Here is a 576716-nt window from a genome sequence, read left to right on the forward strand (position 1 = left end):
GACACCACGTCACTAAGCTCTCTATCTCCTTATTAGAGAGATAAGGAGATGCAGCCCACTACGGTGGTATCATCTGCAAACTTGTAGATGGAGTTAGAGCAGAATCTGGCCACGCAGTCGTGAGTGTAGAGTAGGGGGCTGAGGACGCAGCCTTGTGGGGCACCAGTGTTGAGAATAGTCGTGCCGGAGGTGTTGCTGCCTATCCTCACTGATTGTGGCCTGTTGGTCAGGAAGTCAAGGATCCAGTTGCAGAGGGAGGTGTTTTGTCCCAGACCAAGGAGTTTGGAGATGAGTTTGCTTGGAATTATAACATCGAAGGTGGATGTTGCAGAAAGCAGAGGCGGAAGGCAGAGCTGAGGTCTGTCTTCTGACTCTTCGTAGAGTTATACAGCACGGAAGCAGGCCCTTCAGCCCAACCCGTCTATGCCGACCAAATTGCCTATTTGAGCTAGTGCCACTTGCCTGCGTTTGGCCCACGTCCTTCTAAACCTTTCCTATCCATGTACCTGCATACGTGTCTTTTAAATGTTGTAAGAGTACCTGCCTCTACCACTTCTTCTGGCAGCTCGTTCCATATACCCACCACCCTCAGTGCGAAAAAGTTGCCCCTCAGATCCCTTTGAAATCTTTCCCCTCTCACCTTAAACTTTTGTCCTCTAGTTCTAGGCTCCCCTACCCTGGGGACTGTGACCATTCACCTTATCTACAGCCCTCATGATTTTATATGAGATCACCCCTCAGTCTCCTATGCTCCAGGGAAAGAAGTCCCAACCTGTTCAGTCTGTCCTTATAACTCAAGGCCTCCAGTCCCTGTAATATCCTTATGAATCTTTACTGCACCCTTTCCAGCTTAACGACATCCTTCCTATAGCTGGGCGACCAGAACTGTACACTGTATTCCAAGTGTGTTCTCATCAATGTCTTCTGCAGTTGTAACATGACATCCCAACTCTTGCACTCAATAACCTGACCACTGAATGCAAGCGTGCCAGACACCACCTTCAACACCCTATCTACCTGTGTCCCCACTTTCAGGGAACTATGTACCTGTCCCCCTTGGTCCCTCTGTTCAACACTTCCCGGGGTCCTATCACTTACTGTGCAAGTCCTGCCCTGGTTTAACTTAACACCTTGTACTTGTCCGAGTTACACTTCATTTCCCATTCCCTGGCCCACTTCCCAAGTTGGCCTAGATCCCCTCGGGAACTTAGATAATCAGTCCTTGCCTTTCTGTTAGATCCTGTCTCTCAGGACACCTCCTCTTTCGTACTGTGGATATGTTCCAAGGCATCACTATTCACACTGATGGGCTCAGGGAATATTGACGTGGAGCTGGAGTTAGTTCTGTACAGGGGTGGCCAGCTCAAGACAGAGCTGGATCTGCCCATGTCCACACTGCTGCCAGAGCGTTCTGTTACCAGAGAATCAGCAACAACTCATGACAGAAACGACTGTTCAGCCCCAGTGTTGGTGCTGATAAAGATTTCCCCAGCCCAGCTCACCACCAACCCGCCCCCCCCCCAACCACACATCCAGGCACTTCTTAAACACAGAGGTTTGCTCCCCCTGTCACCCTTTCAGAGTTCCAGACCTCCACCACCCACCGGGTGCAAAAGTATTTCCTCATCGCCCCTCTAATCCTTCTATGCCACTGCTTTATCGCTCCTCTGTGAAGGCACCAAGGTTCTTCCTATTTACTCTAGCTGGGTCCCCTATAATTTTATACAGCTCAGCTGAGTTTCCCCTTCAAACAAGACAACCCCGGCCTGCCCAGTCCTTCCCCAGAGTTAAATCATCCAATGCTGACAGCATCCTGTCAGCCTTTGACAGACGCTGCCTCAATCGAAATGGCCACCCTAGGCCTCTGGAGCTGAACCAGTTTGTGGCTTCACCAGTGAGTTGGGCTACCTTCACCCTTTGCACTCACTGTTGACCTTTACAACCCAGTGAGTCACCACGTGCACCCAGTCAGTCACCACACAAGATCCCTCATCAAATTAACCTCCAGGGTGCATGAAGTGACTGTATCCAAGCGGATGCCAGGAAGGGGTTTCTCCTTACTTCCTCATTCCACTCTCTCTCCTCACTACCCTTCCTCCCTCTCACCACTCTCCTTCACATCGCTCTCCCTCGACTCAATTCGTACGCCCACTCCCAGACACAGAGGAACTCCCTTTAACTCCTGCTCCCTCTTCAGCTGACCTGGTGTGACAATGTCCTATCACAGTAAACCAGGTGTCCCATCACTAGTGAAGCTCACCACTGCGTGCTGGGTCTCCAGGGAAGACCGATGATCCGCAGACCCTCCGTCACCTTCCCCTTGTGGCCACTTCACCAGCTTCAGCATCGGAGGGGGCTCCCAGCTGACCACTCCTGAATATGAGGCTGGTACTTGGGCCACCTCTGGTCAGCAGCAGCTCCAGGGGCAGGTGTGATCACAGCTGGGGACAGAGGTGACTGGTTTACCTGGATGCAGATAATGAGACTTACTGCCAGTCCAGACTGTTTCTGCTCAACTGCACACAACAGCTGTCCTATTGTAATACAATTATGGCCCATCGCAGTCTAGAATACGCTGCCTTAGGAACTCTCACCTCATTTGCGTTTCCAAGGTGTAGCAGGCTGTGAACCAAGTGCTGGGAAATGGGATTAGTACAGATAGGTACATAGAACATAGAACACTACAGCACAGCACAGGACCTTCGGCCCACAATTTTATCCTGCTCTAAGAGCTGTTCAGCATGGACACGCTGGGCAGAATGGCCTGTTTCTGTGCTGTGTGGCTCCAGCAGTACAGTATCTCTGCCGACGACAGTTGTAGATCACACCTTTTGTGGATGTAAATAAAGGACGAGGATGTGGTTTTGTTGCTGCTGGGCGTTGGCCAGGGAACCTGCCCTCTATCCAGCAGAACATGTGCGTTCTCCTTTTTCAGATTCACAGGTCATGCAGCAAACGGAAAACCACCGGCTTCAGCATTAATTTACTTTGTATTTGAAATGTGGTCTTAAAAGTAAACATCCCTCCCCATCCAAGCCCAAACCTGAACTTCATTAGAGGAGCTGGATCCAAGACTCCACCCTCGGCCTGTCAGAACCTTAAACCAGCCCATGGCCTGCAGGAAGCAACACCTGTCAACTACTCCCCACAGCAATTCACCTCAAGGTTTTAGTCAACCAAATGTTTGCCTTAAGTCCAAAATGCACCAATGACTCAACTACAGACAATTAAACACCTCACTTGTTGACATTTAAACGCTCACACCCTCACTGTGCCTTTCAGTATTAATTCCATCCACACTCATCCACGTGATTTGTCCTCAGCATTGTGACTCCCATCACATGTGACTTCAAGACACAAGCACAGACTTTTCAATACCTACACATTGCGGAGAAATCTAATATCGTGCTTCTCGTGAATTCCCTGGACGTTGCCATCAGTAGAATGGCAGCATCAATAGTTGCTATCAATAGAAGGCACGGTAGTGTAGTGGTTAGTGTGACACTATTACAGCGCCAGCGACCTGCGTTCAATTCCGGCCGCTGTCTGCAAGGAGTTTGTACGTTCTCCCTGTGTCTGCGTGGGTTTCCCTCCGGGTGCTCCGGTTTCCTCCCACATTCCAAAGACATACAGGTTAGGAAGTTGTGGGCATGCTGTGTTGGCACCGGAAGCGTGGCGACACTTGCAGGCTGCCCCCAGAACACTCTATGCAAAAGATGTATTTCACTGTGTGTTTCGATGTACATGTGACTAATAAAGATATCTTGGAAGGCAGATGACATAAGCACCTTACAGATAAGATACTGAAAATAGCTGTCCCTCAGATGGGCCCTCTTTGAAACACCTCGTAACTGTATAAGAGAGGTGAGAAAGTACCTTCTTGTGCAAGGGACAGTGATAACTCCAACCCACCCTGCCCCAGAAATGCTGCAGACAATCAAAGGTTTCAACTGATCGATGACGTGTCGTGAGCAAAATAAATTCCAGTGCGTATATGGGCCAGTAATGCTGGGAGGAGGAGGTCAGGTAGTTGCGGGTTTGAGTAGAACATGTGACTATTTACTGGTGCAGCCAGATTCAGGGCATCTGTAGATATTTGTAAGTTAACCTGTGAAGCTTGTGAATGATTAGAGCAGGTAGAAGTGAAAGGTGGAATCTTGGGGGAGTCTGGAGCCGATTTCAAGGGTGTGGGGGAAGCTCCTGGATGAGATGCAATGACTAAACTGGGCCAGGTAGGGTGGACTGAGGCAGGTGTGGAGGGTATCAAATATAAAAATGAATGGTACAACTACATTTACATTCAGGTATCACACAATCCGACTCAAGTGGGTGCACTATCACCTCTCACTCAGGTTGTTGTGGGTTCAAGTCTCACTTGAGAGACTTGCACAGAATACATGTAGGCTCCAATGCTGTATCAAATGAAGGCTGCACTGTTGGAGATGTTAAACACTATTTTCAGATCGGTATACATAAAAAAATTCCATGGCAGTGTTTCAATTAAGAGCAAGATGTCCTGGCTTGGTATTTGCGTCTCACCCAACATTAGTGAAATAGATTTTCTGGTCAGGAGCAGATGACTATTTGTGAGAGCTCACTGTGCACAAATTGGCTGCAGCATTTACCGCAGTGCAGCAGCCGCTGTTTCTCAGAAGTGTTTCATTGACTGAAGAGTGTTTAGGGACATTCATAAAGGGATGTGAAAGGCATCATATAGATGCAAGCTTTCCCTTCTTGAAACCAATGGATGATGCACCGTCTTTGACTATGCTGCCCTCTAATGGTGGATTCAGTAGAGGGCAGCAAAAGCAAACGAGCAAAAGCAACAAAATGAGATGTTACATGTTGGAAAACATCCACAGAAATCCCACAGTAATGATGGAAAATACAACTCCCACAACAATTACTTAATCTAGCTGTTAGAATGCAAATTACACTAAAGCTTTATAAAGATATGGGAAGTTTGGGAATATTACTGAATAGTTTTGCTTAAGTATCAATCAATATTTTTTTACACTACTTGTGATGAATAAAGAAGATGTATTATTCCTGGTGAATATTCCGAAGGGCCTGTTTCTGCGCTGGCTCTATGGTGTACGAAAAGCCGATTGGCAGCTAGAATTACTGATTCATTTTGTTCAAATTACTTTTAAATGGCCTCAACTTGATAAATGAGTTCCAATAAATTTATTTAGAACAAGTCTTCGGGGTAAAATTTGCAAAATTTCTTCTGAATACAAGTGTAAGGAAGCATTTCAGCTTTGGAATGTGTTCACAAATAAAGATGTACTGGAGGGAATGCATATCTGTCCCTATAGTAAATTATCAAAAAGTTAATATCTGCTAACAATAAAATTACATTGGCGAATGCTAGTGAGCCATTGTATAAAGACCAAGTCTGGCTTCAGTGTGATACAGTAGAAACACAAAACACAGTATTCAAGAATTAGAACATTTTTGATTTCTTTTGTGCAAGACCAAAAACTCTTTGAAACAATTGACATCCCTTGCACAGTTAAGATGCTGATACTTGACCAAGATCTGTTAAAACAGATGACTCTTAGAAGGTATACTGGTGAAGCTCTCTCAGCAAACGTAGTGTTCAGCAAACATCATTCAAGGAACGTGTTTTATACTAATGAGCAGAAAAGAAATGTACCATGAAAACTATGATTAAGAATGTTTTTAAAACTTTATTTGTAGTAAGTGGTGTCTTACAGCTTTATCTGCATGGAGGTAGCTTCAGAGTTTAAAAACAACAGCCAATTCTAATGCCCAAAGGACAAACGATTAAATGTAGTGATTTAAAATAAGACTTTTAGCAGTGCTGGAGTTTAAGACATCCAAATACAACTCTCCATATATTCCTAACACAATAAATCATGTTAAATGCTTGCAGATATATTGCACTTTATTGATTGTCACTCTCAATGTGCATTTAATCTAGTTTCTATTATACATTACATGAGTAATAAAAATCAGCTTAGCAAAACCTTTTTTATACAATATTTATAAAATTTCATTGTTATCCAAACCAAAATGGGAAGTATTAAAATAGTATTGTGTAACTTTCATATTTAATAAAATGTTGAAAGGCAGAACTATTTTGAATAACTGGTTTATCATTAAGAGAAACACAAGTGATGTCAGCTCTAGTCCACACTTTATAAAATACTTAAACAATGGCATTTTTGATATTTTGTCAATACATTATAGTGATAAAAAGAAATATTCAGTAGAAGGCACCCTGCTGTGAAAAAGTACAGGCACAATTTAAGGGACCTGCAACAGCAAAACTATTGTTGAAAATAAATGTAAATTTCTTCTGATTTTTGAATGAGGTTAATTTTAATTACACGTGGAAGGAAGTGAACATGCTGTCAAACTATTTACCAAAGATATCGAATTCCTTTTTTTCTCTGACTCTCTTCTCCTCCACAAGACGACGACATTCCGGGGCACCTATTCACAGCAAAGGGGCCTTCATCCTTATCCCTATCACAGGTAGTCTGACCCTGATGGTGAAGGAGATCGAGGGGAGGCAGTGGGATGATTGGGAAGCCAGAGGTTCACATTCCCTGCTGGTCCTGTGGATCCATCAACAGAGCTGTTTCCCAGGCTGATTGAAAGGTCCTTAGAAGGTTGGTCTGCAATGCCAGGCACGGCTGTGGTCAGTCACACAATGTGGGTACGGCCCAATGCACTCAAGGAAAGCAGTAGCTGTGGCTTGAGGGAAAGAACTGGGGGAGGGGATTGTGCGAGGATGAATGGGAAACACTCCAAGCATCACCAGCAGTGTTGGAACGGTGTTAATGTGCTGCAAAATCGTTCTCACCTCTCTCCAGCCAACTCAATGTCACAAACCAGAGGAAACCTGACCAGAGTTAAATCTGGAACAGAAACAAAAGAGCCACCTTGTTGGGGGTGGTGGGAGACATGGGGTACAGAGATGAGAGAGGTGAAGGAGACACTGTCAGCACACTCAGACAGGCAGGTTTCTCCAGATGCCACACAATTTTAACTCATGACCTTCAGGTTCCCCACTTGGAAGCCAGCTTTATTGACAGGGGCGGCTACCTGGTGAACGGTAAAATCATCTGCAGAGAGAAGGTCACAGTCGAGGGTCCGTAGGAGCTGGGGTTATAGAGCCGGTGGCTGTGGGGCAAGGGGTGGAATCTGCTGGGATTTAATGGATGTCAGCGGGGCACAGCTGTATGACGAGCTGTGGAACGGGGAGACTGCGGGGGACGGAGAGGGTGGGGCCTGCTTTCTGTAGGGCTGTTTATTGGGCCTGCTCTAGCTCAGAAGCCCAGCTGAAAAGACACTAGTTGGGGACAGCCGTATTCCCGCTGGGTCTCCCGAGACTCAGGCAACCCAAAAACACAAACTACGTCAAAAGAACGGAAACCCTGTCAAAAGCATGCAGCCTCCACCGGGACCTTCAACAACCGGCTCACCTCCTGAAATGGAACTGGTTTGCTACCCTTCACCCTGCACCTCCATTAAAGCAGGAGGTGAGCGAGATGGATGGAGGTCTCCGACTTTGAACATTTCAATCTTCCATTTGACCCCTGTTTTTCTGTGGGGAGGGGGTGTGGAGGTGTTATTTGAAATGACCAATAGAATTTGAGGCATGCACCCTCATTAAGATACCAGCCAATGACCAGTGAGCAATTCAGGCACCACAGTCCCCAACATGGTTCCATTGGAGGGGGAGGGTCTCTCATTTTTAATCTTGTCCTTGGGGGCAAATTCTCCGCTAATTCCAAGCTCTTCACCACAGTGGTAGATAGTGAAACACACCCATACACACACATATGCACACTCAGGCATATTGACACAGACATGACCAAACACACACACACACAGGCATGAGCACACAAACACACATTTACACAGACATGACCCCAGACCCCACACACACACACACACACACACACACAGAAGTAGAAGTGTAGAAATTGATGGTACCTAGTGTGCAACCAGCAACCAATACACTTAATTTTATTGCAGAAGTAATCAAAGGTGATTATTTTATCGAAGTGTCTCAGAACACAAAACCTAGCTGAGAAACCACAGGTATTATTGGCACTGTAGCAGTTTAAATTATAAAGATAGGAAATCTCTGTAGTTTAATGTTATTTACAACCTGCAGACACATTAAAATCTAACCTCTTGCTTATTTTAAAAAAGTTAAGATTTTAACTTGTCTTCAAAATGGATGAGCAGGAAAATATGGCCTTCTGTTAATTCCTCAAATGGCTCCAAATATTCAAACCCAGCACGTTACACAGCGAGGCAGCAGAGAAGGTATACATCAAAGATACTTTCACATCATACAGTATCATTAAGGGTTTCATTACTAAAACTTAGAAACATGTAGCATCAGGTACAGTTAATTATGTCATTTTTTGAAAGATATATTAATTAACCCATTACATTCCTTCTTCCCTTCATCTCATGATTCAGCTCCAGTTTAGGTGTGGGCCTACAGATTACCTTCCCTCGATGGTTTAAAGTCTGTGTCATAGATACTGTCTTCATCTGTACTGTAATCATTTTCATAATCATTTAGGATCGAGGATGAAACCTTTGCCACTGAATTTTTACGTCTGTCAATAAAATAGTTAAAATAAAAACTTTTAGTGACCACTAATGAAATAAGCAGAGTTTATTTTGAACAATAGTGAACATTTACATGAAAAGACAGATGCATTTTACCCATGAGATTTCATAAAAATTAGTGAAATACAAAGTTGTGAAAATCTTGTCATATTGACTAACTGCTGATTAGAACTTGACTTAAGCCACCTTGACTAGACAGCAAAGGCATTTTCAGATGCAAAATTCCACAAGTAGGTTAAGACTGTGGTCATCTTCAAAGGAAAAGGTGAACACCTTTTCTTCTACCCACACCCCCACCAACCTTGGGTCATATATCATAAAACAAGCTGAAAAAATAAAACAAGCAGAGGAACAGAGACCTGAGACAGAAACCTGAGACAGAGACAGCTACAGCAGGAAGGCTACACAAAACATCAGAACGTTACATCAAAGCAGGTCTACGGCTCCTCGAGCTTGCTCCACTATTCAACAAGACTCTGCCTGATTCTGTGCCTTAAATCCACCTTGCACCTCAGTCCCCATCTCTTCTCATTCCCTTAGTGCTCAAAACTCCTTTACTCTCAACCATAAATGTACTGAATTACTGAGAGACCAAGATAAAGTAGGGTGCAGTTAGAGAAGATTAAACTGACAGGGTAAAGTGACACTCCACACTGAATCCTTGACATGAGCCAAGTTGGAAAGTTCAGCAAGCTGTGCATGCTGTGAACTACCGATCTGCTCCTTGGTGTTTGCTATGACTCCAGCCAGTGACTCACTGATACCCACAGCCTTTTATTAAGGCTCTCTGATGCCATACACAGTCTAATCCTGGAGACATAAGAGACTGCAGATGCTGGAATCTGGAGCAAAAAACAAACTGCTGGAGGAACTCTGTGGAGGGAAATGGACTGTCAACGTTTCAGGTCGAGACTCTTCATCTGCACCAGATGCATTGACTGCCCACTTCCCTCCTCCGATGCTGCCTGACCCACTGAGTCCCTCCAGCACTTTGTTTTTTGATGTCACCTTGTATCAGCTTTGAAATATATTGAAGGTTGAAGCTGGAACCCACGGTGACTAGGGCAGAATAAGCAGGATATCGGTAAGTACTCTCCACAGCAGCTTCCACCAATTTGTTGATGATTGTGAGCAGGATAGCACCCTGCATTGTGTGGGCAGAACACACCAGGGCAATTTCCCTTATTGTCGAGTAAATGTCCGTGCTGTAGCTACACTGGAACATGACAGCCGTTCTTGTAGTTTAAGCATGCACCACCAGGCTCAAGGACATCTTCTATCCCGCTGTTATAAGACTATTGAACGGTCCCCTAGTACAATAAGATGGACTCTTGACCTCACAATCTGCCTGGTCGTGGCCCTTGCACCTTATTGTCTACCTGCACTGCACTTTCTCTGTAACACTATACTCTGCATTCTGTTATTGCTTTTCCCTGTGTATGACTTTGATGTACTGATGTGCTGAAATGATCTGTATGGATGGCATGCAAAACAAAGTTTTTCACTGTACCTTGGTACATGTGACAACAACAAACCAATTACTTGGACTTGTACCCAAAAGGAAGCATTGGGTTTACCAGAATCTATTTCCTCTGATCCCTAAGGCTAAAACTTTTAGAGCACCCTGTACCTAACGCTAAGTCCCATTGATAAAGTGGTGAGGTTCTCCCCAATACGTAACTTTGTTCCTTAATCTTTATCATAGGCAACACCAGTCCTTTCCCACAAATAACATCCTGGCTTCAGGTATACACTAGAACTGAAATTGGCTTGTAAAAGTAAAACAGCCATTCCTATTTTTTTTTAAAAAGGAAGAATAAAGCATCATTCACAATGTTTCAATAGCAGTTGTAATTAATGTTATTTAACTGATAACATCTGTGTCAGCAGAGTGTAAAATCCACAATGTGCACTACTTTAGAAACAGCCATGACTGAATTCCCCAAAGGAAACTGTTAAAAGTCAGACATAAACTCCCACCTCTTTACAATCAGCTCAAAGATATGGAAGTCCATTGGAATATTCACACACAATGGAACAAGAGTTAGAAATTAGATTACACAATTCTGAGAAAAATAGCCTTTTACTGTTGAAAATCAGCTTCACAAGTAGAGCGATTTTGTGCACTTCTCTGGGCGTCAGAGCCCCCAGTGGGAAATTCGTTTCCACTATTCGACTGGACTTCCATTCCCCCAGCACTTTTCATCCAGTGTAAAATCACCAAATGACAACAATGGTGCAACATGAAACATTTCAACCCCACTAGTACAAAAAAAACTCCAGTTCCTCTTTACACTTAACAACCAAGTTGCAGTAAGCGTTTCTCCCAAACCATGCTGTCTGAGGGGCTGCATTTTGTCCTCACTGAGATCTGTGACTTCCTACAAATCCTAATGCAGCCTTGTGTGTCTTGAATGCTTTGCCCATGGCGGTCAGGGCTACCATCACACTCAGGTTCCCACCCAAGGATCACTCCAGGCTGCTGATCTTTGCCCAATCCCATAATACGCCTCACTGTTATAAGGGGGGAGGTCACTGGAACTCCGTTCTCAAGGAGATCAGTGTCTCTGCCTGCATCCTCCAAAGTGCAGACATTCAGAAACCGTCAAGTCCTTACAGAGACCTCCAGGGCAGCCTGCTGCCCGTCTCCTGACTGCAGCTCTAGAGTACCCAAAGAATGAACAGGCACCATTCCTGTTGAGCATGTTCATAGCTCTGTAGTTAGCAAAACATAACAGTGATAAAGAAACATAATCTGCTTCTAACTGCTGCGTCATCTGGCTTGGTCTCACCTTATTGGAGGCATTCCCTTCGTTATAGAATCATAGAGTAATACAGCATGGAAACAGGCCCTTCAGCCCAACTCATCCATGCTGACCATGGTGTCCGCCAAGCAAGTCCAATTTGCCCTCATTTGGTCCATATTCTTCTAAACCCCACCTATCCACGTACTTGTCCAAATGTCCTTTGGATGTTGTTAATTGTACCTGCCTCAACCAGTTCCTCTGGCAGCTCGTTCCACACACTACCCTCTGTGTGAAGTTGCCCTTCACGTTCCTTTTAAATCTTTCACCTCACACCTTAAACCTATGCCTTCTAGTTTTTAGTTCCCACCCCCTGGGAAAACGACTATGTGTGTTCACCCTATCTATGCTCCTCATGATTTTTACACCTCTGTACCCCTCAATCTCCAACACTTCAAGGACTAAAGTCCAAGCATGTCCAACCTCTCCCTATAACTCAGGCCGTCGAGTCCTGGCAACATCCTTGTAAATCTTCTCTGCACTCTCTCCAGCTTAATGACATTTTTCCTATAACAGGGTGACCAAAACTGTACACAATCCTCCAAATGCGGCCTCACCAACATCTTGTACAACATAACGCCCCACTCCTATACTCAGCACCCTGACTGATGAAGGCCAGCAGGCCAAATGCCTTCTTCACCACCCTGTCTACCTGTGACACCACTTTCAAAGAACTATGCACTTGTACTAACCTTCCCTCCCCCATCTTTAAAACCAGCTTGTTTTCTCTCTTTCCCAGTTCTGACAAAGGGTCTAGGACCCAGAACGTTATGTCTGGTTACGTCCGTTTCTCTCTCCACAGAAGCTGCCTGATCTGCTGAAAGTTTTCCAGCATTTTCTGTTTCTATTTCAGATTTCCAGCATCTGTAGTGTTTTTCATTTTCATTTACTGCTCTTCACCCACCTGTCCAGGCCTCACTGACTCCCTCTACCCTGCCCCTCATCATTATAGCATCCATCCATTCATTCCAGAGCAATACTACTTTGTAACAGGAAGTGTGATTTCCCTTTAAGAAATGCAAACATTGCACCTGCTGAGTGATGCGCTGACAACTACAAGAATTTGCAAAATACAGCAGGAAACGCTATCCTGGAACTGGTGTCAGTCTCGGTGAATTACACAAGGAATCCTGATAACGCTGTTCTGCGAACCTCGCACTTGAAGTTCTTGTTCTTTATGTGACTTTTGCGAGCAGCATTAGGGTGACCCACAACGTTGTTTTATCGCCAAAAATATCATGGAGCAAGTTCTAGACCCCTATCGTCAAACTGCATCTCAGCTGCATTTTGGAAGCAGACACAAACCTACCTGAGATCTTTCTTTAATGAATTCATTTGTCTTTGGAGTTCTTCATTGGCTTCTACTTGTTCCTCCAGCTCTCTCTGTACTTTTCGTTTTGCATTTTCCAGGCGATCTATTTCTTCCTCTGCTTCATCCACTTGTCTTTTCAATGCTTTCAATCGTAGATTCAACTAGAAAATTGCAAGGTTAATCACAAAAAGCATGTTCCTTACAAACCAGTTGAAAACATTCTAAAGTGATTGAATAGTGTTTCATAAATAAGTGATTGAGATTAGTTTAAACGACACTTAGTGCCTTCAAACCATTTTATTTAAACGTGCAAAAGGTCCATTTTATTGGTTGCATTTTAAACTACACTAACTTGTGAATCTTTAGTATTTAATTTCACATTTAATCCAAGTGGAAATAAAAAAAACAAAATATTGTAAATATTTGGCTTGTCAGGGAACTTTTCAGGTCAATGACCTTTTCAGAACCTAAATTCCAGCACTTTCTGTTTTAATTTCAACATCTGCAGTTTTTTACTTTTTAATGTAGGGGCACACTGCTTAAACATTCCCTGTCCAGAATCGGATACTGCTAATTATAAATACCAAATTTCTCAGTGATTCCAGCCTAATTGTTTCAAACTAGGCCTGGCATAGATCCTTAGTGTTACGACAGCTAATGAAAGAGTCACTGGCCTCCCTGCTTGTAGCATCTCCTACTCAATGCCAGAGAACGTCACCCCTCCATTACGTGCCACATACCTGGTCCTTCTGGTCCGTCAGATGAAGATGTTCATCATCTATTTGCAGCATTAACTCCTTGGTCTTTCTTTCAAGTTTACGATTGTTCAGTTGCAGAGCAGATCTTTCCCTGAAAAGGGTTTTAAAAATACATTTGAATTGCACCCATGACAGGAAGATTCCAGGGTCAGTGGTACATTGGCCTGTGTCAACCTTTCTACAGTGTTCTGCTGCAATTTATACATCGATTTGCAATATGTATCTACAATGACTGCTTGCATTGAAAAAACACATGTTCTAAGTTACTTCTTAGGAGCATTATTAGTGAAAATTTGACAGAATTGTGTAGAGAGCTTTTAAATCAGGTGACCTAAAGCCAAGTCAGAGAGGGAAGCTTTAATAATACTGGGGAGCATCTTGACCCTCTTGCTTATCCAATGGAATGACTGCAGTCTACCCAGCCCAGGGATTGATAACTAGTTAGCCAAAACAATGTACTAATGGTAAAATACTGTAAATCATTGCAAAAGCAAGCTGAAGCTGGAGCTGTACCACATGACAGAACTCTAATCTCAGCTCACTATACAAGTTTGCTCCTGTGGACTTAACTACAGCAGAACACTTTGCTGACACAGATATATTGTTATTCCTGGATTTATTGCAATTTTTTCTGAATTATCCAATTTGTTGCAGATATGAATGCCATCCATTAAACTGAATGTCATTTAATCAGTACAAACCTATCAATAAAAATTGGTTTCTTTATGCGTGCAATTGGCGATTAAATTTTACTCCTGATCCAGTTTCTAAGATGTGCCACTTTTAGCTATATGTTACTTCATTTCCTTGTCAGTGTTGCCATTACATTCACGGTCAAATATTTTCATCAGCTTGGCATCGGTTTATGCATTGGGAGCAAGCACTTCCTATTTTGCCAAATCTCCTTCCTTAATGCAGACCTATTTGCATCTACACCATGCTTGTGTTGATTCAGCTTTTCACTGATTGGAAAAACTACTTTTACAGCAGATTTTCAAGGAAGAAACCCTACTTAAATGCATACGAAATAGGGTAGGGACATGTTCGGCACAGCTTTGTGGGCCAAAAGGCCTGCATAGTGCTGTAATTGTTCTATGTTCTATGTTCTATAAATTGATCAGGACAGGATAAGTAGAAAATAACAAGAATCACAGAGCAGGACTTCTCACCCTCAAGCCCGTTGTGTCAGGTATGGTAGTGTAGAGGCAGGCTCGGTAGTATAGTGGTTAGCATAACGCTATTACAACACCAGCGACCCGGGTTCAATTCTGGCCACTGTCTGTAAGGAGTTTGTACGTACTCCCCATGGCTGTGTGGGTCTCCTCCGGGTGCTCCAGTTTCCTCCCACATTCCAAAGATGTATAGGTTAGGAAGGTGTGAGCATGCTATGTTAGCGCTGGAAGCGTGGCGACACTTGCGGGCTGCCCTCAGAACACTCTACTCAAAAGATGTATTTCACTGAGTGTTTCAATGTACATGTGACTAATAAAGATATCTATCTATCTATCGTGATGATCTTGGCTGTCCTGTAACAACATGGCACAGATAGAACAAAGATGGCAGAGTTAGAGAAAGTGTAAGCTAAACAGGTGGGCACGGTGGGATATTGTAGGAACCAGGAGTCCGGGCAGTGCCATGGAATAGACACTGTGCACTCACTTGGCTCCTTGTTGAAATCTGACTGGGTGAAAGTCAGTTTGATTCTTGGGAGCTTTAGACTGAGTACAAAGTTAACCCCTACTTCATAATCTGAAATAGGCCACAAGAATTTATTGCTGCAGCAAAATGTTAAGTTTGGTTCCACCTGGGGCCTTTCATTTTAAGAGAGCTGTACTCTGCACAGGGACTGGACTAATGGACTGGAACTTGCTGGTGGTGAGCTGCTGGGATGGTTGGAACCACCGGTTAGCTACAGTGCACGCGGCAACGCGATCCTGACTCGTGCACCTGACCCCACCTCAGCCCACGGACTCACCACGCGAGTCACGGAGCCAAGGGCCTGGATGCACTTCATATCTGGAGCCTCAGCTATCCACGAGCCATAGTGGGGCATCTCCTGTGTCCCATTCGTTCTCAGGGCATCACTGAACGGCAGTTAAAGGTCAGCTGAGACAAGGCTTTTTCTATGTTTTAAATCAACTAAAGGTAGAACCATAGAGTTATACAGCACAGAAACAGGCCTTTCAGCCCAACTCATCCATGTTGACCAAGATGTCTACTTGTTAGTCCTACCTACTCATATCCCTCCAAACCTTCCCTATCCATGTACCTGTCTGAATGTCTATTAAACATTGTAATTATATCCACCCCTACCACTTCCAATGGCAGTTCATTCCATTTACCTACCACCCTCTGTGTGAAAAACTTGTCCCTCAGGTCCCCTTTAAATCTTTCCCCTCTCACCTTAAACCTATGCCCTCTAGTTTTAGACTCTCCTACACTGGGAAAAAGTCTGTGACCACCCACCTCATGCCCCTCATGATTTCATAAACCTCATAAGGTCACCCCTTAGTCTCCTTCACTCCAGGGAAAACAGATCCGGTCTATCAACTCCTCCTTGTAACTCAAGCCCTCCTGTCTCAGTAACATCCTCGTGAATCTTCTCTGCGTCCTTTCAGCTTAATGGCATCCATCCTGCGGCTTGGCGACCAGAACTGCACACAATACTCCAAGTGTGGCCTCACAACGTCTTATACGGGTGTTACATGACATCCCAACTCTTGTACCCGATGCCCTGAGTGATGAAAACAAGCACACCATACGCCTTCTTCACCATGCTGTGAAACCACCTTCAGAGAACTATACAACTGTATCCCTGTTCTACAACACTCTCCAGAGCCCTGCCACTCACTGTGCATGTCCTGCCCCGGGTTACCTTCCCAAATGCATCACTCTGCACTTGGCCATCTGCCATTCCTTGGCCCACCCTTTTCAGTTGAGCTAGATCCTGTCATAATCATGGATAACCACTGCACCATCAATTCAGTGTATTCCACAAACTTACTTCTCATCCAGATTGTTAATATAGATCTGTGGTTTTAAATTCTTAATTTTATTTCAATAACTTCATAAAATTATTCGACCCTTCCCAACTGTTTCCCAATGCCTGCTGTGGCTGATGGAAGGGCTGCAGTGACAACCCCAGTAGGGCATTGGGAGCAACAGTGCTGCGACAACTGAGTGCGGGCACGGGGCTGCTATGGGCGGTGACTGTGATCCAGGAGCAGCACAATCTGACACAAACTTCCTGTCGCTGATGTTTCTCTACAAGATTAACACAAAATCCACAGAGAAATTCACATTATTTCAAACATTTCTATAAAATCACCTCCCAATTGTTAGTTTATCTCACTGCAACAATACTCTTTGTTTCCGAAGTTCACCATGCAGGAGAGACAGGTGAGATTTCAGAATTAAATAGTGTATTTCACCCTGTTGTATTGCTATTGGAAGTCACCAAAAGCACATGCCGGAAACCTGAAAGAAAAACAGCAGGAGCTGAGGTTTGCGGGTGGGTCGGGTTAATCTGTGCCGAGAGATTAATGTTTCAGCTCGATGGCGCTTCATCAGAACTGGGAAGGTGAGGAAAAATTGTGTTTAGGGTGCAGCGAGGGGGAAGAGAGGGGACAGCAGGGGTGAAGACCAGCTTGCCAAGGTGACACAATTGCATTCGGTGCCAGCTAAGAGTGGGAAATGAATGCTTATTGATCCTGGCTGAATGGAGGCAGGATGGAGGGGAAGAAGAAATGCTGGAACTGTGAGAAAGAGAACACAGCGGCTGCTGGAAATCCAAATAAAAGAGAATGTAGGAATTACTCGGCAGATTGGAGAGCCTCTGTAGAGAGAGACAATCGGTCAAACGTCCATATGGTTGATATTGTTAAATGTTCATACTGTTAATATTCAGTCAGTTAATGTCATTATATATTCCCCATTTTTTATTGCTCATAAAATTTATGCTGCAAATGTGTTGGTATAATATATACTGGTTTACCAATTTCTTAACCTAATTATGTTAAATAATCCTAAGGTCAACTCTATAAACACATATCCTTTTACTTTGGTAACACGTTTCTTTGCAAGGTTCACTGTGAGGTTGGACCAATCCTGTTTTTAAGGAAAATCACCTCTTACCTCTCCTCATCTTCAAGACGTTCTTCCAGTTCCTGGATTCTTGCTTCTAGCTGAGTAACAATTCCTTCCTTATTCTGTTTCTGAGAACCTTCCAGGTACGCGATTCTGCTCTTTAGATCCTTGTGCTGCGATTAAATATTTTAAACACTTATTTCTGAAACTGAATACATTGTTCTCACACACCTCATAATTATTAACCTGCAACTTGCTTTTCAAAGATCTATACTTTAATGTTAAGCACTTCAATTTCATTTACTGAATGAAAATTAAATATACCAGGTCATGTTTTGTTGAATTTCACTTGTCTTTTTGAGTTTCCTCTCTCTTTTTAAATCAGACAGTAACACTAATTAGGAACAGCTGAATTGCTGTAAAGTTAAACCCCCACATTTGAACAAACTTGGATGTTCCATGGAAGCTATTTACCAGTGAGCGTGGCTACAAGTTTTTTGGTAAGAAATTGGGAAGCATTTGTCCAATAATTACCAGAAATTGGTAACACTTCCTTTCCTTTGATTGGCAAATAAAACCTTGGGCAGTACCAGGTTAGGATATTCTATCCTTGTGGGTATTATCAGAACACCACATTAACAGGCAGTACAACATGTGGTAGAAGGCGAACTGATGCACAGCACCAGTGTAACGCAAGTTCTGCAGAGATGGACAACAGCATCAGGTACTTAGCACAGCGACCGTTGATCCTAGGGTCATAATCGAAGTCAAGGATTTTGTCAAGTCCATCAGTATTTGTACGATAAAAACAAGGACTGATGTGCTTTCTTTATAAATAATTTCATGGCAAAGCTCCTCACAGACAGAAAGGCAGCACACTGCAAGGAGTGGAGTGAGCTACATTTTAGGAAACTGCTCAACAAATATCATTTATAGAGAATCTTTAATTCAGTAAAACATCAGTACGCAGGAAGAAGTGCATTAGTGTGACAATCTGAAAGAGTAGGCAGCTTTAAACACAGTGCAAACAGTTGCCTTTTGCTTGGATTAAACCAGTTTCCCACAGAAAGCGAATGCAAATGCAATTCCAAGGCATTAAAACACGTTCAGAGATCTAAAATGCCTCTGCTATTCCTTCCTTCCACAATGTGAACATTGGGGAACAATCCCTGGGAGGTTAGTTCCTCCACTCAAAAATGGTTAGTGTCGCCCCCGCCTACAAATTTATGCCTGTCCATCCAAAACCCCAACCTTGATCAATATCCAATTTACATGATTAGCTTATAAATCACATTTATTGCACCGTCTTCAGTTATTCCCTCAATGTTGTCACTATCTCTGGATTATCAATATTACAAAAATATATTTCAATTTCACTGATTGAACGGTTGTGTAACATCTGCTTCTCAACGGCTAAAAGCTCAGCAACATGCGACACTGAGCAGGACAGACTGGCAAACACTGGCAAGACAGCTTCAATACCCGTCTGCTTCTGATCTGCAACAATCAGAACACGAAATAGTGACTTCAAACCAAGAGGGGCACAGGATGGGAGGGGTAAGGAGTCAGTAAGGTTTGTCATTCCCGACCGCTGTCCCAAGGTGGGACCAGCACTGAACTCAGATGCTGGTGGTACATTAAACCAACAAGGGGAAGTAAAAAAAATGCACAGCTAATGACGCCAAGGAATTTAACAAAATGTTTGCCCAATCATATCCATCTTAGTGTCTTTGCTAGTTATTTACTTAAAAACAAAATTTGAAATTTTAGTAATTATTGTTGAAACCTACTGTGCATTACTATATGTGTTGGTGTGTTTACTAGTTTGTAGTTGTACTATTGAACCTTAACTCTGCACCACAAGAGGTCTGATCTAATTTCTATAAAGTACCTGTCTCTCTAATGAGATCTTGTCACACTCCAGATCTTGTCTTGTAGCTCTTTCCTGGAAAAGCTCATTTCGCATCTGCTCAATCTGCCAACGAAAGAGTAAAATAGTCAAGAACAGTTGCCATCAAAACATCTTGAAAATTCATTCAAGAACAGTAGTGCAAAGGGTGTAACATTGCAATTGCTCAAAAGTTTCAGAATCTATTTCTCTATTCTAATCTCTCAGGAGTTTTCTTCATGTTAAAGCTCAATGGTTCTTTTATTTCCTCAGAAGCAATCATCTTCCTATTCAGCTGTGAAATTTTATGCTTTTAAAATTAGTGACTGCTGTTTTCATTATTTATTTCCTGTCATTTTCAAATATAAACAAAATGCAATGGAAGCCAATGTACCGCATGGCTGCACGTGAACTACCACAGAGCGGTCAAAAAGTATTTTCAGTTGAATAGTCAGTTACTACAACCGCAATCTCATGTATCCAAGTGCTAAGAACACAAGGTATGCCTACAACTCTCAGCTTCACAGCAAAAAACATTACCAATATCAGCCAGTACCCTAATCTGACTCAGGACTATTTTATACACCAATAATTTACCACACTCACGTTATTCCCACGACATCCTGCTGGACAAGAAACAGGAGAACACTAGGAACAGGAGCAGGACAACACCATCCAGACCTTTATGCCTTCTTTTGCTCATGACCTATTCAAAATCTGTACTTAAAGTCGCCTTTCCAACGTGTGATACTTAATTGCATTCCACCTTCAAAAACTGATAACTTTGCCAATATCAGAATAAACAAAACCCAAAGAAGTCCCATACATTTCCACCCAACATAGGAGGCCATTTGGCCCATCAGATCTATGCTGGCTCACAGGGCAATCCAACACCGCCACTAATTACCCCTGTGACCTATTCTTCCCACTTTCCTATCAGGCCCCACAGACACTCCGACAACAACCAACACATTATCGGTGATTTACAGCGGCCACTTAACCTACCAACCCACACGTCTTTGGGAGTGGGAGGGAGCTGGAGCGCCAAGGGGAGACCCACATGGTCACGGGGAGATGGAGCAAACCCTACGGGACTTGAACCAGCGGCTCCTCCAGCTGCACCACTGTGCTGCCCTGTTACAGCCTGTCCACTTCTGCATAGCTTCAGGGATCCTCTGGAAGTTATTCATATCTTTGTTCTCAGTTGGTACACTACATACTGGACTGTACTGAGCTTAGTGGGGGCAGGAATAAAAACAGAAAATGCTGGAAACACACAGATGGCCAGGCAGCCTTTGTGGCAGTAGAAACAGTTCACACTGCAGGTCCAGGACCCATCAGAAATGTTAACCGTTCCTCTCCCTACAGATGCTGACTGACCTGCTGAGTGTTCCCAGCATTTTCGGTTTTTATTTCAGCTTTCCAGCATTTGCAGCTTGTTTTGATTTTCATCTTCACAGAAACTAGTCTCTCGGTGCTCCAAGGAGAAGGCTTGTTGGATGGTAAATGGTTAAATACATCTGAAAGATGGAAATTGAGAGGGAGTGCTGGTATCCCTGTTGCAACGCTTCTTATGGTTAGTTTCTGTTGAGTCTTAAATTTAAAGACCACATATGTCAGGGAACTATTGCAGGATGTCACAGCCAGTAAAGCAAGGCCCCAGTTTTTTTGTTGGCCTCAGCTATCATTTTAAGGCAAAATTATTTTACAGTTGCCTACAGTGTGTGGTAAAACATTGTCGTTTTGGTGCTAAAATCCTGATTTCATCCATTCCCCCACCTCTCCGCAATGTTCCAATAAAAATGGTATCACGTCTTTTATGTCTCAGTCTGCAACACATTAACAGCAAGCTGTAAACACTGTTTATCTTTAACCATACTTGTGATAGAGTCACAACGTATTTTCAGAATCGGGTCACCTTGTCCCACACCAATGTTTATGTTCTGTACAAACTTCCTCCAATCTTTCTTCAAGTAACCTTTATTCCACTCCAGACACAGGACTCAAGTGGAGAGTCCCCAGAGTAACCGTGGAAGAAGCCACAAGACTGGGCTCCCCTCCATGGGAGGTTCACCAGCAGAGCAAGCTGACAGATTCAGTCTTCAATCTGCGTAATCCCCAACTTCCTCATTTCAGGGACTTACCTCAAGTCCAGCGCTGAATGCCAGGCTAACATCTGAATCGAGGGACTTCCTTCTTCTCAGGCAGCCCCTCGAATTCAAGGATGATGGCCTGATGTAAATATTAAAATCAGGACTATTACAAGTGCTGTTTTACAATGCGCCAGTCTCCCTTTACACAAGGTGTTTTTACACCTTTGCCCACTTGAAGGTGAAATTTTTGATCAGGAACAGTGACCCCCAAAAGTTCCAGTGAATACTGGGAGCAACAATGTTTAATGGTCGGAATCTCAAGCAAGGCCTACCATTGGTAAGAATGCAAAGCCAAAGGTGTGTTCACTATTCTCAAGAAGTGACCATCCTGGTATATGGTCCACACCAAAAGGTGTGTGGGTGTGTGTTTTTAGAGCAAACCTGATGTCTATCTAGTCACAAATTAATCTTAATCTGCCACATTCAATTTGTTAAAACATGAATGATTTCTGTCTTAAATGTTACAGTATAAACAGGTTAATGTCAACAAGTAAATTCAGCTACCGTCTCTATACAGGTGACAGACAGGAAACTGAATCAGCTGAGACTAGCGCAAACACAACAACCGTGGCTTCTGGGTATCACTGACCTGCAGGTTGAATGAACCACAACCTCCTGATACAAATTAATGTCTAAAGGGAGGGTCTTTCTTCTCCTTAGGCAGACTCTCAGGATTAAGGATGACTTGCGTTGTCTCCAGTCGCTACGTGGTTAATAAGGTCAATGTGGGTACCGCAGGACCCCACCCCCCCCCCAACAGATGGGGCAGGTGGTGGCTGATGGGGAGTGCGGGCAGGTGGATTGTTTGCCAGGTGACCTTCTTCTCCTGCCCCTTTGCAGGACCTCTGGGCGCTCCTAATGCATGACCCCGAGGTTCTCAATATTCTTCCAAATGGTCCTTCTCCACTCTGAGCTGTCATGGGCCAGTGATCCTGAGCAGCCAGGGGGGAGGTCGCATTTCTTCGAGAAGGCTTTGAACACAAGAGAAACAAAGGACTGCAGATGCTGGAATCGAGATGAAAAACACGACGATGCCGGAGGAACTCAGCAGGCCAGGCAGCATCCATGGAGAAAAGCAGGCGTTCAACGTTTCGGGTCAGGACCCTTCTTCAGGTCTGAAGATAGGAAAAGGGGGAAGCCCAATATATAGGAGGGAAAAGCAGAGCAGTGATAGGTGGACAAAAGAGGGGAGGCGGGGTGGGCGCAAGGTGGTGATAGGTAGATGCAGGTAAGAGATAGTGATAGGCAGGTTCAGGGGAGAAGGGGAGAGCAGATCCACCGGGGGATGGGTCAAAGGTAAGAAGAGAGAGGGAAAAAAGGGCTAAGAAAGGGAAGAAGAGAAGAAGCATGGTTGGGGTGGGTATTACCTAAAGTGGGAGAGTTCAATGTTCATGCTGTTAGGCTGCAAGGTTCCAAGACGGAAGATGAGGTGCTGTTCCTCCAGTTTGCGCTTGGAATTCTCCTGGCAGTGGAGGAGGCCGAGGACTGTCATATCAGTGACAGTGTGGGAGGGGGAGTTGAAGTGACTGGCAATGGGGAGATGCGGGTCACAGTTACGGACGGAGCGCAGGTGTTCTGCGAAACGGTCACCTAGTCAAACAACCTTGAATCTTTTCGCCTGTGCACCTGGTAATCTCTTCCCGTGACTGAGCTCAGAATGGGGTCTGTTTTCGGGACCTGACGTTGGATGTGTGAACAACGTGGCCTGCCCAACATTGCCAAGTAAGTATAAACAGGGCCTCAGTGGTAGGGACAGGACACCATCAAGGGTTCACTTCTCCTTCCAGTGAATCTGGAGGGTACAGCAGAGACTGTACTGGCCAAATATCAGGAGGAGTGCCCTCTTTTTAAAGAGAGAAACTACTTCAGTAACTAATCCATAATGTTAAAACTGTGTATGAAGCTAATTGAAGCTGTAGAGCAAAATATCAAAAATATTAATGGCTATAATATAGACAGAAACAGTGGCAAACTCAGTCTGAGCACAGGTCAATCTCCAGCCTCACAGATCCAACACAAACACAATAAATCCCCTTGTCCACTATTTTCCTTCTCATGGAATTTTTTAAAGCAAAAAAATTATTCAATTCAGTTTACGGGGATGACACACACAGTTAACAACATACTGCAGGATATAAAGATGTTTATAACAGTCCGCTGGGCTCACAACAGTGCATGATATATGTTAACGATTTGGAAGAGGGGACGGAGTGTAGCGTATCTAAGTTTGCTGATCACACTAAATTGAGCGGAAAAGCAAATTGTGCAGAGGATGTGGAGAGTCTGCAGAGAGATATAGATAGGTTAAGTGAGTGGGCAAGGGTCTGGCAGATGGAGTACAATGCTAGTAAATGCGAGGTCATCCACTTTGGAAGGGAAAAATAGAAGATCAGATTATTATTTAAATGGTGAAAGATCGCAGCATGCTGTTGTGCAGAGGGACCTTGGGAGTGCTTGCGCATGAATCACAAAGGGCTGGTTTGCAGGTACAACAGGTTCTCAAGAAGACAAATGGAAGGTTGGCCTTCATTGTTGGAGGGATTGAACTTAAGAGCAGGGAGGTTATGCTCTAACTGTACAGGGTACTGGTGAGGTCGCACCTGGAGTACTGCGTGCAGTTCTGGTCTCCTTACTTGAGGAAAGATGTACTGGCTTTGGAGACAGTGTAGAGGAGGTTCACCAGGTTGATTCCAGAGATGAGGGGGTTAGCCTATGAGGAGAGATCGAGTCGCCTGGGACTATACTCACTGGAATTCAGAAGAATGAGAGGGGATCTTGTAGAAACATAGAAAATTATGAAAGGGATAAATAACATAGAAGGTAGGGAAATGTTGTTTCCACTGGTAAGTAGACTAGAACTAGGGGACATAGCCTCAAGATTCGGGGGAGAAGATTTAGAATGGAGATGAGGAGAAACTGCTTTTCCCAGAGAGTAATGAATCTTGGAATTCTCTGCTCAGGGAAGCGGTAGAGGCTACCTCATTAAGTACATTTAAGACACAGTTAGATTTTTGCATAGTAGGGGAATTAAGGGTTATGGGGAAAAGGCAGGTAGGTGGATCTGAACCCATGGACAGATCAGCCATGATCTTATTGAATGGCAGAGCAGGCTCGACAGGGCAGATGGCCGACTCCTGCTCCTATTTCTTATGTTCTTGTTTTAAATATAAAGCCAAATGTAATAAAATAATTGAACAAAGCTTTGACTAAAACATGGCACTATCTCATAGAGCATTTGGGCTTAACCAACATCACTAAAATAATCTGTTATGGTGTTGGAAAAGATTTGTCAAAATTTTAATATTTAATCTCAATGTTTTACTCCATTCTAATGAAACCGGCTCTACTTTCATTATTCAGCACTTTAGTCTCTCTTCACTTTCTATGCAGTTACATTTTAGCAAACAATACAGTTAGACATTCACCTCCCTTCATCCACTCCGCTCTTTATATTGTGATGTGAATTTTGATTCTATCCCATGTGCAATGATCTCCTGCTGCAGGACACCAAAGCTGCAGAACAAACCACATATACAGGCCCTGGGAAATCCCTTTTGGAAGTAAGGACTGGTAACAATAGACCTGTGAACCTAACATCAGTGGTAGAGAAGGTACTAGAAAAATTCTGAGGGACAGGATTAATGATCACTTGGAAAGGCAGGGACTGGTCAGAGACAGCCAGCATGGCTTTGTCAAGGGCAGATCCTGTCTGACCAATTTGAATTTTTTTGAAGAGGTAGCAAAGTGCATCAATGAGGGTAGGGTAGTAGATGTGATAAACATGGACTTCAGTACAGCCTTTGATGAGATCCCACATAGGCGACTGGTCCAAAAGGTTGGAGCCCATGGGATCCAGGGGAAGTTGGCAAACTGGATCCAGAATTGGCTTGGCAATAGGAGACAGAGGGACTTGGGAGAGGGTTGTTTTATTTTCATTTGGACGCCTAATTTCCCACAGGGATCGGTGCTGGGACCCTTGCTGTTTGTGGTATACGCGAATGGCTTAGAAATATACGTGGGAGGCATGATCAGTAAGTTTGCAGATGACACAAAGATCAGCGGAGTCTTTGACAGTCTTAGGCCACAGAGTGACGTTGATGTGTTGGTGAAGTGGGCTGAGAAATGGCAAATGGAGTTTAATCCAGATAAATGTGAGGTGATATATTTTGGGAGTACTAATGAGGCTTGGACATACACCATGGATGATAGGGTCTTGGAGAGTATAGATTATTGAAGGTGGCAACACAGGTAGATAATGTGGTTAGGAATGCAAATGTGATAAGAGCCTTCAGTTGAGGCAGTGAACACAAGAGCAGGGAGGTTATGCTCCAACTTTATAAAACCTTGGTCAGACCTCAGCGGGAGTCCTGCGTGCAGTTCTGGTCACCAAGGTGTAGGAAGGATGTGATGGCGCTGGAGAGGGTGCAGAGGGGATTCACCAGGATGGTGCCTGGGATGGAGCAGTTCAGTTACAAGGAGAGGCTGGAGAAGTGGGTCTGTTCTCTCTGGAGCAGACGGGGTTAACAGGGGTCATGACTGAGATACATAAAATGATGGGGGATGTAGATAGGGGAGACTGCTGCAAACTCCTCCCCGCATCAGAGGAGAATAAAACTAGAGGACTTAGGTTTACAGGAATGGGGTAGGGATTTAGAGGGATACAAGGTGGACCTTCTTCAGTGGAATGTGGCAGGAGTTGGGTCGCTGACAGCAATTAAGCAGCATCTAGATGAGCCATTGAATCACGTAGGTCTAAAGGACTATGGACCAAGTGCAGGGAGACAGGATAATACAGAACAGTGCCCACAGGTTACCGTGGATGAGTAGGGCTGAATGGCCTGTTTCCATGTTGTACAATTCTATGATTCTTTGATTTAAGGAACACCCTGGATAGATTCTAGGATTAATGCACCATAGTAAATTTTTCTTATTACTATCAGACCAAAGGAGCATTTGAAGAAGAAACACTTGACCTTGACCCTGATTATTGGCTGAAGGGAATGTTGGGGAAAATATCTAAAAGACACAGTTGTTTGATATTAGGAATAATATGAAACAGCTTGTAAGACATACAAAATTCATTCGGAATTATATTATTGGAAGTGAAAGGCCAGGAAGTTGATTTTAGAAGGGAATTAACATCTGGTACAAATGAATACAGTTGCATTTATCCTGAGGTTGATAGAAACTTGTACTGGGGTCTGGAATGGAATTTCTTTTTGAAAAGCTTGCCTGGAACTGTAAATACAGAAAAATATTTCTCTCAGAATGTCTCAGTGTTCCTGAGTACATTTCTTTTTAGTTATAACTTCATATTCAAGATTAATGATAATGGCTTTCATGCTTGATTTGTTTACAGAATGGGCTTTTGCAGTCAGTGTAAGTACTTTGAGAGGGTTTGCCAGAACAGCAATGCTGCAATTGGACTGGGACATTCCTCCTTCGTACCACACAGTGTCAAGCTGATCAAATACACTTGCTAAATAAAGCACTGTAACTGCTTCCGAACAAGAGATTCAATGGAATTTCACAAATCTTACAAATCAGCAGATAACTGAATCGCATCAAATTGTGTTAAAACCCTAGCAAAGATTCAAGGAACACACACACGTTTGGTTCCACTTTCGGCAGCCTTGAGTTGTTCAGGTTGGTTGCCAAAAGACTTTGGGAACTATAATTGTGAGGCTAGTCTAAAACATCTGGACCAGTTGGAGAGCAAACTCATTTGTGACAGGCAGCAATTATCCCAAGGATCCCTTTATTCTAACAGATCTTCAAGTTTACTTCTGAGTTAACTGCATTTAAAGCAATTCTTTACTCCCAAATTTATTTCAAATCAAGATGGTTAAGTGTCTGAATTGATGCTAGGTTTCCTTGCTTTAACATCACATACAGCAAAATTCCTTCTCGTTCTGTTTCATTTCATCCATTACTTGGTAATGTTTAGTGGAATAGCTTTCTTTTTTTATTATTTGGCAGACAGTTTTCTCCTGCTTCGTGCCTGGAATGAATTATCCTCTCCAACAGATCGAGAAACGTACCTCAGCTAATCAGAACCTCTCGCAGCCTGAACTGTGCCTTGGATCCATTTGAGTTGAGGTTTCCGAGCACAAAAATACACCCCCTCTACCACGGTGAACCAGACTCAGCTTTAACCCCCAGCTCCCCATTTCCACACAATACATACAGTTGTTCACCAATGTCCAACCCACCCCATTTCATCCTTCTCACCTGCCTTTTACCCCGTCAGAAGTCCTCCCTCTTGCTCTCTCCACCTCTCTGTCACTTCCCACTTTCCCTGCAATTTAAACTCTGCTTTGCACCCCACCGATGCTGTCCGACCTGCTGGGCATTTTCTGTTTTACCAACAACTGTGGAAAGCCAGCTGAATGTTACAGTGCAACTCAAGTATTCGTAAAGCCAGAACTACGACAATCAAACAAGTTGAGACGTACAATGTACAATGAAGGACCCTGGAAGCCGGGAGTGCAAGGCAGTGAGCATAAAAGCAGTGTGAAGATTTACACAGGTACCGAGCAGTTCACTTTAAAAGTCAGGTGGGTTTACATGAGAAAAGTAATAGAGATTTTATTTGAACTTTAAAAAAAATGCTCCAACACTTCTCACTGTGGGAAGGTCACCTAACCTCACACAGGGGGAGAAAATTAACTCCATTTAGCAGCAGTATAATTTTAACTGTCAGCAAAGTCATGGGCCAAATATTTTGACCCTCAAGTTACTGTTTCCAAAAATCCTCCAGCAGTGTTATGTGGAGGACACAAATGAAACAACTGCATTCATTAACGACACCACTGCATAACAGTAAAATGGTGAAAATGGGTTCAGTGGGAAGGCAGCTCCTCGAGGCTGAGAATCCAAAGAGCAAAAAATGTGGAAGAACCAATGGACCGGAGGGCAGACCGGTGGTACCTGACTGCTTTCCCACTGCTGGTGTGAAACAGAGACATTTCAAGAACAGCTCATTCCTGTGTGTGTTGGCCCTTCACAACACATAAAAACAGCTTAGATATTGCAAACCATTAACTAATTTAGGACTATATTCAAACAGTCCCCACAACCAGTTGAAAACCCCCGAGTTAGTAGCTAGACTAATACGGCCTGGATGTGCCTTGCCATGGCTAATATTTGTCTTTGCACAATTCAGATTTGTAGGAGCATCATTGAAATAACTCCAGGGGTTGGCTCTTGCTGTCTCCATTGACAACAGGAGAGTTTTGTATGTGTTATTTTGTCCCTTTGAAGTGACCGTGAAGTACAGAGCAATGGTCAGTGCCCAGGAATTCAGGCAGTGCCGCCACTGTAAACCTCACCCAGGCCAGTGGGTGGAACCGATTGACAGGTTGGACATTTTCAGAGTTGAAAATGCATCATCCAGTGTTGCCTTCCGCGGCTGGGTTCAGTAGACCACTGGCCATAAGGTTATCTGGCCCCTTCACTTGCTTGGATGGGAGCCACTCAGTGTTTGGTAGTGGAGGGAAGGGGGGCTGAGAGACCAGTCGTGGGTGGTGTGAGGAGGGATGGTAAGAGGGGAGAGTAAAATAAAGTTTGGGAAGGGTGGTGCAGTCCAGGGGTTGGATGAAAATCTGGGCAGGAGAGGGGCAGTGCAGTGAAGGTACAACCAAGGATGAAGGTACTTTCACTGCACCGCCCCTGGGACTGCCTGTTATTGTGCACAGAGTGCACAATAACAGGCAGTCCCAGGACTACAGGGTCCAAACTCCTCAGCAATGCTCCAAAAGGAAAGCTGTGTGTGGAATGATGTCCTCCAGCGCCAGGGGTGCAAGGGTGACTGACACCAAGGAGCTGCTGGTTCAATTTCCACAGCAACTTGAAGCGAGTGGAAAATTTCACCATCGGGGCTGCCCAGCCCCGGAAACATCACACAACTGAATTTCTCAGCAAATACAGTTCAATGACAACTTTAAAAGAACTTTCACCACAAGCCACTTCTTGCTCTAGTGCAAACCTTAAACGTAAATAGTCGAGATATCATTCCTACTCCTGAGGTAAATTTTTCGTAGGCTAATCACACCATTCAGCACCAGAATCACCGAAACATCAGTTAGTAAGAATTCAGCAATCCAAGCATTGTCCAAAGGCCACCTTTATCCAAAATTAAAACATTTGATAAAAACTACATACCAAGTGAATGCAATTATTATTTTAAATTCAAAATATAAAGAAAGCAAAGAACAGATTAAAGCATTAGGTAGCCTGGATTGGAACCACTCCATGTTGCAAGAACAGAACACATTCCACATTCTGAAGGTCGGGTCAACTGTTAGGATTTGAATGCCAGCGTTTACTTCCTTTCTTGAATCAAGTGATTAGCTCTCCTCTGAGCTTATTTATTCTGCACTGACTCCATATAATCACTGCCAATAAACGCTGCAGGGACTCAAGCCATCACAACGGAACAAGCTCAAACATTGTTAGCTTTGCCTGGTTTATTTTTCATCCAGGCGATGGGACTTCATTTCCACACTGTCAATGAGTTGCCTCCAACACCTGGTGTCCATGTAGCAGGTGCACAGTTATCAGCGGGGACCTACCAGAGGGCAGGAGCAATGGGAACTGCAGGACTTGCTTATCTTGCCTTCGGTCCATCATTGCCGTGGTAACAGTCCTGTCTCTCACAGCAAAAAGAACACCAGAGTGCAGTGGGGGAACCTCCTCACAGTGAGGAACACCAGGTTGGCAACAAAACACTGGGTTCTCAAAACTGGAGAGGTGGGGTGGGGGGGGGGGTTGGTCGGGGGGGGGGTAGCACTAACAAGCTGCAGTCGCTGGGACTGCAGGTATGGTGGCAAGAGGAAGGCAACAACACAACAGGGAAATTCTGTGAATTCAAGAAGGAGGGGAGAAGTTGTGGTGGAAAGTCTGGGACATTGCTGAAGGAGAAAGGCCACCTCAGCACGAGTAAGTTAAAATGCAAACTGCACCATTTTATTAGCAAAAAGATAAAACAGCTGTAAGCTAAATTGAATAAACGCACTCCCCAGTATTCAATCCGCACCGAAAGCATTTTACAAAGTTAAATCTTGCTTCACCAGATTTGAAGCTCAGACACATTTGGCTGAAAACATCACTTGGACAAACTTTAAAAGGAAATAAATCCCACTTAACAAAATAGCATGTAGTCAGGAAACCAGAAAACATCTGTCATGCATTCCAGATCATCACTTAATGACTTGAGTGAAGATTTTTAGTGTTTATGTGACCTTATGTGCAGCTTGATTCCTGATTCTGCCTGCAAACTAACAGTGAACACACTTCAACTGTAATTCATAGGCAATGAAGCATTTTGTGCATCTGTGTACTTTACAGACTCTCTTCTCCCAGTAATATCCTTCTGTTGTTAACACCATTAAAACTCAGTCTCACCAATAAAAACATTCTGATTGTAATGGGTCAAAAACTAGGGGATCTTATCAATTTGCACAGAGCTTATCAATTTACTGTGAGCTGGGGATTCTGGATTACAATTTTGCAGCTCTCAAAACTATCCTATTCATCTTATAAATTGTAATTTTGTGCATGTGAAGGTCTTCAAAGCATAAACTTTCTTTGCAACTCCAAATATTGGTTGAACAATTTTTAAATAAACCCAAGTGTTTTTGGAGGAAACCCAGATATTGGCAACTCTTCAGGGACTGAACCCTCGCTGTGTGAAGTTTCAAAGAACTATTTAGTGATTAGTGGAGCTCAAGGTCAGCACAACAGAACCTTGCTTCATCCAGCACCCACATACAGCTGAGGTAACTGAACTATGCAAAAGCTGGAACATTTGTTGATTATTCCCATCTGAAGACTGGGCAAAAAGCCTAAGACAAAAGATATTTTTCTCCTGAACAATAAAGTGGAAGACATTCAATGTAAAATATGGCAACCATTATTTTTATACATATTCTAAATATGGTATTGGGTAAAATAATATTAATATAAACATCAAAGGCTGGAAAACCTTCCCTCTGCCAGTCATAGCTATACAATTTCTTCAGAGTTAGCCCTCAGTTTAAATAAGAATCAATATATTAGTTAAGACTAAAAGCCTCTTAAGTACATACACAAGCTCATTTCACATCACTTTCTACAGTTGAGAGGTTTCAGAAGCACTTCCTGAATGGATGGAGTCAATGTCCAGTAACACACACATTCTGCGAGCTTTGAAGGACCACACTCAATGCATGTATATCTGCTGATTTCACTCTAACCAGCAGGAAGGTTCTGTTGTTGATCATTGTCTGCGATCAACAATAATTTTAGGGTTCATAAAGTAATAGTAGTCACCTTGACAGTCTGTGAAGGTTAGAAAAAAATTCTCTCCGTCCTCATTGTGGATCAAATCTCTGTCAACCCAACAGTTTCCAGTGTAGTGCCTGTGTCAGACCAAGTGCCTACCTCCTATGGTAATCCATTGCCATCTAACTATTCTTACACCAAATGTCCTAGGTAATACGGGCAGATCACCACAAAATTTCCACTCAGTGGCACTTGTTGCTGACCTTACTGAAAGTTCTCCATAAAGATCTAGTGAAATTTCAGAAAGCACTGTCAAGGAATGTTGCAAAGGATTACTTCATCAGTAAACAAAATTCAAATCAGTTCAAGTAATTTCCATCAACATCACTGGAGAAGGATGCTTGTGAAGATGTACTGCGTCACCAATGGCAACTTCATGGTATGTGCTAAAATTACGCAGTTACAAAAGTCCCAAAGTCCTTGCCTGTTCTCAGAGTAACAAAGGCAAACTCCAATAGTTTGCCATCATTACCACCAGAATCCTGGACTCTCTCTGTGGGATCCTGCTCTGTAATTTATCTGTTGTGTTTCTCATAGCAGTGATTACATGCCATTGGCTGCAGAGATCTCTGAAGCCATCCAAGACCTGACGCGGAGCTTGGGTTGAGTTCTGATTCAAGCTCACTTTACATATTTTCCAAGGTTCTAGACCCAAGACCTTGTTCTGTCTCTGCATCGTTCTCACGATGTAATCGGAGATTAGGTGCCCGACATTCAGCTGGGTGATACGTCCAACTTCCATTGTAACTCTCATCACATCAGTGAAGGTCACTGTCAGTCAATCAAGACACTACCATAACAGACCAAACTGTCAAACAGATTTATTCTCTGATAGTTATTTAGCAAATATATAAATCTACTATTTACAGAAATCAACCTACAATCCTAACTAAGAAAAATGGTCCATTTACAGAGCATCTTTTTTTTGAACCTCACGATGACCTGAGTGTTTTTAGCCAATTAATTCCATTCAATAGCTGTTATTATGTGTGCAAAGCAAGATCCCACAAACAGTAAAGACAGAGTGACCACTTCTAATCTGATATTGGCGGTGGTGGAGGAACTTCGTAACACTCGCTGAATAGAGTGATGGGTTAATTTGCATTTACATCAGGGCCTTCGATTAGCCACTCATTGGAAGGCTTGTATCTTTAACACAGCAGAATGCAAGATCTGCTGGTACATGCATGGCTGTATTTATGGAAAAGACCATGAAAGAGGAAGGAACAGAGGTATACCTCGATGAGGTGAGATGAAGTGGGATGAGGCTTGTGTGGTGCATGATCACCAGCATAAACCACTTGGGCTGAATGGCCTACTTATCATGTCATAACAGTCCTGGTAAGTTCTATGCAATATATTAACCTAACTCCTAACATGTTTTAACTGCTGGGCAATGATCAGTGAATGTGTACAAGTGGAACATCAAACTTCAACCACTTTTTCGTTAACACATTAGCACAACAACATCCACTGCCAAACCTGCCTCCTTCAAAACCCAGCTTCTGCTCTCCAATGAAGACACAACTTCCATTTTAAAAGAATTTACCCCGAGATATTGTACAGTCAACTATAAATCATGCACATCCACTCAATGTACCAAGAAACAATGAACATTGGCAAAACAAGGAAATGTCATTAAACCATCCAATTTCAATATTCAAAGTGCAACTAGATTATGAATATCAAAAATGGGCACGTAGTTATTTTGAATAGAGTGAACACATTCAGAAAACACACAAGCTGGCAATGCAAAGAAGAATCTCCATACAAGCCAAGATGTAAAATAATCTTCAATTTACAAACTAATGGAAATTAAGTACAATCCAATTTTAAGGGAATTATTATTTTTGTGGAAAAAGAAGCTCAAATCTCTCAACATGCAAAGTCAGGAGGTATAAAAGCCCTTTCCATAATCTCCTGATTTAAAACCTATTGGTGGTGGAGGTTAAAAGGACTCTTTGAATCACATACCAGAAGATCAAATGACAGAAACATGATGTAAAATTCTGTAGCTCGTGAATGGTTTATTCTATAATTTGGCAACTAATCAATGGAAATAAACAGCTCTTAAGCGAGGCATGGAACCCACTGGAGAGATGCTGACTTCGCTGTTTGGACATATTTAAAAATCCCAACTTGCTTGATCGTTCTATACGAGTGAAGAAATTGCTTTCCCTTTGATATATAGTATTTCAAAACAATATTATGCAGGAACAATAAACCTTTAATGTTGTGGGCTAAGCAGTGATTCCGTCTTAAGACAGATTAGATGGGTGGATATAGTCAGTACTTTTGGCTGTGAGACTTGTGTGTAGAAACTTTGCACACAAGAGCATTTAGTGAAAATGGAGCTTGCGAGTAATCAGTAATAATCAGTAACAGAGCTAAATGCCCTGCTCCTGGCTCTGTTACATCAGTGGTAACCCGTCCAGACTGAAACCGATACGGCACTAATGACAACTATAGCCTTCGCCATTCATACTGGTTGCACCATCTTTATTTAAGCACATCTATAACCTATTATTATCAAAGGACTTAAAACTACAGCCAAGTTAGCTAGGTAAGTGTGAAAGTGATACGATCCAACATGTCATTTAAAGGTTATTGAACCCAAAACTGAGGAATTTCACTCTGCTGTTAACCTATTTCACTTTGCTGCAAATAGAAGTAAAGTTTGAGGTAAATGCAACCTGTACTGTGCCCCCTTTTATGTGGCCTTACACAAAGGTACTGCTCACAATGAGCACATTGAGAACAGAGCCACTTTTCTCCACGAGTTGCAGAATAACAATTCTACTTCAAGCTGCCATTCCAGTATCAAGGGTTATGGGACAAGGCAGGATGGGCTAGCGATGATCCAGCTGAATGGCAGAGCAAGCTCTGATGCCAAACTGGATATGTTATTGGGCAGATTTGGATTTTTTTCACACATTTATTAGAGAAGAGCTGGAGCCAGTGAATGTGGGGGCAGTTTACAAAATCCATAAACAAACATATCAGACAACGTGGGTGTTGACAGGTCTATTTATGAGTGAGGCTGTTGGCTGCAGATCTGCACCTTTCCAGCATGTTATACAAGAAATGTTTATTGAACAGCTCACCCATTGACACTGCCTGGTGCAGAAAACATCAACCAACACAGCCGATGGTTTTTGTTTATGGTCACGTCTACACATTATCCCAAACACAATGCAACTTCAAAATACAACAGCAGTTGGGTTACATGGGGAGGAGAATCAATCTACTGACGAGTATTCAATATTAACTCCTGAAGATTTATCAGTTGCTTTTTCAACTTGTTTTTGATTTTATTTGCTGTCCTGTAGAACTTTTTTGCTGGATTGGCTGGCACTATGTTTGCAGCTTTATGTGGCACATTCATATCGCATTGAGTGGACAGCAATTTCAACTGCAGCATGAACAATCCATTACCTAGTCACTTCAAATGGCTCAGTTACCTGCTCTCTGTCTCTATTGATGCGATCTGTCAGGAGGTCTGAATTGTTTCTCTCCTCATCCAGCTCCATCTCCAAATCCGCCAGTTTATCCTGCAAACATAAATCAGGTTGAAGTGGAAATGGACTCGGAAAAACAACCGCTGTTCCCATAAAACAGCTTCCACCTAATATACACAAGTGATGCATTATGTTTCCATATTGGTTCTGGTGTCCATATCCATTCGATTTAGAATTCTTTAGCAGATGTATTGATTTAACTAACAAATACTGCAGAGTGAAGTTACTCCCCAAAAGATATGCAAACTATGTAAGCAATTAAACAGACATCTTTTTGCATAACATATTACTGAAGATATAACAATTTCATTACATTAGCATTCATAACTAACATTTCATTTATTGATTATTTTTTAAATGGTTAGAACAATTTAAACCAAAAATATTTATTCACCCCTTTAAGACAAAACATTTCTTAGGAAGGTCAATTCAACTTTTGATGGTGTGGTTCAGTTGAAAATGAGCCACACAGTCAGGTGTGATCCTGTGACACTTTCAGCTTGTCCCAGATCAGGGTCAAAGCTAAATGTTATGATAAAGTAAAGTTGATCACAAGCTTCTGTTCACCTCCATTTGCTTGACCTGTCGCACTCGATCGTCGACACAATGCGTTTTACTTTCAAGGTCGCGCTCCAGGTCGCTGATGTTCTGCTTCAGCTGCTGGCTCTTCAGAAACGCTTCATCTCGCTCTCGGTAACACTCTTCCAACTGCTCTCGCAGGTGCCGTATCTGTCCCCAAAACACCCCAGACAGAATCAACTGATTACTAAAAAATTATTATATGTGCTGGAAGGTAAATTAAAAATAGAAAATCCTGTCACTGTTGGCCTGTGCAATAAAACAACTTACACAGAAGAGTACAGCACAGGAAGAGGCCCTTCAGCTCACCATGTTTGTGCCGAACGCGACGCTGACTTAAACTAAATCTATTCTGCCTGCACATGATCTGCATCCCTCCATTCCCTGTATATTCATGTGCCTATCTAACAGCCTCTTAAACACCACTTCCTCCAGCAGCCCGTTCCAGGCACCCACCACTGCGTAAAAAAACTTGCCCCACACCTCTCCTTTAACTTTCCCCCTCTCTCCTTAAATACACGTCCTCGTGTACTTGACATTTCTACCCTGGAAAAAAGATCCTGACTAGAAGATTCTACCTCTTCTCTCATCAGAGCTTTATGAATCAAGTGCAATTTTTATAGATTAAAAGTTAATTTTATCTTTGGTTAATTTAATGATTATTGCCATATTATTAACTTCAATATGAAGAAAAAGCTTCTCGTTTTTTTTGAATGACAGCAAAGCTTTGTAACTTAAATAAGTACACACAACAGTCAACCTTGGCTCCATCCAAGAACTTGTGAGTTGTGAGCTGTGAGTTCAAACACCACTCTAAACACGAGCACAGGACCGATCTCTCTGTGCAGAACAGGAGGAGTGCTGCACTGTCAGAGGTGTTAAACCAAGGCCACAGGGACATGTTAAAAGACTGTGTGGCACCATCTGAAGAAGAGCAGTGGAGTTTGCCACGTGCCCTGGTCTACTCATATCATTCCAACAACACCATAAGACATATAAACAGCGATTTAGCTGAACCCTGCGGGACCTGACTGTGTACCACAGCCCTACATTCCCAGCAAAATCATTGTCATAGAATGATAATAGCACAGGAGTGGCCGTTTGGCCCAACGAGTGTGTGCCAGCATCCTACCAGGGCAGTCCTCATCTCTCCCAGTATTTCTGCAGCCAATGTTCCTTACTTCAGACTACGTTAGAGATGTTCAAGATATCTTTAATCAACACTGTCGTCACTGAACGCCATTCCTGTTTCTTCCACTGAAGCACCATCTCAAAATTGCTCAAGAGAATGAAAGACTTACATTCATATAGTGCCTACACATCCTGTTCGGGAAGTCCTAAAGTGCTTCACAAATAATTAACTGCTTTTGAAGTGCAGTCACAATTGTGCTTTGGGAAATGAGGTAGCCAATCAGCGCACAGTAATCTCTCATACACTGCGATGTGACAATGACCCAAAAGATGGTTTCTAGAAAGGATGGTTCAGGACAAATATTGGCCAGGACACCGTAAGGTAACACCCTATTCTTCATGGAAATAGGAGACTTTCATGATCTTTTTAGAGAGCAGACGAGCCCTCAGTTTAACATCATATCCAGAAGAGGGCACCCCCAACACTGCAGCACTCCCTTATTGTTGCACGCCAGCGTCTGCCTGGATGGCAAGTCTCTGGAAGGGGAACTGAACATGGAACGTAACATGGAATACTGGTCTTGCACAAAAAATGTGTGAAGTGCGAAACAATTTCCATAAGCAATATGACATAAAAAAAACAAAATATTTCAATTCTGTTCAAAAAAATGCTGATTCCAACTGCTGAACTGTTGTGCATGTTTTATAGTTTAGGCACAAACGGAAATGCCAAGCACTCAGGCTTCAACCATTTTTGGGGATCCTCTGGGAACAGGCACTGAGCAGCAATGGCAGAGAAGTGGGGAACACAAACCAGTTGGGTCTCTGCTGGGGAAACGATGAATGATTCTTCCCCCAGTGGGGAAATCCCACCTGCGGCCAACAGATGGCAGTAACATGACAAGCCTTCAGAGGAACCTTATTTACACTGATCAGCGCAATTCGCAATTCCATTGAACAGCTCCTCGGCCCCCTGCAAGTACCCCTCATCCACAATCCTCACAGCAATAAAGCATAGGTTTGTTCATTGAAAATTTGAACTGAATTTAAAACAACCACATCCCTGGTCCACCCTGTTCAGATTCCACAACGAATGTGGTGTTTGTGACACAGAGATTAATCAAACCAATCCAGGCGAGCACAGGAAAGGGCAATTACACAGCACATCAGTGACGTGACCTTAGTCAGTGGGACTAGATTGGGCAATGCAAAGTTTGAAAGCAACTGCAGAAAATTTATTTGGAAAAGAATTTTTTTTTTATTTGGGGACATGGGCAGTTTTGGCAAAGCCAGCACAGATTGCCCAACCCAAAGTGCCCTTGGGGAGCTGGCGAGGGTGCTGCCACAGGGCTGCTGGAGGGGGGGGTTCCAAGATTTAGACCCTCATGCTGAAGAAGGAAGGTGATATTTTTCCAAATTAAGATGACCAGAAGCGTTCCCAAGTGCTTGGTGCCTTTGTCGTTCTTGATGGGCACAAGTTTGGGAAATGCTGTTGCCTTGATATTGGTAAGTAAACACAATAGATTTTGAAGAGGGCACACAGAGCAACCAGTGTAACAGTGACAGGAGGGAGTGATTATTCAGGATGGTGGATAGGGTTGCCAATAAGCAGATTGCTTACGGAGAGGATTGAACAGCTTCAACAACAGGCATGGTAGTTGTAGCAGTAGCGTAACGCTATTACAGCGCCAGCAAACCCGGGTTCAATTCCCACCGCTGACTGTAAGGAGTTTGTACGTTCTCCCCGTGTCTGCGTGGGTTTCCTCCGGGTGCTCCGGTTTCCTCCCAGATACCGAAGACGTACGGGTGAGGAAGTTGTGGGCGTGCTATGTAGGCGCCGGAAGCGTGGCGCCGCTTGCGGGCTGCCCCCAGAACACTCTACACAAAAGATGCATTTCACTGTGTGTTTCAATGTACATGTGACTAATAAAGATATCTTATCTTATCACTTATGCAGGCAAGTGGAGAGTTTCCCATCACCCTTCTCATGTAGATGGTGGAAGAGCCATGGAGCATCAGGAGGCAAGTCACCTGCTGCAGGGTGCCCAGCCCCCGACCAGTATGTATCTGGCTCGGTTCAAGTCTAAGGGTTTCCCCTGTGATGTCAATGGTGGAGGAGACATGACATTGAATGTCAGAACAGGCAGTTAGACTCCCCGTTGTTGGAGATGGTCTTTGCCTAGCACTTATATGGTGAGAATGCTTTTGTTCCCATATATCAGCCTGTACCTGAACATCAGTGATTCTTCAGCTAAAGATCATTTTAATTTAAAAATACCTCCAAGTATAAAATCCAATTAGGGTGAATTTAACTCCTGTTGTCGATTTAACATGTGAATTACCAGCGTTTCAAACAACTAACTGGAATTAGAGAGTGGTGGGAACACACCACAGGTCAGGCAGAATCTGTAGGGAGGGAACCAGACTCAGCATTTTGGGGACGATTAGTGCTGCCGGCCTCGGTATTTACTCAGTCCCACGAGGAGAGCAGTGAGTGGGAGGATTTCCAGGCAGGAAATCAGAGCAAGGGCTTCCCACACAGCCAGCACTGCATTTATTTCTGCAAACTGGAATTTGAAGGAAGAGTCAAACCCCATTTAGCCCACATTAAATCCAAGAATGACATTTACTTTTTACTCTTTACTCTTTTTCACAGTAGCTGTTCCACAATTCATTTTCTTTGACTGATTCCTTATTAGGAACAGAGCAGTACTCTTCATAATTCAAATACTTGTACTCCCAGAATATATATGAAATGCTTTGGAACTAGCACCTAGGTTGCTGAGAATTCATCCATCTGTAACCACGTGACCGTCATTGAAATTCGAAACTGCAATATTTTCACTTGCTCTTTCCAAAACAACACAAAGCAGTCCCGGTTGGAAGGGAGGACGGCCAGCTCCTGTATCGGCGTTAAGACAATGGCTCCACAGAAGCTGGGAGAACAGCATTCAGCAGCAGCTTAACACTTTCTCATCCTAACCCAACTCTGCTCTAGCAGCCCAGAACAGGAACCGCATTTTCACCATTGTGAAAATGAACGTTTTACACACCAGCTTAAGCAAGTGCACGGCTTCCTGGAGATTCCATCCAAAGCGACAGGGACCGTACACAACCAGTTTCCGTAACTCTAAGAGACATTATACCCCAGTCAACATGGATCAAGTGATGTGGTAATTCCTGGAACCTGCCTTAAAAAATATTACAAGCATATGTTTCAGGGTGATCAAAGTTTAGTAAAATTTGAAAATTGGGTGATGAATTTTAACAATAAAGTTCTGTCCTGGAAAAGTTTTGGAATGGACACAATTTTAGTTTGGGATGCTGTGAACCAACTGGCGGATGAGAAGGAAGGGGCCATCACTACTGCACCTTCAAACAAATATAGAGTCACAGAGCACAGAAACAAGGCTCTTGTTCGTATCCAAAGGGTTAAACTTACTACTGACCAACAAGCTCAAATTTTTTGCAAAAGTACTGACCAGCAGAATTGAACAGCCATTTATTTAATCGAATTGCTCCAACTCAGACTAGACAGTACTTTGGTTTCTCACATGTGACAGGGTGGAGTGAGAGAGCACTGACGAATGCCGTTCAAAACCTGACAGGCCTGTGCGAAAGCAGGTGACAAGACAGCATTAACAAACTGAAGGTGCTGGAAATCCGAATTCAAAGCACAAAACACTGGAAACACTTAACAGGTCAGGCAGCATCCGTGGAGAGGGAAACAGAGTCAATGAGTCAGTTGAAGACTCTTTGTCAGAGCTGGGAAGAGTTAGCCTTAGGTTGTGGAGGGATGGGAGGACGAGGGAAATATCTCTGATAGGGTGAGGTCGGTGTTGACCTGGGGATAAGCTGCTGATGAAGCCATCTGGTTTATGGATTAGTGAGAGAGGGGAAAACAAAGGAAGGAACTGCAGGTCAGGGCAGCACCAAAGGTCCGATGGACGACGTACAGCAGAACTGGCCTGTTCATGTCACAGAGAACCCAAGGATCCTGAAATTGTTCAAGGAAGGCACAATTTGTCCAGACTGAAGAGGAGGTTGTGTTCCTCAAGCTTACATTGGGCCTCAGTACTGCAGTTCCGGAGGTCACAGACAGATAGGTCAGAATGGGAATGGGATGGAGAATTAAAGTGGCAGGTGACAGGAAGCTTAGGGTCACCTATCACCCTACAGGAACATGACAACTGCAGGGCACCCAGACCAACTGCATGGCACTTCACCTGTTCCGTGTTTGGTTTCTCCAGTGCAGAGGAGACCGCATTGTGAACAGTGAACACAGTGGACTGGATTGATGAAGTATTAGTGGATCTCTGCTTCACCTGGAAGGAGTATTTGGGAAGGGAAGAGTTTAGGGGAGATGTCAGAGGGAGGTTTTTCACCCAGAGGGTGGTTGGTGCGTGGAATGCGCTGCCTGGGGTGGTGGTGGAGGCTGATACGTTGGTCAAGTTCAAGAGGTTGTTAGATAAGCATATGGAGGAATTTAAAATAGAGGGATATGTGGGAGGAAGGGATTAGATAGCCTTAGGTGTGGTTTGAAGGTCGGCACATCATGGTGGGCCGAAGGGCCTGTATTGTGGTGTATTGTTCTATGGTTCTAAAAGGACAGGTATTGCACCTCCTACAGTTGCATGGCAGGTCGGTGAGGAGAGTGGTTGTGGAGAGGGAGGATCGGACCAGGGAGTTGCAGAGAGAATGTTCCCATCAGCATGCTGAAAGGGGAGGGGAAGATGTGTCTGGTGGTGGACAGGAGAAGCTGCACTAAAATATCAGGCAACTGCAACGTGCTGCAGTTCAGGGTCAACTCTGCTTTAACACAGACAACCTCCAGTGGCATCATCACTGGGAGTGTATTCCTCACACTGAGGCTGGCTTTTTACTATCACTTCCTGCCACCATCTGGTTTATCAGGTCATCAAGGACATCTAACACAAAGAGACAAAAATAAAGGTTCAGTTTTTGAATGCTTTTCTAACCTCAGAACAGTGCAGTGTTCTCCGTGAACACGATATCAGCCAAAACTCTGCGGCCCGTGGTTAACGTGCTGCCTGGTCCCCTGTCCGACCAAAGTTGGTGCTGTGGTGGGAGGCAATACCAGCCCAGAGCGGTGACCGCCCGGATCAGACACCGGCCCAAGGCAGTGACTGGCCTGGAGCAGACACACCGGGCCGGAGCAGTGACTGGCCCGGGGCAGGGACCGGCCCGAGGCAGTGACCGGCCCGGAGCAGTGACCGGCCCGGACCGTGGGAGGCAATGAACAGCCGCTGGGACGTCAGACGAATCATCACCCTTTCCAAATGTCTCGGGACATTTCAGACATTTTGAAACAGTTGGAAAAAGTAAATCATTTTTTCAAAATCTTAAATAACATATTTACATAAAAATGCATTTTATTGAAATTAATTCATTCAAATTAAATCCTTTTTACACTGACTCGTGCCACTGCTGGATACGTGATTAGGAAGGACAGACACAGGTGTATCCAGCTCTCAGCTCAGTACGTTGCCAGGGGCCCAGATCTCAAGGGCGAGTCCAGGCTGGAGCCAGTGGTCAGATGCACCCACTCCTGCTCCCCAGCCCGATCTTTTCTCCTGTGCTGTAATGCACGGACACAGACATCTGGAACACACTGACATCTGCATTTCAGCTGGCCAGCGGTTTTGTCCACAACCTCTGGCCAGCCATCTGTCACATACAGTGATCGGTCCTTTCAGAACAAAGCTAGAAAAGTTTTTGCTTTGGAGTTTCACTCTGGATTAAACAAGTTTTTTGAGGAGCTCGGAGGTCTGTCTGTGTTTGCTCAAATTTTGAATGCGTACAATTCTGTCCATCTCCCTCTGACAGAGAACAGGAAGCTCCCAGTAAATCACAAGCAACTGAGGTCACCGGCAGCAAAATTCTGAACGGTTATTTACATGGAAAACCAAAAGCATGCAAAATACAAGTCTAAGAATTTATTTTGACAAAGAAAATTTCGGAGGATTAGCTAGAAAAGTTGACAGTATTTATCTGTAATTAACTCTATTGAAACACCAGGCAGAGGTGGGAACTGGTTTCCCTTCAGAGAGATTTAGGAAAGCCAAGGTTCCATTATTTCCTCAACAAGGTTTAGAGGAAAATACACTCTCTGCCATTGTTATTTTACTAACTAAAAAGTTTTCTATAGTCTTTTTTTTACCAATGTGAGTCTGTGTTGCATTAAGGAAAGAATTTGCTCAACTTTGCAGTGAAATCCTTTGGTTAAAGGCCAGTGGTCAAAGGTTAAATAAACAGAGTTATCTTGCATTACCTCATCCTGCAGTTTCTTGGTTATTATCTGAGATTTCTCAGCCTCCAGGCCTTTAGTTTTCAGCTGCTGCTGCAGAGCGGTCAGCTGACTGCGGCTCTTTTCCTTGCACTCATCAAGTTCCTTCCGCAGATCAAGGCTCGACCTCTGAGAGTCCTTAATCATCTCAGCCATCTGCACAAGGTAACAGCAGTAAAATGAGAATGGGGGAAGGGGGTAAAGAAGCAAAGACACATTTCTTTAAAGGTCCATATTCTACACCAAGCCGAGATTTGAATCACCTTACAGTCCCGTTGTTCAGTCCAGTGTGTCCATACAGAGCCCCTAAGTGAATTATCCACTAGTTCCACTTCACCTTTCTGCTGCCGCCCTGGATTTTTTTCCCTTTAAGTGTATACCCACAGCTTTTTTTATACAACTGGTTTGAAGGCTGCTATGGTTAACATGTGCAATGTTGAAAGCACTATGCAGTGTTGCAAATTTGGGATTCCTCGCCTGCAGTTCTACTGGCCTTGGTGGTGAGGGTGATTTCATGGACAATCGATGTGGTCAGGAGGCAATGGCATCTGTTTCTGGCCTGGGTATTCTGCTGGTAAACAACTTCTTCATCACTGGAATGCCCTGGTTCCAGCTGGCTGCCTTCCAGTAGCTCCCACTGCTTCTGCCGATGTCCCACCAACCCTTGACGTGGCAGAGCTGTCAGCTGACTGCACGCCACGTCCCGGCTCCTGACTGAAACGCTGGAAAATGCCAAGCCGAGCGACATCTTCAACAGCCCTTTAGATGAAGTGGCCACAGCAAAATTCCTGGTCGAGACTGCATGGGCCTCACCAATCGCAGAGAAACTTCCTGTTAGTATCCCAAATGCTCATGGTCAGATTCACCAACGTCACGCTGGGATCCTTCTCCGATCAGTGAGCCGCCCACTCCTTCCCCGCAGCCAGAAGGCTGGCGGGGGATCTGGATGTGGACATGGAACTGCAGCTCTCTCCCTCTGTCTTGTTTGTGTTTTATCAAGCCTTTTGACAGCCCCATTAGGAAGGACATGACTCTAAGGCGGGTGACAATCCCCGACAGCTTGGGTCAAAGCCTTTGCGTCTTACCAAGAGTGGTTAGACAGGTTGGGTCTGTATTCCATGGAGTTTCGAAGAACGAGAGTGACCTTACTCAAACATACAACATCCTAAGGGGGCTTGACAGGGTAGATGTTGGGATGTTTTCACCAGTGGGACAGCCTCACACAAGGGGACATAACTTCAAGATAAGCGGCTGGTCACTTAAAACTGAGGTAACGTAGAAATTTCTTCTCACAGAGGATGGCGAATCTCTGGAATTGTCTGCCCCAGCGGGTGATGGAAGCTGGATCGTTGGAAGTATTTAAAGTGGAGATGGATAAATATTTGATAGATCGAGGAATAGAGGGGTGTGGAGAACTGGCACGGAGAGGAGCTGAGGCCACATAAATCAACCTTGATCACCCTAAATGGCAGGGCAGGCTTGAACATTTATATGGCAGCATTTTTAATACAAGCCATGTTATTCTATTTACAGTACATCAGCATGAGACTGGATTTTCTTTATGCACATTCCTTGAGCGAGCAGCTTCTAGCCCCTCCCTGTGCAATGGCAGACTTCCCGTGCAAACACACATTTCAGAGAGAAACGGGCGATGCTCTTGTCATTTGACGGCCTACCTCTGCTCCTGTTTTCTCGTGTACACGGACGACATCTCCATCTTCCGCTCCGATGCACTGTTGGTCCAATGAGCATCAGCAATGAGTTTGAACTGGCCTTTAAGGCCCAGTTAATGACAACTACACTGAGGAGACCAGTCCGACTGATCCTGTCTCCCCCTCACCGCATGCTGTTCCCTGAAGGCGATGGGAATACGATCCAGAGGAGCTGAAACATGGACCAGGTGGAGCTGACAGCCAAGTTGAAGCAAAACTCGGAATGTGCTCCTTCTCAACCATGGGAAGGGACTGATCGTCAGGTGTGAGGTGCTCCCAGTGTTGTATGTGGCACAGCTGAGGCCCATGCCAGCTCCTGCACTGTACGGACTACCTTCCGGAAACCAGAAACATACGATAGCTGCAGAAACATAATTCCTCCAGAGATGGCTCTCTGTGCGTGGGTGCTTCAAGCTGTGTGTAGAGCCTGGGTTGATGAAAACCAAGTGTCACTATGTGTTGGGGTTCCATCTGTCACTGGTGTTGCAGAGCATGCCTTTCAGATGGACTGTGCCATACTCCTTGTCCATAAGTCAATCAAGCAGTGGTTTGTATGCAAGGTCCCAGAGAAGCTGCAGGAAAAGGAGATGATGGAACCTGAAGATTGGCTCCCCCAAGCAGAGCGTCAACATTCAACGGAAGGTCTCGACATTTTCAAACAAGCACTGAGACAGTGCTTGGCTGCAGGGAAGAAGGGCCTCCCTGTCAGAGTTCCCTTGTACAGCCACAGTCTCAGTGTCACTGCACATTGCCCTAAGATGGCTGTGCTGGGAACAAGTCCCTCATCTGTTTCCCTTTGCGATGTGTGCTTGCCCGGAAAGTCTGCCATTGCACAGGGAGGGGCTGGAAGCTATGTAAAGCCCCTAGGACTGCTTGCTCAAGGAACATATGTAGAGGAAATCCAATGTCGCGCATATGTACTGTAAATAGAATAACATGACTTGCACTAAAAATGCTGACATTGAAATGTTCTGTGTTATATATGCATGGAAATTTGATGAACAGAGTAAATTTTTTGAAATTAAAAAATGCCCTTTTAAATATGATGACAGAGTCTGGTTACACCACTTCCAAACTGTGCACACCAGATCACAGAAACAATTACCCTCATCTCCCCTCTATAGTTCTTCAGCCACCGCCCTCAAGGCACCGACACTCCCACCTCATTACAATCAAAACCTTCTTACTTTCTTGATTAAAACTGCAAACAATTTTAAGCATTTCTCTCAAATCTGCTCCCAATCTCCTCTGCCCTGAAGAGAACAGTTCCCCACATCATTGAAGTCGCTCATCCTTGAAAGTTGACACTGAAGAGCTTGTGTGCAAAAATAGCAAGAATCACAGATTTAACCTCCTTCCACTACTTGGAACAACTCCTTAAATAAATGGGATTAGTATAAATAGGTACAAGGGCTGGCATGGACATGGTGGGCCAAAGGGCCTTGTGCTGTGCTGTCGGACACTATGACGGTGAAATCTTCACAGTACCAGCAAACTGGCCCTCCCACAACCCCACTGTCTGTTGTTTCACACCAAGAGGGTAGTCAGGCAACTGGTAGTCAGGCAACTGGTGCCACCGTCCTGACACTAGGAGATGAAAAAATACAGCCTAATAGGACTGACACTTCCTAAGAATGAAACAATATTCCTTGCTCTACCCACAAGTCCCAACTCTTAGGGATATCATCCAGACCACCGTAACTGTGAGAGCCAGGTTACACTGCCTATTCTTACTGGGCACTCAGGTTTCCTTTAAAGTCCAGTGCCCTGTTGGACATTATACATGACATGTCACCTTCTGAACAAAAGTAAAATGAGGGCACTCAAATGATACTCAAGTATCCTTCTATTACTACTGTGTTCATTTGGCTTGATGATTTCATTATTCGGTAGCTTTTAAATAAATCGACGTTTGTAATTTTATTTTATGTCATCGAGCAGGACTTGCCGCTACTGGTGTTCCGCCAGCATCACCACTGACCGACGTGGCAAGTTTTCCTGATCTGCCTTCACTGCCCGAATCCAGCACACCAATGCCCTCACAGGGGCGGACCGAGTCTGCTCACAAGGCAGCACAGAGAGTGGTGACAACCAACCAGCCAACAATAATTGGCCACTGACCTCAACGGAAGGGTCACCAACCTGAAATATTGCTTCAGTTTCCACTGCTGCCACTTGCCACTTCCAATACTGACCACCTTTATTTCAGATTTCCAACATCTGCAATATTTTGCTTCAGTTAGCCAACTGTCAAACCTGTCAAATCCTTCTACATATCCTTGATATTTAAAGACCCATTAAAAATCAATGGAAGAATAAATCTTAAAAAGTATTAAAAATCAAATAATTGAAATATTTAAAAACAGTTTCAAACAATTAAAACACTTAATCAAAGCAAGTAAATGATCTTGCCTCACTTTCCCCTCATTCTCTCACACATGGACATCAGTTCCCCTGTGACTCCTTTCCCCATTAATCTACAGTAAGGGATGATTTGCAGTGGCCAATTCACCTTCCAACATCAGGGTGTAGGAGGAAACCAGTGAAGCCAGGGAGAGGACGTGCAAACTCCAGACAGACAACACAAAGGATAAAGATCAAACCAGGCCCTCTCACAGCCCAGGTCTAACTCGATCACCCACATTCTGCCCTTCCCTTCCGGACTCTCTGTTTCTGCAACAGGTTTGCCTGATGCAAGTTCAATAGACAGATTCCCCGATGTAACTGGGGAATTCCGTGGTTCGCTCTCCGGAGTTGGAATCCGTAAGGAGTCCAACGTCTGAGGGCAGAGAGGGAATTTCTGGGGAAGGGCAGGCAGCAAGTTCAAGACTTTGTGCATGTGTGCGGAAATCCCAAACTTGCCCCAAACACAGGCAAATTGGTGCAAGACTGGTGGTATTTCACAGCAAGTTGCTGCCCATTGATGTCTAGATAGAAATGAGGTTAAAGTAAGTGCAACATCGCTGTGAAGTTAACTCTTGACAGAGAAGTGTGAAGGTATCTTCCAGCCATGGATTACTAAAGAGTTGCATTAGTATCAACTGAATCATCTGCACTGTGATGAGTGTTGATGTAAAGGCTCCAACCTCCTTCTGAAGCTTTTCAACCATCTTCTCCAACTGCCTTTTCTCATCCTCCATTTCATTCTTCATTTTCTTTAGAAGGTCCTTCTGAACGGTCTCTGTCTGAAATCTTTCATTTAATTCCTGATACTCCTGTGATCTCTTGTTGAAGTTTCTCTGTAAAATGAGAGAGATATTAAGTAACTAAAATTCATCATTAAGTCAAAAGCAATAGCAACTACATCATGAACGACTGCCCATTTGCTTAAAACCTGTTATACCCCTGCAGTTTTCCTGTCCTAATGGCAGGTTATGGATCTGAAACATTGTTTTAGTCTCTGCAGATACGGGCTAATCTGCTCGGTGGTTCTAATGCAGCTTTTTCAAAAACAGCAAAGCTACAGCAGAAGTCAGCTCAGTAAAACAGACTGTAAGATTGCACAGTGAGACCCTGTTGGCTCTGGTCGGTACAAGGAGTCAGCATTTGCCCACACTGGAGCAAAGGTGCTGATCCTGGGACACCTCTGCATTAGACTCCATGTGCAATCCAGTGGAAGCAGCACAAATATCTGTGCATTTGCTAGGGTTTCCTCTGGATGCTCCGGTTTCCTCCCACATTCCAAAGACATATGGGTTAGGAAGTTGTGGGCATGCTATGTTGGCGCTGGAATTGTGGCAACACTTGCAGGCTGCCCCCAGAACACTCTACGCAAAAGATGCATTTCACTGTGTGTTTCGATGTACATGTGACTAATAAAGATATCTTATCTCAGTTAGTCTCGTAAATTGTGTGCTGAGTTAATCTGATGCAGGTCCAGTGAATCTCAAGTGGAAGAAATAGCTCTGGAAAGAAAAATGCAGCGTTATTGCCTTCTTTTTATTGAATTGAGTTGATCAATATGATTTTGTTTCCAAAGTGTTTACTGGTATTTTCAATATTTACATTCATTTTTTTTGTAGAAATGTTTCTAATTTCAAAATATTTTTATAGTTTTGTTTTCAAATTGTTGACACCAATTGTTTTAGAATGTTTGTGAATGAGGAACTTTCCTTGACATTTACAAACATTTTAACAGCTTTACCAGCTGGTGAAGCCCTGGGATGGGGCTTAATCCAACTCTGCCGGGGGTTTTTCACTGGGGCCTTGCAGGTCAGCTGGGAGCTGCTTTCCCAGTCGAAGACTACACACTACAGCCACTCCAGGGAGGGGTGAACGCGCCCTAGGACAGCACACTGGCAAGGAAACAGCCAACACCATGATCGCAATAGGACTGGACCAGGAAGAGAGTTAAGTTGCATTCACTGTGACTCCAGCCAGAGAGGGGCTCGAGGGCTGGCGGTCGGCAAGCTCGAGTGGCCCACCAGTCAGCAGAAGCCCAGGCCGAAGATCCTGCTTTTGCTATTTACACTCGTTGACATTCATCTTTTATTTCTTGTTGCCCTGTTAGCTGAGGGGTGGCACAGTAACATAGCGGGTGGTGCGCTGCCTCACAGCTCCAGAGGCCCAGGTTCAATCCTGACCTCGGGGGCTGCCAGTGTGGAGTTTACATGTTCTCCCTGTGACTGACTGTGTTTTCTCTGGGTGCTCTGGCTTCCTCCCATGTCCCAAAGACATCCAGGTCAGGAGGTTGGTTGGTTATTGGAAACAACCCCTAGTGTAGGTGTAGAGAAACAGGGCGGAGGTGATGAGTATGTGAGAGAGAACAGGTTACAGGGAAATGAGTGTGGCAATGGGATTAATAGGATCGCTCAGAGAGCCAGCACAGACTCAGTGGGCCCAACAACCACCTCCTACATCTAAACTAATTAAAATATAAGAAATTATAACCCCCATTTGCACTGTACTCCCTCTTTTATCTTGAATCTCTCTTCCCTTCAATCATACATCTTCCATTTTGTTCCTTCCCTACTACCCCTTTTCCTGCTCTTAATACCTGGGCCCATGGATCTGGAGGGACCCACTGGCTGTTCATACCAGAGCAAGTCCCAAACCTCTGGGCACTTTCAGCCAAACATAGCATTCAGGAACGAACTGAGAGAAAAGGCCAGCTGCACTTCGCATCTGGCCCCTCAGCTTCACCTTGGGACTGGCTGACATATGACCGCTGACTTTATTCAAATAAGGCTCTGCATCCACAATGGAGCAAGGGATTTATTACAAGGATTCAGGGTTCAGCACCTTTACACATTTGATGAAGAAACTTCACATATGTGAGTCAGTGACTCTGTGGCCAGTGATGGGCAGCTAAACATTTGGGTTGTACATGTCTTTGATTATTTGTTAGTATTTTAAAATCTTTTAATTGAATCATTTTATTTTAAAACTTCTAAAAATTCATGTTTTTTTTTATCAATTTCAATAGTTTTAGAGCACTATAAAAAATTAAAACGTTCAAAAGCCTCTTCCAGCAGCCACCAGGGCAGGTTGAGGGTGGGATCAGCAGTACATCACCCTGGGCTGACTCTGCTCTCAGACCACACTCCATCTCTTGGGGTGAGTGTCAGAAGACCCAGCTCTCCACAAACAGAAAACATTGAGTCTGTGTGAGCACTGTGGGCAGCGAGTGCGGACACTGGGACAGCTCCAGCACGATCCCATTAACTTCCCTTTCTCAACAGCTGCTGCCTGACCTGCTGAGTATTTACAGTGAGGTCCACATGAAGGCAATTTACCTTGGAGGATTGCTCACAGAAATGCACTCTCGACTCTGCCTCTCTCGGTTATTCTGCTATTGCCACTTTATTAGTTTTTTGCACTACAATCTTTGCACCATTCTGCTGTTTTGTGCTCATCGTTGTATTTATCATTACAATGTATACCTTCCCTCATGGAATTATGACTATCACAGGCAAGCTTGGAATTTATTGAGGAGACGGTGGCCTGCCACCACAATCTGTGTGACGAAGAACATGAGATTTTGAAGCAGGAGTAGGCCACATGATATTCCCACAGTGCTGTTGGACAGGAAGATTTATTGCTGTGCATGTGCAAAGTAGTTTAACTGGCAGCAGGACTTTAATAAGGAAAGAGCTTGCATCGATACAGCACCTTCTGCCTCCTCAGAATGTCCCAAAGTGCTTCAAATCCAAGTAATTATGTTTGAAAGATGGTGCCGGAACATGGCGACTCGTTGCAAGCTGCTCTCTACAGATCTACTCATTACCTTTACTATAATCGTTACTGCTCTGTGTAATGAATTGACCTGTACAATCGGTATGCAAGACAAGATTTTCACTGTACCTCGGTACAAGTGACAATAATAAACCAATACCAATACTCTGTGAGCTTCATGCAAACATGGAATTTCATTGCAGATTGGTGTATACGACAATAAACTAATCTAATGATCTTTATTAAAGACAATTAAATGTGCATTTTTACACAAATCCTCTGCTCTATTGCCAAGAAATTCTTTTCATAGATAACTATCAGAGAATGTGTACTTCTAAGCTGTTTTTATACGTGTGGAGTCAATAGCCTTGAAGTACACCCTCGTCTTTGAGCTAGAACTCCGATCCACAGTTTGGAGCTGAGAATTTCAGTCTGGATACACCAAGCTCTGCTGATGAATGATAATGTGTGTTCAAACACTGATCATGCAAGTCTTCATCCAAATGACTGGAGAGAGGTGTATGGGGCAATACAGCTGTAGCTTCACTCACTTGAGAAACAAAGGACTGCAGACGCTGGAATCCAGATGAAAAACACGATGATGCAGGAGGAACTCAGCAGGCCAGACAGCATCCGTGGAGAAAAGCAGGCGGTTAACGTTTCGGGTCAGGACCCTTCTTCAGGACTGAAGATAGGAAAAGGGGAAGCCCGATATATAGGAGGGAAAAGCAGAGCAGTGGACAAAAGAGGGGAGGCGGGGTGGGTACAAGGTGGTGATAGGTAGATGCAGGTAAGAGATAGTGACAGGCAGGTGCGGGGGAGGTGGGGAGAGCCGATCCACTGGGGGGATGGGACAAAGGTAAGAACAGAGAGGTAAAAGGGGCTAGGAAAGGGAAGAAGAGAAGGGGCATGGTGGGGGGGGGGGGGGGGGATGTGGGGAAGGAGGGTGGGGATTGCCTAAAGTGGGAGAATTCAATGTTCATGCCGTTAGGCTGCAAGGTTCCAAGATGGAAAATGAGGTGCTGTTCCTCCAGTTTGCGCTTGGAATTCTCCTGGCAGTGGAGGAGGCCGAGGACTGACATATCAGTGATAGTGTGGGAGGGGGAGTTGAAGTGACTGGCAACTGGGAGATGTAGATCGCGGTTACGGACAGAGTGCAGGTGTTCTGTGAAACAGTCACTCACTTGTTGGAACTATAAATGTTTCTCCAGCATTACGGCATTCCTTTTAATAGTCATTTACACGACAGGTTGCGAGGCTACATGATGCCCGGCTGCTCGAGGGGAGGGGACCACTGGCACAGAGGAACAGATCCAGAGAAGTAACTTGTATTTCTGTCGTATTGTTAACATATGATGTCCCAGAAGGGCTATTCAAACAAAATCTGACTCTGAGGCACAGGAGGAGCTGAAGGTCACACTGCAGGACAAAACTGGCATTTACTGCAAGGGGGTTGGAGTTTAGAAACAGGGAAGTTTTGTTACAAATGTAAGGGTGTTGGTGAGGCTGGAGTACTGTGCACAGTTTTTCCTCTCTCTTGCTGTGCATAGTGTTGGCCCCCTTATGCATCACAAACGGCTAAAGAAGCTGGATCTGTATTCTTTGGAGTTCAGAAGAATGGTGGCGACCTCACTGAAACACACGATGTGCCAAACTAATTAAGTTAATGACACCTAATCCCTTCTGCCTGCACATGGTCCATATCCCTCAATTCTCTGCACATCCACGTGCCTATCTAAGAGCCACTTAGATGCGTCTATAATATCTGCCTCCACCCCCACCCCTGGCAGCACATCGCAGGCACCGACCACTCTCTATGTGAAAAACTTATCCCGCATATCCCCTTTGAACATTCCCCCTCCTATCTTAAGTACATGCCCTCTGGTATTTCAAGCCTGGGAAAAAGTTACCAGCTGTCTACCCTGTCTATGCCTCCCATAACTTTATAATCTTCTGTCAGGTCTCCCCTCACCCTCTGCAGCTCCAAAGAAAACAACCCAAATTTGTCCACCAGGGTAGACATTAGGAAGGTTCCACTAGTTCAAGAAACTGGAACGAGGGGACATAGTTGGAAGATAAGGACCTGGTCATTTAAAACTGAGGTGTGGAGGAATTTCTTTTCACAGAGGGCGATAAATCTCTGGAATTCTCTGCCCCAGAGGACTGTGGAGGCCAGATCATCGGGAGGATTCAAAGAGGAAAGAATTTAAAGCTTTGAAAGAAAGATCAGGGAATTGAGAGCTGTGGGGAACTGGCACAGAAGGAGACAGTGAAGCTGGGGGCATAATCACATCAAATGGTGAAGCAGGCTTGAGGGGCCAGGCGGACTACTCCTGCTCCTGTGTTCTTGCTGTTCTGGGGCGAATCCAGGCCAGCAAGCATGGGGCTCGTGGTCTAGAGGTTAAACAGCACAGAAGGGAGGCACTGGGACCAGGCTAAAGTTGGGCCATGTCACCAAGCTGAAGTACATGACCTTGGTGAGAGACAGACACAAGTCAGAAGCTGACCTTGGGTCAGGCAGGATGTGAAGTCTGTGAGCAGTGTGGTGCAGCCTTACACCATGGCCAGTGAGACCGACTGGGCCAGCAGCTGCGGAACAGCATTACCCCTGCATACACCCTGCCAAAAGGTTGCATTGCAGATGGAGAACAGGCTCCTCACTAGGAACAGGTAAGTCCTATAGCCAGCCACAGGACTGAGTCAGTCATAGAGTCACAAAGATAGGCCCTTCAGCCCACCGAGTCCATGCCAACCATTAACCACCCACTTACACCAATCCTACATGAGTCCCGTGGTTTTTGGGACCAAGGTGCTCAATGCCCATTTCTCCACCATCTAAGGTTTCGGGATAACTTCCCTGCATTGCCACTTCCAACAAAATATTCACTTTAAACCAGTGTCCCAAGGCAAATGCAGTTCCTACATTGCTCATGCTTGGTTCTAAGAGAAAATCTCAAGAAGTTTTGTAATGCACTTTAAAACCGTCACTAATTAACAGAAGAGGAGATGAGGTTTGGGGCAGAACGGCTATGATCATATTGATTGGTGGGGCAGGCTTGACTGGTACTAACTGGTATTATTACAAATATAATTACTGTACTTAAAACAATAATATATAGACATACGTATACCCAAAATGTTTCTGGTAAACACAATGTGACAAATCTAGCTTGAAAATATTTCCACTTGAGAGGAGAAATTCCAAATTCTGAAGCGAAGCCTGATAAAGGTTGAGTTAAGATCTCCATGTTTCCCCACCATTGCTGCTGATCTCCATGTCAGTGCAGTTAAAGATTCAGTAGTGGTCACATAATTAGTACTGGGATCCACATCCAGGGACAGGAAGAACTCAATCCCAAATCCACGTGAACCTAACCGCTATCTTTTGTCCAAAATGTGAATACAGTGGGTCTTCAACTGACTGCTCTCAGACTGGGAAAACTCTCCCTTCTCAGTTGGAGAAATGTTGCTTTAAGTGGCTGGTAACCGCATGTTGGAACAATAGATATGTATGCCTCCCTCTGCTGTTATAGTGGCATACAGATTGTTGATCATTCCACAGTATAACATCAAAGCTAAGGGATGTGTTAGGGGAAGGAGTAACTAAACAGTTGTCTCACTAGAACCTGCCTTTATGTGATGTCTCGGTGCCTGGAGCTCACCTGGACATCTTCCAGCCGACTTTCCAAAGCTCTTTTTGCAATCGAGACATCCTGTTCCTGATCTCCAACTTCCCTCAAGGCCGATTCCAGTTGCTTCTTCTCTTGCTGCAAAAGTTGAAGTGATCACTGAATCACACTTTAACACAATAAAACATTGCTTTATTGCCAAGTGAGCATATTGTTACTTTGGACTGCTAACACCCTCAATTGGATGCACAAGTTCAAGTCTATTTCAGGAGGTTCTCATGTTTCTGCAAATGAGTCCCAGGAAAGGCAGGGAGTTACAAAAATATTTTGAGATTTAGGGCTCTGAACTGCTTTAGTGGAAGCCCCCGGAGTTTCACATTCCTTCACCAGCAATGCTCCGTTTTTGAATGGAGGGGTAAACACGGCACAATGTTTGCCTTCCTCCGGTATGTTATGATGGGATGGACAAACCTCGAATTATTGGTTGCTTACCTCCTGTATAAGACAGGCTTTTCTGTGTTCTGCCGATACAAACTTAATGAAGAACTATAACCACATTAAAATGACTGAAATACAAAATCTTTAGACAGAAAGAGGATAGGGTGGGGAGAGAAACCATATCTGCGTTACCTCCAGTCGTGCAAGTTTATCCTTCTGTCTGTTCTCTTCTTCCTTCATGTTATCAATTATTTGATCGCGTTCACCAATCTCAGCTTGTAGTTTGACAACTTTCCTTTTCAACTTCTCTACTTCATCCATGAGGCGCCTCACTTGATCCTCTGCTATGGTCTTTGCTTGCTTGGTTTCAATATTTCCTTGCTCCAGTTTACTTTTGCTCTGGTGGTATGATTTAGAAATAAAAGCTGTGAGACTTTAATATAACACTGAGATTTTTGTTCAAAAACAAAACAAAAAAATCACTGCCATTGAACACATTAAAGTAACATAAAATGACTCTTCTAATCTTACAGACCAAGCTTCTCTAGCAAGTTAATAGTTTATTATGGAATATTTACTCCTACTTACTTTATTCTTGTGCACCATAAACACTAATAACTAATAACTGCATGCCATCAGTTATAACAGATTAACAACAAATGCAGCTGTCGAAGGACAATTCAATCTGGCCAACGTATATACCTCAAAGAGATTCATCAAATGTGATCCTACTGTATGCAAAATATACATTTCCCATCTCTATGAACTGGCTAATTTCAGAGCGGAAAATTAATACCGGATGTTGACCTTTCTAGGGACACAATGCTTTTTACAGCACAATATATCACCTTCCATGTCCAACAACATTTCAGAAACACAGCAAAAAACAAAGCTCGATGAGCTAACAATAACTTCTGATGGAAAGGGGAAAATGTTGTTCCGTGATAAACTACAAAACAAGACTCAGAAGAGCTGATATATCAGAATTATTACTCATGCAGATGGTGAGACTGAAAGGCCTTGGGGAACTTCAGGCTGTGCAGTAAGGAAAGACAGCCTTTCCATTTCAAACCACCCCTCAGCTCAAGTCAGCGCGGTCAGGAGAACAAAGCCACCTTTGGATAGAAAACACAGCTTCACTCGGCCAACGGCTGATCTGACAGAGCTTGTTCACAGAACCACAATCAGCTCCCTACTCTCTCCGCTAACCAACGAATTCATCACACCATAGATATCAAAATAAAACAAATTATTTTTTCCATCCCATTTTAAAAAGTCTCTCCTCATTTACTTGTTGAGCTTGGAAATGACAACCTCTCAATGTGAAGAGGAAGAGAGATTGAAAATATGGGAAATGCACAAAAAAATATAACAATAAGGAATCTTCCCACTGGCAACTCCATAACAGCACCAACTCAGAAACCAGTGACCCGTTCGTACTGAAATGGAAATAGGGGGAAGGAATGTTGTGACAACGACATTGGGATTCTGTAACGGGATGTAAATAGAACGAGTGATTGGGTGAAAACCTGGCCAAAAGTGGGGAAGTATGAGGTCACGCACTTCGGTAAGAGGAATCAAAAGGTGGATTACCTATCTGGAGAGAGACTGCAAGTTGACACTCACCAACTTTAATCCATGCACCATAGGAAGCATCCTATCTGGATGCATCATGGTTTGGTATGGCAACTGCTTTGCCCAGGACCACAAGAAACTGCAGAGAGTTGTGGACACAGCCCAGCGCATCACAGAAACCAGCCTCCCCTCCTTGGACTCTTGTCTATACCTCTCGTTGCCTTGGTGAAGCAGCCAGCATAATCAAAGACCCCACCCACCCAGGTCATTCTCTCTTCTCCCATCAAGCAAAAGATACAGGAGCCTGAGGGTACATACCACCAGGCTCAAGGACACCTTCTATCCCACAGTGATAAGACTACTGAATGGTTCCCTTGTATGATGATAAGATATCTTTATTAGTCACATTCCTGTAGCTGTGACACTTTACTCTGTATTCTGTTATTGTCTTTACCCTGTAGTACCTCAATGTACTGTGTAAAGAATTGATCTGTACGATCGGTATGCAAGACAAGTTTTTCACTGTACCGCGGTACAAGTGACAATAATAAACCAATACCAATACCAACAGTGAAATTTAGCAGGATGAGTCACGGAAGGTTAGCAGGCAGGTCCAACAAGGAGTTAAGCATGTTGGCCTTTATTGTGAAAGGCTTAGAATTTAAGAATTGGAAGGTTTTGTTACAGTTGTACAGTTACTTGTTGTGAAGTAAAATGATGTTATGACATGTCCCTTTTCATACAAGGAAGTGATGAAATAAGGTTAAATATCTACTGAAGAAATGGTCTGTTGCCCCAGTACAAATCATTCAGGTCGTGGGATTGTAACTAATCTCCATCCATCGTCCACAGGGTTGCAGAAAAATACACGAGTTCCTTCAGCATCACATTTCCTGGATCTGATCATAACAGAGCCTGAATGTTTCAAATGCCTTGCAGCTGGCTCAAGGCAAGTACCATTTCTGGGATGTTAGCAGTTAGTACTTACACCAGTCAACTTCTGTTGATACACATGGAAGTACAGAAGGGAACGGTGAAAATGAGTAACTGGCACAGATTCCTTTGAAGCACCAAAATGCAGAAATGCCTCAGGTCTTTGATTGTTTGAAGTCCAAGTAAGATCAAGGTGAAAGCAATTACTGCCAGAACAAATGGGATTCACAGCTCCCAAACCACACAGACAGACGGACAATAGGAACACCCTTGTCGATGGTAAATGCTGCCATTCAAAACAATAAAGGTGAGAGTAGCGTGGATTACCTGCACTGTAAGAAAGCCACACATATTTCATTCACTTTGGACATCACTAGCAGAGCCTTTGTGTATTTGCCATCTCTAATTGCCCTGTTCCTGACTGTTAGGTCACAGGATAGCAAGTACATGATTGGTGGGTACGTTTCATTTGTATTTTTCTCTCTGTCTTCTGATTGGCCAAGAAATTTAAATTAGGGCGCCTCAGTAATGGACAAGGAGTACATGCTTAACGTGGTGAAATCCAATCCAACTCATTAATTCAAATAATTCATTCAAGCAGAGATGCCGAGCAGGTGAGGTGTTGTGGGTGCCAGTAGACCCTACTGTGGTGAACAGTGACCACATCTGCACCGGGTGTTGGCTGCTCGAGGAACCTCGGCTCAGGGTTGATGAGCCAGAGTCTCAGCTCCAAACACCGCAACACATCTCGGGAGGGGGAGAATTACCCGGACACGATTCTTCAGGAGGCAGGCCCGCCCCTTACGTTAACCATCATGAGTGATCGGGGACAGGATGGTGTGACCACAGGAGAGGCAGGTAGAGGGATGCAGAGGACGGTTCCAGAAGACCCTCAGACCTTGGACAGGGATAAGGCCAAGGTTCTTGTGCCCTGTATGGACGAGGGTGGGGCTGCAGGGAGGATATAAAATCCGTCCATGGCAGAGCACACCACACAACTGTGTGGAGAGTAATTATGGGGAGCAGACACTCTGCAGCACTGAGACCTGACACTGCCTGCCTGGTGCCAGTGTTAAGGACGTTTGGGACGGAGAGGAACTTGGGAGTGGGAGGGGGAGGATCCTGTTGCCATGGTCCGTGTGGTGACTGATGACATAGGTAGGAGTAGGAAGGACATACTGCTGGGAGATTATGAGCAATTCAGGGCAAAATTAAAAAGTAGAACCACAAGGGTGATGATCACATGCAAACTGGCAGGAAGTGAATAAGATTAGAGACGTCAACAGGTAGATGAAAACTTGGTGTGGGGGAAATGGGGCCCGATTCACGGGGAGGAGGAAGCTGTTCTGTAGAGATGGGCTTCACCTGAATCGTGCTGGGACCAGTGTCCTGGTGAATCGTACGAAGAGCGCTTTAAACCAATTGGAAAAGGGGAGGCTCCAGTGAGCAGATGCTTCGTAAATTAAGGAGAAAAGACAATGCGGTGGCACAGGACAGTGAAGAGGAGAATGATAATCAAAGAAATCAAAAGCGTGTAGCAGAAAGAGAATTCTGCAGTAAAAATTGTGTAAAAAAAAGCTTGAGCTCTACACTTGAATGTACGTTACGTTGAAGGAATGGCGGGATGAGACGGGACAAACTGGAAGCAAGTCAATGGCCAAGGAGCAGAGTGACTTTGAAGGACACAGGGTGGGGGTGGGGGTGGGGGGATGTTGTGGAAAAAAGCCACGAAAGATTTGAAAATAAGGAAGATTTTCTGGTAGAAAAGCCAGTGCATGGGAAAGTGTGTTACTGCTCAGTGACCTGTGGGATGTAACAGGCTGTGACCAGGCAGCCTGCACAGGAGCAGGGAGGCCAAACACAGTCAATGAAGATTTCCGGCTTTGGACGAGAGGGAGCACGACCCCACAAGTGATGAAGCAATCTGAACAATGCATCTGAGGCCATCAACGTGGGGGGGGGGGGGGGGGGGGGGGGTGGGGGTGGGGTGGGGGAGAGAGGAGTGGGGTGGAAGAGAAGTGGGGGAGAAGAGAGGAGTTGGGGGCGAGAGAGTTGGGGGAGAGGAGTTGGGGGCGAGAGAGGAGTTGGGGCGAGAGAGGAGTTGGGGGCAGAGAGGAGTTGGGGCGAGAGAGGAGTTGGGCGAGAGAGGAGTTGGGGCGAGAGAGGAGTGGGAGGGGGAGAGGAGTGGGAGGGGGAGAGGAGGGGTAGGGTAGAGGAGAGTTGGGGAGAGAGAGAGTTGGGGGGAGAGAGGAGGTTGGGGGAGAGAGGAGAGTTGGGGGAGAGAGGAGTGGGGGGAGAGGGGTGGGCTGGGGAAGAGATGGGGTGGGGGAGACGAGAGCGGGGAGAGAGGAGTGGGGGGAGAGAGGAGTTGGGGAGAGAGGAGGGGGAGGGGGAGAGGAGTTGGGGGGAGAGAGGAGTGGGGGGAGAGAGGAGTTGTGGGGAGAGGGGTAGGCTGGGGAAGAGATGGGGTGGGGGAGAGGGGAGTGGGGGGGAGGGGATGATTTGTTTGGGGATGGACATTCTCCAAGGGAACGCAGCATTTCAACAGCCTGGATTTCGGGCGGTCATGAAGTCACCTGGAATAGGTACCCCATTTGAGCAGGGCTGGTGAGAGAAGCCCCAAGGCAGGAGAAGGCAGAAGGTTGGCAACTGTTTGAATAAATAAATAGCGATGAAAACTGAGACCATATCTCAACAATTGCTTTAAATTTTGTTTTTGTTGATAAAAGAAGAAAAAGACTTCAGGATGAATGACTTGGTCCTTACCAAGTGGGTCAACTGAAGTTCAGGTTCCCTAACTCAATGGGAATTTTGTTCACTTCCACTGTGACGCACATCTAACGTTGAAGTAAGTGATCCTTGGGCACTGGGAAACCAAACGGAATATATAGGCTCAAAACTACAGAGGAAAGATAAAACTCTTATTCCTCTCCAAGAGGGAGGGGTTCTGTTTAAAGCCATATCAGAGAGATTGTAGGATTTTACTCTTTCTGAGATTAGGGTATCAGTTGCTATTTGTTCTACCCTTCTATGCCGGACACAGAACCACACTGGGAAGATTAGAAATAAGCAAACTCTCACAGAAATAACTGCTTACAGGAATATTCCATGCCAAGATTTCATATTATGTCGTTTTCACACCCATAGTTCAGCACCCCCTTTCTACAACCAAAACAGTCTCCATCCAAAGCTGTTGCCAAAAGTAACGTGTTAATCCTTCCAGCCAACTCCCAGAGAATATTTCACAGTGACATTGAGCTATGGCAGCCTTCCAAGGAGAGTGCAGGAACTATCCAAGTTATAATGCTCCTCTGTACTGATAAAAGAATGTGGGGAACTCCCATTCACCAGAAAAATATTCTGTTTATTAAACAAAAGGGATGGTAACTGAACCGTGCCTTTAAATCCGATCCCAAGGCTCAGGGCTGATTGGCATTTCACACAAGTATATCAGATTCTGTTTTCGATGTCAAATATTTTGGTTAAAATTTTTAGCTGACAATGATCAACTCCACAGCAGCAAATCCAACACACCAATTAGTTATTCTTTCAGGTAGTGACTCACTGACAATGTTTCTTTTTTTAATGCCTCTGACTTCCAACATTCGCAGTCATTTATTTTTCTTTTAAAGATCCACTATTAGCCAGCTAGCACTTATGTTCCCGGGCTGGATTGTGCAGGACAACGTCAGTCGCTCCACATGCAACTTGTGGCATCTCCCTGCCTGAGTGGTGGGGAAGTTTGGAGTCCTGCATTTGCGTATCCACCTGGAGTGCAGCAGCAAGATGCGAAGTTGCAGTAGTTCCACACCACTTAAACCCAATTACCCCTGGTGTTGGGAGATCGTCTCCACTGACTTCTGGAGGGATTACGTTTTTTTCGTTATTGTTTGAATTAATTTGAATGCTTTTAATTTTTTTTTCTTAAAGTTTCTAATACCTCTTCAATTTTTAATAATTTTGAAATGTTCTTGATGGTTTCTGAGTCTCAGTGTCATTCAAAAAACATTCCACACATTTTGACAGCCAGTTAATTCAGATGCCATGGTTTAACTGCTATCAAAGTCTTCTCAGCTGTTTTGTGGGTAGGGGCCTTTTCAGCTCCACCCCCAGTGTAATCCACCAGGAGAGGCGGAAGGGGTAGACAGGGACTGCAGGATTCCCCCGCGGCCAGTCCCCTCAGTAACAAGGATACTGCTGGGTGGACGAACTTTCAGAGGGGAGCAGCAGCAGCCAGGTCTCTGGCACCACGACTGGCTCTGAGGCACAGCAGCGGAGGGTGGCGTCGAAGGGAGCTGTACTGATAGGAAGCTTGCGAGCTAAGGGGGCAGACAAGAAATTCTGTGGCAGTGAACAAGAGCCCAGGATGGTACATTGCCTCCCTGGTGCGAAGGAAGCCTCCGAATGGCTGCAGAACATTCTCATGGGGGAGGGCGAGCAACCAGAGATCACTGTACACATAGCTGCTACTGACATAGATAGAAAAAAGGAATGTCCTGTAGTGAATATAGGGAGTTAGGCAGAAGGTTAAAATGCAGGATGCCTAAGTTTGAATCACTGGATAATTTCCTGTGCTGCCTGCTAGTCAGGGCAAGTTAAACCAGGCCAGGACATACATGATAAATTGCAGGGTCCTGGGGAATGTTCTTGAACAGCAAGACCTTGGGGTACAAGTGCATAGTTCCCTGAAAGTAGTGGCACATGTAAGATATCTTTATTAGTCACATGTACATCAAAACACACAGTGAAATGCATCTTTTGCGTAGAGTGTTCTGGGGGCAGCCTGCAAGTGTCGCCACACTTCCGGCTCCAACATAGCGTGCCCACAACTTCCTAACCCCTACGTCTTTGGAATGTGGGAGGAAACCAGAGCACCCGGAGGAAACCCACACAGACACGGGGAGAACGTACAAACTCCTTACAGACAGTGGCTGGAATTGAACCTGGGTTGCTGGCGCTGTAATAGCGTTATGCTAACCGCTACACTACCATGCCTGCTGTACACGAATAGTGAAGGCGGTGTATGGCACACTTAGCTTTATTCGGTTACGGCATTGAGTATAGGAGTTGGGATGTCGTGTTACAGTTGTACAGATTGTTGGTTAGGCCACACCTGGAATACTGCGTGCAGTTCTGGTCACCACACTAAAGGAAGGATGTGATGAATGTTGCCTGGACTGGAGGGCTGGAGTTATAAGGAGCAACTGCTTTCCCTGGAATGGAGGAGGCTGAGGGGGAGACCTGATAGAGGTATATAAAATTACGGAATTAGCGGAGGGGGGGGGGAGGGGTGGGATAGATGGTCACAGTCTTTTTCCCAGGATAGGGGAGTCAAAAACTAGACGGCATAGATTTAAAGTGAGGGGGGAAAGATTTAAAGGGACAACTTTTCACACAGAGGGCGGTGGGTATGTGGAACGAGCTGTCAGAGGAAGTGGAAGAGGCAGGAACAATTTTAACAGTTCAGAGACATTTGGGTAAGTATGTGGATAGGAAATGTTTGGAGGGATATGGGCCAAATGTAGGCAAATAGGATTAGCGTAGATTTGCATCTTGGTCAGCATGGAGGAGTTGGACCGAAGGGTCCATTTTCATGCTGTATCTATGAATCTACACGGCAGAGACCTGCCAAGGCACTGAGCCTGAGCGGCAATGCTGGAACTGATTTCTCCAGAAACGCCTGTTGAGAGATCTACACATCTTCACTTGTAGGAGAGCAGAAAATGCCAGGAACTTGCCTCCCCATCCCACAAAATCCACACCACCATCTCAACGCAAAACAGGTGGTTGTCCTTGACACCCGAACTATTGTAATGTGACGAACAGACTGTATTTTGATGGTATGATCTTAGGTGCATGAACTGGGGAGAAAGTTTAGTGCACACACACATTTCCAAAAAAAGACTGGATGTGCAATTCTGCAGATTCTTCCGACAAATAAAAACAGAAATTGCTGGAGATACTCAGCAGGTTGGGCAGCATCTGCAGAGAGAGAAACTGAGCTAATGGCTCAGGTCGCAGCCCTGCAACAGAACCGGATGGTGCTGGAACGAACAGGAGCGGCTGGTTATCTGAAATTACTGAATTCAATATTTAGTCCTGAGGGCTGCCACGGGCCTTGATGGAAGACAAGGAGCTGCTCGTTGGGCAGGTAATTCATCTCCTTCGACTTTGTGGGAAAGTACAGTGGGGAAGAGGGGAGAGAGAACCATGGAGGCCTGAGGGAGGCAACGTGCATCTGCCTCACATTACACTCTAGCAGCTGTGATCAGTAGGCATTCATCGCCTTCTCCTAGACAGCACCAATAGCATTTGTATCACCTGGAGAACTTCAGCCACCCCATCCAACCATTCACTTCTGTTCTCTCATTTCTCCTCCTCCCTGCAAGTCAAACCTTGTTTCCTCACTGCTACAGTTCTATTGGTCATTGATCTGAAATATTAACTCTGTTTCCCTCTCCACAGACACTACCTGTCCTGCTGAGTGTTTTTATTTCAGGTTTCCAACATCTACAATTTCTTGCATTTTGATCACTTTCAACATCAGCCTGGCAACTAAAGCAAAAGATAAGACCTCCACACTGAGGGGGAGTAACATGGCGAGATCTGCATCTCCCCAGCCTAATTTAAATCAGATTCACAGCCCAATTTTAAATCGAGCCTCAGGCTGATCACTTCCAACTATCTCCCAGGTGGCGAGAGGGGCAATCAAGAGGCTGGGGTGCGTGACTGGAGAAGGGGGTTATTGGGACAGGCTGGAGCAGACACCCATGTTACAGCTGTCCAGAAGGGCAGCCCAATTCAACCATTGTATTGGTATTGGTTTATTATTGTCACTTGTACTGAGGTACAATGAAAAACTTGTCTTGCATATCGATCGTACAGATCAATTCATTACACAGTGCAGTTACATTGGTTTAGTATAGAGTGCATTGAGGTAGTACAGGTAAAAACAATAACAGTACAGAGTAAAGTGTCACAGCTACAGAGTAAGTGCAGTGCAGGTAGACAATAAGATGCAAGGTCACAACAAGGTAGATCGTGAGGTCAGAGTCCATCTCATCGTACAAGGGAACCATTCAATAGTCTTATCACAGTGGGATAGAAGCTGTCCTTGAGCCTGGTGGTACGTACCCTCAGGCTGCTGCATCTTCTGCCTGATGGGAGGGGGGAGAAGAGAGAATGACCCGGGTGGGTGGGGTCTTTGATTATGCTGGCTGCTTCACCAAGGTAGCGAGAAGTATAGACAGAGTCCATGGAGGGGAGGCTGGTTTCCATGACACGCTGGGCTGTGTCCACAACTCTCTGCAGTTTCTTGCGGTCCTGGGCAGAGCAGTTGCCGTACCAAGCCGTGATACATCCAGATAGGATGCTTTCTATGGTGCATCAGTAAAAGTTGGTGAGTATCAAAGGGGACATACCGAATTTCTTTAGCCTCCTGAGGAAGTGGAGGCACTTGTGCGTAGAGTCTTCCAAATGTGTCATTCAGAAGGGGCTTCAGGCCTCCTGTAGTTCAGCCAAGTGAATCAGTTTCTGTCTGTGAGTATGTAGGGCACAGGTTTTGACTCAACTCTCTGCTCCCAGCAGGCAGTGGCTATTTTAAATCTCGACGCAGCTGCCATTCAGCCATGGAGCAGAGAGTGAAGAACGACATCTGATGTCCCAGAGACCCTGAGTGGGCCAACTGTGTACATTGACCACACACAAAAAAAGGTCAGGAAAGCTTACCACCAGCAAAGTCCACTTGTAAATATTAAAACTGCTTAAATTCAAAAAACAAAACAGAATATAAACCCATAGGTTTGAAATGTTGCCACTTTAAAATGTTTGTTGGGCTCTGGGGAACTGAATCACCCCTTCAGAATCCAAAGTGAACTGCTGTCACAACACTTTGACAAGTTCAAGAAGCTTTAGAAAAAAGGAGAAAGAAGAGTTTTGTTCCTTCAACCTCCTTGTAAATCCTGGGCAAAGTACCAAACCTCTTTCCTGCCATTTCCCAGTGTTAGTTCAATACATCTGGTACTATATTCCATCCAATCAGAATTGTCTATCAGTACGTTTATCAACTTGTTAAATTCTGCCAACGCAGGATACCAACTGCAACAAAAAAAAAGAATGTGGAATATTGCTCAATCACCAATCCCTGACTTCTGCCTCTCTCGAGATGTTTAACCTGCTTCAACCTCCCCTTGGTGAAAGAGCCACTCCATCATCAAAGACGAGCAGAGAGACAATGACCAACACTTTCCCTCAAATGATAACACCAACACTTAGCTTGTTGTTTCTTGGAACTTGGCTCTCGCTGTATTTTGGGGTGACCATGTTGTCGAACAGTGTACACAGAAGTACCCAACTGGCTTTAAAGTGTTTCAATATAGATGGAGGGTACAAAAGGCATCATGCAAGTACCAGCACTTCCTTTTCTTCCTTTTGAAATAGGATTTCTGTTTCAACAGAAACTGAAATCAGTGCCTTGTTGTTATGTTTGTGTTTACAAGTCTGTAACATATTTTAACTAGCAAAGTTCCAACCATGTCTTGAATAGCAGTAATTCCAGTTTTTAAAAACAAGTGCACAACATTTGATTTCCACATAAGTGAAACCAAACTGGCTCTCTAGAAATGCATGATCGACCGGTTCGGCTGGCTGTACAGAATGCAGCTCCTTTTAAGAAATTCTGCACCTTAATTGTGTCAATTCTGGTGCTGCTTCACCTTTGTCAACCATTTAAATCGTGTAAAATTTGCACATTGAGACCCCCAACATTTTAAAGCAAACAGTGAATAATCGTTTCTCGATTGCTGTTGGTGTCACTACCGTCCAGAAAGGGGTTCCGTGCACGTGTAAGATGTAATGCAAAAGTAAAACTCTGTGAAAGGTGGAAATCTGTAACATAAACATTAAATAGATTAACTGACCCAATTGTCAGTCTCTACAAGACAAAGAGTAGCAGTAATCAGCCAGGCGAGGTGTAAATGGGTCCGAGATTCCAGGAAATCACAGAGGTGTTGAGTATGTGAGGCTCTCATGCGCTGAGTTGGAAGATGAGGAGCTGCTTCTTGTGTTTACATTGAGCTTTATTGGAGCAGAGCAGGGGGATGAGCACACAGACCCCAAAATGGGAACAGGCTTGGAAATTGAAGTGGGAGAAAACCAGCACTTGGGGTCACACCTGAAGACTCAGTGGAGGTGCTCTGAAAAGCTGTCACCCAATCAGCATTTGGTCCTCCCACTGTGGCCTCCGCATTGAGTAACGGACATAGTGTAATAAATTGGAAGAAGTGGGAAAACAGTTGGGACCCTGGAAGGTGTAAAGGGGGGGGGGGGGGGGGTGAATGGTGAACAGGCAGGAGCTGTGGCTTCCTGGGAAGGTGCTGGTGTACAGGGAAAGGACAACTGTAGTAATCAGGAGCAAAGCAGAGAGTCTCGGAAATAAGATATCTTTATTAGTCACATGTACATTGAAACAAAGTGAAATGCATCTTTTGCGTAGAGTGTTCTGGGGACAGCCCGCAAGTGTTGGCATACTTCTGGCGCCAACATAGCATGCCCACAACTTCCTAACCCGTACGCCTTTGGAATGTGGGAGGAAACCGGAGCACCTGGAGGAAACCCACGCAGACACGGGGAGAACGTACAAATTCCTTACAGACAGCGGCGGGAATTGAACCCAGGTCACTGGCACTGTGATAGCGTTAAACTAACTGCTATACTACCGTGATACATGCTGAAGGCGAAGAGAAGAGAAAATTGTGGTGTTGCCCAGTCAGAGGCCGTGATCGGTGAGCTGGGGAAGCCATCATGGCCTCTCCTGTATCACAGGCATTAACCCTTTCACCTCTCCTCCCCCACTCCCTCCCTCTGTACCTCAAAACTTGTTTAACTTTCAGTTTGGACGTAAAGTCATTGACCTGAAAGTGTCTCATGCTTCTTTGGAAAGAGACACCGAGTTCACGTTTCAGGCCAACGATAATTCTGATGGAAGGCCTTCAACCCAAAACATTAATTGCGTTTCACTCTCGACAGATGCTGCCTGACCTGCTAAGTGCTTCCAGCATTTTCTGGTTTCATATTAAACCTGAAAAGTTAACTGCCTCTCTCTCTCTATAAATGGTGCCTGACCTGCTGAGCATTGCCAGTGTTTGCTCCAGATAGTTAGCAAGAGAACCTACTGATATTTCAACAAACCTACTCTGATGTGTGTGCTGCCTGCCACTTGCTTCTGACACCTTACATGAAAGAACTTTCCCTTCTCAGTACATCAGAGCGCAGTGTCTGACTGGGCTAATGCATTGTTGCTGGTGGTGGAGTAAAAACCGTACAAGCATTCTCACCAGGGGCCCCACTCACTGTTCTTTTATCAGTCGAGGGTGAGTAAGAAGTCTGATAATGCAGTCTCCTCATCGCTCTCTGCTGGGTCAGGTGGGTCCATTTAAACCACTCTACATATGCAGACGCCAGCAGCTACAATTGTTGGTCTGTTTTCTGTGTGTTCAAGGATTCCCCTCACATTAGTAATGTCTGTGAACATCTGGTTAATGTCGAAGTCCATCTCCAATTGATGCAGCTCTGAAATTCCAGAGACATTTAGCTCAGTGAAGAATACCACTTGGCCTGTTTAAAGCATTGCATAACTAGCAGCCCAAAACTTCTGCAGAATGACCTGAGATGTTGAGAACAAACTGTGACAGGAACTTTCACCTTGCAAACTAATGGTGAACTTTCCAAACATTCTGACAGTGAGATCAATCAGAATTATTTTATGAGCAACATGACCCAAGGGTGTTTGTACATTTACAATGTGCAGGATTATTTATCAGTGGCTGTCTGCTCCCAATATTTCTGCAGCAAAAGATCACTCAAATTTATCATCTATAACTGTGAGGCGTTGCTTCTGTGCAAAGGCTGTGAAGAATGCAAAATGTCAGCTGTACCTCCACACTGAAACAGTGGAATAATTGCAGTGATAGCATCTATCGTTTACCAGCTAAAAATAGCGACATACCCACAGGAAAGAAAAACTGTGCATGGTACCAGGTAGTCACAGTACAGCAACCCTTCCAATACCCCTTCTGAACTGCACTGTCCTGTGGAGATGGGGTTGGTGAATGGAGGGCAAAGCTGAGCAGTTAGGATCACTGGCATATTTATTTCCAATGACACCAATCACTGGCTCTGGGCCATGGAAAATAAGTCACATCTTTAATTTCTGTTTTGAAATTTCCTGTGTTTTGAAAGGAATGATGAGTCATCACATTTTCCATTTCAATAAAAAATATTTATATCTTAATGAGCTGATAAAATATTTATTAATTCACAGCTCATTTATTTTTTAGAAACAGGGCTCCCAAACCTAATGACGGAGAGTAGGAAAGTTTTACCAGTGAATGAATGGGTTTCTGCAGAACGCCGGCTTCAAAGCAAAAGTAGCTGATGGGAGAATCTTAAATACGTCTTATGACTGACAAATTTCCCTGACTGAGGTGAAAATCTAAAATCTGGTAAGAAGAACAGTGCCAGATTTCTTCCGTTTACGATGCAATGGGTCCAAGAAGCTACAGAAACACCAAGGGGGCCCTGAAATTCTCCAAAAACAGGGAATGGCAATACTTTCTGTGCTGATTGACTGCACAAACTCCCAAACTCTGCACTTGTGCTCATTTCTACAACTGCAGTCTCCCAACAAATGAGAACCACACTGCTTGTTGGACGGACACTTTCACTGGGGGGGGGGGGGCACAGCAATATCTTGTGAGTTAAACTCAGATTAAAGGCTCATTAAAGTGTCACTCTTGCTCCTGCAATCCCAGAGTAGGAGAGAACGTGCTCGTTAAAGGCAAGGTCCTCCCATAGGTGGAGTGGGGGGGTGGGGGGGTGGGGGGGCAGGCAATTGTTCTACAGCTGAAGCCGGGCAACGTGGGACAGAGTGGACTCTTAGACTGTGCAGGAGATCTTGGTGGGCAATCCAGTACCCACCGAGGCTAGGAAGCCCTCCAGAGACAAATACAGACAGCACAAAGTTTGTCAAGGTCCCAGTTGGGAGACCTGTTCAAAAGGTGAGGGACAATGGGATCCAGGGAAAGTTGGTTTTAAAGGGATACTGGCCTTCGTTACTCTGGGCACTGAATACAATTGCAGGGAAGTTATGCTCAAACTTTATGAAACATTGGTCAGATGTCAGCTGGGGCACTGTGTGCCACACTGTAGGAAGGATGTGAAAGCACTGGAGAGGGTGCAGAGGAGATTCACCAGGATGGTGCCTCAAGGAGAGGCTGGAGAAGCCAGGTCTGATTTCCCTGGAGCAGGAGGGGTTACGAGGGGACACAACTGAGGTATTTAAACTTATGTGGTGTATGGTTAAAATGCAGAAATTTTTTTCCCCCTCGTCAGAGCTGAATAAAACTAGAGGACACAGATGCAGGGTAAGGAAAAAGAGATTTAGAGGGGATCTGAGGGGGACCTTTTTCACCCAGAGAGCGGTGAGTACCTGGACTGCACTGTTGGAGAGAGTGGTGGAAGCAGAGTGTAGTAGGAATCCTGAAATGTCGGCCAGAGGTGCAAGGAACATGAGCCTGCAGTGCCCGAGGCAATGGTCACGTAATGGGTCGACCTAGACAAAGGGTCGACCCAGGTCGGGGTGGAGAGAAGTGACCAGGGTGTAAAAGAGTGAGCACACCAGTGGTGAGGTCTCTTGGATTTGGGCTCACCACAGGTTAGGTCGTGGACCGATTGGAACGGGGCGCTGCAGTTAAACGGGCTCAGGAGCACTCCCGAGAATAAGTACCACTTGTTGTAACTTAGCAATAAGGTGTGTTGTGCACAGCATTGCGTGTGCAAGGCTTATTTCTATCGGATTGGCGAACAATCCTGCACAACACAGAGTCACTGACAGAAGCGACCCGACGAACACTTGAATCATCTGGACATAGAAGGCTACAGGCCACGTGCTGGAGGATGGGATTATTAAGGATGAGAGCCCACTGGTCAGCATGGGTGTGGGAGGGCCGAATGGCCTGTTTCCATGATGTTTGACTCTATGAGAGAGCCTTGGAGATGATGCAGGAATCCAGAGGTCTTGCATATAGAATCACAAGTAGTGCAAAGACCTCACGAGTGGTCAAGGTCAATGAATACATCTTCAAATGTCCCATCCTACAGCCCCGGACACTATCTGTTATGCCCAGCAACAAATCGATCAGAACCGATACCTAAAATTCATAAGATCCATGAAACCCTTACAAAAATGTTACAGCTGTGTGCGCATGCACACACACAGCCCTCTCAGCTTTATCACTGTTGGTTATTGTAACACAGTGCACAGCAATCACTGACACACTTCCCTCTCATTCAGCACATGACAACAGAAAGTGGCCAAGGGAATGGATGCATCTCCTTGTCCCACACCCCACGGAGGGGATTTGGCTAATACCAGCCAGACCCAGACGCAAGAAATTCTGCAGATGCTGGAATCTGGAGCAATACACAAAAAGTGCTGGAGGAACTCAGCAGGTTAGGCAGCACCTATGGAGGGAAATAAACAGTCGACGTTTCAGGCCGAGACCCTTCATCAGGAGTGGAAAGGAAGAGGGCAGAAGCCAGAATAAGAAGGTGGGGGGAGGGGGAGGAGCACACGCAGGCAGGGGATAGGTGAATTCAGGTGATGGGGGAAGGTAGGTGGGTGGGGGAGGGGGGGAAGATGTATTACAAGCCGAGAGGTGATAGGTAGAAGAGGCAAAGGGCTGGAGGAGGAGGAATCCAGTAAGAGAGTGCAATGGACCATGGAATAAAGATTGGGGGAGGGCAGAAGAGGAGATGGGCAGGTCATCAAGGCAGGGAAAAGGAGCCATGGGAATAAGGGAAGACAGAGGAGTTGGTTGGTGGGGGGGGGGGGGGGTGGGGGTGGGGGTGGGGGTGGCGCGGTGGTGGAAGAAGAAGAAAAAAGGGGTGGGGTTACCGGAAGTTAGAGAAATGGATGTTGAGGCCATCAGGTTGGAGACTCCCAAGGCGGAATATGAGATGTTGTTCCTCCAACCTGCGCCTGGCCTCAACGTGGGCAGTAGAGGAGGCTGTGGATAGACATGTCAGTTTGGGAGTGGGATGTGGAATTGAAGTGGGTGGCCACCGGGCTGTCCCAGGTGGACCCACTGAAGATAACATTATCCTCGACCATAATCCTTCTCCTGACATCCTACCTAATTTTGTGTTCGAGGTAGGTGCAATCTCTTGCATCATACCTACACACCCAAAGCCATAAGTTTACCTCGTCCCTTATTCATTACAGATTAACAAACCTGGCAACTGGCCAGGTAGTGAAGCAACAGATGGCACACTCGCAGCCACCAGCTATGATACCCCTATTGTGCACAATGCAGGGCTCAGTCTAGGGGTCAGGACCGGAACGAGGTGAGTGGGCAGGGCAGGGGGAACAGATAGTGCGGACATCAGCCTGTAACTTTACACACACGTTCTGCTGCAGAGAACTCAGGGGCAGATTGTGATGGGGGAGGCTACAGAAGAGAACTGATGGGTGTGCACGAGACACACTCAGTGCTCTGGGAAACCTGCCAGTGACGTGCACTCAAGTGTGAAGAAGCAGAATGCAACCCTGCTTCCAGGGATGGGGCAGGGCCTGGAACCCGAGTATGGAAGTCGATTCTATCTGTACCCCTGTAAATCCATCCACCAGGCAGCTCAGACTGGTGTTGTACAAGTTCTGGTTCCCTGCCTTTGCTGTCTTTGGACTACAGTATACAGAGGGGCTTCAGGCAGCCTGTCCTCCAGCACTTCATTAACACCATCCTAGGAGCAACGGAGTGGCAGAGGTGGGAGGAGAAAATATCATTTTCCTGACAAGTACCACCACTCCCTGAAGTCACCAGAGACTGCAGATGCTGCGATCTGGAGCAAACTGGAGGAATTGTAATGCTATTACAGCGCCAGTGACCCCGGTTCAATTCGGGCCGCTGTCTGCAAGGAGTTTGTGCATTCTCCTGTGTCTGCATGGGTTTCCTCCAGGTGCTCCGGTTTCCTCCCACATTCCAAAGACGTATGGGTTAGGAAGTTGTCGGCATGCTATGTTGGTGCCGGAAGCGTGGCAAAACTTGCGGGCTGCCCCCAGAACACTCTACGCAAAAAAACATGTATTTCACTGTGTTTCGATGTACATGTGACTAATAAAGATATCTTAACTCAGCAGGTTGAGCAGCATCTGTGGAGGCAGAGGGATGGTCAACATTTTGGGTCAAGACCCTGCCCCAAACTCCAAGCATCCCTCTGCCTCCACAGATGCTGCCTGGCCCGCTGAGTTCCTCCAGCAGTGTGGTTTTTGCCCCTCCCCGAATCCCTGCTGCCACTTCTCACTCAGGCACTCACTTCAACATGGTGCTGCCTGCAGCTGGGAATTCTGGGACATCCTCCAAGGCCACTCCTGGGTCTCCAGGCTGTGGCCAGTGGCGGAGACCAGCACAGGGACACTGGGGCAAGCGAAGGCTCACAGGGCACAGAATCCAAGGACAGCAATTAGAAGACAACACAAGCTTTATCAACAAACCTGGATTGGACCGTTTACTTGTGGGAGCTTTTACTGTGGCCAAGTGACAAAAGTGAAGGTCAGTGGCAGACGGACTATTGAAGAGTGAAAAGCTGGGATTGCCGCGATTGCTATGACCGTTTGACTATGTGCTCCACAGACAGCTGAAGAGGTTGGCTTCTTCCCTTCTTACCCCACTGCTCAGCTGTTTGTCAGTGGTGCTGGTGGCTGCTTCCAAACAATGGCAGACACATCTCAACAGCCACAGAGACAACCTCCTGCTGACAGCCACCTGCCCTCCTCTCACTGCTAGCACCCCAGCCTGTGGATTGTGCCCTTTGCTCATTCTGTAGGCACGCTGTCCTGCGAAGGGACTGCTACCACACCCACGCCGGGGGGTGGGGGGTTGGGGTGGGGGGTAGAAACAGATCTGGAAAAGGGTCTGGACCAGAAACGTTAACGGTTCCCTTTCCACAGACGCTGCCTGACCTGCAGAGCGTTCCCAACATTTTCTTGGTTTTATTTCGGAACTCCAGCATCTGCGTTTTTTAAAATTTTTTTACACCATGGGTCACCAGCCTGTGAAGTAATGGGAGGGTAGGCTGTCAACTGCCCCAATGCTTCACCGAGATGTTTGCCTTCAACACCGACCAGCGCACAATGCAACAATGCATCCCAGTCCCACTGGAGACCCACTCTCTCCTTCTGCCCTGAAGGCTCAGGATTTGATGTCTGACTCTTGGTACATCACAAGTATAAGGAAACCAATTCCCTCGTGTAGCAAGAAATAGTTTACATCTCCTCCACAAATCTATGTCCAGAAAAATTCTAGCCCATTGACTACAACACTTATGATTCAGTCAATGTCTTAAGTCAGTGTTTTCCACACAACTCCCTGTAGAACACAATCCATCAACAGCTAACCTCTACATAGTTGATAATCCCTTTAACAGAGATTGCAGATTCTGGAATCAGGAACAACAAACAATCTGCTGGAGGAACTCAGTGGGTCGAGCAGCATCTGTGGGGGGAAGGGAATTGTCAATGTTTTGGGTCAAAACCCCGTATCAAGATTGATGCAGGGTTTTGACCCAAAATATTAACAATTCCTTTCCTCCCACAGATGCTGCCTGACCCACTGAGTTCCTCCAGCAGATTGTTTATTAATCCCTTAACAGCTCTGGTATGGTGGGCGCAGAGGGATAGGGGTTGGGTTCTTGATGCACTGTGTGCATTCAACCTTTTCAGAAGCTGGCAAAGACAGTAGGCAAAATGGAGATTGTTACCAGTGGTACATCCTGGGCCACGTCATAACGTGCTGACTGCATAAAGCAGTGGGCACTCACTGTGCTTTGCATCAATTTGTCCGGGGGCAAATTAATCCAGAAATCTCTGTGAGCATGCCTTTGGTGCGATTTGAAGTTTAAGGACACCCATGGTACCCAAAATGAATTCAAATTTTGCATCCCAAAAGTTTACGTAGTATCTCTCAGCACAAAGAATCATTCCAAGGAATCTGGAGGTATGAATGCATTCATTCCCCAAGTACTGGAATCAAATCTAGAATGGCTGCAGAGTACACAGGCTCAAATGTACATCCAAGGGCTTCATAAAATACTGACACACAACGCACTTGTTGAGAATTTAATTAAGGGAACAAATGTGTACAAATTAGCTCAGCTTTCAAACCAAATGCAAAAAATGGTAAAGGGTGCCCCATGTTCTCAGTGAAGTCTCAACACCAACTGCAAACACAGCTTGGACAATCTGGTGGAGAAATTTATGGCTTATGCTTCCATATTTATAAGCAAATCATGGACTTATAGAAAGGACACTAATCTATACATACTGGAAATAGAGACTTGGAAAGTTGGGGTTAACATATCTTGATTTGTCGCCTTCATTCCAAGTTTGGGTTGAGAATGTTTAGTCATAAAGTCTTGTTCTTCTGTCCAGTCAAGGTCATGCCTTCCATTTATCATCAACAGTCAAGGAGTAAATCATTAACAAATGCAATCTTTGTTTAAACAGCCTGCTTTGCAGGTTCTTTCCCTCTGTGCGTTGCAAAAATTCCCTTGGGATCACTGTATCCATCCCGGCATTCTGCACTCACTAAATGTGCACAAACATGGGTGTGAACCACTTGAAAGCTGCCGGTTCGCATGCTAGAGGAATCATGAGAGAACAATGAACTTTGCAAAACTATGAGAAGCACCTGAAAGTCAACAGAGCCACCAGCAGCAGTGTTTAAAGTTCCACCAACAGATCCCATTCTAATTGCCTGACTTCAAGCCTGTCTCCCCCTTCTCCATTATTAACACCCACCAATGCAAGAGCTTGACAGTACAAACATTGACCTTCAGGATAAAACTGATTGTTCACTGACAGCAAACACCCTTGGCTTAAATACATTGAAAAGACAACCCTTCCCTATAGTTTTGCAACATCCCTTCTGCTCAATATGAACCAACGGCCCATTTATACAGCACTCATTCCATTTGGAGTCTTGACCAGTGCCAATGATTTAGTCCTTATATTCAGAACAATGGATCCAGCTACTTTATATGTGGACAATTCCACGCTCAGTATACGTGACAATTTTATAGAGTAAATGAAGGCAGCAGGCCAATTGTTGAGAGTCTACATGAAGGGTTCTAGAAAAGAGCCCACATAATCTTCCTCTGTATACATATTATCCACCTACTGCCACACAACACTCCATCCAACAGGTAGGCACTCAGTAGTTTGAATTTGTGACACAACAGTAAATGTATGTTGGATCTTAAAGCACCTTATTGTCTTTAGCTGTTACGGCAGAACAAGGACAGAGGGCATTCAACTTGAAGCTGACCTAGTTTTACAAGAGTAGATCTATATAGAACACCAAGTCACAGAAAGAAACAGATTGAAGAATAAAAGTTTGGCACACTAGTGGAATCAGAAAATACAGACACCAGTTTACAAGAGCTGAAAATTAGAATGGGCCTAACTTCTATCAGAGATGTAAAGTGAGTTTCATTCAACAACGAGCTGAACCTCGAATCTCATCCTCTTCTCCGTCAACACGTCTTCCACTCGTGCCTTCCCTCATTGGCAGAAGACCTCGCCCCTGACTTCACACCCGCCAGAACTGACGATTACCGTGAACTCAAGACCAGCCTCCATTGAAAATCTGTGTTCACTCAAACGTTTGCAAGCTGCGCACCAACTCAAACCTAGTCCCTTTCACCCATTCTTTTCATCCACAGTGGCTCCTGGCCTGTCAACATTTTCTGTTGACCCTCAGCTTCACACCCCTTTACCTCCAGACCCACCTGTGGAAGCTCTTCCAGTCCCAAGGCCCTCTGAGATTTCAGAGTTCCTCCAGTTCTGCCCTGGTCACGCTCAACGTTCTCTGCTCCATCACTGGAAGCCCAGCCTTCAGAGAGCCCGAAGCTACGCTCTGTAACTTTGGCATCTTTCTTCCTTTAAGAAGCTCCTTAAAGCCCACCTCTTCACCAGTTCTAATACCTTCTAAAATGGATCAATGTCAAATTTGGAAATATTCATCATCAAGTCACAGTAACAGGGAGGGAGATAGCATTTTGGCCTTTACTGTGAAGGGGTTAGAATTTAGAAAGGAAATTTTGTTGCAATTGCACAGGCCTCACCTGGAATACTGCAAACAGTTTTGGTCCCATTACCTAAAAAAGATACAGTAACATTAAAGGCAGTACAAAGGAGATTCACCCGGGTAACTCTGGGACGAGACGGTTGTCTTGCTGGGAGAGAGTAAACAGTTTGTGCCTGTATTAGAAGAATGACAGGTAACCTTCTTCAAACATACAAGATCCTAAGGAGGCTTGACAGGGTAGATGTTGGGGTGTTTTCACCAGTGGGAGAGTCTACAAGATAAAGAACTAGTCACACTGAGGTATGTAGAAGTTTCCTCTCAGAGGGTGGTGAATCTCTGGAACTCTGTCCCGGCAGGTGATGGAAGCTGGATCATTGGAAGTATTTCAGGTGGAGGTGGATAAATATTTGATAGATCGAGGAATAGAGGGGTGTGGAGGACTGGCACAGAGGAGGATTTGAGGCTGGTGTATTGAGGCTGGAGCCACAATCATATTAAATGTTGGGACAGACTGGAAGACCTATTCCTGCTCCCATTTTCTTGTGAAGATTCTGAAGTAGGATTATCACTTCAAGTCTGTAACCTTTCATTACAGACTGTCTTGATGAACCTGAAACATTCACTCTGTCCTCTTTACACAGATGCTACCTGGCCTGCAGTGCCGTTTCTATTTTTATTTCATATTTACAATATTTCACTTTTGAATTGCAGTCAAATTTTGTTTGGTAATTCAGGTGGGCATTCGAATGTGGTAGAGGCAAGTTGTTGCTGCTTGGATTGCAAACATTGGGCCAATCATGTACTCCACACATATAAAAGGGCCCCCGTATTAGTGTTCCAACCATTTCACATGCAATGTACACAAGAACACAAGGAAACAGGAGCAGGAGGAGGCCACTTGGCCCCTCAAACCTGCCCCACCATTCAATATGATCATGGCTGATCTACCCCAGGCCTCTTCTGTGCCAGTTTCCCCAAAGCCCTCAAATATTTGGAAGAAAGATCAAGGAATTATCTATCTCCACCTGAGATATATCTAATGATCCGGCCTCCACCACCCTCGGGAGCAGACAATTCCAAAGATTCTTTGTCCTCTGAGAGAAGACATTTCTACCAACCTCAGTTTTAAACGACCAGCCCCTGATCTTGTAGTAATACACAAAAAGTGCTGGAGGAACTCAGCAGATCAGGCAGCATCCACGAAGGGAAATAAACAGTTGACGTTTTAGGCTGAGACCCTTCATCAGGACTGCCTGACCTGCTGAGTTCCTCCAGCACTTTTTGTGTATTGCTCCAGATTCCTGCATCTGCAGAATTTCTTGTGTCTCCTTGTCTTGTAGTTGTATCCACTTCTTCGAGACTCTCCCACTGGTGAAAACATCCCCACATCTATCCTGTCAAGCCCTTGGAATAAAGTCACCCCTCATTCGTCTAAACTCCAAGGAATACAGACCCAAACTGTTGAGCCTCACTTGAGAGGACAACCCTCTTCACCCAAGAATTAGCTTGGTGAACCTGTCTCCAGTATTACTTTATCCTTTTATAGATAAGGGGACCATAACTGTGCTCGGCATTCCAGCTGTGTCAACTCAGTGAGAAAGAGAATCTGCTTTAGAAAAGATGTAGATGTAAATCTGAGATTTAAATTCAAAGTTTATTCTCAGCTATTCGGTTATTACTGGTAAGATCACCTGCACCATGTTGTCCTCAGACTTTTCCCTACACAACAAAATATCTGATAGCATCACCACGCATTTGAAGCTTTCTCATCACCATTTAAAAACCTTTCTCATTCAATATATTTACGTCTAATACAATAATCATTCATCACTGCCCTAATAGGTGAGGAGGTGAAACAAGAACAGTGTCATTAACTGACCAGAACAGTAACAAGTAAAGTCTTTGTCCTCACATACATCAATACCCCACATGCCAGCACTAGCAGAACCAGCAGGCCAGGCAGCATCCATGGAGAAAAGCAGGTGCTTAATGTTTTGGGTCAGGACCCTTCTTCAGGACTGAAGATAGGAAAAGGAGACAGCACTTCATTTTCCATCTTGGAACCTTGCAGCCTAATGGCATGAACATTGAATTCTCCCACTTTAGGTAATCCCCACCCTCCTTCTGCACAACACCCTTCTTTTCCCTTTCCTAGCCTCTTTTTTTTCCTACTTTTTTTTTTCCTTTCTCTCCTTACCTTTGACCCATTCCCCAGTGGATCTGCTCTCCCCTCTTCCCCTGCACCTGCCTATCTTACCTGCATCAACCCATCACCCTGTGCCCACCCCACCTCCCCTCTTTTGTCCACCTATCGCTGCTCCGCTTTTCTCTCCTATATATCAGGCTTCCCTTGTTCCCACCTTCAGTCCTGAAGAAGGGTCCTGACCCGAAACGTTGACCACCTGCTTTTCTCCACTGATGCTGCCTGGCCTGCTGAGTTCCTCCAGCATCATCGTGTTTTTCACCTGTGGGAGTTCCTTCCCTCCACCTCAGGCTCTCTCTGTAATGAGTCGCCCACATCCCGGTGTGGAGCGTCCATCCCCAAGGGCTGGAGTGAGCAAGGCAGCTGGGGGGTGGGGGGGGGGGGAGTGGGGGGGATGGGGGGGGGGTCGCGGGGGACCTGGTCACGTGGAGCCAGTGGAGGGGGTGGCTGGTGAATTAAGGCTGGTGGAGTCCTCGCAATTGCCCGGTTGAGTGAATTGGAAGAGTTGGGTCACAACTGTTAGCTCACAAGAGTAAAATTCACAACTTCTCACCACAGCACGAGAAGCCTGATCCACCACTGGGTCCCCTATACAATGTTGTTACATACGGCATGGAGTAATGGGGTTCACAGGTGCTACCCGAGACAAGTTCTTAGTGAAGTTAAAGTGAAGCAAAAGTGTGTCTGTCTGTGTCTGACTGTCCTCACTATGAACACCCCAGTGGTGTAGATTAGTGGATTAGTATTTTCTCCAGATTCTGTGTCTTAAAACAAATTTCCAGTTCCCCCGTTCTCTGACACCAATCACCTTGTTAGTGTAAGGTGATGTTGCAAGTTTTCAAGACCATCTTTCACCAATGCACAACACCAATGAATAGCAGCAAAAAAAATTCATTCATTCATGTTTTCTCATTACATATCAGGCCATTCTGCCCATTGTGCTTATGCCAGCCCTCAGCACGATCCCATTCCCCCCCACTTATTTCCCCATAACCGATTCTCGCTCTCATGCCCATCAGTTCCCCCAATTCGCTGACCTCCCCCCTATACTAGAGGTAATTTCCAGTCACCAATTAACCTACCAACCTGCACAGTTCTGGGATATGGAAGGAAAACTGAGGACCCACCCTCATGGTCACCCCCATACAGACAGCACCAAGGTCAGGATTGAATCCGGGTCACTGGAGCTGTGAGACTGTTCAATGGCAAGTAAATAATGGTTTAATGTTTTGTTTGTAGTTCAGACTGCATCCATTCAGTTTAAGCATGCAGACATGATTGCAACATTGAACAGCAAATATCTGAAAGCCCACATTGTCAAGTAAATTCTCATCTTGGAACAACTTTTTCTTAAATCACTTCAGTTAGCAATCAACAAGCAAAAAACAGCCTGTTGAGTGAACTCCGTGGGTCAGGCAGCATCTGTGGAGGCAAAGGGATAGTCAACGTTTTAGGTCGAGACCCTGCATCAGGTCTCGGAGGTCTTCACTGAGGGGTCAGCAGTGGAAAGGGTGAGCAGCTTCAAGTTCCTGGGTGTCTCAGACGATCTGTCCTGGGCCCAACACACTGATGCAATCACAAAGAAGGCATGCCAGTGGCTCTACTTCATTAGGAGTTTGAGGAAATTTAGTATGTCACCAAAGAATCTTACAAATTTCTACAGATGTACAGTGGAGAGCATTCTGACTGGTTGCATCACCGCCTGGTATGGAGGCTCCAATGTGCAGGATCGCAAGAGGCTGCAGAGGGTTGTAGACTCAGCCAGCTCCATCATGGGCACAACCGTCCCCACCATCGAGGACATCTTCGAGAGGCGGTGCGTCAAGAAGGTGGCATCCATCACTAAGGACCCTCACCATCCAGGACCTTCTCATTACTACCATCGGGGAGGAGGTACAGGAACCTGAAGACCCACACTCAACATTTCAGGAACAGCTTCTTCCCCTCTGTCATCAGATTTCAGAACGGTCCACGAACCCATGAACTCTACCTCGTTATTCCTCTTTTGCACTAGTTATTTTTGTAACTTAAAGTAATTTTTTTAATGTCTTTAGGTCTTGCACTGTACTGCTGCCGCAAAACAACACATATGTCTTTGATAATAAATTGGATTCTGATTCTGAGAGTGTGGAGGGAAGGTAGTGGGTATGTAGAAGGAAGTGAGAGGGAGGGGTGAAGCAGGGGCTGGCAGGCAGGCAATGGGTGGAACCAGGTGAGGAGAGGGGGATGTTGAGCAGATGGAGCCGGGGGGGGGGGGGGGGGGGGGGGGGGGAGGAGCTGGAAGGTGATGAGTGTAGATACAGGAGGCTGCAGATGCTGGAACCTTGACTAGAGATCAGATAAGGGAGGGATGATTGACAGATGGAACCAGTTGGGGGACGGGAGGGGAGACGATGCGCAGGGTGTGTGGGTGAAAGGCGGATGGAAACAGGCTTGTTTGTTGCTCCGGATTACAGCATCTACACTCCCATGTGTCTCTAGTTAGCAATCAACCTCACTTCCATTAAAGCTGAGCTTTATGGACACGAAGTGTGGGACGTTTTTGCAAAACCCAAGGTGCAATCTTCATTTAATCACTGGCCAACAAAGTGTCACTGCATCAGCAAACCCTGGCCACAGTCTGCACAGAATAAATGCTGCCTCTGTCAGTAAAATATAGTAACAAATTAAGCTATTTACGGTCTGGATGCTTCCCAATAATGTTACAGAAATGGCTTAATGGAATTCAATTCATTTCATAGCAATGGTCGATAATCTCACTCTAATACAAGCACACGCATTATAAAAACAGCCTGAATACAGAGGAATCCAGGGAGCAGTTTTAAAAATGAGTTTGTTAACAAAATAAGTCAAAGATGTATATAAGTACGAGAGGACATGGCTTTAGGGTGAAAGGGGAAAGGTTTAGGGGGAACATTAGAGGGAACTTCTTCACTCAAAGAGTGGTGGGAGTGTGGAATGGGCTGCCATCTGATGTGGTAAATGCGGGCTCGCTCTTAACTTTTAAGAGTAAATTGGATAGATACATGGACGAGAGAGGTCTGGAGGGGTATGGGCTGGGGGCAGGTAAATGGGACTAGCAGAATAATGTTTCGGCACAGACTAGAAGGGCCAAATGGCCTGTTTTCTGTGCTGTAGTTTTCTATGGTTTCTATGCATAAAATAGTAAGCGACAGTGGTAAACAAAGATACCAATTTACTTCCTCAAAGAGGAATCACTATCCTGAAAACGTGAAAGTGGTTTAACCTTTGAAACCAGACTTCTATAGCGCCCTGATTACCGACAAAAACCTAGGCTACAACTCAAATTTCTTCATTACAAGAAACCCACGGCAGTAATGAGCAGTGAAGGAGCTCACAGTCTGCTCTGGCTGACTTTCCCAGTGGAATGGGTTCTGTCAGAGAACAACATTTAGCTTACATCCATCAAAAAACTCTACCATGAACACTACAGGCATGTGGTCACCACAAAAATGTGTGCAACAGCGACAGGTGAATTCCCATTTTCTATTAGAAAGTGGAGGACAGAGAAACAAGCAAGTCAGACACCAGTGCTGGCATTTATACTTCACTCACACTGTTCCCATCCTCAGCTTTCAACCTAACCTCAACCCCTTCATAGCTGCCCTGTGAGATTACCTTGTGGTAGTGATTTCTGTCTTCCCATCGCCCTTAGGTAAAGTTTACTCTGAATTCCCAACAGATTTCTTGGTCCCAATCTCATGTTAACGGTCTCTCCCATACGTGAAGACACTTGCTCCTGTCATATCAAAACCTTCCATAACTTTCAAAATGCCTCAACTTCTTGTTATCCTGCACATAAAATGTGGCTTCACATTTCTGGCACCATCCTGTAAATCAGTTCTCTGGGACCTCCATAACCCTGCTGTTTTGTGACAACATTGGTCTGAATGACCCCATTTTCCACCTTCTAGCATTCCAAATAACTAGCCTTCTCTTCTGCTCTACAATGGACAGATACACACTAGGCCCTCGTCATCTGCTGACTTGCTGTCTGCAGGTCTGTGTATTCGTGAGGTCAGCTGAGTATTCCTGGGAGCGCTGGTGAATACAGCATGCTCCTGCATAGCCCTCTCGCATTGTGTCTGTTTGCCATGAGATGGGCTGTATTTGATGACTTATGCTGGCAAGAAGTGAAGTATCAATCATCAGCGTGCAGCCAAATCCAGAGTTGGGAACACCGGGAATCAGGGAGTGGGTCATTCTGCAGCCGGAGCTGGGTCCGGAGTGCCTGTACCTTCCAGCTTGTTGCAGCTCAGCCTTCTCAGGATCCGTAAGGGGAAGTCAGAAGAGCAGAAGACAAATGCTTTTAGCCCACTGGCCCTCTGAGGGTGCCCAGCATCACCAGCAGGACACCACAAGGGTTTAATAGGAAGAATACCACTGGTAAGTTATGCATCTCTGAAATAAAAACCGACAATTCAATCCAGAATTTACCTGACATTCAGTAGCAACATAGTGTGATCATTTTGAATCTCAAAAGCCAGCAGTTAATTATTTTCCAATGACTCCAACCACAGCAGTGACCTTGCAATTAGTTTTAAAACTTAGTCTATTGTAGATTAATGAAAATGTCTGCTCGGAAAAGAATTTAAACTAATTAACAAAACTTAATTCCATGCAAACACAGGAACATTAAAATGCCATAGAGAGAACAGAAGCACTATTTATAGCCCCATCCTTCTGCCAAGCTGACCTACTTATAGGTCACTTCTCAGGCCAATTGTAGCACATAACAAACTTATCTTTCATCTTGTCACAATTGATAGCAAGTGAAATATTTCAGAGCGCTACTCATTAACAGATTGCCCAGTTAAATTAGGAAGTGAGGACAATTTTACTGCATTCATTTCCGCCATTATGATTAAGTGCCAAACACCGTACTACATTAATGTACTCTGTACTAACCCAATGTAACTGCACTGTGTAATGAATTGACCTGTACGATCGGTACGCAAGGCAAGATTTTCACTGTACCTCGGTACAAGTGACAATAATAAACCAATAGCAACACACGATTATAAGACAGAAAGAAAGAACTCAGCATGAAAGTCTACATCAATGCCCACGCTGTACCTATGGTACGGCAAATGCACTTGTTTGTGAGTAAAGAAATATGTGACTGTGGCCCCAGTACACATCATTCCACAACACTGTCAGCAGTCCTTGTGAAAAACTAAACCAATGTTACTTCTGGCAATTATTTCTCCTCACTGAAGTATTCAACTTAAAGAACAAAATAAATGTATTATTTTGAAGCTTAATTTGCTTTCAACTGCACTGAGTTACTTGTAGGCAAATATTTCAAATAGCCCTATACAGAATTCTGAACCTTACAGGGATCAGTAGGATGGACAGGTTCCTATCCCTGCAGTACTGATCCAGAATGGGAAGCAGACAAAAGATTGCTTTCCCCTCAGTTCCAAGACCGTCCATGATGCCTCCAAAAGACAATTGTAAAAGCAAATTGTTAAGTTACCTGCACTAGATCCTCAATATTTTTCTTCAGTTTCTGTTTCTCCTTTTCATGCTGTTCTTTAAGCTCTTCCGTCTCCCGGTCATGGTTTGACACCTCCTCTTTCAGAACACCTCGAAGGGCTGTCAGCTCTCTTTCCCTACGCCTCAACATCTCCTGCTGATCTTCCTTAGCTATCAGCACCTCTTCCAACTGCTGTTTTGTTTCAATCATTTCCTGGAACCAGACACAATATTCAAAACTCTGCCAAGAACATTACCGACACGAAGACCACAAATACAAAGTTTTGGGTTTGGAGAAGAGATGTATTGCACACTTACAGACCGTGAACAGAGAGCATCCCAGCTGTAATACTGAAGGCCTGCGCTCCAGAACCATCTGCACCTTGAGCCAAGCTGTCCCAGTACAGTTACAGCACTGGCACCAACCCAACAATGTGGAAAACTGCCCAAGCGTATTCTGTTCATCGCATAAAGCAGGACAAATCAAATCCGGCTGTTCACCACCCAGTCAGTCGAGTCCCAGTCATCTCACTTACGAAGTGCGCCGTTGGCAGCGTTATTCAGCAGCACCCACTCTCCAACAACCTGCTCACTGATGCCCAGTTTGGGTGTCGCCAGGATCATTTGGCTTCAGCCTTGGTCCTGAAGATGCCGAATCCTGTGGGGGTTTGGTTTCACGTACCCCACCTGGAGAGGCAGCAGCACCAACTACCACAGCACACGGAACATCAACCAATGTCCTCAAAGATCTTTACCTCAAGGTTCCTGGGTGGGAGTCTAGCACAGGTGTTCTCCTTTTATCCCAGTGTTGTGTCCCCACTGAGCACAGATGAACTGGGTCACCCCAACCTGTAGAGTTCAGTAACTCATGTACAGTCAAATAAATTTTTAATCCAGTTATGTTTATGCCAAATGTGTGGCTGAATGCATTCAAGCTTTAACACCGAGTCTATGCCCTTGTATCATTCACCTACTCGATATGTAACTAACCACATTAAGACAGCAACAGTTTTGAATGCACCCACACCTGATGTGATCCAGAATCAGGGATTGAACAGATATGCACCAGGTCCGTTCTGCAGCTCCTTCAGGGGGGTGGTGGGCACAGCCAATCGACACCAACCGTTCAAAATTAGACAACCCAAAGGCTCATCAAGCTCATCCAGTGAAAGGCCGAGATGTGCCGGCAGGTGGTTTCGTGGCTCTATCCCACCTCGTATGTAATCTCTAAGGTTGCCGGCTGAACTGTCGCTATTTTAGGGGCTCTGCCGTAAGCAAATGCAAAGCAAAGCGTTGTCCACTTCACGGCAGAATTGAGATACTCCTTTATAAACTGTTAGTAATCAGTGTTATCATTAGCTTATCTCAAGCCATTGAATTCTAGGAGCATAGCATTAAAAGTACAGATTCAAAGGAAAATAACTATAAATGTTCAGATTCCCGAATATAAATTTTAGGACAATAATGCCCACGCTTCAGTTCTGGCTGGATAGATTCCAGAGATGAGACACTCCAAGGTCCCAGAAAGCATCACAGGCCTTGGGGTATTGAATGGTTTTAATCTCTGAGGGGCCCAAGCATATTTTCCTGTCAATTATTGCTTTTATTGGTTAGGGGTACAGATTGGGTTCGGACAGACAGCCTGCACCATTTTGCAACAGTCATTGTTACTTGATTAGTTCAGGCAAGGGATCCTGTAACATGTGGGACTTGAGTAATATTGTGTGTGTGCCTCTAAGAATTGTACCATGTGACCAACTGCTCTCAATATATACATTGTTTACATTGAACATGATAAGTCTAGTTGATCTGTCTGGGAGTAGGAAGTCCGGCATACCAAACAGAAATGCTCTCTAAGTTCTTTGCTTTGATAATAGCACCTTGCTAGTTTAACTTACCAACCTTCCCTCCAGTATCTTAGATTAATCTTATACTAATACATGGTGTCAGGAGTCAGGCTGAAAAAGGCCCTGGAAATGGGGAAAAACTGTGCAGGATGCAATCCGGAAAATCTTTTCTACAATCAATGCACATTCATCAGAGGTCCACGGAGTGGGAAGGAAGACAGGGACAGAGAATGGTCAGATTTAGACTGTCCATTGAACACAGAGGAAAAGGCACAGGACAACATCTGAAAGGATAGACCTTCAACCCAACTATCTGGAAGACTTTGTGCCAACAAACCCTCACCAATTTTTAATCAATGCACTATAGAAAGCATCCTATCTGGATGCATCACGGCTTGGTACGGCAACTGCTCTGCCCAGGACCGCAAGAAACTGCAGAGAGTTGTGGACACAGCCCCGTGCATCACAGAAACAAGCCTCCCCTCCATGGACTCTGTCTATACTTCTCGCTGCCTCGGTAAAGCAGCCAGCATAATCAAAGACCCCACCCACCCAGGACATTCTCTCTTCTCCCCTCTCCCATCAGACAGAAGATAGAAAAGCCTGAAAGCACGTACCACCAGGCTCAAGGACAGCTTCTATCCCGCTGTTATAAAACTATTGAATGGTTCCCTAGTACGATAAGATGGACTCTTGACCTCACAATCTATCTCGTTATGACCTTGCACCTTATTGTCTACCTGCACTGCACTTTCTCTGTAACTGTGACACTTTACTCTGCATTCTGTATTGTTTTATCTTATACCACCTCAATGTATTGTGTAATGAATTGATCTGTATGGATGGTATGCAAGGCAAGTTTTTCACTGTACCTCGGTACATGTGACAATAATAAACCAATTCCAACACAGGGACCAGGCAGTCCTAATGGATAGGTGTTTTTCTAGTTTTAAAGAAAAGAATTTAGAGAGCATTTTGTTGTTCATGATATGTTTATGTTAATGATCTGGATGATGGAATTGACGGCTTTGTGGCCAAGTTTGCGGATGATACAAAGATAAGTGGAGGGGCAGGTAGTGTTGAGGAAGCAGGGAATCTGCAGAAGGACTTGGACAGGTTGGGAGAATGGGCAAAGAAGTGGCAGGTGGAATACAGCGTAGGGAAGGGTATGGTCATGCACTTTGGGAGAAGGAATAGAGGTGTAGAAAATATTCTATGCCTTTAGAAGTGGGGAGAGAATTCAGAAATCGGAGATGCAAAGGGACTTAGGAGTCCTTGTGCAGATTTAGATTCCTAAAGGTTAACTTGCAGATTGAGTCGGTAGTAAGGAAGGTAAATGCAATGTTAGCATTCATTTTGAGAGGACTAGAATATAAAAGGATGTAACGTGAAGGCTTTATAAGGTGTTGGTCAGACCACATTTGGAGTATCGTGAACAGTTTTGGGCCTCGTATCTAAGGGAGAATGTGCTGGCGTTTGAAGGGGTCCAGAGGAGGTTTACAAAAATGATCATGGGGATGAAAGGGTTAATGTATGAGGAGTGTTTGATGTCTCTGGGCCTGTACTCACTGGAGCTTGCAAAGATAAGGGGGATCTCAGAAACCTACAGAATACTGAAAGGCCTGGATACAGTGGAGAAGATGTTTCCAGTAGTGGGAGAGTCCAGGACCAGAGGGCACAGCCTCAGAATAGAAGGACGCCCCTTTAGAACAGAGATGAGGAGGAATTTCTTTAGCCAGAGGGTGGTGAAGCTGTGGAATTCATTGCCACAGGCGGCTGTGAAGGCCAAATCGCTGGGTATATTTAAAGCCGAGGTTGATAGGTTCTTGATTAGTAAGGGTGTCAAAGGTTACAGGGAGAAGGCAGGAGAATGGGGTTGAGAGGGAAAAATAAATCAGCCATGGTCGAATGGCAAAGCAGGCTCGATGGACCGAATGGCCTAATTCTGCTCCTATGTCTTATGGTCTTAAATATTAGATAGGGATATCACATTGGCGGCTTCTATAAAGGATGTGTACTGCTGTATCAATTGTACCAGGTGACCAATTACTGTGTGTGTTTGTTCTTGCATTGTTTACATTAAACAGGCTCCAATGTGCTTGTCTGGGAGCAGGCACACACGCAAAAAGACACGCTCTCTCTTTGTGTTCTTTTGTTTAACTTACTGCTGTTCTCCAACATCTGAGAGAGTGACAGTAATATGGACGCCAAGAACGCATGCTGCAATCCAACAACCCATAGCAAAGGGCTAGGAATTGAACGTAGGGCTCTCCTCTCTGTATACAACTTCAATTTTGACAGAAATTACTGCACCAGACTTTAAAAAATTAGGTTAAACCAAGGAGGTATAACCTGCTTTTGCTAGGACACAGACCGCTTCTTACTGGCTGGTGGGACAGGAGTAAATTTATCTCTAGACTCATCTGATCTTAACCTGCACTCGCTGACCTCAGAACCCCCAGCTCTTTGAGCTTTCAGTCACACTCAGAGTTTAGTAACCTGTTTGTTTAATAGTTTCACAAGAGGTAGAATAACTCAGCAGTCAAACCACCAAGCAGAAGATATTCTCTGACTCTGTTTTTGAGAACAAGTACAATTGAGAAGTCTGCGATCTGCATTATCCACCTTTCCAGCGGAAGAAATTCAGGAACAAGGAAAATGAAAAACACTAAACCTGCAGGACATTAACGCAAAACATTACACCATGAGAACGTCGACGTTTGTTCCAAATCCAAGCTGCTAACTTTGCTAGGAAGCTAAAAACATTTGTTTATGTTGGGCACATCTGGCGATGTACTTGGCCGATGTACTCATGATTCATGAACAATAACATGGAAAATGATGAGATGTTACAAAATAAAGCAAAAAAATCACTATTTTTTGGTTCCAGCCCATTGCAGGAATTTCCTAACCCAAGATTTCAAACTTAGATATATCTGCAGCAATTTCAATACAATACTGTTTGAAGACTCATTTCTCTGTAATGCTTTTCAAAATAATAACATGAAGATGGTCCAGTGACCGTTTCTGCTGAGGAATGCCCAACTCATGAAACAGCCACTATATAAATGTAACCACCTCCCAGTGGACGAAGGAGGCTCCTGCTGTCTGCACCCAAATGCTGATCTTCAGAATGCTTCCAGCTCTACCCTGTGCCATCTATAACATCAAGGTCAAGTGTGGTTTCAGAACAGCCTAGTCATAATTTTAAGCAACAGACAAGGTGCTGGGGGAATCAGCGGGTCAGGTAGCATCCATGGAGGGAAATGGACAGTCAACATTTCAGGTCGAGACCCTTCATCAGGGCTGAAAGATAGAGGGGAGATAGCCAGTGTAAAGAGATGGAGGGAAGGGGTGGAGCAAGAGCTGGCAGGTGATAGGTGGATCCAGGTGAGGGGGGGGGGTGATAGACAGATGGAGGAGGGGAGGTTAGGAATCACAGCAGAGGCTGGGAGGTGATAGGTGGGGATGGCAGAGGGCTGGAGATGGTGGAATCTGATAGGAGAGGAAAGTGGAGCGTGGAACCAAGTGGGGAAGGTGGGGAGGGACCCAGTGGGAGGAGTGTGTGGGTGGGTGGAGGATGGGAACGAAGCTGGGTGATGGGGTGGGCGTAGAAGGAACTGGGTAGATCAGGAGGAGAGAGAAAAGGACAGAAGGGGAACAGTTTACCTGAAATTGGAGAATTCAATGTTCATGCCATCGGGTTGTAGACCACCCAGGGGGAATATGAGGGGCTGTCCCTCTAGTTTGCATTTGGCCTCACCCTGGCAGTGGAGGAGGCCGAGGACAGATATGTCAGCGTGGGAATGGAGAGGGGAAGTAAAATGGCTGGCAGCCTGGAGCTCCAGAGGCCATGGTGGACAAATCTACAACTAACTCATCACAATAATGACCAACATCAAATAGCCCCGTGGTTGACGAGGCAACGATAAAATCTATGGGGAAAGGGTCCTAACCGCAAAAAAATCTCAACTTTGCAATCGTAAGATTTCGCTAACATGCAAAGGAAGCTCGGTAAAGAGCTGAGTGCAAGAAGGGAGGAAAAGGCTGTGCCGACAACTGCTCCTCACTTACCATTATCAGAGTCTCTTTTTCCTCCTCATTGTCACCAGTGAACTTCGCGCGATCGAGCTCATCGTGCATTTCTGAGAGCTGATCCTGCAAGTCTCTGATTTCACTCTGGTACTGCTCTCTCTCCATCTTCACTTGCACCAATCTGGTAGAAAGGCACCAGCATGTGATTTCCTTCCCAACCACACCACACTTTACATCATCAACAACAAAAGATCCTATTTATATAGCACCTCTAACCGAGCAGAATCTCCCAAGGTACTTCAGGGGAACTGTGGCGGAGCTTTGCAGCAAATATTAGTGCAGGTGACAAGAAGCTTGGTCAGAGAGGCAGGGTTTCAGGATTAAAACAGAAAATGTTGGGAAAATTCAGCAAGTCAATTAACATCTGTGGAAAGAGAGACAGTTACTGTTTCAGGTCAAAGCCCTTATGTCTGAACCGATTCCCTGTTTTTATTTCAGATTTCCAGCATCTGCAGTTTCTTTTTTGATTTTCAGGTTTTGTCTTACAAGATGGATGGATTCTTGTACCTTATCTTATATATTGTCTTATAAGATTATAAAATGTCTTATGAGAGATGGAGATTTAGGGAAGCGTAACGTCAAGGCAGCAAAAGCACGATCACCAATGGACTGTCAAGATCGGAGGAAGAATTTCTTTCACTTCGGAGGTTGGCTGCAGTCTGGAACACACTGCCCGAGCTGGTGGTGGTGGAGGCAGAGACTTTCACAACATTTCAGAAACACCTGAATGATCACCTGAATGGCCAAGGCACAGAAGGCTACCTACCAAGTGCTGGTAAATGGGATTGGTATAGATGGGTACTTGATGGTCAGCATGGATTTGGTGGGCTGAAGGGCCAGTTTCTGTACCATGTGACTTGATAAGTCAGAGTTCCTGCTAAGGATCTTTTGGAGATAGGAAGGGAAGGGACCAGATAAAGATCCAAAAACAAGAATTTTAAAATCAATAAACTGCTTAATTGGCCATGGCTCAGCAAACAGAGGAGGAGATGGGTGAGTGGACTTCAGATGAGAAAGGATGCAGGCAGTAGAATTCTGGATGACATCAATATTACTTTATCATATTCTCCAGATCCACGGACAGTGAAAACTTCCTTCAAATGTTATCTTTATACAAACAACTGAAAAAGAAGCAGGAGAAGACCATTTAATCCCTCAAACTGCCCCTGCCATCCAGTACGGCTGAGCTGATCTTGGCTTCAGCTCTTCTGCTTCTTTCTCACAAGTTCCCTGTAGATCAAAAATCTCTTTATTTCCACCTTGAATATATTCACTATCTTGGCCTCCACGGTTCCTGAGTATTCCATAGATTCACCATCCTCTGAGTGAAGAAATTCCTCCTGATCTTCAACGTAACAATCGAGCCTTTATTCTGAAGCTCTGCCCCCAGATTCCCAGAAAAAAAAAGAAGCATCCTCTTAGCATCTAGCCTGTCAATCCCCCCATACTCATTCATCTAAACACCAATGAGTTTAAGCCCAACTGTTCAACCTACACAGGGAGTGGTGGAACACAACGCCAGAATCGTTACCGCCACAGCCTAGTCCTTGCCTTCTTAAGCAACTGATGAAACGCTCACTGGTAACCCTGCTGTGCATCCTCTTCCTAGCAAAGAGGACCACTGGAACCCTCCTGCCTTGGCCTGTAGGCCAGCTAATACTTACAGAAGCCAGAGAAGCACCTTCAGTCTTTCACTATACAGGACCTATCATCTAAACCTTGGGAGATATGCAAAAACAAATCAGCATTCGTAACATCCATGCAAGTCACATTGCTTTACAAGCCCGGTAGCAATCATTACACAAAACAATGTAACACCTGGAAGGGCTCCCAGAAATGTCCATGAGAAAAGATAAATCCAAGGAATTAATTTATACCTGGGACTTGATCTGAAGCATCTCACTGAACTGAGAAAGTGACAATGTGTTTTTTCAGTAATGGAGGGGAGAATAAATGTGACAAAACACATAAAATTGAGGGGATAGAGCCCAATGCTTTTTGGGTATCGAACCAGTGACAAAAAGCTGAACACACAAGGGACTGAATATGCTGGCATCTGGAGCAACACACAAACTGCTGGAGGAACTCAGCGGGTCAGGCAGCATTTGTAGAGGGAAGTGGACAGTTGACATTTTGGGTCGAGACCCTTCATCAAGATAAAAAGCTGAAGCTGGTTACAAGCTTTGGAAAGTACTGCCAGAATTCAGCTTTTTATATTAGAATTGTAAATTTATAAATAAACTGTAGCCAAACATAGTGAAAAAATATTCTAACTGCAATGGTTATCAATAGAGGAAGATGTCAATGAACAGCCATACTTCAAACATTAACCAAAAGCTTCAATAGAACTAATAGATCGTGTTATATTTCGTCCCGTCTAATAACCGACTATTATTAAGGCTCTGATATTATGGCCAGCAATAAAGTAATGGCATTCACTGCTGGCTTTGAAGAAAGCTGCCCACGAAGACTCAGTGACTAAAGGCAGGAAGCAGAGGGCGGTGGGTGAAGGTTGTTTCTCGGAATGGAGGCCAGTGACTAGTGGTGTGCTGCAGGGGTCGGTGTTGGGACCCTTGTTATTCATTATTTCTATAAATTATTTCGATGGGAGTGCATAAGGCTTGATCGGCAAGTTTGCAGATGACATGAAATGAGGAGGTGTTGTCGATAGTGAAGAAGGTTATCATAAACCACAGGGGGATCTTGATCAGTTAGGGAAGTAGGTCAAGGAGTGGCAAATGGATTTCAATACAGGCAAGTGTGAGGTGATGCAATTTGGAAAGTCAAACCAGTGTAGGACTTGTACTATGAATAGTAGGGCACTAGGGAGTGTAATGGAACAGAGGGACCGAGGAGTACAAGTGCACAGTTCGTTGAAAGTGGCGTCACAGGTAGACAGGGTGGTGAAAAGGGCATTTAACACACTGGTTTTCATCAGTGAGTATAGGAGTTGGGACATTATGTTGCAGTTGCATAAGTTGTTGGTGAGGCCGCACTTGGAGTACTGTGTACAGTTTTGGTCACCCTGTTATAGGAACGACATGGTTAAGCTGGAAAGAGTGCAGAAAAGATTTACAAGGGTGTTGCCAGGACTAGACGGCCTGAGTTATAGGGAGAGGTTGGCCAAACCTGGTAGGAGAATGAGGTGCGACTTTATAAAAGTGTTTAAAATTATGAGAGGCATAGATAAGGTGAACGGTAACAGTCTTTTCCCCAGGGTAGGGGAGTCCAAAACCTGGGGGCATAGATTTAGGGTAAGAGGGATAAGATTTAAAAAGGACCTGAGAGGCAAATGTTTCCACACAGAGGGTGGGGAGTATATGGAAGGAGCTGCCAAAGTAAGTGGTTGAGCAGGTACAGTAGAATCATTTAAGAAACACTTGGATAGATACATGGAGGGGAGGGGCTTAGAGGGATATGGTCCAAACACAGGAAATTGGGACTAGCTGGGTGAGCACTGTGGTTGGCATGGACTTGTTGGGCCAAAGCGCCTGTATCTGTACTGTATTACTCCATGACTCTATGACACTGATGGGGTGGTTGGCTGTTCTCCTGAAGCCATTTGCTGTCAGTTGCAGGTTCTAATGGAGCTCTGGCATCATGCAACAGGAAGATTCAATGAAAAGCAGAACTGCCAAACACAGTGAAGAACTCCCACCAACAAGAAACCAGGAAGTAAAAAGAACAATTTTTAACATATGGAATATTTCACATTGCACACACTTAAGACCAATAGAAACACATGAGATTAGATTAATGTCAAAAATATGAAATCCTTTCTAACAAGTTAGCACAGAATTTTGAAATAATTATCTGAGCAAACAGCAATTAAATACACATTCCATGTGCATTTTAGGGCCAAAAATGTTGCTACAGAGGATTTATAACCTTGTTTGCCATTAAAGCCTTTGTTACATCTCATGCAATAGCGTTTAACATATGGCAGATTTTTCTGAACATTGCAAATGCCCAAAGTTTTCATTTTAATTACTGATTTCTGGAGATGATGCTGAATCGAAGATTGCAAAATAGTGCACATAAGGCAGAGCAGAGAATTACTGACAGTTAACCTCGGGTTTTCTGTGTTTAGTTGTGAACCATAAAGTGAAATGATGGTGAATGCTGGCAGTTTTGTAATTATTACAACTGCAAAGTCCAGGACCTTATACTTTGAGTCAATGCCAAGTGCTAAATTAATATTTAAAACAGATCATTATGTTGACAATTAACATTTTTTTTAAATCATTCAAGAGTACAAATATTACATCTCATTGTGATTTACTTTACTGGACAGTAGATTTTTTTTATTAAAATGATCGCTATGTAAAGATGTATTTATTCTACTGAAACATTCACTCAGAGATCCAAATCTGCCTACTTACTCTTCAAGCTGGTTTCGAAGCTCTTTATCACTTTTTGCTAGCTGCTCCCGTAGACGATTATTTTCTTCTAAATTCTCTTCCATTTCTTGCTGCAGGTTTTTGAGATTGTCTTTGCTCCGATCTTTTTGTTCTCTATCATTCTGTTGTACCTAAAACACAAGCATTGATTCTCAGTTAACATCTTCGACATCACAAGCAATGCAATATAAATCCACAAGTTACTCGCGTACCATCATCACTTCATCCAGTTTCCTTTGCAGTTCTTTTGCTTTCTTCTCACTTGCAACCACATTCTTTTCAAGCGCATTTTTCTCCTCCAGTAGGGCTTGGAATTCAGATGAAGTATCATCCTGAAAGCAAACGTTAATGAACGTTAATACATTTGTTATTTTCAAAATTATAAATTCGTCTAACCCTCACATTTGAATACCATGCGAGCCATTGTGATCGAAGGTGTAAATGAGTCACGAAGGAAAATAAACTCAAATAGGGAAATTGGGAAGCCCACAAGTATCAGTACAGACCCAACAGCACAACCCTTTACCAGCTGAGGACAGCTCCCTCTGTAACCAGGACGTCCAGGTGCAACTTTTATGCAACTCCCATCCATCGCAAGGACTCCTCTTTTCACTTCCAGGTTCAAACTAGGAGATGGATTTATGGGGGGAAAAAAATAGGGGATGCTGCAGGGAAGAGTTGGCCAGTGACCTATCAGTGAAGAGACTGAATAGCCCAGCGAAGCCGCACCTTGGTCAAACCACTGCTATGCAGACCTTGGTTAACCAGAGGGCAATGAAAAAATCTGCCGTGAGACAGGATGCAAACTAAAAGAATGTGCTAGTTAGCAAGCAGACTTGCATTAGCTCTGCCACAATACCAAGCACAAGTGCACATTAATGAGGAAATGTAGACTCGATCTAATTGTAACTCAATTCCTCCTTCCCATCTATGTCTCCCCTTCACCCCCTTGCCTATCAAGAATCAACTTCTGCCTCCATCATATTCAATGACTCTGTTTCCACTGTCCTTTGAGGAAGATAGCAGAAATCTACCTTAAATGGTGACCTCTAGTTTCTCCCCCAAAAGGGGGTATCCACTCCTCATGCAGACCATCAGGACACCTCAGGATCCTGTGCATTTCAGTCAAGTTACCAGATGTGTATACCAGAGGAAACTGTGCTTATGCAGTGACATCAAACGGTCAACAGATCCCAGGGATTTATGGCCTTTCAGCCCATTTCTCCAACAGTAGTTATTTTTCACAGATGTTATTTTCATTGACCTCGTCATTTACCCTGGGTCTGTTGTCCTCAGCTATCTCCAGAAGGCTTTTTTTGTATCTTCACCCATGAAGACAAGACACAAAATATTTAAGATCTCTGTCATTTCCTTATTCCCCAGTATGAGTCTGACCCATATTAAAATTTTGTGAATTTTAAATTTCTATTATTTTCTTTGATGGCCTATTCTTGCATTCTACTTCGGTTTTCTAAACAATGCCTTGGTCTTCCTTGGCTCAATCCTAAAATTGTATTTTACTTTTAATTGAAACTTGGGACAAGTTAAAATTTGCTTTCTTTATTACAGTTGTGTTACTATCATATACCACATGGATCTCTTCATGCACAACACAGTCAAATATAAAAGAGGACAAATTCCTTCTGGCTTTATTTCTGTTGCTTTAGATTGAACAAATGAAACATGTTTTCCTGCCTGCATTCCACAGTGCAAGATGGCCCTCAGCTTCTCATTCCTTGTGGCAGACAATTGATTATAGTAAGTTACCATGTTCAGAGAAAGGCACTGCAATATTAGAATATCATATTCATTTTTCAAATTCTTCTGTATTATTTGCAGAGAGCATTTATGAATTTTTGCCTATTTTATGCTCTGAATTTGCCTATTTTATGCTCTGAATTTCAAAGGAAGACCCACTTGTGTTACAAGACCTGGCATCATCATGTGACAAGCAGTCAGGAAGTGGACTATAAGCAGACTCCCTAATAGCAGTCAGGAAGTGGACTATAAGTTGCAGTTAGAAATAGAAAAAGCATGCCAGAGTGACAACGTTAAGATAATTATGGGGGATTTTAACATGAAGGTGGACTGGGAAATCCAGCAAGGCAGTAGATCTCAGGAGAGTGAGTTTGTGGAATGTCTACGGGACGGCTTTTTGGAGCAACTTGTTGATGAGCCCACCAGGGGATCAGCTGTTTTGGATTGGGTGCTGTGTAACGAACCAGAGGTGATTGGGGAACTAAAGGTAAAGGAACCATTAGGAACTAGTGATCACAATATGATTGAGTTCAGTTTCAAATTTGAGAAGGAGAAGCTGATAACTGGTGTATCGATATTTCAGCGGAACAAAGGAAATTACAGTGGTATGAGAGAGGAGTTGGCCCAAATTGATTGGAAGAGTAAGCTAGCTGGAGGGACGGCGGAGCAGAAATGGATTGAATTTCTACAAGAAATAAGGAAAATGCAGGATAGATATATTCCAAGAAAAAAGGTTTTGAATGAAAAAAAGCACAAATGTGGATAATGAGAGAGGTGAAGGCTAAAATGAAAGCAAAAGGGAGGGCGTACAAGGAAGCAAAAATTAGTGGGAAAACAGAAGACTGGGAAACTTTTAAAAACCTGCAGAAAGAAACTAAGAAGGCCATTAGGAAAGAAAAGATGAATTATGAAAGGAAGTTGGCAGATAACATTCGACAGGATACTAAGAGTTTTTTTTAAATACATAAGGAGTAAAAGAGAGACAAGGGTTGATATAGGACCAATCGATAATGGGAGAGATTATAATGGATGATAAAGAGATGGCAGAGGAACTATGTGAGTATTTTGCATCGGTCTTCACTGTGGAGGACATCAGCAATATACCGGTTAGTCACAGGTCTCAAGGGATGGAACTGAGTTCAGTTAAGATTACTAGAGAGAAGGTGCTAGGAAAACTAAATGGACTAAAGACTGATAAGTCTCCCGGACTGGATGAGGTGCATCCCCGGGTTCTGAAGGAAGTGGCTTTAGAGATAGCAGAGGCATTGGTGATAATTTTCCAGGAATCGATAGACTCCGGCATGGTTCTGGAGGACTGGAGGGTCGCAAATGTAGTTCCGCTGTATAAGAAAGGTGGGAGGCAGCATAAAGGAAATTACAGACCTATTAGTCTGACGTCAGTGGTGGGAAAGTTATTAGAATCGATCCTCAAGGATGAGGTTATGGAATACCTAGAGGTACAAGGCAAGATAGGTCCAAGCCAACATGGTTTCATGAAGGGAAGATCCTACCTGACCAACCTATTGGAGTTTTTTGAAGAAACCTCAGGTAGGGTGGATAAGGGAGAGGCGGTAGATGTTGTGTATTTAGACTTTCAAAAGGCCTTCGACAAGGTGCCGCACAAGAGACTGATTAATAAGATGAGAGGTCATGGAATTACAGGTAGGATAACAGAATGGGTGGAGCATTGGCTGGTTGGCAGAAAGCAAAGGGTGGGAATAAAAGGATCCTATTCTGGTTGGCTACTGGTGTTCCACAAGGGTCAGTGGTGGGGCCGCTTTTTTTACCCTGTACATTAATGATTTGGATGATGAAGTAAATGGTTTTGTGGCTAAGTTTGCGGATGACACCAAGATAGGCGGAGGAGTAGAGAGTATTGAGGAGACAGGTAGGTTGCAGAAAGACCTAGATAGTTTAGGAGAATGGGCGAGGAAATGGCAGATGAGATTCAATGTTGAGAAATGTGCAGTTGTACATTTTGGAAACAGAAATAAGCGGGCAGATTATCGTCTAGAAGGAGAGAAAATTCAAAGTACAGAAGTACAAAGGGACTTGGGGGTACTCGTGCAGGATACCCTAAAGGTTAACCACCAGGTCGGATCGGTGGTAAAGAAAGCGAATGCTATGTTGGCACTCATTTCGAGAGGTATAGTGTATAAGTGTTGATGAGGCTCTACGGGGCACTAGTGAGGCCTCATTTGGAATACTGTGTACAGTTTTGGGCCCCATATCTTAGGAAGGATGTGCTGATGTTGGAGAGGGTTCAGAGGAGAGTTACGAGGATGATTCCCGGAATGAAAGGGCTTACCTATGATGAGCGTTTGTCGGCTCTTGGACTGTACTCACTGGAGTACAGAAGAATGAGAGGGGACCTTACAGAAACATTTAAAATGTTGAAAGGACTAGACAGAGTAGATGTGGCCAAGCTGTTTCCCTTGGTGGTTGAGTCCAGGACCAGAGGGCACAATCTTAGAATTAGAGGGTACAGGTTTAAAACAGAGATGAGGAGAAATTTCTTTAGCCAGAGGGTAGTGAATTTATGGAATTCCTTGCCACGTACAGCTGTGGAGGCTAGATTATTGGAGGCGTTTAAGGAAGAGATAGATATCTAAATAGTCAAGGTATCAAGGGATATGGGGATAAGGCAGGAAAATGGGGTTAGAATAGTTTTTTTCATTGCCTCCCCCCCCCCCCCCCCCCCCATTTCTCTTTCTTTTTTTCCCTTTTCTTTGGAGCAGACTCGATGGGCCAAATGGCCTATTCTGCTCCCTTGTCTTGTGATCTTGTGAAGCACTAGAAATCTCCAAATGTTAAATGGGTACAGTACTGCTTCTCAGAAAAGTTCATTACAAGGCTCATCAGTAAACCAATCCAGAGACTGTGATTCCTTATAAGTTTGATAGTTGTTTTAATCTCTTCCGGAATCCCATGTGAATGGAACTTCCAAGCAGTCGCGCATTTTAACATTAACATTTCCTTAACTATACATGAAATTGCAATAGTTTGTTAATACTCAGATTGTTCCACTGAGCAAAAGATTGGGAAATATAATATCACAGAACCATAGAACAATACAGCACAATACAGGCCCTTCGACCCACCACGTTGTGCCAACCTTCAAACCACACCTAAGGCTATCTAACCCCTTCCTCCCACATATCCCTCTATCTTAAATTCCTCCATATGCTTATCTAACAATCTCTTGAACTTGACCAACGTATCAGCCTCCACCACCACCCCAGGCAGCGCATTCCATGCGCCAACCACTCTCTGGGTGAAAAACCTCCCTCTGACGTCTCCCTTGAACTTCCCCCCCATTACATTAAAGCCATGCCCTCTTGTATTGAGCATTGGTGCCCTGGGAAAGAGGCGCTGGCTGTCCACTCTACATCATCTACGTAAAATACAATGCCATAATACACGCAATTAAATTTGAATAACTGACTATGTCCTGGTCAACCTTCCTCCCTCAATATGTAGTAACCGGTCACATCTCGGAAATGACTGCAACAAATTAAGGAAGAATATTATGGGCACAAAAGACATATTCTTTAATATTTGCAAGTAAATGGTAATATTGTAGGGGCTCCAGGGTCTGCAGGAGATGGGGCAAGGAGGTGCACACCCCTAGCCTCCTAAATAATCCTAAACAGAGGCAGGCATACTTCTGCTGTACAATACTAAGTCTGTGTATATCCAGAAAATTTCTGTTCCCTTGAAGAACCCTGACGGAGGAAAGGAATGGGAAAAACCGGACCAAGGTACAAAAGCACGAACCGTCTTTCAAAAGCCACCACGACAGCCGCAGAATTTAAATTCAAGTAATTAAATAAATCCGAAGAATCTGGCGTCAGTGTGGAGCATAAAAACTCTCAGACTGTTGTGAAAACCCACACTGGTTCACAGATGGGTTTCAGGGAGGTGAGCGAGCTGCCCTGAGCCACCTCCCATTCCAGACCCACCACCATTGTGGTGGTCCTCTGGACTAGCCCAGCATTCAGTTCAGGGGATGAGTAAAGATGGACAATAAATGCCAGCCTTGCCATCCTGTGAATATTTAAATAAAGAAATACAAATATCAGCCAGATTTGACTGAAAATGAAAAATCAAGAATCATTTTAGTGTCAGAAAACTAAACATTGGCCTTTATTCCAAGATGATTGGTGTCCGAGAGTCACGGAGCATGGAAGCAGGCTCTTCAGCCCACCGAGACTGTTCCAACTAGCAAGTACCCAGTTACATTGATTTTATTCTCCCCACATTGCCATCAACTCCCCACAGATTCTACCCCTCACCCATACACTGGGGGGCAACTGACAGCGGCCAATTAACCTACTGAACTGCACTCCTTTGGGATGCGGGAGGAAACTGGAGGACGCAGAGGAAACCCATGCAGCCACAGGCGGGAAGAGTGTGCAAACTCCACGCAGACCGCGTCCCATGTCAGTATTCAACCCAGGTCACTGGGGCTGAGAGGCAGCAGCACTACCTGCTGCAGCACTGTGTCACCATAAGGAGTAAAGATGTCTTACAGCAATTATATAGGGCCCTGGTGAGGCACAGTATTGCATACAATTTTGATCTCCTTGCCTACAATAAAAAAATACATTTGACATTGAGGGAGTGCAGCGAAGGTTCACTGGGCCAAATCCAGGGATGGCAGTTCTCTAAAGGAGAGATCAAGTGGACTCGGCCTGTGTTCTATAGCGTTTAGGAGGATGAGAGGGGATCTCACTGACTAAATTCTTACATTGCTCAACAGACCAAATGCAGAGAGAATGCTTCCCCTGGCTGCGGAGTCTAGAACAAAGGGCGGACCTTTGAGGACTGAGAGGAGGAGAGATTTCATCAAGCAAGTGGTGGTGAATCTTTAGAATTCTCTACCCCTCGGACAGGGTCACCTAAACGTCTCCCCCTCGGCTCCTGCCAGCCCTTGGGCACAGCTGTGGTTTAAAGGGTCGTGGGAGCCGAGGGGGAGTATGTCCAGGTGACCGTGGAACCTCAGCAACTGGCTTCACTGTAAACAGAGATCGATTGATTCCTGGATATTAAGGGAATCGAAGCATGTGGCAATGGTGCAGGGAAATGAAGGCGAGGTAGACGATCAGACGTGGCCTTGAATGGGGCAGCTGGTCAAAGGATCAAATGGCCGGCTGATGTTCCTAGTTCATACACCTTTGTGTCTTTTACTCACCTTTTTGTCCCTTTGCTCTTCCAGACTGACTGCATTCTTTGATTTTAAGGTCTGGATTTTCTCAAATACCAAATTGACTTTCTTTTTTGTGGCATCATCATCCTGGCTCCTGAAGAAAAGACAAAGCCGATTTAACAGTTTACACCAACAGTCTCTTAATCGCTTTGTACAACAGCCCAAATAATCAACCCGGTGTCTCAGACAGCAACTCACCAGGTCAGACATACTTAGGAGGCAATGAGGTGCAGAAGAAATTATTCAAACGCCTGGTGAATATTATAATTATTCACTCAGACCTCAATGCCTTGAAAGAGCTTTGTCCTCTCACTTCATGAACACAATCTAAACTACAAGCATAAAACAAGCTGCTGGAGGAACTCAGTGGGTCAGGCAGCACTTATGGAGGCAGAGGGATAACCAACGTTTCAGGTGGAGACCCTGATGCAGGATCTCAACCTGAAACCTTGACTATACCTTTGCTCCACAGATGCTACTCGGTGAAGCTGTTACATAATTCTACCAAAATATTGTTCCTGTGGTATTAGAATTGGAGTTGAAAAATATCCCATGTGATTAAGGCTGTTTTATCAAAATGAGATCATTTCTAGAGGATATTAGATGTATGGGCAGATAATGGTGAGATTACAACTTAAAGCCAATATTGCTTTCAAGAAATAAGGTTTTGCATCATTGCTGTATTGCGTCAATGATTTATGCCAACTGCAATGCATGTAATATTGATCAAAGGATATTTATTTATTAATGTTTCATATTCTGTGCAATGATGTTATGCACAGATAGACAATTTGTACAGCACAGCTTTCCTTAAAGAATTGGGATTCAAATAAGCATCTAAGGACATAGAATGAGATTTACCCGGATTAAACCCTAGATGGGGGATTATTTGCACTGGAGCAAAAAAAAACGGGTGAGGTTGTTAGCACTCACCATTATCACTGGGTAGGTGACCAGCAATAACCAGCGCCTACACATGCCTGGTTAAAGGCAGAACTCGGAACCTGCTGTTTCTTTTGCCAAGCTCTTCCACACATTCCTCTACGTAGGTGTGTGTTGAGAGACTTAGCATTTAAATACACAAACGCCACAAGTCTGTGATATTTACCCATTATTCCTGGCAAAGAAAAGTTTACGGCTTGCCCATATCAGTGGGTGATAAGTCTTAATTACTACCAACCTCCCCGGCACTGAAAAGTGGATTCTCATTCCTTCAATTAACAGAACATAGAACAGGCCTTTTGGCCTACAATGTCTGTGCTGTTTACGATGCCAATTTTAACTAATCCCAGAGAAACAAAGGACTGCAGATGCTGGAATCCAGATCAAAAACATGATGATGCTGGAGGAACTCAGCAGGCCGGGCAGCATCTGTGGAGAAAAGCAGGCGGTCAACGTTTCGGGTCAGGATCCTTCTTCAGGACTGAAGATAGGAAAAGGGGAAGAGGGAAATCCCATCTGCCTGCAAAGTGGTCTACACCTCTCTATTCCCTGCCTGTTAATGTTGGGAATCTTTCTCAAACATTTCTTACATTATCTTTGCCTCTCATCTCTCCCTCTCTCTCTCAAACCCTCCTTTCTTTCCCTCGATTTATTTCACATTGTGAATTTACATTGAATCAAATTCTAACTACACTTTATTGTTTATAATTTCAGTGACAGTTCTTCAATCGGATTGCCTGTGCCAGCTCCCTGTGATGGGTGCAGTGCTGATTTGGACTTCTGATCAATGTAAAATGCTACACAAAGGTTCATGACATGTCTACAAGTACCTGTAGACATATATGCTGTTCATTGACTGCTGGAAACAAATTCTGGGCCAATGTTTTTAATTATTAACAGTATTCACAGAGTGCAATGGGAAGACTGTTTATTCAGGTTGCTGCATCCCTATAAAGAGGGAGAGAATAGAATATATTCCTCTTTCTACCCACCTTTCGTACACAATGACCAGGCAATATGTATTTTTATATTCTTTTGTTCTATTTTGTAAAGAGCTTCTATACCAGCCTTCAGTTTTCACAGTTGTTTTCAACAAACTTGTTTGGCTATTTATCCAATGCCTCCAGTGACTGGTGTCTGCATTCCTGACATTTTAAACCTGTTGTTCCCTTCCCGCTGGCTGATTTTGTTTAGGCTTATTAAGTTAGCTTTTCTTTGAGTTGCCAGTTCTAGCAAACAGTCCACACCCAAAACAGGCATCTTTACAGATACAAGATCATCAATTGTTAAATTTGTTTTTATTTCATACTTCCAGCAACTCTATCCTTTCAGTTTATGCACGTGACCATACTAAATGCAGCTCAAAAAATCTCACTCAAGGGTTTAACTTACTGAGGTGGAAGTTAAAGGTTTACAGATTTTTCCCTGATAGCACAATCGTGGAAAACCTGCTAATGGGGTAAAGGTAGAAAAGGCACAAACACAACAAAACCAGCTCCATTTACATCATTCGCATTACACGTTGCTGTGTTTGATGGAGGGGGTCTGAGCCAAACACACCACGTCTGGAGGTCTCAGGATGGTGCTGGGTTTGGTGATTGAAGGTTACTTTGCAACAACTGAACTGACATGCCTTAATCAAGCAAACGGCCAAGACTCACTGCCTTGACCCAGAATCATTACATGGACATATGGTTGAGTTGACTCCAAGGGGGCTGATATCCTTCATCAAACTGTACCCCAGATTCAGGGCGAAAATGAAGGCAAGAGAGGGGAAAAAAAAGTTGTAAAAAACACCGCAGGAGGAACTCAGCGGTCTGTGGAGGGAAATGGACAGTCAACGTTTCAGGTCAAGAGGCTTCATCTGGACGAAACAGTGGAGGGGAAATAGTATAAAGGGGCGAGGGGGAGGGTGGAGCGGGAGCTGGCAAGCAATAGGTGGATGCAAGTGAAGAGGGGTGACAGGCAAATAGAGTCAGGTGAGGGAGAGAAAGGTGGAAATAGTGAGAGGCTGGGAGGTGACAGGTGGAGGCAACAAAGGGCCGAAGGTGGAATCTGATAGGAGAGGAAGGTGGAGCTTGGAACCAAATAAGGGAGGCGGGGAGGGCACCCACCCGTGGTGGGAGGACACCCAGTGGGAGGAGTGTGTGGGTGCTGGGCAGGTGGAGAGGGAAGAGGAGGGGAAGGGAAGAGGGTGGTGGGGGACTGGGGAGAGGGATGGGTGTGTGTGGAAGGAACTGGGTAGAGCAATAGGAGAGGAATTGGTTGCAAACTGGACTCAAGAACACCGTACAGAACGGCTTATAGTGAACAGTTTATGAGCAGCCTCTATCAGCATTTCACTTTCCTACTGCACTGAGTTTCCACTTAAGTAGGATTTGCTAATTCCATTCTGAAGGTATCAAAATTATTCAAATGAAACATACAGAGTATGGAAAACAATAACTGCAAGCTTGATACACTTGCTGTTAAAGGCTGCTGTCCAGTCTTACTTCCATGTATAGACCACGTGCAGGCAGATGGGGTTTGATTAAATTGGCATCGTGGTCGGCACAGATATTGTGGGCCGAAGGGCCTGTTCCTATGCTATATTGATCTATGGCTATTGTCTTTTCAGCTGAAATGCAAAAGTGGAATAGATTTAGCTGCAAGCTAACTGAATAATTCCCAATGAAATCAATGGAAAAAAATGCTTCCCTCATTAAGCATTCCTACTTAAATCAACCTGCGTGTTGAATCTCTCTTGGCACTTATCAGTGCTTCTGTATTATTGAATAATTATTATTTGAACACAGGAAACTCACAGACAAAATACTATCGATCTCACACAAACAAAAGATGCATTTGTAATGGTGATTAGGAATTGCCAAAGTGTTGAATATTTCTTTCATCTACAGCTTCATTTGATTAAATTTTTTTTTTAAATTTTACTTACAGCGTGGTAACAGGCCCTTCCGGCCCAACAAGTCCGCACCACCCATTTTAAACCCAAATTAACCTACCCGTACGTCTTTGCAATGTGGGAGGAAACCAGAGCACCCGGAGGAAACCCACGCAGACACGGGAGAACGTACAAACTCCTTACAGACAGCTACAGGAATCGAACCCCGATCGCTGGCGCTGTAATAGCATCGCGCTAACCACTACGCTACCGTGCCTTTAAGGCTGACATAACCACAGGGTAATTCTCTAAATCTTGGGTATATTTTTAAAAATGAAAAAAATGCCTGATATCAATACCTACTGAGTCCTAACTTAAAATATTTCACCTCAACCTTTAATGATTTCCAGAAAGCACAGATTTAATAAGCTATTAAACATCTATTCCAAGTTTGGACAATACTTGCAGAACACAACACGGAATTTGCTTTGATTTGGACACCAACCCCACTTTCAGATAGTTGTAAAGGATCTGTTTTGCTGTCTCTTCGTTCGTTTGTTGGTCTTTCAAAAGGTCAGGAGTTACCTAAAACATTTTTAAAAGATTACACATAATCAAATTATTGTGCTCTAAAAACAGTTGTTTATCTTAAAATTCAGCATCAGCTAAATATTCATTAGAGGAAATATAAGCAAACTGATAAATAACTATTTTGAGACTGTAATTAGAGGAAGTTTCACAAAATAGGACGTTTTGCAAAATAGATATAGATAGATAGGTATTTATTTATTAGTCACACGAACATCAAAACATACAGTGAAATGCATCTTTTTGCATTACTGAGAATGTGCTGGGGGCAGCCCGCAAGCGTCGCCACGCTTCCGGCACCAACATAGCACGCCCACAGCTCCTAACCCGTACGTCTTTGGAATGTGGGAGGAAACCAGAGCACCCGGAGGAAACCCACGCAGTCACGGGGAGAACATACAAACTCCTTACAGACAGCAGCCGGAATTGAACCTGGGTCGCTGGCGCTGTAATAGCGTTACGCTAACCGCTACACCACCGTACTGCCCCTAAATATGTATAATGGTACATAATAGGACAAAATAGGCTTTTACAACACAATAAATGTGATTTGCCGACTAACATTCAGCATGTTGAAAATCCAGTAAGAAATCCGGCCACTGGAGATGCTTTTGTCTTTTGGGAGAAGCTGAGTGAGGGGTGACCTAAAAACTTGCATGTTTGAAACTTAACATTTCTTGCACTGGCAGCCCATTCACTTGTATGCAGTGGACTGTGACACTGGCCAAGATTCCATTACCGAGACCTTCTCAGGTTCCTGTTTTCTCATCCCATTCTATTATTCAAATCACTAGGCTTCCAGATTTAAGGTCAATAAAAGATCCTTTAGTCCTACACTTGTCCTCACTGAACCAGCATTCGATACCTCACTTATTGGAGATGTGGGTGGGAGAGATATGCCAAGGACCTGCATAAGAGTGGGAAACCTGGCTGTTTTATTCCTCCCTCACTGCCCCAGCCTGGTCAACCCACTGTCTAAACTGAAACCACTATCTCCAACGAGACCGTGATCTGCAGCTGAGAATTTCCAAATCTGTACCACTCAACCCATTGAAGTTCAGAGCCAAAAAGGTTTAATAATTTCTGGAAATAAACATAGTACAACCTTATGTATCTACAGAAAGAGAAGAGCTCACAAAAGTAGTAATAGAAGAGTAATATAAATCTTGAGAATATGTTCCATTTGAAGCTTGATGAAAGCAAAAACGTGATTTTAAATTAGTGCAGTTAAATGTAGAAGAAATATAACTGCATCAGGAAATCTCAAAGTACAAGTCTCTACTGTGGAAAATCCCGACAACATCAGCAAGGTTCAGGAGAGGTTAATCAGCCATGCTGAACACCTACTGACAAAGATTCATGGACCTTGCGACCTAGCACTTAGCTGGGAGTTGATCATTGGCCCAGACTCATCCAGGAAAAAGAGGGCTCCGTGTCCATGGAACCATCAGAAACAAGTAAAGAGAGAGAAAGAAAAGTTCATGGTGTGGCGACTCACCGTCTAGTCGGGCGAACCAGCTCGGCAGTCGGGTCGCGCGGCGTCGGAGCGACGAGGCCCAAGATGGCGGCGGGCCTCGTCTTTCCGAGCAACGGGGAGAACCCGCGCGCGGGAAAGTCCTGATGACGTAGGACTTACGTCATTGCCGGTTTTTTTGGGCGGGAGTTTTTCTCCCTTAAAGGGCCCGCACAAGGCGGGAAAATAAACCAGTTCTGTTTGGCAATCCTCCGAGTAGAGTCTTGTTTTATTCCGCGGTAGCAACCGCTACAATGGAAAGAAATTTGAAAATTCCATGATGTACATTTAAGCAAAGCTTAGTTGGGGTTACTTAGTGGCACACCTGAAACATTTAGATACTTCTGAAATAACCCAAAATGAACCCTTTTTTGTGAAGCTATGTTACTTCAACCTAGTCATTTCTGAGTAGTTTTCATTAGCAGAAAACATTTTTAATTAAAATTCTGAAGAGAAATGTACTAAATTAACACCTAAACACTCATCCCTTCCTAGAGAAAGCAGTGGGACAGTTCATAGTCACTATTTGAACTTCTGAAGTGGCGAGGTACCCATCCAGGCAAACTCCCCATTCTGCCGACTGATCCCGACAGATAGTGCAAAGATTCTGTGGGTTCGGAGGAGTCAATTTCTCCCCAGACCCACTGTAACACGCTTCTTACATTTGATACATAACACGCAATAGTATGCAGAACAGTACAGCACAGGCCCTTTGGCCCACCACGTCTATGCTGACTGTGATGCCAGATTAAACTAATCCCATCTGCCTGCACGTGATTCATATCCCCGCATTCCCCACATGTTCATGAGTCTATCTAAATGACTTAAATGTTGCTATTATATCTGCTTCCAGCACTTCCCTGACAGCCCACTCTAGTCACCCATCACCGTATGTGAAAAAAAACCTACCCTGCACATCTCCTCTGAATTTACCCCCTCTCACCTTAAAGCTAAATTCAAGTATTTGATATTTCTACCCTCGGAAAAAGACCCTGACTTATCTATCCTATTTATGCCTCAATAATTCAGCAGTTCTAGAGATTCGTTTGAAAGGACCCAACATCTGTTTGTATAATTACTGGAAATAACTAATGACTTTTATATGCACATCTCGAATGCTTACCGGCGCATCATCATCACAGGCATTTTGGCTTGTCTGATGTTCCAAACCCTTTTTACTGATCCCCAGGAAGGACGGGGTTGTTTTGCATGACTTTATTTGTGTAACAGATGCTGTTTCCTCCCTTTTGGCTTCAGGCTTGTTGATTGCCCCTACAGGGAGCGTAGAAGATTTAATCACACTTCTCCCCCTGGGCTCACAAGTTGCTCCTCCATCCACTTCAGTCTGACTTGGACTCTTGACCAACCCACTCTTCAAGTTTCCCTGACCGACTGCAGGTTGCGTTGGATACCGACCAAGACTACCAGTAGAGACAACGATAGCGGCAGGCAGATTCTCACTCGGAGAAGGGCTTTGAGATATCGCATTTTGTCGGTGCAGTTGTGATGGTCTCAGCAAGTGTTCATTTGTTATTCCAACCTTCCTATCAGCATGAGCAAAGTTATCTGGAGACCTAGGAGGGAAAACACTATCGACACTTCGTGATCGTTTTCGATCTTCTGGATCAATCCGGTTTCTCCTTGCTGACCTACCTCGTCGATGGTGCCTCTCTTTACCATCAAATTTATCAATCAACTCATCGACCCCAGGGATATGGTCGGAGTCAATGTCACGACCAGTACCTGGGAAGAAGGGAATGTACCTCCTGTTCTCATGCCGGTTTATATTTTCAGCAGAAAGTTCTTCGTCAGGGTCATCCACCCATAACTTGTTGGGAGGCGGTAACTTGTCTGAACCGGCCGAGGTTGGAGTTGAAGAAGACCGACACAAGGCAGGAGCCCCAAAACCTCTTCCGCTGGAACCTGGCTGGCGCAAAGGGAGCAAATCTGGCCGCGTTGTCCGGGAATCTTCCGAACCAGGACTGGCACCGTTCTGACATTTTTTCTTGCTGTTCCCCGTTTCCATCTTTCTGCTGATGGGCCCTACCATTTTCTTGGTTGGATCACCTACTGTCGTAGCTTTACCGATATTATTTTTCTCATCACTGGATTTAATTGAGCTTGACGATCTAACATCTAATTTCCTTGGAAATTCTGATTTGGGCAAATGATGTAGAGAACTGTCAATATTCTTCTCAGAGCTCTTGCTACTGGTCAGACTTTGCCAACCAGACTGCTTCAGGACACTCTTTTCAGGGTTGTATGGCTTTAGAATTTCAGGGTGTTTTTGGAAATTCAGCAAATTGCTTGCTTTCACATGGCTGTCGTCATCCTTGACCTTGGAGGTCTGTGTTCTCAGCAACTGTGGATAAGGAGAAGGCTTCAGCAAATTGAAGTGTTGACCTTCTGGAAAGGTGAAATGACCATTAGTGGAGAGCGTGTTTCGCTGCTCTCTTGCGTAAGATCCAGAATACGGTTTAAAACCATCTTGAGACACAGTGGGATTGAAGCAACCATTCTCAGGAGGCTCATACATTTGCATATGTCCATCCTGGCTGCTGTTTAGCACAACGTACGGCTGCCCATCGATTCCCTGCACCCTAATGCTGACTCCGTAAGACCCTGCTTTGTTAACACCAGCCTGATGTTTTTGCGCCCTTGCTGCTTCTTCTTGAGAGTCTTGAATAAACCTGATTTGGATTCCATAATCTCGCTGCGTTTGTTTGTCTTGAATAGCACCAACATAAGACTCCATGGAAACGTCTTCACAATTCCGAGGGTGAACCACTGCAATTCAAGAAAATAACCTCATTAGGAGCCAGGAAGCACAGCAAAAGCACTAAACAGTCATTTTCAACAGCATTGCAAAACATTGAGAGGAATGGTTCAGAAGAGGGAATGGATGTCAGTGTTGAGGGGGGAGGTTACGAAAGGTAACTTTTGACTAAATGATTGATTTTCAGGGGGCGTTTGAAAGTGGAAAAGGGGATACAACCGCGCTGTAAGTTGGCTCAGAGTATCTGCAGAGCGATGGGCGTCATTGCTGAAGCTCCAGCAGCAGGACAGAGGCCTGGAGCAGAGGACGTCGAAATCTGTGGAAACTCTTAGATTTCAGTGGAAATCTGAAAAACGCAACCAATACTTGAGCAGGGCACGGAATGCACGAGAACGTGGAGAATCCCAGATGCAACGTCATGAAACCTCAGTGAGAGGCCGAGACCGACACAGGCGGTCCCCGGGTAATGAACAAGTTCCGTTTATACAGACATCCATAAGTCGCTTTTGTCCATAAGTCGGAAAATACACAAAATCACTCGATACGGTAACCATAACCCCACAGTATTGTAATGAGTGGCATCAAAAACACACAAGACTGATAAGAAAAAACAATTACTAAAAGTGGAGAGAGAGAGGAAACGAGTTCTGCCATCTGTAGGGACGAACGTACATTGGACTTTTGAGTTTAATAATATCACGGGAGCTTGTTTGTACATCAGTTTGTCCATAAGTCAGGCATTCCTAACACAGGGAAGGCCTGTGTTGATTAAGATGGAGTGAGAGTGGGTTCTGATGTGGAAGTGACACACCACAAAATACTGCAGATGCCAGAAAGTGGAAATACTAACAGCAAACAGTGGGAGTCTACAGCAAGTCAGGCCACATCTGTAGAGAGGAAAATGGAGTCAATGTTTATACCAAAGAGCTTTCATCAGGTCTTTGAGCTGAAACATTAATACTGTTTCTCTCTCCACAGGTACAGCCTCACTTGCTGAGTATTTCTAGCATCTGCTGTTATTATTACGGGAGCAAGAACCAGTCACTGACAGCATGCCCAGGGCTCAACTCAGCTTCAGGCCACCCGCACACCAACGTTAATTACTGCGGCTCTCTCCTGGTGCGTGTTGGGTCGAGGGACAACCTGTGGAATATCAGCTGGGCTCCAAACAGCTGTCCTTGGTTTTACTACTGTGCAGCCAGAGAAAACTCTGGTTCGGCAACAGAAAATCAATTGTGGGGTTGAAGATATTGCAGCAGGTATAATCAATATAGTATGGTAACACTGCCAATGGAAAATAGGGAAGGGTCAGAGGTATAAATTCAACTGACAGCTTGAAAACGAGAGCTGAAGTTATTGTGCTGGTTCCATTGGGACGGTAAGAATAGAACCATGAGAAGCAATGCTCTGAGGGAAAGTAGGAGCCCAAACAGATCTCGAGTTACAGAGTGTAGAGATGATCCCTAGAAGTACGAGTGATTGATGGTGCAATGGTCAACTGTTATTGGGACCACTGCAAGGTCAAATATGTACAACTGAAGTCACATTGGATACCGTCAGTCGTGTTGATCCAGGAGGCTTAAAGCTGAGAGTGAGGCAGATCATGAACTGTGGGGATCTGACCTCAAGTGGTACGTGATGACAGATTTAGCCAACTTAAAAGGGAGGAACAGACTTCGGGTTGTGGCTACAGAGTAAAAAAGTGTAGGCATTATAAGGAGATGATCTCAAAGGGGAAACCAGCGAGAGAGTGGGGGAGGGGGAGAGCCAGAGAAAACTATGGAGAGGTTCAGCAAAACTTAATCAAGAATTATCAATTTTCCCAGGGACCCAAGTGATCACTGCAATCGACCAACTCTGGCACTAGATCCCCAAGCTGCTGCAGTTCAGTTCTGCTGAGCACTTTAAACTACTTAATAATTTCCCTTCTCTTTACAAATCACTGATTTAAATTTCCAAATGACTAAGTGGATCACTGCTCACTGCCAATAGACAATTAAAACGGTTGAAACAGAGGGCCAGGGAGTAACATCAAATCCCCACCACAGGCCATTTTTTACAACAGTACAGGAAGTTATAATGTTGGTGGCCTTAACTCTGCTAAATAATCAATCAACAGTCGCAGAGTTTTCTACTGAATAAATAAATGGATTACTACAGCCTACTTCTTTCTATACAGTATCACTCTGACTAAAGGCATTTTCTGCACAATTATTCAGGCTCACTGACACATTGTATTCAGGAACAGTGAACAGGGCTGAGGTCAAGTTTGTAAAGCAGAAACTTCAAAATGTTGAGAAGACATTGGTATTTCTGGCTTAATACTAAAGAACTTTTGGCTGTGCTTCTGTCAAAATGTTTTAATAACGATTCTGTACTCAGGCATCTAACCTGCAGGCTGACAATTCATCCATTAAAGCCTGACAACTCAGGCCCTTATATATTTTCTGGACAATTTCCCATGGCATTGCACGAGGCAAAATTGGAACCAAGTGTTCTGGTACAGGCAGGTAGAGGGAGGGAGGTGCTGAGAGGCAATTTTCAGATCAGTTTCGAAGCTCTTACATTCTGTCCATAGCTCGACACTGTCCTTAAACTGTTGCAACAAGGAACATACATTTCTAAGATTAAAAAAAAGAAATAGATCTTACATGCATAGTTCTTTGGGAAACCCCAGTCAATTTGAGGAGGACTTTCTTGGCAGTGTGGGCAGAACCTGAGGCAGGATGTCACCGTTGGCCCGGCAACAAGACCAGCTAGGCAAGTTCCTATGGACAGCTTCCATTACTGGTGTTGGCGCCAGATCTGGTCACTGAGAAAGGTCGACACAGAAACCTGGCAACTGGTAGTTGGTTTTGTCGACAGGAAGTGGAGATTGAGCCTGGTGTGCAATAAGTATGGAGCTCTCTCTCACTTTATGAAGAGCATCCAGAATGCAAGCAAAAATCATTAACCAAGCTGTCTCTGTGATAACCATGGGTAGTAATTTACCAATGGGACAGAGGTAACTCTTAAACACAGACCTTTACATCCATTTATATTGTGCAGCTCATCTAGACCCAAACACTAAAATTCACCTGGGCTGTGCATAGAGGTACAACATCAGTGTTATAAACTATCGGTAAAAGTACCGTCAGAAAGACTGAGGTTTGAGGCATTACAGGATATACCAAGACTACTTGAGCAAAGCCAGAAATGAGGGTCACAACAACATTGCTTCGTTGGGAAGGACTGTATAAAAGGTGGCTAAAATGAAGAGTAAAATATATTAAGTGTATAAATGTTCCTGATGTATGGTAGTGCACTAATATCATTGCTGTAATGGAATAAATGGTATAAGGATTTTGAAGATAAAGATTAACAAGCAATCACAATACTAGAATGGTCTAAGGTCCCAAAAAAAAGCAGTTGGTTAGTTAAGTTAAAAATAATGCAAACCGCAGAGTGCGCTGAAGCAATAATGCTTCCGTGTGAAGAGTGTGAACTTCAGGTCTCTCATTTAGACTGGGGGACTGTGGTGTTATGTTGGAACAGGCAGATAACATGGAACGGAACAAGGACATTAAATCTATCAGGAACGTACCAGTGGGGAGTAGGATTTTAAAGCAGGGGCTGATTAAGTGATATAGAGAACAGAGAGGTTGAAACATTCAGAGGGCCAGGTGCCTGAAGCAAGCAACATTTGTGACAGAATTCTAGATAATTCGCACAAAGGTACCTACTCTCTGAGTGGTTCAGACTGTGAGGAGTAAACAAGGAAGATAACACATGGTTCAATCTGCAGAGAAAGAGGCAGGGCAAGCAATAATGAGCCAGAAAGTGGATTTTTGAAAAAGAATAGAAGTGAGATAGCTCTGGAAATTGGTAGTTAGTAGGGAAGATCAAAGAGAAATCGTGAATGAAGGATGGGATTAGGGAGAGAGGAAGCAAAACCAGAAGAGAACCTGGAGTTAACAGGAGAGCAAGCAGGAGAGGACGGCGCCACAGTCACACAGAGCAAGAGCCTCCAAGGTTTCACAGAACAAACTGTGTTTAAGTACTTTCATCGCACGGGATGTAACATACTTGATAAATCTGGTTTATTTGGTGTAACCAATATATCTGTAGTCACAAACAATTCTCTCAGTTTGTTTAAATTAAACCTTGAAAGCAAAACAAACTACAAACTGGTAAATTTGGGCAGTTGTTTGTTCCTGACTGGTTCATTGATGGTAATTAGAAAAGTGATGAGCAGGGAGCATTTACATGAAAATTCAGATACATAATTCCCTGAAAGTAGAGTCACAGGTAGACAGGATTGTAAAAAATGCTTTTGGCATCCTGGCATTTATAAATCAAAGTATTGAGTATAGGAGTTGGGATGTTATGGTGAGGTTGTATAAGTCATTGGTGAGACCAGATTTAGAATATTGTGTGCAGTTCTGGTCGCCGAACTACAGGAAGGATGTCAGTAAGATTGAAAGAGTGCAGAGGAGATTTACAAGAACGTTGCCGGGTCTTCAGGAGTTGAGTTACAGGGAAAGATTGAGCATGTTAGGACTTTATTCCTTGGAGCGGAGAAGAATGAGGGAAGATATGATAGAGGTTTACAAAATGATGAGGGGCGTAGACAGAGTTAATGCAAGTCGGCTCTTTCCACCTAGATTAGGAGAGATAAGTACGAGAGGACATGGCTTTAGGGTGAAAGGGGAAAGGTTTAGGGGGACCATTAGAGGGAACTTCTTCACTCAAAGAGTGGTGGGAGTGTGGAATGGGCTGCCATCTGATGTGGTAAATGCAGGCTCGCTCTTAACTTTTAAGAGTAAATTGGATAGATACATGGACGAGAGAGGTCTGGAGGGGTATGGGCTGGGGGTAGGTAAATGGGACTAGCGGAATAATGTTTCGGCACAGACTAGAAGGGCCAAATGGCCTGTTTTTCTGTGCTGTAGTTTTCTACGGTTTCTATGGAATTTGGGTATTTAGGCTTGTACACAAGGGGTGAAAAGCAGGGAGCTAACCTGGGGCTCTTGCAGAAGCCTTGGCCCAAACACCTCGAGCAGTAGCAACAAGATAACCACTGTTGCTTGTGGCCAATGCTGAGATGTCTCACTGTTCACCAACCATCTCACCAGTCCAAAGCAAGAAAATCAGCACATTTGCTGTGGGTTGCATATCTGTTGTATTGGACAGCACAGAAACAGGCCTTTCAGCCCACCATAGTACCAATTTAAACTGTGCACCTGCCTGCACGTGATCCATATCCCTCCATTCCTTGCTTGTTCATGTGTCTGTCTAATTGCCTCTTAAACCCTGCTTTTATATCTGCTTCCACCACCATCCCAACATGTTCCAGGTAGGCGATAATTACAGTAACCATTGATTCTTTATGAATCTATAAATTGCTTCATTTCTTAGCCTTAGCCCTCTGGGGAACCTGTGCCCTTTGGAAAACGTTAAAAGAGTCAGTGAACACCTTGGGGTTCCTGAGCACAGCTTGTTCTCCAGGCCTGACATCCTGGAAAGGAATACTTTCCCCTCTCTGCTTTCTCTGATGGAGACACATAAACCGGAGCTCTCTGGGGGAAGGAACTTTGTTTTTCTCTGGTTTCATTCAGCTTTACCAACTTCGGAGAAATCAGCAAAACAACGATAGCCACTGAAATCTGTGACATCGATGGATGATACGCCCAGGTGATTTTAATCACCACAATGCTGAATGATGATTTGATGAAAATTATTTCAAGCAGCAAAACAAAAATTACTACTTTTTCTTCAGATCTGGATAGAAATATAAAAAAGATTCCTGAATCCCAGGTGAGCTTTAGAAAGCATTTGAGGAAAAGTTAAATCTGTGACATTCACAACCAGGGAACAGCGAGGTGTGTAAATCGTGTGACGAAGCATTTAATGTCAATCCCTGGGCTCAGTTCATGCAGCCTCCTGAACGCACACACCTCCAGACTCCAGCTGCCTCGGCTAAGCAGGGTCACATGCAGAGGGTCAGTTGAGACTGTGCCTGGGATACATCTGGCTAACTCGCAGCAGTCAGTGGACCACAGACAGTGTGGTCCCTGCCCCCCAGGAACGCCCTCTGACAGGAGGCCAAGCTAGGAATGAAGTTTCATCCGCATGAACATTCAGAGGGAGCAAACTAAACTGCCTAAATGCTCAAAGGAAATATACTTCCACCTGGGAGAGCTTTACTGGCATCAACCCAATAAGGTTCAAATAAAAGGTAACAGGAAAGGGGTACGTTTGCTTCCGATTAGCTCAAGGTGTTGATGCTTGCTGAATGGTTCCTAAGCAGTCTCCTATTTCCTTATATAAATAACCATTCTTCACGTGTTATCCTAGGCAGCAAGTCCTGGCAGTGGGGAAGTGCAAGCTGGTGCACCTTGTAGAAAGAAGAGGAGGCCTGATATCCTCTGGAAGAATAGGCACAGGGATGGGACAGATTTGCCAAGGGACCTGCCCTGATAGACACGCACATCACTAAATGTAGCAACACCAGTTGTAAGGCCAACAGAATGTCAGGGTTCATATTGTGAGGCAAAAGAAAACTTGCTTTAAACTATAATATATAATTTTTCAATGACTCTGATAATCAGTCTTTTAAAAATTGACCTGTATGATCGGTATGCAAGTCAAGTTTTTCACTGTACCTTGGTACAAGTGACAATAATAAACCAATACCAAAAAACTGCTGTAGGTGCATTAAAAATATTTTAAAAATTGTAAAACAAAATCAAAAGCTCAATGAAATGAAACTAATTAAACACATTAAACATTCTAATCTTCTGGCCAGAAACCCCTTTGAAATGTATGGGATTCCCAACCAACACTAGACTGACTGGAGTAGGACTGAGGAGGCAGACTGCCGAGCCTTAGCTGGGAAACCTTTGCAAGAGAAGGTTCCACCGCTGAACTCTGTGCAGACCAACGGCCAGGCACGGCGAAATCCAGACTGCTGGAGTCATCACAACTGCGTGAATTTACTGAGGATTTAATGGCTAAAAATCAACCTTTCCAACTTCAGCCCAGCAAAATTCACCCCAATAATTGCCAGCGATGAACTAAAAATTGCGCAGTGTATCAGGTTTGTGTGTCCCTGTAATTCCGATTCCAGGATCCATGTGATGGAGGCAGCTTGCACTGTTAATGCTGTTAAATCGGTCTTCCAGCCAGCCAGAAGACCTACCTACGTCTGTGAGTTAAATTTACTTTTCTGTATCTAACAACAAAGCAGCTTTGGATACACAGCACCTGGCTCCCAGAATTCAAATCTAACTGCAATTTAAAAAGTTAGGATAAAGAACAAAAGTTTTAAACCAAAGACAAATCAATTTCATCTCCACTTCCTTCTGTCATATTCCAAAACCACTCTGCCCACGTCCTTACCACCGGATCCCACCACATCAGGAACTCCCTCCTTCCTTTCCCTGCCCATACTTTAAAATAAAAGATTAAAAAAGGTTGGAGGACTTTAGAAATACTTCAGTTGTCCAAGGATTACAATGCAGAGTGCTGGTCACTTGAAACAGATCAGCTTTGTCCTTGTTCCCAGAGTTTTCTTATCTACAAGTGCACCCACAACAGGACTGAACATCCATTTGATTACCCGATTGTAATCCATCATCATCCATCCCTCACCTCTACACAAAGCAATCCTGCTGTCCACAACACTAGTAACCAAACAATGATCTGAGAAATCTCACTTGCATCTGGCAATGTTTAACAGAGCAAGACCCCTGAAACTGGTTAGGGTGGAATAGATAACTGAATACAAACACATCAAACATTTTGACAGGTAATAATGACTATAAAGATAAAAAAGGGCACAAACTAAACTGCTTAAACGCTCCGAGGAAAGATACTTTCACCTGGGAGAGTTTTACTGGAATCAGCCCAATAAAGTTCAAATAAAAAGTCAACAGGAAAGAGGTACATTTGCTTCCGATTGGCTCAAGGTGCTGACACTTGCTGGATGGTACCTAGGCAGCCATCCATTTCCCTTACATAAATAACCATTCTTCATGCATCAACCCAGGCAGCAAGTCCTGGCAGAGGGCAAGTGCGAGCTGGTGCACCTTGTAGAGAGAAGAGGAGGCCTGGTACCCTCTGGAAGGATAGGGGCAGGGATGCTGAGGGACCTGCAGTGACAGACAGACACATCACTAAATGTAGCAACGCCAGTTATAGGGCTAATTGAACGCCCGGGTTCACATTGTGAGGCAAAAGAAGAGTTAAACTTGCTTTAAACCATGCCGTATAGAGTCACGGAAAGATACAGCACAGAAACAGGCCCTTCAGCCCAACGAGTCCACACTGACCAATCCACCTCCCATTTACACTAATCCTACATTAATCCCTCTTTTTTATTCTCCCTACATTCCCATCAACTCCCCCCAGATCCTACCACTCACCTACACACTAGGGGCAATTTACAGCAGCCAATTAACCCACCAACATGCACGTCTTTGGGATGTGGGAGGAAAACTGGGGGAAGGTCTCATTTCTAAAACGACTGGAGAATAGCCGGTGTTGTTCCTCGGTTTAAGGAGGGCAATAGGGACAAACCAGGAAACGATAGGCTGGTGAGCTTTATACCAAGTGGCATGGAAGTTATTGGAGAAGATTCTCAGGGACAGGATCCACTTTCATCTGGAAAAGCAGAGACTTATTCGGGACAGTCAGCATGGCTTTGTGCGGGGGAGGTCATGTTTTACAAACTTGAGTGAACATTTTCAGGAGGTTACAAAGATGATTGATGAAAGTAAGAAAGCGGTTGTTGCCTATGTGGACTTCAGTATAGCTTTCGACAAGGTCCCGCATGGAAGGCTGATCCCGAAGGTTGAGGCACATGGAATCCATGGAGACTCGTCAGATTGAATTCAAGATTGGCTTGGCAGATGGAATTTAATCCGGACAAGTGTGAGATGTTGCACTTTGGGAGGTCAAATTTAAGAGTAAAGTATACAAGTAAATGGTAGGACACTGAGGAGCACTGATGTACAGAGGGATCTTGGGGTCCAAGTCCATAGCTCCCTGAAAGCAGCAGGTAGATAGGACTGTGAAGATGGCGTAGGGCACACTTGCTTTCATCAGTTGGGGTGTTGAGTGTAAAAGTTGGGAAGTCATGTCGCAGCTGCAGAAAACTGATAGAAGTAAAGTTATGAGAGTCATAAAGAGGTTAGATAGTCAAGAGTCTGTTTTCCAGGGTAGAAATGTTAAATACTAGAGGGCATATCTTTAAGGTGAGAGGGGGAAAGTTTAAAGGATATTTATGAAGCAAGTTTTATTTTTAAACAGAAAGTGGTAAATGCCTGGCACATACTGCCAGGGGAAGTGGCAGAAGCATTTACAATGGCAATGTTTAAGAGGCATGTAGATGGGTACAAGAACAGGCAGGGAATGGAGATGTAGGCCCCGTGCAGGCAGATGGGATTAGTTCAAATTGGCATCACGGTCGGCACAGACACTGTGGGCCGAAGGGTCTGCTTCTGCACCATACTGCTCTACCTTCACTGCACAACCAACTGCTTCCATGTTTTGTCGTATCACTATCACTCTGGACCCAGAAAGAAAGTTAGTCTTTGTGCTCCACGTAGTGAGACCCCGATTTTTGTTCGCATTAAGTTTACCCAAGAAGTTTAATTTACCAAGGACACATAAATGTTGCGTTACACAACTGACCTCCTAGGCAGTGTTCCTACCTTCCTGCTTGACCAAAGCCAAGGACCATTACAAAGTCACCTCAAGGACTGTGGCAGTTCAAGGCGGCAGCAATTAAATGCTAGACACACGCCTTGAATGAATAAAAAGAATGAAAAAAAGTCACCAATAAGCCCACTGGAAAAGTTCAGGGGAAATTTCTTGGAATGGGGAACTCAGTAACAAAAAGAAAACAAGTTAACCTGAGGAAGGGGGAGGAAGAGGAGGATTTGTTGATGATGTTGGATGAAGAACGGCTGGGAAGAAGTTTGTATGCGGCATAAACACCGTCATGAATCTCAGAGGCGGAGAGAGGTACAGCAGGGAAAAAGGACCTTCAGCCCATCCAGTCCATGCTGACCATCAACCACCTGTTTATGCTATTCCCATGTTATTCTCCCCACATTCCCATCAACTCCCCACAGACTACCACTCACCCGCACACACTAGAGGGGCAATTTACTGTGGCCAATAAACCTATCCATCCACACGTCTTTGGCACGTGGGAGGAAACTGGAGCGCCTGGAAGAAACCCACAAGGTCACAGGGAGAACGTGTAAACTCCACACAGACAGCGCCCAACGTCGGGATTGAACCCAGGACTCCAGCACTGTGAGGCAGCAGCTTTACCATCTATGTCACTGTGCTACCCTGCAATCTGTTAAATTAAATCACTTATTTCAGTGCACCGTCACTTGCTTCCCAAATCCTTAAATCCTCAATTAAGTGACCTTTTAACCTTCTTATTCTTGGGAATATGTCCAGATTATTTACCGTGACCTCATTACACCCTTTGGAAAATTCAGGTATATCTGTACACCAGTCCTTCCCAGGCTAATGCATCCTTCACAAGTTCACCTCCCAGAACTGTACAACGTACTCTAACCAGACCTTTGTACAGATCTGGCCAAACTTCCTTCCACTTTCATCCTAATCATTCACTTACAATGGTTCACTTGGCACTGTGAATTTTATTTGTGCTTAAATCACCACCGCACAACCATATGTCAAAATGTCTTCGTGTGCTCCTCCCCCTCCCCCCACCTTCTTATTCCGGCTTCTGCCCTCTTCCTTTCCACTCCTGATGAAGGGTCTCGGCCCAAAATGTCGACTGTTCATTTCCCTCCATAGATGCTGCCTGACCTGCTGAGTTCCTCCAGCACTTCTTGTGTTTTCAGCATCCTCCAGCATCTGCAGAATTTCTTGCATCTTCAAAATGTCTTTCAGCAACTTAAGAAAGTCAGGAAATACAGTAGTGCTTTAACGTAGGAAGGACCTACCCCCAGCAATGTAATAACAGACAGAAAATCCACACTTTCAGTGATCATTGAGGGGTAAATGCTGGGCAGGACACCAAGGAGGACTGACCAACTCTTTTCTGAAATCGTCCAATGGTAGTGGTTTGGGTGAACTCCCCACTCGTCCACGCCCTGTAATATAAGCATCCCTCCCAAAGAGAGCCTGGTGATGTTGGGGCTGCTCTGGGGATCGCTGAAGACTGCTGTCCAATCCATGTCTGGGATAGCCAGAGTACCAGATAAGCTTTTATACATTTGTTCTTTTCTTTTGTAAAGCTTTTGAAAAACATTTCAGTATTTTTTAAAACCTCACAGATCCCCTGTAATCATTGAGGTCCTCCTGAGGGAATTGTACACCACAGGTTGGGAATCTCTTCAAATGTGCCCTAGGACCTTTTGCATCCACCCAAGAGAGAAGGTAAAGCCTTGGTAAACCATCTCACCAAGAAGATAACAGGTCTGACAGTGGAACACAGCTGCGCTGCACAGGAGCGTCAGGCTGGACATTCTTAGAGCTTCACGTTAAGTGACTGCAGTGTGAAACACTCCAACAGAGAGATTGCCAATGTTCAAATTTACAAAGATTCTTCACTAACTTGACATATATTCTAATTCAATGCTTTTAAATAAATCTTAAATGAAGCAATTCTATTCCTTTAACAATGTTTGACAGATAAGATGATTAACAAAAAATCGACGGAACAATTCAGAAACCAAACAGCACTGGAGGGCAGGGTATTAAAGCTGCTTCAAACATGTTAATAAAGCCGAGAAAAATGCCAGTGGTGGTAGCAGCGTCTATATTTGTGGTGATACAGGGGAAACGCAGCACAGATGTCAGGGTAGCCCTCACACCAGACGACAAAGTTTTCTTACATTCCTAACCAAACAGATTTTCTTGCAACTTCTTAAAAACTAATGATTTAGGTGGATTGTAAACATTGGCTATGTGTCAGCTGAAGGAAAGTTCCTGGGAAAGATTTCTCATTTCATGATAAACTGAAAAGGATATTTGAAGTTTCTTTAATTCACAAAACTACACAACATAATTTGCAAGATTAAAAGGTAAATCACGGATTTATACCTGCCCACATCAATGCCAGCACCACCAGTACAGCATCATCAGACAGCTCTAATCTATGGAAATATGGGCAGCTGCAGGAAGGAACAATACTGAAGGCCAATTTGAACAGGCACACTTTATATTTTTTAAATGCTTACCTCTGAATCCAATGCCTGCAAAGCCTAAACACCACTCCAGTGACACCCACTGTCATGTCCAACTAAATAGCCCATACTTTAATCTAGACATGCAGCACTCAATATGAAGTCCTCCTGAAGGGTTACAAGGAATAGGCACTTCATGTTGCCCTTGCTAGTGATAGTTAGTGATAGATAATAATAAAATGCAAGTTAATTTTTCTTTAAAAAAATGACTCCACATCAGTACCAAAGAGAAGTTCCAGAATCTTCTCAAAAGTGCACGGAACACCCCAAGAATTTCCCATTTAATTCTAATCAACACAGTACAGACACATCAAACTGAAAAGGTGACTGTAAAAAAAAAGTTGATCTTTTCATCTTGAGAAAAATAAATTCAATGGTTCATCCACTCCTACACATTCAGGACAAAAGCCATGGCTCAGCCATTCACATCCCGTAGTTTCTGTAATCTTCAGCAAGGCAACATATCAGGCAGTCAGAAATCATTGGTTGGTGTGATATACAACTGACATTTGCAAAAGCCAAACATCACAATTTGTTTGGGACCTAGTTGTAGAGAATCAGGACCAGAATAACTTAAAACCCCTTTAAAAATCCAAACATGCTTATGTCAAGATTAAAATTATGAAACAAGTGAATGGGCTTCATTGCCAAGTGTAAGTTATTCTTAATTTTATAAGTACAAAAGTTCCTAAGAGTACATTCCAAGTAAGTTAGATAGCAAAAGTCACATCACAGGTCCTCACCAGGTTATAACAGCATTCCATTCCACAGAACTCTTCACAACCCAAACAGTTCACAAGTCACAACCATAGGCCGACATGTAGTTAGACCAGGGCGTTTAACTTGACCATTTAGGTACTGCCGGGAACTGAGTTCCCGCACAGAAGATGCCTGCAGCCAGCATATCCATCCCGCCGATCTCCCGGACGCTGCTTTGTAGCTACGTGCTGTATGAGTCAGGTGTTCATAAGCTGGCGAGGACGTGTCTTTCTGTAGAACCAAAAGGATGAGAGCAAGATCTGAAAGCCCCCACCCTCCACCTGAACCATACACTCTACACGAAAATCCCAACAGAGAGATTGTGTACAAGTGCAGCAAGGCCAGTTGCAAGACACAGAATTCCAAATATATCAGTCAGGAATTTGCACTGGATCCTCCCAATCACTCAATAAGTTTATCCAATGAGAGCTGAGCAATCTGTAAGAGAATCCCAACCTCAGTCACTGCTGTACAACTGCCCCGATCACCACTCTAGTCAGTGGCTAGAATACCAACACTGATCGGGGAACGAAGCTGCTGATCGTTATCTGGCAAATCCTGTCAAAGTGCTCACACATGCACTTCGTCTGTGGTCTGGACCTGACTGACTGCAATTCCCCCGCGAGCTGCCTGCTGAAATAGCAGAGTCAGCACTTGAAACTGGACGAGGAAATTCAGGATAAACTGAAGAAATGTTAATGTCGCCCCTTCTTCCAAAATCCCAACTCACTCACAGCTGAGATATCATCTTATCAACAACTAATGGAGATTGGCCATTTGGAAGGTCCTGAAAGCTTTAGTTGTTGATAAGATGATCTCTCAGCTGTGGGTGAGTTGGGATTTTGGAATAAGGGGCAACATGAACTTTTCTTCAGGTTAATGAGGTCCACACACAAAATGGAGGTACTCAGCAGGTCAGGCAGCATCTATGGAGGGAAATAAACAGTCTGTAGCGACTCGCCGTCCGAACAAGTGAACCGGCTCTGCGGTCGGGTCGCACATCGTCGGAGCAGCGAGGCCCAAGATGGCGCTGGGCCTTCGTCTTCCCCGAGCGACGGGGAGAACCCGCGCACGGGAAAAGTTTGATGATGTAGCGCATACGTCATTTCGGTTTTCAGTGGGTGGGAACCGTCCCTCTTAAAAGGCCTGTGCAAGGTGGGAAAATAAATCAGTTTTGTTCTGCAGCTCATCGACTAGTGTTTTACTTTCACATCGCGATAGCAGCTGCCACAAGTCGACGTTTTGGGTTGAGACCCTTCATCAGGACTGGAAAGGAAGAGGGCAGAAGTCAGAATAAGAAGGTCAGGGGAGGGAGAGAAGTACACGCAGGCAGGTGACAGGCGAGCCCAGGTGACAGGCGAGTCCAGGTGAGGGGGGAAGGTAGGTGGGTGGGGGGGGTGGGGGGGCGAAGTAAGAAGCTGCCAGGTGATAGGTAGAAGAGGCAACGGGCTGGAGGAGGAGGAATCCGGTTGGACAGGGCAGTGGATCATGGAATAAAGCAGTGGTTTTCAACCTTTTTCATGCTGCGGACCCCCAGAACATGTCCTTGTTAGATGGCGGACCCCCAAAGCCCACAAAATCAAACAATCCATAATTCATGCATACAACACTTAAATTACTGCACATAAGCCCTATTGAAATAGTGACGATTACAATCACCGATAATTACCAGCGGTGTCTTTCAGTGTTCAGTTCAATGTGAAGGTTGTGCCTGTTCTGCACTGCAGAGTTTGTCCAAACATGGTGGTATGTGCGACAAACATACGCATATGTCATCCTCAATATTCAGTCTTGATCTGTATTTGGTTTTCATGGCAGTGACTGCAGAAAATGCTATTTCGCACAAGTAAGTGGTTGCAAATGGTAACAGAACATTGACAGCTTTGCCGGACAGCAGTGGATACTCCTGGGAACATGCTATCCAGAATGACAACAGTGACATTCGGTTGAACTGCAAGCGCAAAGTCCTGTCAGATGACAGTTCAGCCAATTCTTCTTGTTCACGTCCAGTTAAATCAGTAAGCAGCATTCAAACAGATTTCATATCCAATCAAACATGCTCGTGTCATTGTCGCCAAAATACTCATGGAAATAATGTGACAGCTGTTAAATATGGTTCAAAACGGTGCTCGCAATGGCCTCTGTCTTAGTCTCGTTCACTGTCAGAAAGTCAGCCAGCAACGGAAACATATCATAGATGCCTTGTTCGCATCTTCCCTTCCAGATACGGAGTTTTTTCTGGAAGGTATTGATTTTGTCATGCGTTTTCAGAACATTTGAGCCAGGTCCTTGCAATGATAGAGTTAAGCTGTTCAGAATGTTGAAAATATCTGCAAGATAAGCTAATCTGGCAAACCATGTCTCATCTGTCAAGAACTATGCCAATGATCCGTTATGCTCATTTAGAAAAATGAGCATAACAGATTTCTTCACAAACTTCACGAAATTTCTCTTCGGAAATTTCTCCATACTCAGCAATACACACTGGACAGTTTAGTTACTATTACTGGTAAACAAAATTATCAAAACTAATCTAAAATTTACACGCTTGCGCACTTTTCGTTTAACGGTGACATCACTGTGGCGTAAATGCACGATAAGTAAGCAATATTATGAAGGCACACCAACAATGTCACTCAGTCTCGCTAACACTACAGTGCACAACAGACTAGTAGTGAGTAGTGAACACTACTGACCACTCTGACTACACAAATCGAATATTAAGCGGCAGCTTACCAGAAGGGAACACCGTCTAAGTCTCTAAGATGGTCGCCTATAACAGATAGAATAGATATGGCCGATTTTCTGAATAGTGGAAAACTGGAGCAAGCAAGTAAGCTACACCTTTGTAACAGGTCGCTTTTCCATTTTTTGCTTGGCTTGCTTGCGGACCCCCCAGGCAACCCGCCGCAGACCCCCAGGGGTCCACGGACCACAGGCTGAAAATCTCTGGAATAAGGGGGAGGTGGGGAATAGATGGGCAGGTCATGAGGGTGGGGGAGGGGAAAGAGAAGGGGGGAGGGGGCCACAGGAACGAGGGAAGACAAAGGAGGGGAAAAAAGGAAAATGGGGGAAGGAGTCACTGGAAGTTAGAGAAATCGATGTTGAGGCCACCAGATTGAACAGCACCAAGGTGGAATACGAGGTGTTGTTCCTCCAACCTATGCCTGGCCTCGATGTGGCAGTAGAGGAGGCCATGGATGGACATGTCAATATGGGAGCAGGATGTGGAGTTGAAGTGGGCGGCCACCGGGGGGTACTGGATTTAGCGGCAGACGGAGCAAAGGTGCTCCAGCATTCTGTGTGCGATGCTCCAAATTCCAGCATTTGCAGAACCTCTTGTGTCTCCAGATAAAGGAGGCCCTTAGGTTACTAGACTAAGGGGCATCACAGTCAAGCCAGAACTCACCCTCAGTCACCACCAATGGATCCTGCACTTCCAACAAGAGACCACGTTAAACACACAGACAGAAAACACCACAGATTTTCCCTGAACCCTCTCAAAGAATGACTTGGTGTCAGCCTGGCCAAGATCATCTAACTCAGAAATCCACCTGACAGCTTCCAGGTCTTTCTGGTTCAACACTACATCATGTGGCAGATTTATTACGTTGCGATGTTTCATTCATTTCAGAAAAGCGGCAGCAATGAGTACTCTGCATTTCCAGTGGCATGTTGTTCTGCATACACGTCATCAACTTAGAAGACTAACAAAAATCATCAGTCAGTCGGCATTGCTTTTACAAAGAACTCAGACCAACCCAACATTTCTTTGACTTAACTATATGTAAATATGAAATGGTACTGGTTTATTGTCACATGTACCAGGGTACAGTGAAAAGCTTTTGTTTGCGTGCCATCCAGACAGATCATTCCATACACAAGTACATTGAGGTTGTACAAACAGAATGCAGATAGAGTGTTGCAGCTACAGAGAAAGTGCACTGCAGGTAGCAAACGTTATATTAAAAACAGAAGTGTTAAAAACATAAGTGTTACTTCCCAAAGGAGTTTGAAGGCTCCCCTGTACTCCTTCCCCACACCAACCTTCTCTGTGTTCCTCCCCAGGAAACATTAATTTAGTACTGCTTTTACACGTTCTATTACTTTAGGATCCATAGTTAACAAAGTCATCCTTCAGAATAAAAATTGCACAAACTGCCCTTCCAAAGAGCTCCTCACCGTGATCAGGAATCGCTGCGTGTCTGCATCAAGTGTGGCCCGATTGCCTCTGGGCACCGAGTCCACACCCAGACCAAACTCTGCCCTCACCATGGGTGTGAAGCAGACAGTCAAGGATGGCTTGCACAGCCCACTGGATTTAAAGCACAAGAGTAATTTTCAAAAGGGAAAGGGACATAACCCTGCAATTTCTCTCTTTTGGTGTATGGGAGACAAGTGGGACTAATCAATAGCTGGCTCCGAGTCTGAGTCACACAACACAGGCAACTGTTCATTGTGCCTCGGTCTGTGCTGTATGTAAAACCCTCATTACTCTGTGTGCTGTTTGAGTTCTGTAAGGTAACACTCCAAGGGGTGGGAGCCCGAAGTAAAAGCTGTATTGTATCCTCAGTGTTACAAACACAGAACTTATCCCTTAACCTGCCAAAAACATGGAAGTGACTGCAGAACAAAGTTTCAGTTCTTCACAAACTTATCTGCTTATCCATCCGATCATACACTCCAGGGTGCCTTGCTTTTTATGGAACATGTGGGATTCATTTTCCTCTATTTTAGGGCCACTTGTGTGCCAGGGGCAGTTGGCCAACCCAATGCCAACTGCTAGCGTGCTCTGGGTCAGTGATGCATGACAAAGTTCATACTAAAGAGCCAACTGCAAGTCCAGAGAAATAATTGTTAACCATCAACTATCTGGCCAATGCGTTTAGATTACATTTATTCTAAATATCACACATATGATTTTAAATTGAGTAAAACCACATAAACTGTGTCTGCCTGGGTACTGGAGAAAAAGAAATTGAGTGAGCCAGATTATTCAAACCTAAGCCTGGCCGGCTGGTTCCTACTTTGAAGGCATGCCAGTGAGTGCACTGCATGACAAATACCTTGTTTGCCTATTGAACAACAATGGACAGAGAATGAGAATCAACACAAGACGGCAGCAGGGGTATCACCACTGTTTAAAAGTGAGACTGTTTTATATTCATGTGGCTCATTTTAACCTTCTATATGCATGAATTTAAAATTTAAAAGAATAGCTCATCACAGACTGCCTCCGTTAAAACTAATTCTGTGTTCGCAAGTGCAACTCACTTAATAACTGCGCTCTTCTGGAATGATTTAGTGAATATTGTAAAGGGAATGCAGGACTCTTTTGGTTGTTAAAGATATTTACTTTGAGCCACAGGATTTAAGATTCATCTCACCACAAAACAGTTTAAAACTACACAGAAGCAACTTTTGGCATCTTCATCTTTCCAAGTGCCATTTTTACTGTGTTGAAACAAACCATTTATCTGCAGTAGATCACTGCTCATTAATTTGTGTAGTTCTGCATTGTCAGAGCTATTTGTGGAGAAATATTGCACAATACTTGCATATTTAACCACATAAAATCTTAGCAGTGTGTATGTAAAATACTGCGGCTAAAGATTGATATTTAGAGGAAATGAGCTCCAACTTAAAGAAATATTAACAGGCAAAAATATTTTGTTTTAAAAATATTTTGTTCATAAAAAATTATTAAATAATTATTAAAAATATTTTGTTTTACCAGGATGAGTATTTCAACAATACACTTTTTTCTTCAGCTACAACAAATTATAAATCTCGAATTCAGCTGTCTGTGTCCCTATTATAGCAGTCTGAATTGTTTTATTTCCTGGATTAGCAGATTCCCTGGTGTCTTGAAATGAGACTGAAATGGTACAGAATTACCCTTCGGATAATTTGTACATCCAGTTCCATTCTCCCCGATCTCAATGCAATCAGAAATGATCCCATAAGGTTGGGATGGGTTCAAACCAGGTACAACAGTATAAAGGTCGTTTCGTGAAACCACTCCACCTCTTAATTGAATGACAAAGCAATAGTGGAAACTATGTGGAACAAATTAATCTGTAAATACATCAGATGGTTTTACTTCATATTTTAAATTGTTACTGTCGAGTTAGTACGAGTTCTTTTGTCTGTATTTGGGTGGTTATACAATGAAAGCAGCCGAGGCAGAACTTCGCTCAAACTGACTGTAATTTCTCATTTCACCCAGTAGCATTAACCAATATGGAAGTTAATAAAGCTCCTAAAGTTGTGGACAATAAACACAATTCTATTAGAATTTAAGTCACATATTCCTTATTTGAACACAACTCTTCTGTGATACTCAGCCTTGCCTGCAGCTGTACACTTGTACCATCCTTTGAGATCCAGGCACTGTATTAACCCTGGACAGTTTCTGGTCACTTAATGTGGTCAGAGGAATTTTCAAAATGTTTTTTCTCTCAATTGTCCCACATTTTAAAATCTGCACTTTTGCCCTCCCCGAGAGATTACAGGGATGCTGGAAGGAGGGAGCAGCAGGAAAATCAGAAACACCTCAGGCTTTGACAGCTGGCAAAGCTGGGGGCAGGGATGTGCCAGGTGCCAGTGCTTTCCAGAGGTGGAGCTTCATTAGATGTTTGAGCCCCCTGACGCTCAGCTCCAGCACTGTCAGAAGGACAAGATCTGCCTTCCAGATACAGCTGAGGTCCTTTGGGGGAATGAGGGTGGCAAGGGTGAGCAATGGGACCTGTTCAGGAAAATCCAGAGCATAGAATTCCTGCACTTTTCATCAGGGAGAAATAAGTCATCCAGAATCGTGTTCCAGATCACTATTCACAGTCTACAGCAAAGATGATTTAGACACAAAAAAAAAGTGACTTGGGTGTTGAGGCAGCGTGTCCCAGGTTATTGCCAGTGTTGGCAAGAAAGAGCTTCGACCCATTGTGTGCATCAAACTGTGGTCTGATCGGAGTCTTATCATCAGCTTACAAAAGTCAGCATCAATGAAAGGCCACACAGGAGAATTGATTAAGTGGTGAAAAATTATTACCTACGTGCCTTGTGCAATGATCCACAAACACAGTCTGAGCAATCCAGAACGCACATGAACACAGGACGGACTGGACAGGCTGGGCTCGTGTTCCCTCCCGTGAAGGAGGCAGAGGGGTGACCACTCACGTGACTGGCAGAGCAAAGCTTGCACGGAGGAGGGCAACGGGGACAGATATTCCCAGAATTTTAACACGTGACTTATTCCACAATGACGGCGAGTACCAATGGCCTCACTGTTCCACACACAATAACACCTGGGCCATCATGTTCTTCTACGTTTATCTTGTAATGAGGTAAATTCCTTAAGTACATCCACAATGTTCTCCTCTATTCCATGGGAATACAGATTGTTCTTTATGCTTGGTTTACACATGAATTCCTTTCAATTGTCTAAAATCGAATTTTAGACAATTGGAACACCTGATTATTGCTCATTGGTATTTTGTGTACCTGACGATTACTGTATCATTATAACAGAGTGACAACCTCCAGTTACACAGTGTAGATTATCACAAACCTGAAGGGGAACAAATGCTGAGACAAAGCACAAGAGATACAACTAGTACTAAACTAAAGCCAACCTCTATTAGTGACGACTAAAGAAAGTCAATTGAGAATGCAGCTCTTTCAACAAAATAGAAAGAAAATGCTCAAAGCTGGAAAAGATGATTCATTTCTCAAAAATCTGAGTCTGCATAGATCCTGAAGAGTGAGATAGATTGGTACAGAACAAACATTTTGGCCTTTGTGACTGCATAAATCGGTACAAATGTGGTGGCAAAAACTGGAGATAACCATCACCAAGTCCAAAGGTGATGAATCACATCTTGCTTGTTGCAGACTTTGATGCTTAAGTTTGTACTTACTTTTCTTGTTAAAATTTGGAACCCAATAATTTATATCTTTTATAGCTGCATGTATGGATATAAATTTGTTACGCGGTCTTGGTCAGCATGAAGGAGTTGGGCCAAAGGGCCTGCCTCTGTGCTGTGTAACCCTACAAATCTATGGAGGTGAGCTGCTGTATGTTCAGATGGCAAGAGGAATGGCAACTAAAGCAAGGCCTCCTGCCAAATCCATTAGAAAAGCATACAATCACTTCCCTAGACTTGTAAAGGAAACTTGAACAATATGGATGAGTAATGCACATACTTTAATCTTTGCAAAAACAATATTCACTGTAATACAATAGCTACTTTCAGTCCAAGTATACTTGACTTTTGACCCTGTAAAATTTTCCTTTTATTGTGTTACAAGAGTTTTTTTTGGTCACATTGTACATTTTTATACGTGACCTTAAGTAAACATCTAACATTTCCACAGTGGACACAAAGCAAATTTGCATTATAATTATTGGCAAAAAGCCATTAGGCAGACCTCAAATTAAATCCTCACTAAAGGTGAAGGGAGAACAGTTCCCACAACTTTTGAAACAATCAGCAACAATGGATATAACAACATTTGTATTTGATCAACAGAGACATCAGGTTATAGTACAGACCCACCTCACGTTCAACAAACCTGCAGAATTGAAAATAACCACTGATACTACCAATGATATTTCAATACAGAAATAAAATTTCAGATTGCATTTCATAAAATCATTTACCAAACTCTGCAATTCAGCTTGAAACCTACATTTTACATTTAAAATACAAAGCACTAGCCTGCACAATAAGACTTCTGTAAGAGGTTATCCGAGAGCTTTTTTGCCATTTTATATCTTAAACCAATCATCCCATTCATGATTTATCACTGCATAATAGCAAAGACATCACAGAATTTTATATCATGAACAATATATAAATAAACCAGCTGTATGACTCAGGACCGCAGGCAGTAATCCGGTCTCAGGGATCAGTTAGTAAAATGTTAAACATCATCCTGTTCAGAACGTTTACATTCATTGGTATTGGATAAGATTATAAGAGTTTCATCCTTATTTTTCTATTGGGTAAGATTATATGTGTAATGCATTGCAAAGGATCAATTGTAAATACAGGACTTAATACAAAGTTTTAATAATAACTAGTTAACTTCTGGTGAAAGTACGCATAAGAATTTAAGACCAACTGTAGACCACAGATGGAAGGGCCTTGACAGCAGAGGACAATTTGATTGGGACACTCAGATGTAATTCAATTCCTATTTCACATCACACAGCCTATGCTATTTTTATATATTTACAAACTTTCATGAACTTGAGAAGCCAAGAAATTGCACCGGTTGCAACGGAGGAGGTTCATTTGCATGGGACCTGAGATAACAGATGCCAAACTGAGGTACAACCAGATCAGTAATGGTGCAAGGTTGCAGTCATGGTGTGGCTGCTTTCAGACTATGTTGTATTATTCACGTTGATGTGAAAATTTATAAATGGGAAAACAAGGACATACAATGTGAGCACTGATGTAACATTTTCAACATACAGGTATGTCAACTGGGTTTGTATTCAGGGTTTAGAAGAATGAGAGAAGAACTGAAACCGAGAACATTCTGACATGGGAGGAGGACATGTTCCCCCATCGAGGTGTCTAGAATGAAGGGTTAAACTCTCACTTCATGGGGTAAGACACATCGGGCTGGGACAGGAGAAGTGTCTTCACTTAGAACTGTGGAATTCACTGCACGAAGACCTACAGAAGCCAAGTCACCAAATAGCTTTTGAGATACAAAGATCATCACGGGGTATGGGGAGAGAGCGGCAACGTGGTTTTGAAGTGGATGAACATAGTGCTCCTGCTATTTTCCAAGTGTTCTAAGTTGTATAGAGTACAGTTCAATACTGTTTTACTGAAATACAATCCAAAGCTTTAGTTCTGGGTTTATTTTTAGAGGAAAGTGAGATTTGGTGACCAGGACAGCATTTATTGCCCATCCCTAATTGCCCTAGAGAGGGCAGTGGAGAACCACAGCTGACTTAAGCTGCTGTAGTCTTCTGGTGAAGGTGCTGCCAGTGCCCTGGGCAGGCAACTCCACGAGTTAGACCCATGGCAATGACGGACCAGCAATACATTTCAAAGTCAGGATAGTTGGAGAGGACACTGCAGACAGACGCACAGTCATGCATTTCAGGGAAATAACCTCCTCAGAATGAAGGAGCCTTGCCAGAGTCCTTACCATACTTTTTAAAAAACACCAATGATCTAATCACCATGCCAACCCATTAAGCCTCCATGATTCATTCAACTGCCTTCTGCCCTTTAAATGACAACCAGAACATTAAAGCCTAAATCCTTTCTCGCAGACATAGATTTTATAATGATGTCTCTTCATATGCACCAAAGGAGGTCAGGCTCAAGGTCTGATAACTATCATTCAATTGGTCAGGTCCTGGTTACTTTGTTGAGAGCCAAAATATTGAAGTAGTTTCTGAAAATAGATTGCAACGGGAATAAAAATGAAGGGAATCACCTTCAAGTGCACTCAACCCAATTCCTCTACAGACCATGCATTGGTGTAGTCCATCCCTCGCCTCTGTGGGCTGCCTCAGTGCCTGTCACGTGACCTCCAGGATAAATATAAAAAGGAACCATGCTACCCATTAATCTGCATCTACGTCAAGACAGGACACAGAAATCCCGGTATTCTGATTCAGGAATTATTCACGGGAGACCAACAATGCTTTGGCTAATCCTTTCCAAACCTCCAGAGTACAAAATTCAAACAGGGCAAGCTGGTGAATAAGGGACAAACAGAAAATGCTCAGCGGATCAGATAACATCCATGTTTCACATTACATAAAGCTTCTAATCGTCATTGCAGCTACGTCCTGGGAGGAGACCTGCGGCTCCTGTTTGGGCCTGTTGCTACTTACACTGCAGCAGCACTTGAAGAAGGCTGTTCACCGCCACCTCAAGGGCAACACGAGCTGGCTGTTGGGGAGGCCTAGTTAATGACACTCACATCTCGGGAAAGAATAAAGTCACAGAACAATAGCCTGGAAGCAATCGATTACCAGCAGAAGTATGCATTTGAGTAAAGAGGCACAATTAGCATGGATCACCCAGATATTACCTGTTAATGCACTTACTCACAGACAATGCAACTGTCTAGGATGGTCATCTGTTACAGTGAGCACGGCTCTCACAGATCAACTGTACATTAAGGGCATGTTGATCATTTGTCTGAAACTCATCAGGCAGATTCTATAACTTTGAAACCTACTCAATGACTGAGAACCATATTTAATCCCAATTACACTTTTTTGTTTTTCTATAGCCTCAATGCAGTGCACTGAGAGCATCCAGGCACACTAAATCCCTCAATCCAAATTAAATGTAAATTTTGAGATCTATTCAAATTGAAAGGAACTGAATCACGAGCTGCAGATTAACACAATTATCTAGCAAACTGTGCTCTACTCGCTCTAGTTTTTGATAAATTTTCCATAATAAAACTCCGTAGTTTATGGCTTGAGAGAAACTGCCTGTTACAGTGTTCCCTGTCACAGCATTGTACTTTGCCAGTTGTTAACATGCATTCCTTCTTCTGCCCATCCGATCAAAACAAATATTCACTTTGTAACTTTCTTTTCCAGATTAATTCAGCAGACGTGCCACTTCAGGTTTATGACTGTGGGCTCCTCTATGGAAGAGTGCAGGGTGACATCTACAACTGGTCCAAATCATAACACCCATGTCACCTAGAAACCAACCTTGCAATACCTGTATCACCTGAAGCAGACTGAACATCTCCAGCACAAGCAGCCTATGGAACCGTGTGGCATTAATTTTCTGTTGCACAACGCTGTTTTGTAATGTAATGTCAAAACATTTCCTACTCCTGGTATTAAGATGACTTCAACGACAACGCGTTCCCAGATCTTTCGATTGAAATACCGCAAAGCCCATGGCGGACAAAAAGTAACCAATTTCAGACAACGGGCAAGTACGCAGTTAAACCAAAAAATTCCGATCTCTGCCCTGGAAGCTGCACCACTCCAGCATCAGATTAGAGAAAGGCTTTGCCCAGTCTAACTCCAGACTGAAATGCATTAAAATGGCAAGAGATTCCTCTTTCTCTGCAGTAGAGAAAAAAATTAAACTCGCCAAGAAGTTAAATCTTCCCCACTTCAATTTAGACAGAAGTTCCTCACTGATGACTGTGATATCCAAGGCAAGTGGAAAATTAACTTAAAAAACATAAAGATAGCTGTTAGGAAAGATGAACTGTGCACAGTCAGTTCCTAATGTGTTTATCCAGGAGCTGCAATATGAGGATTAGAAACACCGAATAAATGAGAAGTGGAAAGCATGGGTATAAACCCAGTCACTGATCAGTGGCAGGGTCAGAGTAACTGGGGATAAAGTTAGCAGTCACTTAGAAAACTATGGATTGATTATAAAAAAAAAACCTGCATGGATTTACTAAACTTATCTAACTAACTTTATAAGGTTTTTTTGACAAAGTAACAGAAATAGTTGATGCAAAAAGAGTGTCTGATGTCTGGTATATGGACCTATAAAACACATGACAAGTCCCGTATAGCAACTTGTCACCTGGTCTGAAAGCATGGGGTGAGCGTGGGTAGAAAACTGGCTAGGGAACAGGAAGGAGAGCAGTGCTGGAAGGCTCTCTCTCTGACTGGGGGCAAGTGTACAATGAAGCTCCCCATGGATGGAACCAGGACAACTGCTTTTACTTATATTAATGATTTAGATTGAGCACATCGGGCAGTTTCCAAACCTGCGGATGATACAAAACTTCAAGCTGTAGTGAACTGCGAGGAGGACAGTAATGGAATTGAAGATGGAGGCAAGCTGGTGGAACAGACAGATGAAATGCAATGCTGAGGAATGTGAGCTGTTACAGTTTGGAAGTAAGAACAAATATATGCATTATAAACTAGAGGGGACTATTCAAAGAGGAGGACAGGAGAGATCTTGGGATATACATGCACTGCTTGTTGGAAGTGATTAGGTAAATTAGGATAGTGGTTAAAGCATTCAGGACCCCAGACTTTACAAACAGAGGCACGGAATACAACAGCAAGTCAAGGTGAACCTTTATGAAATATTATTTTGGTTATTAACAGCAGTGCAGTGTTCATTTCTGGGCTCCACGCTTCAGGGAAGACATGGCTTTGGAGAAGGCCTCAGAGACACTTACTGAAATGATGCCAAGGATGAAGGACTTCAGTTGTGTGGAGGAATGGAGAAGCTGGGGTTGAACTCCTTGGGAAACAGGAGTTGAGAGGGGATCCGATTGTGATGTTGAAAATCATGAAGCATACAGACAGAATCAATGAAGAGTAACTTCGCCCATTGGAGGAGAGTGTGAAGAACCAGGGGACAGGCAAAAGACCCAGCTGAGAAGTGTAAAAATGTATCTGGATCACTGGCCCACCACCCAAACCTCCGGACCGCTGGCCCAGCACCCAAACCTCCGGACCGCTGGGCCAGCACCCAAACCCCTGGATCGCTGGGCCAGCACCCAAACCCCTGGACCGCTGGGCCAGCACCCAAACCCCTGGACCTCTGGGCCAGCACCCAAACCCCTGGACCTCTGGGCCAGCACCCAAACCCCTGGACCTCTGGGCCAGCACCCAAACCCCTGGACCTCTGGGCCAGCACCCAAACTTTCACACTTCTACAAACTGAAATAAGCAAAGGAAAAGACTCGCTGTTAAAGCTGTATTCTTTAAGCCCTCTCGGAGATCAGCTAGGCTCAGACAGAATGGGTTAATAGGAAGTATATAAAACACAGGGAGAGTAGGCCATTCACTTGCTGCCGCCTGTTGTCATCCAATAACATCAAGGCTGATCTTTTACCTCAGTGCCACTTTTCTGCACTAACCCCATATCCCTGGATCCACTTAACATCCAAATATCTAATACCTTCACCTTGAACATTATCAGTGACGGAGCCTTTTGCTACTGAATCCCAAAGCGTTACCACCCTCTAGGTGAAGAAGTTTCTCCTCATCTGTCCTGAATGGCTGGCTTCTTACGCCAACCACGACACTCCAACCTTTTGTCTCTGCATCTACCTTCTTGAGCTCCGTCAGAATTCTTCTGTTTCAATGAGATCGCCTCTCATTCCACTAGAGAGAACAAACCCAATTTGCTTATCCCCTCTCCCCAGTCCCAGGAAACAATCTGGCGAACCTCTGTTGCAGTTCCTTTCCCACCAGCTTCGAAAGGGAAGCAATCATACTAGTGCCCAAGAAGAGCAGGGCGAGCTGCCTCAACGACTATCGCCCGGTAGCGCTCACAGCTACTGTGATGAAGTGCTTTGAGAGGTTGGTCATGGCTAGAACTAACTCCTGCCTGAGCAAGGACCTGGAAGCACTGCAAATTGCCAACCGCCATAACAGGTCTACAGCAGATACAATCCCACTGGCTCTCCACTCGGCTTTGGACCACCTAGACAACAGCAAAGCATACGTCCAGCTGCTGTTTATCGATTACAGCTCAGCGTTCAACACCATCATCCCCTCTGTACTAATCAACAAGTTTCAAAGTCTGGGTCTCTCTACCTCTCTCTGCAACTGGATCCTCGACTTCCTTGTCAGGAGACCACAGTCAGTGCGGATCGGTAGTAACGTCTCCTCCTCGCTGACTATCAACACAGGTGCACCTCAAGGATGCATGCTTACCCCACTGCTCTACTCTCCCTACACTCATGACTGTGTGGCTAGGCACAGCTCAAACGCTATCTATAAATTCGCCGATGACACCACTGTTGCTGATAAAATCTCAGGTGGCGATTTGGAGGGACATAGATGGGCTGGTTGAGTGGTGTCACAACAACAACCTCGCACTCAACGTCAGCAAGACCAAGGAATTGATTGTGGACTTCAGGAAGGGGAAGTCGGGAGAACACACACCAGTCCTCACTGAGGGGTCAGTGGTGGAAAGGGTGAGCAGCTTCAAGTTCCTGAGCATCAACATCTCAGAGGATCTGTCCTGTGCCCAACACATTGATGTAATCAGGAAGGAGGCATGCCAGCGGCTCTACTTCATTAGGAGTTTGAGGAGATTTGGTCTGTCACCAAAGACTCTTGTAAATTTCTGTAGGTATACAGTGGAGAGCATTCTGACTGGCTGCATCACAGCCTGGTACAGAGGCTCCAATGCACAGGATCGCAAGAGACTGCAGAGGGTTGTAGACTCAGCCAGCTCCATCACAGGCACAATCCTCCCCACCATCGAGGACATCTTCAAGAGGCAGTGCCTCAAGGCAGCATCCATCACTAAGGACCCTCACCACCTGGGACATGCCCTCTTCACGTTACTACCATTGGGGAGGTAGTACAGGAGCCTGAGGACCCACACTCAATGATTCAGGAACAGCTTCTTCCCCTCCGCCATCAGATTTCCAGATAGTCCATGAACCCATGAACACTACCTCATTCTTCCTTTTTTTTGCACTATTTAGTTTGTAACTTATAGCAACTTTTGTGTCTATTCACTGTATTGCTGCCGCAAAACAACAAACTTCACAACATTCAAGTCAGTGATAATAAACCTGATTCTGATTCTTTACGAAAATTTTTTAAAAGCCGCAGATACTCAAAATTTTGAATAAGAACAGAAGGAAGCACTCAGCAGGTCAGGCAGTGTTTGTGGAAAGAAAAACAGAGTCTCAGATTGGAGATGTTGACCGTTATCACAGATGCTGCCTGACCTGCTGAGTGTTCCCAGCATTTTTTTGTTTTAAGTTTCCTTCCTTCTGTCGGGCGACTAGAGCTATGCACAATATCCCAGCTGCAGCCTTGCCTGGGTCCTATACAACTACCACAAGGAGGAATCGGCAGCTTCAGGGCTGTACGCTGAGAAAAGTGCAAATTCCAACCAAGTTGAGGTTAACAATGATGGTGGGAAAGTCCAGCCTTAATGAAGCAAAGGTTTTTGGCCCCCTTCACTCAGAGGTGCAGGACACTGCTAATTGGTCACAGCAGAGCTAACACAGTGTGAATGACTGGCAGCTCAAAGTCCTGCCTCACAGATTTGGCAAGTGATCAATTGAACCAGGATGGGCGACCATAAACTTGATCCTCAGGTAAGCCAATCACCACTTGGGCAGCAATTAGTGCTGCTGCCACACAACTCCCACAGCCCAGGCTCGATTCTGACCTCCAGCACTGTCTGTGTGGAATTTGCACGTTCTCCCTATGCCCATGTGGGTTTCCCCTGGATGCTCCAGTCTCCTCCACAACCCAAAGACGTGCTCTTGGTGTTGGTGGGTGGTAGAAGAGTGGTGGGGAGGGGGCACGGTTGGTGGTCACACGAGGGAGAATAGGTTACAGGGGAACAAGTTGGGGATTGCTCTGAGAACTGGCACAGACTAGGTGGGCTGACATGAGAACGCAGGTACCGAGCAGTTCCAGTAACCCCAGGCTGCAGAAGCACAGACAAAGGTCCATTTCTTAATACTTACCCCACAGTCTCCCCTCATAAGAAGGCACAGGCCTAAGTCAGGAACACTTTACACTGACAGCCACCAAAATTCACTGGCCCACTGACAAAACAGGCTCAAAAGGACAACAGAGACACCAAAACAAGAACGTTGGCCAAAATCCTAGAACAGGTTGCCACCTTTGGGAAAGGATGTATTAAAATGGGAAAGATCCCTACTCCACCAAAGTGGACAACTTTTTTTAAGTTATTTCAATCAAAGAATCTGTTAAATATTAGTAACACTGAAGAAATCCATGAGAGAATAAAAACATTAATTTTTTTAATGTTTAAAAAATTTAAACTTTGGTAAAATCCCAAACGCTGACCAGTTGTCAGTGAGTGTTGTACTGCTTTAAAAAAGTTTTAAACCATGTTAATTTGTTAACAGCCAAGTTGATGCAAAGTTAAATTTGGAATTAAATTTCCATTTTAAACTTCAAATGTTTCCAACAAACAACAGCAAATCTAGAAGCTACCGAACACCACTTGGAGCCACCACTGCCCTCCCCGAGGTAACACTGCCCTCCCCAAGGTCTGCTCTAAGCCTCGTGTAAAAGCTCAGTACAATGTAGCATCATCATCGTTCAGGTCATTGATGTGTCCCCAAATACTCCACAACCCATCACTCAGTGTCCAGTGTCACTGCAGTCACGCAGTCCCATACAGCGGCCAGTGTGTTTGCTGCAGTTTGTGAATCTGGCAGAATTGCACGATGTGCACTTACGTTGTACTTTAGAGAGCAGACAGTTATAAAGATTTATGTAAATATAGACAGCAATCATGGGCAACTGGGTCTTGGGAGGGAAGGGAGGAGGTGGGAAGGGGAGGGGGAGAAGCAGAAGAGGAGGGTGTGGCAGGGGCTGGGAGCGAGTGGGATGAGGGTGAGCTGGGGTGGGTTAAACGGAGATAAGGAGGGGGCCAGTGGGAGCGGGACAAGGGCGAGTGGTGGGAACAGCGAACAGGAGCCTGAGGGCAAGGGAGAGCCAGGACAGGTTAGAGTGGGGGCAATGAGGGGAGAGATGGTGGGTGGCGCGAGGGTGAGGGCTGAGTAGAGTGTAGAGTGTACCAAAGCAATGGGAAGGAAAATATTTGAGAGGCAGAGAGAGGAAGGAGCAAGGGAGAGGGGAAACAGCTGGTAGACCCAGTTCGAAGTTACTGATGACTGGTAACCCACTGAGTTGAGTTGTTTGTGTTCATCAAGAAAAGGTGCGGGAATGTTTCCCTGAATCAGGGACCTGTCAAAAACTTCCACAACTACAGAGTGTCCTGGCCTTTGGACATCCCAAACTGTGCGGACGCAGTCAGAAGGAAAGTACCAGCCACTAGTGCACAGAAAGCTTCCACAAATGGCAACGTAATTTGGGGAAACGTTCCCACAATCACAACCACAGAGCCTTGCACGCTGGAGTAAAGCAAGTCCAGCGGACTGCCCAAGAGAAGAGGGCAGGGTCTGTTCTCTTTATACAACTCTCCCCTCCCTGATGTCCGCTCTCACTGTTCTCTCCTGGATGCACAGATTACCTGCTCCACGTTCGCCTGGCAGCTCACCCCGGGGCCGTCCCTCCCCCCAGGTGAAACCTGACATTCAGGATCAGCAAGTTGTTTGGGACATCACAGGAACATTCAGCCCTGACCTCGCTGACATCCACCCGCCGACACTTCCCAAGGGAACACCTAGCCGCAGGATAACGAGGAGACCTTCCTGAAGCCCTGGGTCAACTTGCCACCTCCTGAAATCTCACTGCTAGGGCAACAATGGCCCTCGCTCACCGTTCACCGGAGCCCCAGCCTTACTGATTTAACCCAAACTTATTAATGATTCACCTGACATTCAGATTTATAAAAATCCTGTTTTTGTTTGACAGTTCCCAGAAACTGCAAAAGTTCCACAAAGTGGGGCGTCCTCCCCTCCCCTCCCCCCCAACCCACCCCACATCTCCACGATCTGCACCGACCCCCTCCCTGCAGCCTCCCCCACGACCCAACAGCCAACAGCACGCCGTTTGCTTTGGGTCGGCCGCTTCCTCTCACTATTTACATTTTAGATTAGAACACTTTAAACGTTAATCAGGCTGCACTTATATTGCATGCTTCCAAATGAATCAAGTTTGCAGAGATCGGATCCGTCAGTTCGCGGATAAAGTGACTGTTTTCAAACATAAACCAGTGCAATAAATGAACATTAGCCACTGTCCCCACCTTGGGATAGCGGGCAGGGCAGGGAGCCAATAACAAGCAAAGACCTGCAGACAGCAGCCCCGGGACCATCCGCTCCGGGAACCAGCGGCTCCTCAGCCCCGTGTCCGAGCGGCTCGACCCCGGGAGCCGAGCCGCCGGCAGCGAGCTGCGGGAGCGGGGACAGGCTGCCCCCGCGGCCAGCGCACCGCTTCCTGCCCGAACCTCCCGGGCACTCACCTGCTGCCGCTGCCGCCGCCGCCGCCGCACTCGCCGCGCAGCCGGTCCCAGCGTGTGCCGCGGGAGCGCGCTCCGCGCACGCGTCCGCCGACTTCAACAGCCGCAGGTGATTGACAGGTGCCCGGGAGCCCGGGAAGATTGCAGCCCCACCCACATCCTGCACCCCTCCCCTCCCCACCCCACCCACAGTGGTGCACCACAAGGATCGCTGCCGGACCTTTGCTGTGTTTAACACCCAACAACGACTGCACTGTGTGTGTGGGAGGAATGATTAGTAAGTTTGCAGATGACATGAACATTGGTGGTGTTGTGGATAGTGAGGAGAGAAGTCGCAGGCTACAGAATGACATATTTGATCTGCCGGTAAATTGGGCAGGACAGTGGCAGGTGGAATTTAATCCCCATAGGTGTGGGATGATGTGTTTTGTGAGGTCTAATTTGGGTAGGACATCTACTGTGGATGGTAGAGTCCTGATCTTAACAGAACAAAGAATTAGAATCAGGTTTATTATCACTGACGTAGGTCGTGAAATTTGTTGTTTTGTGGCAGCAGTACAGTGCAAGACGTAAAAATTACTATAAATTACAAAAATAAATAAACAGTGCAAAAAAGGAATAATAAGGTAGTGTTCATGGGTTCGTGGACTGTTCAGAAATCCAACGGCAGAGGGGAAGAAGCTGTTCCTGAATCATTGAGTGTGGGTCTTCAGGCTCCACTTTCTTGAGGCACTACCTCTTGAAGATAGCGGGGAGGGTGGTGCCCGTGACGGAGCTGGCTGAGTCTACAACCCTCTGCAGCCTCTTGCAATCCTGTGCATTGGAGCCTCCATACCAGGCTGTGATGTAACCAGTCAGAATGCTCTCCACCGTACACCTATAGAAATTTGCAAGAGTCTTTGGTGACAGACCAAATCTCCTCAAACTCCTAATGAAGTAGGCCTCCTTACTGATTGCATCAAGGTGTTGGGCCCAGGACAGATCCTCTGAGATGTTGACGCTCAGGAACTTGAAGCTGCTCCCCCTTTCCACCGCTGACCCCTCAATGAGGACTGCTCCCGACTTCCCCTTCCTGAAGTCCACAATCAATTCCTTGATCTTGCTAACATTGAATGTGAGGTTGTTGTCGTGATACCACTTAACCAGCTGATCTGTCTGACTCCTGTATGCCTCATTGACATCTGGACCTTGGTGTATACATCCAAAGATCCCTGAAAGGGGGGACCTGATAGAGGTATACAAAGTTATAAAAAGCACAGACAGGGTAGTTATTAATAGACACCTCTGCCATGGGGAAAAGTTTAAGACCAGAGGGCATAGATTTAAGATGGTTAGAGGGGATCTGAGGAAGAATTTTTTCACTCAGGCTGCGGTTGTGATCTGGGACACTTTGCCTAAAGGGATGGAGGAGGCAGAGACTCTCACAACATTTAAGAAACTTCTGGACAAGCACTTGAGTCACCGAGGCACAGAAGGCTCCAGACCAAGTGCTGGTAAATGGGATTAGTACAGAGAGGTGCTTGGTGATCAGAAGGATGTGAATAAGCTGGAGATGGTGCAGGAAAGATTCACGAGGATGTTGCCGGGTCTGGAGGAATTGAGTAATGAGGACAGACTGGATTGGCTGGGACTGTTTTCCCTGGAGCGAAGGAGGTTGCTGGGGACCTTATAGACATTTATAAAATCATGAGGGGTATAACTTAGGTGGATGGTGACAGTCTTTTCCCCAGGGTAGGGGAGTCTAAAACAAGAGGGCATAGGTTTAAGGTGAGAGGGGAAAGATTTAAAGGGGACAAGAGGCAAGTTTTTCACACCAAGGGTGGAGGGTATATAGAACGAGCTGCCAGAGGAAGTGGTAGAGGTGGGTACAAATGAGAAGATTTAAAAGACATTTGGACAGGGTCATGGACAGGAAAGGTTTGGAGGGATGCGGGCCAAACACAGGCACATGGGACTGACTCAGGACAGCACCGTGGTCAGCATGGACAAATGGGCCAGGCCTGTTTCCGTGGTGTGTAATTCTGTGACTCTGTGACGGTGGTTCGAATCAGTCCCGGCCTTTCCAAATGCTAATAGATTCTGTCCCTCAGTATCCCCTCCAGTAACTTTCCCACCATTGATGTTAGGCTCACTGGCCTGTAGTTCCCTGGTTTCTCCCTGCTGCCCTTTTTAAATAAAGGCACAACATTAGCCGCACTCCCGGTACCTCACCCGTGGCTACTGAAAATACAAAATCTCTGCCAGGACCCCAGCAATCTCCTCCCTTGCTTCCCACAATGTCCCAGGATACATCTGGTCAGGCCCCAGGGATTTATCCTCCTTTTGTGTGCATCGGGACATCCAACTCCTCGTTCATAATGCCGATACATTTCAGGTGCTACACACGAGGCAAGCTGGCGGATCACTGAAGGCAGCGAGAGCACATGTGACAGGTCCTGCAGCAGATGGGCTGAAGGAAGGGCGCGGTGGAGGCAGCGGTGGTGCTTGGTAGGATACCGAGTTGGAAGCTCAGCCCAGAGTTAAACTGAACTCCAACGTCGCAAACAATCTGATTCATCCTCTTGGCAGCAGCCAGGAAACACTCACAGTTGTTCTAATCAACATCTAATTTTTGAAACAAAACCAGAAAAAGCTCAGTGCAGAAAAGTTGCACCAATACAATACTCACCCAGCTCTGGTAGATTTTAGCATTCATTTAATAGGACTTGCAAATGTTTTGTATCATAAATGCAGCTTTGGCACAGTCAGTATATGTGAAATGGTCACAAACAACTGCATTAAGTCTTTTAACATGAGTCATATACTATATAAAGATGTGAAATTCTTCCACTAACGATCTAATCATCCTGCTGTCACAGTATAAAATGTTATCCCGTCTCTGGGTTGGTGAGGATGAAGAATTACTAGCCTTTTATTGCATTGACAGATAATTAAATACAGCTTTAAATATCTTGTACAAATCCAGCAATAATCAATTAGAATGCCATTTCAATTATGCACCGTTAATTAAAATTTTAACTGGATGTCCCAAAGTGTTTTTTCGGAGCTGTAAAACCCTGCCTTGGTCCATTTCCTAGTCCCTGATCTTCCCTTGATTTAAACAACTTGATTGAAAGTGGTGCCTGGAGCCCTGAGATTTTCCTATTCTCACACTGTGCAGCCTCCACGTGTGGGTGGCTCAGCAGCTTCAACGCACGACTCCAAACCAGAGGCTGCATTTTTATCAAATGTTAAAATCTGAGAATTCAAAACATGTGCACTTAAAGGAAAAATATACTTGTCTTTCTAAAGCCTTGCAAGTTTGCCCAGGGTTTCTGGTCCCACCCTGCAGCGCCCTCTCGTGTTTCAAATGGAACCAGTACCAAGTCCTGAAATACAAAGAATTTTCACAACAGGAATTGATTATTTTCTGTATTTATTCAGGGAGAGAAATCAGTTCAGGGCAATAACTTATCCTTTTAATTGCTATTAGACGCATTCCTATCATGCAAAACAAAGGCTGGATGCATCGCTACATCTCAGTGTTATCCTATAATTCCAGTATTTATCTGTCTACGAGTTGATTTCTGTGTTTCCCTATTTTGTGCCTACTTTCTATTAACTGGAGCTGAATTCTGACCAAAGTCCATTCTGTGATCCCCACATCTGTCTGAAGCAGAAATCATCCCTGGGGACCCACCACCTGGAATAAGTGGATGATTCTGGATTCCCCACCAGCCACCTACATCTGATACCCTGTGTTACAGAATTTCGAATGCCCAAGCAGAACTGGGAATAAAAACAGAAAATGCTGGAGATAGTCAGTAGGTCAGGCAGCATCTGTGGAGAAGGAAGCAAAGTCAGCTGCTCCCTGACGCGCTGAATATTCTCAGCATTTTTTGCTTTCTTTTGGATTGCCAGCATCTGCGTTTTTTTTGTGTTGTCAGAAATTAGCATGAACCCTTTCAGGTCATTATTTAGGTCCATCTATCAGACATTTTTTGCATCTCTCCTGCATTGTTGCCAAGTTTGCATGCTCTGGTATATTTCAGTTCCTTGAGCACTATATTCAAACACTGAGAGAGTGGTGCATTGTCAGAAACATTATCTTACTGACAGGATGCTAAACCTCAGTCTGTCTGCTCTCTCAAGTAAATGTAAAAGATCCCATGGATCTCAACAGAACAAGGGAGGTATCCTGGTTTTCTGACCAATGCTCGTCCCTCAGTCAATGTCACATTCTCTGACCATTATCGGTGCTGCTAGTGGGAGTGTGTTATGTGCAAATTGACTGCCTGGCCTACAACAAAAGTACTTCATTGACAGTTAAGTTCTTCAGCAGATCCACTGGACAAATGAACATATGAATGAAGAACAGGAGTAGGCCACTCGGCCCCTCAAGCCTGTTCTGCCATTTAATACGACCACGGCTGGCCTGACTATGACCTCAATACCACATTTCCATCGACCCCTGCTAACTTTCAGCCCTTGTTTGCCAGGAATCTCTCTACCTCTCCCTTAAAAGTATTCAAGAAGTTTGTTTCCACCGCCTTTTGAGGAAGACATTTCCAAGGACTCAAAACCTCCTGAGAGAAAAAGAATTCACCCCATTTCTGTCTTGAAGGGGGAATGATATTTTGAACAGCAACCCCTAGATCCAGATTCTCCCACAGGAGAAAACATCCTCCCCGCTACCACCCTGTTGAGAACCCTCAGAGTCTTCTATGTTTCGACCAAGTCCCCTCTCTTTCTTCTAATCTCCAGTGAATACAAGTGTAGGCTGGTAGTGTAGGGGCAGGCACGGTAATGTAGCGCTTAGCGTAACACTATTACAGCGCCAGAGACCCGGGTTCAATTCCCGCTACTGTCTGTAAGGAATTGGTACGTTCTCCCAGTGTCTGCTTGGGTTTCCTCTAGGTGCTCTGGTTTCCTCCCACATTCCAAAGACGTACGGGTTAGGAAGATGTGGGCATGCTATGTTGGCGTCAGAAGCATGGCAACACTTGTGGGCTGCCCCCAGAACACTATGCAAAAAAGATGCATTTCACTGTGTGTTTCGATGTACATGTGACTAAAAGATATCTTGTCTGTAGGCTGGCTAACCTTTCCTCAAAAGACAACCCACCTGTTCCTAGAAAACCTCCTCTGAATACTTGCAATGCATTCAAATTCTTCCTTAAATAAGGAGACCAAGCGGTTACACGGTATTCCAGATGTGTTTGCATTAATGCCAAATATAACTGAAGCATTCACCTGGCAATAAGCTTTCCTAATTACTTGCTTCAACTGCATACTAGCCTTGTTCACTGCAGATCCAGATTCCTCTGTACCTCAGAGCTCCAGAATCTCTCACCATTTACATAAGATGATCCTATTTAAATTTGTCATGTCAAAATGGGCACCTTCTCATTTTGAAAATCAAAATACTGCAGATGTTGGAAATCTGAAACAAACAGAAAATGCTGGAAATATTCAACAGGTCAGGGAGTATCTGTGGAGACAGAAGGAGTTATCATTTCGGTTGAAGACCCTTCATCAGAACATTTTTGCACATTTTCCCTCAATGTACCCAACTTGTTAGATCTTTGCCCTCTCACTTAACCCATCTCTATCCACCTGTAGCCTTGGTACATCCTCTTCACTACTTACATATTGCCGATCTCAGTGGCAGCAGCAAATTTAGTAGCAAGCTGCCTGTGGCTTCTTCAGGTCATTTATATCAATTGTAAAATGTTGAGGCCCCACATCGATACATCATGAAAGGGAAAATATAAATGCAAGCCACTTTAAGTCCCCGCCATCAAGGACATCTTCAAGAGGTGGTGTCTCAAGAAGACAGCACCCATCATTAAGGACCCTCACCACCGGGACATGCCCTCTTCATGTTACTACCATCGGGGAGGAGGTACAGAAGCCTGAAGACCCACATTCAGTGGTTCAGGAACAGTTTCTTCCCCTCTGCCATTGGATTTCTGAACGGTCCATGAACCTATGAACACTACCTCATTATTCCTTTTTTGCACTGTTTTTGTAACCTAAAGTAATTTTCATGTTTTGCACTGTACTGCTGCCGCAAAACAACACATTTCATGACATTTGTCAGTGATAATAAACCTGATTCTGATTCCGAAGCCTTTCTTTCAATCTTTAAAGAGAAATGTCTCCATTCATTGCCTGCTTTGACTGCTCATTCACTGCTCGGTGGCAATCTGTTCCATGGTAAGTTATGAAGACTTAATTTATGTTTGCCTGCACTCCCTGAATATGCAGTGCTGGTCATTAGCTCATCCATCCTCCCAGACAAAGCAGTTCCACTACCAATTTCCTTAATGATTTAAAACAATCGGATCACGCATATCCTTAGTTTTAATTTCGGCATCAATGGTTGGTTCTGTTACCTTGTAACCCATTGACTTGACACAATGCTTATTGTCCTTTTTAAAAACCCTTCCATTAATTGTTTAGAAAGTACAGAGAAAACCCTGAATACAGTACAATTTGTTCTTAATAATTTGAAATTGAATTTTCTAGTAATTCAAATTAAACAATACAAAGAAGCTAGAAATTTTGCCTGAAATAATTGCTTATGAATAAAGAGCAAACTGTATCCTAGTTGATCAGCGATCTCAGCTGTGGCAAGTCCCCGGGAGTTACAGACTACCTATTAGGATCATGTTCTGTGAATCTATTTGTAGCCCTATTATTATTGCATTTGATGTTAACAGTTATTGCCCAGCAATATGATGGCACTTTCAAAGTTTGGTTCCTTGAGTGTCTTCTTTTTCTGCTTCACTTTAATAATATGTTCTTCCATGTGTAATTAACTTGCCAACATTAAGTATTATTTTCAGGTATGCAGTCAACTTCTGTCTGTTTGCTGACAACACCGAACTCCACTGTTCAGCATAATCACTCACTACCGGACATCAAGTGGGTTTCAGCCTGGTAGAAAGAAACAACTTTAGATTTTATATAACACCTTTCACTACCTCAGAATATCTCAGAGGCCTTTGGTGTGGCCACTCAGTTAAACAAGAAGATACCGTTGTTAAAATGTACTCAGCAAGCTCCCTCAAAACAATTCGGTTACTGAACGTCATTGTGTTTCAGTTCTATTGGCTCGAGGATAAATATTCTTTGAGGGAAAGCTGTTCATCATGGTATCCAAAAGACAGGATCACTGACTCCTTCAGCAGTGCACTAAATTGTTAACCACGATTACGTGCTTAAGTCTCAAGTTTAAGCCCACAACCCTCTGACACAGAGGTGAAAGTGCTCCCACTGAGCCAGGGCTGGACATGTTAAAGCCAAAACTATCCTGCATGGTTCCTGCCAAAAGGCTTCTTTGTCCAAGTTCTAGATTCCATCCACAATCCGGGCTGATCGTTCCAACTCCACTTCAATGCAATCAGCAGAACGGCTCAGGAGATGTCCCACCACCCTGCCCAATACACAGGTAACTGACCAGAGCAGAAATACAACACAAAGTGCTGGAAATGGATTAACAAGAGGAGAGTGTGGTTTACACTCCGAATGTGTCTGTGTCCATGATGTACATTCCTCTGTCTGTCCGACAGCTGCTTCGGTTGTCTAGTGTTTTTCACTGCTGCAAAGGTCTTTATCCTTCCCATGGAAACTTTAAAACTGGAATTTGTCCATGAGAAAAGATAACTTTGATGCTAAAAGGAGAAAAGGTATCCAAGAGAAGCTCACTATAAAATGTGTTTGAAGGAAATGCCACCCAAAACTAATCCCTCTCCTTAAAGCCCTGTATCATTCAGCGAGAGGAGAGAGAGACAGGGAGGGAGAGGGAGGAGAGAGGGGGTAGAGAGGGAGGGAAAGAGGGAGAGAGAGAGAAGGAGGGAAGGAGCGAGAGAGATGGAGAGAGGGAGGGAGAGAGGCGGAAAGGGAGGGAGGGAGAGGGAGAGAGAAATGTACTTGCCACTGGATCCCTCCAGAGTGGATAGGGATGAAAAAAAATCACTTTCTAGAGGTCCACAACTAGAGGTGGTATCAGGGGAGGGAGAGAGGAAGGAGGGTTGTAAATTATATCACTGAATCAAGACCTGCCTCTGAGTTTTTCTCCTGGGCTTTTATCAGAGTTAAGTTAATATCTTAAGGATTTCAGCCCATTGTGTGCTATTCACAGTTCAAACAAGTCAAGTCATAAATTTCAGTTTCATCTCAGAATTGTTTGCAAATATGTCGTGATATAAACTGCTGTGGTAATCTGAAATCAGAGCAGTTTTTCTTTCAACCCAAAATGTCAACAATTCCTTCCCCCCCCCCCCCCCCCCACCACAGATGCTGCTTGACCCATTGAGTTCCTTCAGCTCCAGATTCCAATTTGTTTCTCCAGATTCCTGTGTCTGCAGTCTCTTGTCTTTCCATGGCTGATCTAATCCTGGTTTCAGCTCTACCTTCCTGCCCGTAACCCTCGACTCCCCCAGAGACCAAGAATGCCTCGAGGACTTGAATGCATTCAGAGATTCTGCCTCCACAACTCTCGGAGGCAGGGGAGTCCGAGGAGTCTAAAAACAATAGCCCCTAGTTCTGGATACCCCACACAAACATTCCCGCAGCATCTGCCTTGGGATCATGATGCAATGTGTACAATTGATATGTGATATTTATCGAGTGTTCTCACTTGACCCAATCTGTCAGCCCAAGAAAGCAAAAGTCCAACTAAAGTAATTTCTAAGAACTTGCCAAATACCTCTGTGGTCCTAGTGGTTGAATTGGGATGAAGAAAACTCAATTGAAATACCTTCCCAACAGAAAAGTTGCCAATCGGAAGAGTGTCCAAAGGCAGCAGGTGTCCTGATGGGATTTCCTGAACACACCTATGAGACACAGAGAGAAGCAGTCTCCAAAGTATTTATGTTAATTTTGTGAATTTGGTAATTAACAATCACCGGGCCAACTTCAGAACTGATTTTTCAGTGAAGTGAGGTTAAGTGCAACAGTTACCCCCACAGTCAGATTTCTACAGGATGTAACAGAGAAAACCAATAAAGGTATTAATACAAAGTCTTCCTTGATGTCAAGGATGTATCTGATTCACTGCCTGTGGCTGCATTCTCCTGCCCTCCCAGTTCGTCCACACAAACTTCCCTCAGCGTTTGACCGACTGACATCAATGCGCGCCCTCCCCCCTTCTAAACAATCACACTTTCCGTAAACCTCACCACATTAATGGTCTTCTATCTTCCCCTCCAGGAATCATTTCTGCACAGTACATGGCTCCGTCTGCAGCCAGTGTTACCACAGCAGAGCCGACATGTGGTCAGCCATTGATGACATCCTCTGATTGCGACCACTCCTCACCTTTCTTAACCCCTCGGCTGCTTTTGACACTGTTGATCATTTTCCGATGGCTTTACTCAGCAGTTCACATCCGTGGCACGTTTACAGTTCTCTTTGAACCCGTGCCAAGAAGTGTTGTACATCCTGCAATGACTTCTCCAGTCCCTGCACAGTTCCTGTGGGTGCACACAAGGGGCTCGCCCTTCTCATTGTCTGACTACTTCCCAATGGTGACATAACTTGGAAACACAGGGTCACGTTTTATATAAAGGCTAGAACACACAGTTTACCTTTCCTACTCTTCATCCAGATTCTCTTGCTCAATGACTCCCAGTTCAGTTCTGAACATGTAGACAACTTCATGCATGAAAACTGAAGCTTTCGTTTTCACTTCGGGAAACCTCCGTAGTGAGCTGTCCCTCAGAGCTTTTACTGAGACTGCAGGGTCATTGGGAAGGGACACGTGGGGACGGGGGTGTGCAGAGGTCGCCATTTCCCTACGGTGACCTGAAGCTTGCTTTAAAGACCCAGTAATTTGCATAAATTATTAGAGCCCAGATTGATGCGGAAGAGTTGCCAGGTTTTGTTGGTCAGAGTGCAGTGAAGTTTCTCCCACTTCCCAAAGATGTGCTAGCTGTTAGGTGAATTGTCCACAGTAAGCTACCCCGATTGTAGGTGGCTGGGTGGGGAGTGGGATCGGAGAGGGGTGGTGGTGTTAGCATGTGTAAGAGAACAGGTTAGAGGGAAGTAAGAGGAGGAATGGGCTGCTAGTGGGGGTGCGCCCTGAGAGCCGGGTGGACACGATGGGCTGAATGGTCACCATTTGGAAGGGAACTAGAGGAACTAATGGTGTGACTAGTGGTGCAGGTGTAATGTGATGGGTAGTTCAGCAGGAGTGAGGAGGAGGGAGAGGTGTGTAGTCTCCAGAGCACAACATTTGTACAGACAGCCGGCTTAGTTACCACATCACCAGTGTAAAGACCCAAGAGCCGTGTCTAGATAATTTAACCCCGGTTAATATTTACATCTCAAAGTCCCTACAGCTCACGCCTCCCATTCACACCGACCTCGTTGTTCCCTGATGCCTTCATGGGCTTCATCGTTTACCCTCTCCTGTCCTCCATCCCATCACAGACACCCACCACCACCACCCCCCCCCTTCTGTTTCTCACCACCACCCACCCTCACCCACCCTTTGCAACTTAAAACTGATCCTACATCTAACTTTACGGAGGTCTGATCGAAGGTCATCACGGTGAAACACCAACACTGCTTCACTCACCACATACGCTGCGTGACCTGCTGAGTACTTCCACCACCTTTGGTTTTTGTCACGTCCGTCCCCATCACCCAGTTGTGGTTTTGCAGTGTGTAATGTGTTTGATAATTCAGAAGGAATGAGCGAGGGAGGGGGGGGGAAGGCCACATGACCTCCTGAGCTGTGTCAAGTCAATGGGTTACGAGGTAACAGAACCAACCACTGACGCCAAAATTAAAACTAAGGATACGCGTGATCCGATTGTTTTAAATCATTAAGGAAATCGGTAGTGGAAGTGCTTTGTCTGGGAGGATGGATGAGCTAAGGACCACATGACCTCCTGCTCCACCGACCAGTAAGATCCTGGCTGATCCGTCCTTGGCCGCTGCTGCTCCACTTTCCCGCCCTATTCCCATAACCTTCGCCTCCCCGCTAACCAAAGATCTGACCTTCCCGGCCTTGACCATATTCAGTGATCCCACCTCTACAGTTCCCACAGGTTGGGGAGTTCCGAAGATAATGTGGTAGCCAACTTGCCTTTTTGGGCAAACTGACCATCACACTAATGGTGACTACGTTTCCCTTATTCCCTTCTGACGTGGAAGGAGGCCATTCAGCCCATCGTGTCCATCTGGTTCTCCATCAGCTCATTTCCCCAGTGTCTCCCTCTAACCCATCCTCTTACACATGCGCAGTAACACCACAGTCCCCTCTGATTCTCCTTCCAGCCACTTCTGACCAAGGCGAGGTGGGGTTGACATGGAATTGCTCCTTGGGACCCAAAAGGCTAAATAGCAGTCTCCTGAGTCACTGCCAGATAAGGTGTTGTCTGGTCCTGTAGCTGTTGCTGTGTCCTTTGTTCTCAGCTGTTACTTGGCATCAACATGGAGTGAATCAAATGAGCTACATGGGCTTTGGTGATGGCAGGGATCTCAGGAGGGAGCAGAGATGGAGCCTCCACACAGAAGGTGGCCGTGAATGTCGCAGTCTAGACTTTAGCACTCAAGTGTGGGGCTCCGTCGACCTTCAGGACGGTGATATTAATGGAGCTTCATCCTCCTGTTGCTACAGTCCAGCCTTCAGTCCTAGATGTGGCAGGACTGCAGAGCTGTGAGATCACTTGTGGCACACTGGTTTTGTTTAGCAAGCACACAGTTCTGTGTTCAGCTTCGTCAGTTTGACACGTCATATCTGCTTGGTACTACTGCCAGCATGTCCCTCTGCACTGACGGAACCAGGATTTGATTGTAGAAGTAGAGTGAGGATTATTAAACAAAACTACAATTCCCATCCAATGTGTAAACTCTTGGAAAGAAGGGTCAGTAAACGGAAACGTGGCCCTTGATGGTCCGAGTTAAGCCATTCACTTTTCTCCGTCATATAGAATCAGACCTGTTTCTTCTTCATAAAATGCCATCTTTACAACAAAATATTGTAAGGAAATTTAGAAACACCCCATGTGGTAGGATGAAGATTAAACATTTTTAGGATTTAATTATTGGCCAGAGGCAAAGCAAAATACTTAAACTTAAGGACCAGGGTATGTGACCACAAAGCTCACATATGGTACGTGACCAAGGCTGCACTCAATTTGACACCAAATGCTCATCCAAGGCTCTCGTTCAGGAACCCATGGGCCACATCTGTGCCAAATTTTGACAAGAATAGGATTTTGGTGGGGTGACTTAATTCACAGATGGGAAACCATTTGTGGGTTATTTTAATTGCCGAGTCTTCAGTGTCTACCCTCCAGCTTTAGAATTTCCTTCCTAAACCTTGAGCCCAATCTCTTTGAATCGCTCTTTAAAACCTACCTCTGACAATATCTCTTTTATATGATTTATGACATTCTGTTTGATGACAGTCTAATGAAGCACTTTGAATGTTTTACCATATTAAAGGAACTATATAAATAAGACCACAAGATATAGGAGCAGAACTAGGCCATTCGGCCCATCGAGTCTGCTCCACCGTTCAATCATGACTGATTTTTTTCAACCTCATTCTCCCCCCTTCTCCCTGTAACTCTTAACCCCCTCACCAATCAGGAACCTATCAATCTCTGCCTTAAATACACCCAATGACTTGGCCTCCACAGCGCTCTGTGGCAACGACTTCCTCCTCATCTCAGTTTTAAAGGGACGTCCCTTTATTCTGAGGTAGTGCCCTCGGATCCACTACTGGAAACATCCTCTCCACATCCACTCTATCCAGGCCTTTCGGTATCCGTAGGTTTCAATGAGATCCCCCATTATCCTTCGGAACTCCAAGTACAGGCCCAGAGACATCAAATGCTCCTCATATCTTAACCCTTTCATTCCTGGGATCATTCTTGTGAACCTCCTCTGGACTCTCTCCAGATAACTGTTGGGATTGGCTACATGTTAATCTACAGTTCAGAACCTTGGCAACGGGTAATTGGGTTAGAAGAAAACATTGATCTAAAGGAAAACTACATAGACCAAGTCAGTAACGTTTGGAATAACTAATGATTCAAAAAGTTAAAGCTTTCCTTAAGCCCATACCAAGATGAGAACTACTCACTACAATAACATACTCATTAGAATGGTACTACTTAGAATAATGCTCTCATTTGCAAGTCTCCACTTCCAATACTTGTCTCCTAACCTTCCCCTCCCTGAATGTCCTCACCACTCCACCTGCCACATTTCCATTACCCCTTCATGTCCCTCCATCTGTCTGGTTCTCTTGTTTTGTCCTTTTGCTCTTTGCAATATTCCTCAGACCAAAAGGATGCAGCTTTAACCCAATCTGCCCATCACGAGGCTGATGGGAAGGAAATGTCTGCCACACAGGTTTTACACACCACCAGTTTTACTCTCTATCAGGATAGGATGGGATAGGAGACCAACCCTCCATCCAATGCCTTTGGCTTCCCTCTCAGTGAGTTAAGTTAACATTCTGTCTAGGTTTTCTATTTGGATAAATCGCGCAAGCAACAACTACCTCCACTGAAACAGTGTGTTTATCCCAGTGAAAATCCCAAGGTGACTCACAGGAACATCAGCTGACAAAAACTAGCGCTGTGCCACAAAAGGAGAAACAAGGCATTTGGTCCAAGGGGTAGATTTTAAAGAGGACTGAGTAGATTTAAGGAAGTAGGGAGGGCATTCTACAACTTAGGGCCTTGTGAAGTGACTAATTATTGATATGATGAAGTGGAACGAACTGGAGGCCCAAAATATCTCCAAATGTTGTAAGGCAGGAGGAGATTACAGAGAGGGGAAAGGTTGAGATCATGGATGTGAACATTTTAAAATTGTTGCCTAAATGAGAGCCAAGTGTATTTGATTATGGATAAGTTGCACTTAGTATAAGTTAGGTAGCGGGGTTTCAGATGGCATTGAGTTTACAGAGATAGAATAGGGAGACCAACTAGGAGTGCATTAACGTGACGATGTCTGAAGAAAACAAAGGCCTAGGTGAGGGTTTCAGCATTAGATGAGTTGAGGGAGGACAGAGTTAGCTAATGCCACCTTAGTGATTGTGCAAAATGAGGCCCAAGGTTATGAACACCTTGGTTCCATTCATGCAGTTTGCAGGATGGAGGCAGTGGCTGGGAATGGGGTTTGCGATATGCAGCAAACGTGATGGCTTCCTGATATTTATTTGGAGAAAGCTGCCTGACACTTAGTACTGCATGTCCAATAGAGAGCGAGGCAACAAGGGAGAGTTTCTGGGATCAGCCTGACTTGAACAAGAGAACTTCCGGAGAGCAAAGTTGTTCTGAAAGGAGAACTTTGGTGCAATTTCTCACTCATTAATCATCATTTCAGAGCTGCAGGTTGTTACTTTGTTGATATATGATTCAGTAAAAAATCATTGGGGGTCTGATTTTTTAAAATCAGGCTTATGTGATTTTGATTGGCAGAACTTCTTTCATGTAATGAATTAAGTGCTAAAATAAGACATTGTGGCGGCTCACCGCACCGGTATCGGACCGGCTCCCGACATCGCGAGCGTCGTCGGAGGCCCCGACCCAAGATGGCGCGGGGCCCTCCTTCTTCTCCATCGTTGGGCTAGGAAAGCCCACGCGCGGGAAGGTCAGGTGACCCACGCGTGACATCAGCGCGGGAACGGAAGCGCAGGAAGACTTCCTGTAATAAAAGGCGCCCTGCACCCCTGTCGAGCAATCAACTTCTGACTCCAAGCAAGAGGCTCTGTGTCCTTATTCTATAGTATTGTAGCTAGCCGCTACATTGGTCACCCCGATGGGCCCAAACGTTTTTGGACCCACGATGTCTGCGCAACAAGAGGTACAGGCAGTAGCTCTCAAACTGCCCACCTTCTGGACCCTCAGGCCTCGCGTCTGGTTCGACCAGGCCAAGGCCCAGTTCCAGATTCGCCAGATCACCAGGGATGACACCAAGTACCACTACGTGGTGAGCACCCTCGACCAAGACACCGCAGCCCAAGTCAAGGACTTCATCCAGGTGCCCCCGGAGGGGGAGAAGTACAAGTTCAAGACCCTCCTTCTTGAGACTTTCGGCCTTTCCCGACGCAAATGGGCCTCCCGCCTCCTCCACCTCGATGGGTTGGGTGACAGACCCCCCTCCGCGCTCATGAACGAGATGTTGGCCCTGGCAGACAGCCACAAACCCTGCCTGATGTTCAAGCAGGCCTTTCCAGAGCAATTAACCGGCAATATCCACCTGCTCCTGGCGTATGCCAACTTCAGCGACCCCCCCGGAAGGTGGCTGCCCGGGCGGATGTCCTTTGGCGGACGAAAAAGGAGAGTGGGGCGTCTGTCGAGCGCGTTGCCACGCCACGTACCCAGCGGCCCAGCAGGCCAGACCTGGCAATCAAACGCACCCCACCCGCCACCAGGTCTGAGACACCGACCGACCAATGGCGTTTCTACCACCAGCGGTGGGGCGCAGACGCCCACAGGTGCCGGCCACCATGCAGGTTTCCGGGAAACGCCAGGGCCAGCCGCCACTGATGGCTATGGCAGCTGGCCACCCGGATAGCCTCTTTCATGTGTGGGACAGGCGTTCTGGCCATCGTTTCCTGGTAGATACCAGGGCCGAGGTCAGCGTCATGCCTCCCAAAAGCCACGAGACTCGCAACCGCACACCAGGACCCGCCCCCAGAGCCGCCAACGGCAGCACCATCCAGACCTTTGGAACCCGTTCGGTGCACCTCCAGTTCGGCACCAGCAACTTTACCTGGAAATTCACCCTGGCCACCGTTGTGCAACCACTCCTCGGGGCAGACTTCCTTCACGCCAACAGTCTGCTGGTTGACCTGCGGGGTAAGCGTTTGGCACATGCCAGGACCTTCCAAACATTCTCGTTGGGTGAGGCCAAGCTACCGGCCCCACACCTCGACTCCGTCACCATGTCGACCAATGAGTTCGCCAGGGTCCTGGCAGAGTTCCCGTCTGGACTAACGCCCCAGTTCTCCACCACCTTGCCCAAGCACGGCATCCAGCATCACATCCCCACCCAGGGCCCTCCCCTCCACGCCCGCACCTGGCGGCTACCCCTGGACAAGCTCCGCCTCGCGAAAGAGGAATTTAGAAGGATGGAGGAGTTGGGGATCATCCGCAGGTCGGACAGCCCATGGGCCTCTCTGCTACACATGGTCCCCAAGGCAGCCGGAGGCTGGCGGCCCTGTGGCGATTACCAACGCCTGAACGACATTACCACCCTGGACCGGTACCCCGTGCCGCATATTCAGGACTTCGCTGCCAACCTGCACGGGCGGTCCATTTTCTCTAAGGTCGACCTCGTCCGCGGGTATCACCAGATCCCTGTGCATCCAGATGACATTCCAAAGACGGCGCTGATCACACCCTTTGGCCTCTTTGAATTCATGCAGATGCCCTTTGGCCTCAAGAACGCTGCTCAGTCCTTCCAATGACTGATGGACGCTGTCGGGTGCGACCTTGACCGTCTTCATATACCTTGACGACATCTTGATCGCCAGCAGCAGCCGCCAGGAACATTTCACGCACCTCTGCCAAGTCTTTTCTCGCCTGAGGGATTTCGGCCTGACCGTCAACCCAGCCAAATGCCAGTTTGGGCTCGAGACAATCGATTTCCTGGGCCATCGGATTGACAAACACGGCACCTCGCCCCTGCCTGCAAAGGTTGACGCCATCCGCTATTTCTCCCGACCCACCTCCATCAAGGGCCTGCAGGAATTCCTCAGTATGGTAAACTTTTATCACCGGTTCATACCATCCACGGCCCACATCATGTGCCCATTGTTTGCTCTCCTGTTGGGCGGAAGCAAGGACATTGGTTGTTTGGAGGAGGCTCACACTGCATTTGTCAAAACCAAGCAGGCCTTGGCGGACGTGGTCATGTTGGTGCATCCTCGTATGGATGTCCCGACTGCCCTCACGGTCGATGTCTCCAGCACAGCGGTCAGAGGCGTTCTAGAGCAGCTGATCGAAGGGCGTTGGCAACCGCTGGCGTTCTTCAGCAGGCACCTTCGACCACCAGATCTCAAATATAGCACCTTCGACCGCGAGCTGTTGGCGTTGTACCTGCCCATCAGACACTTCCGATACTTCTTGGAGGACAGGCCGTTTACAGCTTTCACCGACCACAAGCTGTTGACCTTCACTTTCAACGAGGTCTCAGATCCCTGGTCAGCACAGCAGCAGCGGCACTTGTCGTACATCTCTGAGTTCACCACTGATGTCTGCCATCTGTCCGGGATAAAGAACGTGGTCGCGGATGCACTGTCACAGCCCACCATCCAAGTTTTGTCCCAGGGGGTGGATTTCGGCGCCTTGGCGGAGGCACAGCAAACGGACATGGAGATGCCCAGCTATCGCACCGCAGTCTCGGGCCTGCAACCGCAAGACCTACTGGTAGGCCCCGGTGAGTGGACTCTGCTCTGCAATATCTCCACCGGTAAACCCCGCCCCATCGTTGCAGCTGCCTGGCGTTGACGGGTGTTTGATTCCATCCACGGCCTGGCACACCCATCCATCCATCCGGACTACTGTCCGGATGGTGTCCGACAAGTTCGTCTGGCATGGTCTGCATAAACAGGTTTCCGAATGGGCCTGGTCCTGCTCTCACTGCCAGACCTCGAAAGTACAGCAGCACGTCAAGGCCCCCCTGCAGGATTTTCAACCTACCTGCTGGAGGTTCGACCATATCCATGTCGACCTGGTCTGCCCCCTCCCAGTCTCCCAAGGAGCGCGGTACCTCCTCACGATTGTCGACCGTTTTACCCGCTGGCCTGAAGCCATTCCCCTCGCAGACACCTCCACCCAGTCCTGCGCACGGGCCCTTTTGTCAACTTGGGTGGCCCGTTTTGGTGTCCCGGCACATATCACCTCAGACAAGGGAGCTCAATTCACCTCCGGCCTGTGGTCTGCCGTCACCGACTTGTGGGGTTCCCGGATCCACCTCATCACCGCCTATCACCCGCAATCCAATGGGCTGGTGGAGAGGTTCCATCGACACCTGAAGTCGGCACTCATGGCCAGCCTTAAGGGGCCCAACTGGGTGGACGAACTCCCCTGGGTCCCGCTGGGGATACGTACCGCGCCAAAAGAGGACCCGCATGCCTCGTCCGCGGAGATGGTGTATGGAATGCCCTTGGTTGTCCCGGGCGAGTTCCTACCAGCCCCTCAGGGGCCAGAGGAAGAACCTGCTGCGACGCTCAACTGGCTGCGCGAGCGGCTTGGCAACCTGGCCCTGATACCCACCTCGCGACACAGACAGGCCCCGGCACGTATGCCGATTTCCCTCTGAGACTGTAAGTTTGTCTTTGTCAGGAGGGGCGCGCACCGAACACCACTGCAGCGGCCGTACGGAGGGCCATTCCGGGTCGTCAAGAACAATGGGTCTATGTTTGTGCTGGACATTGGGGGGGCGCGAGGAGGTTTTTACAATTGACCGGCTGAAGCTGGCTCATTTAGACCTGGACCAACCAGTGGTGGTCCGGCGAGCACGACGGTATCGCTGATTCTGGGGGGAGGGGGGGTTATGTGGCGACTCACCTTACCGGTATCGAACCGGCTCCCGAGATTGCGAGCATCGTCGGAGGCCCCGACCCAGGATGGCGCAGGGCCCTCCTTCTTCTCCATCGTTGGGCTAGGAAAGCTCGCGTGCGGAAAGGTCAGGTGACCCGCACGGGAACGGAAGCACAGGAAGTGTTTCGGTAATAAAAGGCGCACCGCACCCGTCGAACAATCGACTTGTGACTCCAAGCAACAGACTCTGTGTCTTTATTCTATAGTACTGTAGCTAGCTGCTACAACATGGTCATTTTTTATACCAGTAAATTCACCAGCATTGCTCATGACATGTACTATCTGATAACAAAGAAAATACAAATTAACCACATTTTGTTTCATGAAGGAAGGTCATCAGTTTAAAAGATTAACTCTGTTTCTCTCTTCTCAGATACTAATTTGTTGAGTATTTCCAACGTATTCTGTTTTATTTCATATTTCTGACAATCTGCACTATTTTGCTTTTGAACATTTTATTCTCATTAGGCTGCAAAGGTTAAGTAAACACTGAATTTAATCCCATCTGTTTAACCTAATTGATGGCACATTTTTATTGTATCGTCAAATTCCTTTGTTACGTTGCTCTCGAAGTAAGGGATAGAAAGTTGTGTGTGACATGCCAGAGGTTTATAATATTGTTACATATTTGTATGTTTTTGTGTAGAAGTAATCTACACCACAAATAGTTGATCACAAAATGCAACCGTCACAAGGCCATGACTGGAAGGAAGACATCAGTGTCTCCAAATTATCCCTGAGTCTTGATTTCATGAGACATTGCTGAGGAGAAGTAAAGGTCCTGTGAGCCGTTCATCTCATGCAAGGGACGAAGGGTTTAACAGTTCATCCTGTACATTGGGCAGCACAGCAGGAAGAGCTGCTGCCTCACAGCTCCAGTAACCCAACTTCAATCCTGACCTCTGCCTCGGAGTTTGCACATTCTCCCTGTGACCGTAAGAGTTTCCTCCGGTTTCCTCCCCCATGCTAAAAACATAAAGGTTGATGGGCTGTGGAAAAATTGCTCCTAGTGTGTAGGTGAGTGATAACATCTGGGAGGAATGTGGGGAGAATAAGTTGGTGCTTGGTGAACAGTATTGACTTGCTGGGCTGAAGGGCCTGTTTCCATGCTGCATGACTCTGATACAGAGGCAAAGGAAGAACTCTTCTGCTCAATGAGTCCTCTCTTGTACTTTGTTGCTGCTGACTTTTTCCAAAAACTACAAAAGTTAAAAGTACTCTTGCTTTTGATCTAAAAATCCATCTGATCAGCACTGATTACGTTGGGAAGTATTCTTTTGCAATGATCCTTTCGTAATGAAGGAAGTGGCTGGATGAAGATGCAGCAGTTGTGAGAAGGGAAGTTTGGCGTGGGATCAGGCAATACTCACAGGCTCAGCACCCCGGGGGGAAGCTCAGACTGAGATCAGCCAAACACACAACAGGAACTTGTACAGACATTTGTGGGAATTCTTCAGATTTGACCCAGAGTGTCTGATAGTTTATGAAACAGTCTGTGCCCGTGAGGATGTTGGAGACACTGTGGGCCAAAAATGTCCCCATGGCTGCACCCAGCAAGTCACCACAAATCATGCTGCGGGCAGCTTTTTTTGTTAAAAACTGGTAAATGTCACTGTTCTTCCAATTAGACCGCAGTCAAATATACAGAAAGGGCACCTCAGTCTCCATTCAGTTTTGTACAACAGAGATGTCCCATTGTTAACAGGTAAAGGGAGGGAATCGGGTGTTGAAGGGTGATGCTGACTGCTCACAGAAGCAAGCCAATGTGTAATTATGAGGTGCTGTTAAATTCTTGTTCCGAAATCCTTGAAATCGGACTTGTAGCTTTAGAGTGTTGTCCTGGGAGTATAAATCTGTTTTAGATTATGGAAGCAGAAGTGTGGCAAAATGACTGAGAAGTAAGTTTCAGTTGTATGCGCAAAAGATGAGTTCTGTCGAGTGATGTGAGGAAAGTCAAAGAAACTAAGAAGGAATCTTAATATCAGAGCACCTGAACAAAGAAATAATGCTTGGATATTCACTGCACAGTGTGTGTTATGGGAAGGGTTCATTGTCTAATTAAGCCTCAGGTTAAGGTATTGATTGCTGCTATAAAGTTGTACAATTTGTATACAAATGTTGTTTATTAATGTCCTGATTACTGCCACTGCCCTGTAATAACCCCTCTTTCCATAATGTAGGTTAGTTACACAGTGCGTGTGAATGGAAGGCTGGTGTTCAAATGAGAAAAGAAAGACTGGAATCTCACAATCCCAGAAAATCTCAAATACTTAACAGCCGATGTACATTCTGCAGCGCAGTTCCATTGTAACCCTCGGCACTGTGTGAAGCCTGCTCATTCTTCCCGTGACTGTGTGGATTTTCTTCTCGCATCCCAAACACATCAAGTGAATTGGTTATTGCACCCAGCCACCCAGAGGAAACCTTTGTAATCTCCACAGCTGAGGTTGGGATTGAACCTGTGTCCCCGAAGCAGCTCCACACATCCTGCTTCCAGACACTCCAGAACTAGCCAAGCTCTTCTTGTACGGTTACGCCAATGGCATCTACCCAAAAGGCAGGATGATCCAATTGTGCTAATTACTGCCCCATCTACTCGCAATTGTCAGCGAAGTGGAGAAGTTTTCAACAACGTTATCAAAGGGCATTCACTCACCAAAGATCTGTTCATCGATAGTTCTGGGGAAACTCAGCCTAGCCAATCAGTTACAAAATTCATCACAGCTTCGATGTAAACATGCACAAAAGAGCTGTATTTCAGACGCAAGGTGAGAATGACTGTTTTGGATATCAAGAGTGTCTTTGACCAACTGTGACATCAAGTCCTTGGTAAACTGGTCAATGGGAAACAAGGGATAAACACTTCAGTGGTTGGTCTCATACCACACACAAGGAAGCTGGTTGTGGTTGTAGGAAGTCAGTCAATCCAACCCTGGGACATTACTGCAGGAGTTCCTTGGGATAATGCCTTGGATTAATCACGTTAACCACTCTATTGATCTTCCTTCCATCATAAGGCCTAAACAGGAATGTTCACTTCAGTCTGCATTACGTATACTTTCATTAGCACCTCCTCAGCAAATGCCAGCAACATTTCAGCATGGGCTGAAAGTGGCAATATTCATACCATAAAACCACCAGGCAATAATCATCACCAGCAAGAGCCTAACCACCTTCCCTTGATATTCTATAGCATTATCATCACTGAATCTCCCAACATCAACATCCTGGGGGTGCCAGACAATGACCACCTCGCCATGGTATTACCATTGTCAAGTCCCCACTGTCAATGTCCTCGGGGAAAGGCACATCTTCACCTCCAGAAACCCAATCAGACCGGCCACATAAATACTGTGACCACAAGAGTGGGGTCAGAGGCTGGGTATCCTACTGGGGGGGGGGGGGTCTCTCCCCCTGGCATCCCAGACCCTTTATATCATCTGCAAGGTACAATCCAGGGACACGATGGAATATTCTCCACTTTCCTGGAAGAATGCAGCTCCAACAACACAAGCAGCCTGACACTATCCAGGAGTGTTTGATTGGCATCCCTTGCACCACCTGAAACGTTAATTGCCTCCACTATCATTGCACCACTCTTGCAGTGTACACTGTCTCCAAAATGCACTGCTGTTGCTTAGCTGGGTTGCTGCAACAGCACCTCCTACTGGGGAGCACAAGGGCAGTAGGCTTGCAGGAACACCATCTGCGGGTTTCCCTCCAAACTGCACACCGTCATGACTAGTTATAAATGCTGGAGGTCCCTCCTCAACAGCTCACCACCAACTTCTCAAGGGACAGACAATGAATTCTGGCCTTGACAGTGACACCCACATCCTAAAAAATTGCAAATGTTAATAGACAAAACCCCAAGCCACCAGAAGAACTTGCTTTTTTGTCGCTAGTTTTGGAAAGTCTCTAGAAATTATTTGTGAATGCATTCTGCTCGGAAAGAAAAATGGGATACTATTGCAGTATTGTGAAGTGGTAAGTTGCTGTTTTGGGTTGATAGTGCATTTAGATCAGGTGCTTCCAAGTCATAAACTGTCATACCAAAACTGCCAACTCCCACTAGTCGGCATTGGATGGGAGCCGTGTTGGGATAAGCCGCAGGCAGAACCTCAGTTTCAAGGAAAAGTTGAAGAAACTATTAAAGACAGCCAAGGGGGACCTTAAACCAAAGTCTAAATCACTTAAACAAGTTAAGCCAGAATAGCACTGCAGGGAATCAGGAAACTTGATCATCTTGTACTTCATTTAAGTTTCTCCTGCAAGTTCTATGGTTGCAGGATATAGGAGTATTTACTCCCACGTATCAACCCTGCCATTCGATAAGACCCTGGCTGATCTGATCTTTGGCCGTCAACACTTCCCTGCCGATTTCTGTAATCTCTTATTGCTCCATAGTATAAACATCACAGCGATGATGACAGTTAATGACTCACCATCTGCATTCTTCTAAGAAGTTCATGCTCAGCTCGCTCTTCTATGAGCAGCCTCCTGTACTCAGTGTGCACCCATGGTTCTGCACTGTTGTTTTTGATTACATCTCAACCCAGGAATCAATCTGGAGAACCTTCACTGCACTGATGCTAAGTACATCCTTCCTTAATGCACAAGTGACCCTGGCTGCCCGCCACTTTAATTCTCCGCCCCACTCCCATGTTAACAATGTTCCAATGAAGCCCTACATCACGGAACAGCACCTCGTCTTCCATCTAGACACACTGCAGCTCCTGAGACTTTATAGTGAATTCATCAGTTTTAGATAACTAGCTTATCCTGTTTGTGTCAGAACTAGTCAGTTTATCTCACATTTTCAGCACCTGCTGTTCTACATCTCAGTTCCAGAATCATTTATGTAAACTGCCCTTATTCATTTCCCTCTTTTGCACTTCGAGATAGAACAGCAATGATTAACAAACATTCATTTCCCTGAGAGGGCACCAACAGCCACCTGAAAGCCTCAGTCTCCACCCCATCACCAACATTCACCGTTCTCCACATCACTACCCCACTGCAACTTAACACATTCTTGCTTTCTCTCTTTTCTGGTTCTGATAAAAGATATCAATGCAAAACCTAACTCTGTTTTCCTCTTCATAGCTGCTGCCTGACCTGTTGAGTATCTCTGGGATTGTCTTTTCTATTTAAGATTTCTGGTATTTGCATTGTTTTGTTTTTCATTTCTGCTTGCCTTCCTCTTTAGTTGCTGTGTGTTAAGTGGAGTGTTAAGTTGCATGTTCTCTTTGTCTCTTAAATGAGAACACCTTGACCTCCTTGAATACTAGCGTTTAATAATCTTATATTACTTAAATAATATTCTAGAACTTAAGAACTAGGAGCAGGAGGCGGCCATTTGGCCCATCGAGCCTGCTCCGCCATTCAATAAGATCATGGCTGATCTGTCCGTGGACTCAGATCCACCTACCTGCCTTTTCCCCATAGCCCTTAATTCCTCCACTATGCAAAAATTTATCTGTGTCAAATATATTGAGTAAGGTAGCATCTACTGCTTCCCTGGGCAGAGAATTCCACAGATTCACTGCTCTCTGGGAAAAGCAATTTCTCCTCATTTCTGTCCTAAATCTACTCCCCTGAATCTTGAGGCCATGTCCCCTGGTTCTAGTCTCACCTAGCAGTGGAAACAACCTTCCTGCCTCTATCTTATCTATCCCTTTCATAATTTTATGTTTCTCTAAGATCCCCTCTCATTCTTCTGAATTCCAGCAAGTATAGTCCCAGGCGACTCAATCTCTCCTCAAAGGCTAACCCCCTCATCTCCGGAGTCAACCTGGTGAACCTCCTCTGCACCACCTCCAAAGCCAGTACATCCTTCCTCAAGTAAGGAGACCAGAACTGCACGCAGTACACCAGGTGTGGCCTCACCAGTACCCTGTACAGTTGCAGCATAACCTCCCTGCTCTTAAATTCAATCCCTCTAGCAATGAAGGCCAACGTTCCATTTGTCGTCCTGATAACCTGTTGCACCTGCAAACCAGCCCTTTGCGATTCATAGAAAAGCACTCCCAAGTCCCCCTGCACAACAGCATGCTGCGATCTTTCACTATTTAAATAATAATTTGATCTATTTTTCCTTCCAATCTGGATGACTTCACATTTACCAACATTGTACCCCATCTGCCAGACCCTTGCCCACTCACTTAATCTATCTATATCTCTCTGCAGACTCTGCACAGTTTGCTTTTCCACTCAATTTATTGTCATCAGCAAATTTAGATACGCTACACTCCGTCCCCTCTTCCAAATCGTTACTGTATATTGTGAACAGTTGCAGGCCCAGAGAAACACCTATTTATCCCAACTCTCTGCCTTTATTGTTAACCATTCCTCTATCCATGCTAATACATTACCCCCAACTCCATGCATCCTCACCTTATGGATGTCTTTTATGCGGCACCTTATCAAACACCTTCTGGAAATTTAAGTATACAACGTCCATCTGTTCCCCTCTATCCACTACGCTCATTACATCCTCAAAGAATCCAATAAATTTGTCAAACAGGACCTGCCCTTTCGGAATCCATGCTGTATGTGCTTGATGGAACTACTTCTATTTAGATGTCTCGCTATTTCTTCCTTAATGATAGCTTCTGCTAAATCCTGCTTTTTTATTCCTCACATTAGACTCCTATTGGAATCTTTTCTCTTACTTAACCAGCCAAAATTCCTTTATTGACCTATGTACTCTCTTGACAACTTATTTCCCACTTACTGTCAAACCACCTTCACATAGCATGATCAACAGTAATGATCTTCCAAATAGAATGGCTGAGACTAGCATCCTTCTTATTTAAAACTGAGTATCAAGGAGAAAGTGAGATCTGGAAAAACTCGAGGTCAGACAGCATCTGTGGAAAGAGAAACAGTTCACGTTTCTGGTACGCTTGTTTCTCTCAGTTGTGATGAAGGGTCTCAGACACGAAGTGTTAACGTCTTCGCCTTCTGCAGATGCTTCCTGGCCTGCTGAATTTTTACAGCATTTTGTTTTAATTTCAGATTTCCAGCATCTGCAGATTTATTTTCAGAGAGTAAAATCTTCCCTATGCCAGATACTGAACTGAGATGGAGTAAACAATTCCCTCAACTGTATTTTCCTGCTTTGACTTTTTTCCATTTGGAACAATTATTAAATTCAGCTTTTGTGGTTGGTTTGCTAATTTTCCAAAAATATGTTCGAAGTTGCCAAAAAATTTGATCTATTTTACCACACAAAAGGATCTATTTTCTCAGAATTTAAAATTATTCTGATTTATAAATAGCAGAAGAGATTCTTCTCTTAAAAGGCCCAAGTGAAAAGAACAAGCCTGCAGTTTCATCCATAAAACAAGTACAACATTTAAGATAAACTGGTAGCCAAGTGATCACACCAGTAATCCTACAGCTAGTAATGTCTGATACGAGGCAAATTCATTCCAAGATTTCTTTAAAAAACGCTCATTCTAACAAATTCATTCACAAAGAAACATTAAAGCTCATTTCTCTTGTTAAAAAAGATGGCACATTTATTGCTACATAAATGTTATATATACATATTGTGGTTTCTGTTGTCGCTGACAGAAATCTTTTACTTCTTGCTGTTGCGTAGAAAGGTTCATCAACAATACCTTAAATTTGACACGGGTACAAATCTGCATCAACCAACAATGGAAACTGGAGAACAAGATGTGAAGCAACTTATCTCAGACATTTAGCTTGTACAATACTCCATAGGTACTACACAGTTTAGCTAGAACCTACTATGTTCTTAGGATGCTATTTTATTTTCTGATATTAATGGACAGGTTATGGTAAATAACCCTACACTTCTGCTACCTAATATAGTAAAATAAAGTAAGAAACTTTTTTTACTGAAAACTTTTGATTTCAAAAATCTAGAAAGAGTAATATTTAGAATTCAAGAAATTTTCTTACAAGATTATTGTATAAAAGACTAGCTACAGTGAAAAATAAGCCAAATGTTTCTTTTTTTTTCTTTTTGAAGCAAAGCTTCTGGGCATAATGCATCTATTATAGCTGACGGGAAAGAAAGCTTAGAACCAGGCTTGGAAGAAAAGGCCAGAACGTGGCACGTGATCACTTTAGCACGTTTTAAGCAACTGTTAGCTCATAAACAACGAATTGAACAAGGCCACAAATACAGAAAAATAGGTGTTAACTAGTTTTGAATTAGTCAACATGAATCAATTAGAACAACAAAATCATACATAATTTGTCAAAAAAAAGAATTAATTCTCAGCGAATCCTTCAAAAGCAAGCGTTTGACATTCCTATTAGCCCACCATGGCAACTTGTACAAATTTTGCTCTTCGGTTGCCTTAGTGCCTGGAACAAAGGAATGCATTTGTTCATTCTGTTGAACCAATTGCCAACATTCAGATAACAGTGAGTAACCTTGTCAGATATTTTCTCTTCTATATTCCTTTTGAATGGAAGACAGTTTACATGGAAGCTAAGGAACTTGAACCCACACAAAAAAAAATGGAGACCAGCCAGGAGGAAACGCAAAGAAATTCTAAGTGGTTTAAAACAACTCGTATGAGTTTGTCATGATGGCTTCAAAGGTCAGGGCAGTTGCATTTCTGGCTGCATCAGTCTCCGGATCTCTATCCACTGACTAGCCATGCAGATAAGGAGATATCAAAAACAAAGTATGGTCTCAGAAAGCTGGTGACCGTTGCTCTTTTTTTCCCTCCAGATTTTTTAATTAAGCTGACAGCACTACTTTGTTCATTGTCAACACTACTGGCCCTGGTGAACCAAGGATTTTATCAGCTCTCAACACTTTTAGAGCCTGAAACCTTTGTTTTGCATCTGTGTTTAATTACAGCAAACACTTTCACATATACTAAATGTAGTATTAAATGCTTGAAAAACAAAGCAATTCTAAAATTAGAATTTTTCTAATTTACACTTCACGTTACAAGTTTTACTATGAAGCCTAGAAGCTTAAAAGTTTGTATAATTACAAATAAAACAGATAAGAATGGGTATTTACTTGAAAGTATGAAGGAAGCTAACCTTATTTCAAGCTAAGTGATGCTATGATCAGACCTGCCCTTTTTCAATAAAAACATTCTGCTATTATAGCAAACTGCTCATGACACAGGCATTGAACATAATTTAGGAAAAAAAAATCATGACCACAACTGTTCAAATAGCCAGAGAACAAAAAAAAATAAACACACTAACAAGGAATTTTCTGATATATGGAAAATGCTATTTGTGTGGCCAAAGGAATGGAGAAGACAATGAAGACTTCCCTCCTTTTTTAAGACACTAATAGGTTCTGGGAATGCTGGGGGGTTAGAGGTCATTCCTGCTTTGTTCTCTGTATGTGAACAGCTTTAACAGATACTAGCATCAGCCCAGCTGAAAATGAAAAATCAGATTTTAACATTTCCCTTTCAAAGTAGACCTTATAGTTCAGTAGCAATAAATAATTTTTGTCTTAAATGCATTTCATCAACCAACAAGTTTAGGCACAAGGCAACTTCCACAAAATTGGGATAATTGCAACAGTCTCTGATTGTGTGGAAGCAATACTGCTTGCAACAGATTGATATGTACTGTGGGCCAAAATTCAGATTCAGGTCAAATAAGTTTTCAGCGGGCTGAATGTGATGCCATATTGATCAAGAGATTGCTTCTGGGTTTCTGCTTCAAGTGCGTTAAGATTTCCAACTGTGGCTTTATGAAAGAAAGTTAGTTGGCTGGGTCCTTGTATGGAAAGATGACTCATTTGTTATTTTACAAAACCGATCCAGACTTTTGACCTGCAAGAAAAAAAGTTAGAAAGATTCAGTAACCTTGCAATCAAACCCAAGAAAAATGCCATTGCTTATGACCATAAACAAACACTGGAGTTAAGCCCCAAGTATGCTCAATTTACATCACTCATGTTCAACAATCCTTAGATTCTTGAAAACCTCTTCAAAGCTTTATAACTGTGCTTCATGTTCAGCCTTCATATAAAAACTGTTCAAACAGCCTTCATACAAAAACTGTTCAACTTTTACCAGTTGTTGATACAACTAAAATTTTAAACTGGAGCTGCACATAGATTTCCATTCACTATTTCCTTCAGAATTAGTTCAGTATAAGTAAACACATAGAGCTTTGTAAATGCATACATTTTTCCAAACCAAATTACTGCATTGTACACAGACTAAAATGCCAACGCTCTGCATTCTACTGTTAATTCAATATTCTGCAATTGCTTGCACTTCATTCACCCTGATTTTCTGGAAGAATACTTCTGTAACCATGACATTTCTCCATCAGAACATGGAGAATCCCCACCCCCCCCATCTAGAACTGAAATCAAACAATTGTAGCACTGCCACAGATTGTTCACTAAACAGCTCTATGGATACAACTTGCAACACTAATGATGGCCATACTTCTATAACTAAACTTCACCGGCTTTCACACATCCATATGAACTTCATAGCTTCCCTATGTCCAGAGAAAACCAAAGGTGCTACATATGCAAGTTTTTTCAGGGTAATCTGAATCTCAATTTTAAAACTTACAAAAGCTTGAAAGGGAAGGGACGAAAAGAAACCTGAACATATCCTGAGATATACTTATGGAATCTTTCACAGGATTGTACGGATACATTAATTAACCACCCATTGTTGAATTTATAAATTCACATGAAGTTGAAATACTGGATAATGCATCTAATTTATTTAGTGAATGCACACCCATAGAGTCAAGCAACAGCCCCATTTGCCAAGTTCAGTGTTGTAACTCTGCACAGATTGGTAAGAGGACATTCATATACTGCTTTACCTCACTACTACTATAAGGATTAATGCAAAGGCCACAATGATGAAAGCTGTAGTCCTTGGCCAGTCCTAAATTTATTGAGCATACCATATAATTAAATGCTATACCACTATACCTTTGCTAACACTGGGCAAAATATAAAGCACATTTTAAGTGCCTCGATTAGTGTCTGCAAACATTTAAAACTAGAGAAATGCAGGATGGCACCATATTTACAATGTTGCATATGTCATTTTTACTTGGCATAAGCTTTAGAAATATAGTGAGAGATTCTGTAGTTTCAATGCTTTTCTTCAAGGTTATGCAACTAACTAATTGCAAAATGATTGCAAAAATGAGAAAAAGTGATCTGGGGTTGTATGCTAGCTTTAAAGCTTTGTTGGGATAGTACCTGGCAGTTTACATATGACCCATAGGGTTGGTAGTGTCACTGAGTCCAGAGTGAACTGCAGGGTGTGCTGCTGGTGTCTCCGCCGATGCGGCAGATGCTTTCTCCTCTTCTCTCCTTTTAAGGCAGGCTGCTTTTGGGTTCAAGTTCCTCTCTGCATGTTTAAAAGAATAAATACATTCTGACTAAATAGATATCAATTGATAGATGTCAAATAATTCACAGTTGTTACAAGATAATGATGCATAAAAATCCAAGTGCACAGTGTAGTAACACATACTGAACACACCTGAGCATTATATCTGTCAAATCCCTTATTTTACTGAGGGATAAATTCTTAAATCTGGGTAAAATGCCTGCAGTTCTGACCAGAGAACCTGCAAAATCTGGGCTTCACTGATCCCGAGTCTTCGATGTGAGGAATTATCATGATTATTCAGTTAATTTATGTGGAATGAATTAGAAATCTGGAGCTGGAGCAGGTCAGTGAGCCTCTCAAGCCAGCACCAGCATTCAGTGAGATCTTGGCTCATTTCTCACCACATGCTCACCTTTATACCTTTTTTGCCTAATACTGAAAAACAATACATAACAAACACTCCTTTGAAGTGTAGTCGCTGTTGTCATGCAGGAAATGTAACAGCCCATTTGCTTACAGCAAATTTTCATAAACAGCAATAGGTTACTGACCATATATTCTGCTTTAGTGGTGCCTTCGTTTATTTTTGAGGAAAAATATCTTTAAGGCATGAGAGAGCTCTCCAGTTCTCACTTGAAATAAAAGCCAAAAGAATTTTTTTTACATCCATCTGTGAGGACAGATGGGATTTTGTTTTGATGTCTCAGCTGAAAGACAGCCCCTTGGACAAGTGTAGCAACCCCTTGGTCCTGCATGAATTGCCTGCACAGGATTTGTCAAGTCTCTGGTTGGGACTTGAACTGACAGCCCCCTATCTCAAGAGGTTGAGTGTGAAATTTAAAGTGTATCATATTACCAAGGTCAATAGCAGGTAGTATTAAGGACCTAATATAAAAGAGATGCTGCAATAAAATAACAGCAGCAGGGACAAATGGTCAGGAATAAAGCTCATAGTATAAAGCCCAGAGGAACAGAACCAGAAGTTAACTCAGAACACTGATGGTCACTAGCGCAATATTTCATTCTTGGGCACTGACCAAGTTTGTCTCATCTGGTATCTCAACTGGATGTCAGATCCAGAAAAATGCTTTTCTAACAAAGAGATCCCAGTTTTGTTTCAGTAATGAAATATAAATTTTTTGAAGGCTTAGTTTATTTATTGATTCATTACTGATTCAACAACATCCAAAACTTTAGTAGAGACATTGGAGCTGTGGAACAATCTATACAATAATTTCTCTCTTCCAATTTTGTAATTAATGCTGTTGCCAGACTGCCAGATTAGTGGTGACCCCTGCATTACAGAAGGTTATATTCCTAGCAAACAGTCCGAATCACTATTTTCTGTAATGTAAAGCTGTGTTATCTGTGCACGTTAAGAAACACAAGTTGAAAAAAAATTTGCATTTATTTACTTTTGAACCCCCCCCCCCCCCGCCCCCCAACATAAATTTCATGAGAGCAAATTTTATCCTGTATCTCAATTTTTTTGGCAATGACTTGTGAATTCTGCAAGGGTGAATTTTCATTACCTGAGTGGCCTTAATGTGGGGGAGGGGGAGGTCACCTGTATGTGGGATATAGTTTGACAGGAATCATATGCCCTCTGGTTCCTTCCCTCAAACACATCTTCGATGCGCCAGGGAAGTTGACTATCAGCCCTATCCTATCTCAATCGTCCAATGGTCACTGCTGGAAGGTAACTGTGTGGGGTAATCTGGGCATGGGAGTTAAAATTCCACTTACTTTGGGTATAATTTAGTTATCCATAACTGCAGACAGATGAGGTGTTGGGCAAGTCTGAACATTTAAATTTAAATGTAAAGAGCTCTCAGATAATGCTGATGAACATACAATAAGCTACCGTTAGTGAATGTCAGTAGTCAATCTAAGGCCTACTGACCTCGAACTTGTTGTTCCAAGTTAAGGATGACGGTAACTGCCTGATGAAGAATAAGTAGTTTGGTTTGGGGTTTTTCACTTTTTAAGTGAAGTTGACACATTCGTCCAAGCTCTTTAAATGCTTCATTGATGTCTCTCACACGGAGGCGCTCTCTGGCATTGTTTGCCATTCTCCGATCACGCTCTCTTTCTGCTTTTTGCTCAGGATTAAGGTCCTCTTCTTCATGATGACTGTAAGTAAACAGTACTAGGTTACAGTAAATGCCAATTATGCAAGACATTCTGGTGAAACCAGGATCAACACCTACTGTTGTCAAAAGGTAATTAAGCACATCATAGACTTACCTTGACCTTCCTCTAGATGGCATCTTGACATCTTTTTTACATCCTTCGTCATCCGACCTCTTGTCCTCGGATGAGAAGGAGTCGTTTGTGTTCTCGTCTTTCTCTTCTGTTTTGACTTCTGCAGGACCCAAGACAGTAGACTGACTTTGTAAACTTGACAGTCCTGTGCAAAAATACACATACCCTAAGGTAAAAATACTTTCTGATAATAAATTGCAAGTTATTTGGGGAGTTACAGAGTTCATAGGCAGTAAAATAACACCATTTTGAATTATGTTGCCATAAAAAATACCTCTGTAGTTATCCTGTGCCTGGTTATTTATTTCTGCACTTGAAGGGGGAACTGTATTGGGGAGGATCGAATGGTTGCTATGGAGACTGACAGATTCATCCCGATGAGAACCAACCTACAAAAGATGACAGTTTATTCTACTTTTGCCTGTGATTAAACCATCATCCAGTTAATTTAAGCATAAGAATAACAACAAGAGGATCAACACTCCGCTCCTTCAATACAAATTGTTTAATACATGTATATAGAAATCTACAAACGCTGAATTGAATACAGCCAATTTTATATAATTATTTGGGCACACTGAAGGAGGCTTGAGATAATGCAGAAGTACAACATTTCTACTGCTTCTCCAGTTCATATTAAACATACCTGTAATGGAATAAAAGGACAATATGAACAGGCTACACAAATGTTTTCTTCTACTGAATTTTCTCTATTTTCCGAAGTTAAACTCCAACCTTCATACTATTCTCTTCAGTGTGGCCTACAGACTCCAAACATTTTCAATTATGTGCAATAGAGATCGGAAAGTTTGAACAGTGTGGAAAATACTCTAATCTGGCCAAACCAAATGAAATTCAACACACAAGGACACACGTAGTCAAAGTATTTAGAATTGGGTCTCAAAAGTAGAAATTCTACACACAGCAGGTCACACCATTTCGTGCACCTGAAATATTCCTTGAAAAAGGCAGATGTACAGCTGACATGCCATTACAACTACTTCTGTTGAGTATCCAGGGTCTGATTTACTGATATAATAATGCATTTCAGCAAAATATTCATGTTGCTTTATGCAGCACAACTGTTGCAGTGTGATACAGATTAGATGCTCAAACCATTTCCACACAGCAACTTAAAAGCAAACACATTTAAGCCACGACTAGGTTAGAGTCACAAAGCAAGTTTCAATGCACAAGGAAACTGCAATATACAGAAAAGCCATGATATATATATACGAGGAAACAGATGATGCAAGCATATTTCCAGGGACTTTCCGTTCTTAAGAAAGATGGAAGGCAAAAGAATGGTGCAATGAGCATTTCAACATGGTTCTGTAGATGTTTGCCGATGTATCATTTTTGACTGCAAAGTTAGCAACATATATTCCACACAAAGGATAATTTACACTCTCCTTCAAAAAGATTAAAATAATTCAATGATTTTTAAATCAAGACTGATATTTCTCTGCTCACCAAGGACATGGTGCCAAGGCAGATGGATGCAACTAGGATACAGACTGGGCACTGAATGGTAGAAAAGGTTCAGGGGACTGAATAAACCATTTTGTTCTTATATGGGAGTTTGGATTACCTATAGTTACCTATATAAAAAAATCCTTCTCCTTTCTTAAGCTATGGAGAGTACAGGGGATTTATTCAGAATCAATGCCGGCTGGGTAGTTACCATCAGGGCAGCTGAGGCAAGTGAAACAAATCATTGGGTGGGTAACTGTTTCCAGGATTCATTGTGGGTAGCCTTTTTTAACCAACGTTTATTAGCTTAATTATCAGGATGTTACAGACAGGACAACAAAACCAAAAGTTAGTGGAAGTTATCCTCGAAGGAGAATAAAATGGATAACCAATCATCCAGTAGCTGATGTGCTGGAGAGAGTGGCATTTCTTCTCTAACAATTTCCCACTCAATACAATGAAGTGTGTTCAGGGGAGGAAGGAATATGAGGGGGGAGGGGGAGGGGGAGGGGGAGTGGAAGGAAATCTATTCCAGAAACCTAGCAATGAACAGACCCAAAATGGACCAGAGGAGCCACATCTCACCTCCACCTTCTTGATTGTATTAGGAAGTGGGTCTTTGTAGAAATAGCTGCAAAAGGGTTTCAGTTTCTTCAATATCACAGCTCAAATGTGTCTAGAATGAAGCGTAAGCTAAACTGTTCCACACCCTAACATCAGTCGGTAAAACCAGGGATACCATGACATATAACTGAACATCATCAGTCTGATTATAAAGAATTTGAGTTAGCTTCTTTGTGCAGGTTTAATAAAATATGAATTGTACAACAATTCATGTTGCATTCCTCGTGGGAAATTATTTAAGATCAACTAAGTGCTCAGAGTGGTTGCAAAATGGGCTTGAGGTCAGCTAAATATCTGGAAATGCAATTGAATCAGGTATGGAAAATTGAACGATGGATTTGGGGAAAACCTACAAATGAAACAGAGAATACTTCCATTCCAGAAAAGCAAAGGATCTTGTTGAATAATCTTCCAGTATCAAGGGAACCATAAAGGACCCTTGCCTTAGGGTTGATGGCATAATATATCTTCTGGTCCAATTTTAAAACATCAGACAGATTGTTTGCAGAGTACAGGAATAATCATTTTTGTAATGTAGATTCTGGCCAAAGAGTGGAAAAAATAACAAATAGAGGAATACTTGCATTCACAAATATGCAGGAGTTGTTGACATGGTCTAACAGACATAAATGATGGATAAACTACACATTAAAACAATGGAAATCCTTGATTGGAGTCTAACAAATACAGATAATTAAGCAATACAAGTCTGTTAATATCAAGCAGCATAACGTATATTTTACCTCAGGAAAACTATCCAACCAAATATTTCTCTTTTAGTTGAAAATGTAACCATGAAACAGGACTTCGATGAATTGTGAAACAATCTTTCAAGTGTCACATACAATGTGCTTAAATCTCAGTGAACTACACTCCTAACTCCAGTGTGCATAGTGTACATTGATAAGTAATTTGCACTACCCCGGCATCCTTTACATACAGAAAGGCAGGCATATGGTTTTTAACGAAAATCTAAGATGGACACCAAACGAGGGGGAAAAGAGTAGGGAGTATAGGAACAGACATTTTAAAAAAATATAAAAGGCAAAAGAAAGCACAGCAAACTTAAACAAGTGATCACAGGAGTTGCCAATCCTCTGGGATTACCCAAAAAAAAAACCCTAGGAATTGAAAAATAATCTCCAGGGCAATGCTGTGAGCAAACTGAGCAGGGAATCAGATACAATGGTGCCTTGTTCAAATCCTTTTTGGTCACCAAATATAAAAAATATTGGGAGTGGAGTGGTGAGGGGAAAGTTGCTTTATTGTCAATTGAGATGAAACCAAATGGATCACAATAACTCTGCTCTCTTGCCATCTGGCAAAGGGAAAGTTGTGGGCCCAAAGCATGGGGCACAACAGAAATGAGGAACTGTTGAAGGTCATTTGAAGAAATCTCCACAAAGACACCAACCAGCACTAGCCATCCAAATGTTCATCCTTGATAGCTTAAGAGGAGTGTGATCTGGTGCCTGAAAGCTGAGGATGCATACTAAGAAACAAGGCAAGGGGAGCTAATTTAAGGACAAGCAGCACATCAGTTTTTCTGACACATCCCAATGAGCAGGTGGGGATTCTGATGTTCCTAAAGTTGAGAAATGGAAGATCTAGTAAGGGCCAAGGAATTGCTTAGACAACATTAAGAAAAATAGTTTTAATCTTTATTTAATTGCTAATGTATATAATCTGGAGTAGAATTGCTATTGTGCCATAATGAGCAATGGAAACTGAAAGGCAATCAACTTCCAAATCATCTTACAAATATGGTCGTTTGGTTTCTTCAGTGCTGGAATTGTGTAAGGCTCAGAACAAATTTAAATAATGAAAACCAAATCAATTGCAGATGCTAGAAATCAGAAACAGAAGATGCAACAGGAAGGGCAGCATCCGTGGAAAGAAATTCATGTTTAAGAATTTGACCCTTCATTAAAACAGGGAAAGAGAGAGTAAGTTAATTTTAAGTTGTGGAGAGGGATGGACAGGATTATGGGGATAATGGGAATATCCCTACTAAGGCAAGGGCAAGGTTTCCCAGAGTCCACAGGAATAAGCTGAGTAAGGGGGAGGCAGGAGGAGAGGGGGAGGCGGGAGGGGAGAGCAAGAGAGCGAGAAACTAAATAAATGAGTACAGTTAGAGAGTGAGAATACAAAGAAAGAACTGTAGAAGTTGTAAAATGGAACTTTACATACCAGCAAGTCAGGCTGTGCTAATGGAGAGAGAGAAAGAAAGAGAAAATTCTCAACCAATAGCTTAGCTAGAATGGCCAATTCTAATATAGACAGAGAAATCTTGTTATCTAAAAAGTTGTAGAGTCCAGAAGGCTGCAACTTGCCTAAACAGAAGATGAGGTTCTGTTCTTCAGGCTTGCATTGGGCCTTGTTGTAACAGTGCAGGAGGTCGCAGATGGTAGGGAGTGGGATGAAGAATTAAAGTAGTAGGCATCAGGAAACTCAGGATCACCTCTGTGGATTGTGCTCCACAAAGCACTTTGGCTTTTTCAATGTAGATGAGACCACATTGTAAGCAGTGAACATAGTATACTAGATAGGATGACTGGTGAATCAGTGCTTCACCTGGAAGAAATATGTGGGTCCGTGGAGGGTGGGAAGAGGTAAAAGGAGAGACAATGCATCTATTGTAGTTTCAGGGGCAAGTGGCTAGAAAGGGAGAGGTTGGTGAGCAGAGAGTTGCAAAGAGAACAGTCCCTTCAGAATGGTGAAAGAGGAGGGGAAGATGTGCCTGGAATCTTGTTGGAGGTGGTGGAAATTTTGAAGGATGATCCACAGAATGTCAAAGCTGGTGGGCTGGAAGGGAACTAGGGAACTCTTTTCTCTGTGCAGGAGGAGCAGGGAAAACAGTTCAGAAAAGACGACAGACATCTCAGAGGTACCGTGTGGAAAATCTCATCACTGAAGTAATTGCAACAGAGACAGAGGAACTCCAAGAATGGAATGGAGTTTTTATTACAAATTTAAATAATACTGACTGCAATCTTCAAGCTGGAAAGTTCCATGTCAGACAGGACGAAAGCACTAAAGAGCTTTTCAAAGTGCAACTTTCAAAAAGCTTTCTCCCTCGTGAAGATTCTATCAAATGGTGGAGGCTTCATTGTATTTGTTCAGGGGTGAAAGGTAAATGTATGAAAAATGGCCACTGAGTCAGTGAAGTACAATTCATAGGCTTAAAGTAATTAAAGCATTTACTCAGAGCTTTATCACACAACAGATCTGCCTATAAAAGATTAAGTCACAAATTAAAAGGCCCAGTTCTTCATCGGAAATCCATAACAAGTATTTTTAATTATTAGGTATTTTAAATAGAATTATGCACATTAGAAAGGATTTTTTTTAAAATTAGAAATATCTTTTTACCAGCACTTGGATTTTGAACATCCATCAATCCTTGTCAACATGATCAACCACAATGAACAAAATCTAACAAATTAAGTGCTTTTGATTACTATAGTCATACTATGTGGATTTCACTGCTCCTCCCATCATGTCTCCTGTAATAAAGCACATACCACTGCTTTCAGAATATGCAATCCAACTCCTAAATCTTTTAAGTTAAAAATGTACCAATACACAGGTAGATTTGGATTTCCAAATGCATAGGTAATATTGGAAGGATCGTCCTGCAAGAATTTTATCATAAAAATGGGCATAATATTTTGGAAAAATTAAGGAAGTAAAATATCAATTGCATTAGAATTTCTGAAGCTTAATGCACCATGCAGGGTGTGCTCCATGTGACTCATTATTGATTAGTGAGGGGTTATTGAGCTTGGAATAGCAAAAGACATGATTTTTTTAAAAAAGAAAATCAGTGAAGTTTCATCGTTTTCATCTTAGGCTAGGAAATTAAGGATGTTTTGATAAATTCCCTGTAAAGGTTCAAACCATCAAGCTAAAGCTTCTGGGACTGAACTTTAAACAGTGTCTTTTTGACAAGTAATCACAGATCCACCAAAGTAAATATCTCACAAGTTCTCTTTCCCAGTCAACAGATGAGGAATGATGCCTTCCTCACATTAAAGCTCCGCTTGGTTCATTCACAAATGGCTGCTTTTAGATACAAGTTCAGGCATATGTCATCAGATGGTTGAGTTAGAAATATTTTGCCAACTTGCGCTTACATTACATTTGCTGTGCCCTGCACTACATTTCAAAAAGTGATGACACTTCAAAAACACGCCATTGCCTTTAAAAAGCACTTTGGGATGGGTGTACAAATATGTCTGTCTTTCTCCCTTGCAAACCTTCCAGTGCCATTCAGGAGCTAAAAGCCCCAATACATTCCAAACCTCCTTTCTTGAGGTAAAATCAGATATATTGAAATGACAGATTCAAATAAGGTAGCACTATTATCAACCAATTCTAGTTTTGCATGAAGAAGCCTATTTGTGAGGATACATTTTTCAAGACATATTTATAAATTTCATTTATTCATGGAACCTGAATAAGAATGACATCATTCTCTCAGTGTTAGAACAAGATGAGCATAATTACTTACAATTTTCAATCAATATACATGAGGTTAATTCGCCTTCCATAATCCAATAAAAAGGCAATTATGTTCTAATCCTAGATAGCAGCTCAAAAAAATTGCCAACACAGTACATTTATTAAGGCATGTAAGCAGTGCAGATTCAATTTGCTCAATCCCAATGAATCACATAATCCCTATTTCTGTATGAAATCCCTTTCCAACCCACATATGTAAATGTTAGGCAACCTGGTCTCACAGGGGCTTCAAACTCAATTAGTGGTCATTGTTAACGGTAGCAGCAGCCTCCAGAAGGAAGACTTATATGAAATAAATTTCAGTTTCTTTGCCCTATGCTTTCCTTTAATGTGAAATTTTGAATGAGATTTAATTTTGCACATGATCTCTCATTTTGCCATGGCTTCAAGGATCCCTTTATGGTGCACTTTGCTAAACAGCTGGGCTGCACCCAGCACATCGTCAGTAACGCAAAAAGATGCATTTCACTGTATGTTTCAATGTACATGTGACTAATAAATAATAAGATTTTAAGGTTGTCTGATAGTTTCAGTTCAGGCTCCAACCTAATAAAATCCTGTTTATATTGTTGATTTCTATATGGCTGAAACTTTAAAAAATCATGTTTATAAAAACAAATCTTAATAATTTTCTTTGCAGAGGACAGCCATATACTAAGCTCCTGTCCAACATTTAAAATTATGCTCCTTGAAGCATTCTTTGATGATTCATCTCTCTTCTTAATAACCAAAGGCTGCTCACTGATGCTTATTTCAACCATTCTGGGTGATAATTACATCATGAAAAGTAACGATAAAAAATATCATCATTGTATCAATTCCTCAGTACAAGTTGTATCCTGTGATATATTTGCAGTTTGTAATGAGAATCTGTATCAGCTGTCTCTGTACTTGAATTGCGAGCTGATCACAATGAAGGCAGGAAAGAGCAGTCAAGGAATATAAACGTCTTGAATCAACACACAACTGAGAAACATTGAGTTATATTTTTAAATAGAACAGTAGTTTTAATGGTTTGCAGATTTTAGCTTTTAAGCTGTTCGTCAAGGTAAAATGAGAGGAGCCAATGATTCCCTTTGTTCCTCAGCATCTCCATCTGGTTTGTTGTGAAAAGTGACACTTTCACACAAATTTTTAATCTTCAATCAATTTCCACCAACTAATCAATTTGCAATTCACTACTCCCCAACAATATTCTCATCACCAACATGGATCACACAAAATCTGAAACAAATGAACTACTTTAAATATTAATTTAAAATGGATTTTAAGAAAAAAGGTAAATAAAACTTCCCTTCCCATACCAATATGTCTGTTCTTGGCCTTCTCCACCGTCAGTGTGAGCCCCAACACAAATTAGAAGAACAATACCTCACATTCTGTCTGGTAGGTCTACAACCCAATGGTATCAACACTGAATTTTCCAATTTCAACCATCTCTCAATGAGCATGTTCCCCCCCCACCCCCCCACCCCCCCCAAATCTCCCTTTCCCATACCCACCACCCCCCTCAAATCAGTTTCATCCTCGTTCCCCTCCTGGTTCCATCCACATACCACCCACACACTTCACCCACCGGATCCCCTCCCCCATCTGCCCTTCAGCTCTCCCTGATGTTCTTGTTTTCCATCCATCAGATTGCAGCACTTGTAACCTTTGAATCCCCACTTCTCACCTTCACCCATCCCTCCCCCACCTGGCTCCATCTGCCTTTTTTCCCTTGTTTGTTTCCACCTACCATACACCTGCCTGTGTCTCCCAACTCCACTCTTCCCCCTCTCACACTTGGCTCCTGCCATCATCCCTATCACCTACTATCCCCCATCTCCTCTTTATACCAGCTATCGACAATTCCTCCAACCACCCCACTCCCCCCAGCATAGATGCTGCTCAATCCCTCCAGCAGTTCGTTTTCTTGTTCCAGATTCCAGCATCTAAAAATAAAAGATACCCCCAATACCAGCTTTTCATTTTAATACTGTTTAGGCAGATGGCAATCTGAAAAAGTACAAGAGCAGGAGGAGATTCAGATTAGCTGCATGTTACGAGTTAGGAATATATCAATGTATTTAAAATTAACATTCCATTCTCTTAGTTTGTAGCAAATGGATTTTCACAATCAGGATTTTAAAAACATGTACTTGTAGATGCTTCCCTTAAATCAGGCCAATCACTGTGCTGTCAACTTGGGAGATTTTTGGAATGTAGTTCTCTTGGTTTTGATATGATTTGGGTACAATATCCTTTTGGCATACGTCCTATATCTGGTTTTGGTTCAACCACTGGTCAAAACTGGATATTCTGTGTGTAAGGTTGCATTTCTTCTTAAATGGAGATGAGGCTTTGTCATTGGAATTCAGCACCAGAAAAATCTGGTCAGAAATTGGTGATATAATTTCTGGGAAGGTACATTCATAGAGTCAAAGAGAGGTACAGCATGGAACCAGGCCTTTAAGCCCACTGAGCCTGCACTGCCCATCAACCACCCATTTACAGTAATCCTACATTAATCTCTTTTTTGCTCATTCTCCTTACACTCCCATCAACTTCCAGGTTCTACCACTCACCTACACACAAGGGATAATTTACTCTGGCCAATTAACCTAGCAACCCGCACATCTTTGGAATGTGGGAGGAAACCCATGTAATCACAGAGAGAACCTGCAAACTCTACACAGATAGCACCAGAATTCAGGATTGAACTGAGGTCTCCAGTGTTGGGAGGCAGTGGCTACTAGTTGAGCCGTGTTCATTGTTACAGTGTCTGAGCTGAAGTCATACTAAGTGCCTGGACCTATAAGAACAAGAATTTAACTGAGCCACAAACAACATGGAGTTACATCAAGACGGAGACACAAGGGACTGCAGAGGCTGGAATCTGGAGCAACAAGCAAGATGCTGGAGGAACTCAGCGGGCGAGGCAGCAACTGAGGGAAATGGATAGTCAGCATTTCGGGTCGAGACCTTCATCTGAATTTCAGTCCAGATGAAGTGCCTCAATCCAAAATATCAACTGTCCATTTCCTTCCACAGATGTTGCCTGCCCCACTGAGTTCCTCCAGCATCTTGTTTGTTGCTAGAGTTACATCAAGTTTGGGGATATAAAAACCTATTGCCAACATCAAATATTTTAACCTTTCAAGTGCAACTAACTGAAAATCACCAACATTTTAATAAATAGCTACAGCAAAACCATAAGTTTATTAAAATTGTCTACCCAAGTCACTCAAGGCAACTTTTTTCAATTTTTTTTTAATGACAATGACAGGTTAACATTTCCGAGAGGCTGAATCTAATACTAAAAAAATGCATGCACACACATGGACAAAAATGTAGACTCAGCTGTAGGCCAAGAGAGGAAACACTATGAAAAAATAAAAATGCAAATGTACTTAACAGATCTATTTTCAGCTGGCCCTCATAATGAACTGCATATTGCTCATTAAGCCAAAGGGTATATTACATTATCCTGCTACATAGAACTCTCGGTGTATTAAAGTTGATATGCAATTTGCTCACAATTTCTGATTGTAATATTTAAGGCTTTAATTGACCTGGGAGGTCAGTAATAATGCATCATACAATAAATGTTTGCATTCTAATTGAAACAAACATCTCTCCCAGGAACTGTACTAAACATGATAAACTGAAATACAAAGATGTCTGTACAGAACATGTGTTGCCTACGTATAGCTAAATCAACTTAAAGCTTTGACAAAGTGGATGTTTAATGGATCTTAAAAGTAGCAAAGTGAGGTAGAGAGGTTTAGGGTGGGAATTCCAGAGCTGAAGATATAATTGCTTCAAAACTGGGGAAGTTCAAGAGGCTAGGTTTGAAAGTGGATAAATATTCCAGGCAGCTGTAGAACTGGGTGCACAGACAGAATGGTGCGAGTCCATTGAGCCTGAAACAAGTTTGAGCATTTTGAAATACATCTTTGCTTAACTGTATGCAAATGTGGGTCAGGAATCATGGCTTATCAATGGGATAGAACATGGGAGGTGTGTACTAGAACAGTCGAGGTTACAAAGGCAAAGATGATCTCAGGCGAGGGCAGAGGCAGGCACTATTATGGAGATGGATTACATAACATCACCAAAGAGACCTGGTCAGAACTCATCCTGGGTTCCAATATAATTCCCTGCCTGAATACTTTGCAGGAAGTCTGAAGATGATGGTGTTGGTCTTCTGTGAGAGTGATGGTGATTTCTGTTCAACCAGTAGCAGGTGTTGGACAAGCATTCTGACAACTTATATAGTGGTGTGTAGAGCTCATGGTCATCAGCAATCGAAGAAAAACTTGAAAAATGATCCAGGCAATTATAAACAAATTATACTCAAAGGATTAAGAAAACACAAAGAAAAAGTATTTTGCATTCAGTTCAGTTAAGAAAAGTTTGCAGCCACCCCTCACCACCACAGTTTTAACACATGATGGCGCTTCAGTGTAATTCTAACAAGTCACTGTTATACATGACTTGGCCAATCAACAAGCTGAATACAGTACAGTAAAACTCCGATAATCTCTTATCTATTTGGAAATCCTAATGGTTCCGCATTTTGGCTCACAGGTGATATTTCCCACACTCCTGATCCTGACGCAGGGTTGGGCCCAGAACAGGTCCTGATACAGGGTCTCGAACCAAAGTACCTACAATCCCTTTGCCTCTCTGGGTGCTGCCTGACTTACTGAGTTCCTCCAGCAGTTTGTTGTTTTGCTCCAGATTACAGCATCTGCAGTCTGTGTCCCCTGAAACTCACCAGGTCCAAGGTTCCTGCACTTGCTTTAACTTTACAGAGTACACTGGAAAATTTATAATATCCAAAAACAAGGTGAATTTAGTGTGTCAGTGTATTAACAGGAATAATATCCAATGGTCTGGAAAATCCAGCAGTTCACACCAAAGTCCCAAGTATGGCAGGTTATCAGAGTTTTACTGCACATGTAACTTCTGATGCAATCACCGCAATTTCTTTTGAGATGCACATTTAAATGTTCAAATTGTATCAAAAAAATTTAGTTGCTTCTCAGTTCTTGTGGAAAAAAAAGAAACAAACATTTTAAATTACTAAAAAGCTCCTCATCTCACCATGGCGGAGGAGCCGAGAACTAGAGAGCACTGGTTTAAGATGAGAGGGGAGACATTTAAAGGGAGATCTGAGGGGTAAGTTTTTCCACAGAGGGTGGTGGTTAACAGGAATAAGCTGCCAGAGGAGGTGGTGGAGGCAGATACAATTACAACACTTAAAAGGCATATGGACAAGTACTTGGATAGGAAGGGAGTAGAGGGATACTGGCTTAATGCAGACAAATAGGATTAGTGTAGATACTCATTATGGTTGGCATGGACCAGGTGGGCTGAAAGGGCCTATTTCTGTGCTGTACAATTCTGATTCTAACACTAATTCTTATTTTAAAAACTAACACAAGAACTCAAATTTGTTGGTTGGATAGCTTTAAGCAAAAAAGCAGATAAATTCTTCAGCTATAACTCAAGTTATATAATGTCAAATAATATTAAGATTTAAGATTTCTTTATTAGTCACATGTTCATCGAAATGCATTTTTGCGTAGTGTTCTGGGGGCAGCCCACAAGTGTCGCCACACTTCCGGCGCCAACATAGCATGCCCACAACTCCTAACCTGTACATCTTTGGAACGTGGGAGGAAACAGGAGCATCCGGAGGAAACTCACGCAGACATGGGGAGAACGTACAAACTCCTTACAGATAGTGGCCAGAATTGAACCCGGGTTGCTGGCGCTGTAATAGCGTTATGCTACTGATTAGCGAGCCCTTCCGTACCCATCTCACTTACTTGACAAAATTAGAAAACAAGAACAATTCACTATGCAAATAATACTTTCAAAATAGTGCTCAACAAGCAATGAGCATTAAAGTCCAACAAAATGCTGGTAATTAAAAAAAATGGAGTCAGCCCTTTACTACATCGAAAGGAAATCTTGTTTAATAAATCTACTCGAGAGTTTTGACAATGTAACCAGAAGAGATAAGGAAGAACCAGTGGATGTGGTGATTTCAGAAGACTTTTGAATAAGATCTCACATAAGAGGTTAATGCACAAATTTAAAACCCATGACTGGCACAAATTGAGATTTATTTGACAGACAGGAAACATTAGGAATAAACAGGTCTTTTTCTGGGTGGCAGGCAGCAAAAGTGGGGTGGTGCAGGGATCATTGCTTGGGCCCCAGATAGTCATAATATGCATCAATTATTTGGATGATGGAACGAAATATAACATCTCCAAACTTGCAGACAGCATAAAGCTGGGGGGTAACGCAAGCTGTGAGAAAGATGCAAAAAGGCCTCAATGTGACTTAGACAAAATGAATTAGTGGGAAGATGCATGGCAGATGAATGAGAGGTTATCCACTTTGGTTCTAAAATGTGACCTGAATGGTGACAGACTGGGGAGAGGGAAGATGCAATGACGATGTCCTTGTTCACCAGCTGCTGGAAGCAAGCATTCAGGTTTGAGTGCAGGAGCAAGGATGCCTTTCTGCAGCTGTACAGGGCTTTGGTTGGACCACACCTCGAGTGTGTGCAACAATGGTCTACTGGACTAATTCCTGGAAGCAATGCACGAGAAGCAATTGGATTAATTTGGCCCATATTCACTTGAGTTTAGAAGAATGAGAGGAAAGGGATCTCATAAAAACTTAGAAGTAGTCAGCCTAGGTGCAGGGAGGATGATCCAGATAGTTCTGTGTGTAGAATTAAGGGTCATATTCCCTGGACAAGAGGCATTCTATTCAGATGAGATCAGGAGAAATTTCTTCACCCAGAGAGCAGTAGACCTGTTGAATTTTCTACCACAGAAAGCAGTGGAGGTAAGTCATTATACATATTTAAGGAAGAGATAGGTATGGAAGAGAGAACTCAAGTAGAGAATCAGACATGATCATATTGAGTGGTGGAGATGGCTTCCTATTTTGTGTCTCTACGTTCAACTTAACTTCAGCTTCAGAAAGTTCTTGAAATAACTATAGTTGTGCAAAGTAGAGAATCATAAAAAAATAGGCTGAAGGAAGAAAATTCCACAATCAAGACAGCTATAAACAAATATTAGCACACCTACAGCAGATTTGACAGTGTTAATATTTACTATAATGAATTTAAGCAGTTAGAATTGTGCATCGGCAATGTTTTCCAGGATCAGTAGCTTTGGAGGAAGATAGATGTTCAAAGGGAATTTAAACAATTTGATTTGAGCTACCCCATTTGCAACTTGCAAAGTTCCTTATTTGTATGTGGTTCAAAGTATTAGCCATGAAATCTATAAGAAAAGACCCAGGCTTCTGGTTAAATATCCCAGGATATTATCTTAGCAAACAATGGAAGACTAACATTGTCTATCAATCAATACCATTACACAAGAGAATGGTTGCACTTGCCTACAGTTGTTATACTTTAAAACAGTTTGTGTACTTTAAAAATGTTCTATTTTAACAAGTTCATAATATTGTGGTCATTGTGACATCAAAATGAATTGGTTACGAACAAAATCAGAGACAAGACTGAAAATCCTATGAACCCCTACTTTTTTCACTACCATTTCATAAGGACTTGTTCACAGTTATCAGATACTATTAACATGGACAATCATCGTTTGCAATCTACATAACATACCAAACTGTGGGTGGGTTGACATCAACATAACAGGTGTGCAAACAATTCTCTGCCTCACAGCAGAAGTCTGCTCTGCAAGGCCAGAAAGTTCAATTCATTAGCATACAGCTGACAGTCTGCAATTTGGGAGAGAATTAGACCACTACTCACATATCTATCTACATGGTTTAAAGAAAATTCTCTTCATGATGAAGTATTAAAGCCTACAAATTAGCACAAGGTGTTCTCTAGAAAATATATAACCACACACATTTATTCTTTGTATGCCTAAAAGACGGCATGACAACAGCTCTTAAAAGTCCTTAAAATTTCTATTAACTTTCCCTCCTGCTCCTTTGTATTAGCTTATTACTTGCTGTGTACCATTCCATTAAACAGTTACAACATGAGTAATCTCAGAACCATCTAGGAAATCCCCTGAACACATTTTCAGTTAATTTTGCTTATTGATAACTGCATCATTATATTTAATATCAAGAACTTCTCTACAATTGCATTTATGTGCCACTTTGCCTCTTGGTTTCTTTTTAAAACTGAACAGCACCGACTTATGTGCAAGGAAATGAACTTGTTACTGCTTTCAAATCATGAAGCAGGCCCTTTGGATTCAAGTCACTTTTAAATGCTTCATTTACAATTTGAAAATAACTGCTCTGCATAAAATCTAACCACACTTTCCTCCCTTCCCCCCATCCAATGAGACTAAAATAATTTGTCTAAGAAGGGAACTGGACAGCCTACCAAATGAAGGGACAAGAAAAACAACCAAATGAGTTTCATTCTCAAATTTCATTCTCATTTTTTTTTCTGAGGAAGCATTTTGCTATTTAGTACTGGGAAGCTATACCATCCAAGGGTACAAACTTCCATGTCAGGAGTTCTAAGGATAGGGTGAGACTTCGGTTCCACTACTTGTTACAAGACCAGTCATGTCTTGCTGTTCTTCACTGCTTTAGGAATTAAATTCCCATGACTCCATTATTCAGTAGTAACCTTAACCGAATGTTTTTTCATCTGAGCTAATTCACCCACTTTACTGTAAATCACCTTCAGCTTTAATGATAATTATCAATATACCATAGAAAATATGCCTGCTCGAGTCAGTACTTAGTAGTCACCAGAAGACCATAACAAGGGATGTGGACTATATTGGTAAACAGAACATTTTACATCTGTGAAATGGGTATGTTTCTTTCCTGCACACACTTGTCCCTTAAAGACAAACTTTAAAAATATTTTGAATACTGCTTTTGAAATCTGGCCTCTAGATTTTCTAATAATTTGGAAAACAATCAAGCAGGCACCATTGGAAACCTGTTACCCCACCCTTGGCTCTGATACACCTTCAATGACTCTTCGCGATGAGCATGCTCAGAAGGAAGGTTCTTTAGAGCCAAGACAATGGGCTGAAGAATTTGTGTTTGCTGCAGACCTCAAATACGGCTCCACACAAACACCACGGGATCTCCGTGGCAGGGACTACCCTTTTCCCAATGCCTGCTGTCATCAGGCATTGGTTCAATGTGAACTCTGGTGCCCAGGAGGCAAAATAAATACACATACAGGCAAATTAACATTCAAAATAAAAAGCAGACAGTTAAGGTTTCCACTGAATAATGAACTCATGTGAGAACTCAATCACCAAAGGATTCAAGATAGCAAATTCTCCAAATACATCATTAAGCTTAATGTCCTCAAGCTGGGTGAGTTTATAGACTGCAGAACAAAAGCACATACTTTTGACCAATTTTCTAAACATTTCACAGGGTGCCATGGAACATACACATACAATGAAAACTGATAAATATGAAAGATAACATTTTAAAATTCTTTGCACAAGGCTATACACAGCTGTACATTGGTGAGACTGCACGTGGAATACCGTGTGCAGTTCTAGTCACCACACTATAGGAAGGATGTGATTAAACTAAAGAGGATGCAGGAAGGATTCACAAGGATGTTGCTGGGACTGGAGGGCTTGAGTTATGAGGAGAAACTGGATAGGCTGGGACTGTTTTCCCTGGAGCTGAAGTGTGATCCTATAGAGATTTATAAAATCATGAGGGGTATAGATGGAGTGTTAGGGTAGGGGAGTCTAAAACTAGAGGGCATACGCTTAAAGGTGAGGGGGGTAAGATTTAAAGGGGATCCAAGGGGCAAGTTTTTTTCCCCACACAGAAGATGGTGGGTATATGAAACAAGCTGCCAGAGAAAGTGGTAGAAAAGGCATCTGGACAGGTACATGGACAGGAAAGATTTAGAGGGATATGGGCAAAACGCAGGCAAATGGGACTAGCTCAAGGAGGCAAGGACAAGTCGGACCAAAGGGCCAGTTTCTGTGCTGTACAACTCTGACTCTACCGTGTTTTGTAATATTCATGAGGAAATTACAATATACAGAGGTCAACATTAGGTTTTAGACACAGATAGTTTTGCTCAGCAGTAATTATAGGTTAACATAACACTAAACACTCACCAAACCTCCTTGTAATTGACAGCAGGATTTTCAGGGGATTATACAGAAAATCTAGTTTGTAAGTAGCTTACATTCATGGTTAGTTCCAGGTGACTTCCTTTAATTGCAGTGCAGAAGGCTATAAGCAGCATTGCTGGTAGACATTAACCAAGTCACTATCAGCAGCTTTGGAAATAGTTTGATCATCTGATCATTTTCTTACAGATTATAGTAAAAACCTGGAGCCAATAATAAAAACATGCAGTCAATATTCCCCAAGTGGAGAACCCAACACAATAGCCAAAAGAATTCCAACAAATACAAGGTGTAATTTTGCCACTATGCGTAATATTCTATATTGATAGAATGAGAACAACTGTTTAATATCATTGTGTTTCTGTCTCTCTGAAATGGAAAACTAATATTACTCCTTACAAAAGGTGGGAAGATTAGGAAACCTTGGTTCAAAAAAAAGGAAATTAAGGGTTTGATCAAGAAAAGAAAGGAAATGTATGCCAGGGAAATTGTTATCAAGTGAGTCCTTCGAGGTTTATAGGGGATATGGGAGGGATCTTATGAAACCAATTAGGAGGGCAAAAAGGGGACATGAAATGGCCCTGGCCAACAGAATTAAAGAGAATTCCTAAACCTTTTGTAAATTTATTAGAGGAGGCTAACTAGGGAAAGAGGAGGTCCCCTCTGGGACCAAATGAAAGTGTGTATGTGGAGCCAGGGGATTTGTGAGGTATCCTGAATGAATATGTCACATCTGTATTCATTAGGGAGAAGGATGGGGTGGATGGAGAGTGAGGGAAGTGTACGCTGATAGTCTGGAATGTGTGTCTCAGGAAAAAGGTGTTAGAGATATTCACGCACATAAAGATGGACAAATCCCTAGCGTCTGATGAAATCTATCTCAGGATGTTATGGGAAGACAAGGGAGGAGATTGCTGGGGCTCTAATGGAGATTTTTCCATCATTTTTAGCCAAGGGGAGGTACCAGAAGACTGGAGGATAGCTGATGTTCCCATATTCAGCAAGGGTGGTAGGGATAAGCCAGGAAACTAGAATTAGTGGAAAAAATTCTTAGGGATAGGATTTATAATCATGTGGAAAGGCAAGAACTGATCAGGGTGAGTGAGCATGGTTTCATTCACAGGAAGTCCTGCCTCACAAATCTGATTGAATTTTTTTTTGAGGTTAAGAAAATTGATGAAGGCAAGGCAGTTGATCTGGTATACATGGACTTTAACACGGCTTTTGATTAGATCCTGCACAGTTGGATGGTCCAGAAAGTTAGGGCACAAGGGATCCAAAATTGGCTTGCTGATTGGAGGCAGACAATAGTGGCGAAAGGTTGTTCTGCCTGATTGGAAGTCTGTAACCAGTGATGTACCGCAGGGACTGGTGCTGGGACCTCTGTTGTTTGTCATTTATACAACTTGGATGAAAATGTCTGGTCTGATAAGCAAGTTTGATGACAACACGAAGATTGGAGGAGTTGGAGAAGGTGAGAATGGTTGCCCAAGGACAGAGGGACAAATCAGCTGGAAATTTGGATGGAGCAGTGGCAGATGGAATTTAATCAAGACAAGTTCGAGGTAATGCATTTTGGGTCATCTAATGTACAGTAAATAGCAGGGACCTTAGATGCATTGACATACAGAGGGACATGGGGTGCAAGTTCATAGCTGCCTGAAAATAGTGACACAGGTGGATAGGGTAGTGAAGAAGGCATTTAGCTCAATCCTTTTATAGGCAGAGGTATTGAGTATAAGAGTTGGGACATCATGATCTAGCTGAACAAGACATTGGTTAGGACACAGTTGGAATACGCTGTGCAGTTCTGATCAACACATTATAGAAAGGATGTGGTAGTGCTAGAACAAATGCAGAAGAGATTGACCAGAATGTTGCTTCAGTTATAAGGAGAGACTGGATGGGGTGGGTTTCTTCTTGCTGGAGCACATACGGCTAAGGGGTGCCACTATAGAGATTTATAAAATTATGAGGGGCATAGGTTGGGCAGATAACCACAGTCTTTTTCCAAGGGAAGGCAAGTGTAAAATTAGAAGACATGGATTTAAAGACGATCGGAGTGTAAAGTTTCTCCACACAGAGGGTGGTGGGTATATGGAACAAACTGCCAGGGGAAGTGGTAGCGGCAGCTATAATTACAGTGTTTAAAAAGCATCTGTACAGGTACATGGATAGGAAAGGAATATGGGCCAAATGGAGGGAAATGGGATTAGTGTAGATGGGCATCTTGGTTGGCTTGAAGGAATCAGGCCTAAGGGCCTGTTTCTGTGCTATACGAGTATATGGCATTTCATTCCACACTTTCCTAACCCTTCAGTTGTGATTGGTTACTTAAAACAAAATGAGCCAATTAATGAGATTAGACAATAGACAATAGGAGCAGAAGTAGACCATTCGGCCCTTTGAGTCTGCACCGCCATTTTGAGATCATGGCTGATCCTCAACAATCAATATCCTGTTCCTGATTATAAGATTCAAAGTATAAATTGACCATTAAATGTAATTATTTTAGATCTGTATTGCTTCAAATGTTTTTCAGCAAAATATTTTTAATACTGGTCTAAACCCTCCAATTTGAGGAGAGGGGAAGGTAAATTGGTGGCTGAAAATGCAGTAAATGAGTCTTTGAATACCTTTAAAGCATAAGCAGATAGGTAACTGATGAGCATCAGGATAAATTTATATTATTTCCCATTTTTTAGCTGTATGCATTTACACAGAAAGCAAAAATCAAAGATGGATTATCTATAAATTCCACATAATATCCCAAACCCCTGTACATTATCTTTTTCAAAATTTTTGTGCACTGGAAAAATAAAACTGAAAGTTTAGGTACAACTAAACATTAGTGCAATCCAAGTTATTGCTGTATTAATGTTAAAACACTACCCTAAATCTGAGTTTGTTTGTGGGGCATTTCATATTATGCATCCTACAAAAACAGCTTCACACAAAACCTTGCCAACTCTTCATAAATGGAGATATATTTGGAAAGCAATCTGTCCTGACACCAGAAAATAAAACAAAATAGGGAAAAAAGTATATCCAACCTTGGAGTTTGCCAACTGAGTTCTTTTTTGGCCTTTAATGTTTTAGACCAAAATTTAGAAATACAAAATAGAAAGTTGACATTCTGCCAGATATGTGTTTCTCAGGGATCTCAAACCCTTTGATGTTTACTGCTCTAGAATAAATTGTTGCCAAATGTGGGAATGAGACTGGAAACAGTTCAGATGAAATCAAATTTTTACAGCAATGAATCCAACTGCATTGTTAAAAGGTGAGACTTCATAACTTGGTGAAAAGTGAAAATCACAGTAATGGAAAATATTTTCAAAATTTCTCTTCCATGAGGTTCAACTACTGTGAACTTCCAAAAATCCCAAAAAGAATATGCACCCAGGATTATCAGCCGTGGGGAAAAAAAAGCCAAAAGACTGCAAATGGCTGCCCACCTTCATCCTGAAAGTGAATCACAAAGACAAAGAGGGGCAGGGCTGGAGCATATCACCAGCAGGGGTGGGGGAAACGAGAATCACCAGCAGAAATGGGAGCAGAAGAACAGGCTGATATAGAGACCCCCTTTCTCCAATGCAAAGGTCTCCAGCAGCAGAATTCACTGGCAACATAGACATTATGAAAAAAGGGTCAAGGAGCAAATGGTCTGGTGTTTGCCATATATTATCACCAATTTTATCCTCTTTGGCTGAAAGCAAATATCCAGTTCTATTGGATTACATTAAGTTGTTCAGACTTGCTGAAAATTTTGTTGAACAGGTATCTAGATTTTTTGTTACTGGACAACAGCAAAGAAAATCTAGGGTCTGAAATTTAAATTCCTTATAACGTTTCAAGCTGTACAGCTTTGTTTCTGATTTTCCTTAAATTTATCAATAGTTCCCACATTTTGAAGACAAGATGGTTTTGATTAATTGATTCTATCTAGGGACTAATCTATAAATTGTTTGCTTCAGTAGATTATTTCCACTACAGCCGTGCTCAAATCCTTTCATTAAAAAGCTCAATTGCACAACCACAAATTAAACATTACATTCCATCAGCTCTCGTCTCTGCTCATGTCCTCTTGGCTACTGCAATCCTTCAAAGTGATTTCCTCAGCTTCTGCAATGCAGATCATCTTGCCTGCTTTATCCAAGTGCTCTATAACATTTTAAAGAAAACCACTGCGCCAGTTGTTACACATCTGGAAAAAATGCGAGTATAAACTAAAAATTCTCTATGGAGAGACTGTTTTCTCCATACTCACTAAATTTCACAAGGCGTTAACTTCAATTCTTTTGGGCAGGGGGGAGAAGGCAGTTATTTCGCCAACAAAAACAAGTTGCAGGTGCAGTTTATCACCAGCATTCCATTCACCAGGACTAGATGCTTCACCAGGCATATCTTTTTCCATACAAACCAGTCAAAGAACACTATTTTCTCCTATAATTTCAGGTTTAATGAGAAGCATGGCTGCAAATAAACATTTGCAATTATATCAGCACGTCAACTATGTCGCAGGGTAGCCTCTAATCGTTCTGAAAAGAGCAACAGAATCCAAAGTAGAACAAACAGATTCACAAGACAAGGCTGCACTATAACATATTAATAGTTAAGACCATTCCTAACATCAACAAGTGGCTTCAAAAGGCAATATCTACAAATGCAGTTAATAGTGACATCAATGGACAAGGAACAATAAAAGAGTATTTATCAATACAAACAATTTTAATATCAAGTTGTAAGGCTCTTAGAGCAGTTAGAATGACATCTGACTTCATGTTGCTATACTGCTGTTGGTTGAGTGATGAGACTCAACTGTTGAGACAGTAGTAGTCCGCAGAAGATCTAAAAATACAAAGGATCACTCACGAGTATATCAGAAACACATTAAATACATACCTGCAGGCGTCATTAAATCATTTTGAAAACCTTGTTTCAGACGATGGAGATTACCTTTACAAGCCCACAACACTGACAACAAAAATTGTACCAATTATCTTAAATCTACTGCTACTTCCGTAAATTGCTAAGATTACAGATAAACTTCCTTTCCGATGATACTGATCTTAAACTAAGCAGCAGCACCCAATAAATTAACATCTATCCAGAGAAACAGCATGTCTAATCCAATCAGTCAACTTCTGCCCAATCAGTCTACTTTCAGTCATCAACCAAATGATAGAGTTGGTGTCATCAGTGTGATCACGCTGCACTTGTTCACCATAATCTGCTCATCAACACTAAGTTTGGGTTTAGGGGCCAGACTCCTTCACAGTCTTGGTTCAACTATGGACCAGAGATGAGGTTATATTGACTACCCTTGACATCAGGCACCACTTGACTGAGTGTAGCATCAAGCAGGCCTGCTGAAGCTGAAATCAACAGACATTAGAGAACTTGGGTCCTACCTAGAAATAAAAACAGACAAAGGTGGACATCACTGCACAAGCTTCTCTGGGCTGTGTCCTCAGGCCCAGCCATCTTCAAGTCCTTTCATCAATGACCTTCCTTCATAAAGTGTGTACTGGGGATGTCTGCTGATGTTTGCACAACATTCAATTTCATTCACAACTTCTCAGAAAATGAAGCAGCCCATGTCTCCATGTAGCAAGATGACCTGGATAGAATCCAGGCATGGGCTGATGAAGTGGCAAATAACATTCCCGCCACACGTGCCAAGAAATAACCATGTCCAAAAAAAAGTCTAACCACCTACTCTTGACATTCAGTTGTATTACATTGGCAACTCTCTCACCATCAACATCCTAGCAGTCACCATTGGCCAAAGACTCATCTGGAATAGCCAAATAAACTGAGTAACCTATGGCGAGTGATTTGCCACAGAAACCTCAAATCCTTCCCCCATCAACAAGGCAGAAAGCATGACAGAATAGTCTTGCCCAAATGCAGCCCAGACAAATCCACTTGGGAAACTTGACATCATCCGGGACCAAGCCGCCCATGTGATTGGCATGCCACCCACAACTCTTCCAACTGCAGTGAGCGCTCTCTATGTAATGCACTGCATTTACTCACATAAGCAAAAGCAACTCAAACCCACAACCTCTGAGGTGGACAAGGGCAACAGGTACATGAAACACCACCAAAGTCACAGACCATTAACTTGGAAGTATATTCTCCTTCCTTTAGTGTGGCTGGGTCTAAATACTGGAACTCCCAATAGCACTAAGTACCTACACCAGAAGGACTGCTCAGTTCAAGGTGACTCACCAGCACCTTCCCAAGGACAAGGAGGGGTGAGCAATAAGTTGCCAATGATGCTCATATTGCAAAAACTGAATCAGTAAATTTAAGAAAGCTTCACAGACACAAATTGGGTTGGTTCATTTTCTATACCTTAACTGCACATTATGCTGTTTGGCAAAGTATGAGGCATCAAAACTGCACTAGCACAATACCTGCACCAACATGAAATATCTTTATCCAGCAAATTATTTAAATAGCAAAACAAAAGAAATACGAAGTAATTTTTCCAAACAATAATTCCCTCGTTGTTAGACATTTCCTAGTGATTAATCATAAAGTGTTTCTCACTAAATTTGACAAATCAGCAATCTTTCAGTAAATATCAAGCAGACGGCTACCCAAGGACATAAATTTCACTGAATAAATAACATTCATTCCCTGCAATGATTTCACAGCACAGAATTAATCTCAAGTTTAATTAAAAACTCATACCATTTTTGTGATTTATGCATTTCAATTATATTATGTACATGCATAATATTCTCTTAAAACTTAGATTAAGCTCAATTTTGATAGATGTGAATAATTTTTTTGGTGAAAGAGTAGGCAAAGATAACATTTAAGAATAGCTACTTTAAATTATCTGAATCGTCGGTAAAAAAGCCCACAGTCTTGCTGGGAACTGCTGGCACTGACCTATGTAAGTGAATGGAGGTTTGAGACTCCCAAGTCAAGAACTTCTACAGAGTTGACTAGTGAGCTCCAATGCTGGACTTGTCGAGTCCAGCAATAAAGCACAAGCTTTCTCAATTTCCCAGGCTAGACCTGGTGCAGGTTCAGTAGCTTCATTCATTCAATGAGAAGGTTCTGAAATATCTTTACAATCTTTTGATATTATTTAATTAACTTAAATGTATTTGTTTCAACCGAATGTACTTTTAAGTTTTTTTTAATCATTGAAAATGTTTAATGCTTTTGAATGTCAGAAACTTACACCAACATTCAAGATCTTTGACAGCCAATTTAGCACTAAGACATAGTTTAACCAATTCTCAAAGTACTTCAACAGGATTTACAATAAGGTGTCCCACACTGTGAACTCTCTCATCAGTCAGTTGAGAGCCAACTTCACTGTGTAGGCATGCACTACAGCAGATTTAGCAGGCAGCCAAATGGCAAGTGTGTATACAAGCCGCTCAGAGGGGTTTTGGAGCAATACAGTAGAGCAGCAACAGCAAATAGCAATCAGCAAATTTATATCAAGTCAACACCAGTCGAATTAAATCTATATCACTCCAATTCAATATTTATTACAAAGTTCTTGATATTAAGTAAATTAGACAAGTAACCTGTAGATCATCATCATTAAAATTATTTCAAGTTAAAAACTAACAATTTTGCCCAAATTGGAAAGCAACAGATACCAAATATTAAAAAAAAACTGTCCATAAAGGTAGAGGATTGCTGGATTGGGGAGCAAAACAGATCTAATATAATGCAGATTTGAAAGCATTAACTCAACAGGAACATACACTACATTTTATATGACTATGTTGCAGCCAAAGATTTACCAATCTGAGAATCAGAAGCAGTTTATTTAAAACTGGAAGATAATACGAAATGACATTGTGAATTTCATCTGCAGCAGAAACATTTGTATGTGCAACAGTGTATCAAATTGTGTAGTCACAATTTTGGATGAGGTTAGTCATAATCATTCACTGAACTAAACTTCAATAACTTGATCCATACAAAGAACCTTTACAAAGCAAACTGATTTTGCCAATCAATTCCAAAATTGGTGGGCATACCACTTCCTCATATGGGACTTTGGTTTTAGGTTTGTGTTACAAAATCAAACAATGGATCTCGAAATAATTTCTTACCTGGAGGATTATTAACTGCATTTTCCTGCCACATTTAAATTTAACTTGTGTTAATACAAAATTACCATTGATGCTTGTCGACTGGATGTTACCAGTGCAGATGCTCCGAAGTTTGAATTCAGTCCTCCAATTGGCCCATTTTGTGATGGTCCCAGTAAACTATGCATGTCACCATGGCCACCAGACATGCTAGTTGAAGGCCCAACAGCGTGGTTTCTGAGAACATGGATGGCATCATCCAATCTGTCCAAACGATCCTCCATTCGAGTTTGCTGTCAAGAAAACAATATACTAAATGAAGACATTTGCTTAGGCAGCAACTCTGACAAGGTAAACTCACAGCTGGTCACTTAATATAATAGGTATGTCATGAATAAGAAATGAAAGAAATAGAAACAAAACAAATGGTTTCAACAGCAGCCACAGGCATTTGAAATATGTTTCAAATTATAAATAGGATATCTGGGGAAAGGAAATTTTCAAAAAAGTGGACATTAAAGGGGACCATTTATTTTGGGTAGGCAGTTTGATCAGTTATAATTTCCTCAACACAGGAAAGAGAAATATTAAGATGGTATTTCTATTCCTTGACATGCTTTTTTCTTGGATATGCATCTTCAAATAAATCAAAATGGTTAAAACAGAAAATGTGGATCTAAGCCAGAAGAAAAACATTGTTTGGCACATTGTTGTAATTCATGCAGATGGTCTACAGGTCTAGAACAGTAAACCAGGAAATGCACCACTGAAAGAGAAGTAGTACCTCACAGACATCCTTTAAGAAAGACATTGCATCTTGCAAATGCTCATGAAGTTGCTGTTCAACCCGGTTTTTCTGGTAAAGCCAAGACATAACAAGAAGCAAAATGCATTAATACGAGTACCACAAAAGCAAAGCAAAGCTAATAGATTAAGTGAATTAATCCTGAAGTTACAACTTTATTGGACACAGAAGAGAAATTTAATTGGCAACAATGACTGGTCAAAATGCAAAGGAAACTTTCAGCCCCTGTATTTGTAATGCTAACTACAATACTCTCGTGCTCCCAACACAGAAACAAAGACCAGGAGGGGTGGCAGCTTCAAATTTGGCTTTGAATAATAATTACCTTGGATTTTATTTGCTTATTGCTTTAATACAGTATCTCACAACCAAGGAGTAATATCCAAATATTCTAGTTAGCTTGCAGTACACTTGTGATAAAATGTTCACTGACCTTCCTCAACTGTGTTGTTTAACATGGGGATATCAATCGAAATTCATTATATCAAAAACCAAATAAGTTAAAAACCGAAAAAGATTTCAGTACTGCCACTGGCTTTATAGCAGCATCTGCTGCCCCACACCTCCCCAAAATGACGACTAATCAATAGTGAGTACTCTAGAACAACATTCCTGCTAAAATTAGGTCATGGTTGCTTGAATGACAATCCTTTCCTGCCACGTTCCTGAAAATATTCTTGGTCTGAACTATACTGTATATAGAGAGAAAGTGAACTTCTTAAGATGGATCTAAACTTGAAAAGCACACCTTACTCAAAATTGTCACTGTTGTATTAATAAACTCAGAAAAGGCTCTCCAGTGATGCAGATGTTTGTGAGGAGAAATGTTAAGCATAGGTCTTAACTTTGAAAATTAGTTAACACTGGAATAAATATGAGCTCATGAGAGGCTGTGGTCACTTACATGCTTCTGTCAAAGGTAAATGCAGTTGCTTGAGGTATCCAGTGCATCTCAAAATTAAGTCTTAAAAATAATCAACTAAAGTAATGTCTGACTTTTATAAACAAAACTTAATAAGCTTAGGTTCCTACTTTGCTAAAAAAAAAGCTCAAAAGCAAAGAAAATCACTCAGCACATCATCCTTGTGAAAGGTCTATCTAATTTATCCCATTCCTCAAGTCCTGCAATTTTTATGCATATGTACAGTGGCATGCAAAAGTTTGGGCACCCCTGGTCAAAATCTCTTGTGCTGTGAATAGCTAAGCGAGTAAAAGATGACATGATTTCCAAAAGGCATAAAGATGACATATTTCTTTCATATTTTAAGCAAGATTACTTAATTTTATTTCCATCTTTTGCAGTTTCAAAATAACAAAAAAGGAAAGGGGCCCGAAGCAAAAGTTTGGGCACCTTGCATGGTCAGTACTTAGTAACACCCCCTTTGGCAAGTATCACAGCTTGTAAACGCTTGCTGTAGCCAGCTAAGAGTCTTTCGATTCTTGTTTGGGGGATTTTCACCCATTCTTCCTTGCAAAAGGCTTCTAGTTCTGTGAGATTCTTGAGGTTTATCCACAGATTTTCGATGATGTGTAGGTCGGGGGACTGTGAGGGCCATGGCAAAACCTTCAGTTTGTGCCTTTTGAGGTAGTCCATTGTGGATTTTCTGGTGCGCTTAGGATAGTTATCCCGTTGTAGAAGCCATCCTCTTTTCATCTTCAGCTTTTTTACAGACGGTGTGATGTTTGCTTCCAGAATTTGCTGGTATTTAATTGAATTCATTCTGCCCTCTACCAGTGACATGATCCCCATACCACTGGCTGCAACACAAGCCCAAAGCATGATCGATCCACCCCCGTGCTTAACAGTTGGAGAGGTGTTCTTTTCATGAAATTCTGCACCCTTTTTTCTCCAAAATTTCCTGCGTCCTCACCACAAAATTCATCATCAGAAGTTTGCAAAGGAACATCTAAACACGCCTGATGCATTTTGGAAACAAGTCCTGTGGACTGATGAAGTTAAAATAGAACTTTTTGGCTGCAATGAGCAAAGGTATGTTTGGAGAAAAAAGGGTGCAGAATTTCATGAAAAGAACACCTCTCCAACTGTTAAACTGTTAACCGCTATACAGCCATCAAAGATGCCTTCCGAGCCACCCCTCGTCCTCACTTTGGGAAATCAGACCACCAGGCTGTGCTCCTCCTCCCTGCATACAAACAGAAACTGAAACGGGAGGATCCGGTACGGAGAGTCGTGCAGTGCTGGTCTGAGGAAGCAGATGAGCTTCTACGTGACTGCTTTGAGACAGTGAACCGGACCATGTTCAAAGACTCAGCTGCCAGCCTTGATGAGTATGCCACCACCATCACAGACTTTATCAGCAAGTGTGTGGCGGACTGTGTACCAAAGAGGACAATACAGGTGTTCCCAAACAGGAAGCCATGGATGAACAGGGAGATTCACTCCCTACTGAAGGAGAGGACTGCTGCACACAAATCTGGTAATCCTGATCTGTACAAGAAAGTGAGGTATGACCTTCGTAAAGCTATCAGGGATGCCAAAAGGCAATACTAACTCAAAATAGAGTCCCTGACCAGCCGCCAGTTATGGTAGGGCTTACATGCCATAATAGGCTACAAGACAAAGTCAGGCTGCATAGCTAACAACAGCGCATCCCTTCCTGATGAACTTAACGCATTCTATGCACGTTTTGAACAAAAAGGAAGTGGATTGTCACCATCCACTCTGACAGCCACCAACGCAGCTGAACCTGTGATCACAGTGGAGGACGTAAGATCAGTCTTCCGAAGAGTGAACACGGGGAAAGCACCTGGCCCAGATGATGTCCCGGGCCACGTGCTCAGATCTTGTGCTGATCAGCTGGCAGAAGTATTTGCAGACATATTCAACCTCTCCCTGCTTCAATCTCAGGTTCCCTCCTGTTTTAAGAAGACCACTATCATCGCAGTACCAAAGAAAAGGTAACATGCCTCGATGACTACCGACCAGTGGCTCTGACATCCACCATCATGAAGTGCTTTGAGAGGTTGGTCATGGCACGCATCAACTCCAGCCTACCAGACAACCTGGACCCATTGCAATTCGCCTATCGCCGAAACAGGTTGACAATGGATGCCATCTCCCTGGCCCTTCACTCAGCTCTGGAGCATCTGGACAGTAAAGACACTAACGTTAGTCTATTGTTTATTGACTACAGCTCTGCCTTCAATACAATAATACCAAGCAAGCTTGTCACCAAACTCTGAGACCTAGGACTCAACATATCCTTCTGTAACTGGATCCCTGACTTTCTAACAAACAGACCGCAATCAGTGAGGATAGGCAGCAATTCCTCCGGCACGATTATTCTCAACACTGGTGCACCTCAAGGCTGCGTCCTCAGCCCTCCACTCTACTCCCTATACACTCGACTGAGTGGCCAGATTCTGCTCTAACTTCATCTACAAGTTTGCAGATGATACCACAGTTGTAGGCCATATCTCAAACAATGATGAGTCAGAGTACAGGACGGAGATAGCTTAGTGGAATGGTGTCATGACAACAAGCTTTCCCTCAATGTCAACAAAAGAGCTGGTCATTGACTTCAGGAAAGGGGGCGGTGTACATGCACCTGTCTACATCAATGGTGCTGAGGTTGAGAGGGTTGACAGCTTCAAGTTCCTGGGAGTGAACATCACCAACAACCTGTCCTGGACAAACCACATGGATGCCATGGCCAAGAAAGCTCACCAGCGCCTCTACTTCCTCAGGAGGCTAAAGAAATTTGGTTTGTCCCCTTTGACTCTCACCAACTTTTACTGTTGCACCATAGAAGGCATCCTATCAGGATGTATCACGGCTTGGTATGGCAACTGCTCTGCCCAAGACCGCAAGAAGCTGCAGAGAGTTGTGGACACAGCCCAGCGCATTACGGACACCAGTGTCCCCTCCTTGGACTCTGTCTTTACCTCTCATTGTCTTGGTGTAGCAGCCAGCATAATCAAAGACCCTACCCACCCGGGACATTCTCTCTTCTCTCCTCTTCCATCGGTTACAAGATACAGGAGCCTGAGGGCACGTACCACCAGACTTAAGGACAGCTTCTACCCCACAGTGATAAGACTATTGAACAATTCCCTTATACAATGAGATGGACTATGACCTATGACCTCACGATCTACCTTGTTGTGACCTTGCACCTTATTGCACTGCACTTTCTCTGTAGCTGTGACACTTTACTCTGTACTGTTATTTTTTTACCTGTACTACATCAGTGCACTCTATACTAACTTAATGTAACTGCACTGTGTAATGAATTAACCTGTAAGATTGGTTTGTAAGACAAGTTTTTCACTGTACCTCGGTACAAGTGACAATAATAAACCAATACCAATAAGCATGGGGGTGAATCAATCACGCTTTGGGCTTGTGTTGCAGCACGGGGAACACTTCACTGGTAGAGGGAAGAACGAATTCAATTAAATACCAGCAAATTCTGGAAGCAAACATCACACCGTCTGTAAAAAAGCTGAAGGTGAAAAGAGGATGGCTTCTACAACAGGATAACGATCCTAAACACACCTGAACATCCACAATGGACTACCTCAAGGGGCACAAGCTGAAGGTTTTGCCAAGGCCCTCACAGTCCCCTGACCTAAACATCATCGAAAATCTGTGGATAGACCTCAAAAGAGCAGTACATGCAAGACAGCCCAAGAATCTCACGGAACTAGAAGCCTTTTGCAAGGAAGAATGGGTGAAAATCCCCCAAACAAGAATTGAAAGACTCTTAGCTGGCTACAGAAAGCGTTTACAAGCTGTGATACTTGCCAAAGGGGGTGTTACTAAGTACTGACCATGCAGGGTGCCCAAACTTTTGCTTCGGGCCCTTTTCCTTTTTTGTTATTTTGAAACTGCAAAAGATGGAAATAAAAAAGTAATTTTGCTTAAAATATTAAAGAAATGTATCATCTTTATGCCTTTTGGAAATCAGGTCATCTTTTACTCGCTTAACTATTCACAGTAACAGAAATTTTGATCAGGGGTGCCCGAACTTTTGCACGCCACTGTATGTATTCATTTCCCCTTTAAAAGTGCCTACTGATTATTTCCACTATCCATTTAAGCTATGAATTTGATCTGTAACTTAGTGTCAAATAATTTACCTCATCTCTCTCATGGTTCCTTGTCAATTGATACAACTCTGTGCCCTTTTATAATCAACCCTCCTGCCAGTGAAAATGGTTCCCTGGCCCCATGCATGCTAACAAAACCTTTTAAATTGAATACCTCTAACTTTCACTTTTGAAGAAAACAATCTCAAGTTCCCCAACTTTTGCATAACTGAAGCTCTTTATCCCTGGTATCTTTCCAATAAATCTCCTTTCCACCCACTCAGAGTGTTTGATATCCTTCCTAAAGTGTGATGCCAAGATCTGAACAGTACGTCCGCTGAGGTGATTAGTAAAGGCTTGGCTTAACATTTTCTTTTTACTCTATGCCTCTATATACAAGCTCAAATTCCAATCTACTTTAAGAACAACTTTATCAACATGTTCTGCCCCTTCAAAGATTTATGCACAAGGGTCCCAGAAAACTTAAATTTGAATCAGGTTTAAAATTCTGTGCAAGTCTTATTTAAAAGTTAGAGGAGTCCAATTTGTCTTGGTGGGATACTCTTGTGCCTCAAAACTGGCACATGGACAGAATTACTGACGAGTTCCAGTGTTTAAAAATTCTACTCTGGCTCACTCAACCTCCTCTTAAGAGGGTGGGAATTGGTGGGAGACCCAATATTGAGATCGAGGTACATTATCATTAGGGGGAAAAGAAAAGACAAAAGTTTATAAAATGCTGTACTTCATATATTTTGTGATAATTTAGTTATTTTTAGATTGCTATAGTATTTTAAAGGAACAAATTTAAGTAACTATTAAAAATTTTACTGTATCTAATCATTTTCCAAGTTGACGAGAAACTTTGTAGACACCAAACAATTATTTTTATTCGAGGGATGTGGGCTTCACAGGCTAAGCCACCAGTTAATTGCCCATCTCTAATTGCCCTGAGATTGTGCTGAGCTGCCATCTTGAACTACTGCAGTCCTTGAGGTGTGGGTATATCCACAATGCCAGAAGGGAAGGAGTTCCAGGATTTTGACCCAACAATGGTGAAGGAACAGCGATATATTTACAAGTCAGGATGCTGTGAGGCTCAGAGGGCACTTCTAGGTGGCAGTGTTCCCATGCTTCTGCTGTCTTTGCCCTTCTAGCTTGTAGAGGTGATGGGTTTGGAAGATGCTGTCAAAGAAGTCTTGGTGAGTTGCTGCAATGCATTCTGTAGATGGTACAAACTGTTGGTACTGTGCGTCAGTGGTGGAGTGAGTGAATGGTTGAGGATGGGGTGCCTATCACACGGGCTGCTGCATCCTGTGTAGTGGTGTCAAGCCTCTTATTTGCAATTGTTCGCCAGGTCACATTTTCCAAAAATTCTTAACAGAAAAATGCAGAGTTTAAAAAGAAATTGTAAATGTTTACTTGTGAATAAAGGGTCTCTCTTCAGTGAGTCTGCTGAAAGTACGTTTCAAATTGGATCTTCAGAAGATACTTTGCAAGATGCACATTCATTTGTACAGTTTACTTCAACCACAAGCAGGTCACATGACATTTCAGCAGACCCTCATCTTCAAGATAGGCAACTTTTCTTCCAGTGACCAGCAGCAATTTTTCAAAAAATGCTTCTCTCATTCCTTTAGATCTGACAATCTTGCACTGGATTTCAACTGCTCCTGTGGGTGTCACTCTCCATTTTAAGATTCAGTTCTTGTATGCTTATGGGATGCATTGCAGCCAGGTGCAGTTCAGCAGAGAAGCTGGATAACGATCCAGAGTTGGAATCACAGAACAGTACAGCACAATACAGGGCCTTTGGCCCACAATGTTGTGCCGACCTTCAAACCTCGCCTAAGACTATCTAACCCCTTCCTCCCACATATCCCTCTATCTTAAATTCCTCCATATGCTTATCTAGCAATCTCTTGAATTTGACCAATGTACCTGCCTCCACCACCACCCCAGGCAGTGCATTCCATGCACCAACCACTCTCTGGCTGAAAAACCTTCCTCTGATATCTCCCTTGAACTTCCCACCCATTACTTTAAAGCCATGCCCTCTTGTATTGAGCATTGGTGCCCTGGGAAAGAGGTGCTGGCTGTCTACCTTATCTATTCCTCTTAATATTTTGTATACCTCTATCATGTCTCCTCTCATCCTCCTCCTCTCCAAAGAGTAAAGCCCTAGCTCCCTTAGTCTCTCCTCATAATGCATACTCTCTAAACCAGGCAGCATCCTGGTAAATCTCCTCTGCACCCTTTCCAATGCTTCCACATCTTTCCTATAATGAGGCGACCAGAACTGGACACAAGTACTCTAAGTGTGGTCTAACCAGAGTTTTCTAGAGCTGCATCATTACCTCACGGCTCTTAAAATTCAATCCCACGACTTATGAAAGCTAATATCCCAAAAGCTTTCTTAACTACCCGATCCACCTGTGAGGCAACTTTCAGTGATCTGTGGATATGAACCCCCAGATCCCTCTACTCCTCCACACTACCCAGAATCCTGCCATTAACTTTGTACTCCACCTTGGATTTTGTCCTTCCAAAGTGTACCACCTCACACTTCTCTGGATTGAACTCCATCTGCCACTTCTCAGCCCAGCTCTGCATCCTATCAATGTCCTTCTGCAATCTTCAACAGTCCTCCACACTATCCACAACACCACCAAATAACCCTTACCAACTGGGTGCATCAGTGTAGCCTTAGCTCACCCAGCTACTGTCAGTGTTCATTAATTAAATAATAAAGGTTCGAAGATTTGGTTAATTTCACCTGTTTGCCTTTTAATACAAATTTCGATATTATCCTCTACATAAATGTGTGGAAGTTCTCATTTCCTACACTATAACTTCTGCCAGCACCTCATTATAATTTTCAATGAGGTTTTAATTTTGATTCATTCTCCCACCTTTTCCACCCCCACCACCCCGATAAAATCTCCTGGAAGTCAAATTACCAAGAATAACTTTATTATTGAGTGCTTTGAAAGCGGAAATGCCCATTACTGAATTTTCCATTTTAAACCGCAATGTGTAATTTACCTCCAAGGTTTGTGTAGGAACAAAAAAAAGGCAAATAATTGAGTTCACTTCTCTGAAAGGTGACTAGGTGCTTACAATTACCTATCCAATGCTTTCTTAAATGACTCATAGGATTCCAGTATTCAAGCTGTTTCAGAATATTTATTCCATGCACTTCTAAAGAACAGGTGTTACCTTCCCCCACTGCCACAGCTGATACACAGCACATTGTTGACGTGAAAAAACACCAAGGCATTATGCATGTTGCCCTAAGTTCTTTCACCATACTAAATGATGTCCCAACTTTTCTAACCGATGCTCTCAGGACATAAAATCACCTGCAAATGGATTACGTTCTTTGATACACTAGAACATCCCACCTTGCATAATGTTCAATTAAATAAACAATTATTTAAAAAAAATTTTTTTTTGTTTCTGCACTGAAGTCAATCAGAGCACTCCATCACGTCTACTTTGATAGGTAAATATCAAGCTGTTAAACTATCACAGGTGAAAACTAGTAAAAATTCATTTACAGGTATGAACTAACAAATAAAATTAGCATTATATTTGACATAGAACATCTGTTACAGAATCATTACAATCTCTGGAACTATTCCAAAAACCTTTTAATACGCCCTCTTCTGAAAAGTTCTACAACAGTGATCCTGAGGTTTCCTTCACTGTCTCATAAGGAAAAGCATCAAATCTAAGGGGTCAGATTTTATACAATTTACAAGGACATCAAGTTCAACAACCAGATTAATGGGCCAAGCAAGTACTGGTATGATACACTAATGTGCAATGTAATTCATTACTGAAGCTCTTCTAAGGCTCCACTCAAAATGTACTTCTTCAACCAAGCTTCTGGTTAAACTGCCTCACACCTCTCTTAACTCAAGATTTATCTTCTTCCAGGCTAGTGATTTTTTTTTAAAAAGTGCGAAGTTTTCTCTATAAATTCAACTTCTGGCTATGTCATACATGCCGGAGGTTAAAATAATATACTGAAATTTCAACTGGAGTAAAATATCCTTAATTATTCAGCTATTGAAGATAATGAGTTTTAGCTGGGTTTCATACTACAAGACCACATAGGATAACACTTCAAAAACCTGAGGCAACTCATGAATGCAGTTAATATCACTTCATCCTGTCAGTATGGGCAGATGGTTATGTGCAAATGAGAATATCACCAGTTTCACATTTCCTTTCTCTCCCAACAAAAAGTCTAAAGAGCTCTCAAATAAAACTGAAAGAAATCAAATTTAAATTCACATTTTCTGCCTAAAGAAATACAAAATTTATACACTGCAGACGAAACACTAGAGATTTTCTTCATTTAAATTCTTAGGTGAGGAGACTTGGTTTGGGGTTTCAATTTGATGAATGGTTGCAGCCTTAGTAAAAGGGTAGAAGTTGAAAGACAAGCACATGGAGCTTGAAGATAGCTGATGATAAAAAAGCTGGTGGTTATTTAATGTGAAGTTTTGGCAGAGCAAAGTGATGGTGCTTGATGTGGTTCATTGTGCATCCTGAATTTTAGGGACAAGATGGGATCAGAGATTTTACTGGAGTAAAGACATTAAAACTGTGGAATTAAGCAAATCAGATATTATAGGAGGTATCAAGGAATGGAAGGCTAAAGATAACAATTGGAAGTTTCAAAAATGCATTTAAGTGATTTGAGGAAGTATTTTTTCCAGGAATTGATCCAAACATAGAACTAAAATGTTATGGTGACAACATTTTTACAAAAAATGCATTTTGGTGGGTTTATGTTACTTTCAAATAAGACAAGGAAATCTATTCATAGAACATAATGCATCTGCACACAACTGTACTCATCTGATTTTTAGAAATCTATCAGGTTAAGGATATCAGGATCTTAATACCCCTACTCTTAACCAATGGGTTAAAAGTTAATGATTAACAAAACTGAGTTAGCTAGGGAACCTGCCAATTTATGGCAAAGAATTAAAGCCTCCAGACTGCCTGCAACAGCTAATGGAGAGAAATAAAGGGGAAGGAATGAAAAACGAAAAATAAACTTAGCATAAAAGGAGAGAGCAGGAGAACAAAATAGGGATGAGTAAGCCATAGAAAAATATCAGGAAAGGCAGAATGTTGGAGACAGAGTTGAGAACAGAAGGAAATCTGTTTCCGTAGGTAGAAAGGAAGTGAACAAGGAAGCAGAAACTGAAGCAACAAACAAACTGCTGGAGGAACTTAGCGGGTCAGGCAGCAGCTGTGGAGGAAGAGGGTTGGTCGACGTTTTGGGCTGAGACCCTGCATTTCAAGCCTAAATGACTTTCCTGTCTCCACAGATGCTGCCTGACTTGCCGAGTTCCTTCAGCAGTTTTTTGCTCCAGATTCCAGCACCTACAGTCTCTCCTGTCTCTGAAAAAAAGAGCTGGATTTCTTCACTCAGTGTGACAAAGCCCTTCCATTTTGTCCACAGACAATAACCCTGAATGTCCAGTGACGTTAGCCAAAACTAGTTCAAGAATGGCATTCACAAAGCTTGAATAAATCTGTAGTTTACCAATTCCCCAAAGATGAACCTGGCTTGGAGTTGCAGGATTCAAAGTAGAATGGAGGATGTGATAATTAGGGAATTACAAAGTTATATGCAGGAAACAGGAAATAAAACTGAAATGATGACTGAAAGGAACAGCTGACACAAAATTACCAAAGCTACTTTCTGCCAGAAGGCTCAGATCTTAACTGGTTCATCAGGCTGCTGAAGGTTTTCATTCCAACTTGGATCTTATTAATTTTTGTTTGGAAAAGGGATTAAAGGGCACATTTCTAATGATGGTTAAGTAAAAAGGAGTCTACAGTTATACAGATAGGAGATTTCAAAATTCCCTTTCCCATGGAGATTAACGAATAAGTCAAAAAATATAGCAACTATGCCCTCTTTATTCCCTTCAGGCCATTTAATGGAGTGGAAGCTGAAGAGAGTGCTCAGTAAAAATACATTTATCAGTTCCAGAACTTCCAATTTAAAATCACAGTACAATACAGCCAAACATTGCAGAAGATCTGGTCTGCCTCACCAGTGAGTGAAGAGAGTTTTCATAGCTAGGAGATGATGGAGTTCCGCCTGGTCTTGACCACTGGTTAGCACCTGTGCAAATTAAGACCCAAAGGAAGCCATTAAATTTATGTGCATTTGAAAGATTCACTCACAAAAAACACAAAAATTGGGTACAAGGAGTTTTCAGTCTGGCAAAGATTAGATTAACCAATGCAAGACAGGTCATGTGTATCCTATGAAAAAAATCTGCTCATGTCAAGGGTCTTGTTCATACCAGCTTTGAAGAATTGAAATTGCAAATCCTAAAAAGGTACAAATTTCAATTCAATATACTGCAGGTCCATTGTTGCGATGTACCCCCTCTGCACATAAACAGAACAACTTTAGTGCTTTATGCAAACACAACCACTAATAGGAACCTGAAGCACCACCATAACATTTGGAAAATAAAGCACAATGGATGTTGGAAATCTCAAAAACAGAAAATACTGCAAATATTCAGCAAGCCAGACAGCTTCTGTGACAAGAAAAGCACAGATAACAATTTAGGCTCCTAGGTTTTTCTCTCATCATGGATGCTGCCTGATCAGCAATGCTCGAGAATTTTCTGTTTTTAGTCCATAAAAAGTAATTATTATTTTTAATGTATTTAAATATGTACTTCAACTTACAATCTAGAATAATTTGCTCCAAGCTCACTCATGTTCACATATTGACAAAGATAATTCAGTGTATTAATATTCCTGCTGTTAGGAAGGCTCCAAAGAAAAAATATATTTTTATACCATATTGTATTACTTCTGTTGTTTCTCCTTTCCCAACACCATAAAATTGGCTTCTACCTCACCAAATGCAGTAAGGAAATTACAATTGCTAAAAAAAAATTACATTCTTAAAATCAATAAGCACTCAGTAAATGTTCCCAGCATGATTCCGATTTTCAAATTAAAAAAAAACTTTAGAGATAAAACAGCTGCTATTAATCTGACTTATTTGAGGTTCAACATTTATTGAATAGTTTTCAGAGTTAAATAGTCCACTGATTTTATTTCAGGGTGTGGGCAGTGCCAACATTTTTTGCCCATCTATAATTGCCATGAGAAGGTGTTTGGAAGCTGTCTTCCTGAAATGCTGCAGTCCTTTTGTTGAAGGTATTCACACATTGTTGGGGAGTGTTCTAGGATTTACAGTGACCAAACAATGAAGGAACAGCCAAATGAACAAGAGGAATCTGGATGTGTCAATGTTCCCATTAGCTTCAGCTTTCTTGGTGGCAGATGTTACAGTCTTGGGATGTGCTGTCAGAGTGGCCTAGGTGAATAAATGTTGTGCATTTTGCAAATGGTACAAGTCAAGTTTATTGTCATCATATACAGAGGTGCAATGAAAAACTTACTTGCAGTAGCATCACAGGCACAGAGTATTAGAGACACAACATTATACAAAATTACATAAACAAAGAACAAAAATAAGTCCATTGTAGCACAAAGTGGTCAAAGTGTTGCTATACTGAGGTAGTGAGCAGGGTTGTGCAGGTTGGTTCAAGAACCAAATGGTTGAAGGGAAGTAGCTGTTCTTGAACCTAGTGCTGTGGGACTTCAGGCTTCTCTACCTCCTGCCCAATGGTAGCTGCAAGAAGTTGGCATGGCTAGATGCTGGGGATTTTTGATGAAAGATGCTGCTTTCTTTGGGTACTTTTGATGGTGGGGGGGGGGGGGGGGGAGGTGCTCATGGTGTATTGGGCTGAATCCACTACTCTGCAGCTTCTTACATTCCTGTGCATTCAAAATACCATAGCAAACCATGATGCAACCAGTCAGGATACTTTCAACGATACATCTGTAGAAGTTTGTTAGTGTTTGGTGACATGCCATACCTCCTTAACCTTCAAGAGGCCCAGGTCTTGAAGCTTGGTGATTAGTACACACTGCAGTCCTGGTGCACCAAAGATGGGGGGAGTGAATGTGGTAGTGGATGGAGCACCAAGTAGGCTGCTCTGTCCTAGATGGTATTGAACCTTGGGTACTGTTAGATCTGTACTACTCCAGGCAAGTGGAGAGTACTTCTGCCTACCAGATATTGGAAAGGCTTTTGGAAATGACAGGGAGAATTGTTTGCCCAAGATATCTAGCTCTAACATTGGTCAGACATTGAGGGGGCACTGGTAAGACTGCATTTTGGGCCTCGTATCCAAGGAAAGATGTGCTGGACACAGAGAGGGTCCAGAAGAGGTTCACAAGAATGATCTCAGGAATTAAGGGCTTAACGTACGAGGAGTATTTGATGGCTCTGGGCCTGTACTCAATGGAGGTTGGAAGGATGAGGGGGGAATCTTATTGAGACCTACCGGCTACTGAGAGGCCTGGATAGAGTGGACATGGAGAGGATGTTTCCATTAGTAGGAGAGTCTAGGATCCGAGGGCACAACCTCAGAATAAAGGGATGTCCCTTTAAAACTGAGATGAGCAGGAATTTCTTCAGGCAGAGGGTGGTTAATCTGTGGAATTTGTTGCCACTGAGGGACGTGGAGGCCAAGTCATTGGGTGTATTTAAGGCAGAAGTTGATACGTTCTTGATCGGTAAAGAGGTTAAGGGTTACAGGGAGAAGGCGAGAGAAAGGGGTTGAAAAAAATTAGCCTTGATTGAATGGTGGAATAGATTCAATGGGTTGAATGGCCTAATTCTGCACCTATATCTTATAGTCTTATAGACATACCATTTTGACCACAGTAGATAGGTGGAGTGTCCAGTTTAGTTTCTGGTCAAGGGCGACCCATTCCCAGACCAGGGGAATGGATCACCCATTGACACTGGAGACTCAGCAACATCAATGCTGTTGAATATTGCGTGAAGGTGGTTAAATTCTTTCTGGAGAGGTCTCGTTGGGAAGGCTCGAGTACTTCTCATCACTTAACAAGCCTCTGACAGTAGTTTAGGTTTTGCTGAATGCACTTTCTTTTTCTGAGCTGTGAATGGAATTGAACATAGTGCAATCAACAAACACCTCCACTTCTGTCCTTACAAGTGCAAGGTAGATTATTAAAGCAGCTGAAGATGCTTAGGCCGAGCTTACTGCCCCAAGTTCCTCCTGCAGCAATATCTAGAAGATTGATCTCTGAAAACCACAACCCTCTTTCTTTGTGTCAGAGACACCACCAATCATTGGAGTGTTTTCTGTTTGATCCTAATGACTTCAATTTCACCAGGGTTCCCTGATGTCACACTCAGTCAAATGTCATTGTGATATTAAGGAATGTCACTTTCACCTCTGGAATTCAGTTCTTTAGTCCATGTTTGCACCAAGACCATAGAACCTTGAACTGACTGGTCCTGAAGAAATCCAAACTGAGCATCATGGAGCAGATTCTAGGTGTCATGATGATAGTGTAAGTGAAATCTTTCGTCACTTTGCTTATGATTAAGAGTAGAGTGTTAGGAGGGAAAGAGGTTGGATTTGACTTGTTCTGCCTTTTGTGGATGTTACACGACTCTGCATTTTTTCACATTGCCAATATTGTAACCAAACAGTAACAGGTAAACTGAAGGCATACATAGTTCTGGAGTGCATCTGGTCCACTAGCTTTTGCTGTATCCGGTGTTTTCATCCATTTATTTGCATCACAAAATAAATTGAACTGGCTGAAAGCTGACTTTTATGACAGTACAGAACTCAGGAAGAGGTCAGATATTTCTTGCTGAGGATGGTTGCAACTGCTTCATTCTCACCTCGGTACTTGCATACTGGGCTCCAGCAATGTTGAGGCTGGGGATGTCCTGCTCCAACTAGCTGTTTAACTCTCCCTTGCCATTTATGTCTGGATGTGGCAGGACTGCGCAGCTTTGGTCTGATCCTGCGGCTATAAGATTGCATAGCTTGTCTTAAGCATTCTGCCTTTGACATTCAGCATACTAGTAGTCCCATGTTGTTTTTCACTCTATTACACCTGGTGTGACTCTTCGCATACTCTCCCAGATACTTCACTAACCTGGGTTAGGTTACTGGCTTGATAGTAATGGTGGAGCACATGATTAAAGATGGTGGTGGAGTTATGCTGCTGGTCCACATTGGCTCAGATGCTCAGTTTCGAACCAATGTCTCTGTTGGAGTCACAGAACTCAATCAAATGCCAAATGTTTTTTTTGAAGGAAAGGCATTCATAAAACACATCTTTTAATTCAATGACAGTGCAAATTTCATTACATCGGTAATCTTTTTCATTTCTACTTAAAAACAACGACCTGAATATTCATGAAATTGTTTCCTCCTCATTCTTTATCCAAGGCCTGAGCCTCCATCTTCCCTCATGCTTCCTCCAAGTCATTTTGGCCAAGAAACCCACATTTTACTCAGTGAAAACAAAAGTGAGTTGGAGAGTTTAAACAGAGGGAAGAGAATGAAGTCAGTCAATCAATTCAGAAGATAATTGGATAGAGATGAAAAAATGATTGAAATACCTCAGAATAAGGAGTCTTTGAGCAAATAAGGGAAGACACCTTAGTGAGAACTTTGTGATAAGGCTGAGAGGAGAGCAAACAAGCAATTAGTATTTCAAAAAACTGGGAACAAAATGAACAACGTCTGGGCCTCAAAACAGGAACAAATATGAATGTGGGAAACAGATAAAGGCATGGCCCTAGTTTTTATGCTGGCCAGTGAGCTGTTCGCCTGGTTGCCTGTCCACGAGGCTAGCTCTTAACTGGAACTGATTTCCTTCTCTCAGCTAATAGGTGAAGCCCAGCATAGCACAGGACCTTTCTGGGCAAAACTGACAGGCCCTGTTGTGTTAAGCTTACTGCCTAATAAAGAGATTTAATACATGTGACTATCTCTGACATTCAAGCATTCAAAACTACTCAACTACTGAAAATTTAAAAATTCATCTGTATCACTAATGTCTTTCAGGGAGGAAATCTGCCATCCTTACCCAGTTTGGCCTATACATGACAACATACCCAGTAACGTGGTTCACTCAAAGAGCACAAATACCACCACCCATCAACCCAAGCACACATTCTAACATAAAATTGCTCTAGCCCAGCTGAACTTGCAAAGTCCTCCTCACAAATATCTGGAGACTAGTGTCTGCACTGGTAGAACCCTCGTACAAACTAATGAAGCAACAGACTGATATTGCTGCACTCATAAAATCATACCTTGTATAAAAGTGTCAGACATCTCCATCACAATCCCTAGGTCTGTCCTGTTCCCAGCAGCATGGCTGACCCACAGTGAGGGCAGCTAAGTAATATACAGGCAGGATGGAGAAGCATTGATCAGACCCCCATAGAGCTCCATGGGATCAGGTCAAACATCAAGGTAACCACGTCCTGATTACCACCCACTTAGTCTTCCTCAGCTGCTCAGTGCTTCCCTACACTGAACAACACTTAAAAGAAACATCAGAACTATCAAGGCTACAGATTGTTATCTGGGTGGGGGACTACAAGAATGGCTTGGTAGCAGTTCTACTAACCAATTGGCCAAATCCTAAGAAATATAGCTGGATAGACTGGGTCTGTGGCAGGCTGTGAGTGAACCAACAGAGGGATAACCTACTTGACCTTTTTCTCACCAACCTGCCTGTGGCAGATGCATCTGTCCATGATAGCACTAGTAGAAATGGCTTCTGCACAGCCTTGGTGGATACAAAGACCCATCTTAACACCGAGGACATCCTCTATCATGTTGTGTGACACTACAATCACACTAAATGGTAGAGACTTGGAACAGATTTGCCAGTTCATAACTGGGAGTTCTTGAGGCACTGTGTACCATGAGCAGCATCAGAAATGTTCATCACCACAACCTGTAACCTCATTACCCACAATAACACTCACTCTACCGCTCCTACCAAGCCTGGGGATCACGCTGGTTCAATGAGGAATGCAGAGTACTGGGCTGGGAATAACACTGATCATGCCTAAAGAAATCGACAATATGAAGCTGCAACACAGAACAATATTCATGCTAAACAAACAGCAGGCAATAGAGAGGTGAGTGATCTCACAACCAACAGATCAGATCAAAGTTCTGCACTCCTGCCATATCGAGACACTAACTGTGGTGGACAATTAAACAGCTAACAGGAGGTGGTGGCTTCAAGAACATTCCAATCGTCAATGACAGTGGGGCCAATCATGTGAGCGCTAAAAGGACTAATGCATTCTCAATCGTGCTGAACAGATGATCCATCTCAAGTGCTGCCCAAGGTCCTCACCATCACAGAAGCCAGCCTATTCAATTCACTTCACATATCAAAATATGGCTAAGAGGACTGGATATAGCAAAAGTAATGGGGCCAGACAGCATCCCAGCTGCAATAATGAAGACCTGCACTCTTTAACTAGCTACCCCTTTATTTTGCTATAATTGCACACTAGCATCAACCCAATATGGAAATTTGCCTGGGTACGTCTTGATCACAAAAGACAAATTTAATTCTGCTCAGTCTGCTCTCAGTCAATAGCAAAGTGATGGAGGTGATAACAGCAGTGCTACCTCATCAATAACTTACTCACTGATGCCCAGTTTGGGCTTTAACAGTACTACTTTGCACTAGATCTCCTCGGAGACATCACCTCGCCTCTGAACTCAGATAACAAAAAAGGAACCAAAGAGTTGAGTTCAGGGGCGAGAAGATGTCAAGGCAGCGTTTGATCGAGTGGACATCAAGCAGCCTGGGTAAAACTGAAATCAATGAGTATCAAGGGGCAAACACTCCAATAGTTAGAGTCATACCTTGCACAAAGATGATGGTTGTGGCTATTGGAGGTCAATCATTCTAGCCTCAGGACATCACTGCATGAGCTAGAGATCGCAGAAAAGTCAACTCAATTAAATAAGATAAATTACCTTCTATTTGTGCTTCTGTATCAAGTCTCTTCTCCCAAAATGATGTGAATAGGCCTGCTGGTCTTGTGCGCCACCCACACTTCCCAACCTAATGGCTGGGATATACAGAGATTCTGCTCTAGATTCAACGAGGTGTCCAGCAGAAGAGTATGGTGTCCCAGGATCACAAATCAGTTGAGAAGTTTTGAACTTACCCAAACTACACAGATAGAAGTCAGCAGTTCTGACTTATATCGATGTAACTGGATAGTTCTGAGCTTCCGCTCAACTGACTGCAATCTTGGCTTTTTAACTGGAATATCTAAGCCCTAACATAGCAAAGGTGTCATAACTGTCACCAAAAGAGTGGATCACCACAGGTTCTGCATAGCTACCTCCTAGCCTAATGCCTCCAACATTGTAACTGCCTTTAACTGGCCATCAAGCCTCCATTCCACCCTGGTTTGACTGTTGCTAGTTTCAGTGAACAATGACTACCAGGCTTGCCTAAGTGACAGCAGTATCTCGCATCACAGAATCATTGAAATAAGGAACGACTTTAATGAAACTGGTTATTAAGAATTTTTAAATGACCTGAGATTTCTCTGCCAGCTTCAGGTGGAAGAAGCTTGCATCCATATTTATTATGTAGATCCGGAAATATCAGAAAATGTAAAATAGTGCCAAAAGCCAAAATTTTCTAGAGAGGTGAAATATACTAGACCTCCACTCTCCATTCATTAGTTGGATGATAAGTAATCCACCTTCAGAGTTAACTCTGTTTTGTAATGCCATGAATGGTGTTAAACCTGCTAACTGTTTCCAACATGTGTTTAATTTCAGATTTCCAGGACATCTGGCCTCTGCAAGATAGAGGTCAGTTCGCCAGATCACAACAGCACCACCCTCGTCAGCGCGTTGATGACAATATTGCAGCTGGTTCTTAGTGAATGGAGTGGTGCATGTTGCAGGTCAATTCTTGATGAGAAAGGGGTGAAAAGGTACAACAGGTAGATGGGAATGCAGAGCTGAGATTACAATCAGATCAGTCAGAATCTTGTTGAATGATGGAGCAGGCTCAAGGAGATGAGAGGCCGATTGCTTCTAATTAGTTTTATGTTCATCGGTAAATTCCTTAATTTTGCAGACCGTAAGCGCACACAGAACTAGTTAGCATTCAGCTTCATTTAAGGTCTCAAGTTGCAAAAATAGCCAAATCTTACCAGGTAAAGGCGATGGTGATCCAACTGGTGTTGATGGATTTGATGGGAAACTACTACTGGTATGATCAGGCGAATAAATCTGCACAAAAATAACAAAGACAGGTAAATTTAGGAGCCAAATTTTCCTTCATTTCTGTTGCTATTTTGAAATGATGACTGGAATAATTATGTCCATAATCCTTGTTGGCATAACTTCCAAGATGGCAGTTAGACACTTTAACATTCTAAAGCCTATTTTCTAATGAGTCATTACCCACTGTACAAATATTAGCCTTTTTAGCCTTTCCAATTCAATTCTCCCTTTAAGGGATACCAAAGTGAAACCCTTGTACCATTATCCTAAATTTAACTGGGCATTTAGCACCATTTCCTCTGTAGACATTGAAAAATAAGTTATAACATATCAATGTTCTGACATTGATCTAGGTTCATAGACCTAGGTTTAGAGACTGTTTTGTGTGCTCAAGGTGGATATGGTCAAAATACATTAAACAAAACAAGCATCGACTCATTATTGGCGAGCACAAGTTAGTACATTTCTAGCACAGAAAATATACCTAGTAGTTTTCTGAAGCTCAGCAGCTTACATTTGTGAGTGACAACAATAAAGGAATGTCTCTGCCATGCACTCCCTCAAGGTCAAAGACCTGAGAAAGGAACTAAGATTGCAAAAAAATTCTATTCTGATGATGGAAAATATAGTTAAGGAAAATGTTACATTATCTAATAGAAGTATAGCTTATTATATGTTATTCAATTGGCATATACAAATAACATTCATTGTTACATGCGTGACGGTGCAAAGAAGAGAGTTGCCCAAGCTAAAACTGTATTCAACAAATTCACATCACATGCACATCCACTTTGATTAAATGATCCTCCCTATTCTGTCCTTCAGATTTAATTCCAGAACACAATGTTTCTTTGACCAAAAGCAGGAGATCTCAATGCCACATAAAAATGAGACAACAGCAAAGAGGAAAAAAACTAAAAGAAACCAGTGTTTCATTTTATCTTAAAAGATAATTACACACAATTGCACTATAAAAAGCAATTTGATATTTTGCCACACTAAATTTATACATACACTTAAGGTTATATCCAAGTGGAACATTGGTACCAATGAGACACTGAAAACCACAATGCTCAAGTGTTCTAAACTGTCACATCAACATTCCTCATTGAGATTTCAGACAATAACCTCAGAAATAGGCTGAAATTATCCTTCATACACATTAGCTCAAAGACCGCCACATAATGTTGCAACTTTCCTTTCTCTCTCCCTCGCCCCCCACCCCATCTCAGTGAACTTTCTACAACATTTCGTTTCAGTATTATGAGCAGCAAAGGATTTTAGGAGTAACCTATGCACGGCTAATTTAAACTCAATATCTTCTACAGATGTTAACTGCTCTGGCCTTCCAGGTCCGTTTTACAAAGTTGTTTTCCAGATAAATTTCATACCAGAGGAAAACAGGAATCCCATTCAAGAGCCTTTCTACTGCACATCATTGCAACATTTTGTTGTCATCTACACAGCTCATTTGTTTCTCAGTCACCCCAAAGTTCATGATTAATGGGTCAGAGGATATGTATATATTTCACATTTCAATTTTGTTCCCAGTTCAAACTGAATGATTTTGAGACACTTCAATGGTAATTAAATGATTATCAATGGTAAAGAAAATGAGTTCTAATAATATTTCTTTTTCACTGCTCATCATTTAGGTCTCAATTTACAACAGAGTTCTGTTTCTTAAAAGTTCACCAACCATTGGATGGATGCTCAGACGTGGCATGGCAGAAGCTTTCATCAGCCATGCAAACTATGTAGCTTCCTTTGTCTAAGAATCACTGTGCAGATTATGTGCTGAAGCGTAACATGGTCATTACTTAATATTTAACTCTTTCTTCCATTCCTCCTTTGAGATTTTATTTCCATATGGTATACCAATCTCAGAGCTGAGCCATAATATCTTGGGGCTTCTGTATTGACTTTACAATCTAAGCAAGTATCTTGGAAAGCAGACAAGTCTTACTATTTAAGCTAATGAAATTAAATTTTGCTTTGAGGGAATTTCCCCATAGCCCTCAAGAAGCAATAGAACATCTCATCGGAGTTTTCAAAACCATTGTGCATTTGTTAAACAATTACCAGGTGAAAATGCTAAAATTTCTACTGCAAAGGTAAATGTGTAACCATCTTGTGATATTATAAACAAGCTAATTGGCTGTACCTTAAATTGGTATTTTAGAACTGAGAAATAGTGCTGCCATACCTAAAGTTATAAAATATGTATGACTGGAAAATATTGGCCACTGCACATTAAACACAAAAGTGAACCTTCACGAGGTGGTCTGAGAATCGAAGTATCCTTTTCAAAATCCTTACTGAGCATAAATTAATGACACTGCCACCAGACCAGGTAATAAAAGTTCATGTTCTGTTACAGTGCTTATACTTGATTTTTAAAATCATGATTTCTATAGAATCATGAAAAGTTGTACTAAGTTCCTTGAGATTCATCATCTTCACTTGTGAGACTGAGGCGATTAATCTGTTATGACAGTTTCTCCTAAAACTATCCCAAAAGCCACACATCAGCTGCCCCAAACTGACTGCCGCTGAAACCTTACTTAGCACTGTCTTGATCCAGTGGCAAGGGAGACAAGATAGACAGAGATCAGGCTCTGTTGCATGGACATTCAACAAACCTAAAGAATAGATGCTGGATGGAAAGAGCACAGGAAGTCCAACTCATTGATAACCATCACATGTAGATTCTTCATGACTGTCAAATCCATCTGCAGCCCAAACATCCAACCATCTATCCTGATGAGAGCCAAGAATAGAGAAGAGCTTAAGGACAGAGGAGCATCCTGAGGAAATTCTCAACCATAACAGTCTTTGACAGAGTGCCCTAAACTCGATCCCACAGTAAACTATCCAGTCCAGACTTTTCAACTTGTTGATCGTGTGTGATGACAAGACCTTATTGTCAATTGAGAAGCAACAAGGCCTCTGGAGCATGAGCCCTACCCAAGCTCTAAAATTTGGTGGAGAGGAACCAGAGTCACAAATTCCCAAGCTCATCTTCTAAGTCTAAGTAGAGGAATCATACCAAGTCACCTCAGAAACCCTAGTCATGACCATCTTCAAAGAAAGGCAACACATCCACCCACAGTAACTATAGAGGGATCTCGCTCCCGTCTTCCATAGGGAAAGTCGTCACATTATCCTCCGCAACCACCTCCACCCAATGGCACAAAAGCAGTGCATGTGACCTTTTTGACTTCAGCCTTTGAGCGACTGTGAACATATTTTCAAATTTGGCTGCCACAGAAATATTACGTTAGATTTATAATCACATGCAAGCTTAACCAACCAGACCGCACAGATCAGATCTCAGTGCAGCAAGGTTGTGTCACTGCCCCAACATTTTTCACTGCAAAGCTGAACAGTACCTCCAACTGTTGGAGTTATGCTAATCTACAGGCATTGAGACACTTGTAAATTTATATTGCTTCCATTCCAAAATCAAGGCTATTCCACATTCAATCAATGAGCTTCAATATGCAGACAATGCTTATGGATATATACATGTGAAGGTTGAGCATAGAGTCATCAACTCATTCACTGATTCTTAGAGAGAATGGGCCAGGCACTAAAAACATTCATAGAACAAAGGCCACCTACCAACTAGCCCACACTGTACAACACCACTCCCTCAAAGATGGGAAACATGGACCTTCTGCCATATCTCAGCAGTCACCTCTCAACAAGGCAGACATTGATGATGAAATTCACCTTCATCTCCAGTGCACCGTTATACGTGAAAAAAGCCTGCATGCAATCTAAATTTGTTTAATATCAAAATGGAAACTTCAAAAATAACCTTAAAATAGTGGCTCCACATAATAGTTGAAGGTCTTAGATCTTCATCAGAATCTACCACTTCAGCAAACAAAAAATGTCAGTAATGATTTTGCCACTAGGATTCCAAAGTGTCACTGCACAATTTACAAGGAATAACAATTATATCCATGCAATGGTCTGCTTATTTACCCCTAACGAGTCTCTCTCAGATGTTTACATTACCTTAATGATGCAAATTTTATTGAATTTACAATTTAATTTGAGTGTTATCATATTGGGTTAATAAATATATAACATGGTATCCAAAGGACCAGGGCTATTAAACATAATTAAGAGCAGACTATCTGGTCCTTTGAGCCTATTCTGCCATTCATCAAGACCACAGGAAAACGTCCCACTGTAGTGCCATTCTCCTGCACTATCCTCATGTCCCTTGAATAATCTCACTTCCAGAAATCCATCAATCATTGTTACGAAGACAATCAATGAGTTTAATTCGGCTGAGTGCAAGATGTTGCATTCTGGAAAGTCATATCCAGGTAGGACTTTCACAGTGAACAGCAGGGCCCTGGGGAGCATTGTCGAACAGAGGGACCTTGGAGTACATGGTTCCCTGAAAGTGGAGTCACAGGTAGACAGGGTGGTGAGGCAGCTTTTGGCACACTGGCCTTCATCAGTCAGGGTATTGATTATAAAAGTTGGGAGGTCACAGTGCATTTGTACAAGATGCTGGTGAGGCCACACTTGGAGTATTATGTTCAGTTTTCGTTGTTCTGCTGTAGGAAAGACCTTATTAAACTGGAGAGAGTGCAGAAAAGATTTACAAGGATGTTGCCAGGACGAGGGGGACTGAGCTACAGGGAGCGGTTGGGCAGACTAGGACTTTATTCCTTGGAACATAGGAGACTGATAGGTGATCTTATAGAAGTGTATAGAATTGTGAGGGTCATAGATAGGGTGAATGTACTCAGTCCCACCCCCCCGAGTTGGGGAATCAAGAACTAGAGGGCAGAATGTAAGAGGGGCAAGATTTAATCAGAACTTCAGGGGCAACTTTTATTTACACAAAGGGTGGTACCTATGTGGAATCAGCTGCCAGAGGAAGTGGTTGAGGCAGGTACAAATAACAACCTTTAAAAGACAGTTGGACAGGCACATAGATTGGAAAGGTTTAGAAGGTTATCAGCCAAACACTGGCAAATGGGACTAGCCTGGATAGGCATCTTGGTCAGCATGAACCAGTTGGGCAGAGGGCCTGTTTCCATGCTGTACAACTCTGTGACAATGTCCACAGCCCTCCAGAGACATACCACCTCTGTCAAATTTCTCCCCATTTCAGTCCTATATTTGCATACAATCTATTGTACACCCCTCACTGTTACAATGAAGTTTTGATATATGAGGAAATTTTTTTAAAACTCCTTTGTTAAAAATCTAATGATTTTGATTTAGCACTGAATGTTGAAATAAAACAGATGTTTTTGAATGATTCAGTGCAACATTGTGGGCAAAACTTGAAAGAAATATTGCTTGGCAAATGTTCAGGAAAATACATGAGAAATGGCACAAATTTTAATCTGGGGTTTGACTATAATCTACAGAATTTGACCGCTTTCCAAAAATGTTTTACACAAGCCATTTTTAGGTTAAAAAAGACATTGTGGTTCTTGCTTAATGTTGATTATCCACAGGAATATTTTTACAATCAAGGATTTCTCTTCAACAGACTGCATTAGGGTATAAAAATAGAAAATTCTGGAAATATTCAGGTCTGACAGCATCTGTGGAGAAATGAATAAAGCTTATGTTTCAGATTGATGATCTGTCATCAGAATTGGGAAAAGTGAGAAACAAAACAACTTTTAAGCTGGACAAACAGGACTGGGGAGAAAGAGGCAGAGGAAACAAAAGGGAAGCTCTGTGATAGGGTAAAGACCAGGAGAGGTTGAATAATTAAGGAGGTGGTGCTAGCTAAAGAGGGTGGTAGAGGCTCGTGAACAACAAATAGTGTGTCTGAGGGAGGTGCAAACAGATGTCAAATGCAATCTGTGTCCAGGAGACACAGGAGACTGCAGTTGCTGGAATCTGGAGCAACACACAATCTGCTGGAAGAGCTCAGTGGGTTGAGCAGTATCCTGACATAGGGTTTCGACACAAAACGTTGACAATTCCTTTCCTTCCACAGATGTTGCTCAACCTGCTGAGTTCTTCCAGCAGATTGTTTGTTGCTAATATTTCCAGGAAAACAAAGCTAAGCACAGGAAATAAGCATTACCAGTCTGGAATGGCCAATTACCTGAAAAGGTTGAATTCAAAGTTGAGACAAGGCTGTGTCATGTCAAGTTAGAAAATGAGGTACTGCTTCACAACCTTGTATTGAACAGGTGGGAAAAGACCAAGTACTGCATCTCCGGGTTTTGTTCAAGACAATACTATACAAAGGGCTATGTATACGTGTCGACATGGATCCAAAGTGTCCCGGAGGGAATGATCCCTTTGGAGTGCTGAAGGAAAGGGGAATCCAACCCTTGCTCTGGTTGGGGGAGGGGGTGGCACAGGGGAAGGCGAGAGCTGCTGGAAGAAATGAGACAGATACAGATGAGAGTTTCATCAACTATGGTGGAGGGCAAAACCATGGTCAAAGATGATAGCCTGAGCAGAACACTACCCTCATACTCTCTGGAGATCTTCCCTCCACGGTTTTCAAACGCAGTTGCACAACCAAGTACAACTCATTTCTACCTCCTCCATAAAAATCCATAAGCATAATTGATAGAAGAAGCCCATCTTTTTAGTCTATTCTTGTCCCACAGAACTTGCTTCTTTCTGTCTTGACTTTATTCTTGAGTACAGGATCAAGAATGCCTTGCTGCAGCTGTACAGGGCCTTGGTGAGACTTCTATCTCGAGTTCTGTGTAGTTTTGATTTCCTCTTCTGAGAAATGCTGGTCTTGTCAAAGGAGAGAATGTAACAGAGGTTTAATATATCGCATTCTTGGGATGGCAAGACTGACATATGAGGAGAGATTGGGTATGTTAGGCCCATATTTACTGGAGTGTAAAAGACTGAGAGGGGATCTCATAAGAATCTAAAATATTCTAACAGAAAAGAGAGACTAGATTGCAGGAAGGATGCTCTAGGTGGTTGGAGAGCTCAGAACCGGGTTCACATCCTCAGGATACAGGATATGCTCAGGATGCAGGAGATCTTGGAATTCTCTCCACGGAAGACAATGGAGGCCATGTCATTAAATACATTCAAGGAAGTAGATACATTTCTTAATGCCAAAGGGATCAAAGGATATGGATGGAAGGCAGGAACAGAGTATTGGTGAATGATTAGCTGTGTGTTGAATGGCAGAACAGACGCAAGGGCACAAATGAGCTATTCCTGCTGCTTCACTGATTTTCTACGTTTCCAGTTTTCTGGCCCAAAAAGCCTCATTATTAATACTCAAGTCCAATCCTTCAACACCGTCACCCTCCTCCTTCACTTGGCTGACCGGGATTGTTCTTGCACTGAACAACTTTTCCTTGAACTCCACGCACTTTCTCCGGAAATAGGAACCCTCTGGGTCCAAGCTACATGTCTATCTTTTGGGATACATGCAACATTCCTTGTTTCAATTCTACTCAGTGCCCCTCAATCACCTCGTTTTTCATGTAAATTGATGGCTGGATCACTGCTGCTTCCTGCTCTCATTCAGAACTCAAAAGGTTCATCACTTCTGCTCCCACTTTCACGTGGTCCATCTCTGACTTTTCCATTTTTCATCATCTTTCCAGGTAAGGGGAACAGCATGCACTATTATCCAAGCTCACAGACTCCACCCTGCCTACATTTCTTCACACCCCACTTCCTGCAAGGATTTCTTTCTATTATTCCAGTTCCTCTGCCTCTGTTGCATTTTTTCTGTCAGTGGCATTTTTCACACAGGTATCTTCCTTTTCCCTCAACCGTGTTTTTTCCTCCATCGAAATTGACAGGGTCCTCAACCATATCTGCTCCACTGCCTTCAGTTCTGATCTTACCCTCCCTTACCCCACTCAGAACAAGGATGAGACTTTCATTCTTTTTAAATTTTAGAGATAACTGTCTCATATGATTCAATCTCTCCTCATTCAGCAAACCTACCAGCCCTGAAATCAGTTTAATGAATCATTCACCACAATCCTTCTATGGCAAGCACATCCTCTGTTAGGTAAGGAGACCAAAACAGTGCAACATACTCTACTGTGATCTCACCAAGGCCCTATACAATTGCAATAAGACATCCTAACTCCAGTAATCAAACCCTCTCCTGGTAAAGACCATCATACCATTTGCCCTCCTTTAGCTCTTGCTTCACCAGCAATGATTTCCTTTAGTGACAAGAACAACTAGATTCCTTTCAATATCAAGACTATGCAATCTCTCAACATTTAACAAATGCTCTCCTAAACTGTCATCTGCACTAAAGTTGATGAATTCACATATCCCACCTACTATATTCACGCCAACTAATTCAGCTTCTCAAGTCCCCTTAAAGCTTCTTTGCATCTTCGTCCATACACACAGCCTCGTCAGCAATGAGTTATCTGATGAAGTGGGAATAGGCAAACTTAGTGATTGCACACATACATGGTCCAAAATATAGAGCACGGTCAAAAAAAGCACCAAGGTTGTGCAATCTGATCCTGTTTTTGGACATTGACATGGAAAGGGGTGAAGTAGGAATGGTTAAAGAATAAAGTTTGCAACAGGGACCAAGAAACCATAACTTTGGTTTTGCTGATATTTATTTGGGTAAAACTGGGGTCATCAACATAGGTGAGCAATCTGATGTTACACTTTTGGATGCTGCTGCTGTTGTGGGAGGGGGGAGCATGTAGCTGAAAAAGAAGGGGGTGAGGTCAGATCCTGAGTAACAATGTGCTAATGATTCTATGACCATAGCAGTGACTTTAAAACAAAATCAATATATCATTTTTCGGAGAAAAACAGAACATGATTACCAAGATTACATATTAAAATTAATAGGAAAAACAGGGATGAATATCTAACAATGAAATTACAAATAAACCAACTTTGCCTTACTGGCTGTTTTAATTAATTGCAGAAGTTATGTCATTAATGAATTACAATACAACATGCAGATTTTCCACAAATGCTTGATCTTAAACTAAATTTGCTATATCAATATCTTAATGGAATAACGCACCATTTTATGAACATTTGCTTCTACACAAAGATCACGGAACATGCATGTAATTGCAACATATCCTGGAATTTACACAAAAGCATTAATTTAAAATTCCCAGCATTGTCTATTATACAAGAAACATCCGGTATTAAGTCAAAGGCGGTAACCTGATCTTCGTGTGCAAATGGCATTTCTGTGCCACTGTCATAATGTCTTGAACTGTGGATTATTATTTCCATCAAATTACTTCTAATTACCGGAATGCAGCTTTGGAAAATGCTTCAAAGCCAAATCCAGCCTAAAAAACATTCACCCGGACACTCACTGCTCATAATCTTAAGTTTTATCAGTTTACACCAATCAAGCTCCATATAACAAGGCCTCATTTCTCATGTGCAAAGTGTACTAAGAAGGGAAACACAAATGAATAAATAAAAAAAGGCTATTCAGCCTAAGAAAGTCTGTCCCCTTGGTGCCATATTTGTGTCGCAAGCAGCTTTAGTTGCTCCAGTCTTTGCCTTTATTTTTTGCCAATGTGAATCATATTGAGTAAATGTATTTTAATCAACACCAGTTAATATTATGTTTTTATAAAGATCCCAAGCTCCTTACTAGTTTGCTCAGTTTTTCCTCTTATCATATAGTATCATTTCACATCTCTGCACCTTTTCCACTGCCCACGAGGAGAACAAGTCACATCCAGCGATATAAGGATATTGGTACCAGAATTTGAAGCAATAAATACACAGATGTGATCTTTTCAAAGAGGCTATAAAGCAAGCGATAATGTTCATGGATGATATTCCAAAGCATAGAAGTCAGATAGTTAAAAGCTTTGCCATTGAATATTCAATGTATAGGTCTCACTAAAGACCAAGTACCACCACAAAGAACTTCAGAGTTAGTGAAGTGACTACATTCACCACTAATCGTGAAGAAAGCTATCCACAAAATCCTAAATTGCTCCAGCACAAACTCCCTCTTCTCTAGAATTGGTTACTATCTGAGAGTCTAAGTGCTCTCAAATAACAATCATTATAATTTAAGCCAGCTATGCAGCCAATCAAATTTCTCAATAGACAGCAAGCAAAGGTTTTAAAAAAAAGCACAACTTAATATTTCAATATTTTACAAAACAATAGAGACTGGAACATGCACAAGATTAAAGTAGCTGAAATACCAATAAACTATAAAAAATTAAAACCAATGTATTTTAAATATATTCATAGTTTCACGGTTTCCAATAAGACTCGCTTGTTAATACCAGAAATCTTCATCAGAAAATTTCCCTCGATTACAGGGAGAAGGATGCCAACGGCGCAGAGGGCCAAATCACTGAAAGCAACTTCAGAATTTCACCATTCATTCATACTTGGATGACAATCCCGAAGTTACTGTCTCTATTACATGGCATAATAATGACAAATGAAGATAGCTTTATCGACAAACAAGGGGCCACTGTGTGATTTTTTTTTGCACAAAAATTCACAAGGAAGCCTATAAAGAAAACCAAATACATTGGCCTCCGACTCAGAAACCACAGAACTGGGTTGGAAGCAAGTTATCATCAATCATGAGGGCTTCCTAAAAAAAATGATACTACATAAACATAATTACAGTCATCTTTCATTACACAACATTACTTCATTCATTACATTCATTAATATTCTCAAGAAGTCAGATAATATAATCATAACTTCATATTTCATATAAAAATATTTTTAAAAATGTTTGACATTGTCCATCAAGTCAGAACTTAGTGACTTAGTTTGTTAAGACTAAAAGAGCAGATTGGGAAGTCTACGGCACACTGCATATTTGCAACAAACAATTTGCTGGAGGAACTCAGTGAGACTGCTGATGCAGGGCTTCGATCCAAAACATTGACAATTCCTATCCCCCCTGCCACTGATGCTGCTCGACCCACTGAGTTCCTCCAACAGATTGTTTGTTGCTCCAGATTCCAGCATCTGTAGTTTCCTGTCTCTCTAGATCCTGTGCTGTCTGAGAGGGTTTGCACATCCTCCTTGTGAACATGTGGATTTCCTCTGGGTGCTCAAGTTTCCGCTCCCATCCCGAAGTCTCGCAGATTAATAGGTTAATTGGCCACCGCAAATTATCATTTAATGTGCACGAGTGGTAGACTTTGGGGGAGTTGATAAATATGTAGATATCAAGAGAGAGGATGTGTTGGAGCTGTTAGAAAATATTAGGACAGATAAGTCCCCGGGGCCTGACAGAATATTCCCCAGGCTACTTCGTGAGGCGAGGGAGGAGATTGCTGAAACGTTGGCTAGGATCTTTGAGTCCTCGTTGTCCACAGGGATGGTACCAGAGGATTGGAGGGTGGCGAATGTTGTCCCCTTATTCAGAAAAGCTAGTAGGGATAGTCCAGGGAATTACAGACCAGCGAGTCTTACATCTGTGGTGGGTAAGCTGTTAGAAAGGATTCTAAGAGATAGGATCTATGAGCATTTAGAGAACCATGGACTGATTAGGGACAGCCAGCATAGCTTTGTGAAGGGAAGATCTTGCCTCACAAGCCTGATAGGGTTCTCTGAGGAGGTGACCAGGAAGATTGATGAGGGTAGTGTAGTAGATGTGGTCTACATGGAGTTTAGTAAGGCGTTTGACAAGGTTCCACATGGTAGGCTTCTTCAGAAGGTCAGAGACCATGGATTCAGAATTGGCTTGTCTGTAGAAAGCAGAGGGTTGTGGTGGAGGGAGTGCATTCAGATTGGAGGGCTGTGACTAGTGGTGTCCCACAGGGATCGGTTCTGGGACCGCTACTTTTTGTGATATTTATTAATGACTTAGATGAGGGGGTGGAAGGGTGGGTTAGCAAGTTTGCAAATGACACAAAGATCGGTGGTGCTGTGGATAGTGTGGAGGGCTGTTGAAGCTTACAGAGGGATATTGATAGGATGCAGAGCTGGGCTGAGAAGTGGCAGATGGAGTTCAATCCAGAGAAGTGTGAGGTGGTACACTTTGGAAGGACAAACTCCAAGGCAGAGTACAAGGTAAATGGCAGGATTCTGGACAGTGTATCAGAGCAGAGGGATCTGGGGGTTCATATCCACAGATCACTGAAAGTTGCCTCACAGGTGGATAGGGTAGTTAAGATAGCTTATGGGATGTTAGCTTTCATAAATCGTGGGATCGAGTTTAAGAGCCGCGAAGTAATAATGCAGCTTTACAAAACTCTGGTTAGACCACACTTGGAGTACTGTGTCCAGTTCTGGTCGGCTCATTATAGGAAGGATGTGGAGGCATTGGAAAGGGTGCAGAGGAGATTTACCAGGATGCTGCCTGGATTAGAGAGTATGGATTATGAGGAGAGACTAAAGGAGCTAGGGCTTTACTCATTGGAGACGAGGAGGATGAGGGGAGACATGATAGAGGTATACAAAATATTAAGAGGAATAGATAGAGTGGACAGCCAGCGCCTCTTTCCCAGGGCACCAATGCTCAATACAAGAGGGCATGGCTTTAAGGTAATGGGTGGGAAGCTCAAGGGAGATGTCAGAGGGAGGTTTTTCACCCAAAGAGTGGTTGGTGCATAGAATGTGCTGCCTGGGGTGGTGGTGGAGGCTGATATGTTGGTCAAGTTCAAGAGATTGTTAGATAAGCATATGGAGGAATTTAAGATAGAGGGATATGTGGGAGGAAGGAGTTAGATAGTCTTAGGTGTGGTTTGAAGGTCAGCACAACATGGTGGGCCGAAGGGCCTGTATTGTGCTGTATTGTTCTATGGTTCTAAAATGGAGAGAATAAAAATGAAGGATCAGTGTAAATTGGGTGGTCGATGGTTGGTATGAACTTGGACCAAAGAGCCTAATCTCCACGCTGTAAGACTCTATGACTATTATTATGCTATTAAATCCAGAGGCTAGGCAATGCTGATGAATTGCAATTCTGTTTTTTTTTAAATCAACATACCCACCCTCCAAATCAATTCATCTAAAGTTACATTAGTGGCTTAAATAGCCTAATACCTTCCAGTATGATGTCCTTAATCTCATGCAAAATACAACACCCAAAAAATTAAGAGGAAACAGAAAATCAAACTTGTCCCCTATAAAATACAAGGAACATAACTGGAAATTGCACTTAAAATTCACAAATTCCCAGACTCACAAAGGGATTACCTCCAAAAATATTTATGATTATAAACACAGTAGGAAGAGGCTGGCATTGGTAATCACCCTGTAATGCGAGTAGATACCACTCTGAAATATACAAATTCATCTGGGGAGTAAATTGAAAAATTGCATCCTGGCATTTCAAGGCACCTAGCCAACATTGTAAATTGGCTTCCTTGTGATGGTTGACTCTCAGAGTTGTATAGCACAGAAAAAGGCCCGTTGGCACACCAAGTATGCGCCAATGATCATTTGCCCATTTACACTAACCCTAATCCTATTTTGTTCTCCCCATATTCCCATCTATGCTCCAAGATTATATGATTCACCTTCACACTATGGGCAATTTATAGTAGCCAATTAACTTACTGATGCACGTCTTTGGGATGTGGCAGGAAACCAGATCACTTGGGGAAAACCCACGCAGTCACAGAGAGAATGAGCTAACTTCATACATAGAGCACCAGAGGTCAGGATTGTACTCGGGTCACTGGAGCTGTGAGACAGCAGCTCTAACAGTGGTACCACCCTGGCCCCAAAGTAACTATTTTTTGAACTTCACTTTATCCCCCCACATGTAGTTGCAGACCCCAAGTACACAATTTGCTCTCTCTCCACAATCGTTTTAAAGCTTGCTTCGTGAACTAATTGTGGAGTGAAAAATGAACAGGAGGCAATTTTTTGCCATATGATGACATAATTGAAATATTTATGCAGTTCATACATCTTCCTTTATCCAATGCCTTGGTTTAGACAATTAGTAAAAAAAAGTATTTAAATAATCCCCCAAATCCTCTTTAAAAAATTTATACATGGGGCTAGTTTTTGCAATATAAAATGGAACCAATTCTGTTCAGTAGAATTTTGTTTTACTGCTAGATGCAAAACATATTTGACTCAGTTGATAATTTAAAACAGATGCTTTCTTCTTCTCAAAAAAACTTCAGTGTTACAAATTTAATGTTGAAACAATTGCAAGTCAGGAAAAACAGATGGACTGAAACAAGGGATTTATAGTCTGCAGAGTGTGGTATGTACTGATAGAGCAGATGGAATGCATCAGCATCGGCTACGACAGGAATGATTTATGGAATAACCTGGTTGCTCTTGCCAAGCAACATGGGATGACAGAATCATGTTACTGTAGCAACCGAAGTCCACCTACCAGTGAAGTTAACTTTCCATTCTGCCCTTTCCTCTTTAGATATTTTTAAAAATTTCAATTTATTCACTTGATAATTTGAGGCATAGATAACAACACTTTTGGAGCAGGTGACAATTTTAACAATTCACATTCTTTCAAATGCAGGTAAGTACATAAGGTGAAAAAAACTGATAGGATATCATTGCTATACTGAGTTGGCACACTGGCCTTTTATCTCTGTTCAAAGATAATCCAGACTATTGAGATGAAAGTCTCTTCTCACTGAGAACCAATATTTGCCAGGAACTAATAGGAGATAGTTTCAGTTCTAAATGACTGAGCACCAATACTAAGCTGTCATCTCACCAAAAGGGAAATGAACAGCAACTAAAGTGGGGGGTCTAGTTTGTGAGGTGGGCAAGGGGCATCACAAAGGAATGAGGTAAAAAAAGAAAGCAGTACCGAGTTGCTCTTGGAAAGATAAAGTTTAAGAAAGCTTTAAGTTGGCATCTCAAATTGATGCAAGATGACCTCCTAGAGAAATACTCAGACCTCAATGGTTCATAAAAACTGGAGTACTTATAAAGGTAGATTGACACTTCAGTATTGCTTTACACCCAAAGGTTAAACTCACGTAAAAATGCATCTCTTATTGTTGCAACAGTTCTGACTTCTTACTCACTTGTACATTATACCTGACCAGAAAAAGCATGAGGTTTAAAATAATCTTACATGAATATTTTAATTAGAGTATAAAAAATATGATCATGAAATGGGAAAGTAAATTCTTATTTTTTGTTAAGAGCAATGCAACTCAAGTTGAAATCAAGACAAATGATGAGACCTATAAATAGCTCGGAGATAGTGATTTGTGATACAGGTTTGAAAGAGCACTGTGAGATTCAAATTAGAATATTCATTTACTGCAATAAAAACTTCCACCCTACCTAAGGATTTGATAACTATTCTGAATAGATGGTGAAATTGATGTAACACAGCCAAATGGTGCACAATGGTTAACACCGATCAGACAAGACTGCACCATCTTGTGACATTATTATTTGTATCAGTTTCTTTAAACTATGTAAACATATTTGTTGTTACCTCCATGTTCTACAAGATTCCAACCTAGGGCTGTCAACAATAAGTAATTGGGAAAGGAGAAAAGGTTAAATAATCCACAAAATTCATTAAGCAGTTGTTCCAACATCATATAAGCTAGGCCACCACAGAAGGCAACACTTATTTCAGAAGCACTATGGAAAATCTTCTCTATTATTTGTCCAATTGTGATTTGTCATTAAACAGCATGAGAATATCAAAAGTGTAGAAAAAATTTTCGATTTTCAACATTGTCAATATGTTAACACAGAGAAAACAAAATACATCCCCTGTTGGTTTCATCCAAAAATGCTAAATGTCACTTTCCATAGACAACATGCAAAAACAGATACAGAAATGTGTGTAAACAAACTGAGGCAATACTGAACCAAGCCACTGGTTCCACCTATCAGAAAAATGCTCCTCTGAATGTTTTGTAAGGCACATGGCCCAAAAGGGTCCCAGGATATTTCATCAGTCAAGGACAATAGCAGGAACATGACAATGGACTCTGAGCTCCCTAATCACGAATGAGGAAATCATCTTTTGTTCTCATTCTGGATCATCCTTAAGTACATGAGGAAACAAATCAGGACTGTCAGCTTTCCTGAGTCTGAGAACCAGGGCTCAACTGTGAGAACGAGACATTCAGGTAAGGTATTGGATGATAGTCAGTAAACCAGAAAAGAGTCAATGCCTTTAGAAATGAGAAGATCAGCAGGCAGAGAAAGGTCAATCAACCACACAGAAGTGAAAACAAGTATCAATTTTGCTTCTTAGATCAAAATTCTTAATCTTAGGTATTTACCAAATTTTAAACAAGGACCAGAGTTTTAAAACTTTAGCAGTGGACACCTTGAAACACTTACACACCATTATTTCATACTCTGAAAATTGGATCAGTGTGTACTATCATGAATTGGACCCCTAAACTTCATTATTCCAACAGACTCTCGGCCAGCTATCCTTGATCTGCCCTCCAAACTTTGTGCTCCAACTTCATCAAAATCTATTCACTAATTACTTTTGCTCAGAGTTATACTAGATTCCAGTTAAGAATACAAGTAGGACCAGAGATAATCCATTAAGCCCAACCACCTCCACTCCACCCTGTCTGCTTCACAAATTTAATAAAACCAAGATAACGCTGATAATTTGCTATCTCATTTTTAGGGAATCTCGATGGTTTGGCACCTGGCTCACTGGGGCTCCTCTTCCCACACACCCTTTAAATGCCACCAGTGATCCATTTCCTGTGCTTCCTTCAAACACGGCAACTTTCCTGAGAACATTATAATCATGTATAATATTGCTCATGCAACTATACAATATCTAAGAAAAAGTGAATTAAAAGTATGTTGGGGCATCAAAGAAATAATATCCGATGGTCCAGAAAATCTGCTAGTGCAGCATCACCAAAGTCCTCAGGGCATCCGATTACTGCAGTTTTACTGTTATATCCTTTACTCATCCACTTGCCCGTGTATCTCCCTTCCTCACCCCCATACACTTCCACTGTAGTCGTAAAATCTGTTGATCTCAAACCCGAATAATACACAATGAAAGAGCCACCACAGCCCTCTGGAGTAGAAAAATTTGAAGAGTCATGATTATTTAATGGTGACTTCCTCTTATTCTGAGACCATACACCGTGTTCCAATCTCTATAGAGGAAAATACGGAAGTATTTTCCAGAAGCCATCCTTCCAATTCCTCTCAGAATCATACATTTCAAATCAAGCCCCTTACTATTCAATCTCTCAGGGCCAAGCCCTCATCCCTGGAACCTGTATGGTGCTGCTTCCAATGCAAATATAGCTTTACAAAGAACAACACTGCACCCAACACTTTTGGTGTGGCCTCATCAAAGACATGTATAATTTGCAGCAAGGCTTGTACTCTGTTCCTTTTGTAAAGAGACCAAAATACCATTTGACTTCTGAATTGCATGTTGCACAATAGTGTTAATATTACATTTTCACATTACACTCTGTACACCATGTTGCCATTCATTTAACTTGTCTACATCCCTTTCAAGACTCTGTGACTTCCTCACCGTTTAAGTTCCAACCAGTTTTATATCATTAGCACACATGGATACTTTATGCACTATTCAAATAGCAGAGGGACCAACAGTGATTCTTCAAGCACCCCAAAACCAAATCCACCGACGAGCATATTATCCACTTATTCCAATATTTTCTGATCACTGGTTGTGCCAATTCATTACGACCAATTCTGTGGGCCCTAATTTTGTTGAACAATACATATTCTCCTTTATTTACCCAGTCAATTATATCTTCATAATCCAAAATATATTTATAAAAAAAATATTTCCTTTCCACAAATCTGTGCCGATTTTTTATTCACAAGATTTTTAAAATTTCTTGTTATCCCTTTCGACACGAATTCTGGCATTTTCTAACCATCGATGTCAAGCTAACAGATCTGCAGTTCCCCATTTTCTCTCTTACTTTCTTGATCAGCTGTGTTACGCTAGTTATCTTCTAATCTATTCGGGGTCACTCGTGAATACAGAGAATTTTGTAAAATAATCTCAAATGCATTGTCATCCTCAGCTGGCTTTTCAATGAAATGTCTAACATCAGGCACAAGTAGTATATTGGCTATTAGTCCTATTAATTTCTATAGTACTTTTTAAAAATATTAATTACTTCAGTTGCTCATTCGCTAGACCCCAAGTTTTCTGCTATTTATAGTTTGACCTGTTACAAAATATTTGACTAATGCCCAAGTCATTTCTTTATTTCCCAATTATAACTTTTCCTATCCCTACCTCTAAGGGACCTGTTTTTATCGTTACTCTTCCCTTTCATTTTATGTAATTATAGATGCTCCATGGATATTTGATTCATATCTCTTGTTTGATTACATACATGTTTTATTCTTCCTCAATCAATTTTAGTTTCAATGACTGAACCTACTCTCAGGTTCAATACAATAGACAATTGTTTTAATCTATTGCCATCCATAACCTCTTTAGTTAGCCATGAGTAAAACACTTTTTCTGGCATTATTCTTCAACCAATGCATACTTATTGAGAATCATTAAATTTCTTCAAAGTTTGCCATTGTTCATACTTATTAAATTTGATTTTCTAATATTAGAGAAACTTGCTTCTCATGACAAGGTTTAAAAACATTTAAATGTAAAACTACAATTTAAGTCATTCTCAAACTCAACATTCAACAATGCTTCATTTTAAAAATTCTCAACCAATCCTTCCATGACCTCACTCTGCACAACTCCATAATTGCCTTTAGCCTAACAGCCCTCAAAGAACTCTGCATATTTGAACAAGTCCAATTTTAGTTAATCCACCACTGATAGCTGTGCCTTCAGCTACTGAGCCATAAGTCTGGAATTCCCTTGCTCAAGCCTTCTATTAACGCTTTTTTCTCTCTGATCTCTGACAAAACTTTAATCCACATCACCTAATCTCCTTATGTGACTCAGTATCAAATATTGGTTGATAGCATTACTGTTATATACCTTGAGATTATTTTTTTACTATATAATAAATACAAATTATTATTTTTCTAGATAATAGCTCATCTATGGCCATTCAACAATTTGAATCCAGGAATTAAATCTCGAGTTCAGTAGAAGTGATATTTGAAAATGAAAATCTGGCTCCACTTAAGTAATGCTATAGATACAAAAATGATATCATTTGCAACTTCATTCAGTCAATAATTTGTCCGACTATGCAGTGGAAAAATCACCCTGCCAGCGTATTTGATAAACTAAACTCACAGACTTAATTTTTCATAACTCAATCTCCCATAAAGATGTTCACTGCTGCAGAAAGCACCTAGGAGTCCAATCTAAAAATAAATATCTTAGTTATTATCAACACAACAGACATGACATACATATCCATTACTTCTTAATACTACAATATCAACAAAATATCCATTTATACTTGATTCCTTTCTGAAATGGGAATCCACCTGCCTCCAGCCTCTGACATAACTTTCAAAATGTCATTCTTTCAGAACTTCAAAGCTTAGAAAATAATCAAACAGACATCAGCAGCAGGTTAAACGTCAAAACTGACATCTGAAAATTCCTCCTTCAGCATTCCAATAACGAGCACTTTGGATTATTTACTGCTTAGTATCTGAACATGCAAGTACCACAGCCTAAATACCAGAAGGAATTTATTAGACCCAATTTTTTTTTTAAAAATTACTTCTTTGAACAAAGCTGATACTCTGGAAAATATTGCAAACTTGTCTATATTGCAATGTACCAGCATGAGACTTTTTAAAGAAGTGAAATTATTGAACTAGTGCAAATATGAAATAAATCAATGTACAAAACCATAAAAACACATAGGATAATATTACACTGGAAATGTTAGTTAACCCTTTGAGTACTGAACGCCCCTTGCAGCTTTCAAAATGTGTGCATTTTCCATCATTCTTGCAAATGCGATTCTCTTTTAAATGTTCTGATTTATGTGCGGAAATATTACTGTTCTCAAAGGGTTAAATTAGCACACATTAGTGTTGTTGATGAATGTACTTGAGGTAAGTATTTTGGTTAAACAAAAAATCAAGCACGAGGGTTTTTTTTTGGTCCTCTGTGAAACTGCACTACTTGTCAAAGTTTTGTTTTAAACTAGTTTGGGTAAATGTAAGGTTTTGTTTTAAAAGATGCTAAAAGGTTTGATTCAGTACTCACAGATGCCAAAGCTTTTCCAAGTGCATCACCTGTCTGTGCACCCCCAGCTGCATTTCCTCTGTTCCCTATACACAATATAATTGGAGCATAAAACACTTTGATTATTCAAAGGATCAACATTTGTTTTTGCACTTGAATGAAAATTTTGTTCCATATATCTTCATATTTATTTCACAATATGAAATTTATTTTTTTAATGTTAAGGAACAAAATTGCAATTTTGCAGTTGCAAGTAAAGCAACATCATTTTTTAAAATCAATCAGCTGCTTACTACTTTCCACTTGGGCGTGGAAGTCAACATTTTCTTATAACATACCCAAAAGGTTTTCTGATCCATTGATTGGTGGTGTGTGTGAGGCTGCAACATAATGGGAGCTGGTACTTCCTCGATGGAAGCTAGACATTGGGGGAAGACTGGGGTTGATGTCTGTAGGTGAAACTGAATGTGGTGGATAGTTCTATAAAAATAAAAACACCAAATAACAACCCTGGATGAGAACAGTCACATAATTACAGTAGAACCTGCTTAATAGGCATCCTATTTGACACAGAAAACTCCTGATAAGCCACACTACATCTAAATGGAACTGCTTGGTTTACAATGCAAGAACATGTTCACAAACAACCTTTTTGCTGAAAGATACATCACTGAACCATGTTAAAGACACGTAATTGAATCAAAATTAAAACTGCACCAATCCCTCAGGTAATCAGTGGCTCTTGGTTTGCAAACAACAAATCTATAACATAACAATAAGGAACATATTACTATGATAAGGATAGGTACATGACTTCATAACTGTCAGTCCAAACAACTCAGATTGATCGGACACCAAAAAAGCATTAAAAAAAAACCTATGCTCAACTTTACTCAAGTTCTTCCTCACACTACATCTTGTTAATCACGTGAAGGGAAAGCCTAGGGTTGGAGAGGAAGGTAAATAATAGATATCTCAGAGCAGTCCATTTGTCCAGCACTATAAATAACAGTGCTGCAGGATGTGAATTTATCCCTTAATACCGTTCTATGGCACAATCAGGATTACCTGAGTGGTACTTATTTTAGTGAGAACACCCCAATAAAATTAATACCAGATCAGGTCTCCTCACATCCTCTACCCATGCCTCTGCCAAAAGTGCCCTAATTAATTTTTTGATCAACTGAAAATAACTGGAGTTTAAATATTATTTAAAACATATAGAGGATTCTTAAGAGGTCTGTTCACTACAACATCCCTATCCAAAGGATGATACAATTTGCACTTCATATATTTACACTAGTTATAAAAATTGCACATATGTGAATATTTAACATTTCTTAAACAAGAGATAAGTCAAAAAGCACAAAGTATTTTCTTGAATTAGAAACTTCTAAATAAACTGAAATTGGTGACATCAAAATGCTATTAATATTCTTACCACTTGATCAAAATCAGGCTTCATCATTATGGGAGTGCAATTGATAGTGTTAAACACACTTCCCCTACTCCATCCCTAGGAGATCTAGGTACAGTTTGGCTTCATTAGGTAAGAAATACGAGGGTAGAGAGAAACAAAAGAGAAGCAGGTGCCACTTAAATGAAAGCGAATACCCAACTTTCTCAAGGAAATGATATTAAATTCAACCAACAAAAAATAGAAACTTGACGAATTAGGTTGAACACACAGAAAATTGAAATATCTAAAATAGTGTTGATAGAACAGGAAGGGAATTAAGAATATCAAATACAGGTATGGAGCCAGCATGTTCATAAGTCAGACAGAAGCTTGCAGTGCAAAAATTCATGATTCTATATCTACATAAACTAATCTCATGAAATACATTTAATTATCAAAAAATAAGCATTTATAAACCGAAAGGTTGCATTTAGAGTAACAAGTGTATAAAATGTATTTCAGAGATGCAACTGTGATTGAATCGGCTATCCCACCCGTTAATTTGTCCTAAACAACTAAAAGTAAGTTGACAAATACATTTTAATGAAGTGGGTGCTCTTTAAAAATTGCATGCATCCTTGATACATTAAGGTCACAACCTAATCCAACACCAAACCTGTCATTCTGAAATTTAGAACAAGGGTGAATTTACGTAGCCATTTCCCTACAATCTCCATTCTGAACTATTTCTTTAGCTGACAACAATCAACTTTTTCAGACTGTAAGCATTAAGGCAATATTACTGTTATTCCAGAATTGTAGATGATTGCTTCGCTTTTCTGGAATTCTCCACTACTGTTTTAATTCACAAACAGCCTAAGGAAAGGCACAATTATGTATCTGTAGATAGCAGTATTTTCCTCTGATACTCATTTGCTTTAAATTAATACAATTCGTACAACTTCAAGCCAAGTCTACCCAACAAAAAAAACTGACTTTCCTCAACCTTGATAAGACCTTTCTTCCTTTTGCCCTTTTTTTAAAAATCTAAATTTGCTTAGAATTTGTTCTTCCCAGTTGCTCTTTCCATTCCAATTACAGCTGCCCTTGAATGCCATGCTCATTTTTAAATTCAGCTGTAAAATTACAAAATGCGGTTGTTACCTTAGTTACCTTCACTCCATTCATGGACTAAAGCACCTGATTTTTATTTTAAAAGTGTACTCTCTGCTTTGAACATCAAAACTACACATTGGAAAAGAAAGCTTGACATCAGCTTACCAGTAGTCATCTGCCCTTGCCTTTCCAAGATCAAGTTTCACACAAAACCACTGACCTACAACTCCTCCCAGCACCCTTATCCGATGCACACCATTAAAAATTCTTGATCTCATGTTGAAATCCCTTCACTACCTCATCATTCCCCTTACACTAAAACTGCTGTTTACTCACAAGCATGAACTGTGCGCCTTAAGTTGATATCCCTGTTCTGAAATCACACTACAGGGAAAAGTTTCTCCATTTAACCACTCAAATTCTTCAATCATCTTGGATATCTTAAATAGATCATCCTTAAAATCTTCCATATTTAAAAAATGCAGGCCTTGATGATGCAACTTATGATAATTTTTTTTAACCTGCCTTCAACTTTTTTTCCTTAATTCTAAATTATTCAATCTACCAAGCACAGGAGGAGGCAGTAGAATTTCTGTGCATTCATTTTTACTCAAGAGCTATTTAGTTAATTACTGAACTATTAAAACAGCTGTAAAGATCTGCTTATATCTTTATACAGAGATCACCATATTTCACCCATAACACTTTTCAGCAGATACTCAAAACAAACCATTATTTGACATTCTCTACAACAATAAAAGATTAATCAATTGACAAGCTCAAATTATCCTTACCAAGCGATCATGTGTATGGAGACTGTTGTAACTACTAGATTGAGAGACATGAGAAGAGGTTCCCAACATTCCTCCATAACTTGGCTGGTGCATCCCATTTGAGGAATTCCAAAGATCAGAAGAATTATGATTTCCTTCTGACGTGTAAAAGAAATTTTTAGTAAAGAGAAAATCAAAAACACAGAATTTTCTTAACAGAAAATATTATGCAAAATCAAGGCCCTCAATGACAACTGGATAATGAGCAAGATGGCAATAATTCTCAGCAGATTAAATCAATTTTGGGTACAAATTTGTTACAGATAAATGTAGCAGATGCCAACAATAAAAAGTTAATTTTTGAGTTATTTGGAATGCCTGTTACGTTATAAATGAAAATTATACAGATTCAAACAGCATTTACCCTCACAAATACCCCAAATTAGTTTGCTGGATAGCTCTCTACTCAATGCACCTTTTCTCGCCGCACAGAATGATTGAAAACCTGTAACTTACCTTGCATAAAGAACGTACTGGCAAACATACTGCTGGGTGGTTTAGGTGATGGGTAACTAGGAGACTCCCTGTTGAAATCATCTGAGCTAGGAGAAGGTGCATAAACCTGGAGGCAGAAATATCAAATTAATACAAATCTGATTTTGAGCTTGAAACACTTTCTATTCCAAATGCTGATATCAACAATCAGAACAAAACCCATAAAAGATAATACATTGGGATGTAGTCAGCAGTTCTAAACTCAGCTGTTGAAATTGCAAGCTTTGACTTCCATACAAGTGCTGCTGAATGCAGAAATCTACGACTCGATGAATGACAGGTAGCACATCTATCACTGTGCTCCATGTGGAGTGCAACCACAGGCTCCTCAGAATCACAGCAGGGAAATTATCTGTCTGATCATACACCAGAGCATACCTGGTATATGACTGGATATGACAGTGATTTCAGTGAGGATTCCTGGATTAGGAGGCAAAGAGGAAAGAATAATTTTGTTTTCTCTGTTTTATTTTAATGTTTTCAATTGTTTGTGTTTGTTGTAAGAAATTTAATTATTTATGGCTTTTAATGACAGAGACATCAAGACTATGAAAGTCCTTGACAGCTTTGACATGATGCAAAGCCTCTTCTCCAGCTTTGCCTTCTGTCAAACTGTCAGAATTGTCCCAGAGGCAGGGCTACTTGAGTGCAGCTAGGCAGGGACAACCGCCAGGAACTCTGGGTGGTAGGTCAAGTCCAGCAAAATCCAAAGACAAATAAAATTTAGATTTGAATAGAGCAGAACATCAATTATAAAAGTATTGAAAAATTGTTTCTCAAATCACTTCGCAAATTTATTTCAGATAGTGGAAATGTTAGTTCTAGTAACACATGAAAAGGTGAATGCATTGCATATTCTCATGCAAGTACTTCCGTACTTGTACTTCAAAGTAATATATGCCATTACCATGATCCTAAGTTTCAAAATCAAGTAATCTTTTCAAAAGCTGGTGTGTTTTAAAGAAAAATCCCAGTCAACGGAATGGAAATTGTTACCCGAACAAACCTTTTCTTTAAAAAAAAACACTGAACAATTTCAACTGTCTAACAGCCAAGTAAAAAGCTTAGAAACATTGGACAAAGTGAGAACCTAGCCTTCCTATCAAATGAATACTTTTGAGCAATGGCATCCAAAAGTTTGGTGCTGACCAGAAAAATAAATCATGTAATAACACAGCTTAACTTGGGTTGAAAAGAGATCTTTTTGTCGTGTGTCACTTCAAGTACATCAGCTTGAAAGAGGTTTAGTGAATTCCATCACTGTAGCATAAACAAACAGCATATGTCCAGCCTGGTGCTTAATCTATCACTGTCAACTGAAAACCAAAAGGGAAAAAAGGCAACTTCAGTGCTTTGATTAAGAGGAGAAAACACTGGAAAAGTTAAAATCTTAATTGCAGTGGATGTAGGTTTTTCATCAGAGGTCACCTCCAAGTTCTGACCACTTTTAAACATCAACAGAAAAAGAGACTTTAAAACAGTTCCATGGTACTTCTACTAAATCACGTTCCAAATTTTCTTATTTTGATGCCACATTTACCAAACAAAATCTTAAGTATAAACAACTCATGCATTGCTGAAACAAGTTTTATACATATTAAATAATCTTGGCTCTAAATAAGAATACTATTTTGTAAGCAGCATCTGTTCTTTTTCCTATACTCTTGCCTGTCGAAAATATGCATACCTTTTAGCTTTTACTAACAGAAATAACTATTGAGTTATGAAATGGTGCTTGTGCCAGCCTCAATTCTAGGATCAAAGACTTTGTGCAGCAAACCTCATTGATGTGGTCTCAATAATTTCATTAACTCCAGATGGAGAGTCAATAGTCAGCCAATGCCACAGGAGGACCGAGTTTCTCCAAGTTATAATCAGAACAGATCACAAATTAGAAACAGATTTCAAGTTATCCAATCTCCTCCAACTCATTGCCAATTAAGCTTTTAACAAGCTACAAGTTTCATCTAGCACTAAGCAGAGAGCAAAAAGCTGAACAAAAAAATGTCTAGAAAATATTGCTTAATTACAATCACAGATAAACACCATTCTGATAGTTCCAAGAGATTACCTAGTACATATTTAAGCCATACAGACCAGGAGCACCCTAGGATTAATGCCTAACCGGCACTGAAAAGATGTCATCTGGGGTGGGAACAGAATCACTAAAAATAAGTTCAGCAGGACAATAAAAGTGGCTGGAGAAGGATTGATAACTATCCAGTTTACTCATGGAATTAAACATGTTAGCCAGGTTTATCCACAATGACTTCTTACATCCAAAGTCCGTTGGCACTCAACAGCTAGGTTCACACATTAACGGAAAGATACCAGAAGGCATCTTGTGCCTTGGAAAAGACGATTCCCCCATAGAAATTCAACAATTTCAAGAAAAGCTGGCCAAGAAATCTGGGGAAACAAAATTTTTCAGCAAGCACAGCTCAATAAGTGATTGATCAGCAACAAAATTATTCAGACATTCATTATGAAACAAAAGTGCAATCCCCAAAACCTTTTCATAGAGTTGATCTTTAATTCATGCATTTACAAACTAGAACAGATTGAACAGATGAGCACGTCATTCTTTGAATATACATAATTTTCAACAGTATAGATCAGACCAGTATTGCACCTGATCCATTTCCTCGTTCCTTTGATGTGTTGGTAGAAATGAACATAACTTTCATGCTGAAACATCAATAAAGGATTTTGGTGAACAACATGCCTGTCTGGCAGAGAGTGAAGTTCAATAGAACCTTTGTACAGTCCACAGGAGTTAAAGCATAAAGCCAATAAACTCATCTCAACTGACACACATCTCCAATTAACGATTTCTGCATGAAAAACCAGATTAATCCAAAAGCAGAAGTGGCTTAACTTATGAAAAATAACACTCAACTCATTGGGATAACTCTGAACTAAACTAGCAATACCAGACCTCCTGATTTTAAGGAGAGACTAAATTTCAATATACATTTCATATTAAGAAGGCACTAACCAAAGTGCAACAACTGCAGTGGTGTTCTTTAATGAAGCAATATCTTTGTGAACAGTTCTAATCACTGCAAATAGTGGTTCAAATATGATGCAATTTACAGCTACAAATAACCCTTAAATAATTAAAGCTCCTGAACACAAATTTCTTGAAAAAAGATCAGAAAGATCATTTATTATTTGAATCTCAGAGCATCTGCTTTGACCTTATCTCAACATCATATACTGACGTGTAATTATAACCTAATCCACAAGCAAAATGGCTTGCACTTTAATAAAACCTCTAAATACCAGGCTAGAAATTACCCAAGTCCCTTGGTAAGAAGTTTTTACTCAATGTGCAAATATTAAATCACACCCTTACAGATTTTAAAATGAAGGTGGGCTGGGAAAACAGAAGGGATCAATCAATGTCATCAATAAAATGATATACCATACAATGCAGGAGAATAAATTTGTACCCGGATTATATATCTCTACAATGGAACAGCAGAGAAACTATTTTGATAAGGCATTCAAGCCCGCTACTCTCAAGTTTGAAAAAGGATAATATGCTTACTGCAGCAAACATTCAAATGTTAAGCTACAAAATACAATAACCCACTGAGAAGAGTGAGGAAAGAGGATAAACAACGATTTCAGGTTCTTACATTTTATGCACGACTCGTTGATCTGCAGAACAGCACGGATGGCTGAGGAACCTCTGGCTTAAGTATCCAGTCATACAGCGTGATGCAGAATGATTTACATAAACTTGAATAGTACTCAACATTCTACTTTAACTTCAAACGTTTACAATCACCTTAGAATATTTTGGTCAGCAATTCTTTTTTTTGCAGATTTTCTTCTTCATTGAGCCCTTATAGCATGTAGAAAAGCAATGAGTTCCAAAGGCACTTGTGTATTTTTTTTAAATGCTAAAATGCCTTAACTACAATTAAAGCAAGTGTTCATAAAATTATATAATTTCAGTTAAGCAAAATATAATTTGCATGTTATCAGTGTTAACAATCTAATGTTAAGAAAGGAAGAGTGAAGAAATGGCCACTTGCATCTTGGTCATAGTCGTACAGCATGGAAATAGACCCTTCGGCCCAACTGGTCCATGCTAACCAAGATGTCCATCTAAGCTAGTCCTATTTGCCAGCATTTGGCCCATAACTTTCTAAATCTTTCCTCTCCATGTACCTGTCCAACTTTCTAGAACAATGATGAACATATAATCCACATGCCAAATCTGGCTCATGGCACACGTCTGCCCATTTCAGTAAACAAAAAGCTTCCACGCTTGATGTTTCTTTGCCCACATGAAACTTTTTCTGGATGGGTGTGCTCAAAGCGCCATTGTCACTGGCAGTGACTCTCAAGCTGGCCCCAATCAGCAAGGAGCACTGACATCTGATTAAGCTATGCCCCAAGAAGAACTGTTTGCTAGAATATTGAATGTTGCTGATGTAAACAACATTAAAAGTATCAAAAATGAAAAAGTTAATCATTTCACTGGAAACTTAAATTATTAAAACTTAAAATAATTTATACATAATATACACTTAAGAACAATTAAATATATTTAATTATTAACTCAAGTAATCCACGAAATATAGACGACCTGAAACTTCGCTTCCTAAGAACTGGTGGAGGCCATTCAACCCCTTACCCCATTTTACCATTCAATATCATGGCTGATGTGTATTCTAAGCATCTCTTTGCCTGGGTTCAATGTCCCTCTGTTCCCTTGCATTTTATACAATAACATTGATTTCTTAATTCATGCATTCTTTGGGTTGTGGGTAATGCTGAGAAAGCCAGCATTGAGAAGGGCAAGGATTGCCAGGATTTAGACGCAGCAACAACAAAGGAATGGCAATATAGCTCTAAACTGAGATTGTGTGCAGCTGGGATGGGAATCAGATTCCCATGCAAGTGCTGCCCAGAGCCTCCTTTAGTGATAAAAGTTGCAGGTTCAGGAGATGCCCTCAGAGTCACCTGGACAAGTAACTGCAGTGCATTTTGGAGGAGAGAATGAATCTGTAGGATGGTACATGTCTTGCCAATCAAGAAGGTTGCTTTTTCCTGAATGGTGTTAAGTTTTGAGTGTTAATGGAACTGCACTCAGTTGGGAAAGTGCAGAGCATTCCATATGCTCCCAACTTCATCTTGTTAAGTGGAAAAGTTGAAGTATCAGGAGGCGGGTGATTCAATTTTAGATACCCAGCCTCTGACCTGCCTCAGAGCCACCTGTGCGCATGGTTCATTTGCGTTTCTAGCCAACAGTGACCATGTTGTTGATGCCGGGGGACCAAGCTGTGGTCATACCATTGAACATCAAGAATGGATCATTGAGCACTCTCTTGTTGGAAATGTTACCTGTCACATCAACTCACACCTGAACATTTTCTAAGTGTGTTGCATGTTAGTAAGGACTGTTTCATTTGCTGAGGAGTCATGATTAACATAAGCTCTGGTCAAACCTTGGGTTCTCAATGTGCACAAAGAATAAACATGTGGATCTTGTCATTTTAAAATACCAATCATGTTGCATTTCAAATAGGCAGCTCGGGAAGACTAACAATTCAATACTAATTGCACAAAAGTATGGAAAATGTGCACGCTAGGGACTTAGCTGAGTGAGAATAGATTTCTCAAGCTAAAAGAGAAGTTACCTCTCTCATGTTCATATGAAATTAAGTCCAGCTCGAGGACAAGTTTAAATCACTGCACAATGGACAACAATCAAGAGAAAAGCTTAAGTAAAACATTACTGCATTTTCTTTAATTTGTTTAACCAGTCCAGTTTAACAAGCTTTGAAGTATCACTAATAAACACGGGACAGTGTGAATGACAGGTACTGCATCAATAGTAACTGTGCTAGTGCATTCCACAATCAATTCAAAACTAATCCCCTTTACGGTTTTCCATTGCTCTGTATCTTCCTTAACTTAATTTATACCTACTAATGAAAACTGCTTGAAGTATATTATTTAAATAATTCAAGTAATTGCTTACTACTTTATTACTACCTTTCATTTTTTTCCACATGTTCTTACAATGTAGATGACCATCTGGCCCATCAAGTGTATGCTGACTCAGACAGCAATCCCATTTCCCCACTAATTTTTCCTGTAACCTATTCTCTTCACATTACCACCAATTCTACCACCCACCTACACACAAAGGGCAATTTACAGTGTCCAATTAACATCAACCCACATATCTATGGGATGTAGGGGGAAATTGGACCACCAGAAGAAAATCAATGCGATTACAGGGAGAACGTGCAATCTTCACAATGGTCATACAGTCAGGACTGAACCCAAGCTGGGGCTGTGAGACAGCAGTTCTCCTGGCCTTAGCTAATCAATAAGGAAGCATAATTATGGACCAATATTTTAAAATTTTCCAACCATTTAAATTTTACTAACTCAAAATTGATACCAGTAACTCAAGAATGTGTGTGTGTAATCACGCAGCAAGTTTAAGCATTTAAATCATATCGATTTGAACCAACCATCTATTAGGCAAAAGGTTTTCTCTAAACAACAGAACAATACATCCTAAAAATGAGATCCTTGTTGCATTTAGATGGGATAATTATAGTTTAGGAGAGGTAAATAAATATTCTAATTAGACTTTCTGCAAATCTGTATCTCCATATGGCAACCCCAATATGCTAAATGCACACCACTACATCATAGCTCTTTGTATAAGCACTAGGTGATCCATCATCTAGTACTGCTATGACCCCAGTCTTTACTGCATGGTAGCAATTTCACTCAAATACAAAGTCAATTATCTCCTACTTTGTAAATGTCATGGCGGTGGGTCATTATCATTTACTTAAAAACCTGAACGAAATGCAGAACAGAGCCTGGAATGGCATTCAGATGACCCAACTTCAAACCCTACACCCTATTCCAGTGTGGACCATCACGTAAACAAACTCTTAGTAATTTTCTTGCTTTTTACTCAAAACATGATATAGCAACTTCAGACACATATGATGTCCTTTTCCTAAGATGTATTTCCTTTTTTAAACAGCATCTGTGAAGATATCCATTGCCCTTCAGATTCCATTTTCCCAAATAAAGGAAAATAGCACAGGTAGGCTATAAAGGTTATCTTACATAGAGTTCCAATCTATAGGAAAATCATAAAAATTACATCAAAACAATTGTTAAAGTCACGTGTCTGGATCAATCACTATCAAAGCAACTACAATCAACTAACCATCCCTTCTAATCGAACTATAATCTCTGTGGTTTCCCTTAAGAAAACCAGAACAAAGTTAGTTAGCATAACAAATGAAAACCAAAATGAACTAACACTAAACATTTGACATCAAAACAAGAACCATATCTGTCTGCATACAGATAGATTAATTTATAGCATATCGATTTACTTCTCCAATGTTTAATGATACCATAACTGAACATACTAAATTATTCAATTTCTAAAATTGAAACTGCAAAGGGTAAAAATAGGTGAAAGATCTGACACTTTAAATGCACAATTACTGATTACTAAACTTTAAATTGTGAACCCACTCCCCACAGGATTATCCCAGTTTCCGAAAGTTATTTCCCATGCTTATTGGCGCCACATTTCATAAAAACATAAAGAATGTTGCAGGCTCTTACTTGGGTCAACCTCCTGTAATTAATTATTGGAAATTCACATAGGACTTTTAGTGCACTATAGTCCGCATACGTCTCTGGCATAATTTATTATCTATTTACTCACTGTGCAAGCTCATAAAGCTCACCTTTGACCTACTGCAGGCACATGCTATCAATTTTCTTTGGATGCCCCTCAACAATATCCAATCCTACTATTCCTTATAAGCTGGAAATACTTAAAAGATCAAAGCCATGCTTTACTGCTTCAAGAACAAAGAGTATATTCTAATGGAGCAATAACACAAAACACAAAATTACATTAACTTTCCAAGTCTACTTACAAACCCCAAGAATACACATCACATAAGAACAGCTGCAATTAAACATGACAGGCACCAATTTTAAAAAAAATATACAACTTCCCACAATCGCAAAACCTAAGTCGTGCTAGACAGCCTTGCCCTGGGTTTATTAAATCTATTTTAGTTCTCCACATATTTGGTAAAGAATGCTTTCAATTTATGGAAAAAGTAGGCACAGTTGTGTTTAAGATTGGTTACAAGTACTAAAATCACAACCAGATTTTGAACTAAGTTTAGCAGCAGAGATCCTGAAATTGTTTATGATACCTTGTTTTCTCATTCACCTGATCTATAATAACAATGTTCTTAGGGGAATAAGCCTGATTGGTCACTTCCTACTTACACAATGCATCATGCTGCAAAATAAGGTGTAAAACTGTGCAAAGTCCCGACTTTCAAAGAGAATATCAGTGACGTGACTGAAAATTAGATTTAACTCCCTGTAGGGTCAAGAATGCTCTTTGATTAGAAGCAGATGGAACAATATGAAAGCCAGCTCCTGGACCTCATCTTTAAACAGGAAATTCAGAGCTAACCAACTGGCTGTTTCTAATTGTTCCCAGAGATTCACATTGTGTTTCTAAATGAACAAATCTTTTGTGTTAAAAAGTCCTTAAGCTTTCATTCATGTTCAATAAGACAAGCACAACTTAAAACAACCATCACAAGTTTTAAGAACATTTCACATTGAAATCTTCTGTGATCAAAACAGGTTACAATAAAGATGATCGTGCAGGTACACTTTAATGCAACTTTCATAACAACTTAAAATCTCAGTATATAAAGCCACATTGAACTCTGCTTGAAATAACCATCTACTTAAACACAACTAATTAGAATATAAATGTCACATTTCTACATTAGAATAAGTTAGAGTTGCTCACAGGTCTGTGCAACTATCTATTAATCCGTTAATTACGTTATCTAATTACAACAGAAATATTGCATAAAGGAAAGTCACACTTACCGTTTTCCTATTGTAGTAATACATAAGTGAATTACTACCCATACCAGGCACTGTATAAGCACAATACATGTTGCTGGCTACAATCTAGTGTGGAGAGATCAGCAACTGTGCACTTCACAGTGCAACACATTCAACTACACAATTTCAGGCAGGCTAATTCCTTAATCTTTCCACACATGGATCTACTCAGAAGGAACTTATGCAAAGTAGGCTGAACCATTCAATGCAACGACCAGGGGAGGGAAGTTGAGCTTTATTGGCTACATTCCATATTCAATACTTCAAGCGGTCACAGCAAACATACACAGAGGAACTTTAAAATACTGCTGGAGAGGAACAGGAAAGGCAAGAGATCTCCAAAAACTATATTTTGTAATCTTCATCTTGGTCATTAACTTCAATTAATGCAATAGACTAAAAACATTAAAAGCTAAATCTAAATGTAATGCTTGTTTTAAGTAAATTAACAGTCTTTGATGCACTACTAGTAACAATGCCATCTGTCTCTACCAAATTACCAAATATGTAAATTAAGACATGAACAAAACATTTCACATGGGAGAAAAGATTGACCACTGTAAATCCATGATACACAGTAACAGGAAACTACTTAAATAAAGCTATACTCTCTATCCTCATTATAACATGGATCCCAAGAGTCTAGCATTTGGTACTTGATAATGAGATTCATGCTATAATGAAAGTCTGGTTGCTTTATATTAAGAGATAAAGTTGCATCACAATCTTATAATGACAAGCCAATGCATTAAAAATCTAAAGATAGAAAACAAATTGACTTAATTTTTCTTGCAACTATCTTTTAGTTTCTATATGGCTATGTCAAAAACAAATGACATGGAAGAGGTTTCCAAAAGAAAAGGAGAAAATGCACCCAAACAGGAAAAAGCAAATTCATTAACACACAGTCTGCACTCTGGTTAGAAAAGCTCAGCAGCAGCTGCAAAAGAACAATATACGTCAGGCTAATAAAATGCAAGACTAAATGACGTGCAACTTCCTCCTGAGACCATGAGGGCCTATTTTGGTCCTGTGAGACCAGTGGAAAAGCTTTGATTTACAATTAACAATTCCATTCAGTGAACCTCCTTATGAACATTGTCTCTTTTCTGGCAGTGCGATATGTTAAAAAGAACTTTCAATCTCTGAGTTTCTCTTAACATCAGTATTCCGTGAGGTAAAATCTTTCTCTAAAAGCTATATTCTGAAGTTTAAAGTTAAAAACAGTATTTTAATATATTGTAATGATGTATACTAACATGTACTGTTTGAACTGTATTATAAAAATCAAAACCCTCCACAGAACTAACAATAGCAATATTACTTCTCAATATTCTGGCATATCTATTATTTTATGCAGAAATTATTTTAATTGAACAAAATCTCTTTACTCAACAACATCAACACAGTCAATTCAACTATTTATCTGATTATCATCAATGCAATGTTAACCCTAGATTCTATTTGGCAAATAAGCCAGTTGAACATAACAATGCTTTCAAAACTTTATTACAGCCAGACATGGGATTAACAGAGACGATTACCTGGATGTCATCCACGACATCGTACTAGCTAGGAACACATATCAGTCAGGCAAATTTACTGAATAATTTTTTATTACAAAGATGTGATTTATATGGGACAATCATAAATTGCTACATGACAGCAAGCTTCTAGAAAGGTGACCGTCCACTCCATAGCATCTATCTCATCCACTTCAGTGGAATCTCTCAATTAATAAAACTGCCCAAGCCGGCTAGAAAGACGCGATTAATCTGGGATGGATTCAAAGGTGAAGAGCTGTTCTTGAAATGTCAAGGTTCATTTCTTTCTGTAAATATATATATTGGAATAGAGAAATATTTTCCAGATATTTGGGTTTTTGAAAAGACTAAAAATATCTTTATAGATATAATCAAATACTCCTTTCAAATGCTGAGATTATTGATGCAAACCGATGGTATTTTTAAGCTATGTCATTTTTTTTTAACCATAAAGGTACCTGCATAAAGTTTGAGGATAGCATTTTTTTGAATGGCTTTAATCAAAATGCCCTAAAGATTCATATTTACCATTCAGTGCAGTTTAAACTCTAAACTGTAGGTCAGAGGCAACTTAAAAAGAATTCAAGCTGAACTCCAACTAGTACAAAATTAAGTAATATACACAAAATATTGTGGGACACATTAAATAAAACTCCATAAATGTGCCCAATAAAAATAGTAAGTGGTAGCAGTGACAAGTGCATTTATAACATACTTTCTCACAATTCAGTAATGAATATACCTTTATATATAAAGTATTGAAGAATTATACAGCAACAAGGTTGGATTACTGTCCATATAAACTCTACAACATTCTTCGTTATGGTGCACACATTTGGGGAAAAAAAGAACAGTGGAAATAGGAAGTTTTTTTTACCATTGCAAAAAGTACATTCTTAAAAGTCCATCCTCTAAGTTTACTTGATTTTAAAATTCTCCATATTAACGAATAATAATCCTCTAACTTTGGATAACTCACTATTATGCAAATTGACTCTTTCTCCTTGCCGTCGTTTGTCTTTTCCTCTTTTTATATAGTCTGGCCTGCTGAGCACGGCCCAATTGACCAGACTAAATAACATCATACAAACTATGAAACATTACTCAGAACAAGCTTAATCTGATCATGACTGCCTCTAAACTGATACATTATTTCACACTATTAGAGAAATTCCCTTTGTTCCACCCATCACCCTCCCCGACGAAGGGTAGCGGACATGAAAGATTAACTATTTCCCCTTCTGCAGATGCTGCCGTTTTTCCAGGTTTCCAGTATCTGCAGTTTTTTTTATTATTTTCATTAATAATGCTCTCATTTCTGCACTCAAAACTTGTTCAAACAAGCTCCAGAGCTTCTTAAAAAACAGAAAATGCTAGAAATACTCAAGTCAGGAAGCATCTGTGGAAAGGGAAGAAGTTCACATTTCAGGTCCAGATGTTCATATAGCATTTCAGACCTATTTAGTTAGTCACCTGAAATATATGTAGCCATAAAATTACATTTAACATATCCCTGAAGCCAACTTACAAGTTGTCAAATTACCAGTTTATAAACAGCAAAAGGCATGGAGTTTTTGGATAGGCCATCTTATGTTTAATTGCAGCTTTTGCCTTGAAGTCAACAACCATAAAGCCAACGACTGGTAGATAAATACCACAATGCAGTCGACAGGATCACTATTTAATCACATTACAACAATGACAACATTGAGAGATTGAACTGAAAGAGGAGAAAGAGTTGCTGCATTAGTGTTTTGTTATTCAATCTAACACTTAAAAAACAGAACTAGATGAAACATGAATCACAATCTCAGGTATTGTTAATTCATTCTGTGCAGAACTATCACTACAGCATTCCAAAGTGATTAACTTTGTTTAAAAACCATTAAAGCAAGATTGAACTAATTTCAAAAGTTGAAAAATCATTACAATTTTGTTAAAATTAAAGTGGGCAAAACATGTTTGAGCATCATAGGCCAACTAAATCTCCACTGCCACCTAGTGTCGCTATATTATAAAATACTGCAGATTATTAGAGTAGGTAATGCTAGAGTGATCGCTACACTGCGGAAGGAAATCGAGTTACAGAAGTTTGCAGCATTTCAGCAACTAAGTAATCAGATTACCAGTCTAATTCAACTCAATTTCATATATATGGTTCTGTGCATAATTAAGTATTAAATATGCATGTTAATATTTAAGTAACAGAATGATAATCCTTGTTTGAGACCGGAGTGTCAAAACTTCCCACAACAGTCAGTTATGTGCTTGCTTTAATCTAACTATTTCAGGCTGAGCCAAATCACAACCTCTCAACAAGACAATGGGACATGGCCAGACTATCTACAATCAAAAGGGGGGGGAGGGGGGGGGAAGGTCGAGGTTGAGGGGGATGTTGATGGCTCCTGAAGATCATGTGGAAGGAGTGAATGGGGAAATGCACCAGGTTGGGCAGAGGGGTGGAACTGTGCCGGGGGTGGGGTGGGGTGGGGTGGGAGGGAGGAGGAAGTTGTGTGGGAGATTACAGAGCAGTGGCAGGAAGGAAGGGGAAATATAATGGTGCTGGAGGTATACAAACTGCCCTGCTTAAAAGCCAACCTTAAAAACTGAGCATTTCTCTGTGTATCAGTTGCCTGACTTGCTGAGTATTTCCAACATTTTCTGTTTTAGTGTCATAAAACTCAAGCTTGTTTAGAGATGGAAATCTGCCATCTTAATCAGACAATAATATCCAGACTCAGAGTAACATGGTTGACACAACGGATAAACAGAAGCTCAATCAAACCAGTATATTTAATACAACCAAACAAAAATTTAACTCATCACAGGAAGTTCCTAATACATGGCCAAATAAAGTAACGTAATCCTTCACTGAATATAGGACCCACTATTTCAACCACACTGTTGATAAAAGCCAAAAATCTTTGTACCAGTCAACATCAGTTCAAAAGAAAACAAAAGTAATCTGATTTTAAACTTCAGTATTCAATTCAAGCAGTTCTAAATAGTTTCTGATAATATTCTTTAAATAACCATTATCTGCAGAGAAATCTAATTTGTTACAGATATCTCATCATGAAAACAGATTTTAACAATTGGTAGCATGAAGATAGCAATTTCAAGTAAGTGTTGTGCATTAGCACATACATTGATTAAACCACTAGAGCTCTGTACTATGATGTACGCAAAAATCAATAACACACAGCTGCACAATTCTAAGCAGGTAGTAAACTGGTACAACTTCTGATTTCCAGCAGATGGCACTTTTAATAAAAGATTGTGACATTTTAATGGTAATCTTAAGTAAATAACAAAAACATAAACAATTTGAATCTAAATAATAAATGAGAGGACTTTCAACCTTCAATGACAGATTTGTCGTCTCCCCCACCCCCAATATCAATGGAAATGGCAGAACCCTTAAAACAAACCAACCCGACCAGTGAAGTCCAAGTATTATTTATCCAGATTTCAACAAGGGGAGGGATGGTCTTGAAATCTGTCACTGGTTACTGAATTTTTATCCCTCATCAGTAAAGCAGATCAATCACTCTCATATACTTGAGGCACAGCAACATTATTTCAAATCACAACACCAAGCCCTCTCTAAGACTCAACGGAGCAGGATTATTGTTGAGTGATCTGCTAGAAATCAAAGTCAATCTCCTTGTCATTTTCTGTCAGAGATCAAGCCAGCTCTGCTGGCTCCAAGCAAATTTTCTTCATACGCTACCTGAACTAAACAGAAATGTCAAATTTTGAGAATATATCTGCAGGACACCAACTTTTAAATGTAGCTTCTTTGCCCAAGTATTTTAAACAACTGCCATAAAAAATTACAGTTCAATCTCAAAGGAAAGTATTTTTTTCTTTTACTGACATGAATGAACCTTAAGATTTCAATATAGCTTTCCATTTTCTTTCAATATAGTCAGTTTTCATCAGCAAGTCCAGAATTACGTTCACATTTTCCCTTTAAGTGCTTTGCAGTCAATTATAACACCAAACTATAATAAATAAAATGTAAATTGCTATCTATTTTTAGGTAATGCAAATTTTCCTTGCCTAGGGAATAATGACTGGAAGCTCTGCATTTGTTCTGTTTATCAAGTAGCTATTCAGCCTCTAGTGGGCCAAGTGCTTATGCAAGCATGCCGTTTAAGAGAGTCTGCAGCTGTACTCACGGCTTCCAGGTAGGCTGCAGGTTTTATGAACAGCTGCCCACGGCTACACTAACTACTGCAGTCCCATCTGGAATGAAGGTCATAGATATTTCCAGGTTCAAGGTTTGTGGTTTCAGAAAACACTTGCAAGATACCTTGCAAAAACCAGTCAATGCAGAATGAAAATGTCTTCATCTTTTCTGTTTGTTACGTGCCATGCAACTAGCCCATTCAGCATATACCAAGTTATGACTCATCCAAGTGCACCTGCGTCCATGTGTTAACTGAAGTGCTGACAAATAAAAACCATATCACCATTTGCACAACAAAGAGATGAATCCTGCAAGACAGCATCATTTTCTCTCTCGCTCTCTCAGTATTAGCAATAACCAAGCTTTCCTTGGCATTGGTGGGTTTTTACTTCACACAGGATTATAAACAGTCATTTACAATTTTGTTGTTTTAAAGAATAAAGCACATCTAATACTACAGAACACCCTGAAAGCATTAGATTATCAGAGGTATTAATGATTTTTACCAAAACCTACCAACCTTTATTCATCAAAGCATTTTATTCTCAAAGGATAAATTTCAGTGCAAAGAGGGATCAACAAACGCGTTGCTTGAAAGCCTTTCTGATGTAAGCCTGAAGTTAGGAAAGGCTTAATGAAGCTTTAAAATCCACCAGGGCTTCACAATGAACATCTGACTTGGTGATTTATGCATATTAATAACCTCAGCCTACTGAGGCAATCTGAGTTGTACATGTCCTCGGAATCTTAATGTCTTCAGCTCCATTGGGATTATTACAAATGTAAATTTCTAAGATTCAAAGCTATTAATCTCTGTCTGTCCTCCTGTTCAGCAACATAATGACTAATTAAACATCAAAAGACCTGTACAGACAATCTTCTTTGACAGCTTCTGTCCTGGTTTCTCTCCCACGAGGGATTCAAATGGCTGGGACAAGGGGTTAGATTGTACAAATAAGCCACATATCATCGTTACTAAATCTAGCAACTAGACATTTGCCATCAATAAGCATTGCAAGTTATTTCATTACTATCTTTTGTTGTCATGATCAGAGCATAAAATTGACAAAAACGCTTCATTAAAAATACAACCACAATAATTCATAGGTGCATTACAAAAAACTATACTCACAGATGAAGGCAAACCAGGAGGCACCTTTCTTACTTTCTTTGTTTGTGAAGCATCTGCGTAGAAAGAAACAAACATGCAATAATGAAAATATGATAAACCCTGTTTGACGACAATCATGCCATTCCATTCAAATGTAGCATTCATGGCAGTTTAATTCTGTACAAATCAATGTTACTGGCAATAACTTGTATATCACACCACCATCAAAAAAAAGAACCCTGGAGCTTTTCTTTGAAAGGAGGCATGAAACAGCACAAGCAAAGATAAAGTCTAGAATGACTAAAATAAATGCCAATATCAAGTTTTCAGGACAAGATGAAGAAAGAAAATTTTGAGTAGCAGCAAATGAAGTAGTGGTGTGAAAATGGGTACAAGGCCACTGCAATTAATAGCAACCGAAAGTCCTTGCAATGATTGTAGCAGCTTGGAACGGAGCTACTTCATGTGCTTCTTATACTTGGAGCTTTGCTTGTAGGTACAAGAAAGCACATCGCCATGTCCTCTCCCCAAATCCCTATAATCTGAGGAGATATCATAGGTGCAGGGGGTGGAGCATGGTGGGGACAGAGAGAAACTCCACTAACTTTGCATAAGAAGGAGAGAAAAGGCCACAGGGATCAGAGTAGAACACCTGGTTGCAAAGATAAGTAATAGTGGACAGTGCAATGAGTTAGTAGAACAACTCACTGCTTGAGACTTGGGTTCAATCTGACCTTGGGTGCTGTCTCCGTGGAGTTTCTGTTCTCTCTCTGTGGCCATATGAGTTTCCTCCGGATGCTCCGGTTTCCTTCCACATCCCAAAGATGAGGGATGGTAGTTTAAATGCCCACTGTTTAATTGCCCCTACTGTACATGTGAGAACAGAAGGAAGTTGACGAGATAGTGGGGAAAATGAAAAATGTATTAGTGCAAAGGGTTGATGGTAGGCACAGACTCAGTAGGCTGAAGGGTCTTTTTCTGTGCTGTGCCTCTTTATAAAAAGGCGGAATTAGAAACTTGTATGAAAACTGCACTCTTGTGGTGTCTTTAGCACCAATAATACAAGAGTCAGCAACAGCTTTAAAGAGAAAGGCAGTAGTAATTGTAAATTGAGGAATTAGATTCAACTATACCTCTTTCTTAGACAGGCACAGAGTATGTGATACTTAAGGGAACCCATAATAAGAAAGGGGACAGCACTGACCTGAAGCAGGGGAAGAGTCACTGGGAATTGAATGTTGAAAATAGAGCATGATGGTTGATTAAGATGAGTGATTTAGCATAAAATTACACCAAGAGGGAAAATCTACTCAAAGTATATAAGAGGGAAATTATATGACAGAGAAGATGTACACAAATAGATTCATCTTTGATTCTAGATGGCAATCACAATGACATCAGTCTACATGACTAAACTGCAATGGGTAAGAGCAAGGATGGGCAGATACAATATTTTTGTAAGGTTGGCCAATGTTCAGGGAAGTACCACATCATGTTTGCAGGAATTGAGACAGAGCAGGCAATCAAAGTCAGACAACCTCACTGATTCTCAGGGCCAGTGACGAGGCAAACTCTGGTAATGAGGAAGCTTGATTTGACTTTAGGCAATTTCACCTAAAAAATAAACTTGCACGTTTTCAGATGTGCCTACACCCTTTTCAGTTCCTGTCTTTGGCAAAGATGAGGGTGACATTTGACAGAATACAGGTGAATGGTTTTGGATGAAGCTTCTAAAGGACAAGCAGCTTTGTTTCCATGTCCACCTAAAGAAACCAATTACTCTTTTCTGTAATATATTCTGAAACAAATTAGTAGCTTTATGTCATCTAACAAGTTAGATGTTGGGATAAAATATACAACAAAATTCATCAACTTCAATGAATTACTTCTGTTGCAAGTTAACATGCAGTGTATACTTTTAGTTCAATGACAGAATAAATATTAAACAAAGATAGAATATAGACATTCAAAATGATCATTGAACAATATCACCTCTTTCTGATCTAATTATGAGCACTACAACCCAGCTTTACCTGAAGGTGACACTTATCTGTATTCCTACTCTTTTACCTTGGGCAACATCACAGATCAAATGTACTTTGGTAAATCTTGAAACCAATTATGATTATTTAGCATTTACCTTGAGCAATTGTCACAATTATCTGCCAAAACTGAACCCAACTTCTCCTACCATGCTTTTCTGATATTTTTTCTTGCATTACTCATTCTCCAAGATGGCGTCTGAGTTCTTGTTTGGCACTGATGCTCAGTCTGCAACCCAAGAGTGCCTATAAGCTTTCAAAGTCAGCTTGGCAGAACAATTAAGATATTACAAAAAAAAATTCAATTGTTTTTCTGTAGCACCAACCACTCCAATCCCACATCATTCGCTGCTCAACCTTCACTCATTAAGGTCTGTTCCCACTGACTTTTTTTAAAAACCAACTTTTTTTTGAGCTCATTTTCAGCTGCCCCTTCACCCTTCTTTTCAGCTACATTGGGGATTAACACTGAGATGTTCTATTCCCACATTGCCCTCATGAGTTCCCATTCCATGTCTAGCTGAGCTGAGAAAATCTTCACAGCAAATCAGGGAATACAACAGGGAGTGGGGGGGGGGGGGGGGTGTGGGTGAGGGAGTTGGAAATCACAGGACAATAGCTGACAATAATGAGAGTGAAAGGAAGAAATAGGTATCTCAATGATAAAGAAATAGAAGAGGCCAGGGAGTTCCATCATTTTACAGATATATCCAATAACTAAGCCAGATACACATTTCCATTTGCTAGATGCTTGACGACAACCCTTCATATAATTTGAATGCCAATACCTGACCCTGACAAGATAGCTGGATTCCTTGACTCCAATCCAAATGTTATTCAGTGATCCATAACCCTTTAAAGATGAGATGTAACAGTTAACCAAGGTCAATTGTGAGGCAACAAATAAGAAGCCTGAACCCTGCCTGGATGACCACAAACGAGCTTATGCATGAAAGGGAGGGGGACAAAAAACAAAGAATTGGAGAGACAAAAAAAGGAATCAAATGATTAAGACAGAGAAGTAGTGAGTGAAGCATACGCAAACTATTAGCACCTCGAGTGGGGGGGGGGGGGGGTGGTATAACTGCCTTCTAATAGCCTCAACAGGAGAAAATCATTGGGAGATTACATTCTACAGACAATGTTCCATTTAATGGAAAAGAGAGACCGACTGTTTTATTCCATATACTCATTCCCTCTGACTCTGAACTAGTTTACATGAAGGGTTCTTCACTTTCTAAGACACTAAATGGGCTCACAGACTAACTGTAAACACAAACCAAGAGCTGGTGTGTCGTGAAGAGGTCTTCGGCGTGGATTTGTAGCAGTAAAAGGATAGTACACTGTTCCAGGTTTTCCTGAAGATGGTAAAGGCGCAGGACTGCCTATTCCCACATCTGATCGGAGAATACTGGACTGCAAAACAATGCAATAATAGTCACTTAATTCCACTCTGCTGCTATATTCAGTATTGTCCATTGTATCATCAAAACTCAAAGCAACAGCATTTGATTTTCAATCTGATTTATCTCAACACTTTCTTGTAAATAAACTGAAAAATTATGACTGCTTTGAGATGCATAAATCTTGGCATCAAGTTCAGTTATAGAAACAATTGTAGATTCAGTTGTAGAGACCAAAAATGATTTATTGATAACACTGGATTTTAATTTTCACCTATTATTTAATACATGGACATGAATATACAAATTCATTATGCATCTTTTCCAATTTAAAGATGTGATTCAACAGTTAACCAAGGTCAACTGTGAGGCAACAAGAGGAACTCTTACACTTCCAAGAGGACCAGCTGTATATTCTATTTGAACGAGAACATGAATTAGATCTTTCAAGTGATAATACATTTTTTGAGGTGTAAAATTATAGACTTAACCAGAAATTTGTACTCAACACTGCAAATTTACTTTTTGAAAAGTGCTAGTAATTCTTAATATTTAATATCAGGCTTTCATTTATAATTAGAGAATCACCTGGATAACTGATTTTACTTTTGTTTCAAAATTTCATTTTGCACAGATATAACCTATTATTAACCTTGCTTTAAACTGGACACAACAGGAAAATTGCTTTGTGTTCCAAATTATACAGGTTTGGAAATTATACATTCTCTGGCTATTATTCATTAATAATCCCAATTATTACAATTTCACAGAAACAATACAATCTATCCAAGAGACACCGTTACATCTTTAGAAAAGAGTGCTTCACATTAACTTTATTCACCTACACCATGATTCACAAACAGCACATCACACTTAAATAAAGCAATATAACAAGTTACAACATTTCACTTTTTAAATTGTTTCCATATCATTTTCTACCTACTGATGATAGTTTGAAAAAACATCAATAGTTAAATCCATGGCTTTGTGAAATCAATAAATATTGATCATAACTCCTTTGGGAGCTTTAAGCATTCAGAAAGATAATCTGCTTGATGAAAAATGTAGTAGTATTTTAGACTGCTGCAGACCCAAGCCATCTGCCCTAAACCTGTGAAACCAAGGCCACAATTTTGTAAATTTCAATAGAGAAGTCAGGCCACTTCATTCAAATATTCAATGGTTTGAATATTGGATAATATTCAATGATTTTTTTTAATTTACAAACTTTCAATTGTAGGTTCTAATGTGCGTTTCTTAAACATTCTAAACATACATTTAATAAAACCAACTCTAATGTGTATATTAAATATAAGCAAGGTGTATCAACAGTTTTGGTGGTGGCTACATTTTAAAAAAAAATCTTTGCTCCAATTCAAAGTAATAAGGCCATATAAGAAAAGCAGTTTCATACCAATAAGTTCTTTCAAATGAACAAAGTCTTAGAAATGAGATCAACAGAGAAACTGATTATGATGCTCTCCTGTGTTTTGTCCCAGACACGATTCTATTAAATCCCTTATACTAACTTGCAAAGCTTCAAGACTTGTCTAATGTGCAAGGTATTGATTGCTTTATGGAACTAGGCTCGAGGCTCAAAAGAAAGCAAAGAAAAATTGACAAATGTCTGATTCTACATTATTGGCAACAAAAAATCTTAAATATCTTAACTGAATGACAAAACATCTGCAAAATCACAATGCTTCAAGGCAATCTCTTGAAATTTTAATTACCATCTTTGACGCTAAAAGGTCTCGCAGACTTGAGGAGATAATGACAGTCATCCATCAACTGCATCCTGCCAGAGTAATCAGGCTAATCTAGCTCACTGGAGAAACAGACAGCAACCTAGGGTACCGAATAATAAAATACGGCAATACAATAAACAGATGTAAAGTAACTGATGTTTGAGGTTAACACTGCTCTTGATTTACATCAGTACATGAAAACAATGAGCCAGATCAAGTCCAATGGCTGCCCATCCAGCCTCCAGCATAGAGAGCATTTTCAACTTCTGTGTCTGCATATTGCCAGCCGAAAACCACTCTGCCACTGAACCCACACCACTCATTTAGTTTCTCCAGGGCATTATCAACTTTCAAAGACACGTTAAGTCTCTTAATTTCACTGCATAACTATTTTAATAAATGTATTTTATTTTTTATTTTATTTACAGCGTGGTAACAGGCCCTTCCGGCCCAAAGAGTCCGCGCCGCCCATTTTAAACCCAAATTAACCTACCCGTACGTCTTTGGAATGTGGGAGGAAACCAGAACACACGGAAGAAATCTATGCAGACACGGGAGAACATACAAACTCCTTACAGACAGTGACGGGAATCGAACCCCGATCGCTGGCGCTGCCATAGCATCGTGCTAACCGCCTACACTACCGTTAATGTTCTATTTGAAAAAATCAATATCCATTTTAACTATTTAAATGCCTACAAATGTCCAAAGCAGTTGAAAACTGAATATGCCTTTGACAGTAGTAAGCAGTCAAAGACTGTCAGAGTGTTGCTGGGTGGCGCATTAGATTTCATCACCTACCAGCCTGTGGCCACAATGGGCCTGCTCTGTCCTGCCACAGGGCTGTGGAGTGGAGCGTTCCATTACAGCCTGCCATGTGGTGGCTGCAAGATTAGCAGGGCAACCAAGTTCATGCAATGGGATGGACTACTGAACCTAACTCCAGCCATTGCTAAGAAGCCAAAGAAAATCAAGTATGGAATCCGAATTGCACATTTATTGTACTTAAACAATTATTCATAGAGTCAGGGCTGTACTGTGCAGAAAGTGGACCCTTCATCCCACTGGGTCCAAGCTGACTTTTTTGCCCATCTACATCAGTCCCATCTGCCTGCATTAGATTAGTATCCTTCTATGCCTATGTAAAATCTTTCCTAAATGTAGCGATTACATCTGGTTCCACCATCTCGTCTGCCTGCAAGTTCCAAATATCACCGCCCTTGCATAAAAACTTCCCCGTTAAAATCCCCTTTAAGACACCTTCCTCTTACCTAAACCTATGCCATCATGTTTTTGATTACACCTACCATGGGAAAAAGATTCCGACTATCCGGCCCATCTGCAGGGTCACCCCTCAGCCCCCTTTGTATGATGGAAGATAAACTCAACCTATACAACTCTCCTCAGAACTAAAGTCCTCCAATCGTGGCAGCATCCTGGTGAATCTCCTCTGCATTCTCTCCATCAGACACATCTTTTAAATCTGAGATTGATGAATTTAATAAGCAATCTACCCACTAACTGCCATTTGTGGCAGAGGAGTTTGAAACTTTTATCACTCTTTACATATAGAAGTGTATCCCAAACTTCACTCTTAAAGGCTTGGCTCTATTTTTTTTATAATTATCCCCTGGTCCTGGATCCTCAAACAGCAGAATTTCTCTCGCCTTCCTCAGCTTGGTTTATTGTCCTGAAAACTTTAATCAAAATCATGTTGTTACACAAACACTATATTCTGGTCTATCAAGATTTTGTATAGCTATCACATAATTACAAATTCAATCTCAATCTCAAGGGCAGCATAAAAGACCAAAGTTGATGACTTCACATGTGCCTGCATTGAAATCTATCAGCCACTTAATCTTTTAATCTCTTAGTAATTTCATAGTCCCATCAATACTGTTAACAGTATCAGTTCTCCATGTTATACTTTGATCATTTGCATTCTAGACCATCTAAGTCATTAATAGAACAAACTGAGGCCCAACCTCGATTCATACAGTTTACCATGTCACATCTCGCCAATATATCCTGCTCATTCATTCCTATTGCCTTATGATAATCAATTCCTTAACAGTATCAATAGTTTGTTTTGAATTCCATGAGCTTCAACTTTAGTTAGTAGTCTCCTAAAGAGGGGCTTTATCAACTGCCCTCACAATCTGCAAAGGCAACAGCTTTGGACATTTATCGCAAATACTTAATTTTTTTTTTAAACAAATGCCTTGAGTTTTTCCGGGCCTGAGTGACCCATAGCAAATTTAGAATTATTAATTTCAATAATTTCCCCAACAACAGATGTTAGGCCAATTGGTAGATAACTAACAGGTCCCACCCTTTCATCTTTCTTAAACTATAGCAAGATGTGCAATTTTCCAGTGTAAAGGAATGAAGCTTGAATTGAAAAAGTTTGGAGGATTATATTTAGGACTTCAACAATAACGTTAAGTACTTCTTTTGAAAGCCTGGGGTCCGGTCCTGGGGATTTGTCACTCCTCATGACCATTTTTATTTAGATAAATTTTGAAGAGTCACTACTCCAGATTCAATATTAGTTTCCTTGACAGGTCTAGCGTGCCATCCCTTTTGACTAATATAAACCACTTAGCAAAGTCATTTCTCCAAGTTGTCCATCATTTATGTATTTTCATTTACAATATTACCATTATCAACTTTCAAGTGAGCCACACAGCTCTATTCTCTTTTTCTAGATGCAATTATAAAAATGGAGTTGACTTTGACATCCCTCATTTCTATTCATTCTCTCCTTTTGCACCTCTTAATATGTTGTACCATCTTTTGTTGCATTTTGTATCTGAGTTACCAGGAGTTGCACTTTTCCTTTAGTTTCACATTACCCGTAGTGAACAGAATAAGTTAAAGTCTGTGCCATCACCAAATTGAAAATGTATATTTTTTCCCTAAATTTGGTTAAGGATATGATTGTCACTGGTTAATTATCCTTAAGGTTGTAGAAAGTTGCCTTCTTGAATCATTGCTGTCCATGTGGCAAAGATATTCTGATAGTTTTGTTGGGTAGTTCCAGTACATGGAACAACATTTGGACAATCATTGCCCTCATCTGTGTGGCACCAATGTTATATGCCATTCATCAGCACATGCCTGAATATTGTCCAGGTCTGGCTTCGTGCAGGCATGGACTGCTTCATTAGCTAAAGTTCTGAATGGAATTGAATATTATTCAATTTTCAGAGAACATCCCCACTTCTGACCTTATAATGGAAAGAAGGTCATTAATGCTGGAGCTCTAAAGGATCATGCTTGATTCACTGCCCTGAAGTATTCCTGCAATTATGTTCCGAGGCTAGAACGATCCGACTCCAACAAGCAGAATCACCTTGCTTTGGGCCAAAATACAATCAATGGAGAAGGCTGTAATCTGAAGTCTGAAGCTGAGTAATCCCAGTAAAATCCAAACCAAGCATCACTGAGCTAGATAACCAAGTTATTGCCACTTTAAAGCAATGTCAACTACACCTTCAGTGACTTTGATGATGATTGAGAGTAGATTTACAGGGCAATAATTAGTTAGATTGGATTAACCTGCTTTGTATGGTCAAGATGTACTTAAGCAAGTCTCCACATTATTGGCAGATGCCAAGGTTACAACTTTATAGCAACAGCTTGATGAGAGGCAGAACTAGTTCAAGAGCCTTCAGCATTACAGCTGGAATATCACCAGGACCCATAGTCTTGGTATTGGTATTGGTTTATTGTTGTCACTTGTACAGAGATACAGTGAAAAGCTTGTCTTACAAACCGATCAGACAGGTCAATTCATTACACAGTGCAGTTACATTGAGTCAGTACAGAGTGCATTGATGTAGTACAGGTAAAAACAATAACAGTACAGAGTAAAGTGTCACAGCTACAGAGAAAGTGCAGTGCAATAAGATGCAAGGTCACAACAAGGTAGATCGTGAGGTCATAGTCCATCTCATTGTATTAGGGAACCGTTCAATAGTCTTATCACAGTGGGGTAGAAGCTGTCCTTAAGCCTGGGGGTATGTGCCCTCAGGTTCCTGTATCTTCTACCCGATGGAAAAGGAGAGAAGAGAGAATGTCCTGGGTGCGTGGGGTCTTTGATTATGCTGGCTGCTTCACCAAGACAGCGAGAGGTAAAGACAGAGTCCAAGAAGGGGAGGCTGGTGTCCGTAATTCGCTGGGCCGTGTCCACAACTCTCTGCAGTTTCTTGCTGTCCTGGGCACAGCAGTTGCCGTACCAAGCCGTGATACATCCAGATAGGATGCTTTCTATGGTGCATCGGTAAAAGTTGGTGAGAGTCAAAGGGGACAAACCAAGTTTCTTTAGCCTCCTGAGGAAGTAGAGGCGCTGGTGAGCTTTCTTGGCCGTGGCTTCTACGTGATTTGACCAGGACAGGCTGTTGGTGATGTTCACTCCCAGGAACTTGAAGCTCTCAACCCTCTCGACCTCAGCACCATTGATGTAGACAGGTCTTTGCTCATGTGTCAAAAATCAAGTCAACTCAACTCTACAAGCAAAGGACTCTATGGCCCAAATCAGATGGCATAAATACCACAAGCAAACTAGTGTTGATAAAATTCAAAACCACTTCACCAATATTACAGTTGTGTAGAAATGCAACAATCGAACGCCAAGTTAAGTTAGTTTCTAAACTGTTTCTCCAATCTGTCAAACCTGCCATAAACTGTGCAGTTCATGATGCCTCACCACGACTTTCTCAAAGGAAATTAGGAATGGGGAATAAACACCGACCATGCCTGCTTTGCCTTCACCCCATCTGTGAACAAACCTTTGCAATAAAATAAATACATCATTCAAGAAAGAAAATAGTAGAAACTAAGATATTGATCAAATCATTGAACTTCTGATTGTGAATTGTATTATTAAAATCAAATGCATAGCTCAAATTAAGAGGTGCTGCAAACATCTTAGAAATTCACAGATTAGTTTGATTGTTTAAAATGTAGGTTTAGTTAATGTGTCATAAGATTGCTATCTAGCATTACAATTGCTCATTTCCAACAAAACTACTCCAGCATGCCCTTTGCCGCAGTGATTTGTTACAGACACAAAAAAAATCAGAGAAACTAGTATGCTTATTGCACAAATAAGACCTTATTTTCTCCTTCTGGTCTTGAACACAGTATTTAAAACAATAATAGAACTTGAGCTTGAAAAAAAAACCTTTAAAAATACAACTACAATGTAATTTATCAAAGGTAAACATTTCTCTGAAGGTAATTAATAAACGTTGGTATAAAACGGGATGGTGCCATGACACTGTCACAATTCCTTCAAGTTAACCCCACAAGATGCTGATACAATGGCAGTAATGATAGTGTAACTGACCACCTGATAAAATGCAGTGCCTTTGCAAAGGTCAGGTACAGTAGAAGTAAACTTAATACAAATTAAATACCAGCTGATTGGGTTTCTCACCCACTGTGTTGTATTATCTTCAGAAACTCTGGTTCAATTGCAAAATTTACCATTCTAATTTCTTAGAAATATCCAGAAAAAGACACAAAGTATCAAAGTTTAACTTACATACATTGACAAAATGTAAATGCCACTCAGCATTAATGCCATTGCTTCAATAGACTGATACCAGTACCATCCTGATCTGAGAAGTTCCACTTACTCTGTGGCTGAGGAAGAAACGTTTGATGGAAGTTTCAGAATCAGTGTATAAAAGCTGTTCACCCTCCTGCATAATGAAACAAAATACACTGGAGCTTGCTTGCCCTACTACCTCCCCAGATCACCACCTGCAGTTCACCAAAGTGCCTATCCCAAAGCAGCCCAGACTCCAATGGTAGGGCAAATGGAGACACAGCTTCCTGTGGCACACAACAGCCTGAAAGCTATACCACCAGTAAAACACCATTCCCAACTGTAAAAATGCAGGGATTTTATTTTACATGACACTGACATTCAGATACAGGGACTCACCAAGTTACAGAAGACCAGACTTAAGGAAATCTGACTTCATACAAATTCTCCCAAAAATTTTACAAGATAGGAATTTTGATTACAGAAATGCAAACCTCTTCAGGAGTTATGGGATAGGGATAGCAGCTAGTTAATTCAAAAGACAACCAGTCTTCCAAGAAAGAAATCTACATGAAACCTTCCTGCAATAGTCAAATGGACACCACCATCTGCTCTAAATGCAGGGTGCTGGTTCACAGGAGGCAGCCACTTAAGAGATTTGCTTCAGAAACTGACAAGGCAATCTCCTCTAATGACGCTTGTAAAATACTTTACCAAACAATGCAATGTCTATTGATATTTTGCCATTGAAACCAGCCACTGAATGTGGGACATTCTGACTCTGTACCATTGTGATTGCACAGAGGAAGACGATAAAAGTTCATGTTAATCGACTCTCATTGAAATTGTTCATTTCAGACTTACGAAAAATTGGTTTAAGGACGGTTCTCAAGAACAGAACCCTTACATAGCCTGGGGACTGCCTGCATCTAAAAACTATAGGAATTCAAATGATCAAAAATTGAAAAATAATTTCTAAGCAAGACACAAACTAAATAAAACATTAAACAGAAATAATTGAAAAGAATTTGCCTTCCCCCTTTCCTCCTAATCAGCTGTCCTATGATTCCCAGTGAAATTACTCAGCACAAAGCCGGTGCAGGTTCTGAGAAGTGACGCCTCAGAATAAACGTCAGAGAATATTAATAACACTAGACCCCATGCTTGAATCTGGTAACGCCAGGATTGCTGCATTTGACAGGGCATGAGTGGGTGTGCTTAAATTACTGCTGTATTAACAATTAAACACACATTGTAGGCTCTGGACAGGCAAGTCATTATGTAAACAGGGCTGCCAAATCAGCCAAAAGATGATGATGTATTTTTAAACTCTTTTCCCTTTCATTTCTTGGATAGAGCCGCAATTACATTAAGAAAAACGCAAGATGTTTCAAGATTTAGTATTATAGCTGGAGGAGAATTAGAAAAGTTATAGTTTACTCTTCTAATGTTTAAAATAGACATTGATAAGATTTAATTTGCAACATGTTTATCCTGTGAATGGCTGGCAGCTACACCTGCAATTAACGATACATATAATTGCACCTTATACATGTTTCCAATTTCTAAAAATTGCAATGACCACATAATTATGAATGTTAGCTTACTATTTAATAAAATGTCTGAAGTTTTTATAGTCCTTACTGAAAACTTGCTATGGTTTACTCACTGCAAAAATCCAGAAAATCCTGCATGAGCAAATGATTGTATTTCTACTGTAAATGACTTTGCAAACCATTTCCCAACGGGTGAATTAGTTCTGAAACGTAAATATTTATGTGGGCAAACAAAATTACAAACATTTTGAAAGTTTGTAAGTAAAAAAAAAGGTTAGTTTTAAAACCTGGTAGGACACAAGGGAGATGAAGAAAATATACTAAGTTTCTGAAAAGAGCAAATATCCATAAATTACACTAATATTTATTGCAACATTGGCTGAGTAAAAGATGCAAAAGATGTTGAAATCTGTGTGTAAGAGAATTTTTGTCTTTAATGTAACAAGTCCAACAAGCACAACTAGTTTTAGGAAAGTCACATGGACAAGTAGAAAGGGAAGCAGTAGCTAATCCTCCAAAGTCCTCCTGGGCAGCAAATGCCAAAGATTTGCAAACCTTTAGGTAGAAACATAGAAAAACTACAGCACATTCAGGCCCTTCGGCCCACAAAGCTGTGCCGAACATGTCCTTACTCTAGAAATTACTAGGCTTACCCATAGCCCTCTATTTTATTCAGCTCCATGTACCTATCTAACAGTCTCTTGAAAGACCTTATCATATCTGCCTCCACCACCATTTCCGGCAGCCCATTTCATGCACTCACCACTCTCTGAGTAAAAAACTTACCCCTGACATCTCCTCTATATCTACTCCCCAGCACCTTAAACCTATGTCCTCTTGTGGCCACCATTTCAGCCCTGGGGAAAAGCCTCTGACCATCTACCCAATCAATACCTCTCATCATCTTATACACCTCTATCAGGTCCCCCCTCATCCTCCATCTCTCCAAGGAGAAAAGGCCGAGTTCCCTCAGCCTGCTTTCATAAGGCATGCTCCGCATTCCAGGCAGCATCCTTGTAAATCTCCTCTGTACCCTCTCTATGGATGAAGAAATTCCCTTTCCTCCCGGTTCTGAATGGCCCACTTTTGCCCTGGACGCCCCAGACAAGGAAAAGATCATCCTTGGATTTACCGTCATGCCCCTCAAGGATTTTGTATGTTTCAATGAGATCACCAATTCATTCTTTTACACTGGAGATTAGGCCAGCCTGCTTAATCTCACTACACAACAAACCCAACAGAAGAAACAATTTCATGAACTTGCATTGCACTCTCTGTATTGCAACCATACCCTTTCTGAAGTAGAGAAATCAGACCTGGGGTCTCAACAGGTCCCTATACAATTGCAATACCAGATCTTCACTCTTGTACGCAAATATTCTTTTGCAGTAAAGGCCAACATACCATTTGCTTTCAAAACTGATTGTCATATGCATTCTTATTTCTAGTGATTTGTGTACAAGGATACCCAGATCCCTCTGAACTTTAACACCTTTCAATTTCTCACTACTTAAAAACAATAATTCACCTTTTTTTTCCTACCAAAGTGGATAACTTTGCAATTTTCCACTATTTCCATTCACCATGATCTTGGCTATTCACACTGACTGCTGTATCCACATTAGGCTTCTCTATATCCTCCTCACAGCCCACAATGGCCCCAACTTTATGTAATCAGCAAAAGAGGAGACATCACACTTTGGTACCCTCGTCCAAATCATGATCTGAATTATGAACAGCTAGGGCTCTATCAACAATCCCAGCAGCACCCAACAAGTAATGGATTCCCAACTCACTGATCTATTTCCTTAACTAAAGAGTATATTAACCCGAATTTCACATTAGTTTTGGTTAAGACCTCGTGTCACTTTACTAAAAATTCAAACACAAAACATCCACTGGTTCCCCATTATCCATTCTGCTGGAAAAAACTTAGAAAATTTTAGATTTGTCAAACACAATCACCCTTCCATAAATCTGTATTGACTTCGTTCAATCCCATTATCAATTTCTACGTGTCCTGTTACAACATCTTTAAAAATAAGATTTCAGAGTTTTTCTTACTAATAAAGGGCAAGATGCCTGGTTTATACTTGCTTGTTTTCTCTCTCCATCCTTTATTAAGCAACAGGGTCACATTTGGTACTTTTGAATCTGAGTGATAGCATTTTAGAGTCTATGACCAATGCATGCACCCTCTTCAACAACAGGTCTGGGGGATTTATCAGCATCCACACTCCCTTCAATTTTCCCAATGCTACTTTATTTTAAAATTAATGCTGATAACTTTCACTCCAAACTGTTGTTTTACCACAATTTCTGGCAGATGTGTTGTCTGTAAAGACGAGCACAAAATTTATTTTCTGCCACGTCTATTCTCAGTTATAAAATTTCTTCTGTACAGGACTAACCTTAACTTTCATTCTTTCCCTATCTATTTATAAAAGCTTTCCTGTTTTAGGTTCCTGGCCAGATTACTCTCATATTTTACTTTCACATTAAATTCTTGGTCTTCCTTTGCTGAAATCTGAAATTACATCAACCTCATGCTTACTGCTTCTTCTGGCAGCATTATAAGCATTTCCTTTGATCTTTTCATATTGGCAACAGTTGAACCACTTTTCCTGTTAGGGTTTTACATGTTAAAAGAGAAACTACTTCTAAACCATGCCCCAAACAAGTTCTCAGTAAAGGGAGGAAATACCAAATCTTTGGACATTGAGGAAAAGTCTGAGTGAAAGCATAAGTCAGCAATTAGAGAACCACAGGTTAATCAAGGACAGCCAGCATAAATGAGTTCTGGAAATATCATGGCTCATCTATTTTGCTACCTGTCGTCAGTTGGACAAAAAGAGGAGCTTGCTCAACATTATAGAAAAGTAAACAAATTACAGTGCTAAACACAGTAGAAAAACTTGGGGACTATTGAAGACACTGGCTGAATTTAAAAGGAAATCAGAAAGGTAGAGTGTGCATGAAAAATGTACTGCTAGTGAAATCAGGAAAAAATCCTAAGATTTTGAATGATTAAGTGGAAGGGAAGAAGATATGAAGAGTATTGACTATAGCTTTAGTCACAAATTGGACTCTTGTTTGGTACCTTCTTCCCTTCCACGTAAAAAATTAAGAGTGTGGAAAAGGAGGATGTAGCAAGCTCTGTGAATGTTTTATGTCTATACAGATAATGACAAAGAAAGAAAACACAAGGTCTTGGACATGATGAACACTGGGGGGAAAGGGGACGGAGAGAGAATCTAACATCCTTGAAGGTGAATAACAAAGTTAACATGGCACATGCTCTGACCAGTAACCTCCAACCTGCTCCTGCCACAGCTGTAGAACCACAAGACACCATATATATTACTGTTATTTCAAAAAAGGCATCAATTGACAGACAGTTTAATACAGGTGGTGAGCAAATTATTGGAAGAAAATTCTGAGAGGAAGCATAAATAAGCAATTGGATAGCACCTGGCCACTGTAAATTGCCCCATGTATAGGTAAGCGGTAGATTTCAGGGGAATTGATAAGAATGTGGGGAGAATAAAAACAAAAGTGGGATTACTGTAGGATTAGTATAAATGGGTGGTTGATGGCCAGCACAGACTCTGTGGGCCAAAGGGCCCATTTCCATGCTTTATGTCTATATGCCTGCCAGCATGTACGTGTTAAGGAAAGATCATAAATAACTAAATGTAGCTAGATTGTAATGATAACCAGAGTCTGCCAGGAAGGGACTGTACATGCAAACATAGGAGTATATCCTTAATTGGAAAACAGGCAGGGGAAAATGGTATAAAAACAAAATCAAACACCATCAGAATTCATGTAGTATTTGTAACAGGATAGGTTAATTAATTGGAGACAAACTGCAGACATTGCAGTCTGGAGCATCAACCATCCCTCTGCCTTCACAGATGCTGCCTGACCCACCGAGTTCCTCCAGCAGCTTTTGTTTTGCTCCAAGTGAATTGTGCAAATGGAAATAAGTGTGTCCAACTGCCATTACCGAGACATGCAAAGTGACTAAGGTTGGAAATTAAACATTCCAGTTGCTTGATCTTTAGATGAGATAGACAAAAAGGAAAGAGAGGAGTTCTAGCCCTGATAATAAAGGATGGGATAAACTAGTAGACAGGAAGGATTAAGTAAACCTGTTTGAGTAGAGCTATGAAACAGCAAAGAACAGAAAAACATTGATGGGAGTTGTGCATTGGCTGCTCAACAGCAAGGGCGAGAAGAGCATAACAAAAGAAATTAGGAGGTGCATGTAACAGATGTAATACAATCAAGGGTGACTTGACTGAGCAAACGAAAATAGCAACAAGAATATGGAGAAATGACACAGAATTATAAGATATTGTTTTCTGGAATATTAAGTTGAGGAATCAATGCCTTCAGGCCACTTCAGATTTAGGATTGTGAATTGAGAATGTGCTAATTGAGAATCTGGTAGTTAAGAGGCCTTCAGGGAACAGTGATCATAATATGATAAGTTTTATACAGAGATTGAAACTGACTTAGTTCAGTCTAAAAGCAGGTCCTTACATATGAAGTGCACATAGGCAATGGTATATTTGGAAACTACATTTAAAGCTATGATAATAAAGATAAGTAATAACCAACACTGAAGAACTAACACCATGCTCAGAAATACACTGCTTTAAAGCAAAAATAAAAATCAGGAAAGTTGTCCAGCAGGGCCCACTTAGGCTAGATCAACAGAAAGACCTTATAATATCAAAAAGGCAAATGGCCCAAGGATTAGAAAAATATCAGAATTCAGTAAAAGGGGTTCATAGAAAAATATTGCACAGTACAGGCCCTTCGGCCCTATATAGACCTACTCTATGATCAATCTAACCTTTCCCTCCTACACAGCCCATAACCCTCCATTTTCCTTACATCCATATGCCTAAGAATCTTTTAAATGTCCCTATTGTATCAGCCTCTGCCACCTCTGCGGCAGTGTGTTCCAGGCACCCACCACACTGTGTAAAAAAAACCTACCTCTGACATCCCTCTACACTTTCCTCCTCTGACCTTAAACTGGGTGTCCTCTGGCATTGGCCATTGCTGCCCTGGGGAAAAGGTGCTGGCCTGTCCACTCTATGTCTCTCCTAATCTTATACACCTCTATCAAGTCACCTCCCATCCTCTGTCACTGCAATGAGGAAAACCCTAGCTCGTTGTAACTTTCTCATAAGACATGTCTCTAATCCAGACAGCATCCTGGTAAATCTCCTCTACACCCTTTCTAAAGCTTCCACATCCTCCTATAATGAGGCAGCCAGAACTGAACACAATACTCCAAGTGCGGTCAAACCAGAGTTTTGTAGAGCTGCAACATTATACATGGCTCTTGAACTCAGTCCACCAACTAATGAAGGCCAGCAAATTAAATGCCTTCTTAACCACCCTATCAACTTGCGCAGCAACTTTGAGGGATCTGTAGACGTGGACCCCAAGATCCCTCTCGTTCCTCCACACTGTTAAGAATCCTGCTATTAACCTTGTACTCCGCCTTCAAGCTCGATCTTCCAAAGTGTATCACTTCACACTTGTCCAGATTAAACTCCATCTGCCACTTTCTCCGCCCAACTCTGCATCCTATCTACATCCTGTTGTAACCTACAACAACCTACTACACTATCGACAACATCTCCAACCTTCGTGTCATCTGCAAATTTACCAACCCATCCCTCCACTTTCTCATCCGGTGCAGGGAAGTCATTTATATATTAAAAAAAACACAAAGAGCAGGGTTCCAGCAATAGATCCCTGTGGAACACCAGTTGTCACCGACCTCCAAGCAGACTACACTCCATCTACTACCACCCTCTGCTTTCTATGGGCAAGCCAATTCCAAATCCATGCAGCCAAGTCTCCATGGTTCTCATGCCTCATGACTTGCTGGATGAGCCTACCATAGGGAACCTTGTCAAACACCTTACTAAATTTCACATACATCACATCCACCACTCTACCTTCATCAATCAGTTTTGTCACCTCCTTGAAAAACTCAATTGGGCTCGTGAGGCACAACCTGCCCCTCACAAAGCCATGCCTACTATCCCTAATAAGACTATACTTCTCCAGATGCTCATAAATCCTGTCCCTAAGAATCCTCTCCAATAGCTTGCCCACCACTGACATAAGACTCACTGGTCTGTAATTCCCAAGATCATCCCTATTATCTTTCCTGAACAAGGGAACATTTGCCATCCTCCAATCCTCTGGTACCACTCCCGTGGCCAGGCAAATATCATCATCACTGCCCCAGCAATCTCTGCCCTCACTTCCCGTAGCAACCTGGGGTATATCCCATCCGGCCCCAGGGGCTTATGTTTTTCAGAAGCTCCAACACTGCCTCTTTCTTAACCTCAACATGCTCCAACACATTAGCCTGTTCTACGCTGACCTCACGTTCAGCAAAGTCCCTCTCCCTGATGAACAGTGAAGCAAAAGTATTCATTAAGGATCTATCTCTAGGCATATGTTTCCCCCTTTATCCCTGAGTGGTTCTGCCCTCACCCTAGTCATCCTCCTGTTTTTCACGTATGTGTAGAACATCTTGGGGTTTTCCTTAATCCCATTCACTAAGTTCTTCTATATGTTCCCTTCTAGCTCTCCTAAGTCCCTTCTTAAGCTCCTTTCTGCCTACCTTATAATTCTCAAGAGCGCTGATTTTTGCTTCCTAAACCTTAAGTATGGTTTTCTTCCTCTTGACTAAATGTTTCACCTCTCCTGTCAACCACGTTTCCTTTACCCTACCATCCTTTTCCTGCTTTAGTGGGGCAAACCTATCCAGAACCCCATGCAAGTGTTCCCTAAACACCTTCCACATTATTGCGGTGCATTTCCAATAGCATCTGTTCCCAATTTATGCTCCCAAGTTCCTGCCTAATACCATCGTAATTAGCCCTCCCCCAATTACAAGCTTTCCCATATCACCCACCAAGAGGTCCGTCACCTGACCAGATTCATTGCCCAGCACTGGATCCAGTATGGCTCTCCTCTAATCGGCATGTCCACATACTGTGTCAGGAATCCTTCCTGAATACACCTAACAAAACCTGCCCCATCTAAACATTTTGCACTAAAGAGGTGCCAATCAATATTAGAGAAGTTGAAGTCACCCATGACAACAACCCTGTTATTTTTGCACCTTTCTAAAATCTGCTTACTTATTTGCTCCTGTGCCCCGGTGGCTATTGGGGGGCCTATAGAATACTCCCAAAAGAGTGATTGCTCCCTTCCTGTTTCTGACTTCCACCCACACCGACTCAGTAGACGATCCCACCGCAATGTCCCCCCTTCCTGCAGCTGTGATACTATCCCTGATTAGCAATGCCACTCTCCCCACCCTACCCCCCCACCCCTCCTTTTTTACTTCCCTCCCTATCCCTTTTGAAACATCTAAACCCTGGTACATCAAGCAGCCAATCTTGCCATTGTGACAGCCAAGTCTCTGTAATGGCCACAACAACGTAATTCCACGTGCTGATCCATGCTCTAAGTTCATCACCTTTATTCTTAATACTTCTCGCATTAAAGTAAACACATTTCAACCCATCCAACTAACTGCATTCATGACCTATCCACTGCCTATCCTTCTTCACTGTCTCTGTGCACATCGCATCTACCTTTACACCAAGTGCTCCATCATCTGACCTAACACTCTGGTTCCCATCCCCCTGCCCGCTTAGTTTAAACCCTCCCAACCGCTCTAGCAAACCTGCCCACAAGGACATTGGTCCCTCTCAAGTTCAGGTGTAACCTGTCCCTATTGTACAGGTCATACCTTCCCTAGAAGAGATTCCAGTGATTCACAAATCTGAAACCCTGCCCCCCTGCACCAACTCTTCAGCCACGCATTCGTCTGCCATATCTTCCCATTCTTACCCTCACTGGCACGTAGCACAGGCAGCAATCCAGAGATTACCACCCTTGAGGCCCTGTTTTTTTTAGCTTCCTTCTGAATTCCCTATATAGCCTCTTCAGGAACTCATCCCTTTTCCTATCTATGTTGTTAGTACCAATGTGGACAATAACTTGTTGGCTGCTCATTTTCCCCCTTAAGAATGCTGTGGACTCAGTGACATCTCTGACCCTGGCACCTGGGAGGCAACATACCATCTGGGAGTCTCATTCTTGTCCACAGAATCTCCTATCTGTTCCCCTAACCAATGAATCCCCTATCACTACTGCACTCCTCTTTTCCCCCCTTCCCTTCTGTGCCAGAGCCTGACTCAGTGCCAGAGACCTGGCGTCTGGCTTTCCCCGGTAAGTCCCCCCCCCCGCCCCCCCACCCCCCAAAACATTATCCAATAACAATACTTGTTATTGAGGGGAACGGCCACGGGGGTACCCTGCACTGACTGCCCTTCCCCATCCCTCTCCTGACAGTCACCCAGCTACCTACATCCTGCAACCTAGGCGTGACTGCCTCCTGGTAACTCCTGTCTACCATCTCTTCAGTTTCCCGATGATCCGGAGCTCATCCATCTCCAGTTCCCTCACGCAGTCTGTAAGGAGCTGCAGCCGGATGCAATTCTCGCAGGTGTAGTCATCAGGGAAACTGGAGGACTCCCTGACTTCCCACATCCTGCAAGAGAAGCATACAACTGCCCTGACTGCCGTTCCCACTGCTCTAACTGTGCAATAACAAAGTAAGGAAGAAACCTTATCAGAACCTCACCTTAGCGTCCGCTCACTTCCTTTGCCTCTTCTCACTGAAGCCTCGAGCCAAAGCCTCAAGGTCCCACTCTTACACGGAGCCATTTCTACTACAGCCGCTCCAAAATAGCCACTCCACTTGACTCTGGCTTCTTTTTATTAGATGCTGCCAATTAGCTAATTAGCCAATCAATTAAGTAACAATATGCAAGTGTGCCCCTTTTAGGGTTCTGCTCAGTGAAACTCCCACAAGTCCCACCTTCTTTATACTCTCACTCCAAGTTCAAGGCAATGATAAGAAAGTTGAACATGAGTATGCTCATGCGAAACACAAAATGACAAAGATTTCTATATATATTTTAAAAAATTTTAGCTAATGGGAGTCCCATTCAAACTAAAAGAGAAGAAATGTCATTGGGAAACAAGGAAATGGTAATAAAACAAGCATTTTTGTGTCTGCCTTCATGGAGCACAAGAAATTTCCTGGAAATAGCAGAAGACAGTAGTAAATGAGTTCAAAAAATTGACAATAAAAAACTAGAGGTGGGGAAATTAATATGATTGAAAAGCAGTAAATCCCCATCTTCTAAAATTCCACAGATTGGAAGGCTGCAAATGTAACACCATTATTTAAAGAAAGGAGGGAGAGAGAACATGAGCGACCACAGACTGGTTAGCCTGACATCAGCTATAGATAAAATCCTGGAATCCATTACTGCGGAAGAGGTAACGGGGCACTTGGAAGATAATAATATAAATTGGGCAATGTCAGCACAGATATATGAAAGGAAAATCATGTTTCACAAATCATTTGGATTTTGCTGAGGTTGTAACTAGCAGAATAGATAAGGGGGAAAAAACTGGACCTTCATTCAGAAAGGTGTCACACCAGAAAGTATAAGAGTACTGGGAACATAATACTGGCATGGATTGAGCACTAGCTAATGGAGGAAAAAAAACAGACAATTAAACAGGTTATTTTTGGGTTGGGAGACTGTGACCAGTGGGTTGCCGCAGGAATTGGTGCTGGGCCCCAGATGTTAACAATCTACATCAATGATTTGGATGAAGAGACAAAATGTAGTATTTCCAAGCTTGATGTTGATATAAAGCTGCTTGGAAGTGTGGCTGTAAGAAGGATGCAGAGCAAGTTCAGGGGAGATAAAGATAGTTCAAGTGAATGAGAAATAACATGCAGATGAAATGCAATGTAGAGAAAAGTAAGATTTGATAGAAAAGGTTTTTTTTATGGTGAAGGTACAGAAGGACCTGTGTGTCTTTCTACACGAATCCTTGAAAGTTATCACGCTGGTACAGCAAGCAATTAGGAAGGAAAACAGTATGTTGGCCTCTAACACAAGTAGTTTTGAGTACAAACTTAGTAACATGTTGCTCCAATTATATAGAGCCCTGATGAGACCACACCTGAAATGCTGTGCACAGATCTGCCCTTCACCACAAGGAAGGATACTTCTGAGAGGGAGTGAAAAGGAAATTCACCAGACTGAATCCTGGGATTCAGGGGTGGCAGTCTATCTTTTGGGAATAAACAGATTAAGTCACAGTCTCAAAATAAGGGGTCAGCCACCACAGACAGAGTTGAAGAAATTTCTGCAAAGGGCAATGAACCTTTAGAATTCTTTATTCAGGAGGACTAAGAATATGCAAGAAAGAAATCAATATGATTTTGGATGTTTTGAAAATCAGAGATATGGGATTAGTACAGGAAGGCAGCACTAAAGGATCAACCATAATCTCATTGAACGATAGAGCAGGCATACAGAGCTGTGTGCTTCTTATTCTTATATTCTTTTATGGTTACAAGCAAAGTTGATGAGGGAATTGTATTTGATAAGATCAACATGGTTTTCAGTAAAGTGTTTGACAGAACTCTACACAGAAGACTGATCGGGAAATAAAAACATTGTTGATTAAAAATTGGTCAACACAACGATACCTAATGGACATGTGACCTAAAGTGGCATATGAAAATCTATCTGGAAAAGGGTATGATAATGCATTTGGGTTGTGCATATAAACACTTGACAATACACCATAAAATGGCTGGCTATGACCAAGTGCAGAGTAATCAGGGGATCTTGGAGTGCACATCCACAGATCCCTAAAGGTGGCAGGATGGATAGATAAAATAGTTGAGGTGGTTTATGGCATTCCTGCCTTTTTCAGCTAAGGCATGGAACACAAGAGCAGGGAAATCATACCAGAAGTGTATAAGACACTAGTCAGACCACAGCTAGAATGCCATGTACAATTTTGACCAACACACTACACTAGAGATTCAAAAGAGATATACAAATACAACACAACTGCAGAAGAATTAGAGGGGAGTTCAGGAAAACATTTCTTCACTCAAAGAATAATGGGGCTCTGTAACTCTGCTTAAAAGCACAAGAACCATAATCACATTTCAAAGATGAGCTCTTGAAGAGCTGTAACCTTCAAGATGATGGACTTTCTTTACTATGCTTACATCTCCAATATTTCAGTCAATCATCTTAACCGCAACATCGCTATCGTCCGTACCCCTTCCCCTTTTTTGTGCTGATGGCTGCAGAATATTCACTTACAACCTGCCCACATCAAGTGCCTCTGGACATAAACTCCAAGGACGCTTTGTGCCTCCACATACTCAATATCCTCCCGATTATCGTTTATTAGCTTTTGTTGCACTGCCCCAAAGGTTTCAGCTCACTTCTCTGGATTAAATTGTGTGTCATTATTGTCCAAATAAGAGTTACTCTTTCCTTCATTAAGCTTACGTATTTAAAACCTCTTTGGGTCTTCTTTTGATTTTACCCAATTATTTTTTTTTCTTTTGATTTTACCTCACCATATTTTCATAGCTTCTCTTTCTTAATTTCTTTTTCAATTTCACTCATTTCCTTTTGATACTCTTCCAGTACTTCTAATGTATTAAACTCTCCACTTGTGCTTTTTTTTTTGCCTCATCCAAACACATTGTCATCCAGGGGCTCTTTATTTGTAAGTGCCATCCTTTTTCTTTGTGGGAACATATTTAGCCTGAACTCCTTGAATCTCCTTTTTAAATATCCCATTACTCTGAGACCAATTTACCTTCTAGTAGCTGTTTCGAGTCCACTTTTGTGACATCACTTCTCAGTCTAGTAAAATTGGCCTTGCCCTAATTCATTGTTCTCCTGGCAATAAAAGATATACATAGCAACATGGAGTCCACAAATTAATGCAAGTGATATTCTTCTCCTTGTCAATATGAAGGAATTCTAAAAGTGTAAGGGTTCCACTGCTACGATACTCCAAACAGGGTAGAGATGCATTTCATTTTATCATCTTTTATATTTATGCTATTACAGGATTTGATTAGCCAAATAATTATGGAAATATAGCCAGGGAAAGAAAATAACTATAGTTTTTTTTACAATTTGAGTCAGAATAGGATAGAAACTATAAAGTTATAGTTCCGAATGTATAACTCTGTAACACTGTCAGAAGCCTCCACATGCATAGAAACCTCTGAAATATTTTATCAGAAACGATGCGATGCATACTCTCAAAAACAATAGACTATATAGACAAATTTTCTAAGTAAAAATAATGCTGTGAAGTTGAACATGAATAAATCACCAAATTTCTATATGATGGCTCTCGATCTTTGTCATAGGTACAGGTAGGACAGAAATGATTCCATATACGAGAAATCTAAATAAAATCTCACATGCAGTTGCAACCTGAATAAAGCCAAAACATTAACTGTGCATTCTTCAGAATTACATACTGAGTGTTTGCAAAACATACTGTCAAAACACTTTAGGAAATATGAAATGCATAAACTTACTTGACATACTGGTATGCCTGGATCGCGACTGTAAGGCGGAAGGGATCCCCTCTCTGAAACTTTTCCTAGAAACAAACAGGAGGCAATTAGTGTACAAGACCTTGTGCTACAGATTAGAAGAAAGAGAACAAGCATCTTTTGGGCACTCAAAATGACACAACACTGATTAATGAACCTAAATAAGGTTACACTATTAAATGTTGGCAGAGAGATCTGGGTGTCTTCATTCAAATAACTAAGAAAATTAGCATGCAGGTACTGTTAGCAATAAAAAAGGTGAATGGAATGGTGGCCTTTCTTGCAAGGGGTTTCTTGCAAGTATTAGAGCAAGGAAGTTTTGCTGTAATTCGTCAAGTCTTTGACGAGCCCATACCAGGAGTGTGCACACAGTTTTAGTCGTCTTTATCTTAGCAAAGGTACAACTATCTTGGAGTTAACACAATTAAGGTTCACTGGATTTATTCTTGGGATGATAGACTTCACCTCTGAAGGAAGGTTGAGCAGAAATGGGTCTATAACTGTTGGAGTTTAGAAGAGTAAGAGGATATTGGATGAAATCTACAGAAGATATTTAGCTGAATTGAAGGCATTACAAATTGTATGTAACCTTACAAAAATCAAATATTTAATCATTATTCCTACAAAAATAACACTGATGAATAGCTAAAATGGTAAACTAATTTTTTAGGACATGGGGAGAAAAGTCTTTAGAAGAAATGCATTTGATAAAAGGAACTGCCTATCACAAAAGATTAAGTACCATTAGAACTTGATCATTTAATACAGGCTGTTTCTACAAACATGAAGTGCACTATCAGTTTGCAAAATCTATAAAAACAAACCTATAAATTCACAGCTGCAAACAGATACTCAAAGTTAAATCAGTTTTTACAGGCCATGCAAGCACATGTGCTCTTACAAGTACAGGATAAAAATGTTTAAATTTGTGCACTTTTAGCTTTTTAAAATCCATAAAACCTTATCCCAAAGGAATTTATCATTGAGATTTTTGCCATGTTTTCCATTATAAACATACCCGAGTCAATTTTCCATACATGGGCTAGTTTTCAATATGTTGAAAACATCTGATGCTGTAAATAGGTACTCCAGTGATTCAAAAAAGCCACAAGGGTTCAAACCTATGATATAGATTCAATTTGTTAGCAGCAGGAACTAAAGAAAATAAAGCCATGGATAAAGGTGACAATGCACACAAGGTCTTGGAAGCTGGAAATGGTTGACTGCTTTCAAAGACAAAGGCCGAGTAAGGTTTGAAATATTTATCTTTCCTCCAGAAATAATGCTATTTTAAAGGGTGAATCATAAAAATTTACAGCCCAGAATTTGCCATTCAGCCCAGTGCCAGCCAAAAGAAATCTTAGCTTAGCTGTTCAAAGTATGGAAGTCGATGGAGACTGCTGAAGGTCAGGAGGGGGAAAAAAACAGAAGGAATGATATAGGCTGGTAGCATACTACTTTCCTTTTCTATTTCCCAGAAACACAACTAAAAAAAATCACCTATATTTCAAAGATTTCTTACCTATCCTTTCTCACTACAGATGCAAGAAACACTTATGATGCAATAAGCTCTTCTATTTCCTGTATATCTGAGATATGTTTCAAAAATTCTCTACCAAAGCAACCTGGCTTAAAAGGAGCCACAAAGCAAAAAATAAACAAAATAAGCAGTTTATGTAATAATTTGAAACACTGTCCCAATAACTAAAGTAAGCAATTTTTCTGTAAACTGTGTAAAATGTGACACATACCTTTTAAGAACACTAACAATATCTTAGGCAGTCATTACGCAAGGAGGCTAAGTAAAATAAGCACTCAAATTCAGAATTCAAAAGACATTTAAAATTCATATTAATGTCAGTGAAACCAAGTTCATTATACTATTGCTCTGAAAAAGCATTTTTTAAAACTGTTTTAACAACAATTTATAGTTCCCTAATAGAATCAATGAAAATAAAAACAATTTCTCTGGCACAACATTTTTTTTTACTGAACATCTGCTCCAGATATGGAGATCAACTATTAAAACAAAATGGCCACTATAAATTACTCCCTAGTCTAAGTAAACAGTAAAAGAACCAAACAGCAGTTGACAATCATGTGAGAATAAGTCATATGGTTACATGGGACAATGGAACAGGTATAGGATCTGCTGGGGCAGGCATGTACCCAAAGGGCTGAATGGCTTCTTATTGGCCATATTAAGCACAAGTATTTTGATATCTTCCCTGTAGATCTTTTCTGCATTTTGATACATTTTCCCCACACCTTACCTACTTTTCAATTCGACCCTTCTCAAAATTAACCTTAATATTTGCTTTTTTAAAAAATGTAATATCCTTATTAAACTGTGGCACAAAACTTTTATCAACTAGTCTCATTGTATACTACGTGCCCTTCATCCCACTGAAACAGACAACTTTCCACGTATGAGCGACCTTCCTATTCTCCCTAACAAAGTGTTCAACTTCATCCGCTAATCATTTGCTCATTGTGGAAATTTATTAATGTCTTCCTTTATTCTCACCCTAATTGTTACCAACAAATTTAGAACATTTTAGGTTAGAGTCTAAGTTGTTGATCCTTGAAGTAAACCACCAACAATTTCCTTCTTCTAATGTCCATAGTCACTCTTCACTCCCACTCTGTCCCAAAGTCAGCTAGCAACCATTCTGCTATCTGTGACCTGATTCAATATTCTCTGACCTTATTCACCAGAAAATTATAGGATACCTTACTGAGGGCCTTGTGAAAATCAAGAAAAATACTTACTGCTTTACCATTATCTTTGATCTCCTCATTAAAATTCAGTAAGATTTTCCATTTTGAAATCTATTCTGACAATTCATTATTATACTTTGTTTCCAGACGGACTTCTATTTTTTCCTTTAACAAGGATTCCATCATTTGTCCTGCCACTGATGTTACACGAACTGGTTAATAATTCGCTGGACCTACCCCAACTTAAATATAGAAATCTGCTTGTCCCCTGGGACCATTCCTTTCTTCTAACAAATTATTAAATCTATGCAATAATGGCTCTGCTATCTCTTTATTAGATTCTTTTAGAATGTGTGGATGTAATCCAGCTGGACTGTGAGATTTATGCTCTAAATTTGATTCGTTTATTTAGTATACTCCCCTTTTCAATTTTAAATGCACAGAGCCGAGGAGTCTCACAAGTCCTTAGAATGTGCTTTTCTTTTAGCAGAATAGATTTTTCCTGCATCTCCTTGCACTTTCTACCAAGTCTTGCATACATTTCAGGAACTCTATTCCCTTATTTGCTTTAACTACCTCCTGTGATAACTAACAGTGGGGTAGTTGAAATCTCCTTTACTCTTCTTATTAAAAATAAACTCTTAATTTGTCTGCATATTTCTTTATCTGCCTCTTTCCTACTATTTGGAAGTCCACAGACCAAGCTTAATGGTGAGAGTGACTCTTCACATCTTTTATTGCTATCTACCTGGATTCCACTTTTGTGTTCCTCATTGTCTCCCAGAAACCACAATCCATTGACCTAGCCTTGCCATAAGACTAGACGAAATCAAAGTCTTGATTATATTCCACCTCTCTTTTCAAATATGTTATAATTTTCCATGCTCTACATCTTAATACTGATTTTTGTGTTTCAGTATTCCTCAGTACATCTGGCTCCTCCCAGCGCCTAACTGGCTTCAACTCCCTTACTTTGCTCTACTGAGTGTATAATTGGACAGTTTAATAGCATTTCCCCACATTTTATGGTTAGCCATCCTATTACGGTCCGATTGCAGCAAATGAGATGAGTGTAGATGGGCAAAAACATCGGCATGGATGTGGTGGGCTGAAGGACCCATTTGTGTGCTGTACAACTCTGACTGCTTTCCTATAACTGTTTGCTCTCTCACTGTCTGCCCTCACTTACTGTGTTCTTTTCTTGTTTTATTAACCTTTAGACTGCTTACATTTCTCAAATCCCTCCTCTGCCACCATTCTTACTAGTTTAAAGCCAATACCACCTCCCGAAGAATCCTTTCCATTCGTACGTGGGTCCCATTACAGTTTAAGTGTAGCCAGCCCCACTAGCATAGTTCCTTCTTGTTCCAAAACTGGTGCCAGAGTACTAAACAGAAAGCATTTTCTCCCTCACCAATCCCTAACTGATGTGCTGCTCCCATCCCAATTTGCACATTAACACCTTTGGAGCCCTGCTTACTAATGTAGACCTCAATTCCAAATATACTTTCATCAAGACCCTCAGTCCTAATCCTGTCTATGCCATTTGCTCCATCATGGACACAAGAATTGCACACACTCTCAACTTTCCAAGTTCCTCAGCAGCCACCATGTGATACCCCTTACCCTGGTCACAGGAAGCAACTCCCCCTCTGGGATTCTCATTCATAGGTTCAGAGGATCCCTATTACTGCATTTCTGCTTTGCTCTCTCCTTCCCCACTCCCATGGGCCACAATGCCTTAGTCTGCATGGTGGCTATCCACCCTGCAATCTTTCTCCCTGTCCTTACAGGTAACAAGTACCGGACAGGAACAGTTTTTGTGAAAGCTCTCAATTCCTCACTATAGCCTCTTCTTCCAAAATGTGCTCCCTTTGGGCCTTGACTGTTTTCTGAACGAAACTGTCAAAGTTCTTCCCTAACATACCATAATTCACACTCAATGAATCTAAGCTGCAGAAATTCAAGATGGAGACATGTTCTACAGACACTGTTCACAGACTCTAACCTACTGCTGTCCAGTCACATAACCTGCCCTGCCATAACTAAGACTAGCCTTATTTAATTGAAATCCTTCTTCAATAATAATTTCAAATGTTTAAGCCTGTTTTTCCTGTCAAAACTTAAACCGTTCCCATATTTTAAACATACAGAAACCACCAAGCTTTTACCTGATTTGGTAACAGCATAGAATATTGTCAGACGTTTCAAAGAGTTTCAACAAATCGGTTTCTCAAACATACCATACTGTATAATAGAACAAAAAGTTGCCATAATATGCAAGAAAATATAGTTTACAGAGACTGAAAGATGGAACTGTGGAATTGGCAGGAGAATGATTGAAATAGTCAAATCTGGAGGTAATGAAGACAAGTTTCAAAAGCAGGTTTCTACAGCAGACACAGTTAGTTTAGCTGTGCATGCAAGGGCTGAGCCATGAATCATGGCCAGGTGTTGTTCTTTATGGTTTATTTTTCAATTTAGCAGGCAGTTTGTAACAACATGTGATATAGTCTGTTTTAACCTGCTGCAGTTTGGGTTATCACTAAGACACCAAAAGCAGAGGATGGCCACAAATAGCCTTGCTCTGACCAGAACCTCATCAGCAACAAAAGTGGTACATTGAAATCATGTGGGCAGAGTGCAAGATACTAGACAAAGAACTTGTTTTAATTCCTTATGTCAGAACTGGAACAGGAATTTGCAAATCTGATAGTTCATGAGCAGCTAATGCGTGTGTGATATCATCACACAGTGGGAAGCTTGGATTGACGTAGATCTTGTTCCGTAACTTGTTAGTTATAACCTTCATCCTTTATGTATAGGAAGAATGTCAGACAGCTATGAGAGGGGTCAGATAGAATGCTCCCAAAATAATAGGCATTACTGAAAATAACTACACATTGACAGGTTTGCTATATGATGCCAATTCCAGACCAATACACAGTGCCCTGTCACAAAGTACAAAATGACAGGGTTCTTACACTCCAAAATAACTCAGAAAACTTATTTACAAGAGTGCTGCATGTGTCAACTTTAGATGCCTTGACTTTCAGGTGAGCATAACAGCTCAGCATCCAGCCTACATCACTCTTAGGAAACCAGATTACAAGCTTGTGGCCTCAGTCCCCATCCTGGCTGGAGGCTTCAGATGCCATGTCTGGCAACAGCCAGCCACTTTTGCCACGTCAATATAGAACACTACAGCACAGTACAGACCCTTCGGCCCACAATGTTGTGCCAACATTTTAACCTGCTCTAAGATCTATCTAACCCTTCCCTCCCACATAGCCCCCTATTTTTCTATCATTCATGTGTCTATCTAAGAGTCTCTTAAATGTCCCTAATGTATCTGCCCCCACCACCTCTGCCGGCAGTGTGTTCCACACACCCACCATGCTGTGTAAAAAAAAACTTACCCCTGACATCCCCTTTATACCTTCCTCCAATCACCTTAAAATGACGTCCCCTCGTGTTAGCCATTGTCGCACTGGGAAAAAGATTCTGACTGTCCACTCGATCGATGCCTCTTAGTATCTTGTACATCTCTATCAAGTCCCGTCTCATCCTCCTTCTCTCCAAAGAGAAAAGCCCTAGCTCGTTCAACCTATCGTCATAAGACATGCTCTCCGATCCAGGCAGCATCCTGGTAAATCTCCTCTGTACCCTTGCTAAAGCTTCCACATCCTTTCTATAATGAGGCGACCAGAACTGAACACAATACTCCAAGTGTGGTCTGACCAGAGTTCCATAGAACTGCAACATCACCTCATGGCTCTTGAACTCAATACCCCAACTAATGAAGGCCAACACTCTATACGCCTTCTTGACAACCCTATTGACCTTGAGGGATCTATGGATGTGGACCCCAAGATCCCTAGTGCACGTTCAAGCTCAGAAAAGTATACAGCAAATATCAACTGCACATGTAAATTTCTGTAATGACGTGCAAGGCAGGTAATCGATGTGGACGTTGTACAAGATCAGACACGGCACAAACCCAATACATTCTGTTAACCTGCCTTTTCTAGGCATTTTTCTGATCAGTGTGCATCATGGTGCATATGTTCAAAACTGCCCAACCTGAATGTCAATACATTTATTGCAGTCTTTTCAGGCAAAAAGTTGTGCCAAAAAGTGACTCGCATTGCTCCAAGATCAAGGATGGTGGCACTTGGCTTGAATTTCTCCTAAAAGCCATTCTTGATAAATACTTGTCCAAGTACTTGGACATATCTATTTCACCCTCATTCAGAAACCCACTCAGAATCATCTCCAACTCTGGCAACAAAGATACAAATCTTTGCAGGATTTCATAACAAAGAAAAAACAGCGGCTATGTTGTGTAGTACGGGTCTTTTCCTGGCTTTGGTAAGCCAATGACAGATGACCTACCCCACGTCGTTAGCAGTTTTCTTTCACATCACCCACGTAAAGAAATACATTTGCCAAGGTACTTCAGGAACTGAGGGAAAGTACTGACATCACCTGGGGTAATGAGAGACTTCATGCTCCCCAGAACCTCAAGTTCCCACCAGTCAAGAATTCCACACAAAAAGCAGTCTCTTTTCTTGGGAGGGGTGCAATGTATCACACGAACATGACGACTAGCTAATTGACTGGGCATCAAAAAAAGCAATTCTGTGTTAATGAAGGCTTTCCCAGAAAGTTTAGGTGGCCTAATTCCTCAAGTACTTCCTCCCATCTGGCTTGGCAAAGTACTTGAGTAATTCCATCAGGTGATTAGTTATATAAAAGTTACTAGGTGATTCACATTACAATAACAGTGCTATGCGATCCAAATAAAGACAGGAGATAAGGATCATGCAGTCATGTGAAATAGTTCTACACACCACAACGACAGACGTAGATATCTATCTGGATGTTCCAAGTCACTACTGTGACAATGCTTTGTTCCAATGGTTTGATGCATCTATCCTTTCCTGGGGTTTTTAAGAACGGGTATCAAGTACAAGGTGCATCAGTGACAGCCAATGACTGTGTGGGATTCTAGTTGAGATTTGGCAATGGGGCAGCTGTGGATAACCATGTACTGTGCTAACCCAACAAATATCAGTAGAGTGATGAACTCAAAGAAATTGGGGAAGTGGGAAAATTCAGCAAAGAGTAAATTCAAAGCAGCAAGAGAAATGTCAAATCCCAAAAGTGCAGAGTTTAGGCAAAAGTAAGCAGGAAGGGACAGACTGCAAAGATAATAGGAAATCAATAACTCATAGCATTGAGAAAGTCAAACTTAAAAGCATGTATCTGAAGGCACAAAACAGTGCAGCAAAATAAATGGACTGAGAGTACAGAGGAAAATCAATAGGTTATATTTGATATAATAATGGTGGAAATATGACTGCAAGGCAACCAAGATTGAGAATTAAATAGTCCAGGATACATAACTAATAGACAAGGTAGACAAAATGGAAAAGGTGGTGGTAACCCTAACCATAGGTAAAAGACAGTGGAGAGAAAATCTTATTTCATTAAGAATCATTTTGGTCAGAGCTCAGAAACAGCAAGGACTAGAAAACATTGATAGGGTTTGCCTATAGACCACACATAGAAGAGATAATGTAGAACACAGCATAAATCAGGAAAGAAAACAAGTAACAAGGCTAATACATAAACTATTACGACTTTAATTAACACATAGACTGGACAAACCAAATTAGGACCAGAAATTGAACTGGAGCCACATATACATAATGTGGCTAAAAGAACTAGGTCAGAGGCTAGGAATCCTGCAGGTAGTAACTTGCCTCCTAACTCCCCAAAAGTCCGTCCACTATCTACAAGGCTCAAGTCAGGAGTGTGATGGAACACCCTCCACTTGCCTGAATGAGCGCAGCTTCAACAACACTCAAGCAGCTCAATACCATACAGGTCACAGCAGCCTGCTTGATAGGCACCCCATCCTCAACCATTCACTCACTCCACCACTGACACACAGTAGCAGCAGTTTGTACCATCTACAGGATGCACTGCAGCAACTCACCGAGACTCCTCAGAGAGCACCTTCCAAACCCACTACCTCTACCAGCTAGAAGGACAAGAGCAGCAAAAGCATGGGAACACCACCCCCTGGAAGTTGCCCTCCAAGCCACAAATCATCCTGATTTGGAAATTTATCGCTGTTCCTTCACTGTCGCTGGGTCAAATCCTGGAACTCCCTCATGAACACCTCAATGACAGTAGCAGTTCAAGGTGGCAGTTTGCCACTACCTTTTCAAGGGCAATTAGGGATGGGCAATTAAATGCTGGTTCAGCCTGTGAAGCCCACATCCCTTGGATGAGTAAAAAGGAGCAAAGGGGTAGATGTCAAATTTGTGGAGCGTGTACAAGATGGTTTTTCATAGCAGTATGTGGAGAAAGCTAACAGCGAACAAGCTATTTTAGATCAGGTATTTGCAATGAGAAAGGTTAATAAGGATGTTGCAGTTAAATATCCATTAGGAAAGGGGATAAGATTTAAAACTATTTAGTTCAATCTAAAACCAAGGTTTTAAAACATTAAGGCAAACTACAAGGGTATGAAGCATGGCAAGAAATTATATACTTCTGATAGTGGGAGTGCAAAGAAGATTCACCAGATGGATTACTGGGATGGAGGAAAGTAATTAACCTGATTGGACTTATGAACTCTACAGTTAATAAAAATGAAAGGTGATCTTACTAAAAAACATACAAAATTCTTACAGGATTTGACATAGAAAATACAGGGATGTTTCCCCTAGCTGGGGTTCTTAGAACCAAAGATCAGTTGTAAAATATGGGATCAGCAACTCAGGACAGAAATGAGGAGAAATGAAAGTAATGAATCTTGGAATTCACAACCCATGAGACTGTTGCATTCAAGGCAAAAATAGGGTCAGTACAGGAAAGAGGCATCATATATAAAAGAAAATCAGCACTAAGCAGGCACAACAGGCTGAATGGCAATTTCCTGCTTCTACTTCTGTTCTTTCAGTCTCTGTTCCACTTGGTTTAAACAAATGACATTCTTACACTTACATCTATGTGGACAGAAAATAAATATTACATATTTTTTTTGAAATCAGATCCAGTCACAGAAAGACAAGAACTGAGTACATACAAGTGGATTGCTGCATATGGTACCATGTGGCAGGATTTGACTCCAAACTATAGGATAAACATTTTATATTCTGCCTCAATAATTCTGAAGTGACTAAAATCAGGAATGCCACGAGGGTACTGCTGAATGCAAGCGGAGACTTGTATTGTTGGGCAGGTTATTGAGAGTGATTAGGCAAAGCCTCAAGGAGATTTGAAAAAAAAGCAAGAGAACGTTAAACCCGAGACATTGATGGACAAAGAATGAGAATGGGAGAGAAAGATGAATTAGACTAAGTATGACTTAGGATACAGACAGCAGAGTTTTTGATATGCTCCTACTTATATATGGAGGAAGGCAAGAAGCTGTCGAGGAAAGCATTGATACAGTCAAGCCTAGAGGTAGCCAAGGCAATAATGGGAATTTCAGCAGGTTTGAGGGTGGTTGGCAAGTATGGTGATGATTGTGTAGTGACAAACTCGATGCAAGGACTAAAGGAAACTGATCCAGTCTGTTTGCAATTGTCAGGGAGCAAGATGAAGTTGGTGGCTTGTGAAAGAAGGAGATGGGGCTCAAAGACAATAGGTTAATTTTTGACGGGAAGAGATGTTTATCCATCTAGTACTGGGCAGTGGGTAGGTAATGCAACTAATCAGAGCCAGAAATCAAGAGAAGTTGGGTTGAGCACATCAGCATACATGTGCAACCTGGTGGTGTTTTCAAATAATGTAGCCAAGGGGTCACAAAGGTGAAGAATAGCAAGGGGCCAAGTATATATCCATAAGACAAAGTAAATAGACTCCAGATGCTTGATCACAAAAAAAACACGTCAGGAGAGCAAGCCAAGCTGTTAAGTGAATTCCTTTCAATGAGACCCGGAATAAGTTATCTCCCTTTCCCTTTAACTAAACTTGGTGCAGTGTGATTCATTAAAGCCAGCAGCAATTGTTTAAAATATAGGTTGAAGGAGGCCCTTTTAGTTACACAACCACATTGGAGCATCTGCTATTCAAAGAAATTCAATTCAAAACAAAAATTGATACAAAATGCTTTACTAAAACTTCAGTTAGTTTAAATGAAGAACCAAAGCTTTATGTTCTCCATTTCTGGTTCAAAGCTTGAACTATTTTCTAATTTCTCATGTGGAACAAAATTTACTATCATAGTAGGCTTAATTATTTGTGTAGTGCCAAGTTATGCTCTGTAACTGATTTAGCACCTTCTGTTTGGTTGTCAACAGGCAGTCACAAATGGGAAATTAATCTTAAAAATGGATGGTGTTTATGAAAATGTATAACCATATTTCTTTGCAAATTGAAAGACTATGTGCTACTATATCACTGCAAGGGAAATTTGTGATGCTATTTAAGAGTTTATAAATGCAAAGCAAGTTTGGATGCTTATCAAATGGCAGCATAATTTTGGAAGAAAAGTAAAACACCCTTTCTGTAGCACTGTATCACCACTTATTTGTCCCTAAAGGCCGCTCATTAACTTGGAACCCAGAAATTACTGCTGTATAGGCAAAATAGCCACCTTGTCTTTCAGACATGGTCATTTCCCTTCAACACAGAAGACGACAGCGGAAATATCATCTAATTTTTCCGCAAATTCCTGGGTGATTGTTGAGCATTATTTCTGCAGGTACTGAATACATATACCAGATGAGGATTCTGAACTTTTAAGTCAGATTTCTTCGAATGGCATTTATATTCAGCACCTGCAATGTGACTGGCGTCATGGAATGTGCTTCCTCGAAAGGCCATGCCTTCTTGCCTTTCATACTTAGGAACAATTTGCTCCCACCTTTGCACTGTTACAGAGCGGCCTTTTAAACCAGAAACATGGGACATTAAAGGAACTCTAACCTTCAAACGAAGGAATTAAGATTTCCATTTAACTTAAACACAACACTCAAAGGAGATACAAGGAGGGGTGATCAAAAATTTGATTAAAGAGGTTTAAGGAAGGACTTAGAGGAGGTAACTGCAGTGCAGATGCAGAGAATTTCAACAACATAATTCCAACGTCTGGGGAAGTTGCACACGAATTGAAGGAATGTAGGGTCCTTGGAAGGTTGAGGAACATGGAGGTCAACTGGGACAATGTCATGGAGAGACTTGGATACAAACATCAGAATTTTACAATGTTTGACCTGGGAATTAATACAAGTCAGCAAGTACAAGGACACATTGGCGTTTGATTTCATCCAAAATTCTAATCTAGAAAGATTAACTACAGCAATCAAGAGTGACTTCAAAAATTAGACATGAATACACCCATATATTGCATCAATCATTCAATTGGAAATTCTTGTTTTGTGAAGTATTTATGTAAGTGTGCTCGTGTTAAGTAAAATACTCCACCAGGAGGATTCAGTGTTCAAGTAGTGCTTTCAGAAAATTCTTCATCTGTTAAAATGTAAAAATCCCTTTGGCAGTGCACAAGGTTGTTTTGCAACCGATGTTACTACCAGAGGCAGCAAACTTGCAAACTAAGGCTCCAATCCCACCACTACTGTGGAAAATCATTAGGTTGCATCTGATTAATTGAAGAAATTAGGTGAAATGAACACTATTGCAATTTTAACAAATTACACAATGGATCAAAATACATTTGAACTGTGGTAAGTGGATCATTCCTGCATAATTACAGTTAGACTATGAAGTATTCTTGTCTAGTGAGCAGATGATCCAAAACTAGCCAAAAGGGTATATTAACATTGTTAATTAATTGAGATAAATATAATATTTAACAAAAATGTTTCGTTATTACAAAGTGGAAGTATGTAATGGCACAAATGCTGCACTAACAGTTAAATGTGGCATAGGGCAAAAAAGGCAGGAAAAAAAACCAAGGACAAAGATGGATTAATTCATACAGGGATTCACCAGAAATTTGCAAATAGGTCTCAGATCTTAGGAGCTTAAAAACAATTCAATGTCTAACCCAAATATTTCACTGTAGTGAACATTACCCAGTGTATCACAAAAACCGACCGCCCCCATCTTCACTTCTGCCTCGGGAAAGCAGCCAACATAATCAAGGACCACTCCAACCCCCCACCCCCGCCCCACCCCGTCCTGTCCCTCTCTCTTCTCCCCCTCTTCCATAGCACAGAAGATACAAAAGCTTGAGAGCACATATCACAAGGGTCAAGGACAGCTTCTACCCCACTGTAATCAGACTCTTGAACAGATCTCTCATAGGCTAAGAATGAATTCTTGATCTCTCAATTGTCATGGCCCTTGCACTTTATTTATCTACTACACTGCGCTTTTTCTGTAACCGTAACGCTATATTCTGTATTTTCCTTTCTTTTGTACCACCTCAATGTATTTGTCAATGGAATGATTTGTCTGGATGGCATGCAAACAAAAGCTTTTCACTGTACCTCAGTACATGTGACAATAATAAAGCAATTACATAATTTCTCACTCAAAATGAGAAAACTGACCTGGATTCAGTATTTATTTGAACCCTACATATCAGAAGTTGGGTTCTATTTGACTTAATTGCTTTCACTCAGGACAATGTTAGTATGCCATAATTGATCTCAGGTGCTCTGGAGGATAGGAGACAAGAGAAAGTGAGCAAGGCTCCCACTGCAGTCAAGTATCCTACTGGGTTACACAAATGGCCAAACTAACGGAATGAATAGAGCTTTGAATTGAATAAAGAGCACAAACAGGCTAATTAGCCCAACCAACCCATGCTCGTGTTTATGATCCACTAGAGTGCTTTGATTACTATCATCCCTGACCAGCCAATCAGTTTGATCTTCTATTGTTTTCTTGATGTTTATTAAGCTTCCCCTGAAAGGCACCTCCATATTCTCTGAACTCTGAATAAAGTTTCACCTGAATTCTCCATGTGATTTATCATCATCTTGAGAAAATGACATTTAAAAAACAACCTGGGAAAAGTACCCAGAAGTCAAAAATCTGATCACTACTTGAGTGGTAAATTGAACAGAGGTTTCTGTATGAATGAGTCATGCAATCTACCTGATCTACAATTTTACTTTTATTCCCTAAAGTACTCCAACCCTACTTTTATCTATCATGAAGATACTAACTGCCTTTTGCCAGAAACCACAGCTGCTAGACGGATCAACCCTCTACTCCATGCCAAATTACTCATTCAGCCATGAACATTAGGAAAGCAGAACAGGGGAAAAATAACAAGTACAACATACAGCATTAACAATAAACTAAAAGGATCCCTGCAGAGATCAATGACAAAACAAGTTTTCAACTACAATCACTACTTCAACCTAACCTTTAGCTGATCACCTATAAACCCCACCCCTCCAAATGATTCTGGATGCCAACGACAATCAAAGCTCACTGTTCATGCAATTATCTTGATTTTAATTTTAAATTGCTAATATTACCTGTGTATTAGCATTTTTAAGTAAATTCTGCAATAAGCAGGACCAGGCAATACGCAAAATTAAAATGTATTTCATTGCGAATTACGTAATGCTCATTTTTCCTCAAATTCCAAATGCTCATGTGTCACCAGTAGTTTGATTGCATCTGCAAGGATGCAGACAATCGCGATGAATATTTGTGCAACATCTCATGCACATAGTGCACAGGACAACATACACATGAAATGATAGGGTCAATGTTTTGACCATAAAACTAAATATTTACATCAGATGGTACATAATATACAAACACCCACAAAAAAAATTCACAAGGAATGCAAAGTAAAAACATATCAATTCTAAGATCCTGTTGAGAATCAAGGCAGACTAAAATGGATTGCTCTTTTAAAGAGCCAACAATGTCACCAAGTTGAACAGCCTCCTGCTATATTATTTTACCATTCTAGTATAAGAATGAGTCTTGTTAAATTTTGCTTAAACCAGAACCTCATTAACATTTGATTTTTAGCAGAGAGTATCCCTAAATCAACTTGATCAATTTGCTTTAAAGAAACAAAATTCAGTCTTAGAATACCTTATTAATAATTTATCTTTAATAAATGGATTAGGCAAATGAAAGAATTTGACATTCAGAATTACTGAGCACTAACTTTAAATGAAAAATTGAGGAAAATATTTTGTCAAACCAGTACAAACCAAAGCTTGCCTGACAAGAGTCATACAGATGAAATTAAAGTCTTCAAGCCATTTGCATGTCAAACATCAAAACTACTCCATGCAACATCTGTTAAAACCACTTTTCATTTAGTTTTGTACTCCTTCCACTTTACCACCACACAGAATTATTAAGGTAACCATTAACGAACATTCAATTGAAAAATTATTTCACATGGAAAAGCTGACATTGGTATTTTCCTGCCACACATCATCCATACCAATTAGAGATCCAATGAGTGACATTGGCATTTATTTTGTGTAACCTGAGGCAGTACTCCTCAGTCCTCAAAATTGCCGTAGCCATTCAGCTTGTTGTTCAAGAGCCATCTCGGGATTATTACTTCATTTAAACGTGTGAAGCAAATGACTTTTAAAAAACAAATCATCCATTTCCTTTGCCATTGAAATGTTTCAAGTGTAATGCAAAGGTGTTATCTCTAACAGCATGTCACAACTCAGCTCATATTACTTGTGGGTAGGAGAAAACTAGCCTGGCTTCATGCTTCTCTTACTCAGCAGATGTAAAAAAAATGCCATTTATTAAGGAAAATAAAGCATATTTAGCAGGCAGGTTATTGCTCAGTTAAAAACAGAAGGGAAATGACTAAAGGCAAGAGATCAACAAGAGCAAAGTGGTAAGCAAGTGGCTCCTCAGTCTCCACAAATAAATACATCCTCAGCATCTGAGAACACAAGTAGGCTATTTACCTCAGCTTTAGAATTCAATTACACAACAACTGATTTGTACCAGATTTACACAAATTGCACTATATGCCTACCCAATCTTACCAGAAAAAAAATCTATTAACCTCAGTCTTCAATATTTCAATTGGCATGACATTAAGTCTTCTGGATGAGTAGTATTTCAATTCCAATCATACTGCTGCCTTCTTAATTCATTCTCACCTTGGATCTTTTCCTTCTTCATCTTGCCTGCAGTCAATACTGTTGACCACAGTCCCCCAACACCTCTCCTGCATAACACAACTAGCCAAGTGCACATCTTCATTCTTGTCTTTTCGTAGCTACAGGAGATTTGGAATTGCTCTTCTTCCTCCTACACAATTACTTAGAGCTCCCAAGTATTGGGGTCCCACTTTCTCATCTGTCTGCTGTCTTCGTCACCTTCCAAAAGCACACAAATTCCCAGATACAGATAAGATTCAGCCCCAACTCACTTCACGCAACCACTCCAAAATCTCAAATTTGAAAACTATTGGACGAGCAGAAATTTCAGCTAAATAACGGGAAGACCAATGTGATCCCCAAAGGTTCCTGCCACTAATCGTGGCTGTCTTCAACTGCAGAGTCAGACACTAACCTTTCACTAATCAGTTGCAGAACAGTGTCCATGCCATCACCATGGCTCCCCATCACAACCGCCATAATAAAGTCCAACTCAAATCTACTGCCCTAACATTCTTCCACAACTTGATCTCCAGATTGATTTCAATGTTTTCCTAAATTATCTGCCACCCTTCTGTACAAATTTCAGCTTATCCATCATTATGCCATATACCAACTTATGACATGTTATTAATGCACCACCATTTACTGCCCTACATCAATTCCTAAATATTTTCACATCCCTCCTCTCCCTTCATCTCCATATTCTCCTCTAGGGACCTCTATGTATCTTATGAAAGATTATCAGCCTGAAAATGTAACTGTTTCCTCCTCCACAGATGCTACCTGACTTGCTGAATATTTCCAGCATCTGCACCATCTCCTCTTTATATGTTCCCTGCTCAGAAGTCAGTAACTATGCTTTCAGCTGCTAGACCCCAAGCTTTGGAATTCCCCCCTCTACTCTCTCCACCCATTCACCTTTCTGCTTTCTGGTTAGAATGATGTAATGCATGGTGCAACAGGAAACCGTGCTGGGCCCTCAAAATTTTGCAAGATATATCAATGATTTGATGGCAATGGTGCAGTTGCTAAATTTGTTCATGATACAAAAGATAGATAGGAAAGTAATTTGTCAAGAGGACACAAGAAGACTGCAGAAACATAGGTTGAGTGTGGCAAAGATCTGGCAAATGGAGTTGGAAAATATGGAAGTGTCCACTTTGGCAGGAAAAATAAAGGAAGCAAACTAATAGCGAGAGATTGCAGGTGGTCTTGAGATACAGAGCGATCTGGAACTTGTGTACAGTTTTGCCCCATTACCTAAAAAATTGGCCCACATACCCAAAAAAAGATTGGAAGCAATGCAAAGGAGATTGACCAGGCTAATTCCCAGGATGAGGGGGTTGTCCCATCAATAGTCTGGGCCTGTATTCCTTGGTGTTAAGAAGAATGACAGGTGACCTTATTCAAATATACAAGATCCTAAGGGGGCTTGACAGGTTAGATGTTGGGAGGTTTTCACCAGTGGGAGAGTCTCACACAAGGGGACATAGCTACAAGATATGGACTGGTCACTTAAAAGGTAAGATATCTTCATTAGTCATTACATCGAAACACACAGTGAAATACACCTTTTTGTGTAGCGTGTTCTACGGGCAGCCCACAAGTGTCGCCACACTTCTGGTGCCGACATAGCATGCCCACAACTTCCTAACCTTACATCTTTGGAATGTGGGAGGAAACCACAGCACCCAGAGGAAACCCACACAGACATGGGGAGAACGTACATTGGACCCCGGTCGCTGGCGCTGTAAAGTGTTACGCTAACAGCTACACTACCATGCCCGAGGTACGTAGAAATTTCTTCTCTCAGAGGGTGGTGAACATCTGGAATTCTCTACCCTGGCAAGTAATGGCAATTGGATAAATATTTGAAAGATTGAAGAATAGAGGGGTATGGAGAAATGTACAGAAGAGGAGTTGTGGACAGCATCGATCAGCCTTCATATTTAAATGGTGGGGCAGATTTAAAGGCCAACTCCTGTCCGTACTTTCTTGTGTTCTTATGAAAGAGGAATCAATGTAGAGAGGTTATGCTTTAGTTATTAGGGTAATGGTGAGACTACATCCAGAATATCGTGTGTACAGTATTGGTCTCCAGAAGGATGGATGTTTATACATTGGAAGCAGTTCAAAAGGTGGTTTACTACAACAATACCTGGAATGGACAGGTTATTATACAAAATAAGGATAGGCATGAATGAGATGAAGTTTAGTAGAATGAGAGGACTCATTTGAAACATCTGATATCATGAGGGATCTTCATAGGGTGAGGATACAGGATATTTCCTTTTGTAGGAGAATCTTGAACCAATTAAAAGCGGCTGCACATTTAAGATATTAAGCAAAATGTCTCGTCTCAGAGAGTTTTGGAACCATCTCAAATGGCAGTGGAACTAGATTCTTTAAATATTTTTAGGGTAGAGGTAGATAGGTACTTGATAAGGGAGTGAAAGATTACCATGGGTAGACCAGAATATAGAGTTGAAGTTATAATCACATCAGTCATGACCTTATTAAATGACAGAGTAAGCTTGAGGGAGTGGCTTACTCCTGCTCTTAATTCATATGTTAACCCTTTTACCAAGCTTATCATCTGTCCTGAAATCTGGTTATATTGCTAAATTTTGGTTGCTCCATCTGTAAATGTAAATGCAAGTGTAGTTTCTATGTATAAAAATTCTACTGAACCTCTCATTTTAAAAGGCAAATGCTCAAACTTCTAAACTCAGGGGAATATAAAATTTGTCAAATATGCAAAAAGTTTGTCATTAGGAAATTCTAATGAAAATCTCATTTAGGAAACAGAAGCTGCCACTCAAGATGAATATAAAATTCAAGATCAGGAAACTAGGATTACGAAATTTGAATCAGAACCTAGTCTAAGTGGTCTTACTAACAAAGGATGAATCTTTATTGTTCATCATGCAAAAGCAAGTTATCCATAAGGTTAAGTGCCTTAGTGGATAATCATTGTGTGAATAACATTAGAGTATGTACATTAAATATTTGAATTAAAAAAACTGCAAAGTCAGTCTGTACTTCACAAATATCAGATTTTATTGATCCAACTTAAACCGCAAGAAATCATAAAATTGTTACAATAAGGTCCAAGATGCCACTAGACAAGTATGTTTTAAAAAGCAGTTAAAGTTTTCACATTACACTGGGAATAAACTTAACGCACTACATGAAGTTAGAAAGAAAAAAGGAAATCCAGTTCTAAAAATCCACGTGCATTATCCAGTATTCAACTATAATAAATTATAGTGAAGCTGGAGGCAAAATTGTATCCACACATGACAATCCATTATCTGTGTCAAGTTAATGTTCCATGTTGAGCCATATGGCATGGGTATACATTCAACGAAGAAAATTCCTCAAACTTGTAACAATCAGCACTTGCAATCATCCAAAAAACTGACAAACAGCTTTGTTTTATATTTTCTCTTTCTATTTGTGGCAAAAAAAAACAGGAAGCAGGACAGGAAAATGTGGGAGTAATGCAAGAGGGAGCTGGGTAAAAATGCAGATGGTGAACTTTTTATACACAAAGTTCCAAGGAAGCCAGACTCAGTTGTAAATAGGTCAATGCAAAACAATGCCAGATTTGTTTGCAGCAAAGTAATAATAGTGCAACCGGTGAAATTTACTAATATAAAACAACAGACAACAATGCTGGCCTAGAAGAATAGCTATGCAATGAACTTCATTTTCCAGTGAGTGGGTTCATGTATTTAAAAGTCGCATGCAACACATTACGCATATTAAATATACCCCAAGAGGATTATACAATTATCTGGTTGGAGTCTGGAGTTTCACAAGCAAACCTTAAGTAGCACTAGTGAATTTCTAAGTGTTCATAACAAACTATGTCTACCATGTATACAATTTTAATTAACAACATAAGGTCAGTTTACAGGCAAACCAATTGCACAATCCAGATTAACCAACAACTAAACAGATAAGATAGTTGATTAATTGCAATTTTCTAATTAAAATATTAATAACAATATCTCAGTAATTCAAAAAAACATTATATCCATTATGTGCAGGTCAAAGATAGAATTAAGAACTCCCAGAAGCCTATTGTACCTGACAGTAGACCTCACATCAAGCGTATCTGGAGCCTACAACTAGAGCAGAACTGCATTTCAGCCCCCGCAGTGACAACAATAAAATGCTGAGAAAACACACTATCAAATCCTGAACTCAGCATCAATTTCTGTTAATTACAGCCTTGTCAGCAACGTGATTATTCAAACAGCTCATGCAAATGTTAATGAGTCCTTATTTGCATATTTATTTTTTCCCTTTGTTGAAATGTCATTGATTATTACATTCTACGATGATGAATGCTACTGCTGATGTGCTCTGATATGTAATTAGTCATTAGGTGGAATGAATAGATCAATTATGAGAAAGGTCCAGGATTAAGCAATATAAAACAAGAAATACAGATAGAAAGCTCCATTTTTTGTTATAAAAAGAAATCCTTAAGGGAGGAAGAAAACCCTTCAAATCAAGAGAATGCCTCATGCATCTTCTCTCCATAAAAGTGCTTATTGCAAGGAAGTAAAAAAAGATTCAATTTGCACCATAGCAACAAACGCATTTAAAATGCGACTTCAGTGATGCCTGAGATTGCAAGATTTTAGTTGTAGATTTAGATTTTTCTTATCTTCAATCTTAGCAAATTCATCCCAAGATGGCAAAATTACTTTTCCACATTGGCAATGAAAAACAATGCAAGTTTAGGACCTTTCAATCCTTCATTTCAGGGAAAGAATCATTTAGCCTTTAGATCTGCTCACTGTTACTATCCTCCAGCCAACACAAGCTATTCACTGACAATGAAAAAAAATTACTGCAGACCAGATGGGAACATTCCACATGACCAAACCAATCAATCACCTCCATGGGGCGCAGGTGCAACACAGCCGTGCAGCAACACACCATTTCACAGTCTATCGGGCACGAACACATGGTCACCAATCAATGGCACCCTAAGGACCTCAGAAAGAGGGAGGGTCTCTCGAGTCTTACTGGTCCATGCCTGATGACTTCATAATCACACATCATTTCATTCACTGGAGGATACAAAACATCAAACTAATAACCTTCCACTGGAAATGGTCATGTCATGCATATTAATAAATGCGCTGATGATAGTCAAGAACTCTTCTCTTCCATGTAACATTTCTGCAAAACAAACTTAAAACAGATTACACACTGTACCTCAGGAAGGATACTGTGTTCGTATTTACACCAATGAAAACCTTGACAAAACAAATCTGTGTCTAAAGCAAACCGGCAATGAAATAAGATACTACGCAAACAAAAAATTCAAACTTCAACCATATTAATGCACCCAAGCCATATCGTTGCAGAGAAACTACTGAACGCAGTACAAACAAGAAAATAAAAGATTAACCTAATCTGAATTTAGATGCTGATGGAACTTGTTGAAATTAAGGATTTAGTTATGTGGAGGTGTAGAGATCTACATTTGTGACACACTCCAGAATATTTGCTGACATTGTGGTCCTGATATTAGTGACCAGGTTTTATCAGCAGCTGCACATGGAAGTGTGAGCATTCTTAGCTCACGTCCCCAGAAGTTTTAGGATTTTGAAGCTCAGCCAATATTCCCCAGCTGACTCCCCAGAAAGAACAGGAACGTGTTGTTATTCCTTGGCATTTGCACTGGGGAATCTGCTGGTAAAGAATCTACGAACCCATTCACCTGCAGGGATGAAAAGGAAGTTCATCGTTATAAACAAAAACACACAAAATTTTAGACATATGCATTTTCAGTTGATTCTATTTTCTAAAGTGTTGATATTGTTTCTAAATGTTTCAGAATATCTGAACCAGCAATCCAAGGGCATCTTTTGTAAAATAAAAGCAATGGAAATTTATGACACAGAAGGCTGTTCAGCTTATTCTGTCTATGCCAATCAAAAGTTACCTACCCAGCTAACCTCTCACCTTATAGGACTCATCCACACCTCCGCAGGTTACTGTTCAAGTACTTTTTAAAATGAGGGGTTCTGCTTCTTCACCTTTCAGCCACCCTCAGTTGAGTTTTGTTTTCTATTCTTCACAACTCCCTTCTAACAATTACTTTAAATCTATACACCTGCTGAAGGAAATGAGTCCTTTTCGTTTTAAACTAACAAGGCCCCTCCATCTAATTTATTACAATGAAGTCTTCCCCTCATCTTTTTTATGTTTCAAAGAAAATCAGCCTCTCCAATCTTTTCTCAAAGCTTCAATCTGCCAGTCCTGGCAACACACTCAAAACTCTTCTGCACCTTCTATGCTGTAATGTAGTGACCAGAAGCGCAGTATGCAAGTCGTAGTCTAATTGGTATTGCATACAATTCCACCATTGCTTCCCTATTCTTACATTCTACAACAAACACCTTATTGACCTGTCCTGCTACGTTCAAGTGGAATTACACTCCGCCCCTTTGTTCTGCCACACCACTCAACAGCTACTCATTTATGCATTCACTTGCCTTATTTCACATCCCCAAATGTATCATTTCACACTTCTCTGGATTAAGTTCCTTTTGCCACTTCTCTGTCAAACTGACCACACCATCTAAATCTCCATCTATAAGTGGGATATGAGAAAGTGTGGACAATGTTTTCGATTGGACCCAACAGATCAAATAAAACATGTCTGAGAAATGTCCATACCGAGGTGAAAATGTTGAACATTAATGAATTGAAGAGAGGCAGTGTCAGCTAGCTTAAAACAGGATTTTCAGAATGGATAGAGGCTTATATGAAGAATGGAATTCATAATGCCACTCCCAAGCCTTTCAAAAAGTTTTAAAGGCACATTTACTAAACAGTTATCTTTTAATATAATTGATTTAAATATCAAGTGCACAATTGGGAGTTTCTAATGCTGCGTTAAAACCCAAACTCTGTCATGTGCTAGAACCAAAATCTCCCTTCAGCCCTGGCTTTGCCGAGGGCATCTACTCAAAGTTAGCAGAAACACAAATTTTACCAGCCCATGTTAGCACGCATCTAGTACTGAATCTGTTACAGTGCAACTACATCTCCAGAGCAACTGCTCCCATGTAAATTGCAACATTCCTTTTTTTGTTCAAAACTCACTGGAAAATTGCTGTTCCTGTTGGAGGAGGAAACATGGCAAAAATGCCATGGCAAAATTACATGACTTTCAACAGAAGCACTTCAATAACTTCAAGGTAGCCGAGGTATCCAATAATCCCTTTCTCATACCAATGCTCCTTTTCAAATAAATTAATGAGTTGTGTTAAAATGTATGTTGCACAAGCAAAGGACACACCAAAATGCACTTCATTGTCATTTAACAGGCTCCAAATAGTCACTTTTAGAAAGAAATGCAGTTACCAATTTGGACACTAATCACCATCAGGAAAAAGATTCTGAACACATACCCACCATTTCGGGGTTAATATATATCTGTGCACCCAAGATAATTCCCCTCAATTCCCTTATGTACACCTTTGGCTTTATATAAAGGGGACGACTATACTAGTGGTCACAGTGAACCAAGATCTCAAAACCTGGCACCAAATTCGTGGTCTACCAAGTAGCTGTGATCCCAACACTCTTGTATACTTTGGAATTTACTCTGGGTGCTCTGGTTTCCTCCCATATTCCAAAGACGTATGGGTTAAGAAGTTGTGGGCATGCTATGTTAGTGCTGGAAGCGTGGCAACACTTGCGGGCTGCCCCCAGAACACTCTACACAAAGATGCATTTCACTGTGTTTCGATGTACATGTGACTAATAAAGATATCTTATCATGAACCACTGAGAAAAGACATCTAGGAACTTAACTACCAACACTGCCACTACAAAATCCACCAACAAAGGCAAACACATGTAGGTACCTTGTCCCAAGCCAACATCGCTAGCATCTATCGTGTTCAACCAGCTCCAATGGGTGAGCCACGTTAGCCACATGCCCAACACTGGACTCCTGAAACAAGCACTCCAAGCTCTGTCAAAGCAAACCATTTAAGCATTTTCTCTGTCCTGGAAATGTATTCAAAACCTTGAGAAAAAAAACAAAATGTAATATCCTTGCTTATTCATGGGATCCTTTGGCCCAAGACTGCTTCAAGTGGGTGAGAAAAGCACTCAAATACTTTGTTTCTCAGACTGAAGTGGAAGCCAAGCACAAGCAGCAAAAGGAATGTAGAGCAATCCAAACACATCACATACCTACCCCATCAATCTCCACCTGCCCCACTTATGTCAGAATCGACAAATCCTGTATTAGGACTCATTATTTATTTCAAAACCCATGGAACTGCAGTGAAGTCATCTTCAACGTCAAACAGTTACCTAGGATGCCAATGATGTTGATGGGTACATGTACACAACAATACAATTGTTCATTCAACATTTACAAAAAGTGATCTCATTTCTTTGTTACATCTACTTATACTTATTTTAAGCACTATTCATTGTAACATTACTTGGCCATTAAGCCCTGTAAAGCTCGTTCCAACATTGAATTAGAACACTGATCTGCATATTTCTATTTATCCATTTCTGTAAATTTTAATTACCTTTGCACATAAAATTATATGGTGTTCTCTTCTACTTGTATCAGTTATGTATAATGCAACAACAAATAAGTTCCTTTAAAAAAAAACACAGGAGCCTTTACTGTGAACTCAAGATAAAAGACCCAGCTGAGGAAATAGGGGAGCAATGCTTGTACGTACCAGAAATTTGATTTCCAGTATCATACAAAACACTTAAAATCCATATCAAGCTCAAATTAGGGCTACTAAACAAAAATAAAATGTGGATTGCACTTTTAGATTTCACTTTTAAACAACAATGGAATACCACATTTCTAAATATTGCTCTATTTTTTCTAAAACTCATTTCAATCACTGTGCTCGCTTGACTCATTACTTTTGACTCCAAATACCAACAATAAGAGAAAAGAGCTCTCTTCACTGCAATCTGAAATGGTTGATCACTTATCCTGAACTTAGACTTTGAGACAGGCTAATTCTGTTCTCATTGCAAAGACAATTTCTGTGTACTTCTGACTGCATCCAAAGAACTATATCCTTCCTTAAATATACCAAAATTGGTGTAATCACACTAACAACATGCAGAGTAATACTTAGCAATATCCTAACATTACTTGACTGAATTGTACCCCATGTCTTTCCATATTTAAGAATCTAATTGCCTTACTGAAATGCTAAGAAACTCTGCTTCAATAGTATGCGTGGCAAAGAATACACATTCTATCTTGTATATGGATAAGTGCAGGTGGGGGGTGCTGTACCGTATGACAATGTCACCAATCCAAAGTATTATTATATTGTACATTAACACTGGGTTAAAGTAATGGTAATGCATGGCACAAATTTAAAGTCACAGTAATTTAAAAGGAAGGTCAGATTGCCAGTGTGATCATTGGGAGTGATACCTGGGAACTTGCAATCCTGAAATCCACCAGGGTGCAACTAAGTGAAGGGACACAAGAACAAATTCTGGTGATAACCAAAATTCAAACTGATTAAACCACATCATGTTTAACACCTGACAAAGTCAGCATCAAGCAAAAGAGGTCATGGTTGTTAATGGAAGCAGAGTCTGCCATTTAATGATTAAAGAGAATGGCTGCCAGTATTCTTAGCAATTTTGCACAGAGGAGGATGTTCAGGGATTTGGGGCAGGAGAATGAACATCTCAGTAAACCAGGGAAAATGCAAACACTGGAACTTGAGCTGTACCCAGACCCGAACCTGTGTCCTGGGGCAGGCTGCATGGTCAAAGATGACACGTGATTAACAGTAAATGCAAGCATTAAAAGTATACTGTTAATTGCTAACATTAACTGCAATTGACTGATTTGCTCCAAATATACTAGCATAAAAATATCATGAAGTATTGCCAGAGGACATGTGCAGAGGTTGATGAACCACATTTTCAATTACGAGATCTAGCGAAAGGGATTTTAGGGGGTGGAAGTGCATACCTCCAGTATTTACAATAACTTTTCTCCCCCCAGTTTATATTAAACTTGCAATGGTTTAACAATAAAGATTTGAAAGCCTGTACAATTAACACACTACTATGTAAAGTTGAATGTTGACCTACTAAACACAGGGAAATTACATTTCCTAAGCCACCTCAGGACACAAGCACACAAGATCATGAAGTATGTACCCGAACAGACTAACTTCCAAAGATTTGCTGAACAATGGGTGTAGTTTTGCAGACTACATTAGCCTTCACTCCAATCTTCTTCAGGACCTTTAAGGGATTATTTTCCTGCAAGGCATAATTTGCTGCGGAATAAAATCTGGGATGTTCCAAAGTACTTTGCAGTCAAAGTAGATCTGAAGTACAGTTTATGTTCTAATGATTTCCATTTCAGGAGGGGGAGGAGACATGGCATTAGTTCAAGATTTGATCCAAGTGTCTTACTGCAGCACACTCTTCCATCGAACTACATCATGGAAAATAAAAGCAAACTCAATGTCCTTCAAATATTATTGTTTGTTACACCTCATTTATTGTTCTGCAATACTTAATGATAAGAATGAAAACACAAAATGCTGGAAATATTCAGGTCAGGCATTATCAGTAGAAAGAGAAACGGTTCCTGCTTCAGTCTAAGATCTTTCATCAAAATCGTGCGAGTAATTTCCCTTTCCACAGATGCTGCCTGACCTGCTGAGTATTGCCAGCACTTTGTTTTTATTTCAGACTTCTGGCAGCTACAATTTTTTTGATTTTTCATTTCAAGGTAGGATTTCTTTAAATTTAAAAACCTAAAAAAATCCCTGCAAAGTTATGCCAGTGCAGAATGGCCAGGTACATGCAGTGACATTATAGCAATTATACCAATTAAAAGAGGCACTGATAATTAATTTGAGAGAGAGCAGGCCACAAGAAGGGTCCACATTCTCTGCAGACAGGAGGACAACTAGCCGCCTCATGCTATGGTTTAAGCATCCATTAATTGTAAATCAATATTTTCCAATGATGCTTACCAATATTAAATAGTCTTCATGGTGTTGCCTGCCTTAAATCCATCATTTATTTTACTGGGCCAGTTCAATACCTGGGGAAAATCTTATTAGATTTTCATCCTTATCCCAATCTTTTGGGGGGTGGGGCATATAGTGGGAGTCGAACAACTCAACAGGGCTTTTCATATACAAAAGCTTTTAACAAAAGCATTTCAAGGGTCCATGGTGGCAAGATTCATTTAGTATTAAAACAGTTTGTCCCAAAGTGCCTTTCCTAAATAAACACATTTTCACAGGAGTATACATCACCCAACCAGCTGCTTGCCAGCTATTTTCTGCATTCTTCCAACTACAATGTGCACCACTCCTTTGCCCACTCATTCTTCTTACTTAATTACAAAGTACAGAGGGATCCAGGTGTTCTAGTGCACGAGTCACAAAAAGTTTGCAGGCAGGTCCAACAAGTGGTTAACGAGACAAATGGCTTTTTGGCCTTCATTATGAAGGGGTCAGAGTTTAAAAAAGGGAGGCGTTGTTGCAATTGCACAGGGCACCACCCAGGTGAGACCTCACCTGGAATACTATGTTAAGGTTTGGTGCTTTTACCTAAAAATTGTAATATTGGAGGCAGTACAAAGGAGATTCACCAGGTTAATTCCCGAGATGAAACTGTTGTCTACCAAGAGAGATTAAATGGTTTGGGCTGTATTCCTTGGGTGACCTTATTCAAACATACAAGATTTTAAGGGGGCATCACAAGGATGTTTTTACAATTGGGAGAGTCTCGAGCAAGGAGACACAACTACAAAGCATGGTGAATCTCTGGAATTTTCTGCCTTGGAGGGTGATGGAAGCTGGTTCATTAGAAGTATTTAAAGTGGAGGTGGATAAATATTTGATAGATCAAGGAATAGAGTATGAAGAAATGGCACATAAAAGGAGCTGAAGCCAGCATAGGTCAGCCATGATCATATTAAACAGCAGGGCAGGCTTCAAGGGCCCAATGCTCCTGCTCCTATTTTCTTGTGTTCTTGTGAATTCTCAAAGGAGTTCAGCAGGCAGATCCCCTAATAAACTTTGCACTACCCAGACACTGGTACATGATGACGATGTGAACAGACCTCAAGTGCCAATTATGACATTTTTCAGTTCAAAGGTGAATAGCATCAAAAACTAAATTTATTTAGTTTCTACTTCACAATACAAGCTTCTCAAAAGCAGTTAATAAAATTAATAACATTGAAATAAATTTACGAAAGCAATTATAATGGCCAATTTATGTACTGCATGATCCCACAAACAAGAATGAGATGAGTCAGTTTTTTAAGAAAGCAAACAGCAGTGGTTGAATGAAAATTTTGTCCATGGCTGCATGATATCTTTGGGATGTCCAAAAGTGGCACTTAAACTAAAAAGGATTTACCCCAATAACTTACAACGAGAATAGAACCTTACTTTGCACTGAACTGGAGCACAGGTCTCATTGACAAACAATTACACATTGTTTTAATGATGTCAATGAAGGTGCAACATTTAAAAATATTAAGCTGAAATAATTAAAACTTTAAACTTAAAACTTTTAATGTCAGCTAGAAGCACAAAACATTTGAATAATGAAAATGTTAAACTAAAGCAAAATAAATTAACTACTCCTCTGCCTTCTAATTTTCAGGCCTGGAATGAATCCCCTATGAAATCAATGGGGTCTCAGATCCTCCTTCAGATCTGAGAGGCAATGCCCCATGTGGGGCATAGTAACAGCTGCCAGTGTCATCTGTCACTCAGCAAGTCCCATACACTGTGTGCAAGCAAGTCCAGGACTTCCGTTCGAACAGTGGCTCCTAATCCAGCCCACTGTATTTACATCATTACCAAAATGGTATTCTGAGATTCATCCACAAGAGAAAGCTAGCTGCCCACGTGAAAGAAAAGCATTGGCTTTCAAGTGAACTTCCTTCCTCAGGAATCAAAATAACTCATAAGCAATGGAACCTTGCTTTATTAATAGTTCATAGCATGTAGTGATGTATTCACAATAAAGAAAATGTGCTTTTCTTTATATATTCTTTTTAGAAGCTGCAAGTGGATCATTCTGAAAGCCTAAGTGACATACAGGAACTTAGCTGACCATCCCAAGACTTTATCATCACTACATTGACTTATCAAATACACAGAGGTTCCTTGTGCATTTTTCAGTCACTGTGGATGTGAACACTGCTGGCAAGAACTGCTTTTATTGGCCTGGCTGGTTTTTTTTTTACAACACATTGTCTTTGCCAGATTTGTGAAAGTTGATAGGATGCTTAAGGAAATTATGGCATTAGCAAAAAAAAATTAAGGTAGTCTTGAAATTTACTGGCTCCTGCAACTTCACTAGATGAATTAAATCAGATACAACAGGGGACGCTAAGGTTGTCAAAGCTATTGCACAGGATAATACCAAAGATTTTATTCAAGCAAAAGAATTACTCTTGACTTTCATTCAAGACTTATTTTCCATTTTGTTTTGACTGGAATTTGGTGCAAAGTTGAGAATTCTAGGCAGAGATGTGATGAATAATGCATTATTCCAAAGCTAAGGGAAGAAACATCTAACTTCAGTAAGCTTATAGGTGAAGTGATCTGTTACTTCAAATTTCTAATCACTAAATTCCTAGTTTCCATGTCGCAAGTTTCAGTTCAAACCATCCTGAATGTAGTAAAATGGATCACAATTGTTATACTAAAAAATGTTTACACCTGATAACTATACAAGAGGGTCAAGAATACAAGTTGCAGCCGACATTCATCCCAGCTTGAATGTTAGCAGAGCTATGATTAGGTGCATACATAACATTACAAATTGTTAACACTATTCTAGTTTGAAATTAGATAGAAACATAGAAAAACTACAACACAATTCAGGCCCTTCGGCCCACAAAGCTGTGCCAAACATGTCCCTACTCTAGACATTACTAGGCTTACCCATAGCCCTCTATTTTACTCAGCTCCATGTACCTATCTAACAGTCTCTTAAAAGACCCTATCGTATCCGCCTCCACCACCGTTTCCAGCAGCCCATTCCACGCACTCACCACTCTCTGAGTAAAAAAAAACTTACCCCTGACATCTCCTCTATACCTACTCCCCAGCACCTTAAACCTATGTCCTCTTGTGGCCACCATTTCAGCCCTGGGGAAAAGCCTCTATCTACCCAATCAATACTTCTCATCATCTGATACACCTCTATCAGGTCCCCCCCTCATCCTCCGTCCCTCCAAGGAGAAAAGGCCGAGTTCCCTCAGCCTGCTTTCATAAGGCATGCTCCGCATTCCAAGCAGCATCCTTGTAAATCTCCTTTGTACCCTTTCTATGGCTTCCACATCTTTCCTGTAGCGAGGCGACCAGAACTGAGCACAATACTCCAAGTGGGGTCTGACCAGGATTAAAAGCAAGATTAAAAGCAAAAAGGCCGATAAAAGTAACTACACTTTGAATTTAAGGTTACTTTTAATAAATAGTAGAAATAGCAAATCCTGGAAATATTCAGCAGGTTAAGCAGCACCTGCAGAGAGAGAGACAGTTAATATTGCAGGTTGAACACCTTTCATTAGAACTGGGAGTCGTCAAGCTATAAAGGGTGCAGAGAAAAGGAAAGGTATGTAATGGGATGGAAGATGAGATGAATTGACAAGAGATGACAGCAAATGGGAACAGAAGTCCAGAGAATATCTGAAAATGGGGGATGAATATGGAGTGAATTCTGTGAAGCTGAAAGTACCGGAAGTGCTGAATATTTGAAAATATTGAATTCCATTCCATCCAGAAGTCTAGATTCTATGAGATACTATTCTTCAAGCTTACATTCAAGCTTTGTAGAAACAGCACAAGGGTTAGAGAGGGACTGACATAGAGAATCAAAGTAACCAGAAGCAAAGCCCAGAGTCACATTTATAAATTTAACTGAACTGCTCCATAAAGTGATTATCCAATCTGTTTCTGACCTTCCCAATGCAGACCACATGGATACTTCCTGAAAGTAGCAGTAAAACAACATTTGCTATTTTATCAGTTCATATTTGACCTTAAAGCACACACTCTTGCTGGGCTACAATATTTCAGGGTAGTTTATTGTCATATGCACCAGGGTGCAATGAAATTCCTTGATAGGTTTATATTTCAGTATATTTTGATAACTGGGCATCCCTTCAAAATTGAGCTGAATTTCTAGTTGTAATGAAAATAAAATTGCCCAAGCTACAGCCAGCAGCATAATATGCTCTCTATAAAAATCCATCCCTTCTAAATTGAAATGTTAATTAGTGAAGGTATAAACATTAAAATGCTGTGTTCAAGTTCAAAATGAATTTACAAAATCTGTTGAACGAAAGCAGATTATACCCTATCCACAAAAACATTTAACCACAAAAAAAAGCTAAAATTACTTTCCTGATGAGAACATACATCTCATACAATGTATTTTAAGTTAAATGCTCTAACGTGTTTAAAAATCCAGCAAGGCAAAAAAGAATCAACACAATTGTATTAACATACTAGGTTAGGAATTTAGTATAACCCTTATTGTGCTGTACTTGGATTGCAAAACATTCCACATTTCAAAACCTTTTATTGAAAAACTATCTGCAACCAAGATAAATTAATTACTCAATACCAGAGTTGGCAATTCTTTTTTATATAACTGGAACCACACTACTCAAAGGAACTGGATTGAAGAAACATGAAAAGGAAAACAAGCAAAATTGAATCAGAGGTCTTTGCAATCTTGACATGGAAGGTCAATAAAATGCATTTCCATGGACAAGAAGTTGCAAATTGGAACAAATATCTCTTACTATTTGAACTTTATGGATAAAATTATATCAAGGCATCAGTCCATCCATGGTACACCCTATGTGCTCACTGCACTCTTCTGCAGAACCTGTCATCGATTGCTCCAGGACAGAAAATCCACATACCAGCTCTTCTCTGGTGATTACCATGACAAGCATGTTCACCAAAATTTCACTGATCTTCTCCCTCTCACTGCTCACTTACATTCCTCTCCTCTAAATCACCCCATCATTCACTAACCTTTCACTTCAGTTCCTAGTAAGCTCACAAAATTGCAACATAGTACATTCCTTTCCTGCATCTACTACATAAATTAACCACTCAAAAACATTTTACTGAACAATTTCTACAATTTTAAACAGTAAATTGGTTATTTTTTTAAACTATAGAATTGAGCTTAATATTGTTTAATTTAGCAATTTTAAAATACATTCCATTGGAATACCAGTGAAGTTATTGCAAAAATATAGAAATACCAACTCTTTACATATTGAAAGAAAGTGCAACTGCACAAAAACCTAACTTCTTTAAAATCATGTTAATTATATTTCCAGTCCATTTCGGAAATTAGAAATCATGTAGTCATACCACAGCTTTCTGCAATTTACCTGTCTTGAATGTCAACAATGAGAGTTATCACTAATGCCTTCGAGCAGCTGCTTTAACACTCCCTTACGCTTCAGAAGTTTATTAGCACAAACTCCTACAGCTTGACACAACTACATACCCCACAAACACAGAAAGCTATTCAAAAACGTGCTCAAACCTTCCTTTAAGAAATCCAACATCCCCACTGAACGCAATGGCCACCAAACTCCAACCACCTGACTCATCTCTAGAAGGATCAGCAGATCCCACAATAACCATCTTAGAATCCACAACACCAGACTGGAAGTCATCCTCAATCCCAGAGGTACTCCCTAAAACATACCACAGTACGGAAGCTTTGTTCATGCACAAGAATGAAACCATTAAGAAACAGGTAATGACAACGTAACGCCACCTCAATATAACCATGAATTAGAATCAGTGCTGTAGTATTGGCTCTTCACATCCTTATACAATGAAACTGTAAATCTGTATTGCTAGATATTAAATATATGCTCGCTCTGGTGGAGTTGAAATGCACCAATTACCCAATTGAGTATTTTAAAAGCATGCTTAAAATGCTCTATATCACCTGTTATTCTTCAATCCCCTAAATTAAATTTTTCACACTATTTTCAGCTTCTATTCCTACACTTTGACCAAAAATGAATCAAAGAGCCCTACTGCTTAAAACATAGAATAGTACAGCACAGGAACAACTTAATCATTTTTTAAAATCACAACTTAATTTTCATCAAATATACTGATCTTTTTATAAAATACACCAATAAACCTTTTTAAAAATGCAATCAGCAATAACACTTCTTTCTGACCAGAGGGGCACTTTACAAATAATATCATTGAAAAACACTACTTTTAAAATGCACTTCTAGGAAGACTAAATGCTTATTTTTCATGAGACCAGGGAAGGACAAGTTTTAATATTTGCCAAATCCCATCAGAAATAATGACTTTTTAAGTTTATATCCAGAGTCTTTAGAATACACTCATTTTAGAATGTTCATCTTAAGCCAGATATTGCATTACAAAAGAGCTTGTTGCTTAAAAACATTAATAGTAAAAACAAAGAAATCAATTGATGGTAGATCACAGAGAAAGCTTGGAATTCATAGATCAGACAACACTTGAAGCAAGAGAAACCAAGTTAACATTTAACAATGTTTAAAAAGCATTTGGACAGGTACTCAGACAGGAAAGGTGGAGAGGGACATGGGATTAGCAATACAGGCAAACGGGATGAGCATGAATGGGCATCACAGTCAGCATGGATGAGTGAGCCGATGGGCCTGGTTTTGTGCTGTACAATTCTGAGATTCTACATCAGGCCCAGCGCCTTTCATCACAAGTACTAGATTACATGGGAGGGGACCGAGGGAGAAGGGCACAGCAATTAATGAGTGGAAAAAGAGCAGACAAGTGTGTGAGAGAAATAGGTAAATGTGCACAGGAAAGAACGAAGACAAAAAGCAAACAAGAGCAGGCAAAGCCTGTGAAGCATGCACAACCTATACTACCTGACTGGTCCTGCACCTAACTGAACAATGACAATCAGTGGTCCTGTGACAGCTGCTAACTGGGAGGAAAAGCAACCTCTCCAGGGACTTCAAAACCTACCAGACACCTGCTGCAGTGATTGTGTGCAGGACATGAACTTGATGCTGAACTTTGATAAGCCTCAAGGCCCAATTAGAATACTAGACAGAAAATGCAGACTATTTTTCTTCCTATACAAGCAGCAAAATAAATCTATGACACAGATTCATTTCTAATACACAAAATCACCAGACAATAAAAGCCCACCACACTATTGTCCATAAATGACTGGATAATTCAATTTCCAGGAAACCCATTATGCTTCATCAAAAGAAAATGAAAAACAGATGAATATAATTTCTCACTGTGAGCAAGATTCATCTTCAGAACACTGATACATTTTATCCAATTTGCAGTATTAGACTAGATGAATACTGCAGAATCAGCATGGATTTGGCAAGGGACAAGAAAATATTGCTTTAATACTTAAATTTTTTTTAAAAAAAACAAGAGCTTAACTAAATTGATAATATAACACAAAGGGTCTCATATATATAATAAAACTGTCTTACGCAATAGAATAATCTTCCATGTTTAAACATAAATAAAGAAAAAGCACCCCAAAGATTAAAAAGAGTGCGAACTTCACTTCATAATTATTTGTGCAGTCTATTTTAATTCACACAGTGCCATACTATATTTGCATCACGTTTCACTGGGCATTTGTGCATCTTACCAGATGCCACAGCTGAAAACTTCTGAAGTACCTTTACTAAAACTAAGTATTTCAATACTTTGGATAGCATATTGTCATTAACAATTAAATAGCACAATGGCTACTCAGTGCTCACATTTACAATCCCACTTTGATTAGGAGAATGGCTGGTACAATGTTCTTGAATGTCATTGAAGCACAAGAGATTTAGGAGCTGCACAAAGATTAAAAGGAGACCTACAGGAACCCTTTTCATAAATAATGCAGAAATTATCCCATCTATAAAAAAAGTGCATGTTGATTTGGAATACGGACAATTCAAAAACAAATTTTCTAGTCTAGTTGATTTCAATTCAAATGTTCATTAACCATGATATTACTGCTATTACTCAATTTGGCAATGAAGTGGATAATACAGATAGAGACAAGTTATTAACAATATGCATTTCAAAATTACACTGACCTATGAACTAAGCGGCATTTAGTTTAAGAACTGATGGCGTAATGAAAGTAACAACAGAATGGAGTTGATTTTACATAACAGACAAGAGTATTCTATAGTTTGAGCTTGTTTGGACATCAATATCCAGTTGCTTCTGTTCTCAATATTACTTACTTTCCTGCTCAATTCCTTTAAATTCCAAATACTGTCAAATATTCTCAACAAGCATCCAAACCCTCTGTGGTAAAGATTCTAAAAATTCACAGTTCACTGAGTAAAGACATTACTCATCATCCCAATCCTGAGTAGCCACCTTCTTGGTCTGCCTGCTGGTCCTAGAATCTTCAGCTAAAGGAAACAGCCTCTCACCACCCACCGTGAGTGTCAATCACACTCAATCTCAATGAAATCACTTCTTAGCACGTGGTTCAAGGATCAGGGAATACAGAATTAAGGGAAAAAGATAAAAGGGAAATGCAGAACAAAAATCTGTAATTTGGCATTTCTAAGTGGTGGAAGTAGCTATTCTGATCTTTCAATAAACAAAGAGCAGGGGAATGAGACTTAAGTTGCTATGTTGACAGCCAGCATGGACTCAGTGAGCCAACTGGCCTCAGAATCATTATGGCACTCTCTAAAAGCTCTTCTCAAATAAAGGGTTATCCTATTTGATTGGATAAGTCATCTCAGCCTCGAATTAGTCGAAAAAATCTCTTACCAAGGCACTAAAAATTCTAAATTTATGAAGACTATGGACCATCAGCATCCTTTCCAATTCAACTGAGTGCAATGTCCCCATCTTGAGCTCTTTCAAAATATTGAATATTTCAAGCAGTTTACAATATCATGCAAACAGCTTAGGTTTTCAACAGTGAGAATCCAGAGTCAAGATGCATTTACTTTTATTTCTTAAAATCTGAAATGAACGTTCAGCGTCTAATTCACAGATGTAGAGGGCAGCGCAGTGGTGCAACGTGTAATGCTGCTGCCTCACAGTACCAGAGACCTGGATTCAGTCCTGACTGTGAGTGTTGTTGGTGTGGAGTCTGCATATTTCTTCCCACATCCCATGCACAGGAAGGTACTATGTCAGTTGGCCTCTGACTTGGCCCTAGTGTCCAAGTGAGGGGTAGATGAGGATGTAGAGAGAATAAAAATGGGATTAGTACAGGATTATTATAAATGAGCACTTGACTTTCGACACAGACTTGGGGGCTGAAGAGCCCGTTTCCATATCATCTCTCTTGATGACCGACAAGACTGGGCAGAATTTTGCATATTAGGCTGCTGCTCAGGGCTAACCCTGTAGATTCTACAGTATCAAGCTCGTTAAGATTGCACTGAATTAACATTTACTGCTTAGTTAGAATTTCAGGCACTTGGGTTTGTGGTGTAACCTTATCACAATCAAAGAAACTACTGAAGTGTCATTTGGTACAGTTACTTAGCATACAGTATATTCATCATTTCTGTATTATGTGTTTTAGAGTTCTATAAAAACTCCAAATAGTGAGAAATGGATGATATTTATTAAAAATTTAAGACAGCAGTGTGAAAGGACATGAGGTCTTGGCCACATTTTTGTTTAAACTAACAAAAATTCTCTGAAGAATCAACTGGTGCCTTTATGTTAAGTATAATGAAGTCACCCAAGTAAATCGTATGAAACAACTGATGAAGTAGTACAAAAATTCTTCTGATCTAATGAATTACCAAATCTTGAACAGAAATGGAAGGGGGTACACAAGCCTGAAAAAGGCAGAAACACTGCACATTTACCATTCAATGCCACAGAATTGCACATTTCAGCTTTTGCGGCAGGGAAATGGCAGATGTACCAAATTAAACAGGCATTTTGTCCCGTTTCAGTAGCGTTGAGGATTTTGTACAGAATACATACTTTATGAAACTTGTCAAAACTTTATTGGGAATGAGAGAGTGCAATTGCAAGGAGGAAAAGAAAAATAAGAACAGGAGCAGTAGTAGTAAATAAATTGTCCTGATATGAATTCTGGAATCCTGTAAAAGTACTCATCCAAAAGCAAAATGGGAAGAGTTGACCAAATAGTTTCTTTAAAAACCTTTTACCTCATTCACATTCCTGTCCGCCCCTATTTCCAAACATCCATTTTTGGTCTTGATTACTTCCAATGACCAAGCGTTCACAGCCTTCTTTCACTCATATATGGCCAACCTTTCATCCCCAGGCCATGTTCCCCATTTCTAGACTATTAGAGCAGAGCTGTTTTTGTTGAAAAGAGGCAGATTGACAATATGAAACACTTGAGGGCCACACATGCAATCACAAAGTGCCAAGAGGTCATCACCTGACATTTTTAACTGCACTATGCTACGAGAAGACCATGCAAAATGTCAGGACACCAACTTCGTTTTCCAACTGACATGCTGGTGAAACAATACTACAAGGAGATATTTGGGGAAGTGAAGAGATTGGTAGAAATCCTTTCTTAAAACCTGAGGGCACAAAAATAGGTCAAAAGTATTTCGCTGGTGTTTGCAATACTTGGGGCCATTGCAACTCAAAGCACAACTGCCAAAACTGGAGTGATTAGGAAATGATCAAAAGGTCATAAGTACCTCAGTTGTAGAGCACGAATATGACATATTGGAATAATATCATAGAAGGATTTGCAAACAAAGATGAAAACTTTGAAACTGAAATGCTTAACCAGGTGCCAGTGTAGAACAGCAAGTATAGGGGTGATGGTAAATAGGTTCTGGTCCATTAGGCAGCAGAGTTTTAAATAAACCCAAATTTCAACAGTTGGACAAGGACGCTAACCAGGCATGTGTTGGAATAATCTGGGATAGAACAAAAAAAAATACGTAATAGGTTTTCAGCAAAATAGTTGAGGCAAGGCAGGATATAAGCAATGTCACTCAAGTGGAAATAGGCCATCATATTAAAGAAACCATCCCCAATTTAGAATACCACCTACCATTATTTTTCTTTTAAAATACAATCTTCTCTCATCTTTTTCAGCTCTGGGCAACTGCCTAATGCGGGGACTCTCCACAAAAAAAAAATGATGGGGAAACAGTAACTGAAACTTCTAACTTTTCACAGAAGATGGCTAGCAGGCATTTCAAGACACTCCAAACTAATAATGGATTTAGGTTTGACAGATCAGCCCTTTATAGTCTTAAGCAGAACTTTTTTCAGGGCGCAGTATCATAAGTTAAATCAGCAGACCCGACTACATCTTCACAAAGATATTTAATTTCCATAATATGTAATATTGTGACTTGCAAAATGGATCCCACCCTTTCGGTCTAATATTCCCCCGCAAATCTCGTACGAACAATCATTCCCTCTCCCCTTCTGCCTTCTCCACTTCTCCTTAACCACCAACTTTCCACAACCTCACTGGTTTTCTGAATCATCTTCACAAAATACACGCAAAAATTTGAACAGAATCTGAAAACAAGATGAAGTGGGATAAAAATGCAAGTTTATGGTCAAACCTGTACATCAGTTCAAATTGCAGCCCCTATGTGAATTGATTAGTTTATTGTCATAATCCTACAGATTATGAAAATACTATTTAAATGCAGGTGAGTTTTAGTTTCGAGAAAAAGCATCAATAGACCTTTGTGATAACCAGTACTTAATTGCGCAGTGCTCCAGAGAAAAGTACAAGTATTGTTATGAAAATAAGCTTCCAATACTCAGTTATGTAAAAGTTAAATATAGATGCATAACATTCTAGAATGATAAATGCTTCATAAACAGTCAAGACTGAGGAAGACCTTCGCTGAGGTTTGCCCTGCTTTGTACATTAGTTCTTCCACTTCAGCATCTAAATTTTATCTACATGAATAACCAAAAAATCAAATCATTTAAATGATTAAATGACCATTTTATTCTTTAAAAATTGGTTTATAGTTGATAATGATTTAAGCATAAAAGAGATTAGATTACAAGGATACAACTTGTACAAAGTACCTATTGTCATTCTTTGAAGGTAAAGTAATCGATTTCAGTTGCCTTGAATTAACAGGAGACCTCAACCTGCGTTAATGCTGCATCACAGGGCTGTCCTCATGGGATGAAAAGCATCATAAATACCCTCTCAGCATCCACATGATTTAACAAAGAGACCAATTCAGCAAGACTTGAAAATCAACAGCTATGAGCAATAGATACCTTGGGACACAGATTAGTGATTTATGCAAAGCCACATTTGGAGTATATTTTTTGCATAGACATTTATACTTGGAATTTCAAGAAATGCAAAACCACAGCAACTTTGTTTTGGTTGATTCATAGGCAATTACACAAGCTGAGAAAAATCTTTAACCGTATGTAGGCTGGAAAACTGATTCAGTCTCCTTACTAATGCCGGGAAGAGATTTCAAGTTTTTAATCCATCAGTGAAAACAAAAATTGAATTGCAAGAGATTAATATTTACATGTTCAGTTTTGTTGTGCATAAATGAAAAACGGGAGACCTGACCACAATACATTACAGAGCATAACATAATATACTTAAGCTTAAAGGAGAAACAAACTACATTAGTGCAGTGACAGCTAAAAAGCATTTATTGGTCACACTCTGGGGTAACAGATTGTAACCAGTAAATGCTGATTAGGCTCCATAAGGGGAACATGTAAACCATACAAGTTTTGATGCTCTATACCATGGCCCCGATTTGCTTTCCTTACTTCAAGAGTTGTCAAGTATTGGTCTCAATATTATGATGTCACTTTTTAAAAAAAGGTAGACCCAGGCTCAAGAGCATGGATGCCAGCAAAAGGATATGCAGATACAATGAAACAAAGTATTTTTTAAGCATTTTCCAAGAAAATAAAAATAGACATTAATAAATCACAAACATTCTAGAATCCAATGTAATAAAATTTGAGGTGCAAATAATTTCAATTACTAATAAATGATAACTTTTTCGATTTGCTAACTTTGAATACATGAATTTCCCAGACACCACTGCTTCTCAATCACCTCAGCACCACTACACTGATGAGTGCACTGCCACCAACAGGGGGCACAATTTCCAAAAGTGGTCTTGGGTTCACCCCTACACCTCTCTTCACTGAAGCTTCAAAACAGGCCAACTCCTATTGCCTCTGTACACAAAGGAACCACTTAAGGACGCACAAAGTCAGTCAACATTAATTGAGATCACTAGTAATGCCTGGCAAAAGGTTGAAGTCCAGACAAAGGAAATGCTTTTGGGTAAATTAACCTTTAAGAAATAAACAGTTTAAACTTATCAATTGTCCAATGAGAAAGAAGATTTTGTACAAAAATCTCCTACTTGCCCTCTGTAACAAAATATTTTAGTTTAGTGACTGAGTAGATCCAAGTATGCACTTTACACAACTTGTACACTCTTTTTAGGTATATTTTCAGTGCCCATCATCTTCCTTACCCAAGCACCATCTGTTTACCAAGGGGCAGTTGGAAGCCCTAAACCTAGCTGGCACAAATATGCTGCCTGAGCCATCTGCCAGGTGGTGTGCAAGAATGACTTGGCAAACTCTCAATTTATCTTCCCTTTATGGTAAAATACCTCCCTTGCACTGGCAGCTAATTTAATACTTTTAAACTTATTTTAAACCCATTCTTCTGCCATAGCAGCGTGGCATAATATATCAAAGTGTGCAATATTTTTTGCAGGCTCACCTTCATAAATGGATTTTCACGTCTCCCCCACCCCCTCCCCAGGTCACAATCCACTCAAAATATATTATTAGCCACACCAAATGGCATTATCACTCATCCAATCTTGTGCCTCAATCGATAACTGTCTAGGAGGACCTATGTCTCAAACTCAGTGTCAGTAAATCCCAGTCTGACAGCTGAAATGGGAATTCCTTCAAATGGAAGGCAGTCCAAAACCTCAAAAAAACAAAAATAGGTGATCGTTCTGTCCATTAAGACTCTTCTGCCATCATGCAACTCAAACTTTGATCTTTCAGATATCAGGCTTCAATGCGATTGAATACCTCACGTTTGTTATGACAGCTTCCCTTCCTCCCTCTTCTGAGATATTGCTTCATTATCAAAGCACTATTCCATATATCATCCTCTCAGTTTGCAGATTAATGCACAAAACTCAAAACATTAAACGCATAGGATTAATGCTTCTGTAACAAGAAAATACAGTGCTGCTTTGCAAAGTAATATCTAGTTGTGAAATGGAAGCCTTAATTCCTATGGCAGTTAAAAGTGGAACACTATGGTGTTCTCAAATTTAACGTTTCTGCTTTGGGTTTCACTACCCCAAGCACCTCATTAGAGCTGTGATGACATTCCCCAGATCCTCTGTGCTCAGGAGACACATTCAATATCATGTCAGAATGAGTTCCAGGTGATGCAAGCAAAATCAAAGGGAAATTATAGGAAGCTCTTGCACAGAAACTGGACAAAAGTATTTTTAGCAAGTGGTAGAATACTTCACACATTAATCACAGATTCTAAAACGTATTTCTTTTGTTTGAAGTGGAAAGAAACAAGATATTCAACATGCAAAAAGGCAACTGTATAGCAAATTCATAATGAATAGTGCAGCAAATTCTGACTGTTCGATTTCTCAGAAGTGAAGTTCGACTGTCCAAATTGTAAATTATTCTTGCTGCAGCATTGCCCCTCACCCTATCCTATAGGAATTCAAATTAGGATCTAGAACAGGATGGTTCTTCATACTGTAGTAACTAAAGGACAATCACACCCCACTTGCATTGAAAGCAGACATGTCACATTCATTTGACAGTGCAGGTGGGAAATCCTGCACAAGTAATCCCTTTGTCAACTAAATACTTGGGATAGTAAGACCCTGGTAACTAGCTCAACTCCAAAGAACCAAATACTAAACCAGCTTTACAAATTTCAGAATGGATGCAACTTCCTCTAAAGTTACATAAACCAGAGACCTCGCACCTGTTGTGTTACAATTTCCACATAAAACACTCATTTCCCCTTCTATATTCTTCCAAAAGAGAACATGAATTTATGGATAAAACTTTGATGATGTATTATCCTAGACTAGATTCAATCATCCAAACAGACTGGAGAGGACTTCAACAAAATAGTTTTCCTTTATTGGTCATGTTTTTTACCTTTCACATTCTAACTCAAACTCACCCAAAAGATTAGAGTTATTAGGGAAGAACAACAACAAATATTATGTGGTTGAGTCTTGTAAAAGAATATTTTGTACAATGAGTGATTTGGTTAAATTCCTGTAAATCTACTTAAGTCTTGCTGAAACTGAAAACTGTCCAAAGGAACTTGATGTGAAAGTGCCCTGGGATCAGTTTTTCATTTTTATGGCATTTCCCACCTGAACTGTCAGATGAAAGTGATACATTTGCTCTCAATGGAATTGGAATGAGATCAGAAGTTCTTCAGATTTCATGGCAATGAAACTAGAGTAGTAAAATCCAATCAAGTTTCAAAATAAAAGAATTTGAGACTCTAATAAAGGAAGTATATTATATCAGGACTAGTAAACACACAGTGGAACATCAGACCCATACAGAACCAGTTCCATTTAAGCAAATTGCTGCATTGAGCTTACACAAATTGACCAAATTTAAGGTTTCTTTAAACTGGATCTTCAATTTTCTCTTTACAGATTAACTGACTTTATAAAAACAAGATTTTCATATTCTCTGACCTTCATAGACACATTTAAAGTGAGCTGATAGAAGAGAGAAAATTAGACAGTAAATGCTCTGCCCGATAGAGCAGTGAAGCAATTCAGGAGTTTGAAAAAAAAATTGGAAAATGCTTGGAGGAGGATAACTCACAGCACCATAGAGGAGTGGGGAAGTAGGACTTGGTTAACTTGATCAAAGCAGTGGCACTGAAAACATGCTAATGATAATTAAAATATTCTTTCAAAAATTCAAAGTAATTCACCTTATTTAACTTCCGTCTTGTATAAATCAAAGACAAGCTTGTTACCCAAGTGACTTGCTGCTGAAACCGGTATGGTAATTCAGCACTTCACTGTCAGTTGTTGCATCTACTGACATATTTAAAGTATGATCAAAAGACAAAAACTTTTCAGCAAGAGTACATAGTTATTTTAAGAATAGTTGGTTCCAACTATAAATTGTGAACACGTCACATCACCAGCCCTTCTGATACACTGCACCTCTACTTGATATGAACAAATCAAGGAGTTATCTACTTGGCTCCTGGTCTACGCCCCACCATTCAACAACATTATGGATGATCTTATACTCAGTAGCACTTTCCTGCACTAACCCCATATATCCCTCAATTACCTTAATATCTAAAAATATATCAACTGGTCTTGAACATGGTGAACGAGCCTCCACAGCTCTTTTGGGTAATAAATTCCAAAGATCCAATCCCTTTGGGTGAAGAAATGTGTGTCATTTTTCATAGAATCAGAACAGTACAGCACAATACAGGCCCTTCGGCCCACCATGTTGGGCCGACCTGTAAACCTCACCTAAGACTATCTAACCCCTTCCTCCCACATATCCCTCTATCTTAAATTCCTCCATATGCTTATCTAGCAACCTCTTGAATTTTACCAATGTACCTGCCTCCACCACCACCCCAGGCAGCACATTCCATGCACCAACCACCCTCTGGCTAAAAAAAAAACCTCCCTCTGATATCTCCCTTGAACTTCCCACCCATTACTTTAAAGCCATGCCCTCTTGTACTGAGCATTGGTGCCCTGGGAAAGAGGCGCTGGCTGTCTACTCTATCTATTCCTCTTAATATTTTGTATACCTCTATCATGTCTCCTCTCATCCTCCTTCTCTCCAAAGAGTAAAGCCCTAGCTCCCTTAATCTCTCCTCATAATGCTTGCTCTCTAAACCAGGCAGCATCCTGGTAAATCTCCTCTGCACCTTTTCCAACACTTCCACATCCTTCCTATAATGAGGCGACCAGAACTGGACACAAGTAGTCTAAGTGTGGTCTAACCAGAGTTTTGTAGAGCTGCATCATTACCTCGCGGCTCTTAAACTCGATCCCATGACTTATGAAAGCTAACATCCTATAAGCTTTCTTAACTACCCTATCCACCTGTGAGGCAACTTTCAGTGATCTGTGGATATGAACCCCCAGATCCCTCTACTCCTCCACACTACCCAGAATCCTGCCATTAACTTTGTACTCCGCCTTGGAGTTCATCCTTCCAAAGTGTACCACCTCACACTTCTCCGTATTGAACTCCATCTGCCACTTCTCAGCCCAGCTCTGCATCCTATCAATGTCCCTCAGCAATCTTTGACAGTCCTCCACACTATCCACAACACCACCAACCTTTGTGTCGTCTGCAAACTTGCCAACCCACCCTTCTACCCCCTCATCCAGATCATTAATAAATATCACGAAAAGTAGAGGTCCCAGACTGATCCTTGTGGGACGCCACTAGTCACAGCCCTCCAATCCAAATCCATTCCCTCCACCACAACCCTCTGCTTTCTACAGGCAAGCCAATTCTGAATCCACACAGCCAAGCCTCCCTGGATCCCTTGGCCTCTGACCTTCTGAAGAAGCCTACCATGTGGAACCTTGTCAAATGCCTTACTAAAATCCATGTAGACCACATCTACTGCACTACCCTCATCAATCTGCCTGGTCACCTCCTCAAAGAACCCTAGCAGGCTTGTGAGACATGATTTTCCCTTCACAAAGCCATGCTGGCTGTCCCTGATCAGGCCATGATTCTCTAAATGCTCATAGATCCTAAGAATCCTTTCCAACAGCTTGCCCACCAAACATAAGGCTCACTGATCTGTAATTCCCTAGATTATCTCTACTACCTTTTTTGAATAAGGGGACAACATTTGCCACCCTCCAATCCTCCGGTACCATTCCTGTGGACAACAAGGACGCAAAGATCCTAGCCAATGGTTCAGCAATCTCCTCCCTCGCCTCACGAAGCAGCCTGGGGAATATTCCATCAGGCCCTGGGGACTTATCTGTCCTAATATTTTCTAACAGCTCCAACACATCCTCTCTCTTGATATCTACATACTCTAGAATATTACCCTTACCAACACTGTCCTCAGCATCATCAATGCCCCTCTCCTTGGTGAATACTGAAGTATCCATTGAGGACCTCACCCACTTCCACAGCTTCCAGGCACATCTTCCCACCTTTGTCTCTAATCGGTCCTATCTTCATCCTTCTGCTCTTCACATAAGTGAAAATGCCTTGGGTTTTCCTTAACCCTACTCGCCAATTTTTTAAAACTCATTCAAGGGATGTGGCCGAGCCAGCACTTAATTGCCCATCCCTAATTGCCCTTGAGAAGGTAGTGGTGAGCTGCCTTCTTGAATTGCTGCAATCTTTGAGGTGTGGGTATACCTGCAATGCTGCAAGGGAGAGTTGCAGGATTTTTGACCCAGCAACAGTGAAGGAACAGCGATACATTTCCAAGTCAGGATGATGTGCGGCTTGGAAAGCAACTTTCACGTGCTGGTGTTCCTTGGTGCCTTTGTCCTTCTAGTTGGTAGAGGTCCTTGGTGAGTTGCTGCAGTACATCCTGTAGATGGTACAAACTGCTGCTATTATGTGCTGTATGGCGTCGAGCTTCTTGAGCTCTGTTGAAGTTCCACTCATCCAGGCAAGTGGAGAGGCTCTGGGAAGTAGGTGGCAAGTAACTTGCCACTGGATTCCTAGCCTCTGATCGGCTCTTGTAGCCGCATTATTAATGGCTACTCAGTTCAGCTTCTGGTCATTGGCATCCTGCAGCATACTGATAGTAATGTTATTGAACATCAGGGGGTGATAGCTGGATTTTTCTCGTTGAATACTGCCATTGCCTGGCATTTGTGTGACGTGAATGCTATCAGCCCAGGCCTGGATATTGTCCAGACCTTTAGATGTGGACTGCTTCATCATCTGAGTCATCAAGAAAGGTGGTGAATGCTGTGGAATCAGTGTCCTTACGACTGAAGGAAAGTCATTGATGAAGCAGCCAAAGATGGTTAAGCGTAGAACACTACCCCGAGGAACTCATGCAGAGATGCCCTGTGGTTAAGATGATTGACCTCCAAACACCACAACCATCTTCTTTGTGCTGGGTATGATTCCAACAAAGAGGGCTCCCCCCACCTGATTCCGAATGGCTTCAGTTTAGCCAAGGCTCCTTTAAGCCATAATCAAATGCTGCCTTGATGTCAAGGGCAGTTGCTCTCACCACCTCTGGAGTTCAGCTCTTTTGCCCACGTTCAGACTAAGAATGTAAATGAGGTCAGAAGCTGAGTGACTTTGGAACCCAAACTAGGCTTCTGTGAGGTTGCTGCTAAGAAAGTGCTGCTTAATAGCACTATCGATTATCCCTTGTCGACAAATCCTCAATAACAAATCCCTTATTTTGAGGCAAGACACCCTAACCAAGGGAAACAACTCTGCATTTATCCAGTCAAGCCTCTGAGGAATTTGTTACAGTGCTATCATCTTTCATTCTTTTGAACTCCATAAAAAGTGTAGGCTCAGTCTGCTTAACCTTTCCATGAAAAAGTATTACAGGGTGAAGAATTCATTATGAACATGTTTTTTTTAAATCAAAACATGGGAAGCCCAAAGGGAGAGCAGTAGTAGTCCTGGATTTACTTTGAGATAATGAAGCTGGATAGGTGGAAGGATTACACGGAGGAGAGCATTCTAGTGGAAATTAATACAGTTTAGTGTGGCTATAGAAAAGGTCATAGAAAGACCAAGTTTAAAAGTTCTAAACTGGCACAACCAATTTTACTGGATGTAATGCAATTGAGCAAAAGTGGACAGGATTTAAGAGTCAAATCCGTGTCACAACAAAGAAAGGCATTCCAGGAAGGCTTAAAGCACATTTGTCCACTGAGGAAAAAGAGGTGGACACCCTCACAAAAAATATCACTGATTTAAAAAAGTGCCCGATTGAGTACTTGAGTTGGTGTAACCTAGTTGAAAGATGGGATTAGTTTCAATAGCAGAGTTTTAGTCAGCAGGGTTAGAAAGGGACTTCATGATCTCCTGTCTGTAAACTTCCATGGTAACTGCTCATATGAAATGCAACAATTTCTTTATAACCCTGAAATTGCAGTGAGTTGTTCAAGTTTACAATCTTGTCCAAGTTTCAGTGCTTCAGTTGGTAAAGGCATCACTTAGTCTAGAGCAGAACTGCAGACAGTGAACAGCAGACATTTGATTGGTGTATACGCTGACAACTCACACCTGCTGCTGTTAATATTTTTTCTGTGATGAATGTTTAAGTGTGGTATAAGTGAGGCAGATCAGGAAAACATGAAGGAACATATTCAAGAGATTGGTCTAAATTTGGATGTCCTCCAGAATACTATTTCCATTCACAGCCTTGACTTAAGAATGACTACTTAGCTCCATCAACAGTGGTCTGGGTCTCCTGAATCAATTCACAACTTCATAAGGAAAAGCAGTAGAAAAGCATTTAAAAATCAGACATGCAAGCAGATGGATACTTAAATAACATTGCACTCAATTCAACAACCAAGTCACATGTTCCAGCAGAAACCCACTGACCTAGCGATCTGGAATTAAGTAAATCCACGTTACTACAAATGCTACTTAAGTAGCATTGGTGAGATCACTGTGAAAGCAGATCATACACATCCCCTTGAAATCTCAACTGGGGTTGTAATATTACTGTTATTTTGTGATTTTATTTTTGTTCCAAAAAGGTCAGAGAAAAACTTAAAACAACAATTTTGAGATATGACCAAAAATTGAATTTGATAGCAAATTTGATTGCCCAAGCTCTCAATAAAACCATTGAGCTCCACGTGATATACTTCAATCTTTCACTTCAAGGATTTTTAAGTTTTTCGTTCCAGAACAGCCAGAAATGAATTTCCAATTTTCACACTTTACACAAATGTGAAATTTTCCCAGGGTATCCACAATGAAAACAAACAGAATTGTATAAAAGTAGACAACCTAGTGGATTCATCATTACAAAATTTGGCTTTTATACAGATACAAAATTTGAATCTCTCTCTTAAATGAGAATTCAACTTGCATACCCTCAAAGAGATGTTGCAAGGTAACAGTTGGGCCACTAGATTACCATTCCAGTTTCAGGGAAGAGGATGATGGAATAAAAACAAACTGCCTCCAGTTAATGGGATGACTTTTTCTCTGCTAATTCATTTCATTCAGCCAAAGATCAAATGTGTAAATATGTGTATACTGGGTGACAATGGGTAGGGAAGGGAGGGTTGTTTGGAAGGCTGGGGGAGGGGGGAAAAAAAAGATGTATAGAATATTGCAGAATTAAATAAAGATCTTAATCAAAAGAAACCTGGACAAAGTAATTTGGATTTGACAATGTAACTAAACCTTACAAAACTCCCAAAAATCAAAGAAATAGCAAAATCTAAGCTCTACTTTCACAGTCTCCCAAAATAAATAAAATTACTCCATTATATAGGCCACTTTAAAGACCATAAAAATATTGAAAAGCATCTTTTGCCCACAAATTAGGAAAAGAATATGATTTGAAAACAAAAGGGTGTGTTTCTTGGTCCCAGTAACACACCATTATTGCGAAGTTGCAAGTCTCTTGACGCACGAAAGTATCAGTTCAGACAAGGGATGACAAATGGCTATTCGTGACCACACAGATTTAGAAAGGTTACAAAAGTCTGCTTTTTAAGAACTGCTACTTACCCATCAGGCTGGAGTTCATGAACGGTGTTGGTGACAATCCTTCATGGGATCCTAATCGACTATCGTTCAAGTGTTCACTATAATGAGGACTGTCGGCAAAGGCCTAGAGAAAAAGAACAATATTTATGTAGTCACACTAATTCCCACATAATGGAAAAAAAACAAAACCAACAAATTCGGTGCTTAAAATGATGTTCAGTTATTTTCTATGGTCACTTGGTCACTTTTTTTTAAATGGAATCTTATCTCTAAAAATGTCATGCCAAAAAAGAGCCTAGAGAATGTTAAAAATGTTTTGGTTAGTTTAACTAAAGTACACAGAAAATCCTTGCTGGATCTTTTCTTGCTACAGAGTACCTGACCGAATACAATTAAGCCACAATAAGCTATGTCTTTTTCTTTTTCAATCTTTTTATTAGTTTCCAAATTAATACAGATTAATATTTCACATCGATGTTTGTACATGCAATACAAAGACATCAGGAGAACAATGGCACAGATAATCAAAGAATAATAAAATATAAAAAAAATCTGTAGATCCCACAATCTCTTAATAAATGAATATAATATAAAGGAGAGAAAAAGATTTATTTTTTTCATTATATAATACACACTCACATAAATATATATATATATATATATATATATATATATATATATATATATATACACACACACACATACACAAATATATATACAAAAGAAAAAATCCCCAAATCAATAAGAAAAATTATAAACAATATATCAAACCAAACTATAAAGAAAAATTTCAAGAGAAAAAAAAACAAAAAAAATGAAAAAAAGACTGGACTGAAATTTCTCAGTAGAAACAGAGCAATATTATGTCGTCAAATCCATTCCTCTAAATTGGAAAGTTATTGAAGAGGGATCTATATCATGTGAAAATATTGAATAAATAAACTCCAAATATCTTCAAATTTAAGCGAAGGATCAACAGGACCACTCCTAATTTTTTCCAAGTTTAAACATGATACAGTTTGAGAGAACTATTGAAAAGTAGTAGGGGGTATTGGATCCTTCCATTTATGCAAAATGGATCATTTGGCCTTTAATGTAACAAAGGCAATCATACAGTAAGCGGAAGCAGATAAATGGCCAGACTATCCTTGGTAATCCAAAAATTGCAGTGATAGGATGAGGTTGTAAATCAATATTCAATACAGTTGAAATAATGTTAAAAATGTCTTTCCAATATTTTTTCAAAAGAGGACAGGACCAAAACATGTGTGTCAAAGAAGCCACATTCTACTTACATCTGTCACATATAGGATTTATATGGTGATAAAAACAGGCTAGCTTATCTTTTGACATATGGGTCCTGTGAACTACCTTAAACTGTATCAAAGAGTGTCTGGCACACATTGAAGATGTATTAACTAAATGAAGAATTTTCTTCCATGTCTCTGTAGGTAAAGATGTCTGGAGTTCACTTTCCCATTCATTCTTAATTTTGTCCAGTGATTCTGGACGTATTTTCATAATTAAATCATAGATTGTTGCTTTCAAGCCCTTCTGATAAGGATTAAGACCTAAAATTTTTTTACGTAATTTCAGTTTTGTAAGGTGTCTGAAAAGAGGGTATAGTAGCTTTTAAAAAATTTCTAATCTGCAAATATCGAAAAAAGTGTGATCCAGTCAAATTGTATTTGTTAAACAGTTGTTCAAAAGATGAAAAACAGTTATCAATGAATAAATCAAGAAAACATACTATTCCCTTCCTTTTCCATATAGAAAAAGCTGAGTCAACTCTGGATGGTTGAAAGAAAAAAATTAGATTGATTGGGACTTGACAAGTTAAATTTATTTAATCCAAAAAAATTCACGAAATTGAAACCATATTCATATTGTTTGTTTAACTACTGGGTTAATCATATGTTTACTTAATTTGGTAAGTGCAAAAGGGAGTGAAGCTCCTAAAATAGAAACTAATGAAAATCCAAGTATTGATTGACGCTCAAGGTGTACCCATTTGGGACATTGAATTACATCTAAATCTTGTATCCAAAAAATTAAATATCTGATATTAATTGCCCAATAATATAATCTAAAGTTAGGCAGGACCATACCACTATCCTTTTTTAGTTTTTGTAAATATTTCTTACTTAACCTTGGGTTTTTATTCTGCCAAATATATGAAAGAATTTTAGAATCAATAGTGTCAAAAAAAGATTTCCAGATGTAAGTTGGAATCGCTTGAAATAAATATAAAAATTTTGGTAAAATATTCATCTTAACCACATTAATTTGGGCTACCAGTGATAAAGACAGTGGGGACCATTCAGGAAATAATTATTTAACATGGTCAATTAAAGGCAATAAATTAACTTTAAATAAGTCCTTGTGGCGACTCATCATCTGCGCAGGCGAACTGGCTCGGCGGTTGGGGCGCACGTCGTCGGAGCGGCGGGGCCCAAGATGGTGCTGGGCCTTCGTCTTTCGAGCGACGGGGGAGAACCCGCATGCGCGAAAAGATTTCAATGACGTAGCACATACGTCATTTCCGTTTTCAGAAGGCGGGAAGCGCACGGCTTAAAAGGCCCACGCAAGGCGGGTAAATAAATCAGTCTTGTTCCACAGCTTGCAGACTTGTGTCTTTATTCTTGCATTGCTGTAGCAGCCGCTATATTGGTGACGCCGACGGTCCAAACGGATTTTGGACCCACACAATGAACGACAACGCAGTAACCAACGCAGTGTCACTCAAGCTGCCCACCTTTTGGATGCTTTGGCCCCGTGTCTGGTTCGACCAGGCCGAAGCCCAGTTCCAACTTCGACAGATCATCTCCGACTCCACACGGTACTACCACGTGGTCAGCTCCCTGGACCAGGAGCCAGCCACCCAACCAGGTCGGAGACTTCATCCAGTCTCCTCTGGAGGAAGGCAAGTACCTGGCTTTCAGGGCCCTTCTCATTCCGACCTTCGGCCTCTCCCATCGTGAGCGCGCTGCCCGCCTGCTTCATCTTGACGGCCTGGGGGACAGATCTCCATCGGCCCTGATGAACGAGATGCTGGCCTTGGCTAAGGGACACAAGCCCCGCCGATGTTCAAGCAGGCCTTCTTCGAACAGCTGCCCGACAAAATTCACCTGCTGTTGGCCAACGCCCACTTCAGCAATCCACTTGAGGTAGCCGCCCAGGCAGATGTCCTGTGAAAGGCCAAACGCGAGAGCAGTTCGTCCATCGGCCAAATCACCAGACCGCGTGCCCAACGCCCACCTAAACCAGTCCCAGCAGCTGAGCAACCACACCCCAGAAACACAGACGACGACACTGACAACCAGCTGTGTTTCTACCATCAGAGGTGGGGCGCGGAGGCCCGATGTGCCCACCCTGCACATTTCAGGGAAACGCCAGGGCCAGCTGCCGCTGATAGCTATGGCAGCTGGCCACCAACACAGCCTCCTATTCGTTTGGGACAAGCAGTCTGGGCGTCGTTTCCTTGTCGATACTGCAGCAGAAGTCAGTGTTTTACCCCCGACCAGCCGTGACACTCATAGCAGGCAACAGGGACCTACCCTCAAAGCCGCAAACGGGACAACGATATGGACTTTCGGTACCTGTACAATCCAATTACAATTCGACGACAGCCATTTTACCTGGAACGTTACCCTTGCCGCCGTCGCCCAGCCACTCCTGGGAGCTGACTTCATCCGGGCCCACAGCCTGTTAGTCGACCTGCGAGGGAAACGGCTAGTGCACTCCAGAACCTTCCAAACTTACTCTCTGGGAGAAGCCAGCCTACCAGCCCCGCGCCTGGACTCCGTTTCCCTGTCTGGCAACGAGTTCACCAAGCTCCTAGCTTAGTTCCCATTGGTTCTGGCACTTCAGTTCACAAATTCGATGCCCAAACACGGGGTGCAGCACCACATCACTACAACAGGGCCACCCCTTCATGCCCAAGCACGACAACTACCTCCAGACAAGCTCCACCTGGCGAAGGAGGAGTTCCGCTGCATGGAGGAGCTGGGGATCGTTCGCAGGTCAGACAGCCCCTGGGCCTTCCCCCTGCACATGGTCCCCAAAGCCACCAGCGGGTGAAGGCCCTGCGGCGACTACCGCAGGCTGAATGATGCCACCACGCCAGACCGCTACCCCATCCCTCATATCCAGGACTTCACGGCAAACCTACACAGGGCCCACATCTTCTCCAAGGTGGACCTCATCCAGGGATACCACCAAATCCCAGTCCACCCTGACGATGTCCCCAAAACTGCACTCATCACTCCGTTCGGCCTTAAGAATGCCGTGCAGACCTTCCAGCAGCTAATGGATACGGTAGGCCGTGACCTGGACTTGGTGTTCATTTATTTAGATGACATCCTCATCACCAGCCGTAACCGCCAAGAACACCTTTCCCACCTCCACCAACTGTACTCCCGCCTCAGTGATTTTGGCCTCACTATCAACCCGGCCAAGTGCCAATTCAGACTCTATCGATTTCCTTGGCCACAGAATCACCAGCGAGGGAGCAACACCCCTACCCGCCAAGGTAGATGCTATCTGCCATTTTGCCCGTCCCAACACAGTCAAAGGCCTGCAGGAGTTCGTTGGGATGGTCAACTTTTACCATCATTTCATCCCTGCAGCAGCCCGTATCATGTGCCCTTTGTTCTCGCTGATGTCTGGCAAGGGCAAGGACATCACCTGGGACGACGAGGCCGTGGCTGCCTTCGTTAAGGCCAAAGAAGCCCAAGCAGATGCTGCGATGCTGGTACACCCCAGGACAGACGTCCCAACCGCCCTCACGGTGGATGCATCCAACACCACGATCGGTGGGGTACTGGAACAACTAATCAAAGGCCGTTGGCAACCCTTGGCGTTTTTCAGCAGGCACCTTAGGCCATCTGAACTCAAATACAGCGCTTTTGATCGCGAACTACTAGCGCTGTACCTGGCAATCTGGCATTTCCGGTACTTTTTAGAAGGCAGGCCTTTCACCGTGTTCACTGACCACAAGCCTTTCACCTTCTCTAAGATCTCCGATCCCTGGTCAGCCTGCCAGTGACAACATTTGTCCTACATTTCCGAGTTCACAACGGATATCCAACATGTCTCCAGAAAGGACAATATCATTGCTGATGCGCTCTCCAGACCGACCATCCACAGCCTGTCCCTGGGTGTAGACTACGCGGCCCTGGCCGACGCACAGCAAGCCGATGATGAGCTGCCCAGCTACAGAACCGCAGTCTCAGGCCTGCAGCTCCAAGATTTCATAGTTGGCCCAGGTCAGCGGACCCTCCTGTGCAACGTCGCAACCAGTCAGCCCCGGCCTATAGTTCCTGCAGCCTGGCGGAAACGCGTTTTCGACTCAGTACACGGGTTGACGCACCCGTCCATCAGATCGACTGTCCGACTAGTCGCCAGCAAGTTTGTCTGGCATGGCCTGCGCAAACAGGTCAGTGAGTGGGCCAAGACTTGTCCGCACTGCCAGACATCAAAAATCCAACGACACACCAAGGTCCCGCAACAGCAGTTCGAGCCTACCCACAGAAGGTTTGACCACATTCACGTTGACCTCATTGATCCCCTGCCAGTTTCAAGAGGAACGCGGCACCTCCTTACCATCGTGGACCGGTTCAAGAGGTGGCCAGAGGCAACCCCTCTCTCAGACATCACGATCTATTCCCACGCCTAGGTGCTGCTCACAACTTGGGTCAGGCGCTTTGGTGTTCCAGCCCACATCACTTCAGACAGAGGCACCCAGTTTACCTCCAGCCTATGGTCTGCATTAGCGAACATGCTAGGAACGCAGCTGCACACCACCACAGCCTACCACCCTCAAACGGGTTGGTAGAACGTTTCCACCGCCATCTGAAATCAGCCCTGATGGCCCACCTGAAAGGTCCTAACTGGGTTGATGAACTTCCTTGGGTCCTGCTCGGCATACGCACTGACCCCAAGGAAGATCTCCACACTTCGTGAGCCAAACTCGTGTACAGTGCACCCCTGGTCATCCCAGGGGAGTTCATACCCACCCTTAGAGGGCAAGAGGAACAACCCGCGGCAGTCCTGGAAAGATTGCACGAGAGGCTCGGCAGCTTGGCACCGATTTCCCACTTCGTGACATGGTCAGTCCCCATCCTGTGAGCCCAAGGAACTACGAGACTAAGTTCATTTTCATTCGCAGGGGCACGCCCCGGACACCATTGCAATGACCATACGAGGGGCCATTCCGGGTCATCAGAAATAATGGGTGCACCTTTATTTTGAACATTGGGGGCAAGAAAGAAGTCTTCACAACAGACTGCCTCAAACCAGCCCATTTAGACCTACAACAACTGGTCGAGGTCCCAACACCGCGACGCAGAGGCCGACCACCTAAGCAACAGCTAGCACAGCCAGTGAACTTTGGGACCATATCGCCGGTTCTGGTGATTGGGGGGGGGGGGGGGGGGGGGGTGTGGCAACTCATCGTCCGCAGGCGAACCGGGTCAGCAGTCGGGGCGGGCAGAGTGGCGGGGCCCAAGATGGTGCTGGGCCTTAGTCTTTCCCAAGCAACAGGGGAGAACCCGCTCGTGCGAAAAGATTGATGACGTAACACGTACGTCATCACCGTTTTTGGAAGGCGGGAACCACACGGCTTAAAAGGCCCACGCAAGGCGGGTAAATAAATCAGTCTTGTTCCACAGCTTGCAGACTCGTGTCTTTATTCTCGCATCACGGTAGCAACCACTACATCCTTATGTTTCTTGGTAATTTTAACACCTAAGTACATAAAATAGTTAGTTACTAATCTAAAAGGTAATTGCCTATAAATTGGGGTTTGCATATTTAATGGCAAAAGTTCACTCTTAAGATTTAATCTATAGCCAGAAAAAGCACTAAACTGATCTAGTAGTGATAGTACTGCGGGGATAGATTCCTCCGGATTAGAAATATAAAGTAACAGGTCATCTGCGTAAAGAGATAGCTTAAGAATCATCTGTCCGCAAGTAATGCCACATATATTTGAAGAATCCCGGAGTGCAATAGCCAAGGGCTCCAAAGCAATATCAAATAATAAAGGGCTTAAAGGGCAACCTTGTCTAGTACCTCGAAAAAGCCTAAACAAAGGAGATCTTTGATTATTAGTAAGTATTGAAGCCATAGGTGTATAATAAATCAGTTTAATCGCAGATATAAATTTAGGGCTAAAATTAAATTTTAAGTTTAATAAATAGATATTCCTATTTGACTCTCAAATGCCTTTTCAGCATCTAGTGAGACAACACATTCTGGAATTTGGGATGAAGGGGTATATATAATATTCATTAATTTCCTAATATTAAACTATAAATAACGATTCTGAATAAATCCTGTCTGGTCTTCAGAGATAATTTGTGGAAGAACCTTTTCCAATATAAAGGCCAATATTTTGGAAAATATTTTTGAATCTATATTTAATAAAGAAATAGGTCTATAAGATGCACGATCAGTGGGATCTTTATCCTTTTTAAGATTTAAAGAAATAGTTGCTTCATAGAAGGATTGTGGTAATTTACCCACTGATAGGGCATCTTTAAAAATTTTTTGCTAACCAGGGAACAAGAATATCAGAGAAGGATTTAAAAAATTTGGCTGTATATCCATCAGGGCTGGGTGCTTTACCCGAGTTGATTGAAAATATTACTTTATTTCATCCTCCAAAATGGGTGCGTCTAATGTAGAATGTTCATTTAAAAGATACTTGGGGAATCTTCAAATCTGTTAAAAATTCATGCATTGATGTAGAATCCTCAGGGGATTCTGATTGGTGTAAAGAAGCATAAAATTCTTGAAAGGATTTATTAATTTGAACATGATCTATCGTGTAGGTACCATCTGGTTTACGAATTTTATTAGTCTGACGTTTAGATAGTAGCTTTCAATTGGTTGGCCAATAATTGACCAGATTTGTCACCATGTATATAAAATTGACTTTTGGTTTTAAGTAGCAGATTTTCAATTGAAGATGTTAATAATAAACTATGTTGTAACTGGAGTTCTGTTCTCCTTTTATAGAGCTCCAGATTAGTATTTTTTTAGTCGATTTCTTTAATCTTATCAGCTAATATATGTATTTCATTATTAGTTCGTTTTTTCAATCCAGCAGAATATGAAATAATTTGACCACAGATATATGCTTTAAAACTATCCCATATTATCCCACTGGAGATTTCTTCAGTAAAATTAGTTAAAAAGAAAAAGGAAATCTGTTCTTTAATAAACTGGACGGAATCTAAGTCTTGTAATAGAGAAGGGTTAAATCGCCATCGCCTCACATCGAAGGATACATCTGCTAATTTAATTGATAATTTCAATGGTGCATGATCAGAGACGGCAATTGCATCGTATTTACAGTCCATAATAAGTGGAGCTAGTCTAACATCAATGAAAAAAAAAATCAATTCTCGAGTAATTATGGTAGACATGAGAAAAGAATGAAAATTCTTTATCATGTGGGTGTAGAAATCTCCAAACATCTAAAATTCTGGATTCAACTAAGGAGTTAAAGGCAGCAGATTTGTTTGGAAGTGCAGGATTTGACACAGATCTATCCATCAAAGGGTTTAAACAGCAGTTGAAATCTCCACCCATAATCAAAGTGTAGTCATTTAAATTAGGAAATGATGCAAACAGATGTTTAAAAAATTCAGGGTGATCTAAATTGGGTGCACAAACATTAACCATAACAACTTTTATTATGAAGTAAACCGGTAATTAATAAGAATCTACCATTTGGGTCTGATATTGTCTCATGATGGACGAACGAAATTGAGGAGTCTATAAAAATAAAGACTCCTTTCACCTTTGCTTGTGAATTTGAATGAAACTGTTGACCCCTCCAAAATCTAAAAAAATGTTGATTATCTTTCTTCCTGAGTCTCCTGAGCAAAAATTATCTGAGCATTTAATCTTTGAAAAACTTTAAAGATCTTCTTGTGCTTGACCGGATTGTTTAAGCCGTTAATATTCCAATGAGATAAAATTAATAGTCTTATCCATTTTAACAGATTAAAAAACATATGGTATGTAAAGGGTTAATCTCGCTATACAAGAGGCCCACTAACAGGAAGTAGTAAAAAAGTTCAAAGAGGAAGTGGATATGACAGCAATTTAGACATATTTGTAGTTCAACAGTCCAGAAGAAAAAAAACTAAAAACAGCTCCATCCCCCTCCTCCCCCCCCCCCCCCCCAAGAGCCCAAAAACTGGCCAATAGGCAGCCAGAAAGCTAACCTCTAATTGAACTAGCCCCAGTTCTATTGGTGGCAGAAGTCCAAGTTGAAAAAAATATATAAACCACCCATGATTAGACTAAACAGGCAGTCAACATAGTCAAAACAAAGTTATCAAACAATAGCTGTGAGATTGAAACAGAACCAAAGGGCATTAACAGTTGACATTTAAAAAATACAGTTTTATAGTTATTTCGAAAAGAAAGCAATATTTTGTTAAATTCTTAATTATTAGTAAAACAAAACATTAAAAATATTAAAAGAAAGAAAAAGGTTTAAATCTAAAAATTAATTGCATAATAAAGTAGGTAGTAAATCAAAGGAAAAACACCATCTCTTCCACATTTCTTAGCTTCTAAAGTTAAAAGCTAGTTCATAGGAAGTTCTTCGGCCTCTTGGATGGATTTAAACCATTTGCGAGATTTATCAGGTAGTGTAATTCCCAACCTTGCTGGGAATAATAATGCAGGATGATAATTGCTTTGATAGAGACGAGCCACAATTGGTTTGTAGGTCAGCCTCTCTTTCATAACTTCTGGGGTGTAATCTTCAACTATTCAAAACTTCCATTGTTTAAATTGAATCATTCCACGTCCACGAGCAGTACGGATCAAGAGTTCCTTGATGTTGACATAATGAAATCTCAATATTACTGGCCAAGGTTTTTGGTCCGGGGCAGGTTTGGATCTTATTGCTCAATGAGCTCTATCAAGGATAGGCTGAACAGGAAACATTTCGGAACCAAACATATCAACCAGATGTTTAGAGAAAAAATCCGTAGGGTTACCAGTCTCGGTGTTCTCTGGAAAGCCGATGATTCTTAAATTTCTTCTCCTGCTGCGGCCTTCCAGGCTGATGATCCTCTGTTGCTGCTTTTCCAGGTTTTGCTTGGTCGTAATTAAGGCTTTTTCAAGTGAGTGGAGTTTGGCATCTCTCTCTTTACCAGCTCGGTCGAGTTCAGCAATTAATTGCTTTTGTTTGGCATTTTCCTGGATAAGTGTATTTTGTCTTCAAGGTCCTTGAAAATGGATTTCAATTCGGTAAAGCTCCGGTCAAACTTTTTATCCAGATTAGAAATAGCTTCCAAAGTAGGTTGGTTTCCATTACCTTTGCCATTAGCTGATGCTTTAGATCTGGTGTTCATTTCAACAGTTAAAAATCAAAATTAAACTTGTGCCAGTATTGTAAAAGACTTATTAAAGAGTGGTAAATAGAAGATTAAAAAGTGACCAGAGCAAAGCCAAGTTGTGATTTAGTCCATCGAGTGCCACCAATAGACTCCCCAAGCTATGTCTTTCAATCACCCACAGCAAAATTTGCAAAGATATCAAAGATAAAAATTGTGATCCAAAATAAACTATTAACTGTTAGCTCAAATTTCCAACATTTTCATATCAAAATGAAAGATGAGCAAGTAAAATGGCCATCCAATCAAATGCTGAAGCTACCTTATCAAGTACAGAGCACAAATCAAATGGATTTCCACTTCATTCCCCAATGCTGCCAGAGCAAGCATTTCAAACCAACACAATTTCTTGAAAGATTTCACTATGTGCTAGAACATTTCAGCATACCAAAGTGAGGAAAATCTGAGAAATAAAGGCAATTGGGATTTGGCCGTATGCTAACTCAGAGCCACAAAGACAATGGGTCTAGGTTCACACTAGGCTACACTACAGAAAACTTGGATTTTAAGCTGCAACCCAGCCAAGCTGTCAGTAAGAAATTGCTGATGCTGAACAGTAGCCTTACCACTGGAGAGTGGAGAAGGAAACATCTGTTCTAGCAGCTGGATAGTGATGAGTACTGGAATAAACTTCAGGAGCTAGTCACGCTGTTACTTTGTTCAAAAAATTGAAAGGAGGCAAAAGCAGGAATCCTATGTGTCAAGATTGTTTCTATAATATTCCAGAGTAATAGTTCACAGAAAATAGAGAAACTTCTCATCCAGGCAAATTTACTATTTGCACATCACATTAAAATTAGTAGAAAGAGGTACTCATTTCATGAATAGCTCAGCACCTGCAGCTCCTGTAACTGACACGGAGGGCCAAGAATGGAAATGCAAGTGTTTCCCCACACATCTATAAAATCTACTCTATTGAAATACACGTTTTCAAATTTTAAAACAATCAATTTAAAAGACCTGAATAATTGAAAACTTTTTTTAAAAATGAAAGTTGCCTTGTCCTTACCTGATATCCTTGAAGCCCTACAATGCCCCTTGTAACCAGTCAGGTCATGGAAACAAAAGTCACATGTGGAAGTTGCAAACTTGCTCAGTACTTTTTTTTGTGTCACCAGAAACTCTGTTGCTGGAATCCCCAGAGGACGTTACACAGCATTTACGCTATTAAATTCAATTCCTAAATCAACGGTTCCTTTGATTTCAGGGGGCTTTGTAGAGCTTCAGGGAAGATAGGCAAAATGACAGTAAGATAAATAAAAAATTGCTTTATGCTTTAGTCAATGTCGTACCCTGATTTTAAGAATTCAAGACATTAATAGATTTTACTTTCAAAAAAAAAATTAAAAGCCCCAACAGCTTTGAGAGCTGACCAAATTGAGGCCAAGGTTTCATGAACTGTCAAGGCAATTTTAGTTTGGGGTTTCTCCAAAGTCTTACCACAGCTCACCACCTGTGTCTGGGACTTTTCTGGCCATCTATATTCAAACCAGGCAAGTTTGGGCACGTGATGAGCAGAAATGGCTACTGTGGATTATAGGCCAGTCCCAGTGTCAGCTGAGACACCATTTTGTAGTGAGCAAGATGGCTAATGGATATTTTGAAAAAGACTGAATAATTTTCCCTAGTAAATAGAATATCACATCCATAAACAAGTGTATGAAAATAAAAAGTATATTTCATGTCACTAAATACATCTACGGAACACCTATATCTGTTAATGCTTTGAATTTCTGGGGTGGCCTTGACCTCCTGTTTCTCCCCCCAAAAGAAATAAACCTGATATTTTAACCCGTATGAGCAGACTGTAGGCAAATATTAGGCAACTTGCTTTTCATCAGGAGCTGGCTTATCTGCTCAGAGATAAATTCTGAAATTAAAAGGACCCATTTTATTAAGTGAGAAGGGAGATAGTGCTTTGCATACCTTATGAAAATAAATTCAAGGCAAATAATTTTAACTTTTAATAAACATGGGTCATCAACACAACTTTACAGGTAAAGGGCATGCATTTAAGGTGAGAGGGGGTAGGTTCAGAACAGACATGAGGGGTACGTTTTTACTGACAGTGGTGGATGCCTGGAATGCGTTGCCTGATAGGGTGGTGGAGGTGAACTCATTGGGGGCATTCAAGAAGGGCTTGGATGGGCACACGAATGAGAAGAAAATAGAGGGATATGGGCATTCTGTAGGCAGGAGGGAGTAGCTATGTCAGCACAACATTGTGGGCCAAAGGGCCTGTTCTGTGCTGCACTGTTCTGTTCTATGTATACTAGACAGATTATAATCCAAGAATCTTCCATGAACAGCATAAATGGAAAGGAAAGGCAGACTTCCTATTGTCTAATTTGATACATTTTTATAAAAGTACAACTTGGAAATTAAATAACTCATGAGGGTAGGCAGAAATCCAACAGAATAATCAAGCTTCATAAATAGCCAATGGCATGGATGAAGTTTGCAGGAGTTGAAACAGGGGCTAAATCAGGTCATGTTATCAGAGTGGAAGCAGATGATCGTAGGTTTGGTACAAATATGTGCTTTTAAGTCATCGTGGGATCAAATGACACCAAAGTTCAACTTTAGTCAGTTGCCAGGAAAAGAATTTCTAGCTGGGACTAAAGACAATGACTTCAGTATTTTAGTTAAAAAAAACTCTGCTCAACCAATTCGAGATACAGAACAAAATCTGCCAATTTACAGACAACATACAAATTGAATGAAGTGGTAGCGAGGAGCTAGGTGTTAGTTGAAACCAGCATTATTTTTGAATATTGCTTCTAAGGGGCAGAATGCAGATGAGAAAGAAACTGGAATGTATTTGCAGATGTCTTACCATGGCAGTACCCGTCTGTTATCTTGATGCATTAGATTTACATTACGGTTCATACTTCGACTGCAATGCACCTCTAAACTGCATTCCCCATGTGCAATGCCAAGAGAACTACTGGTATTAAAAAGCAACCGAAATAGGAAGATAAAAATCTTACGCTCCAGTAAGCACAAGTAATTAAAACTGAAAAGTTTTACTTGAAACAGCCAAGTATTGATGTAGTTGAAATAAAATCAGTTGTCTGAAGCACAAACTTGCCAAACCACATTGATCAATTTTACCTCTTGTAATTATGACCTATATTTGCTTTTTTAAAAAAAGCCACCTTCATGGAAAGGTTAACAGTACACTTTCAAGAGAATATAGAACCTCGTCTGCAATTCTTTCCAGATATTTTTCATTGATTCCAACCTCAGATGACAACAGAATGAACATGATGAGCAAATGCAACAGAATAAAATGTGCTCATGGTACTGAATTCGAGGACCACAGGGCAGCACATAGGGCACCACTAACAAAAAAAGGTCCACGGCAACTTCTGCAGCCTAAAACCCAGAATCCTCTGGGACTATTAGATCAGCAGTCACTGAACATTCATCATTCGCCAGGCTGGAGGCAAACTTTCAAGACAGCATTAATAGGGCAAAAACAGGCTACACGATCTGTGCTATGTGCCATCAGTTCAACCAAAGGGCTAGTGACTGCTGGCTAAATAACTGTCAAATCACTGCTTATGGATGCATGTCACAGCTTCTTCTGTTACACTGCCTTAAAGTAATCTTTTGAGAATCAAAAATCCCAGGTGAATCTTTGCTTCAGTTTAACTACTTCAGAATCAATGATACGCATGTGATAGACATAAAGGAAGTATTCTCAATGACATTTACAGTTCAGTCTGATTAGAGGTGTGTCCTCTGGTATCCCACTGCTTCTCTCCTGGCCTGAGAAACAAATAACCGACAACCAAGATTAACATCACGTGGCTATCTCTGTATCAAATGAAAATAAACTAAAAGGCAAGAGCAAAATGAAGACAGCAGTTTGATTTTCTGCAAGGTGATTCATCAACTGCTCCACAATTGATAAATGACTAAATGCTCACCAAAAGGCTTGAGATTTAAAACCTCAGCGGCATATTATGATTAACATGTGCCTCTTCAGCCTGAAGAGGTTTTCCAATATAAAAGGCAAACCAAGAATATACTGTCATCATATAAGTGTTCTCATTACATCCAATGTCTTTTGCTCCAAAGATCATGTACGGCTAGCTATTGGCATTTCTACTTCTAAATCTGTCTAAAAGATCATTGGTAATTTTACAAACTTGATGAAACATCTTTAAAAAGGGACATGTCATTGAAAGCTGACATTAGCACAGCATAACAGTTACTTGCCTACTTCACAAGGGCGAGTTGCACAAGGTTTATTAGTAAAAGGGCAGTGTACAGACACATTTGGTTATACACAAAAAATGCAATGCTCCCATGCTAGCTTTTAAAATGTTAGATAGAGTATGTTATTAATGTGGTTTCTTCTTTTTTACAAGAAAAACACTGGAATGTTTATCAAGTGCTGGAGAACCAATGAACTTTTTAAAAGCATCACTTAATACGAGTGAGAGGTTATCTAAACTACATACAAAGCACAAGATTATCACATTAACCATCAAAAGTGGTCATACTAGACCACAAATAAATAAAAAACAGTGGTGCAACGGCAAGTTAAACTTAAATTTCAGAATGTATAGGATAGGTCATGAATCAAGCTACCAATCACTTGCAAAGCAAAATGCAGTTGTGCAATAGGCTGATGATCAGGAACCACAACTCGAGGCAAAACCACATCATCAATATACTTCAAACTCAATGAAAACTTAACCAAAGGCATCATAAAACAATTTTTAGGAAAGGTTCTATGTACTATTAACTCTTTAACATCAGTGAAAATCCAACAGCATGTTCATCCATTTAATAATTTATCAACATTTTTATAGCAGATCCCTGACTGAACTAACAGCATTACCAAACCAAAATTAGTGGCAGAACTTCTCTGCAATCATTGTCGTTGATGGTGTGGAAAATAGTCTCAGGTGACAAAGATGCCAATGTGTTGGTGAAATGGGCTGAAAAATGGCAGATGGAGTTTAATCCAGACAAATGTTAGGTGATGCATTTTGGGAGTACTACTGTGGCAAGGACATACACCATGAATGGTGGGGTTGTAGGGAATACTGAGGAACAGCGAGACCTTGAGTACATCCATAGATCATTGAAGGTGGCAACATAGTAGGCATTGTAGTTAGGAAGGCATATGGGATGCTGGCTTTCTGTATTCTGTGCTCCAACTAATAAAGTAGAATAGTTATGTTCCAAATTTATAAAACCTTGGTCAAACCTCAGCTGAAGTACTGTGTGCAATTCTGATCACTACACTATAAGAAAGTGATAGCATTGGAGAGGGTGCAGAGGAGATTCACCATGTTGCCTGGGATGGAGCGGTTCAGTTACGAGGAAAGACTGAAGCTAGGTCTGTAGTAGTACAGCACAGATACAGACCCTTCTGCCCAACAAGTCCATGCCAACAACGTTGTCCACCTAGCTCGTCCCGATTTCTTATGTTCGACCCATATTCCTCCAGGCCCCTCCCCTCCCCTAAGTGCTCCATAAATGATACTATTGTACCTGCCTCAACCACTTCCTCTGGCAGCTCACTCCATATATTCACGACTCTGTGTGAAAAAGTTGCCCCTCAGGTCCCTTTTAAATTTTTCCCCTCTTACCCTAAATCTATGCTCCCTAGTTTTGGACTCCCCTACCCTGGGGAAAAGGCTGCTACCATCCACCTTATCTATGCCCCTCATGATTTTATAAACCTCCAAGATCACCCCTCATTCTCCTACCTTGCAAGGAATAAAGATCTAGCCAGGCCAACCTCTCCTGGCAACATCCACATAAATCTTTTCTGCGTTCTTTCTAATTTAGCCACGTCTTTCCTACAAAAGGGTGACCAAAACTGTATACAGTACTCTAAGTGCAGCCTCACCAACGACTCATACAACTGCAACATCCCAACTCCTATACTCTATGCCCTGACTGAAGGCCAGCATGCTAGATGCCTTTTCCGCCACCCTGAATACCTGTGGCACTGCTTTCTTGTACTCCTAGGTCCCTCGGTTCCATTAAGCTGCCTAGTGCCCTGCCATTCATAGTACAAGTCCTATGCTAGTTTGACTTTCCAAAATGCACCACCTCACACTTATCTGTATTGAAATCCATTTGACACTCTTCAACCCACTTCCCTAACTGATCAAGATCCCCTGTAATCTACGGTAACTTTCTTCACTATCAATACCACCTTCTAATTTTGTGTCATCTGCAAACTTGCTGATCAAGCCTTGTGCATTCACATCCAAACCATTTATATAAATAATGAATAACAAGGGTCCCAACACTGACCCCTGCAGCACACCAGTCTACATCCTGAGAAACAACCTTCAACCAGCATCCTCTGTTTCCTACCTCCGAGCCAATTTCCTTCACAGAACATGATTGAGGTATACAAAATTGAAGATTACAGATAGGGTAGACTACAGGAAACTTTTCCCCTTAGAAGTGAATAAAACAAGAGAACACAGATTTAAGTTATGGGGGAAGGAGTTTCCAGGGAGAATATGAGGAAGATCTTCTTCACCCAGAGTGGCAAGTACCTGTTTGACAGAGAATGAGCTGGGTTGCTGACAGCATTTCAGATGTGTCCAGATGAGCACTTGAAATCAATCATTCAGGCAGAGAAGGCTAAGAGCCAAGTGTTGGAAGATGGGATTAATACAACCTTCTGGTCAGCATGGACGAGTTGGGCCAAAAGGCCTGTTTCCATGCTGCATGATTCTACGACTCTAACGACATATAGATGAATTATTTCATTAAAGGCTACTATTATCTGATTTTAAATCTATGAATTACATCTCTACATGGGCAATTGCATTAATTTAGAGAGGTACACAAATATTTCGCAGACCAATTAGAAGGAGACTGACACACTCCAATTAGATACCAAAACTATGGCAATATAAGGGGTCAATGCAGGGATTCATCAGGCACTTTATATTGAAAAGATCAGAATACTAAAGGATGGAAGAATTGAAGCACCCATGTACATTAAAGTACCTCATTACTACAAAATGTAACTATAATTAAAGCAATACAATGCTAGTTAACCTGAAATTTAGAAGTGAAAAAAACTGCTTCAATGGCATAAAATATGCACTTGGGAATGCAGAGACATTATTCTGACTTTTGCTGGCTGTCCCAAAACTCAGATCCTAGACTTCCATATGTGTGCTGTGCAGCATAGAAGTTTGTGCCTCACTGACAAACTCAGAGAGAGCTATATCTGACAAATCACTCCATCACTGGAGTCCAACTGCAAGGTCCCGTGAGCACTTTTCTGGACTTCTCCAGCACTGCATTGGGGGAAAACATCATTTTGATACTGTGTCAATTTAGACTTCGCTCGGATTCACAATCATCATTGATTTCTGAGGATTGTAGGGGAAAGATCAAGGTGAAGGAAAAGCTAAGTTGCCCTTTATTATTTATGCTTTAGCTTATTTTAAATCCAGCTCAATTTTTGTTTTTTATTTTTTACATTGTTAGTTTTCAGCAAAACCCAGCATTTTCAGTTATACAAAGTCAAGAGGTGCAGCAACAACTTTCACTCTCCAAATTGGTGATAACCACAGATTTGTTCAGTCTGTCTCAATTATGACTTGAACAAGATCTTCATTATCCTTCTTGTAACTGCCCCGTTTTAAACTGCGCTCCTACTCTTCTACCTGTTCTCACCAAGTCACTACAGTCACGCCACTGACCACCTGCTCTGACTATGAATTAAGTTTCATATTAGTCAAGAGCAGGGGAGAGGGGAGAATGGTGTTAGGACTTACAAATTTTTTTTTCGAATAAAAACAGATGACTTCTATGTTGTAAGGTCCTATGACACAAATATTAAACTCTAACATGCAACATGTTAAAGAGTCTAATGCACTGCCAATATCACCATGGAATGTTGTAAAATTTTCTTACTCAACACAAGTAATACTGGACAACAACTGTAATGGTTCTGACTTGAATATGGGCAACACAACTTACCCTAAAATCCCTGCTGATCAAAGTTTCAATGTTAGGTTAATTTAGCGCAAGCACAAGGCAGCAACAGTGCTGCACAATGCTCTTTCGGAAAACCCACTTCTAGCTTCATTTGGATGGTAGCTAGTTTTTTTTAAAAACAGAAACCAAGAGCTTCACAGATTTTGCATTTCAGTCCTGTCATTAACAAGTAATTGGAGCATAGGAAATAAGGGATTACATTTCACAATTAAAATTTTTAACTGAAGTTCACAGAACCATATTGTGGGTTAGTTTACTTGGCTGGTAATGGAACACGTGCAATATTGCTATGCGAACCTTTGCAAAAATACATACATTAACAAAAAAGGCAGACATACAAGGAATTCAGTTGGGAAAAAAAAATGCCAAGAGAGGCCATTTCCCTAACACAGTATTATACAGTTGTCAACTCAAGCAAAACATAACAAAATATACAGGATGCAGCCAGAGTGATCCACCGCCAACAATTTCAGTGTGAAACATGGAAAATTAACATTAAAGCATTAAAAATCAACAGAAACTTGAAACTGAGCATTCACAGCCTTCTGCAGATGGAACAAAGATTTTCAGTACATGGAGTTAATTAATCTCTTCATCCGAGTCCTAAACTTCCAATCCCTTACTCTGAAATTATGTCCCATTGTCAAGACTCTGCAGCGCAAGGAAACAGCATGTCAATATTAAGAATTTTGTTTTGATGCCATGAGATCACCTCTCACCCTTCCAAACTCTAAGCATAGATCACTTTTTCCCTCTCCCTCATGGAACTCTAGGTCAAAATTGTTGCCTATTGAACCAATTTATAACAATTAGTGTCAATAAGTGTTGACAGATGTCAAATTTCCCCTTTCCAACTTTACATCCCTCCTCATTTGGTCTTCCATTCTCACCCATTCCAACTCGAGTCACAGCAGAGAGAACCAATGAGGAAAAAGGCTCAAAAGCAAGAAAGCACATAATGAGGCATCATCATCATTTTCCCCCTCATGATGCACATTTTCTTAATGATTACCGAGATCCTGAAACTCCTTGTTGACCTCCTTCCCCCATCTGTCTTACAATGCACCTATGCTTTGTAAGGGTTATAGTAAGCAGTTAAGGATTGGACTTGTAAGAGTAATGTCAGTCATGACTGCAACAATTCTGAGAAATACAAAGGATAAGGAATCAGTTTTCACATTCCTTCAGAATTGCATCTGACAAAAACAAATACAGATACACTATGTAAACAAGCTCAATCAATTCTCTGCTTTTAAACAAAATTGATTTTTTTTATATACGTCACTGGAATTCAATAGAAGTATTAGAAAATGAAAATTACTCAAAATACAACTCATTAAAATTATATACAACAGAAGTAACTGATTTCATACCAGCACTGAATTGCATGTTAAGAAAAATGTTAGAAATGAAGCCAACTTACCCTTGAAGACTCATATGGTGGACTTGGCTGATCGGATGATCCCCAAGAACTTGTACCTGTTCGTTCTTCCATTACTATCAAAAGAAAATGCTATGTTACTTAGACTGAAGATAGCTCTCAATAAAGGTGTTAGTATTAGTTCAGTGTTTACTAAATCATTTTCTTGAAAATTTTCAGTTAGAGTTAATACAATAACATTCCTTAATCATTTTCTAAATACTGATAAAACTAATAGCATCCTGCCAAATTCCTTTAGAGAGATTCTTAAAACGAAGGAATGCACTCCAATAATTTTGAACTTCATTTCTAGCTTTTACCTGAATGTGCTCACTGCGATAGGAGAAAAGCACAAAAGTCAATTTTCCATTTTAGACTAGCACCAGCCATTTTAAGACACTTCAAAAGCAAAACATGCTCCCTCAGCTCTTCTCTGACCACACACCTTAGCTAGTCCTAGTAACATTTTTTATCCCTGAACCTCCAAATGAATCGCCAATTAGTACAAAATCATATGCATGTGTGTGCTTGGAAATGTTTCTGATGCTACTCTCCCAAGACGGTAAAGGAGACTTAGCTTGGATTGGATTCAAATCAAGATCTCAGAACTGAAACAGTCCTCTGATAGACCACACCATCCAGTGCACTGACACAAGTAATGCAGGTCCAGTACAAAATCTCTTTACCATTAAATGCTAAAAAAGCAAAATATAATAATTCTTTAATGAACAAATGAAAGCCCTGAATAACATACTGTATAGCTGTTTCTGTAAGTTTAACATTATTCTTTCCTTTTGTAAAGGTTGCTTTTCACAATTTGACCAAATGTTGCCTTCCACGTCAGTCAGGTTTCCAAATCGAAAAGAGTATCTAACTGTATAACATTTCTATCCATCACTATTCTTCTTCCGTCAGCTTGCAGTTTTTCATCATACTTAAAATAAAACAAATGCATACCAAAACAGCAAAATATTCAAAAGCATTTTGAAGATGCATTATCAAAACAAAATGATGCCTGGCCACAACGTGATATTGGTTAAACGTGATGATCATGTGGCCAGAGGCCTGAAATACAGTCCAAAAGAGTGGAGTTTATGGAAATGGGACAAAGCCCTGGAGGGATTTGAAAGAGAGAATATGAATTTTGAAAGCAAGGCATTACTCAATCGAGTCTTGGCATCAGCCAAGTTGCTTTGTTTGTACACAGATGGCTAACTTTACAAAGGATGCATGAGGGAGGCAAGATGGGATTAGTTAAGTCCAGAAGGCAATAAAGTCAAGGATGAGACTTTCAATAGCACATAGGCAGATAAGGAGTCAGGTGGTGTTACTAATCCAGAAGTGGACTAATTTAACGACAACACAGATGTGCATATCTTACAGTGAAATGCAACAACCTGGTTGCGACAAGTCTAGTTACACACAGGTGTCAGAGAGGTACAGTGGCTTGAAATGCACTAATGCTTTTGATGGAGTCGGAAGACTTTACGACAGAGGAAGATTGGAGATGATTTCTGTTCAAGTATCAAATAACTGACAAGCAGTGTACCAGTTCAAGGAGATCGTTGAAGGTTTTGTCAATATAAAAATGGAAATGACACTTTTTAAGATGTTGCCAAAGCCAAATTTACATAACATAGTGGAGCCCCAGGGATAGATTCCAGAGGAACAGCAGCAATAATGATGCAGGCAAGGGAAAAGCAGCAACTACAGATGACTTTCTGACTACCATTGAATAGTTATGGATGTGGCAACACGCAAGAGTGCTCTGATTCAAATAGGCAACAGTGGAGTGGGAATAGCAGGGGAGGACACCGTCAAGCACATCAAAAGCTGAAGACAGGTTAAGTACATAGAAGAAAGGAATACCTGTCAAAATATTTAGGATGTAAAGGTGAATTTGGTAAGAGCACTTTCAATACTGTGACAGGGCAAGTTTTTGAAGGACATGGTATTGATGGCAGATTTAAAAAGGTTGAGATGAGAGGGAATCAGGAACAATGTCAGCTAAGGAAAGGAAGCTACATCCACAGAAAATCAATGATTGTGGGACGACAGATGCAGAGGCATACCTCTGATAAAGATGCTCTCAGGACAGATTTAGGAAACTACAGTAATTATGTTGAACTGAAAATTGTTAGACAAGCTTACTGCATTATTTTGCAAATACAGAAATTTCTTGCAGCACCTCCAAGCTGGCATTTTGCAAATCATGCACTCGGACACCCAGATATCTGTACATCTGAGCTCTTCAATCTATCTTTTGATAATACACTTTTACTTTTCTCTGCTCACATAGACAATTTCATATATTCCCACATTATACTTCATTTACCAGATCTTTGCCCATTCTTTTCACTAGTACGTCCCTCTGCAGTCTCATGTATCCTTCACAACTCCCTTCATGTTCATCAGTAAGTTTAGTAAATCTTCAGATTCTGCAGATCATTTAATTTTTCCCAACACTAAAGGAAAACACAATTCATTCTGCACAAAGAGCAACCCTGTACTCAGAATGTGATTTCTTTCCTTCTTTGAATGACATTACTAAAAAAAAATAAAAGTTGCATATCCAGGTGTGATATTTGGCTATCCATTAGCAGAATCTTCCCAAATGTCAACTTCAAAGAACAAAATTTTTCACCGCTACTTCCATCACTTGTGATTACATATTTCAATGTGTTAGGTGTATGCAAACATACACAAATGTTGGTCTAAGTAGAAGATAATCAGATAATTTACAGTCATCTCTGTTCACTCATCTTTCCTTCAGAAGGCACAAAGTATAAATAAACTTAAATATGGAAACATTAAGATGTAAAGAAATCTTTTGTTTTTAAACTTCAACTTTTAACAATTGTAGAAGATTTTCATAGCATGTCCAAACAACCAATTAATAATTCAGTTCAAGATGAAAAACCACACATGAAAACATTTATTTTCAAAGCAATGTCAAAACAAAAGGTGCAGGCTTGCCATCTGTCTAAGCTGATCCAATGATAGATTTTAACCAGTAAAACTAGATTTCCGATATATTAATAACAGGTGTGTTTATGCTTCTATCAAGCACTGCCCAAGTTTCTAACTTCATTTCAACTGTAATGATACTCATAAGTATAGATTCTTACAGCAAATAACATGATGCATTTTTCTAAATCAAATTCTCCCAACTTACACGAAGGTGTAATGCTGAAATAGTTTGAGGTTCAGCAAATTGTATAACTCCATTCAAATTGTTTTATCACTTAGTCCTGTTCAATTATTACAGCATTTCTACCTTCAACATGTGAACAACCTATTTTGTTTTCTGAAATGCAGTTTGAGACACACAAGCATCCCGCAATAAAGATACAATTTTGTTTTACAATAAATCCCATCTTTAAAGAAATACCCTTTAACGTTTAACTTTGCCTTGCACAGAAAATTCTCTTAATGTTCTTAATATTTCCATTCTCAACCATGGTGCATTCTCTGCTGGTTTCGTTGCCATCTGTTAAGGCACTGGCTTTGCTAAATGATGAACCCGACAGGGAGGAATTTTAGCTTGCAGGGACAAGTATGCTTTTTCAGATTCCAAAAGGCAAGTCAATCAAGAATATGTTTGGTCAGAAGTTGATCCTCAATGCAGATTCAATTTCTTCCTGCCAAATACGTCATTGTAGAGTCAACTTGACCCTTAGGTTTCCTCTGCTTTCAGGATAGCTACTCATCAGTTAACAGATGGTTTGGCCAAAGTTAAATAGACAGAAAATTCATTAAACAGCATCTGATATGAAGTCCAAAAGGCAGAACTAACTCAGCTCATTTCACACAAATAAGCTCCATTAGACTGATAACGCTCTTGGAAGTGAAAGTGGAGAGAGAAAACATTATTAGCTCTCACTGGATGGTCCATTGTGCAGGTTGTCACAGAACAATACAACCCAGCCCTGTCCAACACACAGGGAATGCCTCAATAGCAGCTGCAAGCAAATCAGGATCACCATAACCAGACACTACTGAAAAAGAAATTTGTCTGATTGCTTTCAGAGATATGCTCCCAAAGCTTTGAACTTCTTTATTAGCTAGATGAGACACTGGAGCAAAAGCCAAAACTTTATGCAATTACATTTCTTGAGCCTCGCTCAATGCAAATAAAAATTACTCTTTTATCTCCCTGTGGCCTTCAAAGCCAAGACAACAACCTAGTCAACAAAAGCCATTAACAAGAATTTTTTCCAATAGGTTCTAGGGCTCAACTCTAATAGCAATTCTGAATATATTGGGCCTTCACCTCAATGTGAGTTGAGCAATCAATCCTCTCTCCTCCTGCCAGGGAGAGATGGCAACGGCAACACAGGAGTTTGGTGGTGGTGGCGGTGGGGGAGGGGAGTGAAAGAGAGTAGGGAAGAAATAAGCACACGCCAGCCCAGACAAGCAACCCGAGACCAAGATAAGTGCTGAAGTGTCTGCCAAGGTATCAGGATGTTAGTCCATTCCATCAGTGAAGGACAAATGAGCTGATGGGACATGCACACAAGGCTAGATTAGATCAAATGGTGGGACCAAAACCTGGTCCAAGGGGAAGTATCCCACCCTTCACAACATCAGTGCCAAATGCTGTTCTGCTCACTCTCCAGCCCCAAGGAATGACTGATGGTCAACAGATAAAGCAGAGCAGAAACTCCAGGTCAACAACATCATGAGAAAGTATCTGTTCTTCAACAAGAGAAAGTGGTTGAGGCAGGTACAATAACAACAACATTTAAAAGACATTTGGACAGGTACATGGATAGAAAAATTTAGGGGATATGGACCAAATGGGACCAGCTTAGATGAGCATCTTGGTCAACATGGACGAGTTGGGCCAAAGGGCCTATTTCTGTGCTGTATTACTCTATGACTCCACAACTCAGCATGTAGAAAAGAACATGATTAGCCTTAATAACAGATGTTTTATGCCCAAGAATATTTAAAAGTTAACTTCTGAGACTTCAAGTTTTAGGCAGCCGCAGCCAGCCACTTGGCACAACAAATTCCCACAAACAACAAAATGTTACAATCAATTAACAAATGGAGTTAATTTCTTTTCCTGATAAGGGATCAGTGTTGTTTAGTAAAACACAAGATTTCTACTTCAAATAGTGATACGGGAACTTATCCACGAGAACAGAATCTAAAACCTCAAACTCATCGAACCTACTGAAGACAGTTTAATATATACACAATGGCAAAGTCTCAGAGTACAACTTGAGCTCACAGCCTTAAGTTTTAGGAGGAGTTGTTTGCTGCCAACACTCTTGACCAAAGAATGTACGGAAGCAAATACATAAACAAGCATCTGTTGAATTATAAGAAAATAGCAGCAATGATGAAATAATCATTAAGCAAAGACAAATCAAGAATGAATTCTGGAGCTCTGTGCAACAATTTTGGTGACAATTTCTTATAGTTTGTTCCGTTATGATTCACTACTTTATGTAACCAGACAGTAAATCACTCACTCAAAATGTCAAAAGCCATCATGCTAAAAGCACAAACTAGGGCAAAAGCTATAATTACCACTGCCTCAAAGACACTTGCTGTAAGTTTGCCTTCAAGATAAAAAGGGCCAACATAAATATTTAGATATATTCAAAATCTGTGCTGAGAAATTTGACATTTTGGTTGATAAGCAAATTTCAAACCCCATAAGTAATGGGATATTAAAAGAGTTAATTTCCAACAAAGTTATTGCAGCATAATAGACTGATATTTCCACTTAAACTAATATCACTAATCATAATGGTAAAGCAAAAAACTGCAAAATATTGGAAGTACTCATAAGTTTATGTCAGGCAGCATCTGCACAAAGTCAAACTGAAACGTTGAAAGTTTCCATCCATAGATGTTGTTTGACCCGCTGAGTGTTTCCAGCATTTTGTTTCCATGTCACTAACAATTAGGATGCATTTAATTATTGCCCAGGTTCCCCACCAACAAGATCTTTACCATCAACCATGTTTCCGTAGAAGCCCCCACCACCTCCAACCCCGAACTGAGAGGATTACAAAACCAGCTTAAACATTCTCCCAATTCCCCAAAAGGCAAGTAGCCATCCAACATAAAAATCAACCTGGTAGTTGTGGAGTCATAGAGTCAGAGTAATACAGGACAAACAGGCCCTTCAGCCCAACTCATCCATGCTGACCAAGATACCCACCTAAGCTAGTCCCAATGGCCCACGTTTAGCCCAGATCCCTCTAAACCTTTCCTATCCCATATACCTGTCCAAAGTGTCTTTTAAATATTTTATTGTACCTGCTTCAACCACTTCCTCTGGCAGTTCAATCCATATATGCACCACCCTCTGCATGAAGTTGTCCCAGAGCTCCCTTTTAAAGCTTTCCCCTCTTACCTTAAACCTGCGCTCTCTAGTTTTTAAAATACCTTTCCATGGAGGGGAAAAAAGACCGTATGCATTCACCCTGTTTATGGCCCTCATGATTTTATACACCTCTGTAAGGTCACCCCTCAGTCTCCTAAGCTTCAAGGAATAAAGTCCTCACCTGCCCAACCTCTCAAGCTATCAGACATTCTCGTAAATCTTCTCTGCATTCTTTCCAGGTTAATGGCATCTTTCCTATAAAAGGGTAACCAAAACCATACACAATCCTCCAGGCTGAACTCACCAATGTCTTGTACAACTGCAACAAAGTCCCAACTCCGTGCCTGACTGATGAAGGTCAGCGTGCCAATCATCTTTGCTACCGTCTACCTGTGACACCACTTTCAGGGAACTATGTACTTGTACTCCTAGGTCTCTCTCATCTACAACACTCCCCATGGCCCTACAACTGACTTAAAGTCCTACCCTGGTATGACTTCCCAAAATACAACACCTCGTACTTATCCAAATTGAATGCCATTTGTCTTTCCTCAGCCCACTTACCTAGCTGATCAAGATCCCCCTGTAATTTTTGATAATCTTCTTCACTGTCTACGTCACGACCTAGGTTAGCGTCATCTGCAAACTTATTAACCATGCCTTGTACATTCTAATCCAAATCTGGTGTTGATAGGAGTCAAAATCCAGCATCCAACCTATCCCTAAGCAAGCTATACCATTTTAGATTTTCCAGACGTCACAGATGCAGATCCCAGATAAACCTTCTTGGACAAGATCACCATAAAATCAACAAAAGTCAAAGGCATCAAAACGTCCAGCATCTGTGCATCATGCCTGAACCGTGACAGCAGCGTAAATTTTAGTTGAATGATCCCTGTGTGTAATGTTTCATTTCTTATAGAGCCAACTATTGTGAGGTGGGCTACATGCTTTAAGCTGAACACTTAAATAAAAAGGTAGTCCCAAATGGCACTAAATAAAATTTTAAGGATTTAGACATTTAAAAATGCAAACTATCTATAGAAAGGGAATCAAAGAAATAAATTAAGAATATTCAGGGAACACTGTAGTTATCAACCTACTTATAAATGATGGATTATGCCAGTTTGTATGAGAATGCTTATGATAGGCTACCAAGCACTTGAAGGATTCTTGGAAAGGGGAGTAGTTCAGACATTCATCTATCAGCTCTAAAAGACATACAAATCTAGATGAAATTTAAGGGATGAAAGTGTCTAATGTCTTCATGCTGCTGCAGATTGATGTGTCAACAGTTTCAAACTGGTACTGCGCTAATTAAATAAACCCTATTTCAGCATCATTACACAGCAAATTAAAATCACTGAGGTGTCTTTATTAGTCACATGTACATCGAAACACACAGTGAAATGTACCTTTTGCGTAGAATGTTCTGGGGGCAGCTCGCAAGTGTCGCCACATTTCCGGCGCCAACATAGCATGCCCACAACTTCCTAACCTTACATCTTTGGAATGTGGGAGGAAACAAGAGCACCCAGAGGAAACCCACACAGACATGGGGAGAATGTAGATAGTCCTTACAGACAGCAGCCAGAATTGAACCTGGGTCACTGGCACTAACTGCTACACCACCACTGGCAATCTTATCCAAAAAGGAATTTAATTCTGCATCTTGTTACCATTAACAAATATTTCACCAGTCACACAATTGCTTCTAAAGTAGCAAACATAACATACAAACCCAGAATGGATCCATCCAGTCCACAATTGCTGTCCTGCAACTTCACCAGTGTCCTGTCTGGTCACCAGGCTAGCTGGATCCACTGTTGCTAGACAACAGTCCCAGGAACTCTCTCAACAGACTCAGCAGGAACAGCACCAGGTAAAGTGTGTGGAGACCAAGTTTCAACTAAAAGCCCAAGATAGGACCTGCCCAGCACCAAGGATGAGATATCTAGTAACCATATCAGGAACACCTGAGTCTTCTGAGCCAAAGTTCCAACTCAGATCTAGAGTAAGGTGTACTATACTTGTGGGCATGGGTCTTTCACCATAAAACATGCAAGGTACTGGTGGATGTAGGTCTGTATAATAAATGGGGTACAGGGCAGATAAGCACATCTAGGAAAAATGGAAAAGAGCACCTGAGATGCATTGTGAACCACTTTGGGGATTGACGGACGAGGCCACTATATTTTCAAACCAGAATGTGTAACTTGGAGGGGGGAACTTGCAAATGGTGGCACTCATTGCGTACCGAGTGCCTTTGTCCTCCCTTGTGGTGATCAGGGTTGGGAGGAACTGAGTATACCACAGTATACCAATGGCAGAGGTAATACTAATTAAGTTGATTTTTTAAAAACTGATCTTCAAAATTGCACATAACACAAGATCTGCAAAATATCTCATCATGATACTAATCTGCACGTGGTAGAACCATAAGAGGCTACAAGACAAAGTCAGGCTGCATAGCTAACAACAGCACATCCCTTCCTGATGAACTTAACGCATTTTATGCGTGTTTTGAACGAAAGGGAAATGGATTGTCACCATCCACCCTGACAGCCACCAACGCAGCTGGACCTGTGATCACAGTGGAGGACATAAGATCAGTCTTCTGGAGAGTGAACACAAGGAAAGCACCTGGCCCAGATGGTGTCCCGGGCCGCGTGCTCAGATCTTGTGCTGATCAGCTGGCAGTATTTGCAGACATATTCAACCTCTCCCTGCTTCAATCTCAGGTTCCCTCCTATTTTAAGAAGACCACTATCATCCCGGTACCAAAGAAAAGCAAGGTAACATACCTCAATGACTACCGACCAGTGGCTCTGACATCCACCATCATGAAGTGCTTTGAGAGGTTGGTCATGGCACGCACCAACTCCAGCCTACCAGACAACCTGGACCCATTGCAATTTGCTTATCAGCGAAACAGGTCTACAGCGGATGCCATCTCCCTGGCCCTATACTCCGCTCTGGAGCATCTGGACAGTAAAGACACATATGTTAAACTATTGTTTTATTAACTACAGCTCTGCCTTCAATACAATAATTCCAAGCAAGCTTGTCACCAAACTCCGAGACCTAAGACTCAACATATCCCTCTTTAACTGGATCCTTGACTTTCTAACAAACAGACCGCAATCAGTGAGCATAGGCAGCAATACCTCCGGCACGATTATTCTCAACACCGGTGCCCCACAAGGCTGCGTCCTCAGCCCTCTACTCTACTCCCTATACACTCACGACTGTGTGGCCAGATTCTGCTCTAACTCCATCTACAAGTTTGCAGATGATACCACAGTTGTAGGCTGTATCTCAAACAGCGATGAGTCAGAGTACAGGAAGGAGATAGAGAGCTTAGTGACATGGTGTCATGACAACAACCTTTCCCTCAATGTCAACAAAAGAGCTGGTCATTGACTTCAGGAAAGGGGGTGGTGTACACGCACCTGTCTACATCAATGGTGCTGAGGTCGAGAGGATTGAGAGCTTCAAGTTCCTGGGAGTGAACATCACCAACAGCCTGTCCTGGTCAAATCACATAGACGCCACGGCCAAGAAAGCTCACCAGCACCTCTACTTCCTCAGGAGGCTAGAAAAAATTTGGTTTGTCCCTTTTAACTCTCACCAACTTTTACCGATGCACCATAGAAAGCATCCTATCTGGATGTATCACGGCTTGGTACGGCAACTGCTCTGCCCAGGACCGCAAGTTGCAGAGAGTTGTGGACACAGCCAGCGCATCACGGACACCAGCCTCCCCTCCTTGGACTCTGTCTTTACCTCTCGATGTCTTGGTGAAGCAGCCAACATAATCAAAGACCCCACCCGCCTGGGATATTCTCTCTTCTCTCCTCTTCCATCGGGTAGAAGGTACAGGTGCCTGAGGGCACGTACCACCAGACTTAAGGACAGCTTCTACCCCACTGTGATAAGACTATTGAACGGTTCCCTCATACAATGAGATGGACTATGACCTCACATCACTTGTTGTGACCTTGCACCTTATTGCACTGCACTCTCTCTGTAGCTGTGACACTACTCTGTACTGTTAACACCTGTACTACATCAACACACTTTGTACTAACTCAATGTAACTGCACTGTGTAATGAATTGACCTGTACGATCAGTTTGTAAGACAAGCTTTTCACTGTACCTCCGTACAAGTGACAATAATAAACCAATACCAACGTCATTCACTGCTGGATACCCCACTCCAAAGTGTTCCTGTAGCCACAGTAGACGCATGTCATCCAATGGGCAGACACGGTGGTGTAGCAGTTAGCATAATGCTATTACAGCAGCGTTCTCCCCACGTCTGCGTGGGTTTCCTCCAGGTGCTCCGGTTTCTTTGCACATTCTAAAAGATCTACCAGTTCGGAAGTTGTGGACATGCTATGTTGGCACCATAAGTGTGGCAACATTTGCAGGCTGCCTCCAGAACACTACACAAAAGATATATTTCACTGTGTGTTTCAATGTACACGTTACTAATAAAGATATCTTATCATCCAGTCAAGCTTCCAGTAGATGGCAATTCCAGATTGTGGGGAAACTCACGATTATACCATTAAAAGTCAGGGTTAGGGAGTTAAACTCTCCAATTGGAGATGGTCAGTGGTGCCAGAGAAAAGTGTCAAGAAACATCACCTGCCACTTCTCAACCCTCCCAATGCTCTGCAGGTCTAGCTGTATAAAGGTCCAGCTGCCTATTTGCTGAGCAACTGTTGATCATCTTCTAGCTTGCAAATGCAGTTTCCAACTCATTTGTTGACCCAAATTGTTTATTATCCATTATCCTAATTATCCAATAATATAATCCATATATGTATATCATACATTATCCATTAATGCAACCGGTCAAATTGAACATTCCTATTTCTGACCCCATGATGGAAGCCAAATCATTGATGAAGCAGGGAAAGATGAATAGATCAATGGGAAACTCGCGAGCAATGTCCTGATGCTTGGATGGTTGACCTTCAACAACCACTTTCCTTTGGGTTTTATGTTCTAATTGTGTTTTTTTTCATGTAAAAATGGTGTCTACTTTATGTTCATGATTTCTTGTGAATGCTACTTATGATGCTATGTTCCTGTGATGCTGCTGCAAGCAAGCTTTTCATTGCATCCATGCATACATGTACTTCTGCATATGACAATAAACTTGAATTTGACATACAACTCTTACCACAAGTGTTTTTCCATGACGCTCTTAATTCAGGTTTTACCAGGCCTCCTTCATGCCATACCAAGTCAAGTGACTTCTGGAATGTAGCTCTTGTCCATGGTGGGATTGAAGCTGAGTGGCCCTGAGAAAACCCAAACTGAGAACTATTGAGCAGGTAAGTAAATATCACATGATAGCATCATTAATGACATATTCCACCACTTTGGTGGTGATGTGTAGGCTTTGGATTTGTCCTACTTTTTGTGAACAGGCCATAGCTGGGCAAACATCCATCTTGTCAAGCAGAAGCCGGTTTTGTAACTGTGGGTAACAGGTTTGCTAGAGGAGCTACTTTTTTCAACAGAAATCTTCTGTACTACAGCTGAGATAGTCCGGTCCCTTCTGGCTGCATCCAACGCTCTCGCCCATTACATAATAACTTCTGTAATGGAGGGGTTATTTCTCTCATTTTGCAAAAGACAGACTCTAATCAATAGCAAGAAAAATAAAATCATCCCAAAAGCCAGTGATTTCTTAGTTTCACTTGAATTCAAAGTCAGTCAAGGTGCAATCCACAATTGTTCTTTCACCTACTCTGTACCGTTACAAGCAATGAAAACTGGACTGGATGATAATCAATTTGGGTTAACAAATGACTTGGAAACTGCAATTACAAGCTAGAAAGCTCAAGCACTCAGAACATTTTAATGCCTATACTTGGCAACCAGCTTTCTTTGGTTTTGCACTTCACTAAATAGCTGGCTGTTGACTCAAACAAATGACTGTTAGCTGCAGAAATGAGGTAGAGGCAGTTTGTTAGTCTTGGGGACTGGGACTACAGAAAACACATTAAAACTCAATAGTTTGAAACTTTAAAGTCCAGGAATTGAACATGTTCATACTGTTTCACGATTTATTTTCAGAACATTACAAAAGGACCTGCAATTTCTCAATATTCATCTTTCTTTCTTTTAACCTTTTGGTCATCCTCCCTTTCCAGCCTGTCACCATTATCCAAGCCACTCAACACTAACTTTATTAAGAAACAATTTCCTGATCTCCCAAGCCTTTTTCCTGTTTATATCTATCCAGATTTTTCAGTTCTAATGAGGTTGTAAATCTGAAATGTTAGTGCATGTTAGTGAAATGTTAGTTTTCTCTCCACAGATACTGCCCAAGCTGATCACTGATGCTGACTGGGCAAGTGACAGATTAGTAATAGAAGGAATAGCACCAATATCATAACTCGCACATCAGGATATCCAAACTGCTTTCTAGCAGGGCAGTTTTACCACCTCTGGGAAATTCAGAACTAGTGAAAAAAAGGAATATGTTCATAAGTGCCTAGAAATGTCTAACAGCAATACAAACACAGGAAGTTGCTGTCAAATGCGGCACAGTAGCATAGCAGTTAGCGCAACGCTATTACAGCGCCGGTGATTGGGGTTCGATTCCCGTCGCTGTCTGTAAGGAGTTTGTACGTCCTCCCGTGTCTGCGTGGGTTTCCTCCCACATTGCAAAGACGTACAGGTAAGTTAACTGGGTTTAAAATGGGCGGCGCAGACTCGTTGGGCTGGAAGGCCCTGTTACCATGCTGTAAATAAAATTTAAAATTTAATTTTAAAATTGGGCTAGCTTGCCCTTGGCAGACATGCAGGCTCAGGCTGCTTGAATGAGCTAACAAAGCAATTGTACATGCTTTGGCTACATTGCATGGACATATTCCTCATTTTCTTTTTTTAGTCATGAAAATAAAAGTACAGCAGACTGGAGCAAACTCATGAATCAGAGGTTTTAATGGTAGTGCCATCTTTTGCAGTTGAACTTTTTCAAAATCTATTAACAATGCAGAAGGGTTACCATGGCACCAGAAACTAGGAGCTTCACTATAGAATTGTTTTACGCAGCAAGTCTGCAACATAAGCACCATTAGCTGCTAGTGGAATGGGAAGTAGTTTCCATTTTTCCTTCTAAGGATTACGATCATAGTGACAACACCACACAATTGATAAAGGATTAGCCAAAACCCTAAGGTGAAAAATAATTTTCCCAGCTCAATTTTAACTGCTTGAATCTAGAGCACATCTCAAACATAAAGAAATTTAGAAGCTAAGTGCAGACTACACACAAGAACACTACCACCAGCAGATACCCATCCAAGCGGGTCACATTCAGTAGGATAGCACTACATTCTGCCCCATCTCATTCCACAATATCCTCTGAGACAAAACTTGGAGGTTTTCAAATCATAATCAAGAAACACCCAATCTGACAGCATGATCTGTTGCACTATTATTTTCTATTCTGTTTATTAAATACTGCTGCAAAATCAAATTATATTACACTTCAGATTTCCAGAAAGTCCTGGCTACCTGAATAATCTAAAAACACACACGTCTCCCTCAGCCTTGAATATACGAAATAACTTGAAATCTGGAGCTCCCTGGGACACAGCATTTCAAAAATATAAGTGTCAGAGATGCAACGCCTCATCGTTAGTTGACTGTACCCCTTTACAAAGGCCATCCCTCTAGTTCCAGACCCCCATCAGGAAATCCTTTTAGAATCTACCTTGTCAAACCCCTTCCAAATATATAGGAGCAAGTGTAGGCCATTCAGCTTTCCAAGACATTCTACCATTCAACAAGCTTGTATCTGATCTTCTACCTCAATCATTTTCCTGCCCTATCTCAATATCCCTCAATTCTTTTAATATCAAGAAATTAGTTTCAAACGCAATCAGTAACTGAGTCTTCAATCCTCTGGTGCAGATAAATGAAAAGGTGCAGCATGCTCAATAAAGATATTTTGAACAAATAAGCCAAAGTTAAGGGGTAGAAATATTCTCCCTGCATTCACCCCATCAAGTCATCTAATAATTTTGTACACTTCAAAGGAGATCACCTCTTGTTCTTACAACTTCAGAGGATGTGATCAAATCTACTCACTCTCTCATATGACCAACCTTCAACCCCAGCATCAGTCTGGTGAATCTTTGCACCATTTCCACTACAAGCATATCCATTTTTAGATAAGGAAACCAAAATTATACATCCTCCTCCAAGTGATGATCCTCACTAATACTCCTGGTAATATTATTATAAGGTAAGATAGCAAACTCTTATACTCAAATCCTCTTGCAACATATTACTTGCTTTCTTGATTGCCTGAAAATAAGGCAGGTACATCAGTGACCTCTCTGTAAGGGCACCCAGGTCCATTTGAACATCAACATTTCCTCATCTGTCACCATTTATAGAAAAATTCTCTAAAATTGTGAATAACCTCATTTTTCCACATTGTAATCCATTTGCCATTCTGTTACCCACTCATTTGCCCTTTCTGTATCCCTTGAAACCCATTTAAATCTTCATTCACAACTTGTCACTATCATCCCACAGAACCTCATAAGGAAGCTGCACCTGCTGGGCCTTAGCACCTCCACCTGCAACTGGATTCTGGACTTCCTCTCTGAAAGGCCACAGTCAGTTCACATTGGAAATACCACCTCAAACATCACCAGGCTGAGCACTGGAGCCCCCCAGGGCTGTGTGCTCAGTCCACTGCTGTTCACGTTGCTGACCCATGACTGCTTCTACCAACTCAAGTTCCAACCATATCATCAAGTTCGCTGGTGATACAACAGTGGTGGGCCTCATCAGCAGGAATGATGAAACAGCTTATAGAGAGGAGGTGGAGAGGCTGGTGGACTGGTGCTCAGTCAACAATCTCTCCTTGAATGCGGACAAAACAAGGGAGATGATTGTGGATTTTAGAAAGGCCCAGGCTGACCACTCACCCCTGTGCTGTGCATCAACTGCACCATTGTACAGAGAGTCAGCTGCTATAAGTTCCTGCGATTACACATAGCAGACAACCTGTCATAGCATATATAGCAGACATAGCAGCATAGCAGACAACATTGGAGTACCTCTTCCCTCCATCCTGGATGTTTACAACACACAATACACCCGCAAGGCCTGCAAAATCATAGATGACCCCTCTCATCCCTTCCATGACCTATTTGTCCCACTGCTGTCTGGCAAGCGGTACCAGAGCATCCAGGCCAGAACTACTAGACTGTACAACAGATTACCAGCTCCCCCCCCCCCCCCCCCCCCCCCAGGCTGTAAGGCTCCCGAATACCCTGGAGGCAGTCTCAGACAAATGCCGCGTCAAAAGTCCTGGTTTGTACAACAGCACATAAGAACTTTGGCTGCTGCTGAACATGTGCAATACACTAAGTTCTGTATTTTCTTTGTCCAACTCTGTTTTGCACTAATCTTGCACCCTGTATATACCATTTTTTGCACTATTTGTGCTTACACAATTTTTCTGTCTGCATTTATTGTATGTCCTCTGTTCTATGTATGTCCTCTGTGGAGTGAGTCTGGGGGTAACAACATTTCGTTCCTCCATATGTTTTAAAGCGTATGGGTGAATGACAAAGTATAACTTGACTTGTATTCCTACTTTGTTGTAATTACCTCCACTCAGCTAAATTTTTCTTAAATTGTGACTTATTCAGCTCAAATCACTAATCCCCACAGTATGCCTCCAGTCCCAGCCTATGGAGAAACTATTTATTCCTACAGATTTTTTTTTCCCAGATAGGCAACCCAATTCACACTATTAGCAACAATTCTGTGCTCCAACCTTTTTCACCAACTTCATATGGGATCTAATTAAAATTCAGAAGCACGTGCACTAGTCCTCCCTCATCTATTTACAAAAACAAAGATGAATCAAATATAATTTCCATTCCTTAACTCCACATCGACTCAACATTACAGAAATGCCTCAATTTACAAGAAACACATTCCTTAAAAAGTGTTAAGATTAATAATAAAAGGAACAAAATGCATTATGGGTATACAGTATATTCCTATAATACAGAATGGCACACACTATTCTTTATTGCAAAAACTGGATTCTTAAATGAAAGACGTACTCAAGAGAGCATATTTTCTGAAAGCAAATTCAATAGAATATTCATAAATGAGGATATTTTGATATCATAGATTACATCATTTTCCCTATGACCACCAGCTAAAAGGTCCATAATCCTCCATTTTCCCCCTCTTAAATAGTGCAGTGACATTTGCTACTCTCTAATTTGCAGAAACCATGCCAAAATCTGGAGAATTTTCAACACAGTAACCAGATCAACCACCAAGTCTGCAGCCACCTCTTTCAAAAGTTCATATTTGCCCTCAGTAGCCTTTAAGAAATACATAACCAAGCTTTTATCATCAGTTTTTGCTTCTTGCCAATTTCTTCTTTCCATTTTCCCTTTCATCGTTAATTTCTTGTTCCTCCTTTATGAAGCTCTAAAATGATCCCAATCATCAAACCTACTGCTACTTCTGACAGCTTTATATATCCCTTCCTTTAATATCATCTTTAATTTCTCCTTGTTGGCTCTTTGTGCCTTAAAAAGGAATTTTTTGGTATTGGTATATTATTGTCACTTGTACCGAGGTACAGTAAAAAACTTGTCTTACAAACCAATCTTACAGGTCAATTCATTACATAGTGCAGTTACATCAAGTTAGTACAGAGTGCATTGATGTAGTACAGGTAAAAAAAAGTAACAGTACAGAGTAAAGTGTCACAGATGACAAATTGTGTATTACTTACTTAAATGCCAGCCATTGCCTGTCCACCATTACATCTTTTAATGTAGTTTCCCCAATCACCCATCTCTACTCTCATACCTTAGTCACCTTTGTTTCAATTTAAAGTCCCTAGGTTTCAGAGCTTGAATGATGTTGTATTCACCCTTCCCTAAAGCCCCTTTACAGAAGATTAACAACCCTCTCTCATTGCACAATGCTGGATTTAAAATGGCCTTACCCGAGCTGTTCCCTCAACATACCTAGAAAACCATGGAATTTGTCCTAAACCTCCAGTCCAAGAGAAGATTCAAGTCCTCCACGATTACAGATCCTCTCAGGCAGTTCCTCAGCATTCACGATGACCAACTTCCACTCTGGATTTGAGTACTCTGGCAGCTCATCAGACCAATGTGGAAATCCACAGATTATTGCACAGATGAGGCAAGTTATGAATTGTTTGTGGTGTGTTCTTTGCTCTTCGTACACAGATGTAGGTGTGCATCTGATGCAGGGTCTTGTGTTCTCAATACCATCCTAAATGCTACTTCTCCACTGAGTGCTCATTGTCAGAATTTCTCAGGAGTCAATGGAGATGTTACATTTCAAGGAAATCGAGCATATGCTTGAATCTTTTCCTGCCTGCCAAAGACCAGAATAGGGAGTCTATTTTGGTAGTCTAGTGTCAGGCAAGCAAAAAGTCAAGGCTTGCCCAATGCAGCCAAGTGAGCATAATTTGCCAAGTCCATTGGCTTGGTAGAGGACATGACATCAGTTTGCTTACCTTTCCAGTGAATTGAGAGTATTTTGCAGAAATAATGTAGGCGGTACCTACTACATTAGTCCAATTGTCAGAAGAATCTGAGAGCAGAGTACACTACGAGTTTTATGCCAGGTCCAAGGCTGTGAATTCCAAATATTCTTTTCTTCAATTGACCAAAGGCTGTGCTAGCATATTTTCAATGTCTGCATTTGTTGAGGTAGCTCCTGCAACATGGGAAGTGATCCACTTTTTCCAGGAAGTTACAATCAAAAGAACAGATGCTATAAGTCTGATGAAATATTCAAACTGAAATGTTAACTGTTTCTCTTCTCAGATGCTGCTTGACCTGCTGACCTTTTCATTTTTGTCAAAGGGCAGTGAGGTGCAGTAGGGTAGATTTGCAGACAATCTTCGTCATGCAGATGTTCAGAATAATGCTTATCCTCTTGTATCCTTCAATCAATATTTGGAGCAAGACTGTACAAATATAAGCATCTTGTGCATGCTATAGCTTAACAACTGAGGTACGGGCAACCTTGGAGACAAGAGACTGGAGATGCTGGAATCCGGAGCACAAAAACTACTGATGGTAGTAGAGGAGGTCAAGGACAGACATGTTGGTGTGGGAATGGGGAAGAGCATTAAAATAGCTACCAACTGGGAGCTCCAGAAGGAGGTGGTCACATAGTCCACGCTTGGTCTCATCGATGTAGAAAAGGCCACAGAGTGCACTGACTGCATCAGAGAGACAAAACACAGCAGCCATGCCTGATAAGTCAAAAATCCATTACCAGCTATCAAATTCCCACTGAAATACTAAAACTCAGTGATGAGCTTCAGTTAGAAATCCACAATCTTACTGTGCCCATTTGGTAAGAGGGAAATATATCTGGAGACCTCATGGATGCCATGATTGTGACAATCTTCAAGAAAGGAAACAAAGTCCGTAATTACTGTATTACTCGCAGTACATAAACTTCTAATTTCCCAATTTATATATTAAAGCTTCACAACTGAATAAATTCCTTGACCTCCTTACCCCAAAGCACTGAAGGTGCATTTCTCACTACACAGACAACGATAGTTCAATAAGATGGCTCACAAGTACCATCTTAAAGATCAGTATAGATGCCCAATAAATTCTGGCCTTGCAATATCCTATGAATGAGTTTAAAACAAAGTTCTGCATTGGCTATACAAATCATAGTCCTAAATCACTCCTGTGTGTTTAGTGGCTTAAATAAACTTTTTTTTACAGCTGGTAGTTTGAGCTGAGTAAACTCATATCACAGCTTTACATCATGCAAATTTATTGCCTTCAAATCAGGAAATTGTTTCTGGATGTTTATCAATAAACAATGCTGATCACATTTTTATGCAATCCACATTAGGCCATGCATTTACAAACCAATTTGTTGATTCAAACCGTGCTATACTTTCTCTGCAAAATCCAGAGATATTCAACTAATCACCACTTTTATATCATCTTAGAGTGAAGAAGACCAAGTCTAGCCTTCACTCCAAGAGTTTCTCACAATACAGTTTTAATGAATCACAATAACCCATAAGCAACTGCTAATCCTACAAAAATACTGCACTGATTTGCATGCACTCAATTTGCATTCTAATGTATTGGGCCATACTGCAGGTTCACAAGGAAAATGGCAGAGTTTGTCAACAGTGCACAATACCCGATTTGGGGACAGTCAATCACACAGCTGCCAGAGCCAGATTTTGTACTTAAGAACGTGCATTGGAGCAACATCTATTATTTACATAAGTCAAGAAACATCCACAAAATTAAAATTTGTTCAAGTCACAACTATCACTCAACACCACCATTGTGCTTTTTGATGCATCACTCATACTATGCAACCTTACATTATTTACAGCTCCTTCACATGCCTTGCCCACCAATTTCAATTTTTACTGAAAATATTATACAAGGAGGCTGTTTAATGTAATAGCATTTCAGCTTTCGTCAGCTAAACAAAACAGCTGGTCATTGACTTCAGGAAGAGCGCTGGTGTACATGCTCCTATTTACATCAACAGTGCTGAGGTCGAGGGGGTTGAGAGCTTCAAGTTCCTATGAGTGAACATCACCAATATCTTGTTCTGGTCCAACCACATTGATGCCACAGCCAAGAAAGCTCACCAGCACCTCTACTTCCTCAGGAGGTGAAAGAAACTTGGCATGTCCCCTTTGACCTTCACCAATTTTTAATCAATGCACCATTGAAAGCATCCTATCCAGATGCATCACAGCTTGGTACAGCAACTGCTCTGCCTGAGACTGCAGTGCATTTTGGATACAGCTCAGCAAATCACAGAAACCAGCCTCCCCTCCATGGACTCTGTCTATACTTCTCGCTGCCTTGGTAAAGCAGCCAGCATAATTATAGACCTCTCCCACCCAGGACACTCTCCTCTCCCATCAGGCAGAAGATACAGTGGCATGCAAAAGTTTGGGCACCCCTGGTCAAAATTTCTGTTACTGTGAATAGCTAAGTAAAAGATGACCTGATTTCCAAAAGGCAGAAAGTTAAAGATGACACATTTCTTTAATATTTTAAGCAAGATTACTTTATTTCCATCTTTTACACTTGCAAAATAACAAAAAAGGAAAAGGGCCTGAAGCAAAAGTTAGGGCACCCTGCACGGTCAGTACTTAGCAACACCCCCTTTGGCAAGTATCACAGCTTGCAAATACTTTCTGCAGCCAGTTAAGGGTCTTTCAATTCTTGTTTGGGGGATTTTCGCCCATTCTACCTTGCAAAAGCCTTCTAGTTCTGTGAGATTCTTGGGCCATCTTACATGCACTGCTCTTGAGGTCTATCCACAGATTTTCGACGATGTTTAGGTTGGGGGACTGTGCAGACCACGGCAAAACCTTCAGCTTGTGCTTCTTGAGGTAGTCCATTGTGGATTTTGAGGTGTGTTTAGGATCGTTATCCTGCTGTAGAAGCCATCCTCTTTTCATCTTCAGCTTTTTTTTTCTACAGACAGTGTGATGTTTGCTTCCAGAATTTGCTGGTATTTAATAGAATTCATTCTTCCCTCTACCCGCGAAATGTTCCCCGTGCCACTGGCTGCAACACAAGCCCAAAGCATGATCAATCCACCCCCGTGCTTAACAGTTGGAGAGGTGTTCTTTTCATGAAATTCTGCACCCTTTTTTCTCCAAACTTTCCTGCGTCCTCACCACAAAATTCAGCGTCAGAAGTTTGCAAAGGAACATCTAAACAAACCTGATGTATTTTGGAAACAAGTCACATGGACTGAAGAAGTGAAAATATAACTTTTTGGCCGCAATGAGCAAAGGGAGGCACCAGCCTGCTAGTTTCTCTATCGACGGATGAGAAACAATGACTGTGTCTGTCACAACAATCCACGTATGGATTTTTGGAGGAATCCAGTGGAGTCCACTTTGTCATTAACCTGTAGAGGGAAACAGGTATTTGTGTGGACGGCCACACTTTCTCTGTAACTGTAACACTTTATTCTGCACTGTTGTTTTACCTTGTACTAGCTCAATGCACTGTTGTAATGAATTGATCTGAATGAACAGTATGCAAGTTTTTCCACTACCTCAGTACATGTGACAATAATAAACCAATTTACCAAAAGGTTATATAAATGCATTTTACAAAGTACTGAATAATTAAAATTTAGTAATGTCTTGTCAACAAATTCTACACCATGCAAAGACTGGTGATGATACCACAGCATGCATTTGAAGCGAAGAATAGCAATGCAAGGGGAGGATAAACAAGTATGGCAGAAAAGGGAATAGAGAGAAACAGTTATAGATTTGAAGGAAAGACTGATGGAGGCTCAAGTGGAGCATAAACTTGGATATGTACTGATTGGGCCAAATGGTCTGCTTATGTTGCAAAACACTTAAGTAAAAAAAAAAGACACCATTACTTAGATTTAGAACACTTTGTTGACGCCAAGGCACTGCTGGATACAGGTTCATTCTGCAGACTGCCCGGTTCAAAGCAGCAGCAGCTAACAGAGGCAACAATGGCCAGTTTGCTGAAAGTTCTGTCAGCAAGAACTTCCAAACCTACCAAAGGTTATCCCCAGGTTACGATGGGGTTCTGATCTTGTGAACTGTTCCCTAACCCAAACAATTCACAAGTTGGAAATGTGACTGCAAACTAAGTTCCTACATGGCAGAAGATGCCCTCAGCCCTGCAGCAGCTGGCAAATCCATCCTGCCAGTCTCCCAAATCCTCATATGTACGGGCTGTACTTAAGTCAGGCATTTCTAAGCTAGGAGGACCAGTACAGGCTTTTCTTCACAGAGGAACAGGAAATCAGAGTGGGCATCTGCCCAAGCCCAACTGTAAGTGTTCATTCATCTAGCAGGACCTCTGCTGAGATGTCAAACTCTCCAATGAACTCAGCATGCCAGCAAAATATTCTGCCCCTTGTGTCCGAATCTAAGCAGTACAGACCTGAGCTGGCATACCTACTCTGCAGGAAGGGCAGGAGGATCATCATGCCCAATCACAATCCACAACACTCTACACTGCTTGGGAGGGGTGGTGTCCAGGATCATCAAAACAACAGAGAGATCTGTTTCCATCATTGAGCAGCATGGTAGAGTTACTTCCAACTGTCAAAGAAATAAAAATGTGACAAGATAGATCGATGGGACACCAAGTCCACTGGCCAGATTCTCTAATGTGGCCTACCAGCATAGCAGGTTCAAAAGCATACACCAAATGCCAACCCTCTTAATCTCTTTTGGCACCTGACCCTCTGGTTCAAGCCTCTCCCCAGAAAAATGACTGGGGATGACTTCAGTTATATTGTGGATGAGTGAATGAGTGGACAACCTGCAAAAAAAAACTAAATGTGCAGGATGGTCAAGAAAAGCTTTAAAGAGAAAACAAACTTTTTAAACGTTACTCTACCTACTTTTCCAATACCACATCAAATTGAAGTTACAGAAAAAAAATTTAGGTTTTAACCCTTATCAGAAGGGCTTGATAGCAATAATTTATGATCTGATTATGAAAATACATTTAGGGATATCTGATAAAATTAAGAATGAATGGGAAAGAGAACTTCAGATACTTTTACCTATAGAGACATGGAAGAAAATTCTCCAATTAGTTAATACCTCTTCAATGTGTGCTAGGCACTCTTTGATAGAGTTTAAGGTGGTTCATAGGACCCATACGTCTAAGGATAAATTAGCTCATTTTTATAACCATATAAATCCTATCTGTGATAGTTTTAATTCTGAGGTGGCTTCCCTGACACATATGTTCTGGTCCTACCTTCTTTTGGAAAAATATTGGAAAGACATTTTTGATATTATTTCAGTGGTATTATCGATTTACAACCTCATCATATTACTGTAATTTTTGGGTTACCAATGAAGGATTCTGGCCATTTATCTGCCGCAGGTTGTCGTATGATTGCATGTGTTACATTAATAGCCAGGAGATCCATCCCATTTAAATGGAAAGATCCTAAACTCCCTACTACATTCCAATAGTTTTCCCAAACTATAACATGTTTAAACTTAGAAAAAACTAGGAGTGGTACTATTGGGCCTTTGGTTAAATTTGAAGAAACCTGGAGCCCATTTATCCAGCATTTTCATATGATGCAAGCTGACCTTTTCCCAATCATTTTCGATAACTTTCTATTCGAATATAGAGGAGCGGAGTTAATGACATAATAATGCTTTTAACCAATGAAATACAACAGCCCAGCTTTTGTTTAGTTTTTGGTTAGTTTTTGTTTATTATTACTATTTGGTTTGTTATTTTTCTTTTTTTTGGTTTGGGTTTTTTTCCCCCCATATAATCAAATCTCTTTTTAAATCTTTTTCATGCTCAATTATCAAGAGATTGGTAGGTTCACATTACATAGTTTACTCCGTGTCTGTATATGTTAACTTATTATTGTAATCCCGATCTCTCTGTATCATGTGTATAATTACTACTGTTATTAATTTGAAAATTAATAAAAAGATTGGAAAAGAAAGAAAGAGAAAACAGCTCAATCATCCACACAAAAACATATATTCAAGTGGAGGCAATGATTGTTCACTGATGTTGGGTCAATCACTTCTATTCCACTCATGATACACTATATGACAGTTAAAATATCAATTTCAAAAATTGCTAAAAAATGATAAAATTTTAAAATAAGCCATTGTAATGAAAAGCTGTGGAAAGTTTAAGAAAAAAACAATACTTTCCCTTTCTGTCGAATAAAATCCAGTAAGTGTGGCGTGAAAATTAACTGGCATAGAATTAAGATTTTTATTGTAATATACTCCCAATTTTTCAGGATTTCATAATGGAAAACATGCCAATGAAATAAAAAGGCAACACTTAAATTGACAAGGATTGACAGCTTAAAAAAATGAACCCAGTGTTATTCAATGTGCTACAATGGGTTTGTTTTATAAAAAACTGCTTTATTAATGTGTTAGAATATTTTCTTGTTCTTAAAAAAAACAAACAAATAGAACCAAAATAAGCTGAAAATAAAGCTTTATTTTCAATTCAATTGGTTTGTAATCAACTGAACAGAAAATCTCCATTCACTTTATCTGTTTCACCATTAAGGCATTTGATATTTAGCTTAAGGAATGCATGACATAGTTGACTACTGTCAGTACTGGCAGAGTACTGGGTGAATGGCAAGGTACTTGGCAGTGTGGAGGAGCAGAGGGATCTGGGGGTTCATATTCACAGTTCATTGAAAGTTGCCTCACAGGTGGAAAGAGCAGTTAAGAAGGCCAATGGGATGTTGGCTTTCATAAGTCGCGGGATTGAGTTTAAGAGCCGCGAGGTGATGATGCAGCTTTACAAAACTCTAGTTAGGCCACATTTAGAGTACTGTGTTCAGTTCTGGTCGCCTCATTATAGGAAGGATGTGGAGGCATTGGAGAGGGTGCAGAGGAGATTTACCAGGATGCTGCCTGGATTGGAGAGTATTGAATATGAGGAGAGGCTTAAGGTGCTAGGGCTTTATTCACTGGAAAGGAAGATGAGAGGAGACATGATAGAGGTATATAAAATACTGAGAGGAATAGAGTAGACAGTCAGCGCCTCCTTCCCAGGGCACCAATGCTCAAGACGAGAGGTCATGGCTTTAAGGTTATGGGTGGGAGGTTCAGGGGAGATGTCAGGGGGAGGTTTTTCACCCAGAGAGTGGTTGGTGCATAGAATGCACTGCCTGGGGTGGTGGTGGAGGCAGATACATTGAACAGGTTCAAGAGCTTGTTGGATAGGCATATGGAGGAGCGTGGGATGGGGGGATATGCGGGAGGAAGGGGTTAGGTAGTGTGAGGGTGGTTTGATGGACGGCACAACATGGTGGGCCGAAGGACCTGTTTTGTGCTGTATGGTTCTATGGATAAGGAAAGGCCTTGTAATAAAACACACTGCCCTGAAGCAAAGAATAAACACCAACTAGATAAGTTCATAGAGGCTTTGAGTTAAGTTCGGTAACTACAGAAGGGACTCCCTGATGTTTGCCACTGGAAAAGCCATGGTTAGGATCCTCCAGAAACACCTCCTTCCAGTTGCCAAAATACTGTTCTCCAAATCGCTGTGTGGATTCTGTCCATCTAGAGGTTCAATTTTCGTTCTGCCACAACTTCAAAAACAAACAAACCAGCACCAATTATATGTGGCTTTTATCAACCTGAATAAAACTTCAGACTCCAAAACCCTTGCTGAACCAAAACACCATTCTCAAATTTGGCAGCATGCAGAAATTCACCTTCATGTTGTGTGCTTAATGACAATAGTGCACAGAGCACATTTGTGTTTGTACATTTGGAAGCAGTGCTCCAAGTTATCACAGAATCATTCAGCAAAACAGAGGTTGGGTCTTGCACTCAACATCAATAAACTGAAAAAGTCTTTCACTGTACAAAACCACTGACAATAAAACATTCACTGATACCCTGGAAAACAAGGATAACTCCCCATATGTCTGGAGCCACCCCTCAGTAAATAGACATTAAAGAAATTGACCATTTAATTTAGTGCACCAGTAAGCCTTCAGTCCTGCAAAGAGAAATGGTGTTTGAGGATCAAAACCTTGAACCTGGCTCAAAATTCATGATCTATTGGGCTGCAGAAATTCCTGCACTCTGTTATGCTTCTGAGAACAAGTACCTTCATAAAAGGCAACTTGTGGCACTGGAAAAATGCCAAAGCTGTCTCAGCAAAATCTGAATCCACTTGGAAAGAAAAATAAATCAACATCAGCATTCTCTTCCTCACCTAGACTGGTGTCCTAATTACACTCATTCAGCTCCATTAGAAAGATGACATCCTTCACATGCCTGACTCCAAACTCCAGAAACAGACATATTATTCAGAGGTCTATCAATGAGTACTGATTAACTGGAAGAGACAGGAGGAAATTCAATCACATCCTTGAAAGCCTCATTGAAAAAGTGCAACATGTCCCTGACCCTTTGGAATCCATGGCCCATGACAACTCAAAGTGAAACAACACTTTCAGGATGGTACCAGGAACACATCTCACAGTCCAATAACCCAATAATCCAGCATTTCCTGACCCACCCATGCAAAATAAATGGCCTGCTTAATGGTTTGATTTTTGGGAACTTTCAAGTAATAGCTGATAAAATCAGCTTCAATGTATAACATGTATTTTCAAGTATGAAGTTATGGTAAGATCAAGCAACATCAACATGTGCTGCAAATATAGTCAGATTTTTGAACAGCATGTGTTAATTTTTTGACATTAAATCACAAATATCTATTTCTATGTGCATATGGTAGATTAGATTAGCACATTATCACAAAAAGCCTCCAGGTTTTTAAAATGCATGTTTCACCTATCCTGGTTAAAAATTCAAAACCACTAAGAAATGGTAACTTTTGTATTTGCAGTCTAAATTAGTAATTCCCTCCTCTAAAACAATTACAAAAAGCAGTAGTGGAAAATCAATGATAATAGTTAAGAAACAGTTAAGTGACAGATTAAAAGTAATTAATTCTGACAAATCTGACACAGATGGAACAACGCTTAAACTTAGCTGATCTTTTTGGCAATCTCGACTTTATATTCACTTCAATGCTTGCTTCATGATCAATATCTCATGTCAGACTTCCCCTGGGCAAAGCTATTTAGATACTGTCAGATCCGGTTATTTTCGAATCCACAGGTTCTTGCAAGAGTCCAGGAATGAGTTGAAAACAACTTGGTGCTTCACAAAGTTTTATTGGAAAGTTTAAAACAAAGAAACAGTCACAGAGCACATGGCACTAGCTTTGATAAGCCGAGACAAAGGGAACAAAAAGCGACACCTTTTATACCTGAGATAAGAGATGCTCTTTAGCTAACAATAGTCCAATCAGGAAACCTATTAGATACTTGTGACCAAACCGACCAATGAAAAAGTGGACAAACCAATAAACTAGGAAGCGGCCATTCCTTATGCAGCCACTTGAAGTGTATTAAACACTATGCATGTTAAATAAACTAATTAAAACAGTCAAATCCAACAATACATTTCATTCCCCTTGCCATTTCTAGTGTCTTGACCAGATAGATTATCGCTCTTCCCAATTAATTTAAATTGAACTTGTTGCCATAATTGACCTTGTTCATTCAAACTGCAGCAAATTGCAGTTGTAAATTTTGCACACCTTCCAAAACCAATGGATCACAACCCACCAAGTACTGGACTTAATTGAAGAGTGCAATTCTTTTTATGGGACTGAATATTTGTACTACTTGTATGGGCTACTTTCACTCCATTCACTTGCACAGATATTAGGTTGTTAGCAGCAAATTGAGTTGCTTACCTTACTTTACCTTTGTAGCGACTCACCGCACCGGCATTCGAACCGGCTCCCAACATCGTCGGAGGCCCCGTTCCAAGATGGCGCGGGGCCCTCCTTCTTCCCCAGCGTTGGGCATCAGGTGACCCGCGCGTGACGTCAGCGCGGTAACTGTAGCGTGGGAAGTTTTCAGCTATTAAAGGCGCACTGCGCCCCGGGTCTGCATTCAACCTCTGATTTTGAAACCAGTGACTCTGTGTCTTCATTTCATAGTGTGTAGCTAGCCGCTACATTGGTGACCCCGACGGGCCCAAACGTTTTTGGACCCACGATGTCTGCACAGCAAGAGGTACAGGCAGTAGCCCTTCAACTGCCCACCTTCTGGACCCTCCAGCCCCGTGTCTGGTTTGACCAGGCCGAAGCCCAGTTCCAGGTTCGCCAGATCACCAGGGACGGCACCAAGTGCTATTACGTGGTGGGCGCCCTCGACCAAGACACCGCTGCCCAGGTTGAGGATTTCATCCAGGCGCCCCCGGAGGAGTACGATAAGTTCAAGACCCTCCTTCTCGAGACTTTTGGCCTTTCCCGACGCGAACGGGCCTCCCACCTACTTCACCGCGATGGGTTGGGCGACAGACCCCCCTCCGCGCTCATGAATGAGATGTTAGCCCTGGCAGACGGGCATAAACCCTGCCTGCTATTTGAGCAGATCTTCCTGGAGCAGTTACCTAACGACATCCACCTGCTCCTGGCGGATGCCGATTTCAGCGAACCCCGGAAGGTGGCCGCCCGGGCGGATGTCCTTTGGCGGGCGAGAAAGGAGAGCGGGGCGTCCGTCGAGCGCGTTGCCATGCCACATACCCAGCGGCCCAGCAGGCCGGCCACCATGCAGGTTTCCGGAAAACGCCAGAACCAGCCGCCGCTGATGGCTACGGCGGCTAGCCACCCAGATAGCCTCTTGCATGTGTGGGACAGGCGTTCCGGACGTCGGTTCCTAGTGGACACTGGAGCCGAAGTCAGCGTCATGCCTCCCATCGGCCGTGAGACTCACAACTGCGTGCCAGGACCCGCCCTCAGAGCCGCCAACGGCAGCGCCATTCGGACCTTTGGCATCTGGTTGGTACACCTCCAGTTCGGCACCTGCAACTTTACTTGGAGGTTCATCCTGGCCACCGTCGCACAACCACTCCTTGGGGCAGACTTCCTTCGTGCCAACAGTCTGCTGGTTGACCTGCGGGGTAAGCGTTTGGTACATGCCAGGACCTTCCAAATGTTCTTGTTGGGTGTGGCCAAGCTGCTGGCCCCACACCTCGACTCAGTCACCACGTCCACCAACGAGTTTGCCAGGGTCCTGGCAGAGTTCCCATCTGTACTAACGCCCCAGTTCTCCACCACCTTGCCCAAGCATGGCATCCAGCATCACATCCCCACCCAGGGCCCTCCCCTCCACGCCCCGGCCAGCGGCTACCCCCAGACAAGCTCTGCCTCGCGAAGGAGGAATTCAAAAAAATGGAGGAGCTGGGGATCATCCGCAGGTCGGACAGCCCATGGGCCTCTCCGCTACACAGTCCCCAAGGCAGCTGGAGGCTGGTGGCCCTGCGGCGATTACCGATGCCTCAACGACATTACTACCCCGGACCGGTACCCCATGCCGCACATTCAGGACTTTGCTGCCAACCTACATGGGCGGTCCATTTTTCCCCAAGGTCGACCTCGTCCGCGGGTATCACCAGATCCCGGTGCATCCGGACGACATTCCAAAGACGGAGGTGATCACACCTTTCGGCCTCTTTGAATTCATGCGGATGCCCTTTGACCTCAAGAACGCTGCTCAGTCCTTCCAATGACTGACGGACACGGTCGGGCGTGACCTTGACTTCGCCTTCATATACCTCGATGACATCTTGGTCGCCAGCAACAGCCGCCAGGAACACTTCAAGCACCTCTGCCAACTCTTTTCTCACCTGAGGGAGTTCGGCCTGACCGTCAACCCAGCCAAATGCCAATTCAGGCTGGAGACAATCGATTTCCTGGGTCATCGGATCGACAAACACGGCGCCACGTCCCTGCCTGTGCAGGTCGATGCCATCCACCATTTCGCCCGACCCACCTCCATCAAGGGCCTGCAGGAATTCCTCGGCCCACATCATGTGCCCGTTTTTTGCTCTCCTGTCAGGCGGAAGCAAGGACATTGTTTGGTCGGAAGAGGCTCACACCGCGTTCGTTGAAACCAAGCAGGCCTTGGCGGATGCGGTCATGTTGGTGCATCCGCGCACGGACGTTCCTACTGCCCTCACGGTCGACGCCTCCAGCACAGCAGTCGGAGGCATGCTGGAACAACTTATCGAAGGGCGTTGGCAACCGCTGGCGTTCTTCAGCAGGCACCTTCGACCACCAGAGCTCAAGTATATCGCCTTCGACCGCGAGCTGTTGGTGTTGTATCTGGCCATCAGACACTTCCGTTACTTCTTGGAGGGCAGGCAGTTTACTGCTTTCACCGACCACTAGCCGTTGACCTTCACCTTCCACAAGGTCTCAGATCCCTGGTCTGCACGGCAACAGTGGCACTTGTCATACATCTCCGAGTTCACCACTGACATCCGCCATCTGTTGGGGAAAGAGAACGTGGTCGCGGATGCGCTGTCATGGCCCACCATCCAGGTTTTGTCCTGGGGGTGGATTTCGGCGCCTTAGTGGAGGCACAGCAAATGGACATGGAGATGCCCAGCTATCGCACCGCAGTCTCGGGCCTGCAACTGCAAGACCTTCTGGTAGGCCCCGGTAAGCACACCCTGCTCTGTGATATCTCCACGGGTAGACCCCGCCCCATCATCCCAGTTGCCTGGCGCAGACCGGTGTTTGATGCCATCCACGGCCTTGCACACCCATCCATCCGGACTACTGTCTGGATGGTGTCCGACAAGTTTGTCTGGCATGGCCTGCGTAAACAGGTTTCCAAAATGGGCCCGATCCTGCACACACTGCCAGACCTCGACAGCAGCACATCAAGTCCCCCTGCAGGATTTTCAACCTACCCACCGGAGGTTCGACCATATCCATGTCGACCTGGTCGGCCCCCTCCCAGTCTCCCAAGGAGCGCGGTACCTCCTCACGATTGTCGACCATTTTACCCGCTGGCCTGAAGCCATTCCCCTTGCAGACACCTCCGCCCAGCCCTGCGCACGGGCCCTTTTGTCAACTTGGGTGGCCCATTTCGGTGTCCTGGCACATATCACTTCCGACAGAGGAGCTCAATTCACCTCCAGCCTGTGGTCTGCCATCACCGACTTGTGGGGTTCCCGGATCCACCTCACCACCGCCTATCACCCACAATCCAATGGGCTGGTGGAGAGGTTCCATCACCACCGGAAGCCGGCACTCATGGCCTGCCTTAAGGGGCCCAACTGGGTAGACGAACTCCCCTGGGTCCTGCTGGGGATACGCACCGCGCCAAAAGAGGACCTACATGCCTCGTCCACAGAGATGGTCTACGGAACGCCCTTAGTCATCCCGGGCGAGTTCCTACCAGCCCCGAGGGCCAGAGGAAGGACCTACCGTGGCGCTCGACCGGCTGTGCGAGCGGCTTGGAAGCCTGGCACCGATTCCCACCTCGCGACATGGAAAGGTCCCGGCCCATATGCCGACTTCCCTCCAAGACTAAGTTTGTCTTTGTCAGGAGGGGCGTGCACCGATCACCGCTGCAACAGCCGTACGAAGGGCCATTCCGGGTCATCAGGAACAATGGATCTACGTTTGTGCTGGACATTGGGGGGCGCGAGGAGGTGTTTACGGTTGACCAGCTGAAGCCGGCTCATTTAGACTTGGACCAACCCATGGTGGTACAGCGAGCGCGGCGCTGGGGCAGGCCACCCAAGTCATAGTTTATGTCATTCTGGTTTTTGCAACGGTATTGCCGGTTCTGGGGGGGTGGTTTATGTAGCGACTCACTGCACCGGCATTCAAACTGGCTCCCAACATCGCGACATCGTCGAAGGCCCCGATCCAAAATGGCAAGGGGCCCTCCTTCTTCCCCAGCATTGGGCTGGGAAAGCCCGCGCGTGGGAAGGTCAGGTGACCCGCGCGTGACGTCAGCATGGGAACCGTAGCGCAGGAAGTTTTCAGCTATTAAAGGCGCACTGCGCCCCGGGTCTGCATTCGACCTCTGATTTTGAAACCAGTGACTCTGTGTCTTCATTTCATAGTGTGTAGCTAGCCGCTACACCTTGTGTATTTTGGTCTGAGTAAGTTTTCCTCTCTGGCAAATGTGAAATCCAAGTTGCCATCCCTAAAACCCAAGTTTACATGCCATTCTGTTGACAATGGAAGTAAATAAACATTTAAACTCTAATTTAACCTCCATAAACCAATATTTTTCACCTTTCCTCAAATTCCCCAAAAACATGGGGATGAATAAGTAGTCATTTAATCAGCTCAAATAAGCTAGTGGCAATGCTACTCAAATCTAAATGTATTAATTATAATTTCTTGAGAATGGGCAAATCATGCCAGGTCTCAAGTCAGTTGAGTTCATAGTCAATGACGAAACACAAGGATTTTGGCAGCAGAGGACTTGGTGATGGTGAAGTCATTGAAAGTCAAGAATAAGTGGCTAGACACTTTTGGAGACTGTCATTGCCCGAATTTGATGGCACAATTATTACTTGTCATTTGTTAGTCCATCCTTGAAGATTGCCCAGGTCTTGTTGCACCCAAGCATGGTTGCTTTATTTGCTGAGAAATTACAAAGGGAATTGAATATTGTGCAATCAAAAGCAAAGATTCCACTTCCAATCTCATGAAAGGTAGTTGAAGATAGTTGAGTCAAGGACACAGCCATGAACTCTTTCAATGTCATCTTGGGGCTGGAACAATGGACTTCCAACAACTATAATCATCCTCCTTTGTGCAAGGTATGACTCCAACCAGAATGTTTTCACTTTTTGGCCAACAGTCAAATTATGTCATGATACCAAGGGTAGTCACTTTCACTTCTCTTCTGGGATTGAACTCTGGACCATGTTTATTAAGGGTTGACCACCTGAGGTGGAAATGCTTTTCAAGGTTGTGAATCTTTGGAATTCTCTTATAAAGTACATTCAAAGTACAGATAATTTTTTTGGACTATGAGGGAAATCAACAAGTAGCGGAGAGCAGCAAAGTGGACTTGAAGGTAAAGATCAGATTGGCCATGGTCTAATTAAGTGGCAGGGTAGCTTAAGGGCCTACTCCTGGTCACATGCATGTGTGTGTAGTCCCATGCTATTGTGGATTCTCAACCCCTTGTGTTTACATGTGGAAGACTACTTTGTTTTGGAAACAAAAAGCTTCTACTTGTTTGCACTGGCTTATCATCTCCTCGATATATCATCTCAAGTGAACAAATAACATTTATACAACTCCAGATGACTGTCCATTTCCCTCCACAGATACTGTCCGACTCCATTGAGTTCCTCCAGCAGCTCATTTTTTGTTCCAGATCCCAGCATCTGCAGTCTCGTGTCAGCACTTGGAAAATGCCTAAAACCTTCAGCTGCCCAAAAGCATTTCACAGTCAATGAGATACTTCCAAACTGATCACTACTGCAACACAAGGAACAAAATCGAAGGAGAAAATGATCAGGTCAGCCATATTGTGATGCATGGTCTTGTATACGAGTTGAGTTTGCAATCCATAGCTTCTCCATAAATTTACTTCCATTTTCTCTGAAGGCATATTTCTGAAACTAATCGTGTTCTCGTTCCTTCTCCTCCTAAAGTCTTCATCACTTAAATTTTGGTGACAGATAATTTGTTAAAAATTGGAGGAAATACCATCCTTACAGAAAAACTACAGGCAAATCAAATCTGCCTTTCCCAATTTTGTTCAGTCTAGGGGATTAGAGAGATTAAGGTGATTTACACAAGGCATGTCAATAGTTGAAGCAGAAGCAGATACAAATTGCTAATTTATAAATGGATTCTTGTTTCCAAAAGCCTTTTTCCTCCATTAATCAGTTTAAACATTTTCAAGTCAACCTTGTCCTCCCCCATGAACAAGCTGAATGTTTTGTGCAAACTGGCCTGATTAATTTACAAGTATTAAATTTTGTATCATCAAAAAACAATGTAAACTCCATATCATGAATAACTTATTCTCCAAATAAAATCTAGAGATTATCAAAGCAAATATGTTCACAACTGTAGTTCAGGAACAGAGAGAAGTTTATGTATTTTTAGGAACTATGAATTGAGTTTATAATCACAGTTCAAATTGAAGTAGGGTACACAAGCCTAATTGGCTTTAATCCCTCAATCAACTTCACAGAAAAGATAACTGCTCTGTGAGAGCCTCTTATTCACAAATTACCTGCAGTCTTTCCTAGAGAAGTGCGCTTCAAAATTACTTTGCAACATACCCTCAATGTTGGGAGGTACACTACAAATGTAACTTGTTTGGTTCTCTTTTAGGCCTGTACGTCCAAATGTAATCAGTAAGCACAGATTCAATACATGGATATTCTGAATTGTACTAGCTGTCTTTACGGCCCAACTTCAAACGCAAAAGGAAAACAGTGATTGTGACTCTGCAAGCTTTGCCAATCAGTGCCTTTGCTTTAGTATTATAAAGTAAGGCACCTTTGCCAGTCTACAAAAAATGAAGCAGCTTGTAAGTTTAAAGCTCCAGTTGATTATTTACTCAAATTCTTCAATTCCTGAGTGAAAGAGACATAACCACTATTTCATCTTATCAAGACAAGAAACAGCAGATACCTGTTTTCATACCTCTGATTAGCCACTAAAATCAGTCAGCACAACTTAAGTTTGCAAGTCAGTTGCTGACCATGCAAAGCCTCTGAAATGGACTGCACAGAGATGAATATGGCAATTCAACACATTAGCGAGACGCAAACAAATGATCTGGTGCCAATTCAAATTGCAACAGGATTTGGAATTTTAAAAATTACTAACTTTCTACAACACCTTCACTGATCAAGATCCTTAGTTCTGATATTTGCTGCACCTAGCCTGCAAGCACATAATACAATTTTAACGTATGCAAGCCACTTCTCATTCAGCAGATCATGATTTTGCTAGTTTTCCATTACTTTTGGATTACAGATACTTTTCAAGTTTAGGTTGCCAACTCTTAGGTTCCAATATCAGGACTATCCAGCTCTGCTCTACGGCTTGGCTATTTGATTTAGCTCCAGTCCAAGTTTTAAATAAGCTAAATATTCTCTTATCTGAGATTCAACTTTCTGGACATGGACTACACTAGTACTGGACCATATCATAGATCTGTGACTTTGCCACATTCTCCTGATCAGCTGCTTAAATTTTAAAATATTTTGATCCACATATAGCAATATTGATTTTTCAAAATGAAAATGACAGACACGCATTTATTCAGCGCCTGTCATCTCACTTTCCAGGCAATGCAAAGCACTTTAAAGATAATGAAGTACCTTTTAGATTTAGGTGCTATTGTAGTGTTGGAAGCAGAGTTTATGCACAAATTCCCTCAAAGTTATACAGTAATGACCAGATAACCTAAAGCACTGTCAGCTAATAGATAAATATTGCCCAGAATATAGAACCATATTTTCCCTTTCAAATGGTTGTTAGATGATCTTTAATATCAATCTGAGAAAATAAACAGGGGCCTCAGATTAACATCTCATCCAAAAATCTGCAGCTTGAATAGGACCACTAACCTTGCTCAATGGAGTTTGGCACTAAAATTCTGGAGAAGGACATGAACTTGCAATCTTTTGACTCAAAGGCAAACCATATTAACTTCACACTTCTAGGTTAATTACTTTTCCTCCATTTCTTCTGAATGTTATAATGAACTCCAGTCTATGCCACCATTTTCTGTACTTTGCTGCACAGCCAACACCGCAGACCTCCTGAATTTAATCTCACAGTAATACCTTTGCAAGAGCATCCTTCAACCTGTTTCTGAACTCACTCAAAGGGGAAAAACAGATTGAGGTTCCACTAAGAGACAGCCATGTCTCTCCCAACTTTAACCCATCATGCAATTTCAATTTTGGGCTCATTTACTTTTCTATTATCAGACCAAGGCAGCTTGAGGTTTTGCCGCATGTCTACTCACATCCACATTTTGGTTATGACTCCAGACCCAAGCCCATCACTTGCATTTCTACCAATTTCTGTTCCCTTCTCCTCAACATTCCCAGCCCCCTCTCCCATCATGTCTCAGTTCAGTTTACCCTTGTGGCTCAGAAGTAGGACTATTTCAAAAGACCATATGATTTTATCCTGGGTGTCCTGGCCAGTAATAGAGTTTTTTTTGGGAACCTGCATTATATTATGAAAGTTGACTGCTACATTTCTTAAGCCAAAACAATTGAAGTATTTATTGGTTGTATATTGCTTCAGGATATCCCAGGGTTGTGAGGGGTGCCATATAAAAAGCAAGCCTTTCCATTTTATTGGTACTATTTTAATATCACTAGTTTCATGCCATTTCTCAGACTCAATTACCTTCTTCTGTACACATCATTCTCCTTACCATCCTCAGATATTCCCCATTGCCTCCAAATTCTGATTGCTTATCCGACATTCAAAACTGTATGAATAGAAATTTCCTCAGGCTAAATATTTAAAAACCCAAACACAAAAATGTCTGCTCCATCCTTCTCCCCAATAATTGACTAAAAATGTTTGTCACTGTCAAACATGACACAGGCATGAGCTGTGAACTACACATAAGCCTATTTTTGAGACTAAAGTATTACCCAACATTGAACAATCCTCAGCTCACTTACTGCCGAAACCCTCACCCAACCCTCTTACCTCTGAATTCCAACAATCCTGGCTGGCCTTTACACCTCAAACCAGAGGCACCCAAAACTATGCCAATATTTAAATTTGCAGCAAATCCTTTCCCTCATCACTCCATTTACCAATTTCATTGGTGAATTCAATACCTTGATTTTTTCCATTCTCATCTTTAATCCCTCCATGGGCAAAATTTAGCTGCACAACTACTAGCTATTTCTTCAGATGCCAAGGCCATTAGCTTCTGGATTCTCTTCAATCTCAGTTCTGTTTTTCTTCTTGAAAATATTAAAAATCCAAGTAACCTACTAATGAGCACATCTTTGGCACATGGAAGAATATGAGAGTATCTGGGGGGAGCCCACTTGGTCACAAGGATAACATGCAAACTCCGTACAGGTCAGCATCAAACACGGCTCTACCCCTTGACAATATGCTGAAGGTCTAACAGGCTTGATGTCAAACTTTGTTTGGTAATGATCAAGGGTAGGTACTTTGCTTTATTAATTACACTAGACAAGTTGCTGTGAGCAATAAACATTTGGTTTTGAAAAAAAAATGCTCGTTCAAAAGAAAAATCAGATTTTTTTCTCTTCATATTCAGGATGCAGCCATCAGAAGTAAAGCCAGCACTGCTGCGAAGCACAAAAATATATTTGTGAATTATGTACGAACAGTATGCAAGACAAGTTTTTCCACTGTACCTCAGTACAAGTGACAATAATAAACCAATACCAATAAAGCAATTCCCCAATCTAAATAACAACTTTAACATTTTGCATACATCAACACAGTGACAAAAAATTTTGAACCTGCTAGCAGACTACAATTTGAGCAAATGCTACTATCCACGGCTTATTTTCTGTGCTCAAGCTGAATCAGATTAGTAATTAGGCCTCCATAATATTTCCCCCAACTTCTTACAATTAATGCATCAAATACAAGGTCAAGCACAATTTGCGTCACATTCAGGACCAGCTTCTGGCTCAATTACCATCATGAATGTTCCTTACCCTTCAACCTCTCTTATAAATCAATCATCCTTGCAACCTCCAAGGTTGCCTTCTTGATAGATGTATTTGGCCAAACAAAAACGAAATTCACTAATACTCCTTTTATGCAACAGATTCCAAATCTGCTTTACTGGTTTGGCTGAAATCAATTCCAAATTTCAAAAAGTTTGATTATCCTGCCATATAACAGGACAGCAGCTCAGAGCTCCCAAGATCTGGTTTTGATGCCAACCTCAGGTGCTGTCTATGTGGCATTTACATGTTACCCCGGTATTCTCCAGGTGCTCTGGTTTCCTATCATGCAAAAGAAATGCTTGTTAGTAGGTTAATTGCACAGGAAGTTGCTCAGCGTGTAGGTAGATGGCAGGAGAATGGTAGGGAAGGTTTGAGTGGATTAAAGGAAAAATGGGATTAGTGTGGAATAGGCAATTGATGCAGATACAGTAAACCATAGGCTCATTTCCACATGAAAGAGATTCCATTATTGCAACTTATTTTTGCTTTTTAGCTCACTTCTAACTACGATCATTAAACACATAAAAGCTGTTGTAAACAAGGATAAGGAACTAATTGACCCATTTCAGACAGTCTGAAAGTGTAGTCCGGCTTGTGTTAAGTTATGAAAACTGTAGCTTCAATTGGCCAATCATCTGAGAAGCATTCAGAAACAAATCAAAGGTGGTCATTTGATTAAACTATGTCTAAAAGAAGCAAGCAACTTTTACATTCAATTGTAAAAATGATTAAACTTGTATTTGATTTGCACTCAAAATGAAACATGGAAGACATCTTAACACCAGTGATCCTAGCTGCAAGCCAAGCCTTGGTGGTGGAAAGCAAAGCAAGTGGGGAGAGGAGAGTCAAGAAAGAGGTAATCTCAGTGATAGTTCCTCTTGGAGTCACACATGACAGATCTGCACAGTCTGGTTCAATTATAAACGGAGTTGGGGACAAACAAACATTGTGCGAAGGATGAAAAAAAAACAACCGGTCATATTTTCCCAAAAATTGCCAATAGATTTAGAAGAGGCAGCCAGTTCTAACCCTTAAGTGAACAAAAGTAAGAAAACAATCCCAAAAACACTCAGCAGGTCAGGCAGCAGCTGCACAGGGAAACAAAGTAAATGTTTCAGGTCAATGACTTCACCAGATCTCCAACTCCAGCTTGCAGGATCAAAGACCCAAAGTTGCCAGTGATTTCATAACTGCATTTCACATCTCAGCTCCATCTTGGTCCAACAATAGAAAACCAAAATATCTAATTCCACAGCAATTAAACCAAAGAATCTGTGTAATGAAATTGAACCAGGTTAGACCTTTAAGTGAGTTGGGCAAGTTTCATTTTCAAAAATTGAATTTAGAAATTAATGTTTGAATAATTCAAATATTCCAACAATTTGACAGTGTACTGTCAAAACTTGATTTCTGCTACGAATGTGAACAAGTCAGCATTCTGATATGCCACAGATGACCAGAAAGCCCTCATCTATCAGTTGGAGCCAGCTCTATGAAAAAATCTACTGCTTAAAGATCTATTCAAGTGTAGATTTGGCAGATCAGGGGAGCTCACTACTACAGTTATATTTAATGACCACCACGGGTTAAGAACATCCAACTTATGGACACCCCCACCTACAAGCGAGCTCCCATAATATTATTAAATTCAAAAGGTCTGACGTACATACATACATTTGTTACTACAAAGTGCAGAACTAACTTCCTCTCTCTCCACTTTTAGCAGTTGTTCTTTCTTATCAGTCTTATGTGCTTTAGATGCCATTCATTACATACTGTGGAAGGTTACCATACCGAGTGATTTTTGTACATTTTCAGACTTAGACATCTGTAAAAACAGAACCTGAACATTACCCAGTTTCTCAGTTTGAGTGAAAACATTAATTGAATCCACATCTCAAAATACATTCTACAAAGTTATTCCTTGGTGTGCCCAGTCAAATTTATGAAACTTTTCTTGTTGGTCATCACGATTCTGTAAATACCCTGGTACACCATGCAAAACAAATGAATAAATTGGTTTATTGTCACACGTACTGAGGTACAATGAAAAACTTTGTTTTGCATGTCATCCATACAGATCATTTCATCACATCAGAACATCAAGGGAGAACAGTAACAGAACGTAGAAGGAAGTACAGTGCAGGCTGACAATAAGGTGCAAGGCCATGACGAGGTAGATTGAGGTCAAGAGCCCATCTTATCATACTAGGGAAATGTTCAATAGTCTTATAACTGTGGGACAGAAGCTGTCCTTGAGCCTGGTGGTACGTGCTTTCAGGCTTTTGCATCTTCTCCCCGATGGAGCACGGTACGGTAGCATAGTGGTTAGCGCGATGCTATTACAGCACCGGCGATCGGGGTTCGATTCCCGTCACTGTTTGTAAGGAGTTTGTATGTTCTCCCATGTCTGCGTGGGTTTCCTCCGGGTGCTCCAGTTTCCTCCCACATTCCAAAGACGTACGGGTAGGTTAATTTGGGTTTAAAATGGGCGGCGCGGACTCGTTGGGCCGGAAGGGCCTGTTACCACGCTGTAAGTAAAATTTAAAAATTTTAAAAAAGAAAGGGGGGCGGGGGGGGGGGGAGAGAGAACGTCCAGGGTGAGTGGGGTCTTCAATTATGTTGGCTGCTTTACCAAAGCAGCAAGAAGTGTAGACAGAATCCATGGAGGGGAGGCTGGTTTTCGTGATGTGCTGAGCTGTATCCACAACTTGCTGCGGTTTCTTGTGGCCTCGAGCAAGCCATGATGCATCCGGATAGGATGCTTTCTATGATGCATTGATTAAAAATTGGGGAGGGTCAGTGGGGACATGCAAAATTTCTTTAGTCTCCTGGGAAAGTAAATACTTTCATTTGCTATTAATATATCTGTAAACTTGCATTATGAAAAGCATTCCGCAAACCCATTTTTTTTTTGCCAAAGTCCACAATAACCAGTTCATGCAAGATACTCATTTAAATCACACTCATTTTAGGATTAAACAGTTATCAGTCATTATCAACAGTAATATATAGGGCATTAATCTGTTTTTAAGCTGTTCTGCAAGATTCCAACTAAAATTGTTCTTAAACATACTTGGTTATTAAATGGCAGCAAAAGCCAAGATTTCATAATCAACAACAGAACACCAATACAAACTATCCCTGCATTACAGCTGTTCAGGTTGTGGAAATTCACAAATCACAAAGTTTCACTTTACAGGAAAAGATGCACACCATTTTCTATGAACAAGCTCCCTCTCTAATGTGGGGGGGGGGGGGTCACTTGTACAGGGATGGAAGCAACTTAACAGCAGCAACTTTTAGCAGAAAATAGACAAATATTCACACGTACATAGGTAGCAACAGTTAACTACAGTCATCTCCCAGAGTCAGGTATCCATGGGTTTAAGATTCACTCCAAGCTGCCTTTAGTGGATAATATTGCCTGACAATTCAATGCAGTAACGCTGTGTCCTATTATTGGAGATGCCATCCTCTCTGACGAACATGGAGGGGGAGAAGTAAAAGCAAAAGATCCCATGGGCAATTGTTTCCAGAGTCTTGTAATCAATTTTGCCTCAGACAGGAACATCAAATATAGACTGCACATCTATCACACTATTTGTGAAACACTGTCCAAAGCAAATTGGCTCCCATGGTCCTCTGCATTACGTTACTATTTCATTGACTGAAGTGCTATGGAAACATGCATTAGTATTACAGGCATTAGTACAAATCTTTCACACTTTCAACCTGTACAAAGCAGGATTATCATAAAAATTATGCCACCCTCAATTATTGTGAAATGAAATTTAATACCAGATAATAAGCTGGGTCCAAGCAGGTAAGCCAAAGATTCCTAGCACTTTAGTGGAATGTGGGAGGTTTCCCACTCTCCTAGTACTAAAGCCTTCTCACAACCTAGTCAGGAGAGTAATGGAATACTGTACTTGCCTGGATTAGTACAGCTGCAACAGCAAAAACATCAACACCTTTCGATGATAAAGCAGCCTACTTGATCAGCATCACTTTCATCATCCTACATATTCACTTCCTCCACCAGTGACACACCAGCCTACTGCGTGTCTCAACAATTCACCAAAGGTTCTGGGACCTTACAAGCCCATGACCTCTATTACTTAAAAGGAGAAATCCTTATTTGAATATATAATCACAATCCCTTCACTGATGGGTCAAAACCCTGAAACATCCCAACAACACTGTTCAAGGAGGCAGCTTATCATCACTTTTACAACCAATCCAAGTTAAGAATAGTCAGTGATGGCCACACCTGGCATCAGATCCAAAGAAAGGTTTCATGCCTCAATCGTTACCAAAATTATTCTGGTCTTCAATTTACTTGCAGTAAATCTGGGTGTATTTGGAAAATATTCACTGACTGTAAAGTGCTTGGGGAATGTCTTAATTTAATGGATTATATCCTGTCCTTAACTGTTTTGAGGAAATACCGCACTCAAATACAAATGCTCTCATTATTCGGGCATTGTTACTCAACCACAAAGTTAATTGTACTTGCAGTAAACCCTTAATTTTCATAAGGATAAATTCCACAAATAGCTGTGAATACCTTTTATTCCCCACTGACTTGAGGAGATTACTTTGTGGACGAGGTACGCAGAGCTAAATGAGATTTATTTGCTGGAGATTAACCCCAAATCATCAGACTGGTAAATCACATGGACACAGGTAGAGGCAACAACCAAAGGTTCTCGATGGAACATTTAAAACTTTACTAGCAATAGAACATATGGGTGAGGAAGGGTTGCTTTCTGCCAACTCAAAAATTTCATACTTTTAAAATAAGGATCTCCCCCAGAGATCACCTAGAGAATCAAATCCATTATGTTGAATGATTTTCTCATTGGCAAAAGAACCAATAGTTTAAAAGTCTTAAGTCATGTGAGAGGTTACAAAGGCTTTGGGATTCAGGTGGCGATAGAGGAACACCAGTGAGCTTCAGTTGCAAATTCCTAATACTAACAGGATTTACTGTATTAATCACATTTTTGTAACTTGCCTGTAAATGTCGTCGGCATACTGGAGCCTGTGTTTACCTGATCTTTCTCAAATACCATTGCACATTGATTATTCCTGTGAATTGGAAGAGGCCAATTATTCTAATTAATTTTTAGAAATTACTATGTAGCTTTAAGATCAGCCCATTTTTCCCTCTCCTATGCAGACCAGAGGCCAACAAAATTCAGCACTGGGCAGAATCCTGTATTCATCCAACTCATTGATACTTAAAATAGATCATGAAAAGTAAGTCAGCAGCTGGAACTTAGTTCAAATTTTCCTGCTGTTCATCACTAAGGGGTACTGAGAAACTGTAGCAGCCCAAATCAGACCGGAGATCAAATTTCTGACCTTTTGTCTCCATTTTCTTGCCACAAAAGGACTGTGCATTTACCCACCTACCCATGAGAGAACATTCTAGACTAAGTGCCTATTACAACTATCTGATGTGTAAGTTGTTCAGGACAATAAAATTACGTAGAAATTAATAGCCAGAATCCATTCCACGTAACTTGCCTTTGGCAGTGTTTGTACTCCGCACGAGCTTTCCTCACAACTTGCTTCAACTAACCTTTTGTTCTCCTTCACATGTTCATTCAGCAGTTCCATGAAACTCATTGAGGTTATTTACTTCAATTATCTAGCAGGGTTACATTGAAAAAAACAGATTGAAGCAAGATACTACTTGGATATCTTGAAAAATGAGAATGTTACAAACTATTACCACATTGTTAGTTTACATGGCTAAGTTCTCATGAACATTAAGAGAACCCTGTCATTCTGAAATCAGCTGTGTCATGCCAATTCTAATTAAGGGCATACTTTCAAATTCAAACAAAATTGAAGCATGCATATTCCCAAAAGGGACAAGGATAACATGACAAAACAAAATGAAACTGGCAACTGGTTGCACTCAAAGTTAAATTAGAAGAAAGCAGAAATCTGTAAACACAAGGAAAATAATTCTCAGACCTATAAACTGATGACTGAGCACAATTAGTAAACTGGTATATTTATGATAGTTTTGTTTAAAACCGCACGGTGATATTTGAGACTCTGAGGAGAATCAAGAAGCCAAGGAAGCTTTCAACAGTCCAGATTCTGCAACAGCCTCTGGTTTATGTTTATTTATTTTTGGCTTTGAGTCTTCACCAAGACAGAAGTTTTAAAATATTCAATTAAAGCATCAACCCTACAATGTACGATTCTGTAGTGATAACAAAACTGAAGGATCTACCTCTCTTTTAGCCATTAATCTAAATATATTCAAAAGAAAAATGGGCTGATCTGAAAGCTACATAGTAGTATTTAAAAATTAATTAGAATAATTGGCCTCTTCCAATTCACAGGAATAATCAATGTGCAATGGTATGAGAAAGATCAGGTAAACACAGGCTCCAGTATGCCAACGACATTTACAGGCAAGTTACAAAATTAGATGCATTCTATAACTAGATTTTTTTTTAAAATATTAGCAAGTCTTCTGGGCAAGGTTCTCTCTCAGCGGTTTGGTTACATTGTTTCAGCAAAATTGGTATTATTGGAAGCCTTGTCTAAATTGTCAAAGACTCTTGTTTTTATGATTTAAATGACAGATATTTCGCCAAATAAGGCATGTCTTGCATTCTCTAAGTAGCTATTAATGATTGTGGTTCTGTGAGAGATTCAGACACTGGTGTAACATTGCAATAATTGGTGATAGGGCTGTTGCTCTAAATCAACAATTGAAAGGAACAATCAGTAGGTTCACAGAAGATGAGATATAAACAGAGAAAGCTGCTTAAAAGGCTGGGGGTGTAGGGGGTAAAATCGAATGTTAGACAGTTCTGCACATCTGTTCCCTCAAAACAACCACCCAAATACCTACAAGTGTTGCAGGTTTGTATGCTCACTGTCATGTGGACAACATCCACACCTACAGAATGGTTATTGGGATTGTGACACTAATAGCCTCCTTGAGCTTGCATTACCAAAACAAAATCATTTGCAAGACCATGGAGAAAACTCCTACAACATATTGCAAAATTGGCCCAAAGCATTTTTCTCCCCATGGGGGTGGTTGGTGGGCAGGGGGGGGGGAGGGAGAGAAAGAGGGGGCAGTGGGGAAAGAAATACAGAAGTTATACCAAGTTTAGATTACACAGCTGGCCATTAACTGTTTCGTTTTTATAAAAAGACATTTCCTTGTATTTTGTCTGAGACTCAAAGCTAGTGAAACATTTAAGGGATCAACTTACCATTGCCTTAAGGATAAAGGCATGTTCAACTTCATGCAATTTGGGGTGGGGGAGGAAAGGATACACCACAATAATCATGGAGAGGCCCTTAAGAATTGCTAGAGAAAGTCTGCATCTGAATGACTATCTGAAGAAAATTTTAAAAGCTATTACAGCGCCAGCGATCAGGGTTCGATTCCTGTCACTGTCTGTAAGGAGTTTGTACGTTCTCCCGAGTCTGCGTGGGTTTCCTCCGGGTGCTCCGGTTTCCTTCCGCATTGCAAAAGATGCACGGGTAGGTTAATTTGGGTTTAAAATGGGCGGCGCGGACTTGTTGGGCTGGAAGGGCCTGTTACCACGCTGTACATAAAATTAAAAAACAACCATTACAGATGTCATCATATGGCAGAATCTAATGTTGAATTCCAGAAAGCATAGGTTGTAAACTGTTAATATTTAGAACTGCTGCTTGAAAAATCAAGAAATTCCTTTCATCTTACTAGTAAGACACTAAAATTTAAAACTTTGCTAATGGATGAATGTGAATAGCACACAGTCATGATCAAAAACCTCAAATTAAATTTTGTTTAAAATTGTTGTTCTCCGAGAACACAGATTCAGCTGCCTCCTGCACAAATGTTAGTGCATTATTTACTCAAACCTTCGAATGCAACAAAGGCTGTATTAGAAAACTACACGAATTTCCCATAATTGCCTTTTAGACTCCGTGTCAATTGGCAATTCTCCTAATGCTGCAGACTCAGCTTCCTTTTTTATGTACTAAAACCGCTAAAGTAGCATCTTTCCTTATTACTAAGTGTAAATGCATTACCAAAGCCAAATTCAGAACTAAAAACATCTTATACTGCTGCAGGGAATACTTATCCCTCACTAATCAAGTGATGAGCAAGGATCTGGTAAATAAGAGTATAATGTGGGAAAATGTGAAATTGTTCATTTTGGTAGGGAAACTAAAGCAGCAGCATTTTATCTAAATGGCAAGAGACTGCTGAGGATCCATTTGTTCTAGTGCACTAATTGCAATGGTGTTAGTATTACAAAGTAATTTGGAAAGCCAGAATGTTATTGCTCAGAGAATTAAATACACAAGTAGAAGGGTATGCCTCAATTCTATATACATCTGGAATACTGTGTACATCATTGGTGTAATTTAAGGAAGAACGTAAGTGACTTCTAAGTACTTCAGAGAAAGCTTACGAGAGCAACCGAAACAAAAAGTCACGACAGAGTGAAGTTGGAGAAGACATTTCCCCTTTGCATGAACCTTCAGCAACCTTGCAGGGGCAGCAGTCTGAATATTTTTAAGACAGAAGTACTTACAAGGGTGTAAAAGATTACCATAGTTAAACAAAAAAATGCAGATGTTACACAACCAGATCAACCATGACCTTATCAAATGGAAAGGCCAGCTCTAGGGACTGAATGGTCTACTTGATTTATATGTTTAAAGTCCCCATTACTTTAAAGAATGTGATCTAGTTTGAACTACCATGGGCTACAACTTGTAATGTTATGAGCATTTTTTAAATTTAAATTTGCTATAACTGTCCTTAATTGACCATCCTTTCCACCCATTATAATCTAATCTGACTGGTATTTTTAGGAAATAAGGGGAAACATCTGCACGAAGGAAAAGGCACGAGTTTAAGGCATACATTAAAAACTGCATTTAAATTTGAATGCCTGTTTCAAACATGAAATTAATCTTTTATATGCAATCAGACAAAATTTTAACATAATAGAGCAAAAGATTAGGCATCACTTCCTTCCAATAGGTCACAACTGCTGTGGAAACATGTTTCTCAGTAAGAATGACTGAAATGATCTATGACACTTGAATGATGTCCAAATTCAGAAACACTTCTACAGCAACGGGCACAATAATTTAAAAAGGCAGCAATTTTCAGTTATGGGTTGCAAAGAATTCAGTAGAACACATTACTTATATTTTTGAGTAAATGTCTGACCATTTTAATAACTGCTAACTAAATAGCACACTTTAGACACTCTAAAGCAGGAGCTAAAAGCCAAACGGTCAATTCTGTGTGGTTATCAAACAAAACAATTTCAGAAAGGAAAGTTCAATTAAAAGCAACTTAGAAAATACCAAAATCCAAGGACATTGAACCCTACTTTAGTCAAGAACTAAGGTACAGCATATTTTGCTTTCTCTATTCCTTTCACATTACAGATTTTTTAAAACATTAAGATCTTATAATATCCAATCATCCCTTAAAGTTAATTTATAATTATTAATCTTGAGCTGGTATAATCAGACAGATCAATCGTTTCCCCGAGTTCTTGCATCCACTAAGAGATGGGTACCATCCTAGGGCACATTTATTTTGGAGGGCTGTTTTGTATTACAATAGGTTCTAAGAACAAAATCAATCCTTCCCCCCACCCAATCCCAGAAGGCCATATCCAGCCAGACAACTCTGTGCTGAATTTTGTATACAAATTGGAATCTAAATTGCTGAAATTCAGAGGACTCGAGGATACAGAAACTTTGTTCAACCCTAAAGCCTTTGTATTTCAAGCATAACTCTGTATCCAAGCCACAAGCAGCATTTGTCCAAGAATTAAAGGTGCTTTGATTTATTTCATGTAGGACAAGCAAATAGAAAAAATAAAAATCAAGTTGATCATCTGTTAGAGTGAAGGGCAAGGCTGGTAAGAATAGGGGACCCTGGATGATGAGAGAAAGAGGAAGCAGCATGGGTCAGGTACAGATATCTGAATTCAAGTGAATCCCTGGGAGCATAGGGGATGCAGGAGCTTATCTAAGGAGGACATCAGGAGGGCAAAGAGGGCACAAGATAGTTTTGGCAGAGAAGATTATGGAGAATCCAGAACAATTTTGTAAGTATATTAAGGGAAAAAAGAATAACAAGAGAGAATAGGGCCCCCCAATTATCAAAGTGGACATCTATGTGTGGAGCTGCAGGAGAGGGGCAAGGTACTCAATGAATACTTCTCTTCTGTTTTTACCAGGGAGAAAGACAAGATGACTTTGGAACTAGGGAAAGGTAATGGGGAGGTCTTGGGGATAGTCTATATAAGGAGGTGCTGGACATCTTAAAATGTACCAAGGTAGACATATCTCCAGGGCTTTACCAGGTATATCCAAGAACACTGTGGGAGGCTAGAGAAAAAAATTGCAGGAGGCTTGGCCAAGATATTTGCATCATCGTTAGCCACGGATGAGGTGGCAGTAGACTGGAGAGTAGTGAATGTTGTGCCTTCATTTAAGAAGGGCTGCAAAGAAAAACCTGAACTATAGACCGGTAAGCCTAACATCTCTGGCAGGTAAGTTACTGGAGAGGATTCTGAGAGACGACATGAATCTAGAAAGACAGGGGCTGATTAGGGGTAGTCAGCACAGCTTTGTGCATGGGAGATCACATCTTACGAACTTGGTTTTTTTTTTGATGACTTGACCAAGATCAATGAGGGCAGGGTGGTAGACATGGTCTATTCAGACTTCAGCAAGGCCTTTGACAAGGATCCACATGGTAGAATGCTCTGGAAAGTTAGGTTGCATGGAATGCAGGGAGGGTTGACTAATTGGATACACAATTGGCTTGATGGTAGAAAGTAGAGGGTGATGCAAAAGTTTGTTTCTCTGACTGGAGGCCTGTGATTAGTGGTGAGCCTCAGGGGTTGCTGCTGGTCCCATTGTTGTTTGTCATCTATAGCAACAATTTGGATAAGAATATACAAGGCATGGTTAACATGGAACAGGATAGTACAGCACTGGACAGGTCATTCGGCCCATGATATTGTACCGATTTTGATGCCAAGTTTGCAGATGACATAGGTGGTATAGTGAATAGTGTAGAAGGTTATCAAAAATTACAGGGAGATCTTGATCAGCTAAGTAGGATGAGGAATGGAAAATGGAGTTTAATTCAGTAAAGTGCAAGGTGTTGCATTGTGTAAAGTCAAATCAAGGTAAGACTTTCACAGTGAACGGTAGGGCCCTGGGGTGTGTTGTATAACAGAGGGACCTTGGAATTTAGATACACACTTCTCTGAAAGTGGAGTCACGGGTAGTCAGGATGGCTTTTGGCATGTTGATTTTCACAAGTCAGGTCACTGAGTATAGAAGTTGGAAGGTCATGGTACAAGATGTTGGTAAAGCTGCTCTTGAAATATTTTTTTTAGATTTTATTAGATTTTATTTACAGCGTGGTAACAGGCCCTTCCAGCCCAACGAGTCCGCGCCGCCCATTTTAAACCCCCAAATTAACCTACCCGTACACCTTTAGAATGTGGGAGGAAACCGGAGCACCCGGAGGAAACCCACGCAGACACGGGAGAACACACAAACTCCTTACAGACAGCGACGGGAATCGAACCCCGATTGCTGGTGCTGTAATAGCGTCGTGCTAACCGCTATGCTACCGTGTATTCAGTTTTGGGCATTCTGCTATAGGAAAGGTGTTATAAACTGAAAAGGTTCAGAAAAGATTTACAAGGATGTTGCCAGGACTTGAAGGATTGAGTTATATGGAGAGGTTGGACAGCCTAGAACTTTTCTCCTTGGAGTGTAGGGAGACCAAGAGGTGATCTTATAGAAGTGTATAAAATCATGAAGGGCATAGATAGGGTGAATGCACTCGGTCTTTTCCAAGGATTGGGGAATCAAGAACTAAAGGGCATAGTTTTAAGGTGAGAGGAGAAAGATTTAATAGGAACTTGACAGATGACTTTTTTTTTTAAATATATACAGAGGATGGTATGTATGTGGAATGAGCTGCCAAAGGAAGTGGTTGAAGCAGGTACTATAAAAAGACAATTGGATAGGTACATGGATAGAAGATTTAGAAGGTTATGGGCCAAACGCTGACAAATGGGACTAACTTGGATGGGCATCTTGGTTGGCATGGACCAGTTGGGCCAAAGGGCCCATTTCTGTGCTGTATGGTGTTAAAAAAAATCAACAACACAACAATGTTTTTATATTCTCTCTAGTGATATAGATTTTAAGTGTCCAAAGCCTTGAAATCCCACTGTGGACTGCTTACATCTCTGAACAATCTCCAGTCATATAGACCTCAGAAGGACAAACCCCAAGGCAGAGTACAAGGTTAATGGCAGGATTCAGTGTGGAGGAGCAGAGGGATCTGGGGGTTAATATCCACAGATCCCTGAAAGTTGCCTCACAGGTGGATAGGGTAGTTAAGAAAGCTTACGGGATGTTAGCTTTCATAAGTCGTAGGATTGAGTTTTAAGAGCCGCAAGGCAATGATGCAGCTCTACAAAACTCTGGTTAGACCACACTTGGAGCACTGTGTCCAGTTCTGGTCGCCTCATTATAGGAAGGATGTGGAAGCGTTGGAAAGGGTGCAGAGGAGATTTACCAGGATGCTGCCTAGTTTGGAGAGTATGGATTATGAGGAGAGACTAAGGGAGCTAGGGCTTTACTCTTTGGAGAGGAGGAGGATGAGGGGAGACATGATAGAGGTATACAAAATATTAAGAGGAATAGATAAGGTAGACAGCCAGCGCCTCTTTCCCAGGGCACCAATGCTCAATACAAGAGGGCATGGCTTTAAAGTAATGGGTGGGAAGTTCAAGGGAGATATCAGAGGGAGGTTTTTCACCCAGAGAGTGGTTGGTGCATGGAATGTGCTGCCTGGGGTGGTGGTGGAGGCTGATACGTTGGTCAAGTTCAAAAGATTGTTAGATATGCAATAGGGGGATATGTGGGAGAAAGGGGTTAGATAGTCTTAGGCATGGTTTAAAGGTCGGCACAACATGATGGGCCAAAGGGCCTGTATTGTGCTGTACTGTTCTATGGTTCTCTCTCTATTCCTGAAATTCTGGTCTTTTGCCTAGTTACAATTCCCAGATTCTTAACCTTTCAAAGTTAAGTTGCAAAACCAAGCTAAAATTTTTAGTCAAGATAATGCTCGACAAGAGGAGCAAGGCGACAGTTAAGGCGATCCAAGTTGTTTCTGACCACAAGCCACCTCCAACTGCTCTGGGAATTTGATGACCACATCTGACCAAGATGATCCAGAATTTGTTTCAGGATTTTTTTTTAAACACAGGATCAGAGTCAACACTGGATTCAGGCAAATGAGTAAGCAAGAAATTTCCTTCTGTCTCAGTGCAGGAGTTCATTGCCCCTTCCCTGCTGGTTGAGTGCATGGCAAGAGTCAATGAGGAACATTACCTATTATCTTGAATTATTCTGTCAACTTGGCAATCTCTTCCCATGATAGAGCAAAGAAAGCTTTTAGGAGTCCAATGTTAGGCAAATACCTGCCCATTGGAGCCAAGTGAATGCAATTCAGGCCTAGGGACACTGGTTGGAGAGAGGACTATTGACATTAACCTGCTTGTTCTATCAGTGGATTTGACAGATTTTGCAGATACAGCATAGGTGGAATCTCTCCAGTGCTTTCAGGCACCTACAATAGGTAATCCATGACCCAGAAGCAGAGCTGCTGAGTAGACCCTGAGCTTCTTGTTAGCTTGAGCTTCAAATTACTGCTTTCCTCATATAGGAAAAGGCATTAGCGTTGTAAGCAAGGTGATAGCATGTGTTGAAAGATAGCCCTTGAGACATGGAATACAATCCACATGTATCTTATACTTTGTGCACAAAAAAAGGTCCTCTACTTATACCTGCTGCACAACATCCTCCAACAATAAAAGTTTCATAACTAAACCCTGGAAAATATGGACCACTTCCCACATCTCAGGAGCTACCTCAAAGAAATGGACAACACTGAGCTTGAACTTGTGGCCTGTATAGATTTAGCAAAGCTTCATAACTTTGCTGTGCTTGTGACAAGTCTTTTTGTGGAATAAATTGCTGTCCATCTCTACACTGAAGTATATCCCCTCACTGAACATTCAAATTTAGTTCCCACTACTTACCTTCTCAAGCAGCCCAGCATCTCCAGCTTTCTAATGAATATCACACATGCTAATGATTCACATTTCAGAACTAGTGCTTAATTTGTCTTTCATACTTAACTTTACAAAGAACAGTGCTCACTCCTGGCTGATATCCAGTGAAAATTCTCAAGAATTCTAGTCAACACTGTCTGCATAACAATTGTTTCTTGCACCAGCAAGAAGGGTGAAGTAGAATCCAAGAAAGACAGAATGAGCAACAAAAACATAAAACATGGTATTGGTTTATAAAAAATTAAGTGCATCATGAAACAAATAATTTGCACAGGAAGTTAAGTTTTTCCAATCACAAAAATATTGAACTATAAAATTCATTTGCATGATAGCGTTAGAGCAAATGTATGCAACAGATGAAGCAAAGGTCCCATATTCAATGCCAGTGTAGAGCAAACTTTCTGGTTATAAAAGGAACACATTTCTCCCACTCTTGAACTTACTTTGCTCAAATACCAATTTCTGGAAATAACATGCCAGCTGAACAGATGCAGAATGCACCATTCACTGCAGGAAATCATGTAACTCAATAAACAAAATGAACTGTTGGTAAGTCCAGCAATAAAGAGAGCAGAGCTAGGAATTCTTTTTGGATTTTCAAAAACATTTTATCAATCAATCGAGAACAATCTACCAGAAACCAACCCTTCCCAATCAAAAAAAACATTATCCTCACTTTACTGTTTCCCTCCACACCATTCCCAACGAATGATTTGTTCAGACATCCTCAGGCTACACAGATATGCGAACAGGTGTGTAGATTAAAAGTGCTCCAAGGATACTTCTATTACAATCTTATTTCCATTAGAAGCAATGACATTCAACAGAAACAAAGCTGTAAAGTCATCGTTTCATGGTTCACAAAAATCAGCTTACAAATAAAGAAGCAGGAACTGTGATACTGCCCCAAGGTGTCCAGAATCTGTTAAAAAAAGAATCAATGCGCAATACTGGAAAAGAATCTATCCTGGCAAACAAAACTTCTTTCACCCTTGATGTCAGCTAAATGTGCTTTTTGTACTTCAATTATTGGAATTTTAAGCTTACAGAAGAGTAAATAAAAGCCACTTTGCATGAAAGAAAGCCACTATTCAGAATACCACTAATTGCCTCTATTGATGCAATGACATCAAATCTATCAAAATTAACAAGTCTTCAAGAGTAACCATTAACTGTTCACAGTTCTGTCATCAGTGATAACACTGTCAAAACCCACAACAGTGTTAGCATTTTAAACAATGTTCCCCTCACAAATAGCAGATATAACTTACATAACTTTTATTTTCAACTACAATGTCTTAAACTTCCATGTAGTACAAAAAGTGATTTCTGAAACCAAACATTATTTGCTTTCCTAGTGATTAAAACCTCTCATTATTAGTGTATGCTTCAGCAAGATTGCCTACTAGTTTATAAAAAAAACATACCTTGACCGTTACTGCTGTACAAAAAAAAAATTCAGTCACTGTAACTGCCCAGTATAGGTCCTGCCCAGATCACAAGCATCCAAATTATGGACAGCCCATACACAAGAACATGCGTTTGGGAGACTGGCGGGGTGAACAGGAATGGATTTGCCAGCCAGCTGCTGCAGGGCTGCAAGCACCTTCTGCTGGGTGGAAGCGGAGCATTTCTCCGAACCTCCTCTTCCCACCCTATCCGATCACAACAATCAGGGGCTGGGTCAAGCTGATCCAAGCCAAGCAGAGCAGGGAGCACTGAGCAGACTCACTCGCTGAGTCAGTGAGGCTGGCTGACAGCTGCTCATTCGCCTGTCGTGGCTGTTTCTCTGACTTCCCCCCGCCCCCATCCCACACATTGTTTTTGTTCATTTCTGATTTATGAATAGTCCAAGTTACGAACAGTTTTTGGGAACAGAACCCTGTCATAACCTGGGGACCGCTGGCATGAATCTGCAGCCTGAATGGTCTTCATTTTTAAATGAAGTAGCTCTATCCCGATGATAGTCATCATTTCAATGGATATTTGTCAAGTTTATAATATTTTATAAGATGCGCATGAGATTTCTGCAAGCACAGGCACATTTACAATACATTTTGATACTGTCTAATGTCATGTTACTGAAATATTAAGCAACTTAATCCAGAATCCTGCAACCCACCAGCTTTGACAAAATCGTGGTCAATTCTTTGAAGAATAAAACTCTGGTTTCACCAATACTTCAATAAGGAATGCCACTAGAGATCTGCTAAGATCTAGAATGCACTTAGTCATGTATGAAATGCGCCAAGCACTTAATTCAGTGTTCCTTACAAGCAGTTCAGCTTTCAGTCCCCTTCCAAAGCAATGAACCCATGATTACATAGATTTTCTAGCTTCAGAGAACAAAATTGTCTTAACAAAAATATATCCTGCACAACCTGGTTTAAAATAGGCTGTTATAAAACTAAGCACCGTACAAAACACATTCCAGTGTGCATTCATTCAAATACTTTACCACATTTTTTTTTAAAAACAAACTCAATTAATGGCACTTCTAGATTTCCAAGGCACGGTAAATACCTCAAGTACCATATGCAGGCTTTAGAGTCAGGCCAGCTTAAGAGAGAAATCTCAATGCAGAATCAAAATTATTTATACCGTAATGTGTTAAAACTACATAAAACATTCAAGATTTATTAAGAAGTTTTCCATCAGCCACATGATTTTAATTCTTTAATCAAAATGATCAACCCCATGCAAGTCACAATACTGGTACATACAAAACAATGAGAATTTTCTAAAAATATCTATCCAACAGCAGTTTACTTCCATTGCAGAGCTTCAGGAATTCCTTTTCTTTACTGTTCCACTGAGCCAAATTCTACAGCAACATCTACCAGAAGCACAGAACAGAGACAATTCTGAACAGGCTCTGTGAAAGAGCAATCTAAATGAATCCCATCCTTACTCTCATCTCTACACTTTCCCCAAGTTGAAGCATTTACCTTAGTCTTTCTTGAACAACTATTTTTGAAGTTTCATCCACCAGTCTATCAGGTGGTGCATTTCAAATCCTGGCCTCTCATTTGTGTAAAAAGTGTTTCTCTCTTCCAATTAATGCTCCAAGAGTCATTCACCGACTCTTTAATTTTAGCAGTGCGTCTTGATTTGCACAAAGTGCTTTCTGGTTTCAAGCACTTACAGCAATCCCCTCTGTTACGGACTCAGTGAAAGTCCCTTTAAGATAGAGAGTGTGTGTGTATGTGTGTGTGGGGCGTGCTTACGTCAATAGAAGATAAAGGACGTAATGACGTTGTTGAAGAAGTTAGAAGAAGAAGAGAGAGAGAGAAGGGAGAGAGACACCAGCCTGCTTGTTTTCTCTATCGATGGATGAGAAACAATAACTGTGTTTGCCACTGAAATCCATGTATGGAAGTTGGAAGTAATCCGGTGGAGTTCACTTTGTTGCTGACCTGTAGAAGGAAACAGGTATTTGTGTGTGGACGACCACGGTTCGGATGCTTTTCGGGGTGAGGAAGTCACTACCGAGTAAACACTGGAGTGTCGTTTGGGTTCCATCGTGGAACATTTGGATTTCGTATGTACTCTCTCTATGTTTTTCTACATCTACATCTTATCTTCAGACAACGGTGGTTGTTGAAGAAGCCCTTGCTCATGTTTCACCTTATGGCTTGCGGAACTGAACTTTAAGAACCATTCCGGAACTGGGAGGTTTGGACTTTGTCACACACACACACGAAGAGTTTAGTTTTGGGGTTAACGTTCGAGGTTTAACATTTTTGAATTCTAACATACTAACATTTTTACTTTTATTTTACGTATTATCATAAGTAGTGATTAATAAAATAGTTTTTAACACTGAATCATGCTCAGTGTGTTTCTTTTGTTGCTGGTTTGTGACACCTCTCAGCCATCTTTACCAAGAACAACCTCAGCTTCTCATCACTGGAACTGATGACTGAATTATTTATTAAAGTTTTACTAAATATTCAAGCAACTTAAATAAGAATAGAAAGGTAAACTCTTAACCACAATCACCAGCAGTAACTGGTTAATTTTCTTTTACGTTGAATCTGCAAAGCATCTTTCATTCTTAACAAGTTACAGACTGGTTATGATCAAAACTCCTTTTGAACATGCCACCTTTTGCCATGGAGGAGGAATATAACCATGTACACTAGATACAATTTTCAACTAAGATTTCTGATGAACCATTTCACCTTCTCAAATGTTCTTAAATATTTTTGGAATTAGAAGTAGCCATGCACCAGCAAACAAAATGCAAACATCCAGAAAACAAACTAACGGCTCTGAATGAGCACTTTTCCTTGAAATCTTCCTATTCTGTTGCATTTAACTCTTTCAGACCCTCCACTACACATCAGTTTGCAATCAACAACTGAAAACTGTCACATTCACAACAGAAGAAAACTGCGATTCCATGACAATTCACAGGTGTCAACATTTTGCATTCTTGTAGCCATCTCTAAATCAAAATACAGACGGAGGAAATGACATAAATCAATGGGAAAAAAGGCTTGTTGGCTCCAATGTTAATTACATATGATGTGAAGTACACAAGACACCTTTTCTCTAACACCAATAACAAAACTTAATAACACTCCTTAAATATAACTTTTGTCAACACAAGTTACAGTTAACACCAATGAGTTTAAGTCCACGGAAGATATTTCTATAATCCATGCAGCAAATATATGATCCTATCTGGAGTAGATGATTATGCATCTGTTACCCTTATTATAACCCTCAATGACCAACTCCCACATTTCAAAGCAAGTCTACTCCACAGCCATCTACTAAACATCAAAAAATGATTTTCATTTGTACTATACCTTATTATGTGGTCAAGGGGGTCATATAATACTTTATACAAATTAATTATCCTTTTGTTACATAGGTGATTGAGAGGTAAGCAAGCTCATGGATCTCCAAACCAAGTTAAATGCCTAGTTCATCTGTTCTAATTGTGTTGACTGAAAGAGTTATGATCTTGATCCTCCTCCTGAGATCAGACAGGAACTCAACACGTCATTCAAAAGAAAGTATCTCCAACAGTGCAGCACTTCCATTAGTACTCTACCTATGCTTCCCTCTAGATTTGAACTCAAAAAAACACAAGATGCCAGAAAACTGAAATAAACAAAAAAATGCTAATGTCACTTCACAGGTCAGACAGCACCTAGGGAAAGAGAAACAGTTAACATTTCAGATGCTGCCCGACCTGCTGTTTCCAACATTTTGTTTCATGTCACTTTAGACTTGTTTGCTCAAGACTTAGAATGAGACTTCAACCCATAACATTCTACTTCACTAGAATCTACCACGTAACGCACAACTGACAGTCACTGGAATGAAGACTTAAAAGATTGGATGTTAAGGAAAAGAAATGGTATCCAAGTTAGTTGGATAACGACTGGTCAACAAAAGTTTAAATTGGGCTGTGCAAATTAGACTGCGCTGTTCCAATGGTTGTAAATACACATTTTTCTGCACTCATTCTTCAGTAAGACATGTCAACATGCCCTGATTTTCTAGTTACAATGCTAAGCAAGCTATTAAGAGCAATACATGAAAGACCTATTACCAATACAAGACTCAAAAAAAAGTGGGCAAATCATCATTTACATGTCAATTTTAGAAATGAATTTATCAATCAAAACATTCATAGACTTGGAATTTTTCCATCCTAAAACAGAAAAATCCAGGAAAACACCTGAATGTTTCATAGATTATATAGATTTTGATGCTCAAAATACTGTGTTTAGCTTTGTACCATACAACCTTACTCTGATTCATAGACATTTAACTTCCAATAGTGGTTTTAGCCAACATATCTGGTGTGATCAGCAATTATTTACATTACTAGAATGAGGTATATCAATCTCTTATCATATTCCAGTAAAGTTCTACTGAATCATTGGGTAACTAACATATGCAACCCATATTATATGGGAACTATCACTTCCTCAAGGAGGCTCTTACAACCATTGACCAATAATTAGATAGCTCAGTAATCAGTACCCAAAACACATATCAGAGAATTTTTAGGATGGTGGAAAATGATGGCAATAAACACAATATTGAGCCAAAGACATTTGGACAGCTTTTTCGTACTGATGTGGAAAGGCTGCTTGTGCGAAGAATGTTTGAAGTTTTTAAACAGAGCAGTGTATAATTAAGTTTAGATGACATATATAAACCAAGCACCAATCCATTCTTTTAAATGCCTGAACTGCAATTAAATTGCTGTTTTATATTCACACATGCAACTTATTTCAACCTGCTACCAGTTTATTGAAAGTCACTATTTTCTCCTCAATGCATAATAATTAACTCAATTAAACAAATGGAACATTACTATAGATCTAATTTTTTCTAAAAAAACAGCAAAAGATGCAAATTATTTCCTTCAAATGTAAATTACAGTCAAGAATTGTCTTCATATTCATCGACAGTAGTAAAGTATCTAAATAGTGCCATGAGGTAATGCTATATAACATTTCAAACTTGGAATAGTTTTGACAAGGAGTCAAAAAGTGTCCTCAGCCAGAAACAAAAGATATATAACAAGTCAACAAATTTAAATTCCTCCAGTTAATACGCTACAAACATTAAATCATGAGCAAAGAATTATCAAAAATATTAAACTTACATACACAACAGCAGATTCCAGATAGACAATTTACCTTGCCCAAAATGGCTAAGTTTGCCCATGTTACACTTACAAGTATGATTAAAGCAATGAAATTTATTGACCCCACTAAAGTTCTGACATACTTTCTCCCACATCTCCAAGCCAAAAAGGACAAGATAACCAAGCACTAGAAACAAACTCAATTTAAATATCATTTTTGATGATGTAATATAGTTCTAATGCTTTACCATGAAATACAAGCCCACTGTCTAGACACCAAGATCACTCAATGTGACCTTATTATTAGATGCAATGAATAACCCTTACTATATGAAATAATTAAATATTTGACAAATCAAATTCAGCTAAATCCCACATCAAAATCTATAAAACCATTTTATTTTGGTTTCACAAACTGAATAAAATAAAAGTTTCACTTTCAATACATATGTCCTAATACAATAGTTAATAGCAGACCACATCACTTACAATCTCTGCACTTATCCTTAAAACCTCCAAATTAGAGTTCAAGATCAATCCCCAAGAACGGTGACTACCTTTCACTCATCTCCACTAAGTGGCACAATAGGATGAAGACAAGATGCTTCAAGTACCAGTATTCAGAACATTTCAGCATTAACAAACCTCCAAAAGAGTTTGATACATCTATAATGGGCAATTAGAAAAACAATTTGTCCATGAATAAAACCATTTCAAAGTGTTTATCGTAGATTGTATTTTACTCTTACCTGAGCCACCAAATTGACTGCTTGCAAGTGTAGTTGGTCCATTTTTTCCACTATTAACAGGAGGAGAAAACATCTAAAAAAAAAGTGCATCAAAATGAATGATTAATCTGTACAGTTCACTACGATATTCAATACATCTGAATTTATTCAAAAGACAGGTGGTAATAGAATACACAAAATCCATATTAAAATGGTCAAACACAAGGACCATGGTGCAACTGGTTTAATTTTTAAACTAAAACCAATTCAATATACTGTAAAGAGTGCCTTTACTGATCAGGACTGTAAATTATAAAACTGATGAAGAGGACTAATTTCTAGTAAAAACGTAATACTGGACGATTTATAAAAAATGTACTTGCCATTACCACTAATCTAACAGCACTGATCGAAGGAAAGCTGGAGCAAGTCAAACCAAGTCAACTTCAGATAATACAAAAAATTCTGAAATAATTCAATGCTAACCTAAAAATTAAGTTAGTGCTAAACGTCACTAAAAATTGCAGCACTTTCCAAATGAATCCATCCCTTCAAAACTAATGGACTTTAAGTCTAGACATAACGTAAAACTTCAAGAGCTCTTTTTTCACTAAACTGGATGCAGGCAACGCCACACGCTTTTCACATGGTTTGAGTGATGGGTAAATCGTGTTAAAAATAAAGCCTCTAAGCATCATACCGCACTAAAATCCAGCAGATCGCTCAATTCCTTGTCCGTTCCTATAGCGGCCATCCGCTGCTGTGGATTCATCTTGAATTATTCTCACTAAACCTATGAACAAAACACAGTTACTCGCATTACTCAAAATAATGCATTACTTTAAAAAAAACCCTCAGCAAATGCTCTCTAAGTTTGCTGGGGATGGGTTGGGAAATGGAAAAGCAGAAGGAAGTTTTAAAATCAAGCATTCCAACTCCCTAACAAATAAAAGACTCCAGGGAACTTGCTGTGCAAGTAAAAGTCTACATCAGACTCCAAAAATATCCTACCGCATAAAGAGAGCGCGTCCCTTCCGAACCACAAAAGTACAAGTTACTTCACCAGAAATGACAAGCAATCTGCTAACATTCCGCATGACAAAGACTAATTAACCTCGACTGACAAAAACCAATGTAAATGTTTCTAAGAGGGCAAATCACCAGTATTAAGTTTTGTGTAGAACAGCCTCCAGCAGTTGGCGGGGATAGGGCTGGTGGTGACACCAACTCCTCTGCTCGCCCTCTGCCCCCGGTAGGTTACGGTGGATCGGCGGGGAGGCCGGGGGCCGGACACACGGGGGTCAGGGTGCCGCTCGCCGCCCCCGCCCCGCTCCTGCCCCCGAGCCGCAGGCCCAGGCCCAGGCCCTCAGACCGGCAGCTCCCCTCGCTGCCGGGCTCCCGCCGCACAACTTTGCCGGCCGAGCCGAACCGAACCGGGCCGGACCGGACCCGAGGCGGTGCTGGGACGCCGTTGGACGACCCCCACCCCCGTCCCCCCTCCTCACCTCGCTCGCCCCCTCCGCCACACATCCAACGGCCGCCAGCGGTCCCGCCTGAGGGTGAGGGCTGTAACTCCCCCACCCCGCGCTGCTGCCGCCCCGCCGGCCCCCTCTGGCTCCGTATGTGTGTGTGTGTGTGTGTGTGTGTGTGTGAGAGAGAGAGAGAGACGCGGCCGGCTGCGCCTCGCCGTCCCTCTCGCCTGCCGCAGCCCGCCCGCCGATCCTTCAGGCGGACATTTTTTTTGGGGGGGGCGGTGGGCTGAGCCGCGTCACCACGCCGAACGAAGACGCGGTATCCCTCCGACCCTGCTCCTTGTGCAGAGAGGGAAAAACACACACACACTGTCCTCGCAGTCCCCTCCCTGCGAGGCTTGAAGGGGACTGAATATGCAGTGTGAATCTAATGCTCAAACTTGGTTTTGGCCGTTGTATGCTGCTGGATACGGAGATTACAGAAAATGTATGACAATGAGTGAAAGGATCCTTTGTTTGTGCGGCAGGCAGCGGCAGCGGTGAGACGGTCTCTGTTTTCCTCGGCCTTTGATTGACAGCAGATTAGTTGATGGGGTCGAATTACACGCATGGCCAATCAGATGTTATCTTCCTCGGTGTGCAGGGGCCAATACATACACTCATCCTGCAGGCAATGTTTACTGCATATATAAGGCTTCAAAATAACTGACATAAGTAGAATAAAGGACCATATCACCAAATAGTTGGCAGTAGTAATAACGTTACTTAAAAAGACTAAGCAACTGTTTTATGGTGATAAAGCTGGGCTATATCCATAGTTTTAAAACTTATAACAATTTCAGAGGAGTTTCATTCTTAATCGTGCATTGTCGCAAGACGGAATTGTGGCTTGCTGAGTGAAACTATTTCATTGTCAGACAGGCAGAGGAAGATCAGAATTACACATCTGAAATTAAACGAAATTTAATCTTTAGATTTAATTTATGGCGATAGAAAGGAAATCGCTGTATTATCAAAAGCAATAAATCATGCATTAAATTATTCATACTTAATTGCATTTAATGTTTTTGTCATTTATGTTTGACTTCGAATACGACAACAAATCTATTACTTTCAATTTAATGTGAGTCTCAAACACGATAGCGATATGAACACAGTTTTAATTAAGAGTGTGTGTCCTAAAAGTGATTTGGTTGAAACAATAACGGCACAAACGCATGTAGTCAAAAAGAGATGGAATGAATATAGACGTCAAATGTAGAAACTGGTGCCAATATTTTCAGTGCGAATTTTCTTGACAGAAAAATGTTCGCGTTTTTATTTCTAGGTTTTATTCGTTCGCTTCCGCAGTTTCTTTTTAATTGTCTGTTTGTTTGTTCATCACCGGACGCAGTAATTCCCAGGCGAGCGAAAGGTAGCGGAAGAGGAGGCGAACAATCGAAATGAAGTTAGGAAGATTTATGGAGGACCGTCACATCCAATGTGAAAAGCAACATGTGACATTTGTAGAAACAGCTGCCCAGACCGTTCAGTGACCCACTGAAGATTATAATTTTATATAAATTGGACAAACATCTTCCTGTTGTCTTTGCGCGTTGCTGTCTTCTCGGTGGTTCGAATACACTGCAATTTGTATTGAAATTCTGCTGGCAAACAAAACAAACGGAAGTTGGGGCACCAGCCAGCCTTTCCCAACATCCCCTGTTCTTTCATCCCACAGAGTGGGACCGGGATCGGGATCGGGATGGGACCGGAGCTGTGGACCCGAATCCCGGGCCGGACCGACGGCCGCTGGGAACGGGACGCAGCAGCCGGTTTCAGCGGCAAGCCAGAGGAAGAAGCCCCCTGTTCTGCTCCTCATCTGTTGAAACCGCAGCCGGGAAGCTGCCTACTAATAGGGAGTTATTTCACGCTAACGGGCAAAGCCATTTAAATGAAAACTACCATGAAATGTTAAAATATGCAATTCCCATGCACATTAATTTCCCCCGTTCCCAGCTCAAGCTCTTTATCGGTTGAGTTTATCCAGCGAATTAAACATTCCTACATTTCATCCACTGAAATACTTCAACGCAACTACTTTAGGGTAATGTTTGTGATGGATAGCGACCATTTGAACGGGACGGGCACTCGAGCAGACCGAAAGGCACGGCACAATTTGCTGTGGCTTTGGTTTATATACGATGGCACGGAGCTGCCAGTTTGTAATTTCAGTGGTAGCTCCGTACAATCGCCAACTACAGTGCAAAGCATAGCTCGTTAATCTAAAATAATCTTTTCTCAATATAAATTGACGTCATCCCAAATCACATCCAACAATAAAAAAAACTCTGATAATTTGCTTCATTGGCCGCGAAGCCTTTGAGACATCCCGAGGTTGTAGAAGGCGATATATAAGTGTGCCCGTTCTGTTTGAAAAAGCTTTGTATGATAAAGATGGCCTTTGAGTGTAGGTAAATGTAATAAGTTATCTTCAGTTTTGATTAGCTGCTAACCAGTTTAAACTACAACTAATTGAAAAGTACTTAAATTTAATAGTCCACATTAATCAAGCATATGCCCTCTTGCAAGTAGACTGTTTCTAAATATTGCTTAAACAAGAGAGCTGAAAGTACACGAAGAAATTGTTTCCATTCTACCTCTATTAACGCCTGATTTCAACTCCTATCTGAACAAAGTTTAAACGATTGGAAAATCGTAACCTGCTCTGTTATACATTTTGCTTTTTGGCGACAAAGAATTGTCTAAGCGCAAAACGTATTTGCTATAATCTTCAGGAAAAAGTCACCAGAGAGTGCTTTAAACGCAGAGAGCATTTGCGTCTCGGTGTTATGTACCTGGTGAACATTGTAACGTTATTATCAAATGGAGCTGGACAACTTAAGAGCTCCGGATTCGACACCACAAATGATATTTTTCCTCTCAAGTTACAGAAGGAATACCGATATTCCCTACTGCTAAATGCTTCATTTTCTGCATTTATTCGCCCACAGAGTGTTTTAATCATTTAAAAAAACAACATAAACACGCTTTCGTTTATTTTGATGCTAATCAGTTTTTATTATTCCCAACAAGATTGTCAAAAAATGTGTCCTTCAATAATGACTCCCATAAACTCCCATCAGAAGTTATTTCTATGCATGCAACGAAGCATTATAATTTCTTGGTATTTTTTCAACATCTAATGTATCTATTTATTCTAAATAAAAATATAAAGGCTATAAACACGTACTTCCACGTAAAAAAAAGTGATTAGAGTTTAAGTGCGGCACCCTGGTGGAATTGTTTGGTGAATTGGTTACAGCATCTGCATCACATTACTTTGGATGTAATTTTCTGCTGATATTTTAGCTTTCAGTGGAAGTATCTCCCACAGTTTACGCTGCCACAGTAAGCAGTCCATCTCATTCCGTGGATCCGAATATGATATCACCAGTACTGACAACCCGCTGAAGCAATCCTCATATCCACAGGACTGTTAGACTGAGTGCTAATTTACAGTTGCCAGAGCTTAGTTAATGTAAGCATCTTTTTGGAGGCTCTGTTAGTCTACTTAACGTAACAGAATTCCGCGTTTGCCGCAATTGTCTAACACTAGATAGGCCACATACCAGGAGAGTCCCGTTACACCCAGATTTAATTAGTGGATCGGAAATTGTTCCACGCTGGTGTGTTTTTAAGACCGCAAGATCTCGAGGTAAACAGAAATTATCAACATCTTTAATTTGCTCTTGAAATTAACACTGTGATCAGCAGATCTAAAACAACTTGTGGACAATCAAAAATTGTAGCCTTTTTCATGTTCGCTATATCCAGATGGTTTTAGCAAAAATATTTTGCTGACGTTATTTTAAAAGAAATCATAATCCGACTGAGTGCATTGTGCACCGTAACGTAGAAATAGAGTAGTGCATAACTCGGGCGGACCCGGCTACTAAAAGTTGATGTCTGACATCCGCTGTGTTTACATATAAAAAACAAAGCCGTCACAAACAGGAGCATCACAAATGAAAAGGAACGCACGTACCTCTGTATTCAGGCTAATTGGAGCGGCATGAAGAGGAAGACTTTGTAAAGTTGTGCCGGTTAAGAAGATCTCTGGCACCAGCATCTAGTGTCACGGTATTGTTAGCCGAACAAAGGTGCTCCCAGCTGGTAGAGGGCGGTGAGAAGGGGGTGATCTGCAGGGATTCCGTGCAAAATTTCACACTGAAAAATGGCTGATAAAGTGAAACTGTGCTTTTGGATGATTAAATAGATATCTATAAAATGAGGTCTATTTGAAAGCCATATACTTCAGATGTTTCCCTTATAACTAAACAACTCAAATAATCAGTCAGTGTTTATCCCTACGGAAGGGATATGAAGGTTATTGTAGAATGCTGGAATGATTTTGCTCCGTATATGATTTTATTGCAAAGTACGAAAGCTGTGGTTCGTTTTATTACCTTGCAAGGTATCTGCAGATGGGAGCATTTGTCCAGGATAACTCTCTTAGAGATTCAATAAAACCCTGCTCATATCTGTGGGAGACGAGTTAATATTGTACTTCAGAATCGTTATCAGGTTTTCCTCTGTTCAATTGCCACGGATTGGACATGATGCAATTAGCGTCACCTGTTGGCAGCGAGGGAAGTGGAACGTGTTAAATCAGCCCAGTCCTGCAGGGTCTTGGCTTCCCTCCCAGATGCTGAATCTTATAGAATCAGGGCTGAATTCTTCAACAATCCTCCAAAGAGTCCCAAATTCCTTTGATTTCCATTGAGCTTTTCCGGAATCTTGAACTTTTTAAAAAAAAAGTATTTAAAAACATTTTCTACTTGAATAAAACAAAATCAAAAACAACTCGCACAGTGATTTAAGGTATTTAATTTTGTAAAATCCCTTTGTTTTTAGATGGCACCCGGAACAATCGGTGGGCTTCCCAAAGGGATTTGCACCAACGATGTTGGACCACAGCGGGGGGAGCTCTGGGATCTTTCTGTTCACCGATTCTGGGATCATGATTCACCGAGCGAAACAATCCCACTGTGCTCACCAGTGGAAGGACCCGTGTTTTGGGTGGATGATTGCAAGAAGAAGAAACCCAAAGAAGAATCTTTCAAGTTTTCACACTGTTGTGACTTTGAAAGCACCGGCTGGTCCCAAAGCACTTGGGGTCTTTACAGCCATTTCCTACCTGTTGGCACTCTTGCCACTGAGCCAGAAGGTTGTGCGTTTAAAATCCCACTCCAGAGACCCGCACAGAGTTCTCTGTCGGCTCTCCACTAAGGGGGTGTTTCTGTTGGAGTTGACTTGTGAAACTACGTGGCCTGTTTGCTTTCTCAGCTGGGAAACATCCCACGTCACCGTATCAAAGACCAGGAGGGTTGCCACTAGAGTACAATACAATATATATCGCTTGAGCAACATTTCTAAATTATTCTCCTCCGTCAATATTTCTGGTCATTATTGTGGGACCTTGCTGTGCACAAATTGACCGTCAAGAGTCGTGCACTACAATAGTGACGGAACTTCAAAGGTGTTCCTTTAGCTGTAAAACATTTTGAGACGTTCGGAAGGAGGCTTACATACAGAGTTCCCGTTTAGTCTATAGCTTTGATCTTGCATATCTGCGTCCCGATTGAACATAAGAATCACAAGGAACCCTCAGTCTTGAACTATCTCCCACCTCGTTTGTGTATTAGTGAGACGAAAATCCGTTTTAACAGCATAATGACATAGATTAAACATTCTAATCAAGGATCAGCTGTATATGAGCCAATGGAATTCTTGATTGTCTCAATCTTATAGAGTTGGAGTTTGCTGGATGAAGGAGGCAATTGGGTCCCAACCAGAAAATTCATTTCCAGCAATGAACGAATACACAGGTTCCCAAAGACACTCAATAATCAAACAGGTTAATCTGCTTTGTTTTACTTCCGCGATATGTGCCGGTGCACTTGCTGGTGTACCTGCCAGCTACATTTTAAGCAGGTGTGAATGTCGAATGGGAATGGGTTAAAGCAAAACTGCTGGTGGCTCTGGTGACATTTGACCAGAACCAGCTCTAGGACAAAAAACAATCAATTAAAGTGTCGGTAGAAGTAGGAGCCAGAATGTGATATTGGACCATTCCAACACATTTAATGACTGCTGTTTGGATGCTGAGCTACCACACAGCTGAAACCACAAAGCCCAGTCCTAACTGGAAACGTCATGTATCTGGTTTTTCCTCTAATTAGGTCAATACTATATGATTTTCAGTCACATTTTAACACATTCATAGAATCATACAAAGTTATGGCTCAGAAGGAAGCCATCTTGCATATTAGTCAAAAACTGAGGTATTTAGATTACTCCCATTTTTCAGTTCTTTGTCTATAACCTTGTAGGTTACAGCTTTATAGCTACTGATCCAACAATTCACCATAAAGATGTTCCTGTTGTTTAAAATACTGTATATCAGTGTTGTTCTTCTCAGGAACTTCTTTACACATTTTTTGTAATGAAGGTTTTCCCACAGACCAATGGGTATCTGGAGATGTCCACAGCACTTGGAGTACCACATACTTAACCAATTAGTAAACTCTTCAATAGTGGAGGTTTTCTGCCTCCAACCACATGGCTGGTGTCAAAAGTGGATTACTCCAAGAATGATTACATTAAAGGAGATCATTGCCATGAGTGTAAATGCACCAGTGCAATATTAATACCAAACACACACAGCAAGCACAAAGCAAAATTTTTTTTATACCATCAATATTTCTTAACCCCAAGAAAATGCCTTTATAATCATGAGGTTCATTTTACAAGTAAACACCTTCAAAGGAGATTGATGCAAAAGGCAGAGCACATCAGAAATCTGTGCATAGGAAATTCAGGATGGAAATTCGCGTGAATCAGAATTCCTAGAACACAAATCTCTTTTGGGGAAAAGAGAGATTGACTTGTGGTCTCTGAGCAAGATTGTAATCATATTGTCGATTGTGTTGTTGGCACAGACCAAGTCAGATGCTCTGTCAGTGGCTGTTTGAAGATTATTTTGATTACTCTTCCTTTGTCAAATTAATTACAACGCCCAACTTTTCTTCTGTTAGCACAATGTATAAGTTCTGAATGAATTAATATGCAGATTCTATTCATTGGATTAAAGGGAGCACCAAACAGTAGGCCAAAGGGTGGCTCTAGATTTCAGTACAAGCCTCCGTTCTGTTCTTCTTGTAAGATATTCAGAGGCTCCTGGTTTGCCTGGTTGGAAAAAAGTACATTGTTTGTAGGCTGTGAACAAAGGTGCTTCCGAAGCTGAAGTAAGACAGCAAATGCACCTGTATATTTATTACCTTAAAGATCTCTTACGTTGCCTTCAAAACATTAAAGGCCCTATTATTATGTAACTGTTCAAAGAGACAGAACCTATTTTTCTTTATTTTGATAAGTTGTTGCAACATATAATTAAGAACACACACAATATCATGCTATAGCTCAGCTTCAGAGTGGGATAGTATGAAACCTCACCATTTAAAAAAACAGAAGGTAATCCATGTTCCAAGCTTCCATTGTGTTATTGGGTGGTGAATGGTATACTGTGGCACTAAGCCATTTGTTGGCAACAGTTTACTAAGCATTTAACAGAAATGTCAGAATCAGTACTTTGAACATTGATAAAGATTTGATTGTACATTTAAAAGTAACTTGTGAATCTTTTTTGCATTTTGATGAAGATTTTTGCTTTAGTTTCTTGAAAGAATATGTTCATTAACTGTTCAATAAATATTATTGAAATAATTGTGGTAAGTATTCATAACAAAATAATGGTTTTATTTTATTTCTTCATTGGGAAAGAGATGCTAGCCAGAGGAAGCAGATAGCTGGAAAAGATGTCTTTCTTGACTGAATTGAAGTGTTCGTATATGCCACATAACAAACAATGCAAATCACTTTGTGCCTCTTGAATAAATACTTAGTTTAAAAAGATACATATAATATATATGCATTTTCAGATATGAGCATTGATGCTAATGTTTAAATTTATTATCCTTCAAGAAGTGGAAATAGGCCTTCTTGTTGATCTATTGCAATTCTCCTTTTAGGTGGGGATTCTGAAAATAATTAAGACAATGCAAAAAATATTTAAATCAGGAAAGTTGGTGACTTAGAGGTGATACTGGAGATGGTGGTATTTTCTTTCTGGCTGCTGGAGTTTCTATCAGAAAGCAGTGACATGCCACTGCAGTCTATTCCTTAGACAATATACAGCATGGCACTTTACTCTGAGAGAACTTTTAAGCTCATGGGTGAGGTGCAATCAAAAATGGACCCATGGTATTCTGGATAACATTGAGCTTATTGAGTGTTGCTGCAAAAAATCCTTATAACACAAAACAACTAATGTTCATTCTATCAATAAAATAGAAGAAGGAACATGAATTCATTGTTGTGTCCTTCATGACCTGAGGATACATCAACCACTTCACAGGTCCTCAAAGGTTAATGTCCTCTGCTGTGAGACTTAGAATTCTACTCTGCAAAGGGGCCTTATCATGTAAAGAAAGAAAAACTTGTTTTAATGCAACACCGTTAACATCCCTTTCAAGACACTTCCAACGTACTTTATGACCAATCAAATACTTTCAGTGTTAGTCATCACTGTAATATAGGAGTAAGAATAGTAAAGTCATGAAGCCATGCCAAAGAGGGAAGTGATGTCAACAATGAGGAATTAGTTGATGAAATACAACTGACTAGAAGACTGATCCTTTCAGTCTAGACCAGATACCATGTACATTATTCTAAGCAATTATACATTCATTCTCAACACAATTAAGCACATTGACACTACACAGTGGACAAAATTAATTCAGTCAGATTTGCCATATTCTTTCCCCTCGGGAGTTTGTAGGTTTTTAATGTGTGCTGCTAAATCAGAACATTTTCTACATGATTTCTCTCATGGAAAAACTAAGTGTGTAGGCTGGCTGCAGGACTTCACTGACAATTTGGTAATCTCAGGCCTCCTTGTGGTTTACAACTTAGTTACCTAACAATAAGCCTTTGTTTTTCAATCTTTTTATTAGTTTTCAAATTAATACAGATTGATATATAGCATCAATATTTATACATGTAATATGACCTAACAATAAGTCAACCACATACAATCTTGTGGTGCCTGCTGGTTCTGCTCACTTTCTGGCACATCAAATGTTACCTGAGCAGCAATGAGCTGGATTTGCATCACTTTAAGAGGCAGCTGACTTATTTTTACCAGGGACATGTCACTGCTGCTGGTTACTCTATTAACATGTTCACTGATCTGTCTGACAGCAGAACTTTAGGCTGTGATCTGAGCCCAGTGCCTCTGTAGAATGATGTGAGCATTCATAAGAGAAGCTCTCGCTGATCTCTGGCTATGAAAGCTCAATCCCAGATGCCTAAGGATATGCTCTGGGTTCTACTCTGGATTGCAGCGTAGATGACTATTTACCAAGGAATAATTTCCTGATCCAGCTATTTCTTGCAGAACTTTCAGTGCATTCTGCATGTACTCAATCGGCAGGTGACATTTTCCATTTGTAAATAGACCCTTAATCAGCATAACAGCTATTTCTAGGTTAAGTGGCATTACCAGGCACAGTGAGAGGCAAATGAGGAAGTATAAGTCTGACCCTGTTTATTGTTTGCAAGGTGAGAACCACTTGAAATTGTATCAAAAGGCATGCTATTGACCAAATGGGTGCAGTGGAGATAGAGATTACTTGCATTACAGTAGGTATCTATTGATTGCTGTAATGTGCGTTTGATGAGGAACAAGGTAGCTTCAAGGCAGCTGTGCATGACTTCAATTTTGCAATATTTTGTGGATTGTGAACCAGCCGCGCACACAAAAATATCACCTTACCTCTTGGAAGTTCGAACACATTTTTCACACAAAGGATAAAGAAACACAGTACAGCCCAGCACAGGAACAGGCCCTTCAGCCCACAATGTCTGTGCCGACCATGATGCCAAATTAAACTGCACATCTGCCTGAATGTGGTCTGCATCTCAATTCCCTGCCTGTTCATGTGTCTGTCTGAATGCCTCTTAAACATTGCTATCATATCTCCTTCCACCACCATCCCTGGCAGTACGTTCCAAGCACCCACCTCTCACTGTGTAAAAAAAAACTTGCCTTGCAACTTTCCTTTAAACTTTCCCCCTCTCCCTTAAAGTTATGCCCCCGAGTATTTGACATTTCCACCCTTGGAAAAAGACTGACTGGCTACCCTCTCCATGCCACTTGTAATTTTATAAACTTCTATCAGGTCTCCCCTCAGCCTCCAAGGCGCCAGAGAAAACAATCCAAGCTTGTCCAACCTCTCCTTATCCAATCCAAGCGGCACCCTGGTGAAACTCCTCTACCCCCTTCCAAAGCTGCCACATCCTTCCTGTAATGGGGCGACCAGAACTGCACACAATACTCCAAATGTGGCCTAACCAAAGTTTTGTACAGCTGCAACATGACTTCTCGGCTTTTATATTCAACACCCCAACCGATGAAGGCAAGCGTGCTGTAAACCTTCTTTACCACCCGATCTACTTGTGTTGCCACTTTCAGGGAACTGTGGACTTTTACCCCAAGATCCCTCTGTACATTAATGCTCTGAAGGGTTCTGCCATTTACTGTATACTTTCCTCTTACATATGACCTCACACTTGCCTGTATTAAACTCCATTTGCCATTTCTCCACCCATGTTTCCAACTGACCTGTATCTTGCTGAATCCTTTGACAACCTTCCTCACATCTCTGCCAATTTTTTTTATTGTCTGCAAACTTACTAATCAGCTCATCTACACTTTCATCCAAATCACTTATATACTGTATATATACTACAAACAACAGAGGTCCCAACACTGATGCCTGGGGAACACCACTGGTCACAGACCTTCAGTCAGAATAACCCCCCTCCACCACTCCCCTCTGTCTTCTATGAATCCAATCTGCCAAGTCACCATGGATCCCATGTGCCTTAATCTTCTAGACCAGCCTACCATGAGGGTCCTTGGAATAACATAAATTGTACCTACAAGATGTAGCAAGGTTTCTTCAAATGAACAAAAATTCATTCTTTTTATTAGTTTTTGATGTAGAAACACTTCTGGAGTCTGATCTGTTCTGGAACTGCTTGATTTTTGTAGTATTTCTGGTTGTAATATATAAGGTATTATACTCAAAGACAACGTAAGTGCCTTTGGAGATACATGCTGTGTGAAGTGCATTAAATTTATTTTGTCTTCCGTAATTAAGAGTTTAAAAGTAGAATGTAAAATCTGTTATTGCAAAAACTCAATAGTAAGGGTCATACAGCCAATTTCCTAAGGGTTTCCAGTTTTCTCAGACTTGGGACCAACTGTGTTTTGATTTTCTTTGTTTCTTTTCTGAAAAATTTATTCTTTTAAGTTAGTATCCTTTTGAGTAAGAAAGTTCTTCCTGATAGTTCACTTCCTCTACTTTAAGTTTGCACCTGTTCCTTCTTCAATGCTGAATAAATTGAAGTAATATCCTTGGCTTAGAGATTGCATTTAATATTTTAAATATTAACTATAACCACCTTCTCCTCAACCACAAAATGTCAGCATTTTTAACACATCCTGTTGGCCCATTCTCCTTTGGATTTGAATGTTTTCTTGCTGTTCTCTGAAACTCCTCCAATGCATTTACATCCTTTTCTTTTCAAAGTAACCTGAGTGAAGAATTGTCATTTACCTCATACATTGTAAAACCTTAACATTGCCTTTATACATCTGTAATTCATAGACCAGGCTTTACCTTCTCATTTTTATTCAGTATCTGTTTACTGTGTTGCAATGTATAAAGTGACAAATCTAATGGAACTCTCGGATCCTAATCCAAATCTTCCCTTTTCAATTTTTTGTATATTCATGCCTCAAGTTTCACCCAATTTGAAGTTGCCTGTTAGTTGGATGGTGGCATAACTGATCCAAGCCCCCGTGCTTCTGCTTTTTTTTGCTCCCTCCTTCATTATAGTGTGACTGAAAATTTTAGAATCTAACATTTGATCTGGAAATTCAAGTCCTTTACAGAGTTTCAAAATAGCCCAGGTCATGACTGAAACCTCCAGATGTCCACTCACGAACTTGTCACTTTGTGATGTTACATCCTACATTTTCCAAAGGGCTTAGTTAATACTAACAGTCAATATCATGGTTAATATATTGCTGGGCAATGGGAACAGAGTCCTGAGGAAATAATATCCCTGTAGGACTGAAGTTACATTCAATTGTCCTATCTTACATTATGCAGATAAACAAACTTTTCATGTAGAACTTTGAAAAACAAAAATGTCATAGATAAATCTAAAGAAACCATATTGTAGGGAGGTACAATAACTAACTTATTTACAATATACCTAGCATTTTATGACAAATTTGTCAGGTTATGTGATTCTGAATCTATCATGCTAAGGTGAAACATATGTTCCTCAGAATGGTTAACATTACCTGCAATTAATGTTAGACTAATGCACTGGATTAAAGCTGCAGTTCCTTCACAATGATGGACAATGCCTCTCAAGCATTATTCAAAGAATGGGTGGAGTCAGCTAATGAGGCTGTGCTTCAATTCCTTTCTCACACATCCTGTAAGTAGTGCTGGACATTGCAAAATCAAGATCACTGCAGTAATCTTTCAATATTCAAAAGCAGGATCCTGGCTGAATGGTTCTCTTTTCCAAGCAACATATGCTCCAAACTGCCACCCAAATGGATAATAAGATCTTTGAGAAGGCCATTCACCACTCGGATCACCTCAGTTTAGACGAATAAGGCTTGATTGACATATTCAGAACAACATGAAAGATTCCTAATTGGAGCTTCAGTTACTTCTCAAAATGATGGAGTATTTTGCTCTGTCTGGTCTCTCTGGGTGTCCTGAACCATATATTGATCATTCAGGCTGCTGTTGATGACACTGTGCAGCCAGTAGTGGAGGAAGCAATAACCTGTCCATCTTCCTTGTGACTGTCAGTCTGTGCAGCCCTGAACATTACACAACCATGGATTCAAGTTTCTGTCATAAATTTGCCTTTTACCAGTTTAAACCGAAGACTTCTTGTTAATTGTTTGTTAAAGTAGCTTTCATGATGTGCCTTTTCCATTTAAGTTTGTGCTCTGTTATCAATAATGTCATATTTCAGGCACCTCTTAAATGCTACACACTTTGCAAACATCTCAGCTTTGCAAGTGACCAGTACAATTTAACCTCAGTCTTAGCCTCTCACAGGTGAGACATTTGTGGCCAAAATTGACACTGAAATCGTTTCAAAAGTCAATCAGCCTGTGGAGGAGAGAAGAATGATTGGCTGTTGTAACGATCACTCACCAAGGCGTTCCGATAACGAACAAAAGGCATTGGTGGAAGAGAAATGTCCTGTGTCCACAGGGTAGAAAGGAGGCAGTGGGATGAAATAGTGGTGGATGTCAATAGCAGGAGTGTTGCACCTTAAATACTGTTGTTGATAAGGTAAATGAATTCATCTTAAAACAGGATACTATAGAAACCACACTATCAGTCATATCCTCTACTCGACTACAACACCCACACAATTTATCTGCCTGCAGTCTATTATTAATAACATAACCAAGTGATTAGTGTGGCTTTACATCATCCTGGATACCTAGCATCGTTGGAAGCTTTGCACACAGAACAGGCAAAAAACCAGTGATTATTCAACATTGACAATCACGTTTCAATCATACAGCACAATCTTCATTGGCTCATTCCCCCTTCCTGTGGCAGATGGTGGAAACGATGGCAAGGAACTGGGAAACACTCAGTGCCCTTGGGAGACAACGTTAGCCGGCAGAAGAAGGACATCACTGAGCCTGTAGCTTCTGGTGGGCTGAGCCATTGATGATGAGGTCAGCAGCACATCCAATCTTCCTTCTTTCATGCACTTCCAACATGCTCCTCTCCCTGCCCCACACCCAACCCTTGACCCTTTCTTTTCAGGTGGCCAGGAATTGGAACCTATCCAGTCAGTGGATGAGTCATAGAATCATAGAAAGACACAGCACAGAAACAGGCCATTCCGCCCCACCAAGTGTGCATTAACCATCAACCCCATTACACTAATCCTGCATAATCCCATTCTCCCTACAGTTTATCAATTCTCCCCAGATTCTACCATTCGACTACAACACCCAGGGCAATTTGAGATGGCCAATTAACCTACTGACTCACACGTTTTTGGGATGTGGGGGGAAACTGGAGCACACAGAGGAAACCCACGTGGTCACAGGGAGAACGTGCAAACTTCACACAGACAGCACCTGAAGGCAGGATAGAACCAGGGTCTCTGGGGTGGTGACGAGTGGCTCTGCACCATGTTGCCCAGAAAGAGGAAAGTGATGATGAATAACTACCCTTACCTGATCCTACAGTCACAGCTAATGGCCACGTTACTGCATTTCTTTTAGCGATCAGCATGTGTTGAGGCACTAGCTCAAGTGCTTAGCGACCAGGTGGAGGTTGAGAGTAAGGATACCAGAGGAAACAACTCAAGGAGGGTGAAGTTGCACTCCAGTTCTGCTGCAGAGAGCTTGGGTATGTTGTGAGAAGTCCACATGACTGTCACGTGACAGTAACGACAATGACCCCCGCTGACCAGAGGGCAGCATTGCTCCTCTGATCGGAAGTGATACTACTGTCAATCAAGGTGCAACTCCACCCACCCCTCAGGTGTGAGAGTACCTTTTGCCTCTGAACTTGCCTGACCCATTGGCTGTGGCAGGAAACTTTGTCTTTGACTCCCACACCATTGGCTTCGTTTAAATCACAACAGTGAGGCTTCACCCAGCCTCCTAGCATCATAAAAGGGCTGCTTTCCCTAACCCTCTCTCTTTTGACGAACCCAGGAGTAGTGAGACAATGCTGCAGAGATCATTGGTAGGAGTGCATCACCACATGGTCAGGGGAGCGTTTCACTCAGACTCAGGGAGCGTTAAGGGCCAATGCTAGTGTGGGTCAGGCATTGAAGTGTTATATCCTGAAGTTGTACATTGTTACTATGTGCTTGTTGTGTATCAGTGTGTGTGTGTGTGAGTGTATTTTACCTCAGTTGCGCTTCCCCTCTCGTGTTCGTGGTATCCTGTGCGTGAGTGAGCGTGTGTCTGTTCCCATCCATTCTGTCCCACGTTTGCCTTTGTGATTAAACTAGTTTTGGTCTACGAAGCTCAAGTCCAGAGTCCTTGATCCTTAAGACAGTTAAAAGAACGATTTCACACAACAGGGTATCAACTTCAATGGCCAGACTACAGAAGAAAGTCAATGGATATGTGCACTGGAATGCTTGATTGACTGGAAAGTCTGCCGTGGAGGAACGGGGAGGAGTCCGGCACCACATGGAGTTAAGTGTAGGACTTGAAACCCTTCATGCGTGATTGGGAGGTCTCCTCCTTCAGCACATCCGTGAAACTCTGTAGGCAATAGAAACAGCTTCTACAGGTGTGAGCTTGCTGCAGCAAATGCCCAGACTTCAGCTGTGAAAGCTTTGACCAGCTCTAGGTAACGCACACATTAAGGGCAGGAGGAGGCAATTCGGCCCCTCCAACCTGTTCTGTGATGAACTGATTGGAGCCTCAACTCTGCTCTCCCTCGTCAGTAGTCCAGCCTGTTTCTCTCTCCACACATGCTGCCTGACTTGCTGAGTTTTTTCAACATTTTCCATTTATATGTCACTAAACCATCTCTGAACCATTTCCAACTCACTTACATCCTTCCACAAAGGCACGGTAGCGTAGAGGGCAGGCACGGTAATGTAGCGGTTAGCGTGACGCTATTACAGCACCAGCGACCCGGGTTCAATTCCTGCCGCTGTCTGTAAGGAGTTTGTACGTTCTCCCTGTGTCTGCATGGGTTTCCTCCGGGTTCTCCGGTTTCCTCCCACATTCCAAAGACGTACAGATAGGTTAACATGGGTTTTAAATGGGCGGTGTGGACTCGTTGGGCCAGAAGGGCCTGTTACTGTGCTGTATAAATAAAGTTTTTTTAAAAAGTTTGAAAAAATAAAGGGACTAATATTGTTCACACCATAGCCTGGGTTATCACAGCAGTTGACTCTCTGTTTTCCAACAGATTACAACAGCAGTAATTACCTTTTGTATTATTGGCAAGAGGATAATGTGATGGTCATCAAGGGAGCAAAGCATGTCTGTTGGTGAATGCCGAGTTGCAGTTGAGCTACTGGTACCAAAGATCCCGGCAGAAGGAACTTTCAACATGTAATCTTCCCTTTCTCCTGTCCCCCCCACCTCCTGTTGCATTCTTGTCTTCCTCAGTTTATTTTTTTCGCTAAACATGAGGGGACATAATTTTAAGGTGATTGGAGGAAGGTATAAGGGGATATCAGGGATAAGTTTTTTACACAGAGAGTGGTGGGTGCGTGGGACGCACTGCCGGCAGAGGTTGTGGGGGCAGATATATTGGGTACATTTAAGAGACTCTTAGATAGACACATGAATGATAGAAAAATAGGGGGCTATGTGGGAGGGAAGCGTTAGATAGATCTTAGAGCAGGATATAATGTCGACACAACATTGTGGGCCGGAGGGCCTGTACTGTGCTGTAGTGTTCTATGTTCTATGTCCTCCCACTCTTCAGCTCCTCGACTGATTTGTAGCAACAAGGGATGATCCTCAGGGTGAGCAGGCTGTAGATTATACAGAATAACAGCACAAACCCTTACAGCTGCCCAGCTGTGTCATTCACGGTTCTTCCAGAGATGTAGTTCGTAACTGCTATGTTGTCCTCTGAGTAGGGTGGCTCTTGTTGAAAAGCTGCCAAGCACATGCATGTGGTGTCAGACTGGCGATATGAATCACACCATCAGTGAATAACACTTGTTCCCAATAGCCAGCCTTGAACTTGCTGCAGTGAGGTAAATACAAACAAAACAGAGGCTGAAGGAATTGAGGCCGCTGCAAGGATAACCTGCACAAGATTCCGCCTGTGGTCACTCGCCTGGGGTGCATAGTGTCAATGACACCTTGCGTTAGGTCCGTGCTCACCCTTGAGCTTGCTCCATCTGCATATCACTGGCAAGAGGGACTGAAATAAAGCCTCTCTCTTTGTACAGAGAGCTTCAGGGACATTCCTCAATTACCCGAATGCTACAAACTTCCATCGCCAGTGGCCACCTAGAAGGAGTGAGATACATAGAATTAAAGAGCTGTGGCCACATTGACAGCCACAATAATGTGTGGTCTTTGCCCTGCCCTGAGGTTGCTATTGTGACTGCAGCATCTGCCATTTATCAGCCGCCATCCCTTCACTGTGGAGAAGGCATGTCAAGCATTGGTCCATGCTGTAGATAAGGTATGAGAATTACTCTCTGAAAGTCTTTGGTGGATACGATTTCCTGTTGGGAGCTTCTCGCCTTCCATTCCTGTTCCTCCCTTTTCCGTCAGTGTCTCCTCTGCAACTTCTCTGGCCCTGCTCAATTCAAACGGGATGGTCTACTGGCCACCCCTGTCCAAAGCAACTTGTTTCTTAAATAATGGTAAAGGTCCCCAGCCTGAAACTTTAGATAAGTATTGGAATGGTCTGGAGGTGCAGTGAAACAAGAAGAGGCAATAATCCAGCAACTGATCGTTAGTTACCTTCGAGCAGCATTGGTGGGCTGGGTCTAGTTGATCCACGTCTCTGCTCGGCTATGCAAATACACAACAATGTGAAGTCTGTCAAATCGTCAAATCGTCATTGCACATCGAGTTATATTGTAATCTGTCTCGTGTGCAGGATGCCAGTGATTGGGAGAGGCAAATGTTTATTTGTTTATCAAAATGACATTTGGTTCATTTCCAGTCGGGATGGTACAGTTGTATCCAGTCACCTTCAATCAACAGACAGCAAATTAATACCCAGCCGTGGGTGCCACTAAGCTCATGTGTGCCCCTGAGTTTGTTGTCCCTGCTGAAGGTTGCACTTATAATTCCTCCCAGTAGTTTTTTCTGGTGTGTGTGGCTCTGATAGATCAACTTTGGGGAGTGACTTGAAGGGAAGCTTCTGAAGTTTACTTTTAAGTGGAGAATAATGACATTAACCTGTTTATTCTTCCATAATTGGTGAACCTTAGGTCACATAACTATCAGAATTGTACCTTTTGAAAGCTTTGTTCACTTCCAGTGATTTGTGCATCTGATTAGCACTGGTTCTCAGTACTACAGAAACAGCATCAACATGCAAATGTTTGAGGCTATGTGGAGATGTCCTCCAGAGTCAGAATTCAGATGCAGATGGATGCATTGCTGCTCAGTACAAAGGGCAATGCTGTATTTGTGGACGGGAGGGAGAAGACATTCATTGGGCTGTTGAAACAACGCCTAGAATCGATCAAGAAAAGGTCTCACGTCAGAAAGTGTCATGTTTGTTTTCTCTTCCTACTGTGGTTCCATCCTTTCTGTTGCTCTTACATCCAGTGTGGGCTCCACCTCCTCCAAAACCTTCACAGCAAGTCACCTTGCAGGGCAAGTGTGATTATCATGAGTTTAGACAGATTATATTGTAGAATTCCCTTGAGGATGAAGTACATTCATAGTAGACAGTTGTCTGCTCAATTCCTACTCTGGTGAATGAATAGCTCCCTTAATGAATGTTCCTGATAAAACAAGCCCACAAAAACAAGCGTTAAGTTGATGCTATATGAGTTGATGGCATGATTTTGAAGGTCTATTTCATCTTCTAACGTATTTTATACAGGCAAAGGATCGAAAAACAAAGTACAAATGGCAGAAAATTAGATATAGGACATAACTGTGGCCTCAGTGTGGACATTTGGTTCCAGTTATGAAAGTGGAAAATGGAACTAGCAGAAAAGTGAGCACAGATCCAACTTCAATTGAGTTTATCCAAGTTATCCTGTTTAATCAGCTCAGCTAATTACAGAATTCTGGCTATAATGTAACTGCTGTGAACACAGCAGTTTGTGTATTATTGTCAAATCTGACAACTTGTCATGGTTCCGAGTGCTGGCCCTCGATTCAGCTCCATTGATGGTGCCTCGTTGTGCAGCACATGGAGTCCGTGCACTACTAATCACATAACAACACACACCTGAACCCCATCAGGAGACTAGCATAAGAGCCCTGGTTTCACTAGCACTAGTTGCCAGAGTATTGGTCAACCTCTGGGTACACTTTGTCTCCTGGCTGCTTAGAGTTGGCAACTCTAGAGCAGTCCTGGTTTCACTGTTCCTCTTGGGATATCCAGTTTTTGTGTTGGGACCCCACCTCAGAGCCCCAAGGCAAGATTCCTTCTGGTTGCTGCCTGCTTTTGGTTCTGAGGAAGCATCCCGACTCCAGTCTCGTACCAGTGCGCTACATTTGGGTTCTCTGTGAGCTTGCTCTTTGCTTGACATTGTGACACAACTAGCCTGATTCTCAACATTAAAAAGTAAAAGATTCTTTGCAGAATCTATTTAGAAGCTGCTTCTAAATGAGTGAATGATCACATTAAGATGAGGATTTGATGATGCTGCAGAGAGAATCCACAAACTTGACTGAAGTTTGAGGCAGAAATTGACCAGTACATGACATTCACAGAAATAAACAATCCCTATCTGTTACAATAAATTACTGTACTGTACTGTACTAAGCTACTATAGCACTGCTATAATAAAAACAGAAAATGCTGGAAAAACGCAGCATGTCAGGCAGCATCTGTGGAGAGAAACAAATTTGCCGTGTTTTTCCAGCATTTTCTGTTTACTTCAGACTTACAGCATCAGCAGTTTTTTTGAATTTCATCTATTGTATTTCTGCTATTTGTTTATTGTGAATTTTAAAATGCAAAACAGTAATTTCACAAATAATCAAAGTTGGAAGGACTTATCAAATAAATTGAGTTTATGAAAATGTTGCTGGGAAGAAAATTTAACATGTGCAAAATATTTAAGAAGTATTGAAGATTGGTGCTTTCATCATCGAAAATGGAACTTGTAATACTTCCATATTTTAATTTTTTTTTATTTACAGTGTGGTAACAGGCCCTTCCGGCCCAGTGAGTCTGTGCCACCTGGTTTAAACCCAAATTAACCTACCCGTACGTCTTTGGAATGTGGGAGGAAACTGGAGCACCCGGAGGAAACCCACGCAGACACAGGAAAACGTACAAACTCCTTACAGACAGCGACGGGAATGGAACCCCGATTGCTGGCGCTGTAATAGCATTGTGCTAACCACTACGCTACCGTGCCGCCTCACACTACGCTACTGTAATTGGTTACTGAAATGTACCTAAATTTTAATAATGGATTTTGAGCTAATAGATTGCAATAACCTTGAATATGTTATCAAAGTACAGTTAAATGTTTCAAAATGAAAACGTTTGGTAGATTGGTCCAACTGGAGATTTGACCAACTGCTCAGTAGCTTTGCAGGAACAAAAATGATTCTATATGAATGGTAAAACAGCTGCTGTCTGCAAAAAGCTGGAAATCATCATCGTGTTACTTATACTGCATACTTTACAAACCACAAATGGAATTCAAGTGAGTGATTTAATGGATGGCATTTGTAATAGCAAACAAAAATAACAAAGAAATCATTTTCTGCTAAAAGGGATTTACCAGAATAACACAGGGGTTATAAACCTCAGAAAAGATGAAGACTGGCAGATCATCTGATACAAATCTTTAGGATTCTGGAAGAGTAGATTCGGAAAGGACGTCTCCACTTGCTGGTGAAACTGAAACCATGGTCCAAAAATGTAAGGAACCCATTAATAAATCCAGTCACAACTTCAGGAGTAATTTATATGAAGTGTGGTTGAATGGGGAACTCCATACTGGAGGTGCATGTAAATTAAATAGCAGAGATGCATTCAAGGGGAAGCTAGATTAGTACATGGGGAAGGAAGGTATTAGATCATGAAGGTACGGAAAAGGCTCAGATATATCATAAACACCTCCATGGGGTTGTTGAGTTGAATTTTCTGCCTCTGTGCTGAAAATAATCTGTTTGGTCATCTATTTCTTCTTTTTAGTTCTCTCTCCCGGTCTTCTACAAAGGAGAGTTCCAAGAACCTCAGTAGGAACACACACTGCATAATGTGTTTCTGACCAAAGTCCAAATGTTCTCGGGTTTGATCTGTGATTTGTGCTGAGTTAACTGAGCACAGCTGGTGGCAGTTGAGTGTTATAATTGGCCGCCAGGTCTGACCACAGAACAAACACTATGAGGAAAAAATAAGCTCTTGATTACTTCTGTCTAAGCCACTCTTTCCTGCCTCCTCTCTGAGATTATATATGAAAGCACATCATGATCAGCTGTGGTAGTGAAATTGCCTCCTAACCGTCACCGGCAGAACACTTTGAGATTTATAAAACTGCACTCCAGTGTCTTCAGGAGAGAGTTAGAGGAAGCTACAGGGGGAAAGGAAGAGAAAACCATTGGATGCATTAACTGAATATTGTTGTTTCTTTATTTAATTTCACTTTAAAACAAAGACTTTGAAATTCATTGGTGCTGGCGGAGACACGAACAACACCGAGGCTGTGGGCCTGCTGCTCAGTGTCTGAGGACCAAGATAGTAGTGCTATGAAAATGGGCTTCCATAAGGAGAGGGCCTTCCCGTTGTGCACCAGTCTACACCACACAAGGGAAAAATGGGTAAATTTGGTGCTGGGGCTGGATTTGGGGAGCCATGGGTGAGGGAAGGCTGGGGGAGGAGGGAGGCAGGGATCAGAAGTGGGGGGGGGGGGTGAGGTGAGGATTGGCTGTTAGTGAATAGTACTGGTGGGCCTGGTGATTGCTACTTGAGGGGTTAATGAGTTTTTGGGAGGTTGGTGAGTCGGAGGGGTGTCTCTGATCACCAGTGGGGATGTTGGGAGATCAGAATCTGAGGTGCAAAGGATTTGGGAACGGGGAGTGGGTCTGGAGATAAGGAGGGAGTACTGGAGGTGACGGGCTTCAAAACACTGGGAATAGTTGATCATTTAAGCTGTCAACACAAACATACTTTATTCAAGAAGCAGCTTGCAGGGCCAGGGAACATATGAAAGAAAATAGTTGCAGGAGTAGGCCACCTGGCCCCTCAAACCTGTCCCACCTTTCAATATGATCAGGGCTGATCTATAGAACATGGAACAGTACAGCACAGGAACAGGCCCTTTGGCCCACCGTGTCTGTGCCGACCAGGATGCCAAATTAAACGAATCCCTTGTGCCTGCACATGATCCATATCCCTCGATTCTCTGCCTGTTCACCTGTCTGTCTAAACGCTTCTATCATATCTGTCTCCACCACCAGCCCTAGCACCACATCCCAGGCACCCACTGCTCTCTGTGTAAAACATCTTGCCCCACACATCTCCTTTAAACTTTCCTCCTCTCACCTTAAAGCTATGCCCTCTAGTACTTGACATTTCTACCCTGGCAAAAAAATTCTAACTACCCTATAAAGCCAATTTTGTATCCACTTGGCAAGCTCACTCTGGATACCACGTGATCTAACCTTCCAGACCAGCCTACCATGGGGGACCCTGCCAAATGTCTACCACCCAGCCCTCAACAATCCTCTTGGTCACCTCCTCAAAAGAACTCAATCTCATTCGTGAGACACAGAGGTGACCACACCTGATTCTTAAGTGGCCTTATTCTCTCCCTAGTTACCCTTTTGCTCAACATACATGCAGAATCTCTTGGGATTCTCCTTTACCTGATCTGGCAGGGATATCTTGTGGCCACTTAATGCCTGCCTGATTTCCCTTTTACATGCATTCATCCAGCCCTAATACTCCTCAAGGACTTGCTTGATCCCAGCTGCCTACACCTGACCTTTGCCTCCTTTCTTCTGACCAGATCCTCAATATCCCTCAAGAGCCAGGGTTCCCTACTCCTGCCAGCCTTGCCCTTCACTCTAACAAGAACACATTGGCCCTGAACTATCCCCATCTATGCTGACCCCAACTCCTCATCTGTGTCCCCAGTCCCCGATCTTTTATAAATGTATCTACCCTCACTTTAAATACTTCTAATGGTCCGGCCTCCACAACCCTCTGGGCAGAGAATTTCAGAGCTTCACCACCCTCAGTGAGAAGAAATTTCCACTCACCTCAGTTTTAGATGACTGACCAATCATCTTGAAAAGATGTCCCCTTGAAACATCTCGACATCTGCCCTGTGATGCCTCCGTAGGATCTTATATTTCTCAATGAGTTGGCCCGTCATTCTTCTAAACTCAAGCAAATACAGACCCAACCAACCAACCTGCTGAAGCTTCGCTTGATGGGACAATCCTCTCAATTAACCTGATGAGTCTCTTTTGCGCAGCCTCAGATTCTACTGCTGTATTATCCTTTCTTGGTAAGGGGATTAAGACTCTGTGCATTTTTATTTACTTTCTTTCCAACAGCCTCCTTCTCAGACTTTCTGTCCCCAAACACCATAGCAACACAAACCAACAGTTAGTCACATAAAGCAATCCTTAAAGGAATGACAGCAATAAAGGAACGATTATCATGCACAGCCCATATTACACATGACACATATGCTGCATCCCTCCTCTAATAGTGAAGGACAGAAAGGAAACAAACCATCCTGATAAACGAGCCACATCTGCAGGAGGTGCTGCCTCAAGAAGGCAGCATCTATCATCAAGGATCCCCACCATCCATGTCATGCCCTCTTCTCACTGCTACCTTCAGGCAGGGGGTATAGAAGCCTGAAGTCCCACACCACCAGGTTCAGGAACAGCTACTTTCCTACAACCATCATGCTCTATATTCGCCTGCACAGCCCTAACCCTTCCTCAGCAACGGAACACTACGGACCACCTCTGCATTACTGTGGACTTGTCTCTGACTGTGTTTTTGTTGCACTAAAGTCTTGTTTTTGCATAGTCTTTTTTGTTCTTTTCACTGTCTTGTATGATTTATGTATAATTTATATTCTGTGTTGTCCCGAACCTACGTGCCTGTGATGTTGCTGCAAGCAAGTTTTTCATTGTACCTGTACCTCACCGTACTTGTGCACATGACAACAAACTAACTTGACTTTACTTAGATGGTTTGTTTCCTTTATGTCTTTCATTATTAGAGGGATGTAGCATATTTTGTCATATGTAACACGGACTGTGCACAATAATTGTTCCTTTAATGTTGTCATCTCTGAGCCACCTCCAGGTGCTTGACTTTGGCAAAACCCCTTGCGATCCCAAAGCTTCCTGGTCAGGTCCCAATGGTTGCATTTCTCTCAGGTCCTGCTGTCAACCACTGGTGCTCTTCACTCTGCAGGGTGAATGGTTGGCCCTACTTCAGTCAATAAGCTTCCCTGATCGTCTCCCCAAGATGGTGCCTGTCCTTCTGATATGGGATGCCCTGTTCTGCCATCACCTTAGGTGATCTGGGGTGGGATGTGCCTACTGAGCCACTGCCTTCTACCACGTCAGATATCAACCTGGTGTGGGTATCACCCTCACCACCAACAACTCTTCAAGGTGCCAGCTCTTTGGCCCACTGTGGAAGTATTGTGCCTGACTTCTTTTAGCTGTCTTCAGTTGCTTTCCTATACTTCCTTACACTTCTGGTTCTGGCAGCCTTTCTATTGCTGGGAATAGAATTCCAGTTCCTCATACGTACAGAGGGCAGTTTGTCACTCCTTGGGGAGGGGTATTACAGAGGACTCACAAACTGAAGTAGGGGTCTGGCTGTCATTTAGCTTTCTTCAGCTGTTCCTCAGCCACCTTCACAGTGTCCTCTGCTTTTCAATTACTCTCTGGAAGTGAGGTGTTGTTGTCTGGTGATCAAACTGCCAGCCCTTTGTGAACCTCATGATGTTGTCTGCTGTGAACCATGGCCTGTTATTTCTGAACAGCATGTCGGCGATGTCAACAAATGAGTATTTCCTTAAAGTGTACCTCCCTGTAATTTGAAACGTAACCAGTTGTCACCACATACATTTTCCCCATCCAGGTGAAACAGATCCAACCCAATTTTTGCCCAGAATCTGAATGGGACTTGATGAGTATTTCCTCTCATTGGTTGTTTTGGAGAGATAGGCAGGTCTTGCCTTTCTGAATATGGTCCCTGATCTCTTCATTCATCCCTGATACCTTTTCTGCCTCAGTGAAAGAAGGTGTTCATCCCCATTGGTAAGGAGTGAATGTTTTACCATGCTGTTGCTGGTAGCTTGGAACTATTAACCTTTCATCTCTGAAGATCAGATCACCTCAAGTGCCCAGTTCATCACTCATGTGGAAGTACAGTCTGAGAAAAGGCTTAACCCTCTGCCATCCTTTCTGAATCACACACCTCAGGCACCGTATCGTATCATCTTGAGTGGTGGTGTTCACGATCTCCTATATAACTGGCTGAGAAAACAGATTACGTCTCACCAAACTGATCATCTCAAGATCAGGATCGTTTGCATCTCATGCCTTTGAGATGGGCTTGGACAAATGTCGGCCAGGTGTATGTCGTTGCCTAAACAGAACTGGATATTTATCCTGTATCACAAATATCTTCCACAACCTCTTAAGTTTCTCACTCTATCTCAGTATATGTGACAATAATAAACCAATTTACTAAGATGTGGAGAGGCTTAACAGTAAAGATCTCAAGTGGTTAGTGAGGCTTAACAGTAAAGATCTTAAGTGGTTAGTGAGCATTATGCATGCCTCCAGTTCTTCTGTGTGTGAGTAGTGGCAGAACCTCCCTAGTCCAAGAATCACTATGAGGAGCTCCCTCTCAATGTGTGTTGCAATGTGCCTCTGCGTTTGTGAGAGCTGTGCTTGTGTTCGTCATTGTCTGACCCTCTGCATGATTGTTGTTTCAAGACCTTTTGTAAGGTATCTACCTGTAGTGTCAATTCCTTCTTATCATCAACGTGTAGTGACACAGGCCCCACACTGCCACACATCTCCACAGAAGGAGCAGGAACTTATTCGGATCATTGGCCAACACCAGAAATAGTTGTGCACTTGTTACATCTATCAGGCTCAGTGTCTCCCACTGCCTTGCTCAGTCTTCCTTTGGAAGGAGACTTCCTTCATCGTGAACTTCAATTTTCCGCGTGTACATCTTCAATTGCTTCTTATTGCATCTCCTTACCAGGCTCTTAGCTTGCAGCCAGGTTCCAACTCCAACACTTTCACAGATTCTCCTCCAAAGACTGATTATATCTGCTATTCTCTTTACCGCTGTGTTGTGAGAAATGCACATGGCTGTCGCGTGACAGTAACGACACTGACCCCCGCTGACCGGAGGGCAGCATTGTTCCTCTGATCGGAAGTGATACTACTGTCAATCAAGGTGCGGCTCCACCCACCCCTCAGGTGTGAGGGTACCTTTTGCCTCTGAACTTGCCTGATCACTCTGAACCTGCCTGACCATTGGCTGTGGCAGGAAACTTTGTCTTTGACTCCCACACCATTGGCTTGTTTAAATCACAACAGTGAGGCTCCACCCAGCCTCCTAGCACCATAAAAAGGGCTGCTTCCCCTAGCCCTTCCTCTTTGATGACCCCAGGAGTAGTGAGACAACACTGCAGAGATCATTGGTAAGAGTGCATCACAACATGGTCAGGGAGCATTTCACTCAGACTCAGGGAGCATTAAGGGCCAATGCTAGTGTGGGACAGGCATTGAAGTGTTATATCCTGAAGTTGTACATTGTTACTGTGTGCTTGTGTGTATCTGTGTGTGTGTGTGTGTGTGTGTGTGTGTATTTTACCTCAGTTGCGCTTCCCTCTCGTGTTTGTGGTATCCTGTGCGTGAGTGAGCGTGCGTCTGTTCCCATCCATTCTGTCCCGCGTTTGCCTTTGTGATTAAACTAGTTATGGTCTACAATGCTCGTGTCCAGAGTCCTTGATCCTGAAGACAGAAAAGAACGATTTCACACAACACACCGCAAGACCTTCAAGTATAGCACCCAGTATTTGCTGTGGTACTCTGGTGATTGCAAATGGCCATCTTCTCCTAACAGTTGTGGAAACAGGTTAAATCTGAAATGTCTTCATCGCTCCGCAAGCCAGAACACATTCTTTGTATCCAGCATACTTTTATTCCAATCAGATCTGGTGGAACATCTTCCATTGTCGTCACTGGGTGGTGGCTCCTTTTCAGAATCCCATTAACATCTCTTGGGTATCAGCAAATTCTCAACTGGCTGCTTGATTTCTCAACACACACCAGAATCCTAGGAGTAAGGTGAGAGTAAGTTCCCTTGACATTAAAGCCGAATTTGACTGAGTGTGGCATCAAGAAGCTTTGGTAAAATTATGGGCACTGAGGGGAAAATGATGGCTGGTGCTGTACCTCACACCTAGGAATAGGGTCTGTGATTGTCAGAGGTCAATATACTCAGACCCAGAACATCACTACAGGAGTTCCTCAGGACCAGACCATCTTCAGCTGCTTCATCAATGATCTGCTGAAAGGTCAGGTGGGGAGATTTTGCAGACAAAGTCCATTTGCAACTTCTCAGCAAATGAAGTAGTCCATGCCACAGGTGGCAGCAAGAAATAGACAACTTTCAGGCATGGGTTAATTTGTGACAAATAACATTCTGGCCACTGTTGTGTGAAAAGGTTCTTTTGGAATCTTAAAGATGGAGGGCTCTGGACACAGGCTTTGGATTTTAAAAATAGCTTAATCACAAAGGCAAACATGGGGACAGAATGAATGGGAACGGATGCACACTAGCGCGCGCGCGCACACACACACACACACACACACACACACACACACACACACACACACACACACACACACGCACACACACGCAGGAGACCGCAAACATGAGGGGGGAAATCGCAATGAGGATGAGATGCACACACACAAATGCTCAATAAACAAGGTACAGCTTATCAAGGGATAAATACTTCAATGCCTGAATACCTTGACCTTGACAAGCATTGGCTCTAACACTCCCTGGATTTCTGACCAAGACGCTCCCAAACCATATGGTCTCTGCAGCATTGTTTAACTATTCCTGGGGCAGTCGAGAGAGAGAGGGCCAGGAGACTGTGTGGAGCTGTATAGTGCTGGGAGACTGGGTGGAGCCTGGCCAGGTGATTTAGACAGGCCAATGGTTTGGAGGTCAAGGACAAAGGTGCCTACCAAGGCCAATGATCAGGCAGGTTCAGGAACAAAGGTACTCTCCAAGTCCAATCCCTACGCCCACACCTGATGGGTGGGGTGGAGCCACACCTTGATTGACAGTGGTGTCACTTCCGCTCTGAGGAGCAATGCTGTCCTCCGACCAGTGGGGTCAGAGTTGTTACTGTTACGTGACAGCCATGTGCTCTCCTACAACCGCCACACAAGTGCCAGGCAACGATGATCCTCTGACATAGTATTAGCATTGCTGTCCATCACTGTCAGTATTCTAGTGCTCACCATTGACCGTAAACCCAACTGGACCAACAACATTAGTACGGTGGCTACAAGAGCAGGTCAGAGGCTGGGTATCCTTTGGCAAGTGATTCACCTACGGACCTTCTACCATCTCTGAGGAACAGGGCAGGACTGTGATAGAATATGTTCCACTGACCTGGATGAGTACAGTTCCGACAACTCACGAGGAGGTCGACACCATTCAGGACAAATCAGCCAGTTGACTGGCACCCTATTAATCACTCTAAACGGTCATTCCTTCCACCAGTAACGCTCACTGGCTGCAGTGTGTACCATCTACAAAATGAACTGGAGTTACTTCCCCAGGATACTCCAACATCACCTCCCACAATTCCTACCACCAAGAAGGGCAAGGGTTGAGGTGCATGGGAACTAATCAACATGTTCCTCAAGTTACATACCATTTTGACTTAAAAATATACCACAGTTCCTTCTTTGCCAAAGCTTCTAAACTTCATAATGTCATCATCTGCACTTCTGACACCATGTCGCAGTATCCCCCTTACATACTCTGTAGGATACTGGGAATAGTTTGTATGATACTTAAACTCAACTCAACAAGGTACTTTATTCACAGAAAAGAAAAAAACGCTGAGCTTTTGTAATACTTTTGAAAATGTTGGAAACACTCAACAGGTCAAGCAGCATCTACAGAGAGAGAATAAATAGAGTTAATGCTTCAAGTCAATAACCTCTCATCCTCTGCATCTTTATTCATGAAGCAGCCTACAGAAGAAAGGCAACTTTGCAGTTGCTTTCTTGCCAGCATCCTCCTCCTGGAACCTTCTGCCTCCAGACATGGTTGTAAGGTGTGAAGTCCTGTGCAATATGTTTGAAAGGAACAAATATTGTCTCTATGTGTTGATTCCAAATGGCATTCTTCACCAACAGTAGTTATGACGGGAAGTGCCCAGTCCAAGTTTGCAGATTACATATGACAGAGTGTTATATGAACGAGGACAGATGAGAAAATAAAGCAGAGCTGAGTTCAGTCCCAATGGTGAGTTTGGAACTGCTCAGGAAGACTCCGTTAATCACACTGCTGTATTGCAGCGGCGCTATGAGAAATAGTTGGGCCGAGAGAGTCCATCAAGAGGCAGACTTCAGGACTATGCCGATTACTTTCTCTCAGCAACATCGCAACGCTCCATTTTGAAAGGAAATGATGTCATGACATGCACATCTTAAGTGTAAAACGCATCAACTGTGCAAGCTGATTCACTGAAGGAACTGCCCAGTCAAGTTTCCAGCATGGCTGATTTGACCCAGAACAGATTGTAATTGTGTTCCTTTCTCAAAAGTCAATTTTTGTAAGTGTAGCTTTGGAAAAGACAACACGTAATGTATTTCCAGTCAAAGTGGGCAATCCATGAGCTGAAGCCAAGTTATTGTTAATTACTCTTTAGAGCAGGAAGGCATTGACGACAAATACTTGCTCCGATAGACCGATTTCACTTGCCAACAATTTATGCTCCAGATATTGTTCTCCTGCTGGGTGTTCAAGTTCTCTTGGCGGTGAGTCAGCCAATCTGTTCCAAAAATGCCAGTGTGGTATTCTCCCCTTGTACTGTTGTATAAATCCACCCACCCTAAACTTTAATTGCCTTGTCAAAAAACAGTTAGTACTGTGAAATTACTCATCCTATTTCTGCAGAAATTGTTGGCTTATCCCTTGTAGATTAACCTACCATTGTGTCTGCAGACTGGGCAGGCTAGGAATGGTAGAATAAATTTGTAAATAGAGAGAGACTGCAAATGAGTGAAGTACAGAGGGATCTAGATGTTCCAGTGCATGAATCACAAAATGCTACCAGGCAGGTGCAGCAAGCAGTTAAGGCGGAAAATGGCATGTTGGCCTTTATTCTGAAGGGGTTGGAGTTTAGAAATAGGGAGGTTTTATTACAATTGTGCATGGTGGTGTTGAAGCAACAGCTGGAATACTGCACACAGTTTTGGTCCCCTTACCTACAAAAGGGACATGGGGACAAAGTTTCCAGATCAGGGGTGGGTCATTTAAAACTGAGGTATGTAGAAATTTCCTCTGGCAGAGGGTTACGAATTGCGATAATTCTCTACCCAGGGAAGTACTCCCTACTTAACACCATCATGGGAGCATGGTCACGGTACCAGTCCGACAGCAGTTTCAGAGATCTCTCCAACACCTTCGTAAGTGTGCCCTGGTCAGATTACCCACATCCTGAGGACAAATAGAACATTCTTGTCGTTGTAGCAAACCTAACTGGGTTAAGCTACTATTATATGTTAGTTACTTATTCTTAATGGAAAGCAACCAATAGTTAATTATTCCCAATACATTCAGCCAACACAATACCTGGATTCTCATTAGCCGGTTTTAAATTTGAGCCCATTGTGCTTTGCTTAAAATCAATTCTAGTAAGCCATGCTGAAATGCTGAGAGCATTACCCTTTGCAGGGGAAGTATTTCATCATGATGAGGTTTCATTTACAGATTCCCACTATTCCCAACGGTCCATTGTTCTATTCACATACCTGAGTTTAATCCAATTTCACAATTCGACTCCATTGTCTGAACTGGGTCCCTGGTGGTAGGTCTGAATCAGTGTGAGTTTTACTCAGCCTTGTGAACGACTGGCCTTCCATCCTCCACGAGGGCTTTGGCAACCAGAAGGCAACCTCTTCATTTTGACTTCACTGATTTTATTGCTCTGACAAGGTCTTAAAACCACGGTTATTTTTCCTATTTTTGTTGTATTAGTTTCAATGTGTCACCATTTCCTGACCATTTTGCCTCAACCCAATGATTTCTTTACAACTAGACTATGTTCATCAGCTTTGCAACCACGTGTCCTGTTCTAATTTGAACAACAGCACACTTTTCCACATTAAAATCCATGAAGCATTACTTTTTCCCATTATTAGTCTCTGCACCAGTCACATAGCAGCATTATTTAATGTCATTAGCGATTTGTTTAAATGTACTACAGTACTGCACTCTGCCATACATGATGCATAAACAGAGTCCGCCCTGAACAAACCCCTGTGCAACTGTTTACAGATGAGGCCTTGTCCATCCATCAGCACTTTCTACTTTCTAATCCAACACTAATTTGTTCTGAATTCTTTACACCATTATCTACTTCAAAAGCCTCAAGTATGGAACTTGCATGTTACTGTTGTTTGACAGCATAGTGGTAGTCTCTTCACCTCTGTAACAATATTTGCATAATACTCAGATGAGAGTCAGCAAACACCTGGGATCATTATGTTCTGTGCAGCTTCTGGAGTTCAAGAGGTCACCGCATAAATTAGTTGAGCTCAGAACTGGATTGAACCAGTTCTCAAGATACTACATTAAAATTGTGTGTTCTGTGAAGCAGAAATAAAGAACCCACTGGGTAGAAACAGTGACAACATCACTACATGCCTCTCACATGCCACAGCACTGCCTGCCTAATGTTTTACTATAATGTGTGAAAGAGTCTTCAGGCAGCACTTCCAAACAGCAAAAGACTCACTCAACAAACATTCTCTGGGGAATAAATGATGTCTAGGAGCACTGTACCAGAAAGGAGCACAGCCAGTAGGTTTGAATTACATTAGATGGAAGAGTGAAACTTAGACCGTTTATAATCGTCATGTTCTTGACTGTTGTACTGGCTTTGAATGTTCAGATATTGTTTACCTTAAGATCACGTACAGTTGGGATAACAAGCTAAACCTGGTTCCCCTTCCTTGCATTCAACTTAGCCTAAACATGGTTATTGTCAAATGTTAGGTGTGTATCACAGATGTTGATCTGATACGAAATGCATACTTAATGAATAACTTCAGTGATACATTCTGCAGCACCAGTGCACTCTTCCAGGCAGAAACAAAGTGTTTCATTTTAATGCTTCAAATGGCATTGCAGGGTTTCTCCATGAGTCACGTGAGGGTTAAGGTGGCAAATTCCTGATATTGCAGTGCAGCAAGTGCCAGCAATAACATTTATAGATGTGTTTGATGGTGGGAGGCCAAACTCAGTACACTACTAATAATTTACATTTTATTAGTACCATTTTAATTACGAGCTTTTATCCCAAAAGATCTGAGTGGGTTCCCAGATGGTGCCTGGCCAGTTTACTGCATTCAGAGATATACCAGTGTTGGTCTGTCCATTTGGTGCGATTAGGCACTTCCACGCCCAGTACAGAACGTGGCTTTTCCTTTAAACGACTGCAATTATAATCCAAGTCTGTGGTGGAAGAAAGGACCCAGTACAAGTCTGCCCCAACTGATCTTACAGAGGACTCATTCTGTGGTCAAGGAGACGGGACTTTTGATCTTCAACAGTCTGGATTGTAGTCGAGCAATGTTTCTTGAGGTTTTTGCAGATTCCGTCACAGGCAATAGATGTTGATTGTGCATTCTAATTGCCCCTTGAACTGACTGGGCCATTTCAGAGGGCAGTTGAGACTCAACTATTTTGCTGGGTTTGGAGTTGCAAATATAGATCAGGCTAGGAGAGCAGCTTTCCTTCCCTGGAGAACCAGCTGAGTTTTTACAACAACCCAGTACTTCCAATGCAGCCATTATTGTTACTAACTTTTTGTTCCAAAACGTATTTAATTACTTGAATTTAAATTCTCCAGCTGTTATTGTGGGATTTGAACTTATGTTTCTGGATCTGTAGTCCAGGCCTTTGGATCCTATCCAGTAACTTGTCCATTATACTACTGTACCCTGAGCAGCTGCACAGATGTGAGAAACACTGCTATATCCCACTGAAATAATTAATCCCCAGAAAGGGGAATTTTTTACCAATTTACTACAGAAGGATATAGTATGGAAATGTTCATATTTATGAAAATAACCACACTTAAACTATCTACATATAAAATCATAAGACTTTATTAGCATTGGGCAAAGATACCATTTGAAATGACAAGAAAACTGTAGAACACTGTGCATAAATATTGATTAGCTTCCATACTGATTACAGGCTGCCCCCGGGTTACGAATGCCTGACTTATGAACACCCATACGTATGAACAAACTCCCATAATATTATTAAACTCAAAAGTCTGATGTACATACATAGTATGTCCATTCCTACAAATGGCAGAACTAGTTTCTCTCCACTTTTAGTAATTGTTCTTTCATATCAGTCTTATGTACTTTCGATGCCATTCATTACAATACTGTGGAGGCATGGTTATCGTATCAAGTGATTTTTGTGCATTTTCCAACTTATGGACAAAATTGACTTATGGACATCTGTAAAAACAGAACCCGTATATTACTCAGGAACAGAAATCCAGTGATTGTAGGATCCAGCAATCTTTAAGTGATTTCATTTCTATGACAGCAATTGAAAGAAGCAGAACTCTGTCAAATGTTATCAATGTTTTGTTTTTTACATGTGCTTTCAGTAATCAAATTCAAAACACACTTAATTCCAGCCATAACCTAAAGGAGAACAGATAATACTTGGTTCTGCTTTGTTTTCCACGTAAAGGATATACGAGGGATATTAGCCTATTTGGGAAATTAGAAAATAAAACTAAACCTGGGCTTAAACTGATCAGGGAACAATATAATGGTTGCATTTCTGCAGAACCAGCTGAGGCAGGTGTGGTTGCTGAAGTAATCGGCACCTGCAGCTCACCTGTGTAATACCAGGTGGGACTGGGGCCCAGGGCTCAAGCTGCTGGAGACTGATTACATTATAAATGATAAAGCAATCACTTTGCTGAGCAAGTCACCCCACCTTGGGCCCATGCTATTATACAGTTTGTCTCGTCAATTCCAAAAATACATTTTTGTTTTACATGTAAAACAAAACTTACGACTTATTTACCTGGAAAGGTGGTGGAGGCAGATACTCTCACAACATCTGTACAAGCACTTGAGTCTCATAGTAGTCTATGGACCGAGTGCTGGTAAATGGGATTAGGATGGATGGGTTGGCAGGGACATGATGGCCCGAAGGGCCTGTTTCCATGCTGTGTGACTCTATAACTCTGTATAAAGCTATAACTTAACTTATGACTGTCATTAAAGCAAACACCTCATTTTCAATAGCTTCCAGTTCTGCTGCCAATATCTTCAGATAATTTGCGGTCAGAGATAAGAAGATCACTGATACTGTGTTCAGCAGGGCAAACTCCCTGATCACTTCCTCTGAAGCAGAAAGAGGGCTGCTTCAGTTCTTATCATTTGCTTCATTCTCCAAATTCCAGGGATTCTCAGTGGCTATATCCTAGCTTGTGAACTTAGATACTTCTCTTTGCCCAGATTATTTGATGGAGAAACAAGTCAGACCTCCAGAAACCTTCAGTTACCACAGCAAGGCCCCCAGTTAGAAACTGAACATTAAACTAACCAGGGCCATGCATCCACTAAAACAAGCGTTTTGAACAAAAGGAAAGTGGATTGTCACCTTTGCAGCTGAACCTGTGATCACAGTGGAGGACGTAAGATCAGTCTTCCGGAGAGTGAACACGAGGAAAGCACCTGGCCCGAATGGTGTCCTGGTCCGTGTGCTCAGATCTTGTGCTGATCAGCTGGCAGAAGTACTTGTGGACATATTCAACCTCTCCCTGCTTCAATCTCAGGTTCCCTCCTGTTTTAAGAAGACCACTATCATCCCGGTACCAAAGAAAAGCAAGGTAACATACCTCAATGACTACCGACCAGTGGCTCTGACATCCACCATCATGAAGTGCTTTAAGAGGCTGGTCATGGCACGCATCAACTCCAGCCTCCCAGACAACCTGGACCCATTGCAATTTGCCTATTGCTGAAACAGGTCTACAGTGGATGCCATCTCCCAGGCCCTACACTCAGCTCTGGAGCATCTGGACAGTAAAGACACCTAAGTTAGACTACTGTTTATTGACTACAGTTCTGCCTTCAATACAATAATCCCAAGCAAGCTTGTCGCCAAACTCCGAGACCTATGACTCAACACCTCCGTCTGTAACTGGATTTTTGACTTTCTAACAGACCGCGATCAGTGAGCATAGGCAGCAATATCTCCGGCACGATTATTCTCAACACTGGTGCCCCACAAGGCTGTGTCCTCAGCCCTCTACTCTACTCCCTATACACTCACGACTGTGTGGCCAGATTCTGCTCTAACTCCATCTACAAGTTTGCAGATGATACCACCGTTGTAGGCTGTATCTCAAACAGCGATGAGTCAGAGTACAGGAAGGAGATAGAGAGCTTAGTGGAATGGTGTCATGACAACAACCTTTCCCTCAATGTCAACAAAAGAGCTGGTCATTGACTTCAGGAAAGGGGGTGGTGTACATGCACCTGTCTACATCAATGGTGCTGAGGTCGAGAGGGTTGACAGCTTCAAGTTCCTGGGAGTGAACATCACCAACAGCCTGTCCTGGTCAAACCACGTAGATGTCACGGCCAAGAAAGCTCACCAGTGCCTCTACTTCCTCAGGAGGCTAAAGAAATTTGGTTTGTCCCCTTTGACTCTCACCATCTTTTTCCGCTGCACCACAGAAAGTATCCCATCTGGATGCATCACAGCTTGGTACGACAACTGCTCTGCCCAGGACAGCAAGAAACTGCAGAGAGTTGTGGACACAGCCCAGCGCATCACGGACACCAGCCTCCCATCCTTGGACTCTGTCTTTACCTCTCATTGTCTTGGTGAAGCAGCCAGCATAATCAAAGACCCTACCCACCCGGGATATTCTCTCTTCTCTCCTCTTCCATCGGGTAGAAGATACAGGTGCCCGAGGGCACGTACCACCAGACTTAAGGACAGCTTCTACCCCACTGTGATAAGACTATTGAATGGTTCCTTTATACAATGAAATGGACTATGACCTCATGATCTACCCTGTTGTGACCTTGCACCTTATTGCACTGCACTTTCTCTGTAGCTGTGACACTTTACTCTGTACTGTTATTGTTTTTACCTGTACTACCTCAATGCACTCTGTACTAACTCAATGTAACTGCACTGTGTAATGAATTGACCTGTATGATCAGTTTGTAAGACAAGCTTTTCACTGTACCTCGGTACAAGTGGAAATAATAAACCAATACCAATACCAGTACCAAAATAAATTACTTGCACCTATACTGAGCATTTTCCACAGCTGAATGTTAGGGTTGTTGAAATCATCATTGCTGCATTTCCTTGACCTTGCCGGCTGAAGAACCAAACTATTCAGGAGGGACAGGAGGAAGTTATCTACAACCACAGCTAGAAAACAGTGTCACAGTATTCGTTGAAACTTGGTTGCTGGGGATTAAAGACAACATTACACCACCAGGGACCCGCTGCAGATTGGAACTTCATAGAATTGCTTCATAGAGAGGACTGGCACACAAATGGATCCAGAGCAGGAGAGACAACAGATCACTGGACCCAGAGCAGGTCAACAGATCACTGGATCCAGAGCAGGAGAGAGACAACAGATCACTGGACCCAGAGCAGGAGAGGGAACAGATCACTGGATCCAGAGTAGGAGAGGGACAACAGATCTCTGGACACGGGGGGGGGGGAGAGAGAAAGAGAGAGAGAGACGATCACTGGATCCAGAGCAGGAGAGGGACATCAAATCACTGGATCCAGAGCAGGAGAGAGACAACAGATCACTGGACCCACAGCAAGAGAGGGACAACAGATCACTGGATCCAGAGCAGGAGAAGGACAACAGATCACTGGATCCAGAGAAGTAGAGAGAGACACGGCAGATCACTGGATCCAGAGCAGGAGAAGGACAACAGATCACTGGACCCACAGCAAGAGAGGGACAACAAATCACTGGATCCAGAGCAGGAGAGGGACAACAGATCACTGGATCCAGAGCAGGAGAGGGACAGCAGATCACTGGATCCAGAGCAGGAGAGGGACAACAGAACACTGGGGCTCACCATTAGCTGTTCTTCTATTTACAGCATCTTCCCGTGCAATTACAGGATATGCTCTTTGACCCCCCTCCTTCCCGGTGCCCTGAGCCCTAAATACTCTTTCCAAGTGAAACCGTGATTTACTCTTCCTTCCTATTTATTTTACTATTGTTGTTGCTCCTGGTTACACTTCCTGTACCATGGAGAGACCAGACATGGATGGATGACAAGTTTATACCACACCTTCATTCAATACACAAATGTGACCCCAGGATTCCCGTCATCTGTTAATTAAATTATTTGTTTCATTCCCTCTCTGTCCTCAGCCTCCTCCCCTTTCCAATGGAACTCAGCATCAGCTCGAAGGACAGCATCTCTTCCAACCTGGACTCAGTACAAAATTCCGCACCTTCAAAGGATACAGCAGGATATAGATCAGTTGCAGGTTTGGGCGGAGAAATGGCAGATGGAGTTTAATCTGGCCAAATGTGAGGTGTTGGACTTTGGGAGGTCAAATGTAAGGGGAAAGTACACTGTTAATGGCAGGACCCTTAACAGTGTTGATGTACAGAGCGATCTTGGGGTCCAAGTCCATAGGTGGTAAAGAAGGCATATGGCATGCTTGCCTTTATTAGTCAAGGCACTGAGTTCAAGAGTCTGGAAGTTATGTTGCAGCTTTAGAAAACTCAAGTTAGGCAGCAATAGGAGTATTGCATTTAATTCTGGCCACCTCATTCTAGGAAGGATGTGGAGGCTTTGGAGAGGGTGCGGAAGAGGTTTACAAGGATGCTGCCTGGATTAGAGGGCATGTGCTATAAGGAGAGGTTGGACAAACTTGGGTGGTTTTTTTTGGAGCGGCAGAGGCTGAGGGCAGATCTGTTAGAGGTTTATAAGTTTATGAGAGGCATTGATAGACAGCCAATATCTTTTCCCAGGGTCAAAATGTCCAATACTAGAGAGCATGCATTTAAGGTAAGAGGGGGTATGTTCAAAGGAGATGTGCAGGGCAAGTTTTTTTACTCAGAGAGTGGTGGGGGTGCCTGGAATGCGCGCTAGGGGTGGTGGCGGAGGCAGATACGATAGAGGCTTTCAAGGGGCTCTTAGGTAGGCACATGAATGTGCAGAGAGTGGAGGGATATAGACATCGTGTACGCAGAAGGGATTAGTTCAGTTAGGCATTTAATTACTGGCTTAATTAGTTCAGCACAACATCATGGGCTGAAGGGCCTGTTCCTGTGCTGTACTGTTCCATGTTCTATGACTGTACCAGACTTCCTTTAGTCTTTAATACTTTCCTTCACCTTTTGCTATTTAATCTCTTCTGTTTCCACCCTACCACCTACCATCCCTTTTCCACTTCACCCCTCCTCTGCATCCTGAAACCTATTGTATGTCTAAGGATCCTATCAAAGGTCCAACCTGATATTTTTACTCTTTTTCTCTCTCGCCACTGATGCTGTCACTCCCGCTGAGCGCTTCCAGCACCTTCTATCCTTTGTTTCTGTATTTCCAGTATCTGCAGAACTTTTGTGATTGAGAGAAGTGATGGGCAGGTTGAGCTGGAAGTTGAACCCGCGTATGTGGGAATGATGGTGGAGCAGACCTTCAGCTGCCTGCAGATTGATGGCCACCTTTCTTCCAGTGTGGTCAAGGGCACCATCCACCACTGAGAGGTCAGCTCCCAGCTCAATGGTGAAGCCTGGGCCATGCACCCCGGCGCTGGGCCTGTCTCCCAGCACGGGTGGCTGGCTGTGCTGACAAATGGGCTTTGACAGCCACTGGAGCCGCCAGCTCACCAGCTGTCAAAACGGCTGTTTATATTGAATGTTTGTGAACGTCTTTGAGACTCACAAACATTCTAAATTATTCAGGGTGTTTTAAAATAAAAATGATGCCGAAGAAAATTAAAAGGAACTAGAAAAGAAAATTAAAGGAAAATTGAAAGAAAAGGAATAAAAGCGCACTTAAAATTAGTTAATTAAATAGAAAGTTTTATATGTCATTTTCCTGGCTCTCGACTTCTCCCATGAATTGAGCTGTGCCCACTGTGATGTGGAGCTGGCTCTGGCACAGACTCTGTCTGGGCTGGGAAGTCAGCAGAAGTTGGTACTGCCCCATTGGACTCCATGAAAGTAAAAAACAGAAAATGCCAGAAACACACAGCGGGTCAAGCAGCATCTGTGGAAAGAGAAACAGAGTTATTGTTTCAGGTTGAAGACCGATTGTCAAGACCAGCACAGGACACGTGGTGCAGTGGTGGACGCCAGGAGACATTCACCAGCACAGCGCAGGTGTCCTGTAGCTGGGCTCTTCTAAGAAGAGATCACGCTGCAGCCTCTGCTTGGGATAGCCCAGAGAGGAGCCAGTCCTACCAAAGGTCCACGCAGATACTGGTGGAAAATCAGCCTCGTTGTGTTTGTGGTGACGTTACCAAGGAACACTTGAACCCAATCCAGGAGAGGAACTGGGAGCTCCTGAAGAATAAATATGTCTTATTAGTTGTGACATCTGTTTGCCTTCGACAATATTCAATTCACAAACATTATGGAGAGTGGATGCGGCCAATGTCAATGTTAGTTACAAACTCCGGGTTTGGCTACTCATGGCATTTAATTGAAGTTGCAGCTGAATGTAATGGCACCAGGGAGCTGTAAAACCGCCCACAGAAACATAATCCTCTCAATCACACGTGCAGAAAAGCTGCAGAGTCACAGACAGAAAATGGAAAAAATGACAGTTATACAACCTTCATGAAATAACTGGCTTTTTAGTCAGTTTTCTCGCTTTTTCTTTTGAAGCCGTTGATTATTGCAGAATTATATCTCCCATTTGTAACCCAGCCTCTGGTAGAATGCCTAAGTGAATATTCTTTATTTTGCTGTTTGGACAGTGATGTGCTGGGCAGGCTGTTACCAGGCAGCTGTCGCAGTCACCTAGTGCCCACACTAGGGGTCCCCATTCTCACCCAGTGTCCATGCAAAAGCACTGGCCATTTGAGGTGCCTTTTGAGCAGATACGTCCCTCCCATTAAACACAGGGCACTGGGCTCGTTCCTGTTTCCAGACTTGCTGAGATCAGCCTGCTCTGTCCATGTTGCTTCATTACTTGTTGTTATCTTTGGCACTAATACCCGGATTTGTTTTGAAACACGGTGCTTAAGGCATTCCTCTGTTAGGGAAATTCATACTGCTGTTTTGTATGATGAAAATAATGAAAGATAAGCACTGGAGCACCAAAATATATTGCCTGTAGGAGTAAATCCTGCTGCCTTCCAAGCTGTGTGCAGTCAGTACCTTGTTTGTGTAACAATGCGCTTACAGATTGGCAAGGATGTTCAGTTCATCATAATTTATCATATTGGAGTGACTTCATATTCCTTTATTTCTGCATTAAATCACTTCTTAATTGATCCTACTACTGCCCAGAAGCCTTGATCACTCTGTGTTAAACATTCTCATCATTTAAAAAATTATCCTTTTGTAACCCTTGCCTTGTCCAGTAAAGTTTCCCCTTTTTTATATGAAGGCATTGACCTCCAGAGCGTCATTTTTCAGATACGCACATGGTTAGAAATGTATCCAAGACTGCCATGTAATTAGATGACTGTGTAAAACCGTTTATGGCATCATCATTGGCGTTTTCGATCGGGAGCGAGAGGCACGTGAGCGGAAGCAGATGAGGAGTTCCGAACAGGTAAGTATTTTTCCTAACGGTTCGAGGATAGCGGGGAGTATCTGCGCAGGTGCGTGACGTCAGTCGGTAGCGCGCGAACAGTTTAAAGAGAATACTGCCATATCCAGTGGGCAGCGTCAGAGTGGGCAGTGGAGTGAGAGGGAGCAGAGTGTTTTGGGCTTTGGCTCAAGGGGCTTCAGCGTAAAGGGGCGAGGCGGGTGCGTAGCTGGTAGGTAAAGGTAAGGTTTATCTGTTATAGATCTTTAAGAAGGATAAGACTAAGTAGGGAAAGAATTAGTTCAGATGGAGGACATGGTGGTGTGCTGCAGCTGCTTGATGTGGGAGCTCGTGGGTCTTGCTGTGGTGCACAATGACCACGTCTGCAGTAAGTGCTTGAGGCTGGAGGAACTTCGGCTCAGAATTGATGAGCTGGAGTTGCAGCTTCAAACACTGCGGAGCATCAGTGGGGGAGAGAGTTATGTAGATACTGTACATCAGGAGACAGTCACCACCCCCCTCCCCCCGCCCCCTTTAGAGCAGGTGCTTCTGAGGTCCAGGATGTAGATAGAAGGGTGACTGTCAGGGGAGGGAAAAGGAAAAAGTAAACGAACAGGCAGACAGTGCAGAGGACCCCGGAGGCTGTTCCCCTCAATAACAGGTTTTCTGCTTTGGAAGCTGTTGAGGGGGATGACCTGCAGGGATCAAGCGGCAGTAGCCAGGTCTCTGGCACTGGGTCAGATCCTGCTGCTCAGAAGGGAAGGGAGGAGAAGAGGAAGGCAGTAGTGATAGGGGACTCAATAGTCAGGGAAACAGATAGGAAGTTCTGTGGCAGTGAGCATGAATCCTGGATGGGATGTTGCCTCCCAGGTGCCAAGGTCCAGGATGTCCCTGATCGGGTCCACAAGATTCTTGAGTGGGAGGGAGAACAGCCATTAGTCATGGTTCATGTTGGTACTAACGACATAGGTAGGAAGAGGGATGAGGTCCTGAAAAGTGAGTTTAGGGAGCTAGGCAGAAGGCTGAAGAACAGGACCTCAAGGGTAGCAATCTCGGGATTGCTGCCAGTGCCACGCGATAGTGAAGGTAGGAATAGGAGGAGATGGCAAATAAATGCGTGGCTGAGAAGTTGGTGCAGGAGGGAAGGTTTTAGATTTTTGGATCATTGGGATCTCTCCTGGGGAAGGTGGGACCTGTACAGAGAGGACGGGTTACACCTGAACCCGAGGGGGGCCAATATCCTCGCAGGCAAGGTTTGCTAGGGTGTTTCGGGAGGGTTTAAACTAGTTTGCGAGGAGGATGGGAACCAGAGGGGTAGGTCAGAGGAGGAAGGGGATAGGGAAAAGTCAGATCTGACAGGCAGAGAGGCTTTGAGGAAGGAGAAGCAGAGTACAGGGTATAAAAGTAGAAAGGTGGATGGGCTAAAGTGCATTTACTTATTCAGGAATAAGGGTGATGAACTGAGAGCTTGGATAAGTACATGGGACTACGATATTGTGGCTCTTACAGAGACTTGGCTGACACCAGGGCAGGAATGGATATTGAATATTCCTGGTTTTCAGTGCTTTAAAAGGGATGGGGGGGGGGAGAAGAGGAGGAGGGGTGGCGTTACTGGTCAGGGATACTATTGCAGCTGCACAAAGGGTGGATAATGTAGAAGGATCCTCTCTAGAGTAGTATGGGTGGACGGTAGGAACAGGAGGGGAAGAGCTACTCTACTGGGAGTATTCTATAGGCCCCCCGGTAGCATCAGGGATACTGAGGAGCAGATTGGGAGGCAGATTTTGGAAAGATGCAAAAATAACAGGGTTGTTATCATGGGGGACTTCAACTTCCCAAATATTGATTGGCACCTGCTTAGTGCCAAAAGTTTAGACGGGGCAGAGTTTGTTAAGTGTGTCCAGGGCGGATTCCTGTCACAGTATGTTGACAGGCCGACGAGAGGGAATGCCGTATTAGATCTAGTTTTAGGTAATGAACCGGGTCAGGCGACAGATCTCTCAGTGGGTGAGCATTTGGGGGACAGTGACCACTGCTCCATAACCTTTAGCATTGTCATGGACAGGGATAGGAGCAAAGAGGATGGGAAGATATTTAATTGGGGAAAGGTGAATTATGAGGCTATGAGGCGAGAACTTGAGAAACATAGAAACAGAAAAATAACAGCACAGTTCAGGCCCTTCGGCCCACAAAGCTGTGCTGAACTTGTCCCTACCCTAGTAATTTCTAGGCTTACCCATAGCCCTCTATTTTACTCAGCTCCATGTGCCTATCTAACAGTCTTTTGAAAGACCCTATCGTATCTGCCTCCACCACCATTTCCGGCAGCCCATTCCACACACTCACCACTCTCTGAGTAAAAAACTTACCTCTGACATCTCCTCTATATCTACTCCCCAGCACCTTAAACCTATGTCCTCTTGTGGCCCTGGAGAAAAGTCTCTGTCTATCTACCCTATCAATACCTCTCATCATCTTATACACCTCTATCAGGTCCTCCCTCATCCTCCGTCCCTCCAAGGAGAAAAGGACGAGTTCCCTCAGCCTGCTTTCATAAGGCATGCTCCGCATTCCAGGCAGCATCCTTGTAAATCTCCTCTGCACCCTCTCTATGGCCTCCACATCTTTCCTGTATTGAGGCGATCAGAACTGAGCACAATACTCCAAGTGGGGTCTGACCAGGGACCCACATAGCTGCAACAATACCTCTCAGCTCCTATTTTCAATTCCCCGATTGATGAAGGACAATACACCATATGCCTTCTTAGCCACAGAGTCAACCTGCGCAGTTGCTTTGAGCGTCCTATGGACTCGGACCCCAAGATCCCTCTTATCCTCCACACTGCCAAGAGTCCTACCATTAATACTATATTCCGCCAACATATTTGACCTACCAAAATGAACCACTTCACACTTATCTGGGTTGAACTTCATCTGCCACTTCTCAGCCCAACTCTGCATCCTATCTATGTCCCTCTGTAACCTCTGACAGCCCTCCAAACTATCCACAACACTCCCAACCTTCGTGTCATCCGCAAATTTACTAACCCACCCCTCCACTTCCTCATCCAGGTCATTTATAAAAATCACAAAGAGTAAGGTTCCCAGTACAGATCCCTGAGGTACAACCACTGGTCACCGACTCCACTCAGAATATGACCCTTCAACAACCACTCTTTGCCTTCTGTGGGCCAGCCAGTTCTGGATCCACACTGCAATGTCCCCTTGGATCCCATACCTCCTCACCTTCTCCATAAGCCTCGCATGGGGTACCTTATCAAACGCCTTGCTGAAATCCATATACACTACATCTACTGCTCTCCCTTCATCGATGTGCTTAGTCACATCCTCAAAAAATTCAATCAGGCTCATAAGACAGGACCTGCCCTTGACAAAACCATGCTGACTATTCCTAATCATATTATACCTCTCCAAATGTTCATAAATCCTGCCTCTCAGGATCTTCTCCATCAGCTTACCAACCACTGAGCTAAGACTCACTGGCCTATAATTTCCTGGGCTATCCCTATAAGGGAACAACATCCGCAACCCTCCAATCTTCCGGTACCTCTCCCGTCTTCATGGACGACGTAAAGATCATCGTCAGAGTCTCCGCAGTCTCCTCCCTCACCTCCCACAGCAACCTGGGGTACATCTCATCCGGTCCCGGCGACTTATCTAACTTGATGCTTTCCAAAAGTTTCAGCACCACCTCTTTTCTAATATCTACATGCTCAAGCTTTTCAGGCCGCTGCAAGTCCCCACTACGATCCCCCAGATCTTTTTCCGTGGTGAATACTGACGTAAAGTATTCATTAAGTACCTCCGCTATTTCTTCCGGATCCATACACACTTTCCCACTGCTGCACTTGATGGGCCCTATCCTTTCGCATCTCATCCTCTCACTCTTCACATACTTGTAGAATGTCTTGGGGTTTTCCTTAATCCTGCCCGCCAAGGCCTTCTCATGTCCCTTTCTGGCTCTCCTAATCTCTTTCTTAAGTTCCTTCCTTTTAGCCTTGTACTCTTCCAGATCTCTAGCTCTCTGTACCTTTTGTATGTTTTTCTTTTCCTTTTGACTAGATTTATTATAGCCTTCATACACCACGGTTCCTGTATCCTCTCGTGACTCCCCTGTCTCATTGGAACATGTCTATGCAGAGCTCCACACAAATACCCCATGAATATTTGCCACATATCTTCTGTACTTTACCCAGAGAACATCTGTCCCCAATTTAATCTTCCAATTTCCTGCCTGAGAGCCTCATAATTCCCTTTACTCCAAGTAAACACCTTTCTAGCCTGTCTGTTCCTATCCCTCTCCAGTGCTAACATAAAGGAGATAGAATTATGATCACTATCACCAAAATGTCACCCACTGAGAGATCTGACACCTGACCAGGTTCATTCCGAATATCAAGTCAAGCACAGCCTCTCCTCTTGTAGGTCTATCTACATACTGTGGTCCAAGAACCCTTCCTGAAACACACCTAACAAACTCACCCCATCTAAACCCCTCACTGTCTGGAGTATAATTGGGATGACATTTTTGAAGGGAAATGTACTATGGAGGTGTGGTCCGATATCAGGGATATCTTGCAGGATGTTAGGGATAAACTTGTCCCCAGTGAGGCAGAGAAAAAATGGCAGGGTGAAGGAACCATGGGTGACTAGAGAGGTGGAACAACTAGTTAGGAAGAAGAAGGCAGCATACATAAGGTGTAAGCAACAAGGATCAGATAGGGCTTATGAGGAATATAGAGTAGCAAGGAAGGACTTAAGAAGGGGCTGAGGAGGGCAAGAAGAGGACAGGAAAAGGCTGTGGCGAGTAGGGTTAAGGAGAATCCCAAGGTTTTTTTCTCATACGTGAAGGGCAGAAGGATGGCTAGAGTAAAGGTAGGTCCGATTAGAGACAAAGGTGGGAAGATGTGCCTGGAAACTGTGGAAGTGGGTAGGTTCTCAATGAATATTTCTCTTCAGTATTCACCAAGTAGAGGGGCATTGATGACGCTGAGGACTGTTGGTAAGGGTAATGTTCTAGAGCATGTAGTTATCAAGAAAGACAATGTGTTGGAGCTGTTAGAAAATATTAGGACAGATAAGTCACCGGGGCCTGATGGAATATTCCCCAGGCTACTTCACGAGGCGAGGGAGGAGATTGCTGAACCATTGGATAGGACCTTTGAGTCCTCGTTGTCCACGGGGATGGTACCGGAGGATTGGAGGGTGGCAAATGTTGTCCCCTTATTCAAAAAAGGTAGTAGGGATAGACCAGGGAATTACAGACCAGTGAGCCTTACATCTGTGGTGGGCAAGCTGTTAGAAAGGATTCTAAGAGATAGGATCTATGAGCATTTAGAGAATCATGGACTGATTAGGGACAGCCAGCATGGCTTTGTGAAGGGGAAGATCTTGCCTCACAAGCCTGATAAGGTTCTTTGAGGAGGTTACCAGGAAGATTAATGAAGGTAGTGAAGTGGATGTGGTCCACATGGATTGTAGTAAGGCGTTTGACAAGGTTCCACATGGTAGCTTCTTCAGAAGGTCAGAGGGCAAGGGATCCAGGGAGGCTTGGCTGTGTGGATTCAGAATTGGCTTGCCTGTAGAAAGCAGAGGATTGTGGTGGATGGAGCGCATTTGGATTGGAGGGCTGTGACTAGTGATGTCCCACAGGGATCGGTTCTGGGACCTCTACTTTTCGTGATATTTATTAATGACTTAGATGAGGGGGTGGAAAGGCGGGTTAGCAAGTTTGCAGAATACACAGACATCAGTGGTGTTGTGGACAGTGTGGAGGGCTGTCCAAGCTTACAGAGGTATATTGATAGGATGCAGAACTGGGCTGAGAAGTGCAGATGGAGTTCAATCCGGAGAAGTGTGAGGTGGTACACTTTAGAAGGACAAACTCCAAGGCAGAGTACAAGGTTAATGGCAGTATTCTGGGTAGTGTGGAGGAGCAGAGGGATTCTGGGGGTTCACATCCACAGATCACTGAAAGTTGCCTCACAGGTAGATAGGTGTAGTTAAGAAGCTTATGGGATGTTAGCTTTCATAAATCGTGGGACTGAGTTTAAGAGCCGCAAAGTAATGATGCAGCTTTACAAAACTCTGGTTAGACCACACTTAAGAGTACTGTGTCCAATTCTGGTTGCCTCATTATAGGAAGGATGTGGAGGCGTTGGAGAGGGTGCAGAGGAGATTTACCAGGATGCTGCCTGGATTAGAGTATGGATTATGGGGAGAGACTAAAGGAGCTAGGGCTTTACTCACTGGAGAGAAGGAGGATGAGGGGAGACATGATAGAGGTATACAAAATATTAAGAGGAATAGATAGAGTGGACAGCCAGCGCCTCTTTCCCAGGGCACCAATGCTCAATACGAGAGGCCATGGCTTTAAGGTAATGAGTGGGAAGTTCAAGGGAGATGTCAGAGGGAGGTTTTTCACCCAGAGAGTGGTTGGTGCATGGAATGCGCTGCCTGGGATGGTGGTGGAGGCAGATACGTTGGTCAAGTTCAAGAGGTTGTTAGATAAGCATATGGAGGAATTTAAAATAGAGGGATATGTGGGAGGAAAGGGTTAGATAGTCTTCGGTGTGGTTTGAAGGTTGGCACTACATGGTGGGCCAAAGGGCCTGTATTGTGCTGTATTGTTCTATGGTTCTATCAGGAGCTTGTGGTGTTTTGCTTTTCTTTGCATAATAACAGAGCCAGCATATGCAAATCTGGTCTGATCCTGACATGAAACAGTGTTTGATTAATTGTGCTGGTGTGTCACAGATTCCTTTACCCTAATGTGTACTCCAACAACTCTGGGTCTCCGAGAGATAGTTAACTCTCTACTTAAATAGTTTGATAGGTTAGTCACACCTCTGGGATCTTGCTTCAAATTCACCTCAGATGCATATAAAAATGTACTATATATGGAATTAATGTAAGCAGTTTTAGCTTTTGTTTTTCAAATTTTCTGAGAGTCACGCACTCACTAAAGCAAAACTTCTAATAATTTGGCACAATTTTTCATTGAAATAACAATTTTACCCACAAAGGCCACATATAGGTGCTGGAAATAAAAAGCTCTGAATTTCAGGCTGGAGGCGAGGCATAATTTGGGAATAGAATAGAAAGCGTTAGCTGCACATTGTCTAATTTCCGGTGATTTTTTAAACTGAGACTAGCTCCAAAAAATGTAACAGTTCTTATGTCCATCAGCTTCACCATTTAGACTGATGGATACGTAATTTCTATATCAAAATGCAATAGACAAAATCCAAGGTTGGTGTCAGGCTGGGAGTAAGTTCCAAAGGCAGGGATTAACAGCTCTTGATTTGTTTCCCTGGTTCCTACTCATTTGAGTCACTTTTAAATTTGAGATGAGGTGACAAAGAAAATAACTGATGTGTACACAAGCTGCTGAATAAAGATTGAAGAACTAGATGAATCAATATAAAGATCTTAAATGTTGAATTTCATGATAAATTCATCATTAACTTATATAATTTATGATTTATAGTTTAAAATTTGAATTGTCATTTAACACAATTTGCACTGGGGTTACACTACCTTTGTTCAGTCAAAAACACAATGATCAGATTTGATCACAGACTTCTTCATATGGTTGCCATCAAATATAGCTTTATAAACCACTTAAAGCAGTTCTGCTTCTTTGCAACAGAATAGAAAAATCAAATTTCCCACCTATATAGGAGCAAATCACCACTAAAAAAACTTTCATCCTTTAAGTCTGGCTGAGAATCGGGCAGGAGGTACAGGAGCCTGTAGACTCACACTTCAAGGTTCAACAACAGCTTCTTCCCCACTGCCATCAGGTTCTTGAACTGGCCCGAAGAACCCTAACTTCGGACTATATATTTTCTCTTGCTCTCAACCTTGCACTAGTGTTGTTATGTTTTTTATTTTGTTGTTTATTTTGCACACGTGTAAGTTAGGTAAAATTTATGTTAATTTAAGTTTATATTAACTTATGTTTGTCCTCATCTTGTAACAGACTGTGCTGCTGCTGCAAAAAGCTAATTTTCATGGCATTTACCATAGAAACCATAGAAAACTACAGCACAGAAAACAGGCCATTTGGCCCTTCTAGTCTGTGCCGAAACATTATTCTGCTAGTCCCATTTACCTGCCCCCAGCCCATACCCCTTCAGACCTCTCTCGTCCATGTATCTATCCAATTTACTCTTAAAAGTTAAGAGCGAGCCTGCATTTACCACATCAGATGGCAGCTCGTTCCACACTCCCACCACGCTTTGAGTGAAGAAGTTCCCTCTAATGTTCCCCCTAAACCTTTCCCCTTTCACCCCAAGGCCATGTCCTCTCGTACTTATTTTATACCCAAATACTCTCGCATTTATACCCAGTGTATGAATGCCTATGACAACAATGAACTTGAACATTTATCTGCAGAAGTCAATGAATTTGAATGGCGTTTAAAAATGTACTGTCTGAAAAAAAAAGTGTGAGCAGATTCATTTGTTACTTTCAAAAGGGCCCTGGAAGCAGGCCAATGACTATCAAGCATCCATTTACACTAATTTCCCCAAACTCCCCCCAGATTCTCCCATTCCCATACATAGAAGAGGCAATTTACAGTGCCCAATTAACCTACTTTGGGAAGTGGGAGGAAATTGGGAGCACCCAGGGTCACAGGGAGAACATGCAAACTTCAGAATGACAGCACCCAAGATCAGGATTGAATCCAGGTTGTTGGAGCTGTACTTGAAGAGGAAAAATGATTACAGATCCATGGTGTGTGATACAATCAGAGAAGAGCCAGCACTGGTATGAAAAGCTGAATAGTCCCCTCCTACTCTATAATCATTCTATAAATTACAAATTCTGGACCCCACAAATCTAATGATCTACTGGTGGTTCCAAAGCTCTCAGATCTCAGCCAATAACTTTCCTTTCCAAGGCTTCCTCCACTTCAAGAAAGCTACTTAAGCCCATTTGGCCTAGGAGTTGGTCATCTGTGCAAATCATGAGCCAACAATTGTTTTGTTCAAGGGTCTGTTTCAACAGTCTGCCTGCCAAATATTGTACAGTCCTGAACTGGCCCTGCACTAGGGAAAGCCACATGTTCTGCCAGAGAAACTCAGGTAAATCTGAGGCTTGGTCCAGATCTGGTCTGCAGGGGAGAGATGCCAAAGGTTGTTTGTGGAATTGCAATCAGAGGTATCATCTGTAAGTGAAGAATCAAGGCAAGAGTTGATAGGATATTGAGGGAAGGGGTCCAGCTGTTGGGAAGCAATAGTGAGAGCTTGTCGTCATCAGTGGCTGCGATTGGCGGTCATCACGTCAAGGCTGGTACTTGGTGGGGAGGAGACTGTTGTTAGTTAGGTGTTGGGTCTTGGGTACTGTGGGATATTGGATCAGGTGAGTCTTGATGGTCGAGAGGGGTCAGTTCTGTGCTGCAGGACATGGGGAAATCAGGAGAGTGTGGGATAAAATAAATAGTTTAACAGGGTCATGCTGGAAGAGCCCAAAGATTAGCCTGGGAACTGTGAAGGAGGTTCCTGCTAATCAATGCTGCTGCGAAAACCTGCATCTCCATGATGTAGGCCCACACACAGAGGTCACATCCAATATGTGTTGCACTTTGTCGAAACAATCATGCATGAGCAGGTTTCTCTGTGTGTTAGTGTGTCAAATGCACAGAGGACATAAATGAGGATGAGGTGGGTCCTCTTCATCTGGCACAGCAGTGTGAGCTACTGCTGCATTGCTCCAGTGACCTGGGTTCTATTCTGAACTTCAGTGCTACAGTGGTGTTTGCATGTTCTTCATATGACCATGTAGGTTTGCTCTGCGTGCTCTGGTTTGCTTCCATATCCTGAGGACATACTGGTAGATTAATTGGCTACAGTAAATTTCCCCTTCTGCAGCTGATGGGATAATGAGTATGTGAGGAATAAGTGGGAGAATGGGACTGATGGGAATGATCTGAGAGCCAGCATCAAGTAGATGGGCCAAATGGTCTTCTCATGTATGAAAATATTTAAAAATCACTGTTTTTTCATCCACATGGTGCCCCCAATGTTCCATTATTTTTGAACCATGTAGCAGACAAATATGTGTCATAATCTCATTTCTAAGCCTCTGTTTCTTGATGTAACCGGGTTAGATATGGCAAGATATCTGTGGCACCACTAATTTCAATGGTGATTCTCAGCAAGTGAAGCAGGGGGCAAAGGGAAGGTAAGAATTGTTTCAATTTAATTTACTGTTTTAATTAATTTTATTTTAATGTATTTTAATTAACTTAAAAATAACATGTTTGAATTATTAACTTCTATTTTAACCTTTTAAATATACCTCAGAATGTCAAAAACATTCAGAAATTATTATGTACAACTTTGAAAGCAGACACCCTACTTTGCCTTCTGTTGCGGTTCATCAGGGATGTGGTGAGATTGGATTCTGGCAGTACATTGCCTAATCGCCAGATGAATCTTATTGCCCAACTGTGGCCCAGGCAAATGTAAGTCCAGATGAAGGGTCTCGACCTGAAATGTTGACTGTCCATGTCCCTCCACAGATGATGCTTGACCCGCTGCGTTCTTCCAACAGTTTCTTTTTTGCTGAATGTATAAGTAAGTCTTTGCCAGTAAGCACACGTTTAAGGTCACAGGTAGGAATTTGCCCATCTCACAAGCTCATCAGTAGTAACACAAATACACTACACCTGGTCAGTTAGAACTGCCAAAGAACGAATCACTCAGATGTGTGTTTATGTATTTTGTTTTCTGCCCTTGGTAAAGAACTATTTTTAAACAAATGTTCAGCCTGAGAGATCCTGTATAAATGCTGCTCATAAAAATACAAATTTAACTGGTCTCTAAGGCCAGTGGTGAACTAGATAGATGACTATTGCTTGAATCCACATAAGAAATAGTTGTTAATACACTGGGGAATGCTTAAATGGTGTTTCATGGTTTTGTGTAGTGTATTTTGGATTCTGTTTCAGGTATAATAGAAATCAAAGCAGCAAGGTTTTAAGCCAGAAAGCTAAGCCAATGCACAAATTATGGGTACTTTACACTCTGTATTCAGCATGTGCCCTACAGAATAATGTGGGAATGGAATTACTGTGTGTTCAACCAGCACTGAAGCATGAAATGGAGGTCCTTTAACCCATAGAATTTCATCTTTCTAGATCACCAGATCCACAAAGTTCTATTAGAGCTTCAACACTATCTGAACAAGACCTCATTTTCAGATCTGATATGAAGAACGGGATCATCTTTCATGACACCATAGCAGATTGTCAGTCTGGATCCAGCCCTGGAGTTTTCATTCTGGAATCTTTTGACAGAGGTGACGATGTCACTAACATGTGACACACTAGCAACTGAACCCAGGTGAACTATACTAATTCAGCAAAGTCCTTGTGCTACCGAATGTGCCAACCTGGCCGATTGTTCAGCAAAAGTTTCACCAATTTGGATTCAATTGCTCAACTGATTTTCAATGGAAAGATGCTGGCAGTGAACAACATTCTAACCTCTGTTTACTGGGATATTGTGATGAATGGTGATGAGATATTGTTTCACCAGATTTTTCCATTGGTGTCTACTCCCTTCACATATTAATTATTTATGGCTTCCATCATTAAAACCTAATCATTCTGTTTTCCACTTATACTGTTTATTGTAATGATACTTAATATTATTGGAAGCAATACCTAAGCTACTCTTACTGTTATACAAGCCTCTTCTATCCATTTGTCATGAAATATCAACCTCTGGGAAGTGTTGAGATTCTAGGAAGGTAGATGTCTCCCCATGTGCCATGGCCTTAATGCTCCCCTAGCATCACTTCAATTCATGCAAGTCCTTCTGGGCCCAGTCACTTAGTCACCAGGTTAATTCTGTCCTAATGAGTGTCATGAGTTTGTTGCTGTGAAGTCCTTAATCTCAGCTGAAATATCTGAAAGGGGTTCACTGAAACTCTCAAACATCTCATGAACAACTCAACACAGAAACCTCTGCCTTTGATCTTCTATAACACCCATGTGACACTCTAAACTGAATCTGCACAAACTAAGGGAGATGCAGATATTTGATGCACAAAAACAACTCTCCAGTGTGCAAATGTGGTCACGCACAAAGAACCATGCAGCGCAAGTCAACCAAATGTCAGAACCACAAACATGAAGTTGATATCACAGTGACATGCTCTGCTTTGCCTGATGCAAGTCCACCTTTAGTCACCCAAATTAAAATGGTAGTTGCATTTCTGTCTCTACATCAGCCAACTGAATGATACTTAATCCCTTACAATGTTTATTTATATGATTTTTTATTTACAGATATCAAATCATTCAATTTTTCTCCACTCTTTCATGTACCTATACATTTCCTCTGATTTTCTACCTCCTTCCAACATCCATTAGCTTCTGTTCAGCACGCTCTCACTTTAACATTGGCAAAACATGTGATCTACTTTGCAAAGGAGAATCAAAGCTGCATGCCACATGCCTCTGCATTGTCCAGCAGAGATACTTACTCTGGTGAATATCATGTTAACAAAAAATATTATTTAACTATCTCTGCCAATATCTGTGCAGCTTATATTGTTAGAATCTATTCCATTATTTCTACAGTGTATTTTTTTGCATCCCAGTAATTGAAACATACGTCACACACTAAATATCTTTGTGCAACGATCCTTTCATTTTACATTCCATTTGGTGGAACTTTTTCTCTGAGTCAGAAAGTCATGATTCAGTTCCTACTACAAAGATGTAACCTGCAGGCTAACACTCCAGGGCAGTATTGGGGGAGTGCCACTGAGATGGAGGAGCTGTCTTTCAGATAACCTTGTCCTATCATATCAGCTATGTAAGGTTCCACTTCCTTGAGGATGAGCAGAGGGAGAACTTCCTGGGCTGCTGGAAAATAAAGTTATTCCTCATCCAAGACCAAAAATAAACAATTTGCTCATTTATCTCTTTGCTGTTTGTGGGACCTTGCTGCGTACAATTTGGCTGCTGTCTTTCCAGAATTTCCATTGCTTTTTATATTAATTCAAGGGATGTGGTCTTTGCATTTAATTGCCCATCTGCAATTGCCCTTGAGAAGGTGGTAGTGAGCTGCTACAGTCCTTCTGGAGTGGGTACACCCACAATACTGTTAAGGATGAAGTTGCAAGATTTTGACCCAGCAACATTGAAGGAATGGCGATATAGTTCTAAGTCAGGATGGTTTGTGGCTTGGAGAGCAACTTCCAGCTGGTGGTGTTCCGATGCTTTTGCTGCCTTTGTCCTTCTAGCTGGTAGAGGCAGTGGGCTTGGAAGGTGTTGTCTAAGGAGCCTTGGTGAGTTACTGCAATGCATCCTGTAGATGGTACAAACTGTTGGTACTGTGTCAATGGTGGAGTGAGTGAATGGTTGAGGATGGGGTGCCTATCAAGCAGGCTGCTGTGACCTATATGGTGTCAAGCTTCTTGAGTGTTGTTGAAGCTGCACTCATCCAGGCAAGGCATCACACTCCTGACTTGAGCCTTGTAGATGGTGGACAGGTTTTGGGGAGTCAGGAGGTGAATTACTCACTACAGGATTCCTAGCCTCTGACCTGCTCTTGTGGCCACATTGTATATATGGCTACTCCAGTTCAGTTTCTGGTCAATGAGGATCTCCAGGATATTGATAGCAGTGGATTCAGTGATGGTAATGCATTGAATGTCAAGGAATGACAGTTGGATTTTCTCACGTTGGATATTGTTATTGTCTGGCACTTGTGTGGTGCAAATATTACTTGTCACCTATCAGCTCAGGACTGAATATTATCCAGGTCCACATCCACATTTGGATGTGGACTGCTTCGTTATTTGATGAGTAGCAAATGCAATTTGTGCAATCATCAGCGAACATCCCTACTTCTGACCTTACGACTGAAGGAAGATGATCGATGAAGCAGCTGAAAGTGGTTGGGCCAAGGGCATTGTCCTGAGGCTGAGATGATTGTCCTCCAACCACCACAATCATCTTCCTTTGTGCTAAGATACGATTCTAATCAGCAGAAGATTTCCCCCTAATTCCCATCGACTCCAATTTAGCCGGGGCTCCTTGATGCCACATTTGGTATAACTTCAAAAGTAGTTAATTGGCTTTAAAAATGCTTTTGGATGTCCTGAAGTGAACCAGAACACACAAATGCAAGCTTTCTCCTGTTCCTCTCATTCTGCCCAGTTACAGACAGTTCTAACTCAGCATCATCATCTTACCAATCTATTGATAATACTCTACTAGGAGTATTCTATAGGCCCCCTGGTAACAGTATAGATATAGAGGAGCAGATTGGCAGGCAGTGTTTGGAGAGAAGCAAAAATAACAGGGTTGTTATAATGGGAGACTTCAACTTCCCAAATATAGACTGGAACCTGCTTAGTGCCAAAGGTTTAGATGGGACTGAATTTGTTAAATGTGTCCAGGAGGGATTCCTGACGCAGTATGTTGACAGGCCGACTAGAGGGAATGCCATGCTAGATCTAGTTTTAGGAAATGAACTGGGACAGGTGAAAGATCTATTGGTGGGAGAGCATTTGGGGGACAGTGACCATTGCTCCATAACCTTTAAAATTGTCATGGACAGGTGCAGAGAGGACAAGAAGATATTTAATTGGGGGAGGGCGAACTATGAGGCTATAAGGAGAGAACTTGGGAGTGTAAATTGGGATGTCCTTTTTGAAGGGAAATGTACCATGGAGATGGGGTCGATGTTCAGGGATCTTATGAAGGATGTTAGGGATAAATATGTCCAGGTGAGGCAAAGAAGGAATGGCAGGGTGAAGGAATCGTGGGTGATGAGAGAGGTGGAATGACTAGTTAGGGAGAAGGTGGTAGCATACATAAGGTATAAGCAGCAAGGTTCAGACAGGGCCCGTGAGGAATATAGAGTAGCGAGGAAGGAACTTAAGAAAGGGCTGAGGAGAGCTCGTAGGGGACATGAAAAGGCGTTGGCTAGTAGGGTTAAGGAGAATCCCAAGGCCTTTTTCACGTACGTGAAGGGTAGGAGGATGGCTAGGGTAAAGGTAGGTCCGATTAAAGACAAAGGTGGGAGAATGTGCCTGGAGGTGGCGGAAGTGGGAGAAGTTCTCAATGAATACTTCGGTATTCACCAAGGAGAGGGGTCTTGATGATGCGGAAGGGAGTGCTGGTAAGGGTAATGTTCTCGAGGTTGTAGATATCAAGAGAGAGGATGTGTTGAAGTTGTTAAACAATATCAAGATGGATAAATCTCCGGGGCCTGACGGGATTTTCCCCAGGCTGCTTCGAGAGGCGAGGGAGGAGATTGTTGAACTGCTGGTAAGGATCTTTGAGTCCTCGTTGTCCACGGGGATGGTGCCGGAGGATTGGAGGGTGGCGAATGTTGTCCCCTTGTTCAAAAAAGGTAGTAGGGATAGTCCAGGGAATTACAGACAGGTGAGCCTTACGTCTGTGGTGGGTAAGCTGTTAGAAAGGATTCTAAGGGATAGGATCTATGAACACCTGGAGAATCATGGACTGATTAGGGACAGCCAGCATGGCTTTATGAAGGGAAGATCTTACCTCACAAGCCTGATAGAGTTCTTTGAGGAGGTGACGAGGAAGATTGATGAGGGTAGTGCGGTGGATGTGGTCTATATGGATTTTAGTAAGGCGTTTGATAAGGTTCCACATGGTAGGCTTCTTCAGAAGGTCAGAGGCCAAGGGATCCAGGGAAGCTTGGCTGTGTGGATTAGGAATTGGCTTGCCTGTAGAAAGCAGAGGGTTGTGGTGGATGGAGCGCATTTGGATTGGAGGGCAGTGACTAGTGGTGTCCTGCAGGGATCGATTCTGGGACCTCTACTTTTTTGTAATATTTATAGATGACTTAGATGAGGGGGTGGAAGGCTGGGTTAGTAAGTTTGCGGATGACACTAAGATCGGCGGTGTTGTGGATAGTGTGGAGGGCTGTCGGAACTTACAGAGGGATATTGATAGGATGCAGAGCTGGGCTGACAAGTGGCAGATGGAGTTCAATCCAGAGAAGTGTGAGGTGGTACACTTTGGAAGGACAAACTCCAGGGCAGAGTACAGGGTAAATGGGCAAGGTACTTGCAGTGTAGAGGAGCAGAGGATCTGGGGGTTCACATATTCACAGTTCACTGAAAAGTTGCCTCACAGGTGGATAGAGCAGTTAAGAAGGCCTGTGGGATGTTAGCTTTCATAAATCGTGGGATTGAGTTTAAGAGCCGCGAAGCGATGATGCAGCTTTACAAAACTCTAGTTAGACCACATTTAGAGTACTGTGTTCAGTTTTGGTCGCCTCATTATAGGAAGGATGTGGAGGCGTTGGAGAGGGTGCAGAGGAGATTTACCAGGATGCTGCCTGGATTAGAGCGTATGGAATATGAGCACATGCTTAAGGTGCTAAGGCTTTATTCACTGGAAAGGAAGAGGATGAGAGGAGACATGATAGAGGTATATAAAATATTGAGGGAAATAGATAGAGTAGACAGCCAGCACCTCCTTCCCGGGGCACCAATGCTCAAGACAAGGGGGCATGGCTTTAAGGTTATGGGTGGTATGTTCAGGGGAGATTTTTCACCCAAATAGTGGTTGGTGCATGGAATGCACTGCCTGGGGTGGTGGTGGAGGCAGATACATTGGACAGGTTCAAGAGTTTGTTGGATAGGCATATGGAGGAATGTGAGATAGAGGGATATGCGGGAGGAAAGGGTTAGATAGTGTGAGGATGGTTTGATGGATGGCACAACATGGTGGGCCTAAGGGCCTGTTTTGTGCTGTATGGTTCTATGGTAATGCATTAAATGTCAAGAAATGACAGTTGGATTTTCTCTCGTTGGATATTGTTATTGTCTGGCACTTGTGTGGTGCAAATATTACTTGTCACCTATCAGCTCAGGACTGAATATTATCCAGGTCCACATCCACATTTGGATGTGGACTGCTTCGGTATTTGATGAGTAGCAAATGCAATTTGTGCAATCATCAGCGAACATCCCTACTTCTGACCTTACGACTGAAGGAAGATGATCGATGAAGCAGCTGAAAGTGGTTGGGCCAAGGGCATTGTCCTGAGGCTGAGATGATTGTCCTCCAACCACCACAATCATCTTCCTTTGTGCTAAGATACGATTCCAATCAGCAGAGCATTTCCCCCTAATTCCCATCGACTCCTTGATGCCACATTTAGTATAACTTCAAAAGTAGTTAATTGGCTTTAAAAATGCTTTTGGAAGTCCTGAAATGAACCATCGACAATTTAGCCGGGACTCCTTGATGCCACATTTGGTATAACTTCAAAAGTAGTTAATTGGCTTTAAAAATGCTTTTGGAAGTCCTGAAATGAACCAGAACACACAAATGCAAGCTTTCTCCTGTTCATCTCATTCTGCCCAGTTACAGACAGTTCTAACTCAGCATCATCATCATCTTACCAATCTATTGATAATAATCACATCTCAAGGTACAAAATGCTATTCAACTGCTTCATAAGCAGCCAAATCAATGGATACTTGGATAGAGCATCTTAGAGCTCACTGCCCTTCCATGTTATGTGCTCATTGGTTAAATGCAATAATGTGTTTTTGTAACATTTGACTGTGCTGTCAGATTGCTGATGCTGAGCTCTTGGTTGGTGGTGAGCAACACCTTCCTGTCAGAAGCTTTAGGCATAGCTGGAATTGATACCACTGTACACTGCCCTCAAGGCAACCTTCTGGAAAGTCTATTTATGAAGAAGATCATAGAGTCATACAGCACAGAAAAAGGCCCTTCATTCCACCATGTCCCTGCTAAGGATTGGGCAGGAGGTATCAGCAAAGTGAAGCAGAAACTAGGATTGTGGAAGCTGGAAAGAGATGCAATGGTTTTTGATGTAGGAGCTTCATACTTCAGTTAAACATCGATTCCAAGGCTTTAATAAGTCTACTGTAATCACTTGATGCTGCTACAAGTAACATTTTCATGTCAGCACCTACTGCTTTGCACAAAACAGCTTGCACTAGCAGAAGTTAATTTTCAAAGCTTCTTGTGTAACTACCACAAGGGATGTAAAGTCTCTTCGGTACATCCTCTCAGGTAGAATCTCTCCTTCCAGAACCCTCTGCAACTACTATTTGAAAGGATAAAAACCATTCTAAATCACCAATTATTAAAATAAATTAGGCTCCACACCCACTCTCATGGGTTGCTAGAACTTGGAACATGGATTTCAAAACCTTCCCATTGCTGTTGGACCAGTAAATATGTCCAGAAGTAATGTAACATAAATGATGCAAAGTAAAAATATTATATCTGATGTTCATTCTTAAAGATACAGGATTCACAAATTCTTTACCTCCAACCTTACAAACATTGAAGGTACTAGTTTCTTTGCTCTTTCTACCAGTGAATCTCTATTGTTTACAATATTAGATCTGTGCTTTCTGCTCGATTTCCCATGGCTTCTTAAAGTAACCACCAGGCAGAATATTTATACAAAATACTCATGAGGCACAAGAACTAAAAATAACATTTTAAACAATGTTTATTCTGTCCCTCTGCATTCAGAATACTTGCATTAGAGAATCATAGAACCATATAAAAAGTCCTTTTTGGCCCACCTCATCCATGCTGACCATGTTGCCTAGCTACACTAATACCATTTGCTCGCATTAGGCCCATATCCCTCAACAGCTTTCCTAAGTATCTGTCCAAAATGCCTTTTAAATGTTGTGATTGGTTCTGCCTCTACCACTTCCTCTGGCAGCTCATTCAAGATAACCTCCACCCAAACTTACATTTCAGATCTCCTTTAAACTGCTCCCCTCTCACTTTAAACTTGTGGCCTCTAGTTCTAGACTCCCCTGCTCTGGGAAAAAAGAATCTGACCATCTATCCTATCTATGCCCCTCAAAATTTTATAAACCTCTATAAGGTCACCCCTCAGCTTCCTATGTTCCAGTGAAAATAAACCCAGCCTATCCAATCTCTCCTTACAATGACAGCCCTCCATTCCAGGCAACATCCTGGTGAATCTCTGCTGCTACCACATCCTTAAACCATAGAACCATACAGCACAAAACAGGCCCTTCGGCCCACCGTGTCATGCCGTCCATCAGACCACCCGCATATCCCTCTATCTCACGTTCCTCCATATGCCTATCCAACAAGCTCTTGAACCTGTTCAATGTATCTGGCTCCACCACCACCCCAGGAAGTGCATTCCATGCACCAACCACTCTCTGGGTGAAAAACCTCCCTCTGACATCTCCCCTGAACCTCCCACCCATAACCTTAAATCCATGACCTCTCGTCTTGAGCATTGGTGCCCTGGGAAGGAGGCGCTGACTGTCTACTCTATCTATTCCTCTCAATATTTTATATACCTCTATCATGTCTCCTCTCATCCTCCTCCTTTCCAGTGAATAAAGCCCTAGCACCTTAAGCCTCTCCTCATATTCAATACCCTCCAATCCAGGCAGTATCCTGGTAAATCTCCTCTGCACCCTCTCCAATGCCTCCACATCCTTCCTATAATGAGGCGACCAGAACTGAACACAGTACTCTAAATGTGGCCTAACTAGAGTTTTGTAAAGCTGCATCATAACCTCGCGGCTCTTAAACTCAATCCCGCGACTTATGAAAGCCAACATCCCATTGGCCTTCTTAACTGCTCTTTCCACCTGTGAGGCAACTTTCAACAAACTGTGAATATGAACCCCCAGATCCCTCTGCTCCTCCACACTGCCAAGTACCTTGCCGTTTACCCTGTACTCTGCCCTGGAGTTTGTCCTTCCAAAGTGTACCACCTCACACTTCTCCGGATTGAACTCCATCTGCCACTTGTCAGCCCAGCTCTGCATCCTATCAATATCCCTCTGTAAGCTCCGACAGCCCTCCACACTATCCACAACACCGCCTATCTTAGTGTCGTCCGCAAACTTACGAACCCAGCCCTCCACCCCCTCATCTAAGTCATCTATAAATATCACAAAAAGTAGAGGTCCCAGAACCGATCCCTGCGGGACACCACTAGTCACTGCCTTCCAATCCGAGGGCACTCCTTCCACCACAACCCTCTGCTTTCTACATGCAAGCCAATTCCTAATCCACACAGCCAAGCTTCCTTGGATCCCTCGGCCTCTGACCTTCTGAAGAAGCCTACCATGAGGAACCTTATCAAATGCCTTACTAAAATCCATGTAAACCACATCCACCACACTGCCCTCATCAATCTTCCTGGTCACCACCTCAAAGAACTCTATCAGGCTTGTGAGGCAAGATCTTCCCTTCACAAAGCCATGCTGGCTGTCCCTAATCAGTCCATGATTCTCTAGGTGTTCATAAATCCTATCCCTTAGAATCCTTTCTAACAGCTTACCCACCACAGACGTGAGACTCACCGGTCTATAATTCCCTGGCCTATCCCTATTACCTTTTTTGAACAAGGGGACCACATTCGCAATCCTCCAACATATGAAAATCCTTCCTATAGAGTGGCAGCCAGAATGGTGCACAATACACCAAATGCAATCTAGTCAATGTACAAAACAGCTGCAACTTGATTTTCCAACTCTTGTCATCAATGCCTCAGCCTATGAAGTTAAGCATACCAAATTGCCTTCTTCACAATCCTCTCCACCTGTGTCACCACATTCAGGGAGCTATAGACTTGCACCCCTAGGTCCCTCTGTACATCAACAATCCTCAGGTCCCTAGCATTTACTCTACATGTGTCACCAGAATTTGACTTCCAAGTGCATTATTTCACACTTGTCTGAATTAAATTCTGCCACTTCTCTGCCTAACTTTCCAGCTGATCTATGTCCCGCTGTATCATTAGACAACCTTCTTTGCTAACTATGACTCCATTAATTTTTGTGTCATCAGTGTGGGATTATGCACTTTAGTAGGAAGAATATGAAGGTGTATTCTATATTCTAAATGGGGAGACAATTCAGAAATCGGAGGTGCAAAGGGACTTGGGAGCCCGACTTCAGGTTTCCCTTAAGGTTAACTTGCAGGTTGGGTCATAGTAAGGAAGGCAAATGCAATGTTGGCATTCATTTCAAGAGGACTAGAATACAAAAGCAAGAATGTACCGCTGTGGCTATAAGGTGTTCACCAGACCACTTTTGGAATATTGAGAGAAATTTTGAATCCCATATCTGAGGAAGGATGTGCTGGGTCTGGAGAGGGTCCAGAGGAGGTCACAAGAATGATCCCAGGAATGAAAGGCTTAATACATGAGGAGTGTTTGATGGCTCTGGGCTTGAACTCAATGGAGTTCAGAAGGATAAGGGGGTATCTGAAAGGCCTAGACGTGGAGAGGACATTTTCATTAGTAGGAGAGTCTCGGATCCAAGGGCACAGCCTCAGAATAAAGGGACGTACCTTTAAAACTGAGATGAGGAGGAGGAGCTTCTTCAGCCAGAGGGTGGTGAATTTGTGGAATTCATTGTCACAGAGGGAGGTGGAGGCCAAGTCATTGTGTGTACTTAAGGCAGAGATTGATAGGTTCTTGATTGGTAAGGGGGTTAAGGGTTACAGGGAGAAGGCAGGAGAATGGGGTTGAAAAAAAATCAGCCATGACTGAATGGCGGAGCAGACTCGATGGGTTGAATGGCCTAATTTTGCACCCATGTCTTATACTTTACAAACAATTATCAGCAGAGGTCTTTCAATCCTCCACTTCCTACAGTGGATCTGCAGTTTGTGTGTGGTGGGAAAGCCAAGAGGTTATACTGTTCTAGTCTCAAGGACTTCTAGGCTCCTTGAAGCTGAACCTCAAGACTGATAGCCATTTGCCATGCATCACACGTGACTCACAGGCAGACTTCCTTTGAGTTATTTTACTCAATGTCAGAGTAACTCACAACATAGAAAACAGTTCTATCAATGTAACAATTTTGGATCAGATTTCATTTAAAATTTTGAAATGTAATAAAATGCTGCAAACTTTTAAATGTTCCTGTTATTGCTGCCACATTTATTGCCAAATGATTACTATTTATAAATTTTCTCCTGGGTAATCATGTATTGTCAATAACAAAAACAGAAGTTCTGGAAGAACTCAACTAGCCAAGCAGCATCTGTGGAAAAAGAAACTGGTTAATGCTTTGAATTAGTGACCCTCCCTTGTAGGTTGTTGTGATCCCTTGAGGAAATGATAGTTCCTCATGAAGGGATTACATTCTCCCCCCCAAGATGAATTTCTCAGCTGAAGTTGGAATTCAAGATTTCAGCTGTGTTCTGCTGACAGGTATCTTTGGCTAAAGTTTTCTTATATTTCTTATGGTGTCATCAGTCATTTTTTTTTAAAACAATGGTATTCATTTTATTTGTCCAAACAGCCAGGCAAGAAGTCTGCTCTAAAGTGTGCAGAAAACTGAGGATTGAATGCTACAAGATGCATGACAGCTTCCCAGCAATTGGAAATCAAAAAACTGTAAATGCTGGAAATCTGAAATGCAAACAAGAGGCGCTGGAAATCAGGCAGCATCTTTGGGGAGAGAAACAGAGTTCATGTTTCAGTTCAATAACCCTTTATCAGTTCTGCTTTTCCTTGTGTCTTGCAATATGGGGTTGCTATTTACAATAACAAGAGTCATTAACCTAAAACATTTACTCTGTTGATGGAAAGTCTTCAGAAAGTGAGTGAGTCACTTACTGCAGAATACCCAGCCCCTGACTTGTTTGTGCAGCCGCAGTATTTATCAGCTGATCCAGATAAGTTTCTGGCTAATGGTTAAAAATAAAGGTAGATAAATCCCCAGGGTCTGATGAGATGCATCTCAGGCTGCTACAGAAGGCAAGGGAGGAGATTGCTGGGGCCGTGCACAACATTTTTGCATCTTGATCAGACATGGATGAAATCCTGGATGACTGGAGAATAGCAAATGTCATTCCTTCATTCAAGAAAGGATGAGCCATATAACTACAGGTCAGTGAGTCTTACCTCGGTGGTAGGGTACTATTGGAAAAAGTGCTAAGAGACAGGATTTATCTTCACTTGGAAGGCATGGATGGATTAGGGTTGGTCCAGTAGGTTCGAGTCCATGGGATCTAGGGCAGCTAGCATGAAAATTGCTGGTGTTGTTGATAGCAAGGATGATTGTCTAAGGCTAAATAGATCACTGGAAAGTTGGGCAGAGCAATGGCAAACAGAATTTAATCCTGACAAGTGTGAGGGGACAAGTTTTTGGAGGGCAAAGTAGTAAATGGTAGGACCACAGGGAGTGTTGATAACCTTGGGATACAAGCCCATAATCCCTGAAGGTGGAAGCACAGGTGGATAAGGTGTTGAGGAAGGCATATGGGATGCCTATCTTCATCGGTGGTGGCAAAGAATATAAAAGCTGGGACGTCGTGTTAGAACTTTATAAAGTGGTAAGGCCGAATATGGAGTACTGTGTGCAGTTCTGGTCACAACATGGTAGGAAGGATGTGATTGTGGTGGAGAGGTTGTAGAGGAGATTCACCAGAATGTTGCCTGGAGTGGAGCATTTCAGTTATAGGGAGAGATTGGATAGGCTGGGTTTGTTTGCCCTGGAGTGAAGAATGTTGAGAGGTGAACTGACAGAGGTATATAAAATTATGATGGGTTATAGATAGGATAGATAGTAATAATCTTTTTCTCATAGTGGGGGTTACAAAAATAAGGCAGCATGGTTTAAGGCAAGAGGTAGGAGGTTTAGACAGCACCCGAGGGAAATTTATTTTCACATGGAGGAATGTGCTACCTGGGGAGGTGGTGGAGGCAGAGACTCTCGTGACATTAAAGAAGCAACCAGACAAGTTCTTGAATCAACAAGGTATAGAAGGCTATGGACCTAATGCAGGTAAATAGGATTAGCGTAGATCGCTACAACTGTTGGGGGCATGGACATCATGGGTCGCCGGGGCCTGTTTCTGTACTCTACAACTCTTTAACATGACTAACATGAATATTACTTGCCAGTTACGAGTCAAAACTTGAACATTCAGATTTTGGTTGATGCGTGCACAGACTCTCATTATGTGAGGAGTTGCAAGTTGAACTGAACATTGAACAATCATTGGAAAAGATCCACACTTCTGGAGGAGAGGTCATTAAATTAAGCAGCTGAAGATGACTGGGCAGAAGATACTGCACTGTGGAATACGAGCATTGATGTTCTAGAGCTGGAGTGATTTGCTTCCAACAATCAAAAGCTACTTGGTGTCTTCATCAGTGAAGAGGAATAGTTACCCGAGGGAAGAGCAATAAAATGAAATATTTTATGTTAAAATTGAGAGTGTCAGTGATGTAGTGAAGTATGAATTGAGGATATTAGTCAAACAAAGCCAATCTGCTGTAGATTGGAAAATTAAGCTAAAATATCTGAAAGATATGCAACAGCAAACTTAAAAATAAATAATTTATAATTCTCAATAAATAACTATTCCCTTCAGGATAAAAACTTTACCAGAAAAATTGAGAATTTAGGGATGGAAACAGATTAAAAGCAAGTGCTTAAAATGTTGCATATAAATGTTGTGAGCTGGAGGAGTTAAATTCAATCAAAAATCATCTCACTTCTATATATTAACAGACTATTAACTGCTGACCTACCTGTACTAATGATCACACCAACTTCACAGGGTATGTTACTCAGAGGCACCCAGATGTGCATCTGTTAGACTGTAGATGCATTAGAACTGTGTCATAGTCATCCTTCAATGTCCAACACAATCCTCCTGGGCAGGTTAATGTGCATTCCAGTTTAAAGGCAACTGACAGCTAAATGAAGGCGTATCATCCCAAAACATAACTATGATTTAAAGCTGCTATGGTAATTCAATTTACGTTGTAACAATTGTAATGATTTTAACTGTTCTCTGATAGAAATACTTTTTGAAACTAATTTTCTCGTACTTCCCCACCTCTCACACCCAATAATCCTCTGTTCCTTGTTCTCTAATCCCATGCTCAGATATACAGAGCTCAGGTCATTCAGTGATCCTGTTGTGAGAACTGCTGAGTTTAAACCATGGGCTGTTTCAGCAACATGATCAGAAAAACACAACCATTAACGGCAGCAAAGCAAACAGAACTGCTGCTAACCAGCTGGCTTTTACTGTGATCCCTTTTATTCTTTTCACAACTTTTTTAATCCTGCATTTAAATAGATATAGGGCATCAGGTAGGCAAGTTGGCACCTGTCTGCCTTTTAGCTGCAGCAATTCAGTTACTGGAGCCAGCAACAAATGTCTGGGAGAGTAGCTCTGTGAGAACATCAAGTCATATTTTTTTCATTTTTTCTCTCCTTAATATTCCCTCCTCCTCCACAGAAGGGGCAGAGTGATGTCAGAGGTTAATTCCATGAACACAAGGTATTGAATAACAATCAGTGCCAGAAACACTGGCCAAGAGGGGAGAAGGAAACCTTGTGGTCTTTTTGGTTCAGTGCCAAGCCTGCAAAATCATACCCTAAAGTGTGTTTACATTCGAAGGTTCTTGTAGCTTAGAACATTGAACATATACAGTGGCATGCAGAAGTTTGAGCACCCCAGTCAAAATTTCTGTTACTGTGAATAGTTGAGTAGAAGATGAACTGATATCCAAAAGTCATTAAGTTAAAGATGAAACATTCTTTTCAACATTTTAAGCAAGATTAGTGTATTATTTTTGTACAATTTTAGAGTGAAAAAAAGGAAAGGAGCACCATGCAAAAGTTTGGGCATCCCAAGAGATTTGAGCTCTCATAACTTTTACCAAGGTCTCAGACCTTCATTAGCTTGTTAGGGCTATGGCTTGTTCACAGTCATCATTAGGAAAGGCCAGGTGATGCAAATTTCAAAGCTTTATAAATACCCTGACTCCTCAAACCTTATCCCAACAATCAGCAGCCACGGGCTCCTCTGAGCAGCTGCCTAGCACTCTGAAAATTAAAATAAATGATGTCCACAAAGCAGGAGAAGGCTATAAGAAGATAGCAAAGTGTCTTCAGGTAGCTGTTTCCTCAGTTCATAATGTAATTAAGAAATGGCAGTTAACAGGAACTGTGGAGGTCAAGTTGAGGTCTGCAAGACCAAGACAAATTTCCGAGAGAACTGCTCATAGGATTACTAGAAAGGCAAATCAAAACCCCCATTTGACTGCAAAAGACCTTCAGGAAGATTTAGCAGACTCTGGAGTGGTGGTGCACTGTTCTACTGTCCAGCAACACCTGCACAAATATGACCTTCATGGAAGAGTCATCAGAAGAAAACCTTTCCTGCATCCTCACCACAAAATTCAGCGTCAGAAGTTTGCAAAGGAACATCTAAACAAGCCTGATGCATTTTGGAAACAAGTCCTGTGGACTGATGAAGTTAATATAGAACTTTTTAGCCACAATGAGCAAAGGTATGTTTGGAGAAAAAAAGGTGCAGAATTTCCTGAAAAGAACACCTCTCCAACTGTTAAGCACGGGGGTGGATCAATCATGCTTTGGGCTTGTGTTGCAGCCAGTGGCATGGGGAACATTTCACTGGTAGAGGGAAGAACGAATTCAATTAAATACCGGCAAATTCTGGAAGCAAACATCACACCGTCTGTAAAAAAAAGCTTAAGATAAAAAGAGGATGGCTTCTACAACAGGATAACGATCCTAAACACACCTCAAAATCCACAATGGACTACCTCAAGAGGAACAAGCTGAAGGTTTTGCCAAGGCCCTCATAGTCCCCTGACCTAAACATCATGGAAAGTCTGTGGATAGACCTCAAAAGAGCAGTACATGCAAGACAGCCCAAGAATCTCACAGAACTAGAAGCCTTTTGCAAGGAAGAATGGGCAAAAATCCCCCAAACAAGAATTCAAAGACTCTTAGCTGGCTACAGAAAGTGTTTACAAGCTGTGATACTTGCCAAAGGGGGTGTTACTAAGTACTGACCATGCGGGGTGACCAAATGTTTGCTTCGGGCCCTTTTCCTTTGTTATTTTGAAACTGTAAAAGATGGAAATTAGAAAGTAATCTTGCCTAAAATATTAAAGAAATGTGTCATCTTTAACTTTCTGCCTTTTGGAAATCAGGTCTTTTTTTTACTTAGCTATTCACAGTAACAGAAATTTTGACCAGGGGTGCCTAAATTTTTGCATGCCACTGTATATGGCTACTCAGTACCTTTCATTTCATTAAATTGTTCTATCATTTCTCTTAATTCTACCTCTCAGTTATTCTGTTATTGTCACTTTAGCATTTCTTTTTTGCACTACTTCAGATTGCATTGCTACAGTATCTTTCTGCCATTCTGTTGTAATTTGCACCATTCTGTTGTTTTATGTTCACTGTTTTTTTTAACTAATGTATGCTTACCAAGTATACTGTTTACTCTGAGAGCTTCATGCAAGAAAGTAATTTCATTGCAAGCTGGTATATATGGCAATCAACTAATCTGAATCTTATCCTGATGACAGAATTGCAGGACCCTGTTAACATCAACAGAAATTGAACGAAGGAAGAAGTGCAGAAGCATCTTGTACTTCTTCCATTACCATCGGGAATCAGGCTTTGGGTGACCCAATGATTTCAGTAATTCTGCTTCAATTTGCCAATATAATCAAGTGATTACATTTTTTTTTCCAGAAAAACAAAACTTTTTAAATGTGATTTTTCTCCCCCCAGGTCTAGAGGATCAGATTCCAGAACAAATTCCAGGATCATCCATCTCTGTGCTGATGACACCATATGTAAAATTTGCATAACTGATAGAAGTGCTTCACACTTTCAACATGTTTAATACTCAACTGTGAACTACTTAACATAACAATAAAAGGTGAATGTTCAAAGTGTTTTCAACTGCTAGCTGTCTTTCCATCTCTCATTCTGCAAGATTAGATCTCAAGGAAAGTGCACAATTGTAACACCTTGTTTTCTCTGACAAAGCAATGAATTACAAAAACATTAATCTAATGTAACTGCTTAATGCTTATGCATTAATTGCTTTGTTAGGTAAAATAAGAGAATTTAACAAATTCTTGTATATTGAAGCTATTGAAGATTCAACTTGTCAGAAAGTCAGGGTATTATATTTAATTTTCCAGTTATAGTTAATAATACCATTAAGAATTTCACAGAAATGAACTAAATAAACCAGCAATTTAATGTTGAAGAGAAAGTGAATGTATTGAGATACCTGACAGCCCAGATAGTTATAGTTACCGTACACTCAAAAGTATACCACTTCTCTTTCAGTGCTGACTGAAATTAGATAGCAGGTAGACGAACTTCATGTTATTTTGGAGTCATGTAGCCAAAAACTAAAATTAAAGCTAACCTTAAAACCTTTGGAACAGCACTTCAAGAAGGCCATTCATTGCTAGGGCATTTAGGAATTGACAGTAAATGTTAACCTTGCCAATGAAGCTCACGTTCCATGGATGCAAAAAACAAAAGCTATTCTTTTTGACTCACGGAATTATTTATTCTGTGAAAGCTCAAACATTTATTTATTTTCCTGACAAAGACAAGTAATTACCCACACAATCTAATTCGATGAGACTAATTTTGGATGTTATTAGATGGAAAGACCCTATGTTCTAAGAATAGTATTAAGATAATGTCATATCTTAAAACAATATTGAATTATGGCTCGTAAAGAGATTAGTCTACATTTCCAACTGTTCAGATTTTCTGTATAATAGGGAAACCATTGCTGTTTCCTGGAAAAGGTAATAATCTTAAATTGACAAATACAGATAACCATTAGGATATTTAAATATCAAATACTGTAAAATACTTTATTGCAAAATGACAAGAAAATTTAGGTGTGTTCTATAAATGCTTCTTTGTCTTTTTTTAAGACTGGAATTTGATGCAAGCTTAGATTAAAGTAATTCATGAGAAAATCACCATATAGAATCAAAAATCTGTTTTCTCTTGGTCTTCTTTCCAATAATAGAAACGTTTTTAATCGTGGACGGTCTGGAAGAAACAAGTCTGACATAACTGAAGAATGAAAGCAGAAAATGGCCAAATCATGATAAGCCTGGAGGAATTAAAAAAGTTCAGTGTTCAAACAGGTGCTCTGAGGTGTGGTTCACCATTAACCCCAAAATACTTGTTGCCAAGTACAGATCAGGACTTGACAGCAACAGAAGCCTGAAAGGCAAACAAAAACCAGCAAAACAATGGATAAATGTTTCAGTTTGGAACGGGTTGGGCGAATAAAGACACGGGTCTCTTAATGGATGGAGAAGCAGGCCCCACGTCTCTGTGACTGAAAACTCCAAGGTAACATGAATTGTAAAAGCAGTCAGCAAGAGTTGTTAGGGTTTGCTCCGGGCGAGGAGGCTCATTCTTACCTAAATTGTTGCATTGCTGCCAATTTAGGCGAAGTGTGGTCGATAACAAGGCTGTGGATGCAGGGCGGGTGAGGGTGGATGCAGGTTGATGCCCCGCTGACAGGAGCGCACGCTTGGCGCGCCCGCCGCCGCCGCCCACCCTCCCGCCCGCACGGCTGCCTCTTACCCATGATGCTCCGCCGGCTCCCCAGTGCGCACAAGCGGCGGAAAAAAAATCACGATGGTGGCGGATCGCCGTGGACCCACTTTCCGCTTTTAGCTCGGGAATAAGCAGGCGGTGAGTCACTCCGTCCGACGGTAGTGGATTGCGGAGGCGCGCTGCCGCTCCGGGGGGGTGGGTGGGGGCGGCGGCGGGAGGCGCCGGCCGCCGTGAGGGAGGAGCGGGCCTGTGGTGCAGGCGGACGGACCGCGGGCGCCATGTTTGGCTGTTGCTGCCCCCGAGAGAAGCGGGCGGCCGGCCGGCGGCTGACTCATACTTAATGAGGCCTCATTGTGCAATTCCCCCGCCCCCTCCCGACCCACCTTTGTCACCGTGTTCACTCCGGCCAGCCGCTCCATCATTCCGTACATTTATTTTTGGCGGAGGTTATTGATGTAAAGTACACCACGACGCCAGCAGCAGAAAATAAAAATGCACCCAGCTCGGAGCAGGGCCACCCGGGCCGGCAGCCCACCGCCTCTCACATAACCGGCGCCAAAACACACCCGGCTGTTTGCCACCTCCCAAAGTAACTTTCACAATACAAGCACAGCACGTGTTTTGTGTTGAGTCTCGTTGCGTTATTGGAAAGTATTTCCCCAAATATGGGTTAATATTGGAGAAAGTAAAAGTGTTACCCGTGCACGGGTTCTCCTGCAACCGCGGGTGACGAACGTTTGAAGCATATTTGCTCATATGAACCCTACCAATGTTCGATTAACTTCGAGTGTGAATACTGTTGCGTTTTTGTTTTGGTTTCTCAATTGCTTGTTTATTTTGATGACGTATGTACCATCGATTCATGCGGTATCGGTTCTGTTTACATCAGTCGACCAAAGTGTCGCCTGCTCAATGTAAAAACGGAACTCTTGATTTAAATAGATTTGGAGCTTGCTTTGTTGCAAATTGCACGTATTTTTAAAGAAATAGCATTGGCAAAACTCAACTGGTTAACAATCAGATTTACACGAGGCGTAATTGTTGTAGTTAGGAATACCCGAAGATAAGAGTTTATTAATTTCAGTGAGGGTGGATGCGATTTGCATAAAAATGCATCCTTACATAACAACTCATAATCTTACTCTAATTGCAATAAAACATCTTTGCTCTTGTACTCAAAATCATTTCCCAATAAAGATGCAAACTCCCAATTATTTGCTAATTTGGAATAGGAATGGTGAAATGAAAATTGGTTGAAATGGAACATTAATTAAAATAAATTTGTTTAAGGCTGATTCTTCATGCTACTGGTTAATGGTAAAAGTACTATCCAATTCCAAATTTGTTATAGTGTTAACCTTTTTAAATGAGTTTTGAGGTTTGCACATCCAGTTTCATATTCTTGTTGTGGAGTACACTTTGTGCCTATTTTATTGCAAGACTTGTCAAAAAGGGAAAGATTTTGAAAAGAGGAGTGCCAACTGACCAGACATGTTGAAGGTGAAACTTTATTGTGATCTGTAATGGAACAATTTGTGCTTTTTGAGCTACAGTCATTTAAGTATTTTTGGGGTTTCATTGCTGCTTAGTCCTACTCAAAATTCTGTTTCTTTTCTTATCAGTTTCTTTTATACGTATTTTAAACTCAGTGAGTAATTTATTTGTTTGAATTTATTTCAACTTAAAACTTTTCTATTTAATGATATAGGTGTTTTATGATATTACTCACATTGCAGTTGAGCTTTTAATATGTCCAGTACTCTTTTTGTTAAAAAAATGAACGTATGGGGCACATTTTCCTGAGTTTTGCCCTGGAGAATATTTCTAGGCACAAAGAACAAAAAGGTTGCCTTAGCGTTTTTTCTTTGAATTCTCTGAGCTATTTATATTACAACTAATAAATTCCTAACACTTTAAAGGAAGGCAGTGAGAAAAGAAAGGAAATAATTTTTTGATGTTATACTAAAATGTGAACAAACTTTAAATATAGGATGCAAGTGTAAACAACTGAATTGTGAAAGTTAGCTGACAATTTTGTCCAACTTTCTTTGAAAGATATTATTGGTACCTGGGACAAGGGAAAAGAGCTGGATATGGAACTGGAATGGACTCAGTGATGATCAGGCATGTAAATAATGCCTCCATTTTGTATTTCTTTGGTCAAATGTTTTCAAAACCAATTGTTGATGTTGTAATGCCTTGGGCTGATAACCAAGGTTGCTGGGGTAGTAGACCCAAGAAATTCAAACCTAAGAGCATAGAAATTATTTTTCATGTATATGATCCAAACCTAATGTATATATCAATTGTGGAAGAAGATAGGTAATGTACTGTTTCAATGGAAATGTCTTATCCAAAGACAAAACGTGAAATTCAAGTGCACCCATGTGATTGTATTGCTGTGTTGAGAGCAGTTAATTCAGCACTGGCCTGGTATGGAGCCTGGTACCTATCTAGTCTGGATGTTTAACTAAGCAAAGTAAAATATCAACTGAATCATTTTTGTTAGAAAGGTTTGACACATAAATAAATCTTACAGTTGCCAAGAATTAAAATGTGCCATCTCTGTTACAATGAAGTTATGTAAGGCAGACTTGCAAATGCAATTTTTGCTGGATACTGTGTGGTTTATGCTGGCTTTCTTTGATTGTCAGTACATTATTGGAGATAACCCTTTTTGCAAACATCCAGATGCTATTTGAAAGTCTGGTAGCAAGAGAAATCTTCTTGAATTGGCTTTAAACTCATTGTCTTCAGGTTCTAAGGACAGCTGACTGTTAATTTTAGCTCCCTGTTCTCTGGATGCTTCACAGAAAAAACATTAACATTTACAAATAAATGTAGGATGTTGTATTAAATTGTCGCTCAGACCAAGGAGAAATGCAAACTTTTGAAACAATGGACTAATTGCTTTTTAAATTGAATCTGACTGCAGAATAAATTATATACTGAATTAAATTTTAACCAGGATCAGTTTTGATTTAAAACTAACAAAACAAGGTAGAATTTGGAAAGCAAACAAGAGAAGAGTATGCTAGGAACATGTGTAGCTATAACAAAACTTCTGTATTTCTTTGAGATTATGAATTTTAGTTAAGGTTAAGCATGTTGATCCTGACCCTGTGGACAAAACAGTTTTTCAATGCGTGGCCTGATACTATTTTTAAAAAAAACTTATTTATTTAGTATTTAATATTGAGTGCTTGCTGAACATGATCTTGGTTAAAATCTTTAATTATTTCAAATCTTGAAACTGTACAAAATAACCTGCCAGCTTGGCAATTGCTTGTCAGTTTTTATTTATAGCTTTTGTAAAGATTTGATCCTTTCTATCTGTTGGATTGATTTTTATTTGAATCTGTGAGTACATCATCTTATTCGGCAGTAAAAATCCATGAATTAAAATTTGAATAATTAAGTATTGTTCTCATTAAAATGTCCTTGTATAATTGACAGCTTTGTAATTTCTTATCCAATCGATGACTGGCAAAATTCAGTACTTTTTTAAATAGAAGAGAAATAGCTATTTATTTGGTCATTTCTTCAAACTATAAGAATTTAAAATTGTTTTAAAATTCTAATTACCGTCAATAGGTAAATTTAGAATTTTGGGAAGAAACAGTTTTCAGTTTTCTCCTTCCACTGGCTAGGAATTTTACCACGCTTAATTAAATACAACTATATGTGAATAGAACTTGTAGAAGGGTATCTTGTACAAAGGGAAACACAGTGGAGGATACATCTTAAATGTCTTCCACCTGTAAGTACAAATTCATTCTCAAAATCGTGCTTGGAAGCAGTTGAGAAATTGGACACAGCTACTTGTACCACCTGATCAATAAGATTTGCATATTAAGTAGCAACAATTCGTGGATGGGTAGATCTAGTCTAATCTTTTAGGAAAGGTCACCTTTGATGCTTAATCTTCCACATTCAACTATAGTGCTCTATTATTAAAAATAGTGTGGAGAGAGAGAGATACGGCATTACACTGAATACTTAAACAAAAAAGAAAGTAGGGAAAAACAATAATGCTTGACATGCAAGATTCTGTTGATATGATGAACTGAAACCACAGATTTAAACACTAGACCTACTCAATTCCGGTTTATTGATTGAGTATTAGTTGTTATGAGTAAAGGTTTCCTTTTATTTGTAATGAAATCCTTAACCTGACTTTGAGAGAAGGATTCAGTTGGGAAATCAAACCAGGTGCTGGAGGAACTCAGCAGGTCAGGCAGAATCTGTGGAGGGAAATGGACAGTCAGTGTTTTGGTTTGAAACACTTCATCTGGATTGAAAGATAGAGGGGAGATACCCAGTATAAAAAGGGGAAGGGAAGAGATGGAGGATTAGCTAGCAAGTGATACATGGATCCAGGTGAGGAGAGGTGATAGGCAGATGGAGGAGGGGAAAGTTGAAATTGCGACAGAGGCTGGGAGGTTATAGGTAGGGGCGGGCAGGGGGCTGCAGATGATAGAGTTTGGTAGGACAGGAAGGTGGAGCTTGGAATCAGAATGAGGGAGGTGGGGAGGGCAGATGGGAACAGTGGGGGAGGGGAATCAGTGGAAGGAGTGTGTGGGTGACGGGCAGCTGGAGTGAGTGGAGGAGGGGAAAGAAACAGCATGATGGGGGGTTGGGGCAAGTGTAAGAGGAACTGGGTAGATCAGGAGGAAAAAGAAAAGGGACAGAGGAGGAGCAGTTTACCTGAAATTGGAGAATTCAGAGTTCACGCTGTTTGGTTGTAGAGTACCCAGGCGGAATATTAGGTGGTGTTCTTCTAGTTTTATGTCTTCAGTCACGAAATCCTTTGTTTTTATGTTGAACTTTATAAAGTATAGCACCAATAGTTTTAAGAATTTAATTAAGACCTGCGACTTAAGTACATGTTGGAAATGCTCAAGAATGGCATTGTATTATTACACCTTGAAAATCTCATGTGCTCACGTTTACTTGGTTTCATTTTGGAGGCAAAATTGACTCTTCATGGGGTAATGCAAATTGTTGACATTATAGAGCAAAGCTTGTATTTTGGAATTAGCCATTATATATTGAAATGGCTAAAATGGATTCAGAATTTTTTCACCCATATAACTGAGAATATTTTTAAAAAATTATATTGCCTTAAATGGAATGCAGACATTGTTGTAACTGCTATATGTGGGCCTTATAACCAGAGTAAATATGATGATATTGCTCAACCTACGTGATGGGAAGACTAGGTTCAGGGAACTATTTTCCCCCAAGGATCAGTCTTAATGGTGAGCTTACTCAAGTTTATTCCTGCTGGTGCGGCCATGTGTAACATTTACATGTTTGGATTTGGCTACCATGTCTACTAAATAGAATGTAAAGCTATTATAAATAACGTTGGTCATCAGTGCAACTGATAGTTGTATTTCTGGTAGAAACCTTTAGAAATATGAGTCTTTAATAGGCATTGCTTGAACATGATGCAATGCTATATTTCTAAAGGGTCAGGTAGATGCAGAAACTGAATCCACTACAATTAAGTTTAAAATGGAGATGGCTTCTATTATAAGTAAAATATTTCAGAATGTAAATATGAAATTCAGAAATGGAATTGTCAAGGCGAGGATTATTAATATAACAATAACCTAATAGCAGCCTGTTTAGATGTAGAAAGTGATAATCCTGTTTAATTTTTTGACCATGTCAGTGCCAGTGAAAGATAAATATACTCCCACCTTACAGCTCTTAGTCCATAGCCTCATCTTAAAATATCTTCAAGTGTCTGTCAAAGATTAAATTTAGCCAGGATTTTTGCCTCCTGTTTTTCAGGCAATGAGTTCCAGGTTCTCAGTGCAGCTCAGATGAAAATAACTTTCCTCAACTGTTCAATTCTGGTACCAGTTAACTTAAAGCTTTGTCCTGTAATTATTGACCTCTAGGCCCTATTCACCTTGTCTAGGCCTCATAAATTTATATTCTTGAATTAAAAACCCTTCTTACCCCCCTCTCCCTGCCAAGTCTCCTTTGTTCTAAAGAAGGCAATCCAGCTTTGTCAGTCTCTTCAACCTTGCTAATATCCTCATAAATTATTTAAATATCCTCTCTAGTATTACATCTTCCATGTAGTATGGTGACCAGAACAACCCAATACTCTAGCTGTGACCTAACTAGTATTTGTATACTCCTAACATTACTCCTGTGTTCTATTCACCAGCCAAATTAAGGCATGTATTCTATATATGCCATCTTAATCACCTTTTCTTCCTGTTCTGCTACCTTCAGGAATCTGAACGTGCACTTCAGGATCGCTCTGTTTCTCTAACTTGTTTGCACCTTAATCATTATTTGTGTATCTTCATGTTTTGTTTGCCCTACGCAATTGCATTAACTCATATGTCAGATTGAAATCAATTTGCCACTTACCAAACAAGTTTGTCCTGTAGGCTAGAACTTTCTTCCTCTTTGTCAACCACACTGAAAATATGTAATCACTGGCAAATGTGTTAATCATGATCCTTGCATTTAATTATTAATACATTACCATGTCTGAGTTAATGCACTTTGGCAGGTCAAATTCTGATGGGACATATAGAGCAAGTGGCAGGGACCTTAGAGTGTTTATGTACAGGGAGACCTAGCGGTGCAAGGCCTTAGCTCCCTGAAAGTGGTGACATGGGTGGATAGGGTAGTGAAAAAGGTATTTGTTATGCTTGTCTTCATAGACTGAGGCATTAAGAATAAGAGTTGGGACATCATGTTGCAGGTGTACAAAACATAGGTTAGATCACACTTGGAGTATTGTGTACAGTTCTGGTCACCACACTATGGGATGGATGTGGTAGCAATAGAGAGAGTTCAGAAGAGGTTCACTAGGATGTTGCTTGGAATGAAGGACTGTAGTTATAAGGAGAGATTGAATAGACTGAATTTATTTTCACTGGAATGTAGGAAGCTGAATGTTGACCTTGGAGATTTATGGCAGGCACAGATAACGTCTTTTTCCCAGGGCAGGTCTGTCTAGAACTAGAGACAAGGATTTAAGATGAAAGGGAAAATTAAAAGGAGATCTGAGGGGTAGGTTTTTCACCCAGATGGTTGTGGTTATCTGGAATGAGCTGCTAGTGGGGATGGTGGAAGCAGATGCAATTACAATGTATTAAAGGCATCTGGATGGGTACTTGGATAGGAAAGGCATAGAGGGATATGGGCCTAATGCAGGCAAATAGGATCAGCATAGATAGGCATCACAGTTGGTATGGATAAGGTGGGCCAAAAGGATCCATTTTTGTGCTGAACCTTTCTATGATTTTATGACAAGCAAGGGGCTAGTACTCAGCATAGGCTTCCCAGATGATAAAAATCCTCCTTGCTTTTTCCCCCACAGAACCAATTTTAATTCAGTGCCATCTTTCCTTAAATTTTTACTTTTGCAAATAGTCTGTGCTGTGGGATTTTCTTGAATGGCTTGATAAAATCCATGTATTCTACATCAACTACATTACCTTCATTGAACCATATTGTTACCTTCTCAAATTGTCTTTAGTCAACCATGTCCTTAAGTTTATTTTGACTGTGTGATTAACCTGTGTATTTCTAAATGCTGGTTTATGCTGTCCCTCAGAATTTTTCTAGTAATTTACTTGCCACCATTGTTGGGCTTGCAGTTCTGTCTCTTCATTTCTCCTCTAAACAGCTGTACCATATTAACAATCTTCCTGTCCTCTAGCACTCACCCCTTTGCCAGAGAAGATCTCAGAGCAGCCCTATTTTCTCTTTCTTCTTTTAAAAACCTAGAATCTATTTTATCCAGGCTCTTGGTATTTATCATGATATCATTTTATGCCTTTTCCTAATTTCTGTGAAATCCATTGAGATTTGGGAATTCTTCATTTTCTTGTATTGGAATCATATTTGTTCTGAAATCTCACTGTCTTCTTGAATGCTTCCAGGTATTCTGACTGATTTACTTCTTGTAAAATGTGACCTTGTCACAGTTGAGAAACTTTATTCCTATTCTATTGTCCTTCTCGCTAATAATGCTAAATCTTTGAATATTATTGCTGTCTCCATGATGTTCTCCTGTTGTCTCCTCTTAGTTGTCCAGCTGTATTCCTTAATACTAGGTCCAGTGCTAATCCCTCACTTGATTGGCTTGCTACTTGGTAATTTTGTTTTAAGAAGTTTCTTGTTCAATGTGTTTTAGCAATTCTGTACATTGTATACCTTTTACTCTGTTATTTCTGTTAATATTCGGGTAGTTGATGTCTCCTACTGTTATTGCCTTGTTATTTTTGCATTTCTCTGAAATTTGCTGACATATTTGCTCTTCTGTTTCTCTACAGTGCACTCCTAGCAATTAACTTTCTTTTCTAATTTAAACCTTGTGGCTTCATTGGTTGATCTTTCTTGCATACTGTTTTTTTTCTTAATCAATTTTGCTACATCCCTCTTATCCCCTCTTGTGTCAACAAAAATGCTGTAATCAGGACGATTGAACTGCTGTCTATGCCCATCTTTCACCCATGTTTTACAGTATCATACTCTTTTCTTGCTTTTCAGTTCATTATCTTTATTTAGTGGAGTCCTTGTATTAAAGTATGAAGAATTTTGCACTGCCAAACATTTTCATTTTACAGCCTTTGTTTCCACTGGATTCCAGCCTTCCTGATGTGTTATTTACCTCTTGTCTTGCTTTTAATTTTGCCTTCCTCCCCTCTGAACTTTCAGTCAGGATCCCACTACCTTTTCCAAGCTAGTTTTAATTTTCTCTAGTGCTATCAGCAAAACCTCTTTTAAATGTATTCAGCCACATCCCTTTGAGTTGGAATTTATCTAGCTTGTATTGGTTTTACTCCCCTCACCCTGAGCTAATCTAAAGCCCTCCTTCTTGCACAACCTCTTCAGCCATACATTGATTTGCAATGTCCTATTTCTGGATCTGTAGGAACATGATACCAGTAGTAATTTGCAGATTGCTATCTTTGAGGTCCTGCCTTTTGATCTGTTCCTCCCTGTAATCTTGCTTTTCCTATATCATTGGTTCTGATAAGGGCCATAGTCTATGCCTGTAATCACTGTTCTGTAGGCATTTAGTGACATTGTTGGGTCTGGTACCAGGGAGACAGTGTATAATCCTGGAATCCTATCCATGGACCTAGCTGCCATCCTAACTGTTCTTTTTGTCTTCACCTTGTACAGTTGAGTAATCTTTGTTGATCTGGCCCTGATTGTGGAATCTGAGGAACTGTTGGGTTCTGCAGTATTCAGTAGACCAGATAGCAAATGTGATGTACTTGACTGCACCACTCTAGTCCTCCAGGTCTTTCTAATGGACACTCATTTCTTCTCTGCATGTAGCTACTTAAGCTGTGCGATGATCTTTCCTGAACAGTATAATCTCCATAACATTCAGACTTATTGATCTGGTAAGTGGTGCCAAACTCAGTAATCCTTAAGGTCTTCCAGTTGATATTACTTCCTGCATCTGTAGTTGTCTGAGATATGAAAGGCATCGTACATTTCCCACGTACCACAGGATGTGCATTCAACAGGATTGAGGAGCCTTGCCATTCCTCTATTTAGTGGACTAAACACAAAAAATTATACAGACATCCATGTCAATTTTGTCCATAAATCAGAAAATACACAAAATATCACTGTAAATCACGATAAATTGGAGAAGCAGTACATTCGACTGATAAGAAAGAGCAAGTACTAAAGGTGGAGAGAGAGATAGGAAATTAGTTCTGCCTTTCATAAGAATGAACTTTCGCCGGACTATTGATACTTTGGTAGCTCGTTCTTAAGTAGGGGTGTCCATAAGTCGGACGCTTGTAACCCGGGTATGGCCTGTACCACCAGAATTATGCTATGATACTCACCTATCAGTCGGCTTGCCACTGACATTGACCCCACTCTCATGCTTGGGTCAATCTGAGGCATCAAGCATCACTTTGTTTTCCCCCTCTGCTCAGAATTCACATCATGACCAAATGTGAAAGCATTTGTGTCAAGTTGTACTCCATTTAAATTACACTTTGCTTGGCTCAACGGACTTCCCAAGTGAAATGTAGCATGACCCGCCAGGTGGTCTATTTAGATTTCAAATGTTTTTCAGACTTGTGCACAAAATGCTTACAGGCAGTCCCCAGGTTACGACAGGGTTTCATTCCCCCGAACTGTTCGTAAGTCGGAAATGAATGAAAACAGTGTGTGGGAGAGGATCACAGAAACAGCTGTGACAGGAGATTGAGCAGGCATGGGAAGAGCAGCTGCCAGTTGACCCCACTGACTTGAAGCGAGTGAGTCTGCTCAGTGCTCTCAGCTCAACCCAATCCCCAATTGTTGCAGTTCGTTGGGATGGGGGGGGGGGGCGCGCGGGTGTGGTAGTGGTGGTACAGTTGGGATAGAAGGCAAATGGAGGTGCCCTGTTCCCACCTAGCAGAAGATGCTGGCCACCCAAACACTCTTATCGTATGTATGGGGAGTTCACAAGTCAGGCGTTTGTGACCTGGGAAGGACTCTCTTATTTTTAACTTTTTTTTTGCAATCTGGCCTGTGGTCTGAGGATAATCACAATTAGTTCTGTGAAATATGTATCTGGAACGATATCAGCAAAAAATAAATGTGGATAAATCTAAAATATTATGGATGAGATTACATAAGATTTGGGTTAATGATGAAACATGTTAAAATCATTATGTAAAAGTAACTTGGGTTACTTAAACGTAGAGTACATGGCAGGAGATGTGTTTTATGTGTAAATGTTCTGTTCAGATCATTCCTTAATCACAATGAGGATATGGGAATATCAGTGTCTGAAGACGGTTCAGAGAAGATCTAGTGTTGAAAATATTAATCCATGAAATGCTGAGAAGATTTGACTGCTCCATCTTTTAAAAATAGTGACAAAGGATAGCAAAACAGTATTAAAAAGGTAAATCTAAATCAAGTTAAATGATAGAGTAAGGCCATAATTTACAACTGGCTCTTGGTCTGATACCTTTGTCCAACTTTGTTCAAGCTTCTTAGCTTAGCTCTTTGCCTATCTCATTTTTAACTTTTATTTTGTAATGTGGCCTCGGAGGCCAGATTTTTGGTGTAGTCTTCATTCTAAATGCTTCCTGTAGCTAGGTATCCATCCTATTCCTACAACTTTGTAAATTACCTAAAGCCATTTGTACGTTAAAGGCACTGCATGTGATGGTACTAAGTTTTACATATACATATAATACCTATAATTTAAGATTAATCTGGATGGTAGATTGATTTTTGATTTTATGGCTGCAAAATTTTAAAAAGATAGCCGTTTTTAATTGCTAAGAAATTATGTATTTTGTGACAGCTTCAAAAATGATCAGCTCTGAATTCACTGAAACAATGTTTTTTTTTGATGGAAAAACAGTACAGTTTCTCATTAAAATTGAAAATTGTGTTTAGGGCCTAAAATGAATGCTTGTAATTGTAATTCAACTTTGTGGTGATTATGGATGAAGATTTGTGCATTGAATCACAATTGCTTTTCCTTCTTCTGTTTGAGTGCTTATAGTTAGAATAGCTGGGACAAACAATCTTGGAGCTCTTTTGATGCCTATTTGATATATAATCAAGTTTCAAAAAGTACAGAAGCATTTACAGGCAAGGAGCTTAAGTATCTAGTTTTGAAGAATCTACTATTTATATTTTCCCTTGGTTGCCTTCTTTCCTTTGTCTCTTTCCCTCCCCCCACTCAAAGAAGGTTACAACCTTATGGGATGCCAACAAAAAGTATAAAGTGCAGACATACTTATCTCTAATGTGGAAAATGACAAATTACACAGTACCTGTACATTTAGAAATGTTGCATTGAAATTATCTAAATAAAACCTTTCAATATTGCTGAATAGACTTCTAATCTCGCCTTGCTTCAATGTTCTGTTGGCTTGTATCCATTGTACCAGATATGATTCCAGTGTGTAATTGTGGATAAGATGGTTCACATTTCTGGGAAATTGGACATGTACCTGGTCACATGACTTTATTCGGAGCTTTCAGAAAGTGCTCAATTGTTGCGTTTCATCTGATGCTTACTGAATTAACTTATGTGGTTGTAAACTGTTCTCAATGATTTGATTATTCTATCACTTTTCCCATTTATGCTGGGTAAAAAAAAATTCCAGTGTTTGCAAAAGCTTTTGATGAAAATTCAACAAAAAACCTATTGGAACCTGTATAAGCCAGAGTACTAAAAAGGTGCATGTTCTTCATATGTGGGGCAGCATTGAGGATGTCTTCAGGCAATTCAACTGCTAGTACACTGCAGCGGAGCCTATTTCTTATCCAAATTCTCCTACTGCACCATTTGTGGAAGCTTGGTGAATAATACTGTGATGCTTTTATAATGCATCCTAGGATTTTAAGAAGTGGCTGCAAAGATATATGGAAGCATTGGTTGCAATCTTCCAAAATTCCCTAGATTATAAGCTCTCAATGGATCAGCAAACTATACTTGTAATGCCCTTATTCAAGAAAGTAGGGGGTTTGAAAGTGGGAAACTGTAGGCCAGTTAGGCTACCATCTAGGGGAAAATATTGGAATGTGTTATTAAAAAAGAACAGTATCAGGATGTTTAAAAATGATATTGCAGTTTAGCAAGATCAACTTAGTTTTATGAAAACAGAAATCATTTTTGACATTTGTTACAGATTCTACATCGAGAATAAGTGTAGCTAATGGGGTGCCATAGGAATCTCTGCAGGCCTTAACTGTGCAGTTACTGATGTTGCAAAGATGTCTGGGAAAGCAAGATGAGAGACAGAAAAAAAATAAGAGGTAAGTTGATTTGGGTGAAAAATTTGGCAGATGGAATATTATGCCATATGCACAAGTACATGTATATGCACAGGTACAACAAAAAACTTACAGCAGCTGCATGTGAATGTTGCTAATGCTACATGCCTAAGAAAAACATCAACATAAATTATTACTAGATAGAACACAATTAGAACAAAAAAAAGACCATTATAGTTCAAAGTAGTCATAGCATTGCTACACTGAGGTAGTGATTAGGGGTGTACAGGTTGGTTCAAGAACTGAATGGTTGAAGGGCTGTTCTTGAACCTGGTGGTGTGGGACTTCAGGTTTCTGTATCTATTCCCCGATGGTAGCTGCGAGAAGATGGTGGGGATCTTTGATGTTGCCTTCTTGAGGCAGCCCTCATGTGGATGCTTCTGATGCTGGGGAGGGATGTGGCCATGACGTATTGGGCTGAATCCACTGCTCTCTTTGTAGAAACGTGCATTATCCAGTTTGGAAAGGAGAGTGGAAAAGCAGAATATTGTCTAAATGGGAAGAGACTAGAGAATGTTGCTGAACAAATAGAATCTATAAGTGTACTCCTACACACACAACTACAGCAAATAATGAAAAAGATGAATGGAACATTGGCCTTTTGAGTACAAAAGTAGGAAATCTTTCTACAGCTGTGGAGAATGTTGTTGGGACCTCAGTCTGGAATCCCCTGCTGTCTCCCTCCTTCTGTGGAGGGAGACACTTGCAAAGGAAGCAGTTTGGAGAAGGTTTACTAGATTGATTCCTGAGGTGAAGGTCTCTTCTTCGGAAGAACAGTTGAACAGGTTGGGCTTATGTTCATGGGAGTTCAGATAAATGAAAGGTGATCATTTTGAAACACAAGATTCTGAGGGTACTTGACACAGTAGATGCTGAGAGGATGTTTTTCCACATTGGGGAATCCAGAACTATACTTTCATTTAAGATGGACATGAGGAAGAACTTCTTCTTGCAGTGTGTGAATCTTTAGAATTCTGTATTCAAGGGAACTATGGAGGCTGGGTCATCAAACATGTTCAGAACTAAGGTAGACTGATTTTGGAGGGTTATGGTGATCAGACTGCGAAGTGGAGTAAAACCCAAGATTGGATCTGTCTTCATTTTATTGAATGGCGAAGAAAGAGTCATATCATCCAGTCTGGTTTAATTTCATACAGTCTTATCAAGAAACAGAAGCACAAAAATGTTGCATTGGTGGTTGGATTGTTGGTGAATGCTTTCTAGTGAATTACCAGCATCTGTGGAAATCCAAGGAAGTTCTCCATCTTGGGTTGACAGTGAAGTCTTTTCAATTCCTAGTGGTTGATTAACGGTCCAGGTACCAGTTTATACTATAATATAAGTAGCACTTATCCTGAAGTTTCGCTGTCTCCCAGTCACCATAAAGCCTGGTTGAAAAATGGAGGGAAGAAGTACTTTTTCATTCTGAGTAGAAACTAGTTCTGTTTAGCAAAATAATATTCTCTGTTTCTTTCTTTTTCAAAATATTAATTTTCCATCTCATATGGAGGTCAGTGCATTGTGCATCCTTGACTTGCAAGCTGCTTGTGTGTTTTTTTTGGAATCGAAGCTTTGAGTAGCTAGATTTCAAGTAGCAGACATTGAAGCAACCAATGGAAATATACCTTGCTTGTTCTTGGGCTTTGTAAATTTTACTGTGGTGTCAGTTCATTTTGTTTTGTTCTTACTACAGTAGTTTATAGTATGATGATAAATTATCAGATAAAAGCATCTTGGATTCACGATTTCTGTAGATTTGTGTCCAGTGTGCGTTCTGAAGTTCTTCAGTGAATAGCAATGACAGTTTATGGGATGCATTTCCTGCTTGTAATGTCAGTATAAAACTGAGGTCTTTTAGTAAAAAAAATCTATTCACTGGGTATTTTTAATCAACATTTCAATAACATGTTTATAAAGCATGATCTTACTCAGCATTTATAAATATTTTTTTTAAAGGAGATGTGCATGCAGAGTAAAACTGGCCACTTGAAAAACACCTGATGGTTGTGTGTGGATTACGTCCTGTACATTTCCAAAATGGTGAACATAAAACTGTTGCTGGAACAGTTCTTGCCCCATGCAGTATTTTATCCCAGTTGTGTCTTGCACGGAAGTGACAGCAGGCAAGAAAATAAATCTTTGCTACATTGAGCTTTTGATTTAAAAATATTTGTATTTTATTCTGTAAGTGATTTGAAAAATTGATTGTAGTTGCAAAGGTAGCACCAGAATATGTTATTGGATAGCATTCACTTTTTATTCCTAAATATACATGCAATTGAGCAATTCTTATTGTTCAAAACAAATTTAAATGGAACACTCAACAAATTTAAATGAACTTCCAACAAATTTATCATAATTTAATAGTGCAGTTTTAGGTATGTATAGACTCCAGATTTCATTTAGAGAAATGGTGAACCTATTTGTGTTTATTTATTTATGCACAAATCAGTCAATGACATCTTACAAGTGCACGTGAATGAGGAAGTTTTAGTCTGAGTTGTGCTGCATTCTTTATCTGCACACTTTGACATCTTGCATATTTAGTTCTACATTGGTTAACTGTCTTCTTAATAGTGTGGTGTAACTTGATTTCTGCCAAACAATCTCTCTACCACTGAAAATTAATTTTTATAGTCATGGAGTCTCATTCCAATAACTTTGCTTATTTTAAAAAAAACTAAGAAACTCTTCTGTTTTTCTTTGCCTCCCATTTTATTCCAATCTTCATTTTGCTTTCTGGACCTGATTTGACATTGAATTCATTATTTTAATGTACAATTGTTATTCAGACTTTGTCGTCTTCTTTAATTGTATTTCCTTAACTAGATTGAAAAAAACATAGTAGCTTGACTTGCTCACTTGGGTCCAATTAGCCCTGCAGAGCACACTGCACCTTTGGGTATCCAGCTAATAGTTGTATAGAGTGCTCTGGAAAGTTGTGAGAAATTGCACAACTAATGTACTGGTACCTTAATGTACAAGATGATTTCCCAGAAACGAGATCACTAATGAAATCAGGGCTAAAAGGGGTGATTATAGATTATATATGGGCATGTGTTACTGACAGCACTGCTGTGCCAAGAATTTGTTGCAAAACACTGCCCTCCCTATTGTTGTGTGCTGCTATGCTGGCATCTGGTGCAAATCCAATCATGAATGATCCCATGGCTCATTGCTGAGAGGCTGCCTGTGATGGCTGATGTGGGCAGACTGGGGCGAGTGGTGCAGCTGGTTAGTGCTGAGATGTGGGCTCACGGCTGCACCTTGGCAGGCATGATGAGTGCAGTTATTGATGGGGACTTGAAGCACCTGCTCAATGTGTTGACAGGCTGCCCGAATCCTACGGTGTCCCTGATCGCCTTTTAAATGTGATAGAAGCTGCTATCTCCTCCTCTTTGTTTAGCAGCATAGCTCCTCCTCTGTCCAGAGATTTCTCTATGGTAACAGGCTTAATGCCCAGTGACCACTGTTGAACTTGTTACCATAGATAAATCTGTAGGGATGGGGAGAGTTGTGCAGCAAAACAAAGTCGAGGAGAGATGGCAGCTTCCATCACATCCAACAGCAGGTGATGAGAGAGACCCAAGGATCTGGGCACTCTGTCAATACAAGGAGCAGCCACAGCCAATCACTGACAATGGCCAGCACTCACTGTGCAGGGCACTGTATAACCCTGAGCCCAACATGTCAGCTTTGAGCAACCACACCACTTGCCCCAGCCTGCCCAATACCAGACCTCAGAGAACCTCTGCACACCAAGGCCTGGGGTGACTCATTGCTGATGCACATCAGAGTGCTGAGGTTCATGCCAGGTTCCTGGCACAGCACCCACAGCCCGAGCAAACGTCTATTTTAAGATGAAGGATTTGTAGATTTTTGATGTATTGAATGAAGAATTTAGCTGGTTATAAATAGATTATGTAATTGCGGATGTGGGGAAAAACAATATCCATCCAATTCATTGAATATCTTGTTTGTTATTTAGTAGTGGTTAGCCTTTGGTTGTAGATAATTACGCATTCCTGTCTCTCCTCATTTTGGCTGAAGTGCTTTTGTGTTTGGAATCCACTTGTCAAAGGGAATGACCAAACTTTTCCTATCTTACATTTTGAGCCATGGAATTGTTTGATAATTCCATTAAAATTCTTTGGGCATAAGAAATTTGTCAACTGACAATTTGTCCAAAGCTTTTATCAGGTCAACAGAGATGGATCTCTGTTTTTTATTTCTTGAAATTGTCCAACTGCATAGGTCACATTTCTCATGCCTTTTTCTGAAATTGTGTTGCTGAAAAACAATCCATTCATCAATGCTTAAAAGAAATTAATATTGGTTGTAAGAATCTTTTCAGCACTTTAAGGATTTGAGATTCCTCTCTGATCATTAAAAGACACAACTTTTCCATTTTCCTTTATGGAATTGAAGCATCTTTGAACTCCTGGAGCATCTTTTCTGAGTACCACTTCGATTGGAATTGTTCACCTGGACATGTATTAAATATTCCATAACTAAATTTTTGTATATATATAAGTTGAAGTTGCATCAGAACAAGATAATTTCCCATGTATAACACTTAGGTTAAGTACAGGCATGTATAAATGTCCCTAATGATTCAGATGGCAATACTGTTTAAGCTTGTGTGCTGCTGTGAATTTTTTTAATTTAAAGTACAATTTAGATTATTGTCATTAAATACTTGAGCATGGATACAAAATTGCTGAAACGTAAACAGTTGGCCATATAAATTAAGGGATCAGGTCATCACACACCTTAATGGAGTGGAGGAAGTCTTGTTTCATTTATGCAAAGAACATGGGCTCAATGTGTCCAGGATGTATTCTGTAGAATCCTAGTGAAGGTTCTTGGACCTATTTGTCAACTGCTCCTGGATGTTGGCAGACTTGAAGCATGCTCTCAGGAATGAAAGAAACCAATTGTGCATTTTGCAGTTTTGTGTTTTTCTTTGATTTTCCATCCTGTGTAGTTCATTTTCCATCCCATTTCTCATTTTACTACTCACTTTTTTTTTGTGATCAGTTTGTAAATAATATTGTTAGAAATCCAAAAAATAAGTAATAATTATCTCATCTTACATGAATGCAAGTGGGTGTGAATGAAGGGTTGCATCCAAGAGGTGAATTGCAGACATAAGTCCTGAATTTAAATACCCATGAAAAATATGTAAGCAAACATGGTTACTGCTGTGAAACCTGAGTGATCTGTGGACTGTATATAAAAAAAACTGCAGATGCCGGAAATCTAAAATAAAAACAGAAAATGATGGAAATACTCAGCAAGTCAGGCCACAAATGTGGAAAGAAAAACGGAGCAAATGTTTCCGGTCAAAGACCTTGCAGAGCTAGAACTAGAGAGTCAGTGAAAAATTGTGAGAAGGCTTAATGAGGTATTTAATAGGCAAAGCAAGGACATCTTTGAGAAGAAGTTGATTAGCAGTAGCCATTGGAATGAAGGGGCAAGTTGAAGATCTTTGGTATACAGGATTGTTTCAACATGAGGTACCCAAAAAAGGCGAAGCCCACTTTTAGTTGCAGAGGTATATGTATACGATGCATATGCAGTGTCCCAAAGAACTTGCATATGATGAACTGCTGCCGTTGTTATGTCGCAAACGTGCAGACACCAAGTTCATAACATTGCAAACAATCAAGAAAAATGGTATATTACTGCTTAGCTATTGGTTAAAGGAAGAATATTAACCAATACACTTGGTGAGTTCTTGGAAACAATGCCTTGGAATCTCCTTGTTTTCACGGCACTTTTAGAATTGCACTGAAATAGTCACAAATTGAAGTTTAAGTGAGTACATGAAGCCATTGGAATGAATGGTTAATTCGTGTATGTTGTGTATTACTGTTTGCTTTTGTCCTTTTTTATATACTTTGGAACAAATAAAGTGATATCAATAATGCAAATGGATTGTGGGCATATTATGAGAATGTGAGTAAATCCTGCTGCAGAAAATTTATTCCATATTCTTTGATATTTGTATATCTTGTACCTTGTCCACATGCTCATCCTTTACACAAAAAAGTATTATTTTTATTCCTTTATACTTCTATTCTCATTACTGCTGCCAGCAAGTAAATGCATATTAAGAGTATACCATAGGTATTTTCATAAGTAATTAGATATCCATTGACCCAGGAACTGTTGTAAATTAACAGAGCAATGGCCTTTGGGGAATGGGTCAAGTGATCGCAACATCAGAATCCCTATGAGCATTGCTGTTGTAGATTGAATATTTGAAGTCTATAATCAAATACCTAACCTTATCCCCATGTGCATTGAATTTTTAGTTGTGCATTAAACCTATTTTTAACAGTAAAAATCAAAGTCACATTTATCTCATTTTAAATGCTGTTGTATCTAGCATTTTTAATTGGCACCACTGAAATAGGCAGCTATATAAATAACTGCAACATTGTTTCACAATTTCACAATTACACAGGAATCCACTTGTCATTTTTCTCACACCTACATTGCCATGCTTTTAAAGATTGCTTAGGTTTCAGAGGTTTTGAGTTCATTTATCTTATCCCATGGTTTTATTTCCCATAGTCTTTATTTTTTGTTTTTAAAAGAAGACTAGTGGTCTGAGAATTGGGTTAGACTTTGGGATGCTTATGTGTTGAAACATATAGAGTCTCAGCTGCTAATGCTTTCTCAATGAACTCCATGGCTGTTCATAATTTTAATCTTATTTTTATATCTCCATATCTTATCCTTAAAATCCTATGTTCCACCTTCACTCCCTCCCCTTCCCCCCCTTTCTTTTTCTCTCTCTCTTTCTCTCTTTTTCTCGCTCTCTCTCTTTCGCTCGCGCTCTCTCTCTCTAACCGACAGAAGGTTGTTCTCTCTGCTTGAGCCACGTAAATAGGCTCATTGTACTGCCTGAACCTGACTAAATCCCTGCAGGTTGTAGATAAAACTCTATAGTCCTATTCCACTGCCATCGGTATTTGCTATCCCATTGCTACAATTTCTGCTTTTACTTATGGCGCTTTTGTGATATGCAGTCACAATTTCAAAATACTACCGTTGCATCTCTGGAACTTTTGAAGTACTTTGGAGCTTGAGAATTTTTTGAAAATTACTTGTTAAAAGAGTCAGAGCAGATAATTACTCCATGGCATGATGCCACTAATGCCAGTAAGATAAATGCCTTTTTTTTTACTAATTGTATTGGTTAGGGATACATTTTGGCCAGAGCAACAGACTTATCCCTCTTCTTTTCAAACAGTGGAATGGAATCTAATATGTCAACTGTGCAGGTAGTTTTAGTGCATCCTAGGCAAGTGCATGGCTTAGATGCAACATGCCTTTAATACTCTACATACCTATCAAATAAGTAGGCTGAACTACTTGAACCTATGATATACAATTTAGAGGTGAGTGTCTTGAGTTGGCAATAAGTTGCAGAAAGTGAAAATGCCAAACCTTTCAACCTACCGGAGGAAAGGGAGAGGATAAATGAATAAGGTAAGCAGAAGACTTTGCAACCATATTGAAGATCCCCGAGGGTTGTAGAAAAGACTTGGTTGCAGTGATGAGGAATTTCAGCTGTATGACTAGACTGGGAAAGCTCTGGAGTTCTCCTTAGAGTAAAAGTTTGAGACAAGGTTTGTTGGAGGTATACAAGATCATGATTGGTTTAGATAAATAGAGGTAAATATAGGAAAACTGTCCTTGGAAGCACAGATTTAAACTTTTGGGCAAAAGGTACAAGGAGATTTGTTGAGAGTAATTATGAAGTGGAATCCACTGCCGCATGGATTGGTGGGAACAATCAGTCAGTGGCTTTTACAGAGATTGGATGGCATTTGAGAACTAATGAATCGAATTTTGGGGAACGAGTGAGTGAGAGATTGGGGTTCATGGTATTGCTGTATTACTAGCCAGCACATACTTGAATTGGATAGCTTCCTATGCTGTGATGACCCAAACCCAGCTGTTGGTGATGGGAAGGATACGTTTGTGCTTAGAAAAGAAATTTTTTGTACCTCTCCTGCAGTGTTTTTTTCCTCTTGATGATTGATAAAGGGGATAATGATACACATGATTTCCTGATGCTGTTTATTGAGTTGTTGAACTTGGCGGCAAATTTGAAACAGCTTGTCTTTTAGCTGAAATATAACCTCTAGGTATTTGGAAATCATGGAGTCTCAGATTGTGTGAGGTTCTCTTGGCCATTCTCATCTTCAGTGCTGGTAAATCGTGCAGATGCAGAAACTCCAAACTTATTGGTCAACTCTGCCAGCGATTTCCCACCTGTTTCTTTCTTGGATTTCCTGTGGAGTGGATCAGCATTGTATTGAGTTTCTCCAAAAGCTCGAGCTTTCCCTAATGCAGGATCCACAAGCTGATTGATTTGACATTTTTCTTGGGCAGTTCCTTGGGATCGAGGGTGACTTGCTTCTAATCCAGTTTTGTGGATTTCGAAAAGACTGATAAGGCCAATGTGGGGAACTGAAGACTCTTCAACTGATGCGGAAGGAGATACCTGATGTGGTGGGCACGTTGGTAGTGTGTGAGATGGCTTATGAAGGGTTTCTATGTGCTCTTAATGCCTGGATTTAATGTTCTCAGTACCAGAATGTTTGATCTCCACTTTGAGCAATTACAGTGGCATGCAAAAGTTTGGGCACCCCTGGTCAAAATTTCTGTTACTGTGAATAGTTAAATGAGTAGAAGATGAACTGATCTCCAAAAGTTATAAAGTTAAAGATGAAACATTCTTTTCAACATTTTAAGCAAGATTAGTGTATTATTTTTGTTGTGTACAATTTTAGAGTGGAAAAAAGGAAAGGAGCACCATGCAAAAGTTCGGGCATCCCAAGAGGTTTGAGCTCTCAGATAACTTTTACCAAGGTCTAAGACCTTCATTAGCTTGTTAGGGCTATGGCTTGTTCACAGTCATCGTTAGGAAAGGCCAGGTGATGGAAATTTCAAAGCTTTATAAATACCTTGACTCCTCAAACCTTGTCCCAACAATCAGCAACCATTGACTCCTCTAAGCAGTTGCCTAGCACTCTGAAAATTAAAATAAGTGATGCCCACAAAGCAGGAGAAGACTATAAGAAGATAGCGAAGCATTTTCAGGTAGCCGTTTCCTCAGTTGGTAATGTAACTAAGAAATGGCAGTTAACTGGAACGGTGGACCTCAAGTTGAGGTCTGGAAGACCAAGAAAACTTTCCCAGAGAACTGTTCGTAGGATTACTAGAAAGGCAGATCAAAACCCCCATTTGACTGCAAAAGACCTTCAGGAAGATTTAGCAGACTCTGGAGTGGTGGTGCACTGTTCTACTGTGCAGCGACACCTGCACAAATACGACCTTCATGGAAGAGTCATCAGAAGAAAACCTTTCCTGCATCCTCACCACAAAATTCAGCGTCAGAAGTTTGCAAAGGAACATCTAAACAAGCCTGATGCATTTTGGAAACAAGTCCTGTGGACTAATGAAGTTAAAATAGAACTTTTTGGCCGCAATGAGCAAAGGTATGTTTGGAGAAAAAGGGTGCAGAATTTCACGAAAAGAACACCTCTCCAACTGTTAAGCACGGGGGTGGATCGATCATGCTTTGGGCTTGTGTTGCAGCCAGTGGCACGGGGAACATTTCACTGGTAGAGGGAAGAACGAATTCAATTAAATACCGGCAAATTCTGGAAGCAAACATCACACCATCTGTAAAAAAAAAAGCTGAAGATGAAAAGAGGATGGCTTCTACAACAGGATAACGATCCTAAACACACCTCAAAATCCACAATGGACTACCTCAAGAGGCACAAGCTGAAGGTTTTGCCATGGCCCTCACAGTCCCCTGACCTAAACATCATGGAAAATCTGTGGATAGACCTCAAAAGAGCAGTGCATGCAAGACAGCCCAAGAATCTCACAGAATTAGAAGCCTTTTGCAAGAAAGAATGGGTGAAAATCCCCCAAACAAGAATTGAAAGACTCTTAGCGGGCTACAGAAAGCGTTTACAAGCTGTGATACTTGCCAAAGGGGGTGTTACTAAGTACTGACCATGCAGGGTGCCCAAACTTTTGCTTCAGGCCCTTTTCCTTTTTTGTTATTTTGAAACTGTAAAAGATGGAAATAAAGAACTAATCTTGCTTAAAATGTTAAAAGAAATGTGTCATCTTTAACTTCATGCCTTTTGGAAATCAAGTCATCTTTTACTTGCTTAGCTATTCACAGTAACAGAAATTTTGACCAGGGATGCCCAAACTTTTGCATGCCACTGTATGTGCTAGAGATTCCTCAGAGTTGGTGAAGATGTTGCACTTCTTCAAGGAGATTTTGAGCTCATCCCTCAATCTCTCTATCCATGTCAGAGCTCAGAATAGAATGTCTGATTTGGAAATCTGCTGTTGGGCATGTAAACAACATGGTCTGCCTGTTGTAGCTGACTGGGTGTAACTTGGACCTTAACGTTGGGAATGTTAGCTTGGGAGAGGACACTTGTTCTTCCAGTGAATTCCTGAGAATTTTGAAAAGGCAACAAATGGTGGTATCTTTCCAGTGCTTTGACTTGCTTGCTGTAGGTATTCTAGGTCTTAGAAGCACAGGGTAAGACAGGGATAACTGCTACTCATAGAATACTGGTCTTTTTTTGTCAAGTCTCAAGGTCTTGATCTTCAAATTCAATCGACCAAAGACTGTGCTGATGCACTGAAGGCGGTACAGGCCATTGCTGGGTAATGAATGGGTTCTGTTTTTACTGATATCCTTGAGCCGGTTTTGTCCATGAGTCAGAAAATACACAAAGATCACTCTATATGGTAACCATACCTTCACAGTATTGTAATGAATGGCATCAAAAGCACACAAAGTGATACAAAAGAACAATTACTATCAGTGAAGAGAGGAAACTCGTTCTTCTGTTCATAGGAACAAACGAATTTATGTATTTCGGACTTCTGAATTTAGTAATATGATGAGAACTTGCCCTTACGTAGGGGTGTCCATAAGTTGGGCCAACCTGGGAGTGGCCTATAATGAATTTCATCGTCAATGTCTGTTTTTCACTGAGAGCTTGCTCTCAAGGTGTGGGAATAGGCCCACGTTTTCCGGGGCTAGGGAATACAGGAATAGGGTTGTATGACTACACAGAGGACATAAGAATTATTTTTTAAATTAGTTATGTTTTTATTTAAAATATTTTTATTATTTATTTCATTGTTAATAGGTTTGAAATATATCTGAATGCCATAGAAATTCAGAAACATTGGAAAGCTTTGATTGACTATGAAGCTGAGGGTGGGTTTTATCATGTTTCAAAGGGTTTAGTGATTTGGGTTTGTTATGATCAACCCATTGTCAGCCCTTTATATAATTTTGAAGCCCTGCTGCTGTGGTGTTGCCTCTCCCTGAAATAACCCTCCAGTTCCAGAGAAGGTAAGTTCAAACGAATGGGGACTATGAGCCCCACTTAGGAATATATGGGCCAGGGTGCCTGATATTGAATCTTTTTTTTCCCATGTAAGGCTGTTTTCTTGTAACTTGCTGTTTTACAGAACTTTTGAGATGGTTTTCATCCATTTCACACAGGGCCTTTTACAAAAATCTGTCCCCCCCCCCCCCCCCCCCCCCCCCCCCCCCCCAACACACACATACCATTTCACAATTTTTGTTTATTGATGGAAGCAACGTTTTAAACCTGGTTGCTGCCTGTCACTTGGTCAAATGAACTTTTATTTAAACAGCTATTTGAAGAGGCTTAAAGATTCAGACTTCGAACCCAAAATCTGAGTGTGAAAGATTTCATAACATGGCAAGCAGCTACCTAGGGATGATGATGGCCCGTCCTTACTATTTGATTTGCAACTATTTTGAACATTTGCATTTTTCTTTTGTGGTGAAGTAGCTTTCATGTATTTGAATAATTGCTTCCACACGTGATTGATACTATTGAACTGACAGTTACTGGTGCATACAGATGATAAAACATAATTTAAAGAGTTATAGTATAAATATCTTCAAATTTTATTCAGAATTTGTTGATGTTACTAATTTTAGGAACTGAAGAAAAACTAGTATTTCATTTCATTATGAGGTATGTAATGATGACTTTTTAAATTATCATTTTTAAGTGAAGCAAACTTTTTCCTTCCCCCTCCAAAATCAGGACTGAACAAGAATGGCAGAACTATTTATGGAATGTGAAGAAGAAGAATTGGCGCCTTGGCAAAAAGGGAATAAAGACGATGAAGATGATGATGATGAGCCCATTTTTGTGGGAGAGATTACAAGCTCCAAAAACACCAGTTACCTAAGTATGACATATATATTTTGTTTCTTTAGGGTTAATTGAGATTCCAGGTCAGAGCGGTCCAATTAAGTGAAGAAAAGCTATTTGTCACAAATGTATATTCTATGAAATTGATTATAAGTTATTGTTAAACAAGAGGCCAGTGTTGATTACTTTATCAGAGTGAAAACCTAGTAAGTTCTGATAGTGAATTCTGCATCCAGCATTTTGCATAATAATGTGAGGGAGCATATGAATCACCTGATTGAATCATTGAACAAGTTTCCCTTTTTTGTTTAAAAAGGTAGTAATGCTGGCATTGTGTCATTTTAATTTAATTAGATTACAGTACAATAATTTTTAAAAAACTATAAATGTCAAATTACAAGATGCTGGAGGAACTCAGCATGTCAGGCAGCATTTATGGAGGGAAATAGATAGTCGCCATTTTGGGTCAAGACCCTTCATCTGGACTGAAAGATAGAGGGGAGATGGCCAGTATATTTTTTTTTAAAAAAAGTTGAAGGGAAAGGGTGGAGCAAGAGCTGGCAGGCGATATGAAGGGTGATAGGCAGATGGAAGAGGGGAGACTAGAAATAGTGATAGAAGTGGGAGGTGATAGGTGGAGGCGACAAAGGGCTGAAGGTGATGGAATCTGATAGGAGGAGAAGGTGGAGCATGGAATCAAGTGAGGGACCTGGGGAGGGCAGATGGGAACCGTGGGGTGTGTTGCTCCAGATTCCAGCATCTGCATTTTCTTGTGTCTATAAATGTCAAATGATTAACTTGAAATAGATAAACTATAGTTATTTCAAAGTTAAACAATTCCGATGCTGTTGAATTGAAATTATGATAATAAGGGATTTGAGTGGTATTTCTTACCCCAGACATGAATTATTTTTGAAGTACATTGCAGATAATCATGTCTATTAAATTATGCTGTCAAACCTCGAATTGGATGCATCTGAATCTGTTTCTGTATTTTTAAGTATTTGGTTCAGTGTGCATCCATGGTAATGTGCATCACTATTGAACAAATAAAGGTAATTGGATGAAATAAAAGCTGTCTTGTAATTTACTGATTTGGTTTCTATATCTGATTTGAATTTACTCAAAGAAAACTTTGTTAAATTTACTAATCCATGTTCTTGAAAATTATACTAGATGTATGTATAATTCATGTGGATGGACTGTAAATACATAAAATGTATGTATTTGTTCACTTATAGTACGATTTTAATGTATAAATATTGAATAATGTCCTTTTCAGTGATCCTGTGGTTTTCCTTTTGTTGGCAAAGTAATTTATGAGGATCTATGGGAGTATATTCTTTTTTGCAACAAACCCCAGTGAAAAGTTGGAAAATCATTGTGCTCATCTGGAGTAAATCTTACTAGCGTGCAACTAGAAACTTGCAGAAGACCAACAAATCACTTAAGTTCCTGACACTTTTGCTGCTTGAAATCACCCTATTTTTTCTCGTCAAATAGCAATATTTCTGTTCATAATGAATTTCTACCCTGCCCCCTTTGGGTGCATCATTTATCTGGATTTTCTTGTTTTTTGTCTGAGCATATTCCACCATAGCTTTCAATCTTCGACAGTTTGGAGGCTTAACATAACTAGAAAGTCTATACAGCTTGATTTTATTTGTGAAATCTTCCTTGCCAAAAGGAATGGATGTAGAAATTCATTGCATAATTCACCTTTCAGTATTATGCAGTTGAAAGTTAAACATTAGCTTTACCAACAGTAAAACACAACAATGACAATTTCCAGTCAATTCGTGTCACTCTGGAAATTCAACTGAGCACCTTATGGGGTGTCAATTTCTTGTCATTTGTGCACAAGGTGAAGTCATTCCCTGAACATCTCTATCCCTTGATTTGCACCTTGCCCCAAGAAGCTGAGGTTCTGACTGATTCTTCAACCACCCTCACCATTCCCTGCTTCAATGATGTGAATACCCTGACCTTCCAAAGTCCCTCATATTCTTCTGAGACACCTCCAATGCCACAACTCCCACCACTGACTATTCTCCCCTCTCACCCACTCAGTGATCACCAGAGACTCCTGCCCAGCTCCAATTTTTGGTGAAGATCCCACTGCTTTTCTTGAACCTGTTCATTTCTAAAATCCTATACTAGAATTTCCGGGCCATAAATTTTAATGATGTCAACAAGTAGGCAGTGTTTAGCCATCTAAAATGAGCTTGAAGTTGATATTGGACATTCTGAGCAGCATTATTTTTCTTTATTAATGGAGTTTTGGAGTCATTGCAAGGCCAGCAACTACTGTGTAATTATAATTGCCCTTGAAGGTGAGATGCTGTGTTGCATTGTGTAGTTCATCATATGAAGTCCTTTCCTAGTGTTGTTAATTGTTAGCACAGGATGTAGATCAGAACTATAAAAACTGCTCTGCTTCCACTCCTTTCATAACATACTTGATCTCCTTTTAAGTCAGAAGGAAAACTGTAACTTGCATTAGTTCCGATCTTTGACTTATTTCAGTGGCAGTTTTGTTACTTTCTTGGCTTCAGTCACGACCTCCACAGCTTTCCACCTTTATTGACTCCCAGACACAAAGGTTCTGGGCTTCCTTATGGCAATAATATTATCCATGCTAATAGCATTCAATTTGTATTAGTTATGTGAACCCCATACTATCTCATCACTTCTCTCCATGTTTTTTTTCAGTTCTTGTTTAGCTGAAATAAGTTGTACACCAGTCTTTCAATTACAAAAAAGTTGCAAGAAGTGTGAGATAAACATGGCAGGCAAGTTGCAGACAGGAAGATGGCAACTGTGAGAAAGAAAAGAGCTAAACAAGTTTGGGAGACCATTAGAGGAGTTGCATTTAACGTTCTTAAAGATACTGTGAGTTAGACAAAATCTCGGACAGATTTAATGACAGTGGACATAGAAGTGCTGACACAAAGCCTGACAAAGTTGGAAGGTGGAGAGAAGGAAGGCGAGAGAGATGAAGCAGCAAGATAATTTGTATTTCTTCAAAATACTGTTCAGGAGCTATTACAAATGTATAATGTGTTCCTTGGATAATCCTTTTATTGTATTGACAAGCTAGATAGCATGTTTTTACCTGCCAATAAAATTTTGTGGAATTTTTTTAAAATGGTAAATCCAAAATTTTTAATTGTACCATGTTGTATTATGCACAATATCATAGAGATTTCTAACATTGATTTCTAACATACCAATAACTTTTACTTCCACTTGCATAACAAATCTTTTGGGCCTGATTTGAAGTATCCTAAAGTTTACATGAGAATAGGAACAACTTTATTGGGACATGAGCTGTTATCATGGAGTGATTGTTGAAAACTGGTAAGGTTCTCACATATTACAAACAAAATATAAACCATGGTTAGGCAACAGCAGGCCCATAAATTTTACATGATCCATATGTTACGTAAATTTTCAGCTTTTGTATAAACCTACCCATGTTTCTGAACCTGTGCTTTGATTCTGGCCCACACTCTAGTCCCCTGCTCTAGTCCCACTGTTTCTGACCCTGACCCCAAATTTGTGATTAAGCAGATTTGTGGATGGCAAGTCAGCTGATAACAAGAACTTAATGTAGTTTAAATGAGAAACAAGTAGAATGCAAGAGACTGCAGATTATGGAAATCTGGAGCAACACACAAAGGAGCTGGAGGAACTCAGCAGGTCAGGCAGTATCAATGGAGGGAAATGGACAGTCAACATCTTAGGACAATGAAGACCATCCATTCCGACTGTCCATTTCCCTCCATAGATGCTGCCTGACCTGCGGAGTTTCTCCACCTCCTTTGTGTGTGCTGCAAGTAGAATGCAAACTATAACTTTAACAATCTTACAGACTGTTGTATTATCAAGAGAATTACAGATGGGGTTGCCAGAGTTGCCTGTAAATGATTTGTTAAATCCAGGAAGTTTTTGAACAATGTGGGTACTTATAATTAAGCAAAAAGAAAACCATTGAAATTCTGGGCACAAAGCAGTGGATAATAGAACTCAGATTGGGAGTTGCTGAGTTGTGAATTGGATGATAATATTTTCAATTTACATAAGGTATTTGAACATGAGTCATAAAAAGCATCAGATCCCATTGAAATAGCAACACATAAATATAACTTAACCCACCTTAACCCGGATTGCCACTTGTATCTCACTTCATTTTACTCTTGATTAGTATGTGAAAAATTCAACTAGGGAAGATTTAGATGGGTTATACAATTGGTGAAGAAATAGAATATTATTCTGTATTAATTCTATGAAAAATAAGTATATTGTTTAAACAAGGAAACAAAATTTGCTTTAGTTTAGAGCCTCATTCGTAGTTGCACCATTTCTTTCCCTATTGTCCACCCCAAGCAAGACATTTGACTCCATTATAAATTAGTACCAGGACGGCAGCATCCTTTTCGATCAAATGATAGTAGGTTTGTAGTGTTAGTACCAGTAGGGGAAAAGAAATCATGCTGTTGAAATTGATGGGACTGAAAGCTAATAAATCCTCATAATCTTCATCCAGAATACTAAAATATGAAGAGTAGTCGTGGAAATAGTGGATGATTGTGATCTTTCAAAATTTTGTAGATTATAGAATGGTTCCTGCAGATTGGAGGGTGGCAAATGTGACCCCACTATTTTAAAAAAGGAGGGAGCCAAATGGGGAACTAACATCAGTAGTAAGGAAAAAAATGCTACAGTATTATAAAGGATGTAACACTTAGAAAATATCAACAAAGTTAAAGTCAGTGCACATTTATGAAAGGGAAATTGTGTTTGGCAACCCCATCAAGTTTCTTTTTGAGGATATAACTGGTAGAATAGATGTGAGAATCAGTGGATGTATTTGGATTTTCAGAAGGCCTTTTGCTAAAGTCCCACATAAGTGTCTAGTGTGCAAAAGTAAAGCAGATAGGATTGGGTTAATATACTGACATGGATTGAAGATTGGTTGCCAGGTGGAAAACAGTAGAATAAATTGGTCTTTTCAGGCTAGCAGGTGGTGACTACAGATCAGTGCTTGGGGCCCCAGTGATTCACAACATATGTCAATGATTTGGATAAGGGAAGTGAATGTGGTATTTCTAAGCTTGCCAGTGCCACAAAACTCTGGTATTGTGAGTTGAGAGGAGGATGTAAGGAGGCTTTAAGCCACTTTTAGACAAGTTGAGTGAAGGGGCAAAGACATGGCAGATGCATTACAACATGGAAAAATGTGAAATTATTCACTTTGGTAGGAAATACAGAATGGTAGAGTGTTATTTAAATGGGGATAGATTGAGAAATGTTGACATACAAAGGAAGCTGAGTGTCTTTGTACACCATTGAATTCAGCAGTGCAGGTTCAGCAAGCAAGACAAATGGTATGTTGGCCTTCAGTATCAGATATTTTGAGCTCAGGAGCAACAAAATCTTAGTACAGCCATATGGGTCTTGGTGAGCCTACACCAGGAGTATTGTAGGGTTTTGGTCTTTGTACTTAAGAAAAGGTGCACTTAAGGTAGAAGGAGTGTAATGAAGGTTTATCAGACCAATTCCTGGGATGGCAGACATTTATCTCTGGAATGTACAAAATTCTGAGAGGACTTGATCAGTTGGGTGTAGGGAGATGTTTTTTTTTTCCTGGTGTTCTAGAAAAAGGGGTCACAGTCTCAGGATACAGGGTAATACATTTGGGACAGATTAGACATTTCTTTACTCAGAGGGTGAAGAATCAATGGAGTTATATTCCACAGAAGGCTGTGGAAGTCAACTTTGAATATTTGTGAGGTGATACGTTTCCAGATATAAAAGGCATTAAGGATTATGGGGAGAATGCAGGAATATGCTATGGAGATGGAGGATCAGTCAGGATCACTTTGAATGGAGGAGAAAGCGGGAAAAGCTGAATGGCCTACTGCTATTTTTCTATGTTTCTGTGTCGTTCTTGTACTCCATGAATGTGTTTCCTTTCAAGTGGAATTTAACCTGAGAGAGATCGTAGTTCTTTCATGGTCTAACCTAATGACATACAAAACAGTCACCAAAGTTCCTGATTTTTAAGCTGATGGTCAATGTATTTGACCAGAATAATACAGGAAAGAAAATAAATTGTTTTTCTTTAAAACATAAACTATTTAGTACAGTATAGTATCCCAAAATGTTCTGTAGAGCATTCAAGACAAAATTTGGAACTCTTCCATATGGAGATAAGAGGGATAATCTTCTAAATGTTGGACAGAATAGTAGGTCTTGAGAGCAAGGGAGGAGATTCCGGATCTTGGGGTCTGAACAGCTGGGGATATCTGCAAGATTAGAATTAAAGAAATGCAGAGTTCTCAGGAGGTTATAAAGCTGTCAAAGGTTACGTAAGGGGCAACAAGAACATAGAGGAATTAGAAAATGACAATGGAAATTTTACATTTGAGGCATTCCTGTATAAGGAGGTTACTGTGTTGGGATTAACTTGTACCTTCATGGGAACATTGACTATTAAATGTATTTATGTTAGTTTTTTAATACTGCACAGATTTGTTTGCTGAATGGGAACTACCTCTGGTGGGATGATCTGCATTCTTGGTGTCACCTGCTCTTTCGCTGCACTCTTAACTCTGTTAGAGGATCCTTGACTTTACCAGGAATTCTGCGCGTTCCCCCCCGCCATCTTTGGTCCTCTTCAGAAACTACGTACTTATCCTCTATGTAATTACCGAGCACTCTCTTTTTCTCGCTTTAATATCTTTCTCCCGGACTACTCTTAAGTCATTTATCAGTAACGTATCATAGTTCTAACAAAAATTGGTTGGCCTCAAACGCTAATCCCACTTTTCTCTCTCCACAGATGCTGTGTGATCTGAATACTTCCAACAGTTTCTGTTTTTAGTTCAGCATTCCAACATTGCAACATTTTTCCCTTTTTGCATGCAATAGATTTCTCAAATAATATGCATTTTTATATTATATAATAGATGGTTATCTTTTAAATTAGAACTTGATTATTTCTATCAATGTTTATTCATGTATTAATTGCTCTGTTTTTTCATCTTCTCTGTGAAGAAAGATCAATATTCATAATTTATTATGAAAACCGATTCGGGGAACGTTCTTGTCAATTACTCATCTATCCTTGCAGTTGGAGGTTGAAGCAGACCTGATGATGTAATCTTAAATTTGTGCAGATATATGATTTTCTGCTCCTTGTTAACGCTGTTATGAAATAAATCCTTGCTTAAGATACATTTCCAGAGGACAGATTCATTCAGTGAACTGTAAAGGAAATATTTGATGCATTGACAGAATAACAGTTCTATGTTACGAGAGCAGCATTGACATCAGTGTGCCATTATTTCCACAGGCACAAAATACAATTTCCCTGAGGAGCTATCAGTAGTATAGTGACCATGCTTTGAAAATCTTTATAAGGAGAAATAGAACAACTCTTCACATTAATTTTGACATGGCATTGGAATATTCTGTAGTTCATTTTGAATTGACCAATTTAGTTGTTGGACTGCTGCATTTCAATATTAAGCCTTGAACGATAAATATTTGTCAGTGCTGAGGTCATTTAAACTCACTCTTCACATAGTGGAGTGTGAATTTCTTTTTCAAAACAATAAAGTGTTTCTTCTGTCTCTAGTCTACTGTCTTCATTCCAGTTGATGTCCATTCTGCACTTCGTATTGCAAGAATGTCATTTAAGGCTTATGATACCATATAATGGTGTGCATATGACATTTTGTTTGTCCATCCAATTTATAAATATTGTAAAAAATCACTTTTACTATGTAGCATATGTACCCCAGCAAAAAATTCCTTTGCTCCTCAATAAGCTCCTTGATCCAATGTGGGGGATAATTCCTTTATCCTGTTTCTAGGAAAAATCTCTGCAAGAGGAAACAAAAATCAAATTTTATTCTGTACTGTAAACTGATCTGCCTGGATACTTTTTCTTTCACATCTTTCTGATGTCCCATAATCTGTCCACAGCAGGCAATGAAGCTCAAAAGATGGAAGGCTACATTTTTCAGTGGAAATGTACAAGGCTGTGCTGTTCAGTGATGACTAATATATTGCTTCCTAGAATGAAGACAACATATTTGGAAAGCAGTATACAAGAGGAACATATTAAGTTTAAAAGTAACCAATACAAAATATGTATTTTGTACTGTTCAGAACATATTTTGACATGTTATGGAATTTTACAATGCACCTTTTAGCACCTACTTTGTTTTCCATATAAACAATTATCTCCAATGTACTTAGACTTGTCATTCTAGGATTGGCTGGGTTTCCACATTGCAGTTTACTAGGTTTGGTGAGTGGATGGGCAGGGGAGAAAGGAAATCAATTCGGAATCCAATGTTTTATTCCTTTTCACAGCCTAGTATATGGTTCAAATTAAGTTAACCTAAATGCATTCAGCACATCTAAACCCAAAAGGCATTCATAATAGGTAAATCTCACAATCGTGTGCACTAAATTTAATGGTGACTTGCTGAATTTCTCTTGGATTCATGAAATGCACACCTAAAGAATGGCTTCCGTACTCAGCTGAAGATTGATAAAGATAAAAAGCCTAATAAATTCAGGCACACATTTGCCTGCTGTTCAAAACATCTTGCCAGTCAATCACATTCTTAGTGCGACACGTTCAAAGTTCCACTTCCATAAAAATTGTAATGCTTGTTACCCCTTTCTGCTGTTAGCAATCAAATCTCTGGTGAGTTGTCTCTGAGGGAACAGTGAATGAGGAGGAGGATCGTAAGAAACTAAAGCATACCTTCCATGTTTCGTCATATAATGTGTCATGGGTCCATAGAGCTTGTGCATATGCAACTCAACTCCTTATATAAGAACATGATGTATATTTAGCAAGGTCACTTCCTTCAAAATGTGTCTTCATATATATTTAAATGGAGGTAAAAGCAATGCTCTTGCATTTGCAAGATCAACAATAAAACATTTTCTGTTTTATCTGACAAGATGCAAAGATGTCAATATAATACCCAGCAGGATTAGTTCTTTGTGCTATTTTTATGGGAGTTGTTGGTAAGCGAATTATTTCAAATATCAGTGGGGTAGCCGTTTAAAACCACTCTTGCACTTCACACCTCCTGGAGCCTGCTTACCTTTAAGATTATACCAGCAATGTGAGAAAATAAGCAGAGATGGAATAATAATTGAAGGGTAACTGCTCAATTTGAATACAGAACATCCTTCAAAATTCTCTTCAGAATATGGCTGAAATTATCTTTATCTATTAGAGTGTGGCTAATATTAGCTTTATCTATTTGCTTACAAGGTAAAACAGGAGGCACAACATTTAGTTTGGCACAGCGAGGAGGAATGCAAAATGGCGGACTCAGCAGAAGCATGATGGTCTCCTTTGGCAGTGGTAAGTGACAGTAAGTTTTATCTTAGCACCTTCACAGATTATTTCTGTGATATTATTTGGGATTTTACCTGTTTAATCTTTGTTAAAACCAAAGTGTTATTTGAATTGTAATTTGAAGCGTAATTTAAGTAATGACTTAAAAGTGTTCTCCTTTCCAAGTCAAAACAAATCCTTTGCAACTTGGTTAATTAAAAAAATTTCTATTTGTTTTTGCACCAGATGCATCTTCTACAATTCAGTCCGTCAACCAACAATCTATCACTTCTGCTCCATCAAATTCTAGCACAATGGCTGCGTATCAGCCAGGATCTCGAACTATGCCTGCTTCATTAACAACACAGCCTATGGTATTATCGCAGGTAACAAAAGATATATTGTATCTTGTTTACTTAAATACGCTTCACATTTTATTGAACTTGGTGATATCTACCTTAATGCTGGAATACCATTATGAAGTTCAGTGTCCGTTATCTTGAAGAAATGTGTTCATGCCTATTGTTCATCATCATAACAAGTATTATGGGATGCTTTATGATGACCAAATAATGTTCTCTGTTGTAATTTTGTAAATTTCAATTTCTTCTTAACATTAGATATAGAATCCATTTAACTTTACAAATTACAACTTAGGAACAAGTCATTCAGCTACCAGCCTGTATTAGAATTTACCTTCCAAACAAACAAAACAACTCAAAGCAACTAATATTTAACTAGATAATTTCTAGCATGTGGATTCAGCTTAGTTCATCCTGTCCTCAATAAACAGATGTTGGTTGAATATAGATTTGGGAGAAACTATAATGAAGTAAACTTGTAATGAGGTTGTTTTGAATAGCAGTCGTATGATGAGCTCTGGCTGAAGGTTCACTCATCCATCTTCTTTTTACCCTAGACGTTGAGCACTGAGACTAATTATAATTTTTAACCCCATCCCAACTGTAGTTCTTTGAGTTGAAGACAAACAGAAATTGAACTTGGGAGTATGATGTTTCCTGTTTGTCAGTGCCACTCCCATGTTTATCTATCAGGGTGTATGATGCGAGGACTTTTTAAGTTCAGTAATTTGTAGGTTAATAGATTGTAAATGATAAATAAAGACTTATTGTATATAAATGACAGAGAGAGGTTAATTATGGTGCTGTACAGACATTATAATATCTTTCAGATGACTAGTTTGAATAGTTTTAATTTGGTGAAACTTTCTTCTTTTGTATGGCCCATGTAGAGAAATTATGATGTCTGTTCAAAATTAATTAGCCAGGTTAGCACTTGAGGAAAGGGAATTTTTCTTGGCAATGTACCTTGGTAGAACTAATTTTTTGCAAACATGCATTATTGCAGCCTTAGCTGTACTGTGACAGTTTGTGACTCTAATTTTTTTGTCCCCTCTTTGAAATATAAAAGTCTTTGATGCTATTAAAAACGTACTTCCTTTGTTAGGGTTTTGTTGTAAAAGATATGGGTTCGCCTACATCTGCATCTCAGAGTTCAGGTGGCGCAATGTACAATATAAAGAATCCACGTTATCAAAGCAGAACAAGTGTTCCTGTGTTATCTGGTAAGTATGTTTTATGAGGCTGTTGCTGCTAAATTCTTGCTTTCCTTCAGAATTATCTAAGCAAAAATGATTAATAAGAATGCAACAGTACATACAATGATAAAACATTAATTTACCTTTTAGACAGTTACATCTACTGACCATTGTGAATCCATCCAATTAAGTTAATCCCCAAGCAAAGGTTAATTACAGAAGAAGTAATCTGTTGGTCCATCTTGCTTCATCTGATCAGAACTACTCAGTACTCATTCACTCCTTTGCTACACCAATTTAATGATTTCAGGGATTTTTTTCTCCATTACTCAGCTTGGATCACTCAATGTATTAAAAGGATTTTCTGTTATTAGTCCTAAAGTTACTGTTGATTAGTCTGAACATTGCCTGTTTGTCTTGCTCCCTCATTTAGTATAATATTCTGGAAAAACATTTTCCAAATCGTTTTCTGTCACCCTTCTGATGTCGCCTCTTTATGGTGAAAATCTGAGGTTTCTCATAAATCTGATGCTTAATACTTATCATCTGTCCTTTGGTCTTTTTTTCTACATTGCTTCTCTTTTAGAATGTCTCTTTCTTTATCAGTTCTCAGACATAATGCTTAGGTTTGTTTGGAAAAAGCACATACAGTTTGGCTCCTCTATTTTGACTGTTAAATGTTTTGATAACTGCTACAGTTTGCTAGTCGGACGTGTTGATTATTGAATTACTTAAACACTCTTGCCTTTTTCAACTTTATTCCTCTCATTCTACATTTCCCATCCAACCATTTCTTCATCCTTGTTCCCAACCTAATTATTTAATTCATCTCTTCAAGGATACTAATTGTCAACTTATCAATGCCTTTTCTGAGTTTCTGCCATGCACCAGGTAATTCTAGGGGCCAACAAAATGCTTCTTGCGTCCTTTGTTTTATCTAGACCATAACAACAGAAGCAATCTATTTTTGTTTGTATCCCATGCCCCCTTGGCATTTTAAAACAAGCATCATTTCTATGTCAATCACTTCTCCAGTGAAAACAAGTTCAAAGTTGAGCCTCTCTTCATAATTACAATCACTGACAACATATTAGTACTCTGGTAAAGGTACAGTGCATTAGTTCAAATCTGATCTGGCCACTGACATACTTACCCCAGCTTATTTTAATATAAAATAACATTGTTAATGTGAATGTCGGTCATTATTCAGCTTTGCTGATTATAGCTTCACATCCACTGTAGTGATGTTTCAGTTAAGTTGTTTCCATTTTCCAGCTTTGTTAATGGACACTTCAGTTGTGCACTCATGAGTTAGGTTCATTCAAAAGTGCATACTTTTATATTTATCTTTGCATTTAGATTCCTCAATCATTAGCTCACCTGCTTACTTGGTATCCATTTCTTTGGCTGATTTTGTTCTTCCTTCAATCGACATCTGGCCAGCTGGCTTGGTATCATTTAATTATTACAGTACAAGAACCTCTGCAGTATTTACGAGTCAAGTGACTTGGCTGGAACACAAATTGTGACTCGGATAAACACCTCTCCCACCAAACCCTTCTCCAATTACCAAATCTTCCTTGCCAAATATTTTTTCGATGCAGATAGATAGTCTGCTGCAAGTTCTCCTTATAGAAGAACAATTAACTTGAAATTTGAAATATCTTTTTAAAGGTAATTCCTACTCTTGACAAGCTCAGCTGTGAGGTCACAAGGAGTGAAGATCTTTTGAAGCTAAAATGAGGATTTTTCCATGCCAAAGCAGATTTTTTTTCAGTTTAGAAATTATCGTTATAATAGCTCTCCAAGGTTTAGTCTCGTCATAAGTATTGGATTTTGAGATAGCAAGATAATCATTTTTTTAATAAGCTGATTAGCTTTATTTCTCAATAATCTCTCTACTGGCTTCCCTTAAACCACTATGATGTTGAAATCTTCAATGACTAACAAACTGTAATTTCCTGAAGCCTTCCTTCCTTTCTTTGTGAAAGTCAGCTCAGTTGGAACAGGTTGAAATTATCAGTTCATCAAAGAGAACCAACATGGGCAGATCATGCTTCATGAATCTGATTGAAGTTTTGGAGGAGGTGATAAAAGTAGTGAACAGGGGTATGTAAATGAACTTTCAGAAGGCATGTACTTAAGTACCTCAAAAGAGCCATTAACCAAAGTTGAAACTTATGGACTTGATGGCAAAGTGAAGGTAAAGTGACAGTAGAATAACGGGTGATATTAAAATTAAATTATTATATTAAACTCTAAGGAATCTGAAAGCTTAAGAGCTTGTTGAGATTTTCAGAATTTTTAAGGAACTGTTTCCCCTTGGAGCATCTAAAAATCAGTTAGCTCTTTAAGGAGAAAAGTTAGGAAACACTTCTGCAAGTGGAGGAAGTTGAAAATTTGGAATTTGATCAGAAAGCTGGCAGTTGATACCAGTCCAATTGTTAATTTTAAAACTGAATTTGATATATTGTGAAGTGGAGCCATTAACAGATAAGGGGGAAAAGGCAAGTAAATGAAATTGGGTCACAGATCAGCGGTGATCTCATTGGAATAGTGATTCAGGTTCAAGGGACCATTAGAAAGATTGGAACAGAAATGGGCAATTATATCCCTATATCAGAAACTTCAATAAGTGGTTAAAATGTTAGTCAAATATTTACTTATCAACAGTGTCAAGGTGAAAGATCATCAATGAAATGGTTTTTTTCCATACTGACTTGGAAAGTGGCATTTCAAGAGAAACGATTATGGACACATGTGAAAATTGAATCTTATACATATAGACCAATTAGAATTAAATTAATTGAGGTTACTGTGTTTTAATTAATTAGTACATTTTAGTTACTGGAACCTTAATTAATTTTTTTGTGTTTAATCCACAGGAGTCACTTCACAATCAGGAAGAACAGGGCTGCCTCAATTAAGGCCAGTTGGTACGGGTCGAGCAATTCCAAATATCAGTTATAGTCCCACTCAAATGAATTCATCTATACCAAGTGGGCAGAAATTGGGGCAGAAAAACTCTCCCAAACCTCTTCAAACAACTCAGATCCTTAACCATGCTAGTGGAATAGGTAAAATTGAAATAAATCTGGTTTATCCTTTCTAAATTTTAGAGTGCAGATCTATTTACATGTGATCCTTTTAATGAAGTATTAGATTTAATTTACCTTTGTTCTTCTCAATTGCAAAATCAATTGTGATTGTGCAAACTATTAACTCCATTGTTTTTTATTAGATTACTAAAACAAAAAGATGTTTAAAGAGCCCGTCCATTATGTTGTGCGATGTAGCAACGTTTCCTGGGATAACTCTCTCAGAGTAGCAAGCCGTAACAATCTATAGATAAATGTCTCTGTATTTTATAGGGAGATGTGGTGACTTGGTTGATCCTGAATCAAGAGCCTCAGCATAAATCTTGGAGAAGGAAATGAAGGAATTGAAACCAATTAAAACGGCTGTCTAAAAACTCTGCTATTTCTAGAATTTGTTAGATGTTTTTGAATGTGGGAAGAGGTTAAATAAACTTAGAAGAGTTGCCACGAAGTATTTGTATCTAATAGCAAAATGATGGAAGAAGGGAACAAGTGGAGATTTGGAGATCAAGGAACATGTGGAGCTGAGACGTTTAACTGACAGATGTTAAATAAGCCAGTGCAAAGTCAAAGGTTGAAGAAGGAGAATCCTGAAAATAATTAACTGGGAGAGATATCCAGTGAATGAAAAGTGCAGGTCTTTGTCCAAGAAAAGAATAAGACCCAAATGTTATTGATTAGTTAAAATTTGTCATTTTTGGAGAAATGGAAGATATGTTGCTTCCTTAGGGCCAGTTTTTATACTGGATAAAATCTCTCCTAAATTATCCTGACCCAGCTAATAGAAATCTGACCCAACCCTGACTTGTATACACTGATCAATTATAGAATGCTGGGCCTGGAGGAAAAATGACTTTAGCAGAAAATCAAAAAAAAGCAGAAAAAAATTGTCAAAACTTGTTACCTTGCAGAACGTGTGGATGCAGCCACATGACTTATGGTCGCTTAGTCAATGAGAGTGCTTTATGTCATTAGTGCTCGACAACTAAGAGCAGAGAATATAACAACCCCTTTTAGAGCTGATTCAGTTCTCACACTCAAAGTGCCAGTCTCGTTGGGTCCCATCAAGTTCTGGATTAGTAGCCAGGCTTTAAGTTAAGTTTTGAGCCTCAGTACTTAGTACTGTTTATGAAGAGTGAGCCTGATCCCCAAGTCTGGGGATTAATTGTTTTTTTTGATGCCTGACAAATCAGACATTTACAGTTGATTCTCCTTCTGTTAGGTAGCAGGCTTAATGGACAACTACTTGCTGGGCTCTATCCAGGAATCAAAAAGATTTGGCCTGGATGTTGAATATATGTTTGTACCTTTATCCATCTTGAATTGCTCTGAATTGAATGGTGTATGGCTGCTCAAGTTGGTTATAGTGACATCCAGCTTGGGGAAAGGGAAATATTCCATCTAACTCCTACCTTAAGCCTAGTAAATGGTGGTAAAGCTTTGATAGGTTAAAATATGTGATATTGTTCACAATATATGCACTCACTGTCCTATCCTGCCCTGCTCTTGCGAATTGTGCGAGACAGTGTGAAGGTAGTAGTATGGAGTTCAGGGAGAGAAATAGTTAAGGCTTGTTAGATATGATCATCATCAATTACCTGTATTGTGAAAGTGTTACCTTCCATTTGCTAGTTCATGCTTGGGTTTCGCATTGGTCCTTCTGCAGGCTTTTTTCATTGATAGAGTCACAAAGGAAGTTAAATGATGCAATTATCAACAAACAGATACAGTTTAGCACTCAAGATGCATTCCCAAGATCGAGAGAGCTAATTGATTCAGCTCATAAAGGGGTTGTTACTTTCTGCGCTCCTATTAGCCAAGCACTATATGTATTTTCTCATGGTAGTGGTGGCTCCTGTAGATCTCAAGCTTCTTGCATATTGGAGTAGACTGGCACTGTCCAACATTTATTTGTTCAATTTGTCTGTGAGTAATGATACCAAGTGATGAATGTAGTGCATTTACCCATTTCACCCGCTTAACTTAAAAAAACTCATATCAGCTTTTAAGGCTTTTCCTCACAGCTTTCTGTTTTAAATATCCATTGGATTTAATAGCCCTTGCTGGACCTGACTAACTGCCTTGCCTCTGTCTTTTAATTGTGCTCACACATCAAAAGAATAGTCTATGTAAGCCACTTGCTGAGTACTCTGGTCTGATGATTGCTCCATTGAGTGTTGGCAAATGGGCCATTGTTGAGTAGATGCTATTAGATTGTAGTATTGATAATTTCATCTCCTGTCTAATGAAACTGATAAGATGTTAATTGGTTGTAGCAGTATTGGACAAGGAGAAGGCTACTTGACCACCTTCAACCCTGTTAGCCATTCTGGGATCATGGTTGATTTGTGACCTACCTTCATTTACCTGCCTTTTCCATGTAGCTCTTTGGTAGTACAGATACATCAATCTCAGATTTATCGTAAACAACCAGCCCAGCATCAATTGCCATTTGCAGAAAGGAGTTGAAGCATTCCATCATCTGCATGCAGGAATGTTCCCTGACCTCACTCATGAAAGACTTGGTTCTAATATTTATGTCCCCATCAATCCTTAGACTCCATGTACCAATCTTTTCCCATTGGTATTGAAAACTTCTAATCAAATCAGCCTTAATCTTATGAATTCTGGGTAAAACACATCTTAGCTTGTTATCCATCTAATTTAACCCTTGGAGTCCAGGTTTCTGTTATCCATGTAATTTAACTCTTGAAATCCAGTTTTCATTCTGACACTGCATGTTGTCCTTCCTACAATGTAGCCACGGTATTCCAGATGTGGTCCAATTATGGCTTTTGACCAAGTAAAAGCTGTTCTTTTTTTTAAGTGGCTAAAATACTCACGTGTTATTTGTTTGACTATTGGGGGAAGAAAAAAGTATAACACAATAATTAGGGGTACTTTGTTTGTGATGATAAATAATGAGTGGAGGTTGGCAAGATTCCCACTCCTGAATGCTGATTTTGCTGTTAAAATTTACATTAGACATTGTTCTATTTGCCTAACTGTAAACTGGAACACAACGGCAACAGCTGCCAAGCTGTTGATATCCTGGTCATTGGCAGTGTCTCGTCAGAAAACTCCAAGTTATTGAGTTCCATCTGGGAGACCAAGCTTGAATTGTTTTCATGTTTATCAGTTCCCAATCCTCCTAGTAAGTTTTTCTTTTATGTAATAATTTTAGATCATAATTTTCTCAACACTCAAACAAATTTATTAATTGGTGAGTAGAGCAAGTATTGAATCATTTCATCAGGTTGGTTATTCGTTGGTACAGTGGTAGAAAAATCATAATGATAATGCTAAAGTTTTGTTTTCCAATACCCAGTGAAATTGTTTCTTAATGTAATATGTTTTAACTCTGCAAAGAGTCATTTACTTTCTTTTTCACAGCAAGTGCAGCCCAGAGCACAAATGTCAGTAGCAAGCGCCCAGCAGCCTGTGAGATAAACAGTATTGGTTCAAAGAAATCAAAGACATTTGAAGCTGGATCTGTAAATAATCCATCAACTTTATCACCATCGTCAACTGGATGTCCCGCAATGGTGTCATCGTTTAGCAGTACATCAAAAGGTTTTCATTAGCCTTTTTCATCATAAGAAAGTTTTCTGTTAAACTGTCATTGTTGAATTTGGAATACACAAGTATTTGAGATGATGTGATATAGTTATTTCTTTAAGTTGTACCACTGTTACATAATTTCATATCAATTAATACAAACTACTGATCTTACCTCCTCAGCATGTTGCAGGGATCATTCTATCACACCACAGGTCAGAGCCAGCACTTAGTTTTCCCTGTTGTTAATGGTAGATTGGTAGAAATAACCATTTTACAGTCCTCGTGGAGACAAATTCCCATATTCAAACCGAGGACACCCTCCATCCTGTTGTGTTAACGTGCCAAATGTTATAGATTTCACAGCTCACAACTGAGTGTCCAGGAGACACTGCCGGTTATTATCAGAATCGGAAATGTACCACGTCTGTAACCTTGTGACCTGGCAAATATCTCACTCTATCATTAATATCAAAACAGGGGATCAGCCCTTGTTCATTGAGGGGTGCAGAGGGCAGGCTGGGAACAGCATCAGGCATTCCTAAAAATGAAGTGCAATCCTAGTGAAGCTGCAACACAGGATCAGCATGCAATACATAGAGCTAAACAATCCCACAATTAATGAATCAAATTGAAACAATGAAGTCCGACCACATCTAGTCATGAATGGTAATAGACAATTAAATAGCTTATGGGAGAAGGAAACTCACAAGAACATCTCCATCCTCAGCGATATTCCTAAGCTAACAATGTGACACTGTTTTATAATCTTTATTACTGTTGTTAGAAAGCTATATTTTTTTCAAATCTTCATTTTCATGTGCTGCTGTAATACGGTTAAATCTTGATATTGGAAGACCATTGTATTTTAACTTAAATTCCAACAATAAGCTAGGTATGGGAATGGAGGCAAAATAAAGTGACATTTAGAGACTATATGGTAAACTTGGGTTTAGTGTTAGCAAAGTATTGCTAATGTACTATGCATTAAATTGGAGATTATTCTTGGATAATTGAGAAAGCCAGTAATTGTTGTAAATTATGTAGGTTCAATATTACTTACACTGTTGAGGATTTGATTAAGCTGAATATTTCATTTTTGTTATTTAAATAGTAAATTATTTTGACAGGATCACAAAGTAATATTAAAAATGGAGTACCGGTCCCAAGGGCTTGTCCAAAATGCAATATTCACTTCAATGTCTTGGATTCTTTACGACATCATATGGTTGTAAGTATTTTCTTTTGATTATTCATTTGAGTAAGACGTGAGCATGTTATCTTTGATTTGAGTTTGTCCGTGCAAATAACTGAACATAGTTAACTTTTAAGTCATATTGTTTACAAGATACAGCCTTTTTGAAAAAGCAATAATCAGAGTAACAGTCATTTTATTCTAGTGTCATGTTTGTTTTAATGTATACTGTGCACAAGAATTAAAATATGGTGATTATATCTAAAAGTATTTATCTTATAACCACTGATAAATGATACCAGTATTTTTGTATCTGTTGAGTTCTGCTGTCCAGATCTGGTGTCCAGCTACTGTCCTGTAACATCATCTGAGCAATCTCCAAACAAGGTATTAGAAATTGAAAAGGGGAAACTTATAATGTTGGTCAATGACTTTTATTATGGAAAAGATGATGGTGAAGCCCACCTAAATCAGCAAGATCAGAAGACAAATACAACTTTCAAGTGCTACAGCTGTCTGAAGATCCTTAAGAATAATATAAGGTACTATAAAGTGTTTTTTGTATAAGTTAACTGCCCAAATATTTGTAAAATAGTTTGTTGTTCAAAATGACAGTTTACTTAACCACTTTCATTATTCAGTTAAATCTACAGTTAATTTAAAGTATTTAAATTTTCATTTTAAAGCTATATGCTCTGCAATTACACAACATATGTAAAATTAATTATAAATTGAAGAGAAAAAAGAAAAAACCTTTTGTTCAAGACTCCCTCTGTTCTTTATTGGGTCTTACACCAGCTCTGGACTATTGTTTTAAGTCTCATTTATGCTGCTCTGAACTGGTCTCCATGAGAATATTTTGCATTGATTGACAGCCCACTTAGAGCTTCCATATGACTAAAGGCAAATTTGGATTTATGAATTATAATGTGAAGTATTATTCTGTTGCTTCATGACGTCAATCATTCATGCTGAAAGTGCGATGCACTGTTCTCTATTCTATGATTGATTGTAGCACATTTGTTTTTTATTCATAGCAAGGTCCCACGTGCGTAGTGTTTTCATACCCACTCTGCCTTCACATTTTGTAATTTACTATAAATGATCCATAAGTTATATTAAAGTATCTTCAGTGTGTCTGGTTCTTATAGGCATTGCACTTTCATAGAATTGTTGCAGCATAAGGTTTCCATCCTGTTACGTTAAATCACTGAAAATCCTAGTGAAAGGAAAATAATTGATGCAACTGCAAATTTCTGATTTGGTGCTTCTGAAAAGCCAGATTTGAATAGCAGGGCTTGAATCTTTCACTTTTTACTAGCAGTAACTGAAAACATACTGGTTATTATTGTTTTTGTGGTCTGATTAAACTCTTTGTTGGCAATATAGCCTAGATTTGGGATTTCACCTGTTTTTTTGTTCTTATGCCAGATTAGGAGTCATCAAAAAAAAATCACATTAGTGTATTCTCACATTAAGAAGTTGCAGTTGTGATTTGTTCCCATTTATAAGGGATAGAACCTGATTTACAAAGGGCAGTTGGTACCTAATTTGTACCCTGTGGGCTGGGAATTAGGTCAGTCTCATTAAGGTGCTCTGTCGTTGGTCGCTCATAAATTGACATATAGGGAGAGGGGGAAGTCGAAAGGGGTGGGAGATTAATCAGTGATACGTGGTGGACCAGCATAGCCATTGCCACTGTGATTATCAGAGGCATAGATTGCAGCACCTTGGACTGACATGCATAAGTATTGTCATCTTTATTAGTGGAACTTGAGTCCAAGAGGACAGCTCGTGAAAATCAATATGGAGGACTCAGTGGCAAATGAATGAAGGTCCCAACTGGGATCATTAAAATCATGTATGGTTCTGGACTTGCTGTGTGGTTTGCTTCATGTTTTACTGTGAGTGAAGGTCGAAGGTTATAGGCGCGACCTCAAAAATGCACTCTGCATGGATTGAGGACATCATCACATGAGCAAAATAGGATAGGGAAATGATACCCAATCCAAGAGAAAATGTCCAGTCCAGTATCCCAGTCAGGGGGACTTCTGCCAGAAATGGAAATAAATACTTCAAAACATGCACCAAGCATACCTTATGCATAATTCACACATACAAAAAAAGTAATTTTTTTATTTCTAATTCAATTTCTAGGCTTAGTACTATCCATCCATTTTGCTTTAAGAATGCAATTTTTAGCATTTGGTTATTGTGTACACTCTGCTAACGAATTACATTTTTTTGTGGACATGTTATAAAATGCGTTTGTCAGTCACGTGATTAGATAACACTGGATGGGAGAGGTTGAGAGTATCTTTGGGGATGGGCGGTGGGGATCCCAAATTAGTGAAACACAGGTGGCAATGGGTGACTTTGAATGTGCATTATTATCTTTTCGAGTTGTAAGTTATGGTACAAGCTGATTATAAATTTATGAATTTGCCAAACACTTTTTGTAATAAATAAAAAATATTTGATTTTGGAAAGCAATAATAAGAACAGATCATCACTTGTGAATAAATCAAAAGTATAGTAGATTTTTATCAAACTAAAATGACCTCAAAAATACAAAGGAAAGCCACGGCATTACCTAACATATCCCTTGTCAAGATTTTCTTAATGGCATCATTATAACGCTCGTTCTTGACTGTGCAATTGGGACATTATTACTTCACATCTTTTTTGGTTTGCAACTATTCAGTAGTGTGCTAGAATGAGTGACTTCTGTGACTTGGTACTTATTCTCTTTTCTATTATATTTGATTTCTGTTCCTTCCTCCACTATTACTCTCACTTCACAATAATTGAAATGAAACACACTTTCACATAATTAATTGTTGTGGGTAAGAGAATGCTTTTTTTCTTTAAATCAAAGAGGGTAGGTAGAATCAGTTGAAATACAGTGATAATAAAATGTGGATTGGTGCAAACCTACACTTTTTTAGCATGGACCTTTTCCCATTTTGTCTGTTACTGCAGCACGTTGCGTAGAATTGAAGTTTTTCTCCACAACGTGGGATAGTCTTTAAGTGCTTTACCTTGGATTATTTTTGAACACCTCCAGATGGCAGTGGCAGAGTGGCAAATGGAAGAGCTCGGTATCCTAAGATTAAAATGGAAAATGCTGCTAACGCTCAGTAGGTCTGCCACCATTTGTGGAGAGTGAAGCAGTGTTAATGTTTCTGAATAATGTTAATGAGTATTAATAGCAGTTTTATTTTTTAATTAGATTTCCAGTATCTTGCTTTTCTAGTCCTGCGTAATATTTAACCTCCCCTAACCTCTAGAGAATTGTAGATTCATGGAAAAGTTAAAAGAAAACTTCTAGAAATATTGCACAGTAGTTTCTCTATATAAACAAAAGTAAATACATGTTTACTTAACAAGTAACATGACTTGTCCAAATGAAGGGTCTCAACCCGAAACATCAACTCTCCATTTCCCTCTACAGATGCTGCCTGACCTGCTGAGTTTCTCCAGAAGTTTGTCTTTTGAACGTGACTTGTTACTTGTTTACTTAACAGGTAGATAGGGTGGTGAAGAAAGCATATGATGTGCTTACCTTCACAGGTCAGTGCATAGAATGTTGTTGGGACATTATGTTTTAACTTTACCAAACATTGGTTAGATGGTAGTTGGAGTGTGTGTGTAGTTCTGGTTCCCACACTATAGGAAGGATGTAATTGCGCTGGGGAGAATGCAGAGGAGATCCAGCTGGATATTGCCTGGATTAGAGAACTTTACTTGTGGGGAGAGATTGAATAGGCTAGATTTATTCTTCCTGGAGCAAAGGAGGCTGAAGGATGACTAAAGAAGTTTATAAGATTATGAAAGGCGTAGATAAGCAAATTCTTTTTCTCATGGTGGGGGTATCAAAAACAAGAGGGCATAAGTTCAAGATGAGCAGAAAGGGCTTTGAATGGAATTTGAGGGGTAAGTATTTTACACAGCAAGTGGTTGCTATCTGCAACTCGCTGCGGTGGAGGTAGTGGAGTCAGATACAATCAATACATTTCAGAGACACTTAGACAGACATTTCAGTAGGCAAGGCATTGAACAATATAGACCTAATGTTGCAAGTGGGATTAGTGTAGATGGACGAAAAAATCAGCGTGGACATGGTGGGACAAAGGGCGCGTTTCTGTGCTGTACATTTCTGTGACTCAATCTATGATAACTGTGTTCTTTTTTTCCATTACATATATATGCATATTGCTCATTGAATTTTTTGGCATTTTACTATATAATAGTACAGTGGAAAGAAATAAAATAGCCTTATTTCAGTTGGAAACAAATCAAAACTCAAAACCTTGAGAAAGCCAAAGTTGGTGAGTATATTTATAGGTACTTCAGAGTGTGATTGTGCTTCACTCTTAGTAGATGATACAATATTCCACAGTCTTCATTACCATTTTTTGAATAGACTGATGGCGTTATCAGCAGATTTTGTTGGAATTCCCTTTGGGAATGCCTGGTGAAAAATAGTTGGTAGTTTATACTCTGTAAGAACTGTTCTTGTGATTGAATAACTTTACTGTAAGATGCAGCAAAAAAGCTTTTGTAAGCTGTTTTAACAGCCAGACCCGTTTGTATCACAGTCACTTGCTGGCAGTTAAGGTCATAGTTGCCCTGAATGAGAATTCTTAAAGGAAAGCAGAAATAGCAAATGTGAAAAATGAAATATGATCATGGCTTTTGAGAGCATAACGTGCATGATAAAATGATCTGTAGATATTATGGGTGATGTGAGCTTTCTTAAATAATGCAAAAGAAATATATAATTGAGGGTATTTTAATCGCTATTATATGTGCTTAAAAGCAGAGACCCTAGTTATTGTGCCAGTGATTTGTCTTGAGAGCAGCTGGAATCTAATGAATAATTTTCTGATTTCTATGACTGGAAAGTATTAAGTATGAAAGCAATTCTTCTGTACGACCATTGTGTAATTTTAGTTTTGTTTGTAACTAAACAGCTATTATCAATCCCATTCCCCTAATTTTTACTGTGTTTGCATATGTTCATTTGTCTGCCATTTTTGGAAAAGCAGTGACAGAATATGATACAACCACAGTTATCAACATCGTAGCTATTTGCCTATCAATTCAATATAAAGGTGTAAACAATATGGAGTATCAAGCACATCATAAATTATCTTTTTGAATGCCAAGTCTATTTTCTACAGCTTAACTCACCATGCACTAAGGTGATGCATTGTGTATATCACATCAAGTTACTCATAGGCTGGTCATTGTGTATTACTAATGCTGAATAAATATTAAAATAGAAAACACTATCAGGCAAACAGAAAATGTATTCCTGTACTTCTTTAGTAATATAGTTTGCAGAGTTATATTTTGCATGTTTGTCAAGTCAAAATTCAAAATAAATTAATTATTATATGGAGAGATAGGTATTGTATTGGAGGGTGGTATTCATGTTTGGGTAATGAGCCAGATTTAGTTAACAGTATATTGGTGTGTGAACACTTATCTCAAAGTTATCATATTATAATTGAGCTCAGCAGTGTTTAAAAGGGGAAATATGAAACAGCTGCTTGTATTTTCGATTTATTTTAGGCTGTTCTTGTACTAAAAGAGGTAAAAACTGCCCACAGTAAACAGGGCAAATCAGTTAACTGGTAAAACCAGAGAACAGCAGAAGTTGTTAAAAACAAGTTGATATGTTATTAGTTTTTATCCCAAAGTTGCAAGAACTCCAGTTGCTATAACAAAATCATGGATGGCAATGGGAGGTAATGGACAATGTAAAACTGAAAAAAAACAAAAAGTTAATGTAAGTCCTGGTAAGTGGAGGGGTTGCAAAGAACTGTAAAAGTTGACAAAACCGATTGAAAGAAATAGGAAATTTTAAGAGACTTGCAAAGTTTATCAAAATAAACAATTTATTTTACAACTGGAAAAGGAGAAATAGTGACTAGGAACAATGTGAACCCTTAAAGTGGATAATGGTGATACAGTACCGTAAAAGAAAATGGCAATTGTGTTGAGTAATTACTTTGTGTCAATATTTATAGTAGAGGAGAAATCTATCCTGAGTCCTGAGAACATTAAAATTGAATCAGGGACATGGCCTTACCAAATAACAGCGGCACATCCCCAGTCCCAGAGTTTCTGTCCTAAGGTTTTTAAGGAAGAATAGAACACTCCATTAGATTGAAATATTTCAAATGTTAGTCTGTCATTTAAGGAAAACAAGAGAAGGAAACCGGAGAATTATAGAAATATTAGCCCAGCTTCTCTTTTGTGAGTTACTAGGGTCCAAATTTAATAATAGAACAACTGAACACCTTGAGTACTATACAGAGAAGGTCATGTCTGACGAAAGTGATTGAAATTTTTGGGGAGATGATAAAATAGTAGACAGAAGATTGAGATGAGAGCCTGTTAACTAAAGTGAAGCTCATGCAAATTAATGCCTGGCTAGGAAAATGTCTGTCTAGCAAGAGGCAGAGAATACAGGTAATGTTGAAGTACTCAAACTAGCAAGATTAGCCAGGATCCAAGGATCTTTGTGACAGTCACAGCTGCTCAGCTTATTTATAAATGACTTGGATCACTGGATAAGATGTAAGGTGGGGATGGGGGGACATTTTAAGCATTATAGATGGAAGAATTAAATTTCAAGAATATTAATACATTGAATGAAAGCTGGCAAACAATTTCAAGATATGTACATATGAGGTTCTCTACTTTAGGTCTAAAAAGGATAGAATCAAGTACTTCCTGAATGTTGAAAAGCAGGAAGCAGTGGAGGTTGAAGGACTTATGTGTTGAATGTTTGTAGATTGGGCAGGGAGTTTGATATTAATATTCGAGTAGAAGACTGGATTGCAAGGGCTACAAAGTTATACTACACCTATTTCAAATTTCTGTTGGAACACATGCAGAGTATTATTATCGATTCTGTGACCACACTATAGGAGGGAGTGCAATGTAGATTCAGATTGATCAAGATGATATCAGGACTTTTAAAGATTGTATTACAAGAGGTGGTTACAGAAATTGGGAATAAAAAAGAAAATGCTGGAAGCATTCAGCAGGTCAAGCAGCATCAGTGGGTAGAGAAACAGAATTAATATTTCAGGTCAAGAATCCTTCATCAGAAGGCAGAAAAATGCAGATGCTGGAAGTCTGAAACAGAAACACCTAACATGAATTGTCAACTTTTATCTCCCTACCGATGCTGCTTGACCTGCTAAGTGCTTACAGCATTTTCTGTTTTTGTTTTGGATTTCTGGCATCTGCAGTTGTTTGCTCCAATTACAGAAACGAGGGTTGATTTGATTTCAGTATTGAAGGGAATTGGTAGTGTAAAGAGAGACAAAATTACTCTGCTGGAGAAGGCTAGGATTGGTGAATGTGGTATAAAGAATAGAGCTAAGCTACTCGGGATTTAAGTTAGGAAATACTTTGGCAAGCAGGGAACTTGGTGTAATGGACTCTCTTCAGTAAACCTGCAGTTAATACCAGTTCAGTTATCAATTTTAGATTGAAGAATAATAGGTTTTAAGTGCTAGTGCAAATGGCAAGTATCCATGTTAAGTCACAAGAATTGTGTAACTAGCTCTGGGGCTAAATGTCCCGGTGCAGGGTTTTGAACCGAAATGTCGACAATTTCTTTCCCTCCACAGATGCTGCTCGACTCGCTGAGTTCCTCCAGCAGATTGTTTGTTAGCTGTTCCTGTGTTCTTCTTAGAAGGTTTTTTACTGATTATTTAGAAGTATTTTTACAGACACCATGGTGTTAATTTTGAACCCATCAAACACCCCCTCACCCAGCCCCTTTCTATCCCACCCTCACACCAGGTGGAGTATTCAGATATTTGGGGAATAAAGGACTCTGGAGGTGGGTTGCCTGTTTGAATCTTTTACTAACAATATGTGCCTCAGATTTTGTCTCGGGCAACTGTAAAACTGGCCAGCATGTGGAACAGGTGGTAGATTTCTCAAGTTTGAGAAACTGTGCAGTGAAAGAAAGGACAGAGCCAGTGCTATGGAAGAGGTGTTTTTCCAATACTCCCTTTAAATTTGGAGCAACCATAGTGTTTTCCCCTGTCCTGCCAAGCAAACCAGTTGCCCCCACCGACCTCTATCTCGCTCACCTACACCTATTGAAATCACACTGAGCTCTGTCTCCCACTCCCACCAGAATAATGTAATTTCCGCTCCAATCTGATAGGATCTTCTTGAGTGTTTCCTGTCTGAGCTTGTCAAGTTGGTTTACAGGTTGGAACCTGGAATTTTTTTAAACAGAACATGTATTCTGTGGGGATAAAGTGCTGTATTTCCCAACCAAAAGTATTCCACCCTGCCTTGGTAATCCCACTCAAGTAAATATCAAGGCCTTTTTGGACTGGATTCTTGTACCTAGGGAATGTTATGCATCATTTTACAATTCTAATTTCTTTATTTAATGTGTACCTGCTGCTTATACTTGTTGCAAGATAACCTATAGAATACATTTGGCATTGCTAGAGGACTATTCAAAGTTAACATTATGGGTAGATATTCTGGTCAATACCCTTTTATATGCTGACTTCCGCTGAGTTCCTCCAGTGCTTTGTGTGTTGCTCCAGATTCCAGCCTCTGCAGTCTCTTGTGTCACCCTTTTATTATGTTAGGAGTACAGCCAGATTATAACTTTATTAGAGCAGTTTGAATTTCTGTGATCTGTTGTGCATTTTGCAAAGTTGGACCAACTGTCTTTACTGTATGATTTACTTACATATATTATATAGTAATTAATGTTTAGAGCTGCATATCAGAGATAATGGATACTTTATTTACTGCCTCATCTTCGTTAGGTTTATGAACCACATGAAGCATCATATGGAACTGGAGAAGCAGAGTAGTGAGAGCTGGGAAAACCACACCACCTGTCAGCACTGCCATCGTCAGTTCCCCACACCTTTCCAGCTACAATGCCACATTGAAACTGCTCACTGTCCATATGAGTCAACAAGTAAGTGCTTAGTTGCCTTTGTATGTTTTGAAATAACAAAGTTGCTATTTCATCTTTTTGTTCAAAGTAATTTGAATAAAATGCATTGGCTATATTACATTTAAAATTTTATGTTGCTTTCAATCGCATAGAACACCAACAAGGCTTTTACCTGTGTGTCTGGGATCTTTCTTAAGTGGACAATATATATGAAATCCTGCACAATAACCATTATGATCATGTTGAGGGAAGAATCGTTATGTGTGAGTTTGGGAATCTGTTGCTCATGTTAGTGCTGAAATTTCCATAAATTTAAAACAAGTCATGTACTTCCTTGAATAGGGCAATTTTTTTCTTCATTGCAGTTACTTTTAATTCACAGTTGCAGAATCTATGCATGTTGCTCTCAAATGTAAATGTCGTATGCAAGATAATGCATGTTGATTAGGTCAACAGTATAAATTCATCCTTTTCATGGCATTATTTCTCTCGCACAATTCTGAATGAAACTTTACAGAACTGCCATAATTCATTTATAATTTTTTTATTATCCTGCTTTGTGTGGTTTGTTATTATTATGACTTCACAATCCAGTACTTCATCTAACTAAAAGGATTTATAATGGAATGCTTCCTGTGTTCTTCTGTTAAATTGACTTTTCACTTTATTTTTCTACTTAGGGTGTTCTCTCAGTATGCTTTTTAATCTGTTTTTTAATTCATTTTGTTTAAGGCTGTACATTTGTGATTAGTTAGCATGTTTCCCTTTCCAGCCAGATAAGCTGCAGTGCATACCTAATCATCATTGTTTTGTGAATTTAGGTGAGTTTAGAAATCAGGTCATTGAAACTCCCAAATCCATTTTTAGTCCGATATCCATATCATACAGCTATTGCTCAGTCACTTTGTTGGAGCTAAATTTGTGGATACATTTTTTATTTTCCTCTTCCCAATACCTCTCCTGTTGCTCTTACAATAAGCTTTGATGTAACTTTAATTATGAGGCTTACTTATAGAATGATGTAGCTGAGAAGACTTCATTTTTGTTTGGGAGTTTTGCCATTGAGAAGAGATGTGAAAAATTAAAAGTTGTCAAGTTTAAATGGCACATTTAGATGTTTCCAAGTGGATAGGCTCTGTGATGGGAAAAATATTAATACCTTCTATTCTTAAAGCGGGTATAGTTTCCTTCTAGATCAACTAACAATGGGTTTAATTACAGATAAAATACTAAGATTTATCAGTTTTTTAATGTGACTTGGCCAATTTTTGTGTGAAATTGAAAATTAATATATTTTGTATAACATTTATCCTTTATCACAAGTTTTTGTGTTTTTTTTACCCTTTTATTATGGGAAGATTTCAAGGGGGATAAGAATGTAGTAACTTTAATAAACCACTCAAAACTCTGTGACTTGTTAATGATTGGTTGGGTAGAAATTGATATTTATGACAGAATTTAGGTGAGTTTAGCATGAATAATGAAAATATACAAACAGGTCCACAATTTATTGTTAGAGACTGCCCAGCTGGGCACTCCCAATGATTTGCTGAGTATTTTGTGAACTATATTGTATTTCCACATGATCCCAGAGGTGGAGAAATGCACTCAATTTCATATGGGATTTACTTACGGAAGTGATTTATGGTGGAACTGTAACTAGATCTAGAAAAGTAGATAATACCTTTTGCAAGAAAAATATTTTTATAAACTTGATGTTTTGTTAGAAATCAAGTAGAATTTGGAATAATCATTGCCCTGGAATTTCCAGTGAGAAATAGTGATGTCCATAGCTCACTATTTTAATGGAGGAAATCTGACAATTACTTTGGGAGTATGTGCATGTGTATTTAAGCACAGAAGTCCAGAAGTTTATGTTGGTCTTTTTCACTCCACCGCTGGTTCCAGTATTTTGCAGTCCTTGGGTATTAACTATTCTTGTTTTTTTTATAAGAAAGACTTGAAAATATCAAGTTTTGTTATATGGGTTATGTGAGTTTTCAATAGCTTATTAAGCCTTAATGATCTTGCTGCATTATTTAAAAAAACTTTCCTATAGATAATATTTCAAATTCCATGGACTTTAAAATAATTGTTTTTTAGGTTTTTCAATGATATTTCAACTTCCCGTATGAATGTTCTTCTCTTTATCTCACTCTTTGTAAAATGGCTAAAACAGTGGCTAAAAGTAGTGGGTTTTTTTTACTTCCTGCTTTTAATATATGTGAGAATGCTTAAGTATGATTGTTGAATAATCTTGACATAACTCTTGCTGGACACCAGAGATCCTACAGAATATGGGAAAAGGAAGTCCATCCACATGAATTCTAGATCTTTGTGAGCAACTTCTGTGGTTAGCAGGAAGCACCTTCACTTTACAACTCATCTCAGAATATGAACCATGATTAAGCTGTCATTCATAAGACATAGAAGGAGGAGTCTGCTATGTTATATGTTATGTAGCTGAATTTGTAAATTAACTTATTTTCTTACCATATCCTTATATCCCTTAATTCTCAAGCTGCCCAAAAATTTCAGTTTTAGTTGTGAGCATCCATTGTCCTCTAGGGTTGTGAATTTCAAAGATCCACAACCCTTTAATTGAGGAAATTTTTCTTCCTCTCCATCCTAAAGGGATCAATATTTTATCATAAACTTATACCCTCTAATTCTAGCTTTTCTAGTTGGGGGCAGCAATCTCTTAGCAACTACCTACCAAGGGCTCTGAGAATGTTATACATGCCACTTATTATTTCTGTTTCTCAGTAATAAGATACCATAACTGTATTTATAATGGAGCTGCTGCTGTCCAAATTATTTTCCATACACCAAAAGGTCTGAACAGGACAGTTATGTTTATTATTCCCAAACTACGGCTTTATTTGTACAATGTAACTTTGTTCTTTAAAATATTTCCAGATAGTCTGTTAAAGGTTAAGAGGTGCACAATATCAAATACATCCTTTGGTTAGAAGCATTATAATTGCTGTTAAATGGAATATTATTTAAATGCACAGCAAGTCTTTGAGGTTGATTTTTATTAGGTCAGGTTATTGAAAGGGATGTAAAAATGGTAGGTAAATGAGATTGAGGTCAAAATCAACCATGATAAAATTGTACAAGATCTAGGGGCTAAATGGCCAGTAGTTTGTATATTCCCATGTTTTGTTCTGTTTTAGTTTAATATTTAGTTTAATAAGATTTAATATTTAAATCTGAAGATTTAACATTCAAACATCGTATTTTTTCCCTTTCATACTACTATTTGACTCTCCTATAATTCTCAAACTTGCTGATTCCTTTAATCAATGTCGGTTTCCTCTTTCTATGACTTGTTGTGTAAAGATAAATAATTTCAATATTTTTACTGTAACTTTTATTGTGGAACAGTTTACATTTCCACTATTTAAAATTAAACAGGAAGTATAATTTTGGGTGTTGTCTTTAAAATCTCTTGTCAATTGCTATTGTTTGAAACAATTTTGGGAATAAAGAGGTTCTTTTAAATATTATTTTCATTGTTGTAAACAGTAGCCACTATAACAATTCTAAAATAGTCTGTATAAATAACAGCAATAAAATTATTGTTATTTGAACAGACCTTTCTCAGGAGAGTGGTCAATCATTTTTATTATAATGCCTTTTAATCTTTGTCTATTCATTATTTTTCTTTTACATAAACTATTAATTTCTATTATCTGGTGGTTTCACCAAAACTAAATACAAAGTTAATCGTGATATGGCATTCTTAATTGCTTTTGTGCAACCCATTTAGTGATGGTATCAAGGTGAGACATGTGAATTATTGTTTTCTAAAAATGAAAATGTCAGAAATGCTGATTATTTGTTGAATGCATAATTGAGTCCGGAAGGCTCTAATCTACCTTATTGTAGGATGAGGAACTGTTTCTCAGATTTATTGGATTAGTGTAGGGAGCAAAGAACAGAGAGGTCTGACAAAATTAAAGTAACAGGCCTCTGACATCTTGGGGTCACAAGCAAAATTGTTATGTAAAATGATCACCCAATATCTTTTTGCTCTCCCTCATGTCGTGGTAACCACATCCTTAGTAGCAAACGCAGTATCCTGAATTGAAAGCAGTATAAAAAAAAATTAGATTAAAAAGACATTTAGACTCAGATCACAAAGTGAAAGTAGATTGTTCCGTTGCATAATATCACTGCCTGGTAAGAAAAATTAGTATTAATAATGGAGGTATACATAAAGTTCTATAAGTGATAAATGGGAAGGAAGCGTAGACGATATATGGCCTAATTTATATGTTTTGAAATAATTGTTCTACAATAAACCATATTGGTCACACTAAATACAAGATGAGGTAATAGATTACAAAATGGAGAATTGAGTGTGAATTAAGAAACTAGATTTTGTCAGTCCAAAAGTCATGATAAAGCTAATTCCCGATGGAGTTGTTTGACATTGTCAAAAGAGACGAGTAATATTCTGAGTATTTTGGGGGAAAAATATCAAAAACGGGAAGACAGAATCTGACTAAAAATAATTATACATCAGTTTATACGTTAATGGGAGTAAGAATGCTGCTTGTTCCACTTTCCCCCCTTACATCAGTTTGGGCACTTATTTTTATTTATAAAATGCTGGAGCCATAAAGAATGTTACAATTGTCAAAAAATGCATGACGTAGAGGGCATTTTAACCTTATTAAAGAACTCATATTAAAGAAATGTCTTATTTGTTCAAACTACCTCATGTTCTGCTTTCTTTTATTGCAATAAAGTTTATAAGATGGAGGGTATCTGCAGAAACAAATACTGAGCAGATATAATTTTGTTCTTTGGTTGCTTTTTAGCAATTTGTAAAATTTGTGAGTTATCCTACGAATCTGAGCAAGTCCTTCTACAGCATATGAAAGACAATCATAAACCAGGGGAAATGCCATATGTTTGTCAGGTAATTTTCTTTTGATATTTGTAAATGATTTTTTGTTTAAAGGGTCTTTGTTTAAACATTATATAAGTTATGCCTTAGTTTAGGACTGACGAACAATAACATTCAGTTAACAGTATACTCTATTGAATCAAAAGTAATTCTATAATAGAAAGTAAAATCCCATCAGGTAGGCAGTTACAAATACTTGAGTTATAATAGGTGGTGAACGTATTACTGTTCCAGCTCTTGGCATTATGCTCAGCAGCTCAGACCCCATTTTTGGTTGTGATTCAGTGGGTATAGTTTATCATCTTCTGTCGCTGGATCTCTGTCTTCCCCTTTCTTCTTCCTTTCTATTTCTTCCTTTACTTCTCTTTCCCTCTGAACTAACAAGACATAGTGTACTTACCATTTCAATGATCCATGTGAAAGCACCTTATCCAATGAAGATGCTCTTAGTTCTCCAGTTTTCACGTTCCAAAGATATCAACTGACATTTCTCCATGTTTAGTATAAGTAAGCAAAATCTGAAAATGTATAACTCTCCTGGCACTAGGAATATATGTCTGTGCTTGTATTAATGATGTTTTTAAATTAGAGAAAACAATCAAAACAAAGGCTAGAAAGGATGTGTAATCTGATCAAATTAGCCTTTACCGTTTCTTACTCTGGCCTTTTTTTTTCCAAACCCCACCTTTAGGTATGCAGTTACCGGTCATCAGTGTATTCAGATGTTGATAACCATTTCCGCGTTGTTCATGAAAATACCAAGCAGTTGCTCTGCCCGTTTTGCCTTAAAGTCATTAAAAGTGGAAATGCTTATGTCCAGCATTACATGAGGCATCAGGTATAGTTTTAGTATTGATTTACATTGAATTTTGCAAATGGCTTTCTGTAATAACACTGCAGAATATTAATCTCTTAGGATTTTCCTAAAAGTGAGTCTACAATATTACTAATGGTCTTTACATGTACCGTACGATTTGATGATCACTTGAAGAACTTTGAACAACGAATAGGGTCAGTTGGGTAAATTAACTCAGTAAAGGGACACCACTTTCATTGGCATTTAAAATGCATGAGAAAGTGGTGGATACAGGGGAAAGACTTGCACTTAAAGTAAAAATAAAAGTAGGCCAGTAATCAGTTACAGCATTATTGTTGTTTTTGACATTCTTTGTTAGGTTTATTGAACATCTCAGTTTGTCACTGTCAGGGGAGAAATCTATTTGTAGCTCATAGCTGAACAATTTGAACAGTCAGCATAACCAGAAACCCACTTAAAGACTGCTGCGTTCAGTTATCTACTTTCCTTGAATTAATTATACTTCATAAACTCTGCACCATTGAGGAATAGCTACAAGTATCTTGATCACATATAAAGTTTCTACTAACCCTGTTTATTTTATTGCTTGACTTACCAAATAGCAAATAAGAAATAGGCAAAAAACAAATCATATTTTGCACTTAAGATGTATGAATTTACTTAGATTGTGCAATCTAATCAGAATGAAACTCAACAGGATAGATTCAGTAGAAGGAAGTCTTGGGTGGGGGGGGGGGATACACAAAGCAGGTAATATTTAAAAAAAAGCTACTGAGAAAAGTGGAGCATCAGGTGAGGTCTCTGATAATGAGCAATGTAGTGCAACCTTTTAGTCACAGAGATGCATCTACCATAATGATAGATAATCATCTGTACATTAAACACTTTCCTTAAAATTCTGTCACCTGAGGTACTCATATAAAGAGTATAGAGTTATAAAATTAAGTTTTTCCCAAAAAATGTAATTTCACTCTGGTGATAAGGTAGAGAAAAGCCAGTGCATACTTATAATAAAGTTTCCTTTGCCCATATGGATTATAGCTTTCACTTCCAAGGTTAGCTGGTGAATAATTTGAGTTTGTTTTAAACCAAAGTTGAAAAGCCAAGGCCCAGAAAGTAGAGCATTACCTAGGTTCAAAAGAAGAATAACTGGAAAACAGTTTTTGAGCAATACCACATTTCAGTCTGTTAACTGTGGGAGGAGCACCTGAGTAGGATTAGGTCTTGCAAAGTTTTGCCATGCTCAGAAAAATTAATTTGTAGCAGATATTTGGAATAAGACTCAATCAAGTTGAAAGGTGCAAGAATGCAGAAGCTACAAGAAGATCACGGTATCATTGATTCGAATAGTAAAATAGCAAAGGACGAGAAATGTACTTGTAGCATTAGTAAGTAATGAGATAGTTTGCATACCAAACAGTGTACTATTTGGGACTGTGATTTTTGGTTCTGATTGTAGCCTACAGATAGGGAAATAAAATGATCAGAGATTAGTATTTTGAAAATGGTATTCTTAGCAGTAGCAAGGGCTGACATTTTGGCATTATCAAAGGCATGGGTGTGGGTAAATTAATGTACAGAGTCGACTCAAAACATAATTGTACTTCTGCACTTCCAACTGTCAGGGGTTAAAACAGTCATTGTAAACTATTGAAATTGACAGCCTTAACTTCTAACAGGAAACCCATTGAACATGACAGTATCTTGGTGCCAACTCAGTTGCATTATATCACCATCAACAAAAAGTATTTAGCTGAGCAGGTGTGAACTCATCTTTTGTGTAAATGCAACTCACTGTTAGCAAACCTCACAATAAATCTAGGTTCACTGGTTGATTTCTGAATTCATAGGATAAAAGCGATGACATATATGAGGAAAGCTTGAGTAGATTGGGCCAATGTTATTGGAGTTGAGAAGAATCAAGGTGATCAAATGGAAACCATGTAAGAATCTGAGGGGGTTTGACAGGATGGATACTGAGAGAATCGTTCCCCTCATGGGGGAATCTAAAATGAGGGGACATATTTCAGAATAAAAGATCACTCATTTAAGATGAGGATTTTCTCCTCTCGAAGGATCACTTTTTTGCAATTCTCTTCCCCAGAGAGTTGTGAAGGCTGAATTATTGAATATATTCCAGTCCCAGAGAGATTTTTTTTTGATCCATCAGGGAGTTACAGGATATAAACAAGAAAGTGAAGCTGAGGCCGAAAATTGGATCAGCCATGATCTTGTTGAATGATGGAGCAGGCTCAAGAGGCCATATGGTCTAGTGCTGTTCCTTCTTCATATGTTTTGAATGTAAGGTTTCGGCACGTCTTTATACTGTACAGCGGAGTTAGTGACTTGCTTATTTTGGAACAGATGTATCTTAAGAGGAATAGATGGAATGATATTTTGTAGAAAATTAGAATTTGAAATGCATAAGCAAGTAAGTATTTTATCATTATAAGCATCTCCTGCCACATATCAGTTATCTTCTACTTAACGTTGTGTGGATTAGGTAAACGACATTATTCTTATAATTTCAAACGTCATTTAAAACTTCAATTTCTTGTCCAGAAAAAAGGAGTTTACCGTTGTAGCAAATGTAAGCTTCAGTTTTTAACCTGTAAAGAAAAGGTGGATCATAAGACTCAACACCATAGGACATTTAGAAAACCTGCACAATTAGAAGGCCTACCTCCTGGCACAAAGGTAAGGTTACTACACTGATATGCTGTGTACATTTTATGAATGTATTATCAAATGTCAAAGTTATTTAATATTTGGCAAATTTCATTGTAACTGTTTTCAACAAAACATTAATTTGAATTTATTGGATATGATTGGTTTGTAATTTGTAAAATGGAAGATCAATTACTAGTTTTATAATCATTTGTAATATATAACAAACGTGTGTTACATGTACCACTTACTTTGATCTTTTATTTCATTGAAAAAAATGATCTTAGAGGGAGTAGTCTTTTCCCCATCCTGAGAAGAGATTGGCTAGGAGGTCAAGTTACAGCCTTTTGCTCAAGAGCAACAAACTTCCTGCTGGAGGAACTCAGCGGGTCGAGCAGCTTCAATGGGGGGGGGGGGGGGGGGGAAGGAATTGTCAACGTTTTGGGTTGAAACCCTGCATCAAGACTGGGAGTGGAGGGGGGGAGATTACCAGTATAAAGAGGAGAAGGGTAGGGGTAAAACAGAAGTCTGAGGGGTGATTGGTGGACTGAAGTGGGGTGAAAGATGAGGGGCATGTTGTGTCGGGGAGGGGAGGAGAGTGGAGGTGGAGGTGGGAGATATTGGTAGGTGAATGACAGATGGGGGCAGAGCATAAAAAAAAGAGGCAGATGAAGCAAGGTGGGAGGAGGAGATTGTGAAAGTTGGAGACAGCTGCTGAAGGGAGATAAGCAGGAACACAAAGGGCCTCCAGTGCTGGAATCTGATAAGTAAAGGAGGCAAGAATGGGAACACTACTAGGGGAGAGGTAAGTGGCAGATGAAACCCGAGCCAAATAGTGGAGGGTGTGTGTGGCTGGAGTCTGTGGGCAAAATGTGTGAGTAGTGGGTGGATGGAACCAGGAGGGGGACAGTGCTGGGGGGTGGAGGAGGGGTGTGTGGGATAGGGGACAAAAATGGAATGACCAGAGGAAGATCAGAAGAGGAGTGGGGTGGGGGGAGAAGGGGGAAAAGAAAAACAAAACCCACCGGCGGGGAGGGTTACCTGAAACTGGAAAACTTGATGTTCGTGCTATTAGGTTCCAGACTACTCAGGCGGTCTTTGGCCTGTTGTTCCTCCAGTTTGCACTGGGCTTCACCCTGGCGGTGGAGGAGGCTGAGGATGGACAGGTCATTGTGAGAATGGGAAGGGCAATTGAACTGGCGTGCACCTGGGAACTCGGGATGACCATTGTTGATGGAGCCTTATGTCTCCAGCCTTCTACTCTAATTCACTGCCAGTAAAACTTACCATTGGTTCCCTATCCTTGTCAACATTTGGGCCTTGTGTTTGCACGGTATCACTTTGCCCCCAGTATATTGTTTTCCCTGTTGCTTTTGATCTGTCTCCCTATGTGTCAGTTCATATGTGATGGGAATGATTGATGCATCATGCCATTGACGTGGACTATAATATTCATAGTCATCTTCCAAAACAGCTTTAGATATTCACAAGAAAAAGTATCTGATTTGTAATGTTTGCTGAAAGTAAAACTGTAGATGCCCTTTGGGCATTTGGAAGTTATTTTTATCTATATAATCAGTTACACATGGCATTCCAGAATGGTTACCCACACATTTTAAATTGTCATTTTTAGCACCTTCAGTGGTACGGAAGTTTTCTCAATGCCAAAAGAGAAAAAGAATTAACAATAGAATTGACTGCAGGCATCTGTTGAGCCTGTCCAACAGCAGGTTGCAGTGTGATTTTGAAAATAGCAATGCAACTCTTCTGACTAGATATCACTATAACTGCAGATGCTAGAAGTGTGAAATTAAAAGAGACCAGGCCACTGACTCAAAGCAGTCATGCAGGAGCTCATCTGTTTCCTCAAACCAGCACTATATGACTTTCTGTACTGAATCCTTGCCTTTCAGTTTCTGATTGTAAGCAGGGAGAAGGAGCACAGCTTGATTATCTGATTTACCAAAATGTGGGCAAGGATGGAGTAGTAGACATCTTTGATGGTTGTGTAGCAGTGGTTGAGCATGTTTGGGCCTCTGGTGGGACAGATGTGTTGATAGAATCTTAGTAGCACACTCTTAAAGGTGGCTTGGTTGAAGTCCCTGGCTATGATGAACAAGGCCTAAGGGTACACCATTTCAAGGATATTGACAGCGGAGTATAGTTCATCAAGTGCAAGCATCACATCCACCGGGGGTGAGATGTAAACTACTGTTAGGATAGCTGAAGTGATGTCCTGCGGCATGTGGTAGAGAAAAAGTGAACCAGTAATACAGATGGATGACCTACAGAAGAACTGGGCAGTCTGATACACAGAGAGCAAATCACCTGAAGCTGTTGAATTTAATATTGAGTTGGGAAGACTGCAACATGCCCAGCTGGAAAATGAGGTGCTGTTTCTCATGCTGTACCTCATTATAACAGTGTAGAAGGCCACAGATGGATAGTTCAGAGAAGGGACGGGATGGAGAATTAAAGTGGCAAGCAACAGGATGCTTATAATTGGCACTGTAAACTGAACACAGGTGCTCTGCAAAGCATTCACCCAATCTCTGTTTGGTTTCTCCAGTGTAACAGACTGAATGCTGTACACTAGTTGAAGATGTGCAAGCAGTTTACTGCTTTATGTAGAAGTACTGTTAGGGTCCCTGCATGGTGGAAAGGGAAGGATAGGTGTTGCATCTCCTGCAGTTAAGTGGGGGAGTGCCATAAGAAGAGGAATAGTTGGTGGAAATGGAAGAGCAGACCATGTAGCTGAAAGAAGAGGGGAAGGAAAGATGTATCTGCTGGTGGAATCTTGTTCAAGATGGTGGAAACTGCAAAGGATGATGCATTGAATGCAGAGGTTGATATATTGTGAAATGTGGATAGAGAGAGGGTGAGAGCAGAGACGTGGAAAATAGTCCAGGGCTTAGTCCAGTGGTAGAGGAGAAGCCACACTTTGGGAAGAAGGAAGACATCACAGAGACACCGTATGAAAAGGCTCATCATCAGAGCAGATACAATGGGGTTGGAGGAACTGGGAGAATGCAATGGCTTCCTTACAAGAATGGGAGGAAGTATAGTCTGCTTTCTGGCTGGAAGTGTGTGCTGTTGTTGCACAAGAAGTCCCTGTTATACAAAGTTGCATGATAGCAGCAGAATAAGTATTAATTGCTACGTAGCCTCCCTGACGAAACAGCAGGTAAACTCACGTGGTTTGAGTCTGAATGCAGACTTATTTGAGAAATCTGCAAATAATAGCAAGTATTTTTTATGTACATTACCAAAAAAGTATATTGAGTTTTCTGTAGTTATTAACCAATTAGTTTACTAATGTCCTTTTGGGGTAAACAAAAAGCTATTTATACCTAGTTTGCCCTGTGGGTTAGAACAGTCCCAAATCATGTCGGAGGAATCTTAACTACCATTACCATTGCATCAAACTGGTAGCAGTCTAAGAAGGTGGCCCACTACTAAATCCCTTATTGGTTTGTCCACAAATAATACAGATGAGTGAAGTAAAAACAATGATCCATGGTAACTTTTACCTCCCAAGCAAGCTATGTTTATCAGATGACATATTTCAAATTACTTGTGTACTGTATCCAAGAAAGATATTTTCTGTTCAACAAATACAACATTTTCAAGATACACTGGGCATAGTTTGCCTTGCTGATCGATCAGAAATCTGATGAATTCATTAGTTCCTTCAGATTACCTTTGGGATACCAGCTTGAAAATTTAGATATAAACTTTGATTCATTTGTGTGGGTATGATAGCTGGAGAAATGTTTATGTGACAGATGCCGAATTGATTGCATTTGCAACAAGTATTTTATTGTATGAAAGAAAATGCCCTCTAGAAATTGTCTTACTAATCTTTCTTTTTGGTAGTCTGAATATTGGTATCATTTATTGGTCTTATAAACCTTACAGGTAGTGCCAGAAATCCAGTTTCTTTTGATTGACAACCTATTTAATCTGACAGGTTACTATTCGAGCTTCCATGACACCTTTTCCAGTTGGATCATCTTCCATGCCTTCAGTTAATTCTGCAACTAGTTCTACACTCCGGAGCTCATCATCAGTAACAGTAAACACTAAATTGTACTCATCAGCTATAAACCAAGTTACTACCATAGGAAGTTCACAACCAGCTCCATACTTTAAAGAGGAAAAGAAGAAAAATACAGCCAATAAAAAAATAACCAAACCTTTTAATATTGATCTTCAGTTTTTCAGGTAAATTATCTTGGGTTATTTTTACATCATCTTTGTTCCATTGTCTAAGAGCCATAAAGCCAAAGTAATAATTATATACTTGACATTGTAAGACAGCATTTTTCATGTTATTTTATGGAGAATTGTAATGTGTTCACTGTTTTCACTGAATATTTGCATCCAGAGCATACACCACTTTCTTTTATGACATATCTTTTAATTCTTTAAAATAATTCCCATATGTTTTGTGTATGGTTAAGATCTTGTAAACAGAAATGAGAAGAATGCCTCTCAAGAATGACTCCCAAGAATGAGTCATTTTGAAAGGTGTTGATCGAGAGGCATATTATTACCAATCAACCTGTCTACTCATCAGGTAGTTCAACGGGATGTTTAACATCCATCCAAAACACCTGACAAATCAAAACTTAAAATATTTTCCAAATAATGATATGGTGCCAGTTTAGGAATTTTTCTCATTGTAAATCTAGAAAAACTATATCAAATAATCATAATGAAAAAGTTGTCTTCTTTTGTAATTGAACATGGAATTAGTATTTTCTTGTGAGAGATAAGGTCAAAAATATGTATACACATGTGGATACTAGTGTTTTTTGCTCATGTCATATACGATGCATATGTATATCAAGTCTTTGGAATCCCAACAGTGATCTTTCTTGTTTACTTGCAGGGCCAGATGTGGTGTTCACAAATGTATTGAGTGTGACACAGAAGTTAAAGAGTTCACCAGCCACTTTGCCACTTACGCCCGTTGTTCCCTTTGTCGATTCAGAAGTAGTTGCAACAAATCTTATGTGACCCATATGATGAGGTAGGAAGAAAGGGGGATTTTTTAATTGCATCCCAAATTGAGGACATTGAATTTAAGGGATTATAAAAATTATTTCATTAATTTTCACTAATAAGTTTTCACATTAAATAGTGATCTTTACAAAAAATACTTTTCAAATGTTTTTCATTTCCATCTTCCACTTCCCTCTCCCTTTCCTCTCCACCACCAATCTCTCCATTATAATGCAAAATCAAATCCAAGATGTGTGCAATATGCAATGTTGCATGATTACTTTCTATGCTTATTTCATGGCTGTGACACACATGCATCTCTGGACTTTGTATTTGACAGGAATAAGGAATTAAGGTTGTGCAATTTAGCCTTTTTGAGCAGATCTGGATGATCTTTAAGTTGTGATGTGAGATCTCTATGCTGCTTATTGCAGCAAATTTCAGCCTTTCATTCCTAGCCAAATAAAGAACAAAAGTAGAGCATTGACAAAGTTGTCAGATTGATAGCCCTCTGCAGATTGAAGCCATCAATCAAAATCTAACTCAGGTCACGCACCAAATGCTGGGTTGTAACTGTTCTTCTGTGTATAATTTCCAATATTATTTACAGCTTTGTCATAGTGGCAAGTTTGTAGCTAGAACCTCATCAATAAATAGTTTTTAAATTTTGCTTCTAGTGTTTAAGAAATCTGCAATTAATGACAAGTTTGGTTGCATGAAAGTCATTTACATGAATGTTGTTAATAATTGCTTGTTGTCACTTGCCTTGAAGGTACCTTCCTTTATGTCCTCAGCAAAGCAGATGTGTTGTACTAATGTTGTTAGTTTTTGGAGGGCCCATTTTTTTCCTGTTGACTTTCTCAAAGTTTTATATTAAGATACAAACTTGTTGCTTGATTTTGCTTTTAAGTTTTCAAAACTGACTTAAATTCTTACCATTTTGGGATTACGTTTTGACTCTAATTTTCCAATACTTCACTTTTTTTTTTGTCCCAAAATATGTGTATATTTGAAAATATTACTTTATACTTGGGTACTAGTATATTGAAGAATGCTAAGTTTTTATTATTTCAATAATTTAAAATCTTACCAATGGATTTTCATCCATAAGTGCACACATATCTTGATTGTGTTTTGCAGCTTTCACACTGTCCCAAGTAAAAAGAAATTTTGGATGTTCAGAGGATATTCAAACAAACTGAGGTAGGAAATGCTGTATAATTTTAAGTCTAAATATAGCAAGTAGAAAATATGAATTGTATTGACTCTCCTTTTGTCACATTTAAAATAATAGAACGTTGTGACTAATTAGTGGTTTATATTAAGGTGAATCCTTAAAGTGATCCTGCAAGTTTATTGATTAATGAACAACAATGAAAATAATGATGCATCCGTATAAGAATTAATAACAGATAAACTATCATGTCAAAAAAGAAATGACTTATTTTGGTTCCTACTTTCCTAAGAAGTAACCTTGGAAAGCCCAATTGAAATTACATATTCCTACATTCAGTGAATCTTACTATATCAAGCCCTTTCCTCATAAGTGATCAGTCATTTCCACTTGCCACATGTTGCATACCTGTGTGGTACCTGTCCCATAATAGAACATCATAGAACAATACAGCATAGAAAAAACCCTTTGGCCCATGCTGTCGGTGCTGAACATGATGCCAAATTAAACTAATCCCTTCTGCCTGGACATGATCCATATCCCTTCATCCCTGCATGTTTATGTGCCTATCTAAAAACCTCTTAAATGCCACTGTCATATCTGCTTCCATCACCACATCTGGCAGAGTGAAGGCATTTTTCAGAGGGTAAATGACTGTACTTTATATTGTTACAGAAATATAAAACTAGTATGTGCTAGTTGTCCATTTGAGGCCAGCGTTACTGATTCAGACAATATGGCAAAACATCTTGATCAAAACAAGCTCCATGTCTGCCGCATCATTTCAAAATCCAGTGGTAAGTGGAAAAGTTTGACAGATTGGATGTCATTTTATTTTGCTTAAAGAGCCTGTTTTATTAAACCAAATGCTAACAAAATTCTTCAGCGGTTTTTGGTTCTGCTTTTCCACTTTAAAATTTAAAAAATTGTTTCCTTCAAATAAATGTTGTCTAAATGGGCACTGGATAATTGGCTCTGTGCTATAATCTGACATGGGTAAGAATGAATGAATCAGCAGTATATTTTACAACTTTCCTAATAGAGCATAGAACAGTATAGTAACAGTCCCTTTGGCCCATGTATTTGCACATGCTGTATACTGTATCCATCCAGTCCCTGTCTATTAATGTGCCTGTCTAAATGCCTTTTAAATGTTGCTGTCATATCTGCTTCCTTCTCCTCCCCAGCCTGTACATTCTAGGCACCTACCACTCTATGTGTACAATAAAAACTTGCCTTACACATCTCCTTTAAACTTTCACCCCTCACCTTAAAGCCCTCTAGTATTTGACATTTCCACCCTGGGAAAAAGATTCTGAATATCTACCCTAATTATGCCTCTGATAATTTCATGTACTTTTATCAGGTTGCCCTTCAGTGTTGTGTTGCCACTTTCAGGGAGCTATGGACTTGCACCCCAAGATCCCTCTGTACATCAATGCTCCTAAGGGTCCTGCCATTTACTGTATACTTTTATGTTTGACCTCTCAAAGTACAACACCTAACACTTGTTTGGATTAATCTCCATCTGCCATTTCTCCACCGATATTTCCAACTGACCTATATCTTGCTGTATCCCTTGACAACCTTCCTCACTATCCACAACTCAGCAAATTTTCATGTCATCTGCAAACTTACTAATCAGTCCACATACATTTTCGTACAGATATCCCTGCAGAACACCACTGGTCACAGACCTCCAGTCAGAATAACTCCACCACTACCCTCTGTCTTCTGTGGCTTAGCCAATTTTGAATCTAATCTACTAAGTCTCTTTGGATCCCATGTGCCTTAATCTTCTGGATCAACAAAGGACCTTGTCAAAAGCTTTACTGAAGTCCATGTGTACAACATCCACTGACCTACTCTCATCAATCACCTTCGTCACCTCAAAAAACTCAATCAAGTTTGTAATACACAATCTCTTCTGCACAAAGCTACGATGACTATCTCTAATAAGTCCATGCATTTCCATATGTGAGTAAATCCTAAGAAACTTCTTCAGTAATTTCCCTGCCACTAATGCAAGGCTCACCAGCCAATAATTTCCTGGTTTGTCCCCATTTTCCCTATAAACAGTGGAACGACACTGGCTATTCTCCAGTCCTTTGGGACCTCACCTGCGGCCAAAGATACAAAGATCTCTGTCAAGGCCCCAGCAATCTCCTCTCTTGCCTCTCTCAATAATCTGTCCTGCTCCTTGATATCAAAATGCCCTAGAATATCAGCATACCCCTCCCGGATCTCACTGTCGTCCAAGTTCTTCTTGATAAATACTGATGCGAAGTTCTCATTTAGTATGTTGCTCACTTCCTCTGGCTCCAGGCATAAATTCCCTCCTTTGTCCTTTGGTGGTCCTACCCTCTCTTTAGCTACCCCATGTATAAAATGCCTTGGGATTCTCCTTAATCCTATTTGCCAAGGACATTTCATGGCCCCTTTTAGCTCTGCTGATTTCCCTGTTTAAGTCCTTTCCTGATTTTATATTCTTCAAGAGTCCTGTCTGATTTCAGTTTCCTAAACCTTAGATTTGCTTCCTTTTTCTTTTTGACAACATTTACAACATTTCTTGTCATCTAAGGTTCTTGAACCTTGTCATCCTTGTCTGTCTTCCTCACAGGAACATGTTGGTCCTGAATGCTGACCAGCTGGCTTTTAAATGACTCCTACATGTCAGATGTAGACTTACCCAGTCTACTCTCCCCAGCTCATGTCCAATACTGTTATAATAAGCCTTCCCCCAATTTAGCACTTTCCCCTGAGAACCAGTATTATCCTTATCCATAACCATTCTAAACTAGCTTGTAATTTGCAATAGCTTAGGTGAAAATAAAAATCAGGCAGGTTTTCTCTTTCACCAGTTTTATATTATTGCATAAAGTTCACATCAACCCCAGTGTCTTGTTGTGTTCCAACCCATATAAAAGGGAGGTCAATTCACATCAAGAGAAAGTTATTAATTGTGATTTTACTTCAGTGAAATTAGTTTAGTGCTTTTATGTTGTTAGTGACTCTAATGAGGCCATATTTGTGTGTTTCCAGCCTTTGACTGTAAATAAAAATATAAGATATTCCAAACAGTTAAATATGTAGAATGATACTAATCAAGGTAATTATTAGTAGCTTGTTTTAAGATGATATTTGTTATGTCTGTCACTCTATAAATTTCCATTCTGTGTATATATAGTTCCTTTTTTTTTTGCAAGGTAAATATTGTTAAAAATGATCCTACTACTTCTTTGGTCTGAGGATTTATGCGCAGAATTCCTTCAATGACAGCTGTGATTGCACTACAGGGGGTTGCATTCCTAGAAAATGGTCTATTTCTCGATTTTCTGTAATGTGAAGCCGCGTCATCTGTGCATGGATCAAGAAGCCTGAATTTAAAAAAAATAAATATTGTGTTTACTTATTTACTTTCTTTCTCATAAAGTCTGTAAGAGTGAATATTATTCAGCAACTCAAATTTTTGGGTAGTGATTTGTGAATTCTGTAAGGGTGAGTTTCGTAACCCAAACAGCCGTAATGTGGGGGGGGGGGGGTTGCCTCTATTATTTTTCACAGCTAAAGTAAAATATCACTACATTCTATAGTCAAATAATCAATATTTTCTTTATGGTATTAAGTATATACATATATATAGATATAGATATATAAAATTTAATATATATTACCATGTGGATGTAAACAGTTTTTAAACTTATAAAAATGTCAAAAGTAACATTTTAACATTCAGTTCTAGAACTACACCATCGTACTACTATGTGTTGACACAAACAGTGGGTTAGTAGTACTTTTCTAGAATTCTTCATCCCTTTCCTGAAGGAAATAATTTGTGCTGTTGTTCTCCAACAGCCTGAGGAAATTTAGTTCACATAACTGTGCTTGATATGCAAAGTGCACAGTGAGATTTTTTAACCATGGAGGTGCATTAGTTTGGGGCTCATCTGCTCATATAGTTGGCATTTCCAGATATCAATGAGCTAGGTATCATCTCCTCCTCGCTGACAATCAACACAGGCGCACCTCAAGGATGCGTGCTTAGCCCACTGCTCTACTCTCTACACTCTTGACTGTGTGGCTAGGCACAGCTCAAACACCACCTATAAATTCGCCGATGACACCACTGTTGTTGGCACAATCTCAGATGGCGATGAGGAGGCATACAGGAGTGAGGTGGATTGGCTGGTTGAGTGATGTCGCAACAACAACCTTGCACTCAACGTCAGCAAGACCAAAGAATTGATTGTGGGCTTAAGGGGAAATCGGGAGGACACACACCAATCTTCATTGAGAGGTCAGCAGTGGAAAGGGTGAGCAGCTTCAAGCTCCTGAGCGTCAACATTTCAGATGATCTATCTTGGGCCCAACACATTGATGCAATCACGACAAAGGCACGTCAGCAGCTCTACTTCATTAGGAGTTTGAGGAGATTTGGTACGTCACCAAAGACTCTTGCAGACTTCTACAGATGTACAGTGGAGAGCATTCTGACTGGTTGCATCACCACCTGGAATGGAGGCTCCAATGTCTAGGATCAAAAGAGGCTGCAGAGGGTAGACTCAGCCAGCTCCATCACGGGCACAACCCTCCCCACCATCAAGGACATCTTCAAGAGGCAGTGCCTCAAGAAGGTGGCATCCATCATTAAGGACCCTCTTCATGCCCTCTTCACGTTACTACCATCGGGAAGGAGGTACAGGAGCCTGAAGACACACACTCTACGTTTCATGAACACCTTCCTCCCCTTCGCCATCAGATTTATGAACGGTCCATGAACACTTGCTCATTATTCCATAATAGTAATCTTTATGTCTTGCACTGTAATGCTGCTGCAAACCAACAAATTTCATGACATAGGTCGGTGATAATAATTCTGATTTTGAGCTAGAACCCTATTTTGTTCTTTTCCCTTAGTTGGAGACAGGGAATTATCTTAGCTGATTTTAGCTACTCAACAGAGAACCGAACATTACTTGATGGCCTGGTTGAGAATCGTACATGTAGCATATTACTCATAGAGTCAGAGTAACGGCATGGAGTTCGACTAACTTGTCCATGTCGACCCATTTGCCCTTGTTTGGCTCGTATCCCTTTAAATCTTTCCTATCCATATACTTATTTAAGTGTCTTTTGAATGTCATTATTGTACCCATCTCAATTACTTTCACTGGCAGCTCATTCTATATATGCATCTGCGTGAAGAAGTTGCCTCTTGGGTCCCTTTTAAATTCTTCCCCTCTCACCTTAAATCTATGCCCTTTCCCTGGGAAAAAGACTGCGTGCATTCACCATATCTATACCCTTCATGATTTTATACACCCCTAAAATTTCACCCCTCAGTCTCCTACGCTCAGGCCCTCAAATCCTGGCAACATTCTCATAAATCTTCCTTGCACTCATTCCAGCTTAATTACGTCTTTCCAATAACAGAGTGACCAAAACTGTACACATTACTCCAAGTGTGGGCTCACCAACATCTTGTACAACTGCAACATAATGTCCCAACTTTTATACTCAGCGCCCTGACTGGTGAAGGCCAGCATGTCAAATGCCTTATTCACCACCCTGTCTACCTGTGATGCCACTTTCAACAAACTATATGCCAGTAGTCAGAGGTTCCACAACACTCCCCAGGGCACTACCATTCACTGTATAAATCTTACTCTGGTTTGACATAGATGACGTAAGTCACGTAGATGCCATAACCAAGAAAGCTTACTAGCACCTCTACTTCCTCAGGAGGCTAAAGAAATTCTGTTTGTCCCCTTTGACTCTCAGCAACTTTTATCAATGCACCATAGAGAGCATCCTATCTGGATATATCACAGCTTGCTACGGCAGCTGCTCTGCCCAGGACTGCGAGAAACTGCAGAGAGTTGTGGACACAGCCCAGCGCATCACGGACACCAGCCTTCCCTCCTTGGACTTTGTCTTTACCTCCCGCTGTCTTGGTGAAGCAGCCAGCATAATCAAAGACCCCACCCACCCAGGGCATTCTCTCTTCTCTCCTCTTCCATCGGGTAGAAGATACAGGTGCCTGAGGGCACGTACCACCAGACTTAAGGACAGCTTCTACCCCACTGTGATAAGACTATTGAACGGTTCCCTTATATGATGAGATGGACTATGACCTCACGTCACTTGTTGTGACCTTGCACCTTATTGCACAGCACTTTCTCTGTAGCTGTGACACTTTACTCTGTACTGTTATTGTTTTTACCTGTACTACATCAATGCACTCTGTACTAACCCAATGTAATTGCACTGTGTAATGAATTGACCTGTACGATCGGTATGCAAGACAAGTTTTTCACTGTACCTCAGTACAGGTGATAGTAATAAACCAATACCGATACTTCATTTGTCCATTATGGTATTCTAAGCAAATTGCATTTATTTTAACTTTAAAACATTGTATATTTTAAAATTTCTTCTAATTGCATCTTCCAGGATAGATAGGATAAACAAGTCGATCGTGAATATAGTTTTGTGTGGAGAAGGAGAAAGCAAAATTAGGCACAGTTAGACTGAAAATATAAATAAAAACAGCATGCACAATGAGTCATTTAAAAAATCCACTAAGCCCTTTCTGTGATGATAAAGGGTGATACTGAATCATGAACCACTGTGTTCAGTGATTGTCTCGTACCTAAGGCCACATGTTGATAGCTACCTAGTCTTCACAAGATGGAGAAGAAAACTTTTTTAATAATCCTAATTCTTTTTCTTACAGCTTCCGGTGTTGTTGACAATATGTTCCAGTAAGTATGCTTTTTCTTCAATGTATTTTGGACTCACCAAATAAATTTGAAGAGTTTTTTTCTGTGAAGTTGTATTTTAAAGTGTTGGGATATTCCCTTTCGTTGCTTTTGAGCAACCATTTCTTTCGCAATGTAAAGAACTTGTGAGGTATATGCAACTTAAATATTTCTGTAAATTTGGGATGGTATTTCCTCATTTCCAAAAATGATTTGGAAAAATTATTATTTATATTGTGGTTTGTCGGTATATTTTTAATATAGTTGTGCTGTCTTTTTTTTAAGTTTTGCAACCAATTATTTAGTTATCATTGATAAATACATTCACTTCCCTGATGTTGAATAAGATTAACCAGCTTAGAAATCCTAGCTAGAGACCTGTCTGCAAGTACTCAATAGCTGGCTGCTGGGAGTGACATGGATGAACTGCCCATATGACTTATTATGTAGAGTAATTAAATTTTACGTTCAGCAGTCATTTACCCGCTATATCTGGGTTTGACAGTTTGTTTTGAATACTTATCTATTAACAGTTGCATATCCAGTATTCACAGGGTTTATTCATGGAATAGGTAGTCAAATACAATATTGACAATGTTTTCTTTCTAATCAGAAACAATGGGGCTTCCTTTTTAATGTGGAAATCTTTCAGAGTTGATGTAATGTCATAAACTGTCGGTTTATATATTCAATATTTACCGTATGTGTAATCTTTTTTGAGCAGATTGATCAATATTTTATAAATCTTGAAAGTGTAAGAAGTTACAGAATTAACTCAGGATACCATTTGACTGCTTCTGTTCCACTTACTGCAATACTGCTCTCATGCACCCCTATCCGGCATCAGGATAGACCTACTTGTCCTCACCTTCCCCTTATCAGCCTTCATCACAGACCATTCTCCACAATTTCTAACACTTCTAATGTAATGACAGCACAGACAATGTTTTCCTCCACTCCTCTCAGTATTTGAAAAGGGCACATTACTGTGAAAACTCTGCTGCAATCTTTCTATCTGCCTCAACATCTAATCACCTTCTCAATACTTTCATATGCAACTACAGGATATGCAACAACTGCCCTTTTACCTACTCGCGTCTTGTCATCTAGGGACCCAAACACTTCTTCCAGGTGAAGTAGCTATTTAATTGGTATAATATTAAAGCAGTGAATACTTTCACTTATTCAATGCTTATAAAGTGGTTTCCGCTGCGTTGGGAAAACTGACCATTCATTGGGTAATGCTTTGCAAATCACTTCTGTTCAGTCTGCAAGGATGACCTTGAGCCTGTCACTTTCCCACTCTGATTTCCCTGTAGGACAGTGACTGTGTTGTGATGAAGCTGAATGTGTGCTCAAGAAACAGCACCTCATCTTCCAACTAGGCACACTACAGCTTTCATGACTTGGAACTAAATTCCACATTCAGATAGCCTTTCCCATCTTGTATCTCGTATCTTCAGCATTCAATTTTTTTTCTCTCTTGGTGTTTCAGATTTCATTTGCCTCCTCCTGTGAACACTTGGACCGGACATACCTTTACCACCCTGCTTTAGCTGGCATCACCAGCATTTGGGTCATTCAGGCGCTTCACCCTCTCACTGTCCTTTCCTGCTTTTCTCTCTGTCCTTCTCTCATTCCCCGCAACTTAAAACTTACGTTCCTCACTTTTACCAGTTCTGATGAGATGTTATCAACCTAAAACATTAGCTCATTTTCTTTCTTCAGATTTCCAACATCTGCAGTATTTTGATTCAGGATATCATTTATGTGTGTTGAGAAATACTTCCCACTTTCATTAGGAATTATTTGTGTTCTTTATATAAATGTGAATCAATTTCCAACTGTATGAACTCTGAGTTCAGTACTCTTTCCTAGACTATCCACCAGTCAAACCTAGAGTGATAGGCCAGCATATGGGTGTTTAGAGGTGTCTGAACATGAAGCTTTGATAATCGCTAACCACATACTGTTCACTTCTTTTTGTATTCATTAAAAGTTTTGTAGACATAGTTCAATTTAAGCAGTGAACAGTTTGTGAAGTGCCATAGGCTGCGATATTGACAGTTTGAACAGTTTGAAGTTCTGCCCTCTGTAATTGTCTCAGAGTCAACATCATTCATGTTTATTTTTTCCCCCAGTTGGACACTAATTGTATTTAGTTCCAAATTAAGCTGAGGTTTTAATTTGTCATTTGATGCAAATGAATCTGGATTTTTTGCAGAGCGCTATGAAAATACACATAGGGAGATTGTCTTTTTTTCCATAATTTATCCGAAATAAACTTTAACTGACGTAAGTTTTGTTCTTCCATCTGTTGGATACCACTATTGTACATATTCTTACTCAATTGTTATCTCCCTCTATAGACAGGGTGCCAGTAATTCCTAGCAACATTCCTGCTTTCTCTGAGTGGACCTTCTGAATGAATATTGCTGCATCTATAACTGTTGTATATGTTCCAGTATTTAAAGTGAAAAATATATAGTAATTCACATTGGCAGTGGATACTGGGCTTGACCCACTTCTATAGGCAGAGGAAACCACCTCAGATCCCACGTCCTAATAGGCTGTGATGAGGGAAGAAGGAGGAAAGATTAAAAAGGGAAAGAAGAATGAGGGAAAAGTGGTGGTCAATTATACCACTTGATTGCCTCTTTTAGCCTGGTAATTGGTACAGACCAAGCTTTTACTCACAGTGACTGAAAATTACACATTTGTAATCAAGGTTTTTTGAGACATGGCTTCTTAGATCTGGGAAGCAGTCCATGTTTTCCACAGTCTTGGGGTGAATCTTTATTGTTGGAGGGCAGTGTTGTGTAGGTTGATAAAGGATGTTTGTTTTGCAGGTGTTGAATATCAGACCTGTCCCCTCATATCCTTTTAAGAACAATTCAATGATGACTTGGAGCTTGACCTCTGAATGCATTGTCTGTGTAACACAGCTTTAGTACTGAAGTTGGGATGGCCTTGGTTCTGGGGAAAAGGCAACATATTATAAGCAGTTTCCTCATCATCCTGTACATTAGTTCCACTCCAGTGGGAAGCTTGTTAGAGTGAGAAGCATTGCAGTGCAAAAGATTGAAGAAAATGTTGGGGCAATGATGCAACCTTGTTTGACACTGGCCTGTATTGAAATTGGTTCTTTTGTGAACCTTGTTGGTTAGAATCGTAGCTTGCATGCCATCTTGAAGCAAACTCATCATTGCATTTGATGTGCTAGCAGAGCCTTTGGCTCACTGAGGAAATGGTGTTTGAAGGTTAATACCTCAAACCTGGTATAGAACTTATGGCCCACTGAGTAGTCGTAATCCTTGCGCTCTTATATGCCTCTTTGACTTGGGCTACTAATAGCAGGCACCTCAAGGTACTGGATGGATACCACCAAAACTCTCTTCCCAAAACTCTGCAAGGATAAATAAATCAATGCTACCATCACCAGGCCAACATCACCAGCATTGAGGCCCTAATTACACTCATTTGGATAGATTACACCACTCAGATGCCCAACCCAGTGGCACAAACAGCATGTGTGGAGGCAAAAGGTGATGTCAACATTTCTGCATTCTCTTTTGTCCTGAAACAAACACTGTATCGTAAGTTCTGTCTTGGTAACAAATTATTAGGTGGAGGGAGGAAAAAATTCAAGGTGTTCTCAAAGCCACCTTGAAAAATTGCAACATCCCCACTGACTCCTGGGAATATCTGGCCCATAATCGCTCAAACTGCATACTGTACCAGATGACACTGAGATTATGAGTCCAGGCTTCAGGAGCATATTGAAGTCCAGGATAAAGGCAGAAGGAGCAGATCTCCTCACAAACTACACCTGACCTGTCAGACACCTGATTTTCCATCTTGGAACCTTGCAGTTTAATGGCATGAACATTGAATTCTCCCACTTCAAGTAATTCCCTCAACCCCCCCCCCCCCCCCCCCCCACCATGCCTCTTCTTTTCTTCCCTTTCCTAACCTCTCTTTTTTCTACCCCCTTTTCTCTCCCTTACCTTTGTCCCATCCTCCAGTGGATCTGCTCTCCCCTCCTCCCCCGCACCTGCCTATCACTATCTCTTACCTGCATTTACCTATCACCACCTTATACCCAACCTCCCTCCCCTCTTTTATCCACCTATCACTGCTCTGCTTTTCCCTCCTATATATTGGGCTTCCCCTTCCTGAAGAAGGGTCCTGACCCGAAACGTTGACCACCTGCTTTTCTCCACGGATGCTGCCTGGCCTGCTGAGTTCCTCCAGCATCATCGTGTTTTTCACCTCTTTCACACATTATTTAGTCAGAATCAGAGTGGAAGCAAGACATCATTGATCCTAATTGCCTAAGAAGAGAAGTTTGGACAATTAGCATGTTAATGCAGGCAATTTAAAGCATGTTATTGCAAACATCCACTTGGTAAATATATAAATTACAACCGCTTCATGGTAAATACCAGTTCAATGTTTTTACTATATTTCTGTACACTGTGTTAGTCGGAAGATACAACACGAATGAGAAGAGCCAGTAGGATAGCATTTGTAAAGTAATGGATGTGGTATTCAGTTAAGTTCGGAGTTATGAAATTGTTGTATCTGAAGTGTTCTATTTTAGCAGTTGCTTGTTGTAAGTTTTTTTTAAAAAAAAGAAACGTCTAAAGAAAGAGTTGATGTAGGACCAATGAATTTGTGTGCCCACAGCGTCTTCCTGGTGTTTGAATGTTCCTAATGTTAAACAGAACTGTAGTCCCAAATTGCACTGTAAGTTCAATTGATGATCAGTCTCTTGTGACATGAGAGTTGCTTGGATTTTTGGTGTGAGGTATATTGTTTCCCTCGAGGATATTTTTTCTTCATCCTGATGAACATCTTGCTCACAAAAATAAAACTAAAAACTATGGACAACTGTAGCCTTGTCAGTTGTTTATCTTTCCAGCTTGGTATTGTGCTACATGAACTTTACAGATTTGTTGCTCTTTGCAGCAATATAATTCAATTTTATTTGTGCAAGCACAGCACTTAATGCCAAGAACAAAAATGAAGCCGTACGCCTGGCTTTTGCAACAACTCCCCAATGTCAAACTTGCAAAGTCAAATCTCCAATTTGGTCTTGGGTAACCTTTCATCCTGGCACATATTGACCCTTTATTTAATTGTAAAAACTCAGGTTATTACCATTGTGCAAGTGATCACAACATGCTATTATTTTCAAGCTGGTAATAGTGTAAATCTTGCATCAAATAAATTCTCATTCATAAATCATTTGCACGGACCATAAATGCCAGTTGTTATGCGGTTTCCCAAAGAATGCTGAAAACAAATGATACATGAGTTGAACAATGTAACATTGATACAGGTAAATCGACTAATAGAAGCTAGGCAGTTAGCAAGGCTTTTGACAGTGTTTACATATCAGGATGGTCACAAAGTAAAAGCCCAGGAAATCCTAGGAATAATGGCAGGTATGTTATCACAATTAGAGTATTGTAGCTCTGAGGAAATGTTGGGTAAGCTAGGAGTTTTTTATGCAACAGAGGCTGAGCAAACTTGACGGCTATTACCAATGAGGTTCTCATGAGATATAAACTTGAGGAACCTAAATAGAATAAATATGCAGATCCGAAGACAAAAGAGACTGCAGATGCTGGAATCTGGAACAAAGAACAAAACACTGGAAGAGCTCAGCAGGTCAAATAGTCCTGATGCAGGGTCTCAATCTGAAACATTGATTTAAACCTTTTGCCTCCACAGATGCTGCTTGACCTGCTGAGATTTTCCAGTGTTCTGTTTTATGCTCCAAACAGAACAGACCTGTTTGTTTTAGAAGAAGTGCCAAAAACCTGGGGGCTTGTATATAAAATAAATGGGAGAAGGATCTGAGAGGAGAAGAAAATAATTATCTTCACCTCAGGGTGGTCGGGATCTAGGTGGAAGAGACAAAAGTCCTCATCACATTTGAAAATTTCTTGGATGTATTCTTGAACAGCCTGCAGAACTACTGACCCAGCAGTGGAAGATGGGATTAGACTGGATAGTTCTTTTTCCACCATCATGGACAGCTTTATATCATCAATTTTCTATGATTCTAAGCATTTTTTGAAATATATTAATATTAGAAATGTGTCATTTAGCCCTTATTGATTAATAATGGTAAGGCTGTAATGAGCAAGTAATCCATGGCAATTTCATTCCTCCTTGCTTTTTAACATATTGGAAAATTATGTTCATGATTAAGTACATTTGGGGATTCTAATTCCCTGACCTGAAAATGGCTTGAGAGTGTCATTTATTGTGTTTTGATTTTGCCTTTCCTCATTATTTTTGCTTTATTAATGATTTGTACCACTAATTACCTGTAGGATATAATCTACCTGATAATACAGCAACAGATGTGGGTTGAGTAATTTTTAAAATTTTATTATACAGCTTTGCGTCATAAATCAGGCAATTTTAAATTAGCTAATGGGAATGGATTGCAAAATAGCACCAAAAGGACTGCTGTTTGCTGTAAATGCAGTGAAATCATTAATGAAAGCTAACTTTATTATTCATCCATAGAGATGATTTAAAATGAATTTCAGAGGTGGGGTTGGTTTGGACTATTTTTCTTACACTAGACATCCTACTGGAAAACCAATTTATTACTAATTTAGTGATCCAGATATTATGTTTGATTGTGCATTATCCAGGTTCCCTTGTAGATAAAATCAATGTATCTGTTTATTATGCTTCATGTAGCATATGGGGGCAGAAAAGAGTTACAGTTTAGACACAGAGGGTCATGAATCATGTAATAAATGATTAATAACTAGATTTATAACCTATAAGTGCTCTGCTGTAGTAAATAAAAATCGAAACTTTGCCAAGAAGACATTCACTTTATATAAAATTATTAGAATAGATTTATTTTTGAAGCAAATGACAATTTGTTTGTTATATGCAAGTCAGATGTAATATTTAAACTTAGATCAACTTAAAAGAAATGCACTGTTTCCATTGCAGTAATAGAACCTGTAACCATTAGCTATTCTTTGTCTACAACACAGTTACAGTGAAATATTTGCCAATAGACAGTAAATTAAAATGTTGGTATAACAATGTGCAGCAAATTGAAAGATTGAAAATATTCAAATGAGAACTTTTTTGCAGTAATACTAACAAATTTGATTATGTTTAATACGTGGTGCTTTTTAATCAGTTTATTTTCCAGATGAACTTAGACTTACGAGAAGCAAAAATTGATGTGTATTTTTACATAAATAACAAATAGATAAACCAATAAACAGTAACTGAATGTTGAAACAGAAATTCTAGTTCATTTCTTGTGTCATCCCTACATAATACAAACTGCATTGTCAAGTATGTTTATGGCTAGGGTTCTCACCAATTTGTTTTTTTCACTTTTTAGTAAAATATAGTAATTTCAGAACCACGCGAATAGATTGTTTATTACTAGTTTAATTTTAATTTTGCATTTGTTCAGATGATAGGATCTTGCTTTGTGGAATCAACAGGTTGAAAAGACTTTGGGAAAAACGTGCTAATTTGCAGCCCACAATTTGACAGAATATGAATCCAGTATGTGTTAGTGAAGAGGAAGCAATATTCTATGTCATTGGAATGTGTTTCACATTCATTCTCTGACAAGAGTCACTAAGACGATTTGTGAGACTAAATATGTTGACAATAGGTAGAAGCAGACCAAGCCATTCTGGTGTGATGTGAAAGTAACTTAGTTATTTAGTTTCCTTTCAAACTTCTGAATTAGTTTTGATAAATTTACTCACAATCCCTACTGGCAAAATTCCCAGATCATCCGACTGATTGTAAGTAGCAAATTTAGGAATGCACATGTTATTTCCAAATGCTGCATCCCATAATGTCTCTCTTTTCTGTGGACCCACTCACTGGAACTCTTGGATTCTTAAAATTAACCAGAATTGCAATTTAAATACATCCTTGCTTTGAGACTAATACATTTTTAACATTAAGAATAAGAGGAAAAATAATTGCCAGTTAGATTACAGCACATACTTAATATAACTAGACCATTAGTTCCCTTACTGTTTCACCCATCTCTTTCAGAAGGGCACTCAACCTCACTGAACAATATTCTCTGTAGCTCGTTTTCCAGTTAACACTGGCTTTCTCTTCCTGAAATAGCTGTCTACTCCAGCTCAAATATTTCCTCCTTGTTTTTCCCTCAATTCACAGACCCCTGAATCCACTGACCCCCACCACTTCTCCCCCACCCCGACCCAATGAACTGCCTTCTCTCCCAGGTTCAAACTTCTTCATGCTCCCTCATCCAGATTTCAGAATGTTCTTCCTTTCCTGATGTGTTCCTTTCGCACTGGTCCTGACTACATCCTTTGTAACTTGTATACGCAATTCTGAGATCTAAATTCAGCAGAAATTCCTTTTGGTAAAACAAATGTGATTCAAGAAATATTTAACGGTGCGGAAAAATGTGCCTCTCAAACTTTCTGCATATAAAAATTAGAATTTCAAAGGAAAAACTCATAGGGTACAATTCCAAAGTTTACAGAGTGTATCCAAATAAAAGAGGGAACCTTATCCATCTGTATTCTCATGAACAGTTAAGTGAAATTGACCACGTCCAGTAGTGTTTGAGCTACACCAATTGGAAAAAAAAGAACTTGAATTCTTAGTTCGCTCTTTCTTCAATGGCGCTACTTAACTGAATGTCTAAAGAACTCTGACAAATGCTCTTTGTACCCAAGAAGCAGAACTGTCCATGCTGAAGTCTTGAGGTAGTGCCTGATACATGCTTCAGCAAATGTTTTAAAGGTAATGAGTTTCCATTTAAATGGTTGGGAAAGTATTTGGATTTGGAAGGGGAGAGAGCAACACAATCACTGCTAGCCCTGCAGTGTGACAGAAGTTCCATAAATTTGTGGTGTTGCACTGCAGGATCACACAGGTACTGTGTTTAACTCAACCCACAGTGTTGACTAAATATGGCATTCTTGGTCTGGAGTCCAAACACTCACATACCTATACTCTAAAAAGGACAGTTGTTCATGGTGTGCAAGCCTGTCCTGGCACAAAACCATGCCCTCTGCTGGCTCTCCCACAGAATTGTCCCTTGGCTTGGTGTGGAGAGTCTGGGGGCTGGAGTTGGGTAAGCCAAGGCAAACAGTGTGGCTACTCAATACTGAGATGTGGGTCTCAGAGCTGACCCTGGTTGGCATGGTGCAGCCATGGTGGGTGCAGGCCACTGCTGGGGCCATTCCATTAGCAATTTCGTTCCTGGAACACAGTCTGTGTGCCAAAGCAATTCAGTTTGGTCACTGGCCATACTGTACCTTGACAGTTCTTGTACTGATGGTCCAAATACTGATTTACCATCCAAGGATATAAAAGTGTATGTATTTGTGTATATATTGTGTGCATCTACCTGTGCCAGGGGTTTTGACTTTTGAAAGAATTACTTACTTGAATTAAGAACCATGTTGCAGATGTTTTTAGTGAGCTCGTAAACTCCCTAGGGATCTGTTTGAAAACCTGGTCTAGAAGAGGATCTGCAACAAAGGAGCCTTTCAAATTGGGGAGAATAAACAATTTTCATGTTGACTATAAAGAAACATTGATAAAAAGATCACTGACCTGAAGCATTAACTCTGTTTCTATTTTCACTGTGCTGCTTAACTGTGGAATCCTTTCAACATTTCTGTTTAAATTTAAGATTTCCAGCATCCGCAGTACTTTTGTGAAGAATATCTAGTTGTACAACTTTGGGAGAGCATGAGGAAGAAGAGGCCGTTAGCTATACTGTAAGGATTTTTGGCTGAATACAATGATACAAGAAATACATGAGTATGGAGCATGTCAGAATAGTTTAGAGGGGAACTTTCTGTTGATCAGAAATGGAAAAGTAATTAGAAAACAAGTTTGCTATGGGTAATCATTGGTTGTTGTTATTGGAGCTAGAACTGAGCAGTGAGAGAACAAATGGAATAAGATCAAGTGTGTAGACTAGGTATTACGGAGCTAATCTCTGAGAGCACAAAAGAGGACAGAAAGTAGAGAAAGACATGGTCCACATTGTCTGCTGATGTGTGGTTATATCATTTGTTCAAGTTTGAATCCCTTGAAAACTGGGAGGAAATGGCATGGCCTAGATGAGAGTGGATGAAGGTTTGGTCAGAAACAAAATGTGTCAAAACTGTAGCTGAAGGCAAAGTGACAGCCATAGCATTGTACTTGGAAATGTAAGCACAATAGGAGGGGTCTTCATCTTCTCCCGCAGGTGGAGAAGGAAATTAGGTTAGCAGCAAGCTCAGGAGATGGAACTGGTGAAAAGTAGAAGTGGTCAGAGCTGGCCACTTCATAGATCGACAGCTTGGGAATGAAGAGGTCATGTAATGACTTGTGATTAGTAGTCATGACAAGTCTGAATTTATAACAGCATTTTAGGAATGATTGGAGGGCAGTGATTTTGAAGCAGATTATAGATACTTAAAGCACTCAGAATAAGGAGTAATGATGCATAACCTCTGAAGGAGAGGAACTCGAGATGCTGCCTGTAATTGTCTTGGCATCCTGAAAGAGATGGGAATGCGCTCACAGAAGGTGTGAGTTGGTGGTGTTGTAGGTGGGCAGATGATGGGAAGTTTCACCAAGTGGTATTGCTGCTGCAGTAGTCAAGGTATCAACATCAACGTAGCAGGTTTCACTTAAAACCTGTAGCACCAATTTTAACTGCCCAAGTGCGGCAGGGGCATGATTGGGGTGAGATGACAAATTTACATGTCAGTACTCTGGAAAAGCCTGATTTTTAAAATTTAGGATGAGAAAAAAAAGAAAGTTGGTATAACTGGGCAAGAGGGGCATAAATATTGACATTTTAAAAATGTGGCTTTGAAGTAGCAGCCAAAATACATAGTGACTCTTTGACTGCAGTCCATTAGAACTATCTTAAAACACACTGTTATTGTTTTGGAAATTGGTGCATTTCTTCTAGCTATCAGTTTCTTGTTCTCTAGCCATATAATTTAAAAGAATTTAAGGCAAATAATTTTTCTTTCACCTGGCAGGGGGAATGAGCAAATCTCAACACTTGATGAAATAAAGAAGACTGAGGTAATTTTGATCATTTTGTAGCTATCGCACTGTATGATCAAAACCATGTATGGTGCCAGAGTTTTAGACGTATGCCAGATAATTTGCAAATGATTGTACAATGGCCTCATTAGTAATGAAAATCAGAAATAAGGGTTCAGTACCAAGCTAAATGTAATTACCGACTTGTGCAGTATTTGGGAGTTGCAACAATTCAGTGAATTTTTCAATTCTTTAGTTGTATGACTGACTTATTCTTACAGGATTCTGGATGAACTTAATGTTCTGGGTGCTTTCAGGTGTGATTTTTCACATTAAAGGTTGATTCAGTCATGCTCGTGATTCAGCAGCTGGCAATTGCATGACGGCACTTCTTATTGGCTGGAAAATTAACATTGGGAGCTGATTGCTGACTGAACATGATGAAACATTTTGGAATTGCCCCACCTCTAAAACAGAAGATCAGAAGGAAGAAGAATATAGTTAATGAGGTTGCATTAAACAGAGGCCAAGGGGAAAGTAAAACCTATGTATGGTGGGGAGGGGAGGAAGGGGATGTGGAGAAGGGAGAGGGCTGAGTTGAACAGAAGTGTTATTTTAGATGTTTACTTTGTAGCTAAAAGTTAGTAAAATCTCATGTTTCGAAGTGACATTGTTTAAACAACTGATGGGCAAGTAATGAGGCAATGGAAACAGCATTAATCCTTTAGACTGCACAGCACAATCTCTTCAAAAGTTGTTTATTTGAATGAACAGATTAATTTTCTTGGTATTAATTCCCCCCTTTTGCTGCATAATTTGTTTTGTTTACTTCAAATTACTATTTTAAAAAGTTGTTTAAAATTGACTGCATTTTCTGTAGATTATATTTCTTTTCTAGTCAGAATAGTAATGCAGTAATTTTTATGTTTAAAATTCTTAAAAGTTTCCATTTTTGTTCTAACTTCCAGGCGAAACCATCTTCTGCATTACCTGATATAGAAATTTTGGAAATTGATTTATCTGCTGATGGGTAATTAACAGTTTTTTTTAATGTGGATGGAGTAATTGGTGGTCTGTGCATGGATAATTTACATTTTAATTAATAAGGAAATTTTATAACTTGAAAGTACTGTATGTTTCCTGATTGTACTTCTGAAAATAAGAAATACTAGTTTTCTTCTCTCTCTTTAACAGAAACCAGGACAAAGATGATCAGCCTTTAAAATGTGAGGTTGAGAGTTCATCTGTGGAAGCTGTGCCTTCACCACATTGTGACAAACTAGGTGATCAGCAAGACGAAGTAAACTCCGATGAAAATATAGAAAGTAATGAACGTACTGAGAAAACAACAGATGGTCTGCTGTCTGAATTGACTACAGAGAAGGGATGTGATGCTGATGAAAGAGCTCAGGACAATTCCTCAGATCGAACACTCACACCTCCAAACACTAATGAAGCACAGGATTTCAAGTCAGTTGATAATGATGTAGAAATAATTCAAAATGAATTTGAGGGAATTGATGCTTGTGATGAAACTAAAGATTGCAAAACTCTTACGGATTCACTGCAGAAATGTAAACAGACAGGAAACGAGGGAATGGATAAAGAAAAATCTGTTCAAGAAAAGAGTGATGATGCAAATGTAGAACAGGATAAGGATTCCAAAGAAGATGTTTGCTTTGAGCAGTTTTTTAGGAGCAAAGATGAGCCAGAAGCTGTTGGCTCTGATGTGAGTGAGCAAGGCAGCATTCAGCTGGAACCACTCACTCCTTCTGAGGTTTTAGAACATGAAGCTACTGAGATTCTACAGAAAGGGAGTGTGGTGACTGCCACCAAGAGAAGGGGAACAACTGCTGCAGAGGAAAGTAATAAAGAGACAACTCCTGCTACAATACTGATAAGCTCAGAGCATCTAGATGAAAATGAAAAGAGCTGAAGTCTTGCATGAGACGTTGACTATCTTATTGGACTTGATTCACAGATACACGTACACCAAGCACACAAACACATGTACTGTTAAAAGGCTTTGATATTCTTATCCCTGTTCAGACTACAGTTCACATTCTTGTCTTTGAAAAAAGCAAATGGCATGTGAATAGAAAAGACTTACAAATCTGTAGAATTCTGTATAAAGTTAAGCACCTTTATAGGTGCAGTCTTGGCAGGCTCTCAGCTTACCTACGTAAACTTTCAGTGAAAGTGGAATCATTACAAAAAAGCATAATTATGTCATTGTGCAGCTGTGCAGAAAAATCGAATCAGTCAGGCACAAGACGACGTAATATTGCTGTTGCTGTAACCCAGTGCATATTATTTTTATTAGTCTTTGCAATAGAGATAGACCGTTTAGGATGGGTTACATGGTAAACCAAAGTGCAGTTCATCCTTTCCTTTTACTGTAGTAAATAGGATATGTTGTGTTAAGTAATGCTTTATTTGTATTGGCATGTATCTTTTGTTGTTCAGCAGTTTATTCTGCTTACAGCGGTAGACTACAAGGCAGGAACTGCAGAATATGTAACAATGAATTGTTTTTTTTTAAACTGCAGTACTTTATAGTGCCAAGCTAACTGACTATATGAGGAAGAATAAAGCTGCTTAAAATTATACTGAATATTTTTTACTACATATTTGGTAAATAGCTTCAGATACGTACTTTGCTAGTGATTGGCAGTGGCTTGCTTTGATGTACAGTTTCTGCAGAAAACAACAAATTCCTATTTAAGTATCAAAATTTTAGACTTGATTCTTTTAGATGTGGCTAATTTTACTTTGTTATAAAGTTGTTTTATTTTATGAGTACCAGATTTGGAAGTAAGAGCACCCTGAAGCTGATATTTGTTCATTTCTGCTAAGTGCATTTTGCTAAAGACTAGTTGAATAAAAGAATATAAAATAGCATGCATCAAAAGTTGATGAATCTAATTTACTGATTTTCATATAGGATAACTACTTTTTAAATCACTCTTCCAACTACTCTTAGTTCTTGGGGAAAAAAACACCTGAAAATATTCTTTGTCCATCTGTCAATAAAAGAGAATTTTTAATATTTTATTATATAGAATAATTTTTCTTAAAAGGACCTCCTAGATTCAAAGCCCCAAAACAATAAAAAAAACTCATAAAACTCAATTCCTTTTGTTTTGTATAACGTACTGAATAGTTGCACTTTCCACTTAATAAAATGTGAACAATCTTTATTTATGTTCTTTGATTAAAATGGAATCATCCTATCTTCTTTATTACGTGCATTTCCAAACCCACCTAAAATGACTATGTTTTCATAGAATTCTGGATGCCCTATGACATTTATATTAATATTTGATTGTTTTGTAGAAACAGTACTAATATATTTTTGCTTGACCTTTTCTGCAGGCATTTTAACAAATCTCCCACATCATTTGCTGCCATGCATCCTCCTTCCTTGGATGGGAGGTGGGCTTGCCATTGATGCCCTTCTGAAGTTCTATATCTGAATGTCTTCTTGTTCATGATATTAGTTGGTCGTGGCTTTTCATTTTCCTCCTCGAAAATCTCCTTAATTGTTGGTGATTACCCTGGCTAGTTTAAATTTCAGCAGCTTTGGAATTAGTCAGCTGCTTCCTTTTAACTATTAGTTGCGACTGTAATTATAAGAAAAATCTGTTGCAAAATGTATTGCAAAGTCTTGATATCAGTGGAATACAGCAAACTCTCACACCCAGTTTTATTGACTTCACAGGATCATTGCTATCCTAATGCAAAATTTGAGATCAGTTACTGATGGTGTAAAAGCTATTCTGTTTAATGAAATAGATTTGTTTTTCAGACTGGCAAATAAATTGCAAACAGTCCCTTGTAACTCCTTCAAAATATTAGTTTTTATTTCAAGATATTTTATACAACTTATTGGCTGTGGCAAGAGAGATACTCAGCTGTGTTTTTATTCCATGTGGACATAACATGAGATTTGTTTGATTGTAGTTACCCACCGGGTCTTTGTGATTTAGCATGTGCAGTCTACTTTGTAAGGGAAAAGAGAAATGAAATGCAGCTCCATCTAATATAATTTCCTTTACACAGTTAATTTATAGCAGGGTTGTAAATACTTTTGTATGTGTTTTAAATGATTAATTTAGAAATTGTTAGTACTTTACTTTAAGACTAATCACCATATTTGTATGTTGGAGTTATGTTGATCTTTCATTGTCGTTATACCTCTAAAATGTAAATTTACTTGTTCCACTCCAGGACACTCGCACTTCAGTTCATGATTTGCTCATGAATGTTGGGTATAAAACGCAACTTTAAGCAAAGCAATGTGCAACTGAATAAATATAGATGCCCATGCTTGTGAATGTTGGCAAATGGACAGGTGCCAGATTTTAGGCTAATTTACATTACTGGAGAAAGCTCCAGTTGTCAGGAATTTGGACCTTTGAAATATAAAAGTGATAACATTGGTAGCACACAGTGCGAAGGCTTTTCCTTTCAGTGTGACTGTATTTAATGCTAGTTAACTTGGATGAAGAAATATGTTTCCATTGCTGCTGTTGCTACTTTTAGTTCTGGAATTCAATTGATTCCTATTCAGAGTAAAGTTACTGTACACAGGGAGGGGTGGAAATAATGGTTTGTATACTTTTTCTTCTTGTAGAAGTTAAATGTAACTTTAATGCCAGTGCCTGCAAGCTCAAATAAAGAAAATGCATCTAATGACTTGTAATTGTGTTTCCGCTTGTGCATCTTAGATCTTTCTGTAGTTTTCTCTGCTGTTGGGTCCTTTCATCCCTCCAGAACTTCCTTTAATGACCATGTGACAACCTGAATTTTGGTAAGATATTAATGTGGGATACACTTCAGCCTGACCTAATTCTGCCCAGCAGGGGTGATGGAATAATCAGTGGCAGGAGCCTTTCTTCTCTTACCTCATCATTCCCACTCTCCCACAGGCCAGAAATATCAAATCAGAAGAGTCAACAGTGATCATATAGTGAACTGCCAGCTGATTAACTATATTATTGATGCTGTGGGTCTGTTGCTGTAGATTTCTGCATTCCTGAGATTTTCTTCCGGAAATTCAGCCCATCATGTCTCTGTTGACCACCTTTCTATACTAATCCCAATTACCAGCATTTGGTCCATTGGCTACTAGGCCTTGGCAATTCAAGTGCCATTCAGAAACTTAAATATTTTGATGCTTCCACCGCCATCTCGGGCAGTGCTTTGTAGATTGCAACCACGCTCTGGGCGAAAAACTTCTTATCCGGACCTCCTTTAAACCTCTGGTCTTAGACACATCTACTATGGACAAATGTTTCTTACTACCTATCCTATCTAGGCCTCTCATATATTGAATACCTCAATCAAGTGCCCCCTCAGCTCAAAGGAGAACAACCCAGTTTCTCCTCATAACAAGCATTCCATTCCAGGCAAAATCCTGGTGAATTGCCTCTGTACTGCCTCCAATACAATCACATCCTTTCTATAGTGTGGTGACCAGAACTGCACACAATATTCCAGCTGTGGCCTAACCAATGTTTAATAAAGTTGTACCAAGACCTACCTGCTCTTATTTTTCTGTGCCGCAGCTAATGAAGGCAAGCACCCCATATGCCTTCTCCACCACACATATCTACTTGTGCTGCTACCTTCAGGGATCTTTGGACTTGTACGTCAGGGTCCTGTTGTTCCTCAGTACTCCCAAGGGCTCAACCCTTCATGGTGTATGTCCTACCCCTAGACCTCCCAGAATGCTTCACCTCACACATATCAGGATTAAATTCCATCTGCCATTATCCTGCCCAATTTACCAACTGATCAATGTCATTCTGTAACCTATGACTACACCAATTTTTGGTATCATTTTGGAACATACTAATCACATCTACAATAATGTAAGTTGTTTATAACAAACAGCCGGGGTCCACTCGGTACAGGCTTCTAATCGCAAAAGCAGCCTTCCACCGATGACTTCTGCTTATTATAAAGCCTTTTCTGGATTCAATTTGACCACTTGCCTTTTGGACCAGCCTTCCATGAGGAACCTTGTCAAAGGCCTTACTGAAGTCCATGTAAGCCACACCAACTGCACTGGCCTCATCATTTCATTATTTATTTTGTTAACTCTTCAAAAAAAAACTCAGTCAGGCTGGACTTCCCACCAAGAGATATGTGTCGACTGTCCCTTAGAGCTTTTTTTTCAGTAATTTCCCTACCATCAAAATTAGACTAACTGACCTCTAATTATCTGGGTTATCCCTACTGCCCTTCTTGAATAAAGGTACCACATTTGCAATCCTCCAGTGATCTGGCACCTCACCTGTGGCCAGTAGAGATGTAAATATATCCATCAGGGCCCCAGCAATCTTCTCCTTCAGATCCATAACAGCCTGGGATGCATCTCATCAGACACTGGAGATTTAACCTCCTTTATGCCTGCTATATAATATCTTTTTAATCTTAACATGCTCAAGAATTTCACCATCCCAACTACAACACCTTTCTCTTTGTGAAAACTGATAAAAAGTATTTACTTAAAGACCTACGTCTTCTGGCTCCAAGCCTCTTTGATCACTAATGGGCCCTTTCTCTTTCCTTGGTTACCCTTTTACTCTTAATATACTTGTAAAATGCCTTAGAATTTTCCTTAATTCTGTCTGCCAGTTATATTTTGTGGCCCTTCTTTGCCACCCTGATTTCTTCTTTAAGCACCCCTCTTCACTCTCTATATTCCTAGAGGGTCTCCCCCTTGAAATCCCTTGACATCCAGGGTTCCCTGGACTTGCCTTCCTTACCCTTCACCCTTACACGAACACATTGGGCCTTAACTCTCAGTATTTCAGTTCTGAAAGATTCCAACTTCCCAAATGTAGATTTACTTGCAACCTTCTGCCTCTGATCTACATTTATCGGGCTCTGTCTAATGATCTTGAAATCAGCCTTTCAGCACCCACCCCCCACCCCACCAATTTAGACACTTAATTTACAGACAGGAGTCTAACTACTTTGAAACTTAAGAGTTTTGGTCACTATCCCTGAAGTGCTTGCCCCACTAATGCTTCATCCACTTGCCTGGCTTTTAGGATTAGGTCTGGCATTTCCCCATCCCTAATAAAACTATGTACTAGTACAAAAAGCTCTCCTGGATATAATTTTTTAGGTTCCACCCTGTTTAATCCTTTCACACTAAGGTAATCCCAGTTAATATTGGGGAATTAAAATCCCCCAATATTACAGCCCTATTCCTCTTTGTCCTCTGATTTGCCTACATATCTGGTCTATTATCTCCCACTGACTGTTGGGAGGCCTGTAGTATAATCTCAGAAAAGTGATTGCCCTTTTCTTTTATTCCTAAACTCTACCCAAGAGGCCTTACTTGAAAAGGCGTCTGAGACATGCTGCTTCGTTACCGTAGTGATGCAATGCTCCCTTCTCTCTTTCATCTCCTACTAAGCAAGCCTGAAACTTCTATACTCTGGAACGTTGAGTTGCCAGCCCTGCCTTTCTTCCGACCATGTCTCAGGGATTGCAACAATATCATATTCCCATGTGCTGATCAAAGCTCTGTTTACCTGCCTTACCACTCAAGCTCCCTGTATTAAAGAGAGATGCAGTTTAACCTTCCAGTCCCCTCATGTTCCTCCTCATGTCCCCTCTGCCTACCAGGATCGAACTAGTTTTTCTTCTATATTTGACTGAACCTCACCCCAACTGTACATTTACTTTGTGTCCCACTCCCCTGCCAAGTTAGTTTAAAACCTCACAAGTGAACCTCTCAGCAAGGATATTGGACCTGATCTGGTTCAGGTGCAAACCATTCTGTTTGTACAGGTCCCACCTACCCCAAAAATGTTCCCAAAGATCCAAAATTCTAAAGGCCTCCCTCCTGCACCATCCCCTTAGCCAAGTATTCATCTGAA

General features: G+C 41.1%; 3 protein-coding genes across 19 annotated transcripts; 1 reads left to right on the plus strand and 2 right to left on the minus strand.

Moving 5' to 3' along the window:
- Positions 1–5673: 5673 nt before the first annotated feature.
- Positions 5674–142769, minus strand: cgnl1 (cingulin-like 1). Its single transcript, XM_052040562.1, has 19 exons — positions 142648–142769; positions 109146–110809; positions 106427–106506; positions 102084–102192; positions 95344–95463; positions 95114–95262; positions 90711–90852; positions 84791–85003; positions 55630–55836; positions 55033–55137; positions 48283–48435; positions 43470–43640; positions 36035–36196; positions 35411–35500; positions 19477–19560; positions 17634–17758; positions 13482–13590; positions 12739–12902; positions 5674–8612 (listed from the first exon to the last, which is right to left on the minus strand). The coding sequence occupies exons 2-19, from the start codon at positions 110775–110777 to the stop codon at positions 8489–8491; spliced, it is 3939 nt and encodes a 1312-aa protein (XP_051896522.1). The 5' UTR covers positions 110778–110809; positions 142648–142769; the 3' UTR covers positions 5674–8488.
- Positions 142770–168716: 25947 nt separating this feature from the next.
- tcf12 (transcription factor 12) lies at positions 168717–413563 on the minus strand. Of its 12 annotated transcripts, XM_052040329.1 has the most exons (21): positions 413291–413522; positions 412486–412578; positions 411807–411879; positions 352741–352814; positions 332914–333016; positions 284250–284314; positions 262749–262884; positions 259448–259500; positions 243580–243685; positions 243085–243221; positions 240114–240255; positions 239797–239861; positions 219641–219719; positions 211605–211675; positions 200446–200517; positions 199748–199954; positions 175092–175206; positions 174800–174962; positions 174456–174685; positions 172417–172567; positions 168717–171007 (listed from the first exon to the last, which is right to left on the minus strand). In XM_052040329.1, the coding sequence occupies exons 2-20, from the start codon at positions 412555–412557 to the stop codon at positions 172425–172427; spliced, it is 2106 nt and encodes a 701-aa protein (XP_051896289.1). In that variant the 5' UTR covers positions 412558–412578; positions 413291–413522; the 3' UTR covers positions 168717–171007; positions 172417–172424. The 12 variants fall into 12 exon arrangements, with proteins under 12 accessions (XP_051896289.1, XP_051896291.1, XP_051896292.1 ...); XM_052040331.1 differs by lacking the exon at positions 412486–412578; XM_052040332.1 differs by lacking the exon at positions 352741–352814.
- A 69677-nt stretch (positions 413564–483240) lies between these two features.
- znf280d (zinc finger protein 280D) lies at positions 483241–573513 on the plus strand. 6 transcript variants are annotated; one of them, XM_052040488.1, is made up of 24 exons: positions 483665–483734; positions 494346–494505; positions 496253–496379; positions 508553–508700; positions 517974–518066; positions 518286–518425; positions 519507–519624; positions 522483–522674; positions 526089–526268; positions 527384–527484; positions 527770–527990; positions 536277–536434; positions 541246–541346; positions 542026–542172; positions 544714–544848; positions 548789–549042; positions 549713–549853; positions 550966–551028; positions 551675–551796; positions 557736–557763; positions 568809–568854; positions 569784–569845; positions 570010–570285; positions 572191–573513. In XM_052040488.1, exons 4-24 carry the CDS (start codon positions 508565–508567, stop codon positions 572264–572266), a joined length of 2790 nt encoding a protein of 929 aa, XP_051896448.1. In that variant the 5' UTR covers positions 483665–483734; positions 494346–494505; positions 496253–496379; positions 508553–508564; the 3' UTR covers positions 572267–573513. The 6 variants fall into 6 exon arrangements, with proteins under 6 accessions (XP_051896447.1, XP_051896445.1, XP_051896446.1 ...); XM_052040484.1 differs by having other exon boundaries at positions 570010–573513; XM_052040485.1 differs by lacking the exon at positions 494346–494505 and having other exon boundaries at positions 483639–483734; positions 570010–573513.
- The last annotated feature ends 3203 nt before the right edge of the window (positions 573514–576716 follow it).

This window comes from Pristis pectinata, chromosome 28 (genome assembly GCF_009764475.1).
Source record: "Pristis pectinata isolate sPriPec2 chromosome 28, sPriPec2.1.pri, whole genome shotgun sequence".
Taxonomy (NCBI): Eukaryota; Metazoa; Chordata; class Chondrichthyes; order Rhinopristiformes; family Pristidae; genus Pristis; species Pristis pectinata.

Excerpts from the sequence above, each read along its gene's own strand:
- cgnl1 (XM_052040562.1), bottom strand. The coding sequence starts at position 110,777 with ATGGAGTCTTATGTTGGTGCTATTCAAGACAAACAAACGCAGCGAGAT. Across the intron at positions 36,197-43,469 it reads CCAAGAAACTGCAGGATGAG|ATACGGCACCTGCGAGAGCA; the intron begins GTAATGCAAGAT and ends TTTTGGGGACAG. Across the intron at positions 19,561-35,410 it reads TCAATAGAGACAGAGAGCAG|ATTGAGCAGATGCGAAATGA; the intron begins GTAACTGAGCCA and ends TTTCGTTGGCAG.
- tcf12 (XM_052040329.1), bottom strand. The coding sequence starts at position 412,557 with ATGAATCCACAGCAGCGGATGGCCGCTATAGGAACGGACAAGGAATTG. Across the intron at positions 199,955-200,445 it reads TCTTAAAGGATGTCTGTGAG|CAAACTCGAATGGAGGATCG; the intron begins GTACTACTTCTC and ends TTTTCTTGACAG. Across the intron at positions 174,686-174,799 it reads CCATCTAGAGGAAGGTCAAG|TCATCATGAAGAAGAGGACC; the intron begins GTAAGTCTATGA and ends GTTTACTTACAG.
- znf280d (XM_052040487.1), top strand. The coding sequence starts at position 508,565 with ATGGCAGAACTATTTATGGAATGTGAAGAAGAAGAATTGGCGCCTTGG. Across the intron at positions 527,991-536,276 it reads ATCCTTAAGAATAATATAAG|GTTTATGAACCACATGAAGC; the intron begins GTACTATAAAGT and ends CATCTTCGTTAG. Across the intron at positions 551,797-557,735 it reads CATCATTTCAAAATCCAGTG|CTTCCGGTGTTGTTGACAAT; the intron begins GTAAGTGGAAAA and ends TTTTTCTTACAG.